The 555,880-nt window shown below is 39.1% G+C and overlaps 28 protein-coding genes and 2 long non-coding RNA genes across 80 annotated transcripts; 16 read left to right on the forward strand and 14 right to left on the reverse strand.

Moving 5' to 3' along the window:
* Window positions 1-3,135: 3,135 nt before the first annotated feature.
* On the forward strand, window positions 3,136-10,897 carry pmela (premelanosome protein a). Its single transcript, XM_034685966.1, has 12 exons — window positions 3,136-3,199; window positions 4,551-4,646; window positions 4,751-4,897; window positions 5,572-5,712; window positions 6,429-6,590; window positions 6,703-6,987; window positions 7,084-7,944; window positions 8,062-8,169; window positions 8,266-8,368; window positions 9,251-9,456; window positions 9,541-9,631; window positions 10,311-10,897. Exons 1-12 carry the CDS (start codon window positions 3,136-3,138, stop codon window positions 10,462-10,464), a joined length of 2,418 nt encoding a protein of 805 aa, XP_034541857.1. The 3' UTR covers window positions 10,465-10,897.
* A 9,761-nt stretch (window positions 10,898-20,658) lies between these two features.
* prph (peripherin) lies at window positions 20,659-27,241 on the forward strand. The gene is made up of 9 exons (XM_034697886.1): window positions 20,659-21,273; window positions 22,776-22,836; window positions 23,267-23,362; window positions 24,380-24,544; window positions 24,633-24,758; window positions 24,872-25,092; window positions 25,416-25,468; window positions 26,804-26,877; window positions 26,999-27,241. Exons 1-9 carry the CDS (start codon window positions 20,729-20,731, stop codon window positions 27,068-27,070), a joined length of 1,413 nt encoding a protein of 470 aa, XP_034553777.1. The 5' UTR covers window positions 20,659-20,728; the 3' UTR covers window positions 27,071-27,241.
* Window positions 27,242-28,608: 1,367 nt separating this feature from the next.
* On the forward strand, window positions 28,609-48,244 carry timeless (timeless circadian clock). Of its 2 annotated transcripts, none has more exons than XM_034687975.1 (30): window positions 28,609-28,770; window positions 31,000-31,139; window positions 31,244-31,397; window positions 31,640-31,754; window positions 31,885-31,947; window positions 32,038-32,139; window positions 32,262-32,417; window positions 32,498-32,631; window positions 32,893-32,980; window positions 33,101-33,277; window positions 33,473-33,690; window positions 33,773-33,876; window positions 34,972-35,141; window positions 35,229-35,354; window positions 35,510-35,661; window positions 35,746-35,843; window positions 35,925-36,048; window positions 36,146-36,347; window positions 38,579-38,718; window positions 38,895-38,974; window positions 39,084-39,207; window positions 39,303-39,385; window positions 39,479-39,633; window positions 42,467-42,677; window positions 44,532-44,600; window positions 44,741-44,859; window positions 46,419-46,701; window positions 47,236-47,287; window positions 47,386-47,444; window positions 47,650-48,244. In XM_034687975.1, exons 2-30 carry the CDS (start codon window positions 31,058-31,060, stop codon window positions 47,781-47,783), a joined length of 3,774 nt encoding a protein of 1,257 aa, XP_034543866.1. In that variant the 5' UTR covers window positions 28,609-28,770; window positions 31,000-31,057; the 3' UTR covers window positions 47,784-48,244. The 2 variants fall into 2 exon arrangements, with proteins under 2 accessions (XP_034543866.1, XP_034543869.1); XM_034687978.1 differs by having other exon boundaries at window positions 47,386-47,432.
* Window positions 48,245-53,006: 4,762 nt separating this feature from the next.
* Window positions 53,007-78,022, forward strand: LOC117820607 (transmembrane protein 198-like). 3 transcript variants are annotated; one of them, XM_034694442.1, is made up of 6 exons: window positions 53,010-53,545; window positions 73,711-73,798; window positions 74,017-74,247; window positions 74,389-74,964; window positions 76,699-76,847; window positions 76,956-78,022. In XM_034694442.1, exons 3-6 carry the CDS (start codon window positions 74,094-74,096, stop codon window positions 77,103-77,105), a joined length of 1,029 nt encoding a protein of 342 aa, XP_034550333.1. In that variant the 5' UTR covers window positions 53,010-53,545; window positions 73,711-73,798; window positions 74,017-74,093; the 3' UTR covers window positions 77,106-78,022. The 3 variants fall into 3 exon arrangements, with proteins under 3 accessions (XP_034550341.1, XP_034550333.1, XP_034550324.1); XM_034694450.1 differs by lacking the exon at window positions 73,711-73,798 and having other exon boundaries at window positions 53,007-53,545; window positions 76,699-76,776; XM_034694433.1 differs by lacking the exon at window positions 73,711-73,798.
* Window positions 77,802-86,272, reverse strand: mmp19 (matrix metallopeptidase 19). Its single transcript, XM_034694421.1, has 9 exons — window positions 86,059-86,272; window positions 85,860-85,945; window positions 85,557-85,687; window positions 84,165-84,374; window positions 83,833-84,078; window positions 81,801-81,926; window positions 80,261-80,425; window positions 80,047-80,174; window positions 77,802-79,023 (listed from the first exon to the last, which is right to left on the reverse strand). The coding sequence occupies exons 1-9, from the start codon at window positions 86,152-86,154 to the stop codon at window positions 78,793-78,795; spliced, it is 1,419 nt and encodes a 472-aa protein (XP_034550312.1). The 5' UTR covers window positions 86,155-86,272; the 3' UTR covers window positions 77,802-78,792.
* Window positions 86,273-91,658: 5,386 nt separating this feature from the next.
* suox (sulfite oxidase) lies at window positions 91,659-109,351 on the reverse strand. The gene is made up of 5 exons (XM_034711239.1): window positions 108,971-109,351; window positions 103,128-103,198; window positions 102,633-102,810; window positions 97,546-97,818; window positions 91,659-96,104 (listed from the first exon to the last, which is right to left on the reverse strand). The coding sequence occupies exons 2-5, from the start codon at window positions 103,184-103,186 to the stop codon at window positions 94,881-94,883; spliced, it is 1,734 nt and encodes a 577-aa protein (XP_034567130.1). The 5' UTR covers window positions 103,187-103,198; window positions 108,971-109,351; the 3' UTR covers window positions 91,659-94,880.
* Window positions 109,352-119,558: 10,207 nt separating this feature from the next.
* mcrs1 (microspherule protein 1) lies at window positions 119,559-131,137 on the reverse strand. The gene is made up of 14 exons (XM_034691920.1): window positions 130,939-131,137; window positions 129,080-129,234; window positions 128,787-128,925; window positions 128,513-128,677; window positions 128,293-128,402; window positions 128,084-128,192; window positions 127,784-127,922; window positions 125,288-125,363; window positions 125,170-125,198; window positions 124,902-124,994; window positions 124,723-124,805; window positions 124,500-124,587; window positions 120,252-120,379; window positions 119,559-120,163 (listed from the first exon to the last, which is right to left on the reverse strand). The coding sequence occupies exons 2-14, from the start codon at window positions 129,232-129,234 to the stop codon at window positions 120,077-120,079; spliced, it is 1,401 nt and encodes a 466-aa protein (XP_034547811.1). The 5' UTR covers window positions 130,939-131,137; the 3' UTR covers window positions 119,559-120,076.
* A 2,142-nt stretch (window positions 131,138-133,279) lies between these two features.
* On the reverse strand, window positions 133,280-140,611 carry LOC117815730 (25-hydroxyvitamin D-1 alpha hydroxylase, mitochondrial). Its single transcript, XM_034687620.1, has 9 exons — window positions 140,241-140,611; window positions 139,245-139,435; window positions 138,659-138,849; window positions 136,632-136,832; window positions 135,654-135,817; window positions 135,388-135,554; window positions 135,203-135,284; window positions 134,885-135,082; window positions 133,280-134,420 (listed from the first exon to the last, which is right to left on the reverse strand). Exons 1-9 carry the CDS (start codon window positions 140,478-140,480, stop codon window positions 134,307-134,309), a joined length of 1,548 nt encoding a protein of 515 aa, XP_034543511.1. The 5' UTR covers window positions 140,481-140,611; the 3' UTR covers window positions 133,280-134,306.
* Window positions 140,612-153,736: 13,125 nt separating this feature from the next.
* mettl1 (methyltransferase like 1) lies at window positions 153,737-163,618 on the reverse strand. The gene is made up of 6 exons (XM_034693000.1): window positions 163,380-163,618; window positions 162,993-163,120; window positions 162,710-162,894; window positions 159,165-159,278; window positions 155,230-155,331; window positions 153,737-154,236 (listed from the first exon to the last, which is right to left on the reverse strand). Exons 1-6 carry the CDS (start codon window positions 163,457-163,459, stop codon window positions 154,120-154,122), a joined length of 726 nt encoding a protein of 241 aa, XP_034548891.1. The 5' UTR covers window positions 163,460-163,618; the 3' UTR covers window positions 153,737-154,119.
* Window positions 163,619-168,449: 4,831 nt separating this feature from the next.
* Window positions 168,450-181,341, reverse strand: LOC117823554 (E3 ubiquitin-protein ligase MARCHF9-like). Its single transcript, XM_034698809.1, has 4 exons — window positions 179,736-181,341; window positions 174,561-174,716; window positions 171,840-172,032; window positions 168,450-169,345 (listed from the first exon to the last, which is right to left on the reverse strand). The coding sequence occupies exons 1-4, from the start codon at window positions 180,084-180,086 to the stop codon at window positions 169,026-169,028; spliced, it is 1,020 nt and encodes a 339-aa protein (XP_034554700.1). The 5' UTR covers window positions 180,087-181,341; the 3' UTR covers window positions 168,450-169,025.
* A 7,956-nt stretch (window positions 181,342-189,297) lies between these two features.
* cdk4 (cyclin-dependent kinase 4) lies at window positions 189,298-206,807 on the forward strand. The gene is made up of 8 exons (XM_034688121.1): window positions 189,298-189,562; window positions 198,932-199,166; window positions 199,260-199,395; window positions 199,514-199,681; window positions 200,312-200,421; window positions 202,375-202,425; window positions 202,521-202,656; window positions 205,966-206,807. The coding sequence occupies exons 2-8, from the start codon at window positions 198,949-198,951 to the stop codon at window positions 206,065-206,067; spliced, it is 921 nt and encodes a 306-aa protein (XP_034544012.1). The 5' UTR covers window positions 189,298-189,562; window positions 198,932-198,948; the 3' UTR covers window positions 206,068-206,807.
* Window positions 206,808-217,357: 10,550 nt separating this feature from the next.
* On the forward strand, window positions 217,358-234,858 carry LOC117824251 (arf-GAP with GTPase, ANK repeat and PH domain-containing protein 2-like). Its single transcript, XM_034699737.1, has 18 exons — window positions 217,358-217,451; window positions 217,548-217,635; window positions 218,931-219,016; window positions 219,118-219,259; window positions 219,337-219,471; window positions 219,554-219,675; window positions 219,863-220,015; window positions 221,506-221,589; window positions 222,081-222,185; window positions 222,279-222,447; window positions 224,223-224,348; window positions 224,460-224,597; window positions 224,746-224,805; window positions 226,213-226,364; window positions 228,124-228,214; window positions 230,136-230,358; window positions 230,549-230,852; window positions 233,262-234,858. Exons 1-18 carry the CDS (start codon window positions 217,422-217,424, stop codon window positions 233,532-233,534), a joined length of 2,481 nt encoding a protein of 826 aa, XP_034555628.1. The 5' UTR covers window positions 217,358-217,421; the 3' UTR covers window positions 233,535-234,858.
* A 3,459-nt stretch (window positions 234,859-238,317) lies between these two features.
* On the reverse strand, window positions 238,318-249,839 carry LOC117817575 (phosphatidylinositol 5-phosphate 4-kinase type-2 gamma-like). The gene is made up of 10 exons (XM_034690328.1): window positions 249,556-249,839; window positions 249,365-249,462; window positions 248,007-248,103; window positions 247,275-247,424; window positions 244,523-244,669; window positions 244,297-244,335; window positions 239,118-239,231; window positions 238,780-239,035; window positions 238,590-238,693; window positions 238,318-238,444 (listed from the first exon to the last, which is right to left on the reverse strand). The coding sequence occupies exons 1-10, from the start codon at window positions 249,703-249,705 to the stop codon at window positions 238,364-238,366; spliced, it is 1,236 nt and encodes a 411-aa protein (XP_034546219.1). The 5' UTR covers window positions 249,706-249,839; the 3' UTR covers window positions 238,318-238,363.
* Window positions 249,840-252,231: 2,392 nt separating this feature from the next.
* LOC117810035 (insulin-like growth factor-binding protein 5) lies at window positions 252,232-253,962 on the reverse strand. The gene is made up of 4 exons (XM_034679609.1): window positions 253,597-253,962; window positions 253,039-253,067; window positions 252,830-252,949; window positions 252,232-252,737 (listed from the first exon to the last, which is right to left on the reverse strand). Exons 1-4 carry the CDS (start codon window positions 253,910-253,912, stop codon window positions 252,633-252,635), a joined length of 570 nt encoding a protein of 189 aa, XP_034535500.1. The 5' UTR covers window positions 253,913-253,962; the 3' UTR covers window positions 252,232-252,632.
* A 2,905-nt stretch (window positions 253,963-256,867) lies between these two features.
* Window positions 256,868-281,111, forward strand: LOC117809901 (SPRY domain-containing protein 3-like). Its single transcript, XM_034679505.1, has 11 exons — window positions 256,868-256,994; window positions 258,326-258,472; window positions 258,610-258,685; window positions 264,172-264,296; window positions 264,409-264,541; window positions 264,651-264,839; window positions 275,184-275,333; window positions 279,777-279,834; window positions 280,227-280,346; window positions 280,444-280,565; window positions 280,669-281,111. The coding sequence occupies exons 2-11, from the start codon at window positions 258,345-258,347 to the stop codon at window positions 280,801-280,803; spliced, it is 1,236 nt and encodes a 411-aa protein (XP_034535396.1). The 5' UTR covers window positions 256,868-256,994; window positions 258,326-258,344; the 3' UTR covers window positions 280,804-281,111.
* Window positions 281,112-285,924: 4,813 nt separating this feature from the next.
* On the reverse strand, window positions 285,925-304,182 carry LOC117812765 (LIM domain and actin-binding protein 1-like). Of its 2 annotated transcripts, XM_034683687.1 has the most exons (10): window positions 303,741-304,182; window positions 300,083-300,222; window positions 297,706-297,751; window positions 294,248-294,664; window positions 291,580-291,634; window positions 291,312-291,409; window positions 290,635-290,713; window positions 288,614-288,645; window positions 288,392-288,525; window positions 285,925-288,238 (listed from the first exon to the last, which is right to left on the reverse strand). In XM_034683687.1, exons 2-10 carry the CDS (start codon window positions 300,199-300,201, stop codon window positions 287,164-287,166), a joined length of 2,055 nt encoding a protein of 684 aa, XP_034539578.1. In that variant the 5' UTR covers window positions 300,202-300,222; window positions 303,741-304,182; the 3' UTR covers window positions 285,925-287,163. The 2 variants fall into 2 exon arrangements, with proteins under 2 accessions (XP_034539578.1, XP_034539587.1); XM_034683696.1 differs by lacking the exons at window positions 297,706-297,751; window positions 300,083-300,222; window positions 303,741-304,182 and adding an exon at window positions 294,832-295,868.
* A 3,378-nt stretch (window positions 304,183-307,560) lies between these two features.
* znf740a (zinc finger protein 740a) lies at window positions 307,561-330,189 on the forward strand. 41 transcript variants are annotated; one of them, XM_034679272.1, is made up of 21 exons: window positions 307,563-307,910; window positions 311,023-311,185; window positions 311,382-311,564; window positions 312,063-312,209; window positions 312,926-313,046; window positions 313,289-313,372; window positions 315,013-315,096; window positions 316,367-316,450; window positions 317,194-317,283; window positions 317,733-317,816; window positions 318,148-318,231; window positions 318,979-319,062; window positions 320,390-320,473; window positions 320,842-320,925; window positions 321,276-321,359; window positions 321,806-321,889; window positions 322,806-322,889; window positions 323,280-323,363; window positions 324,334-324,417; window positions 324,817-324,935; window positions 326,875-330,189. In XM_034679272.1, exons 2-21 carry the CDS (start codon window positions 311,141-311,143, stop codon window positions 327,046-327,048), a joined length of 1,971 nt encoding a protein of 656 aa, XP_034535163.1. In that variant the 5' UTR covers window positions 307,563-307,910; window positions 311,023-311,140; the 3' UTR covers window positions 327,049-330,189. The 41 variants fall into 41 exon arrangements, with proteins under 41 accessions (XP_034535411.1, XP_034535471.1, XP_034535601.1 ...); XM_034679348.1 differs by having other exon boundaries at window positions 307,566-307,910; window positions 317,194-317,277; window positions 326,875-329,648; XM_034679409.1 differs by having other exon boundaries at window positions 307,571-307,910; window positions 312,063-312,179; window positions 326,875-329,648.
* On the reverse strand, window positions 310,966-312,133 carry LOC117810124. The gene is made up of 2 exons (XR_004630713.1): window positions 312,046-312,133; window positions 310,966-311,573 (listed from the first exon to the last, which is right to left on the reverse strand). It is a non-coding gene; the product is annotated as an uncharacterized LOC117810124 (long non-coding RNA).
* Window positions 330,190-335,514: 5,325 nt separating the features above from the next.
* smug1 (single-strand-selective monofunctional uracil-DNA glycosylase 1) lies at window positions 335,515-339,894 on the forward strand. Its single transcript, XM_034676899.1, has 2 exons — window positions 335,515-336,050; window positions 338,431-339,894. Exons 1-2 carry the CDS (start codon window positions 335,715-335,717, stop codon window positions 338,959-338,961), a joined length of 867 nt encoding a protein of 288 aa, XP_034532790.1. The 5' UTR covers window positions 335,515-335,714; the 3' UTR covers window positions 338,962-339,894.
* A 772-nt stretch (window positions 339,895-340,666) lies between these two features.
* calcoco1b (calcium binding and coiled-coil domain 1b) lies at window positions 340,667-350,129 on the forward strand. The gene is made up of 12 exons (XM_034689159.1): window positions 340,667-340,768; window positions 341,306-341,454; window positions 341,555-341,657; window positions 343,231-343,448; window positions 343,601-343,813; window positions 343,936-344,090; window positions 344,168-344,237; window positions 345,142-345,396; window positions 345,478-345,603; window positions 345,916-346,011; window positions 348,691-348,773; window positions 349,095-350,129. The coding sequence occupies exons 1-12, from the start codon at window positions 340,690-340,692 to the stop codon at window positions 349,120-349,122; spliced, it is 1,575 nt and encodes a 524-aa protein (XP_034545050.1). The 5' UTR covers window positions 340,667-340,689; the 3' UTR covers window positions 349,123-350,129.
* Window positions 349,952-388,519, reverse strand: LOC117816854 (retinoic acid receptor gamma-A-like). Of its 2 annotated transcripts, XM_034689264.1 has the most exons (9): window positions 388,276-388,519; window positions 376,458-376,838; window positions 355,285-355,433; window positions 354,640-354,781; window positions 354,354-354,517; window positions 354,050-354,226; window positions 353,670-353,874; window positions 353,392-353,550; window positions 349,952-352,803 (listed from the first exon to the last, which is right to left on the reverse strand). In XM_034689264.1, exons 2-9 carry the CDS (start codon window positions 376,624-376,626, stop codon window positions 352,484-352,486), a joined length of 1,485 nt encoding a protein of 494 aa, XP_034545155.1. In that variant the 5' UTR covers window positions 376,627-376,838; window positions 388,276-388,519; the 3' UTR covers window positions 349,952-352,483. The 2 variants fall into 2 exon arrangements, with proteins under 2 accessions (XP_034545155.1, XP_034545228.1); XM_034689337.1 differs by lacking the exons at window positions 376,458-376,838; window positions 388,276-388,519 and adding an exon at window positions 367,341-367,828.
* Window positions 388,520-403,354: 14,835 nt separating this feature from the next.
* Window positions 403,355-408,160, forward strand: LOC117820075 (mitochondrial intermembrane space import and assembly protein 40-like). The gene is made up of 3 exons (XM_034693757.1): window positions 403,355-403,571; window positions 405,044-405,142; window positions 405,249-408,160. The coding sequence occupies exons 1-3, from the start codon at window positions 403,550-403,552 to the stop codon at window positions 405,602-405,604; spliced, it is 477 nt and encodes a 158-aa protein (XP_034549648.1). The 5' UTR covers window positions 403,355-403,549; the 3' UTR covers window positions 405,605-408,160.
* Window positions 408,161-411,158: 2,998 nt separating this feature from the next.
* Window positions 411,159-419,050, forward strand: uroc1 (urocanate hydratase 1). The gene is made up of 19 exons (XM_034687565.1): window positions 411,159-411,618; window positions 412,250-412,380; window positions 413,316-413,409; window positions 413,507-413,566; window positions 413,665-413,793; window positions 413,884-413,945; window positions 414,085-414,151; window positions 414,341-414,484; window positions 414,584-414,672; window positions 416,414-416,476; window positions 416,567-416,746; window positions 416,841-416,938; window positions 417,035-417,107; window positions 417,255-417,444; window positions 417,554-417,652; window positions 417,746-417,845; window positions 418,152-418,233; window positions 418,372-418,471; window positions 418,572-419,050. The coding sequence occupies exons 1-19, from the start codon at window positions 411,493-411,495 to the stop codon at window positions 418,710-418,712; spliced, it is 2,028 nt and encodes a 675-aa protein (XP_034543456.1). The 5' UTR covers window positions 411,159-411,492; the 3' UTR covers window positions 418,713-419,050.
* Window positions 419,051-420,646: 1,596 nt separating this feature from the next.
* Window positions 420,647-426,793, forward strand: LOC117815332 (MAP kinase-activated protein kinase 2-like). 2 transcript variants are annotated; one of them, XM_034686987.1, is made up of 11 exons: window positions 420,647-420,945; window positions 421,144-421,416; window positions 422,569-422,708; window positions 423,830-423,894; window positions 423,986-424,065; window positions 424,168-424,294; window positions 424,490-424,565; window positions 424,711-424,835; window positions 426,037-426,122; window positions 426,211-426,291; window positions 426,390-426,793. In XM_034686987.1, exons 2-11 carry the CDS (start codon window positions 421,153-421,155, stop codon window positions 426,612-426,614), a joined length of 1,269 nt encoding a protein of 422 aa, XP_034542878.1. In that variant the 5' UTR covers window positions 420,647-420,945; window positions 421,144-421,152; the 3' UTR covers window positions 426,615-426,793. The 2 variants fall into 2 exon arrangements, with proteins under 2 accessions (XP_034542878.1, XP_034542886.1); XM_034686995.1 differs by having other exon boundaries at window positions 420,647-420,862.
* A 2,859-nt stretch (window positions 426,794-429,652) lies between these two features.
* On the forward strand, window positions 429,653-448,773 carry pfkfb4b (6-phosphofructo-2-kinase/fructose-2,6-biphosphatase 4b). 5 transcript variants are annotated; one of them, XM_034681031.1, is made up of 14 exons: window positions 429,653-430,012; window positions 439,789-439,905; window positions 440,512-440,608; window positions 441,087-441,153; window positions 441,263-441,337; window positions 441,433-441,489; window positions 444,016-444,137; window positions 444,217-444,424; window positions 444,537-444,683; window positions 444,772-444,876; window positions 444,987-445,116; window positions 445,246-445,308; window positions 445,513-445,577; window positions 447,645-448,713. In XM_034681031.1, the coding sequence occupies exons 1-14, from the start codon at window positions 429,970-429,972 to the stop codon at window positions 447,702-447,704; spliced, it is 1,356 nt and encodes a 451-aa protein (XP_034536922.1). In that variant the 5' UTR covers window positions 429,653-429,969; the 3' UTR covers window positions 447,705-448,713. The 5 variants fall into 5 exon arrangements, with proteins under 5 accessions (XP_034536922.1, XP_034536930.1, XP_034536902.1 ...); XM_034681039.1 differs by lacking the exon at window positions 447,645-448,713 and adding an exon at window positions 445,821-447,158 and having other exon boundaries at window positions 429,886-430,012; XM_034681011.1 differs by lacking the exon at window positions 429,653-430,012 and adding an exon at window positions 438,210-438,492 and having other exon boundaries at window positions 447,645-448,773.
* Window positions 448,774-455,960, reverse strand: arpc4 (actin related protein 2/3 complex, subunit 4). Its single transcript, XM_034681047.1, has 6 exons — window positions 455,847-455,960; window positions 452,026-452,144; window positions 451,817-451,928; window positions 451,610-451,705; window positions 449,537-449,707; window positions 448,774-449,321 (listed from the first exon to the last, which is right to left on the reverse strand). Exons 1-6 carry the CDS (start codon window positions 455,847-455,849, stop codon window positions 449,316-449,318), a joined length of 507 nt encoding a protein of 168 aa, XP_034536938.1. The 5' UTR covers window positions 455,850-455,960; the 3' UTR covers window positions 448,774-449,315.
* A 723-nt stretch (window positions 455,961-456,683) lies between these two features.
* LOC117813130 (ras-related protein rab7-like) lies at window positions 456,684-466,955 on the reverse strand. The gene is made up of 6 exons (XM_034684251.1): window positions 466,580-466,955; window positions 461,523-461,585; window positions 460,589-460,715; window positions 460,258-460,476; window positions 458,194-458,322; window positions 456,684-458,101 (listed from the first exon to the last, which is right to left on the reverse strand). The coding sequence occupies exons 2-6, from the start codon at window positions 461,573-461,575 to the stop codon at window positions 458,006-458,008; spliced, it is 624 nt and encodes a 207-aa protein (XP_034540142.1). The 5' UTR covers window positions 461,576-461,585; window positions 466,580-466,955; the 3' UTR covers window positions 456,684-458,005.
* A 3,187-nt stretch (window positions 466,956-470,142) lies between these two features.
* LOC117817769 lies at window positions 470,143-480,868 on the reverse strand. Its single transcript, XR_004632202.1, has 3 exons — window positions 480,717-480,868; window positions 471,920-472,200; window positions 470,143-470,948 (listed from the first exon to the last, which is right to left on the reverse strand). It is a non-coding gene; the product is annotated as an uncharacterized LOC117817769 (long non-coding RNA).
* On the forward strand, window positions 472,836-477,014 carry si:ch211-157b11.8 (fibroleukin). Its single transcript, XM_034690530.1, has 6 exons — window positions 472,836-472,899; window positions 473,046-473,241; window positions 473,726-473,803; window positions 473,893-474,005; window positions 474,136-474,398; window positions 475,723-477,014. The coding sequence occupies exons 1-6, from the start codon at window positions 472,882-472,884 to the stop codon at window positions 476,063-476,065; spliced, it is 1,011 nt and encodes a 336-aa protein (XP_034546421.1). The 5' UTR covers window positions 472,836-472,881; the 3' UTR covers window positions 476,066-477,014.
* A 14,072-nt stretch (window positions 480,869-494,940) lies between the features above and the next one.
* gata2b (GATA binding protein 2b) lies at window positions 494,941-503,051 on the forward strand. Its single transcript, XM_034688760.1, has 6 exons — window positions 494,941-495,045; window positions 495,222-495,635; window positions 496,149-496,745; window positions 498,387-498,532; window positions 500,711-500,836; window positions 501,911-503,051. The coding sequence occupies exons 2-6, from the start codon at window positions 495,413-495,415 to the stop codon at window positions 502,193-502,195; spliced, it is 1,377 nt and encodes a 458-aa protein (XP_034544651.1). The 5' UTR covers window positions 494,941-495,045; window positions 495,222-495,412; the 3' UTR covers window positions 502,196-503,051.
* Window positions 503,052-555,880: the final 52,829 nt, after the last annotated feature.

Here is a 555,880-nt window from a genome sequence, read left to right on the forward strand (position 1 = left end):
TTAATTAATCTTTAATTCTGAATCATACACTTGAGACATATTCCCTCTTTTATATTTCTTTATATTCTATCTTAATTCTCCTACACTGCTGGTTACCTACGTGCCCAGTCATTATAAAAACGGGCATTTTAGCTTCCAATTCGTACTTTCTTTGCACCCTTCATCAGTTAACAATATTTCCATCTCTACATATACCCCCTTGGATATTTTATCATACAAAAGTAAAACAGCAGAACTGCCAGTATGACCACTTTTATCCATCTTTCATCTATTTCCCACAATTTTAACTCTCCCAGCTCCTTCAAACCTCACCTTCAAAAAATAAACTAAGCAATTCAGTCTAGGGTTTTTAACAACCCTATTTTCCACATCTTTCAAACTTAAACTCAGTTGTTGTTTGGCATTACCTTTTTTATTCTCTGTGCTGTATTTACACCCCAGTTTATTCAGAAACTATTCTCTAGTTTAAAACTATCACCCATCTGAAAAACAACTAAGTTTTCTTTAACTTCATGGATTAATGTAATCGTAAAGATACACTATAGTGGAGCTTAAAGAGAAAAGAAGCTCATGGTTGACTATTTGTGGTATGTTAGGTCAGGTGCTCTCTGGGAAGGATTTGTTTCCTCCTGAACTCTGCTTGAGCACATGAGGGGTCACATGTAGTGCAGCCTAAACAGTCTCCCAGGCATGAGACAATACGAGTGGAAAAAAAACAGCCAAACACTGTTTAACCGAGCACATAATGCCTCTGTGAATAACGTTCTCTTTAACCACACGCTTCATTTCAAGAATGATAAATGATTGATAAAAAGATTACTCAAATTACAACCTTTTAAGAAAGACGCAACTTTTTATTTTCTTCATATTTTTTAATCTAATCAAATTCTAGTGAAAATGTAATTGTTTCATTTTTTTATGGATATTAAAGATAGTCATGAAATAAATCTTTCCCTGTAATTCATCAACTTATTGTCTTTTATGTTGTTTTTTCTCTTTTCATACTTTGGGTTACCTTGTTGGCAGCATCCAGTGAGAAGGAAAAGAACAGAAAGAAATGTTTATTTAATTCTAATGAGATGCTTTGGTTTAAAGCTCCTGTGAGGACTTTTTAGTTGGTTATGAAACAAACTGAAATTAATAATGATGTCTTTTTTAGAATAGAATAAGTCTTTATTGTCCACCAAGATTGAAATTTACCTCAGGCTCTCCTGATACATAATGTTGGCACAAGAACATTCACGCAATCACTCAATCACAATCAAACATGGCATAAAAAAATACACATTAAAAGAAGCTCATGTTATATCAGGGATTCAATATCATCAGTCATTTTGTGAGGTTGAGAATGTGTATTGTGATAGGGATGACTGACTTAAAAAAGCAAACAAAACTACAGTTTAAAGATTGACTGTTTCTATGCCATTATTTTGTTATCTGAAACCACTGGCGGGGGGTAGTTTTCTGACAAAACAGCTTTCATTCTCTACATGGTAAAGAGTCTCACTAAGTGATCCATTTGACTGTTAAAGGGAAGCAGGGTAAGATTTAAAAAAATTAATTGGAATAATGATACTTACACATGCACAGGATATTTATCTTTGTCAATGGGAGGTGCTGAAATTAACATTAACTAAAAGTTCCTTACAGGAGCTTTAAGTTGACATCACTATATATCTATTTTGTGGTTAATGTTTCTTTCAGGGTCATTTTTATTCAGTTTTTAAATAACTCAGATATCAGTTTGTGAATTAGAATCAGAAACTTTTCCACCAGTAATGCTAAAACCTCTTTATTTTAGCATCCGATAAATTCTTATCAGAATGCATGTCATCAGCATCCCTCTTTGAAAGTGCATAGTATTTAAGGGAATGGAGTACTTACTGTCTTTTACACGATTAACTCAAATACTTTTCCTTTTTCATTGTAGCATTGTAGGAACTGAACTGAGGCAATCAGCATAACATAAATAATTCATGTGATGTGTCACTGATATCTTGTTACAGGATTTATTGATGCCTTTTGTCTGACTTGAGGATGCTGAATGTGAGACGCTCCTTTAGACAAGGTGTGATTTGGGATTCTTTTTGCAAGGAGATCAGAAAGCACAAGGGGGAAAAAGCCAATTGTGGCTAGTGTTAAAAACAATTTATATTGAACAGTGTGTGACTTTCCTGGAAATTAGATTGCAGGATATCTTTTTTTGTAGTAAATCCCATTCAATCAGCCATTTCCTGTATATAAAGCCCTCTCCTGATCAGAGTGAAACTTTATGATCATAAAGGAGGGTATATGCCTCATAAAAGGAGCACGGGTGTGTCTGCAGACTCTTGAAGCTGCAGAAGCCTGAGGTGGACAGCAGGAAACGGAGGAAGGGCCGAGGAAATGAAGGGATGCTATTGATCTGCCGGCCACACACTCATCTTGTGACGGCCATGCACTCATAGCTCTAAGGTCATACGTCAAAGGCAGGCATAACTGGAGCTTTGCTCAAAGTTCTCACCGCTCTCTCTCTCCGGCCTTGAGCGGGCATCAAGTACAACATTTTCATTTACACCGTGCAGAAAGCATCCATTGATTTTTTTGAAGATGCACTTAGAAAATATTGTCCTGCTTGAGGGATGTCTATTCCCTCAGACATGCTCATTTGAATTATTAACGTGCTTTTCACTACCAGAGTTTTTGGGCCTCAGAAGTTAGAGAATACATTTATAAGTGCTTCATTGGAGATGCTGTATTCATTATTATTACGTAGCATCAGAGTCAGATAAAGGCCTAAAAGCTGTTCACTATAAAACACACTTGAAGTAAAAAGACTGTGAACTCTGAAATTTAAGAATTAAACCTAATGAAAATACAATATTGAGCCAAAAGCTCAGACTAGAAACAGCAAATTCCTCAAAACGCACCATTAGTTAACATGCCTGTCCTACCTAACAGTTTAACAGAGGGGGTGGAACCAGTCTGCAGGCCCCCAGTGATGTCAGAGGCTACAGGGAACTTTATGGTAATTCAGGTTGGAGCCCCTCTTATAGTGAGAAAGGAGACTTTCGTTAAGTCTCTCTGGGAGTTGTGTTAGGGGTTTTTTGGACAGGGTGAGGATCAGGGCTAAGACAGAGGACAAACACATACAGGATGAGGACGCTGGTACTGGGGCTGCTGGTTGCGACTTTTGCATATTCATCTGCAATTGGGTCAAGTAAGTGGTTTTGTTATTTCTTTACAGATACAGATTAAAAAAAATGAATTTTTGTATGATCCATATGGAACAATACGTAAAAAGCTTTGTATGTAGTAACTTTGAATTTAAAAAGAAAGTGCCGAAACTTCATGAAACAATGTTCTTCAAAGAGTTTATCTGCTACTACACTGTTCTCTCTTAATTGCCTTCTTCCAAAAAAAAAAATCTAAAGCCAGAGAAACTACAAAGGGATAAAGTGGAATTACCTTAAACCATTTGTCCAGTTATTTACTTGAGTTGGAAGCAAACAAAGATTAAAAGCTAAATATATGACCACTTGTTAAGATGGACTTTTTCCTGTGTTATGTAACAAGTTTATGAGACATTAAGCAACAGGGCAAGTTATCGATTTTAAAAGTCTGTGACTGATGAAGATCAGCACGCTTCTGCTTTCCCTCCAATTACATGCTGAATCCTTGAGTTAGCTTTTCTTGTTTAGGCCACAAATTGTAACGTAAACAGGCTGATGAGTGATTTTATGCCAATTTCATGCTAACACATAGTGCACTTTGTTAAAGAAAAGGAAAATTACACACATTTTTATGTCAGATTTTCATACTATTACACTGTCTCTTTTGCCAATCAGCATTCATGACTGTATGCTTGATTGGAGTGTTATAATCCAGAATATATACAAAATAATTAGAATCTAAAATAACTTATTTTCATACTCTGATATTTGAAAACTACCAACTTATTGTTGTGAGGATATTTTATTTAATCCCACACGCATATGCACATGCACACACACACACACACACACACACACACACACACGCACACGCACACGCGCACACATCACTAGCTTAGAAAAAGAAAGCCCTGTGAGTCAGTGCTTGGGATCCTTCATTCCTCTCACTGGGATTACTGATGCTGCTGCTCAGCTGATAGTCACATGAAAGGGATTGGGAGGGGGGATGCAGATCGTGTGACTCCCACCACCAAGAACCCCGACAGTCCTCACCCTTCATCAACCCCATCAACACTCACCTGCTCTGCTCTGCTCTACATCAGCATCTCTATCATTACACTCAAAACTTGCTTTCTTATAATGGACAGAGGGGAAAAACTCACAAATTCTTTATACTATTTACTCAGATTTTGAATACCTGATATAACAACTCTTAATCTGGCATAAAAGCAATAAATATGGCATGATAAATATGCTTACAGTTTTCAGGAATGTGGTGTAAGAAAATTACTTTTCATCTGTTGCTTTTATGCATCCTCGTGTTGGTTGTGTTGTTGGATATATGAGAGAATCACATCAGATTCTTCCATCATTACTAACTTTGTTAATTTCTTCCAGAGCCTAAATATCAGTTCACACGTTACCACTCGTGGAACACACGGCTGTATCCGTTGTGGAAAGATGGAGACCAGAGATACAAGAACGCATGGAAAGGTGAGGCTCACTGATCTGTTAACAAAAACAGAGATGATGTAAAATTCTTTCTGCCAGTTGTACTGAAGTGGCTCAAACTGTGTTTCTTTTTTAATTCTCTCCAGGTGGTGACGTAACTTTTGATGTAAAAAACGATTCACCCACCCTAACTGGAGCAAAAGCAACCTTCACTATTAATCTGAACTTCCCACAGAACCAGACCCAGCTCTCTAATGGGCAGGTGGTCTGGGCAAGAAACTGCACTGTTGACGGTAAACTTTCTTTTTATGTATACCAGAAACATTGTACTATATGCAACCTGTTGTGGTTTCATCTTCATTCTATAAAAGACAGAAACACAAACTTACCTATTTTGTTTTTTTTTATAATTAGGATATAAAGATAATGGTAAAAATGACAGAGCTTTGAATTACTCGATTCCAAATGACTCTTTTGGGGCCACACATTCATCTGTTAAAGCCCCTGTGAGAAGTTTTTAGCTGGTTGTGAAACAAACTGAGATGAAAAGGGATGCCTCTTTATGACCTACAAAAGCAAACAAGACAATCAGCAACAAGATTGACATATTGTAATTTATAATGCCTGTAACTGCAAGTAGGTAAGTGTCAGAGCAGGAGAAACAACTCTTTTTTACTTTGTCCACAGCAAATATTCACAGTGAGTGATACATTTGACTATTTAAAAACAGCAAGAGGACAATTTATGAAAGAAAAAAAACATGTTACTCCTGTACAGGACAAGATCAGCAGGGAGATGTAACGCATTACATTGCTCACAGGGGGTGCCAAAATCACAAAAAAAAGTTCCTTAGAGGAGCTTTAATAATAGTGGATAATTAATTATTCTATTAGCCTTTCATTGATTGATTGGTGAGGTGTGGTTCAGATCTCTGGTATTGCTTCTAATATGTCTTTTGTGTTTACAGGGCAAAACTATACCAAAGGTCAGCTCGTGTATACTGACAATGACCATGGCCATGACAGGACCAAAGTTTTCCCAAATGGTGCAGCGTTTCACGAGGGCAAGGACAAGAAGAACCGCTATGTTTATGTGTGGAAAGCATGGGGTAAATATATTTGATTTAACACTTGTTGGTCTGTTTCAGCGTACGGACTGAGTCTTAGCAGTAAGTAATAGACTGTGGTAACAGCATGCTTTAGCTTTAGCTTTAGCTTCCTAGGAATTGAAAACCTGTAGTATTGAGAAAAAGAACACCCAGATCTTACAGATCTACTACAGCCCTTACCCTTGACAGCTGGCCTGTGCTAAAGACCATCTTTACGTCATGAGGAAGAGCAGAGCCACCAATATACAAAAAAGAAACCCACAGACCAGAATTTACAAAAAATTAAGAAATGTCTTCAAGACTTTTCTAGCCTAGCATCTGTTTCCTAGCACAATGTACCGTATTGGCCATAATCTAGGACAACACTGATAACAAGAAGGTCACTGTGCCTCTCAATCTTTAGTCACAGTTGGCCTGTCATGAGGGGTATACTACTTGCTTGAAAAATAAATGTCACTGTCTGTTTTAACAAATATCAACAATCAACAATCCAACTTATTCAGATGTATTTCAAGCAAAAAAACATACAACGTATATTCAGGTCAATATGGTAAATAAATCATATAACTGTATTTTGTTGGTGTCTGTCCAGTCAAACATTATTTCTTTACTTTATTACCACTGAAACATTAACTGATTTACTATGAAAGTGATGCCTGGAGGGGGACTTGACTAACCTGACAACTCTAAATAAGCCCATTGTTGTTATGTTCCAGGGCGTTACTGGCAGGTTGCAGATGGACCGTCCTCCTCCCTCAGTCTCAACACACGTGATACCCCCCTGGGTTCCTACAACATGGAGGTTGTCATCTATCACTGCCGCAGCAAAGACAAGTTCATCCCTCTTGGCTACGCCTCCACTGTCTTCACAGTCACGGGTGACCCATCGAATAATATCTGACCTATCTTGAAGAAAATGATTTTATGGAGTTTTCATTTCTTTCAAAAACCCTCAACTTTACATGTCTATATCTTCTGCTTCATCTTCAGACCAAGTTCCCTTCACCATGTCCCTTACTCAAGTCAGTGATGTGAACCAGGAGGACCAGAATTTCATCCAGAAGAAAGCCATCGCATTCAGTGTCAGGATCCACGATCCAAGCCAGTACCTCAACACCGCCGACATCAGCTTCAGCTGGGACTTTGGTGACAGCAGTGGTACGCTGATCTCCAGAGAGCTCACAGTCACACACGCATACCTCGATGCAGGGACATTCAAACCTCAGGTGGTCCTGATGGCAACCATCCCTCAAACCTGTGGAAGTCCAACTGTTGGTGAGCTTTCAATTAACCATACTTTCTACAAATTTTAAACAAAAAACCAAGGATGACATAAATAAAGTTTGCACTTTTGTTTTAAACTTTTTTCAGTTGCTCCTATCGACTCCTCAGCTGCTTCAGAAGTTGTGATTTCCCCAACCGTTGCTGCTATCCCGACTGCACCAGCTGAAGAAGGAGACATGGCTCAAGATCTCCCTGCTTCTGACGCCCCTTCACTCGCCGCCTCCTTGCTACCACCTGCAGCGGGCCAAGAAACAGAAGATGCAGGAGACTCAGCTGCAGTAGCTGTTGCTTCAGTCGCTCCAGCAGTCAATGCAGCTGTTGTTCCAGAGGAGCAAGATCCCGCCATCACTGTTGCCCCTGCTGCAGGAGCAGATGTTGCAGCCGTTGCTACAGTTGCAGCAGCAGCGGCAGGTGAGGTGGCCAATGCTGCTACAGCTGCTCCAGTAGAACCTGCAGCCATTACAGACGCAGCTGAAGCAATTGTAGATACTGTTGCTGTTGACCCTGTTGCAGAGGGAGATGTTGCAGTTGAGGTTGCTGCGGTTGTCACTGTTGCTCCTGCTGTTGAGGGAGATTTGGATGACGTTGAGGTTGCTGCGGCTGTCACTGTTGTTCCTGCTGTAGAGGGAGATTTGGATGATGTTGAGGTTGCTGCAGCTGTCACTGTTGTTCCTGCTGTAGAGGGAGATTTGGATGATGTTGAGGTTGCTGCGGTTGTCACTGTTGCAGCAATAGCTCCAGAGCAAGAAGCTACTGTTGCACCCGAGGCCACTGTTATTGATGCTGCTGTAGAGGTTGTCCAGGATGAAACAGAAGCCCCTGTGGAAGAAATCATTGTTACTGTTGTCACTCAGGCCACAGCTGTCGTAGAGGCAGTGACAGCTAATGCAGAGGCTGAAGCAGCAGCTGCAGAGAATGTCGTTGCAGCGACTGCTGTAGCTCCTACAGGTGTGTATTAACTCCACAATAAAATACGTCTACATAAAATTGACAGATTTAGTTCTTGTGACAAAGATGTTGGTAAAAACTTGTCTCTTGTTTCTATTCCAACAACTGTTGAAGCAGATCCAGCACAAGTTGCCCTCATTGTGGCAAAGAGAGACGTAGCCGATCTAATAGCTGACTGCAATGTCTACCGTTATGGCTCCATTGCCACTTCCTTAGATGTTGTCCGTAAGTCAAAGTTTTAGTTATCAAGGAATTTTAAACCTTCATGTACAACATTGTATAGTATTTAGATTTCACTTCCTGCCTCTTTTTACTTTGCAGAGGCCATTGAAAGTGTAGAGATTGTACAGATGTCTGGTGTTCTGTCACTGGCAACCACGTTGGATCAGAATGCTGTGGACGTCACTGTCATCTGTCAGGGAAGGTGAGTAGTGACTTCAATCAATTATACAACATAGTAGACAGGCCACGCAGATGTTGATCTATAAACTTTAATCACTGGCAGCTACACAATTCATTTGCCCGAATCACTGAGGGGAAATTCTGTAAGATTGCACTGTGACTGACAGTGATGAATATAGTAAACAACGCTGGTCTGAAACCATCTTTGATTGGTTGAGTACAAGGTTTATTAAGTTACTTTAATGTGGAAGCTACTGAGAAACATGTGTCTAAAGTTGCTGATTGGTCATCCGTTTCCATCCTTGGGATCCGGGCCTTCATTGACTCTTGTTGCTTGTACTCAAAAATTCTCTCCTCTTGGAGCTTCTCTGGGTTCAGTCTCCAAATGTTTCAAACACCACCATCCTACAGGTGACAGCAGAGGGAGTGCCCATTAAATGAGACATAAGCTGATATTATTAGCCGACCCATTTTATGGTCCTATTTACTACTACTTTACACTTTGCTCAACTACCACACAAAAGCATAAACATACAAATGTATTCAGCTGAGCAAATACAAATAAAGGCCTTATAATTTAATCAAATAAACTGTTGTAATGCCTGTTGTTGAACCATATACATGTAATATGCATATTTGGGATTTTGTTATAGACCCCCTTAAAGTAAAACACACCAGCTGCTATAGGTGGTGTACTCTGTAAACACAGTCCATTCAACACTTAGTGACAGCCTCAAAAATGTAAACTAATTGGTTCTGACTCATTATGTAAACGTATAAACAGGGTCAAGAGGTTCAGTTACTGCATTCAGCTAAACATTAGATGCATATTGATTCTGACCTGTTGGTATCATCTGTTACTCATATATCATCTGTTCTCTGCATCTTTATTATCCTCCTTTAGTCTGCCAAGAGAGGTGTGCACAGTCATTTCAGATGCTGACTGTGTTACACCGATGGAAACAGTCTGCACTGAAGCCAGACCCTCTCCAGACTGTCAAATGATCATTCGCTCTTTCTTCAATGACACTGGAGTGTTTTGCATCAACGTCTCTTTGACTAATGATGTCAGTTTTGCTGAAGCAAGTGCCAGAGTCAGTGTATCACTAGGTGAGTGGAAGACAGGTGTATAATTGTCACTAAAAGTCTGTATCAACTGCTTTGTCTCTCATTTACATTGTGCTTCAATTCCAGCCTCCACAGGTTCCCCAGCAGGAACTGCAGTCACAGTCCTGGGTGTGATGGTTCTCGCATGTGTGGCCTGTTGTTTGGCTCTGATGTACAGGTGAGTTCTTACTGGGTGAACTTGTTTTAATTTGGGGCCAAAATTACAGGAAAATTTGAAAAATAATTAAAACCACTAAATCAAAAATACAGCCAAAGCAAAGGTAATGTAGATATGTTAAAAGAAAAAGTTCTTCTAATTGGACTCATGTGGGGCGCTGGTGGCCTAGTGGTCTAAGCGCCCCACATACAGAGGCCACAGTCCGCGTCGCAGGGGGTTGCCGGTTCGATTCCTGACCGGTCGACTATTTCCTGCAAGTCTTCCCCCACTCTCTACTCCCCATAGTTCCTGTCTCTCTACAGCTGTCCTATTGCATAAAGGCAAAAAGCCCCAAAAATATAACTTTAATTGGACTCATATTAATGTGGGTCCTATCTTACAAGGTTTTTTTTCCACGTGTCAAAGCAGGAGAAGTACAAGTGTTAATATTGTACACTTAAATAATGCATCATTATCATTTTTTAAGTTATTTTACTTTCATTCACAGCAAGTCAAGTATTATCTATGTTTGTATGTGTAACATTTAAGCTGCGGTTTTGTATTCCATATAACATACTTTATTTTGTCACAATAAACCAAATACATTTAACTGGGATAGATTTGATATTTCAGTGCTCTGTGTATTTATCATTTCTGAATTCACTTCTGCTTCCCTGACATGTTTCATGTTTCCAAACAGGCGATTCAAGCAGTACCAGCCACTCAGAGAGGACAGTCCTTACGATAACGGAGGTAGCTCAGGTGTAACATCAGTGCCAATGTTGTTGTGGAACTTGTTGAGCCGACAGTCAGCAGGAGAAAGTCGTCCACTGCTTCATGGGAGGATTGTCTAAAAATATCATCACCAGCTGCATTCAACTTCCACATCATCAGCTAAAATATCAGCTTTAACACTTTGTACTTTCACTGTAATGTTATTGTTACTCTCAGTTAATGTTTGAATCCAGAACCATTTAGCACAAAGCTAAATGCAAAGGGTCCTTGAACCACAACATATTTTGAAATGGAAAGGAGTCATGTGTAATGAACAATTTTGAAATGTTTGTAGAGGAACATGATATTTATTTTGACCAACAATATTTGTATCAATTGGCACTGATAGTTGATAGAAGCCATAAGTTATTATCTTATTTGTGGCCAACTTATATTAACCCTTTGGAAAATCAATGTTGACACACTTTCTTTACGTTATATTTTAATCACTCACATCATAGGGCGTTGTTATGTTTGCTACCCCGACAATAATAAAATGAAACCCTTACAAGATCAGGTTTATTATTTTTTCACTTTCTGTCACTTTTTTATTCTGTAATGTGCTTCAAATAAAAATGTGTGTCTTAACCATTCAACAGCAGATGAAAGTGGATAAGATTTACAAGCTGATAATCAACAACATTTAGATTATTAACCAATGAAACACCTGGGCAAGGTAAATATGAAACATACTCATCAATTTACCAGTTAAAAATACAGAGTATTTTATTGATCATTTTCTGTTGTTGTGAAAGCTCTTCACAAATCATCAAATAATCTAATCACTATGCGTTCAAAGCGAGTTGTACTTTAAGAAATGGATATTAATAGTCATGATGAGAGCTCTACAGGGTGTTAAGTGTTTGTTTTTTTCTGGACATTGTAGTTTTCTGTCAACATCTTCACTGTTTTATTTCATTCTCATGTAGCTCACAAGCACTTTCACACAAGCAGGCACGTGTTTTAGCAAAAAAAGGTCAAATAAAATAACTGTGCACTTCCTGCTTAAGGCAGAGATAGTTCTCAAGCTAGCTGGTGGGAACCATAGACTATATAAAATATGTATGTATTTTTTTCACCCATCTGTTTCTAAAGCGCTGTTTTGAAGCCAGTCGGCGGCGGCAGCCATATTGCTGCTGTCGAGCCAGTGTGACGTAAAGAGGCGGGCATTGAGCCTCCTCGCCAACAGCTACAGTGTTCTCGCCTGTCAATCAAGTCAGCTGTGCCTCTCATTGGAAGACTCGTGATCTCAATATCTTCGGAATTGCCACGTTAGAAAAATATTCACCCCCCCTACAGTGTGAGCCGATCAAGAAATGAGCCATCCAGACTACACTCGTCTTTTGTACCAGGCTGTAAACATGTTTATTTCTGCTGTAAAGATCGTCTTTTTTGAATTGGTGTGTATGTGACATCTGGTACTTCTGGAGCCAGCTTCAAGTGGATCCTCAATGAACTGCAGTTTTTAGCACTTCCGCATTTGACTCATATTTTTAGACCGGAGGTTGCCGCTTGGTGGGAACCAAAACTGAGCTAAAATTGCTGAGGATTTCTAGACTTACATCCATCAAGTGACCAGAAATGTTCATACAATACTGAATTAATGTTGCTCCCAAGGGGCTGAATTTTGAAATAAACAGTTTGGCCACATTTTCATTCATTAGTTTATGAAGTGATCATTTTTGTGTTAGCCAACAAGGAGTGGTTGATCTAAACATGCTTCACAAGAGTGAAGAACGTACTTTATTAATCCCTTGTGTTATTTTTAGGTCATGCTACATGCACAGTTTTTGGTATATACATACAATGCACACACATGCACTTAGGGAGAGATGTCAGAGAGAGGATGCTGCCACCAACCAGCGCACCTCAAGCAGTTGGGGGTGCAGTGCCTTGCTCAAGGGCACCTCGGCAGTGTCCAGGCAAGTGAACCAGCACCTCTCCAGCCACCAGTCCACTTGCCAAACTTCGACTTGAACCCGCGACCCTTTGGATCCCAAGTCAAGTCCCTATGGACGGAGCTACTGCCGCCCCCACAAACATTAGTAGAGCTAATATCTACTTTAACAACTCAATGAGAAAAGGTATAATTAAGTTTTTTTCCTTAAAAATGCAGAATTGCATTTTTTTTCATGTTATATTTTTCTTGGTTTTTTTCTTAACATTATCCCAGAATTTTTTCCAACAGTGTTCAAACATACAACACCTGGCTAATATATACATTTCTTAGTAGACAGAGAATTTTTTTGCAAAACACAAATAGCTCTTCAAACTTTGGTCCGAAAACATGACTTGTTGCAAATGACTACAGCAAACCAAGGCTGCAGGTAAAAGATAGACAGTCATATCATGGACACTAAACATGGTCTTTGTAAGCATTAAGTAAAGATATATTTCAAAAGCAGAATGGTTATAGGAGCACTGCCGCTGAGTGTGCTAAAAAAACTACGGCCATCACACGCTGCTCTCCGCTCCATTACAATGATTTATCAAGATGTTGCAGGATACTTTAATGCACAGTGCGAACAGAGCCGCACACACTAACATGTACATCATATGACTCACTGCAGTGCAGGGGAAAAAAGGCTGACGTCACTGCAGCAAAATGTTTAATGGAAGAAGCCATGGCCTAGCCGACACAGCAGAAACAGAGATGTGGAGTGATGGGAAGTAAAGGAAGAGATAGGATTACATACTTTGCATTTATGAAGCAACATGAAGTTCAAAGTCAAAACTGTTGTTTTATGGATCAGGTTGATTTTCTTAAGTGATTTTTTATTACACAATTTAAAAGCCTTCTACATCTCTGTGCTATAAAACAAAGAATGAAATTAGCAAACACTTTGTACATTTTTAACATAACTTTTTTAAGGATGTTAGATTTATTACATGTTATATTATTGGTTTCATTCAAGCATGCACCACTCCTTTATGTCTGTCTTTATTTACATACAGAAGTATTCTAAACAAATATCGCCTCGACAGACTCCTGTAACACTGCAGTGCTCCATTACAGTAATTACCAAACTCAGCAGTAAATCATGCTGGGTCGTTAACATGTCCCTGACTCACATGTACTAAGTGTTGTTCCTCCATCCCTGTTCACTTCAGAACTGCAATGCAGCCAAGTCCAACCCCACAGCTCTGCAGGAAAGCCATCATTTAACACAAGTGATCTCTATCTTAGACCTGACCGTGGCTCTGACCAGGCCTGCAGCTTTTAAGAGAATGCAGCATCTTCGCCACCTGTCCCAGTCAAAGCAAACTAGCATGACTGCATTATTATCAGATAAGGAGGTCAGACTTATAAACCTCACCCAGTCTCTTCATGACACAGAGCCTGAGGTAACACCATGAGAGCAGCTCCAGAGCTCTGATTATTTCAAATGACTCTCTATTGGTCACCACTCCCTAGCAACTGATCTAAAGTAGGATGCTGCTTCCTTCATCTGTCCTCGTCATTACAGAACTATGACCATCATGATCCAGTGATAAGACTCTCTGCAGCCTCAGTTCGTATCTGTGCACTGGGGCTAGACTTTTGATTAGCAAATTTAACTATATGTCTTGCCTGTTAGCCGACTGTTTGCTGGTATTGGATAGACGTAATTTTAAGACACCTTAAATAAAACACTCCAACACTACCCGCCCACTCTTGAGATAACTTTTCTCTGGCTCTTGTTTCATTGTTCACAAAATGATTTGCATCTTCTTTGTGTAAGGAATGTCTTGGAAGAGATGTCTTAACAGTTTTATTTATTTATTTATTATCTATATCAAATTTAAGTCACTTTTTTCTACTTAATTTATTTATGTTCTTATTTATTTTATTTCATTTTATTCATTTATTCTAAGTATAGCATCTTATGTTCTTTTAATGGTTTAATATTTAGAAATTTATTTTATTTTGGCGATCCTAATTTCCTGTGTTGAGTTCTAACATCTTATTTTACCTCCGGTGTTTCCTCATTAAGATATCATGAGAACATTTCCTCAGTTCATTCAGCAACTTATTCTTTATTTAATTTTTATTATTTTTATTACTATTGTTGCACATATTGTGTTCCTAACCTTAGGATTGTGATGTGGGTTTGGGGTCGGGGCTGGGGGTGGGATCTTTTTCGTAATTTATTCTATTTTAAGTTGTTTTTATGTACAGCACTTTATGTTACAATGTCATTGTATGAAAAGCGCTTTATAAATAAAGTCTGATTGATTGATTGATTTTTTTTTTTATGATTCATAGTTTTTTATTGTTATTTTCACAGTTAACAAGCATAAACAAGCAGTGGCACCCTGAATGGCAAGGACCACCTAGAACTAAAATAAACACAATACAATTACATACACACATATAAAAATAATAATCATAACAACAACCACTACATACACACAAAAATAAGTAAATAAACAAAAACAGATGCACAGACAGCTTCAAATTTGACAGCGTTTCTTGTTGAGTTGTACCACAGTATTCCCACAATTGTTTACATCATTATTGTAGTTCAACTGAAATCATTCTCCTCTTTTCTGAGTTGGAAACGTCTTCAGTAAAAACGAGTGATAATGCCCTGATTGATTGATTGATTGATTGATTGATTGATTGATTGATTGATTGAGGATGTTTTTTCCAGTATATTGTTATACATAGCAAAGCTGCTTTCTAAAGCCTGTAACCAAAGTTACCACAGCAGATTACTAGGTTCTTGAACAAATACCTGTGTGTGTGTATGTGAGACTTGTATTAATGTGTACTATTTATTGTATTTTTTTCTTATTTATTTATGTGTTCTTGTGTAATTGTGGTGATTTTTGAAGGAGCAGGTAACATGTGCAGCACTGATGTCAAAGACAAATTTCCCTACGGGGACAATAATGTACATCATATCGTATCGTATCGTATCGTATCGTATTGTATCGTATCGTATTGTACCTAGCTGAAGTGCATTCATAACCATATTTTAACAACAAGTTTATGGCTGTGTTAAATATTTGATTCTGATTGGTCAATACTACAACAGGATGCAGCTCTGATCACATATGCACTCTGTAGGGCTTTTTATATCAATCTGCCCAAAGTCTGACACAGTTGATGTAGAAAAACAGCAGAGAAATGGCAGGAGAGCTTATAGACAAAAACTGGAGACAGTGACAGGGAAAACTACAAAATAGAAGATGATAAACAGGTGCAGGAACACTGTAGGAAATAAAATGAAAAAAGGAAACGTCGGAGACACTGACAGTGATGAGGCAGAAAAACATAATCAGTCCTTTGCTGATTCATGAGGCCCTATTCATCTTGTTTTACTTCACCATCAGAGGAAATGTTCAGTGTAATGTGAGTAATAAAAGCTGAGTAAGCTCTTTTTAAGAGGGCCACAGGGTTAACTATTACTGTGGATGCAGTTTAAACTGTGCGTTAAACTGATTATTACAAACACAGCACAAAGTATATTTTTTCTCATTAGTAATATCTCATTTAACGTATTATAAGCCATATTGTCCTGACAAGTCCAGATTTATCAATTACTTAAATTGTGTCAAAATCAGTATATGGTGTTAGAAAATGCATTAATTTCCTGTGTAACTAGCCATGTAATAAACGAGATAATGTATGGTGAGCAAGTTGTTATAGCAGATTGAAACCTTACAGCCGCAACGGGGTGTTGTCTCACCCTGATGGGGCAGTAAAAATCTCTCCATAACTATAACTAACAAAAATGACATATTGGTGAGAGATTCAAAACTCTGGACCTTAGATATTAAAAACCAAATTATTGTTTTGCACACTATTTGTGGTGTTTTGCTGGATCGTTCAGCATCGATTCTCTTGTGTGAAAATGAGTTGGGTTCTAACCATTAAAAATTAACAAAGCTGTGTGAGAACTGAGTGAGATACTGTCTTTGAAGATTTATGGACTACTGCTGTGAAGGCATTAAACGAACGCTGTAGATGTTGCTATACACGCAGCAGAGTTGTACACATTCCTCAGAACTGACTGTTGTTTACAACTCAACTTAGATTTTTTGATTTGTACTTATGTCTGGGTTGCTGTAACAACTGAATTTCCCCCCCGGGGTATCAATAAAGTAATATCTTATCTCATCTTATCTTATCTTATTTCACATCAGACGCCACACCCACAACATGAACCTCACATGTGGAGTTTGAGTGAATTCCTCCCAGCCAAAAATACCTTTTAATACCACAAGTTTGTTCCCTATCTACCAGTAAGAGTAAGATATTTGAGCATCTGTTTGAATTTGAAACTGGACACACATGCTGGGAGTTCAATACTTGGAAACAGGAACAGATCTACTAGCCTGACACCGTCGAAGACGCCTTATTGAATTTCTTCTCCCAAGGGAATCCTCCAAGAACCAAAAGGGTCAATCACTAATGGCAACATCTGGCTGATGGTGAGTATTACTGACACGGTTCACTCCAAAACCATTGAACTGTATACTTCTGCATGTGTGAGTGTGTTTGTTTCTAATTACCACACACAGTGCTTATCATAGTGTAGAACTGCAGATATAATCTTTGTGCTGATAAGAAACAGAAGCATGATGGCAGGTTGGAGTCAGATCTGGTGAGAGAATAGAAAGTGAGATGTGCTCTGGGCGGAGAGAGATTGAGACAGAGGGGGAGGGAGGGGGAGAGAGAGGAGAGAGTAACTGACCATAAAGCAGGTTGATTAGATTACAGAGCTAAGACCAACATGGGCCATTTATTACACAGAGAGCCAGGCATCCGCAGTAGAAGCAATGCAGACATACATGGAGGAAATCAAGTGTTTGTCAATGGGAAGAAAAAAAAAACAGTACTACTACACAGAGATCCAGATGTTGCATTTGCAGGATAAAGGTCAAAGTTAAATATGATCAAGAAAAGTGCTGGCTTCAGATGAAAATAGACGCTCCTTATTGTTTTGAGACAGTGTGTGTCTTTTAAAGAGAAACAAACTTTCCACAATAATATGTATTCAATTTCAATTTCCCACAATAGAGCATGAAAATGATAAAAGGTACCCAGCAACACAGACGACACAAAGAAGAGAAAGTGCCACACCCAAGGGTGACAGAGCATGCTCAGGATTACGATAGCTTTATGTGAGATTGGTACCTCCTCTGCAGACCACAATTAAAATGACTACACACACACACACACACACACACACATGCGCGCACACACACACACACACACACACACACACACACACACACACACACACACACACACACAATCTTTCTCTCTGCAGAAAGAGATGATGGTGTTGCCTTACAGAGTACAGCCAACATGTGATATAGTTTTACCCAACATTTGAAGGTTTGGTGCAGAAATGTGCACGTGCTCTGTGTTGCTGCAATCGTGCCGTGTCATTGTAAGTTCAGACTTTACTAAGTTTAGCAATACAAAATTGTGTTTTTGTACATAATAGCTTTACAGTAAAGTATGCAGTCTTTGGAACTTGTAGGTAAGAGTAGGGTTCACAAATCTGATCAAAAAACAGCTTTTAATGCAGTTTTTGTATATTAACACCGCTGTATATTGAGCACAGACTGTATAAAATATGGACGTAGTATCCGTGACGTCACCCATCTGTTCCTGAGCGCTGTTTTGAAGGCAATCGACGGCGGCAGCCATATTTGAAATGCTGAACTCAACCAGGCAGAGTGTGACGTAAAGAAGCGGAGTTTGAGCCTCCTAGCCAACAGCTATGTGTTCCAGACCGGGAGTCACGTCAGTCATGTCCTTATTTGGGCAAAAACTTGAAATCTTAATATCTTCTGAACCCCCAGTTAGACAAAAATTCACCCTCTGTACAGTGTGTGCCTATAGAGAGATTAGCTTTGTAGCACAAAGCCTAGGGCTGTACGATAAATCGATTTAATCGATTAATCGATTTTTGGTTTCAGGCGATTTAAAAAAAAGAAAATCGAGATTTTCTCTGTAACCTCCTCCACTTGTTTTCAGAGGCCTTAAAATCATATTGTGTTTGAATTCAATGTTAGCGAAACAACAAAATGCACTTTTAAAGAAAAGTTTAGTTTGCACTTTTTTTTAGGTACAGTGTGTGAACATAGGACTATTTAGCAATGTCTTAACAGTCAGATTTTAGACTGAAACGCTTCCTGGCCCACCCCTCCCGTGAAACAACAGTGGCCTTTAATGAAAATAAGTTCCTGTGATGCATGATAAGTATGATACTCCATTTGTCCCGTTTTTACCATCAAAAAAGGTCTATCAGTACAATGAATATTGTTTCCCATTCCTACCAAGTCTGTTCTGTCTCTGTAATTGGAAGAGCCCACACAAACCAGAGTTTAAAGAGTGGTTCAGACTCATGGCCGAAACTGCTGCATTTGAAAGCATGATCGCCAGATTAAATAATGCACAAAGCAAAACTAGCCAATTATGGAAAGCTTTTCTGACTTCAATGGGAGATGAAACATCCTAGAGAGGACACAATGTACTAAGGGGGCGGGGCTTATCTACCCAAGGTTTGTATATAATGTTAGAGAATGTGTGTACAGGTGTGTAGATGAACTTAAAAAAAATAAGTAATTGAAAAGTGTTACTTATTGACACTTAATGTGGGGCTGCCTTTTAGTGTTGTTTTTTTTGTTTGTTTGTTTTGTTTCTGTCTCTTTTGTTGGGGGGGACGTGGCGGTGCTGTCTGTTGATAGTATATGCCCTTTAATATGTATGTATCATTTATAGTGAATGATTTTCTTGTGATGAAGTCAATATAAACTTAAATAACTATGTACTGCACACTGTACCTTTAAGGGGAAATTCAGTTTGCCTTTCAATCAATCAATCAAGCTTTATTTATATAGCACCTTTCATACAAATAAAATGCAACCCAAAGTGCTTTACAGCGATTGAAAACAAGAAAGAAGCAGAAATGAAACAATGCTAAGACATTTTAGTGGAAGATAATAATAATGATAATAATAAAACTAATAAAAATACAAATTAAAAATAAGAACAACGTAAAAAATAAAATAAAATAGAGACCAATGCACACCTTTGTCGAATTTTAGTTATAAAATTAAATCAAAACTTGTTGTTAGTCATTTGTAGTTTTCTTTTTTCAGGACAAAAACACAAAAATCTATTAAAATCGTAAATTGAATTTTTTTTTTTTAAGTATTGGGGATTTTATTCCTAGGCCATATTGCCCAGCTCTAGCCAAGCCCTTTTTTGAACCAGACTGTAAACATGTTTATTAATGCTGCAAAGATCGTCTTTTTCCCATTCATGTCTATGTGGTTTCCGGTGTTTCTGCAGCCAGCCTCAAGCGGATTCTCAATGTATTGCAGTTTATAACACTTCCACATGGGCTTCATCGTTTGAGACCGGAGGTTGCCGCTTGATATTGAGACAAGACTTTATAAAGTTTCTTCCTACATTTTCAGTTTGTTGAGGTGAGTCATTGAGCTCTTGCACCTGATAAAACAACAGACACCATTTCTCCATAACAGAGATCCTTATATGTAATTGAGACTCCATATGACTTGACCAAAAACTTTCCGTTCACCAGAAATATTGTTAGTTATTTGACAACTGACCCCCTAACAGGGATTACGGGATCTAATGCCTTTCAAACGGATTGAATAACTGCGGAGTCATGGTTCTGTCCCAGACGCCCAGAATATCAATAAAGTCTTCCATTACTGTAAAAGGAGAGAGAGACAGAGGAGAGAGGAGGGGAGACAGATGGAAGAGAAAAAAAGAATCAAATCAATGTGTGCATGTTATTCAATCAAAGCTACAATTTCACAGTTTCTTTTTAGAAGTAGGTAACTGAATCTTTGAGATTCAAGCCGGACACAGTTACACTCGTACATAAGAGAACAAAATCATGTACAGGAGAACCATGCAGAGAAATAACAGATCAACCTGAGTGAGTGACTACAAACTGGTGCACAGTGTCAACGGGTGCATGAATCAGAGTTGCAGGGAGGGATGGGCATGAGGAGACATCTTTAGTAATCAAAGCAGAAATGTGGAAGCTTGTCTGGCCTCTTGCCAAGTTCTCTGGTTAAAGGGTTGAGCTATCGAGACACAGAGGAAGGCAGAGCATGTAGAGAGGCAGGGTCTATCTCTGAAGGGTAGGGAGTGGCCAGAGCTTGCATGCTGATGAGTGATGGAGAGAGGAAGGGTACATGTGGGTGGGGTGACAGGGAGGAGGAGGGGGAGGCGTGACGGCAGTGGGACAGCTTACTTAGAGCATAAAAGCCTCTCTTGCTCTTCAGTCCGATGTCCTGTTGCCTCACGAGCATCTCCAGCCTCCAGCACTACATCTTTTCCTAGAGACCAGAACAAGGCCAACCATGAACCCAGCGGGCCATACCTCAACTTCTTACAGGCGCACCTTCGGGAGCCCTCACCCAATCTCCATATCCTCCTACTCTCCTGTGTCCTCCCGTATGACTGCTTCTTCGGGACGCTACATGCGTTCAATGTCCCCTGCGGTTTCATCCCGCTCCACCACCTACCACCAACAGCGCTCCCGCCCGGTCGCCCAGCCTCCCCGCCTCTCCTACGACAAGGTGGACTTCACCCTGTCCGAAGCCATCAACGCAGAGTTCCTCACCACCCGCAGCAATGAGAAGGCCGAGCTGCAGGAGCTCAACGACCGCTTCGCCAGCTTCATCGAGAAGGTGCGCTACCTGGAGCAGCAGAACGGCTCTCTGCAGCAGGAGCTCAACCAGATTAAAGGCCAGCAGCAACATGGGCAGCCCAACCGCGCCACCGAGATATTCCAGGAGGAGATGAGGGAGATGAGGCGCCAGATGGACGACATCGGAAAGGAGAGGGACCAGTACCTGCTGGAGAGGGACAACCTGGCTGAGGACATTTCCCTTCTCAAGCAGAGGTTGGTACCAATGCTAACTTAAAACAAGAAAGTATGATGCATCGATGCAAAAAAAGAAAGTTAGAAAGGTGGGCTTTTACTTTGGTTTAAGATTGGCCTGATAAAAAGCAGACTGAACAAAGTTTGAGAAACTGTCTCTAGGAAAAAAAACAGAACTAAGTCATTTCAGAACATGTTGCACAAGAAAAAGTTGAACCTTTTTTTGAACTGTATTGTCCAAACAAAGCAAACACTCTTCTCTTTTACTGATTCTAATCTTTCTCTATTTTGCGTTATTCAGTCATGTCCTGTTTTTCAGCCATGTGTCTGATGTGCGACTGTTACGATAGACTGTAAAGCACAGAGTCCACAGGGTGTTTGCCACTTGGGTCCAGTGTTGATGCTGGTGTAGGGCGTGGCACTTCAGCAGACTGGACACCACAAAGCGGCAGCATGATACATGACATTGCACGGCATCTTGCGCATGACTGTGTCTTGTAATGTTACAGGACAGGACATCGAAGTAGGAGAAGAGCAAAGTGACCCTCAGATAAACGAGGACACTTGATGCCAAATCACATAGTGAAGTGTTTGGCGATGAATCATTCTCTAATTTATTGGATCTTTTAGAAACATGCACTCAAACTGTAAAAGGAGAAAGGATGGGCTCACCAGTCAAAGGGTGGGGCCAGCTGAGGAGCAGGGAGGGGAGAGGGAGGGAGAGGAAACCAGAGGAAGAGAGGTTGGGTATCAGGCGCGGTGAGAATAGCATCAGGAAAAATCAATGTGACTCAATGACTCCATTAGGTGTGTTTGCAGTGTCCCTCCGTGCTGATGGGAGGATGCCAAAGACCCCATTAGGACAAAAGGACCCCTGTAACGCAGCATGAATTAAAGATGAGGAAGCAGAGCCCACTATGATTCTTTCCCCACTAATCCACTTAATGTCCAGTCCGGACACGGCTTGTGTCTGACAGGATATACTGAACCGAGTGTCCAGACATCGACCACACAGAAGTCCCATCAGTCAGAGAGTGTCTGCGGAGAATGAGGAAACTTACATTTTCATATAATTTGTGAGGAGTCATTGCAATGACTCATGAATCTTAACTGAGTTTGCAAGAGCTTTATGACATTTTCAATTCCCATTTTCTCATTTCTGCAGATTTGATATCATTGTTCCTATAAATGTCCCTCCCACTTTCTGTACTCTTAATGAAAAGTGTATCTATAACCTTGTTTAGTGTGTGCAGATGACCTCATTGAACTGAGGAGAAATCACATTAGATATGAGGAGCAGCTGTTGATCCCATTGAGTGCACCCCCTAACCCTTTTTTAAAGAAAGACAGTGAATTAACTAATTGATCCAGAAAGCTTTCTGCCAGCTGATACCCAGCTGCAACCCCTCACCACAAAGAGTATTTTTGGTTCAATTTATCATTTCCTCCTCTCTTCCCACAAGACAGTCCTAAAGTGATTCTGTGCAGTGTTTGAATATTTTGTCTCTTGTCTTGTTCTCAAGGCTGGATGAAGAAGGTCAGAAGAGGGCAGATGCTGAGAATAACCTGGCTGCCTTCCGCAAGGTAAATATTAAGTTTGTTGGATCCTTATCAACATCTTGATTAGCATGTGCACGGTCTCAAATAACAATTCAGAGAAATGACTTTGCTTAATCTGGAACACTTACACAATGGTGAAATTATAATGTGACAGAGCTGGTTTCTAAAACTTCACAGCAAAGAGACATTTTTTTGGCCACAGCACTTTTCTATTGATCCACTTTATACAAGTGAAGGTATAGGCAGTTGTATACAGAAAGTCCTACACAGTATGCAATGTAATTCTCTGTAGCAAAGGGAACTTTTAGGGAACTTACACTCTCATATTTCTTTAGTATTTTCACATCTAACACCAGTGATACATGTTTACTTTTAAATATAGTTCAAGATGATGAGGTTGTTAAAGAATGGATGAAATATTTAGCAACTTTTTTTATGTTTATTAAAAAATTAGGATGTGGACGATGCTACACTGTCCCGTCTGGAGCTTGAGAGGAAAATTGAGTCTCTGATGGATGAAATTGAATTCCTAAAGAAGCTCCATGATGAAGTAAGTGATGCTCCTCCTCTCAACTTTTCCACTATTTGTATAACAGATGAGTCTTTTTATTCACAGGAGACATGTATAACAATTTGTTATCAGACCTGCAATAGAAACATCAAGCCTAAACTTCAAGGATGAGAAATGAAGCCAATGCAGAAGTATTAAGAACTGCAGTTCTTCAAGTAGCCCCTTGAGGCAAACTACAAAAACAAGTCAATCCTAATAGAGGCAAATATCAAAAGGCCCAACTTAACTGCAGACTTAAACATATTGATGACCTCACCCAGAACTGTCCAAGGGGACATATTTTATATCATTGATCTATTTGAATTACTTTTTAGCTTAAAGTCACTTAAAGGGTTGTGGCCCCTTTTCCACATCAGAAAGAAAGCAGGTTTTGGGGATAAGAAGACAAGTTTGTGTCACCTATCTTCAACAAGCCTGAGTCCCACACCCTTGATATGCAACTCTGATCTGCCACCATTTTATACTTATATGTTTCAAATGTGTTTCTTTAATTTGAAATATGGGCCAATCCAGATCTTCACCTGTGATTGTCTTTGTGGCTGCTTATCAATCCAGGAGCTGTGAAATGACCACAATTTGTCAGATAATTGAAATTTGGATGACTTACGACCTGGAACGCAGTAGTGGGACATGATAGAAATATCTAAAGATGGCCGCTATGGGAATTAAGTTCATTGCAAAGGTATTCAATGTGCCAGACCAACAATCTGGAAATTATTTTCCACAGCTGAGGGGCTTTCACAACTATGTCACATGTTGAATTGAGAGAGTTGAGGCTAAAAGCTGTCTGTTCAGATATGTTTAAACTCTGGGAAGTTGGGCTAAATTTTGTTTTTGCCCATGTGATGTAGCACACACTTTTGCATAGCAATTAGGCACAGAGTTTCCGAAAGAGGAAAATAAATAACTGAGTGTCATCTGCATAAAAGTTGAATGAAATGCATCAATCCATGTGTCGAAATGGATCATCATTTTTTAATATCCTGATGTTATCAGGAAATCCAAGATGTCCAAGTGAGCGTTCAGACCCAGCAGCTGAAGATGGAGGTGGACAGCAGTGCCAGGCCTGACCTCACTGGTGCTCTGAGGGACATCAGGGCCCAGTATGAGAACATCGCCATGAAGAACATGCAGGAATCTGAGGATTGGTACAAGTCTAAGGTCGGCAGATAGACGTCACACAGAGAATAGCACATAGATGCACCAACAAGTATTCATTATTGTGTGCTTTGTCCTTTTATCTCTGCAGTTTGCTGATTTGACTGAGTCTGCAAAGCGAAACACTGATGCTCTGAGGCAGGCCAAGCAGGAAGCCAATGAGTCCAGGAGGCAGATTCAGTCCCTCAACTGTGAAATTGATGCTTCGAAGAACACTGTGAGGCTTCACATAACTTTCAAAGCACCTACTTTTAAAGCAACTACTAATTAATACTCCATCATTCCACACATAACACCCTCTCACTGAACTGTTTACTGCTGTTTTCCCAGAATGAGGCTCTGCTGAGGCAGATGCGTGAAATGGAGGACCAGTTTGGCAATGAGATTGCCAACTCCCAGGACAACGTAGGCAGGCTGGAGGATGAGATTCGCCACCTGAAGGAGGAGATGGCTCGCCATCTTCGCGAGTACCAGGACCTCCTTAATGTCAAAATGGCTCTGGACATTGAGATCGCTACTTACCGTAAACTGCTGGAGGGGGAGGAGAGCAGGTGAGAGGAAATTATGCTGGCTCTTGTCTATGTATCTGTTTCAGATTTTACAATTTAGATGCATATGCAGGTGAAACTAATGTCACTTGACAGATAATAGGATAATATTGGCCACCATTGTATCAGTTTCAGATCCAGTGCATGATTATAAACTTGATCTTAATTTTCCTGTATGTGATAAATGACATTGCAGTAATCACATGGCTTAAAATGAAACTTTGTCTCCTACAGCCATCTCTGTAAATAATGAATTAATATGAATGTAACTTGACAGTTCATTACAGATTAATGAATAACATCATATTTTTTTATCCTTTGTTTAGGATTACTGTTCCCATCATGAATATTGGCATGAGCAATCACTATGGTGACCGAGGTAAGTTAAAGGCACAGTGTGTAGAAATTAGAATATATAATGATATCTGGCAGTCAGATTTTAGACTCAAACCCTCCCTTGCTCACCCTTCCCATCTGTGAAGCGACGGTGGGCTTTGAGGGCAAGAAGCTGCTGTGATGCATGATAAGTTTGATCCTCCATTTTTCCCGATCAAAAACGTCTATCAGTACAATTATTTTGTGCAAAAGTACTCTCTTCGTCGTCTTAACTTTCACATGGGCACCTCCAGAATACAAAAACATGTATGATACTAGTCTGTTCATTCTGTGCTACCGTAGAAACATTGCACTGCAAGATGGCAGCCTCCATGGAAGGGGGTGGGTTCTTATGTAGATACAAAAGGCTCATTTAAAGTTAGCAAAAACAAAATGATTTATATCCAGGTGATTATACACTAATTGAAACATTCTTATTAGTATTATATTCCATTTCTACCAAGTCTGTACAGCTAAAAAACACTAGATACTAACACTGCACCTTACATACCTAGGTAATGAGCCTGCATCAATTCATAAACCTACTTTAAGGAGTTTTTGACCAGTCACAAACTTGGCTCCGCTTGAGGCTTTGTATGAACTACACACGGTGGCTGACAAGGACAGAATGAACAATCTTTCAACAGGAGAAACATGCTGCAAACTAAAATGGTGCAAATAAGAAAAAAAAACGTGCTTAAGTCCAAAACAAACTCTCCTTATCTATCAATCTAAATCTCCTGGCTTGTGTTATTTTTACTTTGCGCCGTGATATCAAACTATGCCACCTTTCCATCTTAACATTAAGTTCAGTATCTTCTCCTGTTCCTTGATAGTAAAGCTATTTCACTTAGTGTGAAATGGCCTGGAGCACTTACAGTCTGGATTAGCAATGGTTTCCTGATTTGTTTGTTTTTTACTTTGCATCATTTGTTTATTTATTTATTATTTAAAAGGATCATGCATATTAATTATTTGCAGCACCTTTGCGGTTGACACAATTGTTTCAGCTTTTTGAAGGACATTTTTTCCATTTGCGTCAGTCCACCACTGTGTTTTTTTTTTACTTTGGTACGTGTTTTTAAACTTGCATCGTTTGAGCCTTTGCAGCATATTTCTCCTAATGAAGATTGTTCGGTTTTTTAGCTGATGGTCTGCTCTTGTAATCCAACAATAGCACACTACCTACAACACCTAGGTAACAGTAAACCAGATAAAAAAAATATTAAAGAATGGAGGAAAAAAAGTATTATTCATCCTGTACTGCCCCCTTATTTTGTTAAGACAAATGTTTCTGAATGTAAAAATCTCTGAAGTGCTTCAATCTGACTTTTCACAGACTATGAACATACTCCTGACACCAAAGGCAAGAGGACTGTGGTGATCAAGACGGTAGAGACTAGGGATGGAGAGGTACAATGACAATACAAAGACTGCATGTTAAATGCAAAATAACTTGCTTGATGAAATTTGCATCCTAGATATTGTGAAAACATGACCATGAAACTGACCAGATTTGTCTTTTTTTTATCAGGTCGTAAAGGAATCAAGGAGGGAGAAGGACAGGGAGTCTGAACGAGTTGACAAGGACGACCAAGACGAGTAAATAAAAAATGATTAGAACATGGGAAGGCCAGAGCCAATAGAAAATAGTAAACGTAAGAAAGATGAAAGATGTTAATCCCAATTCTGATAAACAGTTCTCATTCCACTTATCATGTGTTTAACTGCCTAGCAAAGATTCTCATAGGAGAAATGTCGAATGAATCCCTTTAGAGAGTGTGCTATTTAAGCCACCCAACTTTTGCTTAACGCCTGTTTCATGAGTCGTCATGTATGACTGAGCAAATCCACTTTATTAACATACCACTTGAGGCCTTGATTTACAGTGCAATCCCGGGGAATCCTTAGATGACCACACGTTTGTTCAGTATTACACTAGTGGTAAATTTAGGTGGAAATAAATGCAGAGTTTTAGTAGATTATGTCACATATTTGACTTACTAACAGAACTTCAGACACTGCCCTTTGGTCAACACACAATAAAATACATACACAAAAGGACTTAACCTATCTACATTTGTTTTCGGTGCTTTGCTTAACCCTTCATTGTGCAAAAAACAACAAATTACCAAAGTCATTCATAAAACATGTGACAAAGAGTAAATGTTGACAGTGAAAATATGACAGCCTCCAAGTGAAACGACTTGCTGAATGTGCTTTGCAATGCTGTGAGTATCTGGCACGACTGATGAATGAAAATGTAAGTGAAAATAAACTTCATTGGACCATATCTGTGTTGTTGTCCAACTTCATCATGAATTCAACATAAGTGGGTTTTTTAAATTTTCAATCTATGATAATGTAGTTTTTCTATTTTCACAAAATAAGTTCAGAAGAGGAGGGGGGATTAGAGGGTTCTATCTTTGAAGAAATGTTGTAATGGATGAAAATATTAGGTATGAATATCTGTCAGACCTTTTTCAAGCCTAGTGGGAAAACCTTTGACATTTACCACCTCTGGGACTGTTTCTCAAATGAATTTAAAACAGATAAGTAAGGGTAAGGGTGATCAAAATCACAAGAAACCTATCTGCAACTCTGGTTGTCTGAAAACGTGTTTTGTAAATGAAACACAGTTAATTAAAAAAACTGGGTAGCCTTCATGATAAGAAATAAATCAGTAGCCTACCTCCATGTGGCGTCTCCCCTTTCTAAGCTGGAGCCTGCCTTTCACATTAATATGAACCTGATTGTCAAGCAGATTGCCTGGAATTTCTTACACCTGTCCACGTGTCTGCTGTCAAAAAAATAACATGCACTGGAGAAGCAACAAGTGCTGAAATATTTGGGGAAAGAAGGAGAGTGGGACGTGATGGTACTTTGTGATATTTTTATGCCCTGAGTACTACCTCTCAGGAACACTTACCTGCATGAAAATTCCCCCCAAAAAGCTGCACAAACAACTGCTACTTTTTAGGGCCATGAATTTAACATTCTTTTCACATCCAACACAGAATTTAATTGACTTAGATCATTGTTCGAGGTTTGTGAGAAGTTAAAACTAGAGAAACGCAGCCTGAGATGCCAAACTCGGGGCACAGGATTTCACCTTCATCTGACGTCATTCTACATCCGCTTTGAATCTTTCCTCGCTGATTTGGCGCGAGACTTTTGACTGTTCGGAACCAGCTTTTGATACAGAAGCTAAAAAAACAACTTCATACTTATGAGAAGTCTCTTTACTGAACACACCGCCTGTAACTCAGCACGACATCCACTAAACAACCTACTTTGAACATCCGGGTAAGTTAACCCATGTTGTTTATGTTCCTGAAACGAGTATATTGCTATGAGATGAAGCTAACTGCTCTGACCTTACAACATAAACACAACTCTTCCTCTGAAGAGAAGCTCGTTTAACAAGGTGGCTTTAGTCAACTATGAATGAAGCACATCCCAAACAGTGACCAGCTTTGAATGAAAGAAATGCAGGCTCCTATTTAATTACTAGACCTTCATAGGGTCAGGTAGTGTGTAAGCAAAGGTAACCTGAGCAGAGAGGAGTAGGGTGTCAAACTCATTTTAGTTCAGGGGTCACATTCAGCCACATTTGATCTGAAGTGGGTCGGACCTGTAAAATCATAACATAATAACATCTAAATCTGCAGGTCCACTCCAACTCTCACCTCTTTTAAATCAAAGACTAAGACTTTTTTATTTGCCACTGCCCTCCTATTTTAGCTCATTTTAACTCACTTTAAATGCAAATTTTAATGTAATTTTAACATATTTCTAATTTTCCTTTTCTGTTTTATTATATTTGTCATTTTAATTCTGTTTTTGTATGCCTGTCTGAATGTTTCCAATGCTTTTAATGTTTTAATGTAAAGCACATTGAGTTGCCCTTGAGTATGAAATGCGCAATACAAATAAAGTAGCCTTGCCTTGCCTTGTCTAAATAACAAAAACTCCAATTTTCCCCTTTTTTTTAACTGCAAAAAGTACATTCTGCAAATTTTCACATTTCATGAACTATCTTTTTACAAAAACAACTGTTGTATTTTTCGCCATGATGAGTCTCACACTGATATTCTTTAAGCCCTGAAACCTGCTGTGAACACACCGAGCACACAGGTTTACAGTTCACCTGACACACAGAGTGTTATGTTTACAGTAGGGATGCACAATATCTGTTTTTTTCCACCGATACTGATAACCGCTAACTTCCTGCTTCTCCAAACCGATACCAATACTGATATCAGTTTTTAATAGTCTATAATCACCTGATGGAAAGAAAGGCGAGGATGTAGTGTGCAAAGATGAATTCAACATCATGGCTCTGCCTTTGACCTAAACAAATTATGTATCTAATATTACTATAGCTGTAATCACAACAACAACAACAACAACAACAACAACAACAGTTCAGTCTCTCAAAAAATAAACATTAATTACAGTTTAAAAAAATCCGAATGCATCAGTCAATCCAAAAAATAAAGTGCTTTAGTCGATTCAAATTTCTAAGTTTTTTACAAAACAACAGTGTCAGTGCAATAAAGTCCTGAAAAGTGCATCACATGTGCAGCAGCAGCAGAAAACATTGTTCCCGTCTGTCCTGGTCCTCTTTGCCTGCGGCTCATCTGTGGTACCTGAGAGAGGAGCAAAAGGTTTTTAACTTTTTTTAAATGCCATAATGTCCATAACAACTCTACCCCAAGATCAGTTCTCTTTTATTGTCATTCACTTCATTTAGCCAATAATTAATTTCCATTTTCTATTACTGACAGATAATAAGCAGATACACTCTCATTTCACATTTCAAACAGCAGCATTATAAGAATTAGATTTTTGTACAGCCCCCATCAAATCTTGTAGATGCCCCCAACTTTTTAGACAGGAAAAAATATTTAAATTCTCTTACCATTTGAGCCGTGGTCCTCCTGGCTGCTCTCACTCTTCTCCCTTAGCCTTTCATGTGCCCCCTGTCAGCCGTACGATTGTAGGACAAATTTGAAATAGCAGTTACTTTTATTGAAAAATTGCAGTTAATTTCTTCTCTGTAATTTCAAAAGTCATCCCGTGGGCCAGATTGGAACCTCTGGCGGGCTGGTTTTATGTTTGGCACCCCTGGAGTAGAGGGTTTGAGATCAACTCCACAGGTGGCAGATAAGTCAGGTCCAAAAGCATCAGTAGCAGTAGATTAAGTCATAAAGGCACAGGAAACACAGACACATGCTCATGTAGGTAGGCTCATTTTCTCCAGGCCAGTTAAAAGAAGTCACATTAAGTCACTTTGAGGGATAGCGGGGGTCGTGAGTCTTTGGCACCTATATTTTGGGGGTCGCGGGCTGAAAAGTTTGGGAACCCCTGGTTTACATCATACCATGTTCAGGTGGACGCCCATGAGCCAATATTGATCCGATGAATCATCTCCCTAAATACTTAGACTCATGTGAATCTCATACTGATTAAATTTGTCTTTAAAAACAAGCTCAGTTGATCTTAAGCTGTCTGTGTTCTCTTACTTTATAGTTGATTCCAGTGAACTTTCACCCTTCAAGCTGGCTGATGGTGAACAAACTTGCTCAGAATGAATTGTGAGCTTTTGGCAACGTGCAGTGCCCTGGGATACCTGGAGGGAGACACCTATCATAAGGAAGCTGACTGCTTAGGTAAGTGTTTCATGAAAAGGTTACATTCATGTTGTTATTATAAGTCAGTGAGTCTCCTGCATTTGCTGCTGTCACACTTGAACTGTGCTGTCAATGTGTTGCAGAGAGCGTGAAAGACTTGATCAGGTATCTGCGCCATGAAGATGACACCCGTGATGTCCGCCAGCAGCTGGGGGCAGGCCAGATTGTACAGAATGACCTTCTGCCCATTATTGTACAGCATGGACAAGACAAGGCTTTATTTGATGCCTGCATTAGGTATGAAACGGGTTGACCTTGAATTCTATGCTTAACAAAAAATGTAATGTGACTAGGAAAAATAGTGTAATAGAAGGGTCTTAACATATTTAAATTTGACAGTTTATACACAAATGCCAATTCTATGATGAATTACTGAGGTTTGAAGCATGTCTTTATTCCACACATGATAATTAAACATGTAGAAGCTGTGGAAGATTGAAATAAGAGTGGTTGCACATGTGATTTTTCCCCCCTCTCAGGCTCATGGTCAACCTTACTCAGCCTGCCATGCTTTGCTTTGGGAAGATCCCTGATGACCCTGTCTTCAGGCATCACTTTTTACAAGTGACATCACATTTACAAGATTACAAAGAGGTACCTACGCGTTGTCAGCATAATTGCACTTTTTATTCCTTCAATTTTAGAGCAATAGTATGCAAAGATTTCTTCATGACTTTCATCTACTTGAGTGAGTACATTTTGAGTGTCTTGCTTTCGTTTACAGGCGTTTGCCAGTGAGAGCGTCTTTGGGATTTTAAGTGAAATATTATACAACATTCTACAACTGGTGAGTATTTAACTGGTGAGTTTAAATCATTTTAATCACTGTTTCTGAATTATCTATGAAATGGGTTTGATTTGTATGTGTCTCTTTAAGGACTGGGAGCAGAGGCAAGAGGAGGATAACCTGCTGATAGAGAGGATCCTGCTGCTAGTCAGGAATGTGCTTCACGTACCTGCAGACCCCTGTGAGGAGAAGGTCTGACTTAGATTTGAGTCTTGATCATAAAAGTAACAGTGCCAAATTTCTACTTCCAGCAGTCCTCTCCTTTAGACTGTATGTAACCTTTACTTCTTTTAATCTCTATGTTTCTTGTGTAGAAAGTGGATGATGATGCCAGTGTCCACGATCGGCTGCTGTGGGCCATTCATATGAGCGGCTTTGATGACCTGATCAAGTTCCTGGCGTCCGCTCAGAGTGAGCAGCAGTGGAGCATGCATGTGCTGGAGATAATCTCCCTCATGTTCAGAGACCAGGTCAGTATTAGAAAGCTCTCAGAAGTTCACAAATCAATCTGCAGTTGATGTGTCTCTGATCTGCTGTTGTTGCTGTGCAGACACCAGAAGCTTTGGTGAGCGCTGGTCATGCTCGTTCTGCAGAAGAGAAGCATAGAGACTCTCAGGAGCTGGAGGCCCTGAGGCAGAGAGAGCATGCAGCAAAACGTTCTCGCACTTTACAAAGAGGAACCAGGTACAGTCAAGCTGCTGTGCAGTTATTTCTGGTCTTCTTTGAAGAGACAAAGTGTGCTTTTTGTTGTTGATCTTGACAGGAAACATTGTCACATTACTCATGCTCTTCTTATTGTTTTTATAAGACTTCTGTAAGGTTATTTGAAAAACATTAGTGGGAACACTTCTCAGCCTTTTAAAGGGCTTGATTTATCAACTTACAATAATGTATTAAATAAATGTATTCTCTGTTTTTTGTGTTCGATGTTTTTATTTTTTGCAGACACTCTCGCTTTGGAGGCTCCTATGTTGTCCAAGGGCTGAAGTCCGTCGGGGACAAAGATGTGATTTATCACAGAAATATTCATAATGTAAGGAGATAACGACTCAAAGCTCACCTGTTGGACCAAGCAGTAATAGAGAGCTAGAGTGCTTGTTAAAACACTCTGAAGATGTATCTCTCTGTTTCTTTTCTCTTCCTTTTATTGTAGTTCAAAAATTACACTCATGACACGGGCAAAGCAGTGAGACGTGTTCCGAGGAGGAATCGACAAGCTCAGGAGTGTAAAGACAAACGCCGCTCAGCTTTAAATGTTCGACTCTTCCTGCGAGAGTTTTGTGTGGACTTCTTAGAGAACTGCTACAATCACCTCATGTACCTCGTCAAGGTCAGCTGCTGTCACTTTAAAGACAGATATTTCATGCACAGTGTTACAGGAAAATAACTCAGGGAGGCTTTTTGACATTCATTGAGGGTTTCAAATGGATACTGGGATGATAAAAATCCCCCATATCATCATTTGCATCTCACTGTAACCATTGTAAAGCAATGTAACAACACTAATTATTTTACTCCTCCACAGGAAAGTCTCATTCGAGAGCAAACCCAGCAACATGACGAGACGTACTTCCTCTGGTCACTGAGCTTTTTTATGGCTTTCAACCGTGGCAACGGTTTCCGTGCTGACTTAGTGTCTGAGACAGTCTCCATCCGGGCTTTCCATTTTATTGAGCGCAACATCACCAACTACTACGAGATGATCCTCACAGATCGCAAAGAGGCAACATCTTGGTCACGCAGGTAAGAAGGTTTTTAGGAGTCAGGTTGATAATGACTGTGTGCGTGAGTCGCAGACTGATGATATCTCTCTCGTTCCTTCAAGAATGCACTTGGCGCTTAAGGCGTACCAGGAACTGCTGCTGACAGTGAATGAGATGGACCGCTCCCAGGATGAAAGCATCATACGGAGTTCCAACGTTATCAAAAGTAAACAGTTAACAACTTTTTTTTATGTTTGAAGTACGGACTTTCAGATGTGAAGAATAAAGGAAGTGTCAAGTCAAGCTTTATTTATAAAGAACATTTAAAACAACCTCAGTTGACCAAAGTGTTGTACAGATATTAAAATACAATATAAGCATACACAAATATAACAATGAATAAGAACAATAAAAGAACAGTAAGAGCTCAATTTAGGAAATAAAAGAGTAAAACAGTAAAAAGCCAAGGATTCTTGTTTAGCTGGGACTGAACTCCAAGGAGAAAAGATAGGTTTTCAGCAGTGTTTTAAAGTGATCCACAGACTGTGCAGCTCTAACCTGGAAAGGTAGGCTGTTCCACAGCTTTGGGGCCGCCACTAAGAAGGCTCTGGCCCCTCGAGTAGAGAGTCTGGACCGAGGTACTGCCAGGAGCAGCTGGTTTAATGACCTAAGTGCTTTGGAAGTACTGTGAGGCTGTACAAGGTCTGATAAATAAGACGGTGCCAGACCATTTAAACACTTAAAAACAATTCATAGGACCTTGAACTGGATCCTAAAGTTAACAGGCAACAAGTGCAAAGATGCAAGGACAGGACTGATGTGATCATGCCGTTTCTTTCCAGTCAGCAGGCGGGCGGCTGCATTTTGGACGACCTGTAGACGGCGCAATGCTGACAGGTCGAGACCAACAAACAAAGAGTTACAATAATCTAAGCGTGATGTAACAAAGGTGTGAATCACTCTCTCGAAATCGTTTCAGGGAAGATAAGGCTTCACTTTTGCTAATAGTCTTAGCTGAAAGAAGCTTGTTTTAACAATTGAGCTTATCTGCTTGTCAAATTTAAAGTCACTGTCCAAAATAAATCCAAGGTTCCTTACAAAAGGATGACAGTAAGGCTTAAGGGTGCCAATGGTGCTATCATAGCCATCCAATACAATAATCTCTGTTTTATTTTTGTTCATGGACATTTGCATGTTGCAAGGTATATAGGGGTACGACTAAGACATGCAGTTTTGATTTTTTCTTTCAAGTCCAATTTTTGCAACAGTTTTTATGTATCTGTTAACCAAGTTGCCTCATCTACCTCCTTTCTCTTTCTAGGTAACATATTCTACCTGATGGAATACAGGGAGATATTTCTGACCCTGCTGAGGAAGTATGATGAAACCAAACAACCTCACTCTTACCTCAAAGATTTGGTGGAGTCAACTCATCTTTTCTTGCGTATGCTAGAGCGCTTCTGCAAAGGCCGCAACAACTTGATGGTTCAGGTAAGATCCTGTGCTGAATTTCTGGTGTTTCTTCTTGCCATCATCATCTTCCTACAATATTGACATCTGGCTTTCTCAACCCTGCAGAAAAAGAAGGTAAGGCGGAAAAAGTCACACGGTAAAAAAAAGCAGCAAGCAACAGATGCTAGTCCAGAGGCCCTTGAAGAGACCTGGAAGATTGTGGCGGAAGAGCTTAGGGCAATCAGTTTCCAGGTCAGTGTGAAAGTCAACCTTAAGGACCAGCAGTGAGCGTTTACTGTTGAATTCCAGGTTTTGCACAAAAGCATTTGGCTCCAAAGTTTCATGATCAGAAAGCTTTGTAAAGGACCAAATTTGCCTGCACTCATTACACTTTTTTCTGTGTGCAGCTGTCAGAGTCTTTAACTGAAAGCATCGTGCCATTTGACGCAACATCTGAAACTCCTCTTGAGGAGCAGCGGACCGAGGCCATGGTGCGGGTGAAGGATTCCCTGCTAGCTCGACTCGGGCCAGAAGCACTGGGACTGCTGCGTGCTGCCAGGTCAGCCACAATCATCTATTAAAACCTCTGACAAATCTAACATGTTAAGTTTGATATTAACTCAGCATCTGTTGTCCAACTCAGGGAGGTGTGGCCAGAGGGAGATGTGTTCGGCTCAGTCGATGTAGAACCTGAAGAGGAACTGGAGCTTCTTAAGCAGATTCTTCATGCCAACCTACCTAGTATGCTTTCAGAGTTCATATTTACATCATCCATTTTTGTCATGGCATCTGTGCAGCTTTCTGACTTTGACTTAATTTCAGGGTCCTCTCCCCCGGAGCCTGTGGTAGATGATGAGGATGATGGAGCAGAGTCAGAAGTAGAAGAAGAGCTGGAGACTATCCAGATATCTGAAAAAGAGTTCAACTTTCTAGACTTTATCAAGAGGTGAGGAAAAAAGATGGGTGGATTTGAACAAACAACCTTCCACTGAATGCTAAATAGAACCTTTTTAACCATCTCCCCCTTCTCTTACCCCTCAAAGGTTTGCAGGCCCTGGCATTGTGCGTCCATATCTCCTCCTGTTAAAAACCTACTCAAAAAACACACCTCACACAAACCACTGCATCGCTCGCATGCTGCACCGTTTGGCTGTTGACCTGAAAATGGACGCCCTTCTTTACCAGCTGTCAGTCTTCAACCTTTTCAACAAGATCCTGAGCAACCCCGCTGCAGCTGCTTACAAGGTGCAGTAATGGCTGTGGATACTTTCATCAATCAATCAATCAATCTTTGTTTATATATCGCCAATGTTATCCCAAGACGCTTTACAAACAGAGCAGGTCTAGACTGTACTTATTATTGACATAGACCCAATATTAAAACAGGATAAGATCCAGTCCCATCTCACAGACAGGACTCTGTCTTATCTCATTTTAATCCCCCATGAGCAGAGCACTTTGCAGCATTTAGCAAGTTACAGCAGAAAGGAAAAACTACCTTTAACAGGCAGAAACCTCAAGTAGAACCAGACTCATGTTAGACACACATCTGCCTCAACCGAGTTGGTTGGAAAGAGGGATAGGAAGAGATAAAGAGAGAGAGAGATGTAAGGGGTGAGACGAATAGTGGTTGTTGTTGCAGCTGGAGTCTGACACATCTATGGCAGCGACTTGGAGAAACCTATGAGACAAGGCAGCTCAGAGACTCCAGGAAGGTTTTATTTTCTCACACAGTCAGCCTCCAATTTTAAGACTTGGGCCCAGATCGTCTTATTAGGGCCCGAGCACCGCTGGTGGCGAAGGCCCTATTGTAACCCTAAGGTTTATTATTATAGGAGATTGCAGTTTTGGACCCCTGAACGTTAATGAAAGCGCGGATATTTTTGCACACTCATCGGGCCTGGTGAAAATTGCAAGTTATTATAGGTCTCGCAAAAAAAATTTCAGTAGCGCCCCCTAGAGGTAAAAATAACACCCTACGCATCGAGTTTTTTGAGCTACATGCATGAAAAATCTTACACATATTTATGGCATCAGGACGCACAAAAAAGTCTAATCTCACCTCATCCAACACACTCGTCAGTGCTGGGAAAAATTGCGACATTTTATGGGTTTCGCAAAAAAAGTCGAAAAAATGTGCTCACTAGCGCCCCCTACAGTTTTCAAAAACCCCTCCCCATAGGGGTTATTTTGAGCTACATGCTTGAAAAATTCTACGCATATTCATGGCATCAGGACACACAAAAAAGCCTCTTGCACCCATATCCCAAACTCAACAGGAAGAGCGCCACCTAGCTTTGAAAATGAAAAATGGAGTCAAAATAAGGGTGCATACTAACGCTATTAACTTCTAGAGCTTTTCTCCGATTCAGTCCAAACCAAGGGCAACCTATAGTAGACACCTTGACGAGAAAAAATTATCAGAACAAATTTTGATCAGACAAAAATTGTGGGCGTGGCATGCGTTGAGGCGGGGCATCAAACGCACATACAGCTTTGAATGTGAAGTATGACGCCCAAATAAGGGTGCATACTTTTGAGAGCTCCTCCTAGAGTTTTACTCCGATTCAGTCCAAACAAGACACATTCTGTAGCAGACATATTGACGATTAAATTATTGTTAAAGGAATTCTGTTCAGACAAAAATTGTGGGCGTGGCAGACTCTGAAGTTTGGGGTTTTCTTAAAAACTTGGAACATTTGCACCACCTAAGCCAGTATATACTCTCAGATCTAGCTTTCGCATCATGTGGTGGCAAATATCAGGCGACGATTTACGTGTGGCGGCGGCTCGCGTAGGCGACGGCTGCGGGTGTGCGAGGGCCCGTTCATCGCCTCTTGCGGCTTTAATTTATTCCTGTGACTCTATCACTTTCATTGGTTGATTGTTCTCTGATATGCGTTTTAAATGGAACCTTTGGCACTTTTATCATTTTATCATGTCAGAATCAGAATCAGAATCAGCTTTATTGGCCAGGTATGCTTGAGCACACAAGGAATTTGACTTGGTAAACTGTGCTCTCTTTGTACAAGGCATAAGAATAAGACATACAAATAAAAATAACATAAGCTATAAATACAAAAGAACAACAAATAGGCATGACTAATATGTACAGGCTAAAATAGTAAGATAAAAGTGCAGTGGTGAGTAGCAGAGGTAGTTTTTACATTAAAAAAAATAGTAGTTAAATAATACAAAAAATAGAAATATGGAATTCTGCTTGGAGAATTGTTGCATTGTATATTTACGTCCATTCGTTTTACCATTTTTAGTGTTAGATTAGTTTTAAGATATTTTAGTATGTTTTGCACATTAAGTAGTTTCTTCTGTCTGACATCTATCCTGTAATTTTGTATTGACCTAACATCTCACTGGCTGCAAAACAAGTTTACCTACGGGTAGAAATAAAGTTACCTGAACCTGAACCTGAACCTGAAAAGGTAGTGAAGGGCTAAACTTTATTATCTTGTTTGCAGGAGCTGGTGACCTTTGCCAAGTTTGTGATGAACAGGTTCTTTTCACTGGCGGCGAAAAACAACAAGGCATTCATTGAACTTCTTTTCTGGAAGAATGTGGGGGCTGTACGGGAGATGACCGAGGGCTACAGTAAAGACGGGTTTGTAATAGCTTGTGTGGATTCACTACCATTTATCACGTAATGCTTACTATTTATTTTTCATCCGGAGGAACTTGTGTAAAAGCCTGAGGTGTTGTTAACAATGGCATTAAAAAAAACAAAGTATTAATCTCTAAAGTTTGCAAAATTGTTTTGAATTGTCCAAATGATGTCAGAGAGGGAAAGAAACCATCATGGACTGAAGAGGAGGAAGAGGAGTTGCGCAAACTCTATGAGGAGCATCGTCATTCTGAAGGTCTGCTCCACCTCTTTTCTGTTTGTTGAATTATGAATCTCTAGATGCTGTTTCACATGATGTCCTCGGTTTTTACATTACTTTATTGACTGTCCATTTTTGCGTTTAGTGCCTGATATAGTGGAGACCCTGCTGCCATTGCTTAGCAACACTAATCGCACTCGGCGCCATGTAGTGGTACAGCTGGTGCACATGGGTCTGGTGGACAGTGCTAAAGAACTGAAGAAACCGAAGTATGTACTCACGGAAGAATGACATCGTAATGTTAATGTTTAGTCTGCTAATCTTAACATGAAAAACTGATACATTTTTCTTTCTTCCACATCAGGAAAGGCACTAATATTGTTCTTTGGACTGAGGAGCAGGAACAGGAGCTGCAGATGCTCTTTGAAGAGTACAGAGACTCTGATGGTCAGAACAACTTTGCTTTTATTATGTAGCTTCAGCCCTTATTCAAGAACACAACATCATGTGTGTAATAACTATCTGGTAATATCTGAACAGATGTGCTGGGTAACATCCTGAAGAAGCTAACAGCTAAAAGGTCCCGTGCACGAGTGGTGGACAAGCTGCTCAGTCTGGGTTTGGTGTCTGAGAGACGAGAACTTTATAAGAAGAGGAGTCGGACCACTCAGGGGAAAAGCTCGGGGAAACAAATGGTAAAGTGAAATCAGAGTTTCTTTCAGCTTTTATGTTAACCAGATTAGGAATTTGGAAGAAATGAATGTAATGGAGATATGAAGTATATATCATTGGGAAAAAAAAAAGATTTTACAACCCTGTTTCCTTGGAGGTTGGGATGCTGCATAAAATGGAAAAAGAAACACAATTTGATGGTTTGCAAAACATTTAAACTCCATATTTAACTGAAATAGCACTGTTCTGTGTCTGCAAGCTGCATGACATGAAGGTCAGAGGTCATGGACAGGGAAACTTAAAACCCTCAAATACAAACACATGTAAGGCCTTTGGGGTCTAAAAGGTGGAGTGGAGGTGTAAAGCTCCACAGCCACCCACTAATTCTACTACAAAGAGTAGACAAACTAAGGAACAGGCCTAAACCAACTTTAATCTAAAAAAAACTCTCCTGAGAGATCAATCCTCTCTTTTAACTATCCTGTTTCCACCCTCCTTCCCTACACAATACATCCACAAACATACACACTCTTCAAAAAAAAAACCCAGAGGAAACAACTGAAGGTGTTGGCTTCTCTGTTGCACACACCTAACTGAGGGCAAGCAGCTCCTTTTATTGAGCAGCCAGGCTGATGAGCTCAAGCTGGGTGCAATAAGGGCAGGTTCTCTCAATGAAGGGCTCGTTAGGAGCCCTGGAGGTCACAGACTACCTCCATCTGTAACAAGCACAAAGACAGCAGATCAAATGTTAAAACTGAGAAATGTCATTGTTTTTGGAAAATGAATCGCTCATTTTGATTTTGATGATGGCAGCAACACTTCAAAAAACCCATTGAGACAGTTGCGACAAAAAATGGAAAACTTGGGTAATCATAAAAGAAAACAGCTGGTGGAACATCTCACTATGAGCTGGGTTTTAAAGAGGGGATCACAGGGAGGCTGAGGCTTTCTGCTGCAAAGACTGAGAGGGGTTCACCACTCAGTGAAAGACTGCGCTGGCATATAGTGCAACAATTTAAGAAGTGTTTTTCAGTGCAGCATTGCAAAAATTTGATTTCATTATCTAAAAAACATAATATCATTCCCTATCATCTTTCAGAGAATCTAAAAAATAATCTCTGTATGCACTGAACAAGGCTGAAAACCAGTACTGGTTAGTTGTGACCTTCATCCTCTGCATTAAAGGGATATTTCAGTTTTTTTGAAGTGGGTTCGTATGAGTTACATTACACTATTGCTCCTGCTAGCCACAATGAGTGCCGGTGATCTCTTCCCCTTTTAATGAGAAAATTCCCAGAGTATCGGCAGGTAAGCTAGGCTACAATTCTCTGTGGACGGGGCCTCCTATTTCGCGTCATTTCGCTAAAGTTGAGAAAATATGGTCCAGGAACTCATCACGATGCAAATGCATGAATCAGTAGAGAAAATTGGAGCTCTTCAGTTTGCCGTCAGAAACCCTCTTTGTTTTGGCACTAATTTCAAACACATCTTGCAGACCGGGGTTCTTCCGCTGCATGAGGACAGATACACTCCGATCAGCTGTTTGGATCAACAAGCACGTAGCATTTTTAGCAGTAAACACTTTTAGGAACAAAAACTACAAACTGCAAAAAAGTGATTCTGACAGCGATGATGACATGCCGTTTACTGTGGACACAAGAGGATACCTCTATGAACCAGAGTTTACAGAGAAAGAACTCCAGATGCAGACCCAACGTACCAACAAAGAAGAGAGGGGAGAAAGTTCTGTGCTAACGAGGGAGCAGGAGAGATCCCACGTTACCTGGTGGTGCCGGTGTGTAAACTGTGAGCCCATGCCAATGAGCTCACCGGCACACATTGTGGCTAGCAGGAGCAATAGTGTAATGTAACTCATACGACCCCACTTCAAAAAACTGAATGAAATATCCCTTTAAGGACAGACGGTGGTTCAATTAAATTCAAAACCTTTATTTATTCTGGAAAAGACATTGAGTTTTCCCTCATTTCCAATGTAGTTGAGATCACAGGCACATTAGATACAACGAATAAACACACAATCAATCACAAAATAATATATTAATTAAAACAGATACATTTGAGACACAGTAGTCGGAGATCAGAGTCTTAAATTCTGTAAAAGAGGGAATGGATGTCAGCTTTCAAGTCTGTTGGAGGGTATTCCATAATTTAGGGGCTTCAATAGAAAATGCTGATCGACCCAGTTCAATGATAACTCGAGGGACTTTCAAAATGAGCCAATCAGAAGAGCGAGTCCCGTAGGATCCATAATTCCATTCCAACAAGTCTGTAAGGTAGGTGTTGAAGCTGTAGCATGTTTATAAATCACATCACCATAATCTAAAAACAGATAAAAAATACTGCTTCAACAACTCTTTCTACAAGACAGTGGGAAGCTGGATTTATCTCTGTATAAGAAACCAACTTTCTGTCTTAACTTGGTGGAAAGAGTGTTTATATGGCTTTTGAATGTAGTTGATATCACTGCTTGGGCTCAGGGAGACTTAAGAAACCATCATCTGTGAAAACACTTCATCGCTGCATACACAAGTGCAGGTTTAAACTTAACATGCAAAGAGGAAACCATATTGAGTCCAGATCAAGAAACTGATGCCTTCTCTGTGCCTGTACTCATCAAAAAAAATGCAAAAGGGGTCCAATTCCAACTTGCATCCCAAAGCAATTACATTTTTAGCTTCAACTTTGGATATGTTGTCTTTGTTTCATTTTCAAATGAATATGGGTTTTAAATATTTTGTAAACCATCGCATTCTGTTTGTGTTTGCACTTAACACGACATCCAAATTATTTTGGAAACAGCGTTGTGCAATAACGTCTTCTATTTTTCTGCCATAGACTGAAGAGGAGTTCCTAGAGAGTCTATGTGAAGATTTACCGGATGATCCTGTGGACAGAGTTGATGAGGATGGTGGAGAGGACGAGTCTGATGAGAGTGAAGAAGAGGAAGAAGAGGAGGAGGAGGAGGAGGAGGAGGAAGAAAGAGAAAAATCCCCAGTAGGGAAGAGAGCTGATGTCAGCACCATGGTGCGGGCTCTACAGCAGGAGGGTGAGGCTAAACTGTCTCTGTGTTGTGTATAGTTAGTGTAATGTCAAATATTTAAACTTCTATCACGAGGGCAACTCAATGTGCTTTACATTAAAACATTAAAAGCATTGGAAACATTCAGACAGGCATAAAAGAACATAATTAAAATGACAAATATAATAAAACAGAAAAGAAAAGGAAAATTAGAAATATATTAAAAATTACATTAAATTTTTAATTTAAAGTGAGTTAAAATGAGCTAAGATAGGAAGGCAGTGTTAAATAAAAAAGTCTTAGTCTTTGATTTAAAAGAGGTGAGAGTTGGAGCAGACCTGCAGCTTTCAGGGAGTGTGTTCCAGATATGTGGTGCATAATGACTAAACGCTGCTTCACCATGTTTCATTCTGACTCTAGGGACTGAAAGCAGACCATTACCTGATGACCTCAGAGGTCGAGGTGGTTCATAAAGTAGCAGCAGATCAGCAATGTATTTTGGGCCTAAACCATTCAGTGCTTTATAAACCATCAGCAGGATTTTAAAGTCTATTCTCTGACAGACAGGAAGCCAGTGTAGGGATCTAAGAACTGGAGTGATGTGGTCTACTTTTTTGGTCCTTGTTAGGACTCAAGCAGCAGCATTCTGTATGAGCTGCAGACGTCTGATGAATTAAAAGAAAATACACAAAAATACACAAAAAAAAATTGCAAAGGTAAATAATATAATGTGCAGGAAGAGGCAGAAAACTCAGAGAGCTTATTTGAAGCCTCCACCCAAATAGTGTTCTAATATCAAAAATGAATTCAAAAATACTAAATTGACACATAAAGACAATAGTTCATACTAAAAATGAAGTAACATAAGAATATACAAATTTAACAATTAATATAAATACAGTTATTACATCAACAGAATTACAAATTACAAAATGTGAATATGATGTGTATGGACACCTGTCTATGACTGTCAATCAATCAGTTTTTATTTGTATAGCGCCAAATCACATCAAACGTTATCTCAGGACGCTTTTACAAACATAGGAGGTCTAGACCACTCTATGTCAAATTATGAACAGAGACCCAACTTCAAGACAGGGTAAGACTCAGTCTGACCCCACCTTAATCCATCATGAGCATTGCACATCGCAGTATTTAGCTAGTTACAGTGGCGAGGAAAAACTTCCTTTTAACAGGCAGAAACCTCGAGTAGAACCAGACTCATGTTAGACAGCCATCATGCCTCAACTGAGTTGGGTCTGGAAAGACAGATAGAGGGGAGTAAGAGAGAGAGAGGTGATAGTGATGAGACGAGTGAATAAATATTCCAGAATTTGCTGCCCCTGAAACGTATTGAGAATTGACTTCTACAGGTAAAACATTTAGGAGGATGAAGAAATAAAGTTTGATGAGTTGAGTAAGAGTGGACCTGTGAATTTAATTTGAAGTAAGACTTGAAGTGATCAGGGATATGTCCTTCACGTTGTATTTCATACAAAAAAAAACCACATATTTGAAAGATATTGATGTTCTAGATATTAAGAAGCTGGAGTTTCTGAAACAAAGGAGCAGATGAGACGTGTGGCTTTGACCGAGTTGCTATCCTGACGAAACGTTTCTGAAGGAGCAATATTTTATGGAGACTCGTAGGAAAAGTACAAGCCCAAACTATATTACAGTATGAAAGATATGGATAATTTAGGCTGTAATAAATAATAAGAAGACAATTTGTGGTAAACATTAGTCTGTTGTCTGATAAGATTAGAAGGCCTGACGTTGCTGTAATAAGTCTTTGTTTTAAAAACATATATTTAAGACTACAACAATAAAAAGTTCCAACCTTACTTCTGTGGGCTTCATGCTTTTGTCTTTTTAAAACAGGCATGTCTGGACCCATGATGTGGCTTCAGAGGTGTCTTCACAAAACTGCAAATGACCGTCAAGATGATGGTAAGTGCCAAAAACAATCAAGTTCACATATTTTTGTAACTGCAGGAAGAGGTTCAAGCTTCCAGATGTGTGAAAAATTGTACAAAGATACACATAGTAATTGAGTTCTGTTAACAGAGCTGTAATTATCCGTTCACCAGGCTTGTCTCTGGCTGTGCCGCTTGTTCCTCTGACTGAGGAAAATGAAGACGCCATGGAAAGCAAGAGCTTCAGGAGGCTGCTGCAAAAACTGGGAATACGAGCGCCTGCAAATGAACAGGTGTGGGGTTTTTTTTTCATGCCAGTTGCAGACTAGCTGGAAACATTGTATACTAGGTTGTTCTTTTTTGCATCCTGTTCATTCCCTTTGTAGGCAATATCTTGTGATATCTATCTGCACATACAGACAAAACTCCTATTCAGATCTTTTTGCAACAGGCTGTAATAGGGTTGCAAAATTCCGGGAACTTTCAAAGTTGGAAACTTTCCATGGGAATTAACGGGAATTTATGGGAATTAACGGAAATTTATGGGAATAAAAAATAAATTTACAAAATTGAAGGTTGGCCCTCAACAGGGAACTTAAATATAGTTGGGGAAAATATATTGTAGCATAATCTTGGCTAAAACAACCAGATTTAATGCAAGTACGCTCCTCAATCACATGCACCCAGCACTGCTTACTGCAGGGCTATTGAGGCCACGCCCCCTGCATGCACTGTGCACTCCTCCATCACATGCACAGATGATTGCTTAAACCCTGGAGGCCACACTTTTGAGCCCAAAGCACAAGACTATTGAAGCCACACAGTTGAGCCTGTGGATTATGTAAAGTCAAGTACGTTTTTTATAATATTATGGGGTAAATATATTTGATCTATAACGGTATTACTGTTTAACTTGCAAAAATTAAATAAATATGTATTCATACAGTAGATAGCTAGCTGGTAAGTTAGGTGCTAAATGTAAGCTATTTTTCATTTCATAAATAAAACAATATACAATATACAATATACAAAAATATTTACATGTATTATGTTTGTATGATACAGTTTGTTAAGTTTAAGTTTAAGTTTCCAATTTGGAATATTTCCAAAATTCCCCAGCTTAACTTCCCATGGAAAGTTTCCGGAAATTTACTGGAAATTTTCCGCCCCTTTGCAACCCTAGGCTGTAAACATGATTATTTTTGCTGTAAAGATGGGCTGTTTGAATGGGTGTGTATGTGGCTTCCTGTGATTCTGGAGCCAACCTCAAGTGGACACTCATGGTACTGCTGTTTTTAGCACTTCTGCATTGGCTTCATACTATTTGAAGACCTGAGGTTGCTGCTTGGAATAAATTGATAGATTGATCAAAAGTCAAATTCACTGTCACCCATTATCCCAGCAAACGTGCAATTGATTCTGTTAATTTACTTAGTTATTGTTTTGTTTTGTTATCCATCTGAAAGGACAATGCTGTTTGTGACTTTGTTTGCAAAGGTAGTGTCGTATCTTGACCGCCCGTGATGTGTAGATGTAGAAGGAATCTTCGTGACACTGGCTTGCTTGCACAGTAATACGTTTATTACAAGAATCCAAACCAGTATCGAACAAGCACCTGGAATGCTTGGGAGAACAGCTCTGCAAATCTGCTGACTCCCAGAAGGCTGTTGACCAAGACCCTTTTATAGGTCTGAGAGCCAGTGACATACTACAGAGCACAAACTTAACTTAACATCTGGTCTTTTATTGTACTGTCCTTCAGCTCTGCTTTGACTTGTTTTATGTCAGAGACTTATTTTATGTCAGAAACTTCAGTAGTTTCTAAATTAGTTTTGTTTTTCCCATTTCTCAGGAGCGCTTCTGGAGGATCCCAGAAAAGATAAGTGTGTCCCAGCTCCGAAGTGCAGCTGCAGCTCTTAGTCCAAGAGACGAGGAACCCAAAGAAGACGAGGAGCAAAATGGTTCTTTGACTTTAACCAAAGACACTCAGGAGGAGGAGGAGGATAATGAGGAGGAGGATGAGAAGGAGGAGGAGAAGGAGGAGGAGGAGGAGGTCTCAAGTGAACGGAGAGCTCAGGCTCTCAGAGCTCTTCTGCACACACGCAAGAAGAAACACCACACCTCAGAGCAGACAGGTATGTGTGGGAGTTTCCTGCTGCTGTCTCAGATGACAGCAGTTAATTACAGCTCTGTCCCATAGTTGCGTGTTTAGTTACATGGTGCACATGAAATGAGCCTCCAAATGCCTGCTGTGGCTAACTTACCAGGAATTGTTTATGTTTATGCTCAAGTTTCCTGAGAATTTAGCCGAGATCCACTCACGCAACAATTTTCTCACATCATGTCAGGTGTTTTAACTTCAATTTGTGTCTCAGATTACAAAGCATTGACACATAGCCACATGCCTAAGACTGGAAAGTAAAAACAAATTAAATAATCTGAATCTCAGGTAAACAAACAGTTCCTCTAGCCCAAAAGAGAGATGTGAAGCAGCTGTGTGACTTGCTGAAACCAGTGTAACACATTCACTTTTTAAGGTGTCTGTAAAACATTAAAGCAGCATTTGTGGCAACTGACATCCTACAGTTTACTTCTACTGCCAAACAAAGTTGTGCTGAGGATTTTGACCACTTTGTTTGTTTTAGATAACCTCTTGTTGTTATTTTTAGCCCCTGTGCCAGAAGCCACTCCTGTTGAGGACACAGAAAGTACACCTGAGAGGTGAGGGATTGTATTATGTTTTTGTTTATCCAAACCCCGGTAGAGAAAAGTTTGAGTCTAAATACTTTTAATGCTTCATCTATTTGTGTGCACATCAGATCCCAGGAGAAGACCTCAGTGAAAAGAAGCAGAGTTCTGGATGATGATGAAGATGATGGTAAATAACTTTTATAAAGTGTTAGTTTAAAAATGACTACCTGGGTGCTTTGCCAAAAGAATTGTGAAGAAAAGTTTAATATATGTGGTTGAAGTCACTTCTCTGCAATTTTAATAACAGCAGTCAAGACCAGTAATGAAACTTACAATGGTGTCTCACCTTGAATGAACTGCAGCGTCGTGCTAACTCAGTGCTTTCTTTACAGAAAATGACTCAGACAATGCGATGCATGTGGAGACCAACGGGGATGCAGGTTCAGACGAGGAGGAGGATGTCTCTGCTCCTGTGAAGCGCAGACGCAAGATGGTATTAATCGATGACGAGGAAGATGAGGATTAGTGAATTTCTTTAATGGACTGTAAAAAGCTGCGGGCAAGGGAGACATAAAAGGTGGCGCTCTGGAGGAAACTGTTAATGGACCACCAAAAAGCACATAGAATTGGACCCTCAGGCCTGTCCCTAAGGATACATAGATCCTATTAAGCAATTTTCTTTTGACCTGTCTTCAGTATTCAGATGACTGGAGCTTTCACATAGTTATAATCAGTCATTGTTGTTGTTATTAATCATTTCCAGCATGGATATCTCTGGAATACTGCTGATTGAGAAAGTTCAAACTTCCATTTTCAGTTATTACTGTTTGATCTCATCTTTTTTCAGGACGTTGTGTAATGGTGTCACATGTTGTATCAATCCAAAATTGTTGTACTTTCTGACCATTTCCTGGCTGAGTTTAGATTCAGGAGTATAGTTTGTGTCTATGTATTGTTCAAAGAATATATCTGTTTTCATAATATGGATTTACTCGTGGCCATTTCTTTCTTTTTTTTTTTTGTTATTTTGTTGCACTGCATCATTTTAAACACTAGGGGGCACATCAATGTTGATTTATCTTCTCTGAAAATTAGTTGAACACTATTTGAATATGTGGAATCACCTTTATAATCCTATATCTATTTAAAAAACTCATAAAAAGCAACTTTTAAACACATTATAAATTCAGGACTTATTTGGTGTTTTTGATCAGGCTCAACAAAAACTTTGATGAATAAAAACCTTTTTGTACTCTTCAATCAATACTGCAAAAAATGAACCAAACAACTGTCTGATAGAGCATTCTTCCACACAGGGATCCAATTTATGTCTGCAGGCGCTGCCTTTAGTCGACCGTGCTGTGCAGCTGTGTCGGAGGTGGTCTCTTGTCCGTACATCTGGACCATGTTAGTAACTTCCTGTCACAGCATCTGCTCTGCCCCCATCCCACAGAGCAAGCAGCAGACCTGACAACATACAGATACTGCTGGGAGTTAAGCATGTGAGCACAATGATGAGTTAGTGTAGAGCGTTGATCTAAAAGATGAACGGTATATCACGCCCTCTGCACAGAGACATGCCTCATATTTACGTGAATCAACTTAAAGCAGGCGTGGACAGTCTGCCTATTAAACGTGCAGTGATGACTCATTGTTTTGAATAGAGGGTTGAAAGCAAAAGCCTGGAGACTGTATTGCATAATTGTTGGGAATAGATGAATTATAGTCATTTTATCATGCAAGCTTTCAGTAAATTAAAACCATGCACTTGTTGAAAATAAAGACCCAACTCTACATTTAGAAAAACACAAAAAAAATCTTGGGTGTTGTTTTTTTGAGGAAGGGAGAATGGATTTTCTGAAAGCTTGAAAGATGCAGTGTTTCAAGCATAACTGCACCTCAAAGAAACTCAGCCACAAACAGAAGCCATTGGTTATCCATATTAGTAGTTTAAAACTGGACAAGTTGGAAAAGGCTTGTACAGTGTTTCTCCTGCCTCAGTTCAGTCTAGGACATAGGCCCAGTGCTTAGGCAAATTCTTTCCCAAAGAAATTGTCTGTTCAGTTGTTGGTGTTGACAAAAAAAAAAGGATTGGATTTTGATGTAGTTTTTTTCACCCATCACTGGTTTGGATTGGAGCTTAGCTTTTGGTTCATGGCATGATACATTTAAGAACGCCTTTATATTTTGATTTATTAGCTTTATTTATAAGGACAAGTTTTGAATTCCATACAAAACTTGTCCTTGTAGTACCAATTTTGAAAACAAGTTCTATTTATTTTTATGTTATGTTTCAATTGTGCTTCTTTGACTCTGTGGTGGCATCAGCCATCTTCTTTGGAGTGGTCTGCTGGGGAAGTAGCATCTCTGCTGCTGACAGGAAGAAGCTGAACAGACTGGTGAAGAAGGCCAGCTCTGTCCTGGGCTCCCCACTGGACCCTGTGGAGGTGGCGGCTGACAGGAGGATGATAGCAAAGCTATTTCCTTTGATGGACAACACGTCACACCCCCCCTCCAGGAGACCATAACAACACTAAGTAGCTCGTTCAGTGACAGACTTCTTCACCTGCGGTGTCTCACTGAGAGATACCGCAGGTCTTTCCTTCCTGCAGTGGTCAGACTCTATAATCAATAATATATGTATATATATGTGTGATTTTAAGATATGCTTATTTTTTACCTCTTTAATTTTAATTTTAATTGCTAATAACTTTTTAATAATTGTTACTTTATAGGCTCTTGTTTGCTTTATATATTTCTTCTGCACTGTCTACTCTGTTACTGTGACACTTGAATTTCCCCGTTGTGGGACGAGTAAAGGACTCTCTTATCTTAATTCAGACTCGCTTGCATTGTGGAGGTTTATAGAATAAAGCCCAAATACCCTTTCAAGTGAATGGGAAAGCATGGAACCTATGAGCCTTGTCAAAACAAGCGGTATATCATTTGCATGTTCTTCTCAGTCAAGTCAAACCGGCCCGAAGACATCATAAAATGTTTTTTCATATGTTAAGGCAGACAACTGTTGGTATTTATTGAACTCTGAATTGTGTGGTTTTGAATAAGAAGACTCTGTCCCTGGTAAACACTTTACAAATGTACAATTAAGACCTCCTCCCTTGACAGACCCTGGGGTTAGAATGAAGTGCGTCAACTGTTTTAACACTCACAGCTGTAGTTTATTCTCTGAATCAACACAAGCCACAGGGTCCTGTGTCATGTGTTGTTATTCTTTAGATGTAGCAGATGCCCATTTTCTTTTCAGAGAGAAACTGTGAATACAAAAAGACAAAGTGAATGAGAAACCCTGAAATACAGTACATAAAAATTGTCTGCTTTCAAATTCCCAGACTGGTCACTTTCTGGAGCTTATTAAAGACATGGTTTTGATTTCAGCTGTATACATGATTGTGCCAGTTTCACTAAAGGCATTGTTTCAAAAATAGTGTTACATTTTTGACTAATGAGTTAATGGTTAAATCCCAGTTGCTATATATCACTTGTAAGCCATTCATAGGCACAAACATCGGCTTATCAGGCTTTAAACATTATAGTTGGACAACAAGTGCTGAAAAGCCAATTACACCGAAGTGTTTCCCCATAAAGTGAGCCTACAACATTAGAGCTCTACATTTTAATGTTAAAATTAAAAGCCACCTCCTGCGAACTACAGTTGTTTTTCTCAAGATGATGGAAGTATCTGAGGAATTGCCAAGTGAGCTCGCACACACAAGGAATTTGACTTGGTGAATGGAACACTGGTACTTAAGACAGTAAGGACACAACAAGACAGTAGGGACAATTAATATATAAACCTAAAAACTAACCTTAAAAATTCTGAAATAAAAATAATATCTATAAGGTGTAGAAGTACTTTTAAGACATAAATGAATTAGCACGTTTTAGTGGATGAATATAATAATAAAATAAGTCATAGAATAAATTACAATATTGCACGTGGTTGTTGAGATATTGCACTGGAAATCAAGGATTGCACATGTATGTGATGTATCACAGGAGTCTTTAGTGTTTTACAGTGTGATTGTTCATGAGGGATACGGCTTGTTAAATGAAGTAATTAAGCTAACCTCTGTTCGCTGAATAAATAAATGGCCTGAAGCTCAGGTAAAGCTAGCTCGCTCGTTAAGGATAACTTAATGAGATTCAAACTCCATCTGTGTTCTCTGAAAAGTGGAGGCAGGTTTGTTGGCTTAGATTTAGCATTTAAAGTAGCATGACTTTTTTATTTACACTTGTTTTATTGTAAATGTGTATCTATATATTGTCTTTTTTAATGTTTCTGTCATAAACAACTTCCCATGTGTATGTATATGACTCTTGGAATCTTTTGACACCAACAGGTCACATTAATATCCTCTTACATCCATCCAGTGGTAGACAGTAAAAGAGTAAATTATTGTACTTTTTACTCCACTACATTTCTATCAGCGCTCTAGTTACTCAATACTTTAGCTTTGAAGTCAGCTCATGAATTTCCTTCTCTTTTCTGAAATCTGATCCCCAAGACAATAAAATGTGTTTGTGTAGTTCTGTTAGTATGAAGGTAGATATGTTGCAAAATGCACAAGCTTGTAGACTTGATTTGAGAACCTGCAGAATATGATTTGAGAACTTGTGGATCAAAAATGTGAACTTGTATGTTTCATTTTTCACTTGTAAAAAAAATTCACACACATGTGAACTGAATTTGAAGTTACAGAAAAAAAAATACATGGTAGCTTGTGGAAAAAATGTGAACTTGTATTTTGAAAATTTTCACTTGCAAAAAATATTCATACAGTCACAAAAAAAATATTCACACATGCGTAGATTGATATTTACAACCACAACTCAGTGATTACAACCTCTCAAATCGGTCCCTGTAACTTCACGAATGAGCTTTCTCACATTGCAAAGTGACGAATCTGCGCGCTTGACTTCTGCTACACTTCTTGCACTGATGTGTTGCAAAATAATCTGACAGAGCAACTTTCACTTGTATTGGAGTAACATTTGACCTGGAGGATCTATACTTTGACTTAATGAAGCTGTGTACCTTGTTCACCACTGCATCCATCTATATATATGTGCAATTATAAAAAGTACTTTGAATACTTCAGTATTTTTAAAAGGAAGTACTTCAGTACTTTAACTCAAGTAATAATCTGACAGAGCAACTTTCACTTGTATTGGAGTAATATTTGACCTGGAGTATCTATACTTGGACTTAAAGCTGCTATGAGGAACTTTTGATTTATATCAATTTTGGCGCCCCATTGTGGACAAAGTGATACCTCTTATCTCTTCTTCTGTACATGCAAAAGTAGTGTTTTCAACAAAAACCTCACCCTGCTGTCTTTTAACAGACAGATTTATCACTCAATGTTATTATTTGCCATGAAAACAGCTGAAAAAGGGTGTTTCTAAAGCCAAATGTCAATCATGTGGTCTGACACCTACCCCCTCTGAGTGGTTGAAGGCATTAAAAATGACAACAGAGAAGGTATCAGTGTTGTTGTTTATGGTTTTGTTTGCTTTTGAAGATCATAAAGAGGCATCAGCATCGGTTTCCGTCTGTTTCTCAGCTGGTGAAAAACTCCTCATAGCGCCTTTAAGTAATGAAGACTTGTACTTTGTCCACCACTGCATCCATATACATGCAATTATGATAGGCAGGGTTAAGGTTAGGGTTAGGGCCTCATCTGTTGCTGTGCCCCCCCCCCCCCTCCACTTCCCTCCCTCCCTCCCCCCGGGCTCTTCCAACGGTCCAACTGACGACGCTGCTGGATGGAGATAGAGGGATTGGGGATTGCTTCGGAGGAAGAGGGGGGTTAAGTTTTCCCCCATTGCTGTTTTTTTAAGTGCCATTTACTTCTACAGAGAGAAAGGGATCGGGGAGGCGTGTGAGGAAGAGTGTTTTCCAGAGAGGAGGGAGTTCTTTCGGAGTCACAGAAGAAGAACTTGAACGGTGAACTAAGTTGAGAGGGGGACCCGCGGAGAATGGAAACGAACTAAACCCTCCTCACATCTGTGGACAGTCAGAGCGAGCTTCGCCGTATAGATCATTCTATGGTTCTATGGTTACGAGAAGAACTATGCCGTTTTTGTATTTGTAGTTTAGTGCCGGCTCGTGGGGTTTAGGAAAGGGAGACGTTGGGAAAAGAACCGGTTTTCCCTGGTACCCTACCGCCGCTGCTTTTGTGTCTGTGAACGGTGGGGAGTTTTTCCTGTTTGACAGGGCCGATTGTCAAGAAGAAGTAACGATACAACAAACACACAGGCTCATCGGTAAGTTTCTAAAAACACTTTATTTAGTTTTAAAAATGAAAATCTGTTTCTGTGTCGCAAAAGTTTACACCTCTACACTTCTTCTGGTCACTTTAAACCCACGGGTTTGGTTGTGTGTCAGGGATTCTCTGATCATTTGAATTCAGTCACCTCACGTCGTTTACTGTAAACAAAAGCCTCCAAACAAAAGTAATGATTGATTCAAACAGAGCCGGCCCTAACTTACATGGTGCCCTAGGCAAGTTTCATCGAGTGCCCCTTGTATTGTAATCAACTCCACCAACAACCACATCACATATACACTGAGAGACAACTGACATACAGCTTTTATTTCTTTATTTTAAAATAAACTCCAAAAGAAACCCTGATATTTAACAGGAAAAAATAATACCTTTTCAAAATACATAATATTATAGTATAATAATTTATTTAGTCTTTATATAACACAACCATTTTCACTGTACCTACACTTTAAAAAAAGTAACAGTAATGTATTAAGACATGACCAAGCTGTAACCTCCTGTCTAAAAATACGAGTCCAATGTGGAAGTGCTAAAAACTGCAGTTCATCAGGGATCCACTTGAGGCTGGCTCCAGAAGTACAGGAAGTCACATACACACCAATTTAAAAAAGCCAAAGTCATGAAGGTTTTCTTTGGACTTTTTAGCAGGGACAGGCTGAATTATTTAACTTAAGATATAACACAAGCAAAAGTGTTAAAGGAGTGAAATGTTGACGATTTTAACACTTGGTATAACCCTGTTACCAATATCTGATCGACTACATGAATTATTTAAAGAGTGAAGAGGTTTCAGCAAAAATCAAAGACTAAAATGTTTTGAGTATCCGCCGACTAAAACTAGACTAAAACTATAAAGGGCTGAAAAGACTAAACTGTGACTAAAGCTAACAGGCATTTTCCTCTAAAGACTAAGACTAAATTTAAAATAGCCACCAAAATTAACAATGGTTGTTAAGTTAGAATGAGCCTTTTATCTAAGTAAGAGGGGGTTTCCCTGCATGGAGGCCGCCATCTTGCACAGCCATGACTCTACTGTAGCACAGAACCAAGCGGTAACCTCCGGTCTAAAAATACGAGTCTATTGTGGAAGTGCTAAAAACTGCAGTTCATCAGGGATCCACTTGAGGCTGGCTCCAGAAGTACAGGAAGTAGCATAAACACCAATTCAAAAAAGCCAAAGTCATGAAGGTTTTCTTTGGACTTTTTAGCAGAGCCAGGCTGAATTATTTAGCTTAAGATATTACACAAGCAAAAGTGTTAAAGGAGTGAAATGTTGACGATCTTAACACCTGCTATAACCCTGATACTGACATCTGATCGACTACATTAATTATTTAAAGAGTGAAGATGTTTCAGCAAAAATCAATGACTAAAATGTTTTGAGTTTTCGTCGACTAAAACTAGACTAAAACTATAAAGGGCTGAAAAGACTAAACTGTGACTAAAACTATCAGGCATTTTCCTCTAAAGACTAAGACTACATCTAAAATAGCCGCCAAAATTAACACTGGTTGTTAAGTTAGAATGAGCCTTTTATCTAAGTAAGAGGGGGTTTCCCTGCATGGAGGCCGCCATCTTGCACAACCATGACTCTACTGAAGCACAGAACCAAGCGGTAACCTCCTGTCTAAAAATATGAGTCCAATGCAGAAGTGCTAAAAACTGCAGTTCATCAAGGATCAGCTTGAGGCTGGCTCTGGAAGTACAGGAAGTCACATACACACCAATTCATAAAAGCCGATCTTTACAGCAGAAATAAACATGTTTACAGCCTAGTACAAAAGACGCATGTTGTCTGGATAGCTCATTTCTTGATCGGCACCATAGACTGTAAATAAAAATGGACAGCGTTGCTCCGCCTCTTCCCGTTGTACGGTTCTGAAGCCAAAAAATCCCTCTCCTGGGCGCAGCCATTGTGCAGCCAGAGCCTGTAAAGCAACAGAATTTCTGTGTCACGGCTGTGAATCAAAGCAAACCTGGAAGTAAAATCCAATTTTTTAAACTCTAATAACTAACGAAAAAGAAACTTTTCAGAAAAAAGAGGCCTTGAACACAAAACAGTAAAATACTAACTACATATCACCACAGCATACGGATGTGAGAAACATTCGTACCATGTGTATTTATTTCTTAAAGTTTGACAGTTTTTGACCTATATTGCAGCCAGCCACCAGGGGGCAGACACTCTGCTGAAAGCTTCACTTCCAGCCGAGCGAGATGCACCCCTGATCGGCACACACTGTGAGGGGGGTGGATTTTTTTTCTAACACGGCAATTTCGAAGATATTGAGATTATGAGTCTTCCAATGGGAGGCACAGCTGATTGTGGGAACGCTGTAGCTGTTGGCTAGGAGGCTCAAAGCCCGCCTCTTTACGTCACACTGGCTCGACAGAAGCAATATGGCTGCCGCCGACGATTGGCCTCAAAACAGCTCTTCAGAAACAGATGGGTGATGTCACGGATACTACGTCCATATTTTATACAATCTATGGTGATGAGTGAAAAGACAGAAGCAAAATGCGTATTTAAGCCGTGCCTTCATTTTCTATCTAATTAAGCTAACAGCTTCCAAAGTGTAAAGAAAACAACAAAAACACAACAAAAAAAAGTAAATCATGAACACTTATAGACCTCAAAAACTTCTTTGGAAACCATTTTTTAAAAACCAAAAGTTAATCACAAGCTTTTAAATGTTTACTGGCATCAGTCCTCAATTTAACCCCAAATTTTTATTAGATAAAATAATATTCTTTATCCTATTATCTTCAAATTTCTTCCTCGCTAATTTAGGGTGCAAATGACCCCCCCCCCCACCCTATGGATGGCCGGCGCCCCTAGTATTTGCCTATACTGCCTATGCCACGGGCCAGCCCTGGATTCAACCTTAGATCCTGACTGATCAGTGCCAGGTTCCACAGCTGGGAATTTCAGTGATAATACTTAGCTACCAATCCTGCTTCCATCGCTGTTCCTTGTTTAAACCGTTTTACAGTAAAAGCACACAATGCAACTTCCATTCATCGTTAACAGAAAGAATTATCCAGTATAGAAATGTCTTTATTTGTGCGCACTGAACCAGACACTTCCTGTTGTACTGACCTAAACTGTATACATTGGGTTTCACACACGTTGTGGATAATTGTTGGTACCCTTCAGCTGTAAGCAAAAAAAATTACAATGCTTAGTTGTGGAATCCTGTTACATACATTCTTATGTCAACTCCACATGGTAACCAGTAAACAGACCACTCACTCAAACAGAGCTCCAGTTTCTGCATTCTTATTACCATTCATTGTAGTTTTTAGAAAATATGCAAACTATATGTGGTGCAACATTTTCTTGTCTTCTCTTTGGCACCCGCAGCATGCAGACAGCCCTGGCCCTGTAGTTCTGCTGTGTGATCCAGGCCTCTTGGTTTTTTGGGCAGTATGATGACAACCTACAGGTCCTGTCTTTACTGGGGAGTTCACTCTGTAGTTACACCCCTTCAGTGCACCCCCATTTAACTTGAGATATACTCTGTCAGGCGACACCAGGTGATTTGGCCCCTTTCAAAAGACAGAGGGGGGAAGCCCTTCCCTTTTTTTTGGGAAGAAAAGAGAGCATGGACAGCAGAGAGTGATGAAAGTTAGACTGCACATGTTGTTTTGCTGGCACCACTTAATTAGCATGAACACACAGGTCTCATTTGTGTTTCTTATTGGCTATTAGAATAAACTTGCACCATGCTAACTTACCTTTAACAATGACACACATTTACATTTAATTAATGACCAAATGAAGGAAGGAACACACACTTTAAGCAACTTTCAGGAGAGTTTTTTGGAAGAGAGTGAGTGAAAGCAGTTGACACATGCAGCAATTTAAGACTTCCCATATAGGAGGCCAAGCTTTAATTCAAAGTTTGCATTATATTAGAATCAAAGCTAGATGTACGTTTGCTGTTTCTAAAGTCCACTGATGCTGTTGTGTACAGTCAAAATAAACTTTTACTTCAGAGGTCTTCATAGTTGACTGAGTGAGCACTCCAGCCATGTCAAGCCACATGCTCAGGCCTCCTTCTCAGGCCTCCTGCATCTGTCCATATGCACAGCACATGGTGCAAATCTCCACACTGTTGTTTTTAGCTTTTCGTTATAAACACAAGCAGTGATGAGGAGGATATCTGCTGCTGTTTTCTGCACAAGACTCATAGCTGGCATTCATCTATCGAGTAGAACACTGTGCTCTGTACAACATGACTGACTGCTTTTCTGTTTTTAGTTAATTTAATTAAATTGGGCCAATTCATTTGCATATCTATATGGAATCATATATTTTTCCTTCAGATTCTCTGCCTCATGAATGATGAAAAGTGGGTTTAGTCTAACCTCTCCTCTAAAAAAGAAACCTTTTAAAGTAAGGAAGAAACTAAAAAGACTATTGTAAAGGGGCTAGACGTGATTCATTGTATTTTTGTTTAAAGGCTTTTGCATACTTTTATAGAACACACTGAGCTTCTGGCATCAAATGCAGAAAAATAGAACTGGCATGGCTGAGTGTTGACCTGAGTTTGTGTTGCACTAACAAACAGAAGGAGCTCCCTGGTGCTAGAAAAGCCCCATTGTCATATGAAAACCACATAAAAAAAACGATACCAGTCATTTTCAAACACCCATCCATAGGCTACTTATAGCACTTAAACACTGGTTGTAGTTGCAACATGAGAGTGGCTTTGAGTTTGCTCAGGAAAAGAAGCCCAAGCGTGATATTTTAAGATCGTGAGATCGCTGTAGGAGGTACAATTATTGTCGACTGGAACTCGACAAAGAGGGTTAAATGGCTGCTCTAAATGACAGAGCAGCAGACATATATAGGCACTGCGTGGAGGTCTGAACTGCTACTATGTTCTGACCCCCCCTTATGTTATACAGCAATCCCATCTAAGCGTTATCTAATTTAATCACCGGCTTATTTGATTTTATCTTGGCAGTCTGCCTGAGCCGCTCAATCATTAGTTCAAGCATTTGAAATAGCTTAAAGTTTTGATACATGCTACAATACCAGGCTTAAGATTTCCCCCGGCTCAGTTCTGTCAGAGGTCAGGACAGTCCTGGGAGCAGTCAGGCGTTGGTGACTTCCTCAAAGATTTCTCTGCCCAATGGGTGGTTACTTATAGGGTGCCTACACCAAGCTAGTGTTCATCACCAGCATATATTATCTCATACACAACCATAATGTCATGCTCTCACATATGGACATCAGACTCCCTCCACCACATTGCCTACTAAATGCTACTCTCCACCACAAACCCCTAATAGAGCGTTGTGGGACTGCCCCTCCTTGCTCGGTGCACATACTGTGAACTCCTTCCCGTGCTGCTGGGTCAAAACTCCAACTTACTGCAGCACATACTTTGAACTTCATGGATGAATAATAGTTCTTAGCATGGATTTTAACCATGTTAATGACCATGTGTATACTGGCGTACGTTATGCACGCATGCACCATCAACATGTGACTCTCTTCAAAAGGCTTCACATTGTGTTACTGATCTTTTCATGCCTCACTATAAGTAGCTCTCTGCAGTCTTAAGTTAAAAGGCCTCCATTGTTTACACTTAAGTCAAGCAGGAATGAGATTGAGAGATTACTAGGGTGAAAGTAGCAGGATATCACTTGTAAAATATTAGAAAGAGAATGGCGTCTGTGGTGAGAGGGCAGTTGGTTTGTCTCTAAAATCATTAACCTAGTCGTTTGAGCTTTAAATGATCTGAGATTAGAGGCAGCTTCAGCCCAAGTTTTGCAGCTGCCAGTGAGATTTTGACAGACACATTGTCTCTTTAACAGCTGCTAATCCTGCTGCAACTTTCAAATAGCTATTCAGTTTGGGGACATTTGCAAAAGATGTGAATTTTAATAACTCAGGTTGTGACCCATAACTTGGAAATTCCAAACTTTGCTTTGAGCCAAATTAAGTGGTTTTATAAACAAAGCCAGCTTTACAGGCAAATGCCATCGTTCTGCTCATAATATTGTTTCCATCTTCATCATTCATTATGTTAAGACCAGTGTTAGAGTTTATACACTACCAGTTAAAAGTTTGGACGCACCTTCTCTGCAATGTTTTTTATCTATTTTAAGTATTTTTGACATTGTAGATTAATACTGAAGACATCAAAACTATGAAATGATATAGTTTAGCCATAATATGGATTACAACAGTTGTCAAATAGGGCTATCCATTGTGTACTAACCCTACCTCTGAACAACACAACTGATGGCCTCAAACACATTAAGAAGGCAAGTCATTCTACAAATGAACGCTTGACAAGGCTCATGTTAATTAGAAACCATTCCAGGAGACCACTTCATGAAGCAGACTGAGAGAATACCAAGAGTGTGAAAGCTGTCATGAAGGAAAAAGGGGGCTACTTCACAGAATCTAAAATATAAAACATATTCTGGTTTGTTTAACACTTTAGTGTTAATTAAATAATTCCATATATGTTCTTTCATAGTTTTGATGCCTTCAGTATTAATCTACAGTGTTTACAATAATTAAAATAAATACAAACCCTTGAATGAGAAGGTGTGTACAAACGTTTGACTGGTGATAGAGATGATTTGGGATAATATAGTTTATAGCTAGTAAAAGACTGTAAACGAAGGAGTTACTTACAACCCTGATCAGGGGAAAAAATGTGCCTTCTTGTTGTTCCTGATCACATGTGACCCTGAAATGGAACTCAAGTGAGGTAATGCAATGTGCTGAAAGCTCTTAATACAAGTCATGAACGAGAGCCACGTGCAATAAAGGTTGCCAGACACACATTTCCATGTGATTATTTTGCATGCAAATGAATCCCATGTGTCATTTGTAGTCAACACTGAACAGTCAAAATATCTTCCTGTGTATGCGTGCAGTCATACAACTCTAAGAGAGTGTCTATGTAGAAGGATGAAGCATGATAAAGAGCTCTGGACAGGTTTTAGATTTAGTGTGTGACAGGTGTACCTGATAGTAGAGATATGATAAGCTGGTTGGTAATAAATTAAAATAAATTAGTCATGAACTGGTAAATTACCTGGCTCATTGTGTTTTAAGTATGGCTTCATTGAGCTTAGAGCTACAGTGAATGAATGAGAATTATAAACATCTCAGAGCAATCAATCCAGCCTCAAGTGGATTCTCAATGAACTGCAGTTTATAACACTTCCGCATAGGCTTCATATTTTGAGACCAGAGGTTGCCACTTGGTAGTAAAATGTAAACACTTTAGCAAACTAGGGATGCACCGATCCGATCTTGGTATGGGATATCGGCTAGATCGGACTCAAAAAGATGGATTGGATATCGGTGACAAGGCGCCAATATATCGTGCCGATCCATATGGCAGATCTATTCATCTCAGTTCTATGCTTTTCTGTGTTTACAACAGCTAGGTGCGTCTCCTACGTCATCAGCGCCGGCCGGTCTGTGCATTTTCGCCCGGTGGAGCATGATGGAGGATAACTACAGATGCTCTGCAGTTTAGCTGCATGTCACGCTTCTTTTGCTAACAACTCCGCCGGAAACTTGCAACATGTGCAGCGGTAATGTTTCGACGGATGGCTGTTCGCTAAAAAATATAATGGAATCCCAAAGGAGGAAGTTTATGTGAGCTGTAGCCGACTGCAAAGAAGGAAGAAACCTTCTATTAATAGATTCAATGTGTGAAAAAATGGACAGGTTATTGGATTTAATTGTTCCTGATCCTTGAAATTAAGGGATTCGAGCCTCTGGTTTAGCACTTGGAACCCAGGTACAGTTCACCATCAAGTCAGAAAAGCCTGAAGTTGCCAAAACATGATTCTATCCTCACATTAAGGAATAGAGATTGTTAAATCAATACTGGGATCGGATTGGCTAGTATCGGTATCATACCAAAACCCAGGTATCGATATCGGTATCAGGACCTAAAAAGTAGGATCGGTGCATCCCTACAGCAAACCCATGCACAAACAAGACTGTAAGCAGTTTGAATCACACAAAGATAGTCTTTGACACAATGGAACGTGTTGTATGTGGATTAACCTATGAGCCAGACAGATCACAAGCTGATTTTCATCGCACTGCAAGGCTCCTGTTCCTGTTATTTCCTTAGCATGACCAGATTACTAAGTTATTTGTGTTGACCATGCTAACTTTATGGTGCAGCACAGAGTCCTAGCTCACCCTCCCATGTTTTCCAGACTTAGATTTTCAGTTGAAATCAAATGAGTAGTGTTGCTGAGCTGAAGTGATGTTTCAGTATTGATGATCTTTATGTTGGTGCTTCTGCTCCCTGCCACATACACAAGGGTCAGTTCCTGCTGAAACTTGATGTTCCACTTCCTCATCTGGTCCTAAGCTTCCCCTTCCTGTTACAGGGCAGGATGCTCTATAGCGGCTCATGCCTGTCTCAGTATAATCCACAGTGAAAGCAGATGTTATTGTAATAATGAGCATGCATTTATCCATGCTTATCCAGTTTTATCCTTACACAGTATGGCATCTATTTTAACGACCCCCACTGTGACAGTGTTATTGCCACAGTGCCGCTTGTCTGGACTCCATCAGTCCTTCAGCTGGTCAGGGTGTTCGACTGAGGGTGGTTGGTTTCCTGATTTATGGCTGCAACTGCAAAGGAAGAACTCGGCGCATCTCTCATTCTTGGTAGGGCCGTCCAAGTGAAGTTGTCAGGTCGCCAAGTCATCCAAGCACCAGAAGTCTTTCAGCCTTTCAGCTGTCCCTTGTTGTCAAGACGGAGGAGAACGCAGAACCCTTGGCTGTGTTCATGCACGCCTACCCCTGTTTTTAACACACCCAAATTAGCTATGTGGGAACTCATAGTTGGCCTGGCCTGTTTCTCAGCAGCTGAGCACTCAAGTCTGTGCTGCTTAACCCCCCACTGTGTTTGTTCAGGGGGAGTACACTTATTTGCAAGTTTTCGTTTCAGGGGCAACATGATATTCCAATAGGTCATCTGTAGTTGATCCTTATTGTTTGTTAGACCACAGTCTCAAACTGTTGCCTGCTCAGTGATGTAACTGATACTTCTGGAAACCATTATATGGGCTGTCTCTCTTTGTTCAAATACATCAAATACATTCAAGGGTGTTTGACATTTTTGAAGCTGCTAATGGTTTCATTTAAAATGAGAGTTGCTAAACTTCAGCCTCAGCCGGTCAATGAGCCAGTTTATGACTTTGGTTTAATCCAAAATATCAGAACAGCTATTGAATCTTGGTATCATCAGAAAGTTGACCTTTCTGTCATCATATTAAATACCATTGATGGATATTCAATGATTATGTGCCAATGTAGATACCAGAAATGGTGCACTTCATTCGAACCAGTACATGCATCTGCCTCCAATAATACTTAAAATCTAGTAATACGTTTTGACAATTGTGGCAGTAATGTTAGTCACAGCTCACTAAATAACAGCAATCAGTATTGTCCACCAATATGATGAATATTCTAACCATTATAGGAAGGTACCAGCCATTACTCAAGTCAAGATAACTGAACTGATGTAAGGAAGGAAGAGATGGTAATGGGGTATCTCTATAGATGGTATAAAACATGGATATAGTCTTGGTAACATCACAGTAATGTTGGTTTCTGAGGAGGGGTTTTGACACCAATCATGTTGGTCATACAGCAACCCAGCAACAGTGCCTGCCTCTAAGTCAACTCAGCCCTGGCCCCAATTGTGCATATCTATGGAAAACTCTTAGTCTTTAAATCTTGAAAACACAAGTTGTTTTTTCTTTAAAACCCCACAATTTAGGAAAAGAGTTATTCAGATCCAAACCATTTCATGAACCAAGCATGTTGATTGTGCTGTTAAAATGGTAATTTAAACATGAGTGTTAATGGGGGGGTTCCTAGATTTTTGCGCTTCTACTTTGGCTTCATTTTCAACATTGAGGTTGCTGCTTGGATATCTTTAGCATTCAAGGTCCAGAGAAGGTCATTCTGGTGTCATTGTTAGTTCCACATTTCTTCTGGTACTATGATCAGGTCTAAGCTTAAATATTTTTCTTAATAAATCAAAACCTGAAAGTGTTAAGTGACTTTGTAGTGACCTGGTTCAATAGTATCTGCAAGATATGCTAGCATGGTTGCAGACTCCCAAGTCTTGCTGACTTGTATTTATTAAGTTGCCAGGGACTTTAGCTTTTGGAAATTCAGCTGGGATGGGCAGAGATCTTTTGGGGGCCCTAAGAGAGCTCAGTCATTAAGATAGATGGTTCTGTTTCCAGTTTGGACCCCCTCCCTCCATCACTCACCAGCCCCCTGAAGACAAATACTTGGCACCCATCTAAAAGCAAACACTGGGGGAACTACCAGCTTCCTTGGTGCTCCCAGCCATCTCTATGTGGTCTCCTTTTCTGTCCGCATGGTTTCCTCTCAGTGCCACTAGAGGTCACAGCCATGGGCCTCAGAGTCTTTGTTTGGCCCCATAATGGCTCTATTCTCCCAAGGCAGCAAGTACTTCCTAGCCTGCTAGACATTGGACACCATTGAAACCCACACAGAGGAAACATGAGGCAGATGCACTGAGATATGGGAGTGTGAATGTGGAGTAATTGATGTTAAAGTAGTTAAGAGATATTAACTAGTTCACACTCGTTATCAAAACGTCAACGGTAAACACAAACGTTTTATCTGTTGCAGCATAAAATATAACAAAACATGAGATGTAATAGAAGGGAGGATACTATGTACTCCTTTCATTTCTAAATTAATCCATTATTTTCTATCAAGTATCCTTTTTTGAAATTTATTCATTTAAAAAACTTTGTGCAGAGCTGTATTCAATTATGCTCAAGACAATACTGCAAATGTATTGCATCTGCATTCAGTGGTTCAGACTTTGTTGTCTTTATATATCCAGTAACAAGCACAGTTTCCCCTTCAACAGTACACCACGTAGTGTGCATTAATAATCAACTGTGCAGCAGAAGTCGAGCAGGTTGCTGAAAAAAAAGAAAGTGTTTCATTTCCAAATCCAACCAGGTGGCTCTGGGACTTTCCAGCCACAGCATTAATGACCCAATCAATGACAGTAAGTTAAACCAGCACTGATAGTGTGAAGTTTACTGTATTTACCACAGTCTAGTTCCTTATTTGTTCAAACAGTTCGACATTATGAGCTGAAACCAACACGTAGAGGCAGTCACAGTGAAAAGATCAAAGAGTGATACAATGGACCCAAACAATGAGGTTCCTGTGTCAGTCAGCCTATTTTCTAACCTCCTTTTCTGGGTCACACGCAACCTGGGTCCTGGATTATTGGGCAAGAGTAGCCACTCTAAGACATAAAACGCAAATGTATTAACCCATTCTTTCCTGTATGTTGGTGTGTGGAGAGCATTTCATGCTTTTCGGCCTCCTTCCTGCTCTGTATAAAAGGTACACAGACAGAATGGTGGGAGATGTTGAACCATTAATCCTGTGGGATAGTAACGTAGAGTTAAATATTTATGTTACCTCGTGGAGCTTGTTGTGCTTGTTTGTAGCTGAGTGTGTGTCTGTTTCTGTGCATGTATAATGCCAAATGTGTGTGCGTGTGTGTGTGTGTGTGTGTGTGTGTGTGTGTGTGTGTTTGTGTGTGTTAGACCATGTTTTTGTTTATAAGTCATGCAAAGTCATAAACTGGGGCAGAAACAAGTGGGTGTTGTTTGGTTCAGCAGAGAAAGGCAGATCAATGGCAGGGCTCCTTTACAACTGGATCTCTGTATAAAGTGGATTACACTGTCCTATTCATATCTACACGATATCTAACTGGAGCTTCCGCACTCAAAGAAATAATTTGTTGGGTGAATGTAATTTATTTATTTATTTATTTATTTATTTATTTATTATTTAAAAGGACCATGCATATTAATTAACATTTCTGTAAATATGCCAGAGTTAGCCAAAAGGCTAGTTTACATCCGTAGTCCCTTGCCAGATGTTAAAAAGGCTCCCTAAAAAGATCATGATTAAACAAAGATAAAATTGAGTAAAATAAAATCAAAGTACAAAGGTAGAGGAGAAACCAAAACACAAACAAACAAACAAACAAACAAACAAAAAAAAGAGAAGAAAAGAAAAGTACAAATAGCACCATATGATTAAAAATGACTAAAAGCTACATAAGTACATAATATGACAGTTTTGAGAAAGTGACCATTGACAAAAAATACATGGAGCAAGACAATCAGGAAGCAGCAATGAGAGATTTTAAAGAAGACACATGCAGACACAACAGGACAACATTTAACAGCGATATAACAGTAATAAAATGATGGAAATAATTTCCACCTAATTAAAATGCTTTCATTTAGCATTTTGTTGAACCAACTAATTGTAAATGGGTCATTGACATGACGTGCATATTTTTGAGTTCTGATCCATTATTTTCTTTTGAAACAAACAGTTATTTTTAAGACATACATTAATTAATTCTATAAAACCTGCTTATTTAAAATACAATTTCAGCACACTCAAATATTGAGATTTATTTTATTTTTAAGTATCTCAAACCCTGAAAACGTCAGGTGACGCAACTGTCCGAGCAAGTGAACTGACTTAAAACACTGACTCAAAAAATATTTTAAGAATAATAAATTCATATTAAAACACCATGGCATGATTTTACCTATAAGAGCTTTGAAATAAACATAATTTCATAAATATCAATAGTTTAAAGGCACCTAAGGTTATTTAAAAACTTTTGTCCATCAATTTGCATGTTCTCAAATGTCAGGGTGGCACCACTGTACTCATGGACCTTTTATTTTGAAAGTAAGTAATTATAATGGACTTCAACATATGAAATCATTCAGAGGACCCCGACTAATTGTAATGGCTGAGTTAAAAGGTTTAGATGTCTCTTAAATAATAATAGAAAAGCTTTTATCAACTTATAGGTGGACGGTAACACTTTCCATGTCACGTGGTACAACCAACCTAAAACTATACAATGTATAGTTTATACCTGGCCAATAGAATGCAAAAATCCTAATATATTGTAAATTAGAAATATACTCACAAAATAAAAATGTGTAAAGCACTGTAACCACTCTAAGGGATACTTACTAAAAGTTTCAGTTAGAATAAATGATAGGAAAGTACATATATTTTGACAAATATCTGGTTGCGCCACCTGACATTTTTTGGGTGTTCAAGTTAAAGGCACTATGAGGAGTTTTTAACTGGCTGAGAAACGGACTGAAACTGGTACTGATGCATCATTATGACCCTCAAAAGCAAACAAGACCATCCACAACAACACAGATACCTCCTCTGTTGTCATTTTTAATGCCTGAAACTGTTCTGAAGGGGTAAAAAAAGACGTTTAGCGTACAAGCCTTCTTAAAACACATTATTCCAGACACAGAAATATGCATTCTGGAAATACTTAAAAAAAACAACTTTCTTTGAGGCTTATTTGTTAACGACCCAAATATGTTGAATGAACATAAAGTATTGACGTTACCATTACTTATTTGCAATGTTTGGGTCCAACTTAATTTTGAATGGTACAATAACACTAAGTAATCATGCTGACTGAACAAAACTAAGGCAAGTTCAATCCATCCATTATCTTGACTGCTTATCCCGTTTGGGGTTGTGGGGAGCTGACTTCGGGCGGAAGGCAGACAACTATTCACGCACACACACACACACCTACGGGCATTTTAGAGAGACCAATTAACCTGGTAAGCATGTTTTGGATTATGTGAGGAAGCCGGAGTACCCGGAAAGAACCCATGAATGCACAAGGAGAACATGCAAACTCCACACAGAAAGGCACCTGACTCAAACCCAGAACCTTCTAACTTTGAGGCAACAGCGGTACCCACTGCACCACTGTGCAGCTCATATATACAATCATCATCACCTTTTTATCATGTGAAAATAAACTCTAAAATAGTAATTATTGAGAAAATAAGACATTTTTGACATGTCAAGAATTTTTACATTAAGCAGTTTAAACGTGCCAACTTAGTTTACCTCCAGTTGGTGTCAAGTTTGGAAAAAGACCTTTGAAATAAGTGCTTACTGATTGAGACATTTCTCCACCGTAGATGTCGCACGTTACTGCCACCTTCTGCTCTGGAGAGGTATTGCAGATGGGATTCTACCTAAACCTTTTAGGTTGTGTTGACATAAAGCAATCTTGTAGTTTGAAGGATTTTGCATGTTGTGTTAAAACTACATGATTTGAAAATGTTAAACCACTAAACATGAATTCATATAAAAGAAGCTACATGTTATACTTATGTTGATAAAACAGACACCTATGTTGCTTTTTTTGAGTGTGGAGGTGGAGAGGTCACTCATACAGATGTTGAGAACACACAAAAAACGCTCTGCCAGTTAGTTGTATTAAGACTCTTCTTACCTTAAGATCCCTAACCCGAGCCATCGCTGTGCCCGTGCCCCCTGTGTACATTTACATGAGCCCACCACTCTTTATTGAAGTCAGCTGGTGTTCATATATACATTATAATACTGATTGGTTACAGAGACTTCTCCAAGAAGGATCGTTGACTGAGATAAGTTTAATCATATCTGGGTTTTACTTGCCATTATATCTAGTCTCTGTTTTGTGTTTTTATGATGAATGAGTTAGTTTCCCTCACACAAACTTTAGGGATGTCTTCCAGCTTTTACTTTTACTGTTATTAGGATAGTCCTTTCATGACCTACAGTGTTGAATTTGCTACAGTGTTTGAAAATGAATTGATAGCCAGCCAAGTTGAGATAGATTTATTAGATTTTAAACCAAATAACTTCACTCACATAAAATCATATTACGTAATGTACATTTTGTCTCCCTTTCAGTATTAAAGTTTTAATGCTCAGAATGATGTGACGGACACCAAACTTGAGTCTTGAAACTGTAATCAGAACCATACACATATTAAAGTCATGTCTTCTGCTGTGCTGCTTGTCTTGTCCCTGACAGAAAGCAGAGAAAGAGAGAGATTATAGTGACTGAAGAAGTATAGTGACTAAAGAAGACAAGAAAACTTTCCAACAGCCTCTCATTTTTTCCATGTAAAGTCATTCACAGGCAGGACACACAAAATTACAGAGCTCCTTGTCTGAGAAAGAGAGGCCAAACAAATGAGGCTTGTTTCAGTGTAAGAGAAAGTAGAGTTAAGGAAAGTTCCAGGTGTGGAAGGAGAGGTGCGAGTAGATGAGGTGGAAAGAGAAAGATCTAGAAAGGCACAAAGAGTAAAGGCAGCACTGACTGTTCCCAACTGTTTGTCTCAAGTAGAAAACGTGAGTTTGCTGTAATCGGATCTCAGCTGTGGTGAGCTCATACAAGAGGCCTGCCAGCAGCCTCAGAGAGAGAAGTCCACCCATGATCCTTTAGCCTGCTGCAGCCCTCTGTGGCTCTCCACAGGCCTGCCAGCTTAAATATCACATATGGTTTTAAAAGAGCTCCGGTCTGGGAAGAAGGTGGAGGTGAAATGAAAATATATTGAAGCACGAAATTAAATAAAAGATGACTTTCAAACTTTTAAGACATGAACATTATAATCTGTACCTGCTATACAGTGAGATTCATGTATTTATTATCCATGCCTTTAGATAGATTATAATAAGTATAACTTTATTTGTACATCAGTTATGAAGTCAGTTAAAGGATAGGCAAATAGTAATTGAAATGAGGTAAATGATCAGAGCAGGCTGATAGCAATTAAAACAGGTCAAATAGAAGCAACAAATGCATAAGCAAGATCCAGCAGTTTAATAATAGGAGGTATAAAAACACAGCAAAGTTAAAGGCCAGACAATAAAAGTTTGACCCTGAGCTTTCCTGTCTGAGATCTCCAAGCAGGGAGTTCCACAGCTGTGGGGTTAGAGCTGACCCAGAGGGAGTGAGTAACTGACTGTTTAAGGCTTGATGGACAAGTCATGAAATCTTAAAATCAATTCTATTACTCACAATAATGAAGAGTGACAGCAAGATCAAAAAGTGGCAAGTATCATGTAACGCCACATGCCACTGTGCGTGCCATTGTCATTGGTATGCCAGGAGGTCAGCAGCACAAGTCAATTGCTAGTCCAGTGTGCCAGTCCCTTCAGTGGCATGCCTTAAAAAGTGAGAGGCCACTTCAGACGATCATACCAGTGCTGCCCGTGTCCTATGGTGAATGTGGAAGTTGATAACTGTAATCTTGCTTTATGACACCGGCTGCCATAAATGTGTGCATTTTTCATCTCTATTTATAACCACAGTGTACTGATGCAAATAAAGGAACGTTTCTCTCATCCACAAGCATATTGATCAGTATCCAATCGGGATGAGTCGAACCGCAATGGAATTGAATCGTGATGTTCTTGACAATACCTACCCCATGAAAGAACAAAGCCCCACACGACATCATAGAATATAGATAGATATACTTTATTTCAGACTCATTGGTCCATAACAGCACAAGAGTAATATAAAAGAATAAAAATAAGTCAAATACATGTCCAGCAAGAAATAAAGAGATCATATGACCACAGTTTACACATTCAGTTTGATCAGAGCATGAAAAGGCTTTTGTTCCAATGTTTCCAAAAGCAAGAAAAATACCTTGTGTCACTTAATGTGGGCTGAGTGAGCTCCCTTAAAATTTCATTTTCTGAATCAGCTAAGCAACACATAAATTTATACATCAAATTTCTCAGTACAGCATGAAACATAGGGACATTGTTTGATACAAACATAGAACTTGCACTGGTCCATCTTGGTAGTTTAAATACCAATACAATATAATATATTATAATATAATATATATATAATAACAATATAATAATATACCATGAGGAAATCCTGGATTGGCCCAGCTGTTGGTATTTAACAGCATTAGCTTCTTTAACCCACATGTTTGGGATTTGCACAGACACTGGGCTGCTTGTACTGAATGCATCTTTCACTGTGTTCAGTTTACAGAGGCAAGTATCTGCATGGAGGGGGCACTGTAAAATACATTCAGTAACTTCTTGTCTTTCACAGAATTTAACTGCCATACTCATTTTGAAGTCAAACCTTTATCAAACAGTTATCAATGTTCATGTGTGCCTCTTCAGTTTCTATCCTTCAAGTCGCTTCTGATCCGGGGACATGTGTTGTTCTCTGGGACAAAGTGACTTTGTGAACTGGTGATCTATAAAAAGTTGTCCATCAAGAATGATTGTGTATGTTGTGAAAATGTTAATTAATGGAAAATTGAAATGTATCACTAAACAAATTACCAACTCACTTACAGAACACATGGCTTTACTGCGAAACAGCTCCTGAAAAGATCTTAATGTATTGTTAAGATGACTTTATCAATCAATCAATCAATCAATCAATCAATCAATCAATCAACCTTTATTTGTATAGCGCCAAATCACCACAAACGTTATCTCAAGACGCTTTTACAAACATAGGAGGTTTAGACCACTCTATGTCAAATTATGAACAGAGACCCAACTTCAAGACAGGGTAAGACTCAGTCTGACCCCACCTTAATCCATCATGAACATTGCACATCGCAGTATTTAGCTAGTTACAGTGGCGAGGAAAAACTTTCTTTTAACAGGCAGAAACCTCAGGCAGAACCAGACTCATGTTAGACAGCCATCATGGGGGCGGCAGTAGCTCAGTCTTGGCTTGGGAACTGAAGGGTCGCCGGTTCGAGTCCCATTATGGACGAAGTTTGGCAAGTGGACTGGTGGCTGAAGAGGTGCTGGTTCACTTGCCTGGGCACTGCTGAGGTGCCCTTGAGCAAGGCACTGAACCCCCAACTGCTCAATAGCACGAGTGAAAAAAAATTGATTCCCCCCCCTGGGGATTAATAAAGTACCTATTAATGCCTCGACCGAGTTGGGTCTTGAAAGAGGGATAGAGGGGAGTAAGAGAGAGGTGATAGTGATGAGACTTACCTTAATATATATACATATATACAGTGGATATCAAAAGTCTACACACCCCTATTAGCATGGCACATCTTGAGGTGGCAGTATTTCCTATTCTTCTTTACAAAAGAGCTCCAAATCCATCAGATAGTGAGGGGCTCTCTTGTGCACAGCCCTCTTCAGATCACCCCACGGATATTCAACTGGATTCAGGTCTGGACTCTGGCTCGGCCATTCCAATACTTTAATCTTCTTCTGGTGAAGCCTGCTTTTGTTGATTTGGATGTATGCTTTGGTTCATTGTCATGTGGAAAGGTGAAATTCCTCTTCATCTTCATCTTTCTAACGGAGGCCTGGAGGTTTTGTGTTAAACTGACTGGTCTTTGTAACTGTTCATACTTCCCTCCACCTTGACTAAGGGCCCTGGTTCCAGATGAAGAAAAACAGCCCCAAAGCATGATGCTGCCCCCACCATGCTTCTCTGTGGGTATGGTGTTCTCTATGTGATGTGCAGTGTTGTTTTTATGACAAACATACCTTTTGGAATTATGGCCAAAAAGTTCAACCTTGGTTTCATCAGACCATGAAACATTTGCCACATGCTTTTGGGAGACTTCATGTATGTTTTTGAAACATGTTGTCAGGCTTGGATGTTTTTCTTCATAAGAAACAGCTTCCGACTTTCAACCCTACCCACAGCCGAAACATATGAAGAATAGGAGACATGTTGTCACATGTAGTACACAGCCAGTACTGGTCAGAAATCCCTGCAGCTCCTTTAATGTTGATGTAGGCCTCTTGGAAGCCTCCCTGAATAGTTTTCTTCTGGTCTTTTCATCAGTTTTGGAGGGATGTCCAGGTCTTGGTAATGTCACTGTTGTGACATAGGTCTTCAATGTGGTCCACGGTATATCCAATGCCTTGGAACATGTTTTGTACCCTTCTCCTGACTGATACCTTTCAACAATGAGATTCCTCTGATGCTTTGGAAGCTCTCTGTGGACCATGGCTTTTGCTGTAAGATGCAACTGAGGAAATGTCCTGAAAATCCTCCTAGAACAGCTGATCTTTATTGGGATTAATCAAAGTCACTTTAAATTATGACAGGTGTATATACTGAGTACTTTTTGTCATGAGTTTGAATGTGATTGGTCAATTTTGAACAAAGCCACATCCCCAGTTATAAGAGAGCGTGTGCACTTATGCAACCACTTTATTAATATTTATAAAAGATTTCAATTGTTTTTTTCAAATGAATTGTTCATGTTATAGGTCACATCAAAGGCGGAAAAAGTTCTGACATGATTTACCTTGGTCTCATTTTTTACATCACAAAACCTGACATATTAACAGGGGTGTGTAGACTTTTGCTATCCACTGTACACACACACACGCACACATATATATGGGGTTTTTTAAACCTCAGATTACCCCTTAACCCCTCATGACAGCCAGATTTCATTGAGCGTCTTGGCACATGGGCTAAAGTGAGTGAATAAGATGCTTGTGTATCTGCCCATGCACACTGAGACTCATAGCTTTAAGTGTTGAGTTTGTGACAGCTACACACACAGCAGACAAGAAGAAGTCCCAGTTGACCTGAAGATGTCACACTGTACTCAGGGGGTTCTTGAGTTTCCCTCCTTGATCATGATATACAATGTTTCCCACATGCAGATGATGCCTTGGCGGGCCGCCTAAGTATATTTTCAGCTTCCCAAGAACACACGTCTACAATTTTTAGGCTTCTTTTACTGACATCTGCGATCAATTAACTGGGGGGGGGGGGGGGGGTTGCCATTTGTGTCTAATAACCTGTAGACCCCGACCATAGACTGTATAAAATATGGACGTAGTATCCGTGACATCACCCATCTGTTCCTGAGCGCTGTTTTGAAGCCAATCGACGGCGGCAGCCATATTGGAAATGCAGAACTCAACCAGGCATAGTGTGACGTAAAGAGGCGGAGTTTGAGCCTCCTAGCCAACAGCTATGTGTTCCCATCAGGGAGTCAAGTCAGTCATGTCCTTATTTGGGCAAAAACTCGTAATCTTAATATCTTTTGAACCGTCGCGTTAGAAAAAAATTCACCCCCTGTACAGTGTGTGCCGATAGAGAGATTAGCTTCTTAGACCCAAGCCGTTTTTTGAACCAGGCTGTGAACATGTTTATTAATGCTGCAAAGATCGTCTTTTTTGAATTGGTGTCTTTGTGGTTTCCGGTGTTTCTGCAGCCAGCCTCAAGCGGATTCGGATTCTTGATAATATGTACTGCTGACAAAGAGTATCAAAGGATCCGACACATTCAAGAGAGACAAAGTGGTAGGAAGAGGGGCAAGACAAACCGGTGTGAAGGGGTTGAATAAAAGAACTAAAAGACAGTGAGGTAAAGAAATCAAAGTAGTTTGAAAACACACGTCACCTTGTTGCATCCTGCACCACTACAGGTTCTGTCATTTCATGGGAAACAATGATATATATTTGTTTTTGTTTTTGCTGCTTTCTTTTATTTCACTCTATTTTTTCTTCTTCCTTTTCAGTTGCCAGACCTGCCCCGATGGATTGGAGATAGAGTTCTACTCTTATCCTGAACTTCAGCCTCCCACATTCATCCAGGATGTCAGATCCCACGGGGCTGAGCTCAGAGGGGGCCGGGGCGGGCGTGTCCGAGGTTGATGCCTGTAGTTTGGAGATAGTGAGGAAATATGATGTCATCCCTGCCGTGATCTGCTCCATGTGTTGCCTCTTTGGCATCATCTACTGCTTCTTTGGTGAGAAACAGACCTTGACATCATCCAAGCTGAAACATAATGTTTCATGAATTACATAACACCCCACTGATTTCTAATCAGCATTGCCTGTTTCTTGTTAAAAGTGAACATCACTGATCTCTCCTGTTTCTCCTCTTTCAGGTTATCGCTGTTTCAAGGCGGTCATGTTCCTCTCTGGTCTGATGTTCGGCTCTGTCATCATCTTCCTGTTGTGTCACAAGGAGCATGTGCTAGACACTCAGCTGAGTGTGGAGGCCAGCGCAGGTATTGGACTCGGCATAGGCCTGCTGTGCGGTCTGGTCACCATGCTGGTGCGAAGCGTCGGCCTCTTCATGACCGGCTTGCTGCTGGGCCTCCTCTTGGCTCTCGCCGCCCTGCTGGTCACTCACCAGTTTTACACTCCCACCACAGTGTGGGTCCCACTCGGTGCTCTCCTGGGAACGGGCATGCTGTTTGCTGTGATGACGCTTCAGTGGCAGAAGCTCTTCACCATGATCTCCACGGCCGTGTTTGGGGCAGCCATCATGACAGTGTGCGCTGATTACTTTGTGGAGATGCTGGCGTTGGCCACGCATATGTATGACTGCCTACGACTCACACCGGGGCCTCCTCTCTGCTGGTACAGCTGGGTCATTCTGGGCATCTGGCCCGCCCTCAGCCTCATCGGAGTGCTGGTTCAATGGAAACTGACGGATGACAGTTTCTCACACACTGAGGGTAAGGAGGAAATATCATGAGGCTCTCACAATACATAGGTTACATGTATTGATCTGGATTTGTAAAGATTATTCTGTTTAAAAGCAGCTTACTCCTCCATATTGGAAAGTTCCTAAACTGTGAACTCCACGAACACTGATACGTTCAGCTGAAGGTCTCCAGTTGAACTTTTAAAACAGTATCACCGGTAGATCCGCATTCACGGTGGGCTGAGAGAAGACTACTGTTACAAGCTGCTGAATCAAGTGAATCACAGCGTCTTCTTTTTTTTTGAAAAGTACACACACATACAAAAAAGATAGAACAAATTAAAGAAAGAGAAATGAAGTGGATCACACGTGTGTGATGTTATTGTGGACGGCGGGCGGAATAAAAACACTGCAGGTAATCTACCAATCAGACACGTTCAGCTTTGCAGGCCCTGCCCCCCAAAAGCCCCGGGACCTTTGAAAAGTACTACCCCCTAGCAGGGACTTTTTAGGGGGGAGATTATCTAAAGTCGCTAGTTCTGGGGTAAAGTTCCTCTGGTTGGAAAACGCCCATAGGAACACATTTAAAGGCAATCCCAAAGTTACTACATGGGTTATCACAAGTTTGCCCTGGGCTGGAACAGCCAACCAGAAACACACAAATCGGCCCTTTACTCAGTCTTGTTAATATTTTTTTTTGTGATATTTTCTTGAGAAAGATTATGTGAAAATGTATCCTTGATTTTTTTCACTTACAATTAACAAGAGACATTTTAAATCAAGCACAAACAGGAAGTAAATTCTGCAGTAGTTAATAAAGACGGTTCAGAAAACACAATATAGACAATTTTGAGACACATTGGCAAAGCATTGCACATTCAAATCATTAGCAAATACAAGTATTATAATTATCAACTCTAATACATGCAAATAATTTATACCTAGAAAATATATCTTAAAACCCTATTAACTGCTGATGATAGGTATAAATGATCGTACAGTCTGTTAGAGATATTGTACAGTGAATGGGTGGTTATGCAAATAAGGATCCTGACAGGGTGAGCAGGACACTAACAGGTCTCATATGGAAGGGATTCTAATTTACATCACGACCCATTCACCATACATCATCCTGCTCATTACCCAGCTACTAACTAAAGTCAGTCATCCTTCTTCTCTGGGCTTTGCAGTTGATTCACGTCTAAAAAATGAGGCAGATGTCCCAACTTTGACTGTTGTTGCTTTATCCCTTAGTTACTTTAGAGCTATCAGCAGCTAAGGGATGAACTTACCGGCTCTGCTGCTGTTGTCTGGATTGCAGGACAGGGTCTTGCCCGACATTTCTTAACATAGATGAGGTCCTGTAGCTCCCCAGGCTGCTCTCATATCTTTGCCCAGTATCTGTTATTATTCACCAACTCTAAAGACCAGCCTGAGATGGAAGCTAACTTTTTGCCACAGTGTCAACAGGCAAAGATCCTTTTAGCAAATTGATTTAATATGACGTATTTGAGTTGTCCTTGGTGTTGCTTCTGCGATCATTTATTCATAAGTTTATTTCTCTGTGTTCTTTGTGCTTGAGCTCATAATTGTACTCTTCTTAGTTTGATAATTATTGGAAAAAAAAATCATTTTTGGACAATTTATTTATTGGACTACTTAAAACATGTTGTTCTACTATGTGTCATAGTCTGACTGAAATGACTATTTGTTAAATGAAGAGATCTTAAAGGCTGCTTCTGAATTTTTCCTCCTCTCCTTGTAGTTGTTATCAGTCGGAGACAGAAGAGAGTCCAGCTAATGCGGATTCGTGAGAAGGACGCCAAGAAGCGCCAGCAGGCAGGTGGGCAGGAAGGCACATACCGCCGTAAACCCACCCCAGTGAAACGTTACGCTGGGGATCTACTGGCACCGGTCAGTGTCACCCAACATGGCGTGTGCTGCAAAACTGATGCCATAAATTCTTTATCACCTAACTTCTATTGTATCTCACTCATCTCATTCTCTCTCTCTGTTCCCCAGAGCTACCTGCAAAGTCTGCGGGACAGACAGATGGGCACCGGCACTTCCCTTAGCAGCCTGGGAACTGCCAACCACACCATGATTGACCTGGACTTCGACACCGGGTCCACTGCCCCCCTCACAACAACGACCCCCGTCATCAGGGTCTGAGGAACACAAAGATGCGAAAGGACTGAGTGGTGCTCTCTGGTTCTCCAGCTGTGTCTGCCTTAAGTAGAGTAGAACAAATATACTGATCCCCTAGTCAAGGATTTACCCTGCCTTCAGACCGACCCGGAGCGAGGACTTGTGTCCGCCTGGGTGTTCAGTGGAAGAGACAGAATATGTGTCAAACTCCTGTTTGGTGAAAACTATAACCACTGCAAGCTGTGTGTTTCTCTGAGAGACACTCCAGACTGATTTTTACATAGTAAGGTCCTTGATTTCTTCTCGTTATGTATTAAATGCTTAAGAAGCAAGTACGAGCCTCAAGAACGAGCGTGTGTCTGTTTTGGTTGTGAATAGGACAAAGCAATATGTTTGACATTACATGTACTGTACCTAAACGTTAGTCATTGCCATGAAGTGTTGTGTTATTTCCTGTGTGGTCTTAAAATTTCTGAAAGTTTGTTGAATGACTTTTTTTCTTTGTTGTAGATGGAGTGAGAGTAAAATAGAATATGTAGTAGGATAAGTGGAAGTATGAAAGTGAAGCATAACTAAACAATGCAAATGAAATAGTCTGTTATTAAAAGCTCTTTGACTGAGCTTTTGGCCGAATCTTTCCCAGCAGCACTCTTAATTCTGCGACTTCTTTATGTGTCAGAATACAGTAGGTGAAGATTTGTGTACTGTAAGCTCGCAGAGTAAACTTTTTATAATTTATTTTATATAATGACAAAGTACATGGTAGATTTGAAAAAAGGGCAAAAAAACAAAGCATGTCTGTTGTTCATTTGTAGATTTTTAAATAATGATACCTTTTGTTGTTTGGAATTGGCAGGGACAAAGCACTTTGTTACCTGAACATGTACATACCTGTTGATAGAAATGTTAAAGATAAATAAATGTGTTTGATACAAAAACCAGATTCTGCTCTTTGGTTAAGTCTGATAAATTACACTGTTTGTTTCTTTGAGCTCTTTGCAACACTGGCATTACTCATCAGATTTTCATGAACAAAAAAGAAGGTCATGGAGAGGATTTCCTACTCTGCAAGTGGTTGGGGTTGCCATGGTGCAAGTATTTTTTGTGTCAGACAATACAGTAAAGACCAGGCTTTGATCACAATGAACAATTTGCCTTTGTACCACTTTTGGTGCAAGAAACTGCAGTCAAAAAGACAGTTTAACAGCGGACATCACGTCTTGTGTAATTGTAGAAAAAGTTTCACTTAAGACACACACGTAAGCCACATGATTTCTCACAGTCCAGTGTGATTCACAAGATAATGGATGTGTTTAGCTACATTTTAAAGCGTTGCATAATAAAGGCTTAACAGAAAGTGCACACTCCCATCATATTACATCTTACAGAAAGTATTAAGACACATAATCCAAGACATATGTTTGAGAGAAAAACAGAAGGCATTCCTTGATTTCTCCTTGAGATCATACAAAAGTTGCATAACACACACACGCAGTCACAAAAACAAACTCATTTATGCTCAGAAACTAAACAATAATCCTGCTGGAGCAGGGAGTCACTTGTTTGAATTCAGATCCAGTGAAATAAAATCAGCTCAGCTATGAATCACTGTCGTTGAGGTTCCATAGTTGTCAATGCCCCTAGAGTGGAACCAGCGCCCCCTGCTGGTTGATCACCTCTTTGTACCTGTTGCCCTCTGGTGGTGGACCCCCTAGCATTGCATCCAGCGCTCCTTCTTGCTCAGTGGGTATCCTCTGTCGACCCGCAGCATTTCATTCATGCGCCAGTACTCGTCCCCCTTAAAGAAGAACACCTTCCCATTGGTCCAGGTGAAGGCTGCATCCGGACTGGAGGGGACCCCGGAGAAGAGCATGGAGAGCGGTTTAGGGTAGAAGGATAAGTCATTGTACTTCATCTCGTCCCACTGCCAGTGATCTGAACCCTACACAGCAGACACCAAAGAGAGAGATGGGATAAGAATAAGAATGAAAAACAATCAAATAAGCAGTGATGATAATATAAAATACTCAGACATATAGCCTAGTTTGGAATAATTTCATTCATTTTAAATGAGGATGTAACATGCATTATCATTGAAACAGAAGAAAACCATCACTCACATCCCTACAATTATTTTATTTAATTATTTACCTATTTATACCTTTATTCATTTATTCTGTTTTTTAATATTTTTCCTTTCTGTGTTTTCTGTGCCTGTGCCTGTGGATGAATTACACTATTTATTCTTGTTCATTACATAGATAGATAGATAGATAGATAGATAGATAGATAGATAGATAGATAGATAGATAGATAGATAGATAGATAGATAGATAGATAGATAGATAGATAGATAGATAGATAGATCTTTATTTGTCCTTAATAAGAAGATTTGTTGTCACCGTCTCTACAACAATACATGTATAAAACACAAATAAACAATAACATCCACCCAGCCTCACAACAATGGTGCACATCATCCCACATATATACACACCGGACACATATGAGCACACCGGACACATATAACACACCGGACACATTACATGGCCATTTTATTTAGCAGTGCTATAGCCAATGGGACAAAGCTTCTGTCAAACCAAGCTCGCCTATGGGGATCTGTATCTGCGACCAGGTGGGAGTAGTGTGAAGACTGAGTAGAGGGGGTGTTAGGGGTCCAGTGTTATAGTGCATGCTCTGCGTATGATGGCTCTGTTGTATTAGAACCATACAAGGATGATTTAACACCTGCATATTGAAAGGATGCTAGAATTCACACAACATTCTGAAAGATATGATGCTTGTACTCTTTTTGAACATTTAATTCTAGTACCCTATTAAAGTTATGAAAAGCAAATAAAAAAAGATGTTGTAAAAGAAACAGAATATCTGTAAGAACGCTAATGAAAAAAGAGACATTTGTGTGTGTAAAAACTGATGGGAGTCTAATTTTGATCAAACATACCTTGATAAAGACCAGTTTCTTGTTCTTCTCCAGGTACAGGGCTGCATCGATACTGTGAGGGATCTTTTTGACCTCTTTGGGGTAGCCCCAGTCCAGACTGAAGCCGGTGTACCTCCACACTTTGCTGCCTGTGACCACACACAGAGTGATCGTTGTTTATGTGGAGAAGTGAAGGTGTTAACAAGACAGAAGTAAATAAAGACATCAACTGTACCTTTGAGAAAGTATGTCTTGTTGGTTCTTGGAGAGTGCACAGCAGCATTCAGGTTCCCAGGAAGAGTCGTCCAGAGCCGGGTGATCTTAACTGGTGTATTGTGTCCCATATCAGAGATGGTCCAGACGTAATCACCACTGAATGCAAATGTTTTCCTCCATGGACCTGAAAAAAAACAACACTGAGCTACTGAACTGTTTCGGACATATTTTAGGATTGTGCTGTAGTCCTAAAAAATAATTATTTGTATCAATCAATCAATCTTTATTTGTAAAGTGCCAAATGTATAAATGTTATCTCAAGACACTAGCAGGTCTAGACCATAGGCTACGTTAAATTGTTAACAAAGACCGAACATCAAGACAGGATCAGATCCAGTCCCCTCTTACTGACAGGACTCAATCTTATCTCATCTAAATCCACCATGAGCATTGCACCTCGCAGTATTTAGCAAGTTACAGCAGCAAGGAAAAACTTCCTTTTAACAGGCAGAAACCTCGAGCAGGACCAGACCCATGTTAAAGTGATACATTTTGGGGCAATTTTTCCATTATTGATAGGACAGCTGTAGAGAGACAGGAAATGTGAGGTGTAGAGAATGGGGGAAGACATGCAGCAAGACATGGTCACGGCTGGGAGTCGAACCGGCGACCTCTGCAATGAGGACTATAGCCTCTGTATGTGGGGCACTTAGACCGCTAGGCCACCAGCGACCAGACCCATGTTAGAAAGTCATCTTCCTCGACGAGTTGGGGTTGGAAAGAGGGATAGAGGAGAATAAGAGAGAGAGGGAGAGATGATAGTGATGAGACAGATAGTAGTACAACTAGCTGTAGAGACAGGGAGACACAGGCAGACATGGCTGCCCAGAGAGGAGCGTCTATGTGCTCACTGCTCTACAGGGGACATAGAGACAGAGATGCACTTCCTCCTCCACTACAGCAAGTTCTCTTCACTAAGAGATTCCCACTACAGGGACATTACTAAAATAGTCACAAACTTCCCAACATTAACCCCAGAAGAGAAACTGTCAGTTCTCCTGGGGGAAGGGTCAGCAGCTCCTCTGGCTGCTAAATATGTGTCTGCCTGTCACAGCCTGAGGGACGCACCATCCCATAATATCTGATTTTGGGTGAAGGTTTTATGAGCATACAGCATCAAGTGAGGACATTGAGATATGCTGTATGGGTAATCGTTCATTAATGTGTATAAAATATGTAATATATAATATGTAATTAATATATATGTAATGTACTGTATGTGTATGAATTTTATGTGCTTTGGCAATAACATGTCTTTGTTCATGCCAATAAAGCAAAATTGAATTGAATTGAAATAGTAGTAGTAGTACTAGCAGTAGTAGAACAGTGAATTATGTATGATAGAACCGAGAAATACTGAAAAGCTGAAGCCCATTTACAAAGACAAGCACGTCTCAATGTATCTCTCCTTCTCTGTCTCTACCTCTATCCCACTCTCTGTTCATCATGAGTCCAGGTTTGATTAAGGTTTCTGCCTTTTTGACCTTTTTATTACTCACCCAACATGATGGCATCCAGGTCAGCAGTGCAGGGGTCAGGTATACTCTCAGTCTCATGGCTGCTCTCTGTTGGAGTCTGAGTGCCTGAGTAGGTCGATCCTGGTAAAGTGCTGCTGACCTGTTTACCTACAAAGCAGAAAGTTACAAAATTTCAGGAGAGTAAACTACAATCATATCATGTCTTCGTGATGGTAACAGTTAATAAGTTGGTGGCTCACAGCATGTGTTAAATGCTGCACATAATGTCAAAATTATCTGAAAAGGACTGAGTGGGAGACGGAAATAGGGGTACCCCTCACTCAGGAATTTTAGGAAACATGTCTTAAAAATATTCACCGGTGCTCAGTAAATACTAGACTGAATCTGATACAATTCGAAATAATTCATAGGTTGTACTACTCAAAAGTAAAAGTAAACAAGATGTATCCCAGTGTATCAGCATTGTGTAACAAATGCAAGCATCAAGCTGGCACCCTTACACACCAACTATGGACCTGTCCTAACCTTCACTCATTTTGGACTTCAGTGTTTCATTTTTACTCCAAAGCATTCAACAAGAAATGGTTGCCCGACCCCCTGGTGGCCATTCTGTGAGCTACTAGTGACACCACCCTGAACTTTGGCAGTGACAAGTGGGCTGTATATGTTGGTGCTACTTTGGCTAAAAAACTTGTTTTGAGATTATGGAAGTCTGATGCTGTGCCTTCATTTGAGATGTGGCTGAGAGAGCTGGGCGAGACCCTGCATATGGAAAAGCTGAGATTCAAGAATGCAGGAAGGATGAGAGTGTTTGATAAGGCATGGGGACCAGTGCTGAGACATTTAAGTGGTCTGGGGGAGAGTGTTAGTGTGGGATGAGAGATTAAGAATAACCCTGTAACACTGATGGCTGTGTGTTCTACCTGTTTTAATCTGTCATTTAATGACTTGAATTTTGTTTAGATTTATTTTTACCGTCTAGCACAGGGGCGTCAAACTCAGTTCAGTTCAGGGGCTGCATACAGCCCAAGTTGATCTGAAGTGGGCCAGACCAGTCAAATCATAAAATAATGACCTATAGAGAAGGACAACTCTAAATCTGTCCCTTTGTTTTAGTGCAAAAAGGTACAAGAACATTCTGAAAATGTTCACATTTAATGAACTATCTTTCTACAAACTCAGCTGTTGTATTTTTCGCCACGATGAGTCTCAAAGTGGGGCAGAATATTTAACTCTTTAAGCCCCGAAACCTGCTGCGAAAAAACACCAAATACACAGGTTACCCAGTCACCTGACCCAGAGGGTAATGTTTACAGCAAAAGAACAGATAGATTATAATATTAAACAAGGTAAAGTTAACTATTCTGATCCCTCAGCTCCAGCATGAACAGTTTGCTTGCTGGACAGTGTTGTATGCAGGGGTGTAGTGCAAGTGTTAGTAGTTAGTGGATCATCTTATAGTGCTCTAAAAAGTCTTTAAGAATCTCAACCGAATTATGCAAACACCAAGTCATCTATTTTCTCACTTTGAGAAAAAAGTCCTGGAAAAAAAGTGCTGTTCAGGTGCGCTCCGTCAGCACTGATTGTATGCAACCCCCAGAGGACAAATTTGAAATAGTAGTTACTGTTATTGAAAAATTGCAGTTAATGTCTTCTCTGTAATTTTTTGACTTCACAAAGTTGTTTGGCGGGCCGGATTGGAACCTCTGGCGGGCCGGTTTTGGCCCACAGGCCACATGTTTGACACCCCTGGTCTAGCGTGAGTCTTGATTTTACGTTTTTTTTTTCTGCCCATTATTATGTACAAAATCTGCTAAATAATATTCATTACTATTACTATGATTGTATGTTCTTTAAGGCCGCTGTTATGTTGTTATAAGAACATGGAAACATATGATTGCTTCTATTTGTCAATGTAAACTGTATACAATGATAATGTGCAATAAAAAAATAAATAAAAAAAATAATCTGAAAGCTGATACTGGCCAGCTGTCTATTTTGAATTTCTCTATGTTACTCTGATCCTGTCACATGGGCCTCCTTCAACTCTCACCATACAATGCCTGGATGCCTCTGATGTCATCAAAATGCAGCCTGAAGTTGGCCTGGTATCCAGTGTAGACCGGAGCCATCAGAGCTCTCCTAAACTCTGAGTGAAGCAGGCCGATGGCGTGCCCAATCTCATGAGCTGCTACAATACGTAGATTAGAGCCGTAATATGTCCCCTCAGTCCAGAACTCATCTTCATCAAAGTGGACTATACCAGATTCTGGTGACTCAGCATGGGCCAAAACATGACCTGTGTGAAAAACATTAAACATGTAAAGCCACGGCAGTTTTTATTTCATGGGTGAAGAAAGAACCAGTTGAAGGAAATATACTTACCAGGGCCATCAAATGGGACAAAGCAGCCGTCTTTCTTATGGAAGGAGATCTTGATGTCAGCTCTTCCATAGCTGACCTCCCTGAACGTCAGAGGAGTCACATCACTCCAGTACTTGAAGGCAGAGCTTATGGCTGCATCCACGTCAGATTTCTTCATGTCAGGTGTGTAGTTGTAGATGCGGTAAGTCAGACTCTTCTTTCTCCAACGACCTGGGGCAAAAGGTTTTTTTGTGCTGAGTCACCAAATTAAAACTATCAAACTTACACATACACAATCAGTGAGACCAGATTAAGACTCATTCAACAACACTTTTTCAGATTCCAAACAAAAACACCTTATGACACTTCTTCCTAAAGCACTTGTAGTGTCTATAGTAAGAATTAAGTATTGCATTTATGTGTTTTAAGGAGTGGTCTTGTACTGTCATGTTCAAAGTGAAGGAAAGAGTACACCAGTTCCACATTGGAATATCCAGACCATGATATCGTCACCCAATTAAAATAATGGCCTAAGTCATTTTTTGACAAAAAATTGTTTTTGGCCTAAATCATCTCTTGATGATTCTGGCTACCTCTGGTTAATCACCTTAATCCTTAGTTGAAGGATAATGCTCTTGATGCCCTATAGGACAACAGCCTCTGTCAAGAGGGTGACTTGGGCCATTTTATTCTTCTCCTAAGTCAAAATGTTTGATTCCTTAGGATAAAATGTCTGACTTGGGCAATTGAACAAGCTTTCATGATGGCAGCTGCTTCAAGAAGCAACATAATCTATAGTGCAAAAGAAGCTTTAAACATGATTCTTTCTCTGCCAATCAAAGAGAGGAAGTTCCAGGACCTTCAGTCCATGAAAAATGTGATGCCTGTCGAGTGTCATCATGTCTTTGACAATGTGCCACATAGTTAGGCAAATCAAGATGAGCAAGAATGAAGATTCAGGGGATAAACTGATTAGTACTGGGATAGGTACAAAAACCCAGCATAGAAGAGCTGGACAAGTGAGGAGAGGGACATGCCTCCTCAGCGTTTGTTCAATTTAGGTTAGAGTTATTTATGTTTTGAGTTTGCTTTATGGAATTAAAGGACAAGTTTAATAAAAACCCAGCAAAGAAGACATGGAGAAGTGAGGAAAGGGACTGCCTCCTGACCAATTTGATTTACCTGACATTTGTTTAATTTAACTCAGGGTAATTTCAGTTTTGAGTTTGCAGTCAAATGAAAGGGCAGTTTAAGCCAGGTTTAAAGTTGCCTAAGTCACACTAGAATGTTTGAAAATTGGCCTTAGTCACTTTATTCTTTAATGTTACATAATTGACACACAATGTTCTATGTATGTCAAGAGTCATCCACTGTCAAGGCCTTGAGATAATGAGTATGTTTTCCTTGACTCACCATTTACTTTGTATTTGTGCTGTTTCTTGTTGAAGTTGTCCTCCATGCCACAGCGGGGCGCTCTCATCACACTCAGAGTGGCTTCATCTAGCTCTCCAGTAGGTGGCAGGTCGCTCACTCTCTGAAAAACCCTGCAGACAAAAAACATTCACATCTGCAACCTGATTTTGAAACACAATGCGGGCTGCTACCATCCTCATCTGACCCCTGAAGATCAAACAGATCACATACAAGCACAATAAGTGTTTTAAATATAACTTTTTGTCTTTGCTACCTCCTTGGGAGCATATCAATCTAACTTACCTGAGAGCTTCTATGACCTGCTCCAGGTTTTCAGGGTCCTGTGGATCAGCGTAGTCGCTCAGGTATCCAAACTGCTTCAAATAGGCCTGTGTGGAGAGAGGCAAACAACAAAGCTCTTGGTATACTGGAATAAAACCTGCTTTAAACATAAAATGTGCCTTTTTTTTTTAAAGCATATTGAATAAAGTTATAATCTTACCTTTGCTTCATTTAGTTCTGTCCACTCCACAGCTGCACAGAAGGCTCCACTGAGGTTAAGCAGCAGCAGCAGCAGCAGCAGCCCTGTAGTCTCCATATTGAAGTTCAAACAAAGAGTTTTCTGTCACTAATATCCAGGTCAGATGCTGACAGTGTGAGGAGTGTTCAGAGGAGTCCCACAGCAGACTCTGTTTGCTCTCAGAGTTTCTGCAGCAGCTTTAAACTCAGCCCGGGGTGCATGAGTCAGTCCTGTGGCTACGATGATCCACCTCTGAAGAATGAGGATGACAAGAGCAGCCAGCTGACCACAAGCCAACACGTCTACTGTTGAAGTGTACAGCTGCTCACAGAGGACCAGGATCCCCAGCAGCCCAGGTCCAAACATTACACATCTTTACCAGGTTTAGCTTCTGGGTAAACGTACCCGCCCTGGACAAAACTATCCCATAACATGCACATTCAACAACTTCAGGGTCTAAGCTTTTGTGTAGTTAAACAGTCCTGTCCTTCAACAACGTGTATTACAGCTCAATTATTGTCCCAACCACTGGTCTCACCTGACACAAATATTTATTACTCAAACACAATTTAATCCATTATAAGGCACATCCATGCTTGCAAATAGATGAGACATAGGTTTGGAATGCAATAACATGGTATCAACAACAATAATATCTAATTTTGAGTTTAAAAAAATGTTAAAATTGAAATTGTGAAAGATTTAGAGGCACACACCTGTGCATAGGGTTAAGTGGAATTTTGGCAGTAAATTTATAGCCTACAACAAACTAATAACCACTTGTTGCATTGAGGGTTAGTCACAAAAACATGAAAGTCCCTCTGCAGAGACAGAGTTCGGTATGTCTGTTCTGATCTTCTGAAAAGGGATTTGGCAACATTGCAAACTTGGGACCACTCCCTCTGTAGATATAAGGATTCCAGGAGAAAAAGGTTCTTGTTACCAGGTGACTATACACTAACAAAAACATTCTATCCCCAACAAACGTACTTTTTGTTCTCAGGCTGCTTTGAAGTTCTTCTCTCCCACAGCGGCCAGGAAGTTTTCCATAAAGCTTTGAGTCAAAGTGTTGAGTTAGAAATGGAAATGTCAGATTCAGATTCAGATTCAGAGAACTGTATCAATCCCAGAGGGCAATTTGGTTTGCAGTGTACCAGCTTGTTGATAAACAACAAAAACACTAACAAACAGACAAACAACACTCAACAGTCAACATGTCAGTGACAACATCAGTGTAAGGTGGAGCTTATCAGCAGGTAGACTGCTGTGAAGCGCCCTGGAAGCAAGGTCATGCATAATGTCACAAAAATCAGAACACCCTTTAATACATTTGAATATACTTTTGTTGAGACATTATGTGTAGACATTTGACATTTACAACATGAGTGGTATAAGATCCTGGTTGCTACTGCTTTAAGTGTTAAATTTGCAAAAAGTCCAGCTGGTTTCAAGATGCTCATATGGAAACTTATATCCAAACTGAAGGTAAGGGGATAAGTAGAGCTTTTAAATACTGCCTGTAATATAGAAACAAACTCAAACCCTGAGACACATCACTGATGGGGTGAAGATAAAGCTACCATCTTAATAGGCCCAAAGAAATATTGAAAATTAGCATTAAGATAAAAATGATGGACACAAATCATACATTTTTTCTTGTTTATTCTTCCTCCTTTTTTTATTGCCCTCTAACAGATGTCTTTTGCAGTCCACACTGCACATTCCTTACTGTATCACAACTTCACACACACAGAGAAATTAAACCAAGGCATTGTGCGCTGCTTTTGCATTTACCACCAATGTGACACAATTCTGTGTATTTGCTGATGAAGGAGGGGACCAAACCCCTGTCAGCTTTTTCTGCTTCCTATTGACTGTAAATGTAGAATGTGACACACTCATTGTTACTGACATTGAAATGAGGGAACAGAAAAAATGAATAACCAAGAAGTGGGAGTATAGTAAGGCCTATTTCTGGATGAGGCTGTTTTTAACTTGTAACCAGCCATCTGTATACCAAATACCACAACACAGCAACATCATACTAAGTTTCATATTCTACAGAAGAAATCTCTGTTTCCCCCTATTTTCTGTCATTTCCCTGAAGACTGGATGAGTAGTTCTGCACACTTACTCAGAGCAGCATCAAACGTCTGAAATGGACAGAACACATCAATTCTGTTAAAAGTCATGGTCTTTCCTAAAAACATATAAAACCTGTTTAATTTATCTGTTTGATGCACATTCCCTGACCGCAGTTTTAGTCATTTGTGACTCAAAGACAGATCAGAATGAAAAGCTTAAAACAAACATGATTAAGAAACAACTTCATAACTGGGTCAACAGCCTGTATAGGACCAGGACCAATAAACAAATGACTCCCACAGCAGATATCGTCCATGAAAAAGTCCATATGTATCAAATTGACTCAAACTTTTTATTGCACAAGGCTTCTTCTGCAATCACTGTTAGTCTCTGCACAACATGACATATCTTTAATACTCATGTATCCTCCTTTCCTTTCTCCTGGTCATCTTCCTGCCAGCTGTAACATCTTAGTGCACAGGATGCTGCCTGAGTCACTTCATATCCTGTTTTCCTCTGTTACCACATGCAAGGAAACACAAACTAACACTTTGTCTGAGTGTTGATGTCTTTGTGGATAGTTTGTTGAGCTTACAGTGTATGTCCTTGTGATTGTCTAGGTCTGTGGAAATGCAGAAAGGTGCTGTGGAAAAGAATTTCCCCAAGGGGACAATAAAGTCCAAAGTCTAGAAGTAGGACAGGATACATAGAGAAGGTTTTGTTTTCTTTCTTTTGCTTGAATGGTGTTTTTTTAAGCTTAGATTTAGGAGGCTGAGCATCAATAGCAAAATCAAGACACAAGTCCAGAAGAGATGAATCTGCTGCTGATACTTAATACTGCAGTATCAATCAAACATTATGAAAAACTGAACATAACATATATTAAATTAATTAAGAATGCAGAGGTGCAACAAATTGTTGATCTATTTATTTATCCAAACCAACATCAGGTTTCATAAACATGTAAAAAGTACAGACATGTAGTCATGTCATCTTGTCTATAACTATATTTGTTCTGTGAGTCTTCTGTTATGACTCTTCTCCTCCCACTAAGTGTCCTCTCAGCTCCCAAAGAGAAAAAAAAGCAAACTGGAAAAGATGAAAAACTGTTAAAATGCTGTCGTCTCAGACAATGGTTTCTGGAAATGACTTTCAGCTCATGCAGCGATTTCCACTGCAGAGACGTGTCTGTTTTTATTGGTGTTCTGCCAGAAGATCACAGATCATAGACATCCAGTCGGGGTTTTAGGCCTTTTCCTTTTTCAACTTTAACAGAGAAGTATCCAGATTATCTCAATCGCTTCGTTATATTATGTACTGTAGATTTTTAAATCGCAAGTTATTTGCAATTTTCCACTAAAGAACATTATTCTGGAATGGTTGAGCTATTTGCTGACACAGAAAATATCATCTTACCATCAATACTATTATATTATATATATATATGTTATATTAACATTATTGTTTCTTGTTTGCCCAACTGTCATGCACATCTGTATGCTGATGACACTGCACTGTGTTGTATTGCTGATTCTACTCAACTTACGGTCAGTAATCTACAAGCCTCTTTTAACAAGATACAAAACAAAAGTGATGCTATTCTCCAGAGCCAAATCAATATAGCACAATTATATCAATATAGTCACAAAAACAGGATTAAAAATTGAAATAGTCACAGAGTATAAATATCTAGGTATTTACATTGATGAAAAACTCAATTTTAAAGTACATATTAATTATCTTGCAGACAGACTCAGACAAAAAAAATGTCTATTTCTATAGAAACAGATCTATATTTCTAATGTTTTGTAGAAAGAGAGTTGTGGAGGCTGTTTTTATGTCTGTCTTGGATTATGGGGACATAATCTACAGAAACGTGCCATCCTCAACCCTCAAATGCCTTGACTCCATTTATCACTCTGCATTACGATTTATTACAGGTGACCCCTTTCACACACATCAGTGCATTCTTTACAACAAGGTTGGCTGGCCCTCTCTCCATGAAAGACACGATATCCATTGGTATCTTTTTATCCATAAAGCTGTTTTAGGAAAATGACCACCATACCTCACTGAACTTCTTAATTACCCAGACCGTTTATATCAGACTCGAACCACAAACCAGCTGCTTTTGCATGTTCCTCGAGGTCGGTCAGAACTGGGAAGGACCGCTTTTTGTTTCTCTGCTCCTGACTCCTGGAATAAGTTGCAGCAGTGTCTTGAATTAAATGCACTTTTAACTTTTGGACAATTTGGAATCTTGACTTTTAACCTTTCAACCCTGCTTTGTAACTGTATTAGATAGGTTAACCTGTGTATATTTATTGTATCATTTTAACCACCGACCATTCCTATTTTAGTGCTTTTATAGTCAATCCCTAACACCTCCTTTTATTTGTATTATTTGATTTGATATTTTTATTGTTTTTATATCCAAATAAAAAACATTATCCTATTTGATGACTTTGATACTCTTAATGCATTGTTGTTTGTTTTTTAAATGTAACTGACTCAATATCATTGTAAATGAGGGTCGCCCCTCAATGATCTCTCGAGTATAAATAAAAGTTGATGAATACTTCTGACACACTGCATCCTGGAATGCCCTTATTATACCCAGTAATGTTACTAACCTGTTACAAATTAATGTAATTTGAAGATTGAAGAGATCTCCAGGTGTTTTTTTTAAGAATAACACACCTTTTTTCTGTGTTTTATTGTCCTAGTCCCAGCTTTTCGAATCATGTTGCTTGCATCAAATTTAAATACAGAACAAGTTTATGGATATAATACAATACGGAATAACTACCTTTGTTTAGGAGTGTGATGAGAGTGTGAGTGGTTGCGATGCACTGAGCTCTGTGTTTTCCCTGTGAGAAATTAGTTTTGTTGTTTGTTTATTTTATTTTATCTATTTATTTTTGTCTTTATTATTTGTTTGGTATCGCTATGTCTTTCTTTTGTCATTGGCCTTATTACTACCTTTTATGTGAAATGTATTTGTTTTCTGTATTTGTTTTATTTCTACCTGAATTTTGCAATTTCTTGAAAACAATAAAAAAAAAAAAGTGAATTCTAAAAAAAATAAAAATACAGAACAAGTTTCAGTTTTGATATTAATATGTTAGTTTGGCATTATTTTCAAATGAATATAGAATTTGAATGATTTGCAAACCCTCAAAATCTGTTTATTTTTCAAAATTTTACACAGCATCCACATTTTTTTTGAAATTGTAGTAAAACAAGCATAAATAGGGCAGACATATAGCGTATTATGTTTCCCTGAGCAAAAACCTAGCAGCAGGCTAAAACATGGGGCTAACCACCTTACCAATTACAGTGAAGTGACATGATATAAATGCATCACTTAATATAATTTGTAAATGCCAAATTACCACTCAAGAGGACAAGTATCAGCAGGTACTTCCAGTGTGTGCAGAGGTATTCCCGACATCAGAACAAACAACGAAAAAAAGAGTCCTTCAGAGACAGAGGGGTAAAATTAGAGTTTCTTTATTCATCATCTTCATCATCTTCATCATCTACACAACACATACCAGTGCTGCTTGGCATGACATGGCTTTGAAAAATGAGATCATTAACACCACATACAGGATTTAACAAAAATATGAGTGAATGTTTCTGGATGCACGACAAGTATGGTTTTATTTTGGTTAAGCTGCATAATTCAAACCAATCCCATAAGCATGAAGATGAATACTAAATATGTAGTAGAACTATCTTTGTTCATTAACTATCAAACCTTAACTTATTATTATTTGTTGACCTCTCCTTGAAGCTTCTGTGAGGAACTTTCAGTTTGTGTTGGTTTTGGCGCCCCCTGTGGACAAAGTGATACCACTTCTGTCTTAGTTGATTTTGGTCTGTTTGAGCTTGGAAAGTGTTTTCTGACAAAAAAAAAAACTCATCTTGCTTGCTCTGAATTGCAAACTAAGAACAAGGCATTAATGATCCTACTACTGCAAGGTGCTTGAGGTTATTTTAACGTAAAAAGTTACTTTATTATCTTCTTTTTTTACAAATGTTATTTAGCAGCAAAGCCACAGTACAAGGTAAACAAATTCCCAGAGTTTTTAAACTTCAAAGTAACTTCAAGTCTCTGTAAACGTCACTTTTCCTCTCTAAAGTCAAACACTCCTTCAAACTGGAGTTGAAGTTCTTCATCTAGAGATATGGCACAATAATAAATCTCATACTAATCAACATTTAGATGAGATTTCTTAAACCTATTAATGAGGCTTCAACATTTAGTGTTAAAGCAGATTAAAATAATGAAGTCATCATCATGCTAAAGGTACAGTGAGTACAAATGGAAATATTTAGTGATATCTAGCAGTCAGAGTCTAGACTGAAACGCCTCCATGCTCACCCCTCCCATCTGTTAAGCGACTGTGGCCTTTAAAGACAAGAAGCTGCTGTGATGCATATGTATGACCCTCCAATTCAAGTTTTCACCATCAAAAACACTCATTCTTTTGCACACAACTACTCTCTTCTTCTTTGACTACCAACCGGTGCATTTGTGCGGCCACCCACTAAATACGAAAACGCGTAGGTTACCAGTTTGTGCGTTCTGTGCATAGACTGTATAAAATATGGACGTAGGATCCGTGACGTCACCCATCTGTTTCTGAAGAGCTGTTTTGAGGCTAATCGGCGGCGGCAGCCATAATGCTGCTGTCGAGTCAGTGTGACGTAAAGAGGCGGAGTTTGAGCCTCCTAACCAGTAGTTATAGGATTCCCTGCAGTCAGCTGTGCCTCTCATTGGAAGACTCGTAATCTCAATATCTTCAAAATTGCAGCGTTACAAAAAAATTCACTCCCTGTACAGTGTGTGCCGATCAAGAAATTAGCTATCCAGAAACTCGTCTTTTGTACCAGGCTGTAAACATGTTTATTTCTGATGTAAAGATCGGCTTTTTCCCATTCATGTGTATGTGACTTCCGGTCCTTCCGAAGCCAGCCTCAAGCGGATCCTGGATGAACTGCACTTTTTAGCACTTCCGCATTGGACTCTTATTTTTAGACCGGAGGTTACCGCTTGGTTCTGTGCTACAGTAGAGTAGTAGTAGAGAGCTGGTTCACACAGAACACCTGCTGCAGGTAGAGACCAAGCTAACACTGCGCCCCTCAGATAATAACTCAGCCTGTCACAGGAGGTCATCACTTGTATCTTTAAAGGTGACATATCATGCAAAATTGACTTTTTAATGGTTCTCTACCTGAAATATGTGTCCCTGGCATGTCTACAAACCCCCCGAAAATGAAAAAAATCCATTCTGCCCCTGTTCTGATTTCTCCACCTTTCAGTAAATGTGTGCTGAAACGAGCCGTTTCAGTTTTCAGTGTATTACATACGTCACAACGCCATCCGGTCTGTAACGGAAGTCAGAGCTCGGAGCTTGTTCAGCCCATAGACTGTATAAAATACAACTCAACCCCTCCTCCGTTTTTCATTACCTGCACAAATGTGTGCTAACAAGGAGCTTAGGAGGGAGGTATGCTAGTTGTAGGCTGTCTTAATAAACACAAAGGTAGGTTTTACTCCCCACGTCTGCAGATTTGAAGATCTAGTGGATGATTTTTATTTTTCATGGAAAAGTGCTAGCGCTAGTTAGCATAGCCACATAGCTACATGTTCGTAGCTGTGTACCAAGACACACGTCGACATACTGACAAATAAAACAACAAGAAACACTAAATCTGTGACCAATGGTTCAGAAAGGTCCTGCTGCAGGCGTCTCTCTGTCAGGATCAGATTCTGGATCAGATTCAGAGGGTTGAAGTAACGCGGGTCTGTGAGCAGCCGTGTATATTCAGCCAACATGCAAACATTAGATCAACGTGATGGAGAGCCGAGGTCACATCCACTTCCTGAGGGGGCGTGGTCAGAGAGAAAACAGACTGTTCTGAGCAGGGCTGAAAAAGAGGGTTTTTCAGGCATGCCAAAATCTGATTTCAAAGTGTTTTTTTGAGCATAAACTTTAAAGACATGTTTTGGGGACCTCTTAGACCAATATATTTTGTTGAAAAAAGCGTAATATGTCACCTTTAAAGATTAGACGCACAGCGGGGGAAACATGGATTCTTAATGTCTGACGATCCGCCACTAAAGTTTTCGTCTCGTCATCGTCTCGTCAGCGAAATCAAAACATATTTTCGTCAGAGTTTTTATTATCAGTGAAGCACTTTAGCTCGTCATAGTCTCGTTTTCGTCTTGAAAAACTGAGTCTTTGACGAACATTTATCGTCATAATTTCGTTGACGAAATGAACACTGTTAACAACAACATGATTTCATGTTCAGGTGATTAAACACTGATTTCCCCTCACTTATGAATATTATATTCCATTTCTACCAAGTCTCTTCTGCTACATGCCGCTAATTACTACACACTGTACCTTTAACAAATCCCAAAGACTCAGAATGAACTGAACCACGTGTTCCCTTAAGACTCAAGTGTGAGTGAACCGTCACCATATATAACCACTCATGTTTTGGTTTGGTCTTTTACAGCCTTTAGCTCTGTTAGCACTGAAATCTGTCAAATCTCCCAGGCAGCATGTTTATAAAAATACCTCAGTAAAAACCAGCTCGAGTTGTTTCCTGCTGAGCAAACATTTAACTTATCTTTCACTCTGACATCTCTATGACAGGAATCAATCTTTGGATCGTGGATGTGGATCAAACCTCAGAGTCTATTCCTCATCCTCATCCTCTCTGATCTTCACACTCACTCTGTGCCAGGCGTTACTCAGCACCCCCCGCAGGTTCCAGATGGGAGAAATGGTGTCCGGCTGCATGTTGTAACTGTTGTCCACTGCTTTACAAACTATCTCCAGCTCCTGAGCTTCTGGAGGAAGAGGAGCCGTCACCTCCCACAGCTTCCACGCCCACGCTTTCCCTGGTTGTGGCGAGGGTTTGGGCGCTTGTCCCTTGTCGCTGCTCCTCAGTTGGGCCACCTGCCAAGTCTTTCCTCCATCCACGGAAACATCCACACGCACCACCTCTCTGCCTCCGCCACTCCAGGCGTAACCTTTTACCGTCACCTCCTCAGCGCTGCGGTCCACCATGGCGCCGTCCGATGGCGTGGTGATGGCTGACTGAATTGGGAGCTCCTGGATGGCCGGAGCGGACTTGAAGTCCACCGTGTCCCAGTCCGTCCCAGGAGAGAAGCCCTTGTAGTCGTTCTGCTGCCAGTGGCTGCTACTTTCGTCTGCACTCACGACGATCTTCCCCAGCCATTTAACGTTACGTGCGCCCACTGTGCCGGGTACCACGACACGGACAGGGTAGCCGTGGTCAGCAGGGAGATCCTCGCCGTTCATTTCATAAGCAAGGAGCACATCACCCTCCTCACTGATAGCTTTGATAAGTGGAATTGAAGCACCGTACGTCGTCCCGGTCACGTCCTTGTCCAGTCCCTCAAACTGAACATGTCGTGCCCACTCAGCTACACCCTGAGAGTAACCAGCGGCCATCAGCACATCTCTGAGCCTCGCACCGGTCCATGTAGCATTACTGATGGCAGCGATGCCCCAGTTCAGTCCTTTCACCTGCTTCACTTTGTTCATCTCCGAGCGGCGGTTTCCTGCACACTGCAGCGTGACTGTGACGGTGTGTTTAGGGAACTGAGTCCTCAACTCTTTTAAGGACAGTGTCAGCGTTCCTTTAGGAAGTCCCTCCACATGTAGCCGATAAGAATCTGGGTCCACCTGAGGAACTGGCAGGTGGTTTCTCTTGAAGAAGATAGCAGAGGGGGTGATGTAGCTGTCAGAGAGGATTTGAGGAGGCGGCTCAGCGTTGAATGGCTTGAGGCTGTTGACCGTGAGGGCGGGGTGACGCTCGGGGTCGGTGGAGTAAGGGTCAGATGATTTGGCAGTCTGCAGCTTCTTTTGGTCCTCTGCACTCAGCTCACCAACCTTTATGTTAAACACAAGTACAACAGTTTTACAGATGTAAAATATCTGTTCTTCTAATAAGGCCTGTCATGCAAAATAAGGCAAAGAAAAATAGGGTTGCAAAGGGGTGGAAAGTTTCCAGTAAATTTCCATGGGATGTTAAGCTGGGGAATTTTGGGAATATTCTAAATTTAGAAACTTTCCATGGAAATTAATGGGAATTTATGGGAATTGAGGATAATTAATGGAAAGATTTATTTGTAAGTAGAACTTTATCAAAAAACATGAATATTGAGTTAAATATTACTCATCTCCCCTGACCCAACCCATTCAAAATTATTAATTATTAATCCCAACAAAGTTCCGTTAAAAATGTTAAATGAAAAGAGCCGATCTCCCTCCAAATTTTTTTTAATTCAACATGCAACAAGCATCTTCCCTCAACCTTCTAAAGCCTAGCCTCTGCATTTTTGCTAAACCCTTTCAGGCAACGGGTTCTTCCTTAGTCTAATCAACATCCTCCATGTCCACTTCCTCAATGTCCAACTCTTCCTCTTCAGTGTCACTGTCCAGCCTTGTTGAGGATGGCTCTGTAGATGGCTCAAAGAGCCACAGGTTAGCCCGGAGTACCAACCAATTTTTCCACCCTCACATTTGTGAGCCTGTTGCGCACCTTTGTGTGTGTGTTACCAAACAAAGACCAGTTGCGCTCTGAGGCGGCTGATGATGGTGGGATCTGGAGCTGTACTTGCATGAAATCTGGTTGTTTTAGACAGGATTATGCTAAAATATATTTTCCCCAACTATATTTAAGTTCCCTATTAAGAGCCAACCTTCAATTTAGTAAATTCCTGGTTTATTCCCATAAATTCCTGTTAATTCCCATGGAAAGTTTCCAACTTTGAAAATTCCCTGGAATTTTGCAACTCTAAAGAAAAATAACTGTTTGTGTTTAGAAGGACATGTTACAGGAAAACCCTCAGCAAAGTGTTTCCTAATGCTCATTAGTTTGTAGCTCTCCACAACTTTTCCACAAGGTAAAAATAAATAGCAAGTTAATTTTTTTTAGGATTAATGAAACTGTTTTCTCTGAGGGGCTTTAAGGTCATAAAGACGTTTCTTAAACTGGGTCAAAGAGTGCTTTAAACTTGAGCAATGTTCATAAATCTACAGATAGATAGGTGGGTCAGTTTGACTATAAACTGATGTTAAGAATCAACACACAGAGAAATACTTCTTATCTGTTCTCTTCAGATCAGTTTCAGGGGTTTCAACTCAATTTTCCCCCCCAATCAGATTGTAACTTGAAGCTGCAGAACTTTCAAAGTCAATCAATGTGGTCATTTCCCCAAACTGTAGTATAGTCGTCTTTCTTATGGTGTCATTTTTCTGCTTGCATCCTCAGAACATTCTGACCCTTATTAACTGGATAAACTATCCACACAAACCAAGAGTCACTCACCTTATACTCTGACAGGATTTCAAGCACATGTTCCTGGTTGTGTACAGCATACAGCGCCCAAAAGGGTTCAAGAGCTCCTCCTGCTGCCAATAGGATTTTCTCCCCACCGGGATGCATGGCCACAAACTGTGTGATGTCATAGACACCACCTTTGTAGGTGACCCACACGCCATCTTCCAGAGAGCGGTGACTGTTTACCTCTTCCTGGGTGAAGACAGGAAGAGCCGAGGTCTTCTCTATGATCTGAACCTCGTTGGATTCTGACTGCTCAGCCTGCAGCAAAGAGAAGAGAAGAGAGGAGAGGGCTCTTACTGATGAAAACAATGACATGACAAGGAGGCAAAGGACAGATTTCAGTATGGAGGACAGTTATTAGGTTGAAAAGAGTTTTTTTGAAGGACATTACACTCAAAAAAAAGCAACATGGGTGTCTGTTTTATCAACATAAGTACAACATGTAGCTTCTATTATATTAATTCATGTTTAGTGGTTCAACATGTTTAAATCATGTAGTTTCAACATGACATGCAAAATCCTTAAAACTACAAGATTGCTTTATGTCAACACAACCTAAAGGGTTTAGGTAGGAATCCCATCTGCAATACCTCTCCATATTTATATTTATTTTATTATTTAACTACAATTTTTTTAATGTAAAAACTACCTCTGCTACTCACCACTGCACTATTATCATATTATTTTAGCCTGTACATATTAGTCATGCCTATTTGTTGTTCTTTTGTATTTATAGCTGTACAGCACTTTGGTCAACTGAGGTTGTTTTTAAATGTGCTTTATAAATAAAGTTTGACTTGACTTGACTTGATAGCTGATGTTATTGTTATTATATTTTTATTTGTATGTCTTATTCTTATTCCTTGTACAAAGAGAGCACAGTTTACCAAGTCAAATTCCTTGTGTGTTCAAGCATACCTGGCCAATAAAGCTGATTCTGATTCTGAGCAGAAGGTGGCAGTAACGTGCGACATCTACGGTGGAGAAATGTCTTAATCAGTAAGCACTTATTCTAAAGGCTACCAAGTCAAGATCCATATATTTGTTTGTCATTGTTTGCCTTCTCTGGGGAATAGAGTTCTATTCCAACAAACCCAGTCTGTTTTGTGGTCTTTTTTCCAAACTTGACACCAACTGGAGGTAAACTAAGTTTAAACTGCTCAATGTAAACATTCTTGATATGTCAAAAATGTCTTATTTTCTCAATAATTACTATTTTAGAGTTTATTTTCACATGATAAAAAGGTTTGTCTCACAGTTCAAATCATTTCTGATGATTGAACATACGGGCTGCACGGTGGTGCAGTGGGTAGCGCTGGCTGTTGCTTCAAAGTTAGAAGGTTCTGGGTTTGAGTCAGGTGCCTTTCTGTGTGGAGTTTGCATGTTCTCCTTGTGCATACATGGGTTCTCTCCGGGTACTCCGGCTTCCTCGCATAGTCCAAAAACATGCTCACCAGTTTAATTGATCTCTCTAGATTGCCCGTAGGTGTGTGTGTGTGCGTGACACTCAAATGAAAGCATTTTAATTAGGTGGAAATTATTTCCATAATTTTATTAATTTCACCCAAAAAAATAATTCTTTGAGTGTATGATCAATTTCTTCATGAACCAGTGGGTTGGATTATTTGACCAGGGTGTGGATATGGTGCTAATATCCTGCCTACCTCTCCCTATGTCTGCTTATCCGTGAAATAGCAACAAGCTGTTTTTTTTTCTACCAAACTGTAGGTCTTATGTTTGTAGTGTGCTGGATTCAAATCACATATCGTATCTCTAACTCAAAGGGTGATTGAGTCCATATTGAGGGCACCAGTTTAGCTCAGAGTGTGTTCCCAAGTGACCAGTGTTAAATTCCAACCCTCAGTCCTTCCCTGCATGCCATTCCCACTCTCTCCTCCTAATATTTACATTCTCTCTTCAAAATAAAGGCCACAAAATGAAGACATGTTTTGAAGCATCACAGTGATGACAGAGAAATAAACTGACTGCTCCAAATGTCCTTTATAGGAATTAATACATGTGCATTCTACTTACATATAAGAGCTTACATTTTACTCTGTTCCATGTGGCACTAGAGGATGCAACCTAACATGGATAAACTATAAAACACTCTGCAGTTGCCCCATGTACTTCTACCTGTCATAAAAAAGCCTTTATTGTGGAAACCACACACAAGTTATCTGGTAACACTTTTGTTTGTCAAACTGCAACAAGTTACTGAACTGTTAATGCTTTTTGAATGATTCCTTGGACAGAGTGGAGGAACTTCTGACTGAATCAAATGAACACAAACATGAACTATTGGTACCACTTCTGCTACGATACAACTAGTTTTACTTCTCCCAATAAAAGCAGCGGCAGAGTGTTGAAAGGCATTCTGCAGCATCACTGTGTTAATTATTCACAGTTGAATGTAAGAGAGCAGAAATGCTGCCTGGAGTAGTTAATGTTGCCTTTGTGCATGTGACAGCTTTAAAGAGCAGTTAACATCACTTGTTCTTCTTATTGTGTGCAAAATACTATTTTGCCCTTATGCTGATTTTGACTTACAAAACATTTGCAGTTAAAGTCACATATTTAAAGTTCTTCTACAGAGAGTTTTTAGCTGGTTATGAAACAGACTAGAAATAATACTACACAGTTAATTGTCTACTAAAGCAGACAAGACCATCTGGGACAAGATTAATTATTGTTTCATGGTTATTTTCGATGCTTAAAGGTGACATATCATGCAAAATTGACTTTTTAATGGTTCTCTACCTGAAATATGTTTCCCTGGCATGTCTACAAACCCCCCGATAATGAAAAAAATCCATTCTGCCCCTGTTCTGATTTCTCAACCTTTCTGTAAATGTGTGCTGAAACGAGCCGTTTCAGACTTCCGTGTTTTTGTTACGTAACAACAATATCCGGTCTGTCACGGAGTCAGAGCTTGGAGCTTGTTCAGCCCATAGACTGTATAAAATAATACTGGATCCCCCCTCTGTTTTTCATTCCCTGCACACATGTGTGCTAACAAGGAGCTTAGGAGGGAGGCATGCTAGTTGTAGGCTGTCTTAATAAACACAAAGGTCGGTTTTACTCCCCACGTCTGCAGATTTGAAGATCTAGTGGATGATTTTTATTGATCATGGATAAGTGCTAGCGCAAATTAGCATAGCTACATAGCTACATGTCGTAGCTGTGGCTGTAGCTGTGTACCAAGACACACGTCGACATACTGACAAATAAAACAACAAGAAACACTAAATCTGTGACCAATCATTCAGAAAGGTCCTGCTGCCTTTCTGGTAGAGGTCGGTTTTACTCCCCAGGCCTGCAGATTTGAAGATCTAGTGGATGATTTTTATTTATCATGGATAAGTGCTAGCGCTAGTTAGCATAGCTACATGTTCAACAATAAAACAACAAGAAACACTAAATCTGTGACCAATCATTCAGAAAGGTCCTGCTGCCTTTCTGGTAGAGGTCGGTTTTACTCCCCAGGCCTGCAGATTTGAAGATCTAGTGGATGATTTTTATTTATCATGGATAAGTGCTAGCGCTAGTTAGCATAGCTACATGTTCAACAATAAAACAACAAGAAACACTAAATCTGTGACCAATCATTCAGAAAGGTCCTGCTACAGGCGCCTCTCCGTCAGGATCAGATTCTGGATCAGATTCAGAGGGTTGAAGTAACGCAATCTCTGAGCAGCCGTGTATATTCAGCCAACATGTTAACATTAGATCAACGTGCTGGACAGCCGAGGCACATCCACTTCCTGAGGGGGCGTGGTCAGAGGGAAAACAGAGTGTTCTGAGGAGGACTGAAGAAGAGGGCTTTTCAGGCAGACCAAAATCAGATTTCAAAGTGTTTTTTTGAGCATAAACTTTAAAGACATGTTTTGGGGACCTCTTAGACCAATATATATTGATGAAAAAAGCGTGATACGTCACCTTTAAAATCCCTGTCATCTGGTAGCTGTTCAATGACGCAATTAATAGCAAACTGCCAAAACCGCCATTGTTCATATTTTCCACAAGTTCCTTAAAATACGACTTAAATAACAAAAGAGAAAATGAGCTATTTCTGAAGCTGCTGACACCTTTCTTCATCAGTTCAGGGAGCAGATGTCACAATTTATTTTTTGAAATTTCCAGTTCAAACTTCCTCATTACTCTTCTCTGCAGAGATTACCCATTCAGCTCTGCTTAGAATATGTGCACACCTTTAGTCACATAAAATGTGGGAATAAAACTTGACAAATGAGCCGATGATGTGGACCCTGTCCTCACTGGAGTTAGCAGAAAACCATAAAAGGCTGTGACTAAGAGCAAACACTGCAAAACATCTTTTCCTGAAGTTAAACTTATGCAATCGTTGATATAATTCAATAGTTTGAAGACCAGGGTTCAAACATACCATATATGGTACAGTTACACTGTTTGACTCTAGATCAATGCAAATGTACTTTATCTGGGGTAAAACTTCATTCAATCTAAGTTTGACTGTTGATTGACTTGTTCAAAGTTTTGTCTATTAGATCAGAATACAATGCTGGACCAAAGTCTGTATAAACTGTAGAACCTTTAGTTATCAGGCCCCTCTCCTTTGGAATCATCTACCAGTCAGGGTCCGGGAGGCAGACACCCTCTCCACTTTTAAGAGTAGGCTTAAAACTTTCCTTTTTGATAAAGCTTATAATTAAAGTTGGATCAGGCTTGGACCAGCTTTTGTTATGCTGCTCTAGGCCTAGACTACCAGAAGAACTGGCGCACTGACACACTGGGATCCTAGCTCACCCCCTTCCCCCCATCACTTACTTTAACTCTGCCTGTCCTATTAAAGTTACTAACCATAGACCTTTCTGGAGTCCCTGAGCCCCCTTGTCTCATAGGTTCCTCTGAGCTGCCGTAGACGTCCTCCTGCTGAAGACGTTCTGGACTCCAGCTGATACAGACGTGCTGGACTCTAGCGGCAACAGCTTCTACTACTCGTCATACTTGCCTGAACGTAACTTGGCCCTAACATTGTTGTTTTGTTGGTGAAAAAGTTAAAAAACATGTTAAAGATTTGATATCTTTCTCACCTGATGATGGTGGAGGCCATAAGCCAGCACTGCACCTGTCCCAGCCAGCAGTCCTGCCACAGCATGTCTCCACCTGGGCCTATAAGCATGCTGGTATGATCTCTGGTCCTCACTGCTGCTGCTGCTGCTGCTCCAATGACGAACTGCACACGATGCTACAACAGGGGCTACTTGATGCCTGTAAAAGGAAACAAAAATAACATTTATATACATATATATAAGGCCAAGCTCAGACCTAAACCCCCACTCATACAAAACTGAACAAAAACAGACACGCTCCGGGATGAATGATGTTTCATCTGAAGTCTAGCTACAGTGTCAACTGATGTTTTTAGCATAGATCACAAAATCTGTTTTCTCTCCTTGAAGGTAACACAATGTGATTCTGTTAGGATGATCAAGTGATGTGAACTCCTACTAAACTAACCAACCAGCAGTGACTTGACTTCAAAAGGTCACCTGTGACAAAAGACCATTTTGTTACAGAAAAGTTACCTTTGAATGTTGAGAGGGCCACATCGAGTCAGGCTGCAGCAGCGTCTGAGGAGCAGCATTTCACTGACGTTCTGAGAGGAAACAAAAAAAACACTTTTTAGTACCTAAAAAATAAAGGCTGCATTTCTATGACCAAGTCCAAGATGTTTTCTTCATTACAACACAAAAAAAACCCACATGAAATACAACCCACTGAGTTCACTTCTGTTTTCTTTCACCACGCAGAATGTGAACGAACATGATTTTAAATGCTAGAAAGCGGAAAGTTAAATTAAACAAAGACAATAAGTTTACTTCATCAAACCTTTAATTTATAACCTCACAAATTTTGAGGGGTTTGCCCTCATTTTCTTTTTTTTTATTTTTAATTTGGAATCACATGAGTTCACAATTGTACAAATAACACTTGTTACTTGTCATCTATAGTGATCCACCTTGTTTTTTTAATGTTACAAGACAGAACTCAATAAAAACAAAATCAAAAACAAACATAAAAAAAGGGACAATGACAGAATGTTTGGCGTCTGTTTCACAAGAAAAAATAATAAATACAAATACTTTGATACACAGAAGTAAGTTTGAATACCTTAAACAAAAGAAGGTCTTTTTGTAGAAATATAAGACATCCACTTACTCCACATTGCTGGTTATTGCTTTCCTGGCAGCTATGCTCAATGTTCCAATAAATAAATACATTTTCTATTATTGGATGTATGGAGGTGTCCAACAAAGAGCTGGTCCCAATTAAAAGTCACATTTGTATCAAACACCTCCCCTACTTCTTTATGTATATCAAACCAAAAAGGGTGTATTTTGGGACAGGACCAAAACAGGTGATAATGATTTGCTTGCTGACTGCTACAGTTCCTCTGACAGCTGGAAGGTTTGCCCTCATTTCAATGATAGAATGGTTTACAAGTTAAAATCATAAGTAAACAATATAAGATATAAGTATATAAGAAAAGATAATATATAAAAATAGAATTAAAACAGATCCTTTTAAGAGATGTCTAGTTTGTTTTTGTGGTTCCAAATTGACCAGCAGGAGCAATTCAGCTACGTTTTACAGAGTACTGTGAAATTTTCCAAATTTGCCAAGTGCAAAATCTTTTCTAAATTAAGTGCTTGCCTGCTGGACTTGGAGCATTAGCCAATCATTTGAACCAGTTAGACAATGACTGTAGGAGCAGTTCTATAAGGAAGTGGTTCATGATGTTAAGATGCAGGTAAGAGCTCTGTAGAAAGCAACGCCTGTCGTGTCTCACTGTTGGTGATGCCCAACAAAGTAGAAAAACTACTGGCAGTGAAAATTAGAGCAGTTAGTGACGAACTGAATCAGGGTGCTTGAGAGCGGAGGAGGAGCATATCTTGAGATAAAAGCTCTGAAATTCAAGACTGAAGAGAAGACAACATGATTTATCAGCTACTTAGCATTAGGCCCAAGCGGCAACCTCCGGTCTAAAAATATGAGTCCATTGAGATTAAGAATCTTCCAATGAGAGGCACAGCTGACTTGATTGACAGGCGGGAACACTGTATCTGTTGGCTAGGAGGCTCAAAGCCCGCCTCTTTACATCACAATCGCTCAACAGCAGCAATATGGCTGCCGCCGACGATATGCCTCAAAACAGCTCTTCAGAAACAGATGAGTGACGTCACAGATACTACATCCATATTTTATACAGTCTATGATTAGGCCTGCATGATATGAGAGAAATCTACCAATGATAACATGCACCTTTCTACTGCCTTGCTGTGTCTGATAATGCGGTTTGAGTTATTTTGTTACCTGCTGAGTTTTGTAATTTTCTTGTTGATAAAAATGTGTAAAAAAAAAAAAAGTTTTTAAAGTTCATGTTGTCATTATTTTCCATTTCAATCATTTATCAATTATCAGGAGGTTTGGGATGAGTGGTCAAGAGAGAGACAAACTCAACATGTACAGCAGCAATATTTCCTTGCACTCATCTCTCCAATCCAGACTCCTCTATATGAGTGTTAAAGCCTTAATCAGCTTCAAACAGGTGATAATAGACCATCGTGTGTATGGGAATACATGTCAGGTAGAGGAACATGCAAAGTGTATAAATACCTGTGACAGTAACAGCTGATAGTGCAGGCTGTATCAGTGATGTGTCGGCATGCAGGGAGCGTAACACAAAAACAGACACGCTCCTGGATGCATGATGTTTCATCTGAGGTCTAGCTACAGTGTCAACTGATGTTTTTAGCATAGCTCACCAAATCTGTTTTCTCTCCTTGAAGGTAACACAATGTGATTCTGCTAGGATGATCAAGTGATGTGAACACTTCAACTCCTACTAAACTAACCAACCAGCAGTGACTTGACCTCTAAAGGAGCCAACCAGCTCAGGGGGAGTGAACAGAGGAGGACGGAGCTTCAGTTCACTGGTCTCTGTTCACACAGATGTAAACATCTCACACAGATACTTTATCAAGCCGAGGACTGAGTGACTGACTGAAACCTATTTCCATTTAGCTGGAGAATGTTATTTAACACAGTTGTATCTTCTTCTGATTAGAATACTGGGGCATTTAACCCTCCTGTTATGCTGTGGGTCAAATTGACCCTTTTTAAAGTTCAAAAAATTAAAAGTATTTTTTTCTGTATGAAACATCTTTGCTTGGCTTAATAGGTGAAATCAACATATACAATTAAAATAGTTCAATTCACATTTTAGGCAATATATGCCTTTCAAACCAGCTAGAAACAGCCTACAAATCTGGGCAGGATGTTAATTTATTAACACCAGTTCAGAAAAAAATTATAAATCAAAATTCAAAATAAAATAAAACAACATCTATGTCATGTAAAACTATTGTTTTCATATTTATGGCTTTCCAATGTACATTAAAAGAAGTTTTAACATAAATTTTCATTAAAAAGGAGTGAGTTATCCTCATTGAACTATGATCTGTGAGGATTAAAGAACACTATTGCACCAAATATGGATTTAAATGGTTAGTTATGGAGTTAATAATGAGATTAAAAACATGTTTATTGGGATTTTTTTGGGTTCTGACACTTTTGGATAATTAAATACCCAGGAACATTATTGCTCTTCCTGAGAAATGAACATAACAGGAGGGTTAACACAGCTGTATCTTCTTCTGATTATAATACTGTGGCATTTAAGCAGAGAGGAGGAACGTTATTATGACTCAGTATAACTCCTACCTCAGTCAAGAAATGAACTGATGCCTTTAACCTTCAAAGGGTTAACCTCTTTATGAGGACAGATCTGTGTGAAACAGGTTGACTAAAACTAGGAGTACAAACTGTCCTTAAAAATAAAATAACAACAATGTGTTGTGCACCAAAAAAAACACACTGTGGAGAAAATCCTAAGTAACTTAGTAACACAGTAAATGTTTGGTAGCCCTTCGTTATAAACTACTGCTGTGCTCTCACCTTCAACAGTGGTAATAAAGATTATTCTAGGTTATCTTCAACCAGCGCTATCAGAGGCAGCACGCCTGTCAGCAGACAGAGAGAGCTACTGAAAATCACAGGGGTCAGATGGTGAGATAGAAATCTGCTACTGGTTTTATAGTCATGCTGCATTTTTAATGAGAGAAGTAAAGCTTTCTCACAGAAGACATTATATATAGAGCTTTAATGGAGGCATATGTTACCTAAGCTGAGTCAGACCTTATTCAAAACGTTGAAGGAGTAATCCACTGGTTAGCAAAAGTAGCAATAACAAGACCTGCAAGGGTTTTTGGAATTTGACCAAGTTTTATCTGAGGGTTTTTAACATGTAAATAAAGAGAAAATGTTAAATGAGACCTTTCAGCTCCACTGGAGAGAAGTCATGTTCGTGAAGAAGCTTCAGCCAAATCTACATGTGTTCAGTTACCTTGTCCTTTTAACTATTTCAGGAATTTATTTTGTTTAATTTACTAATTACAAACCTTCAAGGTTTTGACACACAACAAGGACGTAATGGTTAGCTTCACATTCCTCATGTGTTAGGCTAATGAATAACTTCAAAAAACACCCAAGGTAATGAAAAGCACAGACCTCGTATGCTGAAAGTTTATTGACCATCTGCTATTTCCCCCAAAACATGTGTGTAAAGTGCAGTGGTGGACAGTAACAGAGTACATGTACTTCAGTACTGTACTGAAGTACATTTTTTGAGTATCTGTTCTTTACTTGAGTATTATTTTTGGGGGGAACTTATTACTTTTACTCCACTACATTCAGAAGACAATTATTGTACTTTTACTCCACTACATTTCTATCAGTGCTCTAGTTACTCACTACTTTTGCTTTGAAGTCAGCTCATGAATTTCCTTCTCTTTTCTGAAATCTGATCCCTAAGACAGTAAAATGTGTTTGTGTAGTTCTGTTTGTCTCAGTGGTTTAGTCATACCTGTATATTGTGCGTCTCCACAGTTGAATGTGGAGTAAACACAGAGCAAATTTCACTCAGATCAGGCCGTTCATTTAGAGGTGGTAATGATGGCTATAATTCTCCACATGAGCACCCATGGTCATATCTTCAGCTCGTGTTTGAGGTTTTTGAAATGAAGAATGATATGTATCGTTTGAAATGTTCTCCCTGTTTCCCACTCTGCCCAAACATACAAACATTCACAGTCCAACCTGAGAAAGCGTGTTGAGCTAAGTAACATTTGCTTTTGTTGAAGTTTGGCAAGTGGACTGGTGGCTGGAGAGGCGCTGGTTCACTTGCCTGGGCACTGCCGAGGTGCCCTTGAGCAAGGCACTGAACCCTTAACTGCTCTGGGTGCGCTGGTTGACGGCAGTATCCTCACTCTGACATCTCTCCCTAAGTATGTTCACTGCATGTGTGTGCATTTGTATGTATATGTATATATATAAAAAAAACTGTATGTGTAGCATGTCAAAAATAGCATGAGTGAAAAAATTGAATTCCCCCCTGGGGATTAATAAAGTACCTTTCTTCTTCTTCTTTATCTCAGATGAACATTTCAAACTTGGAGTAACTTAGTTTCTGTTTTTATTCCATGGTATAGATTTTAGAGATTTGAAGTCATGGTTTCTAAATAAACATAATGTAACAGAATGTACTTCTATGTATTCTTGACTGCATGTATGTATTGTGAAAATACAATGTTTTGAGATTTTTTTAAGAAGTACTTTGAATACTTCAGTATTTCTAAAAGGAAGTACTCCAGGACTTTAACTCAAGTAATAATCTGACAGAGCAACTTTCACTTGTATTGGAGTAATATTTGACCTGGAGTATATATACTTTGACTTAAGTAATGAAGCTGTGTACTTTGTCCACCACTTTAACATCCTTGTAGAGCTCTTTAATGACCGAATTTCCCTAATAAAGTAGTTCTGATTTACGTTGAATGATGGTGTTATAATAGGTTGGAAGTGTACGTTGCACAACCTTTATCACTCAGTCATTAAAACCAGGTGAAGCAGCTTTGTCTTTGGATACTTAAAAACACTGAGAAATAACCTTAAAACGCCTTTAATGGAAAAAAAAACAACCATATTTTAAAATGAGTGCTTGAATAAACAGGACACTCAAAGCAGCTATACAGAATGCACGTCTGTTTACATTTACATGACTTAAAGGAGAAACACCTCCTTGTTGTGACACTCGAGGTACAAACGAAACGTACTTCAATAAAGAGTTGTATCATCATCACCATCATCATCATCATCTCGGCTAACTTAGTAAGCTAACATTCAAGTTAGCTAACCTGCAACTTAAAGCCATCCTGTCAGACTTCAGCCACATATTCACACATGTCAATAAACAGAGCCCTTCGTGTTAAATTCCCCTTCTTCATCTGGGATTATTAAATAAACTCACTTGTGTTGTGTCGGTCCCCTGTTGAACTCAGATACTCCCTGGATGTTTTATTGAAACGACTACGTTGCACAACTCAGGGCACGGAGCGAGTTACGTTCAAGAGAGCTACTGCTGCTTTACCCCCGCCTGCTCGCTCCTGTGGAAACATCACAGCCTTCATGAAGCCAGGCAATTAAAGGACACCACAATAAAAACATGCGAAGAAGTTTCACTCATAGAAACAGCATTTTGAATGAGCTGTGTTTCAGTGAATTAATTATTAATTAGTCAGTCTGTAATGAACACTGGCTACCGAAAATCACTTAAACGCATCCCAGTAGTCGTCTTGGTAACGTTACCCCTCTGTCAGTGCAGGTTTAGCAATGGAATTTAAGCTTGTAACTTGAACATTTATTTATGGAACAATTATAAGCTTTATAGATCAGTAATAAGTAGTGCTTAGTGATGTGGCATGATCAAAAGCTGCGGCTCTGAGAGCACGATGCTTTATAGTGAATCAGAAGAGCCGGCTCGCATCGAGAGAGAGCCGGCTCCCAGTTTTTTTCTTTCGCTGCTTAGTACTCAACTCAACTCAACTTTATTTATAAAGCACCTTTCATACATAAAAACACGCAGCCCAAAGTGCTTCACAGAGTAACAGACAGTCAGAAAACAACAGCAATGGTAAAATTATAAAAAGCATGCTTAAGAAAGAAATACAGTCATGGCCAAAAGTTTTGAGAATGACACAAATATTACATTTTCACAAAGTCTGCTGCTTCAGGGTTTTTAGGTGTTTTTGTCAGATGTTTCTATGGTATAATGAAATACAATTAGAAGCATTTCATAAGTATCAAAAGCTTTTATTGAGAATTACACAGAATTCATGCAATAAGTCAATATTTGCAGTGTTGACCCTTCTTTTTCAAGACCTCTGCAATTCTCCCTGGCATGCTGTCAATCAACTTCTGGACCAAATCCTGACTGATGGCAGTCCATTCTTGCATAATCAATGCTTGGAGTTTGTCAGAATTTGTGGGATTTGATTGTCCACCCGCCTCTTGAGGATTGACCACAAGTTCTCAATGGGATTAAGATCTGGGGAGTTTCCTGGCCAAGGGCCCAAAATCTTAATGTTTTGTTCCCCGAGCCATTTTGTTATGACTTTTGCTTTATGGCAAGTTGCTCCATCATGCTGGAAAAGGCATTCTTCATCACCAAACTGCCCTTGGATGGTTGGGAGAGGTTGCTCTGGGAGGACGTTCTGGTACCATTCTTTATTCATGGCTGTGTTTTTAGGCAAGATTGTGAGAGAGCCCACTCCCTTGACCGAAAAGCAACCCCACACATGAATGGTCTCAGGATGCTTCACTGTTGGCAAGAGACAGGACTGATGGTAGCGCTCACCTCGTCTTCTCCGAACAAGCCTTCCTCCAGATGCCCCAAACAATCGGAAAGGGGATTCATCAGAGAAAATGACTTTACCCCAGTCCTCAGCAGTCCAGTCCCTGTACCTTCTGCAGAATATCAGTCTGTCCCTGATGTTTTTACTGGAGAGAAGTGGCTTCTTTGCTGCCCTCCTTGACACCAGGCCTTCCTCCAAAAGTCTTCGCCTCACTGTGCGTGCAGATGCACTCACACCTGCCTGCTGCCATTCCTGAGCAAGCTCTGCACTGGTGGTGGCCCGATCCCGCAGCTGTAACACCTTCAGGAGACGGTCCTGGCGCTCGCTGGACTTTCTTGGGCGCCCTGGAGCCTGTTTGGCAACAATTGAACCTCTCTCCTTGAAGTTCTTGATAATTCGATAGACGGTTGACTGAGGTGCAATCTTACTCCCTGCTATAAACTTCCCTGTTAGGCCCTTTTTGTGCAATGCAATGATGGCTGCATGTGTTTCCTTGCAGGTAACCATGGCTAACAGATGAGGAACAATGGTGTCATGCACCATCTTCCTTTTAAAGTTTCCAGTCACTCAATCATGACAGATTGATCGCCAGCCTTGTCCTCATCAACACCCACACCTGTGTTAATGTGTGTGACACCTGTGTGTCATTGAAATGATGTTAGCTGGTCCTTTTGTGGAAGGGCTGAAATGCAGTGGAAATGTGTTTTTGGTGATAAAGTTCATTTCAAGGCAAAGAGGGACTTTGCAATTAATTGCAGTTGAGCTGATCACTCCTCATAACATTCTGGAGTATATGCAAACTGCCATTACAAAAACTGAAACAGCAGACTTTGTGAAAATTAATAGTTGTGTCATTCTCAAAAACTTTTGGCCATGACTGTACTTAAAAAAGAAAATCAACTCAGTAAAATTAATAAAATAAGTAAGAGTGTAAAGAAAAGTTAAAAATAAGTTAGAGTTAATAAAATCAGATGAACACAAAATAAATAAGATAAATAAATCCATGTTAAAACAATGGTTTAGATAATAATTATTAAAATAATAATAAAATAATAATAGTAATAAAAGTAGTAGTGATGTGCGGATCGATACTGAAATATCAATACTTCCGATACCAGATCTTTATACTCTATTCTCGATTCTCAAATCAAAATATCAATACTTTTGATACTTCAGTCATTTGAGGCAATGTATATCATTAACAGGAACACAGTGGAAAGTCACTCAACCATTGAGATCTTGTCTAAATGATACGCGGTTGGTGGGAACTACTAGTTCTAGTTCTTAATAATGAAACACTAATTTATTGTAATGGTTTTATTATTTTACTTTTTTGCGTGTGTGTTTAAAACACCATTTTTACATATTTTGTATGATTGTGTCATCTGTTTGGTTTTTCTGTTGTTGTATTAGCTCGGCTATATTGTAAATGAGGCCGCTACCTTGATATACTTACGAGTTTAAAATAAATAAATAAATAAATCAGAAATACACTCCTTTTTTTAGATTTACCAGACACATTAGGTGTATTTGCACAAAGTATCGGTATGAGATCGGTATCGCCGAATTTTACTCAGCATCGGATCGGAAAGGAAATCGGTGGTATCGAACATCACTACTGCTTAGCTCTAGTAGTGCTCAGCCCCAGCTCTGCTCACAGCAGAACTTTGTTTTGATTGGTCAGCATGGTGGCCATGAGGCCAATCACATGTGAGGATATAGGTGAAGGGAGGCTGTGTATTGTGGCTTCATCTGTTCCTTCTGAGAGGGTTAGGGTTCTTCTCAAAGACAGGGCAAATACTCACTGAGAGGAGAAATCGGATCAGCCCATCCAAGCTGAGGCATCTGATTTTTCTCAATGCCAACCTGAGGACATTAATAATGTTTGCTCCAGTTTGGTTCTGGTTCTGTTTGCTTGAGTTTGGTTCTGGTTCTGTTTGCTTGAGCTTGGTTCTGGTTCTGGTTCTGTTTGCTTGAGTTTGGTTCTGGTTCTGTTTGCTTGAGTTTGGCTCTGGTTCTGTTTGCTTGAGTTTGGTTCTGGTTCTGTTAGCTTAACTTGGTTCTGGTTCTGTTTGCTTGACTTGGTTCTGGTTGAGTTTGGTTCGGTTCTGGTTCGGTTCTGGTTCGGTTCTGGTTCGGTTCTGGTTCGGTTCTGGTTCGGTTGTAGTTCTGGTTCGGTTGTAGTTCTGGTTCGGTTCTGGTCCGGTTCGGTTCTGGTCCGGTTCGGTTCGGTTCTAGTTAAGTTCTGGTTGCTTGAGTTTAATTGGTTCGGTTCTGGTTCGGTTCTGGTTCTGTTTGGTTCCGGTCCGGTTCTGGTTCTGGTTCGGTTCTGGTCCGGTTCGGTTCTGGTCCGGTTCGGTTCTGGTCCGGTTCGTTTCTAGTTCTGTTCTGGTTGCTTGAGTTTGGTTCGGTTCTGGTTCGGTTCTGGTTCGGTTCTGGTTCGGTTCTGGTTCTGGTTCTGTTTGCATGAGTATGGTTCTGGTTCTGTTTGCTTAAGTTTAGTTCTGGTTCAAACCCTAACCCTAGCCCTAACCCTAACCCTGACCCAAACCCGAACCCTAACCCTAACCCAAACCCGAACCCTAACCCTAATCCTAATCCTAACCCGAACCCTAACCCTAACCCAAACCCGAACCCTAACCCTAATCCTAATCCTAACCCTAATCCTAATCCTAACCCTAATCCTAATCCTAACCCTAACCCTATTCCTAACCCTAACCCAACCCTAACCCTAATCCTAACCCTAACCCTAATCCTAATCCTAACCCTAACCCAACCCTAACCCTAACCCTAACCCTAATCCTAACCCTAACCCTAATCCTAACCCTAACCCTAACCCTAACCCTAATCCTAACCCTAACCCTAACCCTAATCCTAACCCTAATCCTAACCCTAATCCTAACCCTAACCCTAATCCTAACCTTAACCCTAACCCTAACCCCACCCCTAACCCTAACCCTAACCCAAACACAACCCTAACCCTAATCCTTACCCTAACCCTAACCCTAACCCTAATCACAACCCTAACCCTAACCCTAATCACAACCCTAACCCTAATCCTAACCCTAATCCTAACCCTAATCCTAACCCTAACCCTAACCCTAACCCCACCCCTAACCCTAACCCTAACCCTAACCCTAATCACAACCCTAACCCTAACCCTAACCCTAATCACAACCCTAACCCTAACCCTAACCCTAATCCTAACCCTAATCCTAACCCTAACCCTAACCCTAACCCTAATCCTAACCCTAACCCTAACCCTAATCCTAACCCTAATCCTAACCCTAACCCTAATCCTAACCTTAACCCTAACCCTAACCCCACCCCTAACCCTAACCCTAACCCTAATCCTAACCCTAACCCTAATCCTAACCCTAACCCTAACCCTAACCCTAACCCTAACCCTAATCCTAACCCTAACCCTAATCACAACCCTAACCCTAACCCTAACCCTAATCCTAACCCTAACCCTAACCCTAATCCTAACCCTAACCCTAACCCTAACCCTAATCCTAACCCTAACCCTAATCCTAACCCTAATCCTTACCCTAATCACAACCCTAACCCTAACCCTAATCCTAACCCTAACCCTAACCCTAACCCTAACCCTAACCCCACCCCTAACCCTAACCCTAATCCTAACCCTAACATAACCCTAATCACAACCCTAACCCTAACCCTAATCCTAACCCGAACCCTATGCCTAATCCTAACCCTAACCCTAACCCCACCCCTTACCCTAACCCTAACCCGAACCCTAATCACAACCCTAACCCTAACCCTAATCCTAACCCTAATCCTAACCCTAACCCTAACCCTAACCCTAATCCTAACCCTAACCCTAACCCTAACCCTAATCCTAACCCTAACCCTAACCCTAATCCTAACCCTAATACTAACCCTAATCCTAACCCTAAGCCTAACCCCACCCCTAACCATAACCCTAACCCTAATCACAACCCTTACCCTAACCCTAACCCTAATCCTTACCCTAATCACAACCCTAACCCTAACCCTAATCCTAACCCTAACCCTAATCCTAACCCTAATCCTTACCCTAATCCTAACCCTAACCCTTACCCTAACCCTAATCCTAACCCTAATCCTAACCCTAATCCTAACTCTAACCCTAACCCCACCCCTAACCCTAACCCTAACCCTAATCCTAACCCTAACCCCACCCCTAACCCTAACCCTAACCCTAATCCTTACCCTAATCACAACCCTAACCCTAACCCCACCCCTAACCCTAACCCTAACCCTAATCCTTACCCTAATCCTAACCCTAACCCTTACCCTAACCCTAATCCTAACCCTAATCCTAACCCTAATCCTAACTCTAACCCTAATCCTAACCCTAATCCTAACTCTAACCCTAACCCTAACCCCAACCCTAACCCTAACCCTAACCCTAATCCTTACCCTAATCACAACCCTAATCCTAACCCTAACCCTAATCCTAACGCTGACCCTAACCCTAATCCTAACCCTAACCCTAATCCTAACCCTAATCCTAACTCTAACCCTAATCCTAACCCTAATCCTAACTCTAACCCTAACCCTAACCCCAACCCTAACCCTAACCCTAACCCTAATCCTTACCCTAATCACAACCCTAATCCTAACCCTAACCCTAATCCTAACCCTTACCCTCAACCTAATCCTAACCCTAACCCTAATCCTAACCCTAACCCTAACCCTAGGTTTAGGGTAAGAATGGTTTTGTAACAGAATAAATGCACAAAATTGGGCAATTATAATGCTTCTCATAATACACTGTACATAAAAGGGTTTTCAAAACAAACCATTATTTTTTCCAACGTTAAGGTAAAATATACGACTACAAAAGATCCTAAATTAAGAGCCGCTCGGGAGTCGAAAGAGCCGGCTCTTCTTTGGGAGCCGAGTTAAAAGAGCCGGCTCTCTGAAAAGAGCCGAACTTCTCATCACTAGTAGTGCTGGGTGTACCACACTTTTTCGCTTCTGACTGGTACCAGGAAGAGGGACCACATCAGCCCCGTCTTGGCTTCCCTCCACTGGCTTCCAATTGGCTTTAGAATTGATTTTAAGATTTTGCTTTTTGTTTTTAAAGCTCTGAATGGTCTGGCCCCTCCCCATATAACTGACCTCCTGAGCCCTTACAAAACCTCCAGGCCTCTGAGGTCTTCTGACACTGGCCTCCTGGCAGTTCCCCGGTCAAAATATAAACTGAAGGGCGACCGCGCTTTTAGTGTAAAGGCCCCGCATCTTTGGAACAGCCTCCCCTCCTCAATCAGGGCCGCTCCCCTCTGTCGACTCTTTTAAGACTCGCCTTAAAGCACACTTTTATTTTTTAGCATTTGAGTCCTCTAGCCCTGTATAGGTTCTCATTTCTAATGCTGTGCTTTCCTTGTCGTTTGTTTTTCTCTTTTTAAATGATTGCTTGCTTGGTCTCACATTGTGTTCTTTTATGTATTGTACAGCACTTTGGTCAGCTTCTGTTGTGTTTTAAAATGTGCTTTATAAATACATTTGACTTGACTTGACTTGACTATAATTCGATACGATACGATTACTTTTTTGGCAATTTATTCGATACCCGATAGGCCTACCTCAGTGATTTATTCTTTAATAAAATGCAATGCTTGAAAGACAACTCCCATGACATATACTGCTAATTTAAAAACTTTAATATGTAAATCCTTTGCTGGCCTTTTTTAAACAATGAAATCAACTTAGAAAAACACATAAATAATAAATAATCAACATCCTGCTGTGTGTGTGCTGGTGTGTGCTTGTGTGGGCGTGTGTGCTTGTGTGTATGTGTACATGCATGTGTGTGTGCGTGTGTGTTATTTTACGGGTTTTAAGGTATGCATTTTGACTTGTGTGATATTCTGTTATGTAGGTCCATGGTTTACCTGGTCCAGTTCCGGACATTCATGTGATTATGCTCCATGGCACTTCAATGCACTAACTTGCACTTTAGTATAACTTATTATGCTTTTGTGATGTATTATTGCTTTAATTGTCATTCTACCATGATTTACTGTTTTCATGAACTCTGTTTTGACCTGCCGGGGACAACGGATGAAAATTAGCCTTATGGCTAACTCTGGCATATTTACATTGATGCAAATGCTGAAATGTGCATTAATATGCACTGTCCCTTTAAATAAATAAAAATAGATAAATAAAAAATCCTCTATTTAAATAATCTGAGTGGAAAGCTTAAAACAGCCTCTTCATCATGACTACTGTTAAAATGCCACTGTGATCATGATTCAATTCAATTCAAAACCTTTATTTATTCTCGAAAAGACATTGAGGTTTCCCTCATTTACAATGTAGTTGAGATCACAGGCACATTAGAAACAGCAAACAAACACACACAATCAATCACAAAATAATATATTAATTAAAACATACAATTTTAGACACAGTGGTCGGAGATCAAAGTCTTAAATTCTGCAAAAGAGGGAATGGATGTCAGCTTTAAAATCTGTTGAAGGGCATTCCATGATTTAGGGGCATCAATTGAGAATGCTGATCGACCCAGTTCAGTGTTAACTCGGGGGACTTTCAAAATGAGCCAATCAGAAGAGCGAGTCCCGTAGGATCCATAATTCCATTCCAACAAGTTTATGAGGTAGGTGGGGAGCTTTCCAACCAGTGCTTTAAAAATATACAAAAAACAGTGTTTGTTCCTCCTTTGCTCAAGAGAGAGCCAACAAACCTTCTCATACAGGACACAGTGATGGGTGTCATATCTGTCACCAGTGATGAATCTGAGAGCAGTGGTAAACAGAGTCCAAGGGTTTAAGAGTTGAAGCTGCAGCATGTTTATAAATCACATCACCATAATCTAAAACAGATAAAAAATACTGCTTCAACAACTCTCATTCTACAAGACAAGCTGGATTTATTTCTGTATAAGAAACCAACTTTCTGTCTTAACTTGGTGGAAAGAGTGTTTATATGGCTTTTGAATGTGAGATTCTCATCAAGCCATATTGATGTCTCTGAATTTGTGGGTATCTGTATCAATAAGAACTACGCTTCCCATAAGGCCCTGTTGTGCTGCAAAGTTTCCATGTGGGTGTGGTATGCAAAAGAGAGCTCTTCGGCAGCTTGAAGGCCCATACCTACTGAGGTATTCAATGCAAATTCAATGTAGTGTCAAAGCTTTGGTTGAGTTATTTTTCTTCAGAAAATCTGTATTTTTTTTATATGCCATACAGCAAACCACCCTGCATACACATGTGGGACAATGTGACAATGTTGCTGCCGGTGCCAGTCCTCTTGTTTTGAATCTACATGAATATATCTGTGCATATATTTTAATAAAGCATGACAGCACTGGTATTTTGATGTCAACATTATTATTTTTTTAAAGTTATATTTTGGGGGCATTTTTTCCTTTATGGATAGGACAGCTGAAGAGAGACAGGAAACGTTGGGAGCAGAGAGAGGGGGAGGACAAGCAGCAAATGGTCGTGCCGGGAGTCAAACCGGCGACCTCTGCGACTCGGCCACCATCAAAATTTTACTCAGTACATTTTGAATGGAGGGGTGAAGAGGGAGAAATGGACAGAATTATTCATCCTGAAGACATTTCAAACTGAGGCTGCTAAGATCTCCTCAGAACTTGTACAGCAATATACCAGGACGAGGAAAACTATTAAAAAAAAGTCTTCAGACCAATTTTTGATTAAACAAGCATACAAAAAACAGTGTGTTGTTCACGGTCCAAATCAAGCTCTTCTATGCCAGTGTTCAAGTCATTTCTAAGGTATACTTCTGTAACACATTCGAGAGGTAAAACAGTAAAGCAGAAGTGTAGTATTTGTGCTTTAAATAGCAAAAGAAGTGTAGTAATGTGTCTAACAGTTGTTAAAACTTTGCCAGTGTGAGCTGTGCCAAGTTTGTGGAGTCCAGTCAAAACAGACCCTGTGGTGCACATCAAGTTAGTTGTGTGTTAATATGGAAGCCACAGATTCACTGGACTGTACTGTCTGTGTTTTGACAACGGCATGTTCAACACTTCAGGCTTTTCTTACACAATTTACTGAGTATTTACAGCAAAGGTATATATATTTTGGTTATGGTGACATTGTGTGTACTTTATGTTTCTTTCTGTGATATCTTAGTTCTGTGGGGTTTTTTGTTCCAGTGTCCTTGCTGCAGCCTGACACCTTCATGAACTTTATGTTGACTGTTGAAATATTTTCAGACCAAACAAGACCATAAGCTCACAGGTGAGAGGGAGACCAGTCTGATATTTCCATATAAAGATAACAAGCAGTACTGCAGAGGTCACACATAACTCACACACCTTAAACACACATTTGTTTGAGAGAAATGGTATTCACGTGGGTGCAATCTGTTAATGTGTAAGAGGTGTAAATGTCCCATAAAATAGTCATACATGTTTAAGAGAAAGATAACACTTTAGTTTGCAGAACATGTCCTTGTGTCATTTAAATCTCTTTAACTAACATTCCTACAATTCTTTATAATTATTTCAGCCTGATTAAGAGAATAACACAACTCTGTCTGAGTTGCATTTCTCTAAACAAAGACAACATGGGGACAGGCCTGTGCAGACAAAGCTGATGATATGTTAGGTATTTTCTTCTGTTGCTACTGTACATGTAACTGTCACTTACTGGGACAATGCACAGGATATCCCTGGATACACCCTTTACTGTACCATATAGCGCCATCTGTTGTACATATTTAAAACTGCAGCAGTTAAAAAATATCCTTTTGAAATTCTTTAGATCCATAAATATGGATTGATTCAGTCTAGCTGTATATTATGAACCCATTGTTTGCTCACATTAAAATCAATGAAAGATTTTTGTGTTTTATAAGCAGCACTTGAGGGCACTCACAATCAGGAAACAATGGTTGTTATTTCAGCACTTTCACTGAGGCCTATTGCTTCCAAAGGCTTTTATGTAATTTTGATGCATTGCTGGGGTGGTGCTATTTAAATATTCTTTCCATTTATGTTTAACTTTTTACACACTGCTATACCACCCACTTGAAATGTTCTGCACTTTGGTCAACTCTGCTAGTTTTATAACACACTTTATATATTAACTGTTTAAAATCTAATTATGTGAAAAACAACACGTGATAGAAAAAGTCTGAGTAGATATTAAAAATATATAAATGACAGATAATGACAGAGTCCCTTTCTAATATTTCCCTCAGTACAGATTATTCAAATTTTTCTTTTTATTGTTTTTGCATAAACATTCTACATCTTGATTCACTGGGGACTCTTTCCCAAAGTCAGGATTTGCTGTTTCTCAATGCACAGATTTCAGTAAAAATATGCACCTTGAGTCTTCAACAGTAAATGGGTCACTACAGAAAACATTAGATCACTGTGTATACAAGTTTAATATCTTGAAAAAAGCTTTCCTGCAGAATTTAAATACAATATTATGCAAATTTAAAAACAAAGAAACTGGGCTTTACCATGAAAGTGTCTACATTACAACATGGAAAATGTCCATACAAGTTAAACCTGTGATTACGTAGCTCCAGTCAGAAGCTGTAGTCTGTTAAAATTCACATTTCAGATAAACATGGCCACAGGGTTTGTCTGAATCGTGGCAGCACTACTGTTCTTTGTGAGAAAAACTAATATCCACTGTCCAACACAAGCACAGACTGGATCCAGTGCGTCCTCTAGGGTCACTCTTCTAGGGTCTCAGGGCTGAGCCTCACTGCTGCGTCATCTTTGCTGCTTCAGCTTTTATTAGTGAGATGAGTTCCAGGTTAATCAGAAACACAAAACGAAGACCTGCAATCTGAACACACAGATGTGGTATGTTAGCACCATGCCTCACTTTGGTCTATCAAAAATGATCTTCGGTGTGGATCACATTCTGCACTCACCTCCACAACTGAGTTGTTGTTGAGTTTCCACTTGTTCCCCGACAGGACCGGTCTGCCGTCTATGTAGATTGGTCGTCTGCCCTCATTGGCTATGAAGAAGTCTCCATTATTCTTCAGTTTGATAATACCTGTAGACATCAATTCATGTGATTAACATGTCTATCAGGCTCTGAAACTCTGGAATGATCTACCTGCAGAAATTCAGCTGGCTACATCTGTCTGCTGTTATTTCAGCTGGCTGTGAAGCACTTTGTAACTTTGTTTTGAAAGGTATATGAATAAAGGTTGTTATCAAAATATTCATAAAGACTGCTCAGCAATAATCAGTACTAGGGTTACTTTAAACTATACTGTAGGGAATTTAAAGGGATATTTCAGTTTTTTTGAAGTGAGGTTGTATGAGTTTTATATGACTCATAATTGTAGGGGCTCAACAGATGCTGCTCAGCTCGGCCCCTGTAATGAGAAACTGCAGGGAGAAATAGAACGCAAGCTAGGCTACGGTTTCTGGAGACGGTGTCATTTCTGCCACATGATTCAGCGAATTTTGAAATATTCTGACCCGAGCACTCACTTCTGTTTAGGTGTAAGCTCTACTTGGATTTTTTTCAGCACTGTGCTTTGCCACCAGAAAGCCCGTTCGTTGGTATAGTCTTTGAGTGGTTAAAATTGACCTGTTTGCTAGTTTGATGTCCACAATGAGATGAACTACATTATAGCTCATTATAATCAAAATCCCTGGTGGCGCCCCTGCATCGGAGGAAAAAACAGAGATTCTTCTGTGCTAAACTGGAGAGCAGGAGAGAGCCCGCCTGGTAGTGCAGGTGTGTAAACTACAAGCTAATGCCAATGAACTGAGAAAACTACTCGCTGTCACGAGTCAGACTTGGTAACAACAGTACTTCTGGGCTTTTGGGAATTAAGATATACCAGAGGATTAAACAGGGCTGCAGCCTGCGGCACTCGCCAACCAGAGTCCACTGCTGTACTGAATGCAGAAGTTTGTTACTGACTTTCTTCAATGTTCAGGAGTTAAATCAGAAAACCTGAATGCAAGTTCGTCTTCAAAGTAAGTGTTCGGCTATCAGTGTTTTTTTTATTGCACGGTGACACAACCCATGATTTGCACAATATGTTTACATGATCAAAATAAACTGTGTGAGCTGCTGAAGGGGGAGACTGAGCTGATATAACAAACACTAAAGGCGTCAATGTGTCCACCAGGTGATCTGAGGCATTTCCTGCTTCACATGATGCAAAACTGAGATGCAAAAATGTCAACAATTGACATTAGCTGATCAATGCACTGAAGTCAGAAGAGCATGTCTGTGTTGCGGTCGTAAATAGTGCAAAAACGAAGGGACTTTCTGGCGGCAAATTAAAGTGCTGAAAAAACAGAAGTGAGTGTTCGGGTTGGAATCACATGGCAGAAATGGCACCGTCTGCAGAAACCGTAGCCTAGCTTGCGTTCCATTTCTCCCTTCTCATTACAGGGGATGAGCTGAGCAGCATCTGTTGAGCCCCTACAATTACTAGTGATTTAAAACTCATACAACCACCTTCAAAAAAAACTGAAATATCCCTTTAATGCTGCTGACTGTATGAATTACATAGTGTCAACACTGAAATGAATCACTAAAATATATAAGATCAGCTGTTTGTCAGTACCATTCAAGGCCTTGACATTTTGAGATATAAACTTTGTTTGTTGTGAGAAGCGATCTGAAATCTTCCAAATTCATGTGACTGATAGATTTTGTTTTTTTCTTCTGTTTTATTGACTGCTTAAAACCAAAGCAGCAGCTCGACTGTTATCTTTGTATTGAAACCAAGGACCAATAGATCTATATTTTGCTCTGAACAAAATGCTGTGAAGATTTAACCCAGTTCCTACAGAGTAACTTTATAGGTCAATATGAACTCAGGTTCAAAGACTTAGAATACATTTATGGCTCTAAGGTTGGAAAAAAGGTTCCTGTAGGTCAAAAATATTACACATTTCAAGTTTCAGCAGCAATATCATTGCGTAGACAAGCTAACTCAGCACCAGAGTAGCATCATGCTAACAGAGCTAACACCGGACACAAACACCACATTGGAAGGATTTCACCTGCTGTGGGCGGACAGGATACAGGAGAGCAAGACTGAACTAACTGGTGAAGAAGGCCAGCTCAGTCCTGGACCCTTTGGAGGTGGTGGCTGACAGGAGAATTATGGCCTAGCTGTCGTCTCTGATGAACATTTCTTTTCTATATATATTGTTGATAAATTATTTTACTGTACACCTTTTTGTTTGCTGCTGTAACTCCATGAATGTCCCCGTTGTGGGACGAATAAAGTAGTATCTTATCTTATCTTTATCTTTATCTTGAGGAAAGCACCAACAGGCTACACTGTTGTATCAAGTCATGTACTGATAAACTGGACTGAAAGGAGGCTTGTCGATGAGATGGAGACTTCTTTTCACTGTATGTCTCATCCTGCAGTTGGATGTAACATAAGTACTAACAACAATTGGACAAAAGAAGCTTTGTGTGAACCAGGTTGACCTCAGCAACGTCAATGTTTGATCAATGACAGCAAATCACATTAAACTGATCTGAATAAAACATGTCAGAGAACTTAATATGCTGCCTCTCACTCTCATTATTCTTCAGATAAATGGAAGGATAGTGGAAACACTCTCTAGACACCTTTAGTTTGGAATGTTTCACATCACTTACTGGTTTTTCAGCTGACGCCTTCAATATCAATGCTTGCCACAAAACTCAAATGCAACATAGTCTTTGCAAAATTAAAATATGTAAGTGGTATGGACGCTGTATTGTGCAAAATAAAATAAATCTGGAGATCATTTTTTCTCAATAGACTCAATATTAAAGCTGCTGTGAGGAACTTTTGTTTTGTATCGATTCTGGCGCCCCCTTGTGGACAAAGCGATACCTCTTATCTCTTGTCCTATACATGCAAAAGTAGTGTGTTCAAGAAAAATCTCATCCTGTTGTCTTTTAACAGTCAACTTTATCAGGCAATGTGATTATTTTCCATGAAAACAGTCAAATAAAGGCTGTTTCTGAAGCAAGATGTCCATCATCTGGTCTGACACCTACCCCCTCAGGGCGGTTTCAGGCATTAAAAATGACAACAGAGGAGGTGTCTGTGTTGCTGCTGATGGTCTTGTTTACTATTGAAGGTTATAAAGAGGCATCAGTATCATTTTCAGTCTGTTTCTCAGCCAGTTCAAAACTCCTCACAGGGCCTTTAAGAAACACCACTTTGTATAAGTAAAATGTTTTCATGTACTTCATTATCTTAATACTTTTCGATTTTTTTAATGGTTTCTATTTTACTCTTTCCTCCAAGTTGCTGCCTCTTATTAAAAGTCAACTGGTTTACATCATTGTTCTGCACGAGACATACAGATGGCTCTCCTGTGGAGTTGTCAATTCCTATAAATATCTAGGCTTCTGGCTGGATTCATCTCTGTCCTTCACAACACACATTAACAACCTTCAGTCCAAAATCAAAGCCAGACTAGCTTTCCTTTTCCGCAATAAAGCCTCCTTCACTCATGCTGCCAAACACACCCTCGTCATGATGACGATACTCCCCATTCTGGATTATGGTGACATCATTTACAAAATGGCCTCAAGAAACTGGACACTCTTTATCACTCAGCTATCCGCTTTGCCACCAACACACCCTTCCACACTCACCACTGCGATCTCTATAAATTGGTGAAGTGGCCCTCCCTTCATACCTGGCGGCTTCACCACTGGCTTCATTTCATATACAAGTTAATCCTGGGCAAGACACCTCCCTACCTGTCCTCTCTTCTTCACGTCACCCAAGCCTCATATCACACTAGGTCCAGTAACTACATCAAGTTCATCATCCCCCAGCAGCTAAAGACTGGAACAACTTACAAAACACCCTCAAACTCTCAACTTTGACTCCACTCACAACCTTCAAGCTAAAACTTCAACAGATTTTAGTTGACTGTTGCTCCTGCTGATCACTTCAGACTTTACTTACATGCATACTTTTATACACACATACTTTTTTACACCTTGCGCACATTGCTTGTTACTTGTCCACTTTTGTTCTATTTATGTTTATATGTCTATGTGTGTGTGTGTATGTGTTCCTGTTGGTGCCTCTTGGTCAGGTCATGTTTGCAAATTTTTACCTGGTAAAATAAAGGTCTGATAAAAACATTACAGCAGAATGTTCTATGAGAACATTCACCTTGTTTTCTTGATATTTTCCAGGCCGGTCCCTCCAATGATAGATCTACATCTATAGGTTTGTCCTTGGTCGCCCTGCCCAACGTGATCTGTGTGAACATGAATGAAAAGATAATTAGCATTGCAGTGAAAATACGTCACAGACAAACAATTCCTCCCTTTTGTTCTTACAACAAGGACAGCATAGCACTGCTTCTCTCTACAGTTTCTTAAAAAGGTCTCACCTCTCTCGACCTCATGAGGTAGCGGACCATTCTTCCCCGCAGAGCTGCTAGTGTCTGGTTGTCAAAGTCGGGCATGCTCATCCCTGGTGACCAACACATACACAAAAGAGTTCAACCTCAAACCAAAAATATATACTTGAATTAATCTGCATCTGCTTGAAGAGTGAAAGACGACCTACCTGTGATGCTGTCCACAAGGACCTGCCAACGAGGCAACTCCTGCTCTAACTGCCGTATCTCCCTTTTCTGATGACGGTCTGAAATCATCAGCTCTGAAAAAGGGAAGAAAGGTATAACTCTGGAGAGGACATTTATCAAACCATTGTAAAGGCAACGCAAGAATAACATGCTTTATTTGTAGTGACAAAAAATCTATTGAGATATTTTTAATTCAGATAACAAGCAAGTGATTTGTTAAAACCATTTATCCTTATTCTAGTTTCTTACCATGTTCCAACACCTCGTCTCTACTCTCCCTGTGTGAAAAGAAACACAGCTTAAACTTCACAGACAGTACTTTATGTGAAAAGATACAACACTGCTGCAAAATGAAAGCCGGGCTTACTTCAGTTTAACATCATCAACCATCTGCTCAGCATCAGAGAAGTTGAGGACCTGGTCGCCTTTAGGGAGAGGCTGGACTGCAACACACAATCAAAATGCAGATTATGATTAAAAACACACCTGTCTCAGTAACAACTTTGTTACCGAGGGAACTCTGACCCTTTCTAACACTATAGTTTTTATATTTAGACTACTCTTTGATTAACTGTTTCTTCCAGCTTCATAAAAAAGACCGCCCTCCTGACCAGGGGTCTCATTTATAAACATTGCTTACGCATAAAAACAGGGCCAAAACAAATTTGATGGGAAAATGTGCCTACGGGTGAGCAAACACTGACCCATGTGTACGCTCAATTTAGAGGCAGGGGAAATTGGCAACACAGGTGGTGAGAGGGAGAACTGAAGTCAGATTACATTCTAATGCCTTTCACACTTTTCATTTCATTTCATTTCATTGAATAACAACATATTAACAGACCCACATCACCACAATCACTGAAATCTGCATATTTTATTTGCATATGTGACTGTGTTGAGTCGTTTCCAGTAATCTGTCATTAAAAGATAAAAGTGTGTCTTAAAGTTCATCAAATATTTAATCAGCTATGTCTCACTCTCACATTTCTCCAAAGTGTAGAGGAATAAAGCGACCGTATCGTAACATACTCATCAGGAGGTAAAACCAAAGTAACATCAGAAGACATAAACAACCGCGGAGCAAAGTGACAGTCATTTTTTAATGTTTCTAACGCTGTGCAGAGTCACTGAGTGTAATTATACTTTTAATAAAGACTGCTGTACGACGCACACAGAGCACAGACATGGCACTGGCAGCCTCACACACTCTTGTCACATCTTCATCACCTGCAGGTGTTTACTGTGTTAATGAGAAAAGTGTGGAAGTAAAGCAGGGTTCCCACTCTTTTCCAGAGATCATTTTCCAAGACATTTTCAGTGATGATCAAGCTGGTATGACAGTCTAAATTGAGTTCCTAATTTAGTTCCTAAATAGTCTAATATGTTCCTCTCAGTGGAAGTCTACATTGAAAGACGTGCAGTCTATGGCTATCCATGAAATCATCTCTTACATGCTTAAAAATTATGGCAAATTAATTATAGAACAAAGCAACCACAGATGTACAGCCCTTTATTAGTGCAACCAAGTAACAATAAGATAAGAGATTCCTTTTATGGCCAACTCTCATCTCAGCTTTCTCTTTTCTCAAAAAATATTAAATGAGCTAAGTAAAAAACAAAAGAGCCAGCAAAGGAATCTGGAAGCTGCCTTACTAAAATAAATAATAATAATAATAATAATAAGAGGATCAGTGCATAAAGTGACCTAAATAGAACTGAATGACAAAAATGGCCACAAATGTTGAATGGGGATGTGTTTTTTTTTTTATCCTTGTCAGGTCGCATGCAGTCATGTTGGAATAATTTTCCAGGACAATTTGTGATTTTCCAGGACATTTTACTTTTTCTCCCATTTTCCAGGTGTTTTCCAGGACTGTAAAACTGGTCAACTGTTTTCCAGGTTTTCAAGGTTTTCCAGGACTAGTGGGAACCCTGTAAAGTCATGACCGGCTCTTATTATCCTACATGACCTCATAATCAGTCAAAGTGAAGGCCAAGCTGTCCATGATAAAACTAACACATTAAAACTTATATTCATGGATCAAACATCTGTCAGATAATATCAGAGAGAGGAGATCTCTGATGAGACCATAGACTGTAAAAAATATGGACGTAGTATCCGTGACGTCACCCATCTGTTTCTGAAGAGCTGTTTTGAGACCAATCGGCTGCGGCAGCCATATTGCTTCTGTCGAGCCAGTGTGACGTAAAGAGGCGGGTTTTGAGCCTCCTAGCCAACAGCTGCAGTGTTCCCACAGGCAGCTGTGCCTCTCATTGGAAGACTGGTAATCTCAATATCTTTGAAATTGCTGAATTAGAAAAAAATTCACCCCCCTCACAGTGAGAGGACATCGTGAAATGAGCTATCCAGACTACACTCGTCTTTTGTACCAGGCTGTAAACATGTTTATTTCTGCTGTAAAGATCGGCTTTTCCCCATTAATGTGTATGTGACTTCTGGTACTTCCGGAGCCAGCCTCAAGCGGATCCTCTATGAACTGCAGCTTTTAACACTTCCGCATTGACTCATATTTTTAGACCGGAGGTTGCCGCTTGGATGAAACCCATACGTAATGATGAATAATGGATGCTCTGGGAATGCTGACGGATACATGAATGCTGCAGCGACGTGGAGGCACTCTATATTTTTTTTGGTGTGGCCCTCCTGCAGTAAAGAAACAAACACTAAGTGCTTTTTTTTTGGTGCACGCCCTTTCTGGGTTTTCGGAGTACGTATACTTTTAGTAGGGATTCTATGCTCTCTTATATAAATGCGACCCCAGGACAGTCATCTTTCCTCATAATTTCTTCATGTTACATGGATGTGAAGCCCCGACTTTTGATTATGTGCTTAGCTCACCACTCTGATCATCCAGTAGGTAGTATTGCTTCAGCAGCTGCCAGTGCACCAGCAGGCTCTTGGGGGTGCGAGACGGGTGAAAGACACCAGGGTGTTTGTTTAGAAGCTCCTGGAACACGTCCAGTTTAGGCTGACTGGTCTATTCAATGACAAATGAAGGAAAAAAAAACATTTGTGAATACAATCAAAATATATTAAAATAGTGATTATTTAACTGGTGAATTTAAACCAACCACATGCTGTTAAGTTAAATGTCAAGTTTTGTCACCACAGTGCAAATAAAGTAATACGTTCACTCACTGAACCAATCTTAGCCAGCAGTGCCTCCTCAGCCTGACTAAACAGAGCTTTGCTTTGGATCGCTGCAATGGCTTCTGGGTGAAGCTGACGCATGGCCTGCCATGCCAACCTAAATAGAAACACAATAGAGATAATTTAGTCATCCTCTCAATGACTTTACATGAAGACATGGTGGGCAAATTAAAGCTGTTGCTTGCTCAGTGTCTTACTTTGAGATGACTGGATCGTAGAGGAGAGCGTACCATCTCTCCTTAATTTCACGTAATGTGAAACGACAGCTGAACTTGACACCCAGGTGAACAGAGGTGAGGTCTGTGGTCTGGAGACAAACAGATACATCAGATCATGAAATGACATGTTGGACAAACAGATCAGTACCATAATTCTAAACATACTCCTTTTTGTGAGTTAAGATTTTTTACTATTCACCTGCAACACTGCATTTATCAGTAGCAGGTCATCGGTTGGTTTCCATCGCCCCAAGTCTTTTGTAATATGTAGAGGTTGCTTGCTTTTCTTCACTCGTTTGGTGATGGGTGCAGGGTTCATTACCATAGTGAGAGGTGGTGTGAGAGCCGAACCTGTCTTTGTCACCTAATAGATTTGAAGGAAGACACAATTGTTATCCATTTAACGTTATGACAGCTTTTCTTCTTTGCCATGAAATCCTGCAAGGGTTTGTGGATTCTGTTTTGTTGTGTACCTTTTTTTTCTCACTAGATGAAGGTTCACTGCCTGAACAGCGGACAGGCTCTATAACAGGAGGGCCTTTGACTCTGCTGGACGACTTCACAAGACTGCTCTCCACCAACTCATCATCAAACTTCTTCCTCTTTATTGACCTGTGGATATTTAATTATAATATGATATGATATGTTTTATTGTATATACTTATAATAATAATAATATATCTATTATTTAATAATTGGGGAAACATATTATTTGTATAGTATTAAAAACCACACATCTTTCTTTACAGCAGGGGACAAATCAAACCTTGAGGAACTTCTTCGTTTGGGAACCCCGCTGCCAAAGGCTTGTGCTGCCGTCCTTTTCACATCTTTTACTCCTAGTGACTCTTCATCCTCTGACCGACTCTGTGCACCAGCTGCTGCCATCGGTGCTCCAACCACAGGGTCACCTGCTTGCATCTATTCAGTCACAACATAAAACATACGTATTACCACAGAGTAACAGGACTGAAACATGGAGAAACACTTTTATTTGGCTCATGTTGTAAATTCTTTTTTTTTTTTTTTTAAACTTTGTTTATTGATTTTCACATAGAAAAACAGTCACATCCAAAATTAGAAGTTGGCTCATGTTGTAAATTCTTCTAAAAAAGGAGCATGAGGTTGGGCTTATTCTAATTTCCACACATTGAATAGAATCCAATAGATTGATCTGGTTAAAAAGCAGAAGGCTAAAAATGTTATTTTAATTTTAAGTATAAAGTCTGTGAAAGTGAGGCGTTTCATTTTGTCATGTAGTTTTTTACTGGTTTCTAACATTCTAGATCAGGCATGTCCAAAGTACGGCCCAGGGGCCAATCGCAGCCCAAGGACCGTTAATTTATGGCCCAAGCTTCCATCTTAAAGTGTGTTATTTATAACACAGAAATTAATTACATTCTGAATCATCTGTACATTTGCAGTTTCTTTCAAGCCCACAAACAAAACTAAAGTAAATCCAGAAACATCTCAAAAAGCTTCATATGGACTGCTTGTCTAAAGCAAAAGCTCTGAGAATTCTGCAAGACGGCAATAAAGAAGAAACACAAGAACTCTTAAAGTTGACAGGTTTTCAAATTAATGTTTTTATCATGATGTGAAAATGTTCTTGATGAACACTAAAAGTTCAGAAGACACAAAAGAGGACACAAGACAAGATCAAAATTATGAAATTCTACAGTAAAGGGAAAATTTGGTGCATAAAAATGTTCAGAACTCAGGAAAATAATTATTAGTTCTTTAAGTGTCGTCTGCTGGTCAGAAAAGTCTTTACATGAAAAAGAAGTGTGATGAAATCCGGATTGTGATCCTGCCATAGAAAAATAATGATACAATATTTTTTCCCACATTGCCCGACCCTAATGAAAAACATTTTCCTCCAGAAGAAGATAACGTTTGCTAATGTATACATGGCTTGTGGAGAATTGAGGACTACCTAGTAACTGTTTTATTGAGAAAAATATATAGAGATTTCATATATACATTTTATGATTCCTAAGTCTCAGTAGGAGCCACTGGCCCTGAGGTATTCTGACAACATCACATGTGGCCCTCTTTGAAAGAGGTTTGGACACCACTGTATTAGATGAATAATCTAAAAACTTAGTAGCCTGTGTTTCTCCGTTTTCAACAACTCATGTCATGCTTTGAAATGAAGTACCTCAACATTAGCATGCGACATTATTATCTGACAGCCTCATGCTGGTAAACTGTAAACAAAGTTATAATCTTATCTTACCTCAGATCCGCATAGTGATTAATTCAGAATGGGACTTTAAATCTCTGTTCGAGACCCAATCAGCAGAATGTGTTTTTCTTTACAGCTGCCAGGAGACTGGACTTGTTCATGAAGAAAGTGGTGTCTTTGTTTACATACAATGTTTGCTAAATTACCTCTCATGTTCCCTTCAAAATGTAATCCATGGTGAGCAATTCAAAGCTGTAATGATTGATGTAGTAAACGCAGATAATATTTTACTACAGTCTGTTTGGTTAACTCTCACAATTTGTCCAAAAATAGTCAAGTTTACCAAAATAATATTGGCTACCTAGCATTAGCTTAGCTACTACAACGTTAGTTAATTAGCGAGCTAACACGACTGGCGATGCTGTCTTGTGACTCACCTTTTCTTGCTATTTTCCCAGTCTTGCTATCAAATCCTTCACTTTCTGGGTATACAGTCAATTTCTGGGTTTCATGTGCTCCTTGTTTGCAAGCTACATGGCTAACTGGCTACATGGATTCAACGTATGTCTGTCTGTTAGCATTAGCTGCTCTGCTAACTGGGTTTCTTTCTGTGACGTCATCGATGTTTGCAAACAGCTTTATGGAGCCACAGCGCCCCCATCTGGACAGGAGGGCTGGCGTGGAGTTTTGGTTGGACATTTCTACATATAAGCAGTGGTGGACAAACACAGCTTCATTACTTAAGTCAAAGTATAGATACTCTTGGTCAAATATTACTCCAATACAAGTGAAAGTTGCTCTGTCAAATTATTACTTGAGTTAAAGTTCTGAAGTACTTGCTTTTAAAAATACTTAAGTATTCAAAGTACTTTTTAAAAAATCTCAAAACATTGTGTTTTCAAAATACATAAATGCAGTCAAGACTACATAGGAGTACATTCAGTTACATTATGTTTACATAGAAACAATTACTTGAAATCTCTAAAAACTATACCATGGAATAAAAACAGCAACTAAGTTACTCCAAGCACAGACAACTTAGTTTGAAATGTTCATCTGGAATGAAACAAATGTTACGTAGCTCAACACGCTTTCTCAGGTTGGACAGTGAATTTTTGTTTGTTTGAGCAGAGTGGGAAACAGGGAGAACATTTCAAACGATACATATCATTCTTAATTTTAAAAACCTCAAACACAGGCTGAAGATATGGCCATGGGAGCTCAGGTGAAGAATTATAGCCATCATTACCACCTCTAAATGAACTGCCTGGTCAGAGTGAAATATGCTCTGTGTTTGCTCCACGTTCAACCGTGGAGACACACAATATGCAGGTATGACTAAACCACTGAGACAAACAGAACTACACAAACACATTTTACTGTCTGAGGGATCAGATTTCAGAAAAGAGAAGGACATTTATGAGCTGACTTCAAAGCAAAAGTAGTGAGTAACTAGAGCATTGATAGAAATGTAGTGGAGTAAAAAGTAAAATAATTGTCTTCTGAATGTAGTGGAGTAAAAGTACTAAGTACCCCCCAAAAATAATACTCAAAAAATGTACTTAAGTATTGTACTCAAGTAAATTTACTTTGTTACTGTCCACCACTGCATATAAGATTAACATGATAACATGTAGTATTTTAAAGTTGAGTTTAATACATAATACTTTAGGATTTTTACTTTTTGGTTCTAAAATTTTGCCACAGATCAAATGTTTTCTCCCCCTTTACCTACAGGAATCCTAAAAACAGAAACTGACCCATCTTTAGTCGTGATTTCAACAAAGGCAAGAGCAGGAGGTGAATCTGTATCCATCGGGATGATAAGACTCTGTTTGGTACTTCAAGGCACTGTAACACTGATAGGCCCTCAGACTAAATTATACATTGGTTATCACCCAATTTGCTCAGACATTCTTGAATATTTGTAACTTTATTATTTATTTTGCCTGATGTCTCTTTTATTTCCTTCTTTTTTGATCTTACATATTCAGATGGTTTATATTTTGATGCCAGTGTTTGCTTAAGGACATATTTACACGTTTAATGATGTTACTGTTTTTGTTTTTACCTCTATAAAGCACTTTGATTTGCTCTGTGTATGAATTGTGCTTTATAATTAAACTTACCTGGCCTTGATTCTGCCACTCTCCAAAGTAAGGACATTGGTCCTGTGTGTTGTTCCATTTTACAGTATTCCCTTCTATATGTTGTCAACATACCTAATGCACATATGTGCAAATGATGCATCATGACTTCAAGCACACAAAGTCAGGAGCTTATACATATTAAGCCTCTATAAATTATGATTTTTTGCGTTCAAAGCTTCTGTTATACTATTATACTTGAACTTCCAAAGTGTCAAAAATACATTTAGATTCACTGGAAACATTTGTGTTCCCATCTGAGGAAGAGGTATGTGTGATGAGCATGGCTCTGGAGTAAAATAGTCCAAATGATCGACCTTTGGCTGCTGCACTTCAGCTTACATTACTGCTCACCGTCATGCCACACAGGAATGCTGATACTGTGAGTTGTACTTCTTGGAAAATACTGCCTACGTGCCTGCAGGTTTTGAAATTGCATCAAACCTTTGATCAGTTTGATCAGTTAGATCTACTTTGACACAATTAAACACATTCAATCTTTAAGTAAATACACAATTATGACAAAGGAGATTTTAAACTCATTGAAAACAGGAGATACTATTGATGCTAACTGGATTGTCTTAGGTCAGGCTGAAGAAAATCAAAACAGACAGAAAAATGTCCCATTTGAAATGTTTTAATGACATTTACAGTAACAGTTTTAAAACATGTTAAATTATAATAAATACAAAGTTCTTTTTACATCCATGGTACATCACTACAGTTGGGTAAGTTGTGTAAATAAAAAAGATAAGTTTGCATTGTGCTGCACAGTTGGATTGCGGCATACATTTACATTTTAAAGACAATACAGACAGATTGGGATTTGAATTGCATTCCTACATCAGAATCATTTTAACAGCTGCCTTTTCATATAAAAGTACAAATCAGTAAACATTTTTCACCATAAGCACCTCAAAAAATACACTGATCAATATTCTTAACATTTTATCTCTCACAGTTGCTCAGTAGGATCTGGAGAAATCAGAAACTGTGTGCCCATGCTCCAGTCTGAGACTCTCTTAATACTCTGATTTATTTACTTACAGATACATGTCGTGTGTTCTTAGCATACTGGAAAAAAACATATACAGAATTGCTCTTGAAATGAAATATTTGCACGTTAAGGACAAACAGAAAATTGCTTATACAGCTGAGTGAAGAGTGCAGAGGATCACAGTTCCTAATCAGATTCACTAAAACATTAACTCCATGCATGGCTACAAATATCATAAAATGAAACATTTAAAGGGTTAAAATTAAAGTCTGAATATTGTTTGTTGAAATATACTAAGGGATTTCCCTGGTATGTTCTGGACTCTAGTGCAAATAAGTGCTTGATGGTGATTTAATAAGATTAAAAAAAAAAAACGATTTTAAATTTGGAGTAACACCACTCCTAGTGGAAAGCCTCAGTGCTGAGCAGTCACTGCTCATCTTTCCACTAATTTGTCCCTGTCCATATATCAGCCTCAGCACATTAGGTGACAGGTATGGAGGGCTTTGGCCCTTTGCTGGGTGGAAGGTTGAAGGTCCACGCTCTAACATGATCCACTGAGTGCAAACAGCCACACGATTCCTGTGATAACTCTGCCTGCTGGTGCTCTCTGCTACCAAGAGGCTCATGTTCTTGTAACAGATCGGCTTGGGAGAGTGGGTCATCGTTCAATAAACTGGAGGCTAATGACATTTTCAGGAACTAGAAGTGTCCGTGTCATGGGCTTTACAGAAGTCCCCTCAGGGTCTGGCTTCAAGTCGAACTCTAAGAGGATCTGATGAACACAGAAACAGAGAAAGCAGGTTAATACAGCCGGAGAATGGGGGGGAAAATAAACTGCTCCTCAGGTGCTAAGTGCTGGGAAGTGACTCTTAACTGAAATCCCTGGATTAAGTAATCAAATTAAATCATTTGGAACTGGATTTGCACAACTGCTTAATTAAATCTCCCCTTTTTGGTTTCTTTCATTTTTCCAGGGAGAGATGGGGAAAGAGGATTTGTGGGAAACCCTGTCAAACTGGATTTGATGGTAAACATTTAAAACAATGTGTTACATAATTCAAATAATCTGTTTACATTGCACATTTAATGCCTTCTCCTTTGTCCATTCAAAGTGTTGACTCAGCTTGGATTATGACAGATTTTGTTCCTGAGATTATAAAACGGCTCTAACTCACACAGAAAAACAAGTCTTTATCTTAAGTTTCAAAGAACTCAGTTAAAATCCAGCCGACTCACCCTTGAAAGAGCGAGGTATAGCTCCAGCTCAGCGATACGTCGACCTATGCAGCTGCGTTTTCCCACCCCAAACGGCACAGAAGCATACGGGTGGTGAGTCTGGTCCTTGCTCAGCCATCGATGAGGCTGGAATTCATCCGGATTTGGAAACACTGCAGGATCCCGTGATGTGGCGTAGTGGCACAGGGTAATGAGAGTCTGGACAGAGATTTAAAGATAGAGTGTTTAATGAATTGAAAAAAGAAGGTAAAAACAAAAACTAAATGCTCATATTAAGCCCTGTTCAGTTTAGCCTTTCAATTGAATTCAAATGCTTACATTTTTAGGTATCCGATATCCTCCAACCTCAATGTCTTTGTCTGTTATGACTCTTGCGTTGGCAGGAATGACAGGGTACAACCTGGAAACAAAAGTTTCATTGTGAGAACAAAACTAAACATGCAGATAGAAAAATATAGATAACCAAATAAGCTATCAATTAAACATTGTGAAGATTTTTATACCTCAACACTTCTTTCACTGTGGCCTTCAGGAGAGGCATTTGGGCCACATCTGCTGCCACTGGTATTCTCCGACCCCCAAGCACGCCCAATACCTCGTCTCGGAGCAAGGCCTGCACCTCAGGGTGATGTGCCAGCTCATACAAAGACCAGGACATGGTGCTGGAGATCTGGAGAGGCAAATATACACAGAAAGGTTTTAAATCTGCAGAACTAACAACAGATTCCAGCAGACAAAAAGGACAGAGAAATCAAAGATGAAGGATTACCGTGTCAACTCCTGCGAGGAGCAGCTCTGTGATGTTGCTGTAGACAGTCTTCATAGGCAGCCCAGTCTGAGAAAGGAAGTAGGTGAGATAGCGGCCCTCTACCTTTTCCCCACGGGCAACCTTCTCAGCCTCAGCTGTCAGACGCTGATCGATGTGACCTCTGGCTGGTGTTACAGAGATTAAAGGATGTTAGGACATTGAGGGTACAGAATACAGATGCACATAGCAGTAAGTCCAGAGCTTTTGAAGTGTGTCTTTTCAGTGGTTTGACATCAAATTATCCTGCTTAGTAAATGTCTCAAATCATGTAGTATATATCCAGTGAAAAAAAACACTCTTTTTTGGACACTTTAAATCTGTGTCCTTAATTTGAGGTCAAATAACTTGACTTTTAGGCTGATATTAACCTCTGTTTAATCATCATGACTTCTTGTTTGCAGATGATCCTGTAGTGCGTGAGGGTTAAAGACTTTAATCTCCTGCTTCCTGTTCCAGTTAATACCAGAATGATTATTTTAAACATGTTCTATATTGACGTCGTGGATCAGGATAAGTCTTTATTTACTGCAAGGGTGGTGGGACGATAAACCAGTGTTGAGTGGAAACCAGCAGAAGCCTATGAGAATTCAGGAGGGCCAGATTGAAAATAATTACATGAAGTATAGAAGGCATACACTATGTTCAGTCTCCATGTCTGTTTTAGTTCCAATTTGAAATCAAGAGCCAGCTTGTGTACTCCATCTTCAGCTCGTGTTAAAACGGAAGCTTGCTTGTAATTTCATCTAGAGTATTTCTAAAGTACATTTGAGATTCTGCTTGTATGTTTGTCCATTTTTTCATCCTATCTTCCTATTTTTCCAAATTTTAAAGTATGTTCATAAAATACAAGTATCAGCGTGAAATTTTAAAGTAGTGTATACTTTCTGGTGTTTTCAATGCTGAAACAAAGCTCAAATGTGAAAGGTAGAAATGACCTACCAAAGTCAAACATGTAGTCCCAGCACTGACAGAAGATGTTCCAGGGTTTAGGAAACAGCTGGTGCAGCCAGCTGGGCATGGCCATGGTGAGAAGTGTCATCACAAACATGGTGTTGATGGACTGGATGAAACGCTCAGTCTCTTCTGGGACGATCTTATCCAAGCAACCAATTCTGGATTCAAATAGCACTGATGAAATACCTGTCAAAAATTTAAAAAAGAGCAGAGATGGTGAGGAACACATAACATGTCGGTTGACAGAAATGTGCAGTTATGATAGAAAACACATCTCAGACTTCCTTTTGAGAATAAAAAGCTTTTTAACTTTGTATGAAATCACACAAGAGTAAACAAAAGCTTAGCATGCATAACAGAATTTACTGTTATATAGCTTTACTTGTGCTTTAATATATTTACAAGTGTTAAACTGTTAAACATTTTAATACTAAACATTATATAGCAAGTAAAGTTGGTCTCCTTAGGTAGGTGTTGAATTGCAATATATATGTCAAAGCCTGCAGTGTCCTTTCAACGACACAATCATTTTAATGATGGCAATGTTTAAAAGCTATGACCACACAGTCACTGGATTGAAACTGTGTTTAGTCTGGGGATATATAGCGGAGTAAAATGAATGAATGAAGCTTTCTCTCTCTCTCTCTCTCTCTCTCTCTCTCTCTCTCTCTCTCTCTCTCTCTCTCTCTCTCTCTCTCTCTCTCTCTCTCTCTCTCTCTCTCTCTCGCCCTGCTGTAACCTGCATCAATAAATTGTGGGAAGAAGTAAAAGTAAGAGAGTTTTTTTGATTTACCCAGAGCCCTGAAAGCCTTAAACTTTACAATTAATAAGAGTTAAGCACAGTTCATTTTTAAGAGTGTTATCCTGTTAAAAACAATGATTGCAGGACTTTGACTTCAGTTTATTCATCAACTTTATGTCAATGTTTCTATTACTCATTTTAAGCTAACCATTTAGTCTGTGATCAATAACTTTAGCTCAGTTTTTCCACCTGTTTAATAACTTGAGTTAAATATTTTATACATTTTTTCTCATTTTTAAGCTAACTTTTTCAGGTCAATACTTTCAGCTTACTATTTCAACTATAACTATAACTACTTCAACTTATTAATGACTTTAAGCCGATTCTTCAACATTTAACTGACTCTGTTTTTAAGATTTAAGTTTTCAAGATACAATAATTCAAGCTAACTCTGATAAGTTTTAGTTCTTCTTTACTGAATGAATTCAGTGGATACTTTTAGCTAACTCTTGGAAGATAGTACTTATTGCTTTTTGCTAACTACTTCATCTTAACCATTTCTTTGAGCTAAATATTCAACTCCTCATTCTTTGCTGTTAGCTAACCATTTCAAATAAGCCAATACTTTGAACTATTATCTGCTTGTTTATTAGTTTTAGCTCACTATTGCAACATACTCGCTACTTTAGCTAACTCTTGCTGTTTGTTTTCTCTTATATTAGCAAACTAATTCAACTTAGTTAGTTCTTTCAGCTAACTGTTTATATTTACATTTTGGCTAACTTTTCAGCAGTTTACTCCACATGTTAAGTTTACTGTGATATCTGCCAATATAATACTATTATCCTGATATTTTTATTGGTTAATTAAATTGTTATTTCATAATCATTTTAGCTACTGTTGCTGATCATTCATTGGCTATTACTTAAATAATTCTACAACTACTTAATTTGTTCATCAAATTTAATAAGGCCTTTTTTAAATTGCATTTAAGGTTAACATTTGAACATATCATAATTGCAGAAATGCTTCTATATCATGAAAGGATCTGGATGCTTTTGCCAGCACTGAAAAGGTGACATAAATGTTATTTGGTCTGTACATATGATGGCAATATATTAAGGCAAGTCAGATTTTGACAGGCATGTTGTGTTTAAATTGTCACTGTTATCACACAGCATTGCTTTCTGTATGTGGCCTAATTACCATTGTTTACATGATGTGGTAATGCATGACATGGCCACTCTTCAGACTACACATGAAACCTTACCCTCCAGGCCAAAGCGGTAGAACTCGCTGGCGATGTCAGAGACGAGGTCTTGTCGACTCCTGCGAATCCTCAGTTTATTGATGAGGTCACTGACCACACTGTTTAGGGTCTGATCATAAGCTTCAACTGCCTTCGGCCGCAGCATGTGTTTCCCCAGAAGGCTTCTCACTGTCTGCCACTCCTGCCCCTCTCTAAAACAATAAAACACTTATGTTAGAGTAACATCAGCTGTACTTCTTCAAGGTTTTCCACTTTACTTCATTCAGAGTCAGCAAACAACATGACACCAGACGGAAGGTAAATAATTTAAAGTAAGTCAAGACTTCTCAGTGTTACACTTTGTGAAATGTAAGACTTTAGTTAAAGTAAAGACCTCACATTTCTGCTCCTCCCTGTTACCTCTCTTTAACTTCCTTCAAAAACTCAAATCAGTGAAATGAAATGTATCTGGGTTTTTATATAAAGCAAGTTATGACATTGCTCCTTTGGTCACTACATGACATTATCACAGTTGAATGTTAAGAGAAAGAGATTAAGGACTAATACAGGACACACAGGAGAAATGTAACAGCAGAGTGACACTCACGATGTCAGAAGTCCATAGTGGTGTCCTCTGAGCTTCCTGTAGTCCTTCCAGGAGGAGAGGTCAGAACGCATAGGGTGCTGGCCCTCCTGCCTCAGGACCTGCTCAATGAGCACTGGGTCAGCCACATGAACCGTAAGGATGGGGCCAAAGCTTGCCTTCCACATGGGTCCATAGCGCTTTACTCCCTCCAGCTGGAGAGAGAGAGAGAGAGAGAGAGAGAGAGAGAGAGAGAGAGAGACAGAGAGAGAGACAGAGAGAGGGGGGGGATTAACCTTTAAAATAAATATAAAAAGAACCTGCTGGATGAGAAAATAAAAATGGCATCACTTTTGGATATACTCTCCTTTAGTTTAAAAGCATGAAGATGGCCACTGGGTTTTGTTATCCACTAATAACATGGTTTATTTAAGAGGACATTTTACATAAACAGATTAATTCTTCTTAAAATCAAAATAGAAACAAATGAAAAAAAATATGAATTAAATTGTATCTAGTATCAAATCGCAGCATGACACTTCAGGTAAAGAGCAGGTCTGTACTGTAGGCTGTTCATCTTAACATTATTTGCAGATATTTAGTATTAATCCATCAATGACAAAAACTATTTGGAAAAAGTAGCAAAGGGACAACTTCCTTTCAACAGGCAGAGGCTCTGAGTAGAACCAGACTATCTGTGAGAAAACATCTGCCTTAACAAGACGAGCAGAGAAAGTCTATTTGAGGAGAAGACAAACTAAAGAGGATACAAATCTAAACACACCCCTATGAACCTGTGATTCTGACTTATTTTTTCCAGGTATTTACCTCTGAAGCCTATTTTATATAATCAATTAAATTATAAGATCTGTTTCATTCTGTCCCCTTTGAACTACGGAACATCAATATTTCATTGTTAATCCATGATACAGCGCAGGTAAATCATAATGTATTAGAAAAATGCAAAAGCTGTATTATGCAATTTGAATAATCCCTGTTGAGTTCCACCCCCCTCTTTACCTGCATCTCGTGCAGCCGTGACAGCCCCCGTTTGGCGAACAGGTCCCAGGCGAAGCTGGTCACAGACGGTCCGGGCATATCCTTCAACGTCTTCACCGCCTGCCCCTTGGTGGTCCCCCCCACCGGACCGGTGCCTGTCGTTCCCTCAACCCACCTCTCCATCCACTTGACCAGGGGAGAGGCGCTCCGGCCGGACACTTTGAGAGCTTGCTGCAGCATCCTTCTCGCAGTGTTTAGCATAGAGCGATGGCCGGTCGCGGCTCATTTTGTTAACCGGGTTTGGAGGCTGTATTTATAACGCACACGACCTGCTTCTCGGACCCGCGGAGATAAAGCTGTACATTTTCTTATCCCGAGCCAATCACGGGTGATAATTCAGCACAGACCCCGCCCATCGTAAATGGAAACTGTGGAGGGCGTGAGTTTAGAATAAGGTGTGTCCAATCAGAGGGCTGGGTTTAGACCATCCCAGATTGCACAGCACACGTGGAGGTCCTGAATAAATAATACATGACTTTTCTTCTCCTCTAAAGGCTTATCTTTGCTCTGTGTGCAGCACTTTGCTCCCTGATAGCGCTGCACACTGTTAAGAGTGATCACGCACTTGAGGAAATTGTGTCTTGACTCTTGTGTGCTTAAAGGATCACTTACCCTCAAGGCCAATGTTGTTATAGATCCCATGAATGTAGGCCAGTCAAAACCTCAGGCAGACAGCTGAACAAACAACCAAAAAAGTGCCACAAATGGCCATTTAGGAGAGGATCACTAACAGACTATTATGAATGGACTTGTTGTTATTTAAGAGCCTTGTATTAACAGAGACGTTGGAACATTATTTCAAGCTTTGCTTGGAGAAATCGATGAGGACAGCCGTTGTCTTTGTCAGGCTTGCTGGTGCTTTGTTTACCCACCAGTTCTTTTGCTGACTGGGTAGGTTTCCTAGCGAGGGAGAAAATCCTGACCTGATTTCATTTGAAGTGGAATTTGTCCAAAGCACCATGTGTGCGGACTGTGAAGTAACAACCCCAGGGTTGTACCAAGAATCTGCTTTGACATTTACTTCTGCATTTCATATGCACTTTCTAGAAATCTTATATCAAACAGATTCAGTAAAACACAGAGGACAAGGTGGTACAAGCAGCTGACAAATACTGAAGTCCTCTGAGAGACTGGATTTCAGCCTGGCGCTAAATGTATTCTTAACTTGAGGGTATTTTGCATCACTGTTATAGTACATTTAAACATATATAATGCTTGATCTACAAGAAGCCTTCTGAGACACACCAATGGACAAAACTTAACTATGTTATATAAAACAAAACAAAGCAAAATTATTCTTTTAAAGTAACTTTAGAACTCCAAAGGTAAGTAGGAAAAAAAAAACATCTTTTCAGGGTGTGAATCTTTCAATAATCATAATTCACTTAGGTTTAAATTCATGAGGTCACAATTCAATCCAAAATCAATTCTCTATTCAAACCAACTCATGATTCATAATTAACACCCTATTTGTTCCAAATAAGTGCTTATGTCAGGATTTACTGCAGTCAGCTGTTGGCTTAGAAAGGTTCAGTGGCAAACTGTTACATGACATTAAAGCACATTCAAATGTGTTCAAGATCATGCAGCTTTTAAACTATTATCATTTCTCCATAACTGATTGCAAAATAGTCAATACATAGATGCAAACCTGTCACTTCTACAGAGGCTGAAAAGATGCACAGCAAACGATGCCAGCAGCAGGTTTGCCATGCCCAAACCGGCTGCTGATGAAAACTTACTTAGGATCAAAAATAGTTTTTTAAAAATCAATATGTTAAGGCATTAAATCGCAATCAAATGGAACACCAAGGTTTTCTCTGCTGAATAAACTTTCCATGATAAATGCCACTCTTCACAAGTATATTTCAGGATCATTTGGCAAGGGTGAGAAAAATAAACCATAAATAATTAGTTGGGTTAGCTGTATTTTTCTTTGCACAGAGCTGTACTACATTAGAAATCATACAACCATGATAAAATCTCAAACAGGACAAAAGCAAGATCAGACAATCCTTTAGGTGTGTGAAAATGTGTCTCAAAGGGAAGGAAGTATGAGGTAGTGACTAAAATGACTAAAAGCAGCTTACAACAGATTTTTGAAAGAAGCTTGAGTTAGATTTTTGTTCTGCCTTCTTGTAATGATGTGCAGGGAAACACTTGATCATCATTTTCTTTATGCAGGAACATGAGATTTACTGCAGTCCTATAGAATTGTGCCCATGTGATGTTCTGACTCAGCCATTAACTACATAATGTTAAGACATGCTGAGTAAAAACACAAAGAGACATTCATTCAACTGTAACATCCTGTCAATAACCAGCCTGCTGCTGGGTTTAAGGCTCAGCTAGCCTGAGACATGACATTTTGATTGAAGCTGCAAGTGGATTTTATGAGATCTGGTGCAGAAAGCTTTGACCTTTATCGTGTTGTCAAGCAAAATAAGTATGATTTATCTTGCTTGGAATGGCAGAAGGAATTTAGTCTCATCAGTTTGACCTGCTGGACTGCATGTGATCAATTCTAATAGAATTAATGGAAAGTGAAATTGACAAAAAAGTCAAACAGCTGTTTAGTAAATGTCAATGGAGGAAGACAAACATCTGTGAAGTGCTCCTGGGCTGTTTTTTCAGAGATTTACACAGATCCCATAAGGTAAGTTGGTATTGAGAGAGTCTGTTTTAGACACAAGCAGGTGCAAAATAAAAACAGAATGTTTGAGAAAGCATGACTAAGATGAAAAGCAGCATTAAGACTGTGATATAACAAAGTTAGATTAGGTTGCACAATAATGATCGTGGACAGTAAAGTCGACCAAAATGAACCGTAGATCAAACTCACCACAAACCCAGTTCACCTCCAGGGTGAACAGGGTTATAAGTAGAAGACAGCTTTAAAGCACCATAAGAAATCACTATATTTGAACTCTCTATTTACAGTACTTGACCTGGACATGTGAATCAGACTTGTGTAGCAGAAAACAAACCTTGATGTGATGTAGAGATGAGAATGAAAGAGCAGCATGGAGCAAAGATCAAACCTGCCTGATCAAAATACGTCTATACACAAGACAACGACACGCAACTTCCTGGGTTGAAGAAGGAGAGTTATCTTCAAGGGTGAGAGATAAACAGTGACCTCTGAAATTTACATGAACACATAAACAACTTTCAAACAAGGTCATTAGTGCCTGATGAGACTTACACAATGCACTGCAAACAAATCACACCAAACACTTTTTTGGTGAAATGTTAATATGAAATATTTGGTCATCTGTCTGTTAAGGATTGCACATTTGTCTGCCATAAAATCCAAAATATTCAGCCTGTACCTTCTTGTCTGGTTCATCTATGTTTGAAAAAAACATTCATGTCTTCACAGTTTTCTTGGCAGAGTGGCTCAGATGCTCATCTTTTGCTTCTTGTTCAGCAGGCTGGTAATTTTAAGACCACACAAGAAGCCAGCACAAATTAAACTCTCCCCTTAAACCAGACATTTTTTAATTAATCTGGCCTGAGTAACAGGGGATTAATATTGATTATGAAAAAACATAATAAGAAATCCTGTGAAAGAATGACTTCTTTGTGCTGTGGTGTGGTGCAAACTGATGTGGCCCAGTTGTAGATCATGCTATACAGTGCAGCAGGGATAGCCTGAGAGGTATTTCCCCTTATTGTGTTGGCCCATTGCCCAGAAAGGAGGCAGCTATATTCCCAGACTAGTGTGTTAAAGTTCATGGCTGCAGTCTGCCTGTCTGGGTGGTATCACAGTGCCTTTACATATATGCACACACACACAAACACGCATGCACACATGCACACACATGCACGCCCACACACACTCACTGATGTTTTATGTGTATGTGGCCAGAGGTGCAGATGAATGAGTGAGTATGTGTTTTACCTCACTCAGCAGCCTGCTAAGGATGGTGTAATTATGGAAAGCTTTCTATGGTGTTTGAATGATTATGTTTGCTACACTGTCACCCTTAAATGCATTAAATAAGTGGCTTCTGTTTGTTGTGTATTCTAAGTCCTGTCAGTGAAGTACTTTAACTTGTTTTGAGATGTTATGAATGGGTTATAAGCTGGGGGCCATTTAGAAAATGTAATTATATAAAATTGAAAAATTACTTCAACTATTTTGTTAAACATCCAATTGACAATGTTTTCTTGCTTTGATAAGGTTTGCATGTTAGCTAACATTTTATTGAAGACTTTTCTTTCATTATTTAACCAAACTATTTATACTGGTTGTTTATTACTTAAACATCCAACAGTTCATTCACAAACATGTAAACTGTTCATGACTCACATTAAAGCTCCTGTGAGGAACTTTGTAGGCATCCCCTGTGCACAAAGATAAATCTCTTATGTAAATGTAATGCAATCTTATGTAAACTTTTTCTAATTATCTTGTTTACCTTTGTAGGTAATTAAGAAGCATCACTGCTATTTTCAGACTATTTCATAACCAGTTTAAAACTCCTCTCAGCTTTTAAGCATCTTTTTCCCATTACTGTGTTGCTGCTACACTTCATTGCTATCTATCACATCCAGCTATTTCATTTTATATATTTCTAGAGGCTTTCAATCGCAACCTTTCATTTACAACTCAAACTTCTGGCTCAGTACTTTAAATGTGTACACATTACTTTTGCTAACATTTTTGTATACCATTTATCAGTCACTCCATTTTTCATCACTTGAAATAGCATTTCAAAATGTTAATCCCTCCTTTTAGCCATATAGTTCAAATGTTTAGCTACTGCTTAAAATGTTAGTTTGTTAGTGCCAGCTAATGCAAGTGTTATTAAAAAGTGCTAACTGTTTCAACTGTTTTACTACTTAAACCATTTTTTTAAAATTAAGGTAATGCTATTGTTTTGTTGCATTATCAATTACTTTAATCTATACACTTTTATCATCTCTTGATTAACTGTTTCAATCTCTCTATTTGCTCTCATACTAGTCTCAATGTTCTGTCAACTGTGGAGCTCTTTTATGTGGTTAGTTCCTGTAGTAACTCAGCAGCAAAACACAAATATGTGAGGCCTGTACACTTAACATTCATTTCTTAAATGCTAAATTTAATTTAAGTGAATTAATCGCTCAATCAAAGTGTTGCGATTATTTCAGTATCTAACTGCTCTGCAACCGCACTAAAAAAGACTGGCCCAGAGTACTGTACTACTTATAATTATCATTTTCCCCTTCTGCATAACTCTTTGAGATTGCTGTTCATGTTGTTCACAGTTCAGCATACACTACTCAGACACTTGTTTGTGATGCTTTGGACGTGTTCAGACACCAAAAGCTGTTTGTATGCGGTAAACTAACAGTTTTTGAGGTGTGCTAACAACATTTGCCAAATGCCCAACAGCTGCTTATGAGCACACAGGATATGAGGATGTGGTAATGAAGGTAAAATAGAGCAATCAAATTACTGGATAATGATTTTCATTGCCATACGAGGTAATTTAATAAGATTGTGCAAAAACACTTTCATGTCATGAATTACAAAAAATGTGTTTAAGGTGTGGTACAGGGTCCCTGAATAGATTAAGAGCACATCTGGACACCAAATGTGCTCTGTCATATGAAAGACAATGTTTCATTATGGCTGCATACGATGTCTGTCCACCAGTATGACAACGTTCATGTGAAAGAGGGACTGTCTTTGTTCATGAAGTTGTATGCAATAGCTGCAAGCCTGATGTATGTAAGGATTTATTAGACAGTCAGTGTAATTAGAACCAATATAAGAGCTATTGTATATGAAACTGACTTTATGTCTGGTTTACATTTTTGCAGAGTTGTTCTGCTGTATGTAAAAAAAAGTTGACCTTTATACTGGTATAAACCCTCAATCTCCACACTTGGCTTTGAATTAAAATCACTCCAATCAGGAGTATATAAAACACAGGTAAACACATTTTATTTTCATTCTTTATAAGATAGCACATCTCATAGTCTTTGAAAGACGTTTAAATAAAGCGAGGTGTTCATATATGCCTATCATCTAGATCTTCAAATGATGATGTCCTTCCTTGTGCTTTGTATGTATGACAGCATATTGCACTCATTTGTCAACTCAAACATTCATGCATATCAAAAAATCATTGGTCCTTTTTATTTCTTTACTGAGGTTCCTTTGGTGTTACTTGGCAGTTTTCATTAATGTAATATTTCCCTTTTTAAAACAGTCAGAAAAATGAGACAATAACAGACTGGTATTGTGCTTTTAAGTAATGACAAAGTAATGACATAAAAAGATAATGTTTCCTATGTGTATGAATGTAACATGTATTTTAATGGTGGCAGTTAACACATTGCTTAGGAGTAACCAACATTTTTAAAGAAACAAAAATTATGATTACTCCTGATTATTATCATGAGGACAAAGTAGAGATTCAGGCAAACCAATGGCTATTGAGCAGCAGTCTAGACATCACAAGCAAACACTTGGCACAGTGTCACGACTAGGTCATCTGATGTCTGCTGGCTTGAATAATGAGCAGCCATGATGTCATGGGAAGCAGGTGTAAATAGTTAGAGAGCTGCAGCTGTTCAACGTTTCAACATAATTGCTGGTGTCCGTCAGCAGCAACGCTTACCTAAAGATTGGACGGATCATATTTCCTTTTTATCACTTACATATGGTGGTAGGACCAAAATGGACTTGCAATAGAAAGGCATTACAACTGCTGGGTTTGCCCATGTGAGAATTATTTTAAGGCAGAAAGTGAAGCATAATCAAGAGAGTGCCCAATTTGAGTAAGATTGGTTGCTGCTAGGTGTCAACTAAACATCACTCTGGCTAATGTGAGTCACAGATCTTGAATTATTTAGATATCCACCCTTTGGTTGAGGCTTTAAGGCCTAAGTTAAATATTTTCCATCAGTTGTTTAAGAAAGTGAAAATGTAATATATTCTAGACTCGTTACACGAAAACTAAAATGGTCAGAGCATTTTCAAATTTTCATTTTGATAATCATGTCCTACAGCTCAAAAAATACTCCATCTCAAAATCTTAGAATATTTAATTATGAGTAATTTATATTCAGTTAGGACACAAAACAACAACTCTTTCTCATGTTTCTAAATTTTGCATCCGAGATGCATCACGGACATAGATGATGGACTCAATGATGGAAAGGGAAGTTTAAAACAAATACACTGTAAAACATTATAGCCCCAATTAGTTATATCCATTAACATTTTTTTAACTCAAAGAGCCTGACGAAGTTTTAGACTTTGAACTAGGCTATATGAGCTTCCCAATGTAAAAATTGCAAGAATGAATTGTTTGGATGATTTAGATATTTCGTCATACCTGAACATGTTCAATGAAATAGCTTTTTTCAAGTTCTAAGTTTAAAAAATAAAAGAACAAAAGAAGCGGGAATAGGGGCTGTTGATATAAGTTAATATGTATTTATTTAGATTAATTTATTTTCTCTCTATTATGTTCTTTTACACTTACCCTTTGGCTGTAGGAGGATGCATGTAGTGCTGTTGATAGTTTAGTGAATGGAAAAGGTTGGAGGCTTTTAAGTTAAGACAATTCTTCTTCGTCCACAATCCTGCCCACAACCCTTTGGGTTTGATTCCTTTTACATTTGTATCATATGAAAATTTTTTTTTAAAAGGGTGCACAATATTATTTTCTTTGTGAAGCTATCCCTGTTTTACCTGATACTAGCTAGTTTGCATGGTCAATAATGCTAGCTTGAAAACCACAATGTTGGTGGTTTGTGGATTTTAACATAGCCGACTGGTAGACATACTTACAATCATTGGTCAAAATAACTGATGCAGCTAAGTTAAAATAAATTAGAAACAGAAATGATCCTAGCTTATAAAAACAAGTAAAAGCAAATTAGTCAAGTTATTTTACCTTGAGAAAAACTTGAAATTTACATTGAAACAACAGAGAAATGTGTTTGTTCAAGTAGGTAAGACAAGTTTTATAAATGCAATAAAACTATATAATTCATCGTTTAAACATGCTGTATAAAGTTGAATCAATGAAATATAAAAATTGAATTAACATTCATAACTTAAACTACAATATTGTGACAACTAGTGCATTATAGTTAAATCAACTTTTTGAACTTTCATTTTGGATTTAAGACAACGCTAGTTTTGAAGTTGAATGAACTTACATTTTCAAGGCAGCAGGGGAACTTACATTTCCAAGTTAAACCAGCTTGAAATTTCTTACAGTGTATAAGAAGATTAATTGGATCATGCTTAAAATAGTGACAGACAGATGATTTTTTAAAAAATGTTGTGTGAAGTTGACAAACATTTAATGTTTAGAGTACAGTGAGGGAGTGTGAGTGCAAGTATGGGACATAAAGGGAAATGGGCGTGCATGTGTGCGCATGTGTGTGTGTGTGTGTGTGTGTGTGTGTGTGTGTGTGTGTGTGTGTGTGTGTGTGTGTGTGTGTGTGTGTGTGCGTGTGCGTTTATCCAGGGACATATGTTCTATTAGAAGATTCTTCCAGATGATTTTTAAAGAGATGAATAAGCAACATTTGATTGAGTGAGTTTGGCGCGACTCTTCAGTCTTGACTAGAAAAGTAATTTCAGTCAGAGTGGAGCCAACAGATTTTGATGCTGGTTTGTGGTTGAAGAACGACCCAACTATTTTAGCCCAGACAAAACAACAATGGGTTGTATTTTTATGTGTGTATCAGTCGCAGCAGAAACCCTAACAGTAAAGGGTGAACATAGGAATAGGCTGGAGGCCAACAGAACAATTTTTCTTTGTTAAGCTGAAAAGATTTAATCCCAGGTTAGAGGAGGTTTCTCATTAGACCAGACCAAAAAGTCCCAAGTGAGGAAGGTAGATTTGCTGTGTTGTGGCTGTGTAGATTCCCGCCATAATTGTTGATGCTATGTAAGGAAACAAGACTTTTTTTTGTAGAAGTTCCCCAGCTGAGTTGCATTTAGGCTGAGGTTGAGGTTGTTTTGCAGACAAACAGCTGGAGATGTTAACCAGGCAGCACAGATTCATGTCTAAACCAAACCATGTCTAAACTATTTTATACAGTCTATGGTCTAGACCTGGGTATCAGGAAGGAAAAGAGAGAAAGAGTGAAGTGCCTGTAACTCTGCAAAATGTTTATGTTTTGTCATCTGTTGATAAATGTAGAAAGGAGATCAAATTAGAAACCTTCCTCATGATAAATGATGAAGCCTCTCTGGTGGAAACACTGAGTGTACACATTCAGAGATCCTCATGTCAACTTTTGTTGGAGGGTGGTGGCTGGAGGAGAATTAAAGGCTTTGAAAAAGTCTGGGAGAGAGAAAAGGAAGACTGAGATGAAAGAGGGCATTTTAAAGAAAGAATTCAATAATTTGTGAAATTTGCTTAGTCACCTTCTTGCTTGCTAATACCACTCCCATATTAGTACTGTGTATGGAAGCAAACAGCTACCTGGCTTAGAACAAATTATGGAAAGTCTATGCTAACTTCAGCCGATACTTAATAACCTGCTGATACCATGATAATAATACAAAATTAACAATTATTTAACAGATGTAATCTATGTAGTTAACCCTTGTGTATGTGAAATACTTCAGTATCATAGTTTTATTGTTAGTTAGACCTTCACCACAGTAATCCTTACAGAAAAAAACAAGCTGGGTACTTAAAAACAAGCTAGGCTAACATTAGCAGCAGCTCTGCTCACATCGTCTCTCTCCTTCCTGTCTGCCCAAGATTCTTAACACGAAACAATGTTATTTCATATTTTTCCCTATTTAATCTTCCACACGTTAAACCGAACAAAAAAAAGCCAAAGAGTTTCAATCAAATTAAAAATAGACTGCTAACATTTTGCTAGCTCTGATGAGTGCTACAGACTTTGCTAACGTGATATAGTTTTTCTTCTTTGTTGCTGTTATACATTAACAGCTAATGGCAGTCAGAATATATTACCAGGGAGTAGACCCCAGTTATTTGTGAAGGTGTTGCTTTAATAGTACCAGAATGGTGCATTAACTGGCAGCAATCCTGTATTTTAAGCTACTGTTAGGGTATTTTGCAAGCGGCAACCTCCGGTCTCAAACTATGAAGCCCATGAGGAAGTGTTATAAACTGCAATTCATGGAGAATCCGCTTGAGGCTGGCTGCAGAAACACAGGAAACCACATACACACCAATTCAAAAAAGACGATCTTTGAAGCATTAATAAACATGTTAACAGCCTGGTTCAAAAAATGGCTTGGCTCTATGTAGCTAATTTCTCTATCGGCACACACTGAACAAGGGGTTCATTTTTTTCTACGGTTCACAAGATATTAAGATTACAAGTTTTTGCCCAAATAAGGACATGACTGACTTGACTCCCGGACGGGAGCACATAGCTGTTGGCTAGGAGGCTCAAACACCGCCCCTTTACATCACAATATACCTGGTTGAGTTCCGCATTTCCAATATGGCTGCCGCCGTCGATTGGCTTCAAAACAGCTCTCAGGAATAGATGGGTGACGTCACGGATACTACGTCCATTTTTATACCGTCTATGGTATTTTGTTAACTTGCCAGCCAGCCTGTCCAAGCATAGACTGTATAAAATATGGACGTAGTATCCGTGATGTCACCCATCTGTTTCTGAAGCGCTGTTTAGAGACCAATTGGCGGCGGCAGCCATATTGCTTCTGTCGAGCCAGTGTGACGTAAAGAGGCGGAGTTTGAGCCTCCTAGCCAACAGCTACAGTGTTCCCACAGGCAGTTGTGCCTCTCATTGGAAGACTAGTAATCTCAATATCTTCGAAATTGCAGCGTTAGAAAAAAACTCACCCCCTCACAGTGAGAGGACATCGAGAAATGAGTTATCCAGACTACACTCGTCTTTTGTACCAGGCTGTAAACATGTTTATTTCTGCTGTAAAGATCAGCTTTTTCCCATTCATGTGTATGTGACTTCCTGTACTTCTGGAGCCAGCCTCAAGCAGATCCTCGATGAACTGCAGCTTTTACTTCCACATTGGACTCATATTTTTAGACCGGAGGTTGCCGCTTGGTCCCAAGTCTTTCTGCTTAGCTATTCTTACAGGATTCTGGTTGCAGCTTATTTTCTATTATAAAAAACAAGAGTGATATAGATTTTCTTATCTAATTCTCAGCATCTGAAAAAATATTTTAAAATTTTTAATCTGCACCTATGTGACAGTGTGTCCTGACGGTGACAAGAGCAGCTAAAAGCCAACTTTTTAGAATTTATGTGACATACAGTTGACAATGGCAGTGATAATGATTGTGGGCTATGTGTGAATGTGTGAATGGTTGAATGGGGCATTGTCCATTTACAGTTAAAACAGTACTTTAGATTTTGTGAAATTCAGTGTGTTACACCTGCTTCTATAAACACATTTACAGGCAGATTCACCCTTGACTTAAAAACACTTTGACACCAGATGCTAAAAATTCTTTGCGCATGAAGCAGATGCAACATCCTCATTGCTTTGGTGGTGTTGCCGAGTGCTAATCATTAAGTTTCATCCTTTGATTTTCCTGCAGCTCATTAATGAAAACTCCTTTTTTGATGACCTGATGGAACTAAATTGTTAAATGATGTACTTTAGCTTTTTTTTGCCACATGGTCATAATAAGTGATAACAGGACTGCAGCTTCTCATCAACACTAAAGGTTCAATGCACTTGACTATTAAACATTTTCACACCATAAAACAGTTGGTGAATGCATCCTGTGGTTACCAAAGAATATGTAGATCTCAGGAAATGAGTCAGACATTTGAGCTATAAAGTTCCCTCTTAACAGTGCAGTTTAGCAAATAATTTTCAGCTCAAGGTTCACTTTGAGTTTTTGAAGCTTCCAGCCACATCTCTCCTCCTTAGCAAACTGGACTTTTATGGAGGGCCATGGGATTTGGTTCAAAGCTTTGTTGAAACTAAGTTGTTGAACTTTGCTTTGTTCTCATTCATGTAAGAGAGCCGTTTTTGAATTTACCCTTGTAAGGCTTTTTTTGGTTGAGTTTTTTCTATTTCAGTTAAGTCTTCATTCCAGGGAACACATCTTTCTGATTTAATTGCATACTGAGATACTTATATCTCCCTTCATGACCTATAGACAAGTGTTTGGGCTACAGAAAACTCTGTTTACTTAAGAATAAATCATTTATCCTTTGCATCTGTAAATTTGCTTTTCATGGGAACTGATGACCACAGAGAGGTTGCGTCACTATTAAAACGTTGAACTATTTCCTCATAGCCCCGCACTGTTTGATTGGAGCGGATACATTTGGAGACGGGGGTCTGAACAAATACTGCTGCATGAGTGAGCATGCATTTTACTGCCTGTATTATTGTTACTTAAATGTTCCTGAACTTTAGCCTACATAATAATAAATAAGTTCACTTGTTCTTTGTTTTAGAATACTGAAAGATGGACAAATTAGACATACCATCAGGCTACTGAAAACTGCCAAATGTGGCCAAATTCTGGCAGAATGCCAATGCCTTTCGCCAACTAGGCATTATATAGATATTTTCCGGTCTTTAATGACTTTTAGTGAATGAGTGCTTCAATTACTTTCTGCCATCATCTAAATTTTCCAGTGTCTAGGTTTCTATCAATGAGGCATGTGCTGTCCTGTTCATAATCACCACCCCCTGCAGCAGCATGAGGGCCTCAAACTTGCACTGTCCCGCTTCTCAACTTCTGACAGACAAATACCAACTTGTAATGTAAAATTAAAACCATAAAGTGAGCACAGAAATCATGTTTCACCGTCTGTAGAAGAAAGAGCTTGTGGCTGAAAATAATGTTTTTTTTCTGGACAGATGCAATGGAGAAGCAACATTAATAAAAATGTTGTATTCTATCAGGGAATATAATTAAAGAAGACAGAGCTGCTTGTAGTCTTAAAATGTATTTCCACACAAAGGTTTTGGGTTTTATGTTTCTACAAATCACATTTTTCTTACAATTTCATCAAGACAGCATGGAAAAAGCTTTAGCATGACCGTTACAGTCCTCTGTTTGAACTTAACCTGTGCTCAGTGCTGCCTTCACTTCTCACACGACGTGCTGCAGCAGGCAGGTTTATCTTTAAACCAGATAATGACCCATAGCAAACAAGAGGGAGTAGATTGCTGGTAAACTTCTCAGTCTAATCTATTTGAGATCCAGCTGCCAAAACCTTGAATTACCACCATGAAGCCAACACCAAATTATATCAGACTGCAAGTTTTCATAATTTCAAAAAGGTTTCAAATGTTACTGAACACAAAGGCCCTGTGTTATGAAGCTGGATTAGAAAAGATAGTATAACTGTTTAACTGTGCTCAGTCAAGCCTCTTTTAAATCCAGGACATGGACTGAAATCAAGAAAGAGGCTGTTCTTTTTAATTCAATGCTGATCCGGCTAACTCAGGAACTTCTTGTGAAAAGGCAGGAAAATAACAGCAAGACAAAGCATAACATGCAAAACAAACAATCCCGCCTTTTTGGTTTTATTAAAATAATTTCAAGATTTACAGGTAATCCAAACCAGCACTGCACTGAAGTCTTGCAAAAGAAAATGAAAAACATCAGTGAAATTCAATTTAAAAACACCCCTTAAGCAGAGTCTTCATAGAGATCCAATCTTGATCTGCTTCCCTTGTGATGGAAAAACAAAGTGTGAAATACTCAACTCTCAAATGATGTAAATGTTGGTCCATTTCTACATGAAAAACTGTTCATCTGTTGAAAAAGAAAAAGCCATGGCCTCTGGCTGCACAGTGCAGCAGGATCCTCCATAAAGACAGCTGCATTTGACTCTTATTTCAGTTCAACACACATGTCCAAACCAGTTGGTCTTAAATTGAATCTTCCACCCTCCGGAAAACGGCGAGGAAATTCTTCCCTCCATTCCGCTGTACTTTCTTTCCTTCCTCTGTGCAGGTACCCAAACGACTTATGATGACATCACCAACCTGTCAAAATAAGATGAAACAAAATCATCATCAAAATAGAAGTTGTTATATTAAAATTATGTTACTTACTGAACTTTTGGGTTACTCTCCAAAGACTATTACTGCTCTGATGTCTCATCAGTTCAACTTTCCACTAGCTGAGCAAACTGTCAAGCCAACAACCCTCTTCAAATGTTGAATGCTATCAAATTTCTTCATCCTAGTTTTTATTTTTTAACAGAATTCATAAATTACCTACCTTGTCACCTTTATCAATCCACTTATCTTAATCTTGGTAACAAAGTAAATCAGCACTTCTTCTGGTTGTGCTGTCATGGCAAACCATCTAAAAGTGATTCACAAACAATCACATATCTGACGATGGATGTGTTTCATTCAAGCCATTTGTTTCAATGTAGTGCATTAACTGTATGATCCCTTGATTTCTTATATATGATAAACATAAAAAATGTTTTTAACTTGAGTTTGACATCTTTTCTTTCACATAAAAATAGGCCACATCTGACCCCCCCCCCCCCCCTACTATTGATGACTGGATTGAAATAATATATCAAATTAATATTCTGGAAAGGCTTTCATTCTCCCTCAAGGTTCAAAAGGAAAGATTTGATAGAATCTGGTCCAAATGGACAGAATATATTAAACATGTGAGGCCAGATTTCATCTGACTGAATGTTGTGAAGGAGTGAAGATATGGTTAATTTCTATTTTATCTTTGGCTTGCTCTTTATTTGATGTTTGCAATCTCTTCCATCTATACCCTTTAAATGTAATCTTCCCATGTTCTGTTGTATGTCTTAAGTTCCCTAAAAAAAAAAATAATTGAAGAGCTAAATTGCTGTAGAACTATCAAGTATGTTTTGCCTACTATACATGTTACATTCTTCTGTAGAATAACTACTGACTGTAAAGTGTTTGCTTTTCCTCAATAAAGGAAGAATAAAAAAAAACCATATGCTTTACACAGGCATTAAAAGCTGCACATCAACATACCAGTTCTTCATCAGAGATACGTGCAAACAGTGGATGTTCAGTGAAGTGTTTCACCATCCAGAGGTGCACTTCCTCAACATCTGTGATGGTGTACACCAAACCCTGACGTGACCAGACAAACACAGAGGGATTATTAACACAGTTCTGAGAAAACAATGAGTTAACAACGTTTCTCTGTTGGCTGAACCTTGATGAATGTAAACAGATGAAAATGTAAACCTGCTGCTTTTATCAAAAAGACATAGATCATAATGATTACACAAACTGATGATTTTCATTTTTAACATTACAGCTTCAGAGTGAGGTGATTTATTTCACCACCATTGCAGAGCAATGGTCAAGATATAAATAACCCACAGACAACACAGAGGGTAATCACCTATGTCAATGTAGTTTGCTTTTGCAGAATGGACAGATAACATTACTAGAACAGGGCTTTCCTAGAAAACTCAGCAATGGCACAGATTTCCACATCGATGCATATCTGATCGTATGTTTTTTTTCATTCAAAGAAGTCATGGCGGTTAAGAGATGGTGTGACTGATGTCGGTTTCAGGTGGAGTCTCATTCAAAAAGGCATTAACAATGAGCTGTGATTAATTTTTCTACGAAACTGCCTCTTTAACTGAGCACTTTTTGACAGCCTCCCCACCCCACCAGCGTAATTATGGCAGCGTGCCAATGCTTAAGGCCCTTCTAGAGCTTACACACTCACACACATACACATACACACATGCATCAATGCACACCCCAGAGGAAAAACGATAAAGCCAAATTTAGGCACAAGCCTTTCATTGTTCCCAAAAACCTCCATCGGCGCTCACGCCCTGTTCCTGTGTCCCTCTGTTGCTCTGACAGGCAGCAGCTGGGTGTGTGCACAAGTCAACCGTTTAAAGGAAACACTGTTTGCTCAATTCTAGTTCAGTGAATTGGTGGATTTCTGTACATGGTAATTGATTGGCTAAGATGATAAGGGGGAGGAAATCAATAAGATGAACTTAGCTTATTTTATGTTAATTAGATGATAGCAAAAGAACAAATCTCTGATACAGTTAGAAAAAATACAATTTTTTAAAGCAGAAGGCAGGTGAAACTCTAATTTTTTGAATTTTTAATGAAATTCATTAGTAGAGTCAGTTTTGTGTTCACCCATCTCACAACCTACATGCTGGATCAGGAGAGTAAAGGAAGAAAGGAAGGCCTGCTTGCTTCTTTCTGTGGATGGTTGTAAATGAAAAATGCAATAATCTTATTTATGTTGCACCTAAACTAATTCCCACCAGACAATTTCATCAAGATCAAGCTGAACCCCCGACTTTACGACACCCAGGATAATCATAACTGGTTTAAAGTAATAGAAACAATCCAGAGTGGGTTTTTTTTATCTTTAGTCCAACATTACACCGAGGAGGAAAAATCTTTAAGCACTCAGTGTGATGAAAAATGTGAGGATTCTTAGGGATGCTGCACTAAGAGTCAGCTTTTCATTCTTTAAAAAATTAATGGATTGGTTTACACATAGGACATCACATAGGATAACTTTCAAAATAATGCGAAATCCCTTAATCAAGAGACACCTTAAATAGTATTGAAGGAAATCTGTTTTTTAGAAGGCTTGGAGAAGTAGCAGTGTATTATGTAAGGGATTATGTGGATATGTAATTTAGAATCCTGTCAGGGTGAACAGAACCCGACACAAAGCTAAATGTTATTGTCCAACCCTGAAGAATTCTACTTTACATGTCACAACTTTTAACTCTGCTGCTATTATCACCACCCCTTATGGTTTAAGTAACCTTGTAGTGATCTGCAACTTAGAGGATCCTCTCAACAGCTCTGCTGCTGTTTGCAGGACAGGGTCATGCTCCACTTTTCCCTAACATAGATCCCCACAGCTCCTCGGGCTGCTCTCACATCGGTGCTATATAACTGTAACATAAACTGATTGTTAAGACCAACCTGAGATAGAAACTAACGTTTTTGCCACAAGGTCAACAGGCAGTGGTGCAGTGTTAATTTTGGTGGCTATTTTAGATGGAAAATGCCTGTTAGTTTAAGTCCCATTTTAGTCTTTTCAGCCCTTTAGAGTTTTAGTCTAGTTTTAGTCGGTGGAAACTCAAAACATTTTAGTCTTTGATTTTTGCTGAAACATCTTCACTCTTTAAATAATTCATGTAGTCGATCAGATATTGGTTACAGGGTTATACCAAGTGTTAAAATCATCAACATTTCACTCTTTTAACACCTTTGCTTTTGTAATATCTTAAGTTAAATAATTCAGCCTGTCCCTACAAAAAAATCAAAAGAAAACCTTCATGATGTGACCACTGTGACTGTATTTTGATTCTCTTGATTCACAGAAAAATTCCATGAAAGGACTGTATGCACATTTACTACGGTCCTTGAATGCACCTGCAGAGACAGGCGCACTGGACAGACAGTCAGTTCACAGCACTCTGAAATGCATCTGAATCTTTCAACAAGGAGTTGATCCAAACTTACTAAATGTGTCTGATGTTTCACCAAACTGGATTAAATCAAGCTGTCATTCCACCACGGTGCAAGACTGAACGCTTCAGGCGCTCCTTTGTGCCCACCGCCATCAGACTGTTAAACAGTAACTGAGGCCACAGACTGCACCATGCTAACCACTGACACCCCCCCACCCCCCATCAACAGATCCATACCATCCCTGCTCTGTCTGTCACACTCCATCATCTCATCCCGAACTCTCTCTGTTGACTGCTGCTGGCGTTATAATGCATAATATACTATATTATAATTATCTTGCCATATTATATGACGTTATATTACATTATTATTCTAACTACAACTCATGGTCATATTACATACCCATATTATTTTTATTTATTGCTTAATTTGTCATTACCAACCATAATCACACCATGTCAACCTGTCACTAGTGAATTTTTTTAATACTGCCTGTAATTACTTCTATTTAATTTAAATTCCATTTGTAACATTGTATATATCTAAATTGTATTCTAGCTTTATTTATCTATTTTTATTTTTACTTATTATATTTTTATTTTTACTTATTGAAACTTCTTTCTTGATTGTATTTATGTCTGGGTTGCTGTAACAACAGAATTTCCCCCCAGGGATCAATAAAGTAACATCTTATCTTTATCTTTAGACGCGGAGTTTCTTAAGGTGATAGCGGCAACTCAATTTCATTGTACAATGTACAATGACAATACAAATATATTCTATTCTAAACAGATGTCCCCTGGTTGTGTCTTTGTCATTAATGCACACCGGGGGTAAAAATCCTCAATGAAGATGAGACAGATGCATGGAGGTGAGGAGAGCTGGTTCATGAAGCACACCTGCTGCAGGTAGAGACCAAGCTAACACTGTGGCCCTCAGATAATAACTCAGCCTGTCACAGGAAGTCATCACTTTTATCTTTAAAGATTAGACGCACAGCAGGGGAAACATGGATTCTTAATGTCTGACTATCTGCCACTTAAGTTTTCATCATGTGTGTGATAGGGTTGTCCCTGGCTTTGCTTTTGAGTTGAGCATTTATTACTGTTGATATGGGGATTTGACCAATCAGAGTCATGTATCTAATTTTTTGTATAAGCAGTTATTCTTTTTCATCCTGTAGAAAGAGCATATATTGCAGGCCTGTCTGTATTTGGCAAGGAATTCAAATTGTTTTGCTCTTCTTGAAGTTTCTTTTACTTTTTGAAAGTATTTTAGTGAAGATAATGTTCTCATGCAAACAGAGGATTTAAAGATTGACAGTGTCATAAACCCCTGAGACACATAGTTATTTGTGATTTTAGGCGATACACATAAAGACAGCCTTGTCATGTCAAAGAAATAGTCCAAACTCATAGTATTAAATGTAAGAATCACATAACAAGTTTAAGGCACACTTGCAACAAGTGGATTTATACACATACCCCAACTCTCAGTGTGTAGGCGTACTCTGCCAACAGTGTGGTGCTGATGATCCTCCATTTGTGCTTGGTCTTCTTAAAGTGAGGGTCAGGGAAGAGGAAGAACATCTTACTGAGCTACATGACAAAAACAGATAGACAGTACAGTTAGCACAAAGTGAGAAAAACCTGTTCTTTTTAAGTCTTATTACTTCCCACACATGATATCAAACTTGCCTCCATGACTTTTGTGGTAAGATTGAAAAACTGTAGATTGCAAAACTGGAATTTCCCTCCTTGATTTTTCTTTCCATAAAGTTCCCTGTGTCTCAGTCTTTGACAGGAGTTCAAGTGAAGGCTTCATTGATATCAGTCAGGCTGATACGTTAAAAACCATCCCTGTAGCTTTTTATTAGTTAAAATAAATAATGTCAAGTATAGACACAAAGATGAGGGTTTGATCACTGGGGATTGCCGGAGCCTCAGGGGATGTGTCAGTGCTGATGGAAGATGGAAAAAATTTCACACTCTGAAATATTTTTGGGTTACAAAACATACTAAGAGGATGGGGGAAAAAAGTATATCAGGCCTTTAGAATATGCTGTTTCAACACTTAAATCACATCATGCATGTGAGAAGGATTGGGACTTGATTTTGAGCACTTGTCTGGGTGGTCGCTTTTTATTTTTCAGCTTTGAAAATCCTGGTGGAGACAGTTAAGGGAGACAACTAAAGTCGAGCAAGCTGGAGACTATCCATCTCTTGTAAATGAATAGAAGTCAAAAGCTGCGGTCAAAGCCTGATAATAGAAAAGCCAGCCAAACTCCTCTAATATCAAAAGAGTCTGTTAGAGTCCAACACTTTCAATCTCAGCTTGGCTAGAGGCCTGAACTTAGGCTGTACAATAATTAATCTGTTACAATATATTAAAATAAAATTAAGAAGCATAAAATAAATGTGTGTGTTTTTACTGTAAACAATAATTAAATGCATATTCTATATGTAAGGGAGTGTTGCCGCAGTAACTCTTTCATTTCTCTGTTTATACTCAGTCGGGGGCATCTAAGGTGAAGACTTTTTTATTCAGGGTACCTAAATTTACCCTGGTACACTAAGCCCACTGTGTAATCTAATGAGAGTTTTAACAAGTCATAGATTACCGCAGCTAATTGGAACGGATAAATGCACTGCTCTATACTCAGCTGATGCGATGCCTTGCGTGTCAGTCAATGACCCCATTGTTGGGAAATCCTGGATTTATTGAGCAATCCGTATAAATTAATACAGTCCATATGTTAAACATGAGGAAAGTAATTAAGTTTCAGTCAGAAACATTCGAGCTGTTATTCTTATTGCCTTGGCTGCGCCAGGACAGTCTGTCAGCTTTCACTGAAGGTTATTAAAGGCCACATCAGATGAGCTGTTAGAGGACCACAGGCTTTTTTCCTATACTAGCTGCTATTTATATTGAACGTGCTTTGTATTAATTGTCCATGTATGGTAGTACATAAATGGAACAGAAATGGTCAGTGCAGCCAAAAAATGTACACCTAGCTGTACTGAGGCCAGAGGATTTAGTTTTTAAAGATGTGGATGACCTGTTTTTACTATAAATGACAATTAACTCCAACAAATGATGGCGATGGCTGCCATTTTCAGAGGCTGTTACAACCACAGCACAGTGTTTCTGTATTTTTTTTAAGACCACATTCAAAATGACCACAATGACCAAACTGAAACAGAGGAGAAACAGAGCCAATCCCAAGAAACAGACTCCTCAATTGCGTTGTTATGCGTTGTTATGCTTGTCATACTACTGAAGTGTAGCTAGTTGCTAAGGCGCCGAGTGACAACATCCAATGAGAACAAAGTATTCATTAAATATGATTAACATGTGCAAATGCCTTGCAATGAGGGAACGCACACACAAAACCTGTCCTTACCTAAAGTTCATATGCACCGCAAAGCCATAAGAACTGGGGTCTGGATTTTGGACTGAACAATAAAACACATTTTAATTTACCTTTATGAGGGTACAAGAAGTACTGACGCTGTGGTAATCCAATCAACAGTTGAAATGTTTTTTTGAAGTTATTATTGGAAGTGTTTAGGAGAAGAGAGTAGGGTATGATGTCCGCAATTAGTAAGGTCTGTTGCATAAATATACAGGACTGTATATTCTATGTATCCTCTTTATTCTTGGGGGAGCTACTGTAGAATTATTTATTGATGCAGCTTTCTGTTAAATAGCGAAAGTAGAGATATATTACACATTTAAAAAATAATATAGTATAATTTTCAAGTGCAATTATCTGTGAGGACGAGCAAAAATGCCTAATTAGATTTTCTCAGAAATTAAAAATACACAAACACAAAACCAAATAGCCTCATCTACACAATACAACAATTTCAAGCAAAGATGATGTCACATCAGACTGTTGCATTACATTAACGCACACTGGACCGAATAACTGCCTTTTATATTGCATATTTCTGCTAGACTTTGCTCTCACCATCATCTTGCACCTTCCTGCACACATGTCCAGCTCTACATTGCAACTTTTGTAGCTATTTTGATCATGTCAAGTTCAGTTTTGTATTGTTTTGAATAATTTCATCTTAGTCTATTTAAGATTATTTGATTGTAATAGTAGGCTACTGCTGTGAAATTGCTTTTTGATAATATTTTTTTTTCTTTTGTACTTCTAAACTTTATCTAGATGGTATGAAAACTACGGTGGCCCTGAGAGCTCACAGCACTGCAACTAAGAAAACACATGCAAAAAGACAAAACACAAGCAAATTAAGAAAACATCTTCATCAATTGGACAACACATGCGCAGCATGATGGACACGTCCAGACACGCTTGATGTTGACTCAGATTTTGAGTCACAGCGCTATTAAGGTTCTCTTACCGTCAGTGGTTTTGGAAAATGAGATAAAAAAGTAAGTGTTTTTTATTTATTTTAACATTGTGATCGCATGATTCAGCCTATTGCAGTGATCTGCTGTTAAACTACAAGCATGTCCGTATGTGTGCATCACTTTTAAGTGTCCTCTGGAAACACTTCCGTTGTGTTGTGGTCTTTGCATCATGTTTTTCTAATGTGTTGTGTTGTGGTCTTTGCAGCACGTTTTTCTAATGTGTTGTTTTGTGGTCTTTGCAGCGTGTTTTTCTAATGTGTTGTGTTGTGGTCTTTGCATCATGTTTTTCTAATGTGTTGTGTTGTGGTCTTTGCAGCGTGTTTTTCTAATGTGTTGTGTTGTGGTCTTTGCAGCGTGTTTTTCTAATGTGTTGTGTTGTGGTCTTTGCAGCGTTTTTTTCTAATGTGTTGTGTTGTGGTCTTTGCAGCGCGTTTTTCTAATGTGTTGTGTTGTGGTCTTTGCACCGCGTTTTCTAAATGCTGCTCATGTGTTGTCAAATTGATGAAGATGTTTTCTTAATTTGCTTGTGTTTTGTCTTTTTGCATGTGTTTTCTTAAGTTGCAGTGCTGTGAGCTCTCAGGGCCACCGTAGAAAACACTATTACACACACCCACACCCACTTGTTACAAAGATCCAAACCCACCTGTCCTTTAGAGAAGAAGTTGGGGAGGTATTTCATGGCATTCCCGCGAAGGCAGGCGATGTTCTGGTACTTCCCTGGCTCAGAGGTACGTAGTGACTGAATTCGATCCTGAACATAATCAGATACTTTCAATCGGATCTCGAGGCCCAGCATGAGCTTGTCTGGGAATAGTGGAGATAACTCCACTAAGGGAAGTAGAGACGAAAATCAAAGCAAAACAATGAAACACAAAGTCGGCATTTGGCTGAAATACATGTTTGAAAACTTGAAGTTAAATCAGTACCTAAAAGCCCCCCATATCCACATCCAATGTCTGCAAACTCAACCCTGTGGGACTCTTTATCAGAGGGACTGCCAGTGAACACGTCTGGATACAGCTCGGACCAGTCCATCTTCTCAGGACAGACAGGACTAAGATCAGCAAAAGGACCAATTATTGAAAATCATCAAAGCAACAGACAGTGTTGAGAAGATACACTTATGGTACTGAAGAGTTTTGTTATTCCTGCCTCTGTATTCAAGAAATACCAAAGTATGTTACCTCTAACAAATATCTTAAACTACTAAATTCATATCCATATCACATGTGTACATTTGCATTCAACAAGTGTAACAAAATGCTACATGTATTGTATTTTGTATTAAACTCAGACACATTGACATCACTCACTAATCAAACGAGTGATAAGCCATCGGGTTAGCGTGGGCTCGCTGTCTGTAGTAGCGCTTCTGTGGCATTGACGAACTCATGTTGGATTCAAATACAGGTGTTAATCCAAAACACGCTCAGGTATGTCACGTTAGTATAAGTTAAACACACGTATCTACTTCTGTACTTAAAACTCGTAGTGAGAGCCAGACACGCATGCTGGAAGTTGGTATATGGTGAGTCGCGGAATGATTACGTCATCAGAAGGCGTGTTTTGAGTTGTTCAGCTTGGTTGCCAGGTTTGTCGAAAGTGAGCAATCTTTAGCTTGCTCCATGACAAATGTTTCTACCTCTACATCAGATATTTAAGCTTCCAAAATGTAAAAGCAGATTCTTAAAATTATATCCACAGTTAAAGTTTACCAAGAGCAAAAGTGTCCGCTCACGTAGACTCACCTATGTTAGCATTTGAGGGTAAAAACCCCCGCTTTATACTGTAGCTCCAAATGCTGTTTTATATTCTGTGGTGGTTTTTGGTTTCATGATGCTGCACGGCATGTGATCTGTTCAACAGAGGTTTTGCATCCTCATCTTTCAGTGCAGAATTAAAACAAAATGTATTTCACAACAGTTAAAATCCCTTCTTCTTCTGGACCTGTTGTTTTGTTTTGTTGTGTTTTCCTTTTTTTTTTTTTTTTGTCTGTTTGTTTACAACAGTGGTGTCCAAACATTTTTCAAAGAGGGCCAATGGCTCCTACTGAGACTTAGTAATCATAAAAGTTATATATAAACTCTATTTAATAACTTTTTTTTCTCCCCATAATAAATCAGTAACTAGGGAGTCCTCAGTTCTCTACAAGCCACATAAACATTGCAAACTTTATCTTCTTCTGGAGGAAAATGTTTTTCATTAGGGTCGGGCAATGTTGGAAAAATATTGTCTCATTATTTTTCTATGGCTGGATCACGATCTGGATTTCATAACCCTTCTTTTTCATGTTGTTTTTAAGACTTTCCTGACCAGCAGTCAACATTTTTAGAACAAAATAATTTGTTTTGAACAATTTTTAAGCACCAAATTTGTCCTTTTCTGCACAATTTCATAATTTTGATCTTGTCTTGTGTCCTCTTTTGTGTCTTATGAACTTTCAGTGTTCATCAAGAACATTTTCACATCATGATAAAAACATTACTTTGAAAACCTGTCAGCTTTAAGAGTTCTTGTGTTTCTTCTTTATTGCCGCCTTGCAGAATTCCCAGTAGTGATGACTTAGAATATGATTAGTTTCTTTGTTATAAATAACATGTTTTAAGATGGAAGCTTGGGGCCATAAATAAATGGATCTGGGGCCGCAATTGGCCCCCGGGCCATACTTTGGACATGCCTGGTTTACAGTGTTACAATGTCATTTAGCAGACGCTTTTATCCAAAGCGTCGTACATACGAGAACAAGAACAACACAAGCAATGATCTAGACAAGAGGAAACAAGCACTCTTGCACTTAATCATATTATTTTAGCCTGTACATATTAGTCATGCCTACTTGTTGTTCTTTTGTATTTATAGCTGATGTTATTGTTATTATTTTTATTTTATTTTTATTTGTAGGTCTTATTCTTATTCTTATGCCTTGTACAAAGAGAGCACAGTTTGCCAAAGTCAAATTCCTTGTGTGTTCAAGCATACCCGGCCAATAAAGCTGATTCTGATTCTGATTCTGATTCTGACAAGATCAGTAAGAGTAACAAAGTGCTTCAAGTCAATTTGGGTACAGGTACTGCCAAGCAGTGTAAAGGCAATGCACTAAAGTAAATAAGGATTTTTTTTTTTAATAAAATAAGGAACATCTACAATGAAGCAACCAAACCATTTAAGACCTTCCAGTATCATCATCAACAATTAACCTCACCACAATAATGACCAAAGTACCAAGTGCTGGGTCACTAAAGAGCTGAACACAGATTCCCAGAGTAGAGCAGGACAGTGCGAGTCAACTGTAGCTGGAAGACATGATCTGCCTGTCTGTTTGTTTTGGTTTTTATTCTGTTTGCTTCTTGTTAATCTATGTTTGTATGTTACTGCAGAAATTACAATAAAAATTTGATCACAAAAAAAAAAAAAAAGATCAGAGAAAACACTGGCAATATACCTAATCTGAGCCCCTAGATATGTTCATCTCATTACCTTCGTCTTGTTATTATAAATCAGCCTCTGGGTTGGGCTCTAGTGCTGGGCGATACCACACTTTTATGATTCAATACGATACCGAATACTTTTTTGGCAATTTATTCGATACCCGATACCGATGCTGATACTTTCAGGGATTTTAAAAACAATAATAAAATGCATTCAACAACTTTAATATGTAAATCCTTCGGTGTCCATTTTTTAAACAATAAAATAAATATAGAAAAGCACATAAATAATAAATCATTAACATCCTTTATGTTGGAGCCATGAGGGATTCAAGTGTTTATATTATGTTATTTTGTGGTTTAGGGTAGGATATTGTTACATACTTTTTGTGGTGTTATTTGTGTTGTTTGTTTACAATATGGTTTATTGTGGGATCAGTTAGTTAGGTTATTTACGGGTCATGTGTTAGGGGCGGGGATATTGAGTTCATTTAGGCCACCTGTGTTCTTTTGTTTTGCAGGTAGAGAGAGGGGGTGAGCTGTACAAAACTTCTGAGTAAGATAACCTAAAAGAATCAGAAGTGACACATGCGCTTTTATTTCACATTTATTAATTAATATCAATATTTCATTAGAGTAATCGATATTCAAATGAGTAACATGTGAGAATCGCTATATCCATACCACAGAATCGATACACCCACCACTACTGGCAATGTACCTAATTTGAGCCTGCACTAAACTGATTATTCTCAAAGTTGCACCACATCCTGAAATAAGTGTCAGTTGTAGTTGGGGACATAACTATCATGCCGTTCCCTCAAAATATCAAATCACCCCACTCTCCCCTTACTTTTTGTTGAAAGTGTGTTATGGTCCTGATTTTTGTTATTTGCCCTAACTCTCTCTCTCTCTGCCTGCAGGTTGCATGGGTAGGGGTGGGGCCGGTCTCCTCAGGAGTGAGGCTCATCAGGCACACCTGTCCCTGATTTTCTCATCAGCACTGGCTTCTTAAGCTGCCACCAAACACTCCTCCAGTGCCAGATTATTTCCTCTAGCCGCATGCTCCATGTCCCATTGTAGCCTTGCTCCTGAGGAGATTCAAGCCACGTTTTCTGTGAACTTATCTCGAGTGTTTTCCAGAGGATTGATTCCTAGTTTTTTTGTTTGTGAGTTTTTTGATAGAACCTTTTCCCCCTTTTTGGGTGATTTTGTGTTACTCCTAGTTTTGTACTTTTTCTCAGTTGTTTTTACCCGCAAGGCGCTTTAGTTGAACCTTGGTTTTTTGCTTAATAAATAATTTTTTCTCTGTACTCTGCGTTTGGGTCCTGGTCCTTTGCTCAAGCCGTAACAAAGTGTGGATCTTTATTTTGAGTAAAGTCAGTTCCATGATTTTTCTATCATCTTCTGTCACTTACAACATATATTAATGCATTTGGGACCTGTATGCGGCCATAGGCAAGTCTGCAAACCCTCTTTTTATTTTCTGAAGCCACAATATCAACCCCTGCCCTGAAAATATCACATATTTCCCCAGCTGATAATCTCAAGGCAAGTTTGATTTGCTCTGTGCTGGCTGAAACTTCACATCATGTTTTTTTAGTGTCCTAACAGTTATACAGCCAGTGATCATTTTCCCAGTGTTGTCTGTAAAATTGAAATGCTGCAGCTCCCTCCAGGTGTCTTCTGAGTCAACTCTAATATCCTTCTCTTCTCACTGTGTCAAGACTGTGGTGACACATTATGTTTTTCTTCTGCTGCAAGGCTTTATGAGACTGCTTTATATCCATAGATGCACAGAGGAGCTGCATTTCAGTGTTAGCCTGTGACCTAAAGTTATTATGCCAATGCATTTTTTAAGTTAAGTTTTGGAAATATGTAAAAAAAAAAAAAAACAGGATGTGAATGGATTTTCAATAAACTCAAACTAATTTGTATTTTTGAATGTTAATGGATTGTTTACAAGAATTGACTTGAATCAAATAGGAAAGTAATCTTAATACTTAAGATACTATTACTTCATCATGAGACATATAATCTCCCTATTTGGGTCCATACATTACCAAAGCATCTGTTTTTACTGAATAAATCTACATATCCAAGAATACTGCATGGACATATCAGCCAAATATATATTTGAACCTTTATCATTTACACACATTACATTAAAAGTATACTATATAGGCACATGCTGAAATTTAAGGAGGAGGGGTGACCTGAGGGTAAAAACGTTCACAATATTCCCATCTGAAAATTCTAATCTGAAAGGAATAAGAGACTTATTAATTTGAGTGTTTTGAATAATATCACAGCAGAGGGGTCATGTAGAACATTTGAACTGAGAAGAAGAACAAAGTCTTCAACAAATAAAACAAATAATCTACCAATGAGATCATGAGGTCACTTGACCAGGTGAAGATCTTCGATATCAACTTTTGACACGTTCATGTTTATCATGTCATTTATTTTTTTAAACTTTATTTTATTTTAGAAAACAGTTATAGAACAGCACATGAACATACATGAACATTTTCAGGGGCATTTCTAGTATGTGAGTCCTCCCTCTTAGTCACTTTCCTGACAGTTCAGTTACTTGTTGTTCTCACTTTCAGTGTATGTGGTCCATTTTCTCCTGTTCTTGTCGTGGGTTTGTCATCTGAGCTTTAGTTGGTATGTCAGCTTTTCCATTATATAGATATCCTGAATGTTTTCAAACCAGTAATCTTTCTTCTGTTTTCTTTTCTTTGTACTGGTTTCTGGTTATAGCTTTTTTACTGGCTATGAGTAGAACTTTATTCAGATACCCGTCTTTTCCTTGAACAGTATCATGTCATTTATTTCACTAATTTGAGATACTTCAAACCCAAACAGGAGAAATGTGTAAATAAATTTACATTTATTGCTCGATCAATCTTTTTAGCAGAAAAACAAGACAACACAAAAATCAGTTTTGTTCTAATATCAACAAATTCTTTATTACAAAACATGAAAATGTTGTAACAAAACAAAACAGCTTGTACTTTAAGGGTTCTTTTTTATCAACTGTGTTGTATCTCAATGATTTAAAGTCCAAGTTAAAATAACAACCTCAGACTTCACCTCAAACATGTTGAATAAATTAGAGGGGCACAATCATTTCCACCATCAATCTCTGCATTATGGGTCAAATTCAAGTGAAACTGTTAAGCTCAATGACATTTTGTAAAATTTTCATTGTGTTTAAAAACCGTTCATATTTTTAAAAAAGCTCTAAATTCAAAGTTGTTTCTCTTTTCTCATATTTTCACAATCATGTCTTTAAAAACCCGATTAAAATGGCATAATTCTCCCTTTACCCAAATCCCAAAACATTTTATGTCGTCCACTTTGAGCTCAGGGAGATTATCCAACAGAAAAAACCAAACACATTTAAGACTACAAGTTTATTGGCAGTGTTACTGTGGCAGATTAGGATTATTTATTAGTAAATCCTAATCAATACTTTGATCCCCTTCTTTTGCATCGGAGCACTTGTGTCTGAGTGAGCCAGCCTCATACTGTGGTCACCCTCATGACCACCTCTTGGTTGGCACTGTGCAGGTTGTTGGGTCTTAACTGGCTGAGGATGTGCAGAATAGTGTAGCCACAATGGTGATGGAGAATAGTCCTGACATGTCGACTTGTCCTCTGTGTGCTGCCTGTGGCGCTGTGAGAGGAGCTCCTCTCAACACGGCCAGCGCCTTTACTGCTTGCACTGATGGGGTCACCCAAGTCCTTTGCTTTCTCATAATTCAGCACTTTCCACTGCTGGTTCACCGCCTGCCAGCGCTTAAAGATCCGGTAAACAGACGATCCTTCATGGATTATAAGGCCTGGGCATAAAGGACAAAGGGCAGGGGAGGTTGGGGGCAGGAAACAAGGTTACATATAGACAAACGCTTGTTTGTTTCAATTTGAATCAGGAAGTGCTAAATGGTACAAGAGGTGCAGAGTTAATAAGAACTATATGTACTCCAAAATAAAAAGATTACATATACAGGACTTGTTTGTGTTTTGGACTCATGTTTTGTCAAAGAAACACGTGTCAGGTAAAATCCTTTCACAACAAATAAAGAGGCAGAAACAAAACAGACACACGTGTGCAGCTCACATGTATTATTTCATTTATATTTTGCACAAACAATTAACCACATTAGCTACATGGGTCTATTCTTTAGTTTGTAGATTGGGTTGATACGTTGGTCCTGACTGTAACTCAAACAATTTGAGAATTTCAACAAACATTCATAATTTTCAGATGTTTTGTTTCCATAGCATCTTCAGCACCGTGACATTTTCAGTGAAACATCTTGTCAAAAATCAAACTGGTTCTGGTGCCAACTGGTGAATCCACGACTCAGGATAAAGATCTCCTTAGTTTAACAAACTCCTGTTTCTTTAAGATTTGTAGTCTTGATTGTAATATCAACGATTGAATGCTTTGCAACTGAAATCTTGTACAGATGAGGATCAGTTGTTTTACCTTTGATAATCCCCTGACTTTTCTAACGCCTCATCATCAGGACTTCTACTCGCAAAAGTCAGGATTTTTTCCATCAATCTCAACTGTGTTTGTATTTAATGCCCTTAACTATCCATTGAATACTCACTTATCATTACCATGCTAATGACATAATTGTGAGCATGTTAGCGTGCTGACACTAATCTCAAAGCACTGCTGTGCCAGAGTTCATACTCACAGAGCTGCCTGCAGGGCTGCAGCCAGTTGTTGATCGTGTTAATAAGGTGAGTAGAAGATGTGTTAATTGGAAACCAACTTAGTAACACTTTATTTAGGGCTCTTAAATGTACTAATGATTTCCATGCTAGTTCCCAGGTACTTTTTAATTTAGTGCTAATTGCAAGAATATTTCAAAGATTTTCATTCACAGGACTGCTGTATTTAAACCTGTGGGATATTACAATATAATTGATTCATTAACACTTCACATTTATGCATGCTCAACCAAGACCAAGACCTAGATGAGACCAGAGTGTTCCAAGAACAAGACAAAGACAAGACATTTAGGAATCGAGGGCCAAGACCTAGGCTGGGCAAGAACGAGACAAAACCAAGACCATAAACATCAAAGAACATCATTTTGAGAGTGAACACAATAAAATAGTTCTCTTTTTAATTTGAGTTTGCTTTAAAATCAGTGTGACAGCAAAAAAACAAGGTCTCTGCACTTTTGTTTTCAAAGCAACACAATGCAACAAGTCTTAAATATTAGCAGGTGTGTTCATTTTAATTCTTATCTTATATAAATAAAGATAAATAAAGATAATAATGTGACCTGTATTGCTTGGAATGTGCAAAAAACAAACAAAAACAAGCTGCCATTGTAGCAAGCAATTTTAATTTATTTGGTTTCTTGAAACAAGGTCTTTATCTTTATTGAAGAAACTGAAGTAAATGTAGCTTGATGCACTGGCAGTTACATTTACTCATTTCAAGCAGTCCATGTCTTATTATAGCCTTCTGTATCTTCTAATGAAATGTTTAACCTGATTTATCCAGTGAATGTGGCTTATAATAAGTGTAATGAGATATGTTTGACTATAAGAAGAGTGGTAAAAGTCTGATGTGGTCCCAGCCGTATCTGTGAGCTGAGCACTGCAGAATTTGCACACTGCCAAGTGTTTTTGTTTGCATGTCGATTTACAGATAAACTCCTTATGGATTTAGAAACCAAACTTAATTACAGAAGAGTTTGCGTACATCTCCAGTCCCAAGCATACACACAGCCTCTCATCCTGTCATCTCCATCCATTCCTAATTGTGCGTGTCACTCACTTAGACAGTAACCCTGGGAAGGTTGCGGCTGCAACCAGGGGTAGAAATATCAAACCACAAATGAATTGAAGGTATTGCTTGTTTTAGAATGGTGAATCTTTTTTCTAACCATAGTAATGTTGTGAAAACAGCCTCTCGTGATGGTTTTTGACCTGTCTTGATTTAAAATTCAGAGACCAAGACAAGACAGAGTAAAAATGCTTTAAATTCTTAGACAGGACTGAGACTTTTAAAAAGTTCTCTTGAGACCAAGACCCACCTAGAGTACTTCAACACTTCTCTCTAGATGGCAATCAATCAAACATATTTAATTAAAGTAATGAATACTGATTATATTCTTTGAGTTATGCATTTTTATATTATCATAGTTATACTGTGAAATTGATTAATTTGATTAAATATTGCGGATGAGTTCACTCAAAGTGCTCTGCCAAATTACTTTAAACTTAAACTTTATGAGACATATTCCTATTTAAGACAAACCACAGGTGTTATGTCACGACATGGCAGCCTCAGAGTGTGAGTCTCACCTATGCAAACCATGTCCATGAAGCCATACATGCCGTAGCAGATCTGGAAGAGAAGGTCCTGCCGCTGCCATTTGGCTGAGGGACTGAGCGACGACCACACCAACCAGGAGATACTGGCAATAAGGAACAAAGAGCCCAGGATGATAGCTGCAATCTGCACCTTCTCAATCACAGTCAGAGAAATGGCTTGCCACTAGGAAACACAGAGAGAAACAGAAAACATGAACTAAAAAAAATGCTCTGTATGTGATGTACTTAAGTAGGATACTACAATAGTTGTTGACAAAAGTGTACCCCACCAAAAGACATACATTTATCTCACTAGGTATATCTTGAGTGATTTTTTAATAGTATAAAGTAATCATATTGCATTATATCCTAATGTATTGCATTTTATCATATCGTATCATGTCCCATTGTATCGCATCATACTGTATTGTATCTAGGGATGCACCGTTCCGATCCTGGTATCGGCCAGATCGGACTCAAAAAGCTAGATCGGATATCAGTGACAAAGGGCCGATATATAAAGGGCCGATCCATACGGGAGATCTATTCATCCCAGGATGCTTTTCTGTGTTTAAAATAGCCATGTGCGTCACCTACATCATCAGCACCAGCCGGTCTGTGCATTTTTGCAGAGCATGATGGACGATAACTACAGAGGTTTAGGTGCATGTCACGCTTCTTTTGTGGTTTTCAAAGTCAGAAAAGCCTGAAGTTTGCCAAAACATTATTCTTAGTTTTATCTTCACATTAAGGAATACAGATTGTTAAATCAATACTGGGATCGGATTGATTCAGTATCGGTATCAGCAGATACCAAAGCCCAGGTATCAGTATCAGGACCTAAAAAGTAGGATCGGTGCATCCCTAATTGTATCATATTGTATTGTATCGTATCGTCCCCTAACGTATCGTACAGTACAATATTGTATTGTGTCAGATCATATCATATTGTTCTTTTTTGTATTGTATAGTACAGTTTTGAATGGTATTATTTGGTAACATATCGTGCTGTTGCTGGTGAAATAATGACATAAAACAAATCAAAACAAATCAAATCCAGTCCAGACAAAAACCAAACTATATAACACCAAACCCATTCTGCAAGAATTTCCTAAAATACACCCAAACAGACCCCACCCTCTATGTATTAACTTTTTTTTTGTGTTGTTGTTTTATTTTATTTTAATTTATTTTAATCTTTCTTGTTTTTGTTTTGTTTTGGGTTCCTTTTCTCCCCCCTCTCTTCTCCTCTGTTTTCTCTCTCTTCATAAACTGTATAAATTTGTCCTTCCCTGTTTTGTAATGTTTGTACTTGTGAGTATGTCTGTATCGACTTCATGTTTACACACTAATTGGTGAATTATAAAATAAAAAAAAAAAAAGAGAGAGAAAAAAAACAAAAACATGTCGTGCTGTGTTGTATCATATTGCACCGCATTGTATTGTATATCTTGTATTGTATCATATCAGTGTTTAAGCTAAGATTTACCCTGCACTTTTGAACAGTCTAAATCAGGGGTGTCCAAACTTTTTTCAAAGAGGGCCACATATGATGTTGTCAGAATACCTCAGGGCCAGTGGCTCCTACTGAGACGTAGGAATCCCAAAAGTTATATATGAAATATTTATTTAATAACAATCATTTTAAATTTTGTCTCAATAAATCAGTAACTAGGAAGTCGTCACTTCTCCACAAGCCATGTACACATGAGCAAACGTTATCCTCTTCTGGAGGAAAATGTTTTTCATACGGGTCGGGCAATGTGGGAAAAATATTGTTTCATTATTTTCCTATGGCAGGATCATGATCTAGATTTCATCACACTTCTTTTTTATGTGGTTTTTAAGACCTTTCTGACAAGCAGGCAACATTTTTAGAACAAAATAATTATTTTGCTGAGTTCTGAACATTTTTGATGCACCTAATTTTGCCTTTTCTGCACAATTTCATAATTTTGATCTTGTCTTGTGTCCTCTTTTGTGTCTTCTGAAGTTTTAGTGTTCATCAAGAACATTTTCACATCATGATAAAAACATTAATTTGAAAACCTGTCAACTTTAAGAGTCCTTGTGTTTCTACTTTATTGCCGTCTTGCAGAATTCCCAGAACTTTGGCTTTAGACAGGTAGTCCATGTGAAGCTTTTTGAGATGTTTCTGGATATACTTTAGTTTTGTTTGTAGAAAGAAACTGTGATTAATTTCTTTACTATAAATAACACAATTGAAGATAGAAGCTTGGGGCCATAAATAAATGGACCTTGGGCCGCAATTGGCCCCCGGGCCATACTTTGGACACCCCTGGTCTAAATAATGAACCTCTCTTGGCTTTGAGGAAAATGAGTGTCATTACTAAATACGTTAAAATCTTCTTTGTTTCGTGTAAATCAAGCAGTTTCTAGAAAAAAAGTTATTCAAAAAAGCTGAAGAAATGCCAATTCAGATAAATACAACTGTGTTTAGAAACACTGGATGTTCTTCAGCTTCAGTACAAGTTAAAACTGAACCAGTCCAATGAGCCTGTGTGTTGGTAATGTGTAAACTAACGATCTATAAAATACACAAAATGATCAAAGACCAACAATGTAACTCACTTTTTTCTTGACTTTATTCTCATACTTCCTTTGAATATTTGCAACACAGTCAATTTGGTTTCCAAAGTGAATTTTAAACACAATTAAAGAGAGATTAAGAGATCAAGTGAGGGGTTGTACCTGCAGAGGGTTTTTGGTACTGATGGCCAGGACCTGGTACTTGAAGTAGCAGAGCTCACAGCTCCAGGAGCCTCTCTCACTGATCCAGCGGATAAGGCAGGACTGGTGAGTGCAGCGTACAGAGCCGGCGCAGCGACAAGCGCTCAACAGCTCCCCCTAGAGGACACAAAACACAGCTGCAACTGACACATGGCATTCACAGAGGAGACCCGGTGTTCTAAACTGTGGTTGAACCAACCTGCTTTATGGATTTTATTCAGGAAAGACAGAATTAGAATTAAAGATGAGGATCTGTACAACCCAGCCCTGACAGTAAAAACTGTACATAATGACATTGAAGTGATGTCAGAATTGTATTATACTCGATTTGGTAACAGCAATTGATGCCTGTGAAACACAACTAGTGGGGAAGGAACTCGATGTGCCTTCTTTTGAAAATGTTATTTCATTTATCCACTTTAGAGGTGAGAAATTTCAGGTTTAAAAAAAAAGAAAAAAAAAGTGTAATTTTCCATACTGATTATTATTTCATGATCTTTTTATTTATTGTATTTTACTCATTTTGTCATTACTTGTAATTGATGAATCTGATGAGAGTTGATTTAAACCTAGATATTGTTAAATTTTTATTTTGACATTATTAACATTCTTAATATTATTTATGTTTGTATTTTTATTTATTTATTTTATATTGTTCTATTTCTACTTTATTTCTATTTATTTATTAGTATAATTATTTTTTATTATTTAAACTATTATTACTACCACTCCATTTGCTGACCTGTTTCACCAGAATTCTGATGATGTATAATTGTCAAAACAAGCACAAAGCAAAATGTTTGTAATTGCTCTATGGTTGCGAATAAAAACAAAATTACAAAAAAAAAAAAAAGAAAAGAATTGTATTAGAAAATATTTTGAGAAAATTAGAACAACAGAAGACATAAGTGGGTTAAATGTGGCCAATTTTTGAGATGCATTCAAAGTTTGTCCTGAAACTGGTGTCAGATTACAATAAATTACAACTGTCAACCAAGACGTTTTTGGCTTGTACTTTCTGGATGTTGTTGATGTCACCTGAAATACTTTGGGTAAACTGAATATGACATTAGCCTAGTTTTACTTATTAACTGACATTCTTTTCTGAAGGCAGGTATGATTTATTTTTCATATCTGAGAGATGAAAAGCTTTAAGGTGACACTGAATAATAATGACAAACTGTAAATAATGTAAGATATCATTTAGCAGTGATTTATTAATGCATGAAGCTTTCTTGTATAATAAAGAGTATTGCCATTCAAGCTTTGCATACTGTGAATCCACTGAGATCATACTGCTGTTCCTTTCAGCTTTCTTGTTGATCTACATCTTCCTCCGTTTTCTAAATATAAACATGCATATATGTTTTTCTGTCTGTCACTTCTTTGTTCAGGGAAAATCTGGTCTGTTTTTCATTTTAGTTGAAGTCTGATGAGGCTGTAAGTCATCTCTAGTCACTGTTGTTCCTCTCGGAGCCTTGTTACTAGTTGGCAACAGAAGCTCAGGTGGTGAGATCAAAGCCCCCACATCTCTGCTACACTTAGTGTTCACTTTCCCTGCCAGATCACAGCTATTTTTATGCTTCTTTTTAATTCACTGGAACAAACCTAAGCCTCACTTAACAAAAATATAGGACATCAGTCTGTTTTTATTCTGTATATTTGAAATAATGTGTGAATATGTGCTAAAAATAGCTCTAGGAATATGACTTTAACATGATATGTTCGCTCAGTTCTTTGTGAGAATACAATATGTGTTGCTGTTTATCGGCCACTCTGAAATGTAGATTATTTTCTGCCTGTTCAGGTCACCTCACAGTGTTAACTTGTCCTTGTCAGCAGTTTGTAGTCATATCTCTGCAGTATTTTTGTTGCAGCCACAGTTCATTCATGGCGGGGGGGCTGGGTTTTCAGAGTTTCTTTAACATAACTCCATAAATTAATCTAATTGCAGCGGCGTGCCTGGTCGCCACATGGACTTTTAGGATGACATGCGTGGATTAATGATCTGCTCTTACAGAACTAGCCTGAGTCAATGCAGTCCAGAAATCCTGAAGCCTCCGATAGTTCACTTATTGTTCTTTTGGCTACTTGGGAAAATAAAAACACATTCCTCTTGTTAGTATAAAAGTGATTCAAGCATCATGTTCTCTGAGTTTAACTTCGCCACTTTGCACATAATCAGCTAAAGCATACACGTGCATTTAAATCTTGAGCTGCAGAAAATAAATGAAACAAAATGTAATAAAACGAGAGTGTGTACACGCTCCTTGTTTTGATATAGTTGACAATCTGCAGCTAAACCCCTTCATCTGGATACAACTTTCCTTTCCTCTGTCACTTTGCTGCAGCCTCAAAAGAAATCACAGGACATCTGGCTCAGGTTTTTGTTGTCAGTGTGAGACTCCCAGAGGCCCTCGTACTGACAACACTCTCACACATCTCATTTTATTTCCCGTCTGACTCTAGGTGATGTGCTAGGTCTTTAATTAGTTGGATATCTGGAGGGGGACTAAAAAAACTTTGAGACGTCCGGCAAAGTCTGACTCCTCAAGGTTGATTTCGTCTGACGTGCTCAAACCTCCACGTCTTTGAAAAGAGTGATGCAAAGCATATAATGCCTGATGTCCTTCATGTTCACTTATACACACTTATGCTGTACCTTGTGTCGCCTTCATGACAGGTAAGGGAATGACTGAAGGTTCAATGCTTCTCTCACTGAAATCCCTCTGAATGATATAGAGTTCAAATGTCGAGGAATCATTCTCAGAAACAATTCTTTCTTCTTTTTTTAAATTACCTCCCTTCCTGGATCAGATTCTGTGACTGTTACTGTGGATAGGGCTTAATTGTTTTGCATGATAAATATAAAGTCACTCCTGCTCCCCAGCCAGTTCTAAACTGATGCCCTCTATATGCTCACTGTTATTTTAAGACCTCGGTTGATAGATTGAGTCTCTTTTTTCAAGTCAAAGTCATTCTGGATTTTTCCTTTATGTCCAAGCAGACTTAATGCACACTTGAAATATTTGAGACAGCTTGGTATTGATTTGGAGAACTTATATCTTCACTATGACCTTTTATAACAGGATGTATTTAAAGTGAATAACTAAAAGAACCCTTAAAAATGTGTATATTTCATAATAAAGTCTTGCATTAATCACATATCTTGCAGAACAATGATCAAATAAGTTCCCCTGTAGGTGTTCCTAATTATACTGGAGTTTTTATTCCTTGGGAAAACAAAGGAAATGTTGACGGCTCATCCTGCATTCAGCGGCGTATGCAAGCACTGAATGAAAAGCCAAATTTTGGACTATTATCTCCACACACTAGTGCCATAATGCAGCTGTCAGTTGAGTTACATCACCATGTCGTTAAAAGTTTTTCTTACATTTTGCACCATCAACATCCACGGCAAATCATACAGCACTTTGCAAGCTGTTTGAAGGGGCACTTCGTTGATTTTATACAATTACATCTGCATACTGGTTTTCAGGACTACCACTCAGTCAAGAATGCAGTTGTATAGAGCCTTCTGTAGCTCTAGAGAAACTCTGCCATGTCTGAGAAAATAACCCTGATGTCATAGTGATATAATCAGGGTAATCAGCTTGGAGACTGCACATCTATTACTCACAGCCTGCACTACAAAGACAGACATTGACAAAGCTGGGACAGACTTGCAAAGAGATGCCATCTAGTTGCATTATGGGAAATGTCTGTTTGCATGTTTGGGACTTGGTCCATGCTTGTGAGCAGGGGCGTCGTAGTTGGGGGGGAAGGTAGGACTGACTACCTAGGGCACAAGTGGGGAGGGGGGGGCTCTTAATGTGTTTTCTACTACACTTTTCTTTTGTTTTGTTATAACTGCAATAAGATAACTAAAATTGTCTGAATAAATAAACAAATTCAGAATTCCACGGCTCCGTGAGATGAGCGTCTCATGCCTGAAGTGGGGAATTGTCATATTTTCATAGCATTAAGTGTGGCTGAATCTGATTGAAAGTAAACTGTATGTTTTTAGAGTTTTCTTTGACTTCATGAAGTTAGATTATACTAAATAATGCCCCCTTGTTGTTATTCAACAAGTCACTTGGCTTTAAATAATCTTGTTTAAAAGGGTGGACAGTTGTGCAGTTACATTTGGAGAAATTGTAAAAAATATTAATATGTAGCTTAGATTTGAGTCAGTTAACCAGGATAGTTTTAAGCATACATTTTTGTATCATGCAAATAAACCTTCCATGATGATAATGGAAGGTCTTGAACTGTTTGGTTGCTCATTGTAGATGTTCCTTATTTTGAAAATAATAATAATAATAATAATGATAATCCTTACTTACTTTTGTGCATTGCCTTTACACTGCTTGGCAGTACCTGCACCTAAATTGACATGAAGCACTTTGTTACTCTTACTGATCTTGTTTCCTCTTGTCTAGATCTTTGCTTGTGTTGTTCTTGTTCTCGTATGTACGTCGCTTTGGATAAAAGCGTCTGCTAAATGGCATTGTAACATTGTAACATTATTATAGCAGCAATGTTATATTCTGTAGGGTTGGCTGTGGTGATGGGGACCACTGAGATATCTTTTCAGGGGGCCCAGAATTCCTGGTGACGCCCCTCGTTGTGAGTAACAATTTAAGAAATCTCAGCCTCTGCAGCTTCAATTTGAATGATTCTTATTAAAATGTGTCTCTATGAATTCCCCAAACAATGGAAGTGCAACACCTGACTGCTGCAGTTACATGTTAGGCTGAAAACCTGCTTATTAAAAGGTTAGCATCAAGCTGTTTACTGCAGACATAAAATGATTGTACACCATATCCCATGACAGTAATTTTCCTGAAACATACCTAAGTTACATGACACATTTATCTCATTTAATTCCATGGTAGCAGGAGCTAAGATTGATTCAAACAGCAGTGGAGTTCTGAGCATGTCCTGAGGTTGACCTGCATGAACTCACTCCCCTCTCTGAGCACCACGTGGTGTTAAGGCTTCATTAACCTGTGAGCACCTAAAGTCCTGAAGTTTCTGCAGGCCTCTTATGGACACCAATTTGCCAGGTTGAATAGCTGGCCCTGTTGTTTGAACACAAGAACCCTTAATAACACTTAAAGTATTTAATCATACCTTCTCTGGCCCCTGAAAGCAGATCCGGCACTGCGGGGATCGCATCCCGCACTCTGACAGACTCGCGAGGGAAGCTGCTTCTAGGCCTCCACCTCCTTCTGCTCCCTGAGGTTTGGCTTCTTCCTCACAAGCCATGCTGCGTGGCCGTGGGTCAGAGCCATAATACTCCTCCTCATCGTCCCGGTGAGAGCAGGTCAGGGGCGAACAACCACAGCCCCCTATAGCAAGCCCTCTCATCCTGGTCTGCGTGTCCCGGTCTGTGCCTGTGTCAGTTCTCCTGCTGGATCCGGATCTCATCAGTACCAGCACTTTGAGTTCATTGAAAAACATCCGGATCCGATACTTAAACATTCTTTAACAGCTTTACTAGACAGGCACAGCTGCTCCGAGAGTCAGCCTTCAGCTTGACTGTAGCAGGTCCATCATACATAGTGCTGTTGATGTATTATTACTATTTTTATTGCTATAGCATCTGAACCCTTTTATTCAATAAAACACAGATCTTGGTCAAAAAAGCACGCGAGGAACATGATAGGCTACTGCATCAGCCCATAGCTCTTTGCATATCCTGTTGTTATAGCATGTGCACCACCGTCCAGCCAATGGGGAAGGATTCTTTTTCATAGATAAAGGCGTTTTCTTTCTGGATTCAATTGAGGCAGTAAACCATACAGAGTGAAGCACAAACATTAAAGTCTCATGGCTCCAACAGCATCCTCTCATGTCTACATTTTCATCCCAGGTATTTGCCAGTAGCTGCAAACACGAGTGTTGTTTTAAAGCAGCACGAGTCTTTGCTTCTTGGGGATAAACAGCAGCTCGGTTGACTGAGGAGAGAGTTCAATCATTAAAAACTGATTGCATCAAAGGCGATTTACTATCGAGTTTCCAATTCACCCACAAAAAGGTGGAGTTACTGGAGATGAAAGACGAGCACCCTTTGTTGTCTCGAGGTTTGCATTCATCACTTCACCTGTATCATCTTTGCTTTTGTTGATGGTAGATCAAACTGATTGTGTCCCGCTCCCTCCCGCCTTGGGCAGGTCTGACCCGGTCAAAAAGTTACAATCCAGCAGTGTTCAATGTCAGACACAGACCTTAAAAACCCACAATACTATAAGCGGTAAAATACTTCAATGCATCTAGCAGTGCTTCTTGTTTTTCGATCATCTTTGCGCCATAAATCAGGAAGAGGAAGGATGACAGATATCCTCGGAGAAAAACGAGCCTTGCATCCGTCCCTTTCTTCTTGGCTGTTAAATACAGCCCCACCTCTTCACCATCATCATCATCAGCGTCATCATCATTATCACATCTCCAACAAGGCCCAAATAAGTCAGTGAGACAATACTCCACATGGCAGGCTGCAGTGATGTGTTCAAGAGATCCAGGATGCTAAAACTTGACTTCAATTGGTAATTGTTTGGGCGCTGAGAAACTCCCACAGTGACATATGTGTCTGCATCGTGACGGGCTGCAGCTCTCTATGAAAGCATCCTTCCTTCTGTGCAGCTGAGAGGAGCAGAAATGAGTTCCATCCATAGGGTTCCATCAGGAGTCCACAGCAGCGCGCTTATAGAGGCGGCTGTCCAAGGTGCTGATAGTCACGTGACGTAGAGGCCACGTGCTGTTGTATTCATGGACTGATGGAGAAAAGACAACCAAATAGGGAACCGTGTGTGTGTGTGTTTTTATAGAATTTACATAAACTCAAAGGTTTGAATCTTTGTATTTGTAATGTGGTTTTTAGGTCAGAATTTGCAGTGAAATCTGTTTTATTTATTTAATCTTTATTTATTCAGACAGCCTCATTGAGAATAAGATCTATTTTCTATTAGTGCTGGGTGATACTTTCAGTGATTTTAAAAAAAATTATAAAATGCAACGCTTGAAAGACAACTCCCATGACAAATTCTGTTCATTTAACAACTTTAATATGCAAATCCTTTGGTGGCCTTTTTTTAAACAATGAAATTAATTTAGAAAAACACATAAATGATAAATAATTAACATTCTTTATTTAAATTCTCTGAGTGGAAAGCTTAAAACAGCCTATTGATCGGTACAAAACTTTGGAGTAAGTTACCCTAAAAGAATCAGAAGTGACACATGCGCTTTTATTTCAAATTTATTAATTAGCATAGATATTTTATTAGAGTAATCGATACTCAAATGAGTAGAATGTGAGAATCAATATATCAATACCAAAGAATGGATACTCCCACCACTATTTTCTATGTGATACCAGATAACAAACAAAACTCCCCCGAGACTCTCCATCTCCAAAGCTATTTTTTTTAAAGGTGACATATCATGCAAAATCGACTTTTTAATGGTTCTCTACCCGAAATATGTGTCCCTGGCATGTCTACAACCCCCCCCCCTGAAACGAGCCATTTCAGTTTTCAGTGTTTTTCATACGCCACAACGCCATCCGGTCTGTAACGGAAGTCAGAGCTCGGAGCTTGTTCAGCCCATAGACTGTATAAAATACAACTCAACCCCTCCTCCGTTTTTCATTACCTGCACACACGTGTGCTAACAAGGAGCTTAGGAGGGAGACATGCTAGTTGTAGGCTGTCTTAATAAACACAAAGGTCGGTTTTACTCCCCACGTCTGCAGATTTGAAGATCTAGTGGATGATTTTTATTTTTCATGGAAAAGTTCTAGCGCTAGTTAGCATAGCCACATAGCTATGTTCGTAGCTGTGTACCAAGACACACGTCGACATACTGACAAATAAAACAACAAGATACACTAAATCTGTGACCAATCGTTCAGAAAGGTCCTGCTGCAGGCGCCTCTCCGTCAGGATCAGATTCTGGATCAGATTCAGGGGGTTGAAGTAACGCGGGTCTGTGAGCAGCCGTGTATATTCAGCCAACATGTAAACATTAGATCAACGTGCTGGAGAGCCGAGGCCACATCCACTTCCTGAGGGGGCGTGGTCAGAGAGCTCATTCTCATTTAAAGGCACAGACACAGAAAACAGCCTGTTCTGAGCAGGGCTGAAAAAGAGGGGTTTACAGGCAGACCAAAATCTGATTTCAAAGTGTTTTTTTGAGCAATAAACTTTAAATACATGTTTTGGGGACCTCTTAGACCAATATATTTTGATGAAAAAGAGCATAATATGTCACCTTTAAGCAGACACTTCAGTGATACTTCAATTTTAAGGGCACACTTTTAAGTGAAAAAAGATCACTGTGTTTTGCGTTGTGTTTCTCTGTGCTTCTGTAAGACTGATAGGAACTGTTGCAGTTCTCCAAGGTCGTAAACAGAAGGCTTTTATTTGATAAGAAGTTAGGTTTCCTGTATTCCCATGACTCCTCTTTTTGCAGATGACATATTCTACCTATCAATGATCTTTGTTAGACCGCAGGATATTACCTTTTTTGGAAGAAGCTTCCTGTCAATGTACTACACCTGTTTTCATTCTCTCATATATGCTGTTTGAGCTCACATTTCGGGGCAGAAGACATCTGACTTCCACTGAGAGAAGTTCACTTGTTGTCTCCCTCTTTGCAAAGAGTGCTGATAATAAAACTTGACAAAAGACAATCATTTGTCTCTCCATGAGTTGATTTCATCTATCACGCTGACATCATAGCCTGAGCACAAAATTGCCATTACATGCCCCACAGAGGTTGCAGTCCTCATTGCACTGCATTTTAAAAAAATTTGTCACTTGAAATGCTCTGTGCACATTAAAGTGTGCAACTAAAAATGCAGTCTTAAATGTTTAAATAGCACTAAGAAGTGATGATTACAGTTAACATTTTAAAGTGCACTTATTAGTGTACTCAAATAAAGTGCTTGAGAATGTGCATTTAGAAAATGCACCTAAAATTGTGCATTTTAAAGTCAACACTTATAAGTGCATTTAAGAGTACATGCTTTAAATGCTCTTATAAAGTATTTATTTTAGGTGTGCACCTAAAAAAAAAGCTTTCTAAGTTGTACTTAGATGTACACAGTATGCACTTAAAAGTTAAATCTGAAGAGTGCACTTGAAATGAAAGAGTGGCTTCAAAAGATACCCTATGTTTAATTAAAAATAGCTCAAAGACAACATATCAAATGTTCAAACTGAATAATAATTTTTAAAGAAATGCTCATTATAAATTTGATTCCAGTAACATGTTTCAAAATGTTGTTACAGGGGAAACAAAACACTGAAAACGAGTGCAGTGCTACTTTTCGGGTAATGACAAGTCTAATGTCTGCTATTAGAAAAGCAAATAAAGAATTTTCAGTCTGACATCTTGTAGAGGATACATGTCTCCTAAGCAGAACAAGAAAAAGGAAACTGGGAAGTCCAAGAAGGACAAGGACCCAGTCAACAAGTCTGGAAGCAAAGCCAAGAAGTAGAAGTGGTCCAAGGGAAAAGTGAGGGTGAAGCTCAACAACCTGGTGCTCTTTTACAAGGCAACCTATGACAAGTTGTACAAAGAAGTTCCCAACTATAAACTCATCACCCCCGCTGTTGTTTCAGTGAGGCTATAGATCCATGGTTCCCTGGCAAGAAATGCTCTCCAGGAACTGCTTATCCAAATACAGAGCACAGCTGATTTATACTCGCAACACCAAGAATGGAGATGAGGAGGCAGCGGCAGAGAAAGCTTGAACAGGTTCTCTCATCTGCTTCCTTTTACTGAGCTGTTTGTAAGGAAAGTGAATAAAAGAAAAAAAGAAAAGCTAATAAAAAGTAATATTAATATGAAAAAGTACTTGTACCTTTACTCACAATACCTGTAAATACTCCTTCAAAAATGAGTCAAACTGTTCATGTTTCTTCACACACTGAACAGTTTTAGAGATGCAAACATGTTTATGACTTTTGTCCCCATTTCTGGTCACAAACACAGACACTGGAATGAGGTCTTTTTCGTGCCGGACAACAGAGCACACAAAGAGTAATTGACCAGCAAGGACTCTATTTATAGATGAGTACAAGTCAGCCATTCATCTTTTTTCTTCTGAGATGCACTGGTCCAAAGCTGGCTGGCAGTGTGCAGCTTGTTAACCAAAGAACATTCAAAAGAGGAATCCAATCAAGAAATCAACTTTTTTTATTGGGTGGCTTCAATCGAATGGCTCATTCCATTTGTCCATTTCTGATTTCATCTCTTTGTTAACATCTGTCGGCAGTACACACTATATTATAAGTTCATGTTAATTAATTATATAGGCCTACCAAACATATACTGCGACTTCCTGCCATGCTTCCACTGTTAAAGCAGTTGTAAACATTTGTTTTTAAAGATGCTTTATAAATACAGTTATTATTATTATCATAATTATTATTATTATTAGTAGTAGTAGTAGTAATTAATTAAACTGATATGTATGGTTTACACTAAATCATGATAATAAGAAGAGCAACTTTAGTGATATGTGGTATGCTTTGTTCCAACTACTGATTCAATAATATAAATTTTAACAGCGTACATTTATTGTGTAGCATTAATTTATCGCGACATGTTTAGGATATGTAACAGAGTAAAGTCAGGCAGGCGATGGCTCATTAATCCACAGTTTGACAAGGGCTGATATAGGCTCTATTTTTTTCTATGCATTCTATTCCCATGTTTATTAATTAACTATTTTGTTTATTTGTTTTTGGTTCATGTTTATCTTGAATAAACTTCTGTTTGTTTTTTTAACACATCCAATATTATGGGGTTTGATCTGATTCTTCTTTTCTTTTAGAAGAAGTGGATAAGACAATATGAGTGTGTGTACTAAGAAACCAATACATTATGTTTTTATTATGTAACAACTAGGCTGTTTATATATCGAAAGTTCAGGTTCAGGTTACTTTATTAGTACCCGTAGGTAAATTTGTTTTGCAGCCAGTGAGATGTCAGGTCAATACAAAATTAAAAGATAGATGTCAGACAGAACAAACTACTTAATGTGCAAAACATAAAAAATATCCTAAAACCAATCTAACACTAAAAATGGTAAAATGAACAGACATGATAAAATGATAAAAGTGCTAAAGGTTCAATTTAAAGCGCATATCAGAGAACAGTCAACCAATAAAAACGATAGAATCACATGAACAAATAAGACATTCTGGGCTCAAGTCTTAAATTTGGAGGCTGACTGTGTGAGAAAATAAAAGCTATTGCTTGTTCAGCTCAGTGATAGCAGCAGGAACAAAGCTCTTCTTGTGACGCTGTGTCCTGCACCTTGGGACTAAAAACCGTCGTCCAGAGTGAAGAAGCTGCAAATCACTGTGCAGAGGGTGTGAGGTATTATTTAAAATAGAGGTGGCTGTCCGCTGTAACTGATTAGTGTACAGGGATGCTGTGGATGCCTGTGGCTCACCAATCAACTTGCTTGACCATTTAACAATCTGGTTTAATGAGTTCTTTTCCTTCAGAGATATTTGGCCAAACCATGAGACTAAAGAAAAGGACAAAACAGATTCAATAAAAGCACGGTAGAACATGGTCATGATTGTTCAATCAATGTGAAAGAAAGCTAGTTTTCTTTTTACACACTGCTGCACAGTTTGCCTCAAAGTTCAGTAACACGTCATAAATAAGTACTGTACAAAATCATTATGATTATTATCACTTATAGTATTTTCATAATGTGCTAGGGCTATATTTCCTTATTTTTTTCTCTATATCTATGTTGATATACTGAATAGTATTTGATTTGATTTGATGTCTTTATTTCGATCATGTAAAAGTAAAATAGAAAAAAAAATACAAGTAGAAAAGAAGAAATAGTTATACAAAAGAAACAAAATCAATCAGTTCCATTAGCAAACACTGAAACATTTTACTTTACATGTGTGAAAAGGAGTAGGAAGAAGTTCAAACGTATCTAATCCTACCCTTTTATTCACTATTATCTGCCATTATACTAGTGAACTCCCACACGTCAAATCTTCATATATAATATTCATATTTACACCTACAATCAAAAGTAAACCCCTCATGATTATCAACACTTGTCTTCCTCCTTGTACCTCATATTGAGAATGTTCCACTGATTGAAAGTATGATTTATCAATTTAATTTCTTCTTTCATGTTTGTTTCATTTTGTTTGTTTTTTTATAACTCATAAGCTTCCTCCAAACCTTTTGTCATTTGGAATATTTATTTGTTTCTAATAAAGTTACAACAAAGAAATTAAGTTCAAAGAAATTATGAGATATGTCTGGCACAGCCTATGTGTAGGCATACTCATACCCACAAGTTACATAAACTGGAAGAAAAGCATTTCTAAAATGTACTAATATATATATGAGGTCAAAATATTTAGCCCCCCTTGTGAAATCAGATAAAACCCTTGATTTCTCCATGAAAATGACCATTAAAAACAAGTGTTTATAGTTTATTCGTTTCCAAAAGAACAAAGTCAAAATGTTCACTATGTTTGATTTGGATATTTTATTGATGCAATGAATTGAAACAAGAAAAAGTAAAAATGACACGTCCAAAATGATTAGCCCCCTGGCCCTAAGTAGTCAATAGTGCACCCTTTCTGAGCCACACCTGACAATAACCTCTTCAAATAGTTCTTTACAAGGTTGGCACATGTCTCTTGAGAAATTTTGGCCCATTCTTCCAATGCAAATTGTTCCAACGGGTCCAAAGTCGTGGTTTCTGAGCATGGACATTCACTTTGAGCACCCACCACAGATTCTCCGTAGGATTGAGATCTGGGCTCTGCACGGGCCACTCCAGGACCTTGGTTTAGGTGTCCTTTAAGAACTGTTGGACTAATTTTAAAGTATTCTTTGGGTCATTGTCTTGTTGGAAGACCCAGCGCCGAGTTAAGCCTAGACTAAGAGCAGAGTTCTTCACATAACTTTCTTTTTTCATGATGCCATGCACCCAAACAAGGCTCCCTGTGCCTGAGGCTGCAAAACAGCCCCATTGTACGATGCTCCCTCCACCATGTTTAATTCTGAGGACCGTGTTCTAAGGGTCGAAGGACTCTCCCTTTCTTGGCCAAACATGAACAACATCCATATGCCCAAAAAGTTCCATCAGACCAAAGGATGGACTTCCAAAACTCATCTTTACCTTTCAAATGTTTTTGGGCAAACCTCAGTCTGGCTCTGATGTGCCGCTCTTTTAGTAAAGGGGTTCTTCTGGGACGATGGTCCTGAAGCCCACTACGATGAAGATCCCTCACAACTGTGCTCCTTCAAACATCAACTCCAGAGGAGGTCAGGTCAGCAACAATCACCTTGGCAGATGTCATGGGCCTCTTGTTGACATCTTTGACTACTTTCCTCTCCAAAGTTCTTGAAATTTTGTGTTTTCTACCACGCCTAGGTTTGTTTCTAGCAGAGTTTAACTCCTTGTACTTTGCAATGATGCAACGTACAGCTGTTCTGGACACTGTAAAACACCTGGAAATGACAGTATAGCCTTCCCCCTTATTATGAGCCTCCATTATCTTCTTTCTGAGCTCAAGACTGATTTCCATTGTCTTAGGCATGGATAGTAAGAGTAGTCTCTCTCAATAACGTGTTCAAGTGCCCTGTTTGGAGTCCCTTAAGTAAATCTCAATGCTGTTTGAATGCTCAGGTGTTGTTAGGAAACCAGCTGACTGCACAGGTGTGTTTTAAAAGCAAAAATTCACATGGGGGCTAATAATTTTGACCACCCCATTTTTCAATATATTTGATATAAAGCTATCCTAAAAATGTATTTTACATTCCAAAATGTACCAAAGCTACTAAAGAACACTGGTGAATGATTGCTTATATAAAGTTTTATCAATGATGCAAACACTGGGCAGAATTTAAAGAAAATGTTCCAGAATTCCTGGGGGGCTAATAATTTTGAACTCAAGTGTTTGTATGTTTATGTTTATTTATTTGCACAATTAAAAGAAAATACACACAAAAAAAGAGCAAAGATAAATAATATACTGTTCAGGAAGAGGCAGAAAACTCAGAGAGCTTATTGGGAGCCTCCACCCAAATAGTGTTCTAATATCAAAAATGAATTAAAAAATACTGAATTGACACATATAAAGACAATAGTTGATACTAAAAATAAAAAACATTAGAATGTACAAAATTAACAATTAATATAAATGCAGTTATTACATCAATATAATTCAAAATTACAAAATGTGAATATGTTTGGACATGTTTTTGAATATGTGGTTGAGCATGATGAGTACAATTAAGTAACAGAGGTTAAAAGTTTTGTCAAGCTTCCTTTATAACATTTTAAAGATAAACTTTTTCCACTACATTGGAATACATTTTCCAGAATTTGCTGCCCCTGAAACGTATTGAGAATTGACTTCTACAGGTAAAACATTTAGGAGGATAAAGAAATAAAGTTTGATGAGTTGAGTAAGAGTGGACCTGGGAATTTAATTTGAAGTAAGACTTGAAGTGATCAGGGATATACCTTCACGTTGTATTTTATACAAACAAACACATATTTGAAAGATATTGATGTTATAGATTTTAAGAAAGTATGTATATATATTATAGAATTTATTGTCATTACTCAATTTGAGCAGTTTTAGGTAATGAGCTGTGCTGATTTAAGCCCCGCCTCCTCAAGAGTTGCTAGAAGCAACAGGAAGCGACTACCCCAAAACTATTGTAGGCAGGCAGGAGAGAAAAAACACAGGAGGCCAAAATCAACCCGGGTGTAATTAGTCCTCATCACATCAGATCCCTGCCGGTTTGTAATAACCCTTCAGACTGGATCCCGACCTCCCCCTCCTGACCCGGTTCTGAGGAGTTAATACGTGGCAGATTCATGAGCATGTCCTTCTCACAAAGCTAAAGAGAGCTTCACCTGCCGCTCAGAGGAAACAGACGAGGTAAGATCAGCCTACGAACTGTGAGTTACATGAAGCTGACTGTGATTCATGCATGTCTCACTGTGGCAGCTTTGTGCAATGTGGCACCAGATGTGAACATAAAAAGTTAGCTGGTGGTGGTTCGTCTCATCCGCTACTGGCTCTACTTTTTTGGGGACTGTTTTCACTCTGAGTTCCCTCTTATGTGTAATGGATGATTAAGAAAGTAGTTTCACTGTTTTCTGAGCCTTTTGAATTAAGTAGTGCTATGGAGGAGCACCACGTGTCACAAAGAGAGGGCTCTTCATACCGTCTGTCCTGGCCTGTGTTTCTCTGCCTCCGCCCACCCGGCCTTCACAATGTCCGGCTACATCTGCATTGATGAAGAAATGGAGAAGACATGTGGAAGAGCAGTGTGCTTGAGTGTATGATTAAAACAGTAGTGACAGGTGATCAACAGGCTGGTCAATGTAGTGATCTAAGAATTATGAGACTGTAGGGAAACACCCAGCTGTTGGGTTTAAAAAGTATTTCCTTACTATCTACTCTGCTGTTGTGAGCTGACCTGAAATAAATTGGAGATGTGTTTATAGGACAGAATATTGGGCACCGTTTGTAAAGTTGTGCACATCAAAAATAACATTTCTCCACAATTAGCTCCAAAACGACATGAAAATGTAGAGTGAATATTTAAAAGTCACTTTTTTTTAATCACATTTAGAGGAATAGTTGTGATCTTCTTCACATTTAATTTTGTTGTGAAAAATGTATTAAGTTAAAATCATTGTAAAATCCAAATGTTAAATATAAATCTACATGTTAAATATAAATCTAAATGTTAAATTTAAATCTAAATGTTTAATATAAATCTAAATGTTAAATATAAATCTAAATGTTAAATTTAAATCTAAATGTTAAATATAAATAGAAATGTTAAATATAAATCCAAATGTTAAATATAAATCTAAATGTTAAATTTAAATCTAAATGTTAAATATAAATAAAAATGTTAAATCTAAATCTAAATGTTAAATATAAATCTAAATGTTAAATTTAAATCTAAATGTTAAATATAAATCTAAATGTTAAATATAAATCTAAATGTTAAATTTAAATCTAAATATTAAATTTAAATCTAAATGTTAAATATAAATCCAAATGTTAAATATAAATCTAAATGTTAAATATAAATATTAAATTTAAATATAAATGTTAAATATAAATCTAAATAGTCAATTTAAATGTTGCTCTGCGATACTAAATATTTAGCTGATATGCAAATTCACACTGCCGACTAGTGGAAATACCAAAATAGAAGCTTCATTAAAGCTGGGGTTGGTAGTCAGATTTAGATACACTTTTTGTTATACTGGTTAAAATGATCTTTATGTCCTGATGGCAATCAATACATAATGTGTTCCTAAAAAAGAGGTTAAAAAAAGCTGCTATCTACAGCCGGCGTAAACCTGAAAACACACCAACCAGTCACTGCTTTTGGGTCCCAAAATTTTAAACCAATCAAATGCCGTCCTGCCGTTCTGCCCGCCTCCTGTGCGTACATTTCCCCAGCCTGCACTCCGAGTCCCCGTCCCCTGCCTCTGCTTCCCCTGACTATTTACTGCCCCTCTCGCTCGACCTCGGGCCTGTCCCCTCTGACCCGATGAGATGCTTTGCTGTCATTTTGGAGGAGCTCCGAGGGGAGGGGGGGAGGGGTTAAACGGAGTCCTGAGGAAATGCTACATTCAAACTCATGCTAGTTTTCCGAGACTACCAACCCCAGCTTACAGACTAAGCAACAGCGACTGGGTCAGTACTGTCTCTGAGTGTTGTGAAACCCCTTTGTGGCCCACCGTAAATGTTTTAAAGGCAGTTTTGGATGCCAGAAGAGATTTCACAAAACTCAGAGACAGTACTGACCCAGTCACTATTGCTAAGTCTGTATCGCTTCATGAAGCTTTTATTTTGGTGTTTCCGCTAGGCGGCAGTGTGAATTTGCATATCAGCTAAATATTTAGGATAGCGGAGCAACATTTAACATTTATATTTAACATTTATATTTATATTTAACATTTATATTTAACATTTATATTTAACATTTGGATTTAACATTTATATTTATATTTAATATTTAACATTTATATATTTAACATTTGGATTTAAAAATGATTTTAACTTAATATAGTTTTCACAACAACATGAATTGTGAAGAAGATCACAAATATTCCTCTAAATGTGATTTTAAAAAATGACTTTTAAAATTCTACTCTATATTTTTATGACGTTTTGAAGCTAAATGTGGAGAAATGTTGCTGTTGTTTTCAGTGTGCACAACTTTACAAACGGCGCCCCATAACAGCAACTCCACTTTTTGTAAGAGCAGAGTAGACCACATCATATCTAACCTTTCATTTTGAGAATGTTCATTCTGTTGCTGGATGACTGGTTTTATTTTAAAACAGCTTGTTGACCTGTTTCCCCATTGTGCACTTACTGTGTCCCACTCACATCTTGGTGGTAATTTCCCAAATGTTGCACTGACTGTAACTGGAGTGACAGACTGTAACATTGTCATTATTAGCATCAGTTATATTAGTATTCAAAAAGAATTCAACTTAGGCCCATTATTCTCTTTCTCTCTGCCTTCTGAAGCTTTATCAGTACTCTGAAACTTGTTGGATTTTTGTGTTTTTTCTTCTGCCTCCCACGGTGTGTCGACACACTGTTGAACTTTCCAGTGGAGAATTGCACACTCACATTGAGACAGCGATGGGTGACAAACTCTGAAAATATGTCGCATTCGGTGAACAAAGTTGTAGAGGCTTTTATATTCAAACTTAAAGATTAAAGAACATTACATTTAAGCAGCATTTAATGCATTTTTGCAAGCAGCATCATTCCAAAAATATTCTGAGATGGTTAGAACAGTTATTTTATATTAAATACTGGTAAAAGTGTCAAAGGAGTCATTCATAAAATAACTGATAATGAATTTATAATTATTGATTTACATTTTTGATCCTAATCTAAAAGTTTTATAAAGTTCTGCTATCATTTGTGAGGTGTGGGATCCATTTGTGTCATGTGGTGTGCAGTGCTTTGTCATTAACACTGTAGCTGCTCTTTATAATAGTGTGGTAGATACATTTTGTATGCCTGTGGATTTAAAACCATTAAGTACATTAACATTGATATGTTAACCCATAAATCATATACAATGCACTGAGGGAGATATTTCCTCTGAGTCAGTAGTTGTTATGTTGGGGGAAAAAGGGAAATAATGATGATTAGGAGACATATTTCATTAGGACCGATGTGCTAATATTAGATTAGCATGATGCTCTAAAGACATTACATTGCCTGTGATTATTTGGGTAATTTACTAGGAGGAACCAATGTGACAATGACATCGCTGTACAACTCCAATAAAGCTTACTGACAAATCAAATAGTTATCTTAGACCACACTTGGGGGAAAAAAAGATAATTAAAAAAATGTTTTGAAGTTATTATGATGCATTTAATATTCACCTTAAAGTCTGTGGGAGTTTATAGCACTGAAGCCTCTGTAGTGTAAAGGATCTATAGAGGAAATATCACAAGATAAAAAATGAAACCAGGTGTAGCACTCAAAATAGTTCTCAGGCAAAACTGGCGGTATGTTTGTGTTTACTGAATAGAATATATTTTCTTACATAAAGTATTTATTCGATTTTATTTAATATTTATTTCTCAGTTTAGGTCTGTTCTCAATGTTGTTTTTAGGAACTGTATTTCTTGCACATTCACAGGAGTGCAGTTACAGTTCTTGTCTGCAGACACTGACTCAACTTTCTTTGTGAAACAGGAACAAATGTGGTGTTTTAAATATAAATTATGCAACAATATTCCTCTTTTTATCAAAAGTCTCTACTGACCACTTCAACTTTGGTGGTTTTGGCTACATGTGGAAATTAAATTCCTGGTAACATACTTATATCCTCTTTCAGTTAATTTCATGTTCACTTTAAATTTGATCCAATATTACACTTAAGCTTAGTATCAGTGCAATATATCTGTTATTACCTTAATATCTTTAAGCATAATCAAGCCTACATTTACCAATTTATTACAGTCTGTAATATCTCTGTGTTAGAAGGCCTGTTTGTGTCACTGTTGATTTTTAGAAGGTCAGAGCATTAAGATATTCAGTTTACTCACAAATATTTAAGAAGCAATACATTTTTACTTTTAGGAAGATGTTAGCAGAAAATGCATTTACTGCTTTAAAAGCAACTCAAAGGACTTATCCCAGATCAAAACTCTACAACAAATATTCTATCATCTGTCATTTTCTACATTTTTTGCCAGACTCTAGTCACAGCTTTTCTGATTTCAGTGTAACAAATCTAAACCATGATCCCAAGAGACAAGAATCACAAAATCACAAGAAAACCGCCGACTGCCGTTAGATGGTTATGGTTAATGAAATGTGAAAATGTTAAGTTAAATGTTAAAAAAGCAGGATACAGAAATGGAGTTTTGATTATAAGAATAAAAAGTTATGTTCATTATACCATTATTTTAAAAATGTACATTAATAGCTATGTCTTCTCTTAGCAACACATCACTTACAGAGGCGTGTATTAGGGATAGACCGATTATCAGCCTGGCCGATTATCAGTGCCGATATTCGGCATTTTGAGCCATATCGGCATCTGCCTTTTTTTTAAATCCAACGGCTGATAAGAGATCAATATAAAACTTAGTTATTTTGGCTCATTTCTCCCTGCAGTTTCTCATTACAGGGGACGAGCTGAGCAGCATCCGTTGTGGCCCCTACAATTACTAGTGATTTAAAACTCATACAACCCCACTTCAAAAAACTGAAATATCCCTTTAAAACAAAGATAAGTGAAAGATTAACATTTCAGTTATATTAACATTTTGGAAAACTTTATTTACTGTAGAAAACTTTTGGGAGCTATTTATTTTTTTAAGTGTTCATTTAACTTTATAAGACATGCTGCTGAGCCTGGGAGCTCCCTGCACCTTTTGTTAGAATTTTAAAACAAAGACTTCTATTGTCTAAGATAAAAAAAACCTTTAACATGTTGCAAATCTGAAAAGCTGTTTTAATAAACATTATGCTTAAAGGCATCTAAACAAAGTGTTGAAGTTTGTATTATTCAAAATTTTGACACCAATATTTTACCATTTACTGCAAATGAATATCGGCTCCAAATATCTGTTATCGGCCTCCTTGACTTCTAATAATCGTTATTGGCCCTGAAAAAAACATATTGGTCTATCTCTAGCGTGTATGCCTCATTTTAAAAGTGAGCAATTTTAAGTTAACATCATCAACAAGGTCATATGATGGTAAATCATAAAGCAGATGGAAGAGATGTAAGATTTGAGCTGATCGACTCCCACCTGTAAGGAGGGACTGAGTCCCCGGGGTCCTGTCCTCAGATAAAGAACACTGATGTCATGAACTGCATGATCTTAGCTTGTGAACTGTTCTTGAACTGTCCTGAAAACCCCTGAAGGCAGCAGGTGTGGGAGGAAGCAAATGACATGAAGTGTCAGATATGAAAATGACAGGTTTTAATGTTGAGAGCATGTGGGCACACGAGCTGTATCAAACTGATTAAAGGCTGACAAACAAAAGGAATAAGGAGTTGTTTGATGCTCTCTCTGGTTGAGGGTATGCTGCCTCTTATGACACAGGGTGGATAGATGGATGGAGCTGGTATGGAGGTGAGAAGAAAGTATTTGAGTTGTGCAGGCATGAGGGTGCTTTGAACTGTGTTGCCAGTGGCTGCCAAAAGTCCTGCGTTGAGTATATTTGCTTTAGAATGGCGTCTCATTCACTGAGTCATTCGACTCCTCTCCTGAGGTCAGGTACTCTGGCCTGCTGTTTGTGGATTATAAAACCTTTTGGCAAATGCAAAAGAGTGTTGATGAATTCCTCTTTGAATACAAATCCTTCATATATTTTAGCACTTTGCAACCAAAGTACCTGGAGAGCTGTTAAGAGGCTCCGCTTTAATAGAGGCCAGCGTGACCAGACATAAAATGTCGTGCACTTAGCTCTGATATAGTTGACTGCTGCTGCTGCTGCTAGAATGCTCAAAGCATATTGAGTGATATTATTCATCACTACTATAATATGTTAAAGTAACACCAATCAGTGTTTTTTGAATTAAGAATTCACAAAGTGACTCCATGTAAGAGAGAGTGGGTGCTTGTGATTATGAACTAACAGGTTGATGCCCTGCAAAGCATCTTAATTTGCATTTTCAGTGTATTGTTTTGGTCCCACAGCCCACTTTTTTGACCCTCATGGCTTATATCTGACTCACTGCCAGCTGGACCAGGCAGTTACTTTCAGCCAAAAATAAGCTCTCACTGGCTGACTGACAAAATATGCACCCTTTGTAAACTCCAACCACCTAAAACACCCTGTACTACATGTCTTCAACACACAACCAAACATGCTAAAGCTAAACCTTCAGGAGTAATTAGGGGTTCAGCATCTTGCCATATTGCACCACAAAAGCAGACTGAAGGGGGTAGGGATGCCATTGTTCCTCAGTTAGTGTAAGACTCCCTCCATCTGAAGCCAGCACCAACATGGTGAAACATTTGTAAGTCAAAGAGCAAGACAGTTCCCTCTGTGAAGACCAAAGCTGAGCTAAAAAAAAAGAGTGATTATCCCACTTAACATTCACCAAGTTGTAAGAAAAATGTGTGACTGTAACTTCTCCTTTTTTTTTGTTTTCTGTGCTTAAAGATTTCTACCTGCTTTTTAACGCGTAACTGTGTCGCAGCAGCATGTTTTGAAAGTTGAATTCCTGGTGATGGTAAGCTGAACTTGGCCCAGAGAGCCGATATTAAAACCACTGGTCTTTGGCTTTAATCAACATAAGTTATTGATATAGTGTCAAGGTGATTCAGAATGCATCACGACATTGATTCATCTAATGGTTTTTGTGTCACTATGATGAATCCACAAGAGCTGCTGAGAGGAATGAGAGTCTTTAGCTCTTTTATTTTTAAATAGGCTCATAATTTAAGTTTCTGAGTGGTACTATTGTTGGCCAAAGACAGTTGTGTATGTGCTAAAAAACAGCAGCAATATACCTCCGCAGCTTGGTCCACCAGTCTGGTCCACTAATGTTTGTCAAGAAATTCATGATACATGAGAACTCAAACTGGAGTTTTTGACCCCCTTTAATCAACCTCTAACCAGCCATCTATCACTACCTCTAGGTCTGTAACACAACCTGCAAAACTTACTTAATTCCCATGAGCCTTTCCAAACTGTGTTCAGTGCTAATGAGCAAACATTAGCATGTTACAGTGCTAATGTTACATTAGTTTGTTTCAGTATTTTCACACTGAGCATATTAGCATGGCGATTTTAGCATTTGATTCAAAGCACTGCAGTGCTGGTCTTTAATAAACTCACAGTTGGCATCATTTGTAACTCTCAGTCCTTTTGAATTGAATGCAGTGTGTGATTTGTGAAAAAAAAAACAGTTGGGGGGGATATCTCCAAACATTTTTAATGAATTCTGGTAAGCTTGCAAACAATAATGAAAAATGAATATTCCTTTTTATGAAACAACCTACACATCTCTCCAACATTAATATTTAGCCATTAAGTATTTTAATTAGTTAATGTATTCACAGAAGTAATCAGTTATCACACAATTACAATAGATATCAGACTATAAATGATATTCATATGATATTATTCATTTTTTTAAATAATTAACTTAAAATATCTAACATTAATTATAATATTTAGAGTTAAATTAACAACTTTATAACATCCAACCCTAAACTACTCTAACAAGTGCCATACCAGCATAAGAGGAAATTCACATCTAGACCCAGAAGCAACGGGTAGAACAGGCAAGGCTGTCTTCATTGCGGGGTTCACCATTTCATGCCGCACAGAAACATCTGGAATATAAAACTAAAAAAGAAATTTAGTATCGGTCTGTCCACCCATTTTTCTGCACATGCTTAGACCCAGCCTGTACGATACAATACAATACGATACGATGTACTTTGTTCTCCCTGTAGGGAAATTTGTCTTTGACATCAGTGCTGCACGTTACCTGCTCCTACAAAAATCACCACAATGACACAAGAACACATAAATAAATAAGAAAAGTACAATAAATAATACACATTCATACAACACACAGCATACTCTCAAAGAGAGAGCACCATGACACTGTCCCAACCCTAACAGGCTATTTACTATATAAAACTCTGATAGAGATCGGCACAAAGGAGTTTTTAAAACGATTCAATTTACACTTGGGGACTCTGTACCTTCTTCCAGATGGTAAAAGTTCATACTCAGAGTAAAGGATGTGCAACGGGTCTCCAAGTATTCTCTGCGCCTGCCCAAGAACACACTGCTCATAAATGACCTGTAGGGAAGGGTTGCCAGTCTTCCCTATGACCTTCATGGCAGTCTGCACCAGGCGAGAGAGTTTGGTTTTGAGCTGAACAGAGAGGTTACCGTACCATGCTGTCATCCCATACCTAATGATACTCTCCAGTACAGCCTGATAAAACAAAAACATAGCCTGCTGATTCACACCAAACACCCTGAGCCGACGTAAAAAGTACAATCTTTGCTGTATGCGGGAACACAGGTTATCAATGTGGGCCTCCCAGCTGAACTTAAACACTTGTATGGCTCCAAGAAGTACAAACTGTAATGAGTTTGGAGACATTATAATAAGAAGTGACATGTTAAAAGAAACATATGAAAAAAAAAAAGAAAACCACAAAGACTTAAAAAAACAATCAATGTGAAAGATAGTTCTGTTAGCTTTTCATTGCTAGATACAAGCTACCTTCACAAAGTTAGCTTTGGTTAAGCTAGCCAAAGCTAATAGAGAAGTTAAATAAGCTCCTCTCTTTGATAAGATATTTGAAAAGGGGTTATAGTATGATGTTAACTTAATATAAATGTATTGTATCTTAATTTATCCCTTACACCAAGTCATGTGTTTGTGGAAGCAGGAATTGAACCAGCAACATTTTGAATGAGACAACCCACTTTTCCACTGAGCCACAGCTGCATATTATATTAAGATGTGTAAAAAGGAAATAGTTTACCCAACTAACAGTGCCTACTTACTTACAGAAAAGTGTGATGTTTCAAAATGCTTTTCCCATAATGGTTTGGTTGTTGAGGTCCATAAAAGATAACATGTATATAGATTAGTGCAGGTGTGTTGTTTTAGATAACATGTCTTTGTTATTTCTGAACAGACTAGAGTAAACTCACTCCTTTTACTTATCTACAATAATATCTGTCCACCTCTCATTATTTGAGCTACAAGCATTTTGTGACACATGCTTTTGTTTTGTCTCACAGTCTGTTGGATCTCGGCCATGGCCCATGCCACCAGTCTCCAGTATGAGCCAGTGGCAGAGATAGGAGGAGGCGCTTACGGGACGGTTTATAAAGCCCGAGACACAGAGAGTGGACAGTTTGTGGCTCTTAAGAGCGTTCGTGTCCAGACAGACCAGAACGGCCTTCCGCTCTCTACGGTTAGAGAGGTTGCTCTGCTGAGAAGACTGGAGCAGTTTGACCACCCCAATGTAGTCAGGTAAGGCAGATCAATGAGGTTTGTCTTTTACCTTGTGTTGTTTTAATCTCACTATGAACACCTCACTGAAGTCACTTTTTATTGTACATGCAGATTAATGGATGTATGTGCCACCCAGAGGTCAGACCAGGAGACTAAAGTCACTCTGGTGTTTGAACATGTGGACCAAGACCTCAAGACGTACCTCGAGAGAGCCCCGGCAGCAGGATTATCCCCTGGACACATTAAAGTTAGAACTGACTGAAACATTATCTGAACTTCAGGAATATTTTGCTCTTTCTTCTTGTGTGTTTTACAGCAGGTGAAATATTTTGTTTCTATTTAAACAAGGTTGTGTGTTTTCTCAGGACCTGATGAGGCAGTTGCTGTGCGGTCTTGCATTCCTGCACTCAAACCGCGTGCTCCATAGAGACCTGAAACCAGAGAATATTCTGGTGACCAGCAAAGGCCAAGTGAAACTGGCTGACTTTGGACTGGCAAGAATCTACAGCTGCCACATGGCGCTTACTCCTGTGGTAAGGACTTACCTGGTGGGACCATAGACTATGTACTACATGGACATTGCCTCAGTGACATCACCCACTGGTTTCTGAAGCAGTTTTGAAGCCTAGAAGTTGATTTTGTGTCATGTGAACAATCTTTCTCAGAGTGGACTAAGAGATGTCTGAGGACTCAACTATTCAGGGAACACTTAGGCACTTAACCTGACCCTTCTCCTCTTTTTCCTCAGGGGTAGAATGAATCAGAAGGTCTAAAACCCAGCTCTTATTGATATTTAGCACTGAATATTGAATGCTGTTGAATGTTGAACAATATTGTTGACTTGAATTATTTGTTGTGATTAGCTGTGGCTACATTATCTTTGAAAAAAAAAAAAAAAAAACCTGGCACTTCTGGCACTAGATTGCAGAACCTGTGGCCAATCAACTTGAAGCACGTCTTTTGACAAAAGCGTCTGCTAAATGAAATTATAGAACTGTAGAATTACTCAACGTTTGAACTAAGCTGGTGGTTTTGAGCAGCACCTTAGCTACATGCTAACTAGCTTAATCACAATGCTCAAATACAATGCTTTTATACCCTTTTACACGTGTCTGTACCATTTCGTCCCTTCCTCCTTAATGGACTTAATGTTTGTCTCTCAGGTGGTCACGTTGTGGTATCGACCTCCTGAGGTTCTCCTGCAGACCAGTTATGCCACTCCTGTGGATATGTGGAGCACCGGCTGCATCTTTGCCGAAATGTTCAGACGCAAGTGAGTCAGCAGAATAATGACCAGACTAAAGCCTCAAGTCCACAGGATGCGTGGCGTTACGTTACGTTACGGCTGCGCCGCGCACTGCGCAGCCGATGCGTTCCCATTCTAGTCAATGCTCTAGGGTCCACAGGGCATGTGGCATTACGTTACGGCTCCGACTTGGGAGCGTGCCCCTGCGCCGCTCCGCCAGAGATACGCTTCAAGTCTATTTTTGACAGAGCCTGCGCCCAGCACGCGTCAATATGCACAGAAAAGAACGACCTGGACAGGAAGTCAGGCACGAGGATCGCATGCGACATCCGCCAATCTCAAAATAAAACATCACATACCCGTTTAAAGATGGTATAGATCAGAAATACTCATTGATTATGGATGTAAGCGACAAACAGCCGCATATCAGTGATCCAGGTCGACTACAACAGGACTTTAAGATGATAATTGTGTCAGAAGGTAACAGGACAACAAAGTAGAGCCAAATTATTATTATCAAACTCATCTAAACCTGCAAAAACGAAACTTAACAGTTCTGCAGCATACTCAGTGATGACAGAATCACAAAAGTAATGGAATACTGTCCAAATGAGCAGAAATTCAACCACAGAAAGGCTCTGTGTCCTGTTATTTGTATGTGGTTCTCTCTATGCTGGACTCAGCTGATCCTGGCTGCTCTGCGCTGTGCTACGCTCCCAACACGCATCCTGTAGACCAGGGCGCAAGCCCTCGGACGGAGCAAACACGCTGCGCAGCCGTAACGTGGCTCACACGCATCCTTTGGACTCCCCGGGTAACGCTTCATTGAGAATTTCATTTTCATACAGAAATCAGGGGATCTTTATTTTGCATGAATTCTATTAGGGAGTCTACGGTAAATAAAGAACAGCGCTGTGGACAATGTTTAGCCTCTTGTCAGCTGTTAGGTTTTGTTATCTAAGACACTTAAATAAAGTCAGTGAAAGATTGTTGCCTTGGTTAAATATTTTCAATAGTCTTGCTCCTCTTTGTTTTTAAGTCAGCAGTGACTTCTTCAAATTCAACCAAGATCAGATTTTTCTCAAACCTAATGTAGTGGCGTTTCCTCCGGATGCCAAAGCCACGAAAGAGCTGCGAGCACGATAACTTGGTTTCATACGCAAATGACATGAGAGGTGATCCAGGTTTTGAAACTTTTAATAAAGAATAAAAAGTAAAAGTCACATGTCACATGGTAAAAGAACTGTCTGCTCTCGCACCTGGCACAGCTCTCTGTCTCACTCACTCACCATGTACCAAGTGAGTCAATCCTTAACTGACAAGGGAGCTATCCAATCACATTCCAGTCGCATTAACCCCTTGTGCCCTGAATATTCTTTCTTTCCCAAAAAGGTACAAAACATGAATTTAACACTATCATTTTCAAACAAATTAAATTATTATATTGTGGCTCTTACACTGAAACTACAGTAAACGCTGGCTATCCCCTGTGTGTAATAAAACGTGGTAATTGTACTTCACTGACAGTGAACAGTTTACAGAGCTGTATCCAAAAATGATTAACATTAGCATGTCCAATGATGGCTTGTGTTAGCAAGAATCATAATGCTTGGACTAATATTTGATTGAGCTGCAAGATCCCAGATCAGTAGAGAATCAATGCAGCGGCACACAGACATGGCAGCATCATCTAGTGGTAAAAATTATTCATTGCATGAAGACAGTGGTCAGCTCTATGCCTTCAAGTAACAACTTTGGTAACAGTTAGTTAGATTCAGAGGAAGTGTTATAATACTCTTTAGTTTATGGATCATGTATATTTCACAAGTTGATCTCTAGAAAAAGCTGCAAACTTGTACAAACCGCACAATCATTCAAACTGCTTCTGAAGAACTCCAAGCTGCTGTTTGTCCTCCTGCTTTAAAGATGTGAACTAATAAAACATAACCTGCTTCTATCTGTTCACTTTCTCTTTGATAGACCTTTGTTCTGTGGAGAATCAGAAGTCGACCAACTTGGGAAAATTTTTGAGTGAGTGACAAACCGTTCATATCACATTTCTCTGATTAGGGGATGTATTTACAGATGATTCATGGTTTTTATATTGAAATGTCATGTTACTTCAGAGTTATCGGCTTGGCCCCAGAAGAGGAATGGCCGACTGATGTTAACCTCTCCAGAAAAAACTTTCCCCCTCTCTTACCTCGACCAGTCACTGACTTTGTTCCAGAGATAAATGAGCTGGGGGCACAACTATTGCAGGTAAGACTCTGCCATGAATTCAAAATGAAAGACTAGGTCCTTCTTGCCTCAGTAGGATTCATCTTCAGCTGTTTACAGAGTTGAAATCAGGATTCTAACAGATAAGTGACTTCAGACTCCAGGAGAAATATGCACACTCGTAGTCTGCTGATAGTCCACAAAAGCCACAAAAATGTCACCGATGCAGTATGAGGAATTATTATGACCACTGTTGCTAATGCAGCTGTATCAACTGATGGAGAAAGTAGGGCTTACAGCAAAGTCATTGTTAGAAAAGTATTTCCTTTACAGTAAGTATTCAGTGCCAGAAGAACATAGCATTTTTTGTAAATGACAGCTTAGAATGTATTAGCATGGAGTCCTGTCCACCTTTCTATACTATGTTATCAAATGATGTAGAATTTTCTCAAACAACCAAATTAAAGCTCCTGTCAGGAGGTTTTTAGCTGTTTTTTAACTAACTGAACAAGACGATCAGTGACAGGATTAACTACTTCTATCTACTTTTTTAATGTCAGATACTGCTGTGGCAAGGTAATGATGATAATAAAATAATGATAATAATAATCAGATTTATTTTTCAAAATCCCAGTACCTTTACAAGGTGGCAAAAAGATGAATGTAAAGTCAACAACAAAGGGATCCACCAGCTTTGCTTAGGAAGCTGTCAGATGAAGTGTTTCCCTGCACACTGAAAAAAAATGTTTTTTCTTTACAGTTCACTCAGCAAATATTCACAATGGCTATGTTTACATGAGACTTTTAATTCCTCTTTAATTCAGAATTAAAATTAAATCCTCTTTAAAAAGATTAAAAATGACCTTGTAAACACCTACTTCTGAATGAAAATGATCATTCCAAATTAAACTAAAATCTGAAGTAAGTGTCTGGTTTATTCTGATTTTAAATCCCAATTGAATAATTCCTCGATCATGTATACGTTCATTCCACTTTAAATTAATTCTGGTCGTTCTGCCCATGCTCGTTCCCTTGTCCTGTCCCGATGACGCACATATTCTGCGCTGGCAGGCACATATTTCAGGCTGAGGTAGAGCAGCCGTTGCACTAACCGTTGGCTTTGATTCGCCAAAGCACGGTCTTCCGCCTCCCTTCTCCGTCCCTCTATCTCTCTTCTCCTCCTCAGCTGACGAAAGTGAAGCAGTATGTTTGTGTTCAGCTGCTTATTCAAAACTATAATCAAAATCAAAGTGAAATTTGAACTTATTGTGTGGTCTTCCATGTTGTAACCGAAAATAAAAGAAGCAGGAACTGGAGTCTGTTTTCTTCCGGTAAACATAAATACGTCACGCCCGCCCCTGTCCAATCAGAACCCTTCCAAACCCCCAGACCTTAAGAGGAATTGAATAAAGACGGTTAAACATGTTTTCCATGTAAACCTCAATTCGGAATTACTATTTCCATATAAACACGAAGGATAATACTTTAATGCTGAATTATTTAATTCTGAATAATTAATTCCGAATTAAAAAACATCATGTCGCCGTGGCCAATGAGTGAGACTTTTGACTGTCTTTTATCTGAAAAAAACATAACTACCAATGAACAGGACAAGATTGGCACAGTTTAAGCCCCGTTTCCACCAAGTGGTTCAGTTATGTTCATCTCGGTACGGCACGCATTTTGTAGCGTTTCCATTGAATGAAACTGGGACAGGTCCCCAAATTACTGAGCCGTACCGTCCCATTTTTTGGTACCCTTCTGTTGGGTTGCCAGACATACCGATCCAACCCCAGAAGGTGGAGCTAGAAACACTGCAGTCCGTTGATTGGTTGAAAGAATCGTCACTTCCCGTGCGACAGCTGTAATAAAGAACAACACATAACCCCGCCATGTTTAAATCTCCAGTGGACTTCAGGAAGATACCTTTTTTTGTTTGGAAAATTACATTACAGACTTTCTTCGTGTTTTTCTTCTTCGTTGCATTAATTAGCGGGGTACACTGTGTCGCACTGCCATGACGTCACGCTATTACGTAGCTGACGCGGCTATCGGCATCCGGCTTACACGCCGCCCACCAAGTAGGGCACGGTTGGCTGTGGAAACCCAAACAGGATCCGACCCGTACCAAACTGTACTGATCCATACCAGACTGCTTTGTGGAAACGAGCCAAGAGACATACAGCTTAGTCCACAGGGTTGTCAAATTGGACACAACCCGAAGTTCCTCACAGGAGCTTTAAAATGACAAAGCCAAATGATGAAACCCAGTCACCTATACAAGACGATTATAGTGACTTTCATTTTTGCTCTACTTCTTTACTGTCTCCTGTGATTTTTAGAAGAATATGCAACTACAGTAATTAAAGCTGCCCCCCCCCCAAACTGTTACCTTTTTATTGCTTGGCTGATTTCATCCCAAAAGTTCCCAAAACAAAGAATCAGTTGTGTCGATGATGGTCTTTTGTACCCCCATAAAGATGCACCAGTATTCATTTTAGTAGGTTTTTCAACCAGTAACACAATGCATGTCTATTCAGTGTAAGTCTCAGGACACATCACTATCATCACTATCACCTCTCTCTCTTTTATTCTCCTCTATCCCTCTTTCAAGACCCAACTCGGTCGAGGCATGATGGCTGTCTAACATGAGTCTGGTTCTGCCTGAGGTTTCTGCCTGTTAAAAGGGAGTTTTTCCTCGCCACTGTAACTAGCTAAATACTGCGATGTGCAATGCTCATGATGGATTAAGGTGGGGTCAGACTGAGTCTTACCCTGTCTTGAAGTTGGGTCTCTGTTCATAATTTGACATAGAGTGGTCTAGACCTCCTGTGTTTGTAAAAGCGTCTTGAGATAACGTTTTTTGGGATTTGGCGCTATACAAATAAAGATTGATGATGATGATGATGATGACATCCAGCATTCAGTCATACAAAAACATCACCTTATTATAAAAAAAAATTTAAGTGTGATGGTATACCTGTTTATCACTTTAAAAATGTCTTCCATTCTTTGTATTTCATCACTTCTGATCTTTTTGCCTTGTATTTGATCTGGCATGTAACTCCACCACAACTAGCTAATGTTGCTAACTTGAATTTTTTTATAAGTTAATTGAATGAGGTTATAATGTGTCAGTTCGTGAGCTTTTGAAGTGCTTGTAATGGGATTATGTTCGCATCTGACATTACCTTGTTAACCGTTCCCCCTGATTATGCCAAGAAAAGCTGGACCCTGCTCCATATTTGTCGCTTAGACATGATTGTGGCATCAACCTCTTTATATCTTTCTCTTAGTACTTCTTACATGACGATGATGCAACCCTAATGTCCTGCTGCTCTTTCTTCACAGGAAATGCTGACCTTCGACCCCTTTAAACGAATATCTGCCCTGAATGCCCTAGAACACCCATATTTCCAAGAGGAGGAAACACTGACTCAGACAAAAAGCTGAAAAGGTGCAGTGAAACATGCAGCGAGAGGTAACAGTGTCTAAGTTTAGACCTGGCCTAACCATTAAGGATTTAAGTTTCATTCAATGCCTTTAAGATGTCTGGTTTGTGCTTTGGGATATTTTTTGTCACCCCTGCGAAGTCTGAGAGATGGATTAAAAAGAAGAGGAGGAAACTTGAGGATCACTGGCATCCTTCCCAACATGTAAATGTCACAATTAATGGTGTTAACATGTTTCATCTCTGAGGACCGTACCAGTGTTTTTGATGTTTGATTTCTGTTTGGGTCTCATCAGCGGGGACTGATGCACAGAAACGCCTGTCATCTCCTCTGAAATGCTGCTCTTGTTATCTTGCTCGAGAGTTTAGACAGAAGGAAACTGGGATGTCATCTTTTCTTTTAATAGGCTGAACAAAGTCTGAGGGATGACACCTCAGGGTTAGAAGAGCCACTTTTTAGTGATCTTACTATATTTGTTTTAATATTTAACATCATGAGCCTGTGACGAGGAAATTAGCTGTACCAAAATCATGAGAGAAGGAAAAAAGTCTGAATAGTAAAGAGAAAAACGCACAATAAAATAACACATGTCAAAAATACTGGTATTGCCCCTAAATCTCATGAAGTGTTGGAAATTGTGTCTTCTGAAGGACAGAAGAGTTTATGTTAACATTTTTGCTCAAACCGTCTGAAATCCGCCAGCACGGCAACAACAAGTGAATAAAGCTAATTTTAATCACATTCAGATATTTTTGTGTGTTATTTTTAGATGGCTCTCCTCGCTGAATAGAGAAATGTGATGATATAAATGCTGATAGAGACTGACACATTTTGTGAAAAATAAACAACTTTGATAGAGCCAAACAAACCAAACACCTCACTGCAATTCACTTTTATTATCATCAGATTGTAACCAAATAATCCCTTGACAGTTGTTGCTGTCAAAATCAGTCTTGGTGTCTCTCCTTTTGGTTTCTGTGACTGAATTATTGTTTTGTTTGGAGGTTAATGAATGCACAGAAAAAATGAAATGACTCTGTGTGATTAGTTCCATGCTGCCCATTAAATGTTTGAATAAGTCAACATGACTATAATCAAAAGGAGCAATTGAAGGAATGATCTGGTACTGTACACTGAAATATATTCCCCAGGATCAATATCATATTAAATGTGTAACACTGACAGCCCAGGTGTTGCTGCACATTCATGCACAGTATAATTTGAAGCCTTAAACGCCTTAAAGGTGACCAGATAGTTGATGAAAAAATCCAGCTTTGGGTTGTACACTCATACTGAATATTGCTTTAAAGATGCGACTCAATTTAGAAAATGTAACCTTATCTTATACAGGGCTGGATCCAAAGGGGTAGCATGAGCCCCCCTTAAAATTTGATTAGCCACTCTAGGTGCCACCTCAAAATCCTTAAAGCTGCTGTGAGGAGTTTTTGAGTGGTTATGAAACAGGCTGAAATCAACAACCATGCCTCTTCATGACCCTCAAAATCAATCAAAACCATTAGAAAATATTTTAACAGTTTCTGTTTTATAATTTTTAAAGCCTGAAACAGCTCTGAGGGGGTAGGTGTCAGACAAGGTGATCAACAGCACATCAAAGAAAAACCCTTTTAGTACTTTTTATACAGCAAATATTCTTAATGAGTAAAATATTTGACTATTAATTGGAGCAGAAGGAGATTTTGTGTCAGAAACATAATTAATTCAGCAACGATAGAGGTATCACTTCGTCCACAGGGGGCGCCAAAGCCAACACAAACAGAAAGTTCCTCACAGGAGCTTTAAGTATGATTATCTATTGTCTGTATGGTCACAGGTTGGACTAATGTTAAACTATTCCTGCTGTGTTGCAACAGGCTGCTCGTATATCTTTCTTTGGATTTCAATTCAGTACAATTTATTGTAGTAATTCATGTTGTGAATTTCAACAAATACCTTTTTTTGGGGGGGTTTTAAAGAATTAGGTTTAAAACACTGACTATATATTAATATTGACAGCAGGCCTCCACTTTCTTCCATTGTGAGGTGTGAAGCAAATCTAACCCATAGGTGGGTGCTAACATATTGAACTGGTTGAGCCAAGGCATGCGCAGAAGCAATCTGGCAGGTGTAGCTGTGAGACTCACATCCCATGCCTTCGGCTAACTACAGCACACATTTAACATCAAAGGTAGAAATGTCGAAGTTACTGTCCATAGCTGAACAGATTATTGTGTTGGTTAAAGTGGACACTGGTAAAGTTTAATGACTCTTGTGTTAGTTAAGTTAAGTCAAGTCAAGCTTTATTTATAAAGCACATTTAAAACAACCTCAGTTGACCAAAGCGCTGTACAGATATTAAAATACAATATAATCATACACAATATAACAATGAATAAAAACAATAAAAGAATAGTAAGAGCTCAATTTAGGAAATAAAAGAGTAAAAAAAGTAAAAAGCCAAGGATTCTTGTTTGGCTGGGACTGAACGCCAAGGAGAAAAGATAGGTTTTCAGGAGTGTTTTAAAGTGCTCCACAGACTGTGCAGCTCTAACCCGGGAGTGTTTACTAACTCCTTCTCTACTCTGATACAGAACCCTGGAGGAGTCCGTCTATGCCAACAGAGCTGTTAACCCTCTTTTTAAAATCCAATTGCTATTTTATAACTGAATTTCTCTGAAAAGCGAACCCTAACTTTAATGATAAAAAGCATATTTCAGAAAAATTACAATTACGTGTGATTTAATATTCTACTTTGACAATGCTCCATCTGTTAACATGAAGGAGGCAAGCTAATGTGTACGTGGAACAAAACATACACTGCAAACAGAATTCTCCCTCTGATGAGTTCTGAGTCTACAAATTTAAAGTCTTAGTTCCTTCATGTTTCTGACCTAAATAGAACCCCAGTCTTGTTTTAAATCTAATAGCGTTGCAATGTAAAATATTCATGTGCACACATAATCTTTATCCATTTTCCAAAGCAGATACTCACATCTTCTATTTTTGCACAGTGTCTTCACCCTCTGAGGTTTTAGTCTAATCTTGTTTGATGTGGTTTGATTGCTCCAAAATATTCATTTCATTTGGAGAGGATCTGGAAAGTCATATTTAGCTGAAAGAAGGACAAAAAAAAAATGCTAATTAGCTTGATTTGTGAATCTTTTTTCAGACAGGTTAATGACTCGGAAATGAGGAGAGAGGGAAGAGAAGTGAAGTGGTTTCTTGGGGAAGGAAAAACATTTATATCCACCAAAACATGCACAAAATACCTCTTTTCACTTCCTCCTATACACCTTCAGCCTTTTCACCCAAATTTGAACCAATATCTTCAGTTTTCTCCCCCTGTAATTTGATTACACGCTATTTGTGTCCCTCTCTTAACATTTTTATCCTCTTTACATCTATCTGTTATTCTATTTTATCTCCTACAACAATGACCCATAGACGTCCACATTCCTCCTCCCTGCTTGCTCTCTCCCTCAGAGGGGACAGGCAGTGTGGCAGGAGGAGGAAGCTGGAGCTGCTCATAAATCGTTTTGAAAAAAGGAGAGAGAGGAGAGCAGGAGAGACGGAGCAGATGCATTGGCAGCCGAGGCTTTCTCCCTCCTGTCTCTTTTGTTGTGTCGGCGCAGATAAAAATCTGGCAAAGCCTGCGCAAGGACCACAACCACCAGCAGCATCAACAGCATCACAGCATCTTACTGCGAGCCTCTCATCCCAAGTCTGGATCAGGTGTGGAGCTGCTTGTGAGACAGGCTAACGGTGGCGGGCTAGCGGGGGCTCTGCAAGGCTCTGTGACAACGAGAAGAAGAGGAGAATAAAAAGGAGGAGAGAGGAGGAGGAGGGGCTGTAGTGAGCTGGTGGGCTTCCTCTGCCTCACAGACACATTTTATTGACTTGCTAATTGGATGAGGCGCTCGGAGGAGAGGATGCGGTGAACGAGAGGAGCTGCTCCCCAGAGGAGGGATACAGGCACAAGGAAGCGTTAAAATCTGGCTACTTCATCATCTCTTTAAAAAAAAAAAAATTCTGGGGACATAACAACAGATGTTTTTTCCTGCATCTCTCAGTGACCCTCGCACCGTGCATGCATAATTTTATGCATGACATTGTCGAATGGAGGCTCCAGCTGCTAGACGCTTCGTGACAAGTGAATGATTTCCATTTTGGTGTCTTTTTGCACCCTCCTCTATTTTACCATTTTTTTTCCCCTTTTGGACTCGTCAGCTGGAGCTCTTTTTTACCCCCCCCCCCTCTCAGCCTTGTTGGATATGAATGGTATTCTGGTGGCAAGATAATCTTCATCACATCAAATGTACCAGGGACTGTGCAATGTATGTATCCTTCAGGAAAAATGAAGGTAAGTTACAAGCCAAAGCCAAGACACACAGTGGAGTAAGGGGGATTAATCTGCCAATATTCATTGTAGTCCTTGTCAAGAAATGGATCAAGCGTATGTATTGACTGTTGCATAATTCCAGCATCAACACAGGAAAAAAGGGAATGTCTGCGTATATGTTGCCGTGTTTCTGCGTGTTAGAGTAAAACACAATAAATGAGTTAAAAAAAAGGACAGAAGAGCTGAGAGAGGGGGGGATTATGAATGAATCAGTGGTAAAGAGCAGTAGTAGCAGTGTGCATTGAGGAGGATTAATGGAGGCATTAAAAAAAACAGTCTAGACTTGTTCCATCACTGGGTCAGCCTTTTTGAATAGGTTCTGGAAATTTGCAACCCAAGGCATCTCTCTTTCCATCACTGACTCTTTGTGCTTTCATTTGGAATGAAACTGGGAATCCTGTCAAGTGCACAGGCCTGATATGAGACCCATTCTGCTAAACAAGGTTTGATCAGGTGGCTGTGTTTGATCTTTTCTCTCTCTCTCCTCATCTTCAGTCGTCGCTCCATGTTGTCATGTCTAAGGCGTGCAGGTCTGGCTAGAGTCGGAGAGTGGCTGCCACCGTGCTGAAGTCTGCCGTCCCAATGAGCAAGGAAAGCAACCCACAGAAACGCACTACTTACCTCATCTCCCTCACTCTGGTGAAGGTTGAGGCTGTGCCAGATGATGTAGCCGAGAACCAGAAGGAGGCTCTTCCAGAGGGGGAAGGGAGCCCTAAGAAGGAGGAGGAGGAGGAGGAAGAAGAAGAGGAATATGAGGAGCAGAATGAGAAATATGCCCCTGAAAAGGAGGAAGAGCCTGTCAGAACAATTGTGGAGCAAAAAGAACCCACACAGGTGAGGGAGGAAGAAGTGGAACAGGTGCAGGTTAAGTATGGCAGCCCCATTGAGAACTGGGGGAAGCCTGAGAGGAGGGAAACTCCTGGACAACAAAAAGACTTTGTGTCACTTGGGAAAAGCAAAGACACTTTTTTTGTGCACCCACCTGTTAGGCAGATGGTGAAAGTGTACGGAGGAACCACTGAAGGGACTGTTCGCAGGGAGGGGCCTCGCTCAGATGCTATGCGCCCTAAGACAGAGCTCTACAGGGAGCCCCCAATGTTATACCTTAAGGGGGAAAACGGAGCAGATCTTAACAGTCGCTCCCGTTGCAGCCTCCCATTTTCTGTCCCACCACCGCCGGTCAGCCAGCGCCCTGAGGTGCTCATGAGGTCACATACAGGAGCAGGAGGGAACTCAGGCTGGAGGGATCTCAGAGAGACAAACACAGGACTGTATCACTCTGCTAAGACTCTGGATCGGAGGGATAACCGAATGGGGGACCAGTCCCCTTTAATGGCAGGTACGACTCTGGGGCCCTACAGAGCATCCTGGGCCGACAGTGACGGCAGGGGGACACTCATCCGCCCCGGAGCTCCCCTGAGTGGGGGTTTTTCAGGCATAATGACAAGGGACAGCCCTCAGGCAGAGAGATTTAAGACAGTTTCTGTTTCCTTCCCTGCACCCCCTGCCACTGACACGTCCAGGCCTCAGAGAAAAGGTACAAGTCGTACTCTGGATAACAGTGACCTACATTCCCCCTCTGATGACCTGAGGAAAGGGAAGGAGGTACAGGGAGGAACCATCCAGAGAGCTCCACCCAGAGACCGGAAGATGCTCAAGTTCATCAGTGGCATCTTCACCAAAAGTGCAGCTGCACCACCCAGTGCCAATGCTGCGCCGCCCCTCTATCCAGCCATGGAGAGAGGCTCAAGTGAGGAGGAAGGTAAGACCTCTCTAAAAACTCTGTGGCATGGCTTTTTTATGAACACATGTAGAAGAAGCATATTTTTTAACATTTCTGCAGCATGATTTCAGATATTTTGGATATTTTTATATAAGAGACCCACAGCGCTGCTCTTAAATTCACAGAAGAAAGGAGAGAAGTAATAAAAGAGGCTGTGTGCTCCATAAACCGACACTTTAACATTCATACAACTCTGTGGAATAGATAGAAAGAATCAGTCACTACAACTATCAGTGCTCACTTGGGCTAAAGTTGAGCAACTAAGAAGACCATTTAGTTTACTGTGATTACACAGGATCCCATATTTACTGTCAGTAATATTGTCCTCTAGAGCTGTGTGAACTTAAACCCAAAGATTTGCTTCAATTTATGTCCCGCTTGGGCCCTAATGCTCCTTAAATTCAATATACCTCAGCTTTTATTTAATTAGGTATATGTGCTGTACACAGTTGTGTTTAATTATCAGGTGAGGGTTCATTTATTGGGTGATTATTTTAATGCAAAGTGGATCTAAATTTGGCAAGAGTAAAACATGAATCAGCTTTAGAGGTTATTTTTCAGTCAAAGTAAGCTGTTATGCTCTCTGTATGCACTTTGGTAGCTTTTAGGGAAAAGCTCATGTAAACATGGACACATGTTAATTTAAAGCTTTACTTATTAACAGGATCAATGTTAGGAGACACCAGCCTAAGATAAACCTGCTGAAGTGACGGAAGCCTGGTAGAGATCAGGTCACGTGTTATTCTGGACTTAAAACTAATCTGGTGTTCATGACCACTCCGAGCTCTCAGTGCATATGAGATAATTGTTGAGATTGTACAACAACCTGCATCAATGACGAGGTGAAGATTTGGAAAATGATGTGCAACAATGAGGAGACCCTTTAAAGATAAACCACGGGAAGGTGCAGAGTTAATAACAAAACAAATCCACATTAATATGCACAGTTTTTATGTGTGGCAGGTTTTAGTTGGGGTTGGTAAAATAATGTTCTGTTCCAAATATACATCTGAAATTTTGTCATGTTTTTAGTCAGGTTTCATTCCATCGGGGAACACTTTTCAAACACTGACTCATGCTTGAATGATCTCAAAATGAGGAGAATTCTTAAACAATTGGCAGATGGTTCTATCAGAGGATCGTAAATAAACTGACTACTATTATTATCATTATCCATATAATGATAATCCTTTAAGTCATCTTTCAGGCAAAAATAAACCATTGTTTCAAGCTCCTCAAATGTGTTGATTTGCAGCTTTTCTTTGACAAACGTATGTGATAGATCTCAGAATAATTGGGGTGTTCAGACATTATAAGCTCTCTTAAAATGTCACATTGGATTTCTGGAGCTTGTCTCTGGCATTATTCTATCTTTTCTGACATTTTATGGACCAAAAGATCAATTACCTAAATTATCAGATTCACAGACATTAATGATTCTAAACTCAGCCTTATAGGATGATTGCCAAATCTTCAACAAACACTGTATCTGTTTCTAAATATTTCACAGGCCTCCAATAGCTGAACAGATTTTTTTAAAGATGACATTCAAAATGTTGCAAAAACACAAACATGGCAAACAGCTAATTTTGTCTCAAAGACAAATACAACCTTAAATTCAAACCTTAAAGACGCTGCAGACAAAGTTTTAAATTCAAGTACAGCTTGTTCTTTTTCAGCTTCACTGTATTTTACAGCAGGGAAAAGTATTGAAATACTGCTGCTGCCAAAGCCTAAATTTTATTATGATGTCTAAGTAATTTAACTAATGTTCTCTGTGTTTCCCAAAACCCTGACACCGAAAACAAATAGAAACAAGTTCAGGAAAAAAAACAAAACATGAAAAACACTTTATGAAATATTCAAATGTCTCACTTTGAAATAAAAGAGATGATGCAACTCTATCAATCTTTAATAATTATTGATATATAATAAAAAATTATCTTTGACAGGGTCTGTGGTATCAGAGTATGCTCTGAATAATTTGTCAGTAGTAAGTGGGACATGAATAATTAAGGTTGGGGATACACAGAGCCGTGTTCATGCTGAGGAGTGAGCAGAGCGGGAACCTGTCACTTCCTGCTCTGTGTGTGGAGTTAATCAGCCTTCAAATGGAGCCTATTCATTCGTCAAAGCTATATTGTGTTTAAGTGTTTGCAAGCACCCTTGTCAATATTGATGCACCAGAAATATTCAGGTGTAATTGATCTAAATTGTCAGAAAAATATTTCTCATCTAAATTGTCAAAACATGAGGGACATTTTTTTTCCAGCATTACGAGAGCACAGGTGGACATCATGTCTCGGTGCTGTTCACGCTCGTCGCTGTATCCATGAGAGACCATTTATTGTATAGAGACCCCGGCTGGAGGCTTCTGGAAAATGGAGTTGCCATGGCAACAGCAAGCCGTGAGAGATGCTATTTGGTCTGTGGTGTGACGCTGTTGATGGAAGGGGGGGTAAAGGGGCGTGGGGATCACCCAAAGATGGGGATATGGGGGGATTTTTTAAAGTTGGAATCTGTGTCCCCAGAGAGCCCGGCACACGTCCGTGGCCCCGCCCGAAAGCAACGTGACCCGGCGGCTTCAGAGTATTCATGTGTGTGTGTGTCTTTGCTTTAAAAAAGTGTGTGCGTTTGTTGTGATTTCTGCACTGATTTCCATTTCTCCCACAGCATTTTTCTGACAGTTTTTTGGGTGCATGTGTCTTCACTTGCAGTCATCTTTCTTCCTTCGCTTAGGCTCATATCTACAGATGTGTGTTTGTGTGGTGTCCTTCATTGCTCCGTGTGTGTGTGTGTTTGTGTGTGCGTGTGTGCGTGTGTGTGTGTGTGTGTGTGTGTGTGTGTGTGTGTGTGTGTCTGTTTTATTGAATCTCCATTCACAGAGGCCCCTCAGCTGCAATTCTACTGAGGTTAGAGCTGAGGCACTCAAAGCAGAATGTTAAGTGCAGCCTGGCAAAGATTTTCTCAGAAAGTTATTCAATAAACCTTTAAATATGAAAGTTATCTTTCACAGAGGAAATCTGATGTTTTAAGGATTATATTGTTCAAGTGGACTCGGTCTCATTCAAACTTGTTTCAAATACTTGCAGGGGATATGAAAGCCTAATGTACTGACTTTTCCTGTTGGCTAAATATGAGAATAAGAGGCTTGTGATTTGTACTACCTATGATCGTGGAGCTAAAATATATCTGAAACTTCAGACTTGAATTTGAGAGCGAGCTAAGAAAAAGTAATAAACCTAATCTTAAAAGCAATTTCATACAGTTGTTGTAACGTCTCCGCGCTGTGACTCCAGTATAAAGCAGCATAAATACAGCTTACCTTGCTGTGTGTTCCACTTTCATTATTGAGGTGTATCAGTGCCAGATCTGATAAAGCAGGACTTTCAACACCGACTTCTACACAACAAACACGTACAGCTGGGGATCATTGTGATCACAGTACAGCAGTGAGGTAGATACATTTGGTCTTAATCTTGCAGCTATTCATCACAGTGACACTTGGAACACAACGTCATGGTTTTTAATATTACCACCCAGTCATCATATTGTCACTGCCAAATGTGTCCTTATCACTAAAACTAGATAATAAACACAAACATAGCTTTATTATTGAGTTTTTATGCATTCAGTACATTGTAAAAGACCATCTCAGCAATGTTAAAAACAACTAAGATGATATTAGGTGCAATTCATAGACTATAAAGTACCCTCTGAGGAATGGCTCTAAACCCTGGAGATGCTGATGTCTGTCTCAGCCTACATATAATGCTCTATCATCAGATGAGTCACTCCACAGTATATATTTCCAATCATTTCTGAAAGTGACAACTGATTTTAATCTGAGATTTTTAAAAATGACACATTAAAGAAACCCAAATCCCACTATTGATCAGTGAGTATGACACATATTCATCAAAAGGGCATTTTCTCTCAGATTTATCTCTCAAGACATATCTCTCTGACACCAGTACAGTACCCTCACTCGTCCCTGTGCAGTTTTTATTCATTGATATTTAAGAAAACTATGGCCAAATTATTCTAACAACAGTTAACAGCTAACAGTCACAATATTAACCATTTTTGAAAACAGTAGAAAATGTGTGTGAACATGTAATTTTAGGTTTTTTATATTTGGTCTGTGTCAGCTGCAAATCTGCTCATTTCAAGAGTATTTATTTGCATTTCTGATTCTCAATACCACAGAGCATCAAGTTGCATATTTTCTTCCAGTTGACACATACTTTAAAGTCCATGAAATTAGGGAACAAGGATGAATGATCTCTCACATCCTAATGAATCCTTATTTTAATATGCAATGAAGTAAGAAGAGAATTACCAGAAGCTACTTCAATAACAGCTCCCCAAATATAGTGCATGAAAAATATCATACCACCAAAGATTAGTGGCATGCTTTCTAAATTGTTTGGACTGGGGGGGGGGCTTTTTTGCCTTCATGATAGGACAGCTGAAGAGAGACAGGAGATGTGGGGAGCAGAGAGGGGGGTAAACATGCAGCACATGGAAGCGGTCGGGAGCCGCCAACCTCTGCGATGAGGACCATAGCCTCTGCACGTGGGGCGCCTAGACCGCTAGGCCACCAGCGCCCTGACTTGTACATTTCTGAATACATTTTCTGGGTTCTCAGACATCCCTGTACCCTGACGCTGCTGACTGTGTCCAGTCTGTCAGACCAAACTTGCATGGCTCTCAGTTTTCAGGGCTGCTCTAGAAGCAACACCGCCAACATTATGGAAGAATGGTGTATTTTCTAAGCTAAAGTAAATTTAATAGCTAAGCTAAAGTTAACCCATTGTAACCGTAACAGTTTATTTTGTTAATTAAAATAAATAGGTCTGGGTTATTTTGAGTTCAGAATAACACAAAGAGAGAAGGAGGAAATGTTAGCCTAGTAGGCTTCTCCAAACTAAAACCAAATATGTGTGTGGATGTGTTCATGTCTAGTTCTGATGCTTTAAACTTTACATCATGGCAATGAGAACAGTTTCAGGGTTGTAAAATACTGACATGTAACTTAGCTGTTTGTACACTGTGTCTCTTTTTAAAAGTGAAGTTCCTTGAACATTCAGTCTTTACAAACAAAGCTTGTTTTTAAGTTTTGCTGTCTATTTCTTTTCCTTCAGCTGTGTGCACGAGCACCCATGAATGGACCATGACCCAAACAATCCAAGAGCTTCACTTGGTGAGCATTTAGACTTATTGTAGCTTCTACAAACATACATGTTCAATTTAATGATAATTAAATGTCTTTAATGTGTGTGTACTTGTTGCTCTGTAGGGTGTTCTGGGAGGTCTTTGCAGTGGGAAGTCTGCTCTGGTCCACAGACATCTGACAGGAAGTTACCTACAGCTGGAGAATGTTGAGGGTTTGTCTCACATTATGTTTACTATAACCTTTACCCGTTTTCTAAATACAATGTGTATTTTCATCATGTTCAAAAGTCAGCCATTTTCATCCAAGAAGGATATGGGAAGCTGACACAGTTATTTATGCAATGCTTTGGAAGCATTTCAGCATTTCACTGCTTTCTGAATGATAATCGATTGGAACCACAATGGAAAGTTCAAAAACTTGAGGGGCATTGTGTCGTGAATTTAAAGCAAAACATTTGATAGCCAATAAGACACTGAGAGACAGAAAGCTAATGTTAGCATTAAATAACTTCTTTGCTAACAATGCAGTTTGATACAGGGCAAAACAAGATAGATAGATAGATAGATAGATAGATAGATAGATAGATAGATAGATAGATAGATAGATAGATAGATAGATAGATAGATAGATAGATAGATAGATAGATGGAGTAGATGGATGGATGGATGGATGGATGGATGGATGGATAGATAGATAGATAGATAGATAGATAGATAGATAGATAGATAGATAGATAGATAGATAGATAGATAGATAGATAGATAGATAGATAGATAGATAGATAGATAGATAGATAGATGGAGTAGATGGATGGATGGATGGATGGATGGATGGATGGATGGATAGATAGATAGATAGATAGATAGATAGATAGATAGATAGATAGATAGATAGATAGATAGATAGATAGGTAGATAGGTAGGTAGGTAGGTAGGTAGGTAGGTAGGTAGGTAGGTAGGTAGGTAGGTAGGTAGGTGGGATGGGTGGGTGGATGGATGGATGGATGGATGGATGGATGGATAGATAGATAGATAGATAGATAGATAGATAGATAGATAGATAGATAGATAGATAGATAGATAGATAGATGGATAGATGGATAGATGGATAGATATGAACTTTAGATAGATAGATATGAACTTTATTAAACAACAGGAAATGTGCAAATTCCTAACTAACAGTAATATGAGCTAGCTAGCCAGTTGAATGCTAACGTTAGCACTTGTTAAGGTGTTGTTTTATGCTGAAATATGAGTTGATGCCTTGAGAGCTGATCAGGGTGGAAAGCATTTGCTTCTACCATGGTTCTATTAGTTTTGAATTTTTCATTAGTTTTTTCATTAGTTTTTTTATTTATTTATTTATTTAATTTGTATTATTATTATTACTTCAGTTTACTTTTACTGAGTGTTTAAAGTTTGGTTTGTAAAGATTTATTATTATTTATGCTTAGTTCAGATTTAGTGTTTTAGTTTTTGTGTATATCTATTTTGTTCCCTCTTGCAGGACGCCAGTACGTTAAGGATGTTCTGGTTGATGGACAGAGCCACCTGTTGTTAATCCGAGAAGAAACAGAACTCCCAGATGCTCAGGTTTGTTTGAAACTGATGTAGACAACAAATCAAACTTAAGGTAATGTGATTCTTCATACTATCTGCTGAGTGCTGCTCTCTTCTTCTTCACTCCTCTACAGTTTGCATCTTGGGTGGATGCAGTTATCTTGGTCTTCAGTTTGGAAAATGAGACCAGCTTCCAAGAAGTTTACAAAATTTACCACCAGCTTGCAATCCATCGGCCTGTATCAGAGATAGCTTTCATAGTGGTCGGCACTCAGGGTGAGAAACTCACAGACAACATGTCCTTTAAACTGCACAAAGAGGTGTACATATGTTGCATGTGTGTATTTTTCCAGATAAGATCAGCAGCACCAACCCCAGAGTGATCGATGATGCCAGGGCCAGGCAGCTCTGCTCAGATGTGAGGCGCTGTACCTACTACGAAACCTGTGCGACGTATGGCCTCAATGTGAACAGAGTATTCACAGATGGTATGTGTCACGACTCTGTTGTAAAAGATACAGAAATCTTAAAGACCCCGCCTGCTGATGATCAGTTCTTTTTATTCCACAGCTGCTCAGAAAATCATTACGGCCAAGAAGCAAGCTGCTCTTCTGGCTTCCTGTAAATCCCTCCCAAACTCTCCCAGTCACTCTGGAGGCTCCACCCCAGTGTCAGGAGTGTTTCCAGGACAGGTACAACTTCCACAAAAATGCTGCCAAGCTACACCATTTACACGTGTTTACTGTCTTGTTTATTTCAGGGTTGCTGTCAGGCTGTTTTCAAGTGTACTGTTGTAACAAACTCAATTATCTCCCTTTTCTGTTCAATTATCGCTTCATCGCCTCCCCCCTCTTCGGCCTCTCTTTCCTCTCTCTTTAGGCCAGTAATGGTGGACAGAGCAGTGATTACTCCTCATCACTGCCCTCCACTCCTGTGATCAGCCATAAAGAGATCGGCAAGGCAGGGAAACAGGAAGGGGCCACGCCGGGGTCAGTTCGCAGCGCCACACGGAGACGCACACCCCGATTTGCGGTACATACTGGTCAAGCTTTTGATTTTAGCAGTTTATAAACTCTTTTATTTTCATACTTTTATCTCTCTTCTTTTTACATCTTCTCTTTGCAGTCAAACTTGGCATATGTGTTGGGATTATATGCACTTATAGATTTTTTTATTTTTTTATTTAACCTTTATTTAACCAGGTGAGTTAATTGAGAACCAATTCTCATTTGCAATAACGACCTGGGCGAGGAGGCAACACAGGTGGCATGACAATAAATAAAAGACAAAACAAGAAACAGAGAGGACATACAGAGAAACCTAGAGACAGAACAATACAATACAAAAATATGACAGCAGTGAACAACTTAAAAGCAATTTAAAAGCAAGTGCAGTGATGTTGAGGTATGGGGTGTATTAGTTTTTTGAAAGTGGCGAGTGGAATGAGAGAGGTCAGCTTTAGGGATTGTTGAAGGTGATTCCAGTCATTTGCAGCGGAAAACTGGAAGGAGGTGTGACCAAAGGAGGTCCGGGCTTTGGGTGGGATGAGTTTGATAAGGCTACTTGAGCTAGATAAGCTATGGTCTGGTGGAAGAAAGCCCTGGGTAGACCTAGTCACAGAATTGAATGTTACTATCCATGGTTGTTGTAATGGGTTATAGATTTAGCTCTATTTGGCAAAAAGATATATATATATATATACTTTATTGGTCCCCCATTGGGGGAAATTATTAGCAGCTTACAAACGGGACGGGGTAATACAACAATGTACTAACATAGTTAAAAATATAATAACAATAATAATAGTAATGATAAAGGTAAAATAAAATAAAATAGAATAAAATAAAATAAAATAAAATAAAATAAAATAAAATAAAATAAATTAAATAATATAAAATTAAATTAAATTAAATTAAATTAAATTAAATTAAATTAAATTAAATTAAATTAAATTAAATATGGCATCTATTACAGATGTATCCACACTATGTTCACTTCTATCTGATAAACACACATTAACCATCATGGGAAGCTTAAAATGAGAACACCATTTGTGTGAGAAATCCCTGTTTTACATGGCTAATGTTTTGTTTGGAGATTGTAAAAGAAGTCTCTTCTCACCTTGTGTGTTTTTAGAAAGTTGTACTCTGTCCTGAGTGCGAAAACCAAACAAGACCTCTACTGGACATGTGCAGGATTAAATAGCTTATTTAAAAAGGGATTCATAACTTAGAAATGATCATTACTTTGTGATTTAACTGTAGAACAAAGGGTAGGAGGGAAATAGGTACATTCATTATATAGTCATATGTATGAGTTAAACTTTAATGTAAGGCTGATTGGCTCTGGGATTTTATTTATTTCTAGTGATATTACTGTCATTTAAAGCCAGCTGGTGAAGTCCGGAAATAATCCCAAATACGTTTTTATACTGAATTGCATGGTGCCTTAATGATATCTTTGAGCCAGTTTCTCCACTCCTGCCTCTAATGCAGTCATTGCTCATCTGTTCCTTTGTCCAGGGTCGCAGAGGCAGTGACTCAAACAGAAGGAGTGCAGACTTTAAGGGCGATCTGGGCAGTGGACGCTGCATTCCCATCAAACAGGTAAGAATCATATTATTTTAGCCTGTACATATTAGTCATGCCTATTTGTTGTTCTTTTGTATTTATAGCTGATGCTATTGTTATTATTTTTATTTTATTTTTATTTGTATGTCTTATTCTTATGCCTTGTACAAAGAGAGCACAGTTTACCTAAGTCAAATTCCTTGTGTGTTACCTGGCCAATAAAGCTGATTCTGATTCTCTGATTCTGAGAAGCAAGTTTTTACTTGATGCAGAAACAAATGTGATAAATGTAATGAACCTCTGCAGAGACTTTATACCAGAAGTCTCTTTTATTAAATTAGATTTGTGAAGGCCGTCTCATCGTGTGGCGAGATTAAATGTTCAGATCTCCCATATTGGTCCGATGAAAAGGAGAGTGGGTGTATTTTGGCAGCCTACTGTTATCATGCTCCTGAAATGTGCAAGATGAACACACAAGGCATTTTGTGATATATTCTCACCCTCCAGTTTTTTTTTATCTCCAACAGGGCATCTTGCTGAAACGCAGTGGGAACTCGCTCAACAAAGAGTGGAAGAAGAAGTATGTGACGCTGTCCAACGATGGCATACTGTCCTATCACTCCAGTGTCAATGTGAGTCAGTGCGTTAACACAGAGCTCTGAAGCATGACGCTGCTGTCAGATGATGGAGAGGTTGATTATGACGACTGATGTTTTGCTTGGCAGGACTACATGCTGAACACCCCTGGGAAAGAGATGGACCTCTTGCGAGTGACAGTGAAGGTGCCAGGAAAGAGACCGCCTCGTGCCATACCTGCTCCACCCACCTGTGGTCTTCCAGCTGGGCTCAACGGGCGTGTCAAAGATGTACCAGGACAAGAAGGTGTCAACCCAGGTAAAACAATCCACTGTTTGTGCTTGTATTTTTGTATTTGTATTGAACTCTAGGTTTCTCAGACGTGTTTACAAAGCTTAATCTTACTGCAAGTGTGCATGAGTATACATCAAGCGGCAACCTCTGGTCTAAAAATGAGTCCAATGTGGAAGTGCTAAAAGCTGCAGTTCATTGTGGATCCGCTTGAGGCTGGCTCTGGAAGTACCGGAAACCACATATACATGAATGTGAAAAAGACAATCTTTAATAGCAATAGCAATTTTTTTTTTTTCATTACATGTAAGTTCAAGTTGCTTTACATGGGGAATTAAAAACATAAAGACATTTTTCCAAATAGAAAAAATAAAAACTGAAAAACAATAGATACACCCAACATACATCAGACACAGCAATCAAACAAACAGCAAGTGTTGCTGCACATTCATCCAGTCACAACAGTCATTATATCATTCATACGCTTGAGAAAATAAATATGTTTTCAGTCTTTTTTTAAAAGTGGAGACAAATGGAGCGACGCCTGCGAGCTAGTTCAGGCAGACAACTAGAGCTGCAATGCCGTACACGTCACATGTCCCACTCTCATAACCATCATCCAATCCTGCCCTCTGCCTCTCAAATTGGCGGTCTATTTAAATTGGGAAAATCTCCCATCTCTCCCTCTGCCTGTCAATGCCTCTGCTGCTGCATGCCTTTTGCTGAAATTTTCTCCATCCCCACCGCCTCCCCAGCATCCACCTGCAGGCTCCGGGGGATGTTTAGTATGTTTTGCTCATCACTCCTCAATGTGTGCATGTAACTTATCTGCAGGGAGTGATGAGGCCGGAGCCTTGGCGCCAAACATGAATATGTATTTGCTGCTACAATAAACAATTTAAACGTGAGTTGTCTGACTGAATTGTTATGGACCTGGGGTCAGCAGGCAGTCTGTTCCAAAAAGATGGACCACAGTAACTAAAGGCCCCTTCATCGGACCTAGATTTCACCCTGAGTACATTTAAAAGACCTCCACCTGCTGACCTAAGGATCCTGGTCGGGTTATACAAAGCAGAAATAAACATGTTTACAGCCTGGTACAAAAGACGAGTGTAGTCTGGATAGCTCATTTCTTGGCGCACACTGTAGGGGGGGTGAATTTTTTTCTAACCCAGCAATTTCAAAGATATTGAGATTACGAGTCTTCGAATGAGAGGCACAGCTGACTTGATTGACAGGCGGGAACACTGTAGCTGTTGGCTAGGAGGCTCAAACTCCGCCTCTTTACATCACAATCGCTCAACAGCACCAATATGGCTGCTGCTGACAATTGGCCTCAAAACAGCACTTCAGAAACAGATGGGTGACGTCACGGATCCTACGTCCATATTTTATACAGTCTATGGTTTAAATCAATGATGAAAAAATATCAAAGCAGTATTTTTTTTCTATAAAAAAGGAAAAGCAATAACAACCGTAAAAAGTGGAACTGAGCCAAAGAAGTAGTACAGCTGTAAAAAAAAAAAAAAAAGCTTCAGAGAGGGGTCAAGTATCTGTACCAGAAAGGACAAAAAATAGCAAACAAAGCAAATTCTCAGCAAAAGAACAAGAAGAGCCTCCTCAGGGATTTTACAAGTTTTGCGAGAGGGTGTGAAAGACTTCAGGACTCTTTCAGTCAGGCTCTGCATCTTTAATTTCCACTTGTATCCATGCTGATTCAGGTTTTCTTTTAACTATAAGTAGCTCAGTTTTACATTTTATATCACCCATACGTAACTGCATGCTTGCTATCATCTCTTTAGTCCCTGTAAGCGCCAGCAGCTTCCTGCAGGTGGAGGAGATGGAGGGACTGGGTGGCGCACTGTTCCTGAGGAGTAACAGAGGAGTGCAATGCCCCTCCACACTGTCCAACCACGCTCATAGTGTTGGTGAGAACACGAAATGTTTGGGATGTAATTTTCTCAAAACACATGCAATTTTTATTTATTTTTTACCAGACGCATGAAATTGTGCATTAATGTGTGTTATCTTGTTGCCAGACTCTGCAGTCGAGGGTGTCTCCAGCTCCTCCTCCACCAAAGACTTCGGCTCCTCTTCTCCGGTGACGGACAGGAAGAAGCATCGCAGAAAGAAAAGCATGAACATGAAAGGAGATGCAACGCTCGGACAAGCAGACGGTAAACGCTCTACAGTCCATATGTGTTTAAAGATAAAAACAGACATAAACTTAACTGCTGTCAAGCCATCAAAAGGTAACAACAGCTATTTCTGGATTTTATAAGGATGACAAATTTTTCTTACCTTTCTTTTTATCTTCTCATTCAGCCAAGCGCAAAATGTGGAAACTTAAAAGCTTTGGTAGCCTGAGAAATGTCAGCAAGACAGGTAATGTTGAACTTCAATACTGTGTTCTGTTAAACTTTGTCTGACCCTCTTTTTTATGCTTTCCTGCTCTGCTGTGCCAAGCTTTTGTTGTAGAAAAGCTTAACTTACAACTTTCATAAGGTTATATTTTTGGTTATAATTTTACATGACAATATAGGCTTCTGCCTTTTTCTGGACTTGGATGTTTTACTGCACTTTTGTCAGAGCTTCTTTTTATTCTTATTCTTATTATTTATTCAGATTCCCATTAGCTGCCACTAACGCAGCAGCTACTGTTCCTGGGGTCCACATTAAACAAACATAACATACAAAATATACATAAAATACAAAACTAAAAAATCTACAAACATTACAAAGAAAACTGTGAATGCTATATAGAAATAAAACACAAAAAAACAGAAAAATTGAACTGAAACTGAATATACTACAAATGTAAGAAAATGCTAAAAACACAATGTAGAAAAACTGAAAATGCTACGGATTTAAGACATAAAAACTAAAAATGCTAAAAACACAATGTAGAAAAACTGAAAATGCTACAGACATAAGATAGAAAAACTGAAAATGCTAAAAACACAATGTAGAAAAACTGAAAATGCTACAGACATGAGATAGAAAACTGAAAATGCTAAAAACACAATGTAGAAAAACTGAAAATGCTACAGACATGAGATAGAAAACTGAAAATGCTAAAAACACAATGTAGAAAAACTGAAAATGCTACAGACATAAGATAGAAAAACTGAAAATGCTACAGACATGAGATTGAAAAACTGAAAATGCTAAAAACACAATGTAGAAAAACTGAAAATGCTACAGACATTAAATAGAGAAACTAAAAATGCTAGAGACATAAGATAGAAAAACTGAAAATGCTACAGACATTAAATAGAGAGACTGAAAATGCTACAGACATAAGATTGAAAAACTGAAAATGCTACAGACATGAGATTGAAAAACTGAAAATGCTACAGACATAAGATAGAAAAACTGAAAATGCTAAAAACACAATGTTGAAAAACTGAAAATGCTACAGACATTAAATAGAGAAACTAAAAATGCTACAGCAATAAGATAGAAAAACTGAAAATGCTACAGACAAGATAGAAAAACTGAAAATGCTATAAACACAATGTAGAAAAACTGAAAATGCTACAGACATGAGATTGAAAAACTGAAAATACTACAGACATCAGATAGAAAAACTGAAAATGCTACAAACAGAAAATACAGCAGCTAGAAATGCTATAAACATAAGGTAGAAAAACTGAAAACTGAAGATGCTACAACCATAAAATAGACACAGAATGTTGCTGGAATTTCAGCATTTCTGCAACTGCTTTCATTTAATCTAACACAGAATATTATATGATGATAATGTTTTAAATTCTTGTTTTTCTGGGCCAGATGAGGATAACTTTGATTTCCTTGTGGTGTCGAGCACTGGCCAGACATGGCACTTTGAAGCCCAGAGTGTGGAGGAGAGAGACTCCTGGGTCCAAGCCATCGAGAGCCAGATCCTGGCCAGCCTACAGTTGTGTGAGAGCAACAAGAACAAGGCAAGAATGAACAAAAGCCTGACAGTGTTCCATATACATGTGGTTTTACGATGATAATTATTTATTTTTGGTCCTTTGATATTGATTACTTACATTAATTATGCCTGTAACGGGTTTCTAATGCCCCAATTCATCATGTTTTATTGTAATAGTGTGCTCAAGAAGAAGAATACATTTGTAGTAGAGTACAATAAGGAAAGGCAAAGAAAAGCAACAGGACAAAGAATAAGTGCATCTTTAATACACTGAGGCCCCGTAAGCATTTACATTGAGTCACTGAGCACAGCAGAGATACGTCTTTTGTTAATACAATAAAGGAGCAACCCAATGTGATTTTAACGCTTCACATATTAAAATCTGTGGCTAATGATGGAGTATATTTCCTCATGTTCCCTCCAGCACTAAGAAGACAGAGATGAATCATAGTCAGCATATTTATTTGTTGTAATAAAATGCTGTCTCTGTATCTCCTAAGCATATTCTCTCTCTACATGTGTGAAGCAATTGTGTTATGTTCTTTTCTACAGCGTTAATTGAACTGACAGATGACAAAATGTGATGCATATTGATGTGAATTGTTGTCTCAGCATAAAAATAGCAACCTGTTTTTCTACTGCAAATCATGACAAATCAAGCTGCATTTTTTTTGTCTTTGCTGTGCCTTTGTCAGTCTATTGTTGCAAAAAAAATATTGTGTTTACATTAAGGAGGGCAGAGTCTGAGGTTGTGTTTATGCAGATCATGTAAAGTGGTATACTGGTAGCTATATTGGTATGAAATGATGTCAGTGGTTCCATCTGCTAGCACCCACATAGCAGCTCTTTAGGCTTTTGTTGGCAGAGAGTCAAAGTTAAGAGAAACAGCAAAGCAGTGAATTTATTTGTTTTTTACAGAGATGTATGACGGTGTATGTAGATGTGTAGATGGATGAGCTGAGCCTCATCCAAGGTTTAAGCAAAATACCAAACACTGTTTTCTGTCTTTTCATCTTGTAATCTGCTTTAGCTGATTGTTGTTCCATGTACCGTTTTGTACATGGGCAGCAATGACCTGTAATGGAAGGCAATCTAACTTATTTTAGAAAGCAATGTACAGGCAAAGGATAGCAACCACTGGGCCAACAGTTAATAAAAAACATAAAAAGGAAATCTGAATTTTAAGAGGACATTATCTTCTCTCGGAAGTCCATTTAGAGAGCTGTGTTATCATATTTGTGTGGTGTGTATTTGCACCTTGGGACTCCTGCAAAGGAACAATTCTCTTCTAGGGGGAAGTTAACCTTGGCCCTTCTCCCATCTTGTCAGGAAACTGGTACTGCTGGATGTTTCTGAAGTGATGAGGGCAGCTAATTAGACTGACTACCACTTAAACCTGCCACATCTCTGGACCTGTGCGATCCAGACTGCCCACTAATGACTGTGTTGGTTTCAGTTCATGTACGAATCCTGGAGTGGATTTAGCCCAATCATCTCCAAAAATGATACTTTCAATTTATATAATGACTCTTAATCATAACTTTAATCCCATGATGCATTGCTTTATCAGTGGTATGATAGTTGTGTGTCCTAGGAGGCCATAGCCACTAAATTTAAAGCTTTAAATGGATATAATAATTATAGTCATCCACCACAGCCTGTTCATTTGAATTATGATAATAGTTATGGCTAATGAGAGCAGCTGGCAGAGCTAATACCACAGAGTGTTAGTACGCTGGTGTTTCCCTTGTTTTGACCATACACACTCTGTGTGCTTTCCACAGGCTCGCAGGAACAGCCAGAGTGAAGCAGTGGCTTTGCAGGCAATCCGCAACGCGAAAGGCAACAACTTCTGTGTAGACTGTGATGCTCCAAGTTAGTGACACTCCTCAGTAGATATTTTCCTCTCAGTGCATGTTCAGATCTGGGTCTGGCTTTGGTTGATTACTCATTTCAAACCTCTCAATGTGTCATCCTTCCTCCCACGCATACTTGTCATTTGCTCCTTGCTCTCTTTTTTTCCGTTTCATGTCTGTGATGTTCAAACAATAATCAAACAGAGCTTCATGCAAAAACAGGGCTATGTTACATAAATGTGGGGCAAGACACTGAGGGGGATTTGGACATATTTGCACTTGAGTTCTGATTCTTCCCCTATCCAAAATCTAGAATCTACATCAACTACTGTAAAAAAATAAATAAAAAAAAAGACAGTGGTCATGATGTCCTTTAAAATACAGCTGCTGGTTTTTACCATAGACTGTATAAATAATGGACGTAGTATCCGTGACGTCACCCATCTGTTCCTGAGCGCTGTTTTGAAGCAAATCGATGACGGCAGCCATATTGGAAAAGCTGAACTCAACCAGGCATAGTGTGACGTAAAGAGGCGCAGTTTGAGCCTCCTAGCCAACAGCTATGTGTTCCCGACCAGCCGGGAGTCAAGTCAGTCATGTCCTTATTTGGGCAAAAACTTGTAATCTTAATATCTTCTGAAGCGTCACCCCCCGTACAGGGTGTGCCCATAGAGAAATTAGCTACGCAGAGCCAAGGCCTTTTTTGAACCAGGCTGTAAACATGTTTATTAATGCTGCAAAGATCGTCTTTTTTGAATTGGTGTCTATGTGGTTTCTGGTGTTTCTGTGTTGCCAATTGGTTATTACATTGCAGTTCAGATACTGATCACAGACCAGTCATATCACTGAAAGATGTTTAGCAAAATGAAATTACTACCAACCTTTTCATGTTTCTCCTGATATTGTGAACATTTCCAATATGCAGCCAAAATACCTGTTGCTTTGAAGGCATGTTGACAGAACTTTCAGACTTAAAAAAAGACAAAACCAAGTGGCCACCTCTCATGTTAAAAATTAAGCCAATGCAGGAGTGCTAAAAAATTGCAGTTCCTTCAGCTTCCACTTGAGGCTGGCTCCAGAAGCCATAGTGCACATCCTGTTTGTCTCATTGTTCTGAAGATACAAAGGTTACAAGTTTTGCATAATTAGGTGTTATCAGGGGAGCGGCTTACTTAACTGAAACGGGGGCACTTTGTAGCTGTTAGCCAGGCGGATAAAAGCCTGTTACAGCTCTGCCTCTTTGCCTCTTGCTAGTTAGACTGAGTCAACATATCCAATATGGCAACCACCATCACTGGGCTTAAAAACTTAAAAGTGGGTGTCTTCACTGAGATCGCACAGCCCATGGAAAAGACTAGAGTCCTCAAAGTGGTGCTTCAGGGTTGAGTTCTCACCCCTAGCCCTTTGCCTAAATCTCTTTCCTTTTTATGACTGTATCCAGTGTCCTATCTCCCAATTAGGCTTGAAACAGCCCCCAAAAAAATCTAAAAAAACTCAGACCAAAAATGTGTTACTGAATCATGAGATAACCTTTTTTCCCCATTAGCAGAAATATCTGCAAAGCAACTGTTATTATGTTAATTTCCAGCCAAATTAGAGACTTTTTAACATATTGAAGAGCTGGCTGCAAAGATAAATAATAATGAACCTTTGTTATTAGACACGCAGTCAGCTAAAGCAGGGTCTCGGATATCAGTAAACCAAACAAAAATAGATCAGAAGTGGAATCCTCTTCTATTGTTGTAACACTTTAGAGGACCAGGGTTTGAGGGGCAGATATTGTCTGGTCATAGGCCACAGATTTCGCAACTGTGCTTTAAAACTTTGCCAACTGCTAAACTTGCACATTAATGTCAGCCCATTACTAAAACAAATAGTAAAAGTCAATCATTTAGTCTCAAGTGAAGCCACAGCCTGATTTGTTGTCTTCTTCTCCAAAGACCCAACCTGGGCCAGTCTGAACCTGGGTGCTCTCATTTGCATCGAGTGCTCAGGGATCCACAGAAACTTGGGGACTCACGTGTCACGTGTCCGCTCTCTGGACCTCGATGATCTTCCACGAGAGCTCACGTTGGTTCTCAGCGCCATCGGCAACCACATGGTAAACAGTATATGGGAGGCACGGACGTTCGGCCACCGTAAACCTGCACCCGATGCAACACGGTAAACATTGACTGATGTGACAAACAATGTTTGAGTTAAAGTTTTGAAGAGATCATGAGATTGTGTGGATGAGTTTAAAAGTTACAGGAGCTAGAGGAACTTTTTATTTATGTGCAGAAGAAAGACTACAAACTTGAAATGTGTCTCTCTGAATATTCATCACATCTCTCTTCTTTCTCTACTCGCGCAGTGAGGAGCGGGAGTCGTGGATCAGGGCCAAGTATGAGCAGAAACTCTTTGTGGCACCGTTGCCTCCCCCCACTCCTGGCGAGGGTCCAGACATCACGCTCTCTGGCCGTCTTCTCCTGGCAGTGATGGAGCACAACCTCCCCAAGCTGCTGCTCCTTTTGGCCCACTGCACTAAGGAGGACATGAACGCACCCCTCAGCCTGGCTATCTCCTCCAGGTCGCTCATGGCGCTTCGACTGCCTGGCTCCGCCCTGCACGCTGCCTGTCAGCAGGGGGACGTGGTCATGACACAGCTGCTGCTTTGGGTGAGATTCCTGTCTCTGATATTGAAATCATTAACATTTTTTGTTTGGAAGGCTGGCTTCATATCCCCAAATAATTGCAATAAATAGGAATTGAGATGATGGTACTGTATATATGCAGCTTAGACAAGGTGTGAAATTAGTTATGAGATATCGAGCATCATGTTCAGTTATCCAAAACCTGCAAATTAATAAGTGTTGCCCTTCAAGAACTTCTAGGTGATTCCCTCAGCAAATAACGAAAAGTGTTAAAGTGTCGACTCAGCAGACCACTCAAGGTTGATCTATGCGTGTGAAAGGCACTAAAGCTCACTGAGTCACACCTTTGTTGGGATAATTTCAGACAGTCACGTCAGGTCAAAGTTGCTTTCATTCATCTGTCAATTAGAATATTAAAATGAAAATTGTAGCAGAGCTTTGACGAAGCAGCAGAGACAGAAACAAACAATTTAATGAAGTAGACAGAAATTCTTGACATTCACAGTATCTAGCTCAAAAACAATGTTTGTTGTGAAGTGAGCAAAAACACTTCCTAAGTGGGATCTGGTGGAGCTCTCATACCCCATACGCTAACCAAAGCTCAAATTTAACTTACTGGTAGAACTGCAAAGATCCTTCAGATTGGTAGCAGAACAGATTGTTGTGTTGATTTGAAGCAGACACTTATGGTTATGGAAAGTTCAATGATGCTCTAGGAGCCCACATTCATGACACCATATTCCTATTTTTTACATCAACCCCTCAGGGGAGACCTTCAGGCTGATTTATACTTCTGCGTTGAATCGATGGTGTAGCCTACGCCGAGGGTCTTTTAAGATAATAAAAGACTAAAATATTAAACCGTTAAGAGAAAATAAGATGTGAGACTTAAAAAAAATAAATAAGTAAATAAATAAATAAAGTAGAGTAAAAGTGACTAAATTTGAAATAGATAATAAATAAATAAATAAATAAATAAATAAATAAATAAATAAATAGATAAAACTGTTAAGAATAAAAATAAAACTTAGTTAAAAGCGAGACTAAAAAGGTAGGTCTTGAGTTTGCCTTTAAAAATATTTATGCTCTGGGCAGCCCTCAGATCCTCAGGCAGGGTGTTCCACAGGCGTGGGCCGTGATAATAAAAAGCTGCCTCACCGTGGGTCTTAGTTTTTACGTTTGGTACAATTAAAAGTCCGCTACCTGAAGACCTGAGGGCTCTCACTGGCTCATATGATAAAATAAGAAGGGCCAAGACCATTAAGAGATTTAAAAACCAATAAAATAATCTTAAAATCTATTCTAAAAGATACTGGAAGCCAATGCAGAGACTTTAAAACTGGTGTGATGTGGGCTCTCTTTCTGGTCTTTGTCAGCATTCTAGCTGCTGAGTTCTAAAGCAGCTGAAGCTGAGAAATATTCTTTTTGGGGAGACCAGAAACAAGAGCATTACAATAATCAATTCTACAGGTTATAAAAGCATGAACTAGTGTCTCTGCATTGGCTTGAGAGAGAAACTGGCGCACTTTGGAAATGTTTTTTAGGTGATAAAACGCCTTTTTTGTTATTTCTCTAATGTGTGGCTCAAAACTGAGGTGTGAGTCAAAGATCACACCCAGGTTCTTTACCTGCTCACATGGTTTTAGAGCCAGTGCTTGGAGTTTGGTGTTCAGTTTCTCTCTCTGAGTACCAATGACTAAAACCTGAGTTTTGTCCTGGTTGAGCTGTAAAAATTGCCTCTCCAACTCTATCTAGCACATGCAATACTCCTGCTCCTTACACAAACTTGTCCAGATCACAAAATAAAGATGTCTCATACACAAGCATCAAAACATGCACAATGCACATAAACAACCACAACCACAACCACAACTCAAAAGCCTTTTTTTCATTTATTTTAATTAATTCATTTATATTTTCTCTTTGCATTTTTTTGCTCTCTTTCTCATTTGGTAACTAAATCTCAACTCAAAGACTTGTCTTGTATCATACATAAATTGCTGTAACTGTTATCTTTTGTATGTCAGTCATCTGGCTGTCCTGCTTTTTTATTTTACTTTGTCCCTTAGGTCAGTATTTTTTCATTTTGTTGACTCATAAATAACAAAGAAAGGTAAATGGAATTTTCTACAGGCAGAATGAGAAAGGCAAGCCACCAAAAATATTACTGATTCTATAAAAATCAATATATAAATACAGTTTCTTATTCTAAGTAAGAATAATAAAAATGTATCAGTCTTTGTAGCTCATGAATAATATTTAAAAGGGGCAGTGAACTGCAGTAATTGTTGGACCACTTGCTATTCCCTGAGGATTACCAGAGTTTGAATGTATGGAAATTGTATTATCTCTCCAGGCTCTGTGATTGTCCTCCTTTTTCCATTACAAAATATCAGCTCTGAATAAATCTTATGGGGTTTTGTTTCCCCTCAGTATGGCTGTGATGTTCGATACCGGGACACTCAGGGGCATACGGCGCTGGTCCTGGCTCGTGGTGCCGGCAGTCAGGAGTGTGTCGACATCTTGCTCCAGCATGGGTGTCCAAATGAACTCTCTCCCTCTGTCACCTCGGCGGCAGCTGCCAACACATGCAGCTTCCCTGTTGCCATGACACCGAGCCTAACAGTTGCCACTACACTGAGGATTTCGCACAAGAGCGGCGCCACCAGTTTGAGCTACAGCACCACAAGACGAGCAGTGTCATAATGTGTGTGTGTGTGTGTGTGTCTGTGTGTGTGTGTGTGTGTGTTTATGTTTATGTGTGTGTGTGCTTGGGTGTGCGTGCGTGTGATTGAACCAAAACAAAAAGAGGAGGTTTCCTGACTACACTTTGTACGCAGATGCTAAGAAAAAGAAAACCTTACATCAAGATGCCTCTGCATTCAGATTTCAAATGAATGTATTGCACTGTATACCAGCTGGTATGATTTATATTTCATCATGCAGTCAATATTCTTCTCTTAATTAAGAACAGGAATTTGCCTTTGGCCTCAAACAGCATTGCTGAGCATCTCAAGGCCAGAGGAAAAGAACTGCAATGAGTCTACAACTTTCAAATCCGTCTTTCTCTGCTTAGAATTCCAATGTCAAACACGTCCACACATCCTAACTCTTGACAGCGAATGTGAGTTTGCATACGTTCAACACAGCTGGTTGTCCAGTGCTTAAACAATGTTGTGTGTGTTGGAAAAAAAAAAAAACTTTACAGTGGCTGAAAAAGGGGGCTGTTTTAAAGATAATCAAAAATACCTGTATAGAAATGCATTGATAAAAAATATTATAATTCTAAGAAATTTAAAAGTGCTTTGTTTGAAAGATTGTTATTATATGATTTGTACAGTTGTTTCTGTGTATAAAACTCAAAGAGTTCCTCATAAGCTGACCAGAGATTTACTGTGCAGCCTCATGGTTTCCTTTAATAACCGCCTGATTAACTCTTTGACATCCCAGACTGAGATTTCTATGTTCTGTTCGTATCACTGTGTGTGACAGAAACACTGTACAAGACGCGTGCATTATGACTCCAGCAGCAGCAGTTCATTAATCAAGGCAAGTGTTTTACTAGATGTGCAACTGAACAAGTGAAATGCCTTGATTTTGATTGAATGTATACAAAAACTGATGGTTTGAGTTCTTTATTTCAAAAACTAATGTGTTTTAGAGAGCTATTCTGTTTTGAAGGACTGCATTTTATTTTTTATTTAACTACTTTTCTTCCTCCTGTGACTAATTAAATTGTGTGATATAGAAGATTTAAACTTGGCAAAGGTTCTGAGCTATAAAACCAAGCCTTTGAAGACTAGGTGGTTGAAAAATTAACATGAAATAGAGGAATGTTGCCCGATCTAATATTTGAAAAAGGCATAAAAAAAACCCAACTCTCCTGCAGTACTGTATGTATTTTTGTGTTAATCTAAAGACTCAGCTGAGTGTATATGTCTGTGATGTTAGCATCTCTCCATTTGTATTTTTTTACTCATGCAATGACTCATAGAGCATTCATTATCAATACACTGAGGCTGAAGCCCAAGCTGTTCTGTGTGTCTTTCTGTGTCTGGGATCATGGCACACCATATTGCGAAATAAGCTCTTTATTACCAGATACAATATAATTTTCATTAACAGTAATAATTAATGAGGGATGTGGAGACTTCAGCTGTTGCAGTATGTACTAGCAGTATCATCACATATGCTGGTGTACAGAGGCTTCATGCATTAAACTGAGCTGAGGGCAGGTGGATCCAGCAGTCCAGTGGCAGCAGTTAACACTCTCAGAGCATACCAACTTGAGATCCTCTGGATCAAACCAGTTCTTGTTAAAGGCGCCTTCTGGCTTTGACCTAGTTCTTTCTAGGTCGGTGTCATACTCTCTTTTTATACCATTGAACCTTTACTGAGGTGGTTAAAGAAAAAATGACAAAAGTTACACAATGAAGGAGGAATAATATCAAAAATACAAAGTTTCCATTAATCATGAAGAAATGACTGAAAGAGCATTAAGGCTTGTACACTTCAATTTATAATGTTACCTGAAACAAATTGATTATTCTCAGTGGCATGTATATGTTACTCAAAACAGTGAAAGGAATGAAAATATACAGAGAAATGACCAAAATAATGTTATTAGCTGCAAAAAGTTGGTTCTTTGTAAGAATTGGACTCTGGTGTGATTTTAGAAGCAGGAGTCTGTCCCCCCTGCTGTTCATAGGTTCAATAAAGCGTCTGCATGTTTTGTTACAAATAAAAGGTACAAAAATGCACTCATGGATGCTGCTTTGATAGATAAGATATGATCAAGTGTCCCATATAGTACCAAAATGTCTGGCCTCCATGTTAAATATGTCTCACCAGCTGAAGCCCTAACACACACAGCTGCTACCCTTTCATGTTTTGCCCTTACTAGGGACCCGGGGAATATGGACACTGAACAAAGGTGGCATTCACTTTGCTAATCATTCATTCAAAGAGCAGAGTAGAAGACCAACATGTATCCTGTCTCTATTAAAGGTGCAAAACAGACTAGGTCCATCCTTCTAGTGTGCCTGGTGCCCTCATGCAGGCATGCCTAACATCTGGTTTGAGGAGTTTTGACTCCTTGACTCTTGAAGATGAATTTCAAATACAAACCTTGACTGAAAAAAACAAACTATAAATAATTTAAGAAACATACTTAGGGGGTTATAAAATATGAATAATCAATTAAATAGAGTAGACTGTATTCAACAAAACTGCTATGTTTATCTTTAAACTCTGATAGGACAAATCCTGTTTCATCATTTTTGTAATATAAAGTGGTAAAAGATGTCTCAACTTCAGTTTCACATGCTCATTACTCCTCTGTTTTCCTTGTTCCCTCCTCTGCCTGTTTGTTCACTGAAGTATTAAAAGTGAAATCCTCATGATAATCCAAGAGATTCAGTAATGTGTGCCAGGACAGCTGGGACAGAGGAGAGGGACTGAATAAGGATGAATTTACCACTGAGAGCAAATTTAAGAGAGACCCATGCACTGTTTGATGATGTAAAACATGGATCACATTTTATGTTTTCTCACAGTCACCGCTCTGACCTTTGTGAACATTTCACTCCTTTCTAAATGGGTAATGTTAGAAAATAGTTCATACCATGCAGAGGTAAGACAAGTGTTATGCAACATGAAGCTGGATCCATGCTTAAACATTTAAAATGAAAGCTCTTTGATGAAATCACTGTTTAATATTTAGTGAGCTGCAGTGCCTTTCCAGATGATGCAAGCTTGTGCAGCATCTACTGACACTAACAAAGCACTGCAATGTTAAATGCACAGTGTAGAACAATAAACACTTCTCACTGCTGTGCACTAATGGAGGTTTGTGGGTATACATTTTCAGTGTTTTGCTTCACAAATTTAGACTGTGTTCCTGAAATACTTTAAGAAAAGGCAAATGTGCATTTCTGTAGCAATATGGAAAACAAACTGGTTAAACTGTTCCAGATCTTGAGCAGTCTCTGATGACAGAGCCAGTCTTTATATTGTCTTTTTGAAAATGTTTTTAATTAGCAGGTAATCATACCATAATTATTAATACACTCAATGAGAAACCATATTTTAAGTGGTTTTACTAATTCATGGATAATTACATGCTTGATTTTGTAAAATATAGTTTTGTTTTCATTCTGTAACGCTAATACTTAGTTTCTTGACAAAGGGGCCTAGTGACTGGCACCCCCAGAGGGAAATACACTTACCATACACACAAATACATACAAATCTAACTATCCCTTTAATGTGTCACTTGTGTGAAAGTAGAAAAGGACATTCATTGAAATGTTTCTCAGGTTTTTCAAAATATGTGTTTTCTTGAGTTTAGTTTTGGGAGACAAGTGACAGAAAACAATTTTGTCAAAGGTGTTACCAACATCACCTTTTTATTTCTTTTGAGCAGTCCTATATCCTGTGATTCCTCTCAAAGACAACACATTGTTGCTTAGCTTGAAGTATAAACCAGTTAGACTTTCATCCTTAATCTGCTAATTCTATTTCTTTATTCATTATAAACAGTCCATCATTCAGTACACAATAATAGGGAGAGTAGCTTAAACATTGTATAAAACCATGGACAGAACGTCAGCTATTCCAAGTGAAGCCAAAACTTTTAGAGGTAACCCCAGTGTATGTCTTAAAGCCTGCCTCCTCCATTATAACAGATAGAACTTGGGTTAAATAGAACAATTAAAAATACAAGTCCAATATTATTTTCTCAAACAAACATGTTTCCTATCATAATTAGTTCTCATTATGCTGGATTATGTGCAAATGTTTACATTTCAGATCAGTTTATTTTTAAGTAGTTATTTGATGTCAAGAATAGGGGATGTGCTGTGATGAATTTTAGCTCAGATGACAATGCGGCTCTTGTAGCATTCTTTACTGGATTATCAGAGGAGAGGAGGAGCAGCAGGAGAAACCTCAACATATACACTGACACAAGAGCCAGTGAAAATTCCATGACCGACCAACACAACACTCTTTATTGGTAAGCATCTCGTTTTTCCTGTATCTCTCGTATATACAGTGAAAAATGACAATAAAAACCTTTGAATCTTGAATTGAATCTTGAATACTGATTGATGTAGATTTGAGTGACATCAGTATTGCAAAGTGTGTATTAGATAATGAGCAGGGGTCTCATTTATAAACGTTGCTTACGCACAAAACGGGGCCTGTTTTCGCCAGTTTTCACGCCAAGTTTGTGATTTATAAAAACAAACTTGACGGTAAAATGTGACCACCGCTAAGCAAACTCTGACCCATGCATACGCTCCATTTAGAGGCAGGGGAAATGGTGACGCAGGCAGTGAGAGGGAGAACTGAAGTCAGATTATATTTTAAAGCTTACACTTTTCCTTTCATTGAACAACAACATATTAACAGACCTGCGTCATCATCATCATCATCATCATCATCATCACTAATACATGCATAGAGTTCTAATACTTTTAGTAGGGATTCTACACACTCTTTTATAAATGAGACCCCTGGACTTCATCCTTCAACTAGGCAAAGATCTTGGCAATGAACTCCCGGAAACGTTTGGCGTACTGCTCTGGATGAACTGTTGAGATTTCTGCTCCTCCCTGCAAAACACACACACACACACACATATGCAATTGATCAGAGTTAACTGTATGAAAAATGAAAGCATCCCATCTCTCTTTGAACAATAGAGATCTAAAGACAGCATATGCTAACCAATCCCTTTATAGAGCGCTGGTCTCTCACCCCGTGTTTGACAGCTTTAGCAGCGTGAGCAGCTTTCTTCTTGGTGTCGTACTGTGTCAGCACGTCAATCAGTCCCATAAAATACACCTCCCTGCGGGGAGCACCTGAAGAGATCCACAGCATCTGATGAGTGCTACTGTTCTGGATGTATGATGTCATCCTGCATGGCTTGGAGCAGAAAAGGACTCACCTATAGCACTCTGGATAGCGTACACATCTATGTAAGGGTCGAACTCTCCAGGTCCCATGGGTTTGAAGCAGTTCATGTAGCCGCCGATACCCTCAGGAGAAATGGAGCCTGGAGTAGGGACCAGGCCGTTTTCATCCTCCTCTTCCTCTTCATCAGTTGACTCCATCTCTTCTTCCTCCTCCTCCCTCTCAGCACGCTCCACATCATGGATGCCGAGCAGTAGACTGTAGTCCATGATCCTCATACGCACCAGAAACTGCGATAAGAAGATTTTTTTAACCACATCAAGAAAAATAAACAAACAATACTGTCATGCTTTGTCAAGGTTGTTTACTCACGTCAATATCTCTGTTGAGCTTGTCCATGACCTTCTGCTTTTCCTCATCACTGACAGAAACTTTCTGCATGTTATTCTTAAAATCAACGTCTTTGTAAGTGGGCAGCTCCTTCTCCTAGAAACACAAAGGGAAGGACAGCTGCAGTGAAAACACATCTAAAATGAAAACCACACTGTAAACCCGAACAAGTTGAAATTACTCAAAATGTTTGTCGTTACTGATTACATAAGAGTTTTTCAGGAGTGGGAATACAATTTTTGAGTTTAATTGAAATTATAAAATATGATTTCAGTTTACTAAATTTCTTTCTTTTTTTAATTACAAAGTTTCCCTAACTCGAATTTATTAGTTCATTTTTTAAAATATTTTTAATTCATGTATACTAGATGAAACTGACTACATTTCATGGTTTAGTTAGTTTAGTTTTTGTCCTAGTGTTTCATCCATCCATTATCTTGACCGCTTATACCATTCGCAGGGGCTGGAGCCAATCCCTGCTGACTTTGGGTGGAAGGCAGGATCGCCAACCCATCACAGGGCAAACATGGAGAGACAGCCAATCATTCACGTACACACTCACACCTACAGGCAATTTAGATTAATCAATTAACCTGGTAAGAATGTTTTTGGACTGTAAGAGGAAGCCGGAGTGCACGGAGAGAACATGCAAACTCCACACAGAAAGGCATCTGCCTGACCGGGGACTTGAACCAGAAACCTTCTCACTGTGAGGCAGCGCTACCACACCGCACCACTGTGCTGTCTGCCTTGGTTCCTCCCCGTGTTTATTCTGTATTTATTATCCTTTGTCTCTCTTGAGTGTTTAGTGATTGATGTCTCTTGTTGTGTTTTCTTAGTCTAGTCCAAGCGGCAACCTCCGGTCTCAAACTATGAAGCCCATGCAGAAGTGCTATAAACTGCAATACATCGAGAATCCGCTTGAGGCTGGCTGCAGAAACACCGGAAACCACATAGACATGAATGGGAAAAAGACGATCTTTGCAGCATTAATAAACATGTTTACAGCCTGGTTCAAAAAACGACTTGGCCCTACGAAGCTAATCCCTCTATCGGCACACACTGTACAGGGGGTGAATTTTTTTCTAACGTGACGGTTCAGAAGATATTAAGATTACGAGTTTTTGCCCAAATAAGGACATGACTGATGTGACTCCCGGTCGGGAACACATAGCTGTTGGCTAGTAGGCTCACACTACGTCACACTCTGCCTGGTTGAGTTCTGCATTTCCAATGTGGCTGCCGCCGTCGATTGGCTTCAAAACAGCGCTCAGGAACAGATGGGTGACGTCACGGATACTACGTCCATATTTTATACAGTCTATGGTCTAGTCTTGTGTTTACTGTTTTATTTTGTAGTTCTGAATCCTTGTGTCTCCAGTTTAGTTTTGCCGCTTCACGAAGCACGGCCATTGTGGTTTTTCAAGTGTGTGAAGACTAACGTGGGGAAGTTGATGATGTCATACACAGCGTTGCTCTGTACACTCAAAAGTTATTATTTGGACATCGATATTAACTCAATAGAATTGATCCACAATAATTAACTCAATAATTAATTGTTGGTTCAACTAGATAGCTGGTTTTGAGGTCTGTAACCTTAGTGGCTATATGTTAGAAGTACTGTTCGGGTTTACAGTGCAGAATTCCCATCAGCTTTAAAAAGAGTCAAATAGTGTTTGCCTAAATATTGCTGTCCAATGAAAACAGTTGGTAACATCAACCTTTTTAACATTTCTGCAGCTAATTTTGTTTTTATTTAACCTTTATTTTACGAGGAATAGTCCCACTGAGATACAAAGTTCTTTTTCAAGGGAGTCCTGGCCAAGACAGCAGCATAAAACGTTTCACAAATAGAACAGGACAAAACATACAGTGACAAGTATTACATTGATTTATAAATTAGCAGTGTTAAGCTCTAAAACATGTGCACAAGCTGATCAGATCATCCTTTATCCTAGTTTTGAAATCCTCCAATCGAATTAAACAATCCAGTTTCAGGCGACCCTGAAGCTCAAACCAAGAAGAGGGAGCAAAGACATTAAAAGTACTTTTACCAAAGACAGAGCGAGTCCGAGGAATGACAAAAAGAATTTGTCCATGGGACCGAAGATGACAGCCTCTGACAACTTTAGGAGGCAATAAGGAGCATAAATAAGACGGCAGCTCCTGGAGTATGGCCTTATAAAGAAAGACATACCAATGCTCCATTCTTCTGTTGTATAAGGAAGACAAGCCTACCTTCTCATACAAGATACAGTGATGTGTGCGGAAACCTAAACCAGAAACAACCCACAATGCAGCATGGTTCACCGAGTCCAGCATTTTCAGAGAGGCTGAGGAAGCATGCATATAAAGAACATCACCATAATCAATTACAGGTTCAAATGTTGATTGAATGAACTTTTTACGAGCAGCAAAGGAAAAACAGCATCTGTTTCTATAAAAGAAACCCAACTTCACCCTCAGTTTTTTAGTAAGACTCTCAATATGACTATTAAAAGGAAGATTTTCATCTAAGAGAAAACCCAAGTATTTAAATGTTGGAACACATTCGATTTCCTCCTTTGTGGAGGTGAAAATCTTAGAGTCATTTCTCACCGTCCCCCTGGACTTGGAGAAATACATCACCTTACTCTTGTCAGCATTTATATAGACTACATCTTTTCAAATTGCTATTTTATAGTCTTTCAACTGCAGTCAGAGTCACAACAGAGCCATTTTTAATTTATCCTAAGTCTAATGCTGGCCAATTTTTGCAACTGTTCTGAAAATGTAAAGCACATTTGTCACAATGCTCAATCAACCATTGTATACAGTACAGGAAAAGTGACTTGCTGAGAAAGCAGCATGAAACCACATCTTCACCTTTGGGCAGACTGCTGGCACAGCTGCAGCTAACGGAAGCTTGTGGAGTTGTTCTCATGGAAACAACACAGAGTGATAAGCTACGTTTGGTAAAAGGGAACATAAACACTACTCTCCAGAGAGATGTATATGTTGCCATGTTCAATGAATGAAATTCCTATAGTCAAAAAACCTTGCAGTGCAGACATCACTACTTCTTGTGTTACCTTGGTAACATCAACACCCCAGTAATCTGTTGCTGCTACTGTGGAAGTTTCACATCTCAAAAATATAGCAACACTAAAACTGATACCATAACATTTTTTTCCTATTAAAATGTGTGCTAGTAAAGAAATTGGATTTTATTGGTGTATTAGATGTTCATCTTTTATATGTTAATAATGTTAAATCATAGTGAATAAATGGATCATTTTGTCCTTGATTATGATGAATGCAAGAGTGTTAATTCCAAGCTGAAAACAAAAGCGCTGAGGCTCAATGAATTATGGGTAATCTTGCTAGTTAACATCCAGTTATATGACACACTGTTGTTCTTCGCTACACACGTCAGTTTCCTGTAAAATAACTTCTTTGCAGCCTACAGTTTGAACTCAAACTTGACCTAGCCTTCGACTTATTTCACAAGTTGTTTCACTCTTCAGGAGAAATACTAATCAGGAGGGGAGACACAGCTGCACAATGTCGTCTGAGGCTCTTGACAGGTTTGATAATGTTTGAGGAGGAGGAACACTAAAGGCAGGGGTGTGTCCAGAGAGATGTATATGTTGCCACTCGGTTGTATTATTGAAGTGATACTCAGCTGTGCTTACACTTTCAACTAAGTCCGAAATTAATAAATCTCACACTAAAAAGTAAATAGCAGTTTAATGTGAATGCATTTTTCTCTTTCAGGCAATGATTGCTAACTATATTTTATACTCTTTCAGACATCTCCAATGAAAACAAGTATGACTGCATCCCTTCAAGAAAAAAAAACATTAGTGTAGAAAACTTCCTTAAAGAGGACATATCATGCTTTTTTCATCAATATATATTGGTCTAAGAGGTCCCAAAAACATGTCTTTAAAGTTTATGCTCAAAAAAACACTTTGAAATCAGATTTTGGTCTGCCTGAAAAGTCCTCTTCTTCATTCCTCATCAGAACACTCTGTTTTCCCTCTGACCACGCCCCCTCCGGAAGTGGATGTGCCTCGGCTCTCCAGCACGTTGATCTAATGTTTACATGTTGGCTGAATATACACGGCTGCTCAGAGATCGCGTTACTTCAACCCTCTGAATCTGATCCTGACGGAGAGGCGCTTGTAGCAGGACCTTTCTGAACGATTGGTCATAGATTTAGTGTTTCTTGTTGTTTTATTTATCAGTATGTAGACGTGTGTCTTGGTACACAGCATGTAGCTATGTGGCTATGCTAACTAGCGCTAGCACTTATCCATGATAAATAAAAATCATCCACTAGATCTTCAAATCTGCAGACGTGGGGAGTAAAACCGACCTCTGCCAGAAAGGCAGCAGGACCTTTCTGAAGGGTTGGTCACAGATTTAGTGTTTCTTGTTGTTTTATCTGTCAGTATGTCGACGTGTGTTTTGGTACACAGCTACAGCTACAGCTACAGCTATGAACATGTAGCTATGTGGCTATGCCAATTAGCGCTAGCACTTATCCATGATAAATAAAAATCATCCACTAGATCTTCAAATCTGCAGACTGGGGAGTAAAACCGACCTCTGCCAGAAAGGCAGCGGGACCTTCCAGATTCTGTTTCTTGTTGTTTTATTTGTCAGTATGTCGACGTGTGTCTTGGTACACAGCTACAGCTACGACATGTAGCTATGTAGCTATGCTAACTAGCGCTAGCACTTATCTATGATAAATAAAAATCATCCACTAGATCTTCAAATCTGCAGACGTGGGGAGTAAAACCGACCTTTGTGTTTATTAAGACAGCCTACAACTAGCATGCCTCCCTCCTAAGCTCCTTGTTAGCACACATTTGTGCAGGGAATGAAAAACGGAGGGGGGATTCAGTATTATTTTATACAGTCTATGGGCTGAACAAGCTCCGAGCTCTGACTCCGTGACAGACCGGACATTGTTGTTACGTAACAAAAACACGGAAGTCTGAAACAGCTCGTTTCACACACATTTACAGAAAGGTGTAGAAATCAAAACAGGGGCAGAATGGATTTTTTTCATTCTCGGGGGGTTTGTAGACATGCCAGGGACACATATTTCAGGTAGAGAACCATTAAAAAGTCAATTTTGCATAATATGTCACCTTTAACTTGATCTCACCTTCTCTTTAAAGCTTGCTTCACGAGACACCCGAGAGCCCTAAGAAAGAAATAACAGTCATTACAAGGTGACTAAATGGAAACCATACTGACACACAGCTTTATAAAGCTTATAATAATCTTCAGAACATCATTGTCTCCATACATCATACATCCAACAGTCTTAGCTAGACTCATGAACAAGTGATTCCTCATCAAAAGTGACCTCACACTCCTGCATGTTTTACCTTGAGGTCATATTTCCTGTGTACATGCAGTCTGTGGCTGAACATGTTCCTCATCACTAACAGGTAGGTGTCCTCGCTCTCCACTGTGACTCTGTACATGGCAAGGAACTGAGGGAGCAGCGTGTTGCCGTGACAGGTGACAACATGCTAGAGGAGAACAAAGGTGAGAAGACAGTGAATGTTGGAAACATAAGGGAAACACAACAACCCAGTGTCATGATGAAGCAGTGCAGAGTTACCTTGTTAATGTCTCTGGTTTAATACTTAAATCTCCACTGGCTGTCTGTCTCACATCTTATTTTTGCTGTTTAAATAAAACAATAAATAGTAAATGACCATGGCCACACGCTCAGTTTTAGCAGCTCAGATGCAATAGCATTGTCTTATTGTTGTTTGATTTTTATCATTTAATTCCTTCCATATTCATCAGCAGCTGAAAATATAATAAACAATGAAGAACCAATGGGATTCATGTCTTATTTCAGTGGAATACAATATATTCAACAACAGCTGATTACAGCACATCTTGCTAGCTAACATTACTAAACTCTCAAGCAAACAGCTATAATGGGTAGCTTATTGAACATAAGCTGTAAGCTCTGCCCTTAAATGAGTCACAAAATACAACAGGAAAGGCGTTCACTCCGTGGTGATGCAACATTAGCAAGAGTTGTGATGTTTGTGATTGATGTGCAATGCTCATGATGGATTAAGGTTGTGATTTGACGCTATACAAATAAAGATTGATTGATTGATTGATTGATTGATTGATTGATTGATTGATTGATTGATTGATTGATTGATTGATTGATTGATTGAAGAGTGTAGAGTAAAACCAAGCAGCAACCTCCTGTCTCAAACTATGAAGTCCATGCGAATCCGCTTGAGGCTGGCTGCAGAAACACCGGAAACCACATACACACCAATTCAAAAAAGACGATCTTTGCAGGATTAATAAACATGTTTACAGCCTGGTTCAGAAAACAGCTTGGCTCTACGTAGCTAATTTCTCTATCGGCACACACTGTACAGGGGGTGAATTGTTTTGTAACGCAACGGTTCAGAAGATATTAAGATTACGAGTTTTTGCCCAAATAAGGACATGACTGACTTGACTCCCGGTCGGGAACACATAGCTGTTGGCTAGGAGGCTCAAACTCCGCCCCTTTACGTCACTCTGCCTGGTTGAATTCCGCATTTCCAATATGGCTGCCACCGTTGATTGGCTTCAAAACAGCTCTCAGGAACAGATGGGTGACGTCCATATTTTATACAGTCTATGAGTAATACTAATTTTAGTTGTTTCCTGACAGTAGCTAACAGATTATCAGATATGTTGTTTGGCCTTATGTTGTACATACATCAAGCGGCAACCTCCGGTCTAAAAATATGAGTCCAATGTGGAAGTGTTAAAAGCTGCACTTCATCGAGGATCTGCTTGAGGCTGGTTCCGGAAGTACCAGAAGTCACATACACATGAATGGGAAAAAGACGACCTTTACAGCAGAAATAAACATGTTTACAGCCTGGTGCAAAAGACGAGTATAGTCTGGATAGCTCATTTCTCGATGTCCTCTCACTGTGAGGGGGGTGAATTTTTTTCTAATGCGGCAATTTCAGAGATATTGAGATTACTAGTCTTCAATGAGAGGCACAGCTGCCTGTGGGAACACTGCAGCTGTTGGCTAGGAGGCTCAAACTCCGCCTCTTTACGCCACACTGGCTTGACAGAAGCAATATGGCCGCCACCGCCGATTGGTCTCTAAACAGCGCTTCAGAAACAGATGGGTGACGTCACGGATACTACGTCCATATTTTATACAGTCTATGACATACATCTGTACAACAAAAGCACAACACATAAGAATCCTACCTTGTATGTAACATCTGAAGAAAATGGACACTGTGTGAATGGTCAGTTCTTTACAAAACAAATTTTCTTTCAAATACAAACTTTTAAACTTGGCCATGTAGACCTTTTACCATGAGCACATTTTACCATGTATCATTGGAGAACCATGGGCGTACATCATACATTTGACAATGACTGAATTCCATTTAGATGCAGGGCTTGGTATTGTGCCTGCTGACTCACTGTTATTGCTTACAGGGACACTTGAATGAAACTGAGCCATCCTTAGTTTTATAAGCAACACCTGTGCTTTTCTCATTATGGCAAATCAAACGTCTGCTGTGACACCAGGTGTACTAGGACAGAACAAATGCAAATGAGCTTCAGTACAGTGCTAGAACAAAAGCAGAACTCCAATTCATGTGCGTCTTTGTTTCAAAATGTAAAGTTATTATTTTCTGTTTAGCTTCAGTCATTCGAGAGTGCATCTTGCTCTGACATCCCATCCATCTGCTCTTTGTATATTTACATAGAAACAGAAAAAATATTTACAATGTTTCTTTGCTTAATATGTTTTATACTCAAATTTTACTGCAAAACATAAGCTCTGGTCTTGATCATAACCTGTAGTTGGAAAAGTCTCTTTTAAAATTTGTCTTTCAGCTTTGACGTAAAACCTTTGCCATGGCAACCACAAACTAGGCAAAGTTATCTCTCAATATACAAAAGGTGCATGACAAAATGAGAGGAAAATGTGTGACTCATAGAGTCAATGCTCAATTTTTTTTTGATAAATTAGGTCAATCACAAACTGGAAAATGGATGATCTCTCAGGGTTATGTTTTTCTACCTGAGAAAAGACATTGCAAACAGAAGCTTCCCACCCTGTGTTAGTCATACCTGGTGATACTCTGAGAGGATGTTATGCATTTCCTCCACCTCCTCACTGGAGATTTCTTTAACTACCAAGGTGCGGTCATATGATATGAGCAGCAGCCCCACACACTGGCCTTCCTCGTCTTTGAACAGAGGACTGCGGGCCAGAGACACCTGTTGGTGAGAGAGAGGATGGCAATTCTGACTCTGGGCATTGGAAACATGTGACAACCTCTTACATCCATTACAATGTTATCATGTGTTCAAAAAATGTCACCTCAATACATTTCATTCTACAAACAGGGAATCTGATGGATATATTTGTGTTAAGATTATAACATTTGAACATAAGAAGCTCGGTTTTCACCTGATACACTGTTTTAAGACATGTGCTGCATAGTTTTTGTACATGTGAAAAAGAAAACTTCAACTGGCACAAAGTGGAGATACACTCCTCATATAAAGTACTTGTCTGCTACGCAAATGTGCACAGAGCAGAGCGGCTGATGACTTTGTGTGCCACCTGGCGCATGCAAACATTACACAAAGAAATGCAAATTCTGAAGGGAGCAGATCAATTCATGAACACAAGTGTCTGGTTTTTTAAAAAAGAATAACACAAAGGGAAACCTTGGATGTTCTATATAGCTTTAAAAGTCAGTGCAATTTTTCTCAAGCATATTTATTCCCTCCCAAGTAAGAGTGTTTTTGTACACTATTAAATGTTACTTTGCAAGAGAATGTGTGTAATTATACCTGATAATCTTGGTCCTCAATTCCAAAATGCTCTCGCAAATTTCTGAACACCTGTGGGCAGTAGTCTTTGAATTTGAACTGTCCTGGAAGGTTCTCTCTGAGGAGCAAACAAGTGTTAACACATTAAATGAGTCATACAACTTGAATCAATTCAAAGAGCATTTTACAAGCATCTGTGTCTGTCTACTTAGAAACATTTTCATGTGAAATATGTATCATTAAAAGGTAAAGGCAAAGGTAATCTCTTCATATCATGCTATCAAATGGCTGACTGTTAAAAACCTCCTACTTTGTTGAGCCTGCCTGATATATCAGCAGCCAAGATTATTGGGCTGATGTAGGCTTATCACAGATATTGTATGTTTATGTGTTAACCATTATGTACTGATATTTAAACTATTTTAACTGATGCAGGAAACAGTGCTTCGGTTGAGTCAGGAATTGTGGGATCAGGTAGTTTGTTCAGCAGTATTTCCCAATATCTCTGGTACAGCACCTTCAGCACTGTATGCAGCACATGTAGCAACAGCAAAACAGCCGAGGAGAAAGCAACAAATGCAAAATCACCACAGAAAATATCTATTTTCATTCTTTTTTTTAAAATTCTATATATTTGCTGGAAATCTGTAATCTGTTAAATATTCCCCCACTTATATAGGTGTCAATTACACAAAAGCCCATGTTTACATGACTATTTAGACAGACTTTTTCATTGTCCAAGTTGACCACAGTGCAGTATGGTATAGTTTAACATCCTGCAGGTTTAACTTGAGAAGTCTTCACATCAAATAAAGTGAAAAACACTTGAATCAGTCCAAGGTAGCAGTACTTTAACGTCAAAACACATCATATTGTTCTACCCTCTTCTGTTTATAAGTCCCTACACGACCTGAATTCCTGAATGGATTAGAGGATTATTGAGAGCCACTCAAGTTTTCTAGACTCAATCCCTATAGAATATGAACCTAAAGCCAAGACAGAGTGTACTTTCATAAATAATGATTCAATCATTCACTTTGACCCTTTGCATTTTTGATTTATCAAATTATCTGTTTTCTGTTTGTTTGTCTAACTTACTTGGAGAAAGAAAATAATGCTGTAGCCAACTCTAGTATCTTTCTTTTATGAGGCATTGAACCAAAAACACAACTTCTCTGATGTCTTTCAATGATATTTGAGATAGAAGCAGAGTTAGTATTAAATAAGGGCTTTTGTTTGAGTAGAAAAGTGTTATTTTTCTTTAAAGGATGCATTTTTTTGTAAAGCACAAGCAGGCAAAACATAAAATAAAATACAGAAAAATGTCAGACTGCGGCAGGATGAAGGTCCCAGCAGGTTAGCAGAGAGGAGCACAGTACTTGTTGAAGAGATGGTTGTTCACTTTGATCTTGGTGCTGGCTTTGAAGTCGTCTGGCAGCAGCATGACAGGTACCGGCACCTGGCTAAGGTCGTTAGTCTGCGCATGATCAATAGATAAATATTTAAATATAATTTCATAAAAGGGCCAATAGAACCACGTCAGACACATGAAGGCAGCACACATACCCACCGAATGATTGACCCCCCACATCAGCACGCTCAGCACGGGGTCACTGGCTCGAAAAACTTCCACTTTCTGCTGAACAAAGTGTTTCTTCTTGGTCTTCCTCTTTCGCGCCAAGATGCTTAGAGGGTTGGAGCTGGCACTCGGGGAAGACATGGTACTTTTCACGCGTGTATGTGACTGTGAGTTGTAGTTTTCATCCGTGGCGTCCTCCTGTGTATGTAAAGTAGGCTGAGGTCCGCCGTGTGGAGGCTCAGTAGCAACACCTCCTCCTGCTCCACACTCGGACTTTGGAGGCTGTAGGTTGGTTTAACGAAACAACGGTTCAATCCAAGAACAGGTGCAACAGAGCCTTGAAAGCAACAACGAGGATCTTGGGGGGAAAAAAATCAGTATTAGAGTCATATGATGAAGCAAACACGAGCAATAATATGTAATCCTCGCATTCATGCATGTGATGTGGGACTACATTTTAGTTTTGATTTATTTTTTTATACAGTCTAGATCAGGGTTTCCCAAAGTGTGGGTCTGGACCCCCTGGAGGGTCACCAGACACTATTGGGGGTCAAGAGATGTCTTCCAGAATTATAATTTTTTTTTAAGTAATCTAAAAATTGCAGATTTTACCTATTACTGAAACAAATAGGGACATAAATAGTAGTTACATTTGAGGTAAAACCTTGCAAACAAAACATTTCATTGGTTTTCTGCCTTTCTTTGTTGTGAGATGACTCCTAAGATTAGGGTTAGGGTCAGTAAAAAGTTGATTAACAAAAGCATCTTCAGAACAAGCGGCAACTTCCGGTCTCAAACTATGAAGCCCATGCAGAAGTGTTATAAACTGCAATACATCGAGAATCCGCTTGAGGCTGGCTGCAGAAACACCGGAAACCACATAGACACCAATTAAAAAAAGACAATCTTTGCAGCATTAATAAACATGTTTACAGCCTGGTTCAAAAAACGGCTTGGGTCTGAAGAGATCATTTCTCTATCGGCACCATAGGCTGTATAAAATATGGACGTAGTATCTGTGACGTCGCCCATCTGTTCCTGAGCGCTGTTTTGAAGCCAATCGACGGCGGCAGCCATATTGGAAATGCGGAACTCAACCAGGCAGAGTGTGACGTAGTGTGAGCCTCCTAGTCAACAGCTATGTGTGCCGATAGAGAGGATAGCTTTCTAGGGCCAAGCCATTTTTTGAACCAGGCTGTAAACATGTTTATTAATGCTGCAAAAATCGTCTTTTTCCCATTCATGTGTATGTGGTTTCCTGTGTTTCTGCAGCCAGCCTCAAGCCGATTCTCAATGTTTTGCAGTTTATAGCACTTCCGCATGGGCTTCACAATTTGAGACCGGAGGTTGCCGCTTGATCGGCACACACTGTACGGGGGGTGAATTTTTTTCTAACGTGACGGTTCAGAAGATATTAAGATTACGAGTTTTGCCCAAATAAGGACATGACTAACTTGACTCCCGGTCGGAAACACATAGCTGTTGGCTAGGAGGCTCACACTACGTCACACTCTGCCTGGTTGAGTTCCGCATTTCCAATATGGCTGCCGCCGTCGATTGGCTTCAAAACAGCGCTCAGGAACAGATGGGTGATGTCACGGATACTACGTCCATATTTTATACAGTCTATGGGTAAGACCATAGACTACAAAATATGGACGTAGTATCCGTGACATCACCCATCTGCTTCTGAGGAGCTGTTTGAGGCCAATCGTCGGAGGCAGCCATATTGCTGCTGTTGAGTGATTGTGACGTAAAGAGGCGCTTTGGCGTCTTTGAGCCTCCTAGCCAACAGCTACAGTGTATGGCCTTAATGTGGATTTCAGTTACCTTTTACAAGTATGGAAATTTTTATTCCATTTTATATTAGAGCTTTGAGGCCTGAGCTTAAATCTTCTTTATTGCCCCTAACAGTTACTTTCAGATGCTATTCTCCAAATCACACAGCAGCCATTTTCCTCTGATATCACAACTCAGGGAGGAAAACTCAATGTTGGTATTACTTGGTTCTGTAGCACATCAGTCTTGCAAACTGTCCCCCAATAAAGCAAATGAAAAGACAATGGATTTAAGTGAGTGCCTTGGTTCAAAGTTCTTCCCCAGCCCAGCGCTGGACCACATCATATTGTGAGATTCCTCTCCATGGAAAGTGAAATGTTATGCTTTATTCTTCATCTTTTTATTCTTCTCTTTATCTGTGATATTTTCTTCGAAAATTATAGATACACCTTTTGAGCACAATCATTTTTATTTAAAAAATGTAACAAAATGCAGTCTAAATGCACAAATTCCACATGGCATCAACATCAATCATTTACTCATATAGTGTCAGTCATTACCCTTCTTAAACTCTGTTTATTGTTGAAGAGGCACATTTTTCTAATAAATCCCCAGAAAAGAAAATCATAAAAAGATAATGCCCCCCTATAATTCTGAATCTGACACTCAGGTTATAAAAATACATCAGGTACCTGCTCTAGTCAGAAAACTATGATAAATTACTTATTCTAAATACCACCAGTATTAGCATAAATATAATACATTAATAAAGTAGCATAAATATGATTACAAGAGATTATGTACAGCAATCTTAATACCATTACAGTGGTCTAAAAAATACTGAAAATAGTCATTTTATTACAAAACATTGATCCAGATCCAGAACTCTGGTTAATGACATGAAACAGTACAATTTTTATTACTAAGTTAAAATTCTGAAATCCAATGGTGAACAAATTGAATATGTGTCGTCTTTGTTACAATATGACACATGGCTGGGTAATGTATGCTTATTTAAATTTAATATAAATCTCCAGCTCAGAAAAGTCAATGTCAAAAAGGATGTTGGATTATTAGAGTCCTGTTATGTTCAGTAGAGGGCGCAAAGAGACAAAGTTACACCTGGTTTTGAGGCAGCTTCTTATTGGTGGAGAGCTGCTTCTGGCTGTTGGAGAATGAAATGTGAGACAGTGCCGAGCGCCTTTAGTTGCTGTATGTTGTTCCTTCATCGTTATCTCACGTCGGTCCCATTAAATAAACCTTTGCGTTGGCTTAGGCTTTGTGCTTTTCTAACAGCTCAGTTGGCCCCTGTGTCTGGTTGGTGAGGTGAGTGGCATGCCGTTCTGATTCACACACCAGCACTTTCCACGCTGCTTACCTCGAGATGACCAGCACTGCACACACAGAACAAAAACACGTTCACAGCTGGAAACACAAACACTTTTATGGTGACTGCAATCGTGTCCTATAAGTCATGAAAAATCACCTGCTTTTTCCTGAAGAAACCTCGCTTGTCACAGTTGGGCATGTAGATGTCATGTTGTGAGTTAAACAAATGGGCATTAAGACCTTTGATAAGGGTAGTCAGAAGTTTACGACACGGAGCCTGCAGGAACAGAGATAGTTACATGAAAATGAGAGAATGCTTTCATGTTAATCACTCACTATGTCATATTACATAAATATGGTTTCTACCTCGTTTGGATCCTCAGTGGGTGTTGGGTCTAGGATCAAATATACACAAAAGCATTTAGAATTGATCACTCATATATGCTAATATCTGTTCAAATACAGGAAACATTTGTTTTATTGTGAGGTCAGAACCAATTATTTTTGTCAATGAACTCTTTAGAAGCAGCTATCTCTCTTTAAAGTTGTAGCACTCAAAAATATTTCTCAAATAAATATTTATATGGTGATCGATTTATGCGTCAAAGTGTGTTTTTTTTCTTCACCATGGTCTCTTTATACTTTCTGTTTTACAGTAGCTTGTCCGACTGGACTGAGCAGTTCAACTGCTGAAAAAGAAACTGTGTAAACAAAGGTGTCTATCTCTCTTTCGATTTTCTACTGACTATTCCAAACTCACAATCAAGTTACAGAAAGTGTAACTGAAGGCTCAAGTGTTAATAAAAAAGTGAAAAACAAAGACTTAAAAAGAATTAGCTCAAATTATGAGTGTTTGTTCATCCATACACAAAATCCTAGATAACTCCTCTTCATTCCCTCTCAGGCACACAGCATGATTCTCACCTGCTGTCTGGGTCTTATCCGTCGGGCTGGTGCTACTGGCGTTGCTGCAGACTCCCCTGCCCTCCAGCAGAGCACGGAGCGGCCTCACCTCATCCTCAGGAGGAGCACAGCGTAGACCATTGGCACAGCCCAGAGTGTAGACCCCACATGGCTCTCCAGCAGCCAGAGCTGTGGAGTTTAAATCCACAGTCGGCTGAGCCCTTGTGGGCTTTGATTTACAGGTGACACATCCTCTGGTTGGTGTGGTCTGTGGTATTGGGCTTGACATAGCCGACTGCAGGAGGATCAGTACCAGGATGTTTAAATACAGAATCATTTCACTCTAATAGTAGTCCACGAACAGATGGTAGCAGTAAAGTATAAAACACCTGCTTTTTTATCTTTATGAGGACTTTTGCTCTAAGACCCACCTACTCTGGCTTGTTTTGATGTGATTCCCTCAAGCCAAGACAGAGTGATAATTTGGCAGACACACACCACTGGCAGCAGCTTTTAAAGAGCCCAAACAAGTGGGGAAAGGTATGGGAGGGTACATGATGAAAGTGTTTGTTTTCCCACACATTTCCACATAACCGAGCACACCCCGTTTTCCCCCACACGCATGCTCATACCATTTGTTGTCTGTCATCTTTGTTGCAGGTTAGCAATGTTTTCTGCACACAGTCTGACAGAAATGATTGCTGCTATTGCTCTGCCTCTTTCCCACTGAGAGGGTCATTTATTTAGAAAGGGGACGCTTGCATGTAACCCGCCAATCATGGCTCAGCACGCTCAAAACTCACCACCTTAAGTTCATGTAAAAAAGAGAAATGTTAATCTGAATTTTAAGATTGAAGAAAGAAAGGGGAACATTAAATGAAAAATGAAAGACCAAATGTTGTGGGGGTATCCAAGTAAGGATTTCAAGGACTTCATCTAAGAACATTTTAACCATAGCGGAAACACAGTAACTGCACTTATGAGCTCAAATCATTTTCAATTTTGAAGATTTTACACAATTATTTTTGGAGATTGTCATTCTTTGCTGCTCCACTTCTTTTAAGGAACTTTTAAAATATTTTTCAGATTGTAAACTGCGCCATAATGACCAATTTCACTTATTTACAGTGCTGTTCAGCTGATATGGGTTGTAGTGAGCTGACAACACAGGACTCACCTTACTCTGAGCATTATTTGAATTGTAATAAAGTTTTGTACAAACAAATTTTCAAAGAAAATCACTGGCCTCATAAATGCTTAAAGTAACACAAGCTCTGTGAAAGAATTACATATTTAGAGTAACCAGAGTATCAATATTTAGTTTTAACCTCCCTGTCCTTGTTTTGAACATTGCCATGACTTGAAAAAAAATAGCAACCACTAAACAAACATTTTGTTCACTTAGTGTGTTTTTAGAGTCTGTAACTGCAGGGCTAAAGATTGAGAGGAAATGGCGGACAGAGAGGCTGAAGGAGTGCCACTCAAGGTTCGATGACTAAGACATTAATAGCCATGAGCAAAGTGTCCCACCCTGCAAATTCCACCATCTGTGACTCACAAACAGATTAAATTAGAAGACAGGTTCCCAAAATCTGACAGCCTGTCCTCAAACATGATGTATTAATATCCAGCTTGTGACCACTTTGTCTCATATACAGTTACTATACAGTTATGAAGGTATACAGTATGAAAATATCCCACTCCAGTAGGATTACAGAATATACCACTTAAGCTGAGGTATTAAAATGCAATAACTTAAAGAAATGTGTAAAGGCATGGAAGTTGAACAATGTTTTATAAGGAACCCAAAGAAAAAGTTCCACATTGCATCACTCCAGGGAGGACTTTTGGAGACAAGCCAAAAAAATTCATGACTTTTTTTCTTTGAATGCACCTCACAAATTTACTTCCCCTGTGAAATGTTGTGCAAAAAGAACTTAAATGGACTACTATTGCAACTGAAATAAAACCACATCTTGGGCTGCTCTGCGACTGTCGTTCAAAAAGGGAAACATACTCTGTTAAATAAGTAATTTTGTTATATAAAAACTGTACAAAAGTTTCTTCAGATAGCCTACTTACAAAACTTTAGGCAGTACCACAAACTACATTTGAAAGCTGCCAAGAAGCATTTCAGTTCTCGCCAAAGCCCAAAACATTCTGGATCATAAATCCCTACTTATTCTCTACTGTTCACTCATTTCACCATATCTCAGTTACTGTTCTGAGGTTTGGGGGAAACACTTACAAAAGCTCTCTGCAACCACTGTCACTACTACAGAAAAGAGCCATCAGAATAGTTCACAATACTGATTTCCATGAACACACAAATTAATTGTTCCTCAAATCCAAAATATTGAAATTATTTGACCTTGTTGTTTTTAAAACTGCACAAATTGTGTATAAGGCAAGGAAGAATCTCTTGCCAGGAAATATTCAAAGATTGTTCTTTGAAAGAGAGGGGGGGGGGGGGGGGGGGGTTATAACTTAAGAGGGAAGTTAAGATTAAAGATGGTGAGTGTTCAGACCACAAGGAGAAGTTTCTGTATTTCAATGTGTGGTGTCAATCTGTGGAACAGACTTAATATGGAGTTACAGCAATGTCAGAACATAATCCAGTTCAAGAAGAAGTATAAAGAAAGGATTTTCATGAGGTACAAGGAGGAAGACTAGTGTTGATAATCATGAGGGGTTTACTTTTGATTGTAGGTGTAAATATGAAGATTTGACGTGTGGGAGTGCACTAGTATAATGCCAGATAATAGTGAATAAAGGGGTAGAATTAGATAAGTTTGAACTTTGTCATACTCCTTTTCACACATGTAAAGTAAAATGTTTCACTGTTTGCTAATAGAACTGATTGATTTTGTTTCTTTTGTATAACTATTTCTTCTTTTTTTTCTTGTATGTTTGTATAACTATTTCTTCTTTTCTACTTGTATGTTTTTTTTTTTGGTATTTCAGAATCAGAATCAGAATCAGAATCAGCTTTATTGGCCAGGTATGCTTGAACACACAAGGAATTTGACTTTGGAAAACAGTGCTCTCTATGTACAAGGCATAAGAATAAGACATACACATAATAATATTTTACTTTTACATGATCGAAATAAAGACATCAAATCAAATAAAATATTCATTGAATACATGTTCATAAAACATTGAGGTGAAAAGTCTATTCTGGTGTAGTCACATAAAAAATAATATCGTAAATTGAAAACGAAAGAAAACACAATGAACACTCACGCACGCGGCACGGCACGGCATAGGTTAAAGAGTGCACGCTGTTTTTATCCGCTCATCCCATTGGTTGATAAGGCGGGACTTCCGGCATCGCAGGTTGGACCTAAAGTGACAAACTTCACCTCCTTAAAATTGGAAGAAAATCCGAAGGACGACGCATTACAAGTTTAAAAACAGTAAGGAACAAACATGAGACCATATTGAGTACAGTATCTTGTGTATAACCTAAGATATAGTCATCTTTACAGGACAGTTTGAACTACACAGCTCTATAATGTTGTGTCACTGAAAGCAGCTAACCGGCCAACCGAGTTCTGCCTGTAGTCTTGTAAATGTAATGTTGCGTTCAGGGTCGGCTCGGAAAAAAGGTCAACGCCACAAAATAACGCGGAACAAAATAATTCATCAGCTGATAGCTCGCGAATTTGATTTGTCTTTGAAAACATATTCACACTTACACCTTAAACTGTTCAATTCTCTTCTTATTGGACAACCATAATTGTTGAGTGTATCAATTTGGAAATAAATGATCAGTAACTTCCCGTCACAGTTCTTGAATTAAGAGGAACATAAAAAATGTCATGGTTTTTCCAATGAAACTATTTAACCCCTGATCCGATATGGGGACGTGAAAACTAAATCCACGTGGTAAACTGAATCTTTTCTCAGTTATAAATGGACTGACATTGGTGTTTGAGAAGGCACGTTCAGCTGGTTATAGTTACATAACCATAAAATGATGTTTACATAAATTCTTACAGTGTTGAACTATATTAGATAGAAAATAAAGTGAAAATATCTTCACAATACTTTCATTGGAATGTGTATTTCAAGTATGCTGATTTGCTTTTAGGGTAACACAAGCAACATGTTGCATCTGCTTTGTTGTTATGAAGTTGTTATGAGATTTTACACACTCAACTAAGCTTGGCAGATTAACAAAAACTAAAGTGTAACCGGAAAGTAAAGGGACTAGACACACATCACTAAATCCTGGTGTCTAATACACACAACAAAAGAGCCAGTCTGTACTTGAGTCAGTCCCAATTTAAATTGGGTGGAGGAAACCCGGGGGACACACCTGACCATCACAGGACTAACACGAACAGGGGACTCACGTTTGTTCCTTTAGGCAGTGTACAGTCACTGTCCAGGCCTTTGCTTGTCTGTGGAATGTGGGATTGAATGCAAATGGAAAAAAACAAACCTACGCACCAACTCCTTCTCAGGAAGGGTTTGGCCTGAACTTCAAAGCCAGGTCCTTCTTGTTGTCAGGCAACAGTAGTAATCATGTTGAGGTCAAAGATGTTTGCCCTGTTTCAAAGAGGATCCGTTCTGTTTCTGTGTCTTTGTCACTTCTTCACACAATTTTATGACTATAACAATTTTGCAGATACACGAGCAAGAGGCATGAATCACAATCCAAAACAGATATCCTATACTTTATGATGTCGTCATATTCATATACATCACAGGTATTAAGTAATCGTTTTATGTTTCTGTGCAGATTGTAATGATTTTCCAGCATGGACGACATAAACCTTCATTATCGCTTTCTGAACTGGAGGAGGCGAATTCGAGAAATTCGTGAAGTGCGAGCGGTGCGATACCGTGAGCAGCTGAAGAAGATGCTGAGAGACGGAGACATACTCAGGTACCAGTGACAAACGATTGCACTATTAGAGTGTGAACTGTACACAGATTTATCATGTAAAATAAGTGCTGCATTAAACAGAATCCTTCTGTTTACTTGTATTTTGCAACCAATGACAGTCATATCTCTGACTGCAGGTATCATGGGAATTCAGATGAAGTTGGCTGTTTTGTGGCGGCCAGGCCATTGTCGAAGAGAAACCACTATTATGAAGTAAGAGTTGATCCTTTTCTCTCAAACCATGACTTTGAATACAACAAGGGTGGTGTTAATGTAATATTACATTCACAAATGTTGAATAGTGAGTTAATGTCACATAATTGCCTAACTCAATCTATGCTTTGTGTCCTTATTTAACAATGAGTCCATATTGAGTGGGGCTGCAGCTTCCTTGTTAATGAGCCATCAATGTAGTTATCCTCCTTTTGTTAAACAAGTTTATTAACATTATTCTCTGCACTCTGTTGACTCACAGATATTTAAAATGACCCTCTTAATTGTAATGTTTATTAGAGAATGTGGAGTGATGAAACGGCTCAGTTGCTCAGTGTGGTTTAAGCACAAGATACTTTATTGTAAATGAAGATAGACCAAGTGACAACCTCCGGTCTCAAACTATGAAGCCCATGCGGAAGTGTTATAAACTGCAATACATCGAGAATCCGCTTGAGGCTGGCTGCAGAAACACCGGAAACCACATACGCACCAATTCAAAAAAGATGATCTTTGCAGCAGAAATAAACATGTTTACAGCCTGGTTCAAAAAACGGCTTGGCTCTATGAAGCTAATTTCTCTATCGGCACACACTGTACGGTGAATTTTTTCTAATGCAACGGTTCAGAAGATATTAAAGGTGACATGTTATGCTCTTTTTCATCAAAATATATTGGTCTAAGAGGTCCCCAAAACTTGTCTTTAAAGTGTATTGCTCAAAAAAACACTTTGAAATCAGATTTTGGTCTGCCTGTAAGCTCCTCTTTTTCAGCCCTGCTCAGAACAGGCTGTTTTCTGTGTCTGTGCCTTTAAATGAGAATGAGCTCTCTGACCACGCCCCCTAAGGAAGTGGATGTGGCCTCGGCTCTCCAGCACGTTGATCTAATGTTTACATGTTGGCTGAATATACACGGCTGCTCACAGACCCGCGTTACTTCAACCCTCTGAATCTGATCCAGAATCTGATCCTGACGGAGAGGCGCCTGCAGCAGGACCTTTCTGAACCATTGGTCACAGATTTAGTGTTTCTTGTTGTTTTATTTGTCAGCATGTTGACGTGTGTCTTGGTACACAGCTACGAACATGTAGCTATGTGGCTATGCTAACTAGCGCAAGCACTTTTCCATGAAAAATAAAAATCATCCACTAGATCTTCAAATCTGCAGACGTGGGGAGTAAAACCGACCTTTGTGTTTATTGAGACATCCTACAACTAGCATGCCTCCCTCCTAAGCTCCTTGTTAGCACACCTGTGTGCAGGTAATGAAAAACGGAGGAGGGGTTGAGTTGTATTTTATACAGTCTATGGGCTGAACAAGCTCCGAGCTCTGACTTCCTGTTACAGACCGGATGGCGTTGTGACGTATGAAAAACACTGAAATCTGAAACGGCTCTTTTCAGCACACATTTACAGAAAGGTGGAGAAATCAGAACAGCGGCAGAATGGATTTTTCTCATTTTCGGGGCGTTTGTAGACATGCCAGGGACACATATTTCAGGTAGAGGACCATTTAAAAAGTCGATTTTGCATGATATGTCACTTTTAAGATTACAAGTTTTTGCCCAAATAAGGACATGACTGACTTGACTCCTGGACGGGAACACATAGCTGTTGACTAGGAGGCTCAAACTCCGTCTCTTTACGTCACACTCCGCCTTGTTGAGTTACGCATTTCCAATATGGCTGCCGCCGTCGATTGGCTTCAAAACAGCGCTTAAGAACAGATGGGTGACTTCACGGATACTATGTTCATTATTTATACAGTCTATGAGATAGACACTCTAAAGCCCCACTATGAAGATAAGGAATGGATAAACTTCTTAGAGATCTAAGAATCTTTCAAACATGACACTGTGGTTTTCTAGAGACTGACGTTTCAACTCAGGGAACAAAATGATGATTCTTTTCTTTTGTATGTGTTGTGAATTTAGGACGCTGATATTTTTGTGTGTTGTTCAGAGGAGACTTGGCAGGCTGCGTCTGTCTGCTCGACTCACGGAGTTGAGCCGTAATGAAAAATAAATCATGCCACCCCCTGGGAACAGAAGAGAGATCTTTCTGCTTGGATGTAGATTGGTAGAAATACTTGGCAGCTCTTCTCAAAATGTGTAGTCCAGTAGCTGCTGATGCAGAGGCTGATCCTCTGTTTAATTGAATGTGTGTTTTATGTTGAAATCATTGATGTAAAGTCCGAGCAATATTTTGGGATCAGAGGAGAAATAATGTATGTAGAGATTTAAAGAAACTCACTCTGTGTCATCAAAAAGAAAAAGTCATCCTGTCATTCTGCAGAAAAGATATGCCATTAACTGAAGTGTATGTAATAATTGCTGTAACTTGCTGTTGCTAAGCTGTCCAGCCTTTCAGTGTAACATGGGCGAGTGGCAGACTCAAGCTACACAAGGGCACAAGTGGCATGCAGTGGTGTACCAATGGGCAGAGCCTTTTTCAGTCTGTATGCATCATGTTTTCTCCACTGACAGGCAGTGCACTCCAGCAGAGTCAGAATCTACTATCTGAAATAACCTCGGTCAGTCAAAGTGACAGCATGTAAGACAGTGCAATACATTTCTTCACAGTAAAAAAAAAAGGAGAGAATAGCTGGACTGATTCAGTCTGAATCAAGAACTAGTGCTGCCTCAGCTCTGACAAATTGGTTTCACAGAGCCAAATTTGTTGCAGCTCATAACAAGTCATGTGCTGCTGTGTTTATTCCAATGTCCCTGGTAATCTAGGCACTGTAGTACACAAACAACCCCAAACAGTGACTGTTCTTCAGATTAAACCATGTTCAAACCTGCCCGCTGCTCTGACGTGTAGTGAAACAGTAACCAAACCTCTCAACCTTTATACTTTTGTGTGCTTTATGATTGTGACTCACATTGTGGGAGTCACACAGGAGACGGGATAATTCTATTTGCATAATAGACATCAAAACTATGGAACGATAGGAAGGGGAAAACATGTTGCAGATTTTAGGGTTCATTTGCATGTTTTACTCTGACACAGAAAAAAATATGTATTATTTCTCCTTCTCAGGAGACCAGAATTGAGGTCATGGGAAAGAACCGTAGAGTTCTCTTCTCCCTGTCCAACATTTGTAGTGCTCCGTTTGCACTGTGTCCATGTAGGGCTCCTCGGGGATGATGTCATATGTTCAGAATTCACTTATCATAACACGAGTGAAGGCAAGCTCTTCACTCAAGGGTTTTCACTTGGAATTAAACTGTTAAAAGGTCTACTGTATCACTTTAGGTTGGTGTTGAAATTTCATGTAGTAAAAAGAGAAGCAGTGCTTATATAAATACATAATCTAATGGCCTGTAATAATCTGAGGGAAGCTTAAAGGTGACATATCATGCAAAATCGACTTTTTAATGGTTCTCTACCTGAAATATGTGTCCCTGGCATGTCTACAAACCCCCCGAGAATGAAAAAAATCCGTTCTGCCCCTGTTCTGATTTCTCCACCTTTCTGTAAATGTGTGCTGAAACGAGCTGTTTCAGTTTTCAGTGTTTTTTCATACGTCACAACGCCATCCGGTCTGTAACAGGAAATCAGAGCTCGGAGCTTGTTCAGCCCATAGACTGTATAAAATACAACTCAACTTCTCCTCTGTTTTTCATTACCTGCACACGTGTGCTAACAAGGAGCTTAGGAGGGAGGCATGCTAGTTGTAGGCTGTCTTAATAAACACATAGGTCGGCTTTACTCCCCACGTCTGCAGATTTGAAGATCTAGTGGATGATTTTTGATGTTACAATGTCATTTAGCAGACATTAGCAGTTTCAAGCATTAATAACAACATTATAGAAATTAGGGATGCTTAATATTACCAGCATAATATTGTTAACATATATCAAAGATTATAAAGTTCAGTATTATCTGTAATGGCAAATACGAAAAATGTCCTCCAGTATGTTTGGTCAATAAGGTGACGCTTTAATTTTACATGCATTGACAGCTCATGTCTGCCATCAATGAACTTCAACATGCTGGCTGTAGGGAAGTATTTTGATGAGGCTGTCAGTGTTAATCCTTTAGCTGTGATGTGATAAAGGTCAGTGATTAAGGTACTTTTTGTCCCTTTATCAATCAGTCAATCAATCAATCAGACTTTATTTACAAAGCGCTTTTCATACAATGACATTGTAACACAAAGTGCTGTATATAACTATAAATAAATTAAGAAAAAGATCCCACCCCCAGCCCCGACCCCAAACACACCCCATAATCCTAAGGTTAAGAACACAATATGCAACAATAGTAATAAAATAAATAAATAAAATAAAAAAGAAGTTGCTGAACGAACTGAGAAAACGCTCTCATGATATCTTAATGAGGAAACACTGGAGGTAAAATAAGATGTTAAAACTCAAAACAGGAAATTAAAATCACCAAAGTAAAATATATTTCTAAGATAATAAAAGACTAAAATATTAAACCATTAAAATAACTCAAGATGCTAGACTTAAAATAAATAAATAAATAAGTACATAAATAAATAAATAAAGGAGAATAAAAGTGACTAAATTGGAAATAGATAATAAATAAATAAATAGAACTATTAAGAGTAAAAATAAAACTCAGTAAAAAGCAAGACTAAAAAGGTAGGTCTCCAGAGTACACAATTTAGAGACACCATAGCTTGCTGCTCCTGCTTCCACTGTGATAGAATATAACAACACCTCTGCACTTTTGAATGGCGCATTTCATTTTGAAGAAACTCCCTGAATGCTCAGTTGACGAGTCAAAAGTAATATAAACTTTGTGTCAAAATTAAAATAACTCCAGCCTTTCAGTGTGGTGTAAAGATGTGGGCAGGCTAATGATGTACTTGGATTGGTGTCGGAATCCCTAATAGAAAAAGTCAGACTCGTTGCTGGCAGTCTGGTTTTTGCTTTTATGAGTCACGTAGAGACTTCAGGATGAATATCAGCTTGTTTCATGACCTGCTAAAAACTCATCAAAATGAGCTTTAGGCACACCTGATAACTTATTTCTTTTTTGCCTAACATTTATATCTCACTTCACTTTCCCACATTTCACCCTCCTCTGACTGCATCAACCTGAAGAACATAAAAGAAACTCTGGAATAAAGGCACATATCTGTGACCTTCATCCTCACTGCCCTGCTCTCTTCCTCCCCCACTGTCTTTGTCTCAACAAGTTTGTTCTGCTTAAGCTGTCTCGCAGTATCAAAACCTCCTACACATGAGTGTAATGAGTAGGTCATTACAGGGTTTTAAGAAAATAACCGCGTCTTTAAAATCGAAGGTTTATGTCTGAAGATTTGACATAAATCTTGAGTTTTATTGCATTTGTTGTCTTGAAATATCTGAATATATTGTTAGATGAAGGATGAAATGACCCCCTCTGTTTAACAGAAGTATATTTAGTAAAAATACAGTTTTAATCATCATAAATAAAAGGTATTTGTTTGACAGTGATTCTGCTTTTTGATTCATCTTGTTCTCTGTGCAGGTGACCATCGTTGATACAGGAGTGAGGGGGATGATCGCTGTTGGTTTAGTGCCACAGCACTACAAGCTGGACCACCAGCCGGGCTGGCTCCCGCAGTCTGTGGCTTTTCATGCTGATGATGGAAAGTATGTGACAATAATGATTTTATACACAAAGATGAACACGTGTGCAAAATCTGAAACACACAAAGAGCCCCCATGATTAGACATTCAAACAGTGCTATTTGTTTTTCCACAGACTGTATAATGGAAACACAGTAGGACAGCAGTTTGGTCCAAAATGCTGCAGAGGTGACAGAATAGGTTGTGGAATATCTTTGGACTCTGATGATGGACAGTTAACGGTGTTTTTTACCAAGAATGGAAAAGACGTACGTTTTCCATACCCCCACTTCACTTGTGACTGAATTGATCAATTAGTACAGTTAACAAAAATAATTCATTTGCTTTCCCTGAACAACTTTATCTGTATTTGCCCAGATCGGCAGTGTTGAAGTCCCAGAGTGTCCTGATGCTCTGTACCCTGCTGTGGGGATGCACTCTCTCGGAGAAGAAGTGATGCTGGACCTGAACGCCGAATGGGGAATGGATGAGGATGATGGACAGATGATAGTAGACAGTCATGAAGAGGACTGGAGCCGTCTCCATCACGTCAAGGTGACCGGCACGGTAAGTCCTGATGAAGAGAAAAAGATTAATATGAAATCAACAATGAAGTCAATCAGTTAACTGTTATATTTCAGATGTTTCTTGTGCCAGTAGCCACATTTAAGGTCACAGAAAAATGTCTCAAGCAGTCTCCATCAGGGTTCATGCGGTGCAATGATTGACTGTTATTAGCTGGGGGAGAATGTGTGTACTTGGTCTAGAACAAAACCAGCTAAAAACTGCAGGTCATCAAGTGTGCACTTGTGGCTGGCTCAGAAAGTATGGGAAGCCACATATACATCAATTTTAAAAAACTTATCTTTAAAGCAAAAATAAACATGCCTACAGCTTGGTTCAAAAAGGATTCTTATGTGAATAGCTCACTCCTCTGTTTGCACACACTGTACAGGGGCAAATTGTTTATAACTTGTTAGAATTCAAGATATTAAGGTTAGGATTTTTGCATCATGCAAGCACACTGCAGCTGTCAGCAAGCTAAAGGCCTGTCTCAACTCCATCTCATTGCCTGTTGTTGGGTTGACCAAAAGGTGCATTGAGTCAGCATTTCCAATATGGCGACTGCCATCGATAGACTCCAAAACTCTTTGGTAAATACACATAATCCTTATCTGTGTCAAATCCAAAATCAGGAAAACTCATAATAAAGATAAATAATTTAACTTTCTACTAATGTGATTCCAGAGTGCTTTACAAGAATAAAATAATGCACAAAACAAGGCAAATAAAACTGATTTAACCACAGAGTCAACAAACATAGTGTGTTCAATAACTTTAGTGAAATCAGTAAAAGCTCTCTGATAAAAGTTTAATTTTAGAAGAGATTTAAAAGTGCTCACTAAATCTGCTGAACTGATTCCCTCAGGCAGCTTGTTCAAGAGTTTTCGGGGCTTCGACTGAAAATGATCTGTCACCTCTGATTTTTTAGGCCTCCTCCAGAGGATCTCAAGACAGCGATTACAAACAATATTTTATCTAACATCCTCCATGACCTCTTGTCTCTCACTACGTCTGAGTCTCCACCCCTCGCTCTCATGGCAGGGCTGCAGTGTTTGTGTCTGGCTCAGGCGTTGGTAAGCACAAAACCTGAATTCAAAGAGGATGGGAGGAGATCACAGCTGACTCGCCCTGGGGCAGGAGTGTAACCTGTGTGCCACCCGCACATCCAATTATCCTTTATTTCAACAAATATAGCCCTGTCTTAGATGAAAGTAGGGCCCCAAAAAATGCTGTCTGATCTTCCTGAAACTCATCAGTTACACAAGTGCACGACTTAACAATGGAAGAAGGCTGGCAGTGCAAAAATACTGTCAGTAGTGGAGCAAAAGGAGTGCTTTTTATGCTCATGAGTGAAGGAGGAAAGGAGTAGAATTACAATTTTGTGACTTCTATTTTTATGCGCTCCGTTTTCTGGGTTTCTATCAGTTGGTTTTTTTTCAATATTAATTTTAATGTTTTCTTTTCTGATTGCAAAACGCTCACAAAAAAAAAATCTATGCTTTACTTCCCTTTAACCCCCCACCCCTTACATCTATTCCCACATAAATAAGGTACAAAAAAAAAAGAAGAAACAGGCAAAAGAATAGAGGAACAAAAAAGAGAAAAAAATAAAATAAAAAAACACAAGCCAAAGAGAGATAATGTGTTCATACAACTGCACATTTCATATTTCATGTGTAATTAAGTAAGTAAGTAAGATTTATTTATAGAGCACCTCTCAAGAACAGAGGTCACAAGGTTCTTTACAACAACAACAATAGAAAAACATTAAAAGGCAAAAACAGCGATTGCAAATACACAAAAACATTACATAAAAAAACAGACAGATTAAACAAAGGCAAGTCTAAACAGATGGGCCTTCAACTGCTTTTTAAACATGTCCACAGTGTCCACAGTTCTCACTTCCAGAGGGAGACTGTTCCAGAGTTGAGGACCAACAACTTGGAAAGCAGAGTCCCCTTTAGTTTTTAAACTTGTATGCGGCACAACCAATAAACCCTAATCAGAGGACCTCAGAGACCTGCTGGAGTTATAAGGCTTCAGCAGCTCCCTAATGTAGACTGGAGCCTGTCCATTGAGTGCTCTGTACACAACAACAAGAATTTTAAACTGGATCCTACATGTGTATCTTTTTTTTTTAAAATAAAGCATAACATTTTATAAAGGGACAAGCCACCCATAAACTTCATGATATAGTTAAAAAGAAGACTTGATAAAATTAAAAATAAAATTAACAAAGTAAGAAAAGTCTATCTTAGGGATGACCACAATTAATCGATTATCGATTAACTGATTGTTAAGAAATTACTCGAAACACACATTGTTGTTATCAATTTTCCGTCACGTGGAACAAACATCATGTGGTCTCATGTTACACTCATCTATCAGGGAGGTGTTTTAAGTTTAAAGCATGTTTTGATGTGAATCAGCTGTTAAAGGTGTCGCGCACAGCGGAGACGCTCAGCTACGGCTGTGCGTCAGGTCTCCACGTGCGCTTTTTAAAAGAGGATCAATACAAAACTGCTGCCAACAACAACACGGACACAAAGGTTGACAGCTTTAAACAAGACATTTCCCAACTTTGGATACAAAGGCAACAGACAGGTGGGAAATTCAGGTACGCTACGTTTACAGACCAGCAACATCAGAGCCGTCTGGCTTTTCTCCAGCGGGACTGATTATGACCCGGTTGCGCTCCCGGCTGACACCTGACCGAATACACATGATTATTTTTCTCAATAAGAACGAGTGGACAGAAAACTGGACACTGTGAGTCTGAAGTAACTTTCTGTTAGTAGTCTCAGCCTTCACTTTATAAGATTATGTCCGCGGAGAATATTTTAATGAGCCTGATCGTTGATATTCTGCGTGTCAAACGTGTGCCCGTATTCAATCCCGTCAGTTATATGCATTTTGTTGCTGTAAAAAAATAAAATTTAGGGGGAAAACAACCTATTTGGCCTTTTTTTTGACGTAAGAATAATAATGGTTTTTTTTATCAATTAATCGATAATTGATCGTTAACATTTCCAAAAATCGATCACGGAAAATACTTAAAATGTACATCCCTAGTCTATCTACATACATACATATTTATACATATATATATACACATGCATACACGTATATACAAACACATATATAAAAAGAGAAGAGGTATTTCATATATTTAGACAAAGTCCAAGTTCAATTTACAGCTAATCAACAAGCACATTGCACAAATCACTGCGTTCCAAAAAATGCACAACTTTTCATACAGTATCAGTTTTCCTCTGAGTATGTATGTTATTTTTTCCATAGACATGCATGTAGCCGTAATTTTTAACCCATGCCCCCAATACTTGGTCTTTCATTTTTTTTTACCAGAACAGTCTTATCAGTTTGATCCTTAGTCACTGAAATATTTATCCAAATAACAACTTTGACAGTTATTATTATGACTTCTGTTGACACTGGTGATAAGGCAGGTTTAAAATGTTGACATTTAGGTGTGTTAAACACTCATATTTATAAGTTGTTACAACCCAGCTCGTGAGGGGAAAGGGCTCGGGCTGTAAAATAAGCACTCATAGATTCAAATATGGCTGAACAATGAAATGAAACTGAGGCTGTTTCCGAAATCGCCTACTATACTAGCAGTACGTACTGATATGTCCAAAATTCAGTATGTAGTAAGTAGTATGTGAACAAGAGCAAAATCTGCAGTAAGCCAAAACTCCCCGGATGTCTACTGATTCGGGAAAATATCTCAGTATGCATTGGACCAGTCTGCCTCGCGTACTGTTTCCCATAATGCACAGCGCTCGTTCTGCTTTTTCTTTTTCCTCATTTTTTGACGGGAGGAAATCCGTTTTTGGGTGCTGTGAAAGTTATCAAATTCCATATAAACCACTTCCTAACTTTTTAAATCATAAATGGATGCTAAATAAGCATTTTATTTATCGGCTTCGCCGTTGTTTACTTCCGCTTTCCGAAACCGGAAATCCAGCGAAGTCTGGCTAAGCATGCTGCATGACAGATCGAACAGAACAGTCATACTACATACTAAATTCAAACGCAGTATGTAGTAGGCAATACCTACTGCCTACTACATTAGTAAGTAGTATGTAGCAGGCCGTTTCGGAAACAGCCCCACACTGCTTACTATCAGCTCTCATCCAATAGAGGTCTTCTGCAGTTACAACACAGGGTCTTCTTTTGACCTCTTGAGATTATTCCTCAATTCAAACTGGGAAGGAAGAGAAATGTTTTCTCTTTTCATAAATCAGTCTAAAAATGGTGATGGATGAAAACTATTTGAATAAATGTAAGGTTGTAAAAGCAGCTTCATGAAACATGTAAACAGACACAAAGGTTGAGTTTAGTGAGGTCTGCCATGAAATTGTATATGACCTGCTAAAGATTGAATATAGCCAGGTTAGCTGTTTATGATGTTGGCCCTTCACATTGGAAGCAAGATAGCATTTGTGTTTGTTTTTGCATTCTGTTGACATTTGCTGTGAAAAAAGGTCACGGTGGAAAGTGATTCAGTTTCAGTAGTGTTGATTTCCTCTGCTCCATTTAGTCAACAATTATGTTATCTGTGTCACTGTAGCTCCTTTTTAGTACCTAATCAGTGCTGTGGAGAGCTGACAAAACCAGATCCTGCTCTACATTTGACAGAAAGAAAGAATTGCATGACATTGCAACCTAGTTTTTGCATCTCATCATTTAACATCCCTTTTAGCACAGGCTGAATAAAACATGCAGCATCTCATTCAACACCTCTGTTGTCTGCACAGCACAGCCATGAGAAGGAATTAGCACTCAAAATTTGAATCAACTGTTCTCCAGTTTTGTTGTCTCACCCAAATTACAGTCATTTTAACCACCTGCTGGATAACACCAGGGCAGTGTTTGTACTTCTTTGTTTTTATTTATCAAACCAGGTACTTAAAGTGATAATATAAATATATATTCAGAACTAACAGCATGTGGTAACTTATTTTCATTAAAAGAAAACACAGCGAGTCATTTTATTCTTCATAAACCCATCATATTGTTTGGCTGTTTCACACAAAAAATAACAATGACCGTAGTGACTATCCTGACCGGATTTTAGTCACTGTCTGGGTGCGGGAGTGAGGTGTTTTTGACGCGCTTCTAAAAGAATCCAATGTCCAATCTGAGGTTATTGTTGCGTTATTTCTTGCTGTTTATTGTTTCAAAACATAAACAGGTAAAACAACTTACTTTGATGGTGATAGGCGTGATGAAAAACGAATGTGTGGTATAAGACAAGCGGTAAAAACCGTGTGCTCTTACCGTTCCCAAGATCACTACTTCACCTGTGCCCCTTTTGTAGTATTTACCTGCCCGTTTACCTGAAGTGCCCCTTGTGGTGATTGTGTGAGTAACAAAACAAAAAACAAAAACAACATAGGAAAGAATGGCTCATACAATGACAGTAGTTCATTGTGCTTTATTCAGGTCAGTGGAACTGAAGCTACCTTGGAAACGGGGCTGGCCTCCTGCTCTGTGTACTGGGCCAATATGCTGTCTATAGGGATGCTTCATTTTTTTAAGTGGAGTTAAATGAGGTACTTTTTATAGTGCATTCTGCAGGTGGTGGAGCACAGTTTGTGTTGTATCTGTGTAACAGTGTCTTTCTGATGAAAAAGTAAAACACAGAGAGCTTTCTATTTATAGTGCACACTTACACCAACATAGGTGTTTGAGTAGCTCTTTCTTAAACAGCTAAATTACATGGTACAGTGGTGGACAGTAACAGAGTAAATTTACTTGAGTACAGTACAGTCATGGCCAAAAGTTTTGAGAATGACACAAATATTACATTTTCACAAAGTCTGCTGCTTCAGGGTTTTTAGGTGTTTTTGTCAGATGTTTCTATGGTATAATGAAATACAATTAGAAGCATTTCATAAGTATCAAAAGCTTTTATTGAGAATTACACAGAATTCATGCAATAAGTCAATATTTGCAGTGTTGACCCTTCTTTTTCAAGACCTCTGCAATTCTCCCTGGCACGCTGTCAATCAACTTCTGGACCAAATCCTGACTGATGGCAGTCCATTCTTGCATAATCAATGCTTGGAGTTTGTCAGAATTTGTGGGTTTTTGATTGTCCACCCGCCTCTTGAGGATTGACCACAAGTTCTCAATGGGATTAAGATCTGGGGAGTTTCCTGGCCAAGGGCCCAAAATCTTAATGTTTTGTTCCCCGAGCCATTTTGTTATGACTTTTGCTTTATGGCAAGGTGCTCCATCATGCTGGAAAAGGCATTCTTCATCACCAAACTGCCCTTGGATGGTTGGGAGAAGTTGCTCTGGGAGGACGTTCTGGTACCATTCTTTATTCATGGCTGTGTTTTTAGGCAAGATTGTGAGAGAGCCCACTCCCTTGACCGAAAAGCAACCCCACACATGAATGGTCTCAGGATGCTTCACTGTTGGCAAGAGACAGGACTGATGGTAGCGCTCACCTCTTCTTCTCCGAACAAGCCTTCCTCCAGATGCCCCAAACAATCGCAAAGGGGATTCATCAGAGAAAATGACTTTACCCCAGTCCTCAGCAGTCCAGTCCCTGTACCTTCTGCAGAATATCAGTCTGTCCCTGATGTTTTTACTGGAGAGAAGTGGCTTCTTTGCTGCCCTCCTTGACACCAGGCCTTCCTCCAAAAGTCTTCGCCTCACTGTGCGTGCAGATGCACTCACACCTGCCTGCTGCCATTCCTGAGCAAGCTCTGCACTGGTGGTGGCCCGATCCCGCAGCTGTAACACCTTCAGGAGACGGTCCTGACGCTTGCTGGACTTTCTTGGGCGCCCTGGAGCCTGTTTGGCAACAATTGAACCTCTCTCCTTGAAGTTCTTGATAATTCGATAGACGGTTGACTGAGGTGCAATCTTACTCGCTGCTATAAACTTCCCTGTTAGGCCCTTTTTGTGCAATGCAATGATGACTGCACGTGTTTCCTTGCAGGTAACCATGGCTAACAGATGAGGAACAATGGTGTCATGCACCATCTTCCTTTTAAAGTGTCCAGTCACTCAATCATGACAGATTGATCGCCAGCCTTGTCCTCATCAACACCCACACCTGTGTTAATGTGTGTGACACCTGTGTGTCATTGAAATGATGTTAGCTGGTCCTTTTGTGGCAGGGCTGAAATGCAGTGGAAATGTGTTTTTGGTGATAAAGTTCATTTTCAAGGCAAAGAGGGACTTTGCAATTAATTGCAGTTGAGCTGATCACTCCTCATAACATTCTGGAGTATATGCAAACTGCCATTATAAAAACTGAAACAGCAGACTTTGTGAAAATTAATAGTTGTGTCATTCTCAAAACTTTTGGCCATGACTGTAGTCGACTGCCAATCTCATAGTCGAATATTTGCATATGAAACTTGGATCATTCCATTCAAACCATGGGGGTGCTCAATGTCTAATTATACACTATTTTCCTGTTTCCCGTAAAAAATAGTGTCTCATATCCTATTTTGATATAAATATAGACTAATGTAATGTAATTCTGAGAACAGCTCTTGAAGTGTTAAATCTCCTTAAAGGGGTAATTAAATCTCCCCTGGTAATTAAAGGTGGACCATTTAGCGGGACCTGTGGAGCAGGCGTACCTCAGCTGGTCTTTAAATCTTTCTAAGGTTCATGGTAGCTCAAAATGTCAGGAAATACAACTTCAGTTGATCCTAAAAAATAGTGATGAAGATGAGGAGCAGCTTCATGAAGAGGGCTGTGAGATCAAGGATTACCGGACCACACAAAAACTGTACTGGGCCAAACGAACGAGGAGGAATACCCAAAGCTGCGCAAAGCCTCAAAAACAATCCACAGCATCCCATCCACCTCCACATCATCAGAGAGGATATTCTCAAAGACAGGATTTACAGTCAACAAAGCAAGGAGCGCACTTCTGCCCGTAAACACGATGAATTTCCTCACGTACAATTTGAAAAGACTCAAGCGGACAAAGACGAGATGAAAGACTGTTTTAAAAGGTTCTGTTAAGAGATTTAAAAACCCTTCAGCTGGTTCAGGTTTGATTTTGAACATTATACAAATGTTTAGCCTTAAGTTGAACAAACTACCCTCTGCAGCGCTGCTCTCCTCTGTGTGAACACTGTTTAAATATCTCCTGATTCCTTTCTCTATAACGGCGCGTTGTTCCATGTTTAACGGATGAAGGCCTTATTTGAGTTTTCTCTCCATCACCTCGTTGTTTTTGCAATATAGATTTAAAAAATCTAAGTTTTATACTTATAATATTCTGTTGTCCCTTTTACTTTAAGCTATGAGTCTCTTAATTGTAAAGGGTTATGCGTAATATTGTCATGCGGTCACCATCATGCAGACTTTGGGTCAATAAGGAAAAACAACAAACATTCCACTATTCGTCGACTATGGGCAAAATCTGATGAATCAGATTCGACTAAGCAAATCCTTAGTCAGGCTCATCCCTAGTAATGATGTCTATAATTCTCCACTTGAGCACCCATGTCCATATCTTCAGCCCATGTTAGAGGTTTTTAAAATGAAGAATGATACGTATGGTTTGAAATGTTCTCCCTGTTTCCCACTCTGCCCAAACATACAAACATTCACAGTCTAACCTGGGAAAGCGTGTTGAGCTCCATAACATTTGTTTCATTCCAGATGAAGATTTCTAAGTTCTATGCTGGAGTAACTTAGTTGCTGTTTTTATTCCATGGTATAGTTTTTAGAGATTTCAAGTCATGGTTTCTAAATAAACAGAATGTAACAGAATGTACTCCTATGTTTTCTTTTCTGCACATTTATGTATTTTGAAAATACACCATTTTGAGATTTTTTAAGAAGTACTTTGAATACTTAAGTATTTTTAAAAGGAAGTACTCCAGTACTTTAACTAAAGTAATAATCTGACAGAGCAACTTTCACTTGTATTGGAGTAATATTTGACCTGGAGGATCTATACTTTGACTTAAGTAATGAAGCTGTGTACTTTGTCCACCACTGGGTAAATAATGATGCCCCCCTCTGCAGCAGTGTATAGCCTAGCTTTTGAGGTACTAAGGAATAATCCTAACACTAACTAGCATCTGCTATGGGCAATGCACTAGCTATTGACAAGTACCTCATACAACCCCGCTTCAAAAACATAAAAAAGAACTATCCATTTAAAGCAAGCTCATCTGACATTTCTGAACAGCCACAACTGTGGCCGCAAGACAGTTTCAGGTCACTGTTGTGTGCTAAAACAATGTGTAGCTGTTATTCAGTTAAAGTAGGATCTGGCAGAAAAGATGAGATATACTTGACTGAACCTTGACAGGGGAAATCCAATTGTTGAAGCCACAGAGGAGTCAGAGTAATGGAATCTGTAGCTTCACAAAATCAGACTCTCAGAAGGGTTTCAAAGGTCAAATTCTTCCATTAAGGGTGCAATCATTGTTTGTCCATTTTGGGGCAGCAGGACAAGCTAACACACAAGATTGACATGTTATCACCTTACAAAGAGGTGCCAGATAGTGCCAGATTTGAAGACAATAGAAACATCATGAGCAAGCAGTTTCATGTCCTGCAGCCATGATGTAACACCAGCATTCATCTAGAGTTGTGTTTGTAGCCGGACCCTGAATGTAAATCCAGATGTACAGTGACATCTCTAACGCAGACCATTTTTTGTCCTGCTTCCATGCTACTTTGCTAGCTTAGTTTGTTTGTCTGCTGGTTGGTGCTGTGCAGGCCGCTCATAGAAATGTATAGCTGTTGGGGCGCAGGTGGCCTAGCGGTCTAAGTGCCCTAGGTATAGGGGCTACATTCCTTGCTGCAGAGGTCGCTGGTTCTACTCCCGGCCGGTCGACCATTTACTGCATGTCTTCCCCCACTCTCGACTCCCCACATTTCCTGTCTCTCTTCACTGTCATATCAAATAGAGGCAAAAAGGCCCACAAATGTAACTTTAATTAAAAAAAATAAATGTATAGCTGCTTGCATAGGGAGAAAAAAAATTGTAATACACATAGAATCATTTATGTAACCATTGCAAACTGACACAAGTTGTTCTGTGAGTTAAAGAGGGATACAAATAACAAAATTTTTTTTTTTCAATTGTTAGCATAAAAATGTTCGGTGCTGCATCATGAACGTACCTGAAATTGATCAGCTAATCATCACTGTAATAACAGACTGAGGCATGGAAATATTGTATTTAATTTTGTTTGATAACTTCCCTGTATAGACTTCCACTAAATGGGTCAAAATATTGTTTTCAGTTGTGAACATTAAAAAACCCAACAAATGTTTGGACACTAATCCAGTTTAAATATTTTCTCTTTATCTGTATTTCCACAGCTGCTGGAATATGTGGGCAAAGGACAGAGAATCGTGGATGTGGGCTTAGCTCAGGCCCGCCGACCTCTCGACACACGCTTCCACTACTACGAGCTGGAGATCACAGACACCGGAGAGAAGTGTTACATCGCCCTGGGGTTGGCACGCAGGGTAAGAGCCTCCTCATTTTATTCATCACCATTAAGACCCCATGTCATGTGTGACACAGTGTGTAACTTAGCATACACACATACTCTGTGGTTATTTGTCTGTGAAGAAACCCCCCTTTTTACTCTCCTCGCATCTCGTCATTGCTCTCCTTCACACACACCACTGCTCTCACTGTTTCCAGTCTGAGTGATTGATGAGGGACAGAGGAAAAGCTAACAACAAAATAAATATTGTCTCATTTTACCCCCACATCTGGTCTTCCATGGAGAGCAGGTTTTTCCATTTACGTGTGAAATTACCATGTTTAACAAAAATACAGCCAATTATGTGAAAAGTTAGTTATGAGATACAATGAGTCTGTTGTATTTGTCTCAGTTTTCTTTCAGAGTCTGGTTTGTTTTGTGTTTTTCTTCCTCTTTCCATTCAGCCAGTCTTTACATAAGGGCAAATCAGAAGAAAAGAATCAAAAGTATGTAGGACTTCCTCAGGCTAAATAATTAAAGTTTGATAACCTAATTAATTTGTCTCTTTAAGGTGCTTTTAATCTGAAATGATGACAGAATACCAAGATCAGTATTTTGGAAATAAGCAGGGTGTGAGAGAGGACTTGTTGAGTGTTTGCACATCAGAGATCCAATCATCTGTCATCACCCTTATTGGATCATCAGAACATCCTTATTGGACTCTAATTGACAGCTGATCATTCGGCTGTTTTTACAGCTGCGATGACGCTCGCAGCCCGGGAGGTGATGGATCATCGCTGTTCTCGTCTCTGACATTAAACTCCTCCTTCACTCCTCTGCCGTCACTTTCTGCGTGTGGGCACTTTGCGCCCTCAGGTCAGACTGTGAGGAGAATAGAGCTCTGTCATTTTGCTGATTGTTTTCCAGGAATTGTTTTTCTCAACATGTCTGCGGTTTTAGCGGCGCGTTATAAATCCATCAATCAGTCATTCCTGAGGTATTCTTCCTTCCCCTGTGCTCTCCTGCAGGACGCATCAGTCTGCTGATGTGAAGCATTACCTCGCTCCAAAAATCAAAACAAAGATATCTCTCTCTCTCTCTCTCTCTCTCTCTCTCTCTCTCTCTCTCTCTCTCTCTCTCTCTCTCTCTCTCTCTCTCTCTCTGTCCCAGGGTAACACATGCTGAACAGTCACTGGTTGCTCAATGCTTGTTTATATTCGATAAATGAGCGATTGTTTATGGTGCATTCCTTTTCTCTGTTGTTGCTTCAGGGAAGACTTTTTGGTTTTCTGCTCACAAGGCATTATATCCACACTCTTATCTTTGTTCTACTCCTTAAGTCTTTTGTCTCACACTTTCTCCTTCAATAGACTCGTTTTCTGACTGTTGCACCTAAACCCTTCTTTGTAATGATCACATTGGATAGATTGTATAACAGGGCACCAGATTCAAAGCTCTCTCACAGACTCAAAAGTTACTGATGTCTAGAAGTGATTTTACTTATTAGTGTCATACTGCTTGGTAAAAAGGGAGTTTGATTTTGCTTTTTTTTTGCTTTCGAAAAAACATCTGAATTAGAAACTTGAGGGTGCTGCATATAAAGAAGCAAAACAACCTTTACTTTTTAAAACATTTTTTACTGCAAGTTTTATAGTGAGTGGTGCATTTCTTTCACATTTCCTTGCACTGATTGTTTAGTTGCAGTGTATATGAACAGTGACAGTGTAAAAAAAAAAAAGGAGTGTGTTCACCAGTGGTAGTACTTAAATACAACAACGGTACTGTCATTATTATAACCCCAAGCCCCTCCCACTCAAACCTCCTACAACTTGTGTAAAGAAAATACAACAACAGTTGTTAAGTTAAGTATACAAATGATATCAATTATAAATAAATGTAAAATAGAGATATGATAAACTATCACAAAACAAAAAAAAAGAAAAAAGGGGTCCAAAGAGTGATGCCTTTCACCACTAAAAGAAAGCAGGATAAGATTCTCCTATGCATTGTTTACAGGAGGCACCAAAATCAACACGAATAGAAAATCACAAGGGCTTTAACCCATGTATGATATTGTTTGTTTAGGTTGTTACACCTCACCCTAATGCAGCCCTGTGGGGCCAACAACAATCTACAACATGACCCATATGAAATCAATAAAACACTTCCAGCACTTAACAATGGGATTTATTACAAAATGACACAAAGACTCAAACATTAGGCAAGGATTAGCAAAAATCTAAATTCACAAATACATCAAAAGCAAAAAAAACCAACCTGAAAGAGGGGTGACAGGGCAGCAATCCCCAACTCCAAATGCCTCTCCCCTACTGCATGCAACAGTGGACTTTTAAAGGCCCAAGACCAGGTGGACCTCGTTGTCGAAATTAGATTCACCTGCAGGGTAAAAGTGGAAGACACACTGAATATACAGTTGTAACCATAGACATAATATAGATAGACGCCTCATAGACTGCCGCTGCCTATTGGAGCTGACGTATCAGTGCAGCCGCCATCTTGGATGGGTGACCAATACGCTACTAGTGCATTTATTTCTACTGAAGGTGTATGCCCAACTACAATAATCTGAATTTTTACCTGATTTTCACACAGTTTGGTTTGTTACAAACAGCAGAGATGTAGTTATGATACAGGGCGCTGTCACACATTCAAAAATGTAAGGTGACATATCATGCAAAATCGACTTTTTAATGGTTCTCTACCTGAAATATGTATCCCTGGCATGTCTACAAACCCCCCGAAAATGAAAAAAATCCATTCTGCCCCTGTTCTGATTTCTACACCTTTCTGTAAATGTGTGTGAAACGAGCCGTTTCAGTTTTCAGTGTTTTTGTTACGTCACAACAATATCCGGTCTGTAACGGAAGTCAGAGCTCGGAGCTTGTTCAGCCCATAGACTGTATAAAATACAACTCAACCCCTCCTCCGTTTTTCATTACCTGCACACATGTGTGCTAACAAGGAGCTTAGGAGGGAGGCATGCTAGTTGTAGGCTGTCTTAATAAACACAAAGGTCGGTTTTACTCCCCACGTCTGCAGATTTGAAGATCTAGTGGAGGATTTTTATTTTTCATGGAAAAGTGCTAGCGCTAGTTAGCATAGCCACATAGCTACATGTTCGTAGCTGTGTACCAAGACACACGTCGACATACTGACAAATAAAACAACAAGAAACACTAAATCTGTGACCAATCGTTCAGAAAGGTCCTGCTGCAGGCGCCTCTCCGTCAGGATCAGATTCTGGATCAGATTTAGAGGGTTGAAGTAAAGCGGGTCTGTGAGCAGCCGTGTATATTCAGCCAACATGTAAACATTAGATCAACGTGCTGGACAGCCGAGGGCACATCCACTTCCTGAGGGGGCGTGGTCAGAGAGAAAACAGACCGTTCTGAGCAGGGCTGAAGAAGAGGGTTTTACAGGCATGCCAAAATCTGATTTCAAAGTGTTTTTTTGAGTATAAACTTTAAAGACATGTTTTGGGGACCTCTTAGACCAATATATTTTGATGAAAGAGCATAATATGTCACCTATAAAAGTTTAAAAAAATGTAAAAAACTTGTGAAAGGTAATCCCACGTGATCTGCTCTCAATACTGCGGTGGTTATTGCAACCGTAGGCTGCACAAAATACCGGCGTAGTTGTTCATTCTGTGTGGACTCCGTTTGCTTCTGGTGCTGTCCTAGAGTGAGGGCACCCATCCAATATGGCGGTGACGCTGGATTACGCTCCAGCACGTAATGAGGCGTCTACGTATATGTGTCTATGGTGGTAACAAGGGGCTTTCAGTCATCTAATGATGCTTAACCCAACTTTTGAAGGAAAAGCAAAGGTTGTCTGATTAAATACATTCATGACTTTTCTTATGAGTTCAACTTTCACCACCTTCTTTCACAGGAGAGTATTTTAGAAGAAGAAAGGTACTTTATTGATCCCCAGGGGAGAAATTCAATTTTGTCACTCATGCTATTTTGGACATGCTACCCATACAGATTTTTGGTATATACATACAAATGCACACACATGCAGTGAATATGCTTAGGGAGAGATGTCAGAGTGAGGATACTGCTGTCAACCAGCGCACCCAGGGCAGTTGGGGGTTCAGTGCCTTGCTCAAGGGCACCCCGGCAGTGCCCAGGCAAGTGAACCAGCACCTCTCCAGCCACCAGTCCACTTGCCAAGCTTCGCCCATACTGGGACTCTAACCGGGGACCCTTCGGTTCCCAAGCCAAGTCCCTATGGACTGAGCTACTGCCGCCTCTACGTCAGTTTGAGGTCCTTTTACTGCTTGTTTTTGAACATGTGATTACATTCTGACTGTCAAAGACGAGTGTTAATGCTGAGCATGGGGCAAACTGAGTCTCTTTGCCTTGTACAGGTCAGTACAGGCTATGAGTCCTAAAAACTCAATCAAATGGATGAAGTCATTTCTGATTAGGTCGCTTTCTCTTTTGTATTAAAGGACTACCCCAAACGCAGACATCCAGGTTGGAGCAGAGGCTCCATTGCCTATCATGCAGGTGACTATTGGCTTATAATAATGTTATATAGTGACCTGACATTAAGCATTTGCATTCAGATTATATCAAGATTACAGCACTACTGTCTGTTATGGCAGAGCCTGTGAGTATGTAGTGCACAAGTTTATTAAGTCTACATTATTTACATTGATGATGGCACCAAGTTGTTGCATGTGTTTACTGCAAATGGGAGTTACAAAACATTGATCATTATGAAAAGACATACAGATTGGGATGAAATAATACAAAGGTTAAAATGTGTTTTCACTAGCTTGTAGCAGCCTCATCAATAAAAAGTTGAAGTGCAAACCAGTAAAGCTGGTAATATTGTTGTTCATGTCAATGTCAGCAGATTTTTTGTGTTTTCAAAGATACATTTTCTGTCTTTGTAGACGATGGGAAATTGTTCCAGGGCAGCGGGGTCGGAGACCCGTTCGGACCGCGCTGCTTTGAAGGCGACATCATGGGCTGTGGGATCATGTTTCCACGAGACTACAGCCAGGATTCAGGAGGTGAACGTCTTTTGTACCATTTCCAAAATGTGTTTTGCAACCTCATGTGTGATCATTAATCTTCTTTGCTTCTTCCTCCATGTCTTGGTTCTTTCAGATGACATGGATGACTGGGACCTTGAGGTGTCTCCAAAGCCTGCCAAGGTTCAGAATGACCTTTATGCAAACAATGATGATGAGGACGATGAGGGAGAAAATCTGGATGGGAGGAAAGTCACGGTGAGATGATGTTGAAATGTTAACATATTAAACAAGCAAGTCTGAAACATTTAGTTTCAACATTCTCACCCTCTCCTTGCTGTGTGCTCTCTTGTTTGAGCAGGTGTTCTTCACCAGAAATGGGAAAGTGGTGGGCCGGAGGGAGATGGCCTTACCTGAAGGAGGATTGTACCCCACGATTGGCATGCTAAGCACAGGGGAGAAGGTGAAAGTGGACCTGCACCCTCTCAGTGGTTGAGCGGAGAGGAGGTAATGAAATCCCAGTGCTGAAATCAGAGCAAGGACTTACATGAAGCTCTGCTACATTTTGGAGATAGGACAAAATTAATACCTCCAAATCAACAGGCTAAAAGATACTACTTGAAAAGTCACTCCAGTGTAACTGTTTTTTCCAAGAATGAATCAGAAAAGCTTATTTTTATATGACATGTGCCTCTGAGACGTGCTTTATAATTAAACAGTTTTACAGAAAAAGAGAGACACTTTTTTTGACTATCTTATCACAAAAAAATAACATAAAATGCCAAAAAAAAAAAGGTCTCACCAGAATAATGAATGTAAAAACCCAGAGGACCGTCTTACCAGCAGAGAGCCTGCAGCTCTCTTGTGCTCATACCCAGAGCTGTGATGTGCTGCTTCCCACTGACGGTGTTTTACTGACACTCAGTGGTTAGAGTGATAGCCTGAAAAATAATGTTCAGCTAATAAAAAAAATTAAAAAAAACAAACACAGCACTGGGTCTTATAAAAAAGTAACATAAGCAGAAAGACTGCTTGGTCAGGAATTGGAGTCATATTTTGAGGAAGCATCACAAGTAGGAACTGTGAGATCTTTCAGTACAGTTATGACATATAATAGCAATATTTGAATAGAAGTCAAGAGATTTTATATCCAAAAGCTGTTGTTTTGATCAGGTATGATTTTACCATGATTGTTGCTGAAGTGTCATTAAAAAGGTATGTTTGACAATCCAACATGCTGTCTAAAGGATTTGACATTATAGGTGCATTTTGACCAAGAGTTCCAGGGTCTTTTAGCCCCCAGAACCCCTTTCCCTGGAACTAAAAGGTTCCTGTGCCCCCATTGTTGTCTGCGTTTCGACCGCGGGCTGAAGTCCCGGGTAGATTGTGCAAATCAGGCCAGTGACATATAGAAAAAAAAATTATATTAAATTATATTTTGAAATCTTAATAAAAAACTAAACTAGTATGCATTCCCAGGAACTCCCACTGTGTTTCAACAACTGTGTAAACTCCACAAACACTGTTGCGTTCAACCGAAAGTCCCAGCACCTTTGAAAAGTACTACCCCCCAAGCAGGGGCTTTTCAGAGGGGAGATTATCTACCCCTGAACTAAATTTAGACCCTGGTTTCTCCTGTTGAAACGCACCTAGTTCAGGGGTAAAGTCCCTAGTTCCAGGGTAAAGTTCCTGCGGTTGAAAAATGCCTTAAAACCCCAAACAGATACAGACCAAAACTTAATGAGTTTGCAGAGAGTCTAGATATTAGTTATGCATCGGATGTGTTTCCCCAGAACAAAGATGTCAAGCGTCCAAATGTAGCTGCAGAAATGTTCTTCAGGCTTGGATCTTAAAGCTTGCCTGTAGTACAGATCTAAATGTTTAAATGAGTCCATGCCAAACACAGCAGAGCCTTTGTTTTTTTATTACAAATGACATTTGACAGAAAATAAATCAGCCTGGACTCTGGTGGACTGTGAAGTGCTTTAGATTAAACAGATGTTAAATGGCTCAAAAAGGGATTCATTGTGTATTAAACTGTCAGGACAAGTCTGGCTGAGGGTTAAACATGGTATTGTAGTACATGTTTACTGGTTCAACATTTAAGTGTGTAAGGAAAGATCTGAATGTTGCAAATGAAGCCATACTGTAACTAATGTTAGTTGCTCTCAGGTTGTATTTGAAAATCAAAATGAAACACTCTGTCTTTTTAAGGTTATTTTGTGATATTGCTGTATTTTCAAGTCAAGCATTGACTGCCAAAAACCTGTAATGCCTTTTAATTTTACTTTTTGTGCCTGTCGCTGGATTCAAGTTGTTGTTTTCATATATCTTTTTGTCCATTTCTGTTGATACAGAATTACAGTTTTATGAAAGTTAACTTGGGTTTAAGTAAATACATTTCAAAAATCTGTTTTTCAACCCTTGTACACAACATGCACTGCACCTTTTTACCCACATTTAAGAGACAAGAGTGCTGCTTTATACTCCACTTCTGACATTTTAGCAGATTTCTCTGCTATAAATTCTGAGCTCTGCAAATTTGAAAGGGTTCGGACTTTTACCTGCAATACTGTGTGTTATGAATGTTTCCTTTTTTTAACCCCAACATGAACAGATATCAGAACTTGACTAATGTTGTAAGGAGTGCCTGTTTGATTACTCTGAATTGGATTCATGTTAGGTGTTAGGTTTATAAAATGTTGATAGCATCTATGATCTGAAAATGTGTTTAAGACAGTGGTGTTCATGTGATGCTCATTGTGCTGCTAATTGTGTGCAGAGGAAACTCTACACACCATCACACCAACATGTACTGTAGACAGGATACTGCCACACCCTTTTTATATTAAGCCTATTTCTAAGTACAATTTATCACAAGTGAAGTCAACACAGTCAAGGCACCTTTTAGTCTCACTCCAGCCCTTGTGTACATTCTGTCATGTATGTTTATGTTTATTTCTTCTTCTCACTGTATCTTTTCACATGAAACAATCAAACCATGCTAAATCAATGCAAGTAAAACAAATATGTACATGCTTTTCACCATTGGGTCTTGCTTTCACTCTTTTCTGTTGCATTAGTATTAGGGTTGCAAATTCTGGGGATTTTCAAAGTTGGAAACTTTCCATGGGAATTAACAGGAATTTACAAAATTGAAGGTTGGCTCTTAATAGGGAACTTAGGAAGAGCCCAGGAAGAGTCCATTGCCTGACAGGGTTTAGCAAAAAATACAGAGGCTAGGCTTGAGAAACTTAAGGGAAGATGCTTTTTTATTTGCATGTTGAATGGGACTTTGTTGGAGGGAGAGGGACTCTTTTCATTTAACATTTTGAATGGGACTTTGTTGGGATTGCATTTTTGTTAATTTTTGAATGGGTTGGGTCAGAGGCATGAGTAAATTTAACTAAATATTCATATTCTGTTAATCAATGAGATTAACGAGCTATCCGGTCCCTGTACAACCAAAGTGAGAGTTGTGTCCGCATACTTGGCACAAAGTCGGACGCGTTCTCGGTGCGTGTTGGACTCCGCCAGGGTTGCCCTTTGTCACCGGTCCTGTTTGTAATCTTTATGGACAGGATCTCAAGGCGCAGCCGGGGGGAGGAGGGTCTCCAGTTCGGGGAGCTTGGAATCTCATCTCTGCTTTTTGCAGACATTGTGGTTCTGTTGGCTTCCTCGAGCAGGGACCTCCAGCGGGCATTGGGGCGGTTTGCAGCTGAGTGCGAAGCAGCCGGGATGAGAGTTAGCACCTCCAAGTCTGAGGCCATGGTTCTCTGCTGGAAAACGGTGGATTGCTCTCTCTCGGTGGGGAGTGAGACTTTGCTCCAAGTGGAGGAGTTTAAGTATCTCTGGGTCTTGTTCGCGAGTGGGGGTAAAATGGAGCGTGAGATCCACAGGCGGATTGGTGCGGCGTCGGCAGTGATGCGGACGTTGTATCGGACCATTGTGGTGAAGAGGGAGCTGAGCCGGAAGGTAAAGCTTTCGATTTACCAGTCGGTCTACGTTCCAACCCTCACCTATGGTCATGAGCTGTGGGTCATGACCGAAAGGATAAGATTGCGGATACAAGCGGCTGAAATGAGTTTCCTGCGAAGGGTGTCTGGGCTCGGCCTTAGAGATAGGGTCAGGAGCTCGGACATCCGGAGGGAGCTCGGAGTAGAGCCGCTGCTCCTCCGCGTCGAAAGGAGTCAGCTGAGGTGGTTCGGGCATCTGATAAGGATGCCTCCCGGACACCTCCCTTTAGAGGTGTTCCGGGCACGTCCAACTGGGAGAAGGCCCCGGGGTAGACCCAGAACGCGGTGGAGGGATTATATCTCCCGCCTGGTCTGGGAATGCCTCGGGATTCCCCAGGAGGAGCTGGAAAGTGTCGCCGGGGAGAGGGATGTCTGGGTCAATTTGCTTGGACTGCTACCCCCGCGACCCGACCCCGGATAAGCGGAAGAAAATGGATGGATGGATGTTAATCAATGAAAGAATTGATTATTCAATAAAATATTTAACAGTTGATAAAGTTCTTGTTACGTGTCTGCAAGCCGCATGACATGAAGGTCAGAGGTCATGGACAGGGACACTAACAAAAAGAAACTTAAAACCCTCAAATACAACAAATGTAAGGCCTTTGGGGTCTAAAAGGTGGATTGGAGGTGTAAAGCCCCACAGCCACCGACTAATTCTACTACAAAGAATAGACAAACTAAGGAACAGGCCTAAACATACTGTAATCTGAAATAAACCCCTCCCCTTAGAGATCAATCCTCTTTTTAATTATCCTTTTGCCACCCTCCTTCCCTCCATAACACATCCACAAACATACACACTCTCTCAACACTCTTCAAACCAACCCAAGAGAAAACAACTGAAGGTGTTGTCTTCTCTGTTGCACACACCTAACTGAGGGAAAGGAGCTCCTTTTATTGAGCAGCCAGGCTGATGAGCTCAAGCTGGGTGCAATGAGGGCAGGTGCTCTCAATGAAGGGCTCGTTAGGAGCCCTGGAGGTCACAGACTACCTCCATCTGTAACAGTTCTACTTACAAATAAATCTGTTTAATTGTATTATTTTGGATGGATGTCTGCTTATAACAAAACAAACATGTATGCTTGGATATGATACCTTTCCATTAAATTACCCTCAATTCCCAGTTAATTCCCATAAATTCCCATAATAATCCCCATGGACAGTTTCTAATTTGGAATATTTCAAAAATTCCCCAGCTTAACTGTCCATGGAAATTTACCAGAAACGTTCCAGAAATGTTCCACCCCTTTGCAACCCTAATTAGTATGAAAGTCTTTTAATTCTGTCAGGTGAGTTTGAATACTTTTTGAATGCACACCTAATATATCCGTCTCTTAATTACGTATATAATATTCTTCCCACAGGCATGTGAGGATTTCAAAATGCTTTTCAGGGGTGACATAATGAACATTGCATGTTCTTAATGATACATTCATAGTGTCTTTGATGTTTTAAATGTCTACTGAAATAGGTTCAGAGGAGCAACAGTAAAGATCCACATTGCATTTCCTAAACTGTGACAAAAGTGGGTGGCAGTATTTCCTACCAACACTGAAGATGTAAAATGAAAACAATATTGTCTTTGTGAAACCACTGGGTGTAATTCTTGGTTCAATTTAATTGTTTAAACAACAGGTAAGACTGTAAGATCCATTGTGTCAATATACAAATTATTAGAAAATATTCTGCAGTGCAAACATATATTCCAAAGCGCATTTAAAAATACAAAGTGATTTACATACCATATAAAAATGGATTACATCTGAAAATGTTACAAATAAATCCAGAAGGCCCAAAGAGATGACACATATTGTGCTTTTGGACTCAAAGGAGTGCCAATGAAAGAAAACTTGACTTTAGTTCTAACATTTGTTTAGAATCAGGAAAAGGTTGGACATTTTTGAAACACGTGCTCCTTTGACTCCTAAATCCAAATATTTGAAGGCCTTTACATACAAGTGCACCTACAATGTACATAATCCCTTTAGAGTGTGTCCTAACTGTACAGCTCCAGTTATAGTTTATCAATCCAGAGCTCCCCCTGCAGGAGGCGGTGATAAAGGTTTGGCTTTGTTATGTAAGACTCATCAGTAGCTGTGAGATGGTAGGCCTGCTCTGTGGTACTTTTACAGTCAGGGGAGTTTCAATCACCTTCATACATTTAACAGTAGCATGAAAGAAAGGTTCTGAGTCCAAATAAAGAAGTTGCAGTACATGTGAGCACTGACACTGACAGTGCCTTATCCCTGGGAGAAGACAAGACATGTACAAGGTTTATAGGGAGGGTTGCTGTACGATATATTGGAGAATATTTATTAGGATTTTTATTTTGTTGTTTTTCTCTCAAATATAATCTACATTAAGGCAATACATAAAAATGCCTAGACATTTATCTTACAAATAGAGTGTTGTATGATTGTTTGATATAAGATTTGAATGTCTCCTCAGCATTATAGGAAGGACACAAAAACATAACAAGGCAGAGCAATAAGAAGGGTAATGGCTGTCATTAAAAAGCACTTAAAATGCTGCATAAAATAAAATGTTTTTTGGACTTGCCATCTGCAAGTATTACACCATAAATGGTGCTGAAAGAGCAGAGGTTTGAGCAAATTTTATAGAGGCCAAGCTTCCAGTAAAATCAGGAGTCATATAAAAGCTGTATCAAATATTTTCAAACTTGAACTTAAACAATTAAAGGCAGTTATTGCAATATATATGCACATAAGTTAAATGTTTGCATGTCTCCTTTAAACTATTAAACCCGGCAAAGCTAAACTTGAGATCTACTTATTAACTGAGATGAGAGAACTGGATGGATGTTACATTTAGAGTTCTTATGACTCAAAGTCGTCATCCTCCTCGTCATAGTAGCGGTTCTTCTTGATTATATCCTCCGCACTCAGCTCCTCAGCTTCACTTCCTTCTTTATCCTCCTCCCAGAAGCCCACATCCTGGGAGGCGCGGTTTTGTTTGGGCTGTGCAGGTGGAGAGGGGGACGGTGAGATACCTGGAGAGATGCTTCTGAGGGAGGCCTCTTCTGCTGCCATCTTGTCTGCTGCAGCTTTAACTCCCTCTGCTTGGTCTTCACTTTCTTTTTTCTGTTGTGGAGTCTCGGCATCCTCTTCTGAGGTGGTCTCTCTTCTGCTTGTTGGCTCTTCACTTGGCTCTTTCTTTTCTTCCTTTTTCACTTTGTGAGGTTCCTGCTTGTTCTCCTTTGATGCTTCTTCAGACGATTCTTTTTCTTCAAGTGATGTTCTCCACTCCTGCAGGGATTTGAGTGGCCGACGAATCTCCCTGGGGCCCTGACTGGGTGTGAGGCTGGGTTTGGCTAGAACTGTAAAAGGCCGACACCGGTCCTTCAGAGACTGGCTTCTCCTTAGGCCCTTCAGCTCAACACGCTCTGAGCTCTGAAAGGATGATGGGACCTCGTCCTCTGGGGGCCACTTGGCTCTCCATGGTCGGCCTGCAGGAGCCCCATCGGTGACTGGACTGAGGACTTGAGCTCCAGGTTGTCTCTCGCCGGCTGGGGGAGGCCAGGCCATTCGGAGCCTGGGTTTCTCAGCTGACTTCTCTGTAGATTGAGGTTTCTCATTGGAGCTGACTTGTGTCTTCACCCTTGTCTCCAGTGCGGCGGTCAGGTCTGTGACTTTAATCTGGGACGTTTCCTCAGCCGGGGTCTCTGGTTTGTCTGAGACACTCTCAGCTGGATTTGTCACTGCTGCAGGTTCCACTTGTTCTTTTGGCTTCACCACTTCTTCATCCTCCTCCTCTCCCTCAGCTCGCGGCTCCCACAGCTCCTTGTGGGGTCGGTGGCCAAAGCCCTCGTCATAGTTTCCTTTTGCTTTGAACAGCTGGTTGAAATGGGGCTTGCAGTAGATGTTACCATGCAGAGAGGCGTAGTTCCCTAGACTGGTAACAGAGAGACACGCATTGTGCTTGATTATTGGTTTTGAATTTTTAAACAGGCAGCCATTGAGGAGTTCTATGGTGTACTTGCTGGAATATTCAAAGACATGGTTTTAAAGAAGACATATTGAAAGTATTCTACATTACAAGACATACCCGAGTCTCATGCTGCAGTGCACACAGCGAAAGCAACTTTTGTGGTAGACATCCTTAAGAACCACCAGTCTCTCCAGAGGATACACCGTTTTTGAACATGCGATGCAGGTCTCCTTCACCGGAGGACAGAACTTCTAAAAAAAAAATATATATATACATAATTAACAAGATTTCCTTCGATAATTTATGCATGTCTCCTGCTTTTTGCAGAAATACCCTTACCCTTGTTGCTTTGGGTTGTTCACCATTTTCCCCTAAAACAGACAAAACACACAAAAAGTTATCCTGCTGTACTGCTGTTTGCAGAGGACACAACTCTAGTTCTCTCCCACACACATTTTAATTTGTTGATGAGGGATGCTAATATTGGTTTATCTGCCTATGTAAACCAAGGGAGAGGTTCCGGTGGCTGGTGGTGAGGCTTTCAGCAGTGTGACTGCCCCCTGGTGGCTGGCTGCAGTATAGGTCAAAAAATCCCTCTCCCCCATTCATTTGAATGGGGGAGCAGTCAAACTTTAAAAAATAAATACACATCGTACGAATGCTTCTCACATCCGTATGCTGTGGTGATATGTAGTTAGTATTTGACTGTTTTGTGTCCAAGGCCTCTTTTTCCTGAAAAGTTTATTTTTCGTTAGTTATTAGAGTTTAAAAAACGGGGTTTTACTTCCTGGTTTCCTTTGATTCACAGCCGCCGTGGAGTGAAACTTCAAAGGACACACAGCGTCTTATGACATCACGCTGTAGGGCGGAGCTTATTACAGTGGCTTTACAGGCTCTGGCTGCACAATAGCAGCGCCCAGGAGGGGGATTTTTTGGCTTCAGAACTGTACAACGGGAAGAGGCGGAGCAACGCTGTCCATTTTTATTTACAGTCTATGATGTAAACTGGTTCAGGTTAAATAAAATATCTTTGAATATGAAAAAAAAAATATTTTATCATGTTTAGTGGTTAAAAAAATACTAAGGATTTGTTTAAAATTCATATTGACTCTATTGAGATGCCTCAGGTATCAGCTACTAGATTCCTTGGAGTTTTTGTTGATGAGAATCTGAGTCGGAAAGAACAAAAATGAACAAATCTCTTGGTATTACAGGAAGGATTAGTCATCTCGTTACCACAAATTGTCTTCTTATTCTTTATTACAGCCTAATTTATCCATATCTTTCATATTGTTATATAGTTTGGGCTTGTACTTTTCCTACGACTCTCTATAAAATGTTGCTCCTTCAGAAACATTTTGTCAGGATGGCAACTCCATCAAAGCCACACGTCTCATCTGCTCCTTTGTTTCAGAAACTCCAGCTTCTTAATATCTAGAACATCAATATCTCTCAAATATGTGTTTTTTTTGTATGAAATGCAACGTGAAGGGAATATCCCTGATCACTTCAAGTCTTACTTCAAGTTAAATTCACAGGTCCACTCTTACTCAACTCATTAAACATTATTTCTTCATCCTCCTAAATGTTTTACCTGTAGAAGTTAATTCTCAAAACTTTTCAGGGGCAGCAAATTCTGGAATATTTATTCCAATGTAGCAAAAAATCATCATATTACATACAAATATTATTTTTATTTATTGCTTAATTTGTCATTACCAACCATAATCACACCATGTCAACCTGTCACTACTGAATTTTTTTTTAATACTGCCTGTAATTACTTCTATTTAATTTAAATTCCATTTGTAACATTGTATATCTCTAAATTGTATTCTAGCTTTATTTATCTATTTTATTTTATTTTATTTTTACTTATTGAAACTTCTTTCTGGGTTGCTGTAACAACTGAATTTCCCCCCCGGGGGATCAATAAAGTAATATCTTATCTTATCTCTCATCTTACTTTTGAATTCTGTTGATGTAATAACTGTATTTATATTAATTGTTAAATTTGTATATTCATATGTTATTTTATTTTTAGTATCAACTTTTGTCTTTATATGTGTCAATTTAGTATTTTTTCATTCATTTTTGATATTAGAACACTATTTGGGTGGAGGCTTCCAATAAGCTCTCTGAGTTTTCTGCCTCTTCCTGAACAGTATATTATTTATCTTTGCTCTTTTTTTGTATGTTTTCTTTCAATTGTGCAAATAAATAAACGTAAACTTCAGGTTAAAAAGGCTCCAAGCAAAACTTCACTGTATTTTAGTTGGTATTTTTAGTGAATGTTCTGTCCTAGATTTTTTAAAATTACTGTTAATGCTGTCTCCATTAAAACTAACTATATTCCTTACCGTTGCACTCGGGGGCAGGGCTGTGCTTCTGATTTACTGCTGCAGATGTTTTTGGAGCAGGCACCTCTGTGGCCGCACCCTGCAGGAAACACAAAGTAAAAGCGCAGAGGAAAACAAACGCTTGTGTAAATTGGCTGTTACATAATGACCTGTTGTGGATTTTTCCCTATTTCTGGTGCAGGCGGGAAGGAAGCAAGCAAACAATGTACAATATTAACAGTTACAGTGAGGGGGTAAATCATAGATCACCAAACACAATGTTGCCTTCCTTCTATATGTACATTTTCCCATTGGTTAAACAGAGATCACTTACACTTAAACCAGGTGCACTAAGATGGACACAGCAGTGTGTTTTAATGTAGCTGGCTATTTGGCACATACTAAAATAGAGACTGAATTACAGTTAAATCCTGTTACATTACAAAGTTGATGCTCATTTATTTACAAAAGTATTAGTGGAATATCTATGAGAATGTTTTCTTCAAATCAATCAAATAACAGAAAAAAACACATGTTAATATTTGTTTTAGTTTCCCTAAACAACATGTCTATTTTTGTGGCTTCAGAAAAAATGGAGCATTTTTCTATTTTAAAAAATGGGATACTACATTAGTAATTTAGTGAAATGATGTTGTTGGTCCAACGTAATGAACATGTCTCATGCTGCATTAACTCACAGAGCGAGTGGTGCGGGGTTTAGAAATGGAGGCCTGGTACTTCGCCAGCTTGTCCTTCAAGAATGATGAATCGACCACTCGTTTAGAAACAGTTGCACCTAAAGCAAAACACAAACACTCAAACAGTAAACTCATGAGAAAAGTGTGGCTGTATGTCAGTTACACATCAGTGTTGCTCTGCAGTTTGGAACTTGTTGATCGAGATCCAGTGTATGCCTTACAGTACTGTGTGCAAATAGATTGTGTGTGTTTGTTTCTTTTTCTTTACCTCCGGGTTGGTCCATGTCCTCAGATGAAGTACTGCGCAGAGTTGTCCTGCCAACCTGTAAAATAGTAAACATAAAACATGAAATCAAAGGTCCATCTTACAAAAGTACAGCTGTAAACTCGTTTGGCACCAGCCCCTCTCCCTCCTCCAACTTGAGTACCATTATTTTTATCAGCAGCATTTTCAACTGGACAAAGTTTAACTGCTTTCCTGTCATTCAGCCAGACAAACATCACTATAAACCTTTCATTATTCTGAAACTCAGACTGTTTGCTCTATGAGTTATATGGCATCTTATGTGAACATGACTACATTTGTTTTAATACACAAGACACACTAGTTCAAAGAGCTTTGATGATTGTAATGTTTGCCATATTGCTATTAAAAGAAGAATTCAGCTCGGTTCAATTCTATTCAAATAACTTTTTAAAATCCCTCCAGGTGTAGCTGGTTCAGAGCAGCCGGCACACAGAGATCAGACGAGGTTTAATGATGTAATAAAGTAGAGCTATGCAACTTTTTTATCTGTAAAAGCATCCCTTACAGGTGAGCACTGTAATTAAAAACACGGTCAGAGCCTGAGGCTTTAGTTTTGAGCCTTTAGAGGATATGAAGATATCTAGAAGTTTTGATCTCAGAAAACCATAAAAATAACCGTTAAAACCAGATTTTTAAACTAACTTGTAATTCTTTCCACTCGTCTCTCCAGTATTGTTTTAAATTTAATTGAAAACTTGCAAAGTTTAAAAAAAGAAATCAAATTAAAAATGGTCAGAGTACCGAAATCTGTTCCCAGCTTGGTTCAAATGGTTTTGTCATTAGAATGAGACATGCCTTCTAAACATCAAACTACAGGCTCCATCTCAGCTACACTGCAATAAGGACAGAAAAAATGTCAAGTATCTGCATGGACAGCCACCAACATGCCTTTGACCTGAAGTCCCAGAACTATTCCATTGAAGTGTGTGATTTTTCTGCCCCCACGTGTCAAAGACAGAGAATAGTGGCTGTACCATTGTTTCTTTACAGTCATCCATTGCCCCAAGCAAATTAAAACTGCCTTTCTTTCCAGACAGGTGAGTAACCAGGTACAACAGCTCTCTAAGTTTATCCTGGAATTTTTCACCAACAACTCTTTCACTTCTCCTTTCCAGTGGGGATGCAGTGTTTTTAATTACACTGCTAAGACTTTTTAAAGAGGCTAAAACTGCACACAATGACATCAAGAATTAAAAGCCTACTCTTACATGTGTGAGTGTTTTGAAAACACTCAGTAGTTAAAGTGCAAAGTGAGATAAAGACTGTTTGCTCCTTAGAGGTGATTGTCTGAGGACTGAAACAGCCGTAGGTCAGGAATGTTCCTGCATTCCTCGGCTGAGGAAGGTGAAGAGTGGAGGGTTGTTGTTTTGGGCTGAGAAGGGGAGGGCGATATTAAGAGAGAGAGAGAGAGGAAAGGGGGAGGGGGGCTAGAGACAGGTGGGGGAGAGACGGTCAAAATTAAGGTAGGAAAAAAAAACACCTGGAGTAAAGAAAAGGCAGGGAAAAAAAACAGAAGGAGGAAAACATTTTTAAATCTTAACTTTTAAAGTATGTTGAAAGTAGGTATTATGGGTTTCATAGGTGAAGGAGTGTTTGAGCATCCATTCTGAAGCTTCAGCTTATCAGGATGTCCCTTATCAATTTCTTCTATAAAGTTATAACTGCCCTTACTTGTATTTCTAACTTTTAGTAGGTAGAAAAAAATGCCATTTAACCCTCCTGTTATGTTGCGGGTCAAAGTGACCCTTTTTAAAGTCTATTTTAGGTAATATATGCCTTCCAAACCAGCTATATGCAGCATAAAAAACCTGGACAGCATGTGACAGAAGAGGTGTCATGTTAATTTATCAACATTACTTCATTAAAAAAAGTTTTTTGTTTTTTTTTATAAAATAAACAAAAATCAATGTCATGTAAAACTATTGTATTTAAATTAAGGTCTTTCCAATATACATTAAAAAAAGTTTTAACATGAATTTTAATGAAAAAAGAGTGAGTTATCCTCATTGAACCATGATCTGTGAGAATTAAAGAACACCATTGCACTAAATATTGATTTAAATGGTTAGTAATGGAGTTAAACATTAGATTAAACATATGTGCATTGAGATTTGTTTGGGGGTTCTGACACTTTTGGATAACTGAATATGCCCTGGGTCAAATTGACCCAGGAACATTATTGCTGTTCCAGAGAAACTAACATAACAGGAGGGTTAAATAAACTACAATCCCCCCTGTCTTCTAAGGACATGACAATACATATTATTTAGTCTTGAATAGTTTAGTCTCAACTATTGCTGCTCTCCAGTCAGACAGGATAACATGTAGATCAAACTTATAGGCCTTACAAAATTCATCTTTGTTGAGAAAATAGTTTTAGTTTATGCAACATAGAGCAGGCCACATTTAGACAATATCCTTGGTACAGTTAATTCCGCTGATCAACATTGTAGCCACAGTTAATGCCTGAGAAACATGGGAGCTAGATGCAGCTGTCGAAGGACTAACAGAAGAATGTATGCACAAAGTGAGAACTTTTGCTGCTACTTAAATAATGATTAAATGGGATGTCCTGGATTTAGCTGAAAATGATGTTCATACAGAGCATATTGTGTGTGTCTATAGTTACCTTGACCGGGGCATCCGCTCCCCTCTCAAACTTCATCTTCAGGTTGTTCAGTGGCACGGTGGCTTTCTCATAAGAGGCACGGGGGCTGGTTGGAACTTGCTCATCTAGCTTTTCAGGTCTGTCTCTGTGTGTCAGCTCATCCCTGTCCATCCCTCTCTTGTCTTCTTCTCTGCTCACTGTTGGCTCTGTGGGTTGACCTCCCTGATCGGTAGGGACAGTGGGACTCTTCACTGGAGGAGGTTGCTCAGGGATAGATGGGGTTCTGGTCAGAGCAGGAGGTCTGCCGCGGATGCTGGACAAGGTGGGAATCGGGACGGAAGATGACTTTTCCTTATCACTGCTCCCCCTCTGCTCCCAGCGCTTCTTCAGAGCGCTGAGGTTGGCTGTCCGCAGGGAGGGAGATGCACTCTCAGAAGCCTGTGAGGAAGACAAAAAAGCAGTTTAAAGGCTGTACTTAAAGGGCAAATGTCAATCAAAAGCAAAGTATGCAGCCTGTTCTTCTTCTAGTTGTGTCACTCCAGAATTATTTAAGTATTTCCTTTTGGCAACAGAGCATGTACAGTGCTAAGCGTATAGCTCAGTACCATGGAAGAAAGGAAATGCCGGGATCAGATTTTGGCTTCTGACAGATGAGGTGAACAGCTGCTCAAAGCTGGACCAGGAAGTAGATGTTTTTCTGAGGCTGCAGAGAGAAAAACGACCAGCTCAAGATGGAGATAGCAGAGCTCAGCATGTTTTTTCTGTTCTCCAGCTGCATTCCTTTCCACAAGGAAACTTCACCTTTCCAAAAAACCACTGAAGGGGGCTCTGTTTAAGACTCAGCTATTCATGTCCATGCAACATGTGGAGCAATAAACAGAACAGAACAGAACAGCAGGCACACTGCTGATGTTGTGTGACCACCAGGAACTTCCCTTATTTTAAAAAAGAGGAATGACACTTTGAAGAAAGAGGATGTGGACACGCAGTTATATCAAACTTATACAAGCTAACTAATTCACTAATAAACCTAAAAAAAACACACGTGGGCCATGGTCAGGAAGTGACCCAACTGAGTACAGGTAGTCAGAAACTTACGTAAACTTACATCACAAAATGAATAAATTATCAAAACTGCACATTCTTTTTGAGATGATAAAATAACACAAACATTAAGTCTTCAAAAGAGTTAGAGACTTATCATATAAGTGCATCCACAACTAAGTCATATGATAATTTACACACAGACAGACAAACAAACTTAAGCACATAAGGTAGAGAATAATAAATATAAAAGTTTAAGAGGAAGGGACAGCACAAAAAGGGACAAATAACTCCTGAAGTGGACAAAAAAACAGGCAAACAATTACTGTCTTTGTGAGGCAAGTCCGGGTGAATGGAGAACTGGACAGTGGCAAGATTGTTCCCGTTTTTGTAAGCAAAAAAAAAAAAGAGAAAATAGAAATCTCTGCTGTGAATGCGCTGGAGTGGCCAGATGCACAGTAACACAAACAGACAGTAAGGAAAGAGAGAGTTCTTTGGTTGATTCTTTTCCACAGGTCCAGCTCTCCCAGATGACAGCAGCCAGTCAGAAAGTGTCCATGAGAGCGAGTCTAGCCCCTTTAACACGAGGAGAGTGACTGAAAGAGAGAGAGAGAGCCAGATACCCAGGAAACCAGAGCAGGAAATGATACATTCAGGGAAAAGTTAACTCTTTGTTCACTGTGTCGCTGACATTTTCCAATATAGGGATGAAATTCTGAAGATAATAGCTCCACTTCATCGCATGTGTCTTTGCAGACCAGACAAACAGTTTTAGGATAACTTAGTTATGACCTGAAATGTGAAAAACAAGAAAGAATGGAAGACAGAGACATAAAAGAGCAAAAGTCACTTCATAAAAACATGAACAAAATAGCCCAAAGAGTTTGTAACACCGTTATATAAAGGAACATATACACCAATCATAACTCAGGTATGTGTTAGCTATGATGTGTTTCTCAAAAGACAAAAAAAAGGACTAAAGATGGACACTTCAGGGTAAGGGACATAGAATAAAGACTGTGATATAACTGATCCACACAATTTTAATTTAAATCCTCTGCAGGTTGTCTCTCATGCTAGAGGTGAACTGAACTGAAACGCTCCGTACAACATTGACTAATCCTGTACAAATCACTACACAGATAAAGATGCTTTGATTTTTCCAACACATTCATCACTGAGTAAGATTAAGTCAGACCACTGTGCTAAACCCATTAGGTAGCTTTTGATCACTGCTTCGATGTAAGGAGATAGATGAGCTAGTCATGGTTGTTGGTGGACTGGTTTTTTAAATTTTCATCAGTCATTCCCAACAGCTTAAAGCTGACATCAGGACAACAAAGGGATCAAATAAAGCAGCAAATCTATACACTTGAAAGGATTTAACCAAAAGAGGCGTCATATTTTTTACAGCTGTTTCTTTCTTGTCTGTTCAATAGACTAATTGTTCTTATTGTCGTGCAAGAACCCACATCCCCCGTACCTACGCACACACACACACACACACACACACATATGCACACACACACACACACACACACACACACTTCCCCCAAGTCATGATCACACACAGGCATACAGACAAACAGATGGTCCTTCACACCACTTATTCAAACATGCCTCAGACATGGCAGGGCTTTAGTGTTATCCTCTAAAATCCTCACTAGACTCCCATATCTCAGTAATAATGACATCAGCTCATGTTCATACTTATGATTGGTTTATGCAAAGTTAAAAAAAATTATGATAACAACCTACACATGCTGAAAAAAACTGTGCAGAGCATCTTTGAAGTTCTGTTCAAACTCAGCAATTGGTCTGGACATGTAGTATGTCATAATTACTTCTACAGGAGTTAAATAGCACACACCCTGACATTGTTATTAATTGTAGATCATTAGACAAAGACCACAGAAATTAGTAAGCTTCAAAGCAGCTGGCTCACACAGACACTTGTAAACAATCCCCAGATTTTTAAAGTACATTTACAGCTAAATTACCTTGTTTTTCCACATAGCATTTGCTGATCAGTTCCTCATATAATCTCAGTCCAGGTTCTTTATGAGTGTATCAAAGTGACAAAGGAGGGAACTACAGAGAGCTCTGCAGGGGGATTACACTATAGTAGGATTATGGGTTTGATAGTCGGCCCATTGCAACAATTGGCCAATGAGAGGTCAGTGCAGACAAGACATGTGGCCCAGACAGTATGTTGGCATGGTGTGTGTCTGTGTGTTTGTGTTGACCCCTCATCCTGTCATGCAGTAATTAGTTCAGTACCAGCAGCAGTGGCTGAGCTAACGAAGCAAGGCATGAAGATTACACACACCCATTCAATCGTGTACTTTGCTTAGAGAGGCTTAACTAGATGCTGTATCATTGATTTGGGTTTGTAGATAACAACTTCAGCCCTATAGTTTCCTAGAAATACTTACTCCTTTTTTCTTCTCTGCATTGGACTCCTCAGCAGCTCTCTGGTACCTGAGAGAGAGAAAAAGAGAGTTACAACACTGACCTCTGCTGACACAGCATACATATAGATCAAAGAAATCATTACTTCTTTAAAGAACCGTGAAGCTTCAATTCTCACATTTTAGCTTGTTAGATTTAATTTCAGTTTACAGCTTATTTGGATATCAGTTCTATTTTGTTACAGTTTATTTGTTACAAGTTCAATGGTGAAAAATCATATTTATCATACTCATGGGTAACATATTGTATGTAATATAACATTTAATGAAAAAAGTTATTTAATATATCTTCGACTAAGAGAAGATAAATTACTTTAAAAAACTTTGAAAAATATATTTTGACTTTCTCATGGAGGTGCATTTCGTTCAAGAGTTCCGGGGTCTTTTAGCCCCCAGAACTACTTTCCCTGGAACTAAAAGGTTCCTGTGCCCCCAATTGTTGTCTGCGTTTCGACCGCGGGCTGAAGTCCCGGGTAGATTGTGCAAATCAGGCCAGTGACGTATGGAGAAAAAAATTAGATTAAATAATATTTTGAAATCGTAATAAAAACTAAACTAGTATGCATTCCCAGGAACTCCCACTGTGTTTCAACAACTGTGTAAACTCCACAAACACCGTTACGTTCAACCGAAAGTCCCAGGACCTTTGAAAAGTACTACCACCCAAGCAGGGGCTTTTCAGGTGGGAGATTATCTACCCCTGAACTAAATTTAGACCCTGGTTCCTCCGGTCGAATTGATCGTAGTTCAGGAGTAAAGTCCCTAGTTCCGGGGTAAAGTTCCTGCGGTCGAAAAACGCCTTTACATTCCAACACAAACTAAAATTCTCAAGGAAAACCCCCAAAGACCTGTGTCCGTTGATTTATGTCTATGTTAGTGATGATAACATTCCTTTAGCTTATCCCACTCTTGCTGGTTTGCTTACCGCAGCTTTAAACAAGGACAGTGCAATAAAAAATATTTTATCATAATTTATTTAGAGGTCTGATTTGTATTTATTATCAATATATCATCAGCTAATAAAAGGGTAAGTCAGAACAGTCTGAAGAAGCTAAATCTTATCCAAAATATAACTGATAAAAAAATGGACTCAGAACATTTTTAAAGCTCCTGTGAGGAACTTTTAGCTGGTAATGAAACAGACTTACATTAATACTGATGCTTCTGCATTTCCAACAGACGGATAAGAGATCATCAGCATCAAGTTTTATTTTTCCAATTTATCTATCTTTAATGCATGTAAATGCTGCCAGGGGGTAAATGTCAGGCGAGGCAATTAAAGCATGTCGCCAAAACATCCTTTATTCACTTTTTTAAGGCAAAGATCCATGGTGAGGGATACGTCTGATTGTTAAAAGTCATTCAGGATCAGGTTTTTGCATAGACTATATAAAATATGGACGTAGTATCCGTGATGTCACCCATCTGTTCCTGAGTGCTGTTTTGAAGCCAATTGATGGCGGCAGCCATATTGGAAATGCGGAACTCAACCAGGCAGAGTGTGACGTAAAGAGGCGGAGTTTGAGCCTCCTAGCCAACAGCTATGTGTTACCGTCCGGGAGTCATGTCAGTCATGTCCTTATATAGGCAAAAAGTCATAATCTTAATATCTTCTGAACCGTCGCGTTAGAAAAAAATTCACCCCCTGTACAGTGTGTGCCGATAGAGAAATTAGCTATGTAGAGCCAAGCCGTTTTTTGAACCAGGCTGTAAACATGTTTATTAATGCTGCAAAGATCGTCTTTTTTGAATTGGTGTCTATGTGGTTTCCTGTGTTTCTGCAGCCAGCCTCAAGTGGATTCTCAATGAACTGCAGTTTATAACACTTCCACATGGGCTTTATAGTTTGAGACCGGATGTTGCCGCTTGGGTTTTAGTCAGAAAACACTACTTGAAAATGCATAGGACAAGATCAGCAACAAAATTAGTTGTCCCGCTTTATCCATGAGGGGCACAAAAATCAACAAAACATAAAAGTTCCTCATAGTAACTTTTTTTTAAAACATTTTTTGGGGGCATTTTCGCCTTTACTGATAGGACAGCTGTAGAGAGCCAGGAAATGTGGGGAGTAGAGAGTGGGGGAAGACAGGCGACTTCTATGAGGACTATAGCTTCTGTATGTGGGGCGCTTAGACTGCTAGGCCCCCAGCGCCCCCTTCACAGTAACTCTAAGATCATCAACAAAAAAAAAAAAACACTGATGGAACTTCAAATGTCATTGAAAGCAAGAGGTAATTCAAATAGACAGCGTAATCTGGAAAAGTACTTAACTTCTTCTACAAATGTACAAGTGTAGATTGTACATTTTTACAAACTTTACAGGAAGCCAAGTGTTACTCACCTGGAGAAGCGTTCAGCGAGGGCATTTTTTTTCCCACGGCTGCTCAGTGACAGCTCCTTTGCAGTGACACGTAGAGACTGTGCCGCCCAGTTCCGTCGATTAAAGGGACCACTCTCCATCTCTTGTAACTATATGTATACCTGAAATAACAAATAAAATCACCATTAGCAGTAATTCCTTTTACAAGTATTGTAACTTGTAACATCTTAACAATTTCCCAAGCTTGTGCTGGAAAAATCTTAAAGGTGGTGTGCATTTCTGGCCACGGAGAACGCAAAACAGAAAATCCAAGGAGATTTCCATAGTCAAAACAGTTGTTTGAAATGAATGAACAAGAGTAAAATCTAACTTCTAGCTCAGCCATTGAGCTCACCTGGTGATACCTAACTTGAATGGTACAGACTTGTAAGTGTTTTTCTTGTCAGAGTCCACGTTTGGAGCATGCAGAAGAACTCTGAGCTGTCTGAGATCATTGTTTTGCAATTTTGCACCATCTCCTCCATCAATGTACCTCCTGTCTCTCCCCACTACCTGACTGAAGCTACATACCGAACAGTGCTTTGACACATGTGCTCATACAGTGAAGCATTCAAACAAACAGGTCAACGTGTTGAAACTTGAACTCCAGCTCATGCCGCTTGATCGCCAAGATGAAAACGCAAACTGCAAGCAGCTAACCTCAGTGTGAGCACATTGTCATTATGACCGGCGAGAGTCATACGCAGAGAAGAACCCAGTGTCCCAACAACCTCACTGCGTCACATGATCCGCCTTAAACCTCACTCCAACAAACACAAACCAAAAAAACAAGTGTCACAAACAGATGACAAGCCTTTGATACTTTTATTCTGTCCATAGATTTCCATAATGTCAGGCTACGAGTCCCTCTATCAGTGCTCAGACAGTATGTGATAACCATGTGTAATCTTGTTAATAATCTCTTACAGGCTGAGCTTTTACACCCAGGTGCACCCATTACATCACCACCCAGATGAAAGCAACACCAGTGACATGAAGTGAGAGGACTTTGGACTGAATTTCATTATGACTCTCAACTCAGAGGAAATTAAATGAAGCTACCCTTCTGACTGTATCACCTACAGAGAAAACTAGACAAAACGAAGTATCTACTTGTATTTATGACATTATAAAGTTATAATATAATGTTATCACTTTCCTTTATTGTCAGCCTAGTGTTACTGAGGTGGCAGAGCAAAAGATTAACATAAGAAAACCGAGCTGGACGCTGCTTTGGTTCTTTGACAGGGTTTCATATCATTGAAATGGCTCTGGGCTGTTTACTGCTGCTACAGGTTCTCAGTCCTGATGGGCAGGTTAGGTTACCTGTACTATTGATTAGCAGTCTATACAGTGCTGGATACACTTCTTATTGAATACTTTCATGTGTTTGAGCATACAAACAATACAATCTGACAGCCTTGTTTTAAAAAAAGTGAACATTAGTAAACTTTTCCTGATAGTTCTTTTAGACTTTATTGTCCCCTTGGGTAAATTATTTTCCACAGCACCTTTCTGCATTTCCACAAACATAGACAATCACAAGAACATACACTGTAAGCTCAACAAACTATCCACAAAGACATCAACACTCAGACAAAGTTGTATCATTCAGCAAGGCCTTTCATCCAGCCTCGCTATAACAGCAGGGATCAGGCTCTTGCCAAGGCGAGCCCTTCTGCACCTCAGTGCTCTGTACCTGCGTTCTGAGGGGATTGGGATGAGGTAGGTGTTTAGTGGATGTGTGATGTCCTGTTCTATTGAGGTTGCAATGCGTATGATGGCCCTGTTGTTTAAGTCTGTGAGGTTTGGTGTGGGGAGACCGATTATTTTAGAGGCTGTGGTGGTTATGTGTGTGAGTTTGGCCTTGTTTTTAACAGATAGCATGTTGTAGAAGCAGGTGGAGCAGTACAGGAGGATGGATTGAGTCATGCTTTGATAAAGCCACAGGAGGAGACGGGGGACTTCAGGATGTTGTAGGCTGCACCTACAGCATGTACAACATGACTGGCAGGGACACACCCCAGAAAGATCACAAGTACTTCCCAAGGACAACACAGATGAATTGAGTCTCCAGTCCATCTCATTTGCATATCCTTTAACTGATTGTAGGACAGAGCAACTTAGTAAAACAGGTAAAGCAAACAACTTCATCAAGGGTTGTGCATCAAACTCAAGTTTTTCCTCACATCAGCGCACAAGGAGAATAGCTGAACAGGGCTGTCATCTTAGAATCAATACACAACAGGAAAAGTCTGATTTATGTAAAGACCAGGGTGAGGCCAAAGCACGCTTTGCATCGAGGTGAAAGCACAAACTTAAAGCCTTAAATGCGGACTCTTTTTTTATGACCTAATTCAGAAGCCTAAGATTAGGAAACTACAATGCCATACTCAGATCCCCTTGTGTGTTGTCTCTTGATTTCAAGAATATTAACTAAATCACTATTAATCAGAGTTCAAGAAAAAAAAATATCCCAATACAAACAAAGCCTTCTGCAAAGGTGTCCAAGACTTGAAACCCTTGAAGGCCATCTGAAATATGAGCTTTTGAAATTCAATAGTCTTCAACTACAGCATTTAGCTTCATCACTTGTTATCAGTGAAAGGTGGGTACTGACCATTAACCCCTCAAGTTTTTAACCAAGTCTACAGAGCAACAAGTAGGTCAGGAGGTACCGAGGTCCAAGCGGAAGCTCAGGGGGGATAGGGCTTTTTCTGTCGCTGCTCCTAAACTGTGGAACGATCTTCCTTTAGCCGTCAGACAAGCCCCCTCACTGCCCACTTTTAAAACTTGTCTTAAAACCCATTTTTATTCCCTGGCTTTCGACTCAGCATGAGACCCTGCTCTTGTTTTAGTGCCTTGTTATTTTTTATTTTTTTTAACTTTATTTTATCTTATTGTTCTTATTGATTTTATGATTGTATTGTTTGTTTTTATCCATTATGTTTCTGTACAGAACTTTGTGTCCTGCTGCTGTTGTTCTTAAAGTGCTTTATAAATAAAGTTGAGTTGAGTTGAGTTGAAGTAACCACAACACAGTCAGACATACAGTATGACTCATGATTAAGGAGGAGCCTACATTTCTTCACACATGATCAACCTAAAAAGCAATTGTTAATTGAGAAACAAAAGCACAAATTCTATGGAGATAATTGAATTTAACCTGAAGGGTCAGTAGTGAGGCGGTTGAACAATCAGATATGACTCATGTTAAAGATTGACTATTCAGAGGACACCATGTTATTAGAAGAGGGGTAATGTCAGGTGTTTTACACTATACGCCATCTAAAGACAAGGCGTGTGACTTTGGCTAATAAATAACAATATAAACTTTTACATTTAATTTCGTGACATTTAGCCTAATGTTGTAAGACTAAATTTGGCTATAGAGAGAAAACCTGAACTTATAATACAGACTCAGCAGCTGGACTGGTTTAACATCGATTTAGCCCAGAGACAGTGAGCTCTTTATTAGCAGGACTGACTACATACACGTGTGTGGTTATAGAGATTAAAGCCTAAATCTAAACACTCTTTTGTTTCCATTCTTCAAAATACTGTCATTTTGTCATTACAAAATATCGCTAGCTATAGTTATTATCAAGTTTTCAAGTTTTCACTTTGAGTTTCGTCTTACCTGAGCGAACTTCCGTCGACTCACCCTTTTTGTGAAACCCTGAGAGACACCTGACACTTGCTGCTGCTGCTGCTGCTGCCACTGCGTCACCGCCCGGTGTGCAGCCGACAGAGGTGGGGAGAACACAAAGGTGTCATGGGAGTGGAAGAGCTGGGTCATGTGGTTTTTTGTACACCAATGACCTTGGTCATTGCATTACCCCTACCTGGTACCTTTTGTGTGCCTTGCAAGCATACCACACACTCACAAATTCCTGAGAGCTACTATCAGTTGTAGGTCTGCTTGCTCCTTTTTCAAGAGAAGAGGAAGAAGGAAGGGACAAAAATTAAGCAGGCATGCTGCACTGCCCACGTTTCTTACAGTTGATTGGTTGAAAGTTGACAGCAACTGATTGGAGGCAATATTAAATAGTTTGTTTGAATAATGCTCTTATATGTCAACTCAACTCAACTTTATTTATAAAGCACTTTTCATACATAAAAACATGCAGCCCAAAGTGCTTCACAGAATAACAGAAAGACAGAAAACAACAGCAATGGTAAAATTATAAAAGGCATTATTATAAATAAAATACTTAAAAATAACATAAAATCAATACAGTAAAATAAGTAATAATGGAAAGTTAAAAATAAGTATCATTAACAAGATGAAGATGGTGAATACAAGAAATAAATAGATAAATAAATAATTAAATAAGGTAAATATATATTGTGATATATTTAAGTTATATTTATAGATAACTTAAAATGATTTGCATATTTGCACTACTACATTAAATAGATATGAAAATGATTAAGAACATTTGAAAAGTTAAAATAATTATAAGATATGTATCATAAACGTCATTTATGTAGTAGGTTACTTTTGTTACAAAAAAGTAGTTCAAAATTATTTTTGAAATAGAAAAAAAATACACAATTCTAATAAATAAAAAGAGGGCTTATTCATACTCTTTCTGAACCCTCAATGCAAAGGACACATGCGTTACAGTTAGACTACTGGTATACATATTTGTTTAATGCAGCCATAACAATATGATGTTTAATTTTAAATATATCAGATAGTAATTAGAAATACACTGTCAGGGGATCGTCTAATAAGTTTTTATTGATATGGCAGCCCTTTCTGAGTCATGTTAATGTTTTAAGCTCTGATAATTTTGTGGATGAGTAACCTTTCATGTCAATGTAAGTAACAAGAGGCATATGAATCAAACTGCAAGGACCCTTGAGATGCCCCTTTGGCTCATGCTGCTGCTCCCCTCTTTTGTGTGTTTCAGTGCTTGTGTATGCCCTAGATAATGGTGTACTGTTTTAACCCATACAATTTAACCTTCTTAATATACGTTAAAACGTAAATAACTCTAACCTAAATTGAACAAATGTCAGGTCAATCAAACGCTGAGGAGGCACATCCCTCTTCTCACTTGTCCAGCTCTTTTTTGCTGGGTTTTCGTACCTATCCCAGTACTAATCAGTCTGAATCTTCATTCTTGGTCATCTTGATTTGCCTAACTATGTGGCACATTGTCAAAGACGTGATGATACTCGACGGGCATCACATGTTTCATGGACTGAAGGTCCTGGAACTTCCTCTCTTTGATTGGCAGAGCAAGAATCATGTTTTAAGCTTCTTCTGCACTATAGATTATGTTGCTTCTTGAAGCAGCTGCCATCATGAAAGCTTGTTAAATTGCCCAAGTCAGACATTTTATCCTAAGGAATCAAAAATTTTGACTTAGGAGAAGAATAAAATGGCCCAAGTCACCCTCTTGACATAGGCTGTTGTCCTAGGGCATCAAGAGCATAATCCTTTAACTAAGGATTAAGGCGATTTTACCTGTGGAGGTTCTGGAGGTGCCCCTGTAAAACTGAACCTGGACCCCCTTGTGCCCCCCCTCCACACCAAACAAATATTATACAATAAAAAAGCTTTGGTATTGGGCCGATGTGACAGGCGATAAAGTCAGGAGAGGGAGCACTTGTAAGGTAGACTGAAAAAATGTGAAGGTATTTTCTGGTTGTTTCACAGCGGTTACACGTTAAATTTGTGTAAATGTGCAGAAATTTGCTAAATTTGCCATTACACTGCTGTCTCTCCCCAAACACTGGTCAGCAAATATCACTTTTTTGTTCAGTCTTTAGCATCTCATAAGATGCACATGTTACATTTATGTCTTTCAGATAGACAGAGAGCAGAGGGGACAGACCGAAATGTCACCTGGTCCATGTACAGTATGACTTTTATTAGTCCTGGCTTGCATACTGATGACAGGGAGCTTTAAAACACCGCACAATGATTAGTACGAAATAAGTATGAAAATGAAAATAGACAGACAGAGAGCACTGACTCTGCAGATACACACACCACTACACACCTCACCTGGATGATGAATGCTCATTTTGAGACTTTCAATGACTTCTTCTGTACAAGCACTCATTTTGGGTTTGCAAGAGTTAAATCTCTGATGAAGTGATATCAAAGAGTTATTTAATTTTGATTTTTTTCTGAAATGCTGTTATTGTGACAGCTCTGTCCATGTAATAATTAAAACACACTGATGTTTTGTCAGTTTGTTCTCAGCTGGTCCTCGTCTTTCTCAGTCTCTTTTACTGGTCACACAACACCAACGTCCTGTACAAGAAGGGCCAAAGTCGTCTGCACCTGCTGAGAAGACTGAGGTCCTTCGGAGTGTGCAGGACTCTGTTACGGACATTTTATGACACTGTGGTAGCGTCTGCTTTATTCTATGCAGTAGTCTGCTGGGGAGCAGGGAGCACAGACAGGGACAGGAAAAGACTTAACAGACTGGTCAGGAGGGCCAGTTCTGTCCTGGGCTGTCCTCTGGACTCCATAGAGGAGGTGGGTGAGAGGAGGATGTTAGCCAAGCTGACATCCATCATGGACAATCCCTCTCAAACCCCTGCATGAGACTGTGGGGTCCCTGAGCAGCTCCTTCAGCAGCAGACTGAGACTCCCACCCTGCAGGATGGAGCGCTACCGCAGGTCCTTCATCCCATCTGCAATCAGACTGTTTAACACCAGCACTGCTGTGTCCCGTTAATCATCTGTTCTCATCTTTCATTACACTACATGGAAGTTATGTGACTTGGCACATTCACAAATAACTACTGTATCCATCTGAATCGCACTGTTCTTCATACTGTGTATGTTTGTTTTTAAATAACCTGGTGCAATTTTTTATTGTGCAATAACTTACCTTATCTATTTATCAGATAGAAGTGTACATAGTGTGTATATATCTGTGATAGTTGCCATATTTTATTTTATTTTTACTTTATTTTATTTTACCCTTGTCATTGCTATTATTACTGTTACTATATTTTTTAACTATGTTAGTACATTGTTGTTTTCCCCTGTCCCGTGTTGTAAGCTGCTGTAACAAAATAAATTTCCCCCCAACGTGTGACAAATAAAGTATATCTTATCTTATATTTGTGAGGAGGGTTGAATGTGTCCCTCCCAGTAAAACTGGTCTAGAACCGCCACTGGATTTTACCAGAGGTGGCCAGAATCATCATGATTTAGGCCAAAAACTCATTCTCGTCAAAAAATGACTTATGCCATTATTTTAACAGGGTGACGATATGCAAAGCAACCACTTGAGTTGACCTATGAAAAATAATAAACCCTCTAATTGATGATGACGCCATCGTTAAACTGCATGGAGGATGTTTGATGTTTAATATCAGATTAAACTAAAAGATTAGGGGATGGCATTAAAAGCTGTGATAGTATATAGCCTAATTAATGGTGTTTAATTGGTCTGAGGGATGCTTAAACCAGCAGGGCAGGGGAGAAGCGGACTGATCCACCAACACCACCTATGTTTGTCTGCACGTCTCCCATCTTAGTGTCCACTCCTTCATTTTCATCTGCGCCTTTCAGTCGTCGTCTGCAAACAACAACTACATACATCCACACATCATCAAGAATGCGTGAAGTCTTCTCACACATATACATGATTTACTGATCATATTTCGTGCGCACTTGGAAGGGGCTCCGTGCTGTGTTCACGGGAGCAGAAAGCAGAAGATGAGCCTTTTCTCTGGGCTGGAGGAGGCTGTGCTGCTGCTGCTGTGTGGGGGAGTGGGTTACATCCTGTGGCGTTTCCTGTGTTTGTAAACTAGACGCTGTGGAAAACGTCGGGTGAGTGAGGCTACAAGGTTCATACATATCTTTGCATTTTTTCTCACAGATTCTCAGTGATTTCAAAGCGTGCATTCAGCAGGCTGCTATTTACTTTCTTTACACACATGCTCAGAAATGCCAGTGAGTAGATTTGCCTGAAATATGTATCAGCGTCGGGGTTTGCTAACTCGCTAACAAACGTTAGCTTAATCATCGGGAGGGGGAGGCTCTCCGACGACGGCCATCACGAATGTCTTTATCGTTCAATCCTGCCTTCAGCGATTTGAGCTTCTGTAGCACATTATCAGAAAACTTAAAAGATTATTTATTCACTCTGCAAGGATGAAACTCTTGTAAAGCTCCTTTTCACACCGATGGCGAGGTGGGCGAAAATAAAAAGGCTCGATTTCTCACGTTTTAGTGGGCGAGGGCGCCAGCGAGCAGCTAGCAGCTAACTTAGTGTTAGCCAGCTTGTTCAACATCAGCAGAACTCAGGGTAGGTTGGGTGGAGGAGGTGGTGGTGGTGGTACGAAGGCCAGCTCAGTTAATGCATAAAAAATGTTATATTTTGCAACAGCGACCCTATTGGGTTCTGGCTTTCCCCTGTTTGCAACTAAAACAATGTAAACCTGTGGTAAATAACTATGCAACTGGACACTGTAGTCTTTTAATGTGCGTTGGCAATTGTTAGCTTTACGCTGGGAGTCTATTTTCCTAGCATCATTAGCCGACTAACCAACGGGGGTACACCGTTTATCTATATATATGTATATATCTGCTTTAACCCGGGGTACTGTTAACAGTATAATGATGCAAACGAACACGAAACGAACAATCAATCGTTGAATTGAAAAGAGGCGTCTCAAAATAGGGCTCGAGTAGATCCATGGCCTTATCGGAACGCACCGTTATTTGTTAAAACCGCACACTAAAATGTAAAACTTACAATTTAATGTAACATAAACATGGGTGGGTTAAAATATTTGCTTTTGTAAATATGTGTTTGTATTTTCTGTGCAGTCATTGCATGTTCGGTGGTGGATTTCTCTTCGATTTACCATATACATGATAAACAACCACCCCCACAGAAAAATGTTATTCAGTGAGACTTTTACATTAAGTTTTAACATTTATCAAAACAGAAAATATAGAAAATCAAAATACATTTCTGCTACACAAGTTGAATTACTAGATATTTTTCTATTAGGAGTAAGGCTCTTTAACTACCATACAAAATAAACATGATTATTTACTATTTTTCCATACACTGCTTCAAAACAGCATTACTCTATCATTCTTATCCAATAGGGATGCACTATATTATCAGCTGCTGCACACATGTTGGTCTCATGTTTTAAGTTAAATTTGAATTTAAGCAGCAGTCTGTAAGGTACATGCAGCTGACTAATTTAGGCACATTTACTGTCAAAGAGTAAACAATTTAATTTAATTTTGGTTGAATTGCTGTACAGTTGCACTTTTCACATGTTCCCTGTGAACACAGGTTAGATTTACTTTCTATGTCAAATGTGGAATTGGTCAAATTTGCCCTGGTTGTGGGTGTTACTATGATTGTCTCAGGGAGAGCATCATCCAAGTTTTAAGTAGGATTTATTTTTTAGTATGAATTTTGTTTGAAAGCAATTGTTATATATAAATATGCAGTTTTAATTATTAAGTCTTTTTCATATTTTGCACATGAAATGTATATTACATAACAAATGTGATAAGAGTATCACCATAATACTGTGCACTTATTACAATACAGAAGAGAATTGATGATCTCTGCAATTAAATGTGCAGAAAAAATATCGGTAATCGGCTAAATGAGTTGTAAAATATCGACATATCTGCAAAAAATCCAATATCGTGCATCCCTATTATCCATGTATGTCTTTGTGCAACATAAACTTAAACCCTTGCTAATTTAACTGCAATCCAATACAACTGATAACTGATGGTAGACATTTGATTCTAATCAATTTAACATAAAAATGTTAGAAAACTTTCAATGACAATGAAAATTATGACAGATGTAATGACAATAATAAGCATGTATATGTTTTAAAAGCTCATCGTTTTAAACATACTGGTTGCTATATAAAATAATATTTTGAAGTTTGTCTGGCTGAGCTGAAGGGATTTTTTTTGTCTTAAGCTTTTCTTCTCTGCAACTCTCTTAGTTTCCTTAAGTCATCAGGACACTACTTTTTTCCCTTAAATGCTAGAATACTAGGATAAAATGTCAGTTCTTACTTAGCATGACCACTATACTTAAAGAATACAGTTGTATACTGTTTAAGTTAAACCCCCCCACCCCACCCCTCAACAAGCACAAAAAAGAGGTGTGCACTGGTTGACTTGTCAGCATGAAGTTTGCAGATCTGAAAACCAGTTTAAAACCCTTAGTGGTAGATGAGGAAAAGCAAATGGTTAGTACGTTTTGTAAGGTAAAGCACAAACTTTATCGGTGTTCAGTGCAAATAACTAGTTCTAAATCCAAAATGGTTTCATATGAAGAAATCTGCCTTTGCATTTTTGACATGTTGCTCTCGATGTTGTTTTTTTGATAAGTCACATTATCTTAGTGCGAGTAATTTTCCTCCTAATTGAATTCTTATTTATCTGAGGTTACAAAGGAATACAAATATATCCATATATCACAGTAGCGGTATACTCTAAGTTACATCTGACAACTACACATAATGAACATAATCAGGGTTGGCTATTTTCAGTACCTAAAATGATGATGTTATATATGTCTGTTACAAAAGGATGTTTTGGGTATCGTGATTTTTATTGTATTTCAATATACTTTGCAACTGAATTAGGTTGGATAGTAAATTGTTGTCCAAACCAAACCACATGTTGGTTATGGAAGGATATTTGTCTTTGTTTGGATTTTATGAAGCAGAAATTTGTGAAAGTCTGCCAAGTGATCAACTGATGTAGCTACTACAGTGCCATCAAACTGTCATATTTGTGTTTCATGTTTTTATATGTGTAAATGTCATTTTGAAAAGTGGCCACCCTAACTGAAGTCAACAGAGCATGTAATGACAAAGACAGCCAGTGATGGTGTGGTAATTTTAATGTTTGTCTGTTTCATCCACATCCTCCTCTTCCTCAGTTTTAATGCTAGATGAGTGAGGTGGGTGTGGCTTCCCACCAGCCCGACCATCCTGACTGACGGATCTCTGGATGACCTTGTCCCCACCCCTGTCCCTGCGCTCACATACACCACAGCAATGTCACATCTGCCCAGCAGCTCAGTCCGCGACCATATGAAATGGGTTTGTTTTTTTTGAGACCACCAAAGTGGTTACAAATAACTTTACTTGCAGTCTTGTGTCACTCAGGATGTTGTCGTTGAAGGCTAGCATGGCGAATGCCATGATGTCTGAGATGCAGATAATTTTACATTGTAGATATTTTCTAAAACTTTGATTTAGTTGATGAAGTGTTGTTCTGCATTCTCTGTCTTCACAGGCGGGGCTGCTCGGCTGCGAAGCTGTCCTCTCCAGCATGGCCCTGATGCAGGCCAGCTCCATGGCCGCTCCACCCAAAAAAATGATGGCCCCACTTGGTCATGCACCACCACAGAGAGACGGACCTGACCGTGGTCCTCAGAGTCACATGATCCTCCCATCTGGAATGAGCTGTCCACCCCTGGTTAGGACCCTGAACCAGACAATGATTTAATACTTAACTGCCAACATGACTTGTGTTTTTTAAACTGATCAGGTCAAAAAAAAAAACAGCGCCTTTTAGATGTAGTACATACAAACATGATTACTTATATGCACATGTTAGTTTAAGAAGTTCTATAAGTGCTCTTTATATTCCCAGATCCCAGATATCATCATAGTCTAGTGTATTAATATTTTTAAATCTGTTTCAGCTTGAAAATTAACTTTGCCCTTAAAAAAACTCAATAGATTCAAAATAATATTCCTATATGAGAATTTTGCTAATTTTGCTTTAAGTTCATGTTTGTTTTACTCAGATTTACAAGTGCAAAATTGGCCAATTAAACAATTCATATCCAGCTGTCACAAAATATACTTAACAAGAGTTTGAACTGATCATTCAAGTCATGTTCAGATAATCTGATTTTAGTTTTAAGGGTATCTCAAACAAGGAAATAATTGACCTTTTCTGTCTTTGTAGCTCATCCGGAAGGAAGGTGAATACCAAGCTCCCCGTCTGCTGGACGAGAAGGAGATGAGGGCCAATGAGGACATGCAGCAGAAAAAAAAGAACAGGAAATCAGTAACGCCCTGTAAAGTGAGAGAACAAGAGGGAAGGGGAGGGAAGGTCAGTGGCTGTGGTCGCTAAAAAAGGGATTGGTCTCTGCTATGCATGATATTTTTTTTCCTTTTTTTGCTCATCACAACAAAAAAATGTTGCTAGCTGCTATCAGGGTTTTTTTAAAGATATTTTTTTATTTTTTTTTAAACGCCTTACTTTATTGGAGGGTTGCCGAATTAGAGCTTTTATGTGTGCACTTTTTGTTTGTGTGGGGGTGGGGGGAGGAGTTCAGGGAAGATGTGGAGGGGGTGGAGGATCTCTGGAGAGGAAAGAGGGGGAGGGGAGCATAGTGGAGCGGAGCACAATAACTGCAGTTGTGTGCATAACAGGGGGAGCAGTGACATGAGGGCATTAGGCCATCGGGAGGGATTGTGCAGCATTTCTCAATTCAAATGTTAATTAAAAGTCGTTAAAAAAAAAACTTTAGTGCTTGTTTTCACACGAAAGACTATTTGAGTTTAAGAAAAGGAAAAAAAATGTCAACATTTGCATGACAAATTGGGAGTCGTTGTGCTGAGAGGGCGCCTGACATTTTATGGCTTGCATTTACCTAAATGTCATGTGAATTGGAGCGTTTCAGCAGCTTTAATAATCAGCAGTTGTGGGTGGGTATGTTTGACGGATTGTTCCTTTATTTCTATGTACATTATTTTGTGTTATTTTTGCACAGTGAGTTAGACATTTGAACAAATGTTGAACAATTTTTCTCTTGTTGTTATTAGGGCACAGGTGGAGATGAGAACGGTCCATCATCCAAAGTGCAGAAAAACTTTATTTGTGATCACTGTTATGGAGCATTTAGGAGTGGCTACCACCTGAAGAGACATATCCTCATTCATACAGGTATGGATCATGTTTGGAACAACTCAAGTTCACAGTAAAGCCACCTTTTTATGCCTGAATACATGAATCATGTGTTGATAGAGGCTCTGAAAGCTTGAGTTGGACTGAATCTAGGAGTGTGCAGCAACTGTAAGGTTTTGCAATGGCCTGCTTAAATCCCTTGTTTGGTAATAGCTTTTGCCTCACAGCTAATTGGTGGTATCTGTGGGGACTTGAACTAAAACTGGTGCTCTTCGGTTTAGGGGAGAAGCCGTATGCTTGTGCCGTATGTGACATGAGGTTTATTCAGCGTTACCACCTGGAGAGACACAGCCTCATTCACACGGGTATGCGTCCTTTAACCGTACCCATATTACATTAATGAGACTACATCTGTAGTCTGTCACTTGGATCAATGGACAGATGCTCAGGGTTTATTTTGTCTGTGGACAGTAATTTCCAACAAAGCCACCCATCAAATCTGTTCACCCTCAAAACAAAGCATAGTATTTTACTTATACATATTGATTCCCCAACACCAGGAAGAGTTTATGTAGGATGGTGTCATACAGCGTGGTTCAATGGTCCTGAGTCCACTATTGAAAACTGTTGTTTAAACATTATAGATACAACAGATATTTGTCTGTTCTGGATGTCCATGAATGGCTTTAATGATAGTTAGATTTAACAGGCAGGAGTTGTAGATATATTGGTTTGAGAGCTTTGTGTTTATGGAGGGAGAATATACCTCTCGTGACTGAAATGAACTCTCACTACAAATCCGATAATTGATTTTTCTTACAAAAACAACTTTATTTCTCACCGTAGTTTTTATTTGGATGTTGTGTGGTACATTCTTCAGCTGGAGTTGAGTGATTTGACTTTTTTTGTTGCTTAAATATTTGAACAAAGTCAAATAGGATGTTTTAATTTGAATGTGTCTTCCTGATGCAATTGCTGTTGAGGATATCTGCATGATACACAGGTCTTCACAGGGTGTGGTCACTAGAACTGTAATTTACACCTTAACCTGAACTTCTGTGTTTTCTGCCATGTTATACACCATCCAAACAACACTTCACAAGGCACCATTGTGCAATGCTTTATCACAGTTGCTTATGAGTAAAAGTCTGAGAATGTCACCAGTACACAACTCCTGTACAATCTTCAGTTTAGATCAGTGCAGGGAAACTTGCAGATTATTCAGGAACATCCATCAGATCTTTTATGTTAGTTTCCTCAAACAGGGATAATACAGCAGTTATTTTAATACTTGTAAGTGAATTTGTTTTTAGTATTACTTATTCTTGTTGCAAGACCAAAACACATTTGGTTAACTTGCTGTCTGTTGTTTTGGGATTCCAAATAAAGGACTGGGAAAAACAAAACTTTTTAATAGTGGACTTAAAATTGGACTCAAACTTGTGGACCCCAGTGTATGTTTGTGACAGCTTTCAAGCACAGGCCGCAAAAGATTTGTTTCTTAAAAATACAAAGAAATTAATGTTTGTATGTAATAATTGCTTTATCATGAGATATAACTGCATGGACATCAAAGGACTATGTTATTCATTAGTTACACAGTATGCAAAGGGTTGAATGAGGGCTTAAGTTCAAATTTGTGTTGCACCCTTTCTTATAAATGTCTTTGTTTTTTACTGTTTAAGAAGTATGCGGTGGGTAAGTCAACTTCCACACAAATACTTTTCCAAGTCCATGGCACTATCTCAGTATTCTTAAAAAATAATCACTACTTAACTGATGCCCACCTCTTAGACGCTCAGCTGACATTGTTTATGTATGCAAATATATACATATATGTAACTTAATCTAGTATTCCCTTAAGTAAAGTATAAGATGTTGCTTTTTGTGGCAACGCTGCATCTGTTCTATTATTTATGTTAACTTAAAACACTTAAAATATTCTGTTGCCCACTTTTTATTTGTTAGACTGAAAAGCTAATAATGTTATGCTCTGTGTGTGTAGGAGTGAAGCCATACGCTTGTTCCATGTGTGACATGAGGTTTTTCCAGCGTTACCACCTGGAGAGACACAGACTCACTCATACGGGTATGCGTCCTTTTACCGTACCCAGTTCAAGTTAAGAAACTGTAATTGACTGTTCCATTGACAAAAGTATTTCAGTTATTTAAGGCATGATTCAAAATACCAACAATGACATATTTAACATTAGTTGAAACTTAAATTGCTCATGTGGACCACTCAAAGTGTATTATCCCTTTTTGTACCATTGCTGCTAAACAGCCTTTTTTTGGCTTTAAATACTTCTATTTAAGAGAATATTGGTGCTATTGATCCTTCATGCTAGCAAAGTATAAATGATAAAGCTAGCCTTTTAGTTTGTGTACTGGAAAAATATATTTTAAAACTTAACATATATTGAATGATATACAATTTAAAGGGATTTCATTTTAAGGATTTTTGATGAAAGGGACAGTATCATACACAGCATAGAGCTGAGCTGATTGGTCACATCACAACAAGGACAAAAGTTTGTTTTTTCCCAAACACACTTTTTTTAAAGGAGTTCTTGTTTTGAAAATGGAATTATTTGTGGCTTTACTTGAAGGCTGAAACATTTTCACATTAGATTATTTTATGTTCAGAGTTGTTGAACGTTTATTTCCACGCCCTTCTGCCTGATCCAGCTCTATAGTAGTTGCTGTAAGCCATGGTATACTATGGGAATAGTCCTTTGATGTCCACATCTATTTTACATGACTATTTATGGCTGCCCAGCTCACATGTCTAAGCTGTACTTGTCTGGCTTTTAGAATGTTTTTGTTTATCATACTGTTGTTGCTGCTGTAAGTGTACGGCGGAGATCAGAATGGAAGCTTTTGATGGTTGAGGCAGATCTTCAGTGTGAAAGGCTTAGAGAGCAAGCACACCTCTAACACTCCAGAGAGTATATGCCTTCAACACCAATCTAAATTAAACTTTCCAAACTCATTTCAGCTTTCAGTAAGTGACAACACATATCCTGTAGAAAGTGCTAGAACATGTTGTTGATAGTAGTTTCAGCTTCAGCAGGCCAGTGTGATCACCGTCGTAGACCTTTTCTATTTTGCTACCGCTGCTGACATTTATGTATTATTTCATTCATGCTTGGCTTTCATGTTGTCGCTACTGTTGTTTTAAAAATGAATGCTCCACGAGACAAAAGATAAGCTTAAGTACAACGTACACCCCTTGGCATGAAGCTTGACTGGAATGTGAAATGTTTGCCAGGTCCCTGTGATTAAATGTCTGTGAATCATGCTTTCCTTTGACACTTAAGAAACATCTTAGCTAATATGTGAATACTTTGTGTATGTAGGGGTGAAGCCGTACGCTTGCTCCATGTGTGACATGAGGTTCTTCCAACGTTACCATCTGGCAAGACACAGCCTCACTCATACTGGTATGCGTTTGATTACCCGAGCTCATTTCTTAGAGGAGATTATAGAAGTGATTATACTTTTCAACTCATAGCACTGTGTAAACTGAGACTTAGGCTTTTTTAAAAGTGACTAAAATCTGATGATCTCATTTGACAATCTAGGAATGTATCCAGACATGTATTAGGATGTTACTATGTAGCTCTTGAGTATATACAGTTGTGCTCATAAGGTTACATACCCTGGCAGAATTTATGGTTTCTTGGGTATTTTCTGTTGTCTTTATGATATAAAAAGAGTTAACACAGTTGTTTGATAAAAAATGTTGCTTCACCCAACCACTAACCATGAATGAAAAGAAAACTTTTTCTCTTATCATTCATATTCTCTGAAAAATGGCCAAAAAAAATCACAAATTCTGCCAGGGTATGTAAACTTATGAGCACAACTGTACATGCATACACAGTGGGGCACTGTACAATAGATGTACACAACTTCAGCTTTTCCCCTGCTGAATGCTCTACTTTCCTCTGCGCACATTACTCTTCATTTAATTTCAGATCATTAGATTATTTACTTGGCCTTGATTCAACTCATGATCACAAAGTGACAGAGTACTTAAGAACAAACATTTGTTTTCGGGCTGTTGGTGTAACCCGCAGTAGTAAAAGAAGAGCTTTTCTAAGGGAAAAGTTGATGGTTATGTGTTAAATCTGTTTTATTTTTCTAATTCAAACTTATGTTCAAATATTTTTTTTGTGTGTAGGGGTGAAGCCATACGCTTGCTCCATGTGTGACATGAGATTTTTCCAACGCTACCACTTGGCAAGACACAGCCTCACGCACACGGGTACAAGTTCCCATTTTCCATTACTCCAGAAGAACCTGAATACTTAGCATACCTTTCACCATGCTCCTTGTTTATAAAACATATTGAGCTTAGTTTCTAAAACTATTGGTAAACATTAAGATTTCAACACCTAGAGCTGTAAGGAGTGCTGTAACCTTTCAGGCATTATTTCCAAATCACTGCACTCCAATGCCTGTAAATAAATCCTCAAGTTGTGTGCTTAGACTTTCTCAGCATTTCCTTTAAAAGCTAGCAATGACAGAATAGACAGAAGTAAGATTCTATTGACTTCCTTTTGCACACGTGAACAGATTAGAGGATTTTAGCAAAACACATGCAGTTTGAAGTCTTAGCTGTGTCTCTGATTTTGGCATGTCTGGATACATAATCAAAGTGAGTGTGTCCTGTTCAGTTTATTGTGTTGTTTTTACAAATATTTTGCTCTGTGTGTGCAGGGGTGAAGCCATATGCTTGCTCCATGTGTGACATGAGATTTTTCCAGAGATACCACCTGGCAAGACACACTCTCACTCATACGGGTATAAGTTTTACTTATCCCTCCTACCTGACAGCATCAGGGGTTTTACATGTTAGCTATAATGTGCCTACCTGTGAGAGTACTTTGATTAACAAAAGTCATAACAGTTCATTTTCTTGATTGCAAAAATATGAAGTTTCAGCATTACGTTATGTTTTTGGGTCATTGTATGTGTGAACTGTTTTTTGGTATTGAAGGTTAACATTTAATGTCTTGTTTGTAAAGTGACTAGATTGCCATATACATATTTATAAACCATGACTAAGTATGTGAACATATTTGTGTGTACATAGTTTATGAGAACACTAAAGTTTGGTACTGTATGCGTTTAGGGGTGAAGCCATACGCTTGCTCCATGTGTGACATGAGGTTCTTCCAGCGTTACCATTTGGCAAGACACAGCCTCACTCATACGGGTATGCTTAAATTAATTGTTTTCTTTTCCCTGAAAAAAAAACCCCTTTCATATATATCCCCTACACATTTTCTCTCTATTTGTGAAGCCCCTCCCTCCTTTTATACACAATCGAATTCAAATGTTTGATAGAGTTTTTAGGCTTTGTTGGAAAACTGTCCACTGAAAAAGTGACCCTCTCCGTCTGTTACCTTTTTTGTCATTGTAATGGTACTACTGCATGTACATAATTGAGAACTATGTAAAATATTCTATGAAAGACACATTACACCAAAAGAGTTCAAACGCACGCCTCACTAGTCTGATATGTCGAGAAAAGAAGACTTTCTACGTCTTCTTGTTGGGTGACTTTCTCAAATGTTAAAAGGTGCATTTTTTGGGGTAACTTTAAAAAAAGCTTCAACATAAAAGTGATCTGGGTTTTGCACAGTCAGCAGTTTGATTGCAGGATAACTGTTATTGGCACAGTTGTCTCAACTGCAGTGTTTAAACTATGATGATCTGAAGTGACAAGTTTCCTGGTGACTTAAACTGTAATTTAAACTCTGACTTGAGAAAAAAACAAAGAAAACATTCAAAATTGAGCTCAATTAATGTAACACTGGTTAACACAGACTCTCTTAGTGTAATGTGTCTAATAGTATCTTGTCTGTGCTAGTGCATGCAACAATGAAACACATATTAATCTTGATGTAGTGAATTTCATGTATGTGTTGAACTGCATCTAACTTTGTTGTGCCCTGTTTAGGGGTGAAGCCGTATGCTTGTACCATGTGTGACATGAGGTTCATACAACGTTACCAGCTGGAGAGACACAGTCTTACGCATACGGGTATGTCCTACCTTTTTATTTCCAAGCTTGACTCACTCGTCTTGATTTTGCTTATGCATGCATGCGCCTCACATTAAAGTTTATTTGGCTGCTTCAAACTCGTGTTTGGATTGCTTTCTGTCACTTTAAAAGTAATCAAGTTTAATGTTTCATGTGTGATTTACAAGTAGCTTTGCAAGTGCTGGCCTAACAAGACTTCTGCCCATACTTTGTATATGAAATGACATCTCAGCTCAGAAATGTAATCGCCACGTCAGCATAATAGTGAAATATTATGCACTCTTGAAAAACTAAAGTTTGGTCAAAAACGTCACATTATCAAATCTGATCATGAAGTACGTTAACTTTGAAGCATCTGCAGTTGCAGGAAGGAAAATCTAGAAAATTGCACAGAGTCTGGTTTATATTGAAACAGGTGCATAAAGGATCATCAAAATTCTGAATAAAGAAGTTTTAGTTGGTTATGTTTTCGGTTTGGGGGGGCTAGTTTTTAATTTCCTTTAACTGAAAATTAAAACATACACATTAGGAGCCGACTGCTCACACAGATTTGTAATTGTGTCATTTCACATTCAAAGTTATGGCTTGGAAATAACATGATCCACTGTTATGAATCGTTTCATCTTTGTTTATCATAGCTAACAGATTTTACTGAAGATTAGAACCTGTTTTTTATTTCAAAGTATAAGGACAGTGAAAAAGTGAATGGCTTATTTGCATAACTAGTTTCAGTGTGATGATTCTAAAGCAGTATTGGTTAACATAATGTCACTTGAATATCGAGAGCTGCTGTGCAAACAAATGTCGATTCTTATTGTGTTGTGCTTAGCTTTTTTACCAACTGCCTAAAATTGTCTGACTTCTGCGATCAGCGTTACAAAAATTCAAGTTACAAACTAAGTCTGGAAATCTGGTAGCAGATTATTGAAATTACACAAACACAATCCCCTATTGGCGTAGCGTGAAATGTTTCAAATGCGTTAGTTGAAACATGCTCACTTAGGACTTTAGTTTGAATTTTGGGTCATTTGGTGGGTTCGTAGGATTAATGATAGGGGTTTTGCTTTCTACTACAGATATTTATAATATCCGGCAAATTTTTTTCAATTTTAACTTTTGCAGTAGACCACGGCTCAACAGCAATCACATGTGAAAACATCATTTCCAATTGGAACAGTCGCTGATTCTCGTTGCATGTTGGGATCTCTAGTGCAAGCGAAGCGCTGATGAGTGCAACCAAACTTTACTAAACATTTAGTAAAGTTTGACATCGATCATTTTTGGCAGTTGATTGTTTCTTGCTAAAGTTGGTACTTTGTGTGTGTAGGGGTGAAGCCGTACGCTTGCACCATGTGTGACAAGAGGTTTTTTCAGCGCTACCACCTGGCGAGACACAGCCTCACTCATATGGGTAGGCGCCTGCCAATCCTTACCAAGTCATACAGTTAGGATGATGCAACATCTGTATGCTTGATTTAGTCCTTATCATCTGTATTTATACACATTTATTACTTAACTGTAATGTAGAAAAGATGACACCATCATCTCATGTGTTGTGATGTGTAAGTGGATGTAAGATCCCCTTTGTGAATTTGGTATCTGAAATCAGTATCTCATTATATTACATTGTACCCTTTTTTTATTTAGGGTATGACATTGGTTATTAACCACAGTTATCAATTTAGTTGAGAATAGAACACTTAACATATTTGTACAGATGAATTTGTTTTCCTCTAGTGCAGAGACAAAAAATTAATTGTCTTGATGCTCTGCATTTAGGTGTGAAACCTTATGCTTGCACCATGTGTGACATGAAGTTTTTTCAGCGTTACCACCTGGCGAGACACAGCCTCACTCATACGGGTATGGGTCCGTGCACCGTGCCCATGACATTCAGTGTTAGAGAACAGAGTGCACATTTAAGTTTCCTTAGTTCACTTCAGACACAGGCCTGTAACATGAAAGGGTAATGTCACTTTGGAGTCTTTAAATGGATTTCTAAGGTTCCTCATGATTTTGTAACGCATGATTTTGTTTTGTGTGTTTGTAACCACGATAATGTAAAATGCATATAGGCACAATTGGAAAAAAAAGTGGGATTTCTGCATGAATTGGCAATTGTGTGGTTAATAACCAATATTGCAGGTCTTAATTTCAAAATTTTTAAAAGGACATTGAGGCAAAGTAATGAAATATTGCTACTTTGCATTTAGGTGTGAAACCTTATGCTTGCACCATGTGTGACAAGAGGTTTTTTCAGCGCTACCACCTGGCAAGACACAGCCTCACTCATATGGGTAGGCGCCCGCCCACCGTACCTATGTCACTAAGATGTTCTAACAGAGCCAGCCTCCTGAATTAGTCTCCTTTCTTCTCCTAAACTACTCAGTGCAAGGATTATAGCATCAAGCCTTCCCTACATTCTTTTTGTAAACTCAACACTAAAGCAAGTCTATAAGTGTTAAGAAAAGAGGACTGCAACATCATCAGCTCATGTGATGTGTTTAAGTTGTGGATTCTGGAATTGGTTCACACAGTTAAATGTGTTTTATTATTGGGCTTTTATCAGAAATAAGAATTAAGAACAGAAATCTATTTCCCAAAAGCAAAAAACTGAAACATTCGGGGGGGAAAGTGGTTAACTACCCATCAATTCTGAGCAGATATGTGTAGTAGGTTTCCTATTGATGGATTGTGAACACAAACAAAGACTGAAAATAATACCTCAATGCTCTGCGTTTAGGTGTGAAACCTTTTGCTTGCACCATGTGTGACATGAGGTTTGTTCAGCGTTACCACCTGGCGAGACACAGCCTCACTCATACGGGTATGCGTCAGTGCACCTGCCCTTCTCACATTTTAAAAGTCACTATTAATAACTATTAATGTTCATATGTAAGCTAAATAAACTGGTTAGAAACAGACGACATATGTTGTGTGACAGGCATATTAACAGTACTGTGTTAAACGGTCAAGCTTTGTATTTGCGTTTAGTATCTGTAACATTGTCTCTCAGCACATTGAGCACTACAGTTGTGCTCATAAGTTTACATACCCTGGCAGAATTTATGGTTTCTTGGGTAGTTTCTGTTGACTTTATGATATCAAAAGAGTAAACACAGTTGTTTGATAAAAAATGTTGCTTCACCCAACCATTAACCATGGACGAAAAAAAACTTTTTCTCTTATCATTAATATTCTCTGAAAAATGGCCAAAAAATCACAAATTCTGACAGGGTATGTAAACTTAAGAGCACAACTGTATCTGTGATCTGTGATAGTTGGTTTCTACATTTTCATAGAAATAGCTTTTTAGCAAACTGTCTTGTATCTTGAACCCTTGTATAGTAATGATAAACACTAATAGGTACAGTAAATGCCTAAACATTGATTTGTTAGTTCCATTCAGATATGTTTTTAATGAAATAGATAAAGTGGAGTGCTTAAAAGTCCAAATAGGCTAATAGGATGAGGCAAATGAAAGTAAAGGCACTGATTGCAATACTCCCCAACTGTGACTAACCCTTTAGCTCAATAATGCTCAATCATTTGGATTGGTGTTAACACCTAAAACTGTTGTTGTGTAGCTTTCTTTGCTTGTAAAAATGTATAGGAAGCAAATCTTGAAGACATCTTGTTTTTGCATGAATTGGCAATTGTGTGGTTAATAACCAATAGTTTAGGTATTTATTTGGAAAGAAAAGTTGAGGCACAGTAATAAAATACTGCTACTTTGCATTTAGGTGTGAAACCTTATGCTTGCACCATGTGTGACAAGAGGTTTTTTCAGCGCTACCACCTGGCAAGACACAGCCTCACTCATATGGGTAGGCGCCCGCCCACCGTACCTATGTCACCGAGATCAGACCATGCTTAATTAGACTTACATGTAGGTGATATAGATTCAGGGTCTGAACTCTCAGGTAGTTATTCTGTGACAGTCACCAAGTTTAGTAATGTTATGTAAATGTCACATATAGGTCTTCACATGTGAGAGCATACAGGACTGTAACATCATCAGCTCATGTGATGTGTTTAGTTGTGGATTATAAAAATTGATTGATAGTGTTTTTTAATTGAATTGTGGAAAAACTCAAATAGCAAGTAAAGAAGTGGTTAACAACCCATCAATTCTAAAAGATTCTAACAGTTCATTACTGACTGATGGATTGTGACGCATAAATGATAATAATAACACCTCAATGCTCTGCATCTAGGTGTGAAACCTTTTGCTTGCACCATGTGTGACATGAGGTTTGTTCAGCGTTACCACCTGGCGAGACACAGCCTCACTCATACGGGTATGGGTCCGTGCACCTGTCCCTCTCACATTCTATAGATCACAATTACTTCTTATTGGGCTTACGGGATGTCACCATAATTAATTTTGTAGGTGCGCAGGTTATTGCCACTAGCTTTAAACATATTTTTATGTGTTGTAAGACAGAAATAGGTTAGGTAATTTAGCAAAAACTATATCTTGCCCTCCAGAATTAGTTGCGTAAAGCCTTAAATGTCAGGGATTTAGTTGATAGTATGTCACATTTGAGCATTTAAAGTTTCTAAAAACAAAAAGTCCCATTAATGTAAATGTGTGAAATTCTATGTTTACATTCTCTCTGACTGCTTCAGCAAAATCTGTCACCATAGTAAAAGTCATTTTTGAGTGAGCCTTCAGGCCTACAATTTGTAGTAGTTTTAGATGATTTTCAACATCTATACTAGTACACATAGCTCCCTAACAGCATCAAAATTATACCATGAGTACCTTCACTTTGCGTCTATAATAGTATGTGATTACAATGAGCCATTTGTCAGATGTTGAAGTATTATACATTTTTATCTTTTAAGACTTGCAGGAAGAAAAAAAAATTCAGAATGAAAATCTATGACCCTACTTGCTAATGTTTTTTTGTGATATGAATACAGGCATGATTGAAGGAGAGGATGCTGAAACAGTTTTGTTTCTGCTGAATCAAGTGAAGATCTAAACAATTCTTATTCAAAGAAAATATATACTGTGATTAACTATTATTTGCAAATTTGACAAATGTGGGTATTTCTGTTTGCCACCAGACTTGATGTAGTTTCAAACTCTATGTACTCACAGTTAAAACTATGTTTGCATGACATTTCAACACATTTTATAGACGTAGAAAAGAAATGCATCACATACTTAGAAATGATGAGCTATTATCTCAGTGTTAGCTTGAAAGTTTTCTGTCTTGTACCTGTGGGCAGCAGGGCTAATATATTGCTCTGTGTGTGTAGGGGTGAAGCCGTATGCTTGTTCCATGTGTGACATGAGGTTTATTCAGCGTAACCACCTGGAGAGACACAGCCTCACTCATACGGGTATGCGCTCCTTTGTTACTGCATACCCTTATCACTGAGAGAGGCTCTTGCTTTGGGGTCCGAACAAACCGAAGTTTGTATTGTCAAAGTCATTTGATGGGATGTTGAACCAGCCTCAAAATACTCTCCCCAATTTTTGGGGCCAAAATGTTGCGTAGATCTTGGCCACGAAAATAAGAAGTTCCACTCTGATCTACACATAATGAGTTGATGACGAGGCCTTGTAGAACATCAGTTTTACTCTGTCAAAATGTACTGATAGGGCAGGTTTTTTGCCACCTTTTTGTACGTGTTGGAAATATTGTTTTCAAATAAAGATGAGTGATGTAAACTGTCACAATGTGTCTCCACAAAACACCTAAATTGATGCATTGACTGTGTATCTGTGTGCTCTTTTAGGAGAGAAGCCATTTGCTTGTGACATGTGTGATATGAGGTTTATCCAGCGCTACCACCTTGAGAGACACAAGCGTGTCCACAGTGGAGAGAAGCCTTACCAGTGTGAACGCTGCCAGCAGGTATGTGCACATGTATATAAATCAGAATGACTGTGATGTAAAAAAGGGAGTACGTATCTTATTGTTCTGAATGCCTAATATTTCCATGGTCAAAGCTTTGAAAGAAGAGGTAAGTGCATGGGTTCTGTGTATTGGCAAGAATCTGGCAACCCTGATACAAGGCAGAGGATATGATATGTTGTGAAGCATTAGGATACTAGTCAAAGTGATAAATTGAGACCCTCCCCCCCCTAAAAAAATAGTATAAAGAACACACAATGTTATAGCTTAAATTAATACATTTTATTTTTATGAATTCAGAATTTGAAGAGCTGCAGTTTAACATAGACTGGTGCTGTATCTGTGGCAGTGGCAACATGAAAGGGGGAGACACTGCCTGATAGGGTTTGGGGTTGTTGAAAATATTGAATGCATTACTCTTTGTATTTTTTTTTATTACTTTATGTCATCTATCTATTATTTGGTTAGACACTAAATCAAATGTGCTTTATTCTCCAACTTATTTATCAGTGTTCACAAACGACTTTAAAGGCACCATGAGGAGTTTTTCACCAGCTGAGAAACAGGCTGAAACCAACACTGATGCCTTTTTATGACCTTCAAAAGCAAACAAAACCATAAACAACAACGCTGATATCTTCTCTGTTGTCATTTTTAATGCCTTAAACCACTCTGAGGGGGTAGGTGTCAGACCACATGATTGACATTTGGCTTTAGAAACACCTTTTTTCAGCTGTTTTCATAGCAAATAATCACATTGAGTGATAAATCCGTCTGTTAAAAGACAGCAGGGTGAGGTTTTTGTTGAAAACACTACTTTTGCATGTACAGAACAAGAGATAAGAGGTATCACTTTGTCCACAATGGGGTGCCAAAATTGATATAAATCAAAAGTTCCTCACAGCAGCTTTAAAGGGATATTTCCGTTTTTTTTTTAAGTGGGGTCGTATGAGTTACAGTACACTATTGCTCCTGCTAGCCACAATGAGTGTCGGTGAGCTCTTCCCCTTTAATGAGAAAACTCACAGATGACCGGCAGGTAAGCTAGGCTACAATTCTCTGCAGACGAGGCCTCCTATTTTGCGTAATTTCGCTAAAGTTGAGAAAATATGGTCCAGGAACTCATCACGATGCAAATACATGCGCCAGTAAAAAAAAATGTAGCTATTCAGATTGCCATAAAAAAAACTCCTTTGTTTTGGCACTATTTTCTGACACACCTCGCAGACTGGTGTTCTTCCGCTGCATGAGCACAGATACAAGATAAGATAAGATACTCCTTTATTCGTCCCACAACGGAGAAATTCATGGAGTTACAGCAGCAAACAAGAAGGTGTACAGTACAAGAATTTCATCAAGAATATATATAGAAGAAAATATCCATCAAAGACTACAGATTGGACATAATTCTCCTGTCAGCCACCATCTCCACAGGGTCCAGGACTGAGCTGGCCTTATTCACCAGTGTGTTCAGTCTTGCTGTCTTGTATCCTGTCCGCCCACAGCAGGTGAAATCCAATGTGGCGTTCGTGTTTCCTTTTCTCCCTTGCTTTTTTTTTACATACACGTGGAAGAACACCGGTCTGCGAGGTGTGTCTGAAAATAGTGCCAAAACAAAGGGGGTCCGCAGAGAATTGTAGCCTAGCTTGCCTGCCTGTCATCTGGGAATTTTCTCATTAAAGGAGAAGAGCTCACCGGCACTCATTGTGGCTAGCAGGAGTACTAGTGTAATGTAACTCATATGACCCCACTTCAAAAAAACGGAAATATCCCTTTAAACTGCTTTAAGCCCCCCATCCCTCTGAAGCCTGATTTATACTTCTGCACCATAGCATATGCTGTAGGTCTGCTTAGCACAATAGGTCTTGTATTTATGTGTAACTATTAGATATCATTGATTCAGTTCTTGATTTCTCCATGTCTACCTTGTGTTTTGTAGAACTTTTCAAGGACAGACCGGCTGTTGCGACATCGACGGTTGTGCCAGGGTCGCAGCGTAGCCAAAGTAGAGAACCAGCCATGCTGCGAACCACGCCCATACCCCCAAGAACCTCCGCCCGCGCCCCCAACCTGGAGTCCCCTCCACCCTCCTCCAGGCCGGCTGGCGGTCTGACATTCCATCTTCCCTTCATCCACAACACCGCCAGAGTCGGGACAAGCCACAGGGTTTCTTCTTCTTCTCAGCTCTGTGCCGAGTGAAGCCACAACTAGCACAGGCTGATCAAGCAGCTCCGCTCTAGGGATTACTAATGACAGAGGGACATTTGTGTTGTTGTTTTGTTCACTTTTTACTGTGTTTCCTTTTCTCCCCTGCTTTTTTTTTTAAGATGAGACTTTTCTGTGATGAACAGTGGTCCTGTTTTGTACTTAATCTATTTGATTTTTGCAGAAACAAAAAAGGTTTTTATTGTTGTTCAAATATATCTCCATTTGGTGGTACTCAGCAGGGCATTGGGTTTTGTTTATCCTGATGCATTGGCAAAAAAATGGGATTAAGTGGTGAGAAAATGTATTTGAGCTTGTTTCTAATGTTTCCTTATGTGGCCCATTCCAGCTCCAAAATGATTGTCACTTCAGTAAAAAAACTGGAACTTTGTCAATGTAGAGCAAAGAAACAACTCTATTGAGCTCATGTTTAGACCAGATACTGCTTCATTTGGAAGCTAACTCAGTGTTAACCTTTAAGACAGATTACTGTAAGCAGTATCTGGTCTTTATATGATTTCAAAAAACAAGATTTGTATGACTTTCTCTACACAGGACAGATAGCCAATGGTTATTTCATGTAAATAATGGAAAATGTCTATAATTTTTGATGAGCAGGATTTTTTTTATATACGGGCAAAAAGACAGAGAAAATTAGAAATGGTTTCACATACGGTTTCTTATCACTGTTAAAGGAACATCCAGAGGACACCTGAGTAACTTTGTCTTTGTGAATAAAAGAAGAAATTACCTGTAAACAAGGATTTCCATGAAGTGGATGATGAGAGGGACAAAAAGAGTTAAACCACAGGAGTACCACCTATGTGTCTCACCTTCTGTGTCATGTGTGAGGACTCAGGAAATGGTACAGGATGGCAACCTTACCAGGTCGTCCTACAACACCTACTGAGAGCTGTGTTGATGACGCTCAGCTGTGTGTATAGTTTACACAGCACAATCTACGCAGATCAGGACTCTGTCCGTGCATCCTGGTCTGCAACTGGTCCAGGTTGGCCACCTGAAGTCCCATCATGGTTGTACAGACTCTCTCATCCTGAGTGAGATAAGTGGGGGTATACAAAATCTTGTGGCCTTAGTGTGTTTCTTTTTGTTTTTCATTTGCCTTTCTCTCAGCTGTTTATTATTGTGGATCAGATGTATTTACTAAGACGAGACAGCATTTCATCATGTTTTTTTTTTTTTTTTTTTACAATAGTCAAAAGCTGTCCTGGTTACAGAATGTTGATAGCTTCAGTGGCGTTAACACAAGACTGGTGTCCTCCTGTGAGGGAGGTTGTGTTTTGATGAATATGAATATTCTGGGTCAGTGTTACTGATTACAGTGTAACACAGTTATTGAGTCCCGAAGTGAGCTCCTGGAGTCTGAGGGTCCTTGTGAGAAGTCAGTCATGCTAAATTGTTTCCCTCTGCAGTGCTTTGGCTGAACACAGCCTGAGCAGAATCAGTACTTGCTTGACTCTACTACACACTAACAATTGCCTTTTTATCCAAATATAATGTGGTTGGTGTGTAATAATGGATGTCATGTCTCTTTCATGTCATTGGGTTTAGCCTTAAGTAAGTGCGGATACACAAATAATCATTGTAGTACTAAATGATATTGTAACAACAAATTCTTGTACTTCTGATGAACTTTGGTTGTACTGTGTGAAAGTCTGTTGATGGTCAGAGCCGGTTGATCAGGGCCACTATGCTGCCCATCAGAACATTTCTCAAACTCGATTCTTTCTGTGACTGGTGAGATGTTGACGCTCTGTCGGAGCTGGTTGGGAGGATTAGTCTGCTAGACTGAACATACATTTACATATCAAGATGTTACAGCTGTTCCTCTGAAAAGTCAAAGATGGCTGAAATGTTTTTTTTTTCACAGAGGTCTAGATAAACGTCAGACATGATGTGTAGATTGAATCCCAGACTGAATCATATAGTGTCATTTTTAGGACAGGCGTTTTTTTTGCGTTTGATGCAAAAAAAAAAAAAGCAGCTTTTTACTGAGATACAAGACTTTTTTTTTACTTTTAAAGATTGCTTTAAATATCTGTTGATATCAAGTCAAAGTTGTGTTACAGTTTAAGTGTGTACAGAGATGGGATTGTGTTTTTTTTCTAGCATGTTAAGATCAAGACAAACCAGTTGTACAATAAGGAGTCAAGATTGAGAAATGTGTAAATCTGCTCTGGGAACATTTTTCCTTATCTGTGGAAGGGATGCTGCGAGCACGAGTACATATTGAAAAGGCTAAAGGGCAATACAGTATATAGATAATGTTACTTGTTAATACATTTTGTCATTTATTGTTTTTTAGTACTATCAATCTCATTGTGTAAAATGCAATAGAATCCTTGAGTCTCAGACCATGTTTATAAAACTGAGGTTACTTTTTTTTTTTTTCCTGACCGATCCAAGGATTACATTGTCTGAGAATTTTCTCATCACATTTTGATGATTGTTTCAAGGACCTTTTTTATTCTTATGAAATTGTAAACACTGGAGTGAAAGGAAAAAAAGACAAAAAAGACAGATATGGATATTTTCTTCCTTCAGACTGTACTAGATTTTAGGTTTTAGACAAAGCCTATTCTTCCTCAACTTGACGCAGCAGACGAACAGAACAATTTGGATCAGTACAGTTGAGAGCCCACTATGTTTGCTAATTCTGACATTAGAGGCAGTAGTACCACAAGGAAATGTTTTGTTTCTTATGACGAGGTCCCTGGTATTTGTAGTAAATTATATTGATAATGGTATTAGATGAACAACAGCATAACAGTAGCTATCACAGATTAGTTGTTTTCTTTATTAGTCTTGCATGCAGAGTTATGGTCCTCAGTTAAGATAGGATCTTGATATTGATTATTTTGTGTAGGAAAAAGAGTGCATAAGAATAACTTCCTAAAAAATGTTACAATGATTATTGTAAAATGGGCTAACTAATATGTACCCTTGTGATCCAATTAGTTTCAAGTATATGAAAATCAGAGGAGAGGCTTCTTACTATTATGCTGAAATAAAAAAAAATTGTAAAGGATGTCTGCGCACTGACTGCCTGTGTACTTCATTTTGATGCTTTGATTTCAAACAGAAGATGAGGAGGATATTCTCTGTCTGAAAATACTCTCAACATTTTATTTCATCAAATCCAATCGAACAAATGGTCACTTATAAATTCATGTAGGAAGAAGTGTTTCAAAATAGAAGATCACTAATGCAAACCAGTTGATATAGACACTGATAGTCACATATGACAGAGAAGAGATTTTCAGCCAGGTAGAGGTAGTCCAGAACAGATCCCCCTAAAAAACACCAAAACAGCCTCGGTGAAGGAAATGCTGAGGTCAACTGCTGTAGCCATATGAACAGCCCCAGATCTACCATATGGGCAATATGGGGCCCCTGAGCACACAAGGGCCCTCAGTGATGGAAGTGGGGGGGAAAAAAGGTGCATTTCCATCCTATCAAATGGCTAAAAAAAGTTATGACTAATTAACAAACTGCAATGCACTTTATAGATTGTAATTAATGTTTCTCATGAAAAGTCCATACTAAAAATGTAATTCATTTTACCTGACCCACTATCAGCTAAGGTGTGTGAATGTGTGTTAGAGCAAAAGAGGGCATTGCTGAAGCATAACTATGCTCAGCGACAGCCTAGTGAACCAATCATGTGTAATTTAAGTTTTTTTAAAAAATGTATCAGAAAGAAGTGCAGGAAAACTCGCCAAGTGACAGAAAATGGACATCCAAAAGCCCGGCGGAGCGGCGAAGAGAAAGAAACGAAAAGAAAAAGACGAGAAAGACGTGGCAGTAATAAAAAGTTTTCCAGCTTATAAGTAGTTTTTTTAAAAAAGCCGAACAAAGTGAAGAGGATGTGCAACTAGCTAACGATTGCCTGTGTGGTGTGTGTGTGCGTATGCATGGGATTGTGTACCTGCATGTGAGGGGTACATTAGCCTCAGTGCTCAGGGGCCCCATTGGGGTACTAATCTGGCCCTGCATATGAAGGGTGGGCAAGGGCCTGATTATTTAGAGACTTTCATTTCAAGTCAATCCCAAATGTTTCTATAGTTTATTGTGTTCCAGGCTGCTCTATCCTAAGACTTTTTCATGAGTCTGCACTAATGACCGTTTACACAACTATAGAGAGTCATTGACTGAGGCGGAGTGGGGGGGGGAAAGGTGCATTTCCATCCTATCAAATGGCTAAAAAAAGTGATGACTAATTAGCAAACTGCAATGCACTTTATAGGTTGTAATTAATGTTTCTCATGAAAAGTCCATACTAAAAATGTAATTCATTTTACCTGACCCACTATCAGCTAAGGTGTGTGAATGTGTTTTAGAGTAAAAGAGGGCGTTGCTGAAGCATAACTATGCTCAGCGACAGCCTAGTGAACCAATCATGTGTAATTAAAGTTTTTTTAAAAATGTATCAGAAAGAAGTGCAGGAAAACTCGCCAAGTGACAGAAAATGGACATCCAAAAGCCCGGCGGAGCGGCGAAGAGAAAGAAACGAAAAGAAAAAGACGAGAAAGACGTGGCAGTAATAAAAAGTTTTCCAGCTTATAAGTAGTTTTTTCAAAAAAGCTGAACAAAGTGAAGAGGATGAGCAGCTAGCTAACGACTGCCTGTGTGGTGTGTGTGTGCATATGCATGGGATTGTGTGCCTGCATGTGAGGGGTACATGAGCCTCAGTGCCCAGGGGCCCCTGGGGGTACTAATCTGGCCCTGCATATGAAGGGTGGGCAAGGGCCTGATTATTTAGAGACTTTCATTTCAAGTCAATCCCAAATGTTTCTATAGTTTATTGTGTTCCAGGCTGCTCTATCCTAAGACTTTTTCATGAGTCTGCACTAATGACCGTTTACACAACTATAGAGAGTCACTGACTGAGGCGGAGTGGGGGGGGGGAAAGGTGCATTTCCATCCTATCAAATGGCTAAAAAAAGTGATGACTAATTAGCAAACTGCAATGCACTTTATAGGTTGTAATTAATGCTTCTCATGAAAAGTCCATACTAAAAATGTAATTCATTTTACCTGACCCACTATCAGCTAAGGTGTGTGAATGTGTGTTAGAGTAAAAGAGGGCGTTGCTGGAGCATAACTATGTTCAGCGACAGCCTAGTGAACCAATCATGTGTAATTAAAGTTTTTTTTTAAATGTATCAGAAAGAAGTGCAGGAAAACTCGCCAAGCGACAGAAAATGGACATCCAAAAGCCCGGCGGAGCGGCGAAGAGAAAGAAATGAAAAGAAAAAGACGAGAAAGACGTGGCAGTAATAAAAAGTTTTCCAGCTTATAAGTAGTTTTTTTAAAAAAGCAGAACAAAGTGAAAGGATGTGCAGCTAGCTAACGATTGCCTGTGTGGTGTGCGTGTGCGATTGTGTGCCTGCATGTGAGGGATACATTAGCCTCAGTGCCCAGGGACCCCTGGGGGTACTAATCCGGCCCTGCATATGAAGGGTGGGCAAGGGCCTGATTATTTAGAGACTTTCATTTCAAGTCAATCCCAAATGTTTCAAAATGTCTCTATAGCTTATTGTGTCCCAGGCTACCCTATCCTAAGACTTTTTCATGAGTCTGCACTAATGACCGTTTACACAACTATAGAGAGTCACTGACTGAGGCAAAAAATTATTGAAAGCAATCTCAAGGTCCATTTTTTTTTGTTGCTGTTTTAGAGATTTCAAATACCTCTCATGGTCTTCCTGGGCAAACTGAGCCAGGTCAGGTTTCATCATGTGAGCTAAGACTTAGAACTATTTGGCTCAGCTTGTCCGCTCACAGTCGTTCATGGCACAGCCCATAGCAACATGCTGCATCTCTTCTTTCTCCCCAAATTTCCTGTATCCCTGCAGCTGTCCTATCTGATAACAAAGGAACTAGCACATAAAGGTAAGCTTTGACACACAAGGTAGTTACTTATCCACAGAGCTATGGTCCTCTCTGGCTATGAGGGGTTAGGCAGGGTTTGCAATGTATTCTAGAATTTGTGTGAACTGTAAGGATATTGTGAGGGGTAATGACAGCAAATAGCACTGATGTGCAAGTACAGGTTGGAATCAAACCAAAATCAGTGTAGCCTTTGGCACACAGGGCAGTTACTTTTCCAATGAGCTGTGGTCTAATCATTGACTGTATGGGTCTAACCCTCCTTTGAGGGTTCAGATTAGTAAAGCTATATTCTATGAAAGATTTGATGGAAAATCTGCTGTCAGATTTATTCTTATTAATGCCTTACATTTACACAACAAAAACATGCACAGGAAAATATATATGCATAACCAATTTCACATTAAATAATATAAAGAGACAGCTTTATACTGTCTGCTCATTTTTTCCTAATTCACATGAGACTTTTACACTTGTCACTCTTGACTTCTAAACAAGTTAAAACAACTAAGATGTTGTGTTTATTGTCAAAAAACACCTTAAAAATGCGGTAAGACAAGTATGAAACCCTCTTTACTGTAGTTTAAATTGAACACCAAAGAATGAAGTAGATTGAATGATATGGATGCACCTCTCTGCTTTTTCTTAAAAATGGGTTTACAACTATATCTAAAGTATATGGTTTTAAGCATTCCTCACTAATCTGGGATGATTTCAACTTAATAACATTTCCAAATCCTTTCAACCCTTGCTTATTTCAAGTTGTTTGAATCACAAATCGCTGCTTAGCTCTCTCAGTGCTCAGCCCCAGCTCTGCTCACAGCAGAACTTCGTTTTGATTGGTCAGCATGGCGGCCATGCGACCAATCACATGTGAGGATATAGGATACAGGTGATGGAGGGGAGGCTGTGTATCGTGGCTTCATCTGTTCCTTCTGAGAGGGTTAGGTTTCTTCTCAAAGACAGGGAAAATTCTCACTGAGAGGAGAAAACGGATCAGCCCATCCAAGCTGAGGTGTCTGATTTTTCTAAATGCCAATGTTTGCTTGTGTTTGGTTCTTATTTCTGTTTACTTGAGTTGGTTCTGGTTTTGTTTGCTTGAGTTTGGTTCGGGTTCTGTTAGCTTGAGTTTGGTTCTGGTTCTAGTTCTGTTTGCTTGAATTGGTTCTGGTTCTGTTTGCTTGACTTGGTTCTGGTTCTGTTTGCTGGAGTTTGGTTCTGGTTGTTTGAGTTTGATTCTGGTTCTGGTTCTATTTGCTTGAGTTTGGTTCTGGTTCTGTCCTGGTTCTGTATGCTTGAGTTTGGTTCTGGTTCTGTTTTTTTTACTTAGTTTTGGTTCGTTAGCTTGAGTTTGGTTCTGGTTCAGTTTGCTTGAGTTGTGTTCTGGTTCTGGTTCTGTTTGCTTGAGATTGGTTCTGGTTGCTTGAGTTTGGTTCTTGTTCTGTTTGCTTGAGTTTGGTTCTAGTTCAGTTCTGGTTCTGTTTGCTTGACTTTGGTTCTGGTTCGGTTCTGGTTCTGTATGCTTGAGTTTGGTTCTGGTTCTGTTTGCTTGACTTGGTTCTGGTTCTGTTTGCTTGAGTTTGGTTCTGGTTCGGTTCTGGTTCTGTTTGCTTGAGTTTGGTTCTGGTTCGGTTCTGGTTCTGTTTGCTTGAGTTTGGTTCTGGCTCAGTTCTGCTTCTGTTTGCTTGAGCTTGGTTCTAGTTCGGTTCTGGTTCTGTTTGCTTGAGATTGGTTCTGGTTCTGTTTGCATGAGTTTGGTTCTGGTTCTATTTCCTTAAGTTTAGTTCTGGTTCTACCCCTAACCCCAATCATAACCCTAACCCTAACCTTAACCCAAACCCTAACCCAAACCCAAACCCTAACCCTAACCCTAATCCTAACCCTAATCACAACCCTAACCCTAACCCTAATCCTGATCACAACCCTGGTTCTGTTTGCTTGAGTTGGTTCTGGTTCTGTTTGCTTGAGTTTGGTTCTGTTTACTTGAGTTTGGTTCTGGTTCTGTTTGCTTGAGTTTGGTTCTGGTTTTGTTCTGTGGATATGTTTGCAGTTTTGTGTTAATTTGTGCAATAAAAAAGTTTGATTAATGAAGTAAAAAAATATACAACAATGCAGCAACACAAGCAACCTTTTCAGACACTAAAAAACAGCGCATTCTGAGTCTTACCTTCAAGCGGGAAAAATACATTATATTTTAATGAATATTTATTTTAATTATTTATTATTTGTGTTTTTCTAAATTTATTTCATTGTTTAAAAAAAGGCCACCAAAGCATTTGCATATTAAAGTTGTTAAATGAACGGTATTTGTCATGGTATGGGTATCGAATAAATATGTCTAAAAAGTAATCGGTATCGTATCAAATCATAAAAGTGTGGTATCACCATAGACTGGGTATCACCCAGAACAAATTGCTAAGTCTACATGTCTTCTCTGTAGTGACACCAGTGATCCTGCAGGAGGCAGCAGCAGCTTTGAATATGACTACACCATAAGGGACTCTCACAACAAAGCAGAGGAAGAAATAGTAATGGCTGTTCCTTAGCATGCCTTTACACCGTTCTTACACATTTATTAACTTGAAAGAAGAAACCAACACTTCAAGTTAATGCATGATTATCAAACAAAGAGGCTTTCACTGAACAAGCTGACAGTAGAAGATGTTAGGTGACAGTTCAGCTGCAGGTGGATCGGGTGAGCTCGCCGATGGAGATGATGGACTGAAGTCTTTGTGTGACACCGAGCAGCAGCAGGGGTTTGAACCGGTTGAGAGAGAGCTAAGCCTGACCCCTTCCTCCAAGTTTCTGCAGGCAGAACTGGAGCTGAACGCCCTCCTCAGCCGGCTCTCCTTCAGTGAGCCCGTCCGCTACATCTACAACCCGCTGGAGTACGCCTGGGAGACACACCGCTGCTATGTAGAGAGGTACTGTCAGGCCGGACAACAGATCCTGTTTCTGGGGATGAATCCAGGACCTTTCGGCATGGCACAGACAGGGGTGAGCCTGGCATTCATATACATGCATGTTTTATTCCATTTTGCATGTTTAACGGGGAGATAACCCAACCATTTCACACATGTGATTCTCAGTCAGTGGCTGTGAAAGCGGAAGTGGATCAAAACAAAAACAAGCCATGATAGTAGCAGCCTCTTGTGATGGGCTGTGTCCTCTGCAGTGAAACTTTCTTAGTCAATATCAGAAGACTTTCTGGTGTGAAATGCAAGACCTCTCATTTTCCAAGATTTGTGTGACATACACTTGAGGTCAAAATTATTACCCCCCAGGAATTCTGGAACATTTACCTTAAATTCTGCCCAGTGTTTGCATCATTGATAAAACTTGAAATAAGCAAACATTCAGCAGTGTTCTTTAGTAGCTTTGGTACATTTTGGAATGTAAAATACATTTTTAGGATAGCTTTATATCAAATATATTGAAAAATGGGGTGGTCAAAAGTATTAGCCCCCATGTGAATTTTTGCTTTCAAAACACCCCTGTGCAGTCAGCTGGTTTCCTAACAACACCTGTCAGTCAGCTGGTTTCCTAACAACACCTGAGCATTCAAACAGCATTGAGATTTACTCAATTTGGGACTCCAAACATGTCACGTTATTGAGAGAGACTACTCATATTAACCATGCCTAAGATAATGGAAATCAGTCTTGAGCTCAGAAAGAAGATAATGGAGGCTCATAATAAGGGGGAAGGCTATACTGTCATGTCCAGGTGTTTTACAGTGTCCAGAACAGCTGTACGTTGCATCATTGCAAAGTACAAGGAGTTAAACCCAGCTAAAAACAAACCTGGGCGTTGTTCGAAAACACAAGATTTCCAGAACTTTTGGGGAAGAAAGTAGTCTAAGATGTCTGCAAGAGGCCCATGACATCTGCCAAGGTGATTGTTGCTGACCTGACCTCCTCTAGAGTTGATGTTTTGAAGGAGCACAGTTGTGAGGGATCTTCATCGTAGTGGGCTTCAGGACCATCATCCCAGAAGAACCCCTTTACTAAAAGAGCGGCACATCAGAGCCAGACTGAAGTTTGCTTGAGAACATTTGAAAGGTAAAGATAAGTTTTGGAAGTCCATCTTTGGTTCTGATGGAACTTTTTTGGCAAATGGATGTTGTTCATGTTTGGCCAAGAAAGGGAGAGTCCTTCAACCCTAAGAACACCATTCCTACAGTTAAACATGGTGGATGTGAGCATCGTACTGTGGGGCTGTTTTGCAGCCTCAGGCACAGGAAATCTTGTTTGGGTGCATTGCATCATAAAAAAAGAAAGTTATGTTGACACTTTGAGGGATCATATGAAGAAATCTGCTCTTAGTCTAGGCTTAGGTCGGCGCTGGGTCTTCCAACAAGACAATGACCCAAAGCAAACTTCAAAATTGGTCAAACAGTTCTTAAAGGACACCTAAACCAAGGTCCTGGAGTGGCCCGTGCAGAGCCCAGATCTAAATCCTGTTGAGAATCTGTGGCGGGTGCTCAATGTGAATGTCCATGCTCAGAAACCCTTTTCTTTGGACCAGCTGGAACAATTTACATTAGACGAAAGGGCAAAATTGCTGAAGAGACATGTGCCAACCTTGTAAAGAACTATTTGAAGAGGTTGTTGTCAGGTGTGGCTCAGAAAGGGTGCACTATTGACTACTTAGGGCCAGGGGCCTAATAATTTTGGACGTGTCATTTTTACTTTTTCTTGTTTCAATTCATTGCATCAATAAAATATCCAAATCAAACATAGTGAACATTTTGACTTTGTTAATTTGGAAACAAATTAACTATAAACATTAGTTTTTAATGGTCATTTTCATGGAGAATTCAAGGGTTTTATCTGATTTCGCAAGGGGGGCTAATAATTTTGACCTCAAGTGTACATGTGCCTCATGTAAACTATTGCTGTTAAATAACTACACATCAGTCAAAGTATCTACAAACTGAAGCATCTCCCTCAAGAGCCTCCAGTCTGCTTTTAAAAACATTTAAAGAGACAAGCTCACTCAAACCCAGGCTCTCCTGCAACAGGTTCCCATCTACAGGAGCAGCATATCTAAAACTCTTTTTACCCACTTCAAGACGCACTCTGGGGACTGAAAGCAAAAGCAAGTTTTGTGACTGGGTCACAGAGCGGAGACTGTAGCTTCCAGTATTTTTTAAATGAATAAGAAAGAAGAAAGAAACGTACTTTATTAATCCCCAAGGGGAAAATTCTATTTTTTATATAAATAAAATTGCATAAATACGAGGGAAGCAAATTAAGAATCGCCTTATAAACAAGGACATGCCAGTGATGTAGCCTACGGGTAGACAATGCAGTCCAGCCAACACTGTCTAACACTTTTTTCACCAAAGCTAAAAAACTTTACTTTTCATCCACAGGTCCCTTTTGGTGAAATCAGGTCTGTTGTCGATTGGCTGAAGATCACAGGGGAGGTGGGTCATCCACCCGATGAGCATCCAAAGAGGCAGATCAAAGGACTCGCCTGCACCCAGAGAGAAGTGAGCGGCGCTCGTTTTTGGGGCTTTTTCAGGAAACTTTGTGGAGAACCAGCTCGATTCTTCCAACATTGCTTTGTGCACAACCTATGCCCGCTCATTTTCATGAGTGTTAGCGGGAAGAATTTAACCCCCCCTGAGCTGCCTAAAGGTGAGCGAGAGGCGCTCCTCGCCCTGTGTGACGTTGCACTATGCAAGATAGTGCAGGCGCTAGGTGTTTCCATGGTGATCGGTGTTGGGAGGGTGGCAGAGGATAGGGCACGCCGAGCCTTGACTGCTGCAGGTGTCAGTGTGCGAGTAGAAGGTGTCATGCATCCATCACCCAGAAACCCAAAGGCCAATAAGGGCTGGGAGGAAGAAGCCAAAGCCAAACTGACAGAACTTGGAGTCATGTCTCTGTTGAACGACATGTAAGCTACTAAGGAGGATGGGTAAGAGGCTTGGTTTTGATAAACTTGCTGTTAAAAAAGTAGAGCCTCACATTTAATTTGGCAGTTCAGTTTGTTTAGCAGAAAGCACTCCAAGGAGAACATGTTATTCCATTTCTCTCTGCCTTGTCATATTGAGAATTTTATTTTCAAACAACTACATTACAGCTAAAATAATCTTTGAATTCTATACACTAAAAAATATACAGGCTATATAAAAGAAGACACTTACAGACCTACTGTAGCCTTTTGATTGTGACATTATGGGGTTGAGAAATAGATTCTCCAAACCATGTTTTGTGAAACAAGCTGCCTGAAGTCAGGCCAGTTTTCGCAGCTGTACTCTTCTACTACTGAGCCATGCTGTTGTAATAGGTGTAGGATGTGGTTTGGTATTGTCTCATTGAAATATGGAAGGTTTCCCCTATAAAAGGCATTGTCGGCACTTGGCAGCACATGTTTCTCCAAAACCTGTAAATATTACATGTGTAAACTACCCATGCCATGGTCCATCACCTAGCTGGCTTTACTTCTTAGAATCTTTATGGAATACCCTTTTTATACTCATTCATGTTATTAACCTGCTGCAGATCAACCTAATCACTTGAGAGATGTTTCTCCAGGTGGTTTTTTTTTTAGCATTGCACAACTTTTTCAGTGTTTTGTTGTCTCTGCCTGAACTTCTTTTAAAATTTGTTGCTGGCATCAAATTTAAAATGGGCATTTACGTTTTACATGAAACAATACATTTTTCAGTTTCAACATTTGATATGATGTCTTGGACTATTTGTAATTTAATAAAGGGTTTAAATGATTGGAAAACCATCACAGTCTGTTATTATCAAAGTTTTACAGTGTCAAACTTTTTTTCTAACTGGAGTTGTATTTGTTTTATTTCTAATAAATCTCTGTCTGTCATAATAAAGAGTTGACTCTGTTTTTAAAAATAATTTATTATGAAAGTCATCACAGCAATCATCACTACATCCAGAACCTGACAGACTTGATAACCATGATAATCTTTACAATTTATTCTTTAATTCTGTCTTTTGTTTGGAACATGTCAATCTGCCAAACACACGTAAACATCACTTCTTATGTTTGTTCAAACTACACTGCCATCAAGTGTTCACAAATAGCACCATAGTCATTACAGAATCAAAGCAGTTTGAGGCTAGATGTAGAAATAACAGATAATCTCACGGGTACACTGACTAAAAATCACTTCAACATTGAAACCGACAACAAAAACAGCAGACACTCAAGCATGTATCTTTTCATGAGTACTTTCAGTGCAGTTTTAAAAAATGAAGATATTTTTATATTATAAATTAATCACATTAACAATGACTCAGCACCATATTGCCTTTTACTGTTCAGCTGCTTTTATAGTGTTTTTAAAATTCAGGACACTTCTTTTTAAGAGTGATGTTGAGTGTCCATCTCCCGTTTCCCCCTCCCCTCTACTGCCTCTACTGAGAATTGCAATGAGCAACAACCATGAGCAGCAGATCCTGTTTCCTAAAACACTAGCCTGTAATGGGAGTTGAAGTCTGCAGCAACACTTTGCCTTTTGATTAGCTGTATGCCTCTGAACTGCATCTCCCATGATTCCCCTTGCATCACTAACTTTACTTTGGAGGCTCCACATGCTTCAGGAGAGACTGTGAAACTCTTGCTCCTGACAGGATTGCTCATCACTTTCCACAGACTGATGCACAGCCCTGACCTGCATTTTGTAGCAGAAAAAAAAGCAACTCAGCTGGTAGCAGATCATCTCCTTGCACAATCAGGTAAGAAAAAAACACCAGATTAATTTACATAATCATTACAAAATACTACTATATATTGATAAATGCAATAATGTCAAAAGGAATATGAAATAGTGGAAATGTTTTTAATTTCAGTTTAAGAATATTTAGCTTTAATATTGAGTTTAAAATGTTTTTTTGTCTTTGACAGTTGAGAGATCTGTCATATTACATTAATGATATATTTTATCATTTAAACTGATAGCAGCTTGATAATTTGAAGCCTTGAAACAATTTCATTGAAGATGAATCCCTCAAAGGTATGTTACAGCATACAGATCCACAGACAGTCCTCTTTGTAACTCTGTTTTGCTCCAGACTACATGAAGTATCATTATTGCTAAGTTAGTTTATGAGTTTGTTGTTTATAAACATATTGGGGGTCCATAGGCGTCTGGTGTTATTATGACCAGGCTGCATTCCTGGACTGACTCTGCTATCACCTTACATCAGCTGTCCTCCTCCAGACTGAAACTAGAGCACATTTCCCTGGATCATGTATGTTTTCATCCTAAACAGCACAGCTTCCTATTACCATGGATAAACAGCCTGCAGTGGTGTTTCGAAATGTGGGGCAGCTTTACTTCCCCCAGACTAGAGTGGAGTGTCACTACAGCCTGACCTCAATGCACCCGTGGAGCAGCAATGACTGGATAGGCATATTTGAGGTAGATTCACCTACTTTAGCAACATTCCCACACACTTAGACTTTCAATTAAATGATTTAAGCAAATGATGATATTTATAAATATTTCTGGTACTATGCAGGTGGGCTGGTCTTCAGTTAAGCAATATCACACATACACATGGGCTCTTGTTCCTGAAAGCTACACTGAGGGGACCAATGTCAACTGCTGTGCACTTTTTCATGGTAAGAATCCAGTTTAACTTTTAAAAAAGATATGATGCAACAACTCCAAAAATTAGCCAAAGAGAGAGAGAGAGAGAGAGAGAGAGAGAGAGAGAGAGAGAGAGAGAGAGAGAGAGAGAGAGATGGATAAAGGGAAAAAAGACAGTTAAAAGAAAACACAATAACAAAAAAAGAACAATAAAAAATGGAGGCTTTTTTGTTAGTTTGTTTGTGTGAATGTGTATATACATATCTATATATCCTATATATCTATACACACTTACTTTATGTCTAATTTATTTCATTTTGGTTATTTTCTGTCATATGTAATTTGTTTAAAGTCGTGACCACTTGTTTAATGCCAGGTGTTGGCAATACTATTAATCTTGTTTTAAAGAAAATGTTAAAAATAAAGTGTTCAAAAAAAAAAAGAAAAAAAAAAGGAGACTAATAACATCAATTAAACCAATGCAGCAATAGAAAACACTAGAGTTTTAGATAATAAGAAATATAATAATGAGAATTTGAGTATGACTGGTAATAATAGCTGTAGGACATTGGAGTCATACAGGTCTACTCTAAAACAAAAATCCACAGGAACTTGTGATTTAGGGGACCACCAAAATAACATAATAATAACAATAACACACATCAGTGGGACATGAATGCAAACTGTTAAGGAGAAAGGGGATGACACAGGAGCTCAGTGTATCATGTCTCCATCATAGTCTAACCCTATTGCAGTACAACCAGCGGCTGGTCCAAATCAAGACTGAGCTTTATACTGTATATAGCTATACTATAAGCTTTATAAATGTGTATGTTTTCATTCTACTACTAAAGATAAAGAGGGTGTCTGTCATCTGGACCCTACTGGTAAATGAGTCCACATGAAAGGCCTCATGACTGAAGGCTCTGCCTCCCATACTACTTTTGGAGACAGTAACACAATTTCAACAAACTCATGTGAATGTTAGTTGCACCTCTGACCACACTTTGGGTCATTAATGGTTTGGTGTGCTCTGTTGTATATGCAACCACATACAATGGTGATGTCACCGTGTACTGACCCATCCCAAAGTAAACTGCCATATCCCTGCAGTAAGATAAGATAGGATAAGATATTACTTTACAGACATAAGTACAATCAAGGAGAAGTTCCAATTAGTACAAAATAAATAAAAATAAAAATAGATAAGTAAAGATAGAATACAATTTAGATACTGTATATACAATGTTACAAATGGAATTTAGATTAAATAGCAGTAATTACAGGCAGTATTAAAAATGTTTCAGTAGTGACAGGTTGACATGGTGTGATTATGGTTGGTAATGACAGATTAAGCAATAAATAATTATATAATAGAATAAAATATGCATTATAATGTCATCAGCAGTCAGAGAGTCAGTACAAGATGAGGGAGTGAAATGATGTGAGAGGGAAAACCATTAGAGGCCAGCAAAAGTCAGATCTTTCACTGCCACAGCTTTTGATTGATCACTGTTAACACTGAGCTTAACCAGCAACATGAATGTAAGATATGTTCTTAAATTTGTTTTGCTTTTTGATCATTTCTGTGTCTACTTGAAACAGCTTTCTACCTGCCTCGCCCTAGTTCAGTGGAGTTTCAGTTTGTTTATGTGGATAAGGATGGAGAGGTGTGTGCCTGTAGTCGCCCTTTCACTTTCTGTGCTCCGAAGCCGCTGGAGGAGCTGGAGACTCTGAGAGAGGAGAGAGAGGAGGAGGATGGAGAGGAGGAGGATGGAGAGGAGGAGCTGCTCCTGGTTATCCCAAGAGCTCAGCTACTTCAGGTTAGGATGAGAAAGATAATCCCATTTCATCACAGGCAATTCAGTTCAGTACTATTCTGTACAATACAAAAGCAGCACCACTTACAGGACACTTACTTCTATTTTACACTAAAATGTTTAAGAATCCTTTTTTCTTCCCGTGCTGTGAACAGAGTCAGTTGGATAAATGCTTAAAAAAACAAGCAGGTTTGCAGCAGGCTCTTGATGAAGCCAAAAAGATGGTGGACAACCAGAGAGAGAGCTGCAAAATATCAAAGATTGAGTGGGAGCTTGAAAAAGAAGCGATGAGGAGCGAGATCACTGAGCTCAGAGACAACCTGAGATACAACAGCGACTCGCTGAAGCAGATAGAAGGAAAACACAAGGTAGGGAGAATGAATCCCATCAGATCTCACCTGCTTTCACCTCCAAATGTTCAGTATTTCACTGATAAATGATTATGGAAAATAATTGGATATCACTTTTGTTATGTCATCCGTATATTAAGGATGTGAAATACAGTCAGGAAAATCTGACCTATGAACTGAGTAAACTCATGGCTGAAAAAGCTGAGAGTCAGCAGCGAGTCAGAGACCTGGAGGAGGATATGAAGGTCCTGACTGACCATGAGAAGGAAGGAAACATGGAATTGGAAAGGAAAGTGTTTAAGACATACGCTAGCTCATACATTGTGGTATTGTCCTTTCCTCAGGTCTAATGTCCTCTTTTTTGTTCCACAGACTGAAGGAGAGAGTGAAGAAAATGTCCAGTCAAATGAAATATGATGAGGAAAAGAGAAAATTTCTTCAGGTAATACAGCATCTTTACTAAGTTGCCATTTTCTCCTGATGTCACACTAAATGTAGAGGGCTAATACTGTACTACTCCTAGGTTGTAAGTTGAATAGAAGAAGAGACCCTGACAAGTTCTTATGATCTTTAAGATTATGAAGTAAGGGGCACTGGTGGCCTAGCGGTCTAAGCGCCCCACATACAGAGGCTACAGACCTGGTCGCTCGACCATTTCCTGCATGTCTTCCCCCGCTCTGTACTCCTCACATTTCCTGTCTCTCTTCAGCTTTCCTATCAAATAAAGGCAAAAAGGCCAACAATATAACTTAAAAAAAAAAGATTATTAAGTGAATGAAAATAAAGTGAAAATCTGAACAGTCATTAAGCCATATTTCTTCTAAAACATGTGTGAACACAGATGAGCTACCATGAAACCACAGATAACATTAGCGCTCAGCCACATGCAAGCTATTGCTACAGGTAGCCTGGAAGAGGCTGAATGCTAATATTGTGACAGTGTGAGCCAAATTCCCTTGTTACCATTGTTTCTATTGTTTTAAATCAAACCGTAAGCATTCAATCTCTTCCTAACTAACCGTAACAACAGATAGCAAATGGCTAAATTCTATTGTAAGCTGTTGTGTGATGGTAGCTAATGGGTCCCTCAAGATTTTCATTAACTTTTGAATACATTTTTATGTGTTTAAATCACTTAGAAGCTTGCACACAGCAGTGTGACATCAAAACATAACTTGAACCTCCCACCCTGAGCATGGCGATGGACAGAAATGGCAAACTTTGGAATGTGGTCAATTTTTTTTCTGTTTCTTCTCTCTGTTGGGTAACACATATTAAGAGAAACCCTTGAAAGAAACAATACAGGATTAAAAGTGAACAGAATATCATCATATTTCTCTCTGCAGGTGGAGAATGAGACAGCTCTGGTGGAGGTTCGAGGGCTGCAGGATCGTCTGGACGCTGCAGAGCATGTAGCTGAGGGCCTTCGCAGAGAGCTGAGGGAGCTGGGCACCCGTCAGGGCCATGCCAACACAGAGCTGCATCAAGCCCGGCTGCAAGTGGCCCAGCTCACCTTGCAACTGTCTGAGGATAACCTGCTACTCAGGGAGGAGCGTGCTAGTTGTGCTCTAGAGAGAGAAGCTTACAGACATGCAGCAGAGGTGAGGACACAGCACAGATTGATGCTGCACATGAGTAACCTAAATGTCAACCTGACATTTCACTTTTTTTCCCCCATACAGTCTGATATGAAGAAATTACAAGAACTGAGCTGTGAGGTGCAGAGGAAAGAGGAGTGGCTTCAGGAGGAGAGGACAGAGAGGGAGAAACTAGAAGTAGAGCTTGGGAGAGAGAGAGATTGCATTCGAGTAAGTGTTCCAAAGTATATTGCGACACTACTGTCCATTACACAAACACATTCAGGTATCAAAAATAAACACTCGCGTGCAACAGATCTGCATCATCAGTCGCTCGGATTACATTTTGGGAACTGGAGAATGATGGCAGAGTTCAGCTTGGTTCTTTAATAACTCACACACCTTCGCAAATAGAAAGGCTTCCATGAACAGTGAGTAAACATTTCTTCTCACTCTCATGTGAGCGACCACAGGAAAGAGGACAAGCCAGGTCACATGTGTGGGAGTTCAGGTGGTGTAAGTATACTGTGCTGCCCCCTGCAGGTGCTGCTGAGTGATGCCAAGCAGGAGCTCCAGGAGCTGAAGGCCAGTCTGAGGAGAGCCCAGAGAGAGAGAGAGGAGCAGCAGATGGAAAAACAGGCAAGGACTTCACATCAGATTATACTCATTTATAAAATATGTCTTTATTTTATGACTATTCAATTGTATACATCCCAACTGAGTTCAATAACACAACATATTGTTCTTGTTTTTCTCTCTAAAAGTGCAAACAGACAACTTTTTTTAGTGGATGTGTGGTGAAAACCAATTACAAGTTCAACATAACCCCATTAAGAATCATCTACACCAAAAAAGACAGAAAGAAATACAAAATAACAAGACATGCTAGCAGGTGTACTAAATTAATTAGACATGTTTTCATAGTCAAGGTTCAGATGTGAAAAGTAAATGAAAACATTCAATGATTAACAGAAGAGGGCCATAACAGCTTTTATCTTTTACATTGAGTGAGTGATACATTTGACCCTTAACAGAAAGCAGATAGATTTTTTAGTTACAAAAACACAATTAACATACGTAGTGGATAACAACAGCATAAAGGTAGGAGTACATCTCATCTAAAAGAGGCATCAAAATCAACACAAACACAAGGTTCCTTACAGGAGCCTTTATGTTATTCACATTATTCTGACACTGATCATTCTGCACAATGGGGACCTTTATCTATGCTATCTTTAGTATATTATCAATCAAGTGCCAGGAGTATAGATCTACTCATGACTGTTATTTATATAAAATGTAAAAAAAAATGAGAAGAAACTTTCAATCTCAAGAAATCAGTGGACAATATAAGATAATCTTTTTTTTATATACAGTATATATATAATTTTATTTTATTGAGTGTGCAAGGGTCTGAATACATCAGTACATTAGGTGATTCAAATAATTAGTCATCTTAATTCCAATAAAGTAAAAAAAAATAAAAACACAACAAACAAGCAAAAAACTAAACAAAAAAAAGAACAAGGAAATCAAATTTAATTTCATAGATCCTGTTTTATTCATTCACATTACAGTTGTAGTTTGAATCCCTTGCACCCACTCTGACATGTTTACACTTATCCACCATACACCTTCACCGACATATAGAATCACACCAACAAACACACACACTGCTTAGTGAGGTGGTAGGGGTAATGGGTATTGAGGGGGAGGTATGTTGAAACACACACACACACACACACACACACACACACACACACACACACGCACACACTCACACACACACACACACACACACACACACACACACACACACACACACACACACACACACACTTGCACACACTTGTGTTAATACATCAAGTTTGAGGGGGGTTCCTTAGAGTTTATGGTAATCAGGTGATTTTGTGGCTTCTCTCGTCTACAGAGCTTCATAAATCTTGCTCCATATACTGTCAAATAGTTTTCCCTTGTTGCTGTCCTCCGATATAGTCCTTTCAATACTCAGATAATATTTCATGAGTGTTTTCCACATTTGAAGCATAGGTGCTTCCTTATTTTTCCAATTTTTTCAGATAAGATAATCTTATCTGTTTTTCTTCCCTTCCTCCTCAACTTTTCTTCTTTGTTCTCACTCGAATGCACACAGGACCTGTTAATCTACATCCGTCAGTTAGAGCAGAAGTTGGAGATTGTGCCAGAAAATAAATCAAGTGGAGAAACACCGCCCTGCGTCTGTGAGTGTTGACGTCTACTTGTACACAGCATTAACATTTCATTGCAGTGTAATAAGTTAGTAAGTAAAAGAGTAAGTAAAGAGTCCTTACTGATTTAAACAGCGCCTGACTCCTCCTCTGAGGATGACCAGGAAGTCTCTGCAGCTTCTCCCAGATCAGTCTGTTCACCTGTTTTTGTGTCAGCTCACCTGGAACAACCTGACAGAGCTGAGATCCTCACTGAGACACAAAACCAGAGCAAAGAGGACACGGCCGCCTCTGACACTCAGGTATTCAAACCTATTCAGAACTAAACAGGGTGAAACACCTCCTGCAGAAAGCAAATATTTGACTGGTTCCCTTATTCAGTCCTTAAGTTACCCTCTCCACCTGCAGGTTTTTGTTTCAGCTATGTGATTAAACAACAAGGCTGGTGGGTAGAAGTCATGACCGTTTATTTATTCTGGTTGGCTCAAGTTCTCAGATATCAGTATAGAGATGTACCCACCAGCTCTGCTGCCTTTGCCTGGATTACAGAGTCTAGTTTCCTTATCAGAGATGGTTGGGGCCCAGTAGCTCTTAAGGCTGCTCTTGGATTTGTGCTTGTTACTAGATGCGACTAAATAACTGCAAATAAATAAGATATCACACACATTTAGCTGTTTTAAATTGAATAAAGAGAACCTGTAGTTTGAGTAGACCTTCTTGTTTTTGTTTATCTATCCTCTGACGTTACTCTGGTATGTTGTTCCTGTGCCTGCATACTTTTTACGATCCTCTTGGCCTTTACAATCTTATTTTGCATAAAAATGTAATACTCAAAAACCATGTGAGTTTTCAATATTCAATCCTAAATGGACGACTGAGAAAAGGCATAACGAAAGACAAAATCCAGTCCAATTTTGATTTAGATTTAGATTTAGATTTTTTAGTTTTGTCTCAGACAGTTACAAAAAAACAGAATTGCTATCATTTTTTTTGGGAGGTGGGGGTCAAAAATGAATTACAGATGTACCCTGACCAGATGTGTTTCTGTATGTTTTTAAAACAACAGAATAAGCATTACCTTCTATCTGCCTCTGCTTTTGTCTTTACTCAGTACCTGATGAAGCAGCACTGTGACACTTGTGCCAATGAAAGGAAGCAACTGATCCTACCAGAACTCATCAACCCCATCTTAAGGTGACTTCTCTTTGTTTTCACCAGGTCACACAGGACACAACCGCTTTTTCCCTCCGTGACTGGAACCACCACTCCCAAAATATAACGACATGACTTCATTCACACTCTCCTCCCTGGCAGACAGGTTTATTACAGCTGTGGTTCCACTTGTTTTGCACTTCTACTTACTGTGGAAAGAGTCACACATCACTATAGAGTGAAAATAAAAGTGTTATATTGCCACGAGAGTAAAAATAGAATCAATTTAGCAAGCAATAAATTGACAGGCAAAGACAAGTGATTTATTAATTTGATTAGTTTTTATTCTCTTCTTCTCTGCAGTGAGCTGGCTGACGGCCCAATGTGGTAACACAGTGAAGGATGGACATTCACACGGGACATAAAATAAATCTGGTGGCATTTTGTGATTATTAGATCATAGTTTTGTAGCTGTTAATTTAGGAAGACTGTATTAAAAAGGTAATTTTATGGTGAAAACATAAAGATATGTGTATTTAAAGTAAACATGGCCCAACCTCTAAGTCTTGAGTGTCTAGACTGTGAGATAAGGTTGGCTGATAGTTTTATTACTGCTTTAGGATTTGACTTTCATACACAGTTTTCCCAGAATTGCCTTCAGTGTGTTAAGTCTCTGTAATTCCATTTTTTTCTACATTTGTAGCTTTTTTAGCTTATAAAAAGGGTTAGTTTGCAACTGTGTTGAGGAAAGTGCCAAGATATCCTGCTAGTAGCTTGATTTTAATACACAACATCTTGTTTTTTGTGCCTTATAGCCCCTTGAACTCTGCATGTGAGTGTGAATCCTGATACTGAGTCAAAAGCGCGGGTGTGTGTGTGTAACAGAAAAGTGTGAAATGTTCTGCTGCAGCTTGTTGAGCACTCTGTCAGGCTGCAAGAACACAAGAGTCAGTTTATGATACTTGTGTGTGTTGTCTGGAGAAAAAAGTCTCTTTAATAGGATATGATGATGAAAAAGTGTTGATTCAAATCTGTAATTTGACGGGAAAAGTAGCATGTAACAATGATACAGAAAAATGTATTGTTTTTAATTTTGCGCTACAGTGGAAAAATAATATTTACAGGTTAAACAAAGCAGTCTGGAAAACAAAGTTGTGTTTCATCTTAAGAGTTGGTTTGCAAGATTGATTTCAAATGAAATGACAACTGGACACTGAAGATCTGAGGACAAAAAGCGCCTTTATCAAAATACAAGAAAGACAACAACGTATAAACAAAACAGCAAACAATAAGCAACAAATAAAAATGTAACAAGAACACATCAGCCCAGTCTTTGTTTAACTGTGTGTATCAGAGCTATGTTGGTACATCTGAAATAAAACTCATGAGGTGTCCAAATCCCTGAACATGAAGTAACTTGAAAACTACAAACATTGAAAATATAAAAAGTTATAAAACAACAACACAATGTAACAGAGATAAGATGGTTCCAGCTTTAAAAGTCATGAGATCATGAAATCTCCTATATTACAACGTTTTTTTATTTCACATAGAAGAACTCCTTTTTATCACTTAATGTTTTGTTTGTGTCCAAATGTGACTTGATATCTTTGGTCTTTTTTGCACTCACATGCTTCCACACAGAGCTGAGGCCTGAGACCTCTTTCATGGCTTTTCTATTGCACCAGCTCAATTTTAAGGATAGAAACAGATATTACAATAAAAACAAGAGGAAAACTATTATGTAGTATCATGATAATGTGATTATGAAATTTCATTTAATACTTGAAAAGTATATAGAGTTGGCTGATAATGTGCAAAGTATTGTTTGAGTGTGTTTTTGGTGTGTACATAAGAGGAGTTGTGTTCCCTTAACTCGTGGTTATGAGTTTCCATCCTGTAAGATCACAACTAACAGTAAACATCATCTTAGTGTCTGTGTTGATGTACAAATCAACTTGTCTATTCTTGGCTGCATGACATCAGAGCCGTTGCCTAAAAGTATGATCAGCTTGTAATCTCTGCATCTTTTCCTCTTCTTCTTACTTCAAGAACCACCCATGCATGATCAGCAACATGCAGTCCTTTATCTCAGCTTCATATTCTGAATTGATTTCAACACCAAAAATATACTACAGCTCTGCTGCTGCAATGTCATCTACTGATTTTATGCTGATGGAGGATCTTTCCCTTACAACTGTTGATGAGTTTAGCAAGACTTACATTAAAAATCAAAACAAAGAAAACATTAAGTATTTATTTTACAAAATCCATGTTTGCTCTGCTCAAGGGATACAGCACACATCATCAACCTGTGCTTCCGGCGACAGGCCATTGTTTTGTCTTCAGCGATTTTGGACGGTTACAAACTCCTTCTTGGTCAGCTTACATTGCTATCAAAATGTATTACTGTCTTTAGCTGAGCCAAGACAATGTTTACAAGAGGGTGTGAGGAAACCTGTTTGATGTGCATTTTTTAAAATGCAAGCTGGTCTCCTGCATGAAGGCTCATAACGGATTTTGGCAGTCTCAACAAAATTTACATCACTCTGTCTAATGCTAAATGCTCTCAGTTACACACTCTTGCAAAGAAAGACACACACACTCACACAATCACACCTGAGGTTTCATGTGAAGTAAACTGCTGTCATGTTTGGATTATTCTTTGTTTTCAAAATGAAAACATTATGGCTTTCCAGTACCTGGTTGCACACGTTCAACATGGTCAAAAATTTAAACTTTGAAAAAATCCATAATCCTTGTTTGATGGAGGTTTTTTGGATTGAGGATTTTGGGGTGTTATGTTGGAGCATACACACCAACAGAATACTATACTGACAATTAACCTGAGACTGTGTAATTACATTAAATCTACCCTGCAGATTCTTCAGTCGTATCATTTTTCATAAAATATTTGATGTGTTTTTGAGAGGTGGATATAGGCTGCTGCATTTGTTTTGCATTCTTTGTTGGAGTCTTTTTTGGACCACAAGCACCAGAGCTGATATAAAAGTTAGACCTCTACCTTTATATCATGTGCAATGTGAATTTAGAGTCCTGCTCATGACTTGGTGTTTCTGTGCTATTGCTGTCTACTAACTCTACAAGTTTTTACTATTGCTTTCTTTTTCCCCAATAAAGCAAAAATGCATAACATTAATGACACTTAAAAAAAACACGTATGTCCAGTAAAAATGTCAGGACTGAATGAGGATATACAATAAGCAATACAGACTCCCACAAACAGGCACAAAGAAAGAACAGAAATGTGTACATGCTTAAAAAAAAAACATACAATAAAAAAAATAAGTAGCATATCTCTGAATAGTAATAAAAGGAATTCTGCGAAGACATTTGCGGCAAATGGGCGCCACATGGAGCTCTGTTACTGCAATGTATTTTTACCATCAATTTTATACAAAGCATAGCCCTTATAGATAGCAGAGGAGTGCATTTTCTTCTATCCACCACAAACTATTCCTCTTTGGGTAGACGAAACACTTTGAAACATCTTTCATTTAGTCTTGTTTTGGCACAGTGATTTTTACGCTGCTCTCCTCAACCCACTGACTTTTAGTGCTTTCTCTTCTCAGGTTTTTTTTTTGCCTCCTATTCTGAATTCTACACATTTTCCTTTCAGATGTAACATACAGACTTTGTAAACACAAGCTGTATGCAACACTGCTGTTGTAAAATAGTCTATTGGATTCTGAGAGGAGATATTGCTGGGCAACAGCATCATTAAGTTTCTCTCACTGTGGTTTTCTAGTCACACCTTTCTTCTGCCCCCCCACTACTGCCTCCCCCAACGCTTCTCCGTCACTGTCTGCGCCTCTCTCTTTCTCCTCATCCCAGTAGTCGTCCTCTTCCTCCTCCTCTTCCTCCTCTGCGGGCGACTCATACGCTGCCTTGTCCTCTTGTTTGATAGCTTGAATGGCGGGGGGAGCGGCTGCAGTACTGTCCCCTGAGTCACTGCTGTCCTCGAAGGCCTCTGGGTTTTCCAGCATCTCCCTTATGAGTGGGGGCATGGGGCCGGGGATCTCTGTCTTCAATGTGATAGCTCTCTCTGCCCCTAAAGGAACACAGAAACATGTTTACTTAATGGTTATGTTATGTTGGACTAGGGTTGCACCAGGTTGGATACTACTTCAGGAAAAGAATGCCGCTATTCAATGCCAAGTTATCTTTGTATGCAGACGATGTTGTATTCTCTCTGTTTGAGACATTTTTCTATGCATGATTTGTAGGATAAAATGACATTAAGAATCTTTTATGTTTTATCAGTCAACATATTTTCTGGGTAGAAACCCTTCCACTGAAAAAATCTCAGTCAGATGGTCGACTAATCAAGTAACTTTGCTGTGGAAAATCTAAAAGAAAGCTGTTTATGAAGCTTCCCAGTTTGTAACTTTATTCGACCCTGTCCAATAATGACAATATGAAAATCATCAATCCTGTTGCTAATGGTCGTCTTTGTTTTCACTGGTCTTATGAGGCAACATAAATAATTTCAGTCTGTTTCATAAACTGCGAAAAAAGCAGGAGCTTTAGATGCATTTCTTTAGTACTTGTTGATTCTCAAAATTGTGGCCTCTTTTTTGAGGTACCAAAACAGTATAATAGCTTGAAATCTTAATGTGTTGTTTGTTTGTCAGCTGACCTTTGGTGCTGATTCCCCTGAGATCAGTGACTTTCATCAGCATGCGGGGAAACATGTGAGGCTTGTTGGGGCGTCTGCGGCGGGTGTAGATCTTTAGAGCCTCTAGAAGTGGCTCCTGCAGCTTATCCACCTTCTGCGGCTCCTCCAGGTCCATACGGTCTGTGACAACAGCAGATGCACAGGTAACCAAATGGTATCATGCAATAAATGGACATTTCCAAAAATTGTGACAAAGAAGGCTGTTTGCATATGGCAGCTTGTTGTGGGCACAATCATACCTCCACAGATGAGGCAGATGGCACTAAGTAGACCCGTCTCTGTGTCATCCATCTCCAGCGGCAGCAGCTGGCCAGCAAAGGCAAACACCAGCTCTGTGAGCGGGCCGAAGCCGGCATTATGCATCTGGGTTCTGTTTAGAGTTAGGCCATCTGAAAAGGTCATTGTGTCCTGTTCCGGGGTGTAGCGTGTGCATATCCTCAACATCTGAAAAACAACGCAAAAAAAAAGAAAATAAGATATCCTTGAAATTCATTCCAAATTAATGCATTATAGCTTAATCACATCTCTAAAAGTCAGCCGGCATGACAAATGGGAAAAGCATTGGGGAGGTGAAACACGTGGTCAGTTAAAGAGGAGTAATAAAGCAATTTTTTGGTACCAGGATGTCCAGACATGCAGATTTGAGGAGGGTGATCTGGTCAGCAATGGTGAGCGTGGTGAAGCCTGGTAGCCGCTTTGCAAACTCCACAATCTTTATAATGCACTTAGTGGAGAGCTCACTGAACTTATCCCACAGGCCCAAGTCCAGCTGTACTCTGTGGTCTGCACTTGAGTTCTGGTGGAGAGAAAGAAGGACAGTTTTGTCAGTGTGGCTTTGCAGAGTCTAAAGTGTGTTCGTTTTTGCAGCAATGCGGTGAGCTAATGTTGGGTGGAGTGTTTAGAGGTGGATATGAATTACTCACTGTAGTGTATTTTCCTAGTTGGCACAGAGATGGAAAGGTCTCTTGGTGTGCTTTGCTGACTTTATTAACCAGCTCCTCCAGTTCACCACTCAGTTCGTAGTTCTCTGGCAGCAGCACCTCCTCTTTCACGTCCTTCTTCTTCTTGTTTCTGTCGTTTCGCACGGCTACAGGAAAAAAAACAAGATAGAACACTTAACAAAGTTCAACTCCACACATGCCTTTTCTGATTTTGATTGTTACTTGTTATTTTAAAAATAATTGACTCAGTTTGATATTTTCTTCATACCTTCTTTGGACATGCCAACCTCAAAGCATTTCTGCAGCCGACAGTACTGGCAGCGGTTGCGGGTAACTTTGTTGATCTGACAGTTCTTTTCTCTGTGGCAGGTGTACACCATGTTCTTCTGGATACTGCGCCGAAAGAAGCCCTGAAACCAATTAACAAATATGTCTTTTATGCTGCTTCATGACAAACAGAAAGAAAGAAAGTTATTTCATGGCAAGTCTAGAGTTGTAGCTGAAGGATACAAAAGTTGGTGGGTCCACTAATTTTCAGATATGCTGACAATGCATCATTACTAGTAATCTCCTAACTTCAGCCTTTGAAGTTGTAAGTCAGACTTCTCAACCATAAGCTTTACAGACAATTTCCTTATTTAATTGTCTAGCATTGTTAGTTTAAAATAAAATGAGTTTACATTTTAAAACACTAACAACTCACTTTACACATACAGCTTTGTTGCAGTAATAGGGTGCAGTATTAGAAAGAAAACTCTAGAGGGCAGCTTTCCAAAAGCAAACATCAAGTGTATTCACTGCTGACATCTGTCCAGCTGAACATCAGGTTCTCACTCTTCTTCTTTTAGTGGACATCAGCTGTTCATTTTACACACTTCCTGTAAACTCTTCATGTGTCTCTGGCTCCATTTACCTTGCAGCCCTCACAGGAGCTCACTCCATAGTGATAACCAGATGACTTGTCCTGGCAAACAAAGCATGGCTTGTAGACCCGAGGAGGAGGAGGTGGGGAAGGAGAGCTAGGCACCATCTCCTCTGAGCTGGTGCTCTGAGTCTCCACCGCTGTTAGAGAGAGAGAGAGAGAGAGAGAGAGAGAGAGAGAGAGAGAGGGAAAAAAAAAACAGTTCACATTTAGGGTCTCTTATTACATCAGAGTATCTTGTTTACATAAGTTCTTAAAGTCTTTGAAACCATGATGAAAGCTAATACAAGCACTGATTAGGAGAGAGTGGTCAACAAACAACCCCCCCAACCCAGTCCAGGCCACCCCTCGGAGCCAGAAGGCAAGCTCAAAGGCAGACATTTTTAAGAGAAAAGGGAGGAGGAGGGGGCTCTGCTGATTGACAGGGACTTAAAAGAGACACAATTAGCTGATGGCCAGATGGCCCCGCTGATAAAATGCTGATTGGCAGCTGAGATTTGATTGGCTTCTCCTTTTACTGGCAAGTTGTGGGGGAGCAGGCATACCTCTGCTGACTTTTTGACTGACATCTTGAATTTTAGCGTGTGTGTGCGTGCGCGTGTGTGTGCACACGCGCACATGCACGGGCTCACATTTTTATTTGAAAGGCCTGTCCAACCAGAGCTGCCTATATACTTCGAGCCCCATGTGAACAAACAGAGGTGGGATGTTTATGGGACTTGGCTGTCTCCCTCTTTGCCTTCTCACTGTCTCGCTAAAGAAAATGGCACACTGTGTAACACCATTTGCTGGCCATGGGCAAACTGCTGCTAATAAAAAACGTCCAAAACAAACAACGAGAAAGAGACAGGCAGGGACAGGAACAATCTAAAAACCATAGCTCCAAACATCAGATTAATACTCAGGAGGAGTTAGCAACATGCCTGGTGTACATTCGAAGGTGATGACTAAAGAACAACCAGATTCCTTCGAACGTGCCTTTCAACTTTCACCTTCAGTCACCCCAACTTCACCTCCCTGGGCCCTCTCCCACCCCCATTCCCTTGTTTCCTGGCCCTAAATTCCTCAGTGCAGGCTGGACAGGGTTTAATAGTGGCCCAGGCTCATAAGCGGCCCTATAAAGGTTGTGTCTGGGATGGGAAGGAGGCCCCCCGGCCGGGCTGACGGCCTCTTTATTGGGATCCAGTCACCTTCGGCAGCTATTCACATCAACAGCTTCATCCTTGGATCCCTTCCTAGTAAAAATAAAGAATCCAGGGGTCAAAAACCCAAAGTCACAGCCCCTCCTGTCACCTTCAATGGAAAGCACAAGGCTGAACCAAATGTGCCCCCCACCACCACCACCACACACACAACCTTCCCCTCTGCAGCAACCCCAACCTGAACCCACAGCTTGTCATTAACAAGAGTGGTAAGGTTTCAAAAAACAGAGAAGCAGAGGCACAAAGGAATAATCTAATAAAAACACAGAGGGAGAAATGAAAAGAGAAAGAAAAGGAGAGAAGGAGGTGAGTGGAAGGACACAAACTTCCCAGTGTCCAAGAGGTGAAATAAAATCCTGACCATTTAACTTTGACCTTGACTGGAGAAGGCCATTGCTAACTACATGAGCAGCAGCTCGCTTTAAAGTTCAAAGTGTTCAAATATGACATGAAAGTAACACTCTATGACTCCATTATGGTACTTTTCTGTTCTGTACTGACCACTCCTATCCAAACGATAAATCCAAATATCCCAAAATACATCTGAATATATTAGTAGAACAAAAAGTTATTTGGATTCAAATGTTTATTTGACATTGACCTTAACCAGCTCAGCATGGTTTGACACAGTGATATGTGTGTGTAACACCTAAACAGAAGTGTGATTATTAATCAGCGGGGAGACTGGCCCTTTGAGTGAGAACAATCTGAAATCTAACACCCTAGGACTGGGATTACATATCACTGCTGGCCGCTAATATAGTGATGAGACATGCACATAAACTTAAAAATTACAGGTTTTTTTTCTTAAAGTCCCAGGGAAGGATTTAATGATGTTGATGACATTTTTATCTTTTCCACCCAAAATATTCCCAAAACACTGAAGTTCAAAACTTTCCCATTCTTTAAACAATACAACATTCAGAGTTCAGCTGGTTGTGATGGAAGTTAAACTGATGTCTTTTTCTTTCTTTCTTTCTTTCTTTCTTTCTTTCTTTCTTTCTTTCTTTCTTTCTTTCTTTCTTTCTTTCTTTCTTTCTTTCTTTCTTTCTTTCTTTCTGTCTGTCTGTCTGCCTGTCTGTCTTTCTTTCATTTTTAACTGTAAAAGCTTTTTAAAATGTTTATGTTAAACAATGAGTGAAGTGTTCACTGCCAGACAGAATAAAGCATGTCTTTAGACTGTATTATACCATACCATACCATACTATACTATACTATACTATAATATACTATACTATACACTACACTACACTACACTACACTACACTACACTTAATAATATATTTTTATATATCGTCACCGTATTAAAATAATGACCATGTCATTTTTTTAAGTTTTTGGGAAAACAAAAAAAAACCTTACCAAATGCAGAGAATATGATATTTATTAATCATTTCAATCAAAAAGGCCTTGACAGTGGATGACTGTTGACATACATAGAAAATTGTGTGTCAATTATGTAACATTAAAGAATACATTTTCAATTTTCAAACATTCTAGTGTGACTTAGGCAACTTTAAACCTGGCTTAAACTGCCCTTTCATTCCATAGTGCAAACTCAAAACTGAAATTACCCTGAGTTAAATTAAACAAATGTCAGGTACATCAAATTGGTCAGGAGGCAGTCCCTTTCCTCACTTCTCCAGGTCTTCTTCGCTGGGTTTTTATTGAACTTGTCCTTTAATTCCATAAAGCAAACTCAAAACGTAAATAACTGTAACCTAAATTGAACAAATGTCACTCACCGGTAGAAACTGATTCAAGAATAATGTTTAGAGGCCATTGAAGCAGCTGCCATCATGAAAGCTTGTTCAATTGCCCATGTCAGACATTTTATCCTAAGGAATCAAACTTTTTGACTTAGGAGAAGAATAAAATGGCCCGAGTCACCCTCTTGACATTGGCTGTTGTCCTATAGAGCATAAAGAGCATATTTCAACTAAGGATTAAGGCGATTTTACCAGAGGTGGCCAGAATCATTCAGAGAAGATTTAGGCCAAAAACTCATTTTCGTCAAAAATGACTTAGGCCATTATTTTAATAGGGTGACGATATGTAAAATTGATATAGCATCTCCATTTTAAACTGTTTTGAGCCCTGTTTGGGTAAAAGTGGTTTGCAACATGAAATGAAGCCAAAACAAACCAACAATAGCTGATCAGCTAAATACTAATGATGTCTTGTTTAAGTTATAGACATTTCCAGACATCATTTTCCAACAATAAAAACAAAAACAAGCAGTAAAACAGGCCCAGTAGCACTTTCAATAAAACCCTTTTCTTACATTTGTATTCATTTGATCTACCATGTGACTTAATGCTTCAAGAATGCACCGAGCTGCTCTCTGCTGTTTCCCCTTTGGGAACATTTGCTTCTTTTCTTTGCTTATGTTAGCAGTCAATTACATATACTTGAGCTTTCACTATGATTTTTTTTTATACTTACACAACAAAAGATTCATTGATTCAGTGTAAAGCAGTTTGTCAATATGGAAAATAACTGTTAGCTGCAGCCTTGAAGGTAATGGAACTGTTGCAGTGTTTTTATTTTTTGTTAATTTTGTTAATTTTGTGCTATTTTAGTGTCTTGACAGTGAAACCCAGATTCTAATGCTTTTTAAAGATGTCTATGGTCAGAGAGAGAAAAGAGTTGATTTATGATTTATGCTGACTTTTTCAAGAAAACGCTTTTAATCATCTTCATCATGCTCTAACAAAACATATAAATAATATAGTTATATATAAAGTGAAATTAATCCACAGTAAAATGATAAATGTTTAACACAAATGTATAAGTACACAAAGAGCTGCTTCTCACACTGCAGGTAAATACTTCAGTTGGGGTTATTAGAGTGCAGGTAGGCGCAGAAGGTGGACGTGAATGAAAGGCGCTGTAACCTGATCACTGTTTTCTGTTTATATAGTAACACTGACAATGTAAAAGTGGAAAAATAGCTCCCATTGAAACAGAGACGCTGCATCTGGCGCCAGCACAGAGGTAGTGACTGACACTGTCTGAAGGTGCTGAGAGTGGATGAGATGGTAACATGACGGAGAGAGACAGGGTGAGAGACGCTGGGCTGAACCCAGTGTGAGACAGGGAGGAGGGGGGAGGGAAGGGGACTTTACCTGGCGTGGAGAAAGAAGGAGAGAAGCCAAAAACTGTCAGCGGCTGTCATCACCCTGAACTGAGCTTAGCCTCAGAAGCTCAGCTTGAACAAAAGAAAAACCTCTCTCTGTTTTAACCCACAAGTCACCCCTCACTGTGTCACAACATCAATGAGCACACTTAAGTTAGCTGCACTAGAGACAAACATGACTTTGGTGAATCACTTCTATCAAATAGCTGGAAAAATCAACTTCAGAGCTTCACATAAAAACCTTGAACTGTAAAAAGAAATTGTCACTACAGAAGGAAAATAAAGAAGAGACTTTTTCAATAAGCTTTTAACAAAACGGTATACCTGTCTTGCTTCTTTCACCCGGTTCACTGTAGTACCCCTAAATGCTACTTCACCTGTGTCTCTTTGTTTTTCCCACCTTCCTCCTCTCCCATTCACTCAGTGTTTGTTGTCAGATCAACGCATCTCTGTTTAGACAACAGAAGCTCCTCTGAAAGCAGACACCTTCTTAACAGCCCTGAAGACTGTGAGACCTAGAGCTCAGGAGCCACTCTATTAGACCTTCGTAGAACTGCATTTTATAGCCTATTATGTTATAACATGTTTTTTAGCATCATTCAGTGGAAAAAACTTGAATATTTTTCATCTAGTTGTGTATTTTACTAAATAATAAAGGTCACACTACTTGAGTGATAGAAGTGCCATTAAAAAAGACAGCTCCTCTTACATTTTTACAAAAAGGGAACATTTTTTTTTTTTTCACACAGTTTTTAGTTTTGTTTTCTGGGGACTTCTTGAATCTGCTTTACAAATGTTTTTGTTCTATGTTTTTACTTTTTGCAGCTCCTCCTTTCAGTGAGCATAGCATTGTGGGAGAATAGTGACTATCAACAATGCAATCAAGAATTGATGGTTCTGTCAGCATACTGACATTTTCCTCTATAATATTATTTTATTACTCTTAGTATGTGGATGGTTTACCTAATAGATACATATAAAAAAAATGTTTATAATTTAAATTGTATTTTTTTTATTGAAAAAATGTATTTGATATTTTTTGCCTTCACTTCATGGTTAGCTATGTTGCTGCCATGTCAAGGTATGCAGTACTTTGGTTTATTCTCTATTAAAATACTTTAATCTTATTATAATATAAACTTTTTATAGTAAACTAGTTTAGGTTTAGGGCACAACTACAACCTTACCAATTTCAATTTTTACATTTATTTTTTTCTGAGAGATGCATGAAAATCATTAACACATTAAAGGAACCTGTTTCCACATTTGAAAGTCGGAGCAGTTTTGTCTGCTTTGCATTTATTAGATACCATCGAAACTACCAACCTGCTGTCTGTGAGAAGCACGAGGATGAAAACAATGATTAATGACAGAGAGTTTTGTGAACTCTTCATCCTAAACACAAAAGTAAAACAGGAAACAAAAAGTGTGATTTTTTTTTTAATCCAGATACTGAACATGTTTCTTTTTCCTCTCCTCTTGGAGTGGCTGTGGGTTTGACACAGTGTGACATATGGCCTATAAGGCCTGCAGACTGACTTAAACTGCCAACATCACACATCTCATTGAACTAGACTTTGGCCTGAGGGCTCCAAAGAGAGCACAACGTCACACTGAAGAGACGAGAGGGTAAACCTAAAGACTCAAGTACCTTTACAAAGAGTTCAATTATAACACATTTCTACTTTAAATAATGATTCATTTATTCTTGTATTTCTGTTTAAGCTGTGTAATTAATCATCAAAATAAAATGTATCCTTCATTTCTTTCACTGTAATTCCTCAAAAGATGGACTTGGAGCGGAAATTCAGTTTTTACATAATCTCTCATTTCTCAAAGTGGTCAGCAGCACACTGAGGAATGTGCGTGAACATGTGAATGTGTGTGTGCGTGGGCTGCTGCATAGGGGCCACAGGTCAGTTGGACTGTGTGTGAGGGGCTTCAGTGCAACAACATTCACAAAAACAATGTGAGGAAAACAGTGGAATAAATGTCATTCATTATAAATCAGTTATAACACACTAACTTTGCCTACGTGAAGCGGAATTTAAATGGCAAAGTTAGTGTGACTTGTAAATGAAATTCTAGTGAAATGCTCTTTTTATCCTGATTCAAATGACTGTCACTGTATTGTAATGTACCAAATTGTAATTCATGAGCAGATAAACAGTGGGGGAGAACTACTACCTCAAATATGCTGAGTGAGTAATTACCACGACAGCAGGGAGGAGATGAGAGAGATCTGACTCACATCCCTTTCATCAGCTGTTCTAAGTTCAATACCAGCCCCCCCCTCCAGCTTGGCCCTCACTAATAACCCTCTTCCCCCCTCTGTCCTCTCCTGCCTTCCTGCCCGGGTGGGAGGAGGAGTCCTTCCTGTCATTGGCAGCGCCTTGTAAAGGAAAGGCTGTGAAAACCAGGCTACTGTCCAGGAGATGGCTCAATAAAAAACAGCGGCAAACACTTAAAACGGAGACATACTTCACACAGGGACAAACAACAGCGCACAAAGCAGCAAACACACATTTGGAGCAGCTTGCTGACAAAAATAGAAATCCTGGACACTTTTACAACATGCAAACTTTAACACAGCTGCAAAAATGAGCAAAAACAAAACTATTTAGGAAGTCACAGATTAAACTCAGTTTGGATTCATGATGTAAAATTGAAGGTGAAGTTAAAATAGAAGACAACATTAATGCATGGTCATGTAGTTAACTCTTGTCTGCAAAGTGGTGCATGTAGATGAAATGTTTAATTTAGTCCAGTATTATGATCCAGTTGTTCTTTTGTGTCCAGTGTTACTTTTATTCTAACTCAATTGAAACATTGGTTTAAAGCCAAAACACAATTTTTAATGTAGTATGTAAACTTTCAGCAGGCTTAAGACAATTGAGAGATATTTTAGTGGACATATCAATCAATCAAGGAACCATTTTAACATCTGGCAAGGGACTACGGATGTAAACTAGCCTTTTGGCTAACTCTGGCATATTTACAGAAGTGTTCATTAATATGCACGGTCCTTTAAAATAATAAATAAATAAAATACATAAATAAATAAATCAACCGTTTTATATATCATTGAGAGGCAAACCTCATTTTCAATAATATTGAGACAATTACAGAGGCATTTAAAAACGCACCTTATAAGAATGTCTTTCATTTTAGGTTGATCAAAGATTTAATTTCAATCAGAGTAAACATAATGTGGTGCAGACATGGCTGACAGCCTCAATCAAAGCCATGTTTGATCACTGCACCTCATAAGATATTCAAGCAGTTTATCTCAGGATATCATTGCTGCATTTATTAAAATATGCAATCAAATTTTGCTAAGGATAGACCGTTGCTGAATTTTGATTTTGAAATACAGCTGATCCCCAAATGCAAATGTTGCAAACAGATCAGCTGCAGGTGGTAAGAGTCTAAGTAACTGCTTACATGGAAACTGAAACCTGATTACTATTAAAAAGTTTAACTGAAAGTTAATTTACAATGTTTGCATGATTCACAGTAACTTAGTAGGCTAATGTGATATGACTTGTTTATGATTGTGTGATGTTTCTGATAAAACAAGAAAAGAAAGAAAGAAAGAAAGAAAGAAAGAAAGAAAGAAAGAAAGAAAGAAAGAAAGAAAGAAAGAAAGACTTTGACTTTCAACCTACTTTGTTAATGCAACAGTTCAAAATAAAATACTTAAATATCTATCACATTTCCATAGTGATTAAAAGAAGACACACACACACAAACACTCACAATGCCCTCCTCACTTCAAACTTTCAATTCTAAAATGCCATCCTCATTAAGTGCACACAAGACCTGCCTAACAGTCCACACCTCACTAAAGCTGTTCAAGTTGTCTGTCAATTGGAAAAAAGAGTATTCGATTCTCAGGTGGGCTGCCACCAAACCCCTCAGACATTAAATGGGATCAGTCCAGCCTTCTCCTCTCATTTTATTTTTTCTTCTGATTCAGATTGCCAGTTTGGCACTCACAAAAATGAAATTCATCAGAACCAGAGTTTTTTTTTCTTCTACGTGTATTTTGTCCGGAAAGAAAGAAAGAAAGAAAGAAAGAAAGAAAGAAAGAAAGAAAGAAAGAAAGAAAGAAAGAAAGAAAGAAGGAAAGAACCTGATGGGACTGTTTCTGTATTTCTTGCTGAACTCCTTCAAGCAACTTTTCTAACTTACAGAGTTGGTTGTAACTTGAACAACCCCCCCCCCCCCCTTTTTTTGTCTCTGAGCAGATGAGTTCACTTCCTATCTTAAGCGTGATAAAGTAGATACAATTGGACCATGTGGTAAGGGTTGTAACAAGTGTTAAGTTTGTTAAATTGTGAAACTTTGTGTCAAAGCAACATGTTTGATGCAAAATACATTTTTCAGAAACTAATAAGTATTATAAGTAAAAGTAAAAAAGTGACAGATTTAGATTTATTCCAAACATAAACAATACCAAGTTATCAAGGAGAATCTCATCATTTCACAAATGTTGTGAAACACATTGTAATATCATGTAATGTTAAGCTTTCCTATTTATTTGAATCATGATGCTGTCCTTTTTTTTTTATTATTATTAACACAGTGTTTCTTAGTGCTGTTACATAAATGGTCACAACTATTACTTTTATTATGTTCTCTTGCATTCCAAATTATTTGATCTCTGCTTTCTTGGAGCACACACACTGAATGAACTTGAATCCAAAGGTTTCAGAGGTTGTTTAGACTGCTCTGAGGTAACTTTTTTTCCTTCCACTGCTGAGATTTCAATAGCGTTTGGGAGGGACAGCCCACAGCCATCAAGAGGGAGTTTGAGCCAAGATTTCATGACCCACTGACACAGATTCCTAAATTCCATTTGTTTGTTTAGAAACTTGTGTTAGTGGTGCAGGAGCAGCCAAAATAGTGATCTAAACCCCCCTCTGTCCAAGAATTTAAAACAAACAAACAGACAGACAGACAGACCCATGTTTGAATCAGTAACTTATCCTTGCTGTACTTGCTACTTGCTGTAACAGCATCTTGACCGTGTCCCTCCTGTGTGATGATGTGAGGGTGAAGGAGTATTGTCAAATAAGCTTTGAAGTGTCTTTTAAAGAGAAGATGGTGTCAGAGTAAATGGAGATTATCACTGAATAAAGAGAGAGCATTTCCCCTACAGGCCTGAAACACCAGCATACAAAGAGTTAGAAGGGGGGTTTAATCCCAAATCCAACTTCATTCCTCCACTCCTCTTTCAGCTGTCCTCTCTTTTAACCGCCTGAGCCCTACACAGCGCCTAATCTCTTAATTGAGCTTTTGTAATTGTAATTGAATCACTAAAAGCTCCCAGTTAGCCAACACAAGGCGTGAAAGCTGAGCCATGTGTGAGAAGTGAGCATGTGCACACACACACACACACACACACACACACACGCTACGGGAGGAGAAATCAAGAGCAAGGAGAGGGGATCCTCAAATGAGAGGAGAAAAACAAATGTCACACAGAGGACCCACACTCACGCGCTACACAAGGAGCAGTGACAGAGCGAGTGGACAGACTTTGGCATGTCCCCCTCCTCGCTCCCCTTAATGCCTCCTGACGTTGAAACAAAGGAAGGCTGAGAGGTGCTGGACTGCCTCACATAAAAAAAATTACCACAGGAAGAGATGCATCCCCCCTCCTCCTTTGCACACACACACACACACACACACACACACACACACACACACACACACACACACACACACACACACACACACACACACACACACACACACACACTGGAGAGAAAACTGGTGTCAAGAGACAGTGGCCAAAATGTCCCGAGGAATTTATAGCAGTGTTGTCCAACAGAATTTGCTCTCTGATAGCACCACTGAAAAAGGTAAACTTGAATTTACTTTCTAATCATCACTAAGGATGATCTGTGCAGCACTGTGTGGGATTACTGTTAAAGTAATCCTTATTCAACTCAACATATCCAAGAGATTTACATAGACCACGATAAATGTCAAAGGGCTCAGGGGGGAATAAAAAAAGGTGAATTGGATTTTATGCTTCTCAAATACCTGACACTCATATGACACAAAGATAAGCATCAAATCATAATGTTGAAGAAGCTGCAGCAAGATAATGTCATTGTTTTGTTTTAAAACTGCCTCAAACTACTGATAAGTCATCAAAAAGCTTCTTTTATTGTAGATTAGTCTTCAAATGAATTGAATTAGTGCTCCAGTTGAGCTTTGAGGCAGACAGATTTGTGCTCTAGTGAAAGATGAGAGTAAATTCTTGAAGCTGAGTGGAACTTTTGGTATGTTCAGAGATAACCTAGTTACCACAAACAAGGTTTGAATCCCTAAAATCTCCAGTGATCTGTTCCCTCTAGCTGAGCAGAAAAATTATCTCTCTTTCTTGACAGATTTTTGGACCTGCCAGCTCCACAGCTAAAAATAGCAATTGAACCAAAGTTTAATCCACATAGCACATGATTAATAGACTTTTGTGGACACATGTCTGTCAGGCTGGCATCTGGCGTGGCTCTTTAGCGAGTTGGAACAGGCCCTGCTGTGGTGTTTGTCATCCTGACTGCTCATCTATCATCATTAGCAGCACTGAGGAGCTGACAGCGCCTGATGCCCTGGTATCTAAATAATGACTGAAGACGAATAGACCCAAAGGTGCTCAGAGGGGGATGTCCCCAACACTGGAAATATATATTTGAGAATAATAAAAGCTGTGTTCTCAGCTTGGTGACACGTATAAATAGACTTCGGCGAGTCAGTTTCCAAAGAGAGGTCGAGTCAATGTTTGGTTTTCTGAGCCACAAAGTCAAGTGCAATCACAGTGTGAAAGTGGTCTCCATGAAAGTAACAAAAGGTGTGCTTATTATATCAGCAGGAAGTATTATACACATTTATCTCTGCAGTGTTTGTCTGTGTGACTGTTTCTGTGAGGCAGCTAGTTTTTTGAACACTGTATCAGAGGACCTGATGCAATGTCAGCCATGTCTACACAGGTTTTTTTTTTCTAGCTTTTCCAAAGACTGTGTGGCCTGTGGTGTTTTGAAACAGCAAGTGATTCATGTATTATCTTTCAAAAGTTGACATGTCCTCATTACAGTCATCTGTTCTGCTGAGAAATATTGCTTCAAATGATCTAAATTTTGCATAACTTCAACAAATTGCACACTGGCATGATTCCAACCATGAACAGTAAAAGCTTACTCATGTTTTGAGATAATAATGAGTCCATATATAGCTTTATTTGTATCTTTCAAACTAACTCTGTTTCTGTGTGTGAGTACATTGGACAAATCACAACCCTGTGATTTCAAGGCCCATTTGCCTCCAGTCTGTCAGAGCTGTTTCTGTTAGGACGTTTGCCGATGTTGTTTTCTGGACACAACGCCGGGGTCAGGTCCCCAGAATTGTTTAAAAGAGCTGTCAGTCAGGTGAAGTCATTCATAAAGAAAACAAATACGATGATGTATAAATATGCACTCCCCCACCTCACTCACTCACTCTCACAAAGCATGCAGAGTGCATAAACAAACACAACGCCGGGTGAGAATGGGTACAGAGAATCGAAAGGAATCTGACTCTTCCTGTGGAGAGAGCTCTATGATAACAAAACCAGGACTCTGATAAGCACACACACATTCACACTCTAACACACACACAGCTGCTCTTTTCCAGTCTGATGGACAGGATGGAGTACTCACACTGAATGCTGCCTGTCCCGGTCCAAGCGAACGGGTCCAGGCCAGAGAAGTAAGGGGTTGCCTTGCTGAGCATGCAGGAGCCTTGTGCGGACACATCAAAAAGGGGCCGTGGGGCCAGACCCAGGGCCTCCATGCAGTCAAACATGCTTTTCTAAAAGAAAATCGCAGCTTACACTGCTTTTGTTCTGCAGCCAGACTAAGAGAGCTGAGCTGCATAAACTGAGAAAAGCTTCCTGTGACTGAAGGTAACTTAATGCTCTGCTTGGTCCAGGTGTTCCCTGTCTGTCTCTTGCTGCCTCTGTCCCTGCCCCCCTAACTGCCTCTCTTATGTCTTCCGGATGGATAAAATGTCTCCTTTCTTTCCTGATTCCTGCTCAAATAACACCTTTTCTCACTTGTCTGTCTCTCTGCTCTGTCTTGCTTTGCTGTAACTGATCTAAGCTCCCCTCTCAGCAGCTCTCTGGGCCTCTCACACTTCTCCATACACTATCCAACTATCTGCATGCTCTCTCAGCACAGAGAAAAGGAGGCGGGGTCCAGGAAGAAGACATGGGAGGGCCTTAGTTGCCTGAAGGGGAGTGTACCTGCTTTCTGATTTGTCATGAAGCAAACTTTCTCTCCCTCCCTCTGTTTTTTCTTTATCAAGTTTTCCAACGAGCCTCTTCACATTTCATAATCTGAAAATAAAAACAAACACTGCTCATACCAACTCCCCCCTCCCTGTACTCTTTCTTCATTTTTTCTTTATTTTTCTTCCAGCATCATTTCTCCCTTTGTCTCATTAAAGCTGGAAATATCAACACTGCTCCAAAATATACAACTCTGCAAACCTTTAAACATCCATCCTCACAGAGTCTGCTTAGTGCAGGAATGGAAAGTGTTGAGAGGAAGACAAATCAAGGAAGGGTTTACATGCTTTTTTTTCAGCCTTCATTGTGAACTGATGACGACTTTTTGGGTTCTGTCCTGTAATAGGGGTATTGTGTTATATTTTTTAAGAATTCAACAAAGTAGTGGAAAAGTAAATGAATAGCAGCAAAGACAGGGACTAATAATGTTTAATTTGATCAGTTACTCATTCACCCAGATCATTTCAAAACAAGCTGTCAAAAACTAACTAAGTTGCTTTTAAATCATAGGAATTGTAATATTTGTACCCCATTGTGCAGTTATTTTTAGTGAGCTTGTTGAAAAGGAGGACTTGAGGAATTTACAGAGCCTAAAACAAGTTTAAAAGAAGACAAGTTCATTAAATAAATAAATAATAAAATTACACATTAATGTCAGGTCTTGGCATCACACTTGTTCTGTTTATTAATTCATATTTAGTATTTCTGAATTTTGGGTTTCTCCAGTTCAATTAAAGGATGAAAATCTGATCTGTATTACTCTAAAATCCTTGTCTTTTTCTGTCTTGATGCTCATCTATCTCCATTTTAAAGAGTTTGATTTATCTCTTTCTTTCCATTTGTTTATGGCATGTGCACAAACCTAATTCAATTTCTTCAATTCAGTTCAAGTGGATTCAGTTATGTTCCCTCCTGCAGCTTATTGGATACTTCAGTCACAGTGAAGTGTGACTCCGCTGCAGGCGAACCACACTGGCCCTGAGTCTGGATAGTTTGTATACGAGACAGCCTCCCCCTCCTCCCTTTCCTTCCCTCGTTCAAGAGGGATGAACTCTGGAAGAAACCCCCACTGGGGCTCTAACACCCCCCCCCCCCCCCCCCCCCCCCTACACACACACACACACACACACACACACACACACACACACACACACACACACACACACACACACACACACACACACACACACTTCTCAAAAGCCTGTGGCTTTTTAGTTTCATACTGCTCTTGTGAGTATAAATTATGTTTTTTAGGTTTTGTCTTTGTTTGGACTCTAGCCTCTGAATCCCTTTCTCTCTGTTTATTACTTTATTATTTCAAAGAAAATAAGACGCTCCCTTCCTGTTGTCTTTTCCCTACACTTTTATTTTTAATGTTGCTCGTACTTTTATAAGAATTCCCTTGTCTTGGTGAGAGTTTTTTTTACCTGTCTTTCCTCATCACAGCTAGGAGCCACACATGAACACACCCTCACACACAACACAATGACGCACTGTAGGGAGTAGAATTGCACAGTATCAGCCTGCTGAGCTCTCTCCACACCTTGAGACAATTACTCTCCCTGCCTTGCAGCACCCTACCCCCTGTTGAGGAAAGAGACACACAAATGCATGACCATTGTGAAGAATAAAGAAAAAAGAACTGTTTCATTTTCTTTCACTTTTAACTAACATAAACTTTCTTCTAATGCTAGAAAATGTGAAGCTTTTTTTTACCTTTCACACATTCAATGCATTTTTCAAGAGTGGCGAGTCATAATACAAGAAGTCATAATCAGGTTCTTCATGTCTCACACACACACACACACACACACACACACACACACACACACACACACACACACACACACACGGAACAATGGCCTCTCTCTGTCTGAGTGTTTCAGCTCCTCCAGCTTGGCCGCAGATATTTGCACAAAGTCTCTCTGCGGTCATCAGCATTCGCACAAATATAGTCACAAATGTGAAGCAAAGGAGTGCAAGACTGCTGGTTTGTGATATTCATGGGTGTTGGAATGTGCAGCCTACAGAGTGGCAGTGGAAACGTGTGTGTGTGTGTGTGTTTAGATGCTTGGACAATTATGTGTGTAAGTGTGTGAGCACTAAACAGAGTGGCTGCGATGAAAGACACAAAGAACAACACACAAGAAGTGCTCTGTGGCTTAAGGTTCGAGTTACTGATATCACACACACACACACACACACACACACACACACACACACACACACACACACACACACACACACACACACACACACACACACACACACACACACACACGCACACACACAAACTCAAAACATTATAAAGAACAAGATGTGACTGGCACAGAGAATTCCGAAAGGACATTGTGTTCGTTGTGGAAAAATACGCTTCTTTTCCTCACAATCACTCAAATCAGATTTATTTCCTTTCACCGCTAAAAATGATTCACATGATCCACAATTCTTTTTCCTAATGTCACTAAAAAAGACAAATTGCATCATTCCAAAAATACTCAGAGAGAAATATTTACTTAATCCTGAGAAAATCCAGAGATGGTATCATGTACTCACATTGATTCCAAGAAGCACTAGGCAGTGAAAAAGCTGAAGAGTTTCTTGTGTGTTCTTATAATTCCCAGCTCCCTGGTGCTATGAGAACAAGCACTTAACTAACTGTATGATTGAACACTCAGCAGGGAGCTTTTGATGTGGATATCCTCTCATTTTAAGTCCAGGGACATTTTCAGTTTCAGCCCATTAGAGAACAGAGCCCTGTCTTCCCCTAGTACTGATTAGGACCTGGTTTGAATTCATTGGCAAATCCCACTTAAGCCTCTACTGTAATTTTGTATCATTTTGTTCACTGCTCTAATCAGAGATAAGCCGTTATATTCAATGGCTCCTCTCTATGCTGAAGAATTGGACTCATTATTTGCACAGTTAGTGGTCTGCCTTGAAAATAATCAGAACTGAAAACTCTTGTTGGCTAACTGCCACAACAAACTATCAGTTTACAGCAGGCATGTCTACAGAGTTTGTAATATAATTGCTGAGAATCTAACTGATGATGAATTAGTTTCTGACATGATGGACTGACTTCCTTATTTCTAAGCAGGGGGTTCAGATGGGATACAAAGCTTGGAGGTTAAGCTAAAAGTTCGCTGGATGATGGGTGTGCAATTGACACAGTGTTCCACTTGTAGACCCACTGGATTGAAGTAAAGAAAATAGAATCAATGGCAGAAAGAGTTCTTTCAAAAACAATACCAGTATACCAGAGAGGCTTCTGATACTGCTCAAAATGTTGGATTTGATATGAGTGAGTAGATCAGTCGATGCGCTAACCTATAACCAGACTTTAATATCCTTAAGCAAAACAACCTACTGTATTTAATTAACCCTCCTGTTATGTTACGGGTCAAATTGACCCTTTTTAAAGTCTATTTTAGGTAATATATGCCTTCCAAACCAGTTAAATGCAGCATAAAAATCTTTCACAGCATGTGACAGAAGAGGTGTCGTGTTAATTTGTCAACATCACTTCATAAAACAAAAATAATAATAAAAATGTAAAATAAAATACACAAAAAACTGTCATGTAAAACTGTTGTATTTATATTTAGGGTTTTTCTATGTACATTAAAAAAAGTTTTAACATTAATTTCAATGAAAATGAGTGAGTTATCCTCATTTAACCATGATCTGAGAATTAAAGAACACCAATGGACTAAATCTTGATTTTAATGGTTAGTAATGGAGTTAAAAATTAGATTTAAAAAAAATGTGTATTGGGATTTTTTTGGGGGGTTCTGACACTTTTGGATTATTGAATATGCCCTGGGTCAAAATGACCCAGGAACATTATTGCTGTTCCAGAGAAACAAACATAACAGGAGGGTTGAAATCATATCATTTAAATGGCTGTTAATCAGTAGCTAACAACATGTTGTACTGCTAGCATGACTGTATCAAAAAATGATTTAGGATCTACTCTGTACTTCTGCTAGGTTTTGTGTTTCATTTTTGATGCTATCACAGGTCTTCAGTTTTTTGTTTATTTGTTTAGTTAGACACAGAGGATATGAATCACTAACATTTCAAAATGTCACTGTGGAGTATCTGGGACTGTCAGCATTGAGCAGATGTAATGGTAACAACCCATCCTTGTGCGAATGAACCAAATTCTTCATCTATGGCAGCTTGGACAGTGGCCTAGCGTGACAATATATTCAGCTTTAGTTACACCTTTAGAGTAATTCCAGGATGCTGTCCTCTAGCTTATTGTGCTGATGTGCCATTTGAGTAAAGTGAAGTTGTTTAAGAAGTCAGACAGTCCACTTGGGTGAGTGGCAGCTGGCTATGGAGATTTTAGTTTGAATTTTTGTGAAATCCATGGATGATGTTGAGTTTTTGAAAGGTTAACTTCTATTCAAGTCATATAGTGCAAGTTATTTAAAGCTGCTGTGAGGAACTTTTGTTTTGTATCGGTTCTGGCGCCCCTTGTGGACAAAGTGATACCTCTTGTCTCTTGTCCTTTATATGCAAAAGTAGTGTTTTCAACAAAAACCTCATCCTGTTGTCTTTTAAAAGTCAACTTTATCAGGCAATGTGATTACTTTCCATGAAAACAGTCAGATAAAGGCTGTTTCTGAAGCGAGATGTCCATCATCTGGTCTGACACCTACCCCCTCACGGTGGTTTCAGGCATTAAAAATGAAAAACAGAGAAGGTGTCAGTGTTGTTGCTGATGATCTTGTTTGCTATTGAAGGTCATAAAGAGACATCAGTATCATTTTCAGTCTGTTTCTCAGCCATTTCAAAACTCCCTACAGGGCCTTTAAGTCATTTACAAGTACATTTGTTAGAGATTGAAAATACATTACTTATATAATAATAATAATAATAATAATAATAATAATAATAATAATAATAATAATATTAATATTATTATTATTAATAATAATAATGATAATAATAATAATAATAATAATAATAGTAATACCTTTATTTGTATAGCACTTTTTGATATAAGTAACAAAGTGCTTCACAAGAACAATAAAAACACAATAAAAGCAAATGAGAGGTAAAACGTTTAAGATTAAAATAAATTCACAAAATAAAAGCTTTACAATAAAAGTGTGTCTTGTGTAGTGAAATAAAATTATAACGAAGGGTAGTTAGGTTGTGTACACTTGTTAGATGTGTCCACATGAAAATTATGCTTAAAGGGATACTTTCCAATTCAAATTTTAAAGCTGACCAAGTCATAATATTTATTAATTTAGGAGGACGGCTGGAAAGATGTTACTGCTGAACTCATAGGAAGCATGTCTTATTAACTAACTGCAGCAATCTGGACTTATATAATTAACATTGTTTGAGCTTTTTTAGTAAGGCAGTAAATGCTGTCTCTTATTTGTTAATGGTAAGGAGAACTACAGGTCTTGTGGGTTGTTATGTAACAGGTAAAGCAGCTGGTTGTGAAGAGGTGTGCATCTGTAGGAATGTAAACTACAAAAACAGTTAAAGGGTGAAGAACCCAGTGGCAGAACTGAGGAAAGGTTCACTGGAGATTGCTCTCAGACAGTTTGGACTTCCCATCTCTAAAGCTCAGAGTCATCCCAACAAACAGGCATGATGGACTCATGGATATGTTTACTTCTAAATTTGCCATCCCGAACTAACTGGAAAACTTAATGGCCATGCATCAAGCTAAGCATGTTGGGGGGCTTCCTTTATATCCTTGATGATAACTTAAAAAAGACGTACTTATACTAATAATGGAATCAGGTATTGAAAGTTTGTAGTAACAACACACTGATTGGTAATAACTCTATGTGTCATTAAGCTGTTATGTTCATTTGCAAGGCCTCAAATCTAAGAAGACAAGGGACTGCAGTGAAAAAAAAACACATTTCCATTGTTTCAATTAAAGTAACTTATTAGTCTTCTATCTCAAAGTTTTACAAATCCAACATCGTGCCCTAGTTTTAACCACGTAACTGTGATCCTACATGTGACATACTGTCAACTAATAAATCAGGTAGAAATGTCAGAGATAAATGTGACTGGTGTAGACATTCTGACCTAACTGACACACAGCAGCCTCTCATATCTCTCTATCTCTGTCTGTGTGTGCATTAAAACCAAACAGGCAACACGTCAGAGATGTAATGCACAGACAACATGTCAGAGGTGTAATGACATACTGAGCGCTACTTGACTTGATGTTGGAACAGAGTGTCCAGAAAGCAAGATAAACTGAGATTACGTAGATAAATAGATAACTGCTGTTCATTGTATACATCACTGTGTGCATACAATGTGACTGACAGGAGTGTTCAGCAGGTAATTCTACACTCTGAGCGAGACTGACAGGATGACAGATAGTAATCAGGCATGTGTCTGTGTAATGAATCGGATATGAACCGCACAGTCACAAAACACTCTGATGAAACAAAGATTTCTATGAATATGAATGAATTCATTTAGGATTGGACTTTAACAAATGTGCAGCAGTGGATTATAGAAATTGAATTGACTTGAGGACATATTGTTTAAGGTTACTGAGTATTGACTTGAGTACTGTCTATTAAGAATCCACACTGTCTCTAAAACGCATACACAAACATGCACACCCATCATACACATTTTGTTTGATATTGTATTTTATATTTGTATTCTCTACTGTCAATTTACATCTGCTTAAGTTCATCGACAGAAGAAGAAAAGATGTTAGTTCTCTGCTTTTTTATTCTACCTTTGTGTTCATTGTGTTTGCACCCAAAGACTAGAACAAATTCTTTGTACGTATAGACCTACTTGGAAAAAAAAACGCATACAAATTCTACATGTACAGTTGCTTTTAACAAGTGGTTGAGAAAATATAAAAGGCATAATATTAGAGCTGTCGTCTGCGTTAAGAATGGAATTTAAAGACAAGAACATACAGAAGCAAACTCCAACACTGATGATGAATGTTTTCTATATATTGTAGAAGAAATGAGAGACAAACAACTATTACTCAAACCTGATAAAGGTAAAGTCTTTCATTTTCATTCCATATCCCTCTTGCTGTTCACACTCTCAGTAAGTTTCAGTCAATAACTCTCATTGAATAACAGGAGGCTAACAGCTTGGCATGGAACTGTAAGAGTTATAATTATAACAAGAGTTATAATTGAAGAACAAGAGTTATAGTCATTCAGTCAGTAGCATTGTTGAATACAAACAATAGAAGTGAACAAAGAAAATCTAATGTTGAAAAGTAAAGAAGTTGAAAATATAAAGGAAATACAATTTTAGATGAGGAAAGTTGTCAGCCTGTGTTAAAAGTCTTGCTGTGTCTCTGTGTGATCTTTCTCACTTTTCCTGCTACTGTGAAGTGCAACAGTGCCCCCTGTGGTTTAAATATGTTCAAGTGAGAAGCTCTCTCATCTTTCTCAAACTCCATCTTTTTTTTCAACTTTTGCCCATTTCTTTTCCTAGCATTTTAAGAGGTTTTACAGTCTATGAAAAACAACAAATTAGTCAATAGGAAATGTAATGTGTATTGTTTATTTCAAGGCTGTCCTTTATGCCATCCGCCTGGTTTACCACAAAGAGGAAAAAAAAACCCCACTTATTTTCTCCTACCCTATTTTCTTCCCTCTTTTTCTTTTCTTCCCTACTCAATGCATGATTTAAGTCCTGATTAAAATCTAAAATTGTCCCTGAAGGCAATTCCAAAACTGTGGAGAGTCCCCCATTGTTTTACATAAAACAGGACAGGAAACTTGGATATTTGGCCCAATATCTTGTCATGTGAAAGGGTATCAGATTAAGATTTCTTGCCTCTTGATTGAACCTTGGACAAGCAGAAACTCATGATGATATTAAAGCTGGGGTTGGTAGTCAGATTTAGATACACGTTTTGCTATACTGGTTAAAAGAATCTTTATGTCCAGATGGCAATCAATTCATAATGTGTTCATAAAAAAAGAGTGAAAAAAACCCTGCTATCTACAGCCGGAGTAAACCTGGGAAAACACCAACCAATCCCTGCCATCAGGAGCCAAATTATGAAACCAATCAAATCCTGTCCTGCCGTTCTGCCCGCGTATACATTTCATGTTTGTTTGTGTTTTTAACTTTCACTATGATAATGCTTTGGTGTATTCTTACTGCTGAGTGAGACATGAGTTGACGTAGTGCAAAACACAAACGATGTGCTGAGGATTGTTTTGAATCAGTCACAATCATATGGTCGCGAATCAGCGAATCAACCGTAGCTTTAAATATTTCAAAAATACTTTTGATTAATTCCATCTTTTCTAAATTCTGCCTCAAAGGTTATATCACTCTGCCTTGCACAAGTTGAGGTTACTCAACCAAGTTATCTAATCAAAAATACTTTATATTTCTTTCACATTTTATATCCTATGAAATGCATTTAATGGAACTTAGTCTGAATTTCAGGGACTAATGAAGTGTAAATGAAAACTTAAAGCTGTGTATTACTTACACAACGCAGCCATCTCTTTGGGAAGGTCTGCCCCAAACCGGCTGAAAAGGTGGCTACTTGCCAGCAGGTCGAAGGGGGAGTGGCTCCGCATCGGGTTAAAGGTGAATGGATACATGGCACGGGGGAAGCCAGTCATGTGACGAACTTGGTGCTCCCTGTTGGTTGCCATCTTGAAAAGCGCTGCTGGTAGATCAGGCGACTTCTCAGAGTGTTTGGTTGTCTCCACGTTGTCTGATTCAGGGACCTACCAAGAGTTTGAAAAAGGCTGGTGCCATCCAGCCCTTCCCAGTTACTGGCTTCTCTGATGTCAGGCTGCAGGGAAGTGAGATGGATGATGAGAGCGAGGAAGAGAAGGACCAACTCCTGACCAGATTCCAGATGCTAAAAAAGAAGGAAAGAGAAGAAAGAGTGGTTATGATCATTTTTACCCAGAAAGCAAAAAGGCTTTTTCTACAACTAAACCTGAACCTTAAAGAAATATAAGCCAACTTATAAAACAAGGGTAAACAGTAGAACAAAAGAGTTGAAAGAGGACAGAGTTGAATAACAGTTGTGCATGACACTTTTTATGTCCGTCTTTAAAGTAGTGCAATGATTTCGAGCAGTGCCATATGATTTCAATCAGCAGAACTGTATTATGAAGAGACCTCTCTGTTCCCCCTGCCAGCCTGTCTGAGCACAGCCAGCCACAACTTGGGTACAATTAACCCTTTACAGCTACAGACACACATAACCTACTCATTCTCTCTGTACTCCCTGATGTATACCAGGCATTCCTATCCATCAGACGTGTGTGAAAGCACACACACTGCTGAGTCTCACCTTCCCTGTGTCTGAGGACTAATCGTGTATCTGCCACACTGTGAATATGTCAAATGAGGACAGTCCTTGTTTCTGTAGTTTCTGTATGACCAACTCATCCCCTTCGGTGATTTCATGAGTGGGCGGAGCTTCACTCTGTGTGGTGGAGCTGTGGTAAATACAGCTCGGCCAAAGAATGTCTTGTTGTTTTGGGCCTGCTTCTACACAGGGATCAAGCACCCAGGGTGGATGAAACAGACTGAGAGAATTATGGTTTTTACAAATACATCAAACTACCAAGATGGATACAAAGATACAGCTAAAAACCATATTTTAAACTACATAGACTAACTTTTGTAAAGAAAACTAAAGCTTTTTAAGTATGCCTAAAGTTAACTTTTCCAGCTATGGAGGTAAAAATATGGGCAAGAGCAGACACTTAACAGGAAACAGACACAAATGGAAAAAAAACCCCAAAAAACAGGTTTGCACAGACTTCTTATTTCAAAGCAGATTTGTTGTGTGTACAATCATTAAACTTTTGAATGGTTCAAGAACTCTAGGGGCGAAGGACAAAATTCACCTCCACAGTTTCTATAAATATGTTGTTGTACTGTTTAATTTTGATATACGAACACTTAAAGTACCTGATAGCTCATACTATAGATATATAATTTTGTCACAACAGACTTTTTAACATCTACAGTCTTGTTGCTATCTTTTTTTTTCTTTTGATAAAAGATCACCTTAGAAATCATGAGTATAAGTTCTAAGTTTATGAAGCACCAATCATCTTAAGAAGCAGAGCACTAGAATAAATCCTTTGTTAATGAATAAAGCAATGTTTGATTATTCTCAAAACACCATTAAGGAGTTGTTTATTCAACATAGAAGGAGTTCTACTGCATTATATTAAGGGTTTTTTCTATTACACTGAGCTGTACCCTTGAATTGAGAGGACATTTTTTTTAAATCATAATCAGGTCTCTGCAGAACTATTGTTATAGTAAAAGTTTTACATGCTTTTGTTGTAAAAGCGGCTGTTTGTTCCCCCACACACACCTGAACACACTGTACATATTGCACATTCACACACAGAGCCACACAGTCAGCGCAGCGAGTGTTGTTTTTAAAGTCATATTTCCCATATTGACATTTTTTCTGTAGCTGCTTGGCTCTGCTGCGGTTTTTCTTCACTGAGAGGACCAGTCGGGGAGAGTCCCTGCAACTATTTTCACAAAGAACTTTTGTGTTTGACGATCAAAGACTGTCAAACACATGTTGGACAAAGTGTGTGGTGATTATATAAGCGATTACATACGTGGTGTGGAATGGTCACATTTTGCAAAACATATGCATACACATGCCTCACTAAAAGCAGGACACAGAAACACACAAGCACGGACATGTAGGGTTGCAGAAGTGAACATACACAGATGTTCTGTGACTTTAATCATGTTCATGGGCAAGCAATCAGTGGAAAACACTGCGTTCACACATGCTGAAGCCCCATTGAAAGCTGCAATTGACCTTGAAGAATGAAGGAGTAAATATAGGACAGAGGATCCGACCACAGATGCAGATTTTGAGTCATTCAAGTTGATTCTTCAACCAATCAAATTCAGAGAGTGGAATGAGGAATATGAAAGCCAGATGTATACAAGGATTGCGATGGAGGACCAAATAAAGTGTTGAAAGCTGAAAAAAAAAAGATGGAAAAAGATGGAGGGTAAGAGAGGAAAACAGGAGGGAGGGAGCTCTTATGAAGGAGTTTTAAGCATCTGGCATGCCATGTGTAAGAAGTGAACAGAGTCCTATTAATTAGACCCATATTGAAACTGGATTAATAAGAGAAAGAAACAGACTGTCGTAAAGCAGCATGGGAGGAGGGTGAAAAAAAACCCAAACCAAATGGTTGCAGAAAACACATAAAAAGAGAAACAGTTTTATTTCCACTAATAAACTGTGAAAAAAATATGTGCCCTGGCCAAGGAATGGTTTCTTTCTCTCTAATGAGTAACACCCCCCACCCCCTGCCCCTTGCTCTCCCTCTAGGGGGAATACACCTTGGGTAGGGCAACAAAAGCAGTGCTGTGTCTCTGTGCCTCCCGGCTTCCAGGCCTCAATGCTGCTTTTATGAGACCTGGCTGGGTCAGGTCAGACTGGGTCACCTGGTCCTGGTCCTGCTGATACACGAATATACCAACACACACACACACACTCAAACACACACAACTCACAACCGATGCTCCCTTTTCCCAGACTATGGGGATTAAAAACAGCTTTGGTACAAAAACGACGGGGCTTTCCATGTGTTTGTCTCTTCCAACACATCGCTGCATACTGTCAACTTAGCTATTTTTCAATTAACTTTCATTCAACGACACTCTTGGGAGCTACGTCATTGTGTTCAGGGGATTGTTGCAACAGTTGTAAACATGGTTTAGCTGTAAACAGATGAAATGACAAAAATCTTTTTTTTTGAGTAGCATGTTTCAAGTTCTTATTAGTAGTGTCATCTGGTTCTAGTTATACAATGTGTAAATGTGACTGAACTGTATGTTTTTCCAACTCATATTTACTTATGGTTACAGTTATTTACCTACAAATACACATACAGAAGGTCAGTACTGAGAGTAAGTCAATACAAAGCTGGTTCATTTTGAGAACATGATTTCATACTACCCAAACCACTTGAAAAATCCCCACAAAAAAGATCAAATTAGAAATAACAGAAAAGGGACAAACACAAGTGAACACAGACAAACACAGTGTCTTACCCTTTTGGGTCTCCCCCTTTTAAACTGACCTTTCTGTCCCATTCAGCAACAATGATGACAGTTGTCTTTAACATCACTGTTTCTAACAATAGAAAACTTAATCTGAAAATAATAATCATGTCATTGTAGCTGGTGAATAAAGATAAATCTGACAAAAAGAAATAGGCCTATTAGTGCCAGAAAATCCAAAAGATGTGGGGTTTACATGCACACCGAAGTGCCAAGTGTACAACACTAGCTAACTTTAACAAATGCCAGGTGTCTATCACAAGAGAGATTCAAAATCACATCACACTATTTTATTCTGGAGATAACAAAACAGAGATGTGACTGACACTGGGGGAAAACTATTGGGTTTGGCATTCAATTTATTGTGACATCTTTGCTTGGTTTTGTAAGCTACTATTAGCTTATGTTGACACATTTGTAACAATAGCTTGAAGATATGTCACACAGTCTTGAGTGTAAAAAGTCTGGGTTGTAAATTAGTTTAATTTTGTTTACAATTTTCTTATCAGCTTATGTAACCAAACAACCAATACCAGTGCCTTGCTTGGTGGCTGAGTTACAACCACTGTATTATTATGTAAATGTATATTATAACTGCTCTTTTTCCCAAAAAAAGGACCTCTGAACTGACAAATTACACAACAGACCTCCATCAGAGAATAACTTTACATGCTTTTATTACCAAAAGTGAATGAAACCTGTCATGGGTTGCTTTTCTTTTTATTTTGTATCCTTCTTGTTGTAGTTTTCCCAGTGTAAATCAGTTGTCTTTCCTTGTTATGTAGTTCCATTCTTTACTGTTGTGTTGTTGTACTCCTTGTGTGTGTAAGTGTTTTTTGTTTTATTTTGTAGTATGTTCCTTGTGTGCCAGGTTTACTTTTACTCTCTGTCCCTGTGTGCTTTTCTCCTGTTTGATTACACTAATTAGTTATACCTGCGGCGTTTGTCACACCTGTGTTGATTACCCTGTGTGTAATTAGTTTCCTTCTGTTCAACCATGGCTTTGTCAGTTCTTTGAGTATTTTCTCCTGAGTTGCTGCATTTTCCATGGCCTCCCTCATGTTCTCTAGTGTTTCTTGTGTGGATTTTGCGTATGGAGTTTGAGTTGGACTTCAGATTTTGATTTAAGTACGTTCTAAGTATCTAAGTCTGCATTTTGGGTCCTCTGTCTTTTGTTTTGTTTTCAACTGTGACAGAAACTATGACCAAAATGATTATTTACTGTCAACATGTTACTCAAAGATGACATGGTTACATTAGAAATAAGTTATTCAACTCTTAACTTGGAACCCTATAACCCCCTTATTGACATTTGGCAGTTCTGGACTCTAAAAGAATACAAAAAAATAGAATACAAAAGAGAGGCATGATTCACCAAGTTAGCATTTCTTTCTAGCTGTTTAACAGCTTCAAGGCATCTTTTAACCCAAAAAAACACACTTTTTTTTGCTTCTTGTGCATCTCTGGAGCAGCATGCTGTGTTAGGTCGTGCTAACCTCTACGGCCCATTGAAAATACCAACAGCTTAAAGTGTAGAAGGTTTTGGTTGAGTCCCTACAGACTGGGCCTAACCCACAACTATCTATTTAGACTTGTGTGCCACAAGCTAACCAAACAACACTATCCACAGACAAACCATATTACAATGGGATTAAGCACTTTTGATTCTATAGCTTTATCTGATGCGCATTATGGGGGCTCTGATTGAATGTGTCATTTGATGGGCACCATTGTCGCGGGGCTGGGTGGATGTTTATTGTTTATTTGTGTTTATATATGTATTTTTTGTACAGACTGTGACAACAAATTTCCTTATTAAGGACAAATAAAGATCCATCTATCTATCTATCTATCTATCTATCTATCTATCTATCTATCTATCTATCTATCTATCTATCTATCTATCTATCTATCTATGAGCAGTGAATGATGGGCTGCTGGCTGTTTCATATCTGATTCAGCATCATTAAAGTGATGTCTTGTGATTACACAGAAGTAATATAAATATCTGGGAGAAGACGAACACTCTCACACAGTTTGAAATGTGGGATTACTCAGCTAATACAGGACAGTTGGTAACCCTAACTTCCAGAATTACCATTTATAAAGTTAAAGGGAAACTGTGATAACTTTTCTGAAGAGGCAGAAAGTTAACTTTGTTACTTTATCACCACATTGTGCCTTCTGTTCTCACAAAAAATCCCTAGCGATTAATGTAATAAGATTTATCCCTTTTGGTCAATCATTTCTTTTTGATGCAGCCCTTTTTCGTATAACCATGTTTTATTTAATTGTAATGCTTGCGTGACAGTAAGACAATAAAAAGTTATCTTAGAAGTCCATCAATCTTTAGCCTTCTGAGAATTTTGGTTACATTCACTTGTTTTTTGCCAAATTATGAAAAAATGTCCCGCTGGTGTGGCGATAATGTGGTGGAGCATTTTCAGAGAAATAGATGACTAGAACATTTAACATTTAAGTTGATCTTCAGTTTTATGGTATAATTAGTCTACTTTAAGGGCTGAGAAATGTGCGGTGATAAAAAGTTTAAGCAATTTAAAAAAAAACTTCTTTATAGATTCCACCAAGCACAAAAAATGTTTGCACTTATGATTGGACACACTGTCCCGCAAGGTTTTATACAAATGTTTGGACAGATTTCACAATGGCAGCAAATAAAACCTCTTACTTGGTGGCCAACACATCTGAATGCTGGTTTTGACTTCTCTTTGCTGTGGAATAACAAGAGGATTTAAATATTCAATTACAACTATAACCCTTAAACACTCTTAATCCTTGCATGATTCAGAGTTTATACGCCTTTATTTTTACTGGCATACCCTGGTTCAGTCATTTCTGGGTCCTCCCTCAATATTTTCATCTCTACTATTAATACGCCCATCAGTGACACAAAGACAGATTTATTGCACTCATTAGAGTGAGTTTTAAAAGAACACTCTTCGTGTGAAGACAGACTAGCTTATTTGCAGCTGCTTCTCTCATGTGCTGTTGTTTTCTAAGCTGAAAAAGTGATCACTTTGACTCCTAATTAGAACCAAACTTGTAATGGACAAATGCTATTCGGCTCCATATTTCTGGTTGGTACCCGGCAGGTTATCTGGGACTTGATTTATTTGAAAAAAAACATGTGCTTTGTTTTCTATGCTTTAAACCTGATGTAATTCCTATAATTGGGTTGTTTTGTACTTGCATCACTCAGTTGTGCAGCTCATCAATTAAATTATTTATGATTGGCGTTCCTTTAAACTTTAACTGATTTGTACTCGACTGAAACAGTGTCAATTAAAGACAGAAACCAGAGGGGATACATGCTCCTCTCCACATCACATAAAGACTTCCTTTGTTCTATTTAATCATGTGGTTCATTACTCCTCTCTGTTAGCATATCTAATAGACTTTAAGAATAGATGATGAGTTTTTATCTATTGTTTTCAGTGCTAGTAAGAATGTAAAAAACAATTCAATCTTCTGGACTGAATAATAAAAATCTGATCCTTTTGACTTTGAGCACCTTCTCACAGTGGAGCCAAATATTGTGGCTCTTTGTTATATGTCTTGACTATTAAGTAATCTTTTCACTTCTAATGTTTATTTCAGTTCCATGTGAGTCAGCTGGAAAATAAGTGATTATTAATGTAAAAGTGGTCCAAACTTGTCGCTTAAGTGTTTCTCAGTTTCCTTTATTGTGTGTGCGTGTGTTTTTGTGTGTTTTTGAGTGGATGAATAAGCTTTTTGCTTATTTTCTTATTTATTCCATCCAGAAATCAATGTGTGGTTGACAGTATAATGCTGAACAAATCAATCAATGGTTTACAGCAACTTTTTACTTACATAACAGAATAAAAGGTTGTGATTTGGTTCAGCTTGTGAATGTATCTAAAGAGACATGAGTGTGAGATTGTTTGAAGAAAATGGAGATGACAAACATGAATAGAATCTCTGTTTTCAACCACAACGTTTCTCTTGTAGAGAGTAAACTCATAAGAAGAGCCTGAGTGGAAAACAAGCTAAAAACTCTCCAAAAAGCAGTCAAATGTTAGGGAAAATATGATTTTAGCCGGGACAATTAGCAGTTAACCATAAAACCCACAATGAAAACTAAAAGGATGATAATGTGATGTTTTGAACACACCAAGAGGAAAATGCACATATTGACAAACTAAACACTCTTACAGAGGAGAAAAAAAACACGCATACACCATCACACACAAACAACATAATTAGATTTTCCAACAAATTGCTGTACTGTACTATAATTTATGTCAAACTGACATGTAAAAATGTGTTTTGAGGAATAAAATTATTGCTGGGCTGAAAACCCTCAGTGTCTGACAGCCATCATATAACCGCAAAATGTTTCTGGCTGTGGCAAACACATAGTTTCAATTTATGCACGCTATTATGTTGTTAGGCTGTCAATAATGTACACACAGATGTATATACAAGGCCTCAAAAAAAAAACATTAGATTTTTATTTTCCAAGCATATTTGTGTTTGCCAGGCCTTAACTTCAATACAATCATCCAGTTCACATGATCTGATCCTTCTTTATAACGGCTATAAAAACAGACAGTTTGAAGTGTTAAAATAAAGAAGATGGTTATGTGTTCGGTCTGTGTGACACCATTTAATATTATGCTAAGTGCAGTATTTTTTCTTTTTGCTTTGAAATATCAATACCCTTCTTTCATATGTAAAATACAAGTAAAGTTACAGCTTACAATAAGTCTGGTTTAAAGCTCCTGTGAAGAACTTTTGGTGATTGGCAAATCTGGCTGTCAAAGTGTTCATCCTGAACATGTGAAAGTAATTTGTTTTTCTTACTTATTTTCAACAGTCAAACGTATCACTTACTGTGATTCTTTGCTGTGAAAAAATGTATAAAACCAGTGTTTCTCCAGCATGCTTTAAATCTCCTCATCTGACATTTACCCTGTGGCAGTTGTTACTGGCATGAAAATGACTATAGGGAAATAGTCTGTCTTGTTGCTGATGATCTTGTTTTCTTTTTTTTTTTTTGCAGGCATCACTATTAAGTTTGTTTCATTTTTTTGTGATACATTTTTTATTATAATTTTAAAAACTATTAGAATTATAATTTCAGTTTTTTCATGACCATTTAAAAACCCCTCACATGAGCTCTACAAACTATGTTGACTCTCTACTGACCTTGAACTGCCCATAATACCCCGAAGTTTAAAACTAGAAAAAAAAAAAGTATAATATTTACTGGTTTAATGTTTTGTCATAATGCTAAGCTAGTTTCTTGAAAGTGGTATCAATTGGTAACCTCACTTCCCAACATGGACTCAAAATTCTGTCTTCAATTGAAAATGGATATAACTGTTAAACAGATGAACTTTGACCTTCTCAGCATCTGTGCTTCTTTAAGTTTATTGAACAATCCAGCACAATGAATACATTTTCAAACAATAGTTAAAGAACAACACGAGTGACAGTAATAATGATTTTTATCTCCAACTAATAAGTTTCAAAATGAACATTTCACCTGGTCCACTGTGTGCAACAGAGTCACCTGACATTCAACCAACAACTTTACTCATGTTTGCTCATTTCAACTGTTTCGTCATAGCTGTAATAATGAACTTTGATATCTGTGTTCCGTCTAATAGTAATGATATCGATGACAGTAATGTTTCATAAAACTCACAGTCTTGCCATTATGTGGAGCCACTACTTTGGGCTGCTGGGGGTCTCCAGGTCACAGCTTGGGGTCATCCTCTGTCGCTCTAGGCTCAGCGACCTGGCCATGGGTCAGATCTAATTATGGCATTTCTTAGGCAGCATTTCATTGTGTTAAAGTGAAAACGGACTCCTAAGACTGCCAAAAAAAAAAACCTTACTGCCTGTCCCTCACACACAGACACACACATGCCAAATCTGTGCCTTGTTGTTTCTCCACAAAAAAGGCTTAAGTGACTCTAAAGGAACTCATAAGAAAGCAGGCTGTGACCATGATTAAACACCCGCAGATACAATTCATACAGAGTAAGCATTGCATTTTGAAAGAATGCAGCTATGTTTTTGTTGCTTGAAACAATGAATGTTGCAAGTGACATGCAAATCTCTGAAGCCAATTGGGCACGTCAAGCTGAACCACAATAAGCCAGTAGCTCTCACCAACACTCCTCAAAATAACCCTGTGGACAATATTATTCTCTGCAGAACAGTAAAACATCTGTGTCTCTGCCACCAAAAAACAAGTGGCAAACGCTTGCTTCTTTGGTTTGGAAGTTCCAAGTTCCAATTTATATGAAGGGACCATGACAACAACCCTGTACAAAATCAAACTCAGCTGACACGTTCCATGGAAGAAGATGGTTTTTTTTTTCATATTGAGGAAATAGAGAAGAAAGAAGTCAGTGAGACAGGGAGAAAAGGGGAGAGGAGCCAGACAGCCTCCTCAGCCTGAGGGGCTGCCATTCTTGAAAAGTGTAGCGAACAAAGATGAGATTGCAATGCAGTTAAAGAAGTCAAATGCAACACACCCCAGACTCATGCACACGTACACTCTTTTTCTTGAAGTTCCTTCTCCAAATGATGAAAGAAGAGAACACTCATCTTAACCAAAAACAGATGTTTTCACCCAAAAAATGTTACATTTAAGAGCTAGAGGCGATCTGACCTGGGATCAGAGTGACGGGGTTCACTCAGTACTCAACACTTTATGGACATTCATTAGCAAAGAAACTGAGCAAATGATGAAAAGGATGTCATCATCCAATCCAGTCCACCAAAGGAGAGGATGAAGAAGACATAGAAGACCTATTTTGATGTGTATTTCACATTGATATTTTACTGTTAATTGTTTACACCCAGCTGTTTATACCCTGCTTGTCGACTCATCCACCTATCCCTGCAGATGTGAGAGATGAACATTCCTGAAGACATTAAGGAAAATTAATCTGGAATGGTTTGTCGAGCCTTTGCTAGAACAACAGGCCCTTACATTAGAGTGCAGGGCATGGAGAGTGGTATGGTCAGCAGAGTGGTGTTAGCAGACGGATGCAGACACCTCGGATCAGCTGGTAATCAGCACTTAGCAGATAAATGTCAGGAACATCAATCAAGCAATGCATCTGTATTTATATAGCTAATGTCGCACAAAGGATGCTATTTGAGGTTGATTCACAGTGTATAAAAGGGCTTGTGTTTAAATTTGAAGGGGTCAGTAAGTTTATTCACACACACAAACACAATGCAAAGCAGGAGCAGCACTGATCGGACACACTGCCGACTGTCTTGTGATATCCAGAGCAGCCTATTTCAGTGTTTCCGTCTAACTTATGTAATTGTGCGGATAGAAACCTGTTTACATAACCCTCAGGGGGGTGAATGAGTGTGTGCATACTCAGGTAGACCAGACCCACTCAGCCATTTGTGATGTTGATGGAGTGATCCATCAAGTCTGACAGCCCGTCTGTTGGCTGAGAGCCTGCAGGCCAAAGCAGCCACTCTGTCTGCTGCTTTGAGTCGGCCTGAGATGGTTACCAAATTCACCTGTAGCACTTAAACTATCCATCAGTGGTGTATGAAACTATTAAAAGCAGTTCGTAGTTTCTTATTGTGCCACTCTTTTACACAACCTTAGGAGTCACCACAATCTTTCAGCAGCTTTGAATCACAGTTTACAAAGTCAGGAATATCCAGATGTGTATCAATCAGCAAGGAAAAGAATGAGGACACAACACACACACACACACACACACACACACACACACACACACACACACACACACACACACACACACACACACGCACAAATGTTCATGTCCTCTCATGGAGCTGCTTTGTAGCACATGCGAGTGCCGCTCAGCTTTCATTTCCCTCCTTTGCTATTTCTGTTGTTCTTTTTCCCTCTCTCGAAAATCTCTGTTCTCAATTAAAGCTGTCCTCAGGAAACTCAATCCCCGCTCATGCTGTCCCACAAACACACACACACACACACACACGCACACACACACACACACACACACACACACACACACACACACACACACACACACACACACACACACACAAAGAGAGGGAGAGACGGAAAGAGAGAGAGAGACAAGAGAAACATACTTCTCACTCATGCTCTGACAAGTCCTCTGTCTGTCTCCTTTCCTCACAAAGACACTGTGAAAGTCATGAAGTCATGAGAAAAAGTAGATGTTAAAAATGGGTTTGAAAGAAAAACTTACCAGATATCGGTGAGTTCTAAAGCGACACACTCTGGATGGTAGTGCTGGGGTGAGAAAGGAGTGTAGTAGTTGTGTTTGTCAGTCAGAAGTCCCTCTCACAACGACGATACAGCTCAGCCTGTTGAATACCGCCTCCTTCTTTTCCCGTCTCTCCCTCTTTCTCTCTCTCTAACACACACCCTCTCTCTCTCGTCCTCCCTCTCTCTTTCTCTCTCTCTCTCCTCCTGAAATCATTGTGTACTTTGATTCACAAACCCTGCCTTTGTCACGTGATCCAACACTTCAAATATACAGCACATTTTTTACCAGCCACAGAATGCCCGAAGGAAGGGAAAACAGGGTCCAGAAAGCTTAGGTTTCAACTCGCTGCCCCCCTCCTCCCCCTCCTCTTTCCCTCACTCTTCTCTCTCTCTCTCTTTCTTTGTCTCTCTTTACCTCCACTCCTTCTAAACTGTGCTGTCAGTCAACACTCTTTTGTTGGATTGTTGGATTTCTAAATTTGTTCCTCTGTTAACCGACCAAAGATAGGCTTGCGCAAACACACACACACTCACACACACACACACACACACACACACACACACACACACACACACACACACACACACACACACACACACACACACACACACACACACACACACACGCACACATGAGAGCGGTGCATTAATGCATGTAAACACAATCACACTAATGTAACAGTCATTAACTTGCAGACATACACAAACACACATGCTGTGGGGAGGGGGGCTGCACACCTTTGGGGATATCAATGTCAGCCCTTGGCCTGCACTCCATGTTTACAATGCCTTGACTTTGGGACCAGGGCCAGCCAATGTGGGAGTCCAGGAGCCTGGGGCCAATCAAGGACCACTCAGTGCTTTATTGTGACTGCATATCCCTAATGGGAAAGACATACGCCCTCTCAATATCAGTTTCCCTATGACTTGAGATTAAAGAAACATTACTTAAAAACTGGAAACACAATATACAGGACCGACACTCAGATTTGTTGTCACACTTTAAACTAAAGGTTGTACAATGGGACAACATAAATAACAGAAATGTAATGATGAATGACACATTGTACAAAATCTTCTCATGTCAACAACTGTAAAATAAAACTTGCTTGCACATGTAAAATGCAACTATTATTAAACATACAGTGCATGTGCAGTAAAATATATTGTGTATAACAAACCAGCAATATCTAAATCTTCTCTGAAAACCACACAGAGCCTGGTATATATGTTAGATGACCTCATTACATCTCCAAAATGCAAACTACTATGAGCTGTTTCCCAGCCTGAGAAGTACAAAGAGCCATTCTCCCGGCAGTTTCCGCACCTTTAAATCAGTTCAAGTGAACTCCTCTCCTCCTACAGGATTTTCCTAAGCAAATCAGCACTGTTGTTTTTCTGGTAAGGAAGCGTTTAATGGAGATACATTTGATCCGTGATGGGATCAAACCTGGCCAGTCGGCCCCTGAGGGGCAGAGCTACCTGCCTCTTCATGTCAGAGATAAAACTGTCTGCTACTGCCTGACTGAGCGGACACAGTAGAAAAGCAGCTCAGTACAAAGCTCTGGGAGTTTTTTGTTTGTTCCTATGAGACTACTCAAAAAAGTTTTCAAAGGAAAAGAGAATGAAACTTAATACTTATTTAATTTTCTGATTGGTTTCATTCTGCTTTTATCAATTTATTTTCTATTTTACTTTATAGTTAAAAGGAACCTTGCATAACAAGACATGTTGACCTCACTGGATTAATGTTTTTATCTGTTATATGCATGTAGTGCAATAAACAACAATAGATTCTGGAAAATGTGAAGAAAAAAAAAAAGAACCAGTAGACTGCCATTGTTTTTAATATTGTGACGTCAAATTGGCGCTCTGCCACATCTGCTCTGTTCTACTCCCCAAAACTTTCCATGTGAGTGACAGCCTTTTGAGCCTTTCCCATTTTAACAAAGTGAAAGTGAAGACAGACAGACAGGCAGACAGACAGGCAGACAGACAGGCAGACAGACAGACAGACAGACAGGCAGACAGACAGACAGGTAGACAGACAGACAGGCAGACAGACAGGCAGACAGGCAGACAGGCAGACAGACAGACAGACAGGCAGACAGGCAGACAGACAGACAGACAGACAGAGAGACAGACTGGTTGGCTTTGCTCGTCCCTTCTCTTAAACATGAAACTGCTTCATTCTGAATCAAAATTGACATGAACTAGCCCACATGAATATAAACTACGTCTCTACATGCTGGGAATGGCATGAGCAGGAGATGTGACTGCGGTTTATCAGCTGTGCAGTAATGAACAGAAGTCTTAAAGTGTAGATCTGTGTCATCATCGTGGATGCATTCGGAGACGCACGAACTGTCTCACAAAATCACAATCTACCCATCAGGATTTACGAGAAGGCATCTTTCGGTGCTCCTTTCAAACATGACATGAAAACAACAGATCTCCGCCACATGCTGGAGCTGGGATTCATAAAGTAATAATAAAGTGTGTTTCTAATAGTAAAACAAAAGAGAAATCTGGATTGTATTTTCTAAGCATGGGAGTTTATATCCAAATATGAGACAGATTTCATTTGTTTGCCCATCATAGCAACTTTGTGTGTTCTTTTTCTTCAGAGAGCTATGATCATCATATCAAGTGACAAATAAAATTCAGTGTGGTAACTACAATTAAATATTTAAATATGTTATCCTTAACACTGCATCCAAGGCTTCATTAACCCTTGGACAAGTTTCTTTGTTGTGAAACTTTTCCCTTGATTGCACTTTTTCCCCCATTTAGTTCACAACATTGAGACTGGACTGTCCAATCACAGGTCCAGATCTTCAACCATCACTGTTTCTGCCGCACTTTTCATTGACAGTGTCAGCCCAGGAGGTGAAAGGTTAGTGCTGTTTATTTTTCCTGTTTCACTGAAATGCTCTCAGAGGAGGGGAGTGTATGAGGCCTGGCTAAGTGTGAAAGGGGTGTTTGTGTATTTCTGACTGTAAATCTATGAGACTCTAATGAGCATATGCGTACAGATGCTGATACATGCACTCTCTCAGACACATTTACAGATGATGTCTTTCTCCTATACCACCTCTCTCTTGTTCATTGTGACTGGGTGTCAAAGCAGGTTGACTCAGAAAGAAGATCAGCAACATGAGATGGTTTGAATGAGGCTTGTCGATAGGATATTGGTGGAGGCCTCTGATAAAAACAGACCAAAGATGCATAGAAAGGAGAAAGAACAAAGAAACGAAAGAAGACAAACTGAAGAGGAAAAAAAGGGGAGCTTATGACTTTCTGCAGAGTTCGAAATGGGGCCCTTTTTGGCAGTGAGCTGCAGAGAAAACCGCAGAATGGTGCGACTGTGGAGTTTTTTAGGGGTGGAGGAGGCATGAAGGGGGTGGGGGGCAAGCAAAGGACAAGGAAGCAAGAGAGGAGGGAGAAGAAAAGAAAGGAGGGTGCAGACGGCAGGTTTTAATCAGCAACAGGCTGTTGGTAATGAGATCACTATCCCACTGCTCTCAGATTGATGTCATGTGAAGCTCTGCGGTGCGCAGAGAGGCACGCAGAGGATGACAGGCATGCATGACAAGCTCGTTCGGGCACACACAAACATACAAATGGACATGCAGAGTTACGCTCAACCTACGAGTGGAAAATGCACACAAACTCAAAAACATAGACACCAAAAACACACATGCACAAGACACAAAGAGCCTTTAATACGCCACAACTCCCTGCTGTTAATTTTCTTCAAGCAAGAGAAAAGCTGACACAAATATAATCACACCCACACACACACCATAAACACATTTCGGGTCCCCAAGGCTCCCTTATGTCTTTTCTGTCCCTCAAAAAAAACAGCTAAACATGCACACAAAGAACATACTGTACCAGTGCTGAGGGTTGGCGAGACTTAAGGGCAAAAAAAAGAGGGAGGGAAAATGAGTAAAGAAAGAAAAAGAGCAAAAAATAAGAAAAAGAAAAAAGAGTGATGCTCTGGGTAGCAGTTGTCAGTTTTGGGGTTACAAAGTTTAACACACAACCTGAGGGATGAGTCAGGCTTTTGCACTTGAACACAGGAAAAATCTAGGGAAACCATATGTGTACAAGAAGATGTACTAGTTCATCAAGCCGTGGGCAAAAAATAATTTTTAAGCGCCAGAGCTAATTTGCATATTTGGTGTAGTTTGCAATGACTAGGGTTTGTGGCAAAGAAAGAAAGAAATAAAGAAAGAAATAAAGAAAGAAAGAAAGAAAGAAAGAAAGAAAGAAAGAAAGAAAGAAAGAAAGAAAGAAAGAAAGAAGTTGGGGGTGTACATGTGCATCCAATGAACAGCGATAGTTTTCCTATATAAATGTTCCCTAAAATTCAACCATGATGTCACCATGAACCTGTTGTGAACCGAACTCTGTCAACTACCATTACTGTCTAATTCCCTCTCTGTTCCTCTACCCCTGCCTCTCCATCTCCGTCCACTAGGTCTCCTTCTTGTTTTTCTGGAGCTTCCTCTCTTTATCTTTCGCCATATGATGTTGTCTGGCAGCATTTTTCTCTTCAACACAAACTGCTTTTTGTCCCCCTCCTCCTATTCCTACTCCTTCTCTCATAACCCAACCCCCAAACACAAACTGCTCCCAGCCATTTGGAAAGTCTCTGGTATAACAAGGACAGTTTTAATCAGAACAAGCTGGCATATTTTGGCCAAGACCTGCACTTATGGTAATTCAATCAGAAAGAGAGAGGGGAAAAAGAAGGGGGGAAAGAAAAAGTGAAAAAGGGGCACGGAGAGGGTAGTAGAGTGTGAGATGGGGAAATAAGAAAAACAGAGGGAGGAAAAAGGAGACAGTGGGCGGATGGGAGGGTGAGGTAGGGGTTGAGTGGTTGAAGGAGTTTGATCTACATATGGGAATGATTGTCTAATTACGGTAGATATGTATAAGTGTTACTGCATGCAGGACACATGGTGATTGGAGGGCCCAGCAGGAAGAAAATGCAATGATTGGACGTGAAATCAAGACGGGTAATTGTAGGAGGAGGACAAAAAGATGAAGAAAACTGATAGTTTGGCTCCAGCATCATCTTCCTCAGCTTCGGTCTAACTTTAGACTGCTCTTTAAAGATACACTATTTTTTCAGCAGGGAAATAAATCAGGACAATTATTTACATCTGCTCTCACACGCAGTGGCGGAGCCAGGGGGTGGACAGGGGTGGCCATGGCCACCTCTGAAAACTAATTGGCCACCCTGAAATTCTTAAACATGATTGGCTATTTGCCATGTCAGAGGCATTACTTATATTCAAATCAGCTATTACGTTTCATCAAGCTGCAGAGACAGTAGTTTCTTTGGATTTAATATTGTTTTTGTTGATGCTTTGACTTTGGACAATCATCTTCATTTTGAGTCCTTAAAGCGTTCAGTTCAGCAGATTTACATGTTGACACTCTGTTGAGTTACATTTTTAATGTTAATGTTAGAAATGTACCAAAATGTAACATTTGTTAAATTATTTTATAAAAGAAGTTAAAGTAGATGTGATTATTGGAAGTAACCCTCTTGCGTTTGGGGTAAGCCTCTAATGTTTTCCACGCCTGGCCAACCCTTCAACAGTCAGTGCCCCAGTGTGGCCACCCAAGTCAGAACTCTGTGTCTCCGCCACTGCTCACACGGATGTTTAAAGAAATAAACAAATGGTGTTTGCAGACACTGCATGCAGCGTTATTAGTGTGGCTGCTGTCAAGCAGTGTTAGTGCTTTCCCTTATTTCCATTTCACCATGATGCATTTAATATTCTGCCATACATTTCCACAATCACCATCATCTTTTCTAAAAGACAATATTTTCCCATCCTAAATGAGAGCAGATAAATTATTCAGCTACTGGCTAGTGTTTATTATAAAAATGTTATGATGTAAAGACTAATGCAGTTTGATACTGCTTCTAAAACAAATTAAGAGTTAATTTGCAGTTAACTCACTTTTCAATTTTTTTTAAAAATGTTTCAAAAAACTTTTTTTTTCTATTACTAGCTTTAGGTATTATCAATCAATTGAAGTTGGGTTGCTTTGACTAAGTCAAAATTACATTACAAATTAGAGGTATCTTAAAAATGTAACTTTATTAAAAATCTACATTAAAAAGAAATTAGTTTTTTGAAAATGTATAAAAACAGAGATATCTGTTTTTGTAAATTAACTCTTCAAATATAGTCATGTTCTGAAATCTATTGAATAACCCAATGTATTTTTCTATTCCATAAATTAATTAAAGATCCATATGAAACATGTTACTGGCTTAGATAACCATGCATGATAGATTTAAATGTGCGTGGAATATTGAATGTTATCATTAAATTGTTATTTACTTATCAAATGCAAAAAAAACAACAACATGATATCAACATTATATATCAGCCATCGGCCAACCTGCTCTCTTATTATTGGCATTAGCATAGGTCATTGTAAAACCGATATCAGTCGACCACTAATGCCCATCATAACAGCTCTTTTGGTAGAGATGAAGGCCTGATTAAGACCATACCCCATCTTACCATAAGATTGTATACAAAGGCATGCTTCTCATTTTTTATTTATTTATTTTAATTTGGCAAGGATACTGTAGAGCTATTAAGACATTTTAGAGCTAAATGTGGAGAACAGTTCCTGTTATTTTTGGTGTGTGCAACTTTACAAAAGGTACCCTGTAGTTGAGGCCTATAAAAATGAGGTATTAGGTATTAGGTATTGGGAAGCTTATGAGATGCAGGTAAGTGATTTGTTTTCTGTTCCAGTTGAAGAGATGAACACTGTTTATCCTCTTTTCTAACACACCGGAACATTGTTATACTACTGCAGTTTACTTCACAAAATGATGAACTCTAACAGCATGATGCCACAACTCAAGTTCTAAGTAGAAGCACTGACGTTTCTTTTCAGAATTTAACAAATGACTGCCAATGGTTGATGGAGATGAAACATTAGTTAACTCCATAGTCTAATTTTTTTGTCATATGTTTAACTGGTGCACAAATGGCAAAACATTGTAACAACTGTTGCTGTCATAAAAAGAGGATAACAGGAATGGTCAAGATCAACATCTGCATGCTCTAACTTGGAGCTGAGCTGACCACTGAGGTCTTCAGGTACAAAGTGGCTGCCCAGCTGCTTTCCATGAAGGTTAACAAGCAGTCACATGATCAGTGTGGTTACAAACACTTGATTCACAGATTACACCTCGACGAAGAGATTGGTAATGTCACCACAAGCCTCAGCATTAAATACCATAATTCAATTGTCATTATAAGTATACTGGTTGTAGCTTTTGGGCTCAGGTAAAAAATGTTAGCCTAGCTTAGCAATTACATGAACCTGAAAGTCATGAGCAAACAGGCAGGAAGGTTGTAACTTACAAACATATCCATGCAAAGACGTAACCATACATAAACATGATGCAGAAATACCGGCAACCTCTTAAGTAGAAAACCGTGCTGCAGTCCGGTGAATCAAAACTCGATATTCCCTTTGGAAATCAAGGATGCCTGGCATCAAATTCAGAATATCCTACATAAAACAACTACGTTCCTCAGTCACTTCACATGCTTCCCTACACCACTTTCAGTTAAATAAAGAGTCCAAATGACCTGCAAACCATCACGCCCTGCCTTTAATTGACATCCTACCAATTAATCATCTTGCACTTAAAGATAAACTGTCATCATGATAAATACAGATTATATTTCAATCCAACTTAAAACACTTTTCATATATTACCATAAGGTATTCTCATATATTTATAGTTTGATAAAGATGTTTTTAGAGTGTGATAGAAGCTTCCATGGTTATCTAAAATAACTCAAAGCACAACATTTACATCACAATACATTTTCTAAACCAACAGGAGAACTACTTCGGCAGGAGATAAATCAATATGTGGTGCATAATGAATATTTGGGATATAATCACCTGTAGTGTGTGATTGACATCATGAACACACACTACAGGTGGTTTGGACTCATAGTCCAGCACCCATTCTTGTACAGTGAATAAAAGAGGAAAAGTATAAACATAAACTATTGAGGAGAAATTGTCCCTGGAGATGTACTGCTGGAGAGCCCTATTGAGGCAATTCACTCTGCCCATGATGGACAACATAAGTTCTATAATACATTGGTGTACTCTTTTTGACATCACCCATTGGTTCCTAAAGCTCTGTTTGTTTAATTTTCGCACATTTTTCAGAGGACGGAAATGAGCAAATCTCTTGCTAAAAGTAAAAGGAGCCATGAAAAGAAAAAAAAAAAAGATTTATGAATTATATAAATATTGATGAAAGAGTTTGCACTTTAAATTGATGAGCAAATGTGAGCTGATAAACAGCTGTGAGCATGTTTGGAAAAAAGTTGTAAACCATCACCCTCAAATAACTTTCCTGCCTCATCCTTCTTCAGTCCCTTCCTCCTCCTTCCATTCTCTCTGCTTCAACCTTCTACTTTCCCTACACTGTACTTGAACCCAGAACCATCAGACTGAAAGGCAGCAGCCCTGTCAACCACACTACAGGGCCACTTAGCACTGTTTGCTTTCTTAGGTCTTTTCATTCCACCGTTTTGTTGTAGAAGTTTAAAAGCATAGCTGAACTGTTTCATCACCATCTCTCAATTAAAGCCAATAGTGGGATTTGAACCCAGAACCATCAGATTGAGAGGTAACAGTTATATCTACAACACCACAGGATTGCTTGGATGTCCTTGCTTTTGAAGGGTCTTTTTATTCCACCATTTGGATATTGTACTTCAAAACTACAGCTCAGGCTACAGTGAGGTACGTTTTTTATTTCCATGTACCATGTTAAGTCCAGGATCCTTGCATTAAAAGGCAGCAGTCAGATAAACAACACCACAGAGCTGCTTGGCAGTGCTTGCTTCATTGGGTCTTTTCATTTCACCACTTTTTGTAGTAGTTCAAAAAGTGCAGGTCATCCAGATTGTGATGTAAGTGTTTCATTCATCAGGGCTGCTGTGATGAGGAATGTTTCTTGACTGTGACCTACATTAAGCCTGTTTGAGTTGTTTTTAGTTGAAGAAGTTTCAACTCCTGGAATAAACAGGGAATGAAAAGCGGACCCGTGATTGGAATGATTATTTTTTATCAACAGATGCTGATCAGCTTCAACTATCCAAGTGACATTTTAAAACTAAACTAAGAAATTTGCCACAACATAAAAGTCAAGAAACTACTTGAGAAAATGTTGACAAGTGCATGTAATCCTGCCAAATGAATGAAAGCCATTATTGAGGCTTCTGCATCAGCTGATCATAACAAAGGATGAGTGAATGAATCAGAGTGTTGTGCAACGTGGAATATAGGATCAAGGATGTGTTTCATGCCTGATGATTGAAATCACCCTGTGACTCCCTTGTATGCATCTGGGGCTTAATTGTTGACCCACTTAAACACATTGTAACATGACAGTAGATAGCACTGGTGACGTCGTGCTCGCAGACATGAACATGGATGGGAAGGTGCAATGGGATATCACTGCAAGGAGAGTAAAGTTACTGCAACTCACCTTGAAATCTAATCAAATGGAGGACTTGAAAGGAAATGACTCTAATAACCAAGAAGTCAAATCAAAAATGAAGGAATTCAATGCACTGTTGGAGACGTTCAAGAAACTCAATCACTCGTCCTGCAACACTTAAATAAGGAGGAGCAAAGTGCCGATCGGGATCACTGGTTTCAACCCAAGTGAGAAAGGTTTGAAGAATTCACACAAAAATTCATATGTGGTGCAATGATTAACAAACGAATGGAAAAGGCTCCAACAGAGCCGGGCAGGATATCTTGTCTCGACAGCACTTGAAATGTTTCGAAATCAACTTTTCAGTGCGCACTCTAGCGCATCATGATCATTGTCCGTGCGCCTCAACTTTGGAAGCAGCTTTGGGCAAAGACAGGCCTTGGCACTAGAGGGCACAGCTCATGGCTGAGAAGGAGTTTAAGATTCAAACAGCTTTAGCATGACAAATGCAAAACTAAAGGTGTATGAAGAACATTACATTTCTGAATGTGATGATGGAATGAATGAATATTATACACACAAAAAGGTGTCAACCTCCTGAAAAGAATCAAGTCCTATTAATGTGATTCACACTCAGCCCCCTGTACCATCATTAGGAGCCAGACCAAAGGTACACAGGCCATGAGTCTGAGGGTCATAATACAGTTCCCAAACAATCAGCAGATCAAGAAAGTTAGCTCTATAATGTCAAGAAATGTCAAACTAACATCACTGAGATGCTTGTCAAACATCAGCAGTCAGCTTGTTTGTCACAAGGTGATGTGTTTTAGATCCTTCATGAAGGCCTTTCAACATGTTGTGGACTCCAAAACTGACAATAATGCAGACAAGCTTTTCTTTTTGGAGCCATTCATAAGAGGGGAGCCACATGATCTGATTAAAAGTTGCCAACATATGCCCTTTGGTCCTCGCAATAGAGAGCCAGTGTGCCTACTGTAGGACCACTATGGAAACCCTGTTAAAATTGTAACAGCTTTAATGGATAAGCTATTTAAGTGGCTGCAAATTAAATCAGAGAATGTAGTTTATTATTGTAAACTGCAGCAACACGTGCATGGTGGTGCAGTGGGTAGCGCTGTTGCCTCACAGCTAGAAGGTTCCTGGTTTGAATCCCCGTGTGGAGTTTGCATGTTCTCCCCGTGCATGCATGGGTTCTCTTCGGGTACTCCAGCTTCCTCCCACAGCCAAAAAACATGCTTACCAGGTCTCTCTGTGTTTGCCCTGTGATAGGTTGGCGACCTGTCCAGGGTGTACCCTGCCTGCCGTTGGGATAGGCTCCAGCCCCCCCTGACCCCTAACGGGATATGTGGTCAAGATAATGGATGGATGGATGGACTGCAGCAACACTTTGGAGGATGTGGATTATATGGATGAGTTAAACAATCCAGCTAACATGAGGGTTGTTGTCTCAAAAGTGTCATACAAAATGAGAGAAAAGTGGAGAGCTTTGGCCTTTGTTAAGGGAAGAAAACAAACACAAGTAAGATTTGTGGATCTTATACATTACATGCAAAGAGGAGAGAATGATGAATGACCCCCTCTTTGGAGACCTGCAGGGAGCTGCAAGTGAAGGAAGGGATAGAAGAATGCCTATTATGATGAAGATGACAAAGAAAGTTCAACTAATGTGTCTTTGTGTGATGAAGAGAAAAATGAAACTGTAAAGAATGAAGCCAGTGCAACAGCACTGTCTTCACTAGACCATGTCTTTATTGCAGAAAGACCCATATCATGGCAGAGTGTTACCAAATGACAGAGAAACCCCACAAAGAAAAATTGGAGATTTTAAGAAAGAATGGCATATGTTTTGAGTATTTACTAAAAGGACGTCTAAGCAAAGACAAAGGAGATTGACCTGCCAAGTGTTTTCCCAGAAACATCCTAGCTTGTTGCACATGTATAAAAATGAAAATGTTTCCAAACAAACAAACACAAGTTGTCTAACAGAAAACACTGTGTGTCATCAGAAAGTTTTAAGTGTGCTTATAAGCCACAGTCATGTAACAGCTCCCCCTACTGGGGCTGGGGACAACTGCATCCTGTCTATTCTTCCAGTTTGTGTCAAATCAAGAAGAGGAAAAAAAATGGTGGAAAGTTATGCATTTATGGATCCTGGGAGCTCAGGAACATTTTGTACTGATGCACTGGCAAAGCAGCTTAACCTTCATGGCAAGGGAACAGATTGTTTTAAGCACTATGAATGCAACCAAACAAGTAAAAGGCTGTTGTGTAAGAAACCTGGAAGTCAGTGGAAAAAATTATAATAAAAATGTCACACTTCAAAAGATTTTCACTTAAATGAGCCTTCCAGTTGGAAGGAAAAATAGCACCCTCCAGAAAGGTATTGATAAAAGGTCATATCTTAAAAAATGAAGCTGCCACACATTAGTGCTGATGTGGGGTTGGTTATGATGTTCCTGAAGTTTTTGAGCCTTGGAGAGTAATTCACAGCAAAGACAATTCACCATATGCTGTCAAAACAATTCTGGGATGGACTGTGAATGGGCCTATCAGAGGACAAGAGGATGTTGCAGCAAACCATTTCTGTGAAACGAATATCAGTCAAGAGAGGATGCTTGTGCAACAGTACAATGTGTGTTTTCCTGAACGTTTCTGTATTAGAAATTGGAAATGTCAGTCGTAGTCAAAAAAGTTCATGGACAAAGTATCAAATCCTGTGCATAATTAGGGGGGACACTAATACATTAAGTTGCCAACAAAAGACTCAGTGATAAGGATGCTTAACAATAGGGACACAGCAGTCCAGCGTGCACTCACCGTCAAGAAAAAGCTCAGCAGGAATCATGACTTTCACACAAGCGGCACCCTCCAGTCTAAAAATAAGAGTCCAATGCGGAAGTGTTAAAAGCTGCAGTTCATCGAGGATCCCCTTGAGGCTGGCTCTGGAAGTACTGGAAGTCCCATACACATTAATGGGAAAAAGATGATCTTTACAGCAGAAATAAACATGTTTACAGCCTGCTATAAAAGACAAGTGTAGTCTGGATAGCTAATTTCTCTATCAGCTCAAACTGTGAGAGTGGTGAATTTTTTTCTAATGAGGCAATTAAGAAGATATTGAGATTACAAGTCTTCCAATGAGAGGCACAGCTGCCTGTGGGAACAATGCAGCTGTTGGCTAGGAGGCTCAAACTCCCCCTCTTTAAGTCACACTGGCTCGACAGAAGCAATATGGCTGCTGCCGACGATTGGTCTCAAAACAGCTTTTCAGAAACAGATGGGTGACGTCACGGATACTACGTCCATATTTTATACATTCTATGCTTTCACAAAGTATATTCTGACGGCATCACAGACATGTTGGAAATGGGAAATGCAGTCAAAGTTTCAGAAGCACAGCAGGATGGAAAAGTCTGGTATATTTCGCATCATGGGGTTTAACCATAGACTATATAAAATATGGACGTAGTATCCGTGACGTCACCCCTAATCCTTACCCTAACCCTAATCATAACCCCAACCCTAACCCTAACCCTAATCACAACACTAACCCTAAACCCAATCACAATCCTAACCCAAACCCTAACCCTAATCATAACCCCAACCCTAACCCTAACCCTAAACCCACCCTAATCATAACCCTACCCTAATCACAACCCTACCCTAATCACAACCCTACCCTAATCACAACCCTACCCTAATCACAACCCTACCCTAATCACAACCCTAACCCTAATCATAACCCTAACCCTAATCATAACCCTACCCTAATCATAACCCTACCCTAATCACAACCCTACCCTAATCACAACCCTACCCTAATCACAACCCTAACCCTAATCATAACCCTAACCCTAATCATAACCCTACCCTAATCATAACCCTACCCTAATCACAACCCTAACCCTAATCATAACCCTAACCCTAATCATAACCCTACCCTAATCACAACCCTACCCTAATCACAACCCTACCCTAATCATAACCCTAACCCCAATCATAACCCTACCCTAATCACAACCCTACCCTAATCACAACCCTAACCCTAATCATAACCCTAACCCTAATCATAACCCTACCCTAATCATAACCCTACCCTAATCACAACCCTACCCTAATCACAACCCTACCCTAATCATAACCCTAACCCCAATCATAACCCTACCCTAATCACAACCCTACCCTAATCACAACCCTAACCCTAATCATAACCCTAACCCTAATCATAACCCTACCCTAATCATAACCCTACCCTAATCACAACCCTAACCCTAATCATAACCCCACCCTAATCATAACCTAACCACAACCCTACCCTAATCATAACCCTACCCTAATCATAACCCCACCCTAATCATAACCCTAACCCTAATCATAACCTAACCACAACCCTACCCTAATCATAACCCTAACCCTAATTACAACCCTACCCTAATCATAACCCCACCCTAATCATAACCCTACCCTAATCATAACCCTACCCTAATCATAACCCTAACCCTAATCATAACCCTAACCCTAATCATAACCCTACCCTAATCATAACCCTAACCCTAATCATAAACCCCAACCCTAACCCTAACCCTAAACCCAATCACAACCCTAACCCTAATCATAACCCTACCCTTATCATAACCCTAACCCTAATCATAACCCTACCCTAATCATAACCCTAACCCTAATCACAACCCTAATCATAAACCTACCCTAATCATAATCCTAACCCAAATCATAACCCTAACCCTAATCATAATCCTAACCCTAATCATAACCCTAATCATAAACCTACCCTAATCATAATCCTAACCCAAATCATAACCCTAACCCTAATCATAATCCTAACCCTAATCACAACCCTACCCTAATCATAACCCAAACCCTAATCATAGAGAGAGAGAGAGAGACAGAGACAGAGACAGAGAGAGAGAGAGAGAGAGAGAGAGAGAGTCTGTGTCTGCCTGTCACAGCCTGAGGGAGGCACCATCCCCAGGTGTTTGATTTTGGGTGGGGGTTTTGTGATCGTGCCTCATCGGGTGAGGACATTGAGTTATGCTGTACAGGTAATCCTTCATTAATGCGTATAGAATATGTAATATATGTAATATGTGGTTGATATGTACGTGATGAATATAATATGAAATGAATATGGTGTGTGATTAATGTATATGTGGTGAGTGTAAAGTGTTGTGAATATATATAATGTATTGTATGAATTTGTGGGTTATGTCTTACCCATAGGTCTTGCCCGAAGAAGAAGAAAAAAAGGAAGAAGGAGAAGAGGTCCAATTAGAAGAAGAAGAAGAAGAAGAAGAAGAAGAAGAAGAAGAAGCAGAAGCAGAAGCAGAAGAAGAAGAAGAAGAAGAAGAAGAAGAAGAAGAAGAAGAAGCAGAAGAAGAAGAAGAAGAAGAAGAAGAAGAAGAAGAAGAAGAAGAAGAAGAAGAAGAAGAAGAAGAAGAAGAAGAAGAAGAAGAAGAAGAAGAAGAAGAAGAAGAAGCATTTACTGCAGTGTGGCACTGGGCGGCGCAGGAGCGTCTGTGCTACCGGAAAACAACAGCAGAAGAAGAAGCGAGGGTAGTTGTGAAACATGCTGATGGTGCTGGACACATTTCTTTGATTATGTACATGTGTTCAGTTAATAATCAGAGTCGTGCTCGCTCCTCGAAGTTGTACATCGTCACGAAGAATCTGACTTGATCAAGCTGAAGAAATGAGCTCGGTCAGACAGGAAGGTAAGCATCTTTGCTAGCCTGCTAAAGCTAAATCTGAAGTTGATCATAGTGTGAATCAAAAATGAATGTTGGTGTAAAACCCTGTTCTTAAAAATGTGTAAACAAATGTCTTACTGAGGGAAAACAATTGCCACTGTTATCACATGTAGTTACCTCGAGTGTTGTAGTTTACAGGGCTGTAAGCTAACAATAACAACAGAGTAGTAACCTTGAACAGCATACATAGTGACATATGTAGCAATGATCCTACAATGGCTCACCTTAAGGTGCATTTCAGAGAAAGTCACATTGAGTCATAAATGGATGTCAAGGATTTGTTTATTTATTTATGTATTTTTAACCAATATGTTTGAGTTTTTTAAACATTTCCAAAGACACAATTACAATTAAAGAAATTCTAAGGAAAAAAATAATAAAAAATATATATACATTCACATGCACATATATACGCATATATAAAATTAAAAAAAACAAATAAACAAAAAAAACCCAAAAAAAAACCCTTAATTACAAAATGTTACAACATTATTATGGTCTGTATTAACTAAAGATAACCAAAGGGAGTACATTGCCAGAGATGATTTGTTTATCACAAATATTCTGTCCGAAAACAGTTTCTGCAAAAACGACCAATATTACAGACATTGCCAACTCTTTCCCAGCCTAGTTCAATATGTGTGACAAATCCTTATCTTTAAGAAAAATAATAAAAAGGCCCCAGACACCGTCAATAACCCTTGTTTGTCCTTAAGTGTATATGTTATCTTTTACAGAGTCAAGCACAAAGACATTTCATTAAACCACCGTGTAATATTCGGCCTACCACTGTTTTTCCATGTTAATGCTATTGTTCTTTTAGCCTGTAATATGCAGAGGTCTACAAAGACTTGTTCCCTTCGGGTCATATTATGTCCTTTTGGGTAGATACCAAGAAGAACAAACTTTGGTTCTACAGCTAATTGAAAGGATAAAAACTCCTGCATTACACGTCCGACTTCATCCCAAAACTCCTTTATCTTTGGACATTTCCATATGCAATGGTAAGGGGATTTATTTAATTGCTATCAAAGCACACTGTGAGGTACACATACTTTATTTAAGTGCTAGCATTTTAAGAGTACCAAGAATCCTGACTTGAAAGGGGAACATTCCTCCTGTAACCCATTACAATTATTTAACAACTTTAACAAATGTGGCAATCAAGTGTGTTATAAAATATGTTTTCAACACTTCAAACAAGGTAAGGTACCTTTGTAGCTTAAAAAAAAAAATGTCCAAGCTCGTCTCACACTGTTTCTCAATCACCCCATCTCCTTTTGTGTCACTTTTTCAGCCAACATAAATGTCAAAGCCAATATTCTCCAAAAATATTAACTGCAGATGTCCTGAAAAAGCCTCTGTGTTAATTTAGGTGCCATTGGACTTGTCACTGATGTTTTGTATGTCTTCACTTTTAACATTTTACACTCTAGGTAAAGATCAAATCATCTTTGTAACCAAAGAGGATCATGCGACACCCAGCAATGCTGAACTTGTAGAGGAAGATCCAAATGACCCATACGAGGAGCGAGGTGAGGAGCATTTAACCCTCAATGGGAACCTAATGCCTGGAGCTCAGGTGTACTTCCTGTTACTTTATTAACTGCATATTAACTTATACGTAATTTCTCATTTCAGGTCTGATTCTTCCCAGTGGGGAAATCAACTGGAACTGCCCATGCCTGGGGGGGATGGCCAGTGGTCCCTGTGGAACTGAATTTAAGGGGGCCTTCTCCTGTTTCCACTATAGTAAGGAGGAGGTGAAGGGATCGGAGTGCTTGGAGCAGTTCAGGTCCATGCAGGAGTGTATGCAGCGTTACCCTGAACTTTATCCACAGGAAGACGAGAAGGAGCCAAAACAGCAAACATCAGAAACAGTCCAAACCTCAGAAGACTCTGCATCTGTGGAAACATCAGGTGTAAACTCGACATCGGTCACTGAGAAAGACTCTAACATCACACAACCCAACACAGAGAATTCAGTGGAAAGTTAATAATGTGCTCTTAAAAGAATGCTGGCAACAGGGTTCTAAAGTCCAACTGAAATTACATTTAGAAGAAGAAGAACGTACTTTATTAATCCCCAGTGGGAAATTCAATTTTTTCACTCGTGTTATTTTTCAGTCATGCTACACGCAGTTTTTTTTTTTGGTATATACATACAATGCACACACATGCAGTGAACATGCACTTAGGGAGAGATGTCAGAGTGAGGATGCTGCCATCAACCAGCGCACCCCAAGCAGTTGGGGGTTTGGTGTCTTGCTAAAGGGCAGCTCGGCAGTGCCCATGCAAGTGAACCAGCACCTCTCCATCCACCAGTCCACTTGCAAAACTTTGTCCATACTGGGACTCGAACCGGCGATCCTTCGGTTCCCAAGTCAAATCCCAAGTCCCTATGGACTGAGCTACTGCCGCCCATTTTTAGCCATTTTGTCGTCAAAATCACTTAAACATATTTTTATTTTTAATTTACAGTAAGTATAAAAACTATATAGTCTAAGGGGCAGAGGTGTCTGTGTCATATAGACTTCCAAGGTCAGACTGAGTGTTTGACGTGAGAACAGGTGACTAAGTAGAAAAAGAAAATAGCCTGCAAACTGACAATAGCAGTGTGCTTTTCCTCAGTAGATGTTTCAGCTGAGGCTTAAGACGAGAATTGAGTTCATGTTTGTAATTTAGGTCGGGAGGAGAATTAAGCAGGACCACATAGGTTTACTGCATTATGCAAATAGTCATAAAGCCCTTAATCCAGGTTTGGCTTTTGTTTTGTTCTCAGAGAGGAATGTTGAACATGTTGTTTAAGGCCCAGTCATACCTTGACGATTTAGCCAGTGTATGCGTATAAAAAGATTGGCGAGTACGCTGGCGTACGTTGCATAAGTTATAAGTAAGTTTTGTTGAAGTTAAGAGCAAGCTGAAGCACGCTGGTATATGTCATAGTAACTTCAGCCAAAGTTTTGAAATCAGGGAACATTTCTCCAAGTGAAGTGATCAGAAATCGACAAGACTCTCTGAACGAGGGGTTTCCTGATCCCACAAGCACTCGCTTCAGCGGGAGGAAATCCCACAGCATGTGCTCCTTCTGCACCACTGGTTCAGCTGCACTGGTCTGTGACCCGTAATGGTCACAGACCACTCCAAAGCCTCCTGTCCATAACTCATCAATGCGCTGTTAGCACCCGGATAGTGAGATGCATTGAGTACGGTGTCCAGGTCAGAGTTGATGCTCAGATGCTCTGATGGGAATATTTTTTCTCTGCCTCACCTGGCCCATTCACAAAGTCTTCCAGGCTGACCACAGTCTTGCTGTCAATCAAAATGACAGATGGCCTTCAGATTTTTCTGTCCCTGTTTTAAAGAAAGCGGAAAGTATTCGGTTAACCGTGCTTGGAGCCCTCAGTCAGTGTCAAATAGCAGAGGCTCTGAAACAGCAACTGAAGCAAGCATGTCGGAGTCTGGTGGTGTTCAACGATAAAGCTGCTGTTGTTGAATTAAATGAAGTTCAAAATGTTAAGTGTAACTTCTTGTAAAGACCAGAGGCTGTGTTCCTGCTGGTTTCCCTCCTCTGACACTCTCCACTGCTCATCATGTTCTTACAAAGAGAGGTCGCATAGTTTTTGATAACACAAGTACTTAAGTCACCAAAGCAAGTGCATCTAATTTCAAAACTTATACACTGTCATTAACAAGCGGCAGCCTTTTTATACACTTTGTCTGCATTATTAAGCTGCAGCACGCTTTGCACAAGTGGACTATAGTTGGGCATCAGTTATGAATATGCTATCTATATGCCCAAAATAAAAATAAAACATTGATAATTCAGCGTGTCAGCGCGTACGTTGGGAAAACGCTGGCTAAATCATCAAGGTGTGACAGGGCCCTTGCTGAAAAAGAGGACATTAAACTTCAGTTGGACTTTAAACCTTGTATAGTGAATAGTAAGCAAAGCTTGTTTAATGTTAAAGAAAAATATATCGCCCCAGAGGGTTTAAATTTAATACTGCCTTTGGGTTTACACCAAAGAATCAAAGGTTGTTTTAATTCAGTCAATAGCTTAGAGGACCAAGCAGGGTAAACACACTGACATGTACTTTTTCAATTTCTCAAGAGTGACAGATCTACTTAATTGTGCTGAAATGAACCATAAAACATGTTTTTTTAATTACAATTCTCTTTTTTATTCAATGATCTGTTTAACACTGTTAAAATAGATCACTTAAAACATGCATCATTTGTTTATTTATTTTAATATGAAACTTTAACTCAAAGTGTATGTTGACAATGTTACCAGTGAATTCTTAAATTTACAAAATTGTGAAGAATGAACTGAAAAAAAGAACCTTTTAATGTGGGATCTTGTATGATGTGTTTTCACTGTTGCTGTCTGCCCTGTGTGACTACATTTTATCTGCTAACTTATTACAAGACTCAACACATTTACCTCAACTGAACTTAAAAGGTTACTTTATGTTTAACACTTGACTGGTTGAAGTGACTTTGAGTGAATATTCTTGAAAGTTTTATAATAAAATATGTTTTTGATCCTTGTTAGGAACTTTTGTTGTTTGTCAACAATTAAATAAAGAGTGATGTGATCATTAGATCACATTCAATAGTTTAACAGTTATAATTAGTCACTTGGTTATTGTTACATGTCTGCAAGCTGCATGACATGATGGTCAGAGGTCATGGACAGGGACACTAACAGAAAGAAACTAATAACCCTCAAATACAAACAAATGTAAGGCCTTTGGGGTCTAAAAGGTGGAGTAGAGATGTAAAGCTCCACAGTCACCCACTAATTCTACTACAAAGAGTAGACAAACTAAGGAACAGGCCTAAACCAACTGTAATCTGAAAAAAACTCTCCTGAGAGATCAATCCTCTTTTTGATTATCCTTTTGTCACCCTCCTTCCCTCCACAACACATCTACAAACATACACACTCTCTCAACACACTCTTCAAACCAAACCCAGCGAAAACAACTGAAGGTGTTGTCTTCTCTGTTGCACACACCTAACTGAGGGAAAGGAGCTCCTTTTATTGAGCAGCCAGGCTGATAAGCTCAAGCTGGGTGCAATGAGGGCAGGTGCTCTTAATAATGGGCTCGTTAGGAGCCCTTGAGGTCTGAGACTACCTCCATCTGTAACAGTTATTTTGTTCATTACTTAGGTGCAAACTATTGACCATTTTAAGCTTGCTGACAAATAGGTTGAACAGAATTATGTACAGTTGCAAGAAAAAGTACGTGAACCCTTTGGAATTACCTGGATTTCTGCATAAATTGGTCATAAAATGCTCTGATCTACATCTAAGTCCCAACAATAGACAAACACAGTCTGCTTAAACTAATACCACAAAAAATATATATGTCTTCATGATTTTATTGACCACACCATGTAAACCTTTCCAGGGTGGAAAAAGTGTGTGAACCCTTGGGTTTAATAACTGGTGGACCCTTTTTTGGCAGCAAAAACCTCAACCAAACGTTTTCTGTAGATGCAGATCAGACCTGTACAATGGTCAGGAGGAATTTTGGACCATTACTCTTTACAAAACTAGTTCAGCAATATTCTTGGGATGTCTGGTGTGAATCGCTCTCTTGAGGTCATGCCACAGCAGATCAATCGGGTTGAGGCCAAAATCTGACAGAGCCACTCCAGAAGGTGTATTTTCATCTGTTGAAGCCATTCTGATGTTGGTTGGGTGCTTTGGGTCATTGTCCTGTTGCATCACCCATCTTCTGTTGAGCATCAATTGATAATAATAATAATAATAATATACTTTATTTATATAGCACTTTTCAATACAAGTAACAAAGTGCTTTACAGTGGGCAATAAAAACAAGCTTAAAAATACTACAAACTTAAAAAAAAACAGGCCCTTAAAATCAGAGCTAAAATTAAATAAAATCACATAATAAAAGCTTTCCTGTAAAAATGTGTCTTGAGTAATGACATAAAACAAAGGACTGACTCTGCAAGTCTGATCTCCTTTGGCAGGCTGTTCCTAGGAGCCCTGACTGAAAACGCCCTGTCCCCTTTGGTTTTCAGTCAGGTCCATGGCCTTAAGTTCTCCTGCAAAATGTCTTGATAAACTTGGGAATTCATTTTCAATCGATGATAGCAATCTGTCCAAGCCCTGAGGCAGCAAAGCAGCCCCAAACCATGATGCCCCCTCCACCATCCTTCACAGTTGGGATGGAGTTGTGATATTGGTGTGCTGTGCCTTTATTTCTTAACACATAGTGTTGTGTGTTCCTTTTAAGTAACTCAACTTTGGTTTCATCTGTCCACAGAATATTTTGCCAGTAGTGCTTTGGAACATCCAGGTGATCTTTTGCAAACCTCAAACGTGCAGCAATAATTGTTTTGGACAGCAGTGGCTTCCTCCTAGGCGTCCTCCCATGAATCCCATTCCTTTCAGTGTTTAACGTATTGTAGATTCGTCAACAGAGATGTTAGCATGTGCCAGAGATTTCTGTAAGTCTTTATCTAACACTCTAGGATTCTTCTTCACCTCATAGGGCATTCTGTGCTCTTGCAGTCATCTTTACAGGACAGCCACCCCTAGGGAGAGCGGCAACAGTGCTGAACTGTCTCCATTTATAGAAAATTTGTCTTACTGTAGAAGATGATCAAGGCTTTTAGAGATACTCATGTAAACCTATCCAGCTTTATGCAAGTCAACAATTCTTAATTGTAGGTATTCTGAGAGCTCTTTTGTGCAAGGTATGGTTCACATCAGGCAATGCTTTTTGAAAATAGCGAACTCAAAACTGGTATGTGTTTTTTATAGTGCAGGGCAGCTTTAACCAACACCACCAATCTCTTATTGATTGGACACCAGGTAGGCAGACTTCAGACTCAAATTAGCTATTAGAGAAGTAATTAGCCTAGGGGTTCACATACTTTTTCCACCCTGCATTGTGAATGTTTACATGGTGTGGTCAATAAAAACATGAAAACATATATTTTTTTTGTGGTATTAGTTTAAGCAGACTGTGTTTGTCTATTGTTGGGACTTAGATGTAGATCAGAGCACATTTTATGACCAATTTATGCAGAAATCCAGGTAATTCCAAAGGGTTCACATACTTTTTATGCTAAAGTGAGCTTTTCCAGTCTTTCTGGCTACTTAGAGCACTTTGTACACCACTCATCACATTCTCCCAATCACATCACATTCATAAACTCATAGCATAATTTGCCATAATAAGGGACCATCAGTATTAGCTAATCTTTTTCATCAATTCACACAATATTGACAATGTGGGATTGAACCGCCAGCCCTCTGCTCAGGAGACAACGGACACCACCACTGGTGACAGAAGTTAATGATTTAAAAAAAAGAATTTAAATCCCAGTAATGATATTGGATTACAAAAATCACATCAGTTTCCAGGTGAATGAGACTTGATGTTTAAGAGACGGATAGATCTGCATGTCCAATTTGTGATAAATCTCTATGTTATGCCAGAAAATGTTTTAAAAGGGAAACAACATTGTTCCATGTAATATTTGTTGACCTGGTCAAAGGTTCTGGAATGCACTTTTGTTTAACTTTTAAGTTACATGTCTCAGCTTCAGGGGTCAGAGGTCTACTGCTGTGTTTGTCTACTGAAGCATGTGCCACTACAAACTCTCTCAGGGATCAATAATTACCAAACACCCATCATACTATTGGCTGTCTGTGAAGGGCAAAAATGACCAAAAAGCCAATGAGACAGAAAGCTGAAAGGTGATCTGCTTTAGATCTTCACCAGTACTCGATCTCTCTCGACACAAAGAACAGCTGCGAGGGTAGGAGCTGTCTTCAGTCTCCAGTGTGATTTCTCCAGGTGTGTGCTCAAGTGTGTGAAGGAAAACATTCAACAGGATGTCTTCTTTAAAAGAGGTGTGCAGTGGTCTCCCCCTGGACCCGCTGCCCACTAACAGGGGGAGAGATCCCAATCAGCCACACGCACCCATCAGGACCCCCAACCTTACAGCAGAGGAGGAACGGGTGAGGAAATACACAGTTTCTGTGCATTTAAAATCTATTCATTGATGAGTAGTCCAGGTACATTATTCAGTATGATAGCTCCTTAGAGGGGGGTTCAATGTATTTTGCAGACCATAAAGGTGTGACTATTAAATCAAAAAGTGACTGAATTCTGTTTTGTGGGTACTGAAATGTAAAAAGATATCTTACTGTTACAAACTTTTGCTTTTTCAGTGTACTCAGCCAAAGTTTGATTAAAATGATTTAAAATGTCTAATGGTTTAGAAAGAAGCACTGAAAATGGATCAGTTAGTAGACAGACAGTTGCTTAACTGTCACTAAATATGTCCGATGCAAGAGAGACACTGTCATTAAGCCATGCTGTGTACTCTGACTTATTGCATCACTTTGTTGGCTCATGGGCTGTCTGAAAATGTTTGATAATTTGATCATCAGGTCCTAAACCAATTGCCCAAGCTCAGAGTACAGGCTGGAGTAAATAATTTGAGGAGACAAAATAAGTGGTCTTGCTGTTATTGTAGGTGAAAGTGTAAAATATCTACTGGTACTCATCTACCACATGGCTTTATTTAACCATTGGTTTGCACTGCAGAGTGTGTCACTAAAATGCAGTAAATGTGTCTTCCTGCAGTTGGCGCTGAGAAATGCCCTGCGTTATTTCCCCCCCTCCCACCACCCGACGCTTGCACCAGAATTTGCTCAAGAGCTGAGGCAGTACGGCCACATCTACATGTATCGCTTCTGCCCTACAATGCGCATGAGGTGAGAGAACCACATGATGGTCTTTTTATTGTGCACAGTTAATTTAAATATTTTAACAGCAATGACACTTTCAAATATGTTCTTTTAGGTTAAAACAAAAGTATATGACAAGGCAGAATATTTCACATGTGATTGTTGATCATGATAGTACCTGTAGCAAAAAAGATGAGTTGTTTTTACCTAATAACATCAATGACAATCCAAATCGTCGCTTCATCACATAAATGCCAGGTATTTTTTATACAGGGTTGCTATTTCTCCAAGGGAAAACACAATCACTATTCATTAAAAAATATTTAAATCCAAAACAACATATTTTGTGGTTTTGCTGCAGTATCTTTTCTGATTAGATATGGGAAGTAGTTTTATGGTTTTACTATAAAATCCCCTGTGAGGAGTTATTAGCAGGTAATATAACAGACTGGAATTAGTACTGCTGCCTCTTTTCGGTCTACAAAAGCAAAGACTACCTGCATATAAGACTGATTATTTCTGCTTGGTGTTTTTTTAATGCCTGTGACAGCTGCTAATGGGTAGGTTTAAGGCAGCATTATTTATAGAAAGCAGCAGAAACATCCTTTTTTCACATTTATAAAGCAAAAATATGCAATGAGTCATACATTTCATTAACAGAATGAGAATGTTTGGTATGATTACTGTAAAGCAAGTTTATTTATTGAGCACCATTTAGATATAGAGCAATTCAAAGTGCTTTACAGAGTTCAAAACAAAACAAAACAATGATCATATTACCAGAATCAAAACATATATGAATGGAAAGGAAAGCAAGGCAAAGCAGATGAAACAACTACAAACACCAAACAGGAAGTCATTCATAAATACATGGTTCATAGTCCTGTTTTACTACTACCAGGAAAACTGAATTTACTACTTCATTTCAAGACTGCTATGTGAGGTTCTTTCTGTTTCAACAGAGCCTACCCCATAGATCAGTACCCATGCCGCACACGTCAAGCAGCCTCCATCATGCTAATGATCATGAACAACCTGGACCCTGCTGTTGCTCAGGTGACACAGCTTGTATGAAAGCTGGCCAAACATCTTTTTCAAGTGGTCTGTTTGATGTGTTAGTTCTCTGACAGCTTGGTGATTCTTTTTCCCTCAGTTCCCCCAGGAGCTAGTCACCTACGGAGGGAACGGACAGGTTTTCAGTAACTGGGCCCAGGTAAGCCCTGAGTTTGCTTCCGTTCATCTGATGGGTTTTATTATGATATGTTAGCCTGAGAAGATGAAAATGTACCATTTGTGTATGTCTGGATTCAGTTTTGCTTGGTGATGCATTATTTGAGTGAGATGACCGAGGAACAAACACTGGTGATGTATAGTGGTCATCCCATGGGCCTGTTCCCTAGCCTGCCCTCTTCACCTCGCGCTATCATCACCAACGGCATGGTAACAACCCATGACAAAGAAAACAATAAAAGAACAAGATTTTCAGCCCACGTCCATCCCTGTGTTCTGACTTTTTTTTGCATCACACAGGTCATTCCCAATTACTCCTCCAAAGAGCAGTATGAAAAGATGTTTGCTCTTGGCGTGTCCATGTAAGTTTTGAAGATACTTTTTACACTGTTATGTGGTTTCTCTGCTGTTTTTATCAGGAGGATAGCTGTACTTGATTTAACATCTAAGTAGGTCCAGATGGCACTATGAATTATTTGTGTTTTGCTTGTTTGTTTTCAGGTATGGTCAAATGACAGCAGGCAGCTACTGCTATATTGGACCACAAGGGATTGTTCATGGCACTTTGGTTTGTGATTTAAGGGAACAATATCTACTCCCTGTAAAATTCTGATTCTTTTTAATTTTAATTGTTAAATACTTGACAGTTTCACCTCTTGTATCAGTAAAACTTTTTAAATTGAACTATCTGAGGAGAGCCACTGTTTTAGGTAAATCATAGCATGTTTTTTAAGCTTTCTTGTGTTTTTCTGTATAGCTGACTGTGTTGAATGCAGGCCGGAGATATCTAGGCTCAAGTGACATGAGGGGGCGCGTTTTTGTGACCTCTGGCCTGGGGGGTATGAGTGGAGCCCAGGCTAAAGCTGCCGTCATTGCAGGTTGTATTGGTGTAATCGCAGAGGTGAGCTTGTTACTTCTGATTTCCGGTTGTTACTCACTGCTAAAGGTGCGAGATAAAAGGACTGTTATTGAATATGATTGTGTAATGTGTTGTCTGTAGGTAGACGAGGCTCCGCTTAGAAAGAGACATGAGCAGGGCTGGCTGATGGAGGTCACAAGCAACATTGAGCACTGCATTAAACGCATCAGGTAAGAAGTGAAAGCATTCATTGTTGAATATTGCTGGTGTGAGAAATACACTGTTGACCTTATTGAAGATAATATAATTTGGAGAACATCGATTTGTGAAATATACTATACTTGTTGGCGCAAAGTTAGGTATGACAATAACTACCACTTTACAGAAATATGCGTACTGTAAAAATGAAGCTTAAAACAAAAACCTATTAGCTTAGCTAAGCTTAGCTAAAATACTGAAAACTTAAACATACAGGTAGCCTGCCTGTCCAAAGTTTTACAATAATCCACCCATCTGTATTTTTAATCTGGTGTCAGGTGTCTAAGTGCCTTGCAATGTCTTTGTTTTACTGTTTACTTCCTAAACTTCTTGAAGATTTTGTCATCTTTTGACAGAGTCAGGATGGTTATTAAACTATATTTCAAGTCTTTATTCAGAGCATAAATCAGTAATGACAAAGGAATAGCGTTGGTATTCTCAGTTAACTATTTAAAGAGGAACAGAGGAGTTATAGCATAAGTACTGAATAGAGTCAAATTATTTACAGTACCTCAGTAATTGTAGGCTACTGTACATTCAGCCATTGCTTACTGGGGTAGTTTGACATCTTGTGTTCAGCATGTTACAGTTTTTTTTCAACTGCATAAACACTAAAATCGAAAGTATTACACAATTATCAAAACCTTACACTCAAGGAGCGAAACATCGGCCCAGATCTGCACCACTATAAGCACAATGTCAGCCTAACTTTTTGCAAAACAATACACAGTGATTTTTAAAACACTAAACACACTTGTATACATTAGACACAGAAGTATATCAGGATGTCACTTCCTTGCAATTCCAAAGCACTGACTGTCAAATTACCACACCTATGAGCCGATTGGTTAAACACAGCCATCAGGTGCACAAACACATGATTGCTTAGTTGTAGACACACCAATCAGGTTTAAGCACTATAAAAATGCAGCAGGTGAGTTCACCTGTCTTCAACCTTAATGGAAGGAGTCAGAAGAAGGAGAGTTCTCTGGATCTGGCCAGATCCAGCTAGGCGAAGAGATAATGTCTAGTATTTTCCATACTGTATTTTCTTTTTTTTTTCAGATTTGTTTTTTCTTTTTCCTGTAGTTGTAACCTGTGCTGGATACAGTACTTTATGTTTGTCTGATATTTGCTGAGCTTACAGTGTTATGCACACTACTGTAGTAGCATGAAAACTGGGACATGTTTTGTTATGATTCTCCATGTTGACATGTTGACTGATTTGGGTATATAGAGAGAAATAAATGATATTTTCATCAGTCTGCAGCATTGGTTTAGTTTTGGTGAATTTATTGCATATTTGCACTTACAGTACTCTTATCACTGAGAAGTAGAATTGCTAAAAGTGTTTGAGGTTAGCAACAGCAGTGTGTAACTGGTTCAAACAGAATTCAGTCATATGAAACACACTGTAACAAAATATGGGTTTGATAAATTAGTGCCCATAGTCTTTACAAGAGTGTTTCATTTTGAAAGGGCTCTGAGGTGTTCTGCTATTTGTGTGTGTGTTTGTGTGAATTATGTGTAGTGTTTTGACAAAATAGGCCCTGTTTTCAAAATCGTGTTTACGCAATTGAAAAAAAAAATGTAACATCACTTCGAATTTCCTGGAAAAGGCTCCTATTTCTAAATAAAACACAGTCTAGTGTCACCTATGACAACACCTGTCTGCTAAAAGATATAACTTATAATATTTGTGTTTTTTTCCAGGGAGGCCAAAAGCTCCAAGACTGCCCTTAGTCTGGGTTACCATGGCAACATTGTAGACCTATGGTAAGAAGAGGTGAAAACTCTCTGAGGTCAGCAGCTTCAGTGTTAGAACCACCTTTTTGTTGCAATCTTGTTTTTTATTTTTGTGACTAGGGAGAGGCTGATGTTGGAGTATGAGAACACGGGAAAGCTGCTGGTGGATCTGGGTTCAGATCAGACCTCTCTACATAACCCATTTAATGGAGGATATTACCCAGTCCAGCTCAGCGTCCGCCAGGCCAATCAGCTCATGGTGACTGATCCCATTCGTTTTCGATCCATGGTCCAAGAAAGGTAAAGTTGATCATACAGATGGATTTAGCTATGTTTTCTTCAAAATAAAGGTCTATTGAATTGAAATTAAAATGTGTTTTTCATCTAATAACAGCCTTCGAAGACACATTAAGGCCATTAACCAGCTCTCAGAGGCTGGTATGTTCTTCTGGGACTATGGCAACGCATTTCTCCTGGAGGCCCAAAGAGCTGGTCAGCATTTTAACACTTAGACGAAAACACACAGATGATATCATCATTCTAATTCAGTGTATGTCCAAACTTAAAAGAGATTTCTTGTTTTTATAGGAGCTGAGGTGGAAAAAGTAGGTGGAGGCGCCACAGAATTTCGCTACCCCTCTTATGTCCAGCATATAATGGGGTGAAACATGTTCTTATATATTAAATCCAGCATTGAAAGTATGTGAGAACCTCTCAAGTCCAGTTGGGCAAACCAATAGACAGTGATCAGATCTTTTATTGTTGCAATACATTTTAAGCAGTCTCTCTTCCTCTGCCTTTGCCACAGTGATATTTTCTCTTTGGGCTTTGGCCCATTTCGCTGGGTTTGCACATCCAGTGACCCTCAAGATCTTGCTGCAACAGACAACATTGCAGCCACTGTCCTGGAGGAAATAAGTGCCAATGTGACTGATCGCATCAAACAGCAGTATGATGACAACATTCGTTGGATCAGAGAGGCTGGAAAACACAAGATGGTCTGCTACTCCCTGGGCATCTAACACCTGTATTTGTTCTCTAATGATGAAAAATGATAAAGATGCTGCAGCAAAATGATTACTTCCTTTGTGTCTGCTCTTTGTTTAGGTAGTGGGATCCCAGGCAAGAATCCTCTACTCTGACCAGAAAGGAAGAGTCTCCATTGCTCTGGCTATAAACCAGGCAATCGCTGATGGAAGAGTCTCAGTAAGAGGATAACTTGTCCGTTTACCGCAGACTGCATGATATCAAGTGTTTGCTGGAGTCTAAGCCGTGTCTCATGTCATTTCTGTTGCTCAGGCTCCTGTGGTTATTAGCAGAGACCATCATGATGTTAGTGGTACAGACAGCCCCTTCAGAGAAACCTCCAATGTTTATGATGGATCTGCCTTCTGTGCAGGTATGACACTCTGCAGATGGACACAACCAGGAAAACTGAATCTGCTGTTCACTATGACAGTCTTATACTGCAGACTGGTCAACTGCAATAGCAATAACACTGTGACAGATGATGAAAAATAAGGAAGCATCACTATAGAATCTGTTCTGCAATACTAATTTACAAAATTGTCCTAATCCTGATTTTTTATTGTATTTTTGTAGCTTTTCCAGTCTCTCTTCATTAATTTAAAGCAATATAAGCAGTATCACCGCTGGAATACTTTGTAATAAGTCAAACTGATGGGTTACAATTCCTCCTCTACAGACATGGCTGTCCAGAACTTTGTTGGTGATGCATTCAGGGGTGCTACATGGGTCGCTCTGCACAATGGAGGTGGTGTCGGCTGGTAAGGCTGGTCCTTCAGTTAATGCTTAACAGATGAGATGTTTAATATTATTGCAGCATTAAGCCCTTTATTTAATAAAAACGTACCTCTTCATCATGGCAAGGTGTATATTCCTTTGTTTTTTTGTTTTACCTACAGGGGCGAGGTGATGAATGGAGGCTTTGGTTTGCTGTTGGATGGCTCAGAGGAGGCAGCAAAGCGAGCCAGACTGATGCTCAACTGGGACGTCTCCAATGGGGTTAGAGATTGAAAAGAGATGATAGATCTGCATTACATGTTGAAAATGATCAAATTATCGATGATAGTTTTTGTCTCTAATCCGTTCTTGTGTTCTGCAGGTGGCCCGTCGCTGCTGGTCTGGGAACTCCAATGCCTACGACACCATCCAGCACACCATGGAGGAGAACAGGCAGCTGCGGGTCACAATGCCATTTCCTGTTCAGGATGAGCATGTGCTGGACCGTGCCCTGCAGGGCTAAGCTAGACTTCAGCAGAGGTTAACAGTCTTCGTAGAGCCACTAGCCACAGTGGAACAAAACGTTTAGCTGTACTCAATTCAGCAGTGTTTGAAACAGGTCTTATTCAGCTGTTAAAATTATACACTGATGTTTTCCAGAAGAAAAAATGAGTGATAATTTTGTAAGAGCTATTGCTGTGGTGTCACATTAGTTATTTTCGATGAATACACAGAGCCCAAAGTTGGATGCAATATTTTTATACTGTTTTAAAATGTTTAATTTGCAGGAATATCTTCTTTATTTTGTTATGCTGAAAAAAATATTGATGCATAATAAAGCTTATATGCGCCATGTGTGAATCGAGGTTCTACAATTTTTTTTTACAATCATGTCAACAAAACAAACTTGTATATGGAAGCCCGTTTCCGCAGTTAGAAAATATATATATATATATATTTTTAGGAAAAGTAATATATATATATATATATATATATATATATATGAGATACTAAGTCGTTATTATGAGATACTAAGTCATTATTATGAGATACTAAGTCATTATGAGATAGGTCTAAATGGGCTTCAATTTGTGTTGCACAGCAGCTACAGTTTGAAGGGGCTGAGACAAAGCTTTGCAGACCTTAATGCCTTCATAGACTTTCAGTTGCAAACGTTTGGCAAGCAATACAGCTACAGTTGGATGCACCAAATATGTTGGATGGCCATGATAATTACAGACAGAGAAACTGTGCGTCAATTGATGCGACTGATGCATGGGAGCGGGGTAGAACTGTGTGCGCACAACTGTTTGAGACGGTGTGTGTATGTCAGTCGTGGGCCAAACTATGTATGGCATATAGATGTTTATGACAAATGAAAGCCCTATGGAATATGCATCAGTGGTTGCAGTGATGGTTTCTTAAGAAAAATGATATGGCGAGAAGCATACAAAACTAACAATAACCCTCATATCATTGCAGGTTAAAAAAAAAGGTTATTTCACGATTTGTGAATCCACATCTAAAGTAGTCTTCAATGATGATAACCATTAAGGTCTGCAAAGTACGGTGGCCCTGAAGTGCAAATCACAACGGCATTTCAGAAAACACAACAGCAAATCAGAAAACACAACAGCAAATCAAAAAACACAACGGCAAATCAAAAAACACAACGGCAAATCATAAAACACAACCGCACCAGAAGAGGTACACTCAGTCCAATCAGCGAGGAGTCATGTCCCCGGAGGGTACCTTCCTCTTCCAGTTTGGTTAATACCATAGTGTTTTTTGATTTGCCGTAGTGTTTTCTGATATGCAGTTGTGATTTCTGATTTACCGTTGTGTTTTCTGATTTGCTGTTGTGTTTTCTGATTTACCGTTGTGTTTTCTGATATGCCGTTGTGTTTTCTGATTTACCGTTGTGTTTTCTGATTTGCCGTTGTGTTTTTTGATTTGCCGTTGTGTTTTCTAATTTGCCGTAGTGTTTTCGGATTTGCCGTTGTGTTTTCTGATTTGCCGTTGTGTTTTCTGATTTGCCGTTGTGTTTTCTGATATGCAGTTGTGATTTGCACTCCAGGGCCACCGCAGTAAAGCTTTGTCTCAGCCCCTTCACACTGTAGCTGCTGAGCAAGACACATGGAAAACCCATTTAGACCTATCTCATAATTATGACTTAGGATCTCATTATTATGACTAAGGATCTCATTATTATGACTAAGGATCTCATTATTATGACTTGCCTTTTTTTTTACTTTTTTTTACTTTATAAAAAAATAAAAAAATAAAAAAATTTACTGGCGGAAACGGGCTTCCATGTAGAGTGCTGTAAAAATCATACAGCACTCATTTTAATAAATAATTTGGTGTACTGTGTCTCAATCTGGGTCTTAGGTGTAGAAAAACCTTTCAAAGAATTGTAAAACTTGAAAATGATTTGATAAAATGCCCCAAAAATTAAATTAGACAAACAACAGAAAAGTGTGTGCCCCCTGGCCTCTTACAACCTCTTAGTTCATCTTTCATATGTGATACAGTTTTCCTCGTCGTGGTCGTTACGCGTGATGTTCCTTTAAGAAAATACATTTGAGCCGCTCTGCGCTGACGTAAGGGAATTGGAGAGGCTGGTGTTCCCTGCAGGAGGAGGCAAATAAACGTGATGAGGAACAGCAAGGGGTACCAGATTACTTTTTAACATCTTCTTTTCTCTCAGTGTTGTCGTTTGTTTTTCTATATCTACGCGGACATCCTTGGAACAGGTGGACCCTTTACAAGTTTTCCTTGCAAACATATCGGTGCAATTTCAGACCTCCGCCCTTTTTGGATAGATTGCAGATCTGATTTTGCTCCCATAGTCGTCAGAGTATTCAAGAAGTACGAAAGTCTTGTGTAGGCTACTGGAATGACTCCGGATATTTTCTGTGGTATTGACTAATGGCCTTACTGTTAATCTACAGTGCAAAAAAATGCATCATAACCAGGAGGAGCAGCCAGTAATTCCAATTACTGCGCAGCATGGGACAGCGCGCCACAGTGGCTCCACAAGCCCGGGTAGCAGCTTGGACAGCGGCGTCACTGACCTCCAGCCTCCTCCTTATTGTTACCAGGAGTTCCGGAGAAATTCAGTGACAGATGACTATAAAGTCACAGCGCAGGTCCTCGGACTGGGAATCAATGGCAAAGTGCTGGAATGTTTCTGCAAGAAAACAGGACAGAAGTGTGCCCTAAAGGTGTGTGTGTGTGTGTGTGTGTGTGTGTGTGTGTGTGTGTGTGTGTGTGTGTCTGTGTGTCTGTGTGTCTGTTATCTGTCCTCCCTAAAGCTGCCGCCACTTAAAGGAAAATGAGCATCCATCGGTTATTCATTTCCTTTCTGAGATCTTTACCTTCTAACTGTGTCTCATACTGTACATCTGTAGAGCATCTTGATTTTTGAGACACTTTAAATGTGTTTTGTGTGTCTTATGTGTCGCAGACAGAAATCACTCCCAGGATGTCTGAGGCAGAAATCTGAAAGCAAATTCAATCCCTGGGCAGCCCACACAGTAGCCTATATGAGAGAGTAAAACAGGGATACGCTGTCTGGCATGCTTTGACACAATTTCCATGATTGTTGTGTAGACAATGATCTGCTCTGTTTGTATTTACAAAATCAACTGTGTCCACTAACAAACTGGTATTTTCACTCAGACTCTACATTTAGCATCCAGATTATTCAGTGTCTACTTTTGAAAGCCAGTTTGGAAAATATGAGAAATTTAGAGTATGTTATTAATTAAACAGCTGACTGAGATTGAGGGAAATCACAAACAGGAAATACAGCCTCATGAGTGCCTCATGAGTACATGTTTTTTTTTTGGGGGGGGGGGGTTATTTCTGTGCTGCCAAGCTAAAACTGAAAACATATAATAAATAGCCAGTTGTAACATGTGTTCTTTGAGTTCTTTTGAATGCTTAAGTTTGTGAATTCAGAGGCTTTAAAGGAACGTTACACTTCCATACAAACTAAAATGATTAGCCTTTTCCCTCCCCAGGGGTTTAAATGTCCAGGATATGAGCTAGGGTCTGCATGTTGAGGGAAACAGGAAGTCCTCCTCCCTTGGCTATGCCATAACTGCAGCACTGCGCCTTTAAAGATGAAGCATGTTGCTTAATGAACTCAGAATGTATTCCCCAGAAATGACTGCTGTGGATCGATGGCTTTAACAGTGATCAGTAGCAGGGCTGTAGACTGTGGGTGAATTTACCATGGGGCTCCTCTGTGTGATTGTTTACTGATTTGATGTCTAACAACCCATTTTTTTTTAGTTGTGATCTGCAGACATACACGCAGATATAAATCCTACCAGAATGTGTCTGATATGTGTTTGTCTTATGTGGAGCAGATCCTGTATGATACCCCTAAAGCCAGACGGGAGGTGGAGTTGCACTACAGAGTGTCCGGAGGTCCCCACATTGTCCGAATCCTTAGCCTGTACGAGAACATGCACCAGGGGAAAAAATGTATCCTCATCATTATGGAGTGGTGAGCTTAATGTTTACTGTCAATCTATGCATTGCCAGATCCATCACATTTTTATAATATAGTTAAGTCTTTGACTGAAGTTATGAATCCTAAGACATTTTATATGCACATGTCTGCATGGTATCACGATTTGATTTTAGCTCATGCATGACATAAGATTGGAAGTTAAATACATTTGACCAAACATTTGACATTGAATTACACATATTTCCATTGATTAGATTGTTAGTTACAGGGTATTACACCACTGCCTGACAGAGGTAGGTGCCCACATACACTTATATGTTTTGATTCTGTGTGCAACTATAACTTAGAAGTTATGATAACTTATTTCACCGGTAAGGCTTCTGCCATGTGGCAGTTTTGCTTTCAGTGAATACATTTGGGTCCTGACCTTTCTTACATAACTTGGTCTGTCAGTGGTATTTAAAAGTCTATGGGACCCACAACAAACATGCCCTTTTTAGGCTTTTCTTCTGTCCATGCAAGCTGCATTACATTTATATATTCCCTTGTTTTTTTTTATTTAACCTGTGCAACTAAAGTTCAGACTGAAAGTATATAAAAAAAAGTTAGACAGCAGAGGGACACAGAGTCCAAACAGTAAAACTCTGATATGGACTGCCTGTTTGAAAGTGGTATTTGTTAATCACTGACCAGAATTGACGTGAATCATTTGCAACTCTGAGCACAAACTATGTGAAAGTGGCTTGCTCAAGTGACTACTAGCCACAATATCCTTATTGCCATTTGAGGCTTTGTTAATCCCTGTGTTTTGCACTCGCTTTATTTTGTTTCTGTATGTTTTATGCTATGAGAGAAGATATTTAACAATAATATTGAAACATATCACAGCTACTGCAGAACCTTCCTTTTTAAAATTGAGCTTGTGTTGAAATTTACTTTCTTAAACACTTCACCTTGTCAATATCTTATGTGTTCATATTTACTTGACTGTGTAAGTCTGCTCGGCCTTATAGACTGAACTCATCTCATTAGTGAATCATCTGGCACAATGAGTGGCTTTGTTGTGCCACCTTAATTGCGGTAGAGAGATGTACTTGTTTGCCAGGAGAGCGCGCTCTACCCTCTGTTCTGATCTCTTGTTGATCTCATCTCAGTATGGAGGGAGGGGAGCTGTTCAGCCGTATCCAGGCCAGAGGAGACCAGGCCTTCACTGAGAGAGGTGGGTTAAGGGTTTTATTAAGCAGTTTGGATTTATCTACTTCTAAATTCTGCCCTGTACATGTTACATCTGTGTCATCTGTATCCAACAGAGGCATCAGAGATCATGCACCACATTGGCACAGCCATAGAGTACCTCCACAACATGGAAATTGCTCACAGGGATGTAAAGGTACTGCAGCTGCTGTTTTTCACAGAGAAAGGTAACAAAAAAAAAAACAGTTCTTAAGCCTTTGAATATCTAAGTATTTTCTTCTTTTATATGCATGCTCAGCCTGAAAACCTGCTCTACACCACCAAGGAGAGTAATGCAACGCTAAAACTGACTGACTTTGGCTTTGCTAAAGAGACAACGTTGTACAACTCCCTCCAGACTCCCTGTTACACTCCATACTACGCTGGTGAGTGTTTTTGTGCCATTTGATTCTACAACTTTCTGTGAAATCAGTCCTATAAATCTGTCCAGGTTTTGGATTGTTGTTGTTAACTCACACATGTCCTTGTGTGTCTGCATATATTGATGTGCTTTGTGTGAGACTGTCTGTCCTTCTCTACATCGTTGGGTTTGTTTTTCATGTGCCTGTTTGTCCATACAGCCCCAGAGGTGCTTGGGCCAGAGAAATATGACAAGTCATGTGACATGTGGTCTCTGGGCGTAATAATGTATATTCTGTGAGTATTGTGTGTGTCTGCAACTTAATAAGACAAGTACACATATCCTTGTGTACTCTATAAATGGTTCAACCCTGCAATTTGGTGAAAGAAGACAGCAAAGTAAAACAGTTTCTTCCTTTATGTTCTTGTCTTGTGTTTCTAGTCTGTGTGGGTTTCCTCCGTTCTACTCAAACACAGGTCAGGCCATCTCTCCGGGCATGAAGCAGAGGATCAGGCTGGGCCAGTACGAGTTCCCAAACCCTGAGTGGGCTGATGTGTCTGAAGAAGGTCAGACTTTTAACATAATATTAATAGATTAAATATATATATTTCGTTATAAAATTGCTGTTGTCATAATATGAAAATGTAAGTCTCATTAAGATACACTTGGGAAAAGTTCTCCCCAAATAGGTGCACTCAGCTTGAAAACATTTTGGTGACTTTTAGCTCAAGTTTAGGTTTCCATTCACAACTAAGCTTTTTGGTTCAGTCTTTTTCATCATTTTGGCCTTTATGTGCATCATCAAGCAGATGTTTTCATAGCCAAAAAACAAACTTTGATAATCAATTACATACATCATTTTTGTGCCAAGTGAAGACACATAACTAAGTGACTAGTTGTTGAACACGATGTAAAATTTAGAGGTAAGAGAGCCATACATGTTCTTACTGGGAACTAAAAGAAACCAGAGCTTGAACTAAAAATGTCCAAGAAGACAAGTTTGTGTAAAGAGTACAATTGTTGAAATCTGCTGGGTGTGTAAAAAAAACAAATAATTCCCAGGAAGTTCTCTATAGGAGAGAAATGTGTGATAATCTGTTAGTATTGGGTTTGTAATTTGTTTCCATGGAATACCAGGAGAAAAAAAAAAGTGTGATTGATGACTCCATTGACAATTCTAACAGCTTGTGCAAGATTATGCTTAACCATAGACTGTGTAAAATATGGACGTAGTATCCGTGACGCCACCCATCTGTTCCTGAGCGCTGTTTTGAAGCCAATCGGCGGCGGCAGCCATATCGGAAATGCATAACTCAACCAGTCAGAGTGTGACGTAAAGGGGCAGAGTTTGAGCCTCTTAACCAAAAGCTATGTGTCCCCGACCGGGAGTCAAGTCAGTCATGTCCTTATTTGGGCAAAAACTCCTAATCTTAATATCTTCTGAACCGTCACATTAGAAATAAATTCACCCCCCGTACAGTGTGTGCCGATAGAGAGATAAGCTCCATAGGGCCAAGCCGTTTTTTGAACCAGGCTGTAAACATGTTTATTAATGCTGCAAAGATAGTCTTTTTTTAAATTGGTGTCTATGTGGTTTCCGGTGTTTCTGCAGCCAGCCTCAAGCGGATTCTTGATGAACTGCAGTTTATAATACTTCCGCATGGGCTTCATAGTGTCAGACCGGAGGTTGCCGCTTGTACTAAACTTAAGATTCTGTAAGTAAATTCTCTATGTTCATTATCTGTTTTAATTTTCTGTCTTCTGTAGCCAAACAGCTCATCATTCAGCTTCTGAAGACAGACCCTAATGAGAGGATGACCATCGGACAGTTTGTGAACCATCCCTGGATCAGTGTAAGTTCCCACACTGTTGTCCATGTCTTTACATCTGTAGGTATTCCCCTTATTTATTCTTAATATTGCTGTGTTGTGTGCATTGCAGCAGTCAATGGTGGTTCCTCCAACACCCCTGCACACCTCTCGAGTTTTGACAGAAGACAAGGAGCTCTGGGATGATGTGAAGGTTAGACTCACTCTGAGAGGCTCTGTTTGTTTCTTAAATTTAACCACCAGATGGCAATAAAGCACCAAACTAAATCCACCTTGTTTTTTTTCCAACAGGAGGAAATGACCAGTGCCCTGGCCACCATGCGTGTTGACTACGACCAGGTGAAAATCAAAGACCTGGACCTGTCTAACAACCCACTGCTCAATAAGAGGAGGAAGAAACCCAGTTCTGAAGGAGAAGAAACAGGAGGAGACGGTAATGGGACAGGTGGAGGAGTGGTTTGTAGTAATTACAGAGAAGTTACTTTTTCTGAAGAGAATGGGAAAATGATAATTTGATACAAGTAATATGAAACTATGACAACCAGTGTCAGCAATATTGTCCATTTTATGTCACTTACTTTGCTCTACTCAATTTATGTCTTCCTTTGTATCACTGCACTCAAGCCTTTTGAAAAGTCATTTGATTTGTTTTCTCTACCATTCAAATTAAAATGTTGTTTTTCATGTTGTATAAATGTGTCGTGTTACTTTTGTATTTGAAACCTTTTAGTATTGCATACACGTACCTCTGTAGCCGATTAAAGCAGGGTCAAAATAATTCAGACATTCTCTGAGGAGAGGAATTCACTGCTGTGTACAAACTGTATAATATCTGACAACCCTTTAACATCCTTACACCTTTTGTTGTATGGAGAGCGCATATTAAAGTTAACTGTTTCGACACCCTGGCGTAAAGGATCTGGTCGGAGATACCGCTGCACAGAGCCGTGGGAAGTGGCTTTAAGTTGGGGGTACTGTAGTAAGAGGTGCAATTTTTTTTTCTTTTTGCATTTAGGTTACGTATGCAACTGAGCGCACATACATTTTATTTTTATTTATCTGGTTTGAATACAAGCTTTCAAGCATACAAGCCAAACCTGGTAAAACAGGCCCAAAAGGCAGTAAAGCGCATTGAACAGAACTTATCCAAATACGTTTAGTTTTTAAGCAGGCACACACACAGGGCCCATGCATCAGGTTATTTCAAAATGAATAATTATTTAAAATTGCTATAATTATTTCTCAAATCTTCCTCAGGCATTACATTTTCAGAAAATAATACAATAAAAAAACTGATTTATTGTGTTAGTTAATGTATTTGTTTCAACTTACTTATGCATCCAGAAAAAATTGTGTGATGCCTTTTCCAACAGTGGACGCTGCAGCACCCTCAGCACCCCTACTTCCCACGGCCATGCCGCTGCAGAACTTTGAGGTCACACTCTGACCCTTCACACTTTCCCCCTGGACGACTGTTATCTTATAGATTGCATATATGTGAAATGAAATACTAGTGATCAATAAGGGTGCTGTCAACCTGAACACCTTATGCGATGGCGATAAAATGGTATTGGTATCTGTGAAGGAAACCATCAAAAGAGATTGTTTTATTCATATTTCACTCATGGAGCATTTTTGCCACCTAATATAGCAGGATTATGCACTTGCTAATAAATTATTTTGCCTAACAATGAAGAAGATATGAATGTAAAAGATTATTTACTTTTTATTCCTCAGCCAATTTTCACCATTGTATTATACTATATCACTTGTAAGGTTATTTTGGATTTAGTCAATAGTTTAACCAATCTGTCTTTAAAACTGCATTCATACAGGTGATCTCCATTAGACAGGGTGTAAAGAAACCGTACATCATCACATGGTATTTAATTTCTTCTGCAAGTCGATTTCAGATAAAACATAATTCTGAAACATCATAAGTTAAGGTAAGAGACCTGGTGGATGAATAGGAGTGTTTTATTATTTTCAATGTCTATTGTCAATGTCTACCATAAAGGTATCTAAAGCTTCTTAAACAGAGATTATGTTCTGACCAGGTCATGTAAAGCTTTGCCATGTTACAATTGATCACATTTACATAAGTTTTATCATTTATCTCAAATTAAGGAGCCTAAGTTTCGTTAGCTGACCTTGCTGGGGTCACACATTTTTCCTCTCACTCTCTGTGTATCATTGTTTGCTTTTATGGCGTTTCTTTAGTCAACAGATACACAACTGGTCTTGAACAGCACTATAGGTTTCTCTTAGTGAGTTATCGCTGGAAACAGCCTATTCGATATTGTATTCCTTCAACACAAATCAAAAGAGAAGGCCTACAGGTATATTGTTTTTTGTTATTTATTCATTTTAATAACATTTTTTGTAGACTCTTTACACGTTTAGGGAAGAGTTTGTAGGTCTGTCATAAATTTACAATCAGTGAATTAATAAGTGAAAGTTCATCCTTATTTGTTTTAGCATCTCATGGTCTGTGAACCACATGTATTTGTTTACTCTTCCTGGTATTCTATTTTCTTTTTTATTTAACCTTTATACAACGTTAGTCATTATGAACAAATTCATATTTACAGTGACGACCTGGCAAAGGACACAGCCTTTTTGAGGGGTAAAGAGTCAGGGATAACAGTAATGACAGAAACAAACACAAGGTTAAAAAGCTTCAAAGACAAGTAAAACATGACAGGACAGAACAGAAGAGCAGGAGTCAAGGATTTGAAGCAGTTGTGTTTAATTGTAATAATCTGGATAAATCTGGTCAGCCCTTTTGCGGCCCATATTTTAAATAAATGGTCTGTCATAGCTGGTATGAAATCTCTATCTTTTGCAATTTCTCTCAAACACGCTAAATCTTTGTGAAGTTGTTTTGTTCCAAACAGACTTGTAAAGGAATGACCATATTGTGAAGTCAAAGAAGAGATCATTTGACATCTAAATATCTGATCTTGCAAGTGGTTCAAATGTTTTAATGAGAATTGTAAGTTTGTTGACAATTGCATTGAAATCTTAATTTTGCAGGGCACTATAAATGTTCATGAAAAGATGAGCTAAGGCTCTTTCTTTGCTCCATCTGAGCTCAACTTGAGACACAAAAACTGAGTCTGACAAAAACAAATGGATGAGGTTAGATTGAGACAATTGAGAGAGCTCCCTGATTTCTCCACCTGAGCTCAAAAGGAGTCACAACACTTGAGAAATACCTGAGAATCATTTCAGATTTTGACCAGATCTCCTTTTGAACTGAAAGGGAGACTAAGCTGAGACTTTTTGCAGCTTTTTTCTGGAGGCAAGAATGAGAAACAGGAGAAATAAGCTATAGTCTCATTTTGCTTTCAAACAGATCTCATTGTTGTCTAGGAGACATAAATGAAACACTTTTGAGATCTCCTCTCTAAATTTATTTTCCTATGGGTAAAGTCCCTTGTTCTGGGGTAAAGTTCCTGCGGTTGAAAAACGCCTTACCTGGGACTTCAGCCGGAGGTCGAAACGCAGATAACAATGGGGGCAGAGGAACCTTTTAGATCCGGGGAAAGTAGTTCTGGGGGAGTCTAAAAGGTCCCAGAACTCTTGGTCGAAATGCACCTTTGTAGGCACATACAACAGCTTATATCTATTTAGTGAGGAGGACAGTTAACTATAAAAGTATATGCTAAACCATAACAAGTGCCTTTTGATAAACAAACACGAAGAAAAAAAAACAAATGGGTTTGCGTGTTGGCACGTGCGAGTAGACGTGATAGTGGGCTGAGTGTCTCAGCTCGCTCGGTTCATTCATTGCTGCCTGAGCGGCTGGAAGGACCGTAAAGGACTCACACTCCTCCGCGCGGGGAAGAAGAGGCGTTAAACCGGGACCATGAGGGGCTCGTGCCGCCCGAGACACACGCGGGACAGGGCAGGTAGGTTGCAAACATTCGCTCATTTTTGTTATCATTCAGTGTTTGTTTTCTTGGCACTCTCAAGTGTTGTGACATTGTGTGCAGCAGTGAGTGCTACAAAGCAGCTGGGATGAAGTAAACAACTCTGTGTCACGTAGGCACGTTTCCGAGCTGACAGGGGCTTTACATACGGAGGAGAGAGGGGACACACTGCGCCACACAGCCCTGAAATGTGTGGGAAACTGGATGTTTCAGGTTTCCTAAAATAGAGAGATAGTTTTTCACTTTGCAAAAGCTAAGAATGCCATAGTTGAAAACATTAGCCTCTTTCTTTCTGCTGCTTAGCTTGGCTGCAGCTGCTGGTTAGCTAGCAGTAAGCTAGCTGGTGGGCTGACAGTTTGTGGGTTGTAAACAGTCACCGACTGTGTCTGAGAGGTGTGAAACATAATAACATTGAATTCAACTAGTCACAGGTCGATCTGTATTGGGTTATAGAGCCCATCTGATTATGGTATGGACTGCTCATACCATATAATAGAGATAGAAGAACACTGTCTGTGACCCATGCTGTGTTGGAAGGAGAGGGGACACTCAAAATCAATGGTCAACTTTCCCTGCAGGCCCTGCATCAATATGTTTTGGGTATGAAGTAAAACAACAACAGTGTTGTTTTCAAAGCAGACTGTAGACCTTGCTTTGTACTGTAATTTGCTATGACATAAAATAGAAAGGCATTAGATTGATTTGTTATATCTCAGATGTAAATTGCTGCCACTTTTAAGTAACACTTAAATCAGACACCCTCCTCATTTTCAAATATGTGTCTGTTGATGGGACTGGGGAACAGAGCTCAGTGTTAATTTGGTTCCAATAACCCTGGTCTGACGGGTTCTGCCTTGTGTTATGTATTTCTATGTTGCTCTAAAGTATTTCAGTCACTGAACCTATAACTGTTTACTTTTGCATGCTGTAAATCAAGCCTGTTCTATTCCAACTGTATTTGAGGTTCAACTGTGAATACTTCTCATATATAAAAGGATTATGTTCATATGAATGGCATCTGTACCACTACTTAAAATAGTTTCACCTATAATCCAGTGGCTCATTCGTCATGAGAACATGATATTATGCAATTCTGGTCATTTAGCCTGGAGGGTTTGTAAAAAGTGCTGACTTGATGACAGATGCCTTGCAGGGAGGACAAACTCAAACAAAGTCTTGTAGAGGGTTTAAATCGGGAGAGAGGGATTCACCTCTGTTTCTTGTATGAATATGGTCACAGCTGTTTAAAGGTCTGCAGCCGAGCTGGTGTGGCAGATGCACAAGGGATGAACAGAGCTCAGGCTGTGCTGCTGCTACTGAGTAGGAGATGTGCTCTGCTGGCTGACTATCTGCCAACACACAGAGAGGTGGGGCTACGCCGAAAAAACAGGAAAAACATGCTAGAAAGTTACATACTTGCCTATTGTGGAGGCTCATTTATCTATTTAAAGAGATGCAAACAGCTACTTTGTGCTTTAGCTATTTGGTGAGGTGATAATAGTTGATATACATATGCCAAAGTGTTATGAATATGATGTTAAGAAGACACTGGTTGTAAAAGCATTGTCTCAAGAGCGCATGTGTATATAACAGCAGACAGGGACAGATCTGCTTCTGTGGGTGCAGCAGACTCAGCATGGATTATATCCTCACATGCACTCGTCCACAGTGGCTGTACACCCTGCAGGATATTTATCTACGTGCCTGAGAGGCTGCCTCGAAGATGAAGCTGCAGTAAATTTGCCCTATCTAGTCCCCTTGTTTTCAAAATGTATTTATACTGTATGATTCTTTTTTGCTGTTTTTTTGTTTGCAAATCTTTGTCAGATCCCACCTCTGGATAAATCTGTCCATCTCATCCATGTTCACTGAGTCGCTCCTCTTCGCTTGCTCACTGCAGCTCCCTCCCTCCCTGTGTCTGCTCTCTATCTGGGGGAAAGTTCACCCGCTTACTCAGAATCTCATTATAGGCTTCAGGCAGAGCTGTAGCCTACGTGTGTGTGAGGGGTGTCTATGCGGTACTTGTACGCCTGCGCAGTTCACTCATCTAGCAGATGTTTTTGCATCTGTGAGCATTTCATTTCAGGATTGTTAGTTTTGTATCGTTGATGATTTCAAATGTAGCAACATTTATGTACAAGGGAGACATGAATCTATCAATCCTGCTTCATTGGGCTTAGTGAAAACCGCTTCATCTGTCACCCTGCAGCATGTAACACAATAACAAGCTTTAGACAAATTCGGGATTACACTGGATACAAATTAGTGCTGATTAGTCATGTAATTATAGTTGATCAGATCTAATTTAGTTCAAAACAGATTGAGTAATGTTAACCTTATTTGTGCAGCCAAACTGCTAAAATAACTCTCTGGTCTCCAGGGTTCTGCTTGTCTTATATGGCCATTATCTTTGTGAAATACAGGTTTTTGGGTTTCACCTTGTTCTTCCAGTCATCAGATTTTTTTTCACACAATGATCCTTGTGTATGTGCTGTAGGTGGTGGCAGAGGGAATGGCAGAAATTAAGTAAAATATTTCTAAATATGTTTTCATATGTGTATAATCATCTGGAAACATGAATAATACAGTCATCAGAGGAAACATTTTCTACAGAGGGATAGTGGCTCTTGTGCAGAGTCCAAAGTTGCAGTTATAGAGCTATGTTTCTGTAATTGCCCAGAAAAGACAAACTAAACACTGGCTTGTTTTGTGACATTCTCATGTGATTGCAAGGTTTGTTGGCCGTGGACTGGCCTGATACAGAGGCTAGAACTCAGTCAGACCAGTCTAACACCTTTTGGTTGAGTTTGAATGCCAACTGTGAACAAAACCTTATGCCAACATGAGAGTTGAAATCCAAATCCATTTCTCCAGTCAGGCTTACAACTTGTGTTAAATGCCTTATTAGTGTTGGAGGCTGTTATTGCAGCAAAACGGGGGGTAGCTGCAACTTCATGTAAATATCAAACAGACTGGTGTAATAATGTTGGCTCTGTGGTTAAGTAGGTAAACAGAACAAAAGGTATGGTCCTAAAATCTTTAAAACACCTGAATTTGCTCCAGTGGTAATAATGGTTGTATTATTGCCTAGACCAGGGGTTCCTGGGGGGTCGTGAGATGTCTTCCAGAATTTTTTTGAAGTTATCTAAAAATATGCATTATTATTTATTTTTGTTTATTGACCTTGTTTTCTTATTTCTATCTTCCTTTTCTGTTTTTACTGTTAATTTTTATTATTTCTTTATTATTACTATTAATATTAATTTTGGGGGGGATTTCTTTGGATTTGTTTCTTCTCTTTGTTGGTTTTGTACTACTTATGTATAATTTGTTAACTTGTGGTGAACACAGAGATCCAGAAAAAAAGCAATAAAAAAAGTTGAATGACAAAAGTTATCTAATAATAGTACATTTTACCCATTTACAGTAAAAACATATCCACAAAAATAGTAGCTAAACTTAAAAAAAAACCTTGAAATTAGAAAATGTAATGAGTTTTCTGCCTTTCTTTGTTACCAGAATTATCAAAAGCATCAGTAGCTGTAGATTAATTCATAACAGCACAGGAAACACATACACATTTATTCATTTATTTTTATTTAACCTTTATTTATCCAGATAAAAGACCCATTGAGATCGAGTCCTCTTTCACAAGGGTGACCTGGCCAAGAGAGGCAGCAACATACGTCATAGTAAACAAAACAGACGGATAACAACAACAACAAACATTAAATTATAAAATACAAGCAATTTGATCAAATAAAGTGCAGAAGTTATTTTATAGTAACAATTTAAGAACACAGCCACATGCTCATATAGGTAGGCTAATTTTCTGCAGACCAGCTAAATGAAGCCACATTAAATCACTTCGAGGGACAGTAGGGGGTCATGAGTCTTTGGCACCTCCATTTCAGGGGTTGTGTGCTTAAAAGTTTGGGAACCCCTGGGCTAGACCGTACATGCGAACATTACAAGCCTAACAGATCAATGAGTCTTTCTTCTAGGCCAGTCAGTATTACAGTTAATGCAGAATACATGAGACAGTGAAACCTGTTTGCACTAGAGGGACTTTAACCTTGCATCAACTTGTTGGGAACAACACAAACAAAATCTTGATTCAAAACAGAGTTAATATATCTTTTTTAAGCTCCTAGGATTAAGGTGAATACAGGTAGGACTATGAACTGGCTTATGTGCAGTAAACAAACTGATTAAAAAGAAATGCTGTCCAGAGAAAGAAAGTATATGATATGAAAGGGCAACCTTCCCGACAGGACAAAATGCTTTTAATACGGAAAAAATAAATCAGAAGCTCCATTTAATCCTATGTTAAAGAACAGAGGTGCTTGAGAGAAATATGTTGTTTATTTTGAGTCTTTATATACAATAATATTCTTTCTCATGTATCCAAATGATTTCTCTGTTTTTAAGATAGATTTTGATGTAGGTGTTGTGGTATATTTTGTATTAATTGTATGTTTACATGCATGTTGTTCAGAAAACTGTAGCACCTGTTAACATGTTGTCAGGTGAGATTACAGGGGATTAATGTTAGTAGCTGTGAAGTGTGGTGTCTTGCTGATGGGATCAGTCGCTTTTGACATGATGACAGTGCCCGGCTGCTGACCTCAGGACGTGTTTACCGTCACAGTAGGTGCTGAGTGTTAACAAACCAGTCAGTCTGACACATCTTTGTCTCTGATGTCTAGACTGTTGTGAATTCATAACATGGTGTTTTAAAGTGAGTGCACAGTGCCACCTGGTGACATAACTGTAAAACTACATCAAGTCTAAGCCTGAGAATGCAAAACCACTCAATGCAAGAGGATTCAGAACACCTCAGGGTGTTTTAAATGTGACAGGAATCAGAATACAGTCCTCAATTGAAGTGAAACCTAGATCAGTTGTGTATAGATAGTAACTCAGGAGATTTTGTTTGCAATGTTGCTACAAGAAACACTGCTGCAATAACAAATATGTACAAATATATATTATAACTTCACACTGCTGCCGACAAATAGGTGAAATTGAACTGAGGCACCTGTGCTGTAACTTCCACTTAAAACCTCAAGAGACAATTAACATGTTTGATGATCTGCTCTAAATTGAGAAATGTTTTATTGGTAGTTTAACTTTGTAAAACATTTATTCCAAATTAAAAAATACCTGCTCCTCTGTGTATTTAGCTGTATGTTTTTGGTTTTGAACTGCTGGTCATATAAAACAAGGACTTCTATGCAAACCCATATTGATTTCCATGAGGGCAATGTGAGATCTCAAAATATCTGGCTTCGTTTTGACATAGAAGGTCACAAACCAAATTAAATTAGTATTTTTTTAAAAGGAGCTATTTATAATCAATTCATGTAGCTTATTTATGGGACACCATTTGTAAAGTTGTGCACACTGAAAATAACTAATATATATATACAATATATTAAAGCTGCTGTGAGAAACTTTTGTTTTGTCTCGATTCTGGCGACCCCTTGTGGACAAAACAATACCTCTTATCTCTTGTCCTATACATACAAAAGTACTGTTTTCAACATAAACCTCATCCTGTTGTCTTTTAACAGTCAACTTTATCAGGCAATGTGATTATTTTCCATGAAGACAGTCCAATAAAGGCTGTTTCTGAAGCGAGATGTCCATCATCTGGTCTGAAACCTACCCCCTCAGGGCGGCTAAGTCTGTATCTCTTTATGAAGCTTTTTATTTTGGTATTTCCGCTAGGCGGCTGTGTGAATTTGCATATCAGCTAAATATTTAGGATCGTGGAGCAACATTTAACATTCAGATTTATATTCAATATTTAAATTTATATTTCATATTTATATTTATATTTATATTTAACATTTAGATTAAGACTGAACATTTTGATGTATATTTAGCATTTGGATTTAACAATGATTTTAACTTAATATATTTTTCACAACAAAATTAAACGTAAAGAAGATCAAAAAATATTCCTGTAAATGTGATTTAAAAAAAAGTGATTTAAAAAAAATTCCCTCTACATTTTTTATGACGTTTTGGAGCTAAATGTGGAGAAATGTTGATGTTATTTTCGGTGTGCACAACTTTACAAACAGCGCCCCATAATTATTGGTCACCTAATCATTTGCAATAAGCTGATTATCTGATGATAGAATCATTTCATATTTGTTGATCTCAATAGATTTATTTTAATTCAAAACATATTTGATGGTTGTATATGACAGTATTAGTGGAATTTATCTTTAATATTTGTGAGAATAAGGTTTTGTATTTTTCCCCTTTTAATAGCAGCTGGTTAAAAACCAAAGATGTATGGACATCACCACATGCAGGATATCCTGTGGTGCCTGTGTGTTTCATGCCTGTGTGTTTCATGCGTGTGTTTCATGCTTGTGTGTTTCATGCTTTATTATACAGTCTATGGTTTCATGTTGCCTTTAACTTTCACCTCTCTGGCTGTGTGATGGGCTCTTTGGGCTCGTGGCTGGGTCGTGCAGTCTTGAGGCTCCAGTATGTTTCGTGATGATGTTTCTCTGAGCTCCCAGCAGACAGCACGCCCTCCGTATCCCAGGGCCTCCTCCCCTATTGGCTGCGGTTCCTCTCATTTCGTTTCTGATTGGTTCAGGTCTCTGTTGCATTCACTGCCCATGAGTGCTGCATGTGAACGCTTGTATTTCTTCAAACATCTGCCTTTTCCTCGAATTTCTTGCTCTCTTGTCTCATCATTACGGTACCACTCCGAAAAGCGCTTTCGTGGAAAGTAGTTTCGAGATAAGAATGAGGTGGATTCTAGGAGTTGTTTTTAAAGCTCCAGCGACAAAGAGCGTTTGTTTTTATTTATGCCACTTTAGAGAGTTTGTTTTTATTCATGCCACTTTAGAGAGTTTGTTTTTATTCATGCCACTTTAGAGAGTTTGTTTTTATTAAACCACTTTAGAGAGTTTGTTTTTATTCATGCCACTTGAGAGAGTTTGTTTTTATTAAACCACTTTAGAGAGTTTGTTTTTATTCATGCCACTTGAGAGAGTTTGTTTTTATTCATGCCACTTTAGAGCGTTTGTTTTTATTTATGCCACTTTAGAGAGTTTGTTTTTATTCATGCCACTTGAGAGAGTTTGTTTTTATTTATGCCACTTTAGAGAGTTTGTTTTTATTTATGCCACTTTAGAGAGTTTGTTTTTATTTATACCACTTTAGAGAGTTTGTTTTTATTTATGCCACTTTAGAGAGTTTGTTTTTATTTATGCCACTTTAGAGAGTTTGTTTTTATTTATGCCACTTTAGAGAGTTTGTTTTTATTTATACCACTTTAGAGAGTTTGTTTTTATTTATGCCACTTTAGAGAGTTTGTTTTTATTTATGCCACTTTAGAGAGTTTGTTTTTATTTATATCACTTTAGAGAGTTTGTTTTTATTTATGCCACTTTAGAGAGTTTGTTTTTATTTATGCCACTTTAGAGAGTTTGTTTTTATTTATACCACTTTAGAGAGTTTGTTTTTATTTATACCACTTTAGAGAGTTTGTTTTTATTTATGCCACTTTAGAGAGTTTGTTTTTATTTATACCACTTTAGAGAGTTTGTTTTTATTTATATCACTTTAGAGAGTTTGTTTTTATTCATACCACTTTAGAGAGTTTGTTTTTATTTATGCCACTTTAGAGAGTTTGTTTTTATTTATACCACTTTAGAGAGTTTGTTTTTATTTATATCACTCTAGAGAGTTTGTTTTTATTTATACCACTTTAGAGAGTTTGTTTTTATTTATGCCACTTTTCATTTATGTAAAATGAAACAATAATAAACCCACCAGTTCCTGCTCCCCTCTTTTGTGAATATTGCTGCATTTGTTTATTTAATGGTTTGCATAATAAGGTTCCCTTAATCCATTACACTTTAAATAGTTCTGTTTTATTTCGGATTCTTCAAATCCGAGCTTGTGGTTCTATATTTAAATGATTTTCTATTAATCTTTATGGTTATAGGTCTAGCCTTTGATATCCCCTGTCACCTAGTAGGCTTTTAGTGAGAATGTAATAATAAACTGACAAAAAGTCAGACCAACGCTTTGACGGGAAACTACCACATCTCTGAAAATGCCAACCGTGTAAAAATAACACGGTGGACCTGCTTGCTAAGCAAAGTCACATCCTGTACCCGGCTCCTTGTTTTGCTCCCTCACTTTCTGGTGCGCACTGTCTCGAGTTATTACGGTAATAAGAAACTGCTGTTTCTCAGCTGATAGAAGTATCATCCATCCCCCTGCAGCCTGCTGTATCAGACCGCCAGTGACAGAGCCCACCACCTCACTTTCGCTCTAGGTGGATAACATTAATGATCCCACATCCAATATGTTAGACAACGAAGAGTTCAGGTTGGAGACTTACCCGCGGGAGCTCACGCAGAATCCGCTAAGGAAGATCTGGATGCCCTGCAGAAACGGGCACATTGCTCAGAGACGGGGTAAGAGGCAGCTGACCGGCAGGTCCCGCAAAGGGTGGGAGCTGCTGCAGGACTTCTCATGATGCCTTTTTTTTTCTTTTCTTTGAATGTGTTTACTTCATTTCAACCAGTCATGAATGTATTGACAATCCGTCATCTGACTTGTTTTTGATTTTGCGCACTGTTAAAGTGCATCCCCTGTCTCTGCTGTTTGGCAGTGATGCGTCATGCGATCTGTTTCATCCTTCCTAATTTCACGTCCATGAGGTAGAATTGAACCGCACATGGGGAGTTAACTGCTCGCTCGTGGAGATAAACTTATGAGACACACATGACTGAAAGGCGAGGACCAGCACTCCCATACGTCTGATGCTGTTAACCCCCCTCAGTTTGGATGTGAGATTGAGCAGCTGGTTTTCCCCCCCTGCTGTTTATTGCTGAGTCAAGCTCTACCATCACCAGAGCCTGCAGCTCGATCAGCCCTGTATCTGGCTTTGCACACTTCATCTGTGGTCACTGAGTACCTAGTGCACAGTCATATTTACACCAGGAATATGACTTGGGTCATCGTTCCTAAACCTTTGTGTGATGTGTGTGCCATGTGTTTTTTTTTTTTTTTATCTAACCTTTATTTAACCAGGTGAGTTAATTGAGAACAAATTCTCATTTGCAATAACAACCTGGGCGAGAAGGCAACACAGGTGGCATGACAATAAATAAAAGACAAAACAAAAAACAGAGAGAACATACAGAGAAACCTAGAGACAGAACAATACAATACAAAAATATGACAGCAGTGAACTACTTAAAAGCAATTAAAAAGCAAGTGCAGTGATGTTGAGTTATGGGGTGTATTAAGTTTTTGAAAGTGGCGAGTGGAATGAGAGAGGTCAGCTTTAGCGATTGTTGCAGGTGATTCCAGTTATTTGCAGCGGAAAACTGGAAGGAGTGAGGAGGGTGGTGTCCTGCAGAGATAAATGGGTTGTCAATGTCTTTTTTTCTTTGTCTATAACAACTTGTAGCACTCGGAGTCCAAGATTTTTAAATTAACAGAAATTAAAACATTTCACACTCATAGAATATTGGGGTAAATAAATTACATTTGTAGAATCTATAATTTTGATGCTTCTGTTCAGATATTCATGAACAAAGTCTCAAAGAGGTTAATTATTTGAAATGAAATAAAACATAATATCTTCAGTTTTCAGTCCATCCACTGTTTTTAGCTGTTTGATTTACTCTCTCTCTCTCTCTCTCTCTCTCTCTCTCTCTCTCTCTCTCCCTCTCCCTCTCCCTCTCTCTCATCCTCTCTCTCAGTTTGTATGACAAACTGCCCGACCGTCATCGTGACTGTCGGACTCCCAGCCAGAGGGAAGACTTATATCTCAAAGAAGCTGACACGCTACCTAAACTGGATAGGTGTGCCAACCAAAGGTAACAGCTTCAGCCCTATCACAGCTACATAAATATTTACATAGTACTTTTAAGGAGGAGTAATAACAATCTTTGAAATTGCCACTCTTTTATTACTTTTTCAGAGACTAGTAGGAATACCAGCAAACAAGAACAAACACAACCATAATATATACACATCAGATCCTAGATGATACCAAGTTTAACTGTTACACTTAAAAATTAGGAGCTTGCCTTTAAAAATGACTGTCCATACATTGTATTAAAATAATAATAACAGTACAGTTTAAGAATTACAAACACAGCAAAGATCTTTAGAGTCGATACATCACATTAGTCCTTACCCTGAAAAAAACCCATACAGGGTTTCAGACCTTAGGTAACACACTCCCTCTACAAAGTCTTTAATGCTTTTACCATTTCTTTGAATTATGAAATCATACATGGGCACATAGTTTATTTTAACTCTGTTTGTTTTTGTTCTTTTGCAACCACTATTTAAAATAAACAATCACTTTTTTTTAAAATTCTTAGTGACATATGATTAGGAGATTGTAAGCAAATGTATGACTTAGAACAGATCAGGTTCCCCGAAAGCCTAACTGCACATTTTGTCATGTGTGACAGAGTTCAATGTCGGCCAGTATCGCAGGGAGTGTCTGAAGATCTACAAGTCCTTTGAATTCTTCCGTCCAGATAATGAAGAAGGCTTAAAAATCAGGCGGTAAGTCTCAACCGACATAACCATCTGACGGTGTGCTACAAACGATAATGAGACAGTCTGATGGTTTTTGGTCCACAAAGTTAATTCCCCTGATATATTCTACACAAAGTAATTACAGAGTAGTACAGTTTTATCAGAGCAATTTATGAAACAAAAGCACGGCATCAACTAAGTGTAATATTTTATGTAAGATAAGCCTTTTAGAAAATGTTATAGGGTTAAAGAAATTCAGATTTTTATGTCCTGAATCATTTTCAACTCAACAGCCTAAGAAATGATCAGTGAATATTAATTGATATTGACTTCATTTTCTGTCAGATTTGGAGTTTGTGAAAGATCAGATTTACTTTCAGATTTAACTTTGACTTAATTAGTTTTCAGTCATTCACACATAGATATTTCCATGCAATATTTTTATTTTTCAAATTAGATTTTTACAATTGTAATCTAAATTTTTTGCCCTGCCCTGTTTCCACAGTCAGTGCGCCATGGCAGCTCTTAATGATGTCCGACAGTACCTGAGTGTAGAAGGAGGCCAGGTGGCGGTGAGTCTGTGATGCTGTGTCTGTGTTCTACATAGCAAATGGTGCTAACATCAATACAAATACTACACATTAGGGCTGCATGAAGAGTGTTTTCATCATGCTGTTTCAGGTGTTTGATGCAACTAACACAACAAGAGAAAGAAGAGGTGACATCGTAAAGTTTGCTGAGCAGAACGGGTACAAGGTAAGTTGGTTAAGGAAAAGTTTAGTTGAATTTAACCAGCCCCCTCAACTACATGACCTCATTGTTTGACTCTTTTGTTTTTCGTGTCAATCTAGGTGTTTTTTGTAGAGTCATTGTGTGAGGACCCAGATGTCATTGCGCAAAATATAGTGGTAAGTTTGGTCTCTTTCTTCAGTAGATGGTGAAATATCAAATGATTTAAAAGGAACTAAAGATGTATGCTGAAAGATACAATTAGATTTGAGTCATTCTGTGTTGTGATAACTAGCCATTGCAGTTTCAGAAGTGGGCCTAAACCCCTGCGATGTACTGAATATTGGGCAACGCAAAGGCTTTATCTGACTAGATTTTGGTCTTTATTTTACGATTGAAACAAACAAGCTTAAAGGCAGGTAGATCTGAACATCATCGGCATAACATTTAAAGGAAATATTATATTTCTTGAAAATTGACCCCAATGGCAGCATATAAAGCAAGAAAAGAATCGACCCGAGGATGGAGCCTTGGGGGACCCCAGAGGTGAGAGGTGCTGAGGATGAGGTGAATTCACCTAGCTGCACAGAGAAGCTCCACTCAGAGAGATAGGACTGGAACCAAGAGAGGGCAGAGCCTGTAATACTCCTGCCCACCCATTGCTCCAGTCGTGCCAAGAGGATCCCATGATCTACACAGTGTCAAAGGCAGCTGTTTAGTCAAGGATCACAAGCATGGCAGGGTTTCCTGAGTCAACAGTTAACAGCAGATCATTCAAAACACGTAATAAAGCTGTTTCTGTGCTATGGCGGGGTTTAAAGTCAGATTGGAATTTCTCGTAGATATCATTCGCCACCAAGAATGACTTAAGCTGAATAAAAACTAAACTAAAAATAAAAACCACTTCCTCTAAAATGTTTGACACAAATGGTAGCTTAGAGATTGGCCTGAAGTTGGACAGCACAGAGGGGTCCAGATTTTTCTTTTTGATCAGAGGCTGCACAACCACATGTTTGAGAGCAACTGGAACAGGAATGAATAAATAAGACAATAACAGAGCCCACCGTACTGAACACCTCTTTAAAAAGGCGAGAGGGGATGCTGTCTGAGGGACAGTTCGTAGGCCGCAGATGCTTAACCACAGTGGCCAGTGAGGGGAGTGATACAGGCTCAAACTGATCCATAACAACATACAAAAGAGGGACTGTGAGATCCTACTGGTTATTAGCCGGACTGCCCGCCGTAAATGTTTTAAAGGTGACATATTATGCTCTTTTTCATCAAAATATATTGGTCTAAGAGGTCCCCAAAACATGTCTTTGAAGTTTATGCTCAAAAAAACACTTTGAAATCAGATTTTGGCATGCCTGTAAATCCCTCTTTTTCAGCCCTATTCAGAACAGGCTGTTTTTTGTGTCTGTGCCTTTAAATCGTGAATGAGCTCTCTGACCACGCCCCCTCAGGAAGTGGATGTGGCCTCGGCTCTCCATCATGTTGATCTAATGTTGGCTGAATATACACGGCTGCTCACAGACCCACGTTACTTCAACCCTCTGAATTTGATCCAGAATCTGATCCTGATGGAGAGGCGCCTGCAGCAGGACCTTTCTGAAGGATTTGTCAAAGATTTTGTGTTTCTTGTTGTTTTATTTGTCAGTATGTTGACGTGTGTCTTGGTACACAGCTACGAACATGTAGCTATGTGGCTATGCTAACTAGCGCTAGCACTTTCCCATGAAAAATAAAAATCATCCACTGGATCTTCAAATCTGCAGACGTGGGGAGCAAAACCGACCTTTGTGTTTATTAAGACAGCCTACAACTAGCATACCTCCCTCCTAGGCTCCTTGTTAGCACACGTGTGCAGGTAATGAAAAACAGAGGAGGGGTTGAGTTGTATTTTATACAGTCTATGGGCTGAACAAGCTCCGAGCTCTTCAGTTTCAGACCGGATGGCGTTGTGACCATAGACTGTAAATAAAAATGGACAGCGTTGCTCCGCCTCTTCCCGTTGTACAGTTCTGAAGCCAAAAAATCCCTCTCCTGGGCGCAGCCATTGTGCAGCCAGAGCCTGTGAAGCCACTGTAATAAGCTCCGCCCTACAGCGTAACGTCACAAGACGCTGTGTGTCCTTTGAAGTTTCGTTCTACGGCGGCTGTGAATCAAAGGAAACCCGGAAGTAAAACCCCGTTTTTTAAACTCTAATAACTAACGAAAAAGAAACTTTTCAGAAAAAAGAGGCCTTGGACACAAAGCAGTCAAATACTAACCACATATCACCACAGCATACGGATGTGAGAAACATTCGTACGACGTGTATTTATTTTTTAAAGTTTGACTGCGAGACGGATTTTTTGACCTATACTGCAGCCAGCCACCAGGGGGCAGTCACACTGCTGAAAGCCTCACCACCAGGGCCGTATCCGGCATGCTTGGTTGTGACGTATGAAAAACACTGAAAACTGAAACGGCTCGTTTCAGCACACATTTACAGAAAGGTGGAGAAATCACAACAGGGGCAGAATGTATTTTTTTCATTTTCGGGGGGGTTGTAGACATGCCAGGGACACATATTTCAGGTAGAGAACCATTAAAAAGTCGATTTTGCATGATATGTCACCTTTAATGTTTAAGGCTTATATCATGTCAGACAGCATCCTTCATTTGTCCTGCTCATATCCTCTCTATGTTTCCTCTCTTTGTAGCAAGTGAAGCTTGGCAGCCCAGACTACATCCACTGTGACACAGAAAAGGCCATTGAAGACTTCATGAAGAGGATCAAGTGTTATGAGTCCTCCTACCAGCCTCTGGATGAGGTTCTTGACAGGTGAGGATACATATAAAAAGACTCAGGCTAGAGTAACCCCTTTCAAGATCTCATGGTAAACATGGCTTTCTTGCTGCAGGGATCTGTCCTACATAAAGATCATGGATGTGGGCAGACGTTACCTAGTAAACCATGTCATGGACCACATCCAGAGCCGGATCGTCTACTACTTGATGAACATCCATATCACACCTCGCTCAATCTACTTATGTCGCCATGGGGAGAGTGACCTCAACATCAAGGGGCGGATCGGAGGAGACTCTGGATTGTCAGCTCGAGGAAAAGAGGTGTGTTTGTGTGCAGGAAGTTTGAATATCATCGAGCAGATATGTATATACATTTTATTTTTTTTATGGACAGATTTATATTATGCTTCTATAACGGTGTCTTTCATCCTAGTTTGCCAAAAGTCTGAGGAAATTCATCCAGGAACAGAACATCAAGGATCTGAAAGTGTGGACGAGCCAGATGAAGAGAACGATCCAGACAGCAGAGAACCTTGGAGTCCCGTATGAACAGTGGAAGTCTCTCAATGAAATCGATGCTGTAGGTTGATTACTACATTCATAAGAAGGAATACCTTTTAAAAAGACTTTTGCTAACCCAACTTTAAAACTTCTCTCCTTTTACAAAGGGTGTGTGTGAGGAAATGATGTACGAGGAAATCCAGCAGCATTACCCCCTGGAGTTTGCACTGAGAGACCAGGACAAGTACCGCTATCGCTACCCTAAAGGAGAGGTGAGAGCCTGATTCTTCCCAATAAGTCATTCTAAATACTTTTTAAGAAGTTAACTTATTATGTCAGCTTCTTGGACATTATTTGACAATGTGGTGATTTCCCCCATCAGTCTTATGAAGACCTTGTGCAGCGTTTGGAGCCTGTGATCATGGAGCTGGAGAGGCAGGAGAACGTTCTGGTTGTTTGTCACCAAGCAGTCATGCGCTGCCTGCTTGCATATTTCTTGGACAAAACTGCAGGTGTGAAGGATGTACAGCCCATAATATTTTGTGTGTGTCTGACATTTTCTTGTATGTTTTATTTTGTGTTTTTGTCAAATTATATGAAAAACAGTATTTTTTAAGGACTTTGTGTCTCTGCCTCCACAGATGAGTTGCCTTATCTTACGTGTCCTTTGCACACTGTGTTGAAGTTGATCCCGATGGCTTATGGTGAGTCATTTTAGAGGATTATTATGTGACATGTAAGATTGACAATTATCATTCCTCCGTTCTAAGTTAACCAAATAACGAAACCATATTATTGACTTAAACTTACCAAGATAATTGTCCTTTGATTAAAAAACAACAACAAACAAACGCCCTGGTAATTGCAGTCTAGTGTAAATAAATGATTCATGTTGTGCTGTTTTTCAGGGTGTAAAGTGGAGTCTGTGTATTTAGGAGTGGACTCTGTGAACACACAAAGAGACAAACCAGAGGTAGGTATCCCTCGGAGCACACTGAAACATCTCTCAGCAGACGACACTGACAACTAGAATTCAAATCATGTTCTTTTTCCGACTTGTCTATGACTAGGAGGAAAACCCTCAGTAACCACTTCACTGGAAAATATGTGTGTGTGTGTGTTTCTTTGATTTCTGGACACAGGCATATACTTTGTCTTCCAGAGTGTTAAGTACTAGCAGTAGGTACTGATCCATCCCTCTCTTCTTACTGCACAGAGAAAGTAGATCTTTCACAGATGGCAAAGGGAGCCGTATTCAGTCTGCTTCCACCTGTGATCCCTGACAGCAACCAGGAAAACTGTGACGTCACTTAGCATTGACACTCCTACCTCCATCCTGACTTTTTTTCTCTTTGATCCTTTTTGTCCCTCAGTGGGAGCAGAAATATTGTTCATTTTTTTACTCTTAGGTATTTTCCTGCAGTGCCTGCAGTGACTGAAAGATGCAGAAAACGCACATGAAAAAAAAAATCATATTTTGAGTGTTTACAAAAATGATGCAAAGTGAATAGAATAGAAACAAATAGAGAAGTGTTGAGAATAACAAGACATCCAGTTTCATTTGGTCTTTTTTTTAACATTGCATATTGTAGAATCAAATTGTTAAATTGTTAAAAGGCTAATAATAGAGTAACAGGGACCATCTCAAATAATTTAGTAATCATTCAGTCAGAATGTTAAACAGAAAAAATCATTTCTTGAGGATCGATTATCAAGTAATGTGTCCCTGCTGTGTACTGGCAATTTAATCACTTTTAATGTTCCTTAAAGTTTCTGTTGTGTAACAATGTTTCTTTCTGGAAGTGGTGTTGTTTTTGTCACTTTCCAGTGTTTGTTTGTTCTCAAAGGAGTGAAGACGTTTTCTGTGTTTGCTTGTGTTGTCACTTTATACATTTGTTTTTGAAAGTTTCAGTGCGGACAGGACACTATGCTCTCCTCCGTTTTGTAGGAACTTCATAACTGGAATTCCATTTCAGGACAAATCACTCTGCTGTGTTGATGTTTATGTGTGTGAGTGCCAGAATACATAAGACTTCACATGAAGTCAAGCACATAAAACATTGACATTTTTCTAACTGTCTATAGAACCATGAAGAATTAAACATTACTCCTTTTTTTTTTGCTAATTAATGACACTAAAACTGTGTTTTGTATGAACATGAACCCATTAACATGTATGTTATATAATTAAGGTTTTTATATCTATGTTTACAAGTATTTTTTGACAAATACATGACAACTCATTATACATTTGCTGAATGTAAATTGATAGTGTGATTTTTATTCCAGTTGTATTTTTGTCTCTATCCACACCTTTATTTACTGTCTAAATGTGAAGGAATCATCTGCAATGAAATCCCCATAAAACATGAGAACATTTCACTGGAGCATCACTCAATCATGGATGTGCACTTTTTATTATAGAAACATCTCCAATACTGGTCACTTTTTGTTGGCCAACACATGCTTAAATTATTTGATCAAATGTAACTATTGTGTTCTGGTTTTTTTTGTGTTTTCCTAATAACTTGTCAATATAAAATCCATATTAAAAGAATCCCTCTCCTGCTCCTGTTACTTCATTAGTAATAACATCATTGATTGTTTAATGGGTCAACCTGCTCTGATACAATGCTCATAAAGTCCTTAGATTTAGAGATTTGGGTAGGTTGGTGCATGCTAGTCATTTTTTTTTAATAAAGCCTAAATTATTATTCATCTGTAATATATAGTAAAGTGTGTATGTTCAAGGTCAATAATTTAATATTGCTGTGGTTCAAAGGCACTTGTGAGCAGGGTTTAACTCACTTAGAAGTCTACCTTTCATAAATATATTTTTGGGGAAAAAATTGTACAACTGAATTTTCAAACTGAAAATCTGATTATATTAGAAAAGTCTGCTTCCATTGGACAAAATCCTCCAAGTTCATTTGTCTATTAATGAGAATATGAATACCAGAGGATCATTCCATGAACAAACTATATACAGGACAGATAAGTATTGTTCCACAATAACTATGCCTTCTTATCCCTGTTTCAGAATGTGAATGTGCGGCGCACCACAGAAGACGCTCTGGGAACGGTCCCCGCTCACTTCTGAGTTCCTGCAACTTCCTGTTCCAGCCAAGACCAAGTTTGGACCCACAAACAGCATTATGGGAAAAAGGTGCTGTTCAATTCACTGGTCCAAAGAATTGAGTGTCTTCCCAGACTCTTACTGTAAGCACTTTCACTTAATGTTTTTCATTTTTATAACTGTGTTCTGTGTGATCATTACTGTACTGCTTCTCTAGCTTGACTCCCAGCGAGGAAAACTAAAGGAACATGCCAATATTTTTTATATGTGTCTACTGTTAACTATGTAAACATTTAGCTTCTATGCCCTTGACTATATTTAATACCTACTGTAAAAATCATTGTGTAAATTTTCATATGCTTCCAGTGTTTCTGAAAATGTTTTTATTTTTACAAAATAAGTATCATAGCCCTGTGGAAAACTGTGGAGACTGAGTACTTTGTTAAAAGGGTCTTAATCAAAGTCTTTAAACCCCTGACTTTAATATTTTAAAATACACAACACAAATGAACATTGTATTTTTAAACTGTTTTTCCTTGCTTTAAATGTGCTGTGTCCCTTCTCAGTGAACATCTCTAACATTCCAGATATGAAGATCAGTTTCTTACACAGCTAAAGGGTAAACAGGCAGCATAACATGCAGCTGACATTTGTTCTCTAGAATGTAGCGTCTGTCCTGCAATCACAAATGTTGAGATGAGGCTCTTACTATACAATCCTTATGGTGGACCAGTTTGTTTAATAGATGAAGTCAAATGTTGAGACCTTCAGTTGTATGTCGTGCACTTCACAAGACGGAGTTGGATTCATGATCGATGGTTAAAATGAACGCCTGTGAGAGTTTTAACATTACTGTGAAAACTGTCCTGCATGTTTGTTTGATGTGAGTAATCAACATGTAATATATGCTGTGACATCTTTTTTCGAGGACCATTTTTGCGACATTTTACATTGTATATTACTGTTCTAAAAACAAGATTTCAAATGTCTTGTTTGTGTCAAATATCAATAAATATTGATGTGTGGGGGAGAAGCAGAGCTGTGGTTTGTGCTCTATAACACCACATGGATTAAAAAAATGAATTCCACTAAATACAAAGAATATTCTTTATTTATCTTCACAAGTATAACAAGCCAGCATGAATATTTATTCTCATTATTTCCATTTACAATAGGGTTCACTCTGTATACTAAGACAGGAAACATGCACCAATTGATTGCCCTCATGGTTTCAAATCTGCCATAACAAAAATACTTCACTTAATGTATGTGCATATAATATATATTAAAAAAAACATTTAAATAAATTTAAAAATTCCATATTACCCTGTGCTCATTAGTATTGATAACAAAAATCTTTTAAAACAGGACCTGCCCTGAATTTCTTGGATGTTTTGAAGGCAGAAATGAATGTGTGTTGTGATCATTTATTATGTACAAATATCAATACTTTGGAGCAAAGGGGAATTTTAGTTTTAAGGGCAAATCCCATCAGCATGTGAATGTTTACTGCACGTCTATTTTTTCTCATCTTTTCTTTTCTTATCCTGTTTTTTCTTCTCTCTGACCTGCGAGGTGAGCGACCCACACTGTCGGCTGAAATCGCAAAAGGAATGTATTCCATGGTTTTCTCTCTCAGAACTGCAAGGGCAAAAAGAAAAAACACAACTAAGCTACAGTACATCTCAAAGACTAGGAGAATGGCATTAATGTTTACTTAATGCATCCAACATTAAAAAAACATTCAAACACTAAAAAAAGCAATAATGCACGACTGAATCAATGCCCCTTGTGTACAAATGCAAATTTAAAAAATGTGAATATTGAGACAAATATTGTAGGGAAGTACAACTTACATTTTTGAGGAACTCTTCAGCAACAATACGAGCCCTGGCATTGACGGACAGCTTCATTTCACTAATCTCTTTGTCAATTTCCTCCATGAAATGAATCACAAAATCCACCAGTTTATGTTTGTACATCTGCTCCGTGTGGAAGTTGGTGATGAGAAAGCTGATGTCATAGCCCTGCAAAAGATGCATGTTAGCCATCTTGTTTTAATGTGTGACCATTTATTTACAGCAGGGGTGTCCAAACTTTTTTCAAAGAGGGCCACATATGATGTTGTCAGAATTACTCAGGGCCAGTGGCTCCTACTGAGACTTTGAAATCCTAAAAGTTATATAAATATCTATTTATTAACCATTATTTTAAATGTTTTCTCAATAAAACAGTAACTAGGAAGTCCTCAGTTCTCCACAAGCCATGTAAAGATTAGCAAACGTTATCTTCTTCTGGGGGAAAACGTTTTTCATTAGGGTCGGGCGATGTGGGAAAAAATATTGTATCATAGATAGATAGATAGATCTTTATTTGTCCTTAATAAGGAGATTTGTTGCCACCGTCTGTACAGGAATACATGTATGAACACAATAACCAATAAACATCCGCCCAGCCTCACAGCAATGGTGCCCCGCATCCCACAAATATACACACCAGACACATATGCACACACTGGGCACATATAAAACACACCGAACACATATGAACACACTGGACACAAATATGCACACATATAAACACATATAAACACACCGGACACATATAAACACACCGGACACATATAAACACACCGGACACATTACAGTGGCATTCTGTTTAGCAGTGCTATGGCTGATGGGACGAAGCTTCTGCCAAACCGGGCTCGCCTACAGTAAGGGGATCTGTACCTGCGACCGGAGGGGAGTAGTGTGAAGACTGAGTAGAGGGGGTGTTGGGGGTCCAGTGTTATAGTGCGTGCTCTGCGTGTGATGGCTCTGTTGTTGAGGTCAGACAGGTTGGGTGTGGGGAATTATTTTCCTATGGCAGGATCACAATCTGGATTTCATCACACTTCTTTTTCATGTTGTTAAGACTTTTCTGACCAGCAGACAACATTTTAGAACAAAATCATTATTTTCCTGAGTTCTGAACATTTTTTATTCACCTAATTTTGCCTTTTCTGCACAATTTCATAATTTTGATCTTGTCTTGTGTCCTCTTTTGTGTCTTCTGAACTTTTAGTGTTCATCAAGAACATTTTCACATCATGATAAAGACATTCATTTGAAAAACCTGTCAACTTTAAGAGTTCTTGTGTTTCTTCTTTATTGCTGTCTTGCAGAATTCCCAGTACTTTGGCTTTAGAGAGGTAGTCCATATGAAGCTTTTTGAGACAATTCTGGATTGACTTTAGTTTTGTTTGTGCGCTTGAAAGAAACGGCAAATGTACAGATGATTCAGAAGGTGATTAATTTCTGTGCTATAAATAACACAATTTAAGATGGAAGCTTGGGGCCATAAATAAATGGACCTTGGGCCGTACTTTGGACATGCCTGATTTACAGTCTATGTGTGTGACTGTTCAAGCTGAAATATAGAGTGATACTTAAAAGGCGTTTTTCCAATGCAGGAACTTTACCCCAGAACTAGGGACTTTACCCCTGAACTACGTGCGTTTCGACCGGAGGAACCAGAGTCTAAATTTAGTTCAGGGGTAGATAATCTCCCCCCTGAAAAGCCCCTGCTTGGGGGGTAGTACTTTTCAAAGATCCTGGGACTTTCAGTTGAACGTAACGGTGTTTGTGGAGTTAACACAGTTGTTGAAACACAGAGGGAGTTCCTGGGAATGCATACTAGTTTAGTTTTTTATTAAGATTTCAAAATAATTATTTAATATCAATTTTTTTTCTCCATACGTCACTGGCCTGATTTGCACAATCTGGGGGCTAAAAGACCCCAGAACTCTTGGTCAAAATGCACCTAAAGTTATGTTTATCTGGCTTCACTTTTATTTCATATTACCAATAAATCAGTGCTCATCTGGGTTTCGGGGACATTTTCCAAGATTGTATTAATACTATATATTACTTATTTTAAAGCCAACTTACCTCAACAGGTTTCCTCCTCAGGATGAAGAAGTTCTCTGCCCTCATCATCATGAAACGCATGAATTTATGGCACAAAATTTTCTCAATCTCATCTGCCTGTAAAAAGCATATTATTAAAAAGGTAGTCAGAATAACAGATATAGTTCGGATTGCTATAATAACCTCATTGATATCAAATTGTTGATCATGTACAACAGCCTAAACAACCTGCTTGACTGCAATGCTAACTCTGACAGAGTTAATGGAGCCCTCGATTAGAACTTTCTCCTTATCATTGCGGCTGATGATGACCGGCTGGAGGAGCAGCTCTTTACTACTCCTTAAAGTTGAAAATGACAAACAAACAAAGGTGTTAGAGATAATGCACCGTTCTAAGTGGCTCAAAGTCACACTCAAAGTCGCAGAGACTGTCTTACCGCACTTCCACCTCTGGCTTGTTGTGTCTCTCGACCACTTGTGAGGAGAAATTCTCCAGGCAGAGGGCGGCCTGCAGAGTGGCACGCACCGCATTGAGATAAGGACGTAAGGTTGCTGTCTGATGTAGGAAAGCAAGAATTAGAGAATTAGATTATTTTTCTTATGAAGAATGTCTGGGTCTGCAGGCAGTTGCTGATGAGACTGGACCATAAGAGGTTCCCAGATATTCAAAATGCTCCCTGGTTTCACTTCACCTTCTAACATTATACAGCAAAGCCACTGACTGGGTTCAATGCAGAGGCGTCAAGTAATGAAGTACAAATACTTTGTTACCTTACTTAAGTAGAAATTTGGAGTATCTTTACTTTACTGGAGTAATTATGTTTCTACTCCTTACATTTTAAAAATAGCCTCATTACTCCTGTTTCACTTCTGCTTGTTTTCACTCCGGCTTGTCATTGTTAAAAAAAACACACAAAAAAACTAAAAAACAAAAACATATCCAGATAAATCTCACCATCCAGACAGAGTGAATTTGATTGTGGTTGGATGAGAAGTATAAACATGATACATTAACATATTAATATAACATTATAGTCATTATGGCCTTTAGAGACATGGTTTTTTGGGCCCATGTGGCGCAGCCTAAGCTTTTGTCCTAAATGACATTTTTTCCCTTAAATTACTTTTACTTTGATACTTTAAAGTAGTTTTGAAACCAGTAGGGGAGAACAGGGTTGGTTGTCAGACAGCTGAACTTGAGGTGAGAGAACTTTTTATGTTTTTCATGTCAAATTGTAAATATTCAGCTCCTCAGTGTTTTTCTTCTAGGCTTTGAAACGATGGGTTTATAACAGAACAAGTGTTACCCTTACAAAGTGTGAGGGGAAAGCTATAGTTTAGATTTTTATTAGCTAGCTAACTACTTGTTCGATGGTTGTTAGCCTTGATGCTAGCAAAAAATTCCAGTTGGGGTTGGTCGTCACATTCTCTTTGGGGTTGGTTGTCACTTATAACAACCAACCCCTATGTTGGTAAAATCATGCATGGTGAAATAAGTTGGAGTGCGCAGACCCTACATTTACCATCACTCTAACTCAGACAGTGACTGCATGTAGCCTAGTTGAGTCGGCCATTATTGTTCGGCCTATTTGTGCTGTTCTTTATGTTGTTATATAGGCTGGCCTAGAGATGTGTTTCCTGTTCATGTTCCTTGATCATTTTATGTTAAAATGCATTAAGTTATGAAGGCCTATCACTTGTCAGTGCAATTAAACTTTCAAATTTAGTTCTGCCTTCTTGCCTTTTTTTTAAAAAGATTTTTTCCCATTGAAATACCATTGTGACAACCAACCCCATAGTGTGTGACAACCAACCCCGTAGTGTGTGACAACCAACCCCATAGTGTGTGACAACCAACCCCGTAGTGTGTGACAACCAACCCCGTAGTGTGTGACAACCAACCCCATAGTGTGTGACTACCATCCCCATAGTGTGTGACAACCAACCCCGTAGTGTGTGACTACCATCCCCATAGTGTGTGACAACCAACCCCGTAGTGTGTGACTACCATCCCCATAGTGTGTGACAACCAACCCCATAGTGTGACAACCAACCCCATAGTGTGTGACAACCAACCCCAATAGTGTGTGACAACCATCCCTGTGATGGGGTTGGTTGTCACAATGTGTCAGAGTGTCTTTGATAGTTAATTGCCTCTTTGTTACCATGAGTTGGAAAATGAGAGGGATACACATTTCAAGCCAACACCTTAAGCTTCAATTTAATGTAGGAATGACTACTGAAAGATGTTTTGATGATGAGCAATCATCAAAACAGTAAAAAGTGTGACAACCAACCCCGTTCTCCCCTACTTTTACACTTTTACTGGAGTAAAAAGCTTGAGTTGATACTTCAACTTCTACAGAAGTCTTTTTAAACCCTAGTATTTAAACTTCTACTTAAGTAATGAATGTGAATACTTTTGACACTTCTGGTTGAATGTCAGCCTTGTGATCTTTTTGTTTAGGTCTTCATCAATCAATCAGACTTTATTTATAAAGCACTTTTCATACAATGGCATTGTAACACAAAGTGTTGTACATAAAAACAAACTAAAATGGAATAAATTTTAAAAAAAGATCCCACCCCAGCCCTGACCCCAAACCCACCCCACAATCCTAAGGTTAAGAACACAATATATGCAACAATAGTAATAAAATCAATAAAAATAAAACAAATAAATAGAAAATAGAAAATGAGTTGCTGAACTAACTGAGGAAACGCTCTCATGATATCTTAATGAGGAAACACTGGAGGTAAAATAAAATGTTAAAACTCAACACAGAAAATTAAACTCACCAAAATAAAATACATTTCTAAGATAATAAAACACTAAAATATTAAACCATTAAAATAACATAAGATGCTATACTTAAAATAAATAAACAAGTACATAAATAAATAAAGTAGAAGTGACTCAAATTTGAAGTAGATAATAAATGAATAAATAAATAAACTGTTAAGAATAAAGCTCAGTTAAAAGCAAGACTAAAAAGGTAGGGTTTTTTTTCCTCTCTTTTCTCTTGTCTGCATATATATTTCTGGTTTGTGTCATGTTTGTCACAAACTGTCAAATATTAATGTAATTTATTCTTGCAGCAAAAGAAAAGAAAGAAAACATTTTTCTTCTGTGCTTGTGACTGTGTGCATGCGAACATCACCATCCCTCTAAGAACTCTGGCCTATCTTTTATTGACAGCTAATATCATGTCATGTCATCATAAAAAGGTCGGTCTTGAGTTTGCTTTTAAGAATATTTATGCTCTGTGCAGCTCTCAGATCTTCAGGTAGGGTTTTCCACAGGCGTGGGCCGTGATAATAAAAAGCTGCCTCACCATGGGTCTTAGTTCTTACTTTTGGTACCATTAAAAGTCCACTACCTGAAGACCTGAGGGCTCTCACTGGCTCATATCTGATAAATCTGATAGATAAGAAGGGCCAAGACCATTAAGAGATTTAAAAAACAATAAAATAATCTTACAATCTATAGATAGATCTCATGATAGATATACCTCTTCATCTAAATGAGGCTGCTGGACTCCATGGTGTCCGTGACATATGTATATCACTTTGGATTAAATAAATAAAAACTAGAGGCAGAAAGGCAATAATGTGCTGACGTGCTGTTGAGAAATAAAAAGTGCACCCCACCACATGATTAACTGGTTCATCCATTTCATCAGCTGACGTACAGCTGCTACCAGCAGAGGAAGTTCACCTGATACTAGTATTCACGTTGTATGATAACACAACTCGGCAGACTCAATTCTCATTTGACTAAAACATGATTCCCAACATGAAATATGAAGCATGTCTTGAGGGTGTAGCAGGAACTTCATCGGACGTACTAACATGAATGCAGTTTGCATCAGTGGCAGCAGCAAGCTAGCTCAACAGATGTTTCCTTCTTTATTCATCACTGCAGTTCTCTTTAAACGATACTTAATGACTATAATATGTTCTTACAGTGCTTTGACACACTTCACATGTAGCAATACCATTATTATATCTGAAACCACGACGTGTGTCCCAGGAAACCAAAACGAAAAATCTCCATTTCTGATATTTCTGTCGGCAAGAAACAGACAAGCTAACGTCAGCCTGTTAGCTAACGAGCTACCTACGAGCTTAAAACACGGAGCCGCGTCTTCCTTCTGGATACTGTGTAATGCCAGGAAATATTTATATGTTTAATGAAAGATAACGTAAATGGAGTTGATAAACTAGCAAGTTGTTATGAAATATTTGACTCTCTTACCATTGCTCTGTATGATGAGCGTCGGCTAAAGGCGGAAGTAGCTTCACTTGTCAGAGTTGCTTCCGTGAACAAACCGGAACTAAACTCCGAGACTGCAAAATCTCTCTCTATACCATACAATCTTAGCTCTATACCTGGATGAAAACATTGATTTATTTATATAAAAATGTGGAATTGGTGAAACGGATTTACTTTAACCCTCCTGTTATGTTTCAGGTCAAATGGACCCTTTTTAAAGTCTATTTTAGGTAATATATGTCTTCCAAACCAGCTAAATGCAGCATAAAAACCTGGGCAGCATGTGTTCATTTAACAACATCACTTCATAAAAATAAATATTGAAAATGTAAAATAAAATAAACACAAATCTGTCATAAAAAACTATTGTATTTATATTTAGGGCTTTCAAATGTGAATTAAAAAAAAAGTTTTAACAATAATTTCAATGAAAAACAAGTGAGTCATCCTCATTGAACCATGATCTGTGAGAATTAAAGAACACCAATGGACTAAATCTTGATTTAAATGGTTAGTAATAGAGATAAAAAAGTACATTAAAAAAATGTTTATTGGGATTTTTTGGGGTTCTGACACTTTTGGTTAATTGAATATGCCCGAGGTCAAATTGACCCAGGAACATTATTGCTGTTCCAGAGAAACTAACATAAAAGGAGGGTTAAATAATCTATGAGCTTGCCAATGTCCCAATTCAATCATGCACCTACAAAACAGAAATAATGCTTCACAAAAAAAAAAAGATAAACTTCCAAGAGACAATTATGTGTGACTGTGCACTAACTAAAGAATCAAACATCAAACAGAAACTCAGACACATAATTCCAGACCACTGATATATTCAAGAGATTTATTATTTGACGTCCCAGTTTTCTTTGACAACATCATTGGCATTGCAGTGACTTTTTTCTGTAAGGAGAAAGAGTAATACCAGGGCAAAAAGTTGGATCTTTTCTTTAAATGGAAAGAGAAACCATCCATTTCAGTTCAATCCACCTGCCAAGAACCTCCACCATTTATACAACGTAATGCACAATCCGTTAAAAATATTAAGTACTTAGCCAACCTGAGCTACAAGCAGATAGGGAACAGCAATAACAAAGACATGACAGAAGACAGGTGTTTGCTGTGTTGGTGACACATATTGTAAATCCACAGCATTGAAAGATGTCTGATGAAGGACAGAACACATACAGCAGTAATAGTAGCAGTACAATTAATGTTACATAAAAGGCAAATATTAATACATTGAGGAATTAATCCATGTTTTACACCGTGGCTGCGTTATCGGCTTGTCTACTTAGGAACATTTCTTCTGCAGTGTGAGGCAATTATAAACCCCTTGACGCAACCTTGGAGGGAAAAGGCAGTACAATCACCAAAGTGTTCAACAGATTCTCAAGGGCATGATGACAAGGAAAACAAGTGACAGGGTTCAAATTTGAAGAAAAGGCGTGTGGTAGCAGACGTTGTCCAAAATCAGTCATCCCTCTACAACACTTAAAGGCAAAAACATAAAAAGAAAGTGCAAAAAACCAAAAGTGTTTCAGATTGGCTTGAAAAATAATATCAGCCAATTACAATATATTTATATATATATAGTTCAACTTGATTATTTCTTGACACATAAGCAAAAGAAAGCAAAGAGAAAGCAAAATGAGGGAATTAGATACTTGGGATGCTGACGTTAGTCAACATCATCTCACATTACAGAGCATCAGCCAGTCCTTGTTGAGTTTCCCATTGCACTCTTTGAACATGGCTCCATCTAGCCCCCTCAAGGTGAGACGCAGGGGCCACAGTCAGAAAAGTGGGTGGGCGGGGCCAGAAGATCACTCGTTGTCGAGTCGGGGACCATCACGTCAGAAGGGATATCATTCTCCTCTCATGTGATCTTTGGGCACAGGATTTGTCTGCGAATCTTATCAGAGTACACTAGTGTATTAATTTGTGTACAAGTGTGTTTTTGTGTGGGGGAGGGGGCGTGTACATCCTTGTGCAGCATACTGCGTGAGGGGTGGTGTGGATGGAATGAAAAGTGAAGGAGGAAGACCAGAAGGGAAGTCCTTTCCCTGGGAGCGAGGTGCAGGTGATGTAACCGGTGTTTTAGAAAGCCAAAGAGAGAAGATGGTCCAAGTTGTCCCTCAGCAGCTGCAGCTTTCTGCTGAAGGTTTAGCTCTGTCATTCCTATCCAGTTTTATGGGCTCTGGGAATTCATTATACAACTCCACCTCTGTCTCCTAACGAGGCAAGACAGAGAGAACACAGTCAGCATAAAAAGAGGAAAAGTCATTCTGTCAATCATTCTGGATTTCAAGCATTTGTGACTCACCTGTTTGAGGGCATTGCGTGCAATTGTCTGGAATGCCTGTTCTACATTGATGGCTTCTTTAGCACTGGTCTCAAAGTAGGGGATGTTGTTCTTACTCTGACACCAAGCCTGAGCCCTTTTGGTGGTTACCTGTGTGCATGAAAAGGGCATTGATAAAAGAGCTATAATGTAGAAGATGGCATGTAAGGTTGGCTTTAAAAGGAAAAATCAGCAACGTTCAACTAAAATTTATTCTACAAAATACTTCTAGATTAAAGCAAGTGATGTCAATAACATATAATAGTGCAGCTGGATTTAAGAATTTAAGGGTACAGTACAAAAGCTCACATGTTCATCATCATGGCTCATAAAGATCATGATGCATTGGTCAAGTGGCTTCATTTATCCCATTATTGTAATGTATCTAATCTGTCCATGTAAAATATTAAGCCAATTTTAGCCAATGACTTGTTAACTGAACAAGCGTTATCTCAAAGTTAGTTTTCATCTGCAGTTCAACTTGGCTCAGGTCAGGTTGAGAAAACTTAAATATAAACTGAAGTTATCCCATTGTTCTTAACACTTGCTAAAATAGACCAGGACACACAACTTGGCCAGATGGCTCTCTATTGCTTTGATTTCTTTCTACATTGTTGAGAGAAATGACCCATAATTCATAACTTCTAAGAAAATATTTTAAATAATAATAACAGAGAAGGACAAAGAATCAATCAAACAAAAGAGCAAATCTGATTCTGATGCACCTTGCAGTTAGCTCTATGCCAAGACATTTGTGCTTCAAAAGTATAACTGACCTGTTTGCATAATCTGATCAGCACAACAACATGCCATTGAACATTTTTAATATTCAGAGACAAATATAAATGACCTATGAAACAATGACCAAAGAAATGACTTTGTGCAGTCAAGTTTCTCCTGTGCTTTAACCAACTACACTTCATTCCAATAAATACAGGTGAAATAAAAATTAAAAATGTCTTCATACTCCGTGTACACTTCAAAAATCAGTTGGTCAAATGACAGAAAAATTCCCTGCCCAACATTATGCACCACATAGGCAACTTCTGCTGTGGCAATTAAAACAGCAGAAACGAAGTGTAAGTGTGAAACTGCCACTGTAATGTTGATTCTTTGAGGTCTAAGCCTCCTTTTGCCAGTCAGCATACACTTTGGCAGACACAGTGCTGTAGCTATGTTCAGAAGTCTTTCAACAGTACTCACAATCCAATACCAGAAACGGTCTAGAAGGACACTGACCTCAGTATTTCCCACAGAATGACACCGTCCCTGTGGCGGTGGCGACCGTGGGAATACATAAACCTAATTATATTACTTACACTAGGTAATGTAGTCTTTCTATTTATTATTATTATAATTATTATTATTTTTTCGATGAATGTGTTTTGTTCTCCAACTTATTTAGGAATATTCATTTCTGTTGAACCCCCACTTACACACCAGACCTGAAGCTTTCCTCTCATTGTACACACAGTGGCGTGTCCCGCCTCGCTCCCTAATGTGTGACCTTCGTTTTATAAAAGCCGTCCAAATAACCCAACTCACGTTTTGTAATCTTTCACCTGATGTTCTGTTAACAAAAAGTTGATCTGTGTGTGAACAAGCCTTATTGATGACGCAGCATTGTGCAATGATGCAACACTAAGATATTGCAGATTGACATCATCAGCTGTACATAACTTTTAGAACAGTGGTGTGAGAAGGTTCATGTTTAACATGAGATGTCACTCCTCAGTCAATGCACTAACAGGTGTAATGAAGGACCTCTCTCTCTCTGTGTCTGTCTCTCTCTGGCAGAGTATGTATCAGGCACTGTAGGTTATCAGATAAAGGCCAGAGGGCGAGATCATCTAAATCATTAACATCGTACGGTGATCTTATATGGATAAAAGAAAAAATGTAAAACTAGTCAGCAATCATACTTGGTCTGCAAATAATATTCTTGGACCCTGGACCTTGTAATTTGACTGACTTAACACTTAAAAGCAGCATGGATAATGTTGTTAAAATGATATTGTAATTAAGGTATTATCCTTTTATACACACCTGTCTGTTCTCCAAGTCAATCTTGTTGCCTAGCACCACAAAGGGGAAGTTCTCAGGATCTCGAGGGCTGGCCTGGATCAGAAACTCATCCCTCCAGCTGTCAAGTGTCTTGAAGGTGTTGGGTGCAGTCACATCAAACACCAACACACAGCAGTCTGCTCCACGGTAGAACGCAACACCCAGAGACTGGAATCTCTCCTGGCCAGCTGTGTCCCAGATCTACAAAAACAGCAGGGTGACATATTGAAATACCAAAACTACAAATATTAGCGGCTGGGAAGCAGTTTATATTCCCCAGGATGTAACCTGTGGAGCTGTATCTGTGCTCTACCTGCATCGTAACAAGCCGGTCATCCACCATCACCTCCTTGGTCAGGAAGTCTGCTCCTATTGTAGCTTTGTACTGGTTACTAAACTTCTTGTTCACGTACTGGTTCATGAGGGAGGTCTTTCCAACGCTGAGAGCCAAAGATGACAGACAGAGAGAAAGATGAGATATTTTAATACAGGCTAGGAGAAAATGACTGACTAATGGATTTAGTGAAAAAGCTGAGCAGATTATAATACTGATGTAATCTACACTTTTTAACTCTTCATTAGGACTTGAGGAATTGATAGCTATCTCATCTCAAAAACAACCACAACACATAACAACTAGGGATGGGTATGTCATGCCAAAACACAGTTCAATCTATTTTACACTTATTCATTTACAGATCCCCCCCGACCCTCTGACTTCTGTGATTTCTGACTGTTATGGGCGGTTAGGACAGTGGATGTTTCCAACTGGTTTGTCATCATATTAGCATTCCTGTTGATGGCTTTTTGAGTTTGCGACACAGTGTCTAAAAAAGGAAAACTTAAAGTCATAAAGATAAACACTATTTACCTACTTATGTAAACACAGTTAATACGCTTTTAAAAAGCAGGAAATGTTTACTTCAAAAACTCTGAAAGGAATAATGGACCCTCTTTTAATAGGCAATGCTGTGCAGTGCTTCTCCTGAGCTTATAGCAGTGATAATGATTCTAGTCTGTAGATGACATGCAGGAGTTCTGCCTAGAGACAGATGATGGCAAAGCCTTGACTCCTGCTAACAAGGAAGATCCATTGATACAGTCATCTTTGCTGATTCAGATACCTTGGCCTTAAGAAATTCTTTTTTTACGACAGACTAAATTTAGGAGACACCTGACTGATGATTCCCTACCCTTCATCTCTGGTTTTAACACTTAGGAGACAAATATGCTGTGTTGTGACTCACCCGGAATCTCCCAGGATGATGACTTTCAAGAGCACTTTCTTCCTGGATGCCATTTTTCCACCGCTGCAGAAAAACAAGAAGCAACAACTTAAGCAAAAAGAGATCCGTCATGTCCTCACACGCTTTCCTAACCTCTTCATCTCCATAACCTAATCACCTTCCTTCTGTTCAGGGATAATTCAATCAATACATTAGATAAATATGTTTCTGTGCAGAAAGGCCTTTTGGAAAACATTAACCCAAAAGTTTGTGGGTGCAAAGTTTCTTGGCCCTTGGACCAATCAGGTTTGAATTCCACTCATTCCAGTCATGTGCTTTCTAAGCTGTTGGGCAAATCACGAGGAGCACATCATTCTTTCTCTCTCACGCACCACAGGAAGTTACCTCCTAGAAGTCTGACTCACTCTCCCTACTGCACAAATAAAGTGACACATCTGACAGTTTTCTGCTGATTTAAGTAATAAGGAAACGAAAGGAAAAACTACATGGGAGAAACTTAAACATGATCTGATTCTTGAATTCATAAGACTGAGGTACAGACTCAGTTTGCAGTCTGACACAATAATGTGACTTCACTTTGAGCAAGGACTGTACTCATTTTTAGGCAACATGAATCATTTCTCCACACATGTACAGGTGAGCAGTGAGGTGCATCATTTTGAACTTATGTCTTGTCAAAACTAAGTAAACAAGGCATTGACAAACTTATTGATGAATGTTTAACAAGAGCAGAAGAGATGTGGTATAAAAATCTGGATGTTTACAGCACAATTTGAGAAATGAATAACAACATGTATGATAATACTTCCTGATGTTGAGCATAATATCACCTGACCACAGGAGATATTTGACTCAATCAACATATGTCCCATTGTTCAAGATTTCATCATAGTGATGATCAAACATGATAACAGTTTGTGTTGAGGAAACTCGCCTGAGAAAATGAACTGTGGCACAGTAAAATAAATAAAAAGGGTCAGTTCCGGACTTATTGTTTTATCTGTAAACCTTCTAATGTTCAAATAGGCTGAAGAGACTAAAATAAACTTAGATTTCTTGAGAGGCTGCTTTATCTGTCTTTTGTTACTCTTATCTTATCAGTGTCAAAGAAACAGCCGGGTGCATAGCTTTGGAGGAGAGGGAAAACACAGCTGAAGTGTAACGTAGTTCTACACACTCAGACAGCCTGTCAGCCGTCACAGCTGTCTCATGAAATTAATAAGTTGTCCACGACTGTTTCCTCATAACACCTGGTATGATGCGACGCAAGAACTGACATAAACAAATATGAGATCCCAAATATATTGTTCAAAAATACAGAAGAGGAACTTGTGAGTTTGATAATGTTTGCAGTTTTGTATACAAAAGGAAGTTGTAATAACATACCATTATTGACTCCTAAAGACATTTAACATCTATCACAAAGTACAAAAGGCATTTTACACATACCAACTCACTGCGCCACTGTCTTGGCTTCCACTCAACTTTGTGTCAAAAACAATGCTCACATTTTTTTTTATGATCACACAGGAATAAAGGTAAAGTGAAATCATAAAGCCTTTAGAATAAACACTAAATCTAAAACTGTGCCTAAAAACACTTCAGGGCCCGGCAGGAACATACACCTGTGTGATTTCTAAACAAGCACAGCACTCGAGTAACCAGCGCCCTGGGAAGAACACTTCACCTGAGAGCAGCTTGAACTACAGCACATCACTGAGCATGCTCAGACTTCAGTCACATGATTACAGAAGAAACTCAGCTCAGATCTGTAACCTTTCACAAACAGCTGAGAGTGAGACAGACACATTGAAGAACAATGACTCTGACAGGAGGTTTCATCTAATTGAATCTTTTGTTTTTCTCCAAAAACTGAATAAATCTAAATGCAGATTAAGAAAAAAGTATGAAATGTTTTATAAATTATCTACAGGTATGGAACATCTAGAACTCTGGGCGAACCAAAGATGTAGATGTTTAAAGGATTCTTCGGTTTGTTTTGATCGGATGTTTCTTTTTGTCATTAACATGTTAAAATAAATAAATGCTGCTGTTTTAAAATATTGCACATGTAAAAGCTAAAAAAAAAATGTACACACTTTATTGTAACATTTCATTAACAAAAACTTACAAAAGATAAAACTGGTGTTTAAGTTTTTTTGTTTAAATAAAAAGGAAAAGTACATTTAATTACTCTTTTCAGGTATATGTACAAATTGCTTTACTAAGAATAACCGCTTCACTTCAATCAATTACACTGAGACATTAAATACTTTACAAATGTACAAAGTGTATCATATATTTTCTAAATTAGTTACCATTAAAACCATCAATTACTTTGATGGTCATGGTTAGTGCATCATTTCATATTATCAGGAGAAAGGGAGGTGAGGCGAGTAGCTGCATTAGCTTGAAATGAGGTATCATGAAAACAGTTCTAATGCTTTTTAGCAGCAACTACACATCACTGTAGTAACAACAATTCAATCTGACTAGAGGTGTGATTCACACTGTCCTGTTCAGACTAAATACAATGTCCAAAAATCACTAGCACGGGAAGCTGGATTCATTTGTGGATCACCTCTAACCTGAAGTAGTAAACAAATCCACAGTGGCTAACAAACTCTGGTCTAAATATAGAATTTGAAGGCTTTGATGTTTCTCAATCCTGAAACCCATCTCTCTACACATCCACATGCCATGGAGTTTGGACATCTTGTTTCCTGGTTAGCCACATATTGTGCAGTTTTAGTAGTGTCCATGTGATAAACAGATGGTCCAGTGTCACAGGGTTAACAGTAAATAAGATCAGTATGGTCAACTCAAGTTACCTTGAAATTAGGGGGGGGGGGGGGGGGGGGTGCTGAATTAATATGTGATTAAGTGAGATACTATATGATTATAAAGCAAATACACAATAATTTGCATTAAACATTTTTTTTTGTAAAATAACCTTTCAACTGAAATGATTACCTGCATGTTCTCAGAAATACTTGTCAGCCCTCTTAGGTGTTAATTCTGATTGTGACGAATGGAAAGAAATGTCACAGGAAAAGGTTTTTTATCTCATGAGCTACCAGACAACATTCAACCACAAAACACCTGCAGGAATCCAGAGCAGTGAAAGGTACACTGTGCAGCGTGACATTAGGTCCAGATGTGTATGCTACAATGTAAACTGTGAGAAAGATGTATAGGCTGTTGAACAATAAAAGCCCACATGTACAGAAGGTATGCTGAATAAAAAAACAGCCCATGTGTACAAATGTGTGGGATGTGAGTACAACTCATATTAGAGTTGGTAAAAGGAGTGCTGGGCGATATTGAAAAAGATGTTATCTGGATGACATTTTTCATATCAGTGGATATCGATAATTATCCCGATAAATACCAAATCATTCTTTCATATCATTTTAAAGGCAGATTTTTTTCTCCAGGGTGAAAGATGAAGAAACCCGATGGTTTGTAAGCTTGTATCAGGATTTAGTAGTCTGGTAAAGAGCCAAAATATCTCAACTAATGAAGTTTAGTGGCCTTTCTTGTTGAGTATGTTTTCACCATAGACTGGATAAAATATGGACGTAGTATCGGTGACGTCACCCATCTGTTTCTGGTGCACTGTTTTGAGGCTAATCGTCGGAGGGAGCCATATTGCTGCAGTTGAGCGATTGTGACGTAAAGAGGCGGAGTTTGAGCCTCCTAGCCAACAGCTACAGTGTTCCCGTCTGTCAATCAAATCAACTGTGCCTCTCATTGGAAGACTCGTAATCTCAATATCTTTGAAAATTGCCTCGTTAGAAATAACCCCCCCCTACAGTGTGTGCCGATCATGAAATGAGCTATCCAGACTACACTCATTTTTTGATCCAGGCTGTAAACATGTTTATTTCTGCTGTAAAGATTGGCTTTTATGAATTGGTGTGTATGTGGTTTCTGGTACTTCCAGAGCCAGCCTCAAGCGGATCCTTGATGAACTGCAGTTTTTAGCACTTCCGCATTGGACTCATATTTTTAGACTAGACGGTTCAAGGTTCAAGGTTCAAGGTTTCTTTATTATCCCCTGGGGGCAATTTGTCTTTCAGTCAGTGGTGACACAAACAAAACAGTACAACACCAACATCAAAACATTCAAACGGTAACAACAACAGTAACAACTATGAATTGCCGCTTATGAATAAAAAAACAGCCCATTTATACAAATGTGTGGGGTGTGAGTAAAACTCATATTAGAGTTGGTTGCAGGTACTTGAGTCTTCCAAGGAGCTGTTCCCCTTGAGTAAATAAAAAGTAACAGCAGTAACTTGTCTCAGTCTTCTTCTACAGAATCTTGAGTAAAACATATTAATTACACACAGTTAAAAGAATTATGACATAAGCAGCAAACCAATGTGCTTTAAAGGAAACTGTTTTAGAACTTGTACTTTGAATAGCAGTAAAATTCATGTGCGACTTCATCCCCAAACTCGTTTTTGTATTATGTAATGGGCGTTGAAGGCAGATTGTTGTTTTAGTGTCTATGATCCAACAGACAAACTGAACGGCATGTACCTGCGTGACCTGTGAGTCACAACCGAAACAAAAACTTGTCAACACCAAAAACATATCATCTACGTCTGCACGGCAACACTACAGCAGATGTCTTAGGACAGCATCTTTTACAGACATACTGTGTGTCACCTCATCATATATATATATTCTTTTAACAATTCAGAAATGAGGGATTTGGAGATCAAAGCTGGTGTATGTCCCGCAGCCCCATCCTCCCATGTACGCATTATGGACTTGTACAAATAAAGTGTTGACTACCTCTGTAAACATCTGACAAAGGGGGCATCCTTCACTAATACTTTGCCCCAGAGTCTCCCCGGATGTCCTTTCTTCTTGGAGCGGACCCAGAGGAGCCACAGGCCGGCCTTGTTTTTGCCAAGTAGCTTCTCAAAAAATATTGCACCACCATTAGCCGCTGAAGCATTTTCGTCAACAGGACTCAGCACAAACTGGTGAACGGCCCGAGATAATACATGTATTTAAACACTGCTGTCGTCTCAAAAACCTACCTTTAACTTGCAACACACCGGAGCACCGACTTCTTGACGTGAACCGAGCTGGCAGCCAGCAAACGAGCTGTTATTGTTCAGGACAGTCAGCGCTGGAGGCTAACCGGGCTAACTAGGCGTTACGTTAGCTAGCTCGCTGGCACTGAGTTTGTTAGCTAACGTTAGTTTGGCAATACCTTGTTTCAAATTGTTAGAAAACGTGCCGCCCGTTCACGTGGAAAACTAAAAAAAAAACTTTCGTAGATTGGCGAAGTAAAATTTCCTCAACTGGTGTGTAAATTTGGCACTTTGCTGGAAGGGTTGCCTGCCAGCGAGCTAACTATCTGCTACCTCCAGCTTCTCTGTTCCCCTTTCACTTCCTCCTCCAAAACAACGTCTGCGTGCTACGTCAGACGCAGCTCATTAAGAGTCCACGCCCACTTGTCCCCTACATGGACTGTCTAAGGGCCCGTATTGCAGTATTTTAGATAAGCAGTGGTTGACAGTAACAGAGTACATTCTTTGAGTATCTGTACTTTACTTGAGTATTATTTTTTGGGGGAACTTCTTACTTTTACTCCACTACATTCAGAAGACAAGTATTATACTTTTTACTCCACTACATTTCTTCAATCCTTCCATAGCATTTTGTACCTGACAGCAAAAATGAGGTGCAAATTGCCTGTCCACGAATACAGTCCCTTTTAGTTAAATGCTTAGTCATGTAAGTGAGGGGTTTGAAGACTACCAAAATTGTGCGAAAACAACATCTACGTTGACTGGACATATGTTTGCCTGCATCTATTCTGCTATAAACTTCCTTTCATTCGGACTTCACTTGTTTTACTGTATAATTTCAGCCGTAGACTTCTGTAGTTTTACTGTACTTCGACAACAACATAGTCTGCAGTGGTGGACAGTAACAAAGTAAATTTACTTGAGTACAATACTTAAGTACATTCTTTGAGTGTCTTTTTTGGGGATACTTCTTACTTTTACTCCACTACATTCAGAAGACAATTATTGTACTTTTTACTCCACTACATTTCTTCAATCCTTCCATAGCATTTTGTACCTGACAGCAAAAATGAGGTGCAAATTGCCAGTCCACGAATACTGTCCCTTTTAGTTAAATGCTTAGTCATGTTAGTGAGGGGTTTCAAGACTACCAAAATTGTGCAAAAACAACATCTACGTTGACTGGATATATGTTTGCCTGCATCTATTCTGCTATAAACTTCCTTTCATTCGGACTTCACTTGTTTTACTGTATAATTTCAGCCGTAGACTTCTGTAGTTTTACTGTACTTCGACAACAACATAGTCTGCAGTGGTGGACAGTAACAATGTAAATTTACTTGAGTACAATACTTAAGTACATTTTTTGAGTATTTGTACTTTACTTGAGTATTATTTTTTGGGGATACTTATTACTTTTTACTCCACTACATTTCTATCAGTGCTCTAGTTACTCACTACTTTAGCTTTGAAGTCAGCTCATGAATTTCCTTCTCTTTTCTGAAATCCGATCCTAAGACAGTAAAATGTGTTTGTGTAGTTCTGTTTGTCTCAGTGGTTTAGTCATACCTGTATATTGTGCGTCTCCACAGTTGAATGTGGAGCAAACACAGAGCAAATTTCACTCAGATCAGGCAGTTCATGTAGAGGTGGTAATGATGGATATAATTCTCCACCTGAGCACCCATGGTCATATCTTCAGCCCGTGTTAGAGGTTTTTGAAATGAAGAATGATACATATCGTTTGAAATGTTCTCCCTGTTTCCCACTCTGCTCAAACATACAAACATTCACTGTCCAACCTGAGAAAGCGTGTTGAGCTACTTAAGATTTGTTTCATTCCAGATGAACATTTCAAAGTTGTCTGTGCTTGGAGTAATTTAGATGCTGTTTTTATTCCATTGTGTAGATTTCAAGTAATGGTTTTTAGATAAACAGAATGTAACAGAATGTACTTCTATGCATTCTTGACTGCACTTATGTATATTGAAAATACAATGTTTGGAGACTTTGAATACTTAAGTATTTTTAAAAGCAAGAACTTCAGCACTTTAAGTAATAATCTGACTGAACAACTTTCACTTGTATTGGGGTCATATTTGACCTGGAGTATCTATACTTTGTCTCAAGTAATAAAGCTGTGTACTTTGTTCACCACTGATTTTAATTAATTAACTGCATGATTTACAGAATCAATTGATATTTGGTTGCAGGCAAAAAGAACATGTCCAGCCATAGAAACTAGAGTATGCTTTGAGTCTGAAGTAGCTGCTTGTTAAATAAGTTCATTTTTGAATGTCAAACAGTGCAAGAAGAATCATGATCATGTTTATAGCTTACAAATAACTAACTAAGAGGTCAGGTGTGAACATATGGGTCTTAAATGGTTCTAAAGAAGTTCAGTTTATGACTCCTGCAAAGGTCGGTGACTCAAAAAGAAAGATAAAATGAATTGAAAGCTTGATCCCAAAAGGCAACTGGACTTGATAGAAATGGTTGCATTTTCGGATCAAGCTTTGAATTACCATGACCTGGATGACTGGGAAACCTCACAGACATCTAAATGAATTGATAAAATGGAAGCAGCAGAAGCTGATATATTCAAGTCTTTTTTCTTGTTGATCCGAAAAAAATAAAAAATGCAGTGCTTTCAAGCCATTGACCCCAGTGAAAATAGATTCTAACTCTTAGATTAATTAAACTGTGCTTTCTTCTACTTGTCCTTCTTCGTCTTTTCCTTATTTTTACCAAAAGTCCTTTCAAATAGCATTTCATCTGAGCAAAAAGTGAGCAAATCCTGGAAATATCATAATGGTTATCACAAGTTTGCAGAATAGTACTCCACAAGAGTAACTCAATGTTTAAAATCAGTGTTAAGAAAACAGTGACAAGCTCCAGTTCTCCTTCTGCTGTCATTCTTCAATGCTTTCATTTAATCCTATTACATTTTACTCTTTAAAAGGCAGAGGAGTGCAGCAACTGTCATGATTGTAGCAGATGCTTTGTTCTTACCATATAATTCTTTACAACCATACATGTTAAAAGTTGAGCCTTGTCTCTGCTCCAATCTCCTTGACTCATGACTCTGGGGATGTCTTCAGTGCATGGATGCATTCATTCTCTTACAATAGAGATGGTGAGGATCCACCACTAGAGGACAGTGTCAACTCATTTTAAATGAATAAAAAACTGTCCTCAGAAGCTCCAAGTTATGCTTCAGGCCTCCCTAGCTTTGTTGTGTTGTCATTTTCCTGAGAAAGTATAAAGGTCAAAGATTAGTTAGCAGTCAGATTATCTGTGATACACTGTGTGTGTGTGTGTGTGTGTGTGTGTGTGTGTGTGTGTGTGTGTGTGTGTGTGTGTGTGTGTGTGTGTGTGTGTGTGTGTGTGTGTGTGTGTGTGAGTGACAGTACATGTCCTTTATTTTGTATTTATATTTTTAAATTATGACAAAGTTTACCATAACACAAATCTCGGAACTGTTTAATCATATTTGAAAATGTCATATGGACGGGGGGGGGGGGGGGGGGGGGGGTCTTGTGGATCTTGATACAACAAAGTCCATCCAAAGAAAGTACACTGATTTAAAGAATGTAGCTACCTACTTAAAAATGTCACTATTCTTACACCTGAATACCACAGACAGGCTTTGTCTTAATGATATACAATCTGTGGTTACTGAGACACACACAATGCCCTAGGTTGCATTTAAAATTTGAGTCCAAGCTGCTGCAAGTACTTGAAAACATCCATGACAAAATAAATATGAGCCAGAAAATTAAAATAATAACTTTCAATTCCTTTAGATGTAGCTTCATCAGTGAATATGAATATGCTCACATGTATTTTCGCTGCTTATCTGAGAGTATATTGTACTTGACCCTTTTCAAACTCAGCAAGACAAATGAGATGAAGGAAAAACAGTCATATAAGGTAAATAATTAATATTTTTTCCCCCCATTGTTCGTGAATAAAGTGTTTTCCAATATCAAAATGTTTTGAAGACATTCAGATAGGTACAATTTGTTGAAACCAGAACTTACCAAAATCAAAAAATGTGTGTCAATTTATCAACAGACCTTGAAAAGACACTTCTCAGTCTTCTTGCAACTTCATTTAAGTGAACAGATTCTTAAGTTCTGTAATAACCAGAGGTGCCACATCCTCATCCATCTTTCCTGACTGATTTCTTCCTGTTGCATGTCCATGTCTAAGTGTGTCTTCATGTGTGTGTTTGCCCCCCTTGTTAGTTGAAGTGTGCCTCTGCAGAATCCCGATGACCCGATGTTTAAAGAGGAATTCCTGTCTTCTCGCCTCCATTGAATGTAGCGTCTTTATGGCCTCTTTGGAACTCAGTTTGTAAACACAAATACTGCAACACAAAAGGAAAGGAGTGGCAAAATGGCACACAGGAGGAAAGGAGTTGCATACTTGAAGCATCTGCTGGATTTTCATGTCTACATATACTGACACATATGCATGGCAATAGGTAAGGGTAAAAGGAGGTTCAAGTCTGCTCACTATGGGTTTTGAGGAGCAAAATAACAACATTCACTGCATTAAAACCAGAAATTAACCTTAAAGGGACAGTTTTTTCTTTTTTCTTTATGTATGAGGTGCTTTCCGAAAGTAAGCATATTATCCTCAGATATGCCATTCAGCTCAGCTGCTGAATTGAGAAATGGGCTGGAGAAACTGTGCATCACCATTGACTGCTTGCCAACAGGCTGTGTGCAAATCTCAACTGTTAGGCTTTTCTCGGAACAATACCAGAACTCTGGTTGGTTTCTCAATAAACCGGCTACACTAATGCCCCCATCAGAACCCCATCCCTCCAGAAAACAAGAACTATCCCTTTAAGAAATGGGTTCAAAACAGAAGAGGATGTCTTTCAAAACCTGGGTGGATGTGTGTATGCAAACATGTACCTCTGTGTGTGGCAGTGTGGGAGTCTCTGAGAGAGAGAATGAGATGAGTTAAGGAGATGGACTGATTGTGTGTGTATGTGTGTGCGCGCGTGGGTGCGTGCGTGCGTGCGTGTGCGCATCAGGGGGTGGGTGCATTAGTCTGTGTCAGACAGCAAAGAGTGCCGCAGTTATCTAGGAATCTGAGCCAAAGCAACCTCAGTAACAGACAGAGAGAGCAGGAGGGCAGAGAGAATGATGAACTGAGGAAAAAAATGAAAGCAGAGTAGGAAAAGAAGATAGACAAGTATAACACTAGAGACCTCCAAAAGGACAGGTCTGAAAACACTTTCCATCTAAATAAATTTTAAAGCAATATAAAGTGAAGTGAAAGTTTGCTGAGAATCTTCAACAAATCAAGACAGGACGAAGGACTCACAGTTGAGTTGAAGGAGGCTCTTTTCTTGGTGGAAAACCTGGACCAGATTTTGTTTCTGAATTTTCCCCATGATTCCATTCGGTTCTCTGGGTTTGCTCCCTCTGCTATCTCTGTATGTGGGAGCTTTGCTGTCCTCGGACTCTTCTCCGGCCTGCACACGCCCTCCCTGCAGGGACACTCTGGTCGCTGCACCTATCCAGCCTGGCACCAGGGCCTGTGAGGGTCAAACTGGGACAGCAGCCTGCAGGATGGGGGTCTCACTTCCAGCCATCTCAGATGTACTGCAGAGGGTGGAGCATAGGAACAATTTCCCTCAGGTTCAGCATAAGGTAAGACACATAAGCTACAGCACATTTGTCCAAACAAGACTTATTTAACCCACCTTGCAAATAACTAAACCATATTCTAAGAAAAGCCAAAAATGTACCCTTTCCAATCAATTATTTCTCAGTAATTTAACAGTGTGGTGGTAAGGAGAGATGGATAGATTGCTTATTTAATGTACATGTGCCAGCAAGACTGAACAGTGCCATCATTCTGAAACCAGTAGGTCCATCCTCATGGGACAGTCATCTCACTAAACTTGGCACCATCTGACAGCCGTGGGGCAATGACAGTCAGCAATCAAAGAAGGGATAAAATTAGGTCTGCCTTAACAATGTTCTCATCATATGGTTGTGCTGAGCTCATGCAGCAACTGGTGTGTGAGGGAGGTGATTACACAGGCTGATGTAAGTGTAAAAGACAGGTTGAGTGTGACACAAGGCATGACACTGAGCTGTGAAGTTTGTGTGCGGTTCAGCTGCACTATACAATATACTATACAATACAATTGGAAAGAAGCAAATTCCAAGCCAATGCAAAGTTTGCAAGAAATTGAATCCTTAGCTAACATGATGTGAGCTCGGGTGTGAACTAGGGAGCAATAAGCTAATGTAATTTTAGCTAGGCTGAGTACTGATATGAGCTGTTGTCTAATGGTAATTCATGGGTTATCAAATATGTTGATTTCCTTTGAAATGTGTCCTGACATCCCACCAGATTTTCACTATCAATTGTCATATCTCTAAATAAATGATTCAGAAGAGATGTTAACCATTTTCCGATTTGATCGCTGTCTTTGCAGACTGGAGGTGTGAAAGAGCGTCTGGTTCAGCTGCAGCGCTGCATGCGCTCTCTCCAGGAAACAGGGGGGCCCTGGAGTCACAGAGGCCAGGACAGCAACTCTCTAGGGGCCATTTTGGCTCTGATGGCAGCTGTACTGACAGAGTGTGACCTCCACTGTCACAGCCAGGCCCTTGGGGTGATGGCCAAACGACTGGGTGAGGAGTACACATTTATATCACCCACCTCTGCAATACACAGATGAATACACTTGCAGGGAAACACTGACACACACACACACACACACACGAATGCGTGCACGAACGCACGCACGCACGCACGCACGCACGCACGCACGCACGCACACACACACACACACACACACACACACACACACGCACCAAAACACACATACAAAATGCCAGTGCAGTCACTCCCCCACACATAGTAAACAGAACCTCAGTGGGGCCTGCTAAGTGCCGGTCATAGGTGAGTGCATTGGAATTTAACTGCACTGAGAACAGTGAAACAAACCCCTATGTACATGCACACAGCTACACTTACTCTATGGATCATGATGTGCAGAAGCTTTAAAGAGTCACAATCCAAACTGGAACCTCTCGGTGTAGATTATAAAGACAAAGCTTCTATTTTGAACCCCTGACAACAGTGTGATAACCCAATCTGTCTCTGGGGTGACAGAGAGTGCAGCCGTGGGGAGAGAGGGGGAGAAAGACCTGCTGCTTTTACTAAAGAGCATCACACAATATCCGCCCACAGGTAGGTACACTTGGAGTGATTACATACAAAAACACACAACCATTGTTGATCAATACCTTGAATAGAGATGTACTTTATATGGTTATTAGTTGCCCCTTTGGAGAGGTTACATCCCCAGGACTGTGCAGAGATTTACAAGCTTGGGATCAAAGAGAATGGCATCTACACCATTCAGCCTGACCTGCACAGACCAGCTTTGGAGGTATTTCAGCTTCACCACACTCATAAAACACACAAACAGACCCCCTCCCTGTTTCTCCACTTTTAGAGGTGTGCATGCTCTCTGCTGATCACTAAAATCTAGCCTTCATCATATCTTTGTTTTGGCATAGGCTAAATGTGACATGGAGACAGTGGGTGGTGGATGGACAGTGATCCAGTATCGGCAGGACGGCTCACTGGACTTTAACAGGACGTGGCAGGAATACCAGGAGGGCTTTGGCAGTCCACAGGGAGAGCTGTGGCTGGGGAACGCAGCACTTCATGCCCTCACCTCTACTGGACAACACCAAGTTCGTATAGAGCTGGAGGACTGGCACCAACAAAAGCGTCACGCTACCTACAATAACTTCAAAGTGGGCTCAGAGGCACAGAGGTGAAGCATTATGTAAAGGCACAAATACACAATTCCTACAAAAGATATCAATATTAAAGCCCCCAAAAATGTGTCTATAGGTGCTCGGTATTCTGATAGAAATGATCTGACAAAAATATGTAACACTCAAAGTGTGGACCATAAACTGTGTAAAAGTGAAAGTAACACAGAAGTTCCTGAAACTTGCATTCTGTCTAACTGCTATAATGTGTTGAACAATATTAGAAAATAGTCCTACTTCTCATTTAATTATTTTAGTCCGAATGGTCCCAATGGTTAGTATAAAATCTTCTACAACGCAGCATGATATTCACATTGGAAAAATTGCCCCATTTAGAGTCACGTTAATTTAAAAGCAAGATAGGGCATGGCTACCTGTCATGGCGTGCAGCTATCTTAACCAGGGGTTCTCAAACTTTTGGAGCCAGGGACTCCTTACAGGTGAGAAAATTGTCCAAGGACCCCCTCATAATTGTAAAACAGATTAAGCACATGCTTACTATCATTTGCACTCTTAGTTGCCCTTGGAACGATTTGTATTGTAAAACTTCATCAATCTAAATACTTAAGACCTACCATAGTGATAAACAGGTAACACTTCAATCTGAATCATGTAAATACCACTTGTATACTTTAAAACAGAGGGTCATTTCATTCCTTGTAGACTCAACATGACAGCCTTTATACTTTTCAAGTAATTGATCTTAAAAGCTTTCAGAAAATTAGAAGTAGCAAGACTCACATATCCCTTCGAGCCACTAAATGGTATCATAACAATGGTGTATATGCTGTTTTTTAATGACACAGCACAATTCTATAATTTATTAGAAATGTATTCTAACTATTTCAGGGACCGCCACACTATGGTTCGCAGACCCCCAGGGGTCCCAGGACCCCACTTTGAGAACCACTGATCTAAACAACCTGTCCAAGGGTTAAAGATTACACCTTGTAGTCTTAATATGGTCACTTATGGTTTAAATAAAAAAAAGATGCAGCCACAATAACAAACATGTTGCTACTTGATGTTTGATGCAACTGTAGCTATGACTTTTAAATATTTACAAAGAAAAGTCTTTATTGAATGTAACTCTCAAAATGTACTTTTGCCAACAGCAACATCACCACAACTGACGTTGCATTTGGTTTTGAATTTCACCAGTAAATATTGTAATAACATTGAAATTATCTACAGTCTACATGAGACGTAGTTGTATGTGTTTTTCATGTATAATAACTTTGTTGTGCCCATATACAAACCTGGATGTTATATACAACCCTTGACAAAAAAAAAAGTGTCACATGTTGCTTCTCTTTTCTCCAGGTATCGTCTTACAGCACGGGAGTACTCAGGCGATGCAGGCAATGCCTTGAGCTACAGCAAACGATACAACCATGATGGCAGATCCTTTAGCACCACTGACCAAGACTATGACCGTTATGCAGCCGGGAACTGTGGTCAGTACTACGGTGCAGGCTGGTGGTTTGATGCCTGCTTGGCAGCTAACCTGAATGGACGGTATTATCGAGGTCGTTACAGTGGGGTGACCAATGGTATCTACTGGGGGACATGGTACATCCTGACAGATGGACGAACAGGAGAACGCTACTCCTTCAAGAGGGTGGAGATGAAGACAAGACCCAGGAACTTTGCAGGAACATCCTAAAGACTAAGATCCCATTTATCAGTGTACCATTCTTTAAACTACAATAGTACTAGCCACAGTTCTGCATTGGCATCACAGTTGATAGATGTTTCACTCAATGTGTGGCAGCTTTTATGCCAGTCATCAGTTATATGACAAAAGCAGCTAATAGACTATAGAATAAAGTATTCAAAAATGTCCAAACACTTAACTTGCTAAACTTAACTTATTGCATGTATCATTTGTTCAGGGTAATTCTTTCCTGCAAAACCAAAGAAAATCAATTTTTCAAAATGTGTATTGAAAATACAGTATGTGGATGTTATAGTACATTTCTAGAATCTTTATTGGAGAAATGATATGGTGTGATTAATTTCCATCTTTCACAAGGGTGCTGGGTGAGGTATGAAGACCGAGCTGCAACCTCCTGTGCTGAAAACGGTGCAAGTGCCAAAAACTGTAGTTCCAGGAATGGCCACTTGAGGCTGGCTTAAAGAATGAGTCAACTCCCAAATGGGCCCATCTTAAAGTGCCCTGCCTAGTTAACAAATTAATAAGTTGACAAAATGGTTTTATTTCCCCAAACCTGAACACTAGGTTGATTGTTTTTATTACCTGTTATACTGCTTTATAGTATCTGTGTTGAAGTTATGCAAAATTAGGGACATGGTAAGTTTGGTTTCAGGCTATCATCTGGGGGTCACTTCAGTTAATTCCAGTCATTCACCTTGACCTTTCGGGGACTTGTTTGTGCCTTTTTTTTTTCAAGTGTTGGACATATGCCTGGCTGTGCAGTTAACTATATTATCAGGATGTCCAGGAAATCGGTGCTCCAACCAAGTGGCAACTTCTGGTCTTCAGGAATGAAGCTGACGTGGAAGTGCTAAAAACTACAGTTCCTAAGTGTCCATTTAAGGCTGGATCCAGGCATTGGAAACCACAAACAGACCCATCAAGTAATCCGTTGTGACCATACAGTAAAAATAAACGTGTTTACAGCCCTGCTGTATTGTAATTTCTCTATCAGCACACACTATAGGGGGAGGTACATTTTCTTTATAATTCATTAATTTTGAAGATGTTAAAGTGACAAGTGTTGAATAGTTAGGGGCATAGCTGACTTGACTGACAGGATGGCACACTCTAGCTATTAGCCAGGGGCCTGCCTCACCTCCACCTCTTTATGCGGCGCTGTTTGTAAAGTTGTGCACACTGAAAGTAGCACCAACATTTCTCCACATTTAGCTCCAAAACGTCATAAAACTGTAGAGTGAAATTTTAAAAGTCACTTTTTTAACATAAAGAGGAATATTTGTGATCTTCTTCACATTTAATTTTGTTGTGAAAAATATATTAAGTTAAAATTTTGTTAAATCCAAATGCTAAATCTAAATCTAAATGTTAAATCTAAATCTAAATGTTAAATCTAAATATTAAATATAATATAAATGATAAATATAAATATAAATGTTAAATGTTAAGTATAAATATTAAATGTTGCTCTGCAAACCTAAATATTTAGCTGATATGCAAATTCACACTGTTGCATATCAGCTAAATATTTAGGATCGCAGATCAACATTTAGTATTTGTACTTAACATTTAAAATTTATATTTATATTTAACATTTAGATTTAGATTTAACATTTAGATTTAGATTTAGCATTTGGATTTAACAATGATTTTAACTTAATATATTTTTCAAAACTAAATTAAATGTTAAGAAGATCACAAATATTCCTCTAAATGTGATTTAAAAAAGTGACTTTTAAAAATTCACTACATTTTTATGACGTTTTGGAGCTAAATGTGGAGAAATGTTGCTGTTATTTTCAGTGTGCACAACTTTACAAACGGCGCCCCATACCTCTTTGCCTCTTGTTAAGTTGATGGAAAGTTAGGTCGAGTCAGTATTACCTATATATGGCGACCACCGACAATATAGGTTTCAAAACCAGGCTTTAGAAACCAAAGAGTGTCGTCACAGAGACTACATCCATGTGTGATAAAGTCTATGGCTCCAATTGTTTTAGTTCATGAACACTAGCCATATGTTAGCACTAATCAGAAGGTATCTGCGTCCCTCTTTATGTGCTGGTTAGCTTGTTTTTCATACATTGATTTATTTGTTGCAGCCTGTACATCATGGGGGTAAGCACTATTGAAGTATCCAGGCATGCTGTAAGTAAGCTATGTTCCACAAGCTCTCTGAGCTTTCTAAGCCTAAAAATATATGACTCAGGCCAGCAACCAACATAAATAGAAACTCTGCCTTTAACATTTTTTTGGAAATACTAAACATATGATGGCGTTATGTTTTCCAGTTGAAAGCGCTCCCAAAACTTACACAAAACTTTGAAATTGTATCAAATGTCAAACTGGAATTATGTACTTATTATTCAGCTTGCTAATCATCCTGCTTTGTTAAATACTTGATCCTGATTGGTCAAAACCTCCTAGCAGCAGTAATTAAATCTGAAGGTGACACTAGGAACAACCAGATTACACACATCCTATTGAATCAGTCTATGAAAAGGAGTCCTGGCACATTTAGTTTTCCCTGTTTTTTATTTTTAAAATGTTTTTTTTATATTTCAAATCAGCAGACTAAAGCTGAACAACATGGATGAGACCTCAAAATTTACCTTGTACATTTTTTAATGAAAAATGTAACTTTTGTTTCTTTGTTAATGGCTGACCAGTCACCAAAAAAAAGGACAAAGAATAAAGGAGGATAACCGTGCAGAGACTAGCAAAAGAGCTGAGTGAGAGCGATGTTGACCAAACTGGAGGAATAAAGAACATGAAGTATGAGCTTTTGCATTGTCACATTTGTTTTATCCTGGTCACAGTTGCTAGCAGGGAGATTGCAGCTTGCAACAACTAACTTGTTTGTATCATTAAGCTAGCCAGCAAAAATACCAAATAATCAAATTTTAAATGATTACTGTTGTTTTATTACATCTCTTACAAAAAAAAGTGTGTGTCTTAACAAATAAAATTGGGTCAGTTATTGGACATTAAGTTTATTAGTTTTGTTTGTCTTGGTAAAGCTTGCTTCAAGAGGACTGCTGCAAGTTCAAACTTGGCAATTTAGCCAGCTAATAAATCAGCCTTTTAACTGTACATTGTATAACATTTATATAGAGCATTTGCTGACTAGTCACTCATCTCCCGCTCCACCATCTCATCAAAAAATGTTCACTTCAGGTACAAAATTCAAGGTGTTGGTGAAATGCGAAAATTGCGGCTCCAAAGCAGCAGTTGAAAAAACCTATGGGTTTCATCACGATGGCTAAATCTGTTTATTTTATAAAGTTTAGGTAGATTAATCACTCATTGTCACCTTATGATTGTAATGTAATGTATTTTAGGTCAGATGATGTATCCAGGGAAAATGTCTGAGTTACTGAGGCTAAAAGTTATCATGACCCTGCAGTTAGTTGATACACAGCCTCTCAAATCCAAACTTCAGCACCATGTCGTTCATGGAACAGAGAGCTGACAGGGATTTTAATAGACCCATTTCTGTCCACCCATAGACCCCTCTGTTCCTCATCCAGCTGTTTTAAAGCTGAGCCAAACCCAAAGCTGGTGGTTTCACACATAACGCACAGGAGCCTAGTTTTAGGAGAGGCCATTTTTCATACCTAGCTCATACTTTCCCAGGTCTAAGTCTGACATACTGACCTTTGGGAGCTCTACTCTGTCGTCATACCCTAAAACCAACCTCGACCACAAAACCGTCACAGAGAAACACACTGCTTTCTGAAATTGGCACCAGGCAGGCAGAGCCATAGAGAGTTTTCTGGGAATTCAGAGTTGGTTTGTGAGGCCTCAGTTTGACTGAATAATGCTTGGTTGATTCTAGTTGTGTGTGTGTGTGTGAGCGGTCTATCCCTCCAACAAGCTGGGTGTCTAATATTAACCAGTGAGGGGGCTCAGCATGCTCCAATCTAAACACACAGACTCACCACGGGTAGACTCCCAACCAGTCAAGGTATTTCACACACACTACTTATACACACACTGGGACATGCCTCTATTCAGGTGCACACTTTTTTTTCCATCTCTCACACACATACTCGCATACACACAGGAGGCTCTGTCTCTCTCAGCAGACAAAGAGATGAATGATGTGCTTGACTTCATTAAAACAAGAGCACTTTAAACATGAAGTGCCCTCTATTTAAGATGGTTTGATCATGCTGCCTCAATTATCATTATTAAGCCACTAGCTTTTTTTTTCCCTTTTCTTTGTCTCACATAAATGCTAACAGAAAGCCGCTCAACACACACATTCTCACACACATACACACTAACAGCAGAAAGTTCACTGAATGCAATCAAAATCATTCACCCATATAAGCATTACCATATCAGCTTGCTCATTTGGTTTCATCTTTGTGTGTGTGTCTGCACTACAGGAGAAAACAATAAAAGGTTGAAAGGTCAAAGACTATGCTCTGCCCCCTGGTGGCTTCATTTCGTATTGAAGAGTGCAAGAAAAGCTCTGTTTTTAACCAAAGATATCTGCTGGAATCTGCAGTGAGTCTGCTTGGAATGAACACATTTTAGGTCCCTATAAAGTTTAAAATGACATTGATATTTTAAAAGTGTAAAATTAAGGTTAGAAATTACCTAAAAACAAACCTTACTGAGCTGCACTCACTTGAAATGTCAATGAGTCCCTCTATCATCTTCATTTCTCCTCTTTGAATCCATCAGTCTTGTTGACAGGGAGGAACAGAGGCCCAGGGTTGTGTCACCACAGTATCCTGGCACTGTGTCTGGCGCTGGGTGATAGTGTAGCTGCTGCAGAGTGTGAGGGGTACCCGCAGGCTCTGCTGCCCTCAGGCCGGAAGTTTCAGCCTGGGCAGCGGTTAGCCAGCACATCCCGCTTTGAGAAACACAGCACTCCTCTGAGGGGAGTTCCCCCTGTAACCCAGTATCAATTATATCTGTGAGCTATAAGAAGACATCAGATTGAAAACAGAAGCCTAACTTACCTTGATGACTCTTGGAAAATATGTTAAAAACACTCATTGCACTTGAGGGGGGGCATGAATAAGATGTGTAATCAAGATCATTTTCAAGTCATGATGAATGCAGAAACTCTTACAATCATACTAATACTTAAAATAACTTTATTTATATTACTTTTAGAACAAAAATCCAGACCGTGCCTCGGAAAACAACCAAAAACAGGTCAGATCATAAAGCAACACATCAACCCAAGAACATGACTGAACACAGCAAGATTATTAGAGCATAGTCAGTAACACGTCAAACCAAGAGGACAAAAGATAAACAAAAAAACTGAAAAAGATAAAGACAGAAACAAGAGAACAATAGAAAAGAATAAAAAGTAAAAGTGTGGAGATAATACAAACATTAACCACAAAAAATGTGACTGCAATACATGTTGAACACATTTTTTTCATCTCTTCATGCAGGTGACATCCATCCATCAATCCAGACAACTTAAATAGTGATCAAGAAAGTGCATCAGCAGAATGAAGCTTCAACTTACGCTGCACAATTTCACTTAGTTCACTTCCCACATCAAGTTTCATCCTCAGCTCTACTTCAGTGTCAGACGGCACCAGAGTGGACCAAAACCTCATGAAATGAATAATCTGCTACTGTAGATAGAGCAACAATAAATCCAGCATACCATGTAGACAAACAGCAACAATATAGACTGACTGTTTAAAATCCACCATCTCTCATTATGACTACTTCAAAACTTAACTGTACAACAAGTAAATATGTCTGCTAACACCAGGTGGCGATATTGTGTAACAGAGACAGAAAAAATGGTTGTCTCCCTTGTCTGGCTGGTACTTTCACATGAGAAACAAAAAGAAGCAGAAACACTGAGCATAGAAATGAATGAACAATAGATATTGTGCTCCATATGAAAATAAACAGTCAAAACAATAAGTGGGTTAAACACAAAATGCTTACGAGCTAACTGCTGCCAGAAAAAGTGAATGATGTCATGTATTAAGCTTTCATTTAGGAAAAATGTGATTTCTTACAGTGGTTTGATGTCAATGAATGATAAGTTTTAAGGTCATGTCATAGGACAAGTGAAAAAACAAGAGCAATGGCTTGCAAATGTCAAACAGGGCTTACTCTCCCCTCCACACTCAAGACCCTCAGAATAAAAGAATAGCATAGAAAACACTATTTGTATGCATTGTGCATGCAAAAGGCAAAAAATTGTCTTTGGCTTGTACATGCTGGCGACAGGACATGGCCATTTTACTGTCAAGTAAAGCAAAATAGATTGTGTTAGTAAAACAATATGTATAAATCAAATACATAGTGAAACATTTATTTCATGTATGAACGTGTTCTCATAAGCCAAATCTTAAAAAATGTCCAACACTGTGATTGTGCAAGTATGGTTCAATAGAAGACAACCTTTGTAAATCAAATTTAAAAAAAGTCTAAAATATGTTGGTGGATACCTTTGGCATCATTTTAAAAGTGTCTTTTTAATTAAATGGTTGATAGTCATTTTTACATCCATTTACTTCTGACACTGTAAGAACTCACTTCAGTTTGTCTACTATGTCCTCTAGTTACTATGTTACAATGTCATTTAGCAGACGCTTTTATCCAAAGCGACGTACATACGAGAACAAGAACAACACAAGCAAATATCTAGACAAGAGGAAACAAGATCAGTAAGAGTAACAAAGTGCTTCAAGTCCATTTGGATGCAGGTACTGCCAAGCAGTGTAAAGGCAATGCACAAAAATAAATAAGGATTTTTTTTATTATTTTAGTAAAATAAGGAACATCTACAATGAAGCAACCAAACAAATTAAGACCTTCCATTATCATCATCAACAATTAACTTGTCATCACCACAATAATGACCAAAGTACCAAGTGCTGGGTCACTCCAGAGCTGAACACAGATTCCCAGAGTAGAGCAGGACAGTGTGAGTCAACTGTAGATGGAAGACCCGATCTGCTACTGGGGACAACAGTGGAGAACAGTCTAGCTAAGTGCAGTCTAGTCTGACAACAAATCCTGATGTCAAATAAGGAAATTTCACAGACACCTTAGTTTTACTTGATGAACCTATTGAAAGCCATGTTACTAAAGCTCTATGTGGAGAGCTGCTTGTGTCTTAAAATCATTCAGATATTTGACTCTTTTCTGAACCACAATAAGAGTGTTCTTTTGTTGTCCTTTTTGTGACAACCCTGAATAAAATAAATTGAATTAAAAACAGTTGATAAACCCTATAATTATGGAACAGAATTAAAATGTGTCTTATTCATTTATTTTGAAATGCTAGCTATGAACAGCAGGTTCACAAACTGAAACAAAAGGCTGGTCCTCTGGTGTGACTGGTTCTTTTTAAAAGCATATCTCTTTCCCAGACACATCTTACACCAACCATAAAATGTTTTAACAGTAATTACTTGTGTCTGTCAATTGTCTCATTAACTCTTTTGTTCTTGTATGTTCCTCTTTATAATGTAAATTTACCACTTAAAAAGTGTCTTTGATAAAGAAACTTGTTGTAGTGCATCTTTTCAACACTAGGGGCAGCATAACTGAGGTTAGAGGTCAAAGGGCAAAACCAGACATTGAGATGAGACTAAAAATGTGCAGGCTGTTTATAACTTCACAATACAGCCTCAAAGTTGAATATTTCTGTTATTGATCATATAGATTCAGATCAGTGTTCCTTCGGTTAAAAAAAGAATGCGCTCAGTGATCGGTGACAGTGTGATTAAGGCTGGAGGAGGAAGATGAGTTGATAAACTGTGTGGCCTTCAGTGGAAGTGAAATTTCATGTATTATTCTGCACTCATGTTGATAAGCATGTACATGTCGGCTGTTACAAGTGAGGAGAGGGAGGAAGCAGGAGAGGGTGAGGTTTCAAAGGTGTGCGTGTATAACGGGCCGTTAAAGCCCCCCCATCACTCCCCAACCACAGAGCCACTGAAAGACAGCATGTGCCTTCTTTTAATACTGCCCATGCACTAAACCAGAGCAAGGCAGCGTTCCGTTTGAAACCGGAATTCACCAGAACAAGTGTATCCTGATGTGGTGAAGAGTTGAGAGGGAGGAGGGGGGAAGAGAGAGGAGGGAGGGGAGGACACAGAAAGCGCCATGTGTGAGGCCTCACTCCATCTCTGTAATTTCTAGATCTGTACAAGATAGTGTCGGTGACGAGGTTTGTTAAGGAGGAGGGGAGCAATAGAGTTTCTTTTGTGTGTGAATTTTTTGCAATACTGTGCAAAATATGAATGTAAATTTAGCTCTTAATGTGTTTCAAGCTCCACATGTGAAACATTTTCTTGTTTGGTGGATGCAGAATTATAAAGTTGTCACACTCATATGATTTTTCCAGAGATGGAGCTGGATCATGTGATTGATTTGATATACAGTGTGGATTAAAAACAAATAATATCACATATAAATGTATCACAAACGCCCACTAATATGAAAAGAAAGTATGACACAAAACCCAGAAAGTGCAGGTGAAAGAATTACCATTTCATAGTTTTTTTATTCTGGCTGGTTTGTTCCACAACTGATCGTCTAAGTAAAGCCTGATGTCTTTGTTTAAAGCTGTTTAGAAATTCCTGGTGAAACCTTTTTTCACATTTCTTTTCGAATTTCACAACCTTGAATTTCCAGCAAGATCACTCCTCACTTTGACTATGCACATATATTAACTTTTTATACCTTGTCATGCATAATGTGATCATAGTTTTAACGATTCTGTTCAGAGCATTACAAGCATCTGAAACTTTTCCCTCCTCCTGACATCTTCCAGATGTTCAGACTGTAACTTTGCTGTTATGGTTTGTCACCACTCATATCAGCATTGTTTTCTGAGAAAAAACAAGCACTGACAAACTCACTTACCAAACCGCTGGCACAAAAGTAAATACGTTTACTTGTGACATTGTGGAGGATTTATTAGCAAAGGCCAGAAAGTTGGAGACCACATTAGAGCAACAAGGAGAGTGAATAAGGGGCTTACACTCATCATGTGCTCATAAACATCATTCAGAATGAATAATAATGTTGCTCAGAGTCTCTGCATGAAAGTAAACTGCTCTCCAGTAAGTTCACTTCATCCAACAAAGCCCATCTTGAAATTCACAGCTTGTTTTTCAAAGTCGTCAACAACACTTTTCTTTCTTATCCATAGAGCCTAACTGTTGGTTTGAGGTTAAAATTGTTTACACAGTTAGGTAAGCATCTACATTTCAACCTGTTATACTGTTAAAGTTGTTTTCATGTGTTAGTAAAGAGCAAGCTTTCAAAGTGAATAAATACATATCTAAAATACCTTTTATACAACATTATGTAAGTTTAAATTAAAAATGTATTTGCTTTAATTCCAGGAATACAGATCAAAACCTCATCCTTAACCCATTATGTGGTAAAAAATGCTTCACATCAGTTTCCTTTTCTATCAAAATCTCTGCTGTTGACGGTTTCCATTTTAATCCACCAAACTGTCTCTCTGATGTGAAGAAGAAGAAGACTGTGGCGAGTGGAGATGTGAGGAGATGGAGAATGCTGATCACGCAGAGTCTGTTTCTGAAATCAAAGGATTATCTAATCTGATAATACAGATTGACTCAAACACACATGAAAGGAAGCCATCAGGAAGTCAGAAGCAGCTCAGAATAATCCAAAATAAACACCAGGAGAACCTTTGACAATTAATAGATCACAAAATACAAACGCTGTGTTAGTCGAAAATGATCAAACAAAGCTGTATGTGCGCACATGTCAGTATGTGGTGTGCGTGTGTTAGGTAAATGTCAAGTACAGTGCAAAGGATGTGGTAAAGCAGTCTATTGGTCAGCTGTGTTTCTCTTCTTTACTTTGTTTCTTTCACTGTTGCACCTGCAGCAGGTTGTGAGAGTTGTTAGTGAACACACACACACACACACACACACACACACACACACACACACACACACACACACACACACACACACACACACACACACACACACACACACACACACACACAAACAACCACATCTTGTAACTGCAACCCCCGAGACTTAAGTAACCTCCCTGTAAAGAAAGAAGGAGGTTATGTTACGTTTTATTCTGTACATATTAGTCATGCCTATTTGTTGTTCTTTTGTATTTAGAGCTGATGTTATTTTTATTTTTATTTGTATGTCTTATTCTTATGCCTTGTACAAAGAGAGCACAGTTTACCAAGTCAAATTCCTTGTGTGTTCAACCATACCTGGTCAATAAAGCTGATTCTGATTCTGATTCTGATTATTCAGATAATGTAATAATATTGTTAGGACACAAACAACGAACTAGATAGAAAGAAACAACATTAGTAAGTAAAACAGACTACTTCTTGTCTAATTGGACACTGGGGCAGTGCTAGAGGCAATACACAGGATGTATAGAGGCAGTCTAAAACAAAAGTTATCACCAAAGCATCTACAACAACAACATCATCAGAATCATCAGTAGCAGCCATTGTCATCAACATCCTCTTTGGCAACAAACTACCTGCTGGCTTTAAAAAGATAAAGGCAATGAACAACTAACAAGAGCAGACGATTGGGAATCGGTGTGTGTGTTTGTGCGTGTGTGTGTGTGTGTGTGTGTGTGTGTGTGTGTGTGTGTGTGTGTGTGGTTGTGTGTGACAGGCAGGACAGGTTAGAGCTCAGAATCAGCTTAAGCAAAGCAGTAGACATTTCTTCACAGGATAAAGAGGAAAGTGACAGATTTATAGACTCACAATCACTGAGTATCAGAAACAGACTAAGCACAGAGATGAACACAAAAACATAGAAACAGCATAATCGCATACACCTACAAACATGCTCCAAGACAAACCTCAACCTTTGGATGATATCAAACACATATCCAATACACAATTTTATACATAGTAGGGGGCTAGAAAATAATGTTCTTCAAGGCACCAAGTTCACAATGAACTCTGGGTAAGTCCCACAGTTAAATCTGCATATACAAGGACCCACAGAGAGCGTGTCATTTAGTGTTGTAAAGTCTGTATTACAGCCTTCACAGACTATAAGGTTTGACAGTGGGACAGCACCAAACACTTACACACTTCTTTGGATCTCACCTCAAAGTCTGTGAGCCTTTTAGTGTGGAGTTTGGAATTGGGCAACTGAACCCGAGATTGTCACCTGAAGGCGTAGCCATGTCTTTGTAAATATGTGTTTCAAGTTTTTTGATGATGACCTGCAACTCTACCTCCTGATTCAGCTCAAACTTTCACTTTGTACAGCTCTTAAGTTAGTGACCAAATATCTGCACTTGTGGTTGGAAGCCATTATGAAATTTTTTTAGGGTCTTAACTAAGAAGGTGTCAACAGTGCAAGCTACTTCGACGTATAATGTTATGTTCATTCATTTTTCTATCTATTCAAATAACTAGCTTGCTGAACTTTTTGTCAGCTGTTGTGAAGTTGTTTGCCAGTTAAGAGCAGACTTTTCTGACCAATTCACACAAAATCTGTACCACAAAGTGGTGTTGTGACTATAAAGTCATAAGAATATCACTCAGACATTTAGTATACCACAAGTCTAAGAGTAAAATGCATCTATTTTTTTTGTTTGAAAATGGGCCAGTATGCACAGAATTCCTGACAGTATCTGCCTCTCTGGCCCCATACAACACATATGTGTTACATCCATTTAAAACATGCGCACTTGCCAACCCTTACACACACAGAAACAAGGAGAGGGGGGTGGAGTCCCAGTGGAACTGGATTCACATAAAGACAAAATAAAAGCAAAGTCTGAAGCCGATGAACACTCAGGTTCAGAAAAATGTGTTTTGACTTCTCCAACTCCCCGGACAGCTTCAGTGAATCAGTGAGTCAGAGTTTGATTGACAGGTTGTTAGTGAAAAGGTGTTGTAAACTTTCACGTCCTTCTGCTCTCTGGATAGGAAGTGAAGGAGTGAACCTTTGACCTCTGATGTCTAACCAAAGAATTTTCAAGACTTCACACAGTGAAGTGAGAGACTAAGCAGGGATATTTAAAGATACTGAAACTGGACAAAATAATTAAAACTTTCTATTAACAGTAGACTATACTGTATGCCCTGGTATCATTACAGAAGAAATATATACTTTTAGATTCAAACTATCTCATTTTGGAGCTCAGAGATGAATTATTTACAGAGCTATGAAACAAATCAACATTTAAGGTAAAAAAAAGTGGGGAGAAGGCCGTTTCTTCCATGGCAAAGGATGAGGAAGAAGAGAATAACTCTTCTCCCCTAGGTGTCACTGTCCGCCTGATTATTCCAAAATGCAGCACGTATATTTACAAAGGCTTTAAAAGGAAGCTTTTCGCAGTGGACTTCAAAGTTACCACAATACATTTTCTATGAAGAGATTCTCACAAAACTGCATAGTCAATTAAATGGCAATAATACAAATGCAATGTTAAAGTTTCACATTAAAAGGATTCAATAAAATGTCAATTGAAATAAAAAAATAACCTAATTAAATTACAATAAATGTCTAATGAAAAAAAACACTCACAATGAAATAGATAATCACATGTTACTCTAAATCTAATTTGATTCTAAATTATATTTCACTGCCTTCCTTGTTTCTGCTGATCACATCTGAAGCCTTTGATTCACTAACTGCATTTAAACTTAGGTTTACCACTGACAGAATATCCAGTTGATAATTATTCAGAGTGCATCTGAATGCCACAAGTGTCAGACACATGTGGAAAGGATGAGAAAGAAACAGCTGAGACACTTCAAGTTTCTAAGCATTGCAAGCTGAATGTTTGCAGAGAAGTACAGTGTTGTTCAAACGGTATTTCTGGTGTTCCTGGAATGTTTTGATTTGATGCTGAGCGAGTTCGGTTCTTTAGGAAAACACTTTTGGATGACCAGAAGTTTCTTTTTCATTGTTTTTATTGATGAATGCTACTGCAGAGGCAGCTGAATGTGGAGCACTTAAATCCAGGACAATTATTTTCCTAATGAGAAAATAAAGTGTATTGTAATGTATTGTATCATATCATAACATACTGTCTCGTATCAAAGCATACAGTGACATACTTTTTCATACTGTATGATATTGCATCACATTGTTTCCTATTATATCACATCTCACTGTATACTATTGTATTGTATCATCCTAAAATAGTGTTTCGTATCATAGTGTAGGCAATAGCATCATATTGCATCATATCCTAATATACTGTTTAGCATAATATTGTAGGCTATAACATCATATTGTATCACATCATACTGTATCATACCCAATCGCATTGTATCCCATCGTATTTTAGCATCCTGTTTTGCAGTTTATCAATCTTAACATACTGTTCTGTATGGTATCAAATCATAAAGAACCAAATTAAATTGTATTGCATGATTGTATCATATTATATCAAATTGTATCATATCATATCACATCATGTGGTATAGTAACATACCGTACTGGATTGTATCGCATCATCTCAAAGATGTTTTTAAAGCATTGCTGCTGTGTTTTTGATATGGCAACCTTCCTTCAAGACATGTTTGACTTATAGGAGCTCAGAAGCTTTTAGCATTACAATTGTTTGTGAGTTATGGTTTTATACCACAAAGTTGTTCTCGGTATCTTAAAGCTTGAACCGGAACACCTTCTCTAAACTCAGCAAACTAAGTAAAGCTACTTTTGGCTCCAAAGAATGGGCCCTAAAATGTGTATTGTGCTCTGATAAAGAAAACTAATTCTTGAGCAATGCAGCAAGGTCAGGGGTTAAAAAGAACTGCAAACACATAGTTGGTGTCTCTGCAAAATCTAAATCGCAACATCAACAAATAGATGAGAGGATGAAACACTATTTTGAACAGATTATAGAAAAATGTAAACACAACCAAACAAAATGAAAAACCGTTGAGAGAAAGGTTTTTTTTTGTCCACAGTGGGAAGAGTAACACTTCACAACAATGGAACAGTTTAATATAATGCTTAATTCATGTTGCAGTAATTTAAGACTCATTATGAATTTCTTTATGAACTAATTATTAATTCCTGTTGTTCACCATGAACTAATGATCCTGTCACTATGACTTAATTTAATAACATGGTGTTTAATATATCATTCTTTAAGGTATGGTAATTAACAGTGTCTTGATACATCAGTTCATGTACGACCAAATTTGTGTGTGTATGTGTGTGTGTTTATATACTCTTATTGTAAAGTGTTACCATGGGAAGTGTTCATCTATGAAAAATCAATGCACTGGTTTAAAAGAGAAATGCTATGTCACTGTAGGAGAGGAGGAGGAGGAGGAGATGGAGGAGGAGGAGGAGGAGGAGCACTCCTGCTTGGCTTGACTTTACGTTTGACCTTTTTGGAAAAGGAGAACTAATCCTTGAATATAATAGACAGTAAGATATGGAAAATGACTGCGCTGTTATCTACGTTACCGTGGAGACCATCAGCAGCACCCAGGGCTGCTGCAGCTGCCAACTTATTAAACATCACGTTTGTATAGAAAGAAAAATACCATTCTCTGCCATAACTGGTCGCTCCTCACACACTTCAGTACAATGCTTTAGCTCAGCAACATGTTGGCTGATCTTTTAGACGTTACACCTCACTCTGATTTAAAGTAGATTTTAAATCTTTATGTGGTGTGTTCAATGGCAACTTTTCTGTTCGGTAAAAAGTGTCTTTTTTTAGACAGCATGTTTATGAGTTTTTTATTTTAATTTTAACTCAGGACCCCAAAATAAAGGTTTAACCGTTTTGCCTTTTTTCTTCTATTTAAAATTAACTCAGAATAAATGATAGAACAGCTTTTTGGAAACAAACGTTGGTTTTGTTGTTGTACTGGGCCTAATTTAATCTTCTGCATTGTTTTCATTATTTACAGAACACATTGTTTAAGCTAAACATAAGGTGCTGTAAAGCTTAGACCATGTAATAAAATAAAACTAAAATCAATCCCACACCACTTCTGCCTTTGAGATTCAAATATCGACTAAATCTGGTTATACAATCTGTTTGTAAACAGAGCCAGTGGCTTCAAACCGCCTGCTCTCAGTTGCTATTTGCAAAATTTGCACCACATGAAAACATTATTCAAATATGTTTTGTCCCCCTGAAATGATTCTGCTGCGTCTGTTTAACTCTTCTCCAGAAAAAGCCAACATGAAAGAAATAAGATACCACTACAAAGAACCGGAACCTCAGATGGCTCGTGCAGATAGCCTCCAAAAATATTGGAAAATGCGATCTGTATTTATGCTGTTTAAATAAAGACTTGGCACATGCACAACATTAAACTCTTGAATAATACAGCCAACACCATACGGCCTCCTGTTCCTCTATCTATCCATCTATCATTTGCACAGATCTGCTCCAGTAAATGATGCATTCCTTGCATTAGATCTATTTGTTGTGCGCGCGTTGAAAAGGCGGCGATAATCTGGGTGAGAGAGATAAGAAATGCCATTTATTCTGCGGCACTTTGGAGCCTATTTCCCGGGCCGATCAGCCCCCCATTCTCCGCGACACCTCCAGCAGCTCGCTGATAACGATTAGGCTATTTATTATCTGCACAAAGAACAAAGATTAGCCAACACCGATGAAAAATTACCCCGGGATGGGTTATAATCGGAGGGACCCAAGGATCCTGCAGCACTGGATTTCTCTTTCCGAACACAACTGAGAAGCGTCAATTTTGAAAGAGAAAATTTATTTTGATAGAAAACACTAAAATGTGAAAAGAAAAAAAAATAGGAAAAAGGAAACACCAATCAAAACCTAGTTAAACTGGTATTTTATTAAGCTATTTACAAACAAGAAACTTCTTTAAGACTAGTCTACTTTGCAGGTTTTTTTTCTTACTGTCATTTGTTTACACAATTTTCATATAGGCCTAGCATTTATAGGTTTATTGTATCTTTATTATTAGGCAAGGTAAACCTACTCTTCTTTCAATGGCAGCTCTATAATGAGATTCTGGGAGCTGCGACCTCACTCTCCTGAGCTCGTGTGACAAAAAAAGGAGCAGTAAAAAAGGGCGGATTGAATTAATGTCAAATCCCAAAATGGAAGTGGATGTTCTCCGCCGATAAGGTTTTTATCGGCACGCCAGATCAAAAGGGCTCACACTCAAAGCATGTGTATTTGCACATTATCATGCTGATGAGCTCTAATACTGACGCACTTGTCCCTGCGCTGCTCTGCTTTCTTCACTCAATAGACGGAGGATTTTTCCTCTTAATACCGCCTGAAAGGAGCGTTTTCTCTGTATATATAATCACATCCACTTCTTTACATAAGAGTCTATTTTTTCTTTTAAAGGAGGTGTTTATCAGGGTCTGAATGTGGAACTATTAAGAACACTGTTGTGAAATATTATTGTATGCAATGTTAAAACGTTTCTATAGATAGATAGATAGATAGATAGATAGATAGATAGATAGATAGATAGATAGATAGATAGATAGATAGATAGATAGATGATAGATAGATATATAGATAGATAGATAGATAGATAGATAGATAGATAGATAGATAGATAGATAGATAGATAGATAGATAGATAGATAGATAGATAGATAGATAGATAGGAATTTAATCTATTTTTTCTAAATGCACTTTGCACCTGTAGACCTACCTGTCCAAGAATCTGAGGATGGAAACACCAACTTGCACAAGTAGCCTATTGTCCGACTCACATTTGATTTGTTTATACAAAGGTCTTCTTCACCATACAACCCTGTTTTGTGTTCTCCACATTTTTTCTTTTTAGAGAACACTGCTATCAATCTCGCTTTCAACTCGATGCAAATCATGAAGATCAAGTTAAGATGTAATCTGGTTATAGAAGAAAAAGAGAGAGGCCAATCAGATTAAACTATTGTATTTACCGCAAAGTCAAAAGCCTCGTGGGTATAATATGTGTTTTCCTCTTCTCTAAACTGCACGTCCTTAATAACCGTTATGACTTTTAGGTAAAGACACATTTTAACACACACAGCTCCAAATCAAAACAGAGGTATCGCCGAACAGTCTATGATAAAAGCAGGTCAATATCACAGACTTGTACTTAGCATTAGCCTGTTTACAGATACCCAACATTATTTCACCATTGAGCATGTCCCTTGCACCATTTGCAGAAGAGGAAAAACTTCCTTTTAACGCACAGAAACCTTGGAAGAGGCAGATTCATTGGCAACAAACTTCCAAGATCTGTTGGACTGCTCAAAACAAAAACTGAACAGTTAGAGCATGATCCTTTCCCATCCTTTTTTCTGAACAGATTACATGCATGAGCTACTTCAAGATTAACACATGTGCTCATAACCTTTTCTGGATTTTTAATGACATCGCCTTGTATAGGCCTGCGTGTTTCTTTAGAAAACATAGTCTTATAGGACGTCTAACTGTTCTAATCTAATCAGTGAAATCGAATACAATCACATTGTATCAGATGTGATCTAATCTAAAGTCTTTAGTTAGTGGAGTAGAATCTGTTGATGGTTCGCCACACAGTGCTTGTTGGCCTGTTCTTTGAAATCACAGCAAGGATGATGTATTATTAATGTTGCCACAGTGTAAATATCAGTTGCAGTGTCCTTCCTCGAGTTCATCCGCTGGGACAGCAGCAGACTCAGGGCAACCCCTGTTTTTTTCTTTTTTTTTCCTTACCCCGTTGGTCCCTCTAAAAGTTCATGTCCTGAATCTGTTTTTTTTTTCTTCCCTAAGATGCAATGACGTCAGGAAACGGCGTCAAGCAGGCGGCAGAGTCGGCCGGCCGGGGCTGCACGCGCTCCCTCTCCAATTATTGTCTGTCAATCATGCACAAGAGAGAGAGAGAGAGAGAGAGAGAGAGAGAGAGAGAGAGAGAGAGAGAGAGAGAGAGAGAGAGAGAGTCTGTGTGTGGGGGATGCATATCTAAAAACGTAGCCTGAACTGAACCATTAAACAACTAACAGCAGACCGACAATATGGACACAAATAGCCCCACTAAATCCCTGAAATGAAGCTAAAGAAGACATTTTGTCCAACAAATAAGATGATGGTTAATTACCCCTAACAGTCACTTTCATTTCAATGTTAAAGATTGCAAGTTTTAGTAGCTTGAACGTATGAACTGGACAGTATGATGAACAATTATTTTGAGGAAATATCAAAAAAAGTAACACATGGGGTCATTGCTGCACTTATTTCTGGTGTGTTGTTTTGAAATTAATTTCAATGTACTAGGACCTAATTAAACATAATTCCTGGACTATGTTGTTGACATGCTGTGCCATAGACTAGATTTAGATTTAGATTAAATGTATTGTCATTGAGCATGTCACAGGTACAAGCCATGAAATATAGATTGCATCTAACCAGAAGTGCTTTAGCAGTAAGTTAAATAACATGAATAATACAGAACATACAAATATGACTGATGAATAAATATGATATAATATGTATCTACATGAATGATAGACTATATATGTGCAGTAGTGCAAAAGGGATTAAAAGAGATTTACATTTTATACATTTTACAGTTTGTGGGGAATTATTATTTGGGTTGAGCCAATCATATAACCAACTAGATCATATTTCAAGGAATATGACACTGGTGATGAAACATTAAATCCCATAAAGAACATCAAAGTCACAAAAACATTTTGGCCTTAAGCAGACAGACAGTCCAGCCCCTCTATATGAATAACTACAAAAACATCTCAGGGATTTTCAGCCTTATGGACGTGCCTCCTCGGTCCACAGAGCTGCTGTGTGATTGGCTGAGACACGGCTTCAATCGAGGCTCCGCCCACCAGCTTGACAAGCCAGGCCCCGCGCTGTCACACACATTTATACGTGTTGCTTTAAGTCCCAGTGGACAGAGTTTACTCTGACAAACAGCAGCCGAGACTGGAAAGGACCTTCACGGACACAGACACGAGACGGGGTTTCAAAGAGGCGCAAGCTGACTGTAGAAGGAATAGCATCGAAAGGTATGACATGTCTGTATTCTTGTCAGATGTGAAGCATTTTTCATGTGATACCGGCAAAACAGTTTGTGGAGGAGTAAAGAGAGTGATAGAGTAAATATTGTTAGCCTGACAGAGTAAAGATAGCCATGTGTGTAGACAAGTGATGCTGACAATCAAACATGCCGTCCTGTTTGCAGATCTCCAGTGCCAAACTTCACTTCATCTCAAAGAGAAGAGAGGATTCAAGTCAGAGGGAAACATAATTCTTCTTCCACTGTAAATGGACACAGTGAAGCTATCTTAAAGGACATCAATTTCAGACTCACCCTGTGTCCTCTGCTGGATATTCCCTGACTGTATAAAGCACCACAGAGAGCCCCACACAGAGATGGATGTGGCGGCTGATCAGCCACGTTGGATGCACCACCACGCCGTGCTGAACGGGCAGCACCCGGACTCTCACCACCCCGGCTTGGGGCACAACTACATGGAACCCACGGCGCAACTTCTGCCTCCGGATGAGGTGGATGTTTTCTTTAACCACCTGGACTCGGGGAACCCGTACTCTTACAACTCCCCCCGAGCCAGAGTATCCTACAGCCAAGCGCATGGTAAGAGATGCTGATACAGGGCACACAAATTAAAATGTAGACATAAAGTAGTTTCTCCGAATAATGTCTTGGCCTTTATGTTGTGATTTTATTTATCTTACAAAAATATTTCTATTTTAATCTAAGCATCATCAAATGTAGGCTATATGTGACTATTTTTTTTGCAAAGTTTATCAAACTATGAGTTTTGTATAAATATATTGATGACATATTGAGTATTGCTGTATTAGCACACAACCTATTTTTTCTTATTTTTGATAATCTTAAAATGAAATACATAGTCTAAAGTAAAGTTCCATGTGCAAATAGTAATAATTTCTATAGGTTTAATGCTAAACATATGTCAGGAAACAACATAATAAAATAGTCTACAGTTATTTTTGACTGACTTGATAGGCTACACTTTAAAACAAAGAAATTGTGCACATTAACAAGTACCAAACAGCTTCAATAAATGCCTTTGTATTCTGGTTGATCATGTAATTATTATTTTGCTTTTGTGTTTTTCTTCAGCTCGTCTTACGGGGACTCAAGTCTGCCGGCCTCCCATCCTCCACAGCCCGGGCATTTCGTGGCTGGACGGAGGGAAAGCAGCCCTGTCAGGCCTCCACCACCACCACCACAACGCATGGGCCGTCAGCCCCTTCAGCAAGCCCAGCTTGCACCACCCGGGCTCTGCGTCCCCCGGTGGCCTCTCCGCAGTCTACCCGTGCAACAGCACATCAAACACGGTTTCAGCCACCACGCTAACGCCGCCGTCCCACTCCAGCCCTTCCCTGTACACTTTCCCTCCCACACCGCCCAAGGACGTATCCCCGGATCCCGGTGCCGTGTCTCCCTCCGCCAGCAGGATGGACGAGAAGGAATCTATCAAATATCACGTGTCGTTACCGGAGGGGATGAAGATGGAGGGCTCGTCTCCTCTGAGGAGCACCCTGGCCTCCATGGGTGCTCAGACCCCCTCCACCCACCACCCCATACCAACCTATCCCACCTACTCTCTCTCCGCGGCGCACGAGTACGGTGGCAGCCTGTTTCACCACGGCAGCCTGCTTGGAGCTTCACACAGCTTCACACCGAAGCACAAGGGCAAGACACGCACCGGTACCGGTGAGTCTCTTAAAAACAAAGCCCGTTCTCAGATTATTATATAATATAACATTTCGAGACATTAACTTTATATCCTATCATTTGTCTGCTGTCTAATGAGTCAGAGCTAAAGAAAAAAAAAATCATAAACAAGAGGTACTTACTCTCAGGCAGTGTCAAAGTAACTTCATACTTTTTTTTAAATGAAGCTGGCACGGTAATATAGATTAAATCTGTGTATTTGTGCCAAAGGGATAGGTTGTTTTTAAGCGCAACATTTCATCCCTTGCAGTTTTTAAATGACATATTTCTAACAATAATTCACTAATTGTCCATATCTCTGTAAAAGAAGGCTCTCATATCACTTTTTACATATCCTAACACATTGCCACAAAGTGACTCAGTCATAATATAAATATCTATAAGGCTATTATCAAATAAATCTCAATGAGACATAGCTGTTTGAATAAATAAGCTTGACATTTTTGACTATTTGAATAAAGACAGTTATAATTACAAATCAAAAGCCACCAATAATAAAACAAATATTATTTACATAAGTTCCTGTCTGGATACAAAAAAGCCATATTAAACATTTAATAAGCTTGTAAATAAATGTAACCAGAATTGATTTATTCTGCATGTCATAACCTATCTGCTGTTATGCACACATTGTGATAAGATCATTATTTAACTTTGTCACAATTCTGAAATGCCAGACTAATAAAAAATTCATACTAACAGAATAATATCTGAGGACAATTGTACTCTTTCAATTAATGCTATTAGAGGCTTGAACCCTTAATACTCCTCCAACAAAAGAGCAGCTTAGATTATCTCCCCTTATTGAGCATGACTCTGTAACAACACCAGAGCTGCTTCAGAACAGTGAACTGGATCAGGCCCAAAGGTGTGAAAGGATGATCCACAGGTGCACAGTGCCAAAACCTCAGTATTTAGGCTGGCAGTCTTCTCTCTGTTACATCAGACATTAATACGCTGTCCTGATTGTTATTTGATTAGTGCAAGAGACTGCCAACTTAAGCCTGTCTGTGTCTAACCACTTTATAATGATAGCTGACCCAAACTTACCATGAAGAACTTGTTTCTATTCAATTAGAGCTAATGTTTTAATTTCCTGCAACAATTGTTGTTATGACTCTATAATTATAACACAGACTGTTATTGATAGATTGGAAGAAATACTGACCCGCATTCTGAAATGTTTGTTGGAGATTCAGCTCATATATTTTTATAAGATGGTATTAAATTGATTTGATTTAATAACAAACAGTCAATCACCTTTTTTTTCATAGCATGAACCAATGTTTCAACACAGAACTAATTTGAAGATCTTAACTCTGCATCCCCCATTTGAAGTGTTTTTGCCAATACACAATTTTAAGAATCCCTCATACAACTTGTTATTTTTTCTTTAGGGTCAGTGGGTCAACATTTAAAAAATATACTTTATTCTTAACCTAAGGTGCCCTTTGTGCAATTGCAGTAGCTGATGCAGTCTGTAAAAGTGAGCATGAATACACTTTCAAGTTTCTTGTAAAGTGCAAGTAGAAGAACACAAGACAATCATTTGTATCAGCGCAAAAAATGATTACATTTAATTCTTACAAACAAAATTTCCATGTGTGTTATCTTCCTTAGAGGGCCGTGAGTGTGTGAACTGCGGAGCGACCTCTACCCCCTTGTGGAGACGTGACAGCACAGGACACTACCTGTGTAACGCCTGTGGACTGTACCATAAGATGAATGGCCAGAACAGACCTCTCATCAAACCCAAACGCAGGCTGGTCAGTCTCAGTTCATATAATTGTGTGTTTGTGTGTGTGTGTGTGTGTGTGTGTGTGTGTGTGTGTGTGTGTGTGTGTGTGTGTGTGTGTGTGTCTGCATATGCGGAAGTTGCAATAAATAAAAGGAGTGTAATGTGGAGGGAGAGAGGGAGGAGGTTTACAATCGCAGGAAAGTTATATTTTCCCAATCAGTTTCCAGGGATTGTTTTTGTGGCTCACCTCTGGCTCCTTCAGACGAGGCTGTTAACACAAAGGGACTATCTGTGTTGTTACTGTTATCATTATTACTGCTGCTTCTGATACTGTCATTGATAGCAAAGCCAGCACCCTATCCTTACAAACAACACAAGGCCACCCTCTCACTTATGTTTCATATACTGTGATATTGAGTTTTTCTCTTCAATCAAAGGTATTTATTTATGGAATATATTTTTCAGGAATAGAAAATGTACTGTCTCTGATGGAAGACTATTAAGAAGCCATTGGATTATGTGAGCTTATGTGATCACAAAGCTTGTAGCTCTATGGGTGTTTTGGAAATACTGGGTTTTTAAAGGACAGTTACTGTTTTTGTAAAGGGAGAGAACAAATTTGTAACTATTTTAAGTCACATGTCCCATGATGACCTTCTCAATGCAAAAATGTTGCTGTGCCAGTGAGCCCAAACTTTATGTCACACTCATCCTACTAAAAGCTTTAAAACTTTGAAACTCAAGCAACTGTGCAGCAATGCAATACCAGTTTAGTGGAATGGAAATATATCGAAGTTAAATTTAATATTAATAAAATATTTGGACGCTAAGTAGCCTATCAAATAAATTATAAAATAATTGGAAGTAATTTACATTGCTTTATTACTTGGATATTTTCAGGGTATATGAATGTGAAGATAATAAACATAAATAACCATTTCTACCAAATGCCTATTATCATTAAAAGTCCAAGTTAAAGCAATATATTTGCAGCTTTAATGTATTCATGTAAATGTGAAGCAGTTGCGCTTGTGTCGGTGTAATGCAGCAGAAAGCAGAAGAAAGTAAGAGAACGTGTATTTTCAGAGTGATGGCTTTATTAACATTGCACGGAATGAGCTCGGGTGGAAAGTGGTGTATTTTTCATTTTGAAAGAAACTTAGAAGAATGTGGAAGGATGGCGAGAAAAAGGGAATGAGCAAACCCAGATTTACTTGGATTAGAATCTGTAGTTTTTAATCAGAATAGGACTGTTTCATTAAAATGCACGCGCAGAAAAAGTGCGTCACTTCACACTTATGCCTACAGAGAGGAACTATGCTATTCAAGAAAAGAGTCCGGCAATATAATAATCCATTATTAATTGTGATAACTACATAGAAGTAAACACAGAACGTGCTTCAAGTGAAATTACTCAAAGAGTCTGTGTTTCACGCACGCGGGCCGTTCTCGATGCAGACCCGCGAACACCTGCCCGCCTCACAGAAAATACACGAGCGTTCATACCAGCCTCTATCGCCTACTTGTTCACTCTGTCATGTACCAGGCTGGTTTCCGTACGGCTCGGTGGGCCCGGAGCTCGCTGTGTTCAGAAGCAGCAGCTTCCACTTGTTTCCTCTCCGGATGTGTGACCGGTCCAGATAAAGCAGCGGGACCAGCGCCTGTTTCCTGCTGCGGCCTCCACGCTCCTACAGACTCTTTTTACACTGTGGTCAAGCGTTCAGTCCGTGAGAGAGAAAGTACAGAGTGAACAGAAGGAAAAAAGACGATAGGGAAAGTTATGGAAGCTGATGTATGACCTAACTCGACAAATATGGGCACAGTGGTGTGATTTTTTTGAGTAGCCTAATAATAGACAAAAAAGCAGGTCATTTATTTAAGGTGTTAACAATGTGGGAGAATACTGGTAGATTAGAAAAATAAAAATGTTGAATTTCACATTTAAAAATCATTTTTATGCTTATAAATTTAAGACACCAACAAAAAGCTGTCAACAAGACATTTTAGCAACAATTAACCAACAGGTTGGTTATTTATTCTAATCTGTATACCAGTTTGTTGTGCCACCAATATTCCCATTGTAAGACAGTGACATGAATCTCATACATACTGGAAAATATGACCGGGTTCATTCTTAAACTGCCTTGTTTTGTGTCTACTTGTGCTGCTGAGGTCTAATTAAAGCTTCATTCATGTTTCTCCACAGTCTGCAGCCAGACGAGCGGGCACCTGTTGTGCTAACTGTCAGACGACTACCACCACGCTCTGGAGGCGCAATGCAAATGGAGACCCGGTGTGCAATGCCTGCGGCCTCTACTACAAACTGCATAATGTAAGTGTTTAACTGCTGATAGCTGGGCTGGGCCTGTACAAAGCCGGCAGGGTCAAGTAGACAGGAAGCATAAGCAGGCAGGTTACACTGATTGTTGAGGGATAATTGAGGCATCAAGGAGAGAGAGAGTGAGAGAGAGGGACACTGTTGGACCGGTTGGTGTTTTCTTTCTTTGTGCTTTATTGTTTCCATGGGAGGCGTAATCCCCTAGAGAGTCATAGTGGTTGGACTGCTGTTAAGTGGGACTGAAACAAGAGCAGTCTACTTATGAATAGCATCAAAACTGGAGGCACTGAAATAGATTGTAGGTAGTCGAGATTCGTACTTGCAAAGGATGAAACTGGAAACATTTCCTGTATTTCTCAAGACAAAGAAAAAAAGCATCAATTAACTTGTTCTGTTAACAAGATCTGCTGTGTAGCCAAAGACTGGTGTGTGACATTATCCCACCCATAGATCTATATATATATTGTTAAACTACTATAAAGCAAAATAGTGGCATGCACATCCAAATCCTAAAGTGCTTGGTGCTGGACAGGGACAACAATGTAAAATGAGAAGATAAAGTCTACACACCAAAGGCAGAGGAGCAGCTTTTGGTGTGCAGACTTTATCTTCTCTAAAAATGATTCTAAGTTATGATTGAACAATTTGCAATCAACAACATAAATTAGTCTTTGACAAATGCAATATTCAAAACACTTTAGTAAAGTTTGCTTTACAGTAAAGTGCCTAGGTTTTTATTTTTTTTAATTTACTGAATGTCTGCAACAAAAACATTAATATACTGGTAGGACGATTTTTAAGATTTCCATCCTTGGTAGGAACCAATGTGCTTGAGATTGAGGTAGTGAAACTGGGATGATGAAGGTTTGACTGATGAGGTTGGTTGTGGCTTGTCATTGGATTAGATCAAAATAATAAAAAAGTACTAAATTAACAGCCTTTTGCTGCAAAGATGTAACAAACTTAAAAAAAACAGATATTCCTTTTAAAATTTACAGTTTACATTGCACATACTTGTTCTGAACTTTAACTGGTCACTCACATCCTCACTTTCCCCCCTCCTCACAGGTGAACCGGCCTCTTACCATGAAAAAGGAAGGAATACAGACGCGCAACCGAAAAATGTCAAACAAATCCAAAAAGAGCAAGCGATTCAATGACAGCTACGAGGAGTATTCTAAAAGCCTGCATGACAAGAGCTCTCACTTCAGCGCTGCCTCTCTGGCCGGACACATGTCCATGGGCCACCTGCCACCATTCAGCCACACTGGACACATGCTCCCTACCCCCACCCCCCTACACCCATCTTTTGGGCACCCGCACCACTCAAACATGGTTACGGCCATGGGCTGAGAGTGAGCGGAGAGGTATTCAAACATAAGAACGCTGGGGAACTTTCTGTTTGAGAACAGATGCATTGTGGGAGGAAAGGACCTGTTTACTCCTTATCTATTGGTACCTATTATGTTGGAGGAAGACAGAGAGAGACTCTCCTTCCTATCAGCCGGGCACACACGTACACACAAATATGTAATTGCACCTCGTAGTTCTTTACCACTGCAGTGTGGTTCATTATGTGCTCAACAGGTTTATTATAACTGTGAATATTGTAAATATGTAAGTCTGAAGGGGACGTCCCAGACTGAGCCACTTCAGAAGTTAAAATATGCTGGATTTTTTTTTTCTTTGCTTATGGACAATTTTAAAGAAATTTTCACAAAGAAAAAAGCAAACACAATTTCAGATTTATGATTCCAAATTTGATGACACTTTTTATTATAATTATTGTTATTATTATAATAATTATTATTGTTAATAAGATAATTTATTTTCACTGCCTTTTTGTCTTTGACTATATCACATGATATTGATCCTGTTACAACAGTTAAGAATATATTTTTAGCTGAAGCGCTTTCTCTGAGCTGTTCAACATTTATACTCACAAGAAATAAAAAGATCAACTTCATTATCCCTTCTGCTCCTTCTATTTAATATCCAGTATTTAATAAAAACATACTTATAACAACAACAACAGATGCAGTAATTCATATGTTGTCTTCTAATGCAACATGGTGCCATGTAGAACTTGAGAATCATAACAATACCTTTCACTAACACAGTTTTAGACAATCAGTTAAACACAGGCCAAAAAGTTCAGTTACTCCTCTTTGTTTTCTTGTGTAGTTAAAAGAACTGTCTATGGTTAATCTTCTGTGCATTAAACATTCTTTTGCTTTCCATGAATCCCTGTCCATCTCTGAGTGACAAATTAAAGGAAGAGAGCATTCCCAGAAACACTTGCTTTCTCTAACAAGAAGGGTTATTAACGCTCGCTTGTTTGCACAATTGGTAGCTTAGCTTAGCATAAAGACAGAAACCAGGGGAATAGTCAAAGTGTTACAAAATCAAAACATTCCACACCTATAGCTTCCTTCCTGTGATATTAATGAATCCCAGAAGGTTCTGCGTTAGTCAAAGTCCTAGCCCTGCACATATATCGCCTGAAACCAAACTGTTTTCACCGTAACTTAAAACTGAAAACAAATGGAAAAGCATTACAGTTTAGTTTAGTTTAGTTTAGTTTAGTTTATTTATCATGCATTGTGTCATGCACCGAAAAGGTGCCCAGCCTATATGGACTTACAAGATACTACAAAAACAAAACAAAATGGGAGCAACAACATAAGATGAGAAAGAAAAAAGAAGAGCAGTTACAATACTGCACATGTCCAGCAATGACCTAAAGTAATTAGAAAGCATAGTGGTAAACTTCAGACATTTCATAGTGGCAATAACTAAATCAGACATACAGTGTCAGACATTACACGTGCTCACAATGTTTTAATGGAAAGAACCTGGCGAGCTGCTTCCAGACTTTTTGCTAAACTTAGCTAACTGGTTAGCTTTATATTAACCAGACAGACTTGAGTCAGTCTTGGTTACTTAAAATGTTGATTAATTAATGACAAATTTTGGGTTATCAGCAACAAATCTGCACGAGGTGCTGATGTTGACAAATTTGGACGTCTTCGCAGCTTCACAGGAAAATACTCTATAAAATGACTTATGATCAACACTTCTGCTATCCGTTCACAGTCATGCTCACTGATTGCTCACTCCAAGAGCAATAAATCTGTTGGCCGTTCCAAACTGCCCCTGCTCATTGACAATAAATAAAAACTGTGTAAAGTGGCAGTGATGACTGAGAAAACTTAGTACACTTTGGATTCTAAGATATTCCACTTTGATTACAATTGAATTCAGCTGAGACTTCAACAGACAACATCTTTCCATCTTTAATTTATGAAACCGTTAATAAACACATGTTGATTGTCTAACTAGGGTAGAGAGAGGCTTTTGTAACACTCTGCATAAGAGGTCCTATCATCATCTTTCAGGTCAAGCTTTGTAGCAACTCTCTTCAGCACAATTTCAATGCATTGACCGCCCTAACCCTTGTTGACATGAAGGATCACTTTCTAATGAACAGGTTACTTCACTGAGAGCTGGAGATTAGTGCTGAGACCGAAACTGAGCAGGCTGAGCCATATGTTCCTACAATTACTTAACCAGTCACATCTGCTCATTAGATAATACTCTTATGAATTTGGCCTTCTTATTTTCAGCCTGTTACATGATGCTGCTCTAACAGAGAAATAAGACATTTCATATTACTACTGTCAAATATCACTGCTAACCCCATTTGCTACGTATACATTTTTAATAGGATTTTTGTCAGTAGTTAGTAAAAAGTAATTCATCAGTAAAAGGGTCAAAGTTAAACTCTTACTGCAAAAACTCAAAATATATGTTGCATCTTCTTACTGAATAGCATCTTAAAAACTACTGTAATTTTGTCAGGGAAAAACTTAAAATTTCAAATATTTCTTACACAAATTTAAGGCCAGAAATGTTCATTTCTAGAAAAGCATAAAAAAATGGAAACCAAAATGATCTTGCAGGGTAAATGTTTAAAATAATACAGTAATGTTTGGGAAATTATAAGCTATTCCAAGGGTTAGGCAGAGAAAAATTATATTGAGCATATAGATGGCTCTTGTGTGAGAAATGCAACTCCTTCCACCACCTTAAAAAACTAACTAACAGCTCTGGATGATGGGAGGGTCCCTTTAGAGGATGTCTATGCACAGGGCCCAGAACTTTTTTGCTACACCCTGGCTCTTATGTAAACGATACAGTCTGTGAGTGAAGTAAGCCTTGAGTCATTGCTGACCAGAGGTTAGGGTCAGCCCAAGTGCAGCATGCAGCCTCCTCTCAAGTCTTTCCTGACCTTTAACCCTAGAAGCACTTACTCTGTCAGTCTATGAAACCCCCACACACACTGCACTCGGGTTTGTTCACTGACCCTTGATGAAAATAAAATCAACCTTCCTCATAAAGAGGAGATAAAACACAACCAAGGAATATGAGTAAGGTCCTTTCGAGGTAAACCCCCCTGAGGATCTTTGTAAAGAAGGAGTTCAGGGACTGGGTGGGCATCCTAAATCAGCTCACTGCTGAGATTTAGAGCTCCCACCTTTGTACAGGCACCCTCTCTTACATGAGTGTTTGTTTTTCTACCAAACTCAATTAAAGGAATCAAAAACAAGCCCAAAGTGAGTTCAGAGGAATGAGTTAGCAGTAAGATGGAGATAAAGGAGATGAAAGGAGGAAGGAGCAAATTTCTTACGAGTCTAGAGCTCTAATAACGACAAAGAGGAGCAGTGTCTATTAAGAGGGGGAGAAAGCTACGTACATATGGAAACATGTAAGGTATGTAAAAAACTATTGTACCAAAAATCATGAATTAAGACATACCAATTTAAAAAAGTTTCACATTTTTACTTTTACACACTTTTGGATTTCCTGGCAAGGCACAGATTAGAGAATAACTGAGAATGGGAGCAAAATCGGTATTTCCTGGAGTGCTCACTTGAAGCTGGCTAAAGACACCCTATTAAACCCCATGTTAAAATTCACCATTTGTACAGAGAAAAAAAGCGTTTTGATCTCTATACCTCTTTTCTTAACTTTTATTAACCATACAGGGGGTTCATTTTAAAAAAACAAACTCTTGATTGTGTTTCAGCTACAAAGTGATGCATAATTAGCCATAATTAGGGGCATGGTGCATCTTACTAATGGGTGTGTTCTGGCTGTTTACCAGGCGACAAGTCTATGACCTTGATTCCATCTTTATGCCGGTTCATAAATGAATTGCCCAGGACACCAGGCTTCACTTAATTCAAGTAGTGATCAGTAACTTCACTGAGGAGGTACAGTCATTCGTTTAAATGTGACACTCAATCAGACTGTCCCCACAACATGCTTCAGCAGATACAAAAAAGGATGTCATTGAAACACTGACCTGAAAGAATTATTTGCAACCCCAACAAGTACATACATACTCCTGCCCATTACTATATCATTACAAACATGGTTGCTGTGTTGTAGAACTGTCCATGTGTATTGCACCATCTGTATGACTCATAGACGGTATAAAAATGGACGTAGTATCCGTGACGTCACCCATCTGTTCCTGAGCGCTGTTTTGAAGCCAATCGACGGCGGCAGCCATATTGGAAATGCGGAACTCAACCAGGCAGAGTGTGGCGTAAAGGGGCGGAGTTTGAGCCTCCTAGCCAACAGCTATGTGTTCCCATCTGGGAGTCAAGCCAGTCATGTCCTTATTTGGGCAAAAACTTGTAATCTTAATATCTCCTGAACCGTCGCGTTAGAAAAAAATTCACAGTGTGTGCCGCTAGAGAGATTAGCTTCGTAGAGCCAAGCCGTTTTTTGAACCAGGCTGTCTTCTTTTTTGAATTGGTGTCTATGTGGTTTCCGGTGTTTCTGCAGCCAGCCTCAAGTGGATTCTCGATGAACTGCAGTTTATAACACTTCCGCATGGGCTTCATAGTTTGAGACCGGAGGTTGCCGCTTGGTATGACTTCATGACCAATATTACTAAAAACAAATCTACTGACTCTACACATCCTATGAGTATCCTAAAGACAGAGCCCAAAAGCCCCTGTGTTGCCGTCATTTAATCTAAACAACACAGTACCACACTGCTCGCTCCTGGATGACAGGGGTTGTCAGACATGTCCATTTTGCACCACTAGGACTCACTGGGGCAAACTTCAGTGAGATCTGGGTTTGATACACAGAGGTGTTGTCTCTTCTGGGATCTCAAGAGAGAAGAAAGAGAAAGAGAGGGCTACTATCGTCCATCCTCGTAATGTGTGATAGAATCAGCTGTGTCCCTGAGGAGAAATAAACAAGACATCACTGACAAAACTCTCATATCCACAGGGACAAACTGACATACTCTGACTGGGGCCAAACAGTTATACAGAGATATCATATTGTAGTACATAGAGATAAAGATATGATGTATCACAGTTTTTCCTTAAAAGGTACTGAGGATATTATGGTTCACCTCTAAAATGAGAGATATGATAAATACATGGACCAATGAGAGATAAAAGTTCCTCCAGTTATGAAAAAAGCAAATGAGGAAAGGGAAGACTTAAAGGTGAAAGTTGTTAGGGTGATTAAAACATAAAGGAGTGATTTAGGCACATTTGTCCCCATGCAACAATGCTTGAGAAGGTATATGCAAACTGAACAGGCACACAAACTGTGAAGGTAGAACATGCTGATACACAGCACATTCTCCCTGAAAAGTGGGACACCTTCCAACCACCTGATCCACATCAACTGACAAGTCCCTTTCAAACTGCTTTTCTTTCTGTGGCGGACAAATTCATCCCTCTTGTCTCCAAACAATCACCTCTTTTCTTCGGTCGGGTGCACCAATGAAAGAAAGAGGGAGGGTCCAGCAGAGAGCTATGGAGACAGAGCTCTGGTGCCACAGTACTACACTGTAGCACAAGGCTAACGTCCTGTGTGTTGGGGCCCCAGGGACTGGGCGTCTGGGCCCCCCTATCTTACAATACACTTGACAAAAAAGCCCAGGGCTCAGCCCTCAGGAAATCTGAGAGGCGGAGTATCTAGGCTGGGAGCGTAGGACAGAAAGGAGGAGGGACAAAACATGTCAGGTACATTTCACCTTCACAGGCCCATTTACTGTATGTCTGCAAGTTTGATTGAATTACTACTATTTACTACACATGTAACACCCAGCTGTTATATGCATGACTCTGATTGGTCATCACTTCTTGACAATGGTTATTGGTTCTAAGTAGTAAAGGGGGCGCTAAAGGCAACCTCTGATAATACACATCACGCACATCAAATTAATCCGCAGAATGGGGCACTCAGAGTTAGCTGCCAATGACTTACTGCAGAGGAAGAGACACTAGAAGGAGACTTCACACACACACACACACACACACACACACACACACACACACACACACACACACACACACACACACACACACACACACAGTAGTCTCTACACACCATTGTTCCATCTGGTTGTGTTATCTCAAATGTAATTCCAACTACATTCCACACCTTTTCACTATCTACAACTATTTAAATGTTATCATCCACTTGCACCCCAGAGCCATAAATATGCCACATCTCCAGTGGGTATAAATCAACAGGATTGGCTTCCCATTTGGTTAACTTTGACATCACTTCAGATTTTTGTACCCCAAATAAATCTGAAAGCCATGAGCAGGGACGCTTGAGAGATTATAGTCATTGCTTGGGATTTATTCTGGAGGCAGAGTGTCTCTGCTGTTAATGTTGTCTCTCAGCTGACCTGACAGTGACCTGCAGAGCTACAACAGATCAGTGCAGAGGCCCTCTCTCTTCTTGGAGAAACATTACTGGAGAGAAAGAGAAGAAGGTGAAAAAAAAGAGAAACATGCACTACCAAGAGAGATATTGCTCCGCGAAATAACAATCAGATGAGAGAGGACTCGATGAAAGATGGTCAGGGGAAGCCGTGACAGGAGTAAGAGCAAGTTTATGAACGAAGGAGGAGCACTTTGGGGCGTGTGTTTGTTGATCTAAGTGATCAGGTTGTCTTGAGCAGAGCTGAACAGCACCAGAGTCTCAGTATTGAAGCCAGCCACAGCACACAGCTCGTATGTTGCAACTCAAGCTATTTCTTACAGCATTCACCTTCCCCCTCAGCAGATCCAAGCTCTGATATCTCAGTCAGTGTGCTGGAAATGACTGCAGTCAAAACTGATAATGAGCTAAATATGCAAAACTGGACAGGCATGCACCGACACACGAACTCACACACAAACACAAGATTACACACACAAATCCAGTAAGCTTTGATTCTTCTTCATAAGACTTTAATCGTAAAAGTGTCATGATGTGTCATTTGTGCTCCTTTTTCTTTCTCCTCACATCTCCCCTTCTCTTCGCTATTTTTTCAATTTGAACTGATTGACTTTTTGACGAGTACACCTCTTATCAGCCTCCACCATCAAGCTGCTTTTCATTTCCTCTCCTTTTTATTGCTTTTCCCTCTCTTTTTTTCTAATTTGTGTGGTGTGCTTCTTTAACCCTTCCCCCGCCCTGCTGAGCACCCCAGTGTCTGACATTAATCGACCCATTTACCCTGAGATTTTTTCAAACTTTTTTTTGTTGGTAAAAATCTGTTTTCATGTTTGACTAATCCGCATGTTTACATACAAGTGATCTGGATTTGCTTGTCAAGAACTTAACACAAGTTTCACACACCTTGGTGGGGTGGAAATTGGGCCATGAGAAACTGGAGACATGGATGCGAGCACTAAGAGAAAAAGAGACAGAGAGGGAAAAAAAGGAAGGACAGTGGCAGACACGGATCCGCTTCACATGTTGAGTCTGCTTCATAACCCCGCAGCAACCCCCCCTCCTAACTATCCCACCACCCTGTGTAACCATTTCCACACAGCCTCCTTCACATCTTTAATTTCACTGCTTTTGTTGCTGTGGACGCAACACCCCGCTGTATTGTTGTATTGTCCTGTATACAGCTCTACGATGAGGCTGTTTTGTCACCTGCAGAAGAGTCGTTAAGTGCACACAGAAATCACTGCAGGCATACACAGCTGGTACAACTCTATGAGCATGTACACAATGTGAGTTTCCTAAACAGTTTAACCCCATTTGGCCAGTCATTCTGTCAAATGGAGGCATGCAAACACACAGAGAAACATACACACGCATACACACAGGCTCAGCTGCTTAGATTTACTGACATTATGTGTATGACTTAATAATTCACTACTAATTTCAAAAAAATTAAATGCCTCAGAAATTTAATTTCCTATTCGAACACATTAAAAACAATTATATTTGTGAAACAAAAACGCACACTGATTGCATAGGAATCACTCTGCCAACTAGTGTTTAGGCAGAGCATTGCAGAGTTAAGCAGATACTCTAATGCACAATATGTTGTACTAACAATAGTGTCTGTTAAAAGTCGAGTAAAAGAAAGTAAAAAGAAGAAGGCAAGGAAGTCTGTGTTTGGGGAGGTTTGCTCATATGAGTTAGAGAACTTGTTGTGTTATTGATTAGATCTACTCTACTGTAAGTTACCACAATGGACCTCTAAACAGTTCTTGAGTAATTGGTTTCCTGTTATTTTATTACAGAGGTGGGCTTCATTTTTTTTGTCATTCAAATTTTTATTGCATTTTTTCAGTATTTCTTTGTTCACCACAAGTTGACAAATTATATTTAACTTAAACAAAACCAACAAAGAAAAAAAATAAATAAATAATAATAATAATAAATACAAAGATAATAATAAAATAGCATTCCTAATTTTCTCTGTGATGTTTAGAGGTTAACATATATAGTATTTTATGTCACAATATTACATTTCATAATAATACATGACGTTCATCAGAAAAAGGGGACAAATTAATTGCACATCGTATACCATAATCACCTTCTCCAATCATTTCCAGATAAGGACCCCATTGCAGAGTTAAGCAGATGCTCTAATGTACAATATGTAGTACTAACAATAGCGTCTGCTAAAAGTTGAGTAAAAGAAAGTAAAAAGAAAAAGGCAAGGAAGTCTGTGTTTGGGGAGGTTTGGTCATATGAGTTAGAGATCTTGTTGCGTTATGGATTAGATCTACTCTACTGTAAGTGTTATCTTACCACAATGGACCTCTAAACATTTCTTGAGTAATTGATTTCCTGTGATTTTATTGCAGAGGTGGGTTTAATTTAAATGTTGGTCACAAAAACCAAGGTTTGGTTCATACAAAAATCCAAACTTTCTCAGGTACAGATTTAGCCTAATGGTGAAGTAGCAAGTGGCCCGTTCTCCAGAAGTCATTCCCCCACTCTCTCTCCCGGTGTCCTGCTCTATTCACTATCCTCTCCTCTCTTATTAAAGGTGTAAAAGCCCAAAAATATAGCTTTAAAAAACCCAACAACTTCCTCAAATCTATTTTAAACCTCAGTTCCCTTGGGAAATTAGTCCTTCCCTGGTTTGAGGTACACTTAGATTCTGCGTGAATCTTCCATCCATCCATTATCTTGACCACTTATCCCGTTAGGGGTCACTGGAGCCTCTCCCAGCTGGCTTCGGGTGGAAGGCAGGGTACACCCTGGACAGGTCGCCAACCTATCAAAGGGCTAACACAGAGAGACAGACAACCATTCAAACACACAGTCACACCTACGGGCAATTTAGAGTGACCAATCAACCTGGTGAGCATGTTTTTGGACTGTGGGAGGAAGCCGGAGTACCCAGAGAGAACCCACGCATGCACGGGGAGAACATGCAAACTCCACACAGAAAGGCACCTGCCCGGCCAGGGATTCGAACCAGGAACCTTCTAGCTGTCTTTAGTCTTGTCCACTTTAAATGGTCTTACAAGAGAGAAAGAAATTAATTTTTTTCCAGAGGATGGTGTACACATGACAGGCCAAAATGGTTTTTAGTAGCCTGTGCTATCAGTGCCTAAATAAAACCATCAATAATTCAAGAAATAAGTAAAGTGCAGAAATACATATTTAAGGCACATTTGTATGCATGTGCTCCAAATTATTCATCAGAATGTCTCTTTGTAGCAGCAATAATGAAACAAATTATAGGCATTGCCTGAAAAATGACAGTTTAGTAAAGGCAAAATGGAAGGACCTTGTAAATGAAATCCATGATGAAAATCAGAAATCAGCTCTTTGTTTTTAAAAAAAGATGAGAGAAATGGGAGAGATACACAAGTAGCAATGCTTCAAATGATTCACTGGTTATAAGTGAGAAATAAGTAGGCAGTAGTACATGTTCTTCATTTTATTAAATGCTCTATTTATTTTGTATCTTTAACGCTTGCTTCTCTCCTCTTTTCAACACTTAATATACACATGAAATTGTACACAGGTACACACTTTGTCTATTTTCAAATATATATCCACTCACTGAATTAACTATATGAATGGTGATGTCACTCACACTAATAATGGTAATATATCCCCATACTTTACAAGTGTAAGAAATCAATCAAAATTCAATGTAATTCTGATTTCAATGTAATTTGCAATCTTATTGAAAATTAATTATTATTTAATTTTTTATTATTATTATTATTATTATTATTATTATTATTATTATTATTATTATTATCCTTTTCATTGGTTTCATTGATCTGTCTTGTTTTTTTTCTTTTCTACTTTGTTCAAAGATGTAATAATCTTGAAAAATGCAAATAATAAAAAAAATAAAAAAAGGTCTCTTTGTTATGTCTAAAATTAAACTTTAAAATTTGCTGAATTTTTCCCTCAGCATGTACTTGGTGTACTTTGTGTTTGTGATGGCAATTGAGTCATCCATGAAAGTCTACTCCATGAGACAGGGTTAGTGTGGGTGGAGATTTAGCAGATCTCGACTGGTTAAACACACAAATACAAAGAAGTTTAAACATTTCTTCCTCAATCTATCAAGCTCTTAGTATGTCTGAAAACGTTTCACATTTCTCTGTATTCAAGTCCTTGCTGGCATTTGTTCTCCTGACCTGCTGATGAGTGAGTTAGATAGCATCCAAGCAGCCTCTCAGCATGCTGCACCACCAAACCCTGACCAGAGATGGGTGGGGGTCAGCAGACTGGCTTCAATACAATGTTATTACTGTGTAGCAGCAGGCAGACCTCGACCATTGTGAGAGTCCTGGAGTCAATGTGGGCTCAAGCTGAGCTACCTACATCAGTCTGAGCTCAGCGACCTTTTTATCAAAGATGGAGTACACAATATCAAACACTTGTAGGATCATCCAGAAATCAGAAATAGTTATTCAATAAAACACATGTTTAATGTGAACACAAATATTCACACTGATATTTTCACACAGTCATGTCAACTGTATATGGAGGGCAAGAAAATCTGACTGTCTCCTCCAAACGGGATCTATTGTGAAATAGCCATGATCAATCGTCTCCCTTACACCCTCTCATTGTGTGTTTTATTGTCATTTAAGAAAATACTTCCTTCATGAACCACTGCCCTGGGACACACAGGGAGACAATAGTGCTCAGATTGCCAGGACAGCACAGCCAAGGAGCTACGGCACAATTGCGACGGATTGAGTGACGCGGAGAGGTTATTAGTCCATGTTCTGAAACCTCACCCTGCTCACCTTCTCTGCTCATCTCCACCTATAAATTACAGCTTGTACTGTGCTGTTCTCCCATTACACCTGTGAGTCTGTGAATGCCTCAGACGCCCTGTGAACTAGGCAAGGCAAGGCAGCTTTATTTGTATAGCGCATTTCATACACGAGGGCAACTCAATGTGCTTTACATTAAAACATTAAAAGCATTGGAGACATTCAGACAGGCATAAAAGAACACAATTAAAATGACAAATATGATAAAACAGAAAAAAAAGGAAAATTAGAAATATATAAAAAAATTACATTAAAATTTTAATTTAAAGTGGTTTAAAATGAGCTAAGATATGAAGGCAGTGGCAAATAAAAAAGTCTTAATCTTTGAACAATGGAACAATAATATGATATTCTTAACCTTTTGACCTTTTCCTTATTAACATGTTTTGTCAGTGAGCTATTCACTGTTTTTCAACTATTGACCGTCATATGGCACGCAATGATACAATATTCTTTCTGTTACCTTCAAAAACCATGGGCGTATTGTGTATTTGCGTGTCATGAGTTTACTCCACCCGTTCACCCTTAGTTCTCCATCTCTGCCCGCCTTGTTAGTTCTTGCAAGTGTACTCTATTGTGTGAGAAGCAGTGCACATACAGTATATCACATTCACAGACACACTCACCTACAGATGGCTGCAGGGTTACTGAGGGTGTGTGTGTGTGCATTTGGGGGGGATCGTGGTTCCGCAAATTTCTATAACAGGAAGCCGTGCTGGAGTCAGCCCACACACCAAGGATGCATGGAGGCTGGAGGCCCCATCCGTGGGAGAGAGCGGAGAGGTAAGAGGAAGTGGCTCAGCTAACGGTGTATGAACTTATATAAGCAAGAAATTATGATTTGAAAATTAAACAACCAAGAGAGCTTTGATACATGAGGGGTTAAAAGATGGAGTGACATGACTGACAGAAGGCACACTTCCTCTATTAGCAGAAAACCAGCTGCACCTCAGGCCACCTCATCCGTCTCTCACCCTGCTAATCCCTTAATGACAAACCAGAGAGAGGGAGAGTCAGCAGGCAGCAGGAAAGAGAAAAAAACAAGGGTTTGAAAAAGCCCTAAAATGCCTCAGCTGAATGCACAGTTAGAGCAAAAGTTGGCTGTATGTGTGCATCAGCACACCTGCCTCTGCTCCAGGAGATCAGACACAGCAAAGTCTATAGAGATGCCAACAAATGAGGAGATGATCCTAGAAAAATGCCTGCTGAACATTGATTTTTCTCCGTAATGTTACAGTTGAAAGGCCTTCATAAAACGCTGCACTTGGAGACAAAGAAGTGTCTATTTGTGTGTGTTTTTTTCAGCTAAGTATGTGTGACTGTGTCTGAGCTTTGTGTGTGTGTGTGTGTGTGTGTATGTGCGTGTGTTGTTCAGATTAATACGCCATTGTGAATAGAGAGGGAGGGTAGCAGGGGATCATGTGACAAGAGTCAGACTGAACCCCGGCGCCTACACGCTTCTCAGGGGTCAAGCATGGGTTGTCATGTGGCTACCGTGCCTACTGCCAAATACACACACACCACACACACACTCACACACAAGTGCACACAGTTAACAGACATTTGTGGGCATGAACACACGGACGAAGAAGATGAATCAGACAACAGAACAACCATTAAGGACATATTTATACAGAAGTCACACATCCTTTTACTATCGCTACATTTATTAACTTGTTATACCCCTTTATTTCTAATGCAATATATACTTTTATTTTGGTGTCATCTTTCCATTTAATGAAAACATATTTTCAACTTCCTTTTCTTTCATCTCAACATTTTCTTGTTTTTCTTTTCTGGTCATGTAACCTGAACTTCCCACATTCTGTCCATTCTGCATATTATACCCATCCATTAGTGACGTCAGCTCAGTCCAGACGAAGACACAAGCAGATCAGAAAAAAGACACGCTGGGGGAAAAGATGGAAGATGAGCGAGACAGAGGTAAAATATTTTAAACAGAGTAAAGAGAGACATTATTAAGGTAGAGAGGAGGGGAGGGGCGGAGGAGAGCTGGATCAGGTTTCAGTATGTTTTCATGTTCTCTCTCCATTACTGTAATGTGCCGGGGCCACTTAACTAATGCTTAGAGGCACTGTGATACCCGTAATAAACAGCATTACACAATGAATTAGAGAACGAGAGCCACTGTAAATGTACGCTGTGCATACTTAAGCCCCCCTCTTCTTCTCTTCCTCTCTCTAAACACACACAGTGAGATGACTAACTTCATTACCCTCCCCATTCCTCTTAGTGAGCGCGGCGAATTGAAACCTAATTACCAGACCAGAGCCAAATTAAAAGCTTTTCCTCTCAATGGCTGCAATCCATCTCCTGACAAATGAACAGCGCCACTTCTACTGTGTTAATGCTTGCTTTCTAACCCCCCCCTTCCAAAGACACACACACACACACACACACACACACACACACACACACACACACACACACACACACACACACACACACACACACACACACACACACACACACACACACACAAACGAAAACACTCACACACTCCCTGCATTCAAACATCTTCATTCATGCCAGCACACTTCCTATCAAACAACACTGACACAACAGCTTTGATACTAACAGCATATTATCTCATTTATAATATTATCAATCACATTTCTTAGACCCAGCATCAGAAATGAAAAACAAATTTGCTACATCACATTTGTCTTTGCACGGACAAGCTCATTTCTAAAACATCCCTTAGAGACCTCACTAAGAACTTACGGTCGTCTATTCTCATGTCAGCTGTCATGTTGACATTTTACTTTCCCATCTCTGTGTTGTTTTGATCAATCATCTTCTGCCATCTGGTTTTTCTCTGTTGCAGAATCCCCAGTCCTGCATTCATCCGGCACTCATTCATTTAACTCAAATTTTTGAACAAACTATTAATGGAAGAGCTATTGAAAAAAATCCTACAGCTAAAACACAGTCCAAACTAGGATGAAGGATGCTTCTCATAGAAGCAGAACTGTCAAAAATACAGAAGCAGAATGATTAATCTAGGGATATATTTGAAAATACTGTAAAAAAAGAACAGTTGCGATTTGAAGTTTGGGGTCATTCCTAAGTCTTAGTTTTTTCAGCAATCCCACAAGTTTGGTTTTAGTATCTGTAACGTTGGTTAATTTGTGGCTCAATCAGCCTAACTTTGGTCCTAGCTGAGATTTCTCAACAAACATTGCAATAAATGCACTGACACACTATGTGCTGAAACATTCACGGTCCACAGAGTATTAATCCAGATGACACGGGTTAAACACTGACTTCTAGCAGCATATTAAGATTTACCTTTTTTGTACAGAGTGAAATGTCTCTTATTTTACCTCTAGTGTTTCCTCATTAAGATATCATGTGAGCGTTTCCTCAGTTCGTTCAGCAACTTATTTTTTATTTGTATTTATTTATTTATTATTTATTCATTTAGTATTATTGTTGCATATATTGTGTTCTTCACCTTAGGATTGTGGGTGGGTTTTGGGGTCAGGGCTGGGTTGGGATTAGGATGGGGGTGTCTTTTTATTTTTTATCGTTTGTACAGCACTTTGTGTTACAATATCATTGTATGAAAAGTGCTTTATAAATAAAGTCTGATCGATTGATTGTTTGATGTTTGATTGATTGATTGATTGATTGATTGATTGATCGATTGATTGATTGATTGATTGATTGATTGATTGATTGATTGATTGATTGATTGATTGATTGATTGATTGATTGATTGATTGATTGATTGAATGAACAGTGAAATTTGCTTCACACATTCATGCTCACCTAAGAATTAATTTAAATCGCTTTGGGCTGCTACAACTGTACAGCAGGAATGTTTGGTCTTGTACCATGGGTTACCACCAATTACCTCCAAAAGTAGTCATTTTTGTGGGGTGTTCCCAGTCTGCAGTGGTCAGTACCGACCAAACAAGGTCCAAGGAAGAACACCAGCAAACCGCTGACAGGGTCATGAGCGGCCATGGTTCACTAATGTTCGTGGGGAGTGAAGACTGACCTGTGTGGTCTGATGCAGCAGAAGAGCTAAAGCTCATTTCACTGGAAACAGTAAACGATGGTTCTGATAGAAAAGTGTCAGAACTCATAGTGCATCACAATTTGTTGAGTATGGGGCTGTGCAGCAGCAAGGTGCCCATGTTGACCCCTGTCCACCACCAACACCACGCTTCTTGAGCATCAGAACTATAGACCCCTGTAACAATGAAAGAAGGTGGCTGGGAGCAACAGATGTGTGTTGACTTTGGCCTCCAAATTCCCCAAATCTCAATCCAATTGAGCATCAGTGGGATGTCCTGGACCTCATAACTTCCAGGACTTAAAGGATCTTTTGCTAAAGTATTTTTTACTAGATACCACAGCACACCTTCAGTATCTAGTGGAGTCCATGTCTCATCAGGTCAGGACTGTTTTGGTGAACAGAGGGGGGCTTACACAATTTTGGATCTGCATGGATAACTGCTACATCCACCAGATTATCTACAATATGAAAAGTATCTGTACAAAGACTAGTCTTTGCTTTATATTTTTTAAATCATCGAAGTATAATACAAAATAAAAGTTCAGCTAACAGCAAGACTTTGAAACATGCACAGGATTAAGTGTAATGACTGTTTTACCATCTGCCCATCTTTGATTGCACTCAGTAATTAATAATGGCATACATCAGTCAGAGATCAGATGTTGCAGGCTTTAGGAGGATATGCTTAATCAAATGATGTCTTCTTTTAACAGATAGTGCTGGCTCCCAGACAGAAAGGTTATCTGGCTGGCTCTCTGTTCGCTGCCACTTAATGGAGATCTCAGGAGATTACAGCTCACAAATTCACTATTACTGTTACTTTCTGCTATCTTTTCTCCTCTCCTGTATTTTTACTTTTTACAGGAGATTTCTGGCTGACTTCTATGAAATAGCGCCGTTGATGATTTTGTTCCGGGAACAAAGATGCACAGCTCGCTCATCGCTTGACACATTCCTGTCAGTCGGTAACTTCTTATTGTGCTGCTCTGAACAAAGACGGTCAATGGAAAGCAGATTTCCAACCAGATCCAATCTGATTGATTTACAATAGCTTCAACCTTTTGTAAAAGGCAGATGCTAATACATGTAAAGTGTACTCCTTCTGTTAGATTGTAATTACTGCTCTGCAAATGTATGGTTATCACATGGAGGGCAAAGTGCTCTTCATTTGAAAGTCTTTATCACCAGTCAATCACAGCTGAACAGGTTTGGATTGACGATGGCTCACTAGTGCTCAGTGTGCAGGTACTAATACTATTATTCCCCTGCTGGTTCCATCCCTATCTGTCTATCCTAATCCAGTTAGACACAATGAAACAGACCCAGAGGGGCACAGAGCAGGGTCATCCAAAAACACTACTATAGTTGTCTTCAAAATGTCCAAAAACCCCTCTTTTCCTTTGTGATATGTACTGAGTACACATTGTCGAGGGAAAAAGAAGCTGGTGTGAGCCAGAAAGTCATATTTCTGCACAGCTTGCAGTTCACCGACAAAGAAATCTTATCATCCTCCGACCATCCCTTGCATCCCATTACTCCTCCTTCCTGCTGAATCCTGCTCTCCTATCTGTTGCTCCCCTGGGAGCAGCTTGTAACGGTACTTTGTAGCATCTGTCACATAGCGAATGAGCGATGGGTACTGCTTTTAAATCACCACAACAACCTTAAACAAGCCCCAAGACAATGTTTTGTTAACATGTTGTACCACTTAATATTTACTAGTTGACCTTTTCTATATAATACCTTTGGTAACAACGAGCTAATGAAAAGGATAACTACACACTTAACCCTGCCAACAACACACCAGTTTCATTTGTGTTTCCTCTGATAACCCATGAAAACAGTGACGCAAAGTGTTGACTCTTTGGAAGAACAAAAAGAGAAGTAGAAGGTTGTGTTTTAGGCAATAAGGGAAGGGCAGCAGATTGCATGTTATTGTACTTGGATAGATGGATGGTGTTTTTTTATGCAATCCTATAGTTTTTCATCAAGTGTTCACTACTCTCTTTGTCTCATCTACAAAGCTGCTAAGGTAATGGTGGACATTTTTAGACTGGGCTGCTTTAACAGTAAATGTTAGCAGTAATATTTTTTGGGGGAATTCAAATAAGTCAGAGAAACAGCTTTCTCTCTCTGCTGTTACAACATCCTAGTGTCCCTTAAGGAGGGATGGATGGATGGTAGAGGAGAGGGAATGTGATAGGAAGAGATGACATACAGTTATATATCATGTTCCTGCAGCATCACTACACAAGGGGGTCAGACACAAGCAGAGGTCCAGGTCTTATAAGGAGCTGTTGACCAACTAGCTCAAAGCATGAAATCTCTCCCTCCTTCCTTTTCTCTCTCTCCTCTCTTCCCTGTAACCTTTTTTTTTACTTTGAGATAAGAACTGTGAGTAATCTCCCACTTCCCTTTCTCCAATTGCACCCTCTCATTTCCAGCTCTCCATTTCTACTTTTATCTCAGTCATTCTTTTTCCCCATCCATCCAGCTCCACCACTGCGACCAGCACTGCTCAAGCTTCAACAGCTACGCTTCAAAAAGCAAGTTCCCTGAGTAAGAGGCCAACCTGTGCTGTGTGACTAGGTATACAGCGGCAAACAGTTGAAAGCAAGTGAGTGAAAGAGTGTATGAAGGGTGTGTGAATCAAGTCTTTGTCCTGGTCTATAGTCGGAGGTGTAAAAGGAGGAGGGATCTACATCTTTGTCCCAGCAACATGATACAGCCAGAGGAGTGAAAGAGAACGGGGCCTTGATTCAGAAATTTATACCATCTAATGTGTATGTGCCAAGGCCGTGACGAGGAGAAATCATTACATTTGAAACCATTGGTGATCGTTTTTTGAGGTTGTTTAAGTGGCAGGAGAAGCACAAAGCAGAGAGGGAAACTAAACTCTCTGGTTTTGTGTTCATCAGGAGAGCACCTCTGATCAGCTGATGGTAAAAAGCCCATCAATGGCCCTTTCAATGACGCCCACAAGAGACACACTGACAGGGGAGCTTTTACACTGTAAAAAATGATCCCAGAAATTCCTTCTTTGTTTTTGTTATTGCTGCTTTATAAGCATTTTTCTCCTGAGAATAAAATTGCGGGAAATCAAACCCCAGGGCCCGATCTACTAAAGGTTTGCGTGTATAAAAACACGGTCAAACTTGATAGCGCGTGCAAAGCTGGTGTACTAACCGAGGATGTCAAATGAGCAAAATAGCACGCGCAATCCATTTAGCGTGTTTGCCATTATGAATATGCAGAACACATGCAGATTATCAGAACGTGCAAAATACTGGGAGGAGGAGATGCAAATGTGATCATTTAGCACCAGCAATGTGATTTATCAAACCTGCAACCGTTTGCGGTCGGTGTTTTTGAGTCTATATTTAGCACATTTAAAAGGCAGGTGTAAACTGGCACAGCGTTATGCACAAATGGCTGTGGTCATTGTGGCGAGAAGGAGACATAAATGTAATGACAGATGACTGAGAGAGAGAATCCTCCATGCGGGTGTCAACATATTTGGACTGTCAGAAATAAAAATAGTAGAGACATATCGTCTATCCAGCAATGCCATTTTTGAGCTGCTGGATGACCTAAGGGCTGATTTGGAGCCAGTCACAAAAAGGACCAATGCCTTATCTCCTATGGAGAAACTCCTTCTTGCATCTGGATCTTTCCAGCACACCATCACAGTTAATGCCGGCGTCTCCCAGTGTCCACCCGTGCGTAATGAATGTTGATCTCCTGTGCTCTCTCCGCCCTCTACCTTCGCCGGCGGCTCAGTTGAAGGACAACGGCCACTGAATGACCTCCTGACTGTTGCCAGGGCATTGGCGGCCATTGTCAGCTCAGACACAGCACTGACCAGCTGCCTTGCGTGCGCAACGATGGTCCGAACGTCACGGCATTGGACACAGCTCTCACCTCCTGATCAATAGCCTGTAATCCATCCGTCTGATTTATTTGTTGCTGCAGCAACTCCCGATCAATGCCATCATAACAATCTGGATGCCTTCAGGGCTCTGCTGAGGTGTTTTCTAGCCCAAGCTGATTTGAGGAGTACGGCAGGGATTGTCAGACATCTGATGAAGATTCTCCATTTAAGAAAAAATTGATTTTTTTTTTTAGGTCATGATAGAGAACTTACAAAAACACTTTTCAAATAATGAAATCACTTTTTTCCCCATTCTCCCAAATCGCGTTTCTTCTCAGCGTTTCTAACTGGAGTTCACTGATCAGATAACAATTACATAATATTAATTCACTTGAAGTTTTTGTTTTGAACAAATTTACCTTGCAGCCCAATATCATCAATAGCTTTGACATCTTGATAGTCTGTGCAGGAAGACATACTGTACATGTGTGTTGTACATGGCTTAAGTCTACTATACTGCCACCTTTCAAGTATGCTACACTCCTTACTGCCGACGACAAGGACCAAATCACCTTCTTAAAAAATTGGGCAAAAGTATTCACTTTAAAGCGTTGCTGTAAAGGGGAAAGTTAAAACAAATTTATTGACAGCTTCAATTCAAGCTAACTTTTTTCATACATGTACAAGGAACAATACTTCTAAAAAAATGTAGACGAGTTGTCAGTCCAGATACGCTATATCAGAGGTTCCCAAAGTGTGGGTCGGGACCCCCTGGGGGGTCGCGAGACACAAATGAGGGGTCGTGAGATATCTTCCAGAATTTTTTTTAAAAAGTTATCTTTAAAAAAGTTTTATTATTATTATTTATTTTTGTTTATTTACCTTGTTTTCTTATGTTTATCTTCCATTTTGTTTGTACTGTTAATTATTAGTATTTCTTTACTATTTTTTTTGTATTTGTTTTTTTTTTCTCTTTGTTGGTTTAGTATTACTTATATATAATTTGTTAACTTGTGGTGAACAAAGAAATACTGACATAAATTAAATTAAAAAATAGACAAAAATAGTAGCTACACTTGAAATAAAACCTTGAAAATAGAAAATGTAATGTGTTTTCTGCCTTTCTTTGTTACCAGATGACTCCTAAGTTTAGGGTTAGTGAACAGTTGATTATCAAAAGCATCAGTAGCAGAAGACTGATTCATAACAGCACAGGAAGCACAGCCATATGCACATATAGGTAGGGTAATTTTCTGCAGATCAGCTAAATGAAGCCACATTAAATCACTTTGAGGGACAGTGGGGGTCGCGAGTCTTTGGCACCTATATTTTGGGGATCACAGGCTGAAAAGTTTGGGAACCCCTGCGATATATCATAAACCTAAACCTGAACCCCCACTTCCTGTTTATTTCACCTTTCTTGAAAGACTTTAGTTCACTTCTTTTAGAACAAACAAATAGGGTAACATGAAGATATCAAATTAAATAGCTGAACACTGAACACTTATTTGCCAGAATTTTGCAAACGTTTTATTTTTCTTCTGAAATGCAGATATAATAGATAATTAAATAATGAAGGACATTTAAAAAGTTCTTCTTATTGCAGACAAGACACCAAAAAGTGTTATTAAACAGATTTGTTTCTTTGCCCTTCTGATTTTTCAAATAGTTACAGAAATCCCCGTCTTACAGGCTGTAAATTCTACAAACATTAATGTAATCCTTTGGTTTTAGGACTCAGTGCTAACTATTCTTTACGATCCAGTTCAGTTGAGCTTGCGAGTTGAGCTGAGTTTTAATAGTGCACCTCACATCGTCTCGGTTAACCACACACGATCTGGAACAAATCCTTAGTACACACACAACACTTAACACTTGACCTCTAACTCAGCGAGTGGTGCCACACACTGTGAGTCACAGGCTATTAGAGGCGGATATAAATACTGAGAGGCAGAAGAGAAAGAAGGAAGGCATGAGGGCGACACATATGTCTCTCTGTTTAATTCCTCTCATATTCAATCAGGACTCACTCTTCTTCTTTTTAACACTGCAGTAATTATGACTGAGATTATCTGTCTCAGATTGTACCTGCCGTTGTATTCTCTGTTCACTCCTGCGTACTGTTACCTTCCACAGACGCTCTGGATCAGATCATGAATAGTGCATAAGAGGCACGAGGAAAGATGAAAGCTTCCTCCTTTTTTCCTCGGCCTTACATATGTGGTCTGTCTTTGACTCTTTTCATAGATCTGTTACCCCTCTGCTCTTTGCGGTGCGACAGACGAGTAACAAGTTGTCAATACAAATGAACTGAGAGAGGAGAGAAAAAAGCAATTACAATCTTCTTTAATCCCTCACAGTTCTAAAAAGTCAAAGATTTAGCCTGTCTTTGCTCACCTTACCTCTTCAGTGTGTGTGTGTGTGTGTGTGTGTGTGTGTGTGTGTGTGTGTGTGTGTGTGTCTGTGTGTGTAATCAGGTTATAGCAAGTAGCGATCAAGTCTCTCTTTCACTTATCAGGATAACATGTCTAATTAATCCAATCTCTGGCTCTTGAATCTCCGTTCAAAGTGAAGGTGAAAATCCCTGATTCTTTAAAAGGGGACAAAAAAGGAAGAAAGTCATTCAGGTGGTGTGAGCAGTGGGTGGTGGGTGGAAGTGGTGGAGGGGTCTGGATTAGTTTCTACCTATTCCCCACCTTCAGTCAAAGGAATTAGACAGGGGGGGGACGGAGAGAAGGAGGCTGATAGTTTTAACAGTCTGAAAGGAGTGCAGATAAGGAGCAGAGAGAGGCTGGGCGTGGAGCAGATGGAGATGGGAGGGAGAAGTTAATTACCTTAGCGGAGGGCATAGAGGGAGAGCTGATTGGAACGAGGGAGAGAGAGATATCTCACATGGTTATACCCCTCCAGAGTCCCTGATGCATACTGAAACAGATTCAAGGAGGAGGAGCGGGGAGGGAGGTTGTTTAAGTAGCATCCTGGTCCTTTTTGAGACTCTGAGACTAAGGACAACAGTGGAATATTAATCAGGAATCAAACAGGGACACTCATCTTTAAGTCATCTTTAGACCTGGAACTAACTAAAGAAATAAATAGCAATTAGGTAAAGATTGTAAAGGCTTGCTGCACTTTATGCACCTGGAAATACTTTTTTTTAGATTAAAAAAATATTATTATTACTACATTATTAAACATTTGCTATGCACAGTTCACTAGTATGTAAATATGTAGTTTTATAGTGATCATCCTATTTTTGTAGAAAATAAGAAACAATGCAAATTCAAAACCACAGAAGTCCAAACACATTTAACAATGAAAAAGCTCCACAAATAAAAAACCTGTTGCATAAAAGTGAAGCTAATGTATAAACAGCAAAAACTGCTATGAAACACTTATATCATGGATGTAATTCTGCAAAAGTGATAGTGATGTGTGCATTTATTTCCTGTGTTTTCTGTGTTCTTGACTTTGCATTGTTCATGTATTTGCAGTATTTCGCTGTTAATACTTTTATTTGTGGCTTTTTGTATGTTTTTTCATTTGCTGTATTTCCAACATAGCCTTTCTATATTATTTGATGTGTTTTTTTATTAGAAGCCTATTTCATTCACTTGGAAAAGAAATCTGCTATTTTCTGAAATAAGATAATTTTCTCAAAAGTATGAGAAAAGTATTTTGTAAAAGAAAAATCTGCTCTGCTGTCCGAATTAATGACACGACACCAGTAACTAAAAATCCCAACAGAAGCTCTCTCACACCTGTATGTGGTATATAGCCAACCTGAATACAGTTCAGATGCATTCTACTCATGAAGTATGCCAGTTTGACTCTTTAAACACTGCATCATCCTGGAGCAGCAGGTCAAACCCCTGAGTCATTCTCAAAATTGACAAGCTAATAGGAATACCATCAATTTTACTTAAAGAAGCAAGTATCTCACAGTGTCTCAAACCCAAACGACAATGAAACTGAAAATAACTCAAGACTCTGAGCATGTTTGTTTCCTTAAGTGGCCGAAACAAGAGCCTCTGCTGAGATTTTCAGATACCAGTTTATTGTTAATTCAGAAAGAAAAAATCATTCAAACTTTTCATGTAATCATGAGATAACTATCTCATTAATTCAGAAAGTAGTGCCGTGTTTTTTTAGTTTGTATTTATCAAGTGAACGCAGTACACTTCTGTATGCTTTTTGATGTGGTTTGCATTGTCAATACATTGTGTCTCCTGAAGGAAATCTTTTGTGCATGTGCCCTCGTTGGACACTGTAGTTATGGGGATATGAAGTTTCTAAACATGGTGATCTTTTTAAAAGTGGCTCAAGAAGAACAAGAGATATAAAAAAGAATCCAGGGACGGGAAGATTAAAAGGATATGAGAGGGAAAAGGAAAAGCAGAGTCCCATTAATAGAACCAACTTCAGAGCCAAATTACTGAGGCGCCGCAGAGATAGTGATCAGAGCGCAGCCGTGCACCCTGTCTCTGTTAATGCAGCACTGAGTGCATTTACATCGCCATCATTACGGAGCTTATCATTAACATCGTTCAAAGTAGCTCATATAAAAGCTGTAATGGAGTACATTAGTTCACGATGTAGGAGGTGAGCTCTCGGTTGGGTCCAAAGTCGTCTCACAGAAAAGGGGGGCACAAAAAAAGTCAGCATTTTGGAGTCCTACAAAGTAGGAAGTGGTAGAGCCCAGCCCCTCAGTGATTGGTCCCTGCAGACCAGCCCCGCGGCTCATTCGCTGGCTGGGCTGTAATTTTGTTAAGGGCACGGGTTGCTTCCTGTGCTGGCTAAACATATCTGTGTAAATGAGGTTTGGGATGCCTGAGGGGAGCGGGTACTACAGGGAGACAGAGAGGAGGAGGAGGAGGAGGAGGAGGAGGAGGAGGAGGAGGAGGGAGGAGGACAGAGGATGTGGAATGAGGAAGCAAGGCCGAGGTAATGGAGTCTAAATCAAGAGGGAGATATGGGGGAAAATACAGCGGCATCAAACTTGCATTAGCTGTGATTAACAGGCCTGGTTTGAGTTACCAGTCAAACATTTCCAGACGTCAAACAAAGTTGACCCGGTGAGCTGAGAGCTGTGTTCTTGATGACCTTCGGGGTCACAACCAACCTAATGACTTTCACAAAGCAGAACAAAAACAAACACGACAAGGCTAAAATTGCTCAGACTTTAAAGAGCACTACATGCCATTAACCTCAATGAAACTTTCAATCATCTTCAGCAGTTTACTGCAGCAAAATCTGTGCCAAAATAGAAGTGAAACAAAGAGATGTGAATTTTTTTTTTGAGCTCATCCGACTGAAAGTTGTGGGTATTTTTGCTTCTTCTGGTCATATTATTGTGAGGACATGTTCTACCTTTCCATCAGGATATTGTTAAATCTTACCTGTCTGTAAAGCTAACCCAGTTCTAGTAAAACTAATTTATTTATTTGGCGATGAGATTACACCTTTATCAAGATAGACCAGTTTGTTTCTTTATAAGCCCATGTCCTTTTAGCTATTATCCTTTATTTTAGATCTTCTGTATAATGTATTGTTGTCAGTAATTCACTGTTATTTGCCTGTGAGGGTACAAGTTGTTCAAAAACATTGCCCTTAGATGGCTTTTTATGGTTATTAGATTTAATTTAAAAGGACTTAAACCATATCTCATTCTTGAGAGACATGTTACCCATTCATCAGAAACTCCAGGAAGTTGGAATTTAGGGCATTGGCGCAATTATAACCATTTCTCAATCCTCCCCTTACATTGCGCCTCAACTTTTTCCCAAACTTGACCGGTCACCCTCTTTACCCCACAAGTGTCAACATTTACCAGGCCAAATTAACTTTTTTGATTTTCACAATATTTTTAAAAGGTCCCCTTCGGTCTGCAGTGTTAATCCTTTACACTAAATACATTACTCAATACCTTCTTGGGATTATGTAGCCATGTTTGCATGATGAAATGTGTTTGCCATCCATTCCCTGTTACCTTGTGTTGGGCCCATTGACCAATCACAGGCTTGAGCTTTGTGAGCTATTAGAAGACTTGTTGTGGAATAATTGTTCTTACAGTTAAAGAGAATCAAAAGATGCCCTGAGCAGAGCAGATGTTTTATGTTTGCTCATAAAGACTGATCTGATCACGTCTCCTGCTCCAGTCTGGATGACAGGGGCAACTTTAACCCATGGTCCACTCCAAACGTAATTACAGCCAAACAGCAACAGTTAGCTTCCAGGAGCCAGGTACTCTCTACTCCCCAATCCCCTGAGGCCTTCCCCCACTCCATCCCGTCCATCCCTCTCCCGTGCTCCATTGAGGCCCATAATCAGATTGGTCAGCACTAACTCCATTACAGCCGAGCAGTCGGGCACTTGATATTTCAAAGTTGTTGGCAGTAATTTGCTCCTATTAGCAGCTTTTACTGAGAATAACAGTTACGGCATGAACAATCAACTAAGCAGAATTTCAGAGTGATGTTTATGAGTGTTTGTGTGTACCCTCGTGTGAATAAAAGGGTGTTTGTTTCAGAGTAAGATTCAATTTGAGGAGACAAATCTAATCAGAGGGAACAGAAGTCTTACAGGACAGGGGATGTGGGAGTGGGTGTCAGAGGAGGTCTTGGCGGCTCTGGTTACCCCAGAAATGATGCAGTAATGGGACTGAGGAGGCTGACGGCTGGTACACTGTACTGAAGTGAGGCCGAGGAAGTGCTGGAAGGTGTAGACATGGGATATGGGAGAAAGTGTTAACAACTGTTTGTTGGGAGTTTCAAATCACAACACAAATGTGGTCAATTTTATTTGCTTTCAAGTTTGTATTGAAAGCAGGAAATTTGTTAAATTAGGAAATTTGGTAAATAATATATTTACAGACTGAAAAATTGCTACTATTTATCTTTATTTTGCCTTTAACCAAGCTGCCATCCCCACAAGGTGTAACAATACATTGCTTGAAGATAGGTCAGCATTGGAGGTGCATATCACAAGTTTATAATATTAAATCATATATTCATAACATTAACTACCAATACCATTTCTGTGTATAAGATGCACATTTAATGCCTGCTTTGTCATGTATAAAGTGGGCTATGTCTTGTGCACTGGTGCAACAAAAATGTACCATGGTAGAATGCAGTGAAAAGTATTTTATTACATTAAGGTACTTTACACAGAAGATAGTGCTCGAAGCAGCAAGCGACCACTTCGCTGGGCAAAGCATGCTGGATACGGTGAGCCAAGCTAGTCCAGCAGCACCACTTACAATAGGGCATGGCCATACATTTCAAGAAAACGGTGGTATAGTATTTAGCAACTGAAAGTCACAGGGTGCAGGTTTGATAGAAGAGACTCCACAATGAGTCTTAGTCAATTGGTTGTGGGCAGTAAGTCCATCCGCACCACACAAATACAAAATACTGAGCTAAAGGACCATACCGCTAGCTTAGCAGGATTGCTAACAAGAGATGATACTGATAGGGCGGCTGTGGCTCAGTGGGTAAAGTTGGTCGCCTATCAGTTGGGAGGTTGGTGGTTCGATCCCAGCTCCTGCAGTAACATGTCAAAGTGTCCTTGAGCAAGACACTGAACCCAAATTGCTCCTGCTGTTGTTCAGCAGTGTGTGAATGTGTATGAATGAGATTAGCTGTCTGTCACTAAATAGCAGCCTCTACCATCAGTGAGTGGATGGGTATGAATGGGTGAATGCAACGCGTAGTGTGTAAAAGTGCTTTGAGTGGTCAGACCGACTAGAAAAGCACTATATAAGTACAAGTCCATTTACCATTTACTAGAAAGAGCATCACAGTTTCACAGACACTGCACGTTGTGGACTTTTATTCTAAGCAATGACAGTCTCTATGCAGGATGAAAGTTTAGACCTTTTACCTGTGGGAGATCCCCTACATCAAGCTGTGTCTTATTTTTCCAAATTGAAGGTAAATACGACATAGTCTAATTTCAGTTCATTTGAATTCTGTTGCCGGCTACCCTTATGAGACAATATCACAAGATAATTGATTGATTGGATTACATCAGTTGCATTTATATCAACTAATTTGACATCTAAAATGGCAAAGAGAGTGATAATGTATAGTGAATGGTTGGTTATACGGTCAATGCCAGTGGTCTAGCTTGCAACCAATGCAACAAGTAGTGTGGCCTCTGTGCAAGCGTTGCCTGCTCATTACCTGCTCAGCCAAACTGGTGCCCCAGAGATGCTTCCTTCAATAAGTTCCTTTCAGTGCTTGAGCTTTTATACTCTGCTTCCTAAAAGGCACAAAGCTCTCAGTCTGCCCTGAAAATGTTCCTTTTTTGTTGATCTGTGTCAAAATGTTGACATTAAATGTACCTTTGTTCCTTCTCCCCAGAGGGTGAACGTGAGTATGTGAGTGTGTTTGGGTGGAAGTAATTTTCTTATCAAATAATTGATTTTTTGTGTGATTTATATTTTATTATTGTAGTTTATATGTAATTATTTTGGTACATATCTCGTTGTAAAGACTTTAGATGGACAAAGCAGACAACAGCAATGCACACAGAATCATGAATACAACAACAATGCCTGGAAATATAGCACAGAAAGAGAGATGATTGAAATACAAAGTAATATTTGAAACCTTTTTTTTTAACCTTGACTGGAGAACATGGTGTTCATACATCTCAAGCTTTAATCATTGCATGTTTTAGTATATTTTACTGGCTCCTTTTGTGCCTTTTTTGTGTGGATTGTTATAATTTGGCCTTTGCGCTTCATTCAGGAACATGAGCACCATAAAACTGAGAGCAGAGGCTGCTCCAGGTCTCTACAGGAAGCAATAATCTAACAGACGATAACAATCTGAGTGAAGGGAAGAGAAGAGGGTTGGGGGCTGATGGGGGATGAGGGGAGCTGACAGTTAAAGGTTTTTTCTTTAGTTTTATTCAGCTCTACTCCAGGCGGTGTTTTCCCCAGTTTAACCTGGAAGAATACCTGTCTTACTTCTCTCTGAGGTAGATTAAATGAACCAGCTGGAAACAAGAGGCCACATATTTTTTTCATGAAACATCCTGACCGCTAGTCTTGAGAAGAAAGGGAATATTCCGTTGTATGTGTTGACAATGGTGTCCCAAACCCAGTCAGTCAAACAGCAAGAAAACTGCAGGGGGACAAAAATATGAGGAAATGCCGAAACACTTGTTCACATGTTAAATCATCCTTGCCTCCCCATGTCCAGCATCTTTTCTTTGAAGCAGATGGAAACGAGGAGAGGAGAGTGGTTTCCTGACATTCATCCTTCAGACATATAGTGAGGGGAGACTTAAAAGAAAAGGACCTGGCAGGGAGCAGTGTGGACGCAGAGTTGAGAAAGAGGGGGGGGGGGGGAGGTCCGGGATTCAGGGTTGTGTTCGGGTGTGTTTCTCTCCACCTGCCCGAGTCCACATTCCTGCACATTCCAGGGATCTCACAGACAAAACGTGCTGAGGGGTGCCAGGAACTAACCTCGGCTCTGCCTGTCAACAGCAGATCTCTCTGATAGAAAATCGCAATGGACTCTTACAAACATGTGCATGATACAAGAGGACACCCTAAGAGTAATGCATGGCTGGGTGCATGTGGACACACAAACACAGAAACAACATTTATTTATAACACTAAAAAGGTTGTTTGAATATTTTTATTTTTGGAAGCAGACTGGGGTCTTTTGTGAGGAGCCTTGAGTGAAAACTTGTGCGTGTTTCAAAAGAATAGCGTGACCCTTTGCCAGTTACACTTTGCCCAATTCCTTGCAATGAGCTCTGTGAAAAAAATATATCTCTATTTTGCCTGTACAACAATATTAAGCTTCACTTGCAAGCTTAGGGTTAGCATAAAACTGGCTAATAAGGACTCAGCTAACAATTCAGATACACACATATACATTTTACAAATTTAGTTTTACATGACCAAGTCAATGGATTTGTTTCCTTTATGCATAGCTAGCTGTTTCAGACTGTCTAATGTTTATACTATGCTAAACAACACACTTGTGCAAACATTAACCCAACCACCTACCCCAAAACAAATAAACAATGTTAAACAAAGTTATAAATTATTGCTGTAATATTTGTTTTGTAGCTGTCTAAGATTATTTTCTTGTATTTGACGCCACCCGGAAGTGAGTATAAACAAATTAATTCAATAAGATCACTCCCAGAGAAGGCTGTATCCGAGATGAAAAGGTTTGATCCAAATTTTTTGTGCAAAATGTCCCATGACAGAGGAGGGACACTGACCGTATCTCAACTGTTTTCTTGATTTATGTGATTGGACTGTTTTCATTCTAAAAGCTGCTGTAGTAAAACGAGGTGAGCATGTGACAGATTAGTCTTTCAGTAGTTTTAAGTTCAGTAAGTTTTCTTTTCACCATATATTATAAAATCCATTGCAGCCTCTATTATTGTCTGATCTAGGCTTGTCCATAGTTTGATATGTAATGTTTCATATTGTGGGCTTACCTACCTGGTCAATAAAGCTGAAATAACATCAGACACATAAAGACAGTAACTGAAAGGATATATAATAACAGATCATGTTGTAGCAGTCATCACTTAAGTGTGGTTTGGTGTCCAAAAACTTCCAAATAAGAAATATTAATGCATGTCTGTTCCCCATAAGTGTTCTACTGTTTGTATCTTGGGGTGTATGTGCATTTAACTTTCTCTGATAGTGTTACACTCGTGGAAAAAGTGAAGAAAGAATCACGAGCGTGATCGTGTTGTGTTTCCTCTAGTGATGTGCGGATCGATACTGAAATATCGATACTTCCGATACCAGATCTTTATGCTTTAAAATCGATTCTCAAATCAAAATATCGATACTTTTTAAACTTCAGTAATTTCAGGCAAAGTATATCTTTAACAGGAACACAGTTAAAAGTAACTAAACCATTGAGATCTTCTGTAAATGATACGCAGTTGGTGGGAACTACTAGTTCTAGTTCTTAATAATTAAACAATAGTTTATTTTAATGGTTTTATTGTTTTACTTATTTTCTTTTTTTTGTGTTTAAAACACAATTTTCACCTACTTTGTATGATTCTGTCCTTGTTGTATTAGCTCGGCTATATTGTAAATGAGGCCGCTACCTCGATATATACAAATGAGTTTAAAATAAATGAATAAATAAATAAATCAGAAATACACTACTTTTAGATTTACCAGACACATTAGGTGTATTTGCACAAAGTATCGGTATCGTATCGGTATCGCCGATACCAGCCTGAATTTTTACTCAGTATCGTATCGGAAAGGAAATCAGTGGTATCGAACATCACTAGTTTCCTCATCCAGAGCGTTTAATAGAATAATGAAAAGAGCGCGATCTCCCTGCTCTGCAGGTGGAGACCGAAGCAATCGATCACAAATGAACATCTGACACAGACTACTAAGTAGATCACAGATCAACATGAATAAATCTTACTTTTAAACGATAGAAAACATAGTAAACAGTATATTTAAACACTCTTAGCGTAATTACTGTTTGTTTTTAACCATTAACTGACTTTATGTGTTTCAAATGACTTAAATGTTTCTATATGATTTTTAATCACACTCTAGAACTTATGAAATCATTTTGTTTTTAGACACAATGTAGATTTTAGATTTTTTATAAACAATTAACTTAATAAACTGTTTTTAAACTCTTTTTAACTTATATAATGCTTTTTAACCTTTTTAACTTATATAATGCTTTTTAACCTGTCACAATAGCACCTTTAATGAACACAGGTTCTGTCGCCTGCTGTACACGCTCCTCACATACGATTGCTCTGCAGGGTACCCGAACAATCACATAGCGAAGTTTGCAGATGACACGTCTGTGGTTGGTCCGATCTCCATCAACAAGTCTTTGTACAGGCAGGAGGTGAAAGATCTTGAGGACTGGTGCAAATTTAACAATCTCTGCATCAATGTGGAGAAGACTAAGGAGATGGTTGTGGATTTTAGGAAGAGAGGCCGCACCCCTTAACCCCCCCTCTACATCGGAGATGCAGTTGTGGAGATGGTGTCCACCTTCAAATACCTGGGCCTGCACATCTCCAATGACCTCACGTGGTCCACCAACACAACCAGCACCGAGTTATCAAATCTAGATTAATGAATGAAAACAGATCAGCGTTTGAAGTGAATACTCAACTGTAACCAGCTGCTGTAATTACCCAAACCAGGCTATATAAATGTATCTTCTGTGCCATGACCTTTCTCCTTCTTTTCACTATTTCTATTTATAGGATTCAATAAAGCCTTTTAATTTAACTCACTCTTTGACCAGTTGTCCATTATCAACATTGCTGTCTGGCTGTAGAATAAAAACACACAAGGAGAGCTACCAAATTGAGACAAGGGAAGAGGATGAGATTTGTGTGTGTGTGTGTGTGTGTATGTTTTGCAGTGGAGTTGACATTGAGCCATCCTTGGCATTGGAGGCCAGTGCTTCATGCCAGGGTCCCAGAGGAGTTGAGATTTTGGGTGGAGGTGTGTGAGTGTGTGTTTGAGCCTCTGCCGTGTTTGTGTGTGTCTCTTGTCCAGTTGGCTGTCTCTGGTCAGTGTGTCAGTCAGTGTGTGTTGTGTGAGAGGGCACGCTCGGTGTATCTGAAACCTCCGGGCTGACGGCCGGCGGGCACGGCTCAGCCACCGCTGCTCCACCTGGCTGATTGATGCGGGCCTGTTTGAAGTCCTCTCAGGGAGAAAGAGCTCCATTCATGAGCTGCTCCACCCTCCACATAGCCTGCCCAACCCCTCACTGCTGTCCCTCCACTCTGTTAACAGCTGAAATGCTACCCCGCTCAGAACTCACAGAGGTATGAGACTGAGGTGGACAGGCAGTAGTATGGCAGACCGCCTCGAGATGGTCTCCATCTGTGGAGCTGCAGACTGATGGAGCTTTTCCTGTTCTCCTGATTTAAATAAACTGTGTATTGTGTGAAGAAAACACCATGCCTAACTCTGGTTACCCCTGACCTTCAGTAGGTTATGTACCTGTTGACCATCAAACTGTTTTTAACATTCAAGATCAGAAAACTGTTTAAAATCTCATCCATGATTCCCACTAGCCAAAGATTACATCTTATGTTTTCTTTTTCTCCCTGAATAACAGTCTAAACTCCAACTAATTAAAACCTCCTACTTTATGAGAAGTTAAAAACAATATATAGTTAGTTTTTCACTTTTTCACTCTCAGTATTCAGAACAACACAAGTTTTGTTCTTTTTTACTTGAAGTCAAGTGCAGCCAATTTAACTAAGTTCATAATTTAATTTGCACATTTTCAATGTCTCTCAACCCTGTGTGATTTCTGTGTGTGCACACGGCACTGCAGTCTCATGCCCTGATATGGGTAGATAAGGGGCATGCATTTGTTATTTTCAAACACTGAGCATGAGCTTCAAACTTGCCATAATATGGCATTCATTCATTTAAGAACACAAGTGCAAACACTTCTGTGGTTTAAGAACATTCATGAATCTGCCTTCCACTTCTCTTAAAAACTTTTCAAAGGAAAAATCTCAGAAAGATGTTGATGAATGAGGCCCAATGTGATTTATCCAATAAGAATACAGGTGCAAATAAGAGGATGGGATTAAATAATAACTGGATTTAGAAACATTTCATGAATCCAAATTAAACTTTATAACTCATCCATATATCTAAATACCTTTACGTCTGTCAGTCTGTCAGTCTGTCAGTCTGTCAGTCTGTCTGTCTGTCTGTATGTCTGTCTGTCTGTCTGTCTGTCTGTCTGTCTGTCTGCCTGTCTGTCTGTTTGTCAGTCTGTCTAAACAAAAACCTTTACTTTTACCTTTCTTCTAAAGAAAACAACGCAGCAACTTCCTTTGCCTCCAGTTTTTCAGCATGCAACAACAAGCAATAAATCAAACAAACAGCAAACACACAGAAGCACTACTGTAGAGCCTCTCAGAGGTCAAACTGGCACAGCGTCTAGGCCTCTCAGTGGGCTAGTCTTTGTATTTGTACTGCAATTATGCACTCTCTCATCCACCCTGCTCCCCCTATGACCTCTGGGGAAGGGTCAGCGTCCAAGACGTCCATCTAACGCAGACAATGGAGCTCCATTCACAAGCTACGTCACGACAGAGAGAAGGAGGAGAAGAACCCTTCTATCAGACTCAGTCCCTCATATCGCTCCATCTTTCTATCATTTCCCCTCATCTGTCTGAGCAGACTCTGCCCACATCCTCCTTCAGCTACCAGACCCCTGTCTGCTGCCCAGCTCTCAATAAAATCCACTCAGACCATACCCCCTACCCCATCCCCCCCCTTCTCAAAGCATACTGGGAAGCTAGAGTACTGAGCGTATCAAGCAAACTCCACCATGAGAGTCTAAGTTGTAAAAAAATACACAATCCATCTTTTTTTCCTGATGATTCCAAAGCATCCATGTGTCACCTGCTGCCCTGTGTGAATCCAGCCTGATGCCACTGCCACACTCAGGCTGGGGGGAGTTGGAGGGGTTAGGGAGGAGAGAGTGGACCCTCAGGGCTGGGGGGTGAGAAGGAGGGGTGTAGAGGGTGGTGGTGGGTGTACAGGGCTGGTGTTGATGGGTGGGCGGGGAGGCAAAGAGGATTTAAATGGAGATTGACGCCCAAGGGGTAACCTGGCAACAGGCAGGAGCTGCTGTCAGATTAGGATCTGAGAGAGAGAGATAACCACTTTACTGCCCCCTGGACTGAGGAGAGCTGGAGGGCTGCAGCGTGTGTGTGTGCGTGTGTGCTTAACTCACAGTCCCATGTTTCAGGAGGCAGCTGCAGAGTTGTTTCTAAAGACCTGGTTAAAATGCCACACAGCCAAGCAAAGCACAACCATCCATCACTGACTGCAACACTTTAATCTCTGAGTCTCGATGTAAGGAGAGGATGCACACACGGTTTCAAGATATGGAAAATATCACATTTACAAACCGGACTCAGAGCTGGACTGTGACTTTCTTACACACAGTACAGTTTACACGTAAGAGCAGAAATCTAAATAACGCCTGTTTAGAATGTCTATGTTGTCATAAACAGGAGACCACCAGCAGCCTGTATTTACATGACAATAGTCTATCATCCTGATTTTATAGCATCCCAACAACAGCTAAGACAAACAGCAACCTCTTTATAAAGTGTGACAGAACAAAGGCCAAACATGCAAAGCCTGTTAAAACCTGTTTTTGTTAAAAAGCAAGTTAAATTTAAATACAGCTTCAGAGCAATGATATGCAGTTGTATTAAGCATTGACATATTGTTTTCAGACTGACAAATAGACATCTCCATCAAGCACTGCAAAAACTCAAATCTTATCAATGTCCTTTGCACAAATGCAATCCTGAAAATTTTGATGGAATTCAGGAAAGTTTCAAGAAGTTTACAAGAGTATATTGCATGTGTGTGTACATCTCAAGTGTAATTGTCTAATTTGTAGAGAAAATTTTGATTCATTGGCAGCCATTTTAACTTATTACAATCAGTTAAGTCTCTTACTTTTGCTTGTGATAACTTGAAATGTGATTTATATCTAGACTTGTCAGGTCTATGTGGCTTACATTAAGTGCAATGAGATATTTTGGTTTGCTATGAAACAAATGCACTCAGTAAAACTAGATTTTTTTTCACTGTTATGACTAGATATACTTTCTTTAAGCACAGTAGCACAAGACTTGTTTTGCAGTCATTGCAACATGTGTGTTCAGCTGCCAGCTAGTCCAATATTTTGAGACCAATTCAACAACTTTTTGTACCTATCAGATGCTTTGAGAAAATTGAGGGGAAAATAGCGGCATCATCCTTTTAATTAATCACACAGTCATGATCCCCAGAGGATCCTCACTATGGGGATCCCCATACTTGTCACCACAATGTTCCAATGTTATGTTTGGAAAATAAAATTACAATTATGGACCTCCATTTACTTGGTTAAAATACTCAGAACTGATTTCAGTGACAGACATTAGATTTAGCACCATTATTAAGTTAAAATAGTGATGTGACTTTACCATGTGCCCCAGCAAGTTTTAATAATAACAGGCTAAACTTTGATGTTTAACTGGCTGTATTAAACCTGTTTAAATCAACATCTTAGCATTGTCATTGTAGCATGTCAGTCTACAGCAGCATGTTGCTACATCCCCAAAGGGCTGCTATAATGGCTGTTGTCTTGTTTTCTGCTTGGGTTTGCAGTTAATGCTGCTGCATACTGGATTCTACAAAAGAGGGATATTAACCGAATTTGTCAAGTAGATACTAGTCTTTAGTGAAAGTTTTTTTTAACAAAAAAAAAGAGATAAGATGGATTTATTGGAAGACTGGTCCATCAGATGGACATATTGATTCATGAAGATTGGCAGGCTGATCAAAGAGAGGATTGATGACTGCAACAAGCTGGCTTGAAACAAACTTGTATCTGATGTTTAGGACACTGACTATGTAGATCTCGATCATCATTTGCTGTATTGGGTCCAAGTGGCAATCTCTGGTCTAAAAATATGAGTCCAATGGGGAGGTGCTAAAATCTGCAGTTCATCGAGGATCTGCTTGAGGCTGGCTCTGGAAGTACAGGAAACCACATACACACCAAAAGCCGATCTTTACGGCAGAAATACACATGTTTACAGCCTGGTACAAAAGACGAGTGTAGTCTGGATAGCTCATTTCTTGATCGGCGCACACTGTAGGGGGGTGAATTTTTTTCTAACGTGGCAATTTCGAAGATATATAGATTACAAGTCTTCCAATGAGAGGCACAGCTGACTAGATTGACAGGCGGGAACACTGCAGCTGTCACTCAACAGCAGCAATATGGCTGCCGTCGCTGACTGGCCTCAGAACAGTGCTTCACAAACAGATGGGTGACGTCACGGATATTACGTCCATATTTTATACAGTCTATGATTGGGTTCCTATTTTTCCTTTTAAAAGCAAAAATCAATAAATTCTCATCTCCATTGAAGAAGAAAAAACGCATTAAAACATGCAAGACTGATTACTGAAGACCAAAAGTGGAGCTATAAACCATTAAGGGAGCATAACAAACCTACAAAAAAACTACAAAGCCCACAACATACACTGACGCACACACTGGAAAACTGAGCACAGTTTCAAAGACACACACAAGCCCATTCGAGGCCTGCTGGCTGGCGGATTGAGAGGGATTTGTTGGCGGCACGCGACTGTGTCATGGCAGCGCCTCCTCCTCCCGTCAGCTGTGTTTGTGCAGTGACTGTGTGTGTTTTTGTATGTGTGGGAGGGGATGGTGGGTTTCACAGAGGACAGTCTGCATAAAAGGGGCAGTAAAAATGAGCATGTAAATCTTCTTGACAAGAAAGAGGGCCAGAGAGAGAGAGAGACAGAGAAAAGAGGGGGCACGGGTGAGAGTTGAAACAATCACTGTTTCTTTTATGCAGGTGTTTTTGTGCATGTTTGTGTGTGTGTGAGTAAAAAAGAGAAAAAGACGGGCTGTATGGAGGGGCAATGACAGACAGACTAAATGACATTAACCAAATGAGCTGGTTTTTCCAATGGTTTCACTTTCTGATAATTTGCATTCTCCCTTTAGCGACTGCAAATGCTGTCGATGTGAGAGTGGGTTTGTGTGTGTGTAAAGTAGAGAACAAAGTGTATCCTTTATTGACTGATTTCATCCAAGAAGTGGTCGAGGTTTAATCTTTTGAGGCCTTTTTTTGAAAAGCCATGCTGTATTATTAGCCATGAAGCCACAGCTTAGCTTGTTTTTTCCTGCTTGATGAAATACGGATGTTATTAGAGCACGGCTCATAAAACAGTCACATGAACCCACAAATGGAAGCAATTTTTTTTTAATTGATTCAAATTGAAAACCAAATGAATATCCATAAACAAGAGAGATCAGAGGGTCTCATAAAAGTGTTAGATTGTTCAGCTATAAAAAAAAGTATGTTTTGACTTCAGAATCAGAATCAGAATCAGAATCAGCTTTATTCGCCAAGTATGCTTGAACACACAAGGAATTTGACTTCAGTAAACTGTGCTCTCTTTGTACAAGGCATAAGAATAGGAATAAGAATAAGAACTACAATAAAAAATAAAATAAAAATATAATAACAATAACATCAGCTATAAATACAAAGAAACAACAAATAGGCATGACTAATATGTACAGGCTAAAATAATATGATAAAGTGCAGTGGTGAGTTGCAGAGGTAGTTTTACATTATAAAATAGTAGTTAAATAGTACAAAAAATAGAAATATGGAATTCTGCTTTGAGAATTGTTGCATTGTGTATCTACATGTATACACAATGCAATAATTCTCAAAGCAGAATGCCATATTTCTATTTTTACTGACTTTACTGTAATCCACCATCAGAGCTTTGAGTGTGGTCCAAGGATCTTTAAAGTGAATTAGGCAAAACACTGACAGCTTAATGTCAGTGTGCGGCTGTTTTTATGCAACATTATAACCAATTGTGCATTTACTGACAAAGACAAATGTGTTAAAATCTGAATGAAACAACCGGTAGCTCCATCCAGCAATATACCTACCCTCTAATGTGTTTGGCTCCAAACCACACAGTAAACTCTTTTTAACAATATAAATCCAGGTCAATAGGTTCATGGTCCATACATAAGACCCCCACTTCATCATTGCGAGTGTTCTCTTTCCTTTAAATAAAAAAGGGAACAAATCGAGTTGCATGCAATGCACTGATAACCCACCAAGGACTAGAAGGCATGTCCCAGAAGACCTTCCAATGACATATTAAAAACAGAGGTCATCAATCTGTGACCCACATGTGGTTTTGCGCTGACATTTTTGCCAATTTTGAGCAAGTCAAGGCATGTAAAACATTTAAACTGTTAGTAATAAAACAAGAGGATAAATTTACCTTGGCTAAAACAGAACACGAATACCTCCCAGTTTTTTTTACTGGCTTTATAACACAATGTGAAAAAAAATACATGAACAAGGGGCGCCTGTGGCCCAGTGGTCTAAGCATATACTATTGGCTATAGTTCTCGTAGTAGAGGTCACTGGTTCAACTCATAGACTGTATAAAATATGGACGTAGTATCCGTGATGTCACCCATCTGTTCCTGAGAGCTGTTTTGAAGCAAATCGACGGCAGCAGCCATATTGGTAATGCGGAACTCAACCAGGCAGAGTGTGACGTAGTGTGAGCCCCTTAGCCAATGGCTGTGTGTTTCCGACCGGGAGTCACGTCAGTCATGTCCTTATTTGGGCAAAACTCGTAATCTTAATATCTTCTGAACCGTCACGTTAGAAAAAAATTCACCCCCCGTACAGTGTGTGCCATTAGAGAGATTAGCTTCATAGGGCCAAGCCGTTTTTTGAACCAGGCTGTAAACATGTTTATTAATGCTGCAAAGATCGTCTTTTTCCCATTCATATCTATGTAGTTTCCAGTGTTTCTGCAGCCAGCCTCAAGCGGATTCTCGATGTACTGCAGTTTATAGCACTTCCGCATTGGCTTCATCATTTGAGACCGGAGTTTGCCGCTTGGTTCAACTATTTGCTGCTTATCTTCTCCATTCTCTGCTCCCTACATTACCTGTCTTTCTTCAGCTGTCCTATCTGTAAAGGCAAAAATGCCCAAAAATATTTACAAAATGAAAAGATTAAAAATACATGCACCAAACTCACTAACAGGTCGACAGCAGGGGTTTAAGGCATTTTATCTGTAAATGAGACAATAATCATTTTTGGCTTTTATGCGTATAATTTCTATCCATTCATCCATTATGTTTACCACATATTTCATTTGGGGTCACAGAGGACTGGAGCCTATCTCAGCTGTCATTAGGTGAGAGGAGGATGGATACCCCCTGGACTGGTTGCCAGTCAATCACAGGGCTGACATACAGAAACAGACATCCAGACACACTCACACCTACGGGAAATTTGTAGTTACTGATTGACCTGATGAGCGTGTCTTTGGACTGTGGGGTCCCAAAGGGCACCCACGTATGCACAAGAAGAGGTGCAAGCCAACAGAAACAGACGCAGAAAGGCTCCTGTTTCTGGTCAGGGATTCAAACCAGAAACCTCCTTTCTGTGAGGTGACCGCACTGCTTATAATGTTCTTTTGCCAATTTATTTTCATAGAGAAACACAGGTTCTCTTCTTTTTTGAAGATGCACGAGGGAACATTTTAAGCACTATCTTAATTTACAGGTTTAGAAATGTACAGGATCTTTTAGATGTGGTACAAGTTTTTGGTGATGAAATAGTGTGAAGTACTTTGAAAGGGTTACAAATTGAGCACACTTTTGTTTGTAAAATACATACCAGTCAACTGTAAAACAGATGATAAAAAAAAAAAAAGCTGCAAGGTGTAGCCCAATTGTTCTTTTTTGTGTGTCAGAAGGCTTGATAAAGACCCCAGATTCAAAGAACTATAATTGTATGTTAGTAATTTAATGGTATAGCCCTTACATGGTTAATTTGTCTTTTTGAAAGCACCAATTTTACAAAATCCAGCAGTTAAAGATGCAGTCTGAAGAGAGGAAATTTGTCACATAAAGAAAGCTGTGCACATCTAATGCCCTGCGGCTGATTCTCTACCCCTCATTTGCTTGTAACAGACGTGGTTGTGACTACAGACAGATTTGCATTCACAGATACAGAAACTCTTTTGTTTAAACTTGACTCTTTGTTTCTAATTGTAGATAAACACACACGCAAGAGAATAAAACAAGTACATCTTTATAATATGGAATAGGAAATCTTAAAACAGCACAATGACTATAGTCATGAATACTTTGCCATATTACTTGGGAGTAGAGTTAAGTTGATACTTACTCGATAAGTTAGTTCAGCTCTGAGGTCATGTTAATTGAGAGTTTAATATCATACTGTTGTATATTCCAAAAGGAGTCCAAAATGTCTACTCAAAAACTATGCTTTAACAATTTAGTTTACTAAAATCACAGAACGGGCATAACACAAACATGTATTGTATAACCTGTATTCAAGTACAATGAATTTGAAGAAGTATGTATGATTGGGAAAACTAGCTCCACTGAAGATAACTGCAACAACAACAGGACTTCACATTAATGCATCACAAATAAAAATCCAGGTGCAAAGAATTGTCAGATGAGGGCCCTTTTGTGGGATCCTGAATACTTCAACATTTCTACTTGAAATCAAACATTTAAAATTTGCACTTGAGTTGAACATTGACTTGTACTTGTTTGAGAGTATATTAAAAACTAAGTAAAACTACATTTATTGAAGTCAAGGATTTCAATACTTTTTTCATCACTGCTGTTATTTCTTCGAGTGAAAATGATATGCTTCTGGCTTTCATTCATGCACACACAATTACTAGATTAGCCTAAGAAATAAATCACAATGATCAACAAAGGATCACTAAATAGCTGCAGGAGCTGAGTGTCTAATTACTTGATTATGAATATATGGGTCATAACTGATTCCTAACTAGATCAAATACTTATTTTGCACTTCCAATAAGTTATGGAGTGTTTCTGCCACTGGGAGACTTGAACAAGTGAAGAAAAAAGAGAAAAACAAACCCTTCTGCACCACTACCAAACCAACAATTCAAAGAAGAAGTAGGATTTAGGACAATAAGCATTTACTTATTTGATTAGCGATATTAAAACAGAGAGCAGAGATGGAAGAAGAGAGCTGTAAAGATGAGCAGATAAAAGAAAGAAAAGCCTCTCTGGTTCTCATTTCCAGTCTGTGGACATTACCGCTTCATTAGCAGGCAGCATGTGCTAAATATTATTCTGACTCTGATGGCTATCACCCTCCTGTCTAATGAGATACAGGCCCTCTGAATACACACACATGCATGCACACACGCACACACAAACACGCTCACACACCTTAACACCTCCTAACCTTCTTCTACCTCAGAGCAGGAGTGCATGTTTAATGTGTCTGCGTGAGTTCATGGACATATAGTCCGCAGTGCAAACAGGATAGAAATATTAAGAAATAGAAAGTATAAGAGAGGGCCGGTAGAATACAGATCCCTAAACTCTGATCCATATCATAGGCCACTACACCTCCTTTCCTGTGATACTCAGATCTCATTTCACTTTCAGCTTTAGAAGCTCTCTCCTCACTCTCATATCTCCCTCTGGCCGATTTAGGAGAATTATTTAAATGAAGGAGAAACTTTGTCCGATAGAGAGCCTCAGATGTTCCTTAAAGGACCTTTGAAGGTTGAAGATGGAAAAGGGATTCCTCTAGAGTCAGACCCTCATTAACAATGATAATTGAGATCTGGAAGTGTTTGATATACACCATTAAAGACTAAAGGTCTGAGCCGCGTATGGAGAACAGTCAAGTCTGAGGCTGAGAGACGTTTGGGGTTTTTTTACAGTGGAAAACCTCTGAAACATTTTAAATTATTACTCATCCGGTTTAGATCATCTCTGTATGACATTTGATCCAGCACAGGAAGAAAATATAAGCTTTTATACGTAATACAAATTATGTGACAAAAATATTTTTTTAATGCAAATGACAAAACAGAAGTGGCCGATGTACAAGTTTGCAATATCATGTTGTTTAATTAATTCATCATAATTAAAGCTGCAGCTCTATCAAATTCACCTACATGGATTCACTGTCAACTTAAGTTCCTAAAAATAATTTTAATGTTCATTATGGTTTAATCTTCATCAATGCTGGTTAGGGCTTGAAGGATTTCCAAGAGTCACATAAAAGCAATGCGTGAAGCTCATTCTCTCCTGTGCTTTTTTATATTAGTATTAACATTTTGTGTCAAAGTAAAGTATATTGGATTTATCATACTTTATATTATCTGATGTCCAAAACTTTTGTGTGAAGGGAAACCATTATCAGTGTGAAAAGTAGTTATCAACAGTAGACTATAACCACATGGTATGAAGGATTTATACTATCTGTAATACTGTCTGAAGTACAATTAAAGCGAACTGAATCAGTGATAAGTAATCGATTCCCTGTTGGTGAAATCAAGAATTTTGGAAGGAGCATTTGGAGAGAAGAGTTTCATGTGATTTTGTGTGATTATGCTGTGACATTTTTTTTATAACCCTTTCCTTGTTTCAGAATTTCTGTTTCCACTTTTTTAACAAAGTGCTTGCACAAAAATGCATACACGGAAACAGGAACACACACACACACACACACACACACACACACACACACACACACACACACACACACACACACACACACACACACACGCACACACACAGACACAGACACACACACACACACAAATCAGTCACTGGGTTAAGCACTCTTGATTACTACTACCCCCTAGAGGTACATATTCAAGTACAGGAATATCCTGAAGACAAAACTAAGGACCTGATGTCAAATTTGAAGGAGAAAAAGAGGTGAAGAAAAAGAGAAGAGGAGAGGAGCTTGACATCATATGGAATAAAAAAAAAACAGCTTTCATTTAATTCATGTTTATACTTTTCTGAACAGCATATCTTTTCCTGGCAAGTATTTGTAGTACTTATCAGTGTTCTTTTGTGTATAGTGAAAGAGGGAGAATTTGCACTTTTATCAAAAAAACAAAACAAAACAGCATATCACTGAAGCCAACAAAACCCAAACGCATGCTTATGAGGGGGAACAATAAATAAATAAATACATCATGCATCACTAACAGCATGTGCTACCACTGGAGGGGGAAGTATTCAGATCATTAACTTAAGAAAAAGTACTGCAGAATAAAATCATTCAAAATAACGCTGCTGTAGGGCAGAGAACTTGTATCTCCATATTTCATTATTTATTTTCAAAAATCTGTGTTTTTGGTCACTCTTATTGCCTGTCTGTGTGCATTATAATATATCAGCTGATGAAAGTATTTAAAAAGAGCTTGTAACTGGATCCCCTTCAGTGTTTTGTTATTTAACAATCACAGGTTTTTTTAGATTTCATGAAAAGCTTTAGTTTTGGAGATATCATATAGCGATGACAGCAGCGATAAGTGACACTTCAGAAAAAATAACCACTATGACATTATTTAGACAATTCTTTATGTACTAAATGTAAAGGGATCAAAATTAAAGTATACACTTCCATTTATCATTATAATGATATACATAAATAGATTAGAATAGTGTAAGAAGCATTTTACTGTTATCTTAGTCTAGATGAAGCTAATCTTGGGTAATTTATTGTCTGTTTAATCATATCATTTTAAAAATATGCATGATAGCTTTAAAGCTATTCAATATATAACTAAATTCAGTCGTAAGCACTGCTTGTATGCTTGTTAAATTATAGGTTGCATAACTTTATTTAAAAATGAGGTGGTGCAGTTTGTGGATGGAGAGGTCCAGGGTCTGCTGGGAACATGATGAGGGATAAAAGGATATAATGTTGAGTATTATCAGAGTGTTTTGGCTGAACTCTGGTATCGGTGTGTTATCAGGCTATTCATGCCCCATTTCAGTGAGGCATTCTGACCTCCCAATCAAAGCAGCAAGTGGAGATAACGGCCAATCAGAGCTCAGAGGGCTGATAAGAGCCAATCAGAGGGGGGAAAAAAAAAAGTGATAAGAAAACAGACCTGGCCCTGCAGGTGATGAGCTGTGGCCTCAGCGCAACGCAAACCACATGCAAATACACCCACGCACGTACACACACACACACACACACACACACACACACACACACACACACACACACACACACACACAGAAAGAGTTGAATCCCAGTGTGAATCCCTTGGGGTTTTTTTGTTGTTAAAGTTGACTAAGTTATTTTGGAAGTACCTGGTCTTATTACAACACAGAGCAATTTTTTCTTATCTTTAAATTACAGAAAGAATGCTGTTTGCATTAGTTTAGTGGCAACTCCTTACAATTAAAAAAATCTGTGACTATGATGCAAAATGCAGTTTCCATGGTTTGTCTGATCTTCAGTGTTTCATATAAGTTTTTTAAAACCGGACTCAAAAACAAGCCTCCCGCATGTGCAAACATACACAGAGAAAGCTATGAGTCTATGATATCTGAAAATCCAACCCACTGTTATAACTGTCAACAAAGTAAAGACATGTAAAGCAGAAAAATCAGAAATTACACATAATATAACTTGGTGCTTAATTACCTTTTATGCGGACCTGAGATTGTCCCTCGAACAAAGAGCACCATTTTTTTCCCAAGCATCTGAAGTGAGAGTTGGAAGGTGACAACAGGGTGGAGGAGAATATTTGAAAGACCCTCAAAGAAAGAAAGCTGGTCCAGACGGAGATCACAGGCTGTAATTACTGCAGCGTGCTGCACTGATGGAGGTGATAACGCGCTCTGGGGCGAACAGAAAGCCAGCCTGTTGAACCTCAGCTCACCCCGTCTTCCTTAAAGCCCAAAGCAGCCGAGCAGAAGTCCTTGACTTCTTTCAAAGGGGTCACCCAGAAGTCAGGCCAAGGTCACGTACAGGAAGGAGCTGAGGAGTGCCACAACGCAATCACAGCGTCTCATCTAGCTGTGAGCCTGATTAACTTTGGAGTTTTTGTTTTTTTGTCCTTTACATTTTAGTTGATTTGTCTGTGTTTTGTGCAGCTGAGCCTTTTTTTGGCAATCGTTTACCATACCAGGGTGTAGTGCAGTATGAGTCAAGACTGTTTAAAGTATACTTTGCAGAAGGAAGACAATGTCAGCTGCATCAAATCTAGGGACCATGTATAAACCATGGGCTATGTGTAGCCTCAGTGACGTCAACCTGAAGAGGCTTCATGACTCTCAAAGATGGTGGTTGCCATATTGGCTGTTTTTCCTTCGACAAACCAAAGCAAACATAGAAACTATCAAAGAGTTGAATCCATGATCTTGCCTGGCAGCAGCTACAACGCACCAACTTGTCAGTCAAATAAGACATGTCAATAATAATAAACCCCAAGTTATAAATAACTTTTAGGCTTATTATAACCAAAACACATGAATAATAAAATAACTCACATGAGGTAAAATGACCAAAATTCTGATTATTTTCTTGGTAAAATGGGCTTTTGAATATGTGCTCTAACTGGGTTATCTTTGCCTCTGAAGCCAGCCTCAAGTGGACTCTAGTATTTTAGCACTTCAGCATTTGAAGTATTCCGTACTCTTTTTTCAACACCTGAGGTTGCTGCTTTACTCAGAACAGCAAAAGCAGGGATGACATGGGCGCTAGTTTTGCTCAGTGGTTAAATAGCGCACCCCTCGTAGACAGCAGCACCGGTGTGGTTCCAACCTGCGGCCCTCTACCACATGTTATTCCCCACTCTCTTTTTTTTCAGACTCTGTTTACTGTCCAATCTCTCAATAAAGGCATAAAAGACCCAAAATAAACTTTTTAAAAAAGGAGGGATGAAAAAAGAGTGGTTGAAGAAATTAGGCTGTTTAAAATGCAAAGCGAAAAGGATTGAAGGAGGCAGACAGTCTGCGTTTTTTTTGGACTTAAAAAAAACACACAATGCTAAATATGAATTAAAGGGGCCCTCGGGAGTTTTGTGTAAACAAAGTTATGTTTACTCCAGTGTTACTCATTTTACTCAAGTGTAGCCTTGAGGCATTTCCAGCATTTCCAGCATTTCCAGCATAAACATTTGCAAAACTGATATATTTTGAAATCTATGAAATCCATTATTTACTTCCATGTGTCTGATTCTTTACTGTCTCTGTGCTATGTTTTTAAGTGTGCTACAACCACCAACTGTCAGCTAGAAAGAAGAACATCAACTACATACATGTTAACAATACAATCAATAGACACAGGTGCAGATCTAGAATTTTTATTTGTGATCAAATACTCCAAAGAGTATCTTTAAATACTGTGTCTCCCCTCGTATACGAAATACTGTATGTAATTAATGCCTGCATATGCACACACATGCAACCACACATCCATGAGCATGCACTCACAATTCACCTCCCTCTGACCCCTCTTCCCTGGGTGGGAGTCCATTTCCGTCTCCTGATACATAAATAAATAAAGGGGTATATTGTGCCCCAGGACTGCACTGGAAGAGACAGAGTGTTAACTAAAGGAGAGAAAGAAAAGAATAGTGGAGGACAGACAGCGGAGAAATGAAAAGGAAGAGAAGGGGGAGTTGTAATTGTTTCCCAGCTTAGAGAAGTTGAGTCCCAATGCGACCAGGCTGTCTCTCCCAGCGGAGCCCACCCCCACCTCTCTCCCAGACACGAGAGGGAGGCCTCAATCAAACATACGAGCCACAGAACATGACCTGGCAAGTTCAGCAGGAAAAGAGGGGAGAAGGAGAGAGTCAGTGTGAATTGATTGAATTACACTCAGCCAAAAACACCATGTGTGCGGCTGAAAGTGGACAGACTGACAGGCTGCGGTTTGTAACGACGCTGATTAAGACTGCTTATTTTACATTAATGCTTAGACTTAGATGAAGAGTTTGGAGCCTCTAGGTAGCTGTTTGCTGGAAGGGGTCTTCTAGAAATTAAGAATTAAGAGGGAGAAATAAGGTTAATTGAGTTTGTTTTGTTTGGAGCCAATCTAATGAAGGGTGAAAGAAATAAAGTAATGCCTATCGGGGACCTGAGAATGAACACAGAAGAAGTGAAACACAGAGTTTTTGAGCAACTTCGTCTACATTTGTCTTCTAGGGATCATATATCCTGTCCCCTTCTCTCATCTCATCCCTCACTTTCCTATAGAGGAGAATAATAGCTCAAAGCACCAAAAAATAATTAAGCTTCCAAATTTATTCATCTAATTTAAAATAGCCATCCGCACCAGAGTGTTGTTCAGGGGTTGTCTTTCATTAATTCTTGCTGTAAGTGTTGTTTGTTGTCGAATCTCTCACAGTTGTATCAATGTGGCTGATAGAAGTTTACTTCATCTGCCAATCACAAACAACTCATCAGCTCCTTAATAACACAGGACACAGGGTTCGCAGGATTATCAATACTGCTTTCATTTGGCCAAAAGGCTGCTCTACTATATTTTAGCATGTGGGTTGGTGGCTTGGAGGTTGTTGTTCTAAACAAAGACTAAATATAAGCTAGAGAGACATCACCCACTGACTTGTTTACTATTGTCTGAAGCTTAGATTGTGTATATTAACTTTGTTTTTGTTTTTTTGCCATAACTGACCATATTTGGACAAGTGGATGGAGCTTGCAATGGCTAGCCATTTTCTACTCTTGGTAGCTGTGATACTATCGTTTGAAGTATTGGATCTGGGCTGGCATAGGAAAGGCTTCATTAAAACTGTATTTAATGAAACAAATGAAGAGAAGACTTCTGGAGGCGTTTATTAGCGGGAGCAAATGTTGATGTTAATGGAGCATTTTGTAGGTCACCATGGTAAACGCTCTAAAATCAAGTGGCAACCTCCGGTCTCAAACTATGAAGCCCATGCCGAAGTGTTATAAACTGCAGTTCATCGAGAATCCCCTTGAGGCTGGCTGCAGAAACCCAGGAAACCACATACACACCAATTCAAAAAAGACAATCTTTACAGCATTAATAAACATGTTTACAGCCTGGTTCAAAAAACGGCTTGGCTCTACGTAGCTTATCTTTCTATTGGCACACACTGTACGGGGGGTGACGGTTCAGAAGATATTAAGATTACGAGTTTTTGCCCAAATAAGGACATGACTGACTTGACTCCCAGTCGGGAACAGATATGGCCCTTTTCCACTACACAGTTCCAGCCCTACTCGACTTGATTTGGCTCTACTCGACTCGACTCTACTTGGTTTGGGTTTCTTTTCCATCAGCCCGTACCGTCTCACGGTGGGCGGGGTCGTCATAACACAGCTGCGCGAAACTGCATTCACTTCATTTTGAACACAACACAAACACAACAATCACAAACAATGGAGGACATGGAGGTGATGGTATACTTGCTGCTTGGTCTGTGGCTTTTTTGTCGCAGGCCGAGTGGGAGAGGAAAGCAAAAGAGTACTGATAATGTTTTTTAAAAATGGCGGGTTTGACTCCTGTGTTGAGCTCATAAGTTGAGCGCGCTCATGACTCTTCGGTGGCGACATTCTCTGACCAATCAGTGGCCGGCAGTCCGTCGACGTCACATTTTAGTGTCGGCTCAGCTCGCTTGGAACCAGAGCAAAGCAGGTAAAAGCTGGTATCTGCACGGGGTACCGCGCCCGTGGAAACACAACACAAATCGAGTAGAGTCGAGTCAAGTTGAGTAGAGTAGGGCTAAGACGGGCCGGTGGAAAAGGGCCAATAGCTGTTGGCTAGGAGGCTCAAACTCCGCCTCTTTACGTCACACTCTGCCTGGTTGAGTTCCGCATTTCCAATATGGCTGCTGCCGTCGATTGGCTTCAAAACAGCGCTCAGGAACAGATTGGTGACGTCTTGGATACTACGTCCATATTTTATACAGTCTATGTCTAAAACATACCCTGCTTTATCGGCTTCTTTGACCCCACAGCGGCTAATTATGGTCTTTTCTAAAGTTGAGTAAATGTGAGTAAATGGTAGGCTAATAGACATAGTCTACATTGAGTCAGTCCCACTATAGGGTTTAAAAAACACCAATGAAAAGTACTCTGCAGTGGGAATCCGTGCTCACGATGATGAACAAGGTTAACTAGCTTCCATGTTCTGGAGAAAGTAAGCTAGTTAGCTTAATGGGGTTTAATTGAAAACAAATGACAACCCATAGTTGAATGTTGCAAAAAAATTACGGTGGGATGGTTTAAAAAATACAGGGAACAAACCTCTTTAAACAGTGATCATTTGATGTTCATCACAGGCTGTTTAGGAAAGGTTTGGGCCATTCTTTTACATCAGAACAGGTTTTTTGGTAGCGAAGAATGCAAACTTTTGAAACCAGGTCCCAGAGTGGAATCTTTTCTTTTCAGATTGGAAATATCATCTCTTCAGTCACCAAGTAAACTAGCAAAATGGTGAGAGCGGTGTCATCACAGCCCCATTTGCACATGCAAATATTTGTTTGCTATTCGTTTGCACTCACTGCTTGGGTTGAACTGGTTGAAAAACTCTTTTGTGCACAGGCATGTGGTGTTCTGCCGAGGTGTTTCATTATTGGCTTGTAATTCACACTCAATAATTTTCAGTCATTTTTGTGGATCCATGTGCATGTGGAGCGTTTTCACAGTGTGGTCATACGAATGTGGACTTTTTTTAAACACAAAGGAAAAACTTTTCTGTTTTTGGAGGGGGTCATACGAGGTCTTAGTAGAACACCTGGTAATTCAAAGTACCACCTGTAGTAACACTAACTATCAGATGTTAGTCAATGGCGGCCGTTAAGAATTCTCATTCAGATGTGTGAGGATAATACACTGCTGGACAACAGTTTAATAATTTTTTGAGAAATGTAAGAATGCACATGATATAATATCCAAACTTTATTTTTGATTGGAAACTTTGACCTCAACTACTAGAAACTTGGAGTGAGTGGCATTTGTTGTGTGTGTGTTTTTGGGGGTTAGATGGTACGATGCCTGACTACCTGTCAGACCAGTTGTGATAGCAGACTGAAAGAACTGATAGATGCTGCAATGATTTGCACACATGGTTTATTTGCCTATATTTGCATGGGCCTTATTTTAGGATAGCAGACAACACAAAGTGTCCATTGTTCATAACTGCTGCATTAACTCCCTCAGGACTTTTGGAAACACATTTTGTTGTTAAACAGAAACTTCCCCAATCTCGACATCCATCGGCTATTGTCTGTCAATTTTAAAGCTTCTGGGAACAGCAGACACTTTTTAGGGTATTCCCATGTAGGCAGTGGTTAATGGTAGAGGACTTCCACCCAAGATATCCTTTGTTTACAGTCAATTGAATCTTGACAGGTATGAATGGAATAGTTGTTGAGAAACAACAGCTGAGAATGCAGCTGTACTTATATGCAGATATTTGTTTTCAGTTATCAGTTGAAGCAAATCGTCCTTAGGTGACCATCAGTGCCTTCTGGGACAGAATTAAGGCCAATCCCCCCCCCCCCCCCCCCCCCGTCTTTGTCTTCCACACAAACTGTTTTCTTGCATACATAGGCCCCTGAAACACTCAAGTGCAATGCCAAGCAGACTGTTAACGGAAATATTCTGAATTTTTTATCAAGAATTTGTAAAAAAGAAAAGAAAACATCTCATGGGATGTGGAATTGCTTGCTATGCAATGACGGACTCAACAACAGTGTTAAATTTCCAGTGAAGACTAACATTTGTGACTGTGTGCGCCAGACTTGTTGAAAAGTGGGCCATGCATTTTTTTTGTCCGGTGACATTCTAGAAAATGTAGCACAGCAGTAATCTCCACATCTTCAGCATCAGTGTGATCTTTGGGTTTGGATGTAATTACTCTTTGACTACTTAGTTCAGGCTGTCACTGCTAAGGTCACATGAATAAGCCTCCATATTTGTATCTAATCGAGCCACTAATCTGAAAGATCTAAGGGCCTGAATCAATCCTCCATTCTGCCTCTATTGATCTCATCTCCTCCGTCTACCAGCTTCACTCCTGCTTTCTCCGACTCTGTCTCCTCCCCAGCATGCTATCTGCAGTAATGGATACTGAAGATGTCAGGCAGACTTAACATTTATTGCTTATTTAAAACGGCCTCTGACCCACACACAATACCCTCCACCACATCCCTGCAGACATGACCAAAAAGAGAGAAAGCAGATCGTCTGAGTGGGTGCAGTTAACGTTAAGGAGCTGTCACTCTTATTGTTGCAGTAGCCGTGAAATGAACGGACTGCTAATGGCTGCCTTATCTCTGCAGCAGGCTTAGTAATGGCTGTTCAAAGCCTGCTTCTGCAGGTGGGAGTTATGTCATTAAGCCTCAATATTACACTCAGACTCACCACAATAACCATATGGTTAAGCTCTGAGCGAGATACTGAAAGGTTTTCAAAGCCTGCAGGCCTGGACAAATGCTTCAAAGTCAACTTGATTGTAAATGTCTACATGTGTCTGTTCCTCCTGTGTTAACAATTAGGTGCATGCCTATTTGTGATTGTACAGTCATTTACTTTCACGTATAGCTTCGTACCCTGCCCCAAAGTGTTTTCACAGGCAGCTAAATTGAGTTAAATTGCCTCCCCATTTTCTTTTTTCAAACTTGGTTCAATTAATCAAATGCACACAGAGGAAATGCTTCATTCATATTTATACAAAAGAAACAGAAATTTAGAAACCTCTGGAGGAAAATCCTCAACAAATAAAGCAGGACTGAAACCTGAGCCACAGCATCACAGCAGAGAGAGAGAGAGAGAGAGAGGGAGAGAGAGAGAGAGAGAGAGAGAGAGAGAGAGAGAGAGAGAGAGAGAGAGAGAGAGAGAGAGAGAGAGTGAGAGTGAGAGTGAGAGTGAGAGAGTGGGCTGACACTGACAGAAAGTTGTGTTTGTTATTCTTCTTTAAGGGACCTTTGTGGATTTTGTCTTTCATCCCTTAATCTGTACTTGATCTGGAAGAAAGGGCAGAAGAGGAATAAGCTGTGTGCATGTGTGATCACTTTTCTGTAAATATTGAAAACTTATTTGAATACTAATTACATTTACATTGTCGGTTGTATTGTTCTAATCTTAGACATTGACTTTACAATGTTACAATAAGGCAGGGCAGAAAACTCAGCTATTATTTCAGTCTGTGGTACACATGTAGAAACATTTCTACACACACACACACACACACACACACACACACACACACACACACACACACACACACACACACACACACACACACACACTCACAAACTTGCTAACAGTAACATCAGCACCACAGAGTTCGATGTGTGGTGGTTCAATCATTGAGAGAAAGAATGTTTTAAATAATTCTCCTTATCAAAGTCAGTTGTATGGCTGACTGTTCTCCACTCCTGAACAACAAATGAGCAGTTAGTTACTTTAGTGCATTAAAGTTACAATGGTAAACTTCATAGTTTCTTTATAATGCTGATTGAATCGATGTAACAACTGTTTTTAACAGTCTTTTTTTTTGTTTTATGAAAGTATTTTTTGTAACTATGATCATCTGAGGTTTCGAGTCTTTCTTTGTGTTTGTTTTTTGTTCTTAAAAGCAAAAACACTTCTGTTGGTTGATATTTAAACATTTATGACATGTTCATTTGCTCCATTTCTATTTTTATATTTTAGCATTCATGTCTTCACTTCTTCTTTCATCTTGCAAGATGGATCTTTGTAGAGGTTTTATTTTGTTTCATATATTTTATCTGGGCTTTGAATCAAACAATTGTGATTTGAATTTGAAATCTTAATCAAAATCAGACACACCATAAACTTTAGCAGCAGGTAATTTTGGAACATTGGATTAATTTAAGTCAAGTTTACAATGTAGAGTCATTTCAAACATGATATTTAAGACAGGAAAAAAAGAAAAGAGTAGCTTTACTCTGAATGATAAAGCTATGTTGAGACATGCATTGTTGTGTGAATGAGCAGTGCAAAGAAATGTAAACAAAGGCCTTAATCTCTTCTGTATGTGCAAAGATGGTTTATGGGTTTGTTTATCAGCCTCAGAGTATCTGATTTTTTTTCCTTAAAGGTAACAACAGGGGTGTAAAATAGATGTAAAAAAAAATGTATCTTCATTGTGGTTATCAAATTGACAACCGAATGTGTGCTGTGGTGAAGACTTAGATAATAGATTAGTCAAACAGAGCAACAACTGTTAAAGCAATAGTGTTTGAATCCAGTTTTGCTCCATTAGTGATGAGGAGGAAGGAGAAGATTAGCAAAGAGAGGAACATAAATAAGTGAACCAAGATGTGTCTTTCATAAGTCAAAACTACGTCCAGATGAGTGAACCAGGCAGCCAATCCTGACCGTGTGAAATGATCCTGAAGTCTGAGTTCACGGAGGCTTCAAATCAACCACACATTTTTATTAAACAGAGATTAACACACACAGTGAGCAGATGGAGAGGGATCAGAGCAGACAGTGACCATTATTGTTGCTGGGAGTATTGTATTTACATGACCTCTGTGCAAACAAATCACTGCTGCAAAATCACACAGTAAAGCAAAATCATACAGTAGTACAATGCTAGATATATATGTGCCAACTTTTAGACTCATAAACAATGAATATGTAACATACTTAAGTGTTTCACTGCTAAGGTTTACTGTAAACACAGTCTGTAACAAAGCCTGTGGACAGTTGGTGTTATAGTTCATTTAGGTAGCCGTAGACGATATTTGTCAGACCATTCAAGAGGTTGTTCAAGCTGTTTGTAGTGCTGTGCTCAAGACTGGTTGAATCATGAGACATATCATGAGGTGAAAGAAAAAAAAATCCCAAATTTATCCTGATCATAACGGTAAATTAAGTCTAATTGATTGCACTACATAAACAGGTTATTTTCTTAAAGCATTTCATTTCACTGTTGGATGACTTGCATAGTTTATCAGTCCTGCAGGGGGCTGCCACAAGCCCACTACTGATTACTATCATTATCCATTAACTTTGAGCTTATATACCCACAAATAATTTAGAGAATGAAGTATTATGGAAGTAAGCACACTGTGCTTACACTGT

Source organism: Notolabrus celidotus, chromosome 1, assembly GCF_009762535.1.
Source record: "Notolabrus celidotus isolate fNotCel1 chromosome 1, fNotCel1.pri, whole genome shotgun sequence".
Taxonomy (NCBI): domain Eukaryota; kingdom Metazoa; phylum Chordata; class Actinopteri; order Labriformes; family Labridae; genus Notolabrus; species Notolabrus celidotus.

Bases quoted from the DNA above. Each gene is read 5' to 3' on its own strand.
- pmela (XM_034685966.1), top strand. From the start codon at position 3,136: ATGAGGACGCTGGTACTGGGGCTGCTGGTTGCGACTTTTGCATATTCA. The intron at 5,713-6,428 runs GTAAATATATTT...GTTATGTTCCAG, and splicing joins TTATGTGTGGAAAGCATGGG to GGCGTTACTGGCAGGTTGCA. The intron at 9,457-9,540 runs GTGAGTGGAAGA...CTTCAATTCCAG, and splicing joins CAGAGTCAGTGTATCACTAG to CCTCCACAGGTTCCCCAGCA.
- prph (XM_034697886.1), top strand. From the start codon at position 20,729: ATGAACCCAGCGGGCCATACCTCAACTTCTTACAGGCGCACCTTCGGG. The intron at 24,759-24,871 runs GTGAGGCTTCAC...CTGTTTTCCCAG, and splicing joins TTGATGCTTCGAAGAACACT to AATGAGGCTCTGCTGAGGCA. The intron at 26,878-26,998 runs GTACAATGACAA...TTTTTTTATCAG, and splicing joins TAGAGACTAGGGATGGAGAG to GTCGTAAAGGAATCAAGGAG.
- timeless (XM_034687975.1), top strand. From the start codon at position 31,058: ATGAATTGTGAGCTTTTGGCAACGTGCAGTGCCCTGGGATACCTGGAG. The intron at 31,140-31,243 runs GTAAGTGTTTCA...AATGTGTTGCAG, and splicing joins TAAGGAAGCTGACTGCTTAG to AGAGCGTGAAAGACTTGATC. The intron at 38,975-39,083 runs GTCTGCTCCACC...TTTTGCGTTTAG, and splicing joins GGAGCATCGTCATTCTGAAG to TGCCTGATATAGTGGAGACC.
- LOC117820607 (XM_034694442.1), top strand. From the start codon at position 74,094: ATGTCAGATCCCACGGGGCTGAGCTCAGAGGGGGCCGGGGCGGGCGTG. The intron at 74,965-76,698 runs GTAAGGAGGAAA...CTCTCCTTGTAG, and splicing joins CAGTTTCTCACACACTGAGG to TTGTTATCAGTCGGAGACAG. The intron at 76,848-76,955 runs GTCAGTGTCACC...TCTGTTCCCCAG, and splicing joins CTGGGGATCTACTGGCACCG to AGCTACCTGCAAAGTCTGCG.
- mmp19 (XM_034694421.1), bottom strand. From the start codon at position 86,154: ATGGAGACTACAGGGCTGCTGCTGCTGCTGCTGCTGCTTAACCTCAGT. The intron at 81,927-83,832 runs GTGAGAGTTGAA...TCTGCTTTGTAG, and splicing joins AGGCATCCAGGCATTGTATG to GTAAACAGGTCAGCAGCACT. The intron at 79,024-80,046 runs GTATGTTTGATC...TCTGCTGTGTAG, and splicing joins AGAAACTGGTCTTTATCAAG to GGTTCAGATCACTGGCAGTG.
- suox (XM_034711239.1), bottom strand. From the start codon at position 103,186: ATGCTGCTCCTCAGACGCTGCTGCAGCCTGACTCGATGTGGCCCTCTC. The intron at 97,819-102,632 runs GTGAGAAAGATA...TCTTTGCTGCAG, and splicing joins ATGGCCTCCACCATCATCAG to GCTGAGCAGTCAGAATCCAA. The intron at 96,105-97,545 runs GTGAGTGACTCT...TTTAACATAAAG, and splicing joins AAATCCTGTCAGAGTATAAG to GTTGGTGAGCTGAGTGCAGA.
- mcrs1 (XM_034691920.1), bottom strand. From the start codon at position 129,234: ATGCAAGCAGGTGACCCTGTGGTTGGAGCACCGATGGCAGCAGCTGGT. The intron at 128,926-129,079 runs GTTTGATTTGTC...AAATATCCACAG, and splicing joins AAACGAAGAAGTTCCTCAAG to GTCAATAAAGAGGAAGAAGT. The intron at 128,678-128,786 runs GTACACAACAAA...CAAATCTATTAG, and splicing joins CATCTAGTGAGAAAAAAAAG to GTGACAAAGACAGGTTCGGC.
- LOC117815730 (XM_034687620.1), bottom strand. From the start codon at position 140,480: ATGCTAAACACTGCGAGAAGGATGCTGCAGCAAGCTCTCAAAGTGTCC. The intron at 135,083-135,202 runs GTAAGCATTTGA...ATCTCTGTCCAG, and splicing joins GATATCGGATACCTAAAAAT to ACTCTCATTACCCTGTGCCA. The intron at 134,421-134,884 runs GTGAGTCGGCTG...TGTGTTCATCAG, and splicing joins TATACCTCGCTCTTTCAAGG to ATCCTCTTAGAGTTCGACTT.
- mettl1 (XM_034693000.1), bottom strand. From the start codon at position 163,459: ATGAGTTCGTCAATGCCACAGAAGCGCTACTACAGACAGCGAGCCCAC. The intron at 163,121-163,379 runs GTGAGTGATGTC...TGCTGATCTTAG, and splicing joins GCTTATCACTCGTTTGATTA to TCCTGTCTGTCCTGAGAAGA. The intron at 162,895-162,992 runs GTACTGATTTAA...TACTTCCCTTAG, and splicing joins TGGATATGGGGGGCTTTTAG to TGGAGTTATCTCCACTATTC.
- LOC117823554 (XM_034698809.1), bottom strand. From the start codon at position 180,086: ATGTTTAAGTATCGGATCCGGATGTTTTTCAATGAACTCAAAGTGCTG. The intron at 172,033-174,560 runs GTACAACCCCTC...TGTGTTTCCTAG, and splicing joins GTACCAAAAACCCTCTGCAG to TGGCAAGCCATTTCTCTGAC. The intron at 169,346-171,839 runs GTGAGACTCACA...CTTTATGCCCAG, and splicing joins CATGGACATGGTTTGCATAG to GCCTTATAATCCATGAAGGA.
- cdk4 (XM_034688121.1), top strand. From the start codon at position 198,949: ATGGCCCATGCCACCAGTCTCCAGTATGAGCCAGTGGCAGAGATAGGA. The intron at 199,167-199,259 runs GTAAGGCAGATC...TTGTACATGCAG, and splicing joins GACCACCCCAATGTAGTCAG to ATTAATGGATGTATGTGCCA. The intron at 199,396-199,513 runs GTTAGAACTGAC...GTGTTTTCTCAG, and splicing joins TATCCCCTGGACACATTAAA to GACCTGATGAGGCAGTTGCT.
- LOC117824251 (XM_034699737.1), top strand. From the start codon at position 217,422: ATGACCCAAACAATCCAAGAGCTTCACTTG. The intron at 217,636-218,930 runs GTTTGTCTCACA...TCCCTCTTGCAG, and splicing joins ACAGCTGGAGAATGTTGAGG to GACGCCAGTACGTTAAGGAT. The intron at 228,215-230,135 runs GTTAGTGACACT...TCTTCTCCAAAG, and splicing joins TGTAGACTGTGATGCTCCAA to ACCCAACCTGGGCCAGTCTG.
- LOC117817575 (XM_034690328.1), bottom strand. From the start codon at position 249,705: ATGTCTTCCCCGAGTGCCAGCTCCAACCCTCTAAGCATCTTGGCGCGA. The intron at 244,336-244,522 runs GTAAAACATGCA...TTTCTTTCTTAG, and splicing joins ACAGGAAATATGACCTCAAG to GGCTCTCGGGTGTCTCGTGA. The intron at 239,036-239,117 runs GTGAGTAAACAA...TTCTTATCGCAG, and splicing joins AGCTCAACAGAGATATTGAC to TTTCTGGTGCGTATGAGGAT.
- LOC117810035 (XM_034679609.1), bottom strand. From the start codon at position 253,912: ATGATTCTGTATTTAAACATCCTGGTACTGATCCTCCTGCAGTCGGCT. The intron at 253,068-253,596 runs GTGAGAATCATG...ATTTGATCCTAG, and splicing joins GGATAAGACCCAGACAGCAG to ACCCAACACCCACTGAGGAT. The intron at 252,950-253,038 runs GTAGAAACCATA...CTGTTCCTGCAG, and splicing joins CCACTGAGGATCCAAACGAG to GCTCCGTGTCGTAAACTTCT.
- LOC117809901 (XM_034679505.1), top strand. From the start codon at position 258,345: ATGGACGACATAAACCTTCATTATCGCTTTCTGAACTGGAGGAGGCGA. The intron at 264,840-275,183 runs GTAAGTCCTGAT...GTATTTCCACAG, and splicing joins ACGTCAAGGTGACCGGCACG to CTGCTGGAATATGTGGGCAA. The intron at 279,835-280,226 runs GTGACTATTGGC...CTGTCTTTGTAG, and splicing joins CTCCATTGCCTATCATGCAG to ACGATGGGAAATTGTTCCAG.
- LOC117812765 (XM_034683687.1), bottom strand. From the start codon at position 300,201: ATGGAGAGTGGTCCCTTTAATCGACGGAACTGGGCGGCACAGTCTCTA. The intron at 297,752-300,082 runs GTGAGTAACACT...TCTCTCTCTCAG, and splicing joins CTCGCTGAACGCTTCTCCAG to GTACCAGAGAGCTGCTGAGG. The intron at 290,714-291,311 runs GTGAGTTAATGC...TGTTTCCTGCAG, and splicing joins AACCCCGCACCACTCGCTCT to GGTGCGGCCACAGAGGTGCC.
- znf740a (XM_034679272.1), top strand. From the start codon at position 311,141: ATGTCACATCTGCCCAGCAGCTCAGTCCGCGACCATATGAAATGG. The intron at 315,097-316,366 runs GTATGCGTCCTT...TTGTGTATGTAG, and splicing joins ACACAGACTCACTCATACGG to GGGTGAAGCCGTACGCTTGC. The intron at 321,890-322,805 runs GTATGCGTCAGT...CTTTGCATTTAG, and splicing joins ACACAGCCTCACTCATACGG to GTGTGAAACCTTATGCTTGC.
- smug1 (XM_034676899.1), top strand. From the start codon at position 335,715: ATGTTAGGTGACAGTTCAGCTGCAGGTGGATCGGGTGAGCTCGCCGAT. The intron at 336,051-338,430 runs GTGAGCCTGGCA...TTTCATCCACAG, and splicing joins TCGGCATGGCACAGACAGGG to GTCCCTTTTGGTGAAATCAG.
- calcoco1b (XM_034689159.1), top strand. From the start codon at position 340,690: ATGCACAGCCCTGACCTGCATTTTGTAGCAGAAAAAAAAGCAACTCAG. The intron at 343,449-343,600 runs GTTAGGATGAGA...TGCTGTGAACAG, and splicing joins CAAGAGCTCAGCTACTTCAG to AGTCAGTTGGATAAATGCTT. The intron at 344,091-344,167 runs GTTTAAGACATA...TTTGTTCCACAG, and splicing joins ATGGAATTGGAAAGGAAAGT to ACTGAAGGAGAGAGTGAAGA.
- LOC117816854 (XM_034689264.1), bottom strand. From the start codon at position 376,626: ATGGCAACCAACAGGGAGCACCAAGTTCGTCACATGACTGGCTTCCCC. The intron at 354,782-355,284 runs GTAAATGGAGCC...AATTGGTTTCAG, and splicing joins GCTCCTGTGAGGGCTGCAAG to GGCTTCTTTCGGCGCAGTAT. The intron at 354,518-354,639 runs GTATGAAGAAAA...TTTTTCCTGTAG, and splicing joins GGTTGGCATGTCCAAAGAAG to CCGTGCGAAACGACAGAAAC.
- LOC117820075 (XM_034693757.1), top strand. From the start codon at position 403,550: ATGAGCTCGGTCAGACAGGAAG. The intron at 403,572-405,043 runs GTAAGCATCTTT...TTTACACTCTAG, and splicing joins GAGCTCGGTCAGACAGGAAG to GTAAAGATCAAATCATCTTT. The intron at 405,143-405,248 runs GTGAGGAGCATT...TTCTCATTTCAG, and splicing joins TGACCCATACGAGGAGCGAG to GTCTGATTCTTCCCAGTGGG.
- uroc1 (XM_034687565.1), top strand. From the start codon at position 411,493: ATGTCTTCTTTAAAAGAGGTGTGCAGTGGTCTCCCCCTGGACCCGCTG. The intron at 414,485-414,583 runs GTGAGCTTGTTA...TGTTGTCTGTAG, and splicing joins GTATTGGTGTAATCGCAGAG to GTAGACGAGGCTCCGCTTAG. The intron at 417,108-417,254 runs GTGAAACATGTT...CCTTTGCCACAG, and splicing joins TATGTCCAGCATATAATGGG to TGATATTTTCTCTTTGGGCT.
- LOC117815332 (XM_034686987.1), top strand. From the start codon at position 421,153: ATGCATCATAACCAGGAGGAGCAGCCAGTAATTCCAATTACTGCGCAG. The intron at 424,836-426,036 runs GTCAGACTTTTA...TGTCTTCTGTAG, and splicing joins GGCTGATGTGTCTGAAGAAG to CCAAACAGCTCATCATTCAG. The intron at 426,292-426,389 runs GTTAGACTCACT...TTTTTCCAACAG, and splicing joins AGCTCTGGGATGATGTGAAG to GAGGAAATGACCAGTGCCCT.
- pfkfb4b (XM_034681011.1), top strand. From the start codon at position 438,381: ATGTTAGACAACGAAGAGTTCAGGTTGGAGACTTACCCGCGGGAGCTC. The intron at 441,154-441,262 runs GTGAGTCTGTGA...ATGCTGTTTCAG, and splicing joins TAGAAGGAGGCCAGGTGGCG to GTGTTTGATGCAACTAACAC. The intron at 445,578-447,644 runs GTAGGTATCCCT...TCCCTGTTTCAG, and splicing joins CACAAAGAGACAAACCAGAG to AATGTGAATGTGCGGCGCAC.
- arpc4 (XM_034681047.1), bottom strand. The intron at 451,706-451,816 runs GTTGTTTAGGCT...TGCTTTTTACAG, and splicing joins TTAGCATTGCAGTCAAGCAG to GCAGATGAGATTGAGAAAAT. The intron at 449,708-451,609 runs GTAAGTTGGCTT...CATCTTTTGCAG, and splicing joins TGAGGAGGAAACCTGTTGAG to GGCTATGACATCAGCTTTCT.
- LOC117813130 (XM_034684251.1), bottom strand. From the start codon at position 461,575: ATGGCATCCAGGAAGAAAGTGCTCTTGAAAGTCATCATCCTGGGAGAT. The intron at 460,477-460,588 runs GTAGAGCACAGA...CTGTTTTTGTAG, and splicing joins ACCGGCTTGTTACGATGCAG to ATCTGGGACACAGCTGGCCA. The intron at 458,102-458,193 runs GTGAGTCACAAA...TTGCCTCGTTAG, and splicing joins CACGCAATGCCCTCAAACAG to GAGACAGAGGTGGAGTTGTA.
- si:ch211-157b11.8 (XM_034690530.1), top strand. The intron at 473,804-473,892 runs GTAGGTACACTT...TATGGTTATTAG, and splicing joins CACACAATATCCGCCCACAG to TTGCCCCTTTGGAGAGGTTA. The intron at 474,399-475,722 runs GTGAAGCATTAT...TCTTTTCTCCAG, and splicing joins GTGGGCTCAGAGGCACAGAG to GTATCGTCTTACAGCACGGG.
- gata2b (XM_034688760.1), top strand. From the start codon at position 495,413: ATGGATGTGGCGGCTGATCAGCCACGTTGGATGCACCACCACGCCGTG. The intron at 496,746-498,386 runs GTGAGTCTCTTA...TATCTTCCTTAG, and splicing joins CAAGACACGCACCGGTACCG to AGGGCCGTGAGTGTGTGAAC. The intron at 500,837-501,910 runs GTAAGTGTTTAA...CCCTCCTCACAG, and splicing joins TCTACTACAAACTGCATAAT to GTGAACCGGCCTCTTACCAT.